This window comes from Ambystoma mexicanum, chromosome 1p, assembly GCF_040938575.1.
Source record: "Ambystoma mexicanum isolate Mex_15411 chromosome 1p, UKY_AmexF1_1, whole genome shotgun sequence".
In the NCBI taxonomy this organism is placed as follows: Eukaryota; Metazoa; Chordata; class Amphibia; order Caudata; family Ambystomatidae; genus Ambystoma; species Ambystoma mexicanum.
The window spans coordinates 953,846,950-954,423,665 of record NC_090921.1 but is presented as its reverse complement, the minus strand read 5'-3'; the positions used below and the strand labels follow the sequence as shown (position 1 = coordinate 954,423,665).

The 576,716-nt window shown below is 46.3% G+C and overlaps 1 protein-coding gene across 3 annotated transcripts; it reads left to right on the top strand.

Moving 5' to 3' along the window:
• Positions 1-143,053: 143,053 nt before the first annotated feature.
• ARL2BP (ARF like GTPase 2 binding protein) lies at positions 143,054-555,061 on the top strand. Of its 3 annotated transcripts, XM_069653353.1 has the most exons (8): positions 143,090-143,188; positions 158,220-158,399; positions 232,236-232,306; positions 302,377-302,438; positions 304,994-305,100; positions 364,166-364,251; positions 539,561-539,657; positions 552,896-555,061. In XM_069653353.1, exons 2-8 carry the CDS (start codon positions 158,346-158,348, stop codon positions 552,989-552,991), a joined length of 573 nt encoding a protein of 190 aa, XP_069509454.1. In that variant the 5' UTR covers positions 143,090-143,188; positions 158,220-158,345; the 3' UTR covers positions 552,992-555,061. The 3 variants fall into 3 exon arrangements, with proteins under 3 accessions (XP_069509471.1, XP_069509454.1, XP_069509461.1); XM_069653370.1 differs by lacking the exon at positions 158,220-158,399 and having other exon boundaries at positions 143,054-143,188; XM_069653360.1 differs by lacking the exon at positions 158,220-158,399 and having other exon boundaries at positions 143,106-143,184; positions 552,896-553,113.
• The last annotated feature ends 21,655 nt before the right edge of the window (positions 555,062-576,716 follow it).

Genomic DNA, 576,716 nt, shown 5'->3' with positions numbered 1-576,716 from the left:
TGTCTGCTTTGCAGAGAGAAGGTTTGAGGTTTTTGATGAGATCAAAGACCTCAGATTCGGTAATGTCTCTGAAAACGAATTGGGCGTGTTCGAGGTTGCTACTCTTGTCTTGAGTTGGATGGTTAGCTTTCTGGTTTGGGAGGGCTTTGCAGTGGTTGTGAACTGTATTTTGGAGGAGCTTTATTTTGTTGAGCATGGTGGACTGGATGCTTGCGCACCAGGCCTTGTCTTTAATTATCTCGTCTGAGGCAGCCGGAGGTGTGACTAGTTTGTTAAAGATTGTGAATAACTCTTTAGCTTGGGAGTTGGCTTTTGAAATCCTCTCAATCAAGGAGTTTGAATTTGCTGCTATGATAGCTTTTTTTATATTGGAGGGCTAACTATTTGAAGAGGCTCTTATTGAAGTCACTAGGATCCGTTTGCCAGTTTTTTTGTGACTGACTTTTTTTTTGTGCTTGGAGGGTTTGGAGTTCGTCCGAGAACCACGAGATACAATGAAATGACTTTTTTTCTTTCTTACTTTCAAGTGGGGCTATTGAGTTTATGGCATTGGTAAGAGTATCTTTAAAGATAGCTGATAGTATATTAGGATCCTGAGAGAAAGGTGGTGCTAGGCAAGGATTTTTGAGATAGGGTCGCAGGTTGTCCACGTTAAGTTTTTTTGAACTTCTTGTTATTGCAGGTGGCGCATGGGTGAGAGCTTTAGGTTTGGGGAATTCAATGCACGTGTGGTCTGTCCATGGATAGGCGGTGTTTGAGATAATGTTGGAGGCACAGTTGTGATCCATGACCGAGTCAAGGGTGTGGCCTTTGGAGTGTGTGGGGGTGAGTACTCTTTGGGAGAATCCTAAGTCTGCTAACTCTTTTGCTAAGGTTGTGGCGGGTTTATATTAGGGTCGTTGTGTCCTAAGTTTAGGTCTCCTAGTAGAAGGATTTTGGAGGATTTTTTAATGTCGTTACTGAGACGTTGGGAGAGGTGCTCTTGGAAATCTGCTGGGAGTCCAGGAGGTCTATACAGGATGTGGATGTTGATTAGATTGTTGGGCGAGAGCGTAAGCTTGGCTGATAGGATATTCGCATTTCCACCCCATATACTAGGGTCTGCTAGCCTGATGGAGAGTGAGTCTTTGTGGATAAGGGCGACACCCCCTCCAATCCTATGAGGTCTATCTTGCCTCAAGATGGCGTAGCCTGGGGGTAGGGCTAATGTGATAGCTGGGCAGGAGGCATCATTGAGCCAAGTTTCAGTGATGCTTAGTAGATCAAAATTTTGAGTGGATAGTAGATCATTTATTTCTCCACCTGATATGGTAGCCACACCTGCTGGAATTGGGGTCGTGTTAGTAGGGGTCACTGCTTTATTCTCTATAGCAAACGACATTCACCAAAAAATGAGGGCAAAGATACCAAATGAAAAGAAGACAAGACAACATTATCACACTTTTAATAAGGGCATTCATTACTTACTCCACTTCTGAATCGTGTGAAGCTTTGAAGAAATTGATGAAGCGCCTGGAAAACATCCAAAAAGCGTTATTATGTTGTTAGTACTTATTATTTTTAAGCTCCGGGGTCATGATGTTGTGCTAGTGCAATAAATAATAACTGTTCCCACACAATGCGTATTCTAAGTACGACTGGACATCCCCGATTAAGTTGTGGGTATGTCTGGGACTACTAGGCCAGGAAAACGTGAAATAATTAACTGGGAGAGGGTCTTCTTGCACGGTTAGATCTCCTAACAAAGAGGACAAATTGGCCTTGGAAGGTCGCATGGACAGGGTCTTCGAGACGCATGGTACAGTAAAGGAATAACAGTCGCAACTTTCATGATGAATACTATAAGTGTGCAAAAAGAATAAACAGACTGTGTACCCTCATTCTGGATGTGTAGGAAGTCCTTTCCCTATCTCTCTTGCTCAGGAGCGAGTGATTTTGGGTTGGCCTCTGCTGGGCTGCAATGCTCCTAGGTGATCTTCCTGTTCATTTCTTTGTGTAACATTGGTCCTTTCACTGTTGTTGCTAGGAGAGACTGCTGCTCGACAGGGCTTGATGTCCCTGATGTAATTCCACGCTCTTTTTCCTTACAGCTTCACTGCTCGATCTGTTACTTTTTCAATAGTGTGAGAGCCTGTAAATCTGGGTTTAAACCATGTTCTGGTAAAATCACGCAAAAGGACTGTATCCATAGATAGAGTTGTGGAGGCTTTAGTCATTCCTCCTGTTAGGGAGAATTCTCATTCTATGGCTAATTTCCCTTACCTATAGAGTCCCGCAGCAGCTTTGCTGGATTTGAAGGGTTTTTTCTTTTTTCTGCCAATGCCACTCTTAGGCATTTTTGCTATGTGTGTTCTAGGCTATTTTTGTGTTTAATGTCTATGGGATTTTCTCAACCCCATAGAACCATCTTTATTCACATGTGTTACACAGCACCCTCAGTGCAGTGACGCAGGGGTGTCGTAGTGACCCCCAAACATAGACTCCATTCCCTGGGGCTGACTGCTGTCTCCCAGGGCATGTAAAGTCCCCATTGACTTTACTAGTCAATTTTTATGAACTAAACCAGTACAAACCATCTTACTATGGAGGTACTGGAAAGGGTTAATAGTTTTTCCCTTATGTTCAGTTTCGAGAGGGTACCGTACAGTCCCTCTCTCAAAAATTTCTGGCTGGTGGCAGTGGTTACTACCATAAATATTCGACCGTGAATATTTCCAAATGGGATTTTCCCATTGTTCGAGGCTACCACTTTTTCTGACAGCCTCTAACATACAGCCGGTGCATTTTAATATTAACTTGACTCCAGTAGGTTTTATTTGCCAGAACTTTAATATAACTTCTTTCTTGTGTCTTTCTCTAAACTCCTATTTGCCAGAACTTTAATATAACTTCTTTCTTGTGTCTTTCTCTAAACTCCTAACCCATGTCGGGGATCCTTTATTCGTCCTTTTGGCGGGCTTCTGCCGAGAAGCCCTCCTTTCAGGGTCAATGAGTCTGGGGTGGGTCCATTGTGTGGGAGGGGGGAGTAGGACCCCTAGACAGGGTTGCTTCAACAACCCATATCGCACTCTATCCTGATAGGCTGGAGGGTCTCCCGCCAAGATGACCACTCCACTGTGTGAGTGATAGCTAGGCTGTCTGAATGGGGATCTTTTTGCATAAAACCAGGGTCCTAAGGACTGGAAGGACAAGACGTCGCCACTGGAACTAAGAAGCCGAAGAGGAGAGAAGCCAAAGACATCTGCAACGATTGAACCACCGGTGAAGCCCTGCTGCAGCGTCTCACCACTTTTCTCCACACGACGAGAGAAGATCTTCATCTGCAAGAGCCTTTTTCCCTTGAGCTGGTGGTGCCAACCAGTTTGCCAATCGCCTTCCCGGACTTGCCTTGGTCGAATCTCCCGTACCCTGTACTCGGAGGCCGGATAGCCAGGCACCAGTCCACCCGGACCGCGATTTAAAGGAGCGTACCTTTTATTCGTCGGACAGCACCGCGGCTGGTTTCATTCCTGGGTAGTGCAGTAACTCGAACCTTCCTCCACGACGAGAGCCTCTCTTCCTCTGCTGGATCACCCAAACTGCAGGAACCACCAGGAACAACCACCACCGCAGGAGCCACTTCTTCATTTCAAGGCACATTGTTCCGTCAGGCCGCCCTTTCTTCGCGGTAGCACTGAAGGTGTTTTAAATCCTTTACTTACCTGTTGGGTTGGCTGCCCCTCTCTCTTAACATTGTCTTTTCAACTTCTGCATCCACCTTTTCAAAATCGTTAACCAAAGACTTGACTGCAGCTACAAGAACATTTTGCTCCTGGGCCCTTGCCCTATACCACTGACTCTGGCACAGGCCTACTGACTCTGGCTACATTTGCTAGACCTGCCTTCTTTAAATTGAATCTCAACTAGAACTGTGTTGGTGCACCTATTTCTTATAACTACCCTTTTCTTCCCCTTTTTAAACCTTGTGAATATTATTATTGATATGCACCAAGCATTCAATACAATTAACCGTGAAATGCTGTGGCAGAAATAAAAAAATTGGGACTGCCCGGGAAGTCTCTTACAACCTATAAAATATCTTCATACAATGACAACAATTCAAATAAGAATAAATGAAAAAGGCCAATTATCAGAAGCAATGACGATGCAAAAGGGCTGCCCGATTGCTGCATGTCTGTTTAAATTGTTTATTGCCGAAGTGCCGGCTGCACTGAGTGATGTGAAATGTTTTCCTCCAAAGATTAATGGCCAACATATCAACTGTATAACCTATGCTGACGACTTAGTCTTGGTGGACACCACACAGATAAGACTCTGATTGCTGACAAATCTCCAGCATTATATGAACCACAATGAGCTAAACATAAATGTCAGCAAAACAAAAATCATGCAGATTGGATCAGTAAAATGCAACAAAAATAAAAACGTCCGATGGAGGATTGAAAACATATCTATCGCAGAAATAGCGGAAATCAGATACTTGGGTGTCACGGTCAGCAAATCAATATCTGAATGGAGTTGGGTACAGGACGTTGTGCGACGAACCAAAACCTTAGCAATACAAGGTGCACGAATCCACAGTCTATATGGAAAATTCACATTAACACCAGTACGGACGTTTTACCTGCAAAAGGTAATACTGGCCATCACCTTCGGTTCCGAAGCAGGGTGGAACATAGACCACAGAATTTGGGCAAAACTGGAAGGGATATTTTGGAAGTGAGTATAAAAACTGCCAAAATATATATCGATCACAGTCATCAGACACGAGTTGGCATTAGACGAACTTTACATAAATGTGATTTGGAAGTCACTAGCCCTTCTAAGAAAGATGATGATCCCAAATCCAGAACCGGCATACGAAACACTCGCCCCCAACCACAGTCGACCATATACGGGAATACTCTCGAAATGGGTAAAAGACCTAAAGGCAACCATGCAAGCCACCGAAATAAACTGTGAGATGCTGACGGCTCAACCACAAATTGCAAAAAGAAAACTGCAAGAATGGGCATGGATACAAAATCTGGCAAAGTTGGAAGGCTTACCAAATGCCCCAAAACTTGGCCCCACCAAGAATAAATTGAACTTAATGCCGAGGTATCTGTTGCAATTTCCATCACGACATCATCATGACGGATTTCTTTGTTTGCGCCTGAATGCAATAAAACTAAAGAGATGTTACTAATGAGACATGATCAGACTACGAAGGACAATGTATGCAGATACTGTGGGATTGAAACAGAATCGATAAGGCATCTAATTACAGTCTGTCATATGCTCAAAGACTCGAGAACTCTGCATCTGGGAAAGTTTGCTCCCATAAACATGAATATGGATGATTGGTGGTTCCGAATTTTAAGTGGAAGTTCGGTGCACCTGTCATGCACAGTCATACATTTTATAGATACTATCATATACTGAAATAGTAGAAAATCTGATGTAAAGGAGAAGAAAAAAAATGCGATAGGTGTAACATAGGAAAAATTGGAAATGAAATGAGAGGATTTTTTTCTACTTTGTAATAAAAGTTTGTAATAAACTATGTGTTACAAATAAAACAAATAAAAATAAATAAACCTTGTGAAATGCCATTTTGCTCAGTTTTCATTTAAGTATTGCCTATACTGGTGCACTGTCTTACTTAATCTGGTTCACAAACTTATGTGAAGTGTTGCTAGGGGGTGTAAGAAACTATTTTTATATAACTTGTGCTTTCTCTCCCTTGTGAGGAATTAGAGTATCCCTTGTGTGTGGTTTTCACTGTGCCGTTTTGCTCAGTTTTCATCTGGTTCACTTGGTCTACAATTTAATTTGGGAGTGTGTATATTTTTCCTTTGACTTAATTTAACTTGCTTGATGACTGTGATACATGTGTTTTATTAGAAGTGTATAAAATAAATATATATATATACTTTTTAATACAAAGCTTTGGTCAGTGTTTCCTTGCGCCATAGTGCTGTAGACCTAATGTTTAAACTCTGAATACTGCTCATCTCCCTCTTGAGATAAGTCTGACTGCTCAGCCACGGCTACCAACTAATTCTTTGTGGTACAGACTGATACCAAAGGGGATTTATTACTCTCACCTGTAGTCTTAATCTTCTATAGTGCTCCCTAAGGGTACTGCACAGAATTCTGCCTAACACCTCCATTTTGGGATAGCCAGGCCCTGTCATAGGAATCAGTGGTTTCCTGATAGAAGGCAAGTTTGCCCCTGTGGCCTCTTGGTTTTTATTACCTGTTACCTTGTTTCCCCAAAGTTCTGGGAAGCCCTGACTCTGTCCCCTCCCCTCCCCTGACTGGCTGTTGGGTGGTAGAACCATATATGGTATTGTGGGGGAAGTCCAGGCCAGACTGGCTGGAGCCTTCCCAGTGACTGTATGTTGTTGAAAACGTTCCGAGCAGGAGAAGGAGCTCCTAGCCACTGCTGGAGCAGTGACCCACAGCTACTACACCTTGTGCAGGACTGCACCAAGGTGCGTCTCATGTAGCCTGGGAAATAGTGACTGTCTGGGTTATTCTTAGCGCGTTAGGCGCAGTAACCATCTAATCTGAATTTAGGTTTCTTTTATTCATAATAATTGAAACGTTCGCGTTTGCTGCTCTGTATTTCCTGCAAAGTTGTGGCTGTCCCCCTGACAGAGCCACAACCACTCGAGCGCCATTAGAGGACACGAGGCTGAAGCCACTCCAAAATGGCAGCCTGTGCCCTCTGAAGCCTCCCCTCCTTCTGTGCTTCCTCACCCGACCAGAGGCGCCGGATGATTGGCTCCTCCAGCGTGCCTCTACACCAATCAGGCGACGAGGAGCGAGCCCAGCCCATGAAAGGCTTGGTGTATTGTAAAGCCCAGTGCCGATGACTTGGGCACTCGAAAATGTTCCGAGCAGCAGCTCCTAGCAACTGCTGGAGCAGTGACCCACTGCTACTACACCTTGTGCAGGACTGCACCAAGGTATGTCTCCTCTAGCCTGGGAAATAGTGACTATGTTGGTTATTCTTAGCGCGTTAGGCGCGGTAACCATCTAATCTGAATTTAGGTTTCTTTTATTCATAATAATTGAAACGTTCGCGTTTGCTGCTCTGTATTTCCTGCAAAGTTGTGGCTGTCCCCCTGACAGAGCCACAACCACTCGAGCGCCATTAGAGGACACGAGCGTGAAGCCACTCCAAAATGGCCGCCTGTGCCCTCTGAAACCTCCCCTCCTTCTGTGCTTCCTCACCCGACCAGAGGCGCCAGATGATTGGCTCCTCCACCCTACATCTACACCCATCAGGCTCTGGGAAGCGCAAGCCAGCCCTTCATGGAAAGGCCCTGAGGGCAAGACCAACAACTGTCCAGAGACTGTCCTGAGCTGACCAGAGCCCAGGGCCATATCCCCTGCTCGTTTCTTATGAGGTTGTGAGCAATCCATATTTTGTCTTACCTACTCCACCTGCGCCCTTTACCTTATCCACTCAATCTCTTCCCTTTATTATCTTACCGGCACCTGCTATGTGTTACAGTCACTGCATTGGCCGTTAAGGTTGCTTAAAACATTTGCAACAGTGCGCCACCTTTAGTTGGACCTATGTACTCTACATTCTGGTGGACATCTTTACTATCCCCTTCTCCTCATAGACAAATCACATTTATGTGTTCGTTATTAATGCATTTGAACTTGTGCCTTTCTGAATTTTAATCTACTGCCTTTTTGGCTCCCTCTGCTAAAATCGAATCTAGGTATCTCTGGATTATGCATTTGAATGTGTGCCTTTCTGCATTTTAATCTACTGCCTTTTTGGCTCCCTCTGCTAAAATCGAATCTAGGTATCTAGGTATCTGTACCCTAATACACTGCTACCGCGGTTACTGCTGCCTTACTTTCTGTGCACGCCACTGCATCTACTGTGGTCATTGTTATTGTTGTTTAACATTGTGTGCAATTGCCTACAACAGCACTTCTACCTCAACCACCCTTTTTGTAGATCTGGTAGGCATCTGCTTTTAAACTGTATAAGGCCAACACGCCCTCCACCCTCGCTATTCTATTTGCAAGAATACTGCCCACCCTACTCCACCTCACATGGTACACCGGTGGGACAGTACCCAATTACACCACCGCCTCCCTCCGCTAACCCAACCTTCACAACACCATGACTATGCCGTCCATTGCTCACCACACCAACCCTTAACTTAACAACCCAGCCTTATGGCTCCAACATTTTGCTTCCAAACCTTCACCAAACATACCATGTTCCATCACCCTGAGAAATGCCAGACTTGGCTCGCGACTCACGCACGCCTCCCATCACTCTGTGCATCTTAGCAAACAGCCTCTGACCTCCACCGCATCCACACACTTGAAAAACCCATCATCACCGCACCCCAACCTCCCTAGCACTAGCAATATCAAGGGTGCATTAATCAATGTCAGATCACTCACGGCTCACGCTCTAGAAGTGGCTGACCTTATTCTAACCCTCGACCTCGACTTTATGGCTATCACCGAAACTTGGCTTCACGCAGCCTCTGGCCCACTACTCTCCCTTGCCATCCCTCCAGGTTACAACATTATCAGACAAGATCGTAACTCTAACCAGTCCAAAGGTGGTGGCATTGCCATCATCCATAAAAATGCTCTAAACTTCCACCTCTCCTCTGTGCATCACTTTTCCTCTATGGAAGTGCTGACAGCCAAACTAGCCGTCACTCCTAACCACTCTATCACCTTCCATCTACTTTACCGGCCACCTGGGCTGCTATCCACCTTCGCTGAGGACCTCTCTAACATCATCACTCATAACACCAAAACCAAATCCCAAGCCTCGATATTAGGGGACTTTAACCTTGGCCTCACTGATCCCAATGACTCTGCTGCCATGACTATTGATAATATGCTTATGAATGCAGGATTCATGCAGCTTATCAACCAACCTACCCATGCTAAGGGCAGAACCCTCGACTGGCTAGCCTCCCACAATTGTCCTATCCATATCATCTCTAACCAACAGTATGCATGGACCGACCACAACTTAATTACGTTTAACATTCAGTCCAAACCTGCCAGCCTCTCTCCTACCATTGCACCGGCTACTGCCACTCGCAATAAATGTGACATCACTTGCGACAGACTCCTCCCGCTCCTCCTTCCTGCTCTCAATGACCAGGTTCGTTCATGCTCCGACCCTACCGCTATGGTTGACACCTTTAACCTCGCTATGCAAAAAGCCTTATATATCATCGCCCCATCCAAACTGAGAAAACCCAAACCTCGAGCCCACCTAAACTCTTGGTTCACACCCCAGCTCAGAACCCTGCGCAAAGAAAAACGAATTGCAGAATCACATTGGAAAAGCAACCAGTCCGCAGCCAACAAATCGTTCCTCCTCCTGGCCACCCTTAACTACAAGGAAGCCATATTCCAGGCTAAAAAAGACACTTACAATAAACGTTTCGAACAAGCCAAATCCAACACCAAAGAATTGTTTAGAACCCTAAAAGAACTTGAAACCCCTGTCACTGCACCAGACACTTGCATCAAAGCTAGCACTTGGTGTACCAAAATCCAAGAGGCCCTCCTCGGCAAGATTGCCACCCTCCAAATTAAAATCAATAACAAACAATCAATCCAACCCACAACCCAACCCTATCCCCACCCTAAAGCACTCCATCCCAGACTCTCTGATTCCTTTTAGCTTCTCTCCACTCTCCATTTCTGAAGTGGAAAAGATCATCACCAGCCTTAAACCGTCCAATTGCCAAGGCGACCTCTGCCTGGCACCTATAATCAAGGAAGCAGCTCATAACCTAGAGCCATTCATTACTACGTTCATCAACTCTTCCTTTAGCTCTGGGATTGTACCTGACAATCTAAAGGACGCGTGGGTCATCCCCCTATTGAAAAAAACTACCCTGGACGCTGGTATACCCACAAACTACAGGCCAATCACCACGGTCCCGTTTTTACTAAAAATCCTCGACCGTGCAGCATATCTACAAATTCAAGATTACCTTGAATCTAACAAACTTTTGGGACTTAGGCATTCTGGCTTTCGGCCACGTCATGGCACTGAAACTGCCCTCATAGATTTAAAAACACAGATTGAAGATCTAAAAGACAAAGGCAAACTTGCTCTCTCACTCCTCTTGGACCTCTCGGCGGCCTTTGATCTGGTCAATCATGAAATTCTCTGCCACCACCTTAAATCAGCTGCACACTTCTCCGTTAAAAAGTTACAACCTGGATTAGCTCCTTTTTAGACAATAGATCAATGCGCGTGTTCTCTCCACTAGCAGCCGCCCCACCTGCACCTTCTCCTGTGGCGTGCCACAAGGATCTTGTGTTTCACCTATGTTGTATAACGTGTTCACCAAACCTCTCTTCGATATCTTGGACTATCTGGGTGTCACTTACACCAACTATGCTGATGACACCCAGATACTAATCCCTATCTCAGGTGACTACACTGCTGACTCCCTCGCTATCAATGTCATCTACCAGGTCATCCAAGCGTGGATGGCACAACACAGACTCTGTCTTAATGATGAAAAGACAGAGCTCCTTATTCTTGGTTCGCCACAAAAACTTACCAAACTCGACCCTGCGTTTAAGTCCTTCATCATCGATGGGAATACTATCCTAACCGCCAAGGACACAAAAACCCTAGGGATCTACATTGACTCGACTCTATCCCTGACCAGACAAACTAACTCAGTCTCTTCCGCAGCGGCATATACCTGCAAGCTTATTACAGCCTGTCGCCCTTTCCTCTCCGCAACCAATTGTGTCACCCTGGCTAGGACTCTTGCATTATCCAAGATTGATTACTGCAATGCACTGTACCTAGGCACCAATTGCTGCAACCTAAACAAGTTACAAATTGTCCAAAACAATGCGATTAGAGCTGCCCTCAACATTCCCAGGCGCCAACACATATCCGACACTAGATGCAATATTCGCTGGCTCTCAATCCCACACCGTATCTCCCTGAAAACCCTGGCTCTAAAACACAAATGCCTTCATAACCAAGCTCCCTGTTACCTGGCCAACTAATTTGCCCTCCACAACTCCATTAGACCCCGCAGAATGGTTCATTTAAACTGCCTTGATGTTCCACGTTTCAATCTCCAAAGATCAGGTGGAACTAGCTTCCCTATTTTGGCAGCTAAACTATGGAACACGCTTCCTAATGAGCTTAGAGCAGAAACCTCATTCCCGCGATTCAAACACCTTACGAAAACCTGGCTAGCCGCCCAGGACATTTAGCTCTGGGTTCTCTGCTTAATTTGTACATGTATATACAATCTGCTTGTCCTCTCATTGCTATTATTATACCTGTAAATTCTGTATTATACTTGTAAACTTTGTAATTATGGCTCTGTCTGTTTTTCTTATGTTGTAACTAAGTGATGTGCCCGGTTGCCTCTGGGCCTGGTGCGCTGTACAAATAAAATAAATACTAATACAAATACTCTTGTGGTGGGACATGTGTGTATAGAGTGTCTGACCAATATGCATTCTATGTTATGGGGTGTCTAGTATATGTGTGTGTGACACAAAGAATGAGACAGCCCTGCCTGGAACCGACATGAATGCAGTGTGGTGTGCTGTAAGGCTGGGTGCTTGCCCCCAATCCATATTCCTTGTTATGGGTGTCTGGGTAGAAGTGAATAGCCTGAATGCACTGTGAGCCTGATTGGCTGCCTGCCTGCATGAATGCCCTTCTGTCTGATTGGCTGACTGAGCTTGAAACTTGAAGCTGTTTATCCTTGAAGCTCAGCTGGAAGAATAAGGTTTGCTGCTGCTTTCCGACAACGAAATCTAAAAGCTGTCGAGTCTGTCGAGGAATGATTCAAGAGAGGACCTCTCTAGAAGTAGAAGACCTCTCCCCGAGCTACAAGGGAACATCGTGCAAAAGCTGATTTTCATCGAGGGTCCCTGGAAGCCAGTCCGGAAAGGCGGTCAACCGGAGACGTGGTCCGCCGAGAAATCTTGATGCAAAGCACCAGGACATTGAGACCGTTGAAGTCCATCAGCCGGGGATCAGAGGATTTACATAACCACTGCAAGACCGTTGAGTCGTGTTTCTCAGAAGTGGGTACAGCTTGACGCTGTGTTGCTCGATGACCGGAGCCGCACCGCTCCACCTTGCCTAAGAACATTAAACAACGGGCTCCCTTGCCATCAGCGTCGACTGCTTTGTCCCGCTGGAGAAAGTCGAGGTTGTCGACGACCGAGGAAAGTGCGCTGGTGGGTTTCCCGCAACCCGAAGCCCACAAAGACGCTGACAATTAAAGATCCGAAATCCAGCCGTGGTTGAGTCCCGATTGTTGACGCCGACACCCAAAGCCTGTTGCCAGGCCTACGTTCTTCAAGTCTTCTTTGCAACAATGAACACTTTGTATCGAGGTGCACCACAGGCCTCATCTTCCTAAGACATCCTCGAACGATCGTCGATGAGCACTGTGAATATCGAAGCTCCAATCTTGACGCCAGGTTCACATTTCTTCGAGGAATCTCGATGCACTGTGGTTCCTCCTTTAAAGGGAGTTCACTCTCGAGGGATCTGTCGACTAACTGTTGAAGAAACTCTTCTAACTCAGGTACATTGGGGTAGTTGAACATTTTAACCAGGAAACAAGACTATTTAAACATTAATGGACTGGGCTTGTTAATACTCTTTATTCCAGGTTGCCCAGGTGGGGGGATCCACACACAGAACTGCATCTATGTAGCTGGGGGCCAGCATTCTGCCATTGTTTAACCCAACCTGTCTTCCTTCCTATGCTCTATGCTGATAAACATTGCTGTATGATTTGTATGCCATTAAATTGTCAGAAGTGGATGCATTTTAAAGGAGTCAATAGCTATGTGTTGTACCACATAGACATTGTATATATTTGCCAGAGTACAAAGTGTGTTATAAATTGATGTATACATCTTGAACCTTATTTATATATAAAGAGCTGTGTTAGCACATAACATAGTGTGTCGACATTCCTTTGTGGGGGGTTTGGGGACTACACTGTACTTAAGAACCAGCCTGCATCACCTCCTGAGAGCTTAAGCCTTGGTTGCTCGCTCATTCTACCATATAGAGAATCTTGGCTGGGGTGCTTTGTCCTTCTACTCTGCCATATAGAGGACATGAGTACAGATACCCCCTCCAGTGTTTACACTTACCTTCTTCTTGTCCTTTGGGCCTCTCCCGTTGTCCCTGCAGCTGGTAAGAAAAGAAAGAGGCACTAACCATCAAGGCAGCAGTGCACTTGTACATTTCCTGTCCCAGTACATCAGACATTTTCTCAGCATCGGTCAATGTCCTAGTGGGAGCAGCCAGGGGAAGTTGCATGCGCTGCCTGGTTACCACCTCATGTATGGTTAAATGGTGGTCAGACCCTTGTTGTGCAATGTGAATAAAGCCAACGGTAAACAGTGGAGCCAGCTTTTATTCAACGTTTTCTTTATCCTAGCTATATTTTCTTTGAGCAGCACGTTGAGGTGCTCACGCTGTAACGCTTACCTGGACTCCTCGGGAACATAATGTCTTCTCAGCCTGTGAACCTGTACTTGGGCACTTTTTGGCTTCCTTTTCTGTAAAAACGGTAACAACAACAATATAATGGCTATTGCATCTAATTACTGAGAATGTGCTGCCATAACATATATTCTTTGGTATTCTTCCCCTCTCACCTGCGTTTATTATTAGTGGAGCTCTCCAACCTGTTTTCTACAGGGTTGTGTTGAAAATGGAATACAATGGAGTCTTGGAATACTGAGGACTCAATAGTTGTTTGCCTTGAAAAATGCCTATACCTTTCCAGGAAATGTCTTTGGGTAAAGTATCTTGAGAAAAAACGCTGTATTCTTTATATCATGTAATTATTCCTACGTTGGAGAGATCTCTCTTTCTAATAATTAACTTTTCTTTTGCAGGTTTTCAGAATTCGGAAGAGTTTATGGCTGTGGATGACTATGAAGTTACTTAGGCTGAGGAAACGCTAAACAACATAAGTTCAACTATATGGAATAACTGCAGTCTTCAGGAAAAGTGTGCAAACAACTGTGCTGAGAGAAACTTGCAGTACTTCAGGTACGTAAGCTTATTCAACTTTCTTTTGTATTTTTCTATTCAGTTAATTAGTTAATTAAATACCTCTGTTTTATCTTTAGCCATTAATCTGATACTCTGGTCAGACCATCACAGTATACATTTCTCTATTTTGTGCAACAAACCAGATCTACCTAAATCCATCGCCGAGGAATCTTATGTAACAAGAAACATCCGGAAACTTACAGCAGAAAATCTCAACCCTTTATTAGCCACCTCTCTCAATAATAAAAAGATTAATACTGAAAACCCCTGTGCCCTAGCTGAAATTTATCATAACTGTCTTACCAATACAATTGATACCTTAGCACCTTGTGTGAACAAAACCAAACGCAAGGATAAAAAATCCTCCTTTTGGTTTAACGAGGAACTAGTCGCTCTTAGATGGATTAAAAGATCACTCGAACACCGGCTTAATAAAACCCATACCTTAGAAGCTCTGGAAGCTTTCAACTCTGGAAACAAAATCTATAAATCAGCTATCTTTACCCTTAAAGCAAATGCCTTCAATTCCAGAATCAGTAACGCATCCTCTGACAGCAAAGAACTGTTCTCCATACTCAAGGAATTGGGGAACCCGATCCCCATAATCAACCCAGTCCAACCAAGTAAAGAATGTTGCACCACCATCCAAGATGCGCTGGCATCCAAAATCAAACTATTACAAAACAAAATCATCTCCAAAAGAAATCTCCTCTCCGATAAGCCGTCCACGTCTAACCAAATTTCCATGAACATAGTAGACACCACCCCGCTCTTCAACTTCTCACCAGTTTCACATGATGTAGTACTTAATACCATATCTAAACTTAAAGCTTCAAACTGCAAAGGAGACAATTTTCCAGCACACCTTATCAAATTATGTGCCCCTACTCTCACACCCATAATTACCAATTTCGTGAATGCCTCCTTCCATACCAATCAGGTCCCAGATAGCATTAAAGCGGCATGGGTCACTCATCTACTAAAAAAACCCACATTAGATCCATGAGTGCCCACGAACAACCGGCCCATAACGACTGTCCCCTTCCTACTTAAAATTATTGATAAAATAGCTTACAACCAAATACAAACCCATCTCGAACAAAACAACTTACTAGGAGCCAGACAATCTGTACTTAGGCCCAACCACAGTACTGAGACTGCCCTCTTGGATTTGAAAATCCAATTGGATTCTATCAGAGACCCAGGCAAATTAGCCACTCTTCTGCTACTGGACTTATCAGCAGCATTCGATCTGGTAGACCATGACAAACTTTGCGACACCCTAAAAAAAGACTTTAATTTCTCTATTAACGCTACTCAGTGGATCAAATCTTTTTTAACGGACCGCACATCCAGAGTTGCCATCGGAAACTATGCAGCGGACCCTATAGTAGTTCCCATAGGAGTCCCCCAGGGATCCTGCCTCTCGCCCACCCTCCACAATGCATATACTAAACTCTTTTTCTCGGCTCTTGACGATATGGGTGTCATCTACACCAACTTTGCAGATGACACCCAGATCCTCATCCCCATCACAGGTGTCTACACCCAAGACACTGACACTATCAACAAAGTTTACTCTATAATTCAAAATTGGATGGCCCTAAATAGTCTCTGCCTTAACGATGAGAAAACGGAGGTCCTCATCGTCGGCTCCCAAAAAAGAATAAGCACCCTCCACTCTAACTACTCCCATATCAACATTGACGGTACACAGATCCCAGTTCTCAAACAAGTTAAAACTCTTGGTGTATATATAGATGCCAACCTCACTATGCACAAACAAATAGCAGCCCTCTCCTCTTCCACAGCCTACACAGCAAAACTTATTGCACTCAGCCGCCAATTTCTCACCCCCACAAATTGCATCACTCTGGCCAGAGCTCTGATCTTAACGTAACTGGATTACTGTAACATCCTCTTCCTAGGAACCTCCAAAACCAACTTAAATAAAATCCAACTATTAGTAGAGAAAACCACTGGCTGCCAATTGAAGCAAGAATCATTTTCAAAACACTCAGCACCGTCTATAAATGCATCACCAACAAAGCGCCTAGCTACCTCACCAATACCATCAAGAAAAAAAATCTCCTGTAGGACACTGAGATCTAATAAACTGGCCCTCTTGGAAGTTCCTCAGTATAAATACAGTAGAGCAGGAAGAAGTAGCTTCAAAGTCCTAGCCCCATCGCACTGGAACACACTACCCCTTAGTATCAAAAATGAGGACTCCCTACTAAGATTTAAAAAAGCACTGAAAACCTGGTTACTTAACAAATATTAACCTAACAGTATGCTTCTGGTTTACTGCCTTCTTTGAACCTAAACAGCTAATGTAGCCCCATGACCCTCATGTTCCCCCAGGGGTCTCCTCTAGATTTCGAACTAGTGTTCAAACAAAATGTGATTTGCTACTTTGACCGATTGGAACTTAGTATAAGAAATGTGAGTACATGATTTATTTGCATCTTAGTTTAAATATGTTCTGTGTGATGGTAAATGTAACACTGTATAAAAATGCCACAATGTATTGAATTTTCGCCGTGATACCTGTGGGTCTGGGCGAGTAACAAATGTAATAAATAAATAAAATAAATCTGCAGATTTTCGGAAAGCTGAGGAAAGTCCTTTCGGAATGGTGCGGAGGCGGCCGAAGAAACTTCTGACTGAAGATACTGCGACTTCGGACGAAAACTGCTGTTGGATGATGCTGCGGCTGTGAGAAAAACTTCTGACAGGAGCTGCTGCGGGAATAAACGACCACTGCTGACTGAGACTGCTGACTTTGATACTGCTTCGAAGAAAACTACAGTTCGGTAAGGATTTTTATGAGCTATGAAATTCTGTTGTCTTTTTTCTGTAAAGATAATGTCTTACATTTTTCTCCTTTGACAGGTTCTGTGAGGAGAAATCGTCGGTAGCGTTACCCGCTGTCAGCAGAGAAGACGCGAAGCAAGCGCTTCAGCAGAGGCAGGGCTTAAGTAGCTCACTCTGCAATATCAATGGAGCGTGCTGTCAGATCTGAATGGATCTTGTGGCAGCCATGTATAAGGCCAATGTTAACTCTATGAAAGTCTATGGAAACTGATGCTGAGAGTGGTGCAAATGCATTGTATGCCAGGCTAACACCCACTTCTGACCCAATGACTGAGGTAATGTTCCTGGCTTAACTTGGATTCCTGAATTTACACTTTGCTCATTGGCTGGAAAAATGACAGTTTCCCTCCCCGCCCCCAAGATCCCGCCCAAGGATAGACCCTCTGGTCCTGGCTTAGTAGGGTAATTCTGATGGTACTTTTGGAGTCATTTGGGGGCATGAATGTGTGAGCTGGGTTCCCATGTTCCCTGGGCTTACTTTCATTTCATTCAGTTCAGCAGCATTGCACAGAGTTCCGCAATTGCGAAGCAGTCAGAGAGTGCATCTGGCACTGGCCACGATATACTTAATTGGATAGGCTAGCTCTTGAACCTTTCAGCCTCAGATGAAGTCGGTGATGTCTCGAAACACGTGTCAGGCTACTTTGTTATTAAACTCATTGGACTCATGAGAAATCCCTCCTTCTTTGAATTACTTGGAACACCTGTCACTATTGCACTGTTCAGCGCAGTGAGACTGAGAGCTGTCTGTGGGTATTTAGGTTCTAAACTGTTCTTAACTGTTCGTGGCATCTGGCAGTGCTCCCACACCCCTCAGCCACCTGCAGCTTTAGTGCTTCCCTAATTTCTTCAGTGTACAAGCGCTGTGGACTTTGACTTGTTCTGCCAAACCTGTGGGTTTCCTTTCCCAAGTTCTGTCCTGTGGACCGAACTCTTTCCAATCTACAAGGCAGAATAGTTTTGTTCTGACAATCTTGGAATCTAATATTTCTTTCACTACGAATTCTGGTTCTTGTTCTATGATGATTGGTTGTGGTGATGGTTGAAGTCTGGTCCCTGGGTTCATTGGCTTTAGCAAAGAGACATGGAATATAGGGTGAATTTGCATGTGAGATGGTAAGTTCAATCTTACTGCTACGGGATTGACTATGGTTTCTTCAGAAAAAGGGCCCAGAAAATTAGGCTGTAATTTACGTGGGCCTTTAAGTGCAATGTGTTTAGAAGACAACCAAACCATGTCCCTCACTTTATACTGTGGAGATTCTCTTCAAAGGTTATCTGCAAATTTCTTTTGTCTTTCCTGGGTAATATTCTCGTGAAGGTTCTGTACTGCAGGCATCTCTAAGGTTTCTACTGGGTCGAAGATAGAAATCTGAGGATGTGAACCATTAAGTATGTAGAAAGGAGTATAACCTGTAGAAGTGTGTTTAGAGTTGTTATATCCATACTCAGCAATCCAAAGGACATCCACCCAAGAATTATCTATCTGGTGGAGAAGACATTGCAGGTATTGTTCTAGAGTCTGATTGGTTCTTTCCGTTTGGCCGTCAGTTTGTAGATGGTGACTTGTAGATAAATGGATTTTGACTTTAGCCAACTCACAACACTTCCTTCAGAATTGGGAGACAAATTGACTTCCCCTATCAGAGATCACTGCAGACAGAAATTCATGGAGACGTAGCATTTGTTCCAAGAACACCTTTGCTAGGACTGATGAAGTAGGAAGCCCCTTGAGGGCAATGAAATGTGCTATTTTGGAAAACAAGTCCACCACTACAAGGATCATATTAAAGCCAGAGCAAGTGGGCAAGTCAGTAATAAAGTCCGGAGAGATGGTATGCCATGGTGCTGATGGGACTGGTAACGGTTGCAGTAGTCGTGCGGGTCTTTGCTTTGAGCTTTTGTTTTGAGCACAAATGTCACAAGTTTGAACAAAATCTATGATGTCCTTGCTCACCAGAAATGTCTTTGGATTTTGGCCGTGGTCTAAGCGATCCCAGGGTGGGCTTCCAATACGGCACCATGGTAATCTGCCATAACTTTCTTTTGTAGCTCCTGATTTGGTAGGTAGAGCCGATTCTGGAAATAAGGTAAACCTTCTTGAACGTCAAACTTGGGTCCTCTGGATTTCCAGTGCTCTAACTCTGAGGTGGTCATACTGAGGAGAATGTGTGCCTTTAAGTCTTCTTCGGAAGATCCTGTGACTCCTAGCATCTTTTCTTCTGGAATTATATTTACAGGGTCAGAGGTACTTTGGGTTTCTTCTTTCTCTCCTATCCGTGACAAGGCATCCGCTGTTCCATTACGTACTCCTGGGCCGTAAGTGATAACAAAGTCATATTGTACGAAGAAAAATGCCCAATTGAGTTGTCGAGATGATTGACCTTTTGCGCTGCGTAAATATTGCAGGTTTCGGTGGTCTGTGAAAACTGTGACTGTATGCCGAGCCCCTAACAGATGGTGTCTCCATTCTTTAAAAGCGTTCTTAATGGCTAGTAATTCCTTATCTGTGATGATGTAGTTTAATTCTGCGGTTGAAAATGTCTTTGACCAAAAGGCCACTGGATGCAGTTGTACGGTTTGGATATCTTTCTGGGATAATACAGCTCCCATTGCAGCACTGGACGCATTTGTTTCTAAAATAAATGGTAGCTCATGTTGTGGGTTTCTCAAAATGGCAGCAGTGGTACATTTTTCTTTTAAGGTCTGAAACGCCTCCTCAGCTTCCTTGGTCCAGGAGAAGGTCTTGTGTTTTCGCAAAAACTAAGTTATTTGATGGACTAGTTGGGAAAATCCTGTTACGAAGCGTCTGTAGAAGTTTGTGAATCCTAAAAAACGTTGAACTCTTTTAACTGATAAAGGAGAAGGCCAATTCAAGACGGTGTCAACCTGTCGGCTGTCTATTTGATTTCCTATTGGTGACAGGATAAATCCCAGAAACTCCACTGAGGTCGCAAGAAAGGAACATTTCTCTAGCTTGACAAATAGTTTATGTTGCCGTAATTTGGTAAGCACTGCTCTTACCTGGGTTATGTGTTCTTGAATCGAGCTTGAATAAATTAGGATATCATCAAGGTACACTACGGTACAAACATCGAGTAATTCACATAAAACATAATTCATAAAGTTCTGGAAAGTTGCGGGGGCATTGCAGAGGCCAAAGGGCATGACTTGGTATTCGTATAAACCATATTTTGTGCAGAGGGCAGTTTTCCATTCGTCTCCTTCCTTGATTCTCACTAAGTGGTAGGCTCCTCGAAGATCTAGTTTAGTGAAAATGTTGGCATCCTTAACTTGATCCATTAACACAGGTATGAGTGGAAGGGGGTACCAGTTCTTTACTGTGATCTGGTTTAGGGCACGATAGTCTATGCAAGTACGAAGGTCCCCTTCCTTCTTTGGTACGAAGAACAAGGGAGACGCTATAGGGGACTTAGTAGGCCGAATTAAACCATTAGCAAGATAGTTTTCCAAATAGGTGTTAAAATGAATATTTTCTTGTTCCGTTAAAGCAAAGATTCTGCTGCATGGGGTCTTCAAACCAGGGATCAAATCAATTTGATAATCATATGGCTGATGAGGAGGTAGCACGTTAGCCTGTTCTTCAAACACTTCCTGGAAATCCTTGTACTCCGGTGGATGAGTTCCTATGAATCCTAAGGTGGATTCTTCTCTTGAAATCACTTGAACTCCCTTTTCAAAGGTTCCCTCTTGAATATAGCAGGAATGTCTGCAATCTTCTGTAAATACTTGGGTCTTGGCACGCCAATCAATCTGTGGATTATGTTTCTCTAACAATGGGATTCCTAAAATCACTTTAAATAGTGGAGCACTAATTAGGTCAAATTAGATCTTTCTCGATGTCTTTCCTGGCAAAGCAAGGTACAAACTTCAGTACACTTCATCACTGGTCCAGATATCAGTTGTGTCCCATCTATTGCGGTGACATTTTCCATCACAGCCTTTTGGTGCATACCAATACCCATCTTGCCTGCGAGCTCGTTATCCATGTAGTTCCCTATTGCACCACTGTCCACATATGCTTCTAGAGCATATGTTTGGGAAGGTGGAAGGTCACTGCTTAGGATAACTGAAACAACAAAATGAGAGATCTGAATTTCCTTCTTCAGGCTCGACAAGTCGACATCTATACTTGTCGGGCGTTGGAGTTTTCCATCTGCTTATTTTCTTTGATACTTCTGTCTGCCTGGTCTACTGCTCCCACTGGTTTCCATGGTGGTTTCACTGAACAATTTTCGCAAGTGGTGACCTGCCGATCCACAATAGAGGCATAGATTATGTTGTCTTCTTTTGTCTCTTTCTTCCTTCAAAATGGGACCCTGAACACCTCCTAACTGCATTGGTTCAGAGTGCCTTTCAGTCGCTGGACAAGTTCAACAATCTTTTGAATGAACATAGAAAGATCTAGATTCCGATCTGGCCCTATCAGAGCACCGGTTCTGCAGTCGGTGATCTAACTGTAAAGTTAAGTCTATAAATTCAGCGCAACCTGCAGGAGGATTCACTACTTGCACTAATATGTCTTTGAGTTCTCACCATAATTCTCGATAAAAGAGGGTTGTTCTCTTCTCCTCAGGCCAATTAGTCCCTGCTACTAATCGATTAAAGGAAGCTATGTATGCCAACAAATCATGGTTACCTTGACGTAGAGAGAGTAGCTTATTATCCAAAGCCTGTCCCTGGGCAGGATGGGCAAAGAGTTTCTCTAATTCCTGCCGAAAACCTGGGAAATTCCTTAACAAGGGGTCATCTCGATTGACAAAGGGTATAGACCAGTCAGCAGCATGTCCCCCCAGATATGATATGATATTTTATTTCTAACGCGCTCGTGCACAATGTTTCAGAGCGCGAAAATATGATAACACAAATGGCACGTTGGCTTGATCTGAAGGGAAAACCCCAAGTCTACACAGGAAATGTAAATTACATTGGTTCATAAAAACTGCAAAGCACAGTGTATCCTCCGTAAACCTCTCTGGGGCTGCTAATGGAATGTTCCCGGGCAAAACTACCTAAAAAGGAGGACTGGGAGCAGAATTGGGACCCTGTGAAACCCCACTAGGGAGTGGCGCTTGTCCAGCTTGGGGCTGTAGTAATTGGCGACCTAATTCATCGGTGCATTCTCGGTTAACCAACTCTCTCCTGAGGTGTTGGAAAGGACCCAGTGGGCGAGGTAGGGCTCGTCACACTACCATAAATGTATGGTCTGCTGTAAATTGCTTTCAAATGAGGCAATTAGTCATGAATTCTGCCACATGTTCCGCCAGGTAGGAACAGAACCAGTTTTCGCCAATATGAGCAGCAAGTACATCCTTCCCCACATGGGTTGGATTGTGTAGTTGTGTCAGTGCTGTGTGTAATAATGATAATGGCATCACCACCTTCCCTGTATTTCCTTGCCGCCATAGAGTGTCTGTCGGAGATATGGAACATGCTCTTCTCAACCATAATTCCTTCTCTTCTTTTGGTGCGGCTCCCTGCAATTGCATAATTTGTGTCACTGGTTGTGTGTTATACCCCTCCTTCAAGACCATTGTTCGTAAATGGTTACGCACCTGGGATGGAGTGTCCATTTCTAAGATGTCATTAAAATATGCAGCACATTTTCCTTCCGCATCTGCTGCCTCGTTGCCCCTGGTGACTGGATCCTTCCTTCTTGTGTGGGCCTGGCACTTCGCAATCGCTATGCGCATTGGGAGTTGGAGCGCTTCTATCAGTGTGCCCAAGAGAAGCGCGTGCTGCACTGGTGACCCATCAGCACGTCGGAAACCCCTCCTCAGCCAACGTGACAGCCCAGAATGTACTGTGGATGTCACATAGGCTGAATCTGAATATATTGTCACTTCCTTGTTTTCGCTTCGCTCCAGTGCCAGTATTAGAGCTACTAGCTCAGCAGCTTGCGCTGAAATGTGTGACCGTAAGCCTGTGCTTACTACCACTTTGCTTGGCCCATACTCCTTTAGCTTCACTATTGCCTTCCCATTATGAACACATCACGTCCGTCTGTGGGCTATCCTATTGTGGGTATAACGACATTCCGTTCCCAGTGAATGGGTTGTCCCCATCACAGTCGCCCCTCCCAATTTCTGAATGGGAGTCATTTCCATAGAGTCTGTGTGCAGCAATGTCTCGTCGTGCTGTTGTGCTGTGTAGGGTGACTGTGTACTATTTTGTATCTGTGATGCAGATGGTGCCTGTGGGTATGACTGTGCAGGTGCCTGCATCTGGGATTTCTGTGTCATGGGTTGGTATGCCTGCGGGTATGCGTTCGATGTCTGCACATGTCGTTGTGGTTGGTCCTGAGCATGGTACTCAGTCTGTTCTCCCTGATACGTGGGTTGGTATTGTACCCCCCATTCTATTTAATTACCCCTCTGTTTCTACACACCCTGGAAATGTGTCCTATCTGTCCACACAACGTATCCAATGTAGCACTTTGCACACCCTTAGATAAATAGTTAATGGTTTGTATATGTTGTTTATGGATTTACACAATTTCTATGTAAAGTCAAGGTGCAGGGGAGAAAGAACTGTCCTGGCACATGGACAGCGAGAATATGAAAGGAAAAGTGAGTTCCCTAAACGAGGAACTCCTGTCCCCTACACACTATCTTGGGATAGTCGCCAAACAGTATGTAGATAGATATAGTCCTATTCAAAAAGAATAGGATCTATCAATAGTTTGAGAATATTTTGTCAGAACTTACAAGTAGACAAATATCTTTAGACACAAAGTGACTTCTTTCATACAACTCATAAACAAAGGTGATGTACAAGTGATTTTAGTAAAAATATCAAACATAAAATGTGTCATGTGTCAATAATTGGGTCCCAACGTGTTTCGAGAGGTTCTCTCTTCATCAGGGGGTTTCTCCTTGTCACATTTCTACAAATAAAATACAAACAAGTATATCAAACTTCTACTCCTGCTATACAACTCAGTTCAATGTATACAACTCTGATTTAGCATATCCAAATGTTACCTGTGTCCTTGAATGTGTAAGTAGTTTATTTAACAAGATCTGATGTTATACGATCTCTTAGTAAATTGAAGAAATCCTAATTATTGAAGTGATATCCAATAGATCAGCTTACTCATCACTCTGTATAGTGAAATGAAAAGTCCATTCCTACCTGGCTACTCTGTATTTGAGCTGCTAATATGGCCACTTTAATTAATTCCTTATGTGTCTTGTAAAAACCCTTTTCAGTGGGTCAAGATTATATATGGGTCTTGTTCCAAAGATTGTCTTCAGAAGTCTGCTCTTCTCACAGGTACCTCTAATCTGCAATGTGCAAAGGATAAGATGTATAAAATGTCATAGGTAAAATTCCTTAACTCATGGTGCCAGTGTTTTTAGGTGAATGAAAGCGCTTACCCTGTCTACATAAATCTAGTGATCTCCTTCTGCCCCGTGACTATGGAGATACCTGAATTAAAACATTAAATGTCAAATTATAATGTCTACAGATATCCATACTTGATGGTATAACTGAAGTGGAACAAATATCCCTCATGATTAAATGTACTTACTCTAAATATGAGTTAAGAGGTGCGCATACGGTGTTCTCTGGAAAATTGGGGATTCGTGATTTGCCAAGATGGCCGCTATTTATTTATGCATGATTTCCGCAATGACATCATTGCGTGCTGACACGTAGATGTCACCGATGTAAACAATACACAATGTAATTTATGAAATGTATCTAAGATGTATATGATTTATACTGGTCCGCTTAGGTATAGAGTGGATAAAATGAAGTATAATAAGCAAAAACCTGCATTAAAAAAGGGGATCTTTAGTGTGTCTGGACTGATATGATATCAATGTCCCAAGGGTGTATATTAGTGCACTTCTATGTAAAAAAGACATCTAATCCACAGATGTTAGAGGAAAGTTGTCTCTAGGATGGATACACAATTGCAGAACTTAGTTCTGTAGAATACACTTGTTCTTGGTTCTAGACTTGAAGCACATATTGATCCACATGTGTGTAGTGAAAATGATCAAATCATACATTATTGAAGGACAGTTCTTTCCAGAGTGGATACATAAGAAAATTCCCTTTTTCCAAACAGATACATCCGTTATTTGTTTTTGTGTTGCAATTACAATGGTCTGATGTATACAAATCAGATGAATACAACATGTATTGGTCTACATTTATGTAGTCAAGACAATGAAACCAACAATTGCTTGCAGGCAGTTCTCACCATGGTTGATGTATAGGATACCTTCATATTCCCAAAGGGGGTACATTAGATATAAGTTGTTAAATATCAGTACATTGCATTCCCAATGGTCCAGTGTTTACAAGTTAGATGATGATGCTACATATAGATTATCGCTACATCAAGTCTTTCCCTCAATAAGAGTTACAATGTGTTTTTGACAATTTTTTTGTTCGTGTCCAGATGAGATGTTATCATATCATGTCTTCCTCCATAGAGTGTACATTCTCTTGTTGCATATAATATGCATCAAGATAGTATTTGTGATGTCACCTACTAGAGGAATGGGCCTAAGTAAAAATCTTCATTCTTCCCTAATGGGGATACTGTGTCCAATTGGTGTATCCAAAACAATTCCTTCTGTGATAGTCTTTTACTCATGTGCCTTCCCCTAGGGAGAGGGTGTATGGCTTCTAGAAAAACACATTTCATCTGGGCTACTGTGTGTCTATTCTCCTTGAAGTATCTAAATACAGGTGATCTTATATTTCCTGTCCTTATATTTAACTTGTGTCAGTCCATCTTTCTTTGGCTTTCCTAGTGTTTTGGCCTACATAATACTTGCCACGGTGTGCTCGCAGTGTGTCTTGTGCTTGAACAAGTTGCTGTCTCCTTTTGCTCCGTTCACACTGGAACTTTGTTGCTGCTGGTGGAGGATTTGCCAGTCCCCTTTCTATCTCTGTGGAGAAGTGAACTTTGCCTTTATTTACACTGTGCATGCGCGGAGTGCTGCACCTTTATTTACACTGTGCATGCGCGGAGTGCTGCGTGGTGTGCTCGCAGTGTGTCTGGTGTCCGGTGAGCAGTGAAAGGCAGTGAGCGAGTCTCCCTCCCAATCCAGCCGTAAGCTCAGCTCATATGACTAGGCTCTTTGTGAGCCTTTTGCACTATTTCTTTGTTTGTGTTCCTGATGACTTCTATGGCTTAGAACATTTCAACCTCGTTGGCAACGTGTCATGATCACTGCTTCCAAGGAGCTAGGACCAGCCCAAGGTCCTTGGAAGCAGGCCCCTAACCTTCATCCTAGGCACCAGCCGGTCCCCACTGGGACCTTTTGGACCTTGTCCTGGCGCTGGTGGCACCAGGCTCATCAAAGTCACTGGTCCCGGCACTGGAAGCGCCGGGCTCATAATTTGTATGAAGATGCTTGGGTGGACTTACCTGCAGCAGACCATGCTGCTTACTTACCAGCCACATAGGAATCCTCTGTGAGCCGGGACTACTTTCTTACCTGGGTGGGGCAAGCTCCACTCCCTGGATACAACACTGGAACTCTTCTGGAACAGGAACTCTTTTCTTACCTAGGCGAGGCCGTGGAGGAAGACGCCTCATCACTCCAAGGCTATTTAAACCACACCCGATTGATGAAACGTGCTTCGCGTTATTCTGCATCTGCAGCAGAACGCTCACCGTGTCTGTTCCAGTTTTCTTCTTTCCGATCCTGAACCTGCAAGAACAAACACTTACCATTCCTGTATCCAGCATTCAGTAGCACCTGCAAAGACAAGAAACAACAGGTTAGCACGGCAACCTTCACGCACAGCGCTTTCCTCACCTGATCCATCGGCAGCTACCATCTCTTCACGCTGCTCCTCCGCCTGTGAAGACAAAAGCATAGTTATTCCTGTGTGGAATTACTTACCGGCACTCCGCGAATTCCGGTTTTCTTCAACGCTGCAATCCTGCACCTGAAAGACAAAAGAAGAGACATTAGACAGGTATTTTACTTACGTGCCATCGCGCCCGCCACAATAGGGCGCCTGCAAATACTCCGGCGTTTGCAGCGTCTCTTCAACACCCGAACTCAAAATTGCAAAGGAAAAGAGACAGTTAGAGAGCTTTTGAAAAGCAGGCAACCGGCATTTACTTACGCATTTCCAAGCGCTTCATTCCAAGACTCTGGCTCGAACTTCGGCTTTCTTCACACCATCTTCTACCTCAAGAGCCCTGCAAGACAAATAGAAAAAGCATTATACAGAGCCCTGTTCCACATTAACGTGCCCACGCACCTAAAGACTGTAAGGACTTAAAAGGTGTCCGGAAACTCACCGTTCGTGCAGTTAACGACGGTAGCAATCCTCTGATGTCAAGAGGCCTACGTTTCACCCAGTGAAGGAACTGGCAACGGCACCATGCACCAGACGCAGATGGAGAGTCCAGCATTCACCTATCTAAGGTGAGCACGTTGACCTTGGGGCTCCACGGAAAAGCGAGGAAGGGAAAGGGAGAGAGATACCCGACAACCCCAGATCATTAACCCCATATTCTTTCACCTGCAGATATCTCACTCTTCGAGTTATACACACAGTGCGAAGAGGCTCAGCCCCGGAAGCCAATCGAGTCCTGCACTTCACTTTTCGAGTCACAGACATCATCCTGCCAAGACCGGCGCCTCCGTGGGAATCAGGTGAGCGTTACAGAACGCGAAGCCCACCGCAAAACTCCTACCCAGGCGCAATGGAAACCTCGGATACTGATCAATTGGCCCAGTTGCTTGGGGAACTAAGAGCAGAAGTACATGCAGCTCGTCAGGAAACAAACGCTCTAAGAAGAGAGCTGATAATATCCAAGGAGCGAACAGAGGACCTCGCTAGGCAATTGCTACAAACGCAGGCAGGACAAACACCTTTGCCCGCTCCAGGAGGAAATTATCCTTTAGCATCCTCCTCAAATCCAGTGCAAATCAATCGACCCGGTAATGTGCCCTTGGCTCCGCCCGAACGCTTTTCTGGTGACCCAAAGAGATTTGCAGTGTTCATTAACCAGTGCCGCCTACACTTCTTATGTAGACTAGCTGCCTTCCCAACAGATCAGGCCAAGGTGGCTTTTGTGCTTTCTTATCTCAGTGGCAGTGCCGCAGATTGGTCGATCCCTTTAGTCACTCAGGATGATCCGGTTCTTCATGATTTCCAGGCCTTCCAGTCCAGCATGGAGAAACTGTTTGCAAGACATGCACAAGGGCAGGCCTTGGACAATTAACTCCTTTCGTTACGACAGGGTAATCAAGACCTCTTGACTTACATTGCCTCATTCAACAGACTTATAGTGGAAACTCAATGGCCTGAGGATAAAAGAATAACGCTTTTCTACAGAGGCCTGCGTGGAGAGCTCAAGGATGTGTTAGCTCAAGTTGTGAATCCTCCACAAGAATGCTCAGACTATATTGACTTAGTTGTTCAATTGGACCACAGATTACAGAACAGAAAGGCTGATCGTTCCAAATTTGATACCCGAGTGTTTTCTAAACCGCAGACCTGTACTAGGGGAGCTGACACCGTGGAACCCATGCAAATAGGGGGCATGAAAGGACCTTTAACCCAAAAAGAGCGAGAAAGGAGAAGACAGCTGCAATTATGCCTCTATTGCGGAAACTCGGGGCACTTTCTTCGAGACTGTCCGGTGAAACCAGCTAAGAAGGCTGTAGGAGCCGCAGATACCTGTACCACAAATTCTGAGCAGGGAAACGACCTAGCCCGACAAGTGTAGAGGTCCTCTTGCCGAGCGTTAAAATCTGTTCCATGACCTCGCATTTCGTGGTGCCTATGGTCCTCATTAGCCCTGAACGTCCAGATCGTTTGCATGCAATTGAAGCTTACATCGACAGCGGAGCAATCGGTAATTATGTGGACCGTGAAATGGTATCAAGGATGAATCTACCTCTTGTCCCTAAGGCAGTAAAAGACGTCATTACTACAGTGGATGGCTCAGAGATCGCCTCCGGACCAGTAACTCACGCCACCCAAGAAGTGACGTTAGTGAGCCAAGAGGGACACCGGGAGAAAATTGTGTTCGATGTGATCAAGGCCCCTCAGTTCCAGATCATTCTGGGAATTCCTTGGTTAGAGAAGCACAATCCTCAGATCGATTGGCGAGCAAAGACGGTTCAGTTTCCAGAATGTATCTCCACTTGTTATCCTCGGCCTGATGTTTCACTGGCGGCAATCTCTTCTGAGGTTCCCAAACTACCTCCCGAATACCAGGAATTCCAAGATGTCTTTCGGAAGGACCAAGCTAACACCCTGCCTCCTCATAGGTCTTACGACTGTCAAATATATCTGATACCCGGAACAACTCCTCCTTGCAGTAGGATTTATGCCCTCACCGAGCCAGAGAATCTTCACCTCAGACAATATCTGGACCAATACCTAGCTAACGGATTTATCCGTCCTTCAAAATCTCCAGCTTCCTCGGCTTTGTTCTTCGTTCCGAAAAAGGAAGGAGACCTTAGGACTTGTATAGATTACCGCGCCCTGATTCAAATCACTGTTAAAAACAGATACCCGTTACCTTTGATCCCTGAACTCCTGGACCAAGTCAAAGACGCATGTATATATACTAAGTTGGATCTCAGAGGAGCCTACCACTTGGTACGAATAAAAGAGGGCGATGAATGGAAGACGGCCTTCCGCACCAAGTATGGGCTGTTTGAATATCAAGTTATGCCCTTTGGACTATGCAACGCTCCTGCCGCCTTCCAGTATTTTATGAATGATGTCCTTAGAGAACTCATAGATGTGTGTGTTGTTGTCTACATTGATGACATCCTCGTCTATTCATCATCTGAAGAGGAACATCAGAAACACGTTAAAGAGGTCCTCGAGAGATTACGTCAACATAACCTTTTTGCTAAGCTTGAAAAATGCGTTTTCAACATAACTGAAGTTGAGTTCCTGGGATTCATATTGTCACCAAACGGAGTCCATATGGATTCAAAGAAAGTCGATGCAATCATCAAGTGGCCTTCACCAACCTCTGTAAAAGGAGTTCAAAGCATGTTAGGCTTCGCTAACTTTTACTGCAGGTTCATTCCTGAATTCTCTCGAATAGTCCAGCCCATCACCGCTCTATTAAAGAAAAACAAACGTTTTGAGTGGTCTACCGAGGCGGAACAAGCTTTTCAGGACTTAAAAGCTAAATTCATCTCTGCACCTGTTCTAAAACACCCTCGCCCAGAACTCCCCTACATTGTAGAAACAGATGCTTCTAGTCTTGCTATGGGGGCAGTTTTATCACAAAGAGATCCGGTCACACACCAATTACATCCTGTAGCCTTTTGGTCCCGCAAATTCTCGGCTCCCGAGATCAACTATTCAATTACAGACAAGGAACTTTTAGCTATCAGATCAGCCTTTAAAGCCTGGCGGCATTATCTTTTGGGAGCCAGACACACAGTCACCGTAATGACAGATCACCGCAACTTACAATATCTGAAGACGGCCAAAGCTCAGTATTCCAGGCAGCTCCGCTGGGCTCTGTTTTTGGCTGAGTTTGACTTTATAATTACTTATCGACCAGGCAGTAAAAACGGAAAAGCAGATGCCCTCTCCCGGATGGGAATAGATGAACACTTGACCAATCCAAAACCAATACCCATAATCCCAGAACAAAGGATTTTGGGCTTGGTCAGCACTCAATCCTTTGAAGACATCGAGACTACAGTCAAATCACTCCTAACTCCGGCAGAATTACAGGACTGGCAATTCAAGGGGAAGGATTTCTCAGTGGACCAAGACCTACCATATTTCCGAGGACGATTGTACTTGCCCTGTGAGAAAATACAAAAACAGGTAATCTCCTGTTATCACGACTCATTAATGGAGGGTCACCCTGGCATTACCAAAACCATGGAAAAGGTCAAAAGACATTTCTGGTGGCCATCATGGAAGAAGGATATTAGAGACTTTGTAATCTCCTGCGGTGTGTGTGCTCAGAATAAAAGTCAGAAGGAGAAACCAGCCGGCCTCTTACACCCACTGGACATCCCTCCCTGTCCATGGCATACCCTGTCCATGGATTTCATCACGGACTTACCTCCATGCTCAGGGTATAATACCATTTTAGTAGTCGTGGATCTATTCTCCAAGATGGCTCACTTCATTCCCCTGAAGGGCCTACCTTCAGCTTCAGTATTAGCCCGAGAATTCTTAGAAAACATCGTTCGGTTACACGATTTTCCCTCGGTTTTGGTCTCCGATAGGGGAAGTCAATTCATCTCCCACTTTTGGCGAAGTTGCTGTCGCTTAGCCCAAATTGATGTGAGACTTTCAACCAGTCACCATCCCCAAACTGACGGACAAACCGAGAGGACAAATCAAACTCTGGAGCAATATTTACGTTGCATGCTCCAACAAACTGAAAACCCTTGGAAGGATATCCTTTGGATCGCTGAATACGCTTATAACAATTCGACCCATTCTGGAACCGGGAAGACTCCCTTCTTCCTATTATACGGAAACCATCCTAGGACCTCTAACCTGGATCCTCCCCAAGAATTCGAAACACCTGCTGTGGATCACTTGCACTCGGTGATCACTCGTACTTTTAAAGAAGCCACTGCCCATCTGCAAAGAGCTAAAGCTCTATACAAGAAATGAGCGGATCAACACCGTAAAGAGGCCCCTCACTATGCAGCGGGGGATCAGGTCTGGTTATCCACTAAGCACCTGCCTCTAAAAGGACCCCGCACTTTCTTCCCGAGATACTTAGGACCCTATCTCATCTCTGCCATAATTAATCCGGTGGCTGTCAAATTGGAATTGCCTTTGCATATGAAAATACATCCAGTATTCCATGTCTCCTTACTAAAACCAGTACAACCAGAAACCCGATTGACCGAACTCCCAGAACCTGTTCTAGTGGATGGAGAACTTGAGTTCGAAGTAAAGAACATCCTAGACTCCAAAATCTCCAAATCTAAATTATATTACCTGGTTGATTGGAAAGGATACGGCCCCCAGGAAAGGTCTTGGGAACCCTCAGAACATGTCCACGCACCTCGTCTGGTCAAGAAATTCCATCTGAATCACCCCGACAAGCCAAAACCCCCGGAGAAGACACGCTTAGGATGGGCCTTGAGGGGGGTGCTGTCATGATCACTGCTTCCAAGGAGCTAGGACCAGCCCAACGTCCTTGGAAGCAGGCCCCTAACCTTCATCCTAGGCACCAGCCGGTTCCCACTGGGACCTTTTGGACCTTGTCCTGGCGCCGGTGGCACCAGGCTCATCAAAGCCACTGGTCCCGGGCACTGGAAGCGCCGGGCTCATAATTTGTATGAAGATGCTTGGGTGGACTTACCTGCAGCAGACCATGCTGCTTACTTACCAGCCACATAGGAATCCTCTGTGAGCCGGGACTACTTTCTTACCTGGGTGGGGCAAGCTCCACTCCCTGGATACAACACTGGAACTCTTCTGGAACAGGAACTCTTTTCTTACCTAGGCGAGGCCGTGGAGGAAGATGCCTCATCACTCCAAAGCTATTTAATCCACACCCGATTGATGAAACGTGCTTCGCGTAATTCTGCATCTGCAGCAGAACGCTCACCGTGTCTGTTCCAGTTTTCTTCTTTCCGATCCTGAACCTGCAAGAACAAACACTTACCATTCCTGTATCCAGCATTCAGTAGCACCTGCAAAGACAAGAAACAACAGGTTAGCACGGCAACCTTCACGCGCAGCGCTTTCCTCACCTGATCCATCGGCAGCTACCATCTCTTCACGCTGCTCCTCCGCCTGTGAAGACAAAAGCATAGTTATTCCTGTGTGGAATTACTTACTGGCACTTCGCGAATTCCGGTTTTCTTCAACGCTGCAATCCTGCACCTGAAAGACAAAAGAAGAGACATTAGACAGGTATTTTACTTACGCGCCATCGTGCCCTCCACAATAGGGCGCCTGCAAATACTCCGGCATTTCCAGCGTCTCTTCAACACCCGAACTCACAACTGCAAGGGAAAATAGACAGTTAGAGAGCTTTTGAAAAGCAGGCAACCGGCATTTACTTACGCATTTCCAAGCGCTTCATTCCAAGACTCTGGCTCGAACTTCGGCTTTCTTCACACCATCTTCTACCTCAAGAGCCCTGCAAGACAAATAGAAAAAGCATTATACAGAGCCCTGTTCCACATTAACGTGCCCACGCACCTAAAGACTGTAAGGACTTAAAAGGTGTCCGGGAACTCACCGTTCGTGCAGTTAACGACGGTAGCAATCCTCTGATGTCAAGAGGCCTATGTTTCACCCAGTGAAGGAACTGGCAACGGCACCCTGCACCAGACGCAGATGGAGAGTCCAGCATTCACCTATCTAAGGTGAGCACGTTGACCTTGGGGCTCCACGGAAAAGCGAGGAAGGGAAAGGGAGAGAGATACCCGACAACCCCAGATCATTAACCCCATATTCTTTCACCTGCAGATATCTCACTCTTTGAGTTAGACACACAGTGCGAAGAGGCTCAGCCCCGGAAGCCAATCGAGTCCTGCACTTCACTTTTCGAGTCACAGACACCATCCTGCCAAGACCGGCGCCTCCGTGGGAATCAGGTGAGCGTTACACAACGGCTGTCTTGTAAATCCTGATTCCAATTGGAACGTAACGTGGTACATCCATTGACTTTTCATCTCTGGCAGCGTGGGAGACAAGCAAACCCAGAGGTTGCCCTTCCCACTGCGTTTGTTCTATAGTGGGTCACACACGCGGTCCGACTGTGACTGTGGGGCTTGTCCCTTTGAGCATCCGACCGCGATATGCAGTGGCATTTAACATTTTATTGCATGCAGTTTGGGAGATAGGCGAATCTCCACGTTGTATTTTGGACTGCGTAGGTTTTAGAGTGGACTACACACGCGGTCCGACTGTGACTTTGGGGCTTGTGCCTTTGAGCAGTCGGCCACTTACTTGTGTGTTTACATTACTGCACTGCAATTTGGAATGATGGCAACTGGAAGATTTGAATCAGTTTCTACTCACTGTCTGTTTTGAAAAGGAGCTACTATTGAGGCCAGCTTATTTTGGCAACCAACTTTTCCGACAGTGTTCGTTTATTCCTACGTGGAGCACTAATAGGGAAATCGATAGTATACTGTATTATTGCAAGAGCAGGAGCACTATCACATCCAAAATTACGTTTGTCTGATAGCTTGTGCTGTCGGCTACAGTTTGGAATCAGTATCTTAACATAGCGTTGTGCCCGCTTCTCAAGGGAATACCATCTTTTAAGCTTCGCACAAATGTCTTCTGTGGGTTACTCTTTAATGTCCGGCATGGCAAATACATCAAAAATCTCCAGTACCTCATTGGTTTTGAAATCACCGCCAGTCCTCCCGACATCTGTGAAAACATTGAAATGCAAAATGTTAAATCATCTATTTGTTAATAGCGAAAAGAAGATGTGTGCTGGGGACATTCGTGACTTTTGCAAACCCACAGTAACTGGCCCTATTGTAATCATTGACATCAATTCAGATCAGGCTATTGATGTACCTTTAAAGACAGCTCCACTTTTAGCATCCGGTAATGTGTCCATTACTGACACCCAAATACTGTCAGTGGAAGGGCAGATGTTACTGCCCATTAAACCAACGTCTACAATGGCAACCATTAAAGATGTAGCGCTCTCTGATGCTGCATCGTCGCCTGTGATACCATCGGGGTCACCATTGAATGAAGTCCATATATCAGTTTCCCCTCCATCTGTGCCTCATTTGGAACAGCAATTAGAGGACATTAGTATTAATGTGGAAATTAGCTCTCTAATTGCTTCTTCTTCTTCTTCTTCTTCAATAACATCAGTTGGCAATAGTCTTTATCAATCACCAAGTTTGTTTGACAATTCAGTACACACAGTTCACATGTCACCATATGGTTTGCCTGCAGATGGTTCTGCCTTAAGCAGACATAGTGAGGTCCCAATTCTCAATTCCAACCGTTTGGTTCAATCACAAAATACTCTACTTGAAATAACACTTAATGCAATGAACATGACTATAATCACTCTAACCAGATTGTTTGAAACTTTAGAACACAAAATATTTGCGCAAGCCAAACAAATAGACCAACTTGTATCTTGGATAGGTGAAATGTTGCCTCCAAAGACACCTACACATTTAGGCAGAGAACCTTTGAGTGTATGGTCTAAAAAGCATGAGTCAGTACTCGGCACTTCACCCTTATGTTCACATGGAGAACAAGAGCCACTCAGTACCTAATATCACATTTGTACCTGAAATTAGCTCACTCAGTTGGGGATTCTAACGGTGCGAATGAGCAGCCCAATAGAATTATCAACAGTCCTCTTTCACTACCAAAAAGTTGTTCAAAGCAGGTAGTGAACCTGGGAGAGGTGGACTTACACATTTCTAAGACCCTCACTCACACCTCGATTCCAACTGGTTTGAATGAGGGGCAGAAGATGTCTTATAACCTCTTCAAGCCAAAAGTGGCCATGGCACCAGGTGCAGAGCCTGTTGGCTTAACAAAGAAATTGAAAAATCAAAAGGCTTTGCCGTTGTGAGCTAGAGCTAATATAAAACAACTAATTAAGCGTTTAGCTACTCAAATGAAATCTGCTCTGAAAACTTGAGTGTCGAAATCCGCAAAGTGAATTCCCACAAAAAAACAAACAGAGGAAACTCACAACCAAACGAGGTTGTAGACTATCCTCCTCTCAATGATCTGATAGCGTCCATTCCATCTTGAATTGCGAGAAAGGAGGGTATAGATAATGCCCATCCATGTCTTGCTGGACTCCATACATCTCATCCAATATCTAAACAGGTTAAGTTGACGACTGCTGAAAAAGACGGTTGTCAACTTTCTGTTTTAGCGGATGTTCAAACACAAATTGAGAGCTTGATCAAAAAATATGTTGCACAACCCATAATGAGTCAGTCTCAGGCTCAAAGTGTGTTATCTGAGACAGGGTCGAACCCCCAGTTCCGCCATTCTGGTGAGTTTGATCACAATCGAGTGGCTCATCAGAAATTGGATGGACAAGACAAAATTGCCTCACAACCGATGTTGTATAATCAAGAAGTGGGTATGCTCAGAGGTACATGGGCTTTGAGCGTGGGTGAGCACTTGAGTCAGTCACTCCGGGACTCCTTGATGGCAAGAGGAAGTCAATTCCACAGTGCCACTGAGATGTCTAACGCTAAGTGTGGGTTATCCCAGTGTGACACTGTGGTTGGACAGTCAAACATATCAGAATTGGACCAAGTCACTGTTTTACCTGTTACTCAGGCAGCTCAACAACAAACTAGGTGCATAATTGAACAAATTGCTAGGGCTGTGGAAAATTACTTCAGCCATAATATAGCCATCCAGGATTCTTGGAGCAATACCACCAATGCAAAATGTGATCATAAGGTGCAGAATTTGCAATGTGTTCCAGAAGCTACATCATCTAAACAAGGTTGTGAAATCAAGCAACAAGATCAGGTGATCTCCAGTGGGTCGACAATGTGGCCTATTGCAATCAGTAATGAGAAAAATAAATGGGGTAAGTTTCATCGGCTCATCTTAAAATGCAGACCGGCTCCGTTTACGCCTTACATAATGAATAGGACAAGCATTTTGGCCATGTGCAAGGAAGTGAGCACATTACAAGATATTACAACAGCTGATATTGAACACGTGGAATTTTTTCAGGACAATGATTTCTCAATTGTGAGAATATGGCTCCAATCCAACTTCATTAGGAGTGCCCTTTGGCAAGCCCGAATGGACATTTTTGCCCTCTGGTTTGTCTTGGAAAGAGACCCATTTACTATAGACTTTAATGGCACGTTAAGATTGAGAAATATAGTCAGGAATCCTGAACTATTGGATCAGCAAAATATTCCTGTGGTTGAGAGGAAAGCAATTACCAATAACCAAAATACACATGTATACACACATGAGAGAATGCAAGATCCCAACTTATAACCAACACCCAAGAAAGACAAATGTGTCATTCGCTGATCAGTTGGAACACAATATGGGTATTCCCATTTGTTGGGCGCTAGTGCTGATTATCTAGCCACCCACAATATTATAGTATTACAAGAAGCCTGGCTGGTTGAGATGCCTACATGGGAAGACCATACTGTCATACTGTACTGTCATACTTACATGCAGCTAAGTCCTATGTTCGTGGCCGACCATCTTCTGGTATGGTTGCCATAAAGAATCACAGGAATTGGCACCTTTCATTTTGGGCTGCTCCTAATCACTATCTATTCATGGCTAAGATAACAATGTCTGGAGGAGTGATTGATATACTTAATATGTCCCGCAACCCGAAGGGGATATTAGATGATGCTTTTTTTCTAAACCTGGAAGTCTTGTTGAATAGCACTCTAGAATCACCGGAAAGCACCAATATTATTGTGATTGGTCACTTAAACCTACAGCTATTGCCTTTACACAATCCTAAATATAATCTTTCTTGCCTGAGATGGAACCTGTTGATGAGAGATAAAGGGCTTTTAATATATAATGTGTCTCTTCCAGGAGATACTACTGCAGAAGTGACCTGGCGAAGAGGGTCAATCACCTCAATAATTGATTATGCGTTTGTTGATCCAGGCACGTTTGAGGCAACCACAAGCTTTAAGATCTTACCGCAATTATACAGTGACCATGAGATGTTGAATCTAATTTGGACTATAAATGCAGAGCCATTTGAATGTGCTTCAAAACGCTTTCCACAGACCATGATAGTTAATAATGCACAAACACATTTTACGTGGAATCTCTGCACCTTAACATTATTCCACGGTAACGTTGAGAGTAGCTATCTTGATCGAATGGCAACTACAAGAGATTATACATAATTTCTTCATATTTATCACACTCCACTTCAAATGCGATCTTGTAACCATTATAAACCCCGACACGAATACGACCCATTGGTACAGTCGAAAAAGTCCCTTTTACGCAAAAATAAAAAGCTCATTGCTGCATCAAGCTGCCCTGATAAGCAAAACCCCATGAGATCACTCAACTGTCAGTACAGGAATTGGCTTTGTTCTTATCAAATGCAATTGCTGCAAGCAGACGGTGAGACTATGCTATGTTGCATTCTTCCAAAAAAAACAGCTCAAATCTGGTCATTGATCAACAGTGCAAATAATACAGCTCAAAAGCCGATGCAGTTGAATGTTGTAAATGAGAGGGCTTGGGTTTTGCACTTTACCAACATGTATTCGAGACCAGTGGGTCATACAAACTATATCATCCCTGAGTCTTCTAACTATGAGGGATTGGCCATTGAAGATGAAGATGTTCTGTATTACATAATTAAACTTAACTCTCGTGCCCTGATGGGTTGAGCAATTTTGTGTTTATGCAGAATCCTGTCCTCTGGTCTAAAATTCTCGCCCACATTTTTAACCAAATTGTATTCACCCATGTAATACCCTCATCATGGCGATCTTCAGTGATTGTACCAATCTTTAAGAAGGGCGATCGGTCTGTTCCAGGCAATTACAGACCGATCGCACTTCTGGGTGCTCCTGGTAAACTATTTTCCAAGTTCACACTGAGGGACTTTAACAAGTGGACTCTCGAATCTGGTACAAGGGATCCTCTTCAAACTGGATTCATTGCAGGCATGGGGACGAGTGTGAAGTTATTTACTCTTACGTCTATTATTGAACACCATCATTCCTTAAAACAACCTTTATTTATGATTTTTATTGACCCATGAGCTGCATTTGACTCGATTTCACGAGAATTGCTACTCCATAAATTGATTCAACAGGCATGTCCTTTGTACATTGTGTTCCTCAAAAAAGATCTCCTTACTAATAACACCATTCAAGTGAGACCCACAGCCAATGGGAAATTGTCGGATCCAATAATGATGTTTAGAGGGTTGAGGCAAGGGTGCACACTTTCCTCTGTCCTCTTCAACTTTTTCATCTCAGATGTGGTTAGAGCCTTCTTTAACATCCTTACTGATCCCCCTAAATTGGCTAAAAAACAGATTCCGTTTTTGATGTACGCAGACAATTTGGTTATATCATCTAAAACTCCCACAGGGCTTCAGAGAGCCTTGGATGACGTTGCAGTGTATACAGAAGAGAATCACCTGTCGATCAATTTGGAAAAGACCAAAATCATGCTATGCAAATCTGGTAAAAAACATTGTCAAAAATCTTTTTTCTGGACCCTTAGAGGTACTAGACTACAAATAGTACAACACTATACCTATTTGGGCGTTGATCTACTAAGTCATGGAGGAGGCCTATTGCATAAACAAATATTACTAGATAAAGCAACAACATCTATAAGACAAGCCAAACTCATATAAACCAAATATGGCAAATTCACAATTGCTCCTGCCATGACTTATTACTATTAAAAAATCACGCCCCTTCTTCTATATGCGTCGGAAACAAGACCTATTCTAACAGACAAGCTTTGGTCTACTTTGGAGGGAAAATACTGGCGTGGAATATTACAGCTTCTTAGATCCACTTCACTTCTACCTATACGCAATGAATTGGGTCTTATCACACTGTATATGAGGTACACGTGGCAGCTGGTAGCTCTTTTTAGGAAGTGCTTAATAGCCATTAAAACCTGCAGTGTATTGGGAATTCTGGCAGACTATGTGTTTTCATCCTCCGATACATTTATTATAAAATGGCGAAATTTGGTTATTCAAGCACTGACTCTTGCAGATGTTACACTGACTTCTCTTCTTTACAATCCAGTGCAAGTTAAAACCAAGTTGTTTTTAAGAGATTGGATCAATACCAGAGAAAAATGCAACAACTATCGTGATTTTGAGGTAGAACTGTTTGCAATTAAAAAACACAGCAGTCCAGAGCTTTATATGATCAAAGCTCCATCAACAGTGCCCAGAAATGATTTCATTCGTCTGAGGTTGAATCTGTGGCCCACTAGACAAGTGTTGGCTCGACATAAAATAATGAAAGACTCGGAAAAGATTTGTCGGTTTTGTCATCAGGAAGATCAAGAAGAAACATTGAGGCACCTTTTGACTGAGTGTGTTGCATTGATAGACCGACGTGTTAAACACTTTAAATAAGAGGTGGAACTTTATAGCGTCTTAACTTCTGACACCCTATGGAAAATGATTCTTTCTGGTTTCTCTACAATAGTGAGAATAAGAGCTATAGCTTTTTTACATGGCCTAAATCTCAAAGAGAGCAATGATGGAATGGAAAGAATGAGTTGTAAATATTTACTGTAATGATAATTTGTTATCCCTAATTTCTTTTCTGTTAAAAATGCTTTTCTTTGATTTGGTCTTTAGAAAGTACAAATCTGAACAAGCAATTTACTTTGGGAAACTGATGTTATATTTGTTTATTTTATTTTAATTATTTTCCATAGGATTGTACATTGTCATTTTATTTTATCTATTTTCTTTGTATGTTATTGGTAATTTTTAAGATAAAATATTGTAAAGTTGTTTTATATCGGCTATATCAATAAAAAAGAAATACAAAAAAATACTTGCCACATGGACATTTTAAGGCGTAAATCACATTCTTGCTATCAAATGTAGTAAAGTCACGAAGCTTCATCTTTTTGCCTGAGTTGGGATGTCTGATATGGTCCCCTTTGAGAACATTAGAACAGTGTTGGCAGTTTAAACATGGAAAGGTTGCTGTCATGATTCCTGCCCCTCATGTCCCCAGCCCTCCAAGATGTCAGGCTGGAGCCAGGCCACGATCACCTACATGGCCCTCAAGGGCCTCCCCATTCCTCCAAAGACCCACTTGGAGTCAAACTTGGCGCTTGTGGCACCAGACTCACTCAATCCCATAGGATAACATTGGGTATTGGACTTGTAGTGCTTTGATGGGGGGGACAAGATGGATGCCCCCACATACTTCGGTTCCCAGAACTGCATGTGCGGTCTAGTCTTTTGGGTGTGGTTCAGCCCAGAGACACCTGGGATACCCAGGGACTATTTAAGCAACACCCAGGCTGAGAAACATGCTTTGCATTTTCTGCACCTGCAGCGTGACACTCACTGTGTTTGGATCGGTCTCCAGTAGGCCTGCATCTTTCTTCTGCGCTCAACTCCTGCAAGAACAAGAACACCGTTGGAACAGCCTTACCTTGCGGCGCTTCTGCCCATCATTCATCGCTCCTTCTGTTCTGCGGGCATCTTCAGTGGTGTCATTCCCATCCCGGCACGCCACTTCCTAAGGAAAAGGGAAAAGAACAGAAAAAAGGCATTAGTAAGCATTGTGCAAATCTTCGCTTATTTTTAAATACTGTACAAGCGTCAAACGCTTACCTGAATCCCAGCCGCTCTGGGGGAACTCTGTCTCTGGAACTTCTCATCCATCTGCAAGAGGGAAAAGACACTCCAGGTTAGCGTGGAAACATCTAGAGGCGCCGCATACCGCGCTTACCCACCACATTTGTTCTTCATAACCGGCATCCACGCTGAAAACGTTGCGGCACCTAAAAGACACAGAAAAAGAACTCAATACAAATACGAAAGGGGTGCATCGGGCTCTCAATCACCTTCAGCGCTACTCATCTCAGCAGCACGCCGCCATCCCCGGACGCCGGCCATCATCTAAGGAAGGAAAGGAACAAAGTTAGAGAACTGTTCAAAAGATTCATTATACTTACCTGTCGGACTCTTGCCGGTGAAGTAACTAGGCAGCAACGAGCCCGCATCAATCAACGCGCCCCTGCGCCGAAAGCAGGATCGAGAGCACACTATCCAAGAAAACAAGGTGAGCTGTGGATCAAAGGGAAAGGTTGGACCCCGGGGAAGAAGGGGTTCAAGCACACAGAGACAATAGGGAGTTAAACTCTACCAATCCTGTGTTTCAGGCCCAGTCTCCAGTCGAATAGCTTCCAGGGAAGGGTTCAAGGTCGTAAGAGGTCAGAACAGGCTGAGTGACGTCCCCGTGGATACCAGGTGAGCGTTACAGAACGCAAAGCCTCACATCAAAATCCACCAGGGCATCATGGAAACATCAGAAACTGACCAGTTAGCCCACATGTTGGGGCAGCTATGTTCCGAAGTACATGTAGCCAGGCAGAACACCAACACCCTGAGGAAAGAGCTGATAGTAGCCAAAGAACACACTGATGATTTAAGCCGGCAACTTCTCCAGTCACAAGCAGGGCATGCACCATTGCCGGGAAGCGTGCCCTCGATGCCAGCGCCATCAGCCAATCCCGTTCAGATAACCCTTCCTGGGGCAGTTCCCTTGGCCCCGCCCGAACATTTACAGGGGATCCCAAGAGGTTTGCAACGTTCATGGACCAGTGCCACCTGCACTTCCTTTGTAGGCCAGGGGCCTTTCTGAATGACAAATCACGGGTCGCTTTTGTGCTATCCTACCTGAGTGGTAGCACCATGGACTGGTCTGTACCCTTTGTGGCCCAAGACTATCATTTGCTGCATGACTTCAGGGGCTTTTAGCAGGAGATGGAAAAGCTGTTCGCCCGTCGTACTCATGGGCAGGCATTAGACAACGAACTTCTGTCCCTATGCCAAGGGAATCAAGACCTATTAACATACATAGCCACGTTCAATAGACACGTAGTTGAAGCAGAATGGCCAGTGGAGAAGAGAACCATGTTATTTCATCGGGGGTTTGTGGGGGGAGCTCAAAGATGTTCTCGCACAAGTAGTGAACCCCCCGAAAGACTGCTCAGAATTCATTGACCTTGTTGTTCAACTAGATCATAGGCTGCAGGACCGAAGAGCAGATAGAACCAGACCGGACCCTCGACCTATGTATGTGCATTCAAAGGACAATACTGCCCGAACAACGGAAGGTTCAGGAGAACCAATGCAAATCGGGGGGTCAGATCCCCCTTGACTAAAACAGAAAAGGGATAAAAGGAGACAGCAGCAGTTATGTCTGAACTGTGGAAGGTCCAGTCATTTCCTTAAAGAGCGCCCGGTGAAGCCACTGAGGAGGACGGTAGGGGCCATGGACAAGGAAGATACCATCAAGGAATCGGAAAACTCCCCAGCCCGGCAAGTGTAGGGGACCACTTGTCGAGCGAAGAAAGTGAACTACAGACCTCCCATTTTACACTGTGGTCTTGATCAATCACCAACAACCATCCCGGATGCACGCAGTAAGAGCGTACATAGACAGTGGAGCCATTGGGAATTACATCAACCAGGATATTGCGGCAAAGATGGGGCTTCCGTTACACCCTAAATCAACCACCGACACTGTTACTACTGTCGACGGCACGGAAATAGCTTCTGGTCCAGTATCCCAATGCACTGCAGCTTTAACCCTTCTGTGCCAGGATGGACACCAAGAATGTATCGTTTTCGACCTCATTAAGGCACTACAGTTCCGGTTGATTTTGGGAATGCCATGGTTGGTAGCTCACAATCCTCGAATCGATTGGCGAGCAAAAGAATTGGCCTTTCCCGAGACTTGCGCCCACACATGTTATCGCCAAGAGAAACAACCAATAGACACCAGAACCTCCACGCTTGCAACTGTGGCAATCGGCACCCCACCAAGTGAATACCAGGACTTTCAAGATGTCTTTCAAAAAGAACAGGCTAATACCCTGCTACCGCATAGACCATACGATTGCCAAATCGACCTGATACCCGGTGCACAAATCCCTTGTGGGTGAATTTACGCACTCACGGAACCAGAAAACCAGCACCAGAAGGCCTATCTTGACCAATACCTGGCCCCTGGTTCATCCGTCCCTCGAAGTCTCCAGGAGCCAGACCTCTATTCTTTGTAATGAAAAAGGAGGGGGACTTGAGAACGTGCATCGACTATCGCGCACTGAACGAGATTACCGTAAAAAATTGCTACCCCCTGCCACTGATCCCTGAATTGCTTGATCAAGTCAAAGATGCCCAAATCTACACAAAACTAGACCTGAGGGGGGCATATCACCCTGTTCGCGTAAAACAGGGGGACGAATGGAAAACCGCTTTTCGCACCAAATACGGCTTGTACGAATATCAAGTAATGCCCTTTGGCCTTTGCAATGCGCCTGCTGCATTTCAATACTTCATGAACGATGTCCTACGGGAATTGGTTGATGTCTGTGGTCTAGTGTACATCGACGATATCCTAGTATATTCCACATCAAAGCAGGACCATGTTAAACACGTCCGATCCGTATTGGGGAAACTCCGTCAACACCAGCTCTACGCCAAGCTCGAAAAGTGCTCTTTCCACGTCTCAAGGTGGAATTCCCGGGCTTTATTCTCAGCCCAAATGGAATCCGAATGGATGTACACAAGGTAGATGCTATCCTGAACTGGCCATCCCCAAATACATTCAAGGGGGTTCAAAGTATGCTGGGTTTTGCAAACTTCTACCGCCGGTTCATTCCAGGATTTTTGCAAATCATGCATCCCATCACGTCATTACTAAGGAAAAGCAACAAAAAGTTCCAGTGGACAACAGAAGCCGAGGAGGCTTTCCAGGAACTCGAAGCAAGATTCACATCTGCCCCAATCTTACTCCACCCTCGCCCTGATCTCCCATACCTGGTGGAAATGGACGCCTCAAGCATGGCTATGGGAGCCGTCCTCTCACAAAAGGACCCCGAAACGGGCCAGTTACACCCTGTTGCTTTCTGGTCACGTACATTCACACCCACTGAACTCAATTACGCTATCACAGACAAAGAACTCCTGGCCATTAAGTCAGCCTTTAAGGCATGGCGGCACTACCTCTTGGGTGCCAGACACACAATCACCGTAATAACTGACCACCGGAACCTCCAGTACCTAAAAAAACGGCAAAGGCCCAATCCTCACGACAACTATGTTGGGCTCTTTTTTTTGCTGAATATGACTACGTGAATATATTTTGAGCAGGGGTGAAAAACGGGAAGGCCGATGCCCTTCACCGTATGGGGGTGGAAGAGCCCTGATGCAATAGCAATCATCCCGAGTGACAAGCTCCTAGGAATCACAGCAACCATAACTCAGAAAGAATTACATGAAGAAATCCAAAACCTGATGAGTCCGGAGCAATTACAAGCGTGGAGTGCACAAGGAGAACATTACATGATAAAAGATCAGTTGCCCTACTTCAGGAATCGTTTATTCTTACCAAACCAATAATTATGAGAAGAAGTCATGTCCGGTTATCATGATTCCTTGATCGAGGGCCAGCCCGGAATCGCTAAAACCCTAGCCAAGGTAAAACAAAATTATTGGTGGCCCACGTGGCGTAAAGACATTATCCAATTCATCCTATCTTGTGGAGTGTGTGCTCAAAACAAGTCATCCAAGCAGAAACCAGCTGGGCTATTACAACCATTGGAAATCCCACCAGCACCCTGGCACACGTTGTCCCTCGATTTTATTACTGACTTACCACCCAGTCAAGGGTTTAACACTATTCTTGTGGTCGTGGACCTATTTTCAAAAATGGCACATTTCATTCCTCTTAAGGGGCTCCCAAATGCTTCCACTCTGGCAAAGGTATTTCTTGAAGGCATCGTACGGCTCCATGGGTTTCCTTCAGTTTTGGTCTCAGACCGAGGTACTCAATTCGTATCTAACTTCTGGAGAAAATGCTGCTTTATGGCCCAGATAGACATCCGGCTATACACCAGTCACCATCCCCAAACGGATGGTCAAATTGAGAGGACAAATCAGACGCTCGAGCAGTATCTGCGTTGCATGTTACACCAAGCTGAAGGGAGCTGGTTTGACCTATTATGGATAGCTGAATATGCTTATAATAATTCCCTACACACCAGCACTGGTCAGACACCCTTTTATACCATGTATGGCAGGCACCCAAGTACTTCTGATTTGGACGTTCCTACAACCCTGGAAATGCCAGCAGTCAAAACCTTGCACATGACCATTTCTCAAACCTTTAAAAGGGCAGCTGAACACCTACTTCAAGCTAAGAATCGCCAAAAGAAGTTTGCTTATCAACACCGAGCAAAGGCCCCCCAACTACCAAGTGGGAGACAAAGTCTGGCTGGCGTCTAAACACGTGTCCATTAAAGGAACCCGAACTTTCTGTCCAAGATACCTGGGTCCATTCACCATCACCTCTGTGATAAATCCTGTGACGGTCAGACTAGCTTTGCCGTCAAACATGCAGATTCATCCTGTGTTCCACATGTCTCTCCTTAAACCTGTTCAACCTGGGACCCGCGTAGCAACGCCACCGCAGCCAGTAGAAGTCGCCGGGGAGCCAGAATTCGAAGTCAAGGACATCTGAGATTCAAAGTACGTCAGATCCAAATTATACTACTTAGTAGACTGGAAGGGGTATGGTCCACAAGACAGGACATGGGAGACTTGTGAGTACATCCATGCACCTCGCTTGCTTAGACGATTTCATCAAAACCATCCAACCAAACCAGGACCAGACAGAAGAGCCACCTTGAGAGGGGCCTTGGGGGGAGTGCTGTCATGATTCCTGCCCCTCATGTCCCCAGCCCTCCAGAATGTCAGGCTGGAGCCAGGCCACGATCACCTACATGGCCCTCAAGACCCTCTCCATCCCTCCAAAGACCCACTTGGAGTCAGACTTGGTGCTTGTGGCACCAGACTCACTCACTCCCATAGGATAACATTGGGGATTGGACTTGTAGTGCATTGATGGGGACAAGATGGATGCCCCCACATATTTCAGTTCCCAGAACTGCATGTGCGGTCTAATCTTTTGGGTGTGGTTCAGCCCAGAGACACCTGGGATACCCAGAGACTATTTAAGCCACACCCAGGCTGAGAAACATGCTTTGCGTTTTCTGCACCTGCAGCGTGACACTTGCCGTGTTCGGATCGGTCTCCAGTAGGCCTGTTTCTTTCTTCTGCGCTCAGCTCCTGCAAGAACAAGAACACCGTTAGGAACAGCCTTACCTTGCGGCGCTTCTGCCCATCATTCATCACTTCTTCTGTTCTGCGGTCATCTTCGGCGGTGTCATTCCCATCCTGGCACGCCGCTTCCTAAGGAAAAGGGAAAAGAACAGAAAAAAGGCATTAGTAAGCATTCTACAAATCTTCGCTTATTTTTAAATACTGTACGAGCTTCAAATGCTTACCTGAATCCCAGCCGCTCTGGGGGAACTCTGTCTCCGGAACTTCGCATCCATCTGCAAGAGGGAAAAGACACTCCAGGTTAGCGTGGAAACATCTAGAGGCGCCGCATACCGCGCTTACCCACCGCATTTGTTCTTCATAACCGGCATCCACGCTGAAAACGTTGCGGCTCCTAAAAGACACAGAAAAAGAATTCAGTTCAATACAAATACGAAAGGGGTGCATCGCGCATCGGGCTCTCACTCACCTTCAGCGCTACTCATCTCAGCAGCACGCCACCATTCCCGGACACCGGCCATCATCTAAGGAAGGAAAGGAATGAAGTTAGAGAACTGTTCAAAAGGCTCATTATACTTACCTGTCGGACTCTTGCCAGTGAAGTAACTAGGCAGCAACGAGCCTGCATCAATCAATGCGCCCCTGAGCTGAAAGCAGGATGGAGAGCACACTATCCAAGAAAACAAGGTGAGCTGTGGATCAAAGGGAAGGGTTGGACCCCGGGGAAGAAGGGGTTCAAGCACACAGAGACAATATGGAGTTAAACTCTACCAATCCTGTGTTTCAGGCACAGTCTCCAGTCGAATAGCCTCTAGGGAAGGGTTCAAGTTCGTAAGAGGTCAGAACACGCTGAGTGCCGTCCCTGTGGATACCAGGTGAGCGTTACAGTCCCTGGTTTGGATTTATGAATAAGTCTCTGTGTAGGTGCTTTTGGTCTCTCTGCTCTAAATAAAGAGTCTCTGATCTTCCTTCCTTTCTTGTACACCATCATGAGTGGTTCTGGAAATAGTTTGTTAAGCATAGGATCCAATTTGATTAAGCTCCAATTCTTCTTGATAATTATGTTCACTTGGTAACTTTGTGCTGAATATTTAAGTGTGTGGATTAGTTTTTCACCCTCTTTTTGTGGACTGGATACCTGTAAATTTTGTTTTTGATGTGTCTCTGCTCTTGCCACTGCGGTACTCAGAATTTTGGCAGGATACCCTCATTCTCTGTATCTGTCTGACAAATGTATGTTCTTGCTTATCCCCCCTACTGAGAATGTCACCCAGATGTTCAGGAATTGTAAACTTGGTTCACCTACTTCCATAGTGAACTTAATGTGTTCATGACACTGATTGATGTATTCTAAAAAACCAGAGAGCTCCAAACGTGTCCCTCCCCAAATGGCAAAAACTTTGTCTATATATCTTCTCCAAAATTTGATTTTAGAGCACCAATGCTGTTTCTGTGGTATAAATGTCCTTTCAAAGTGGAACATTAAGATATTAGCAAAAGTGGATGCTACTGACGAGCCCATCGATGTTCCAGAGATTTGTAGGTAGAACTTACCCTCATATCTGAAGTAATTGTTATAAAGAATGAGATTTATAAGTTACATTGCAAAGACTTTGCGAATCTGCACATTGCCTTGTTGCAGTAATAGCCATTCCAAGGCATCAATGCCTTCATTGTGCGTTATAGAAGTGTATAGACTGCTCACATCTGAAGAGAAAAGAATCTGATTGTTAACTGTAGCTCACTCAGCAATCTCAAAAATGTGAAGTGTCTTTCTGGTATGTCGAGGTTTGTTGAACCAGTGGTTTTAGTGATATATTCAAATAAATCTCATGGGGATCAAAGATACTCTCTGTCCCGGATACGATTGGTCTAAAGGGGGGATTTACTGGGTCTGTATGCATCTTGGGTGAGGCATGGAAAACCGGTATTATTGGATCTTTTTGCGTGAGGAAACCTCATGTTTTAGTTGAGATCCAATCCAGATCTTTCGCTTTATGGACAGTTTCTTCTATGAGTGTTTTTATCTTGTTGGTCGGGTCATGGTAAAGTTCCAAACAGGTTCTTTGATCTTGGAGCAGTCTTAGACATCCCTGGTTGTATTAATGTGTGTCCATAATCACCAGATCTCTGCCTTTATCTGCTGGCTTCATAATGATAGAGTTGTCCTCGGCTAGTTCTTTAACAATCCTCATTTGATGTTTCCTGAGATTGCTCTTAACCACTGGTCTGTAATTGATTTTCTTCAAATTCCTTGTAGATTCGATTCTAAACATGTTGATCACTTGGCGATTAACTTGAGGATGAAAGGAACTTTTATTTTTCATTCATAGGAATTCAAAGGTCCTGGATCTCTCCTGTGTATCTGGTACGTTTTCAAAGAACACTTTAAGTTCAATTTTTCTTATCAATTTGAAGAGATTGAACTCTTCCTCATAATTCAAGCTGTTATTAGTGGGGATATAGGATAACCCTCGTTCCAGAGTATCCATTTGTGTTTTGTTGAAATGTTTAGACAAGATATTCCTTATTATGGATTTAGTCACTTGTTCTTTGTCCTTGGTTTTCTTCTACCCTCTTCTGGTTTTTCTCAGCCTAAAAAAGGTGTTTGTGTTGGGGTAAGAGATGCAGTGATTCCACTCCCACTTGCCTGTCCCACGGGTCCTGGTACAGTATTAGGAACTACCAGCACCGGTACGTTCTCTCCTTCTCCACTTGTCACCTTGCTACTATCAGTGTTTGGTGTATGTGGTGTTGGCCTTGGTTGTGTACCCGGTCCCTGTCTGTTACTGCTATAAAATTCTGGTAAAGTAGTGATGCTGAATAATGAAAATCGACTCCCACACGAGAAAACAAGCTACGCAAGTAGCAGGTCAGTGGGGTGTTTAGTCCCTGTGCTGCTCGGTGAAACCACTATGGTCACAAGAATGGGAGGTTTTTAATAGTAAGCCATTTTATTTGTTTGTACTTGCAGGCAGTATATGCTGATCACATGACTGCTTCCTTGTATGTATATTGGATTATATACTGAAAAATTGACAGCGTCCTGAAGAAGGGGACAGACTACACACTTTACATCAAGATACGTCAGTTGTGGCGTATGTCTCTCCCCTGAAACACAAGTTGGTGTAGACGTGCCATGATAAAAGATAGGATGTCATGCTGTTTTCAAATCACTCTGATACTTACATCACAGTTGTTGGAATAGATATTATGAAAGATCTACCTATCGAAATGATAAGTTTTCAATACATCTCTGTAACATGCACAAGGCTGATGCCTTGATCAAAACTGTGAAGCTCTTTGAGAAAATATCGATTTGTCTGTATATTTGTGACCTGTTTTTTAGTCAGACCATCGGTGTACTGGGTTTACAGATGGTCGTTTTAATAATCTGATTATGAATTAAAAATTGTTGGTTTTTTTGCAAACACTCATGTTCACGTGATCATTGCAGCTAAGTGAAAATAAGCATCACTTATAGGAACTACCACCCTCTTGATAGTGTATAGGGAATTTGGGTAGCAAGTGGTGTTCTTTTCTCATGTATACGGGCTATAAAATTCTTGCCATGTGTAAACTATATCACAGGTGTAATCCAAAGTATCTCTACCGAACTTCCTTATTTTCCTCTGTTCTATGTCCTTCCGATATGATTCTAGTTTCTGGTTTGTGTCATCAAGAATTCTAGCTATTTATTCTCTAGATTTCAATGTGTTCAGTTGTTAGTTAATCTTGTCTATCTCTTGATGGATGCTTGCAAGTGATTTTGGTAACTCATCTATCATCAACAATATTAAATCTAATGAGCACTTATTCAGAATCTGTTCCCACCTCTTGACGAATTCCTAATTCTCCTTGCATAGAGACGGTTTGAGATATACTCTTAATTTGCTAGGGATTCTATGTGCTTTGTGGTACTGAGCTAATATAGTCGCATGCAATTTTTGGGAAATCTCCCTTCTGATTAGTCTTTCTGATTAGTATTTCTAATTTGTTAATTAGTCTGTCTGGATTTTCATCTGAAGAGGATTCTCTGTCAATATCTGATATCAAACCCCAAGTAGATTTGTCCTCACTGAAAGTGAGTGTGCTAGCTGATTTGGTAGTAAGTGCGCTAATGTTATTCGATCTACTAGTAAATTGGAGAAATGCTAATTAGTGAAGTTATATCCAATAGATCAGCGTACTCATCACTAGGTATTCAGGGGTCAATTCAGGTATCTCCATAGTGAGAGTCATGGGACAGAAGACAATCACTAGATTTATGGAGACAGGGAAAGCTCTTTCATTCACCTAAAAACACGGGCACCATGGGTTGAAAAATTTGACCTCTGACATCTTATACATCCTATCCTTTGCACATTGCAGATTGGAGGTATTGCGAGAAGAGCAGGCTTCTGAAGAGAATCTTTGGAACAAGACCCATATATAATCTTGACCCACTGAAAAGGGTTTTTACAAGACACATAAGGAATTAATTACAGTGGTCATAATGGCAGCTCAAAAACAGAGCAGTCAGGTAGGAATGGACTTTTCATTTCATTATACAGAGTGAGGAGTACGCTGATCTACTGGATAGCACTTCACTAATTAGGATTTCTCCAATTTACTAGGAGATCGTATAGCATCAGAACTTGTGAAATACACTACTTACACATTTAAGGATACAGGTAACATTTGGATTTGCTAAATCAGAGTTGTATACATTGGACTGAGTTGTATAGCATGACTAGAAGTTTGATATACATGTTTGTAATTATTTGTAGAAATGTGACAAGGAGAATTCCCCTGATGAAGAGAGAACCTCTCGAAACGCGTTGGGACTCAATTATTGACACATGACAAATTTTATGTTTGATTATGTTAGATATTTTTATTAAAATCATTTGTACATCACCTTTGTTTATGAGTTGTATGAAAGAAGTCCCTTTATGCCTAAAGATATTTATCTACTTGTAAATTCAGACCACATTTTTCAAACTATTGATAGACCATATCCCTTTTGAATAGGACTATATTTATCTACATACTGTTTGGCTATCTGACAGCACACCCAGCACTGGAGTGGTTCCCTCATTGGCCTTGGGTATCCCCTTGGCAATCCCTCTGGGCCTTGTTGTATTGGGTGCTCATACCTTTGGCCCCTCTGTGGCCTCCCAGAACCTCTGAACCTTCCTCTTAACCCGTGATGTGTCTCGCCCCGCCCCATGAAACGTCTTCCTGTTGGTGGTGGTCCATACTGCGCATGCAGGGCACTTTGTCCCTCTGTGCTTGTTAACATTGCTCCTTCCATTGCACATTTTGGCAATGTCTTCTGCACTAGCTTTGCCTCCTCCTGTTTCCTTTCCTCATGCTTCTTTCTCGCATTTTCCTGCATTAGCTTTCTGGCCACGGTTTTGCCTCCATCCCCACTACCTTCATGAGCTGCTTTTGCACCTGCTCTGACAACCCATGACATAACATATGATAGAATAATCCCACTGTTTTGTCCCACAGTTCTCACGTTTAAAGCAGTGGTCGAAGTGAACGAAAAGAAGTAGTGGAACTATGTTCCCTGCTGTCCGGCACCCACTCCCCAGAAACCGCATCACCACGGCCCCTGACACGCACAATACAAACCACCAAACACATGCACCTGCTCTTTAAGGGAACGTTCAGTGTAGTGCACTGAAAGTGCAAGTTTGAACTTCTTCCTACACTTTTATTTTAAAACAAAACCATTCCGGAAAGGTTTCTTTTTAAAATAAAAAGTATAGGAACAATAAAACTTAATTAAAAAAAGTAGAGGAGCACCGCTCCCAACCGCTCCTGCTCACTTCGACCACTGGTTTCAAGTCTCCATTTCTCTTGAATAGCTTCGATGTACTGGAAGGGGTCTTGGTCTTCTCCCATTTTGCATGCCACGATCGCGTTAATGTCTGAGGTATCTGGGTACTGCACCCATAGAGCTTGCCACACAGCCACTCTGCAATTGTTAAATGGCGAACTATGGAGTGCTGTGTTCTGTGCGGTTACTCGTAGTTAGCCGGCCCTTTTCTATACATCATCGACAACCTCCCTGAGAATCGACAAAAGTGAACTTTTCATATCCCCACCGCTAGTGTTGTGCCTGCTGTTAGTCTTTCTATCTTGTATATCCATTTCCCTGCTCCCACGGTCAATGATGGTAATTGTCACGCCGCAGGGAAACTGGCGGCTTTGGAAGAAGTGGAAGCTGCGCCCGCCCTAGCGGGTTCCGTCACGTAAATTTTGAGCGTTCAGGTCTAGTTGTCGTTGCGGCGTACCTGAACTAGGTATTTAAGCCTTTTCACTTCTGGGGTCAGGTGCGTTGCAACGTACAGTGTTTTCGTCCTGTTCCTGCGCCGCTGTCTTTTTCCTGAGTAGCAACAGATTTCCCTTCCGTATTCTTTGTTTCACTTCTTCTTCCCTTTCTTTCGCTCCGAACTTTCATCTAGGTTTTTCTTCCCCTCCTTCTTGCCCTCTCCTCCTTGTCGGTTCCGTTCCCATCTACTCACCCTTCCTCCCTTCCGTCTTGAGTTTTTCCTTCTATTCTTTTTACGTCTTTTCTAGTCTGCTCCCCGTTAGGATTTCTCCACTCTTGTTCCTCCTCTTATCCTCCGTCTTTTCTATCAGTGATATCCCGGAGTCGACCTCAGCCTGTCTTGTGGATTGCCTCGCCCAGCCCTTGTCTGCTAAATCTGTACCAGAGTTCCCTCCTGTTGATTCCCGTGTACCGAATTCTGCCTGCCATTTGGATTGCTTCGCCTAGCCCTCTTCAGTTTTATTGTTCTGGAACATTCTTTGATCGGGATCTTACCCGATTCTTCCTGGAATTTCTTCGATAACTGGACCGAGTTCATCCGATTCCTCTCCTTCTACTGCAGCCTCTTCCGGGGTTTTTTGTGCCATTGGCTTTTTCCCCGAATAACTGCGCCCGAGGAGGGTTGCCACAGATCACCCACAAGGGTGTCACTGTGGCGTCCTACCTTGGTTGTCCCTATCTTCAAAAAAAAGGAGTGAAGACTCGAACTAAGGACAATCCAACGCTAATCCAACGCCGGAGACTTCAAGGTGAGGAGGAAGGGGAGGAAGGGGAGTCTGGGGTGTCACAGGAAGAAGAGGAGTCTACTGACCTTCCTGACAGTTTGCAACGCCCCGAATGCGACATGGCCACTCCGCAGCAGGTTCAGGAACTTGTAGCAACCGTCCAAAATTTGGGCCTGGAGGTCCAGAATCTAAAGGGCTCAAACGCTGTGCTACAACAGAGGATGGCAGAGCGAGAGCTACCGACAACTGATCTGCCTCCCTTACCGTTAGTCTCTGGGAAGTTTGATGGGACGCCCAAAAGGCTAAAGGAGTTCTTGGATGCGTGTCACTTACATTTCTCATTTCGTCCACATGCCTTTACTTCTGTAAAACCAGGGTTGGTTTTATGATAACCCATATGTCTGGCAATGCCTTGACGTGGGCCACCCCTTTAGTCAATAGAACTGATCCTGTGCTCCAGGATTATGAGGCTTTCAAAACCTTGATGAAGCAAACCTTCCTTCGAACAGAGAGCACCTTTCTGGCTTCCGAGGATCTGTTGGACATCCGTCAAGGAAACTCGGATTTAATGTCCTATATCACCTCATTTAAGCAGATCGCTGCAGAAGCTGGATGGCAAGAACAAGCCCAGTATGTCATCTTTCGGAGGGGTCTGCGAGAAGAGTTAAAAGATGAACTTGCGCGTATCGAACGCCCTTCAACTTTCGCCGATCTAATCACTGCAACACTTCGGATCGATTTCCGGCTGTCTGAACGGCGAGCTGAGCGACGAAGGATTAAGAGTGGTCTTCCTGTGCCCCCAGCTGCTTCTCCTTCTGCACCATCTCCCTCTACTCATATCTCTCGTGAAGAGCCTATGCAGATCGGCATCACCCGTTCTCCTCTCTCGGCAGAAGAACGTAGGAGGAGGCGAGAAGGGAATTTATTTATGTACTGTGGATCTTCAACTCACCTGCTTCGAGAATGTCCTGATGTACCTCCTAGGCGCTCGGGAAACTAGCACCCTCGGTAAATTTGGGGACATATTACCGAGGGAAGGAATCCAGTCCCTTTGTTACCCTCTCAGTCACCACTTTGGAGTGTTCTGACGATGATCGTCTAATGGTGATGACAGTCACTCTTTTGAACGGCCAGACCTCAATTCAGACTCAGGCCCTTCTGGATTGTGGGGCTGCAGGTAATTTTATAGATACCCACTGGGCAGAGAGTCAAGGACTGACTCGGATAGCCAAGACCGAGGATCAATCGGTGGAGGGAGTTGATGGCGAACCTTTGAGCTCAGGCCTTATTACCCATTCTACCGAAGTCCTCACCATGCGTATCATGCAACATACTGAACGCCTTTCCTTTGACATTATCAGAGCTGCTCACTTCCCTTTGATTCTAGGCATTGGATGGTTGCGTCGGCATAACCCTACCATTGACTGGTCTAGAAACCTGTTAAGTTTTCATTCAAACTTCTGCAAGGCAAACTGTTTGCCGAAGCCTACCTTTTCTATGATGCAGACTTCCTGTGGAACAGAATCCAAATCCATACATTGCTTACCATCCTATTTAAATAGTTACGCTGCGGTTGTGACAGAGAAGATACCGTTAGAACTTCCTCCTTACAGACCCGAGGATTGCTGCATAGAACTGCACCCTGATGCCTTAGTCCCATTTGGTCGTATGTACCCCTTGACTATGCAAGAAAAGCAGTATCTGAGAGACTATCTCGACAAGAACTTAGCTAATAAGTTGATCAGACCTTCAAAATCTCCTGCTGGTGCCTCATTATTCTTCATTCCCAAGAAAGACACCCAAGAGCTACGCCCCTGTATTGATTACAGAGGATTGAATAAGGTAACCGTCAAGGACAGATACCCTATGCCTCTCATCTCTGAAATCATACATGCCGTACTGTCAGCTACAGCATTTACCAAACTAGACTTACGCAACGCTTACCATTTGCTTAGGATTCAAACCGGAGATGAGTGGAAGACAGCCTTTAGGACCCCTTATGGTCTGTATGAGTATCAAGTGATGCCCTTTGGCCTTGTAAATGCTCCATCGATATTCCAACGTTTCATGGATAGACTTTTTTCGGATCTTTTAGGACATTCAGTCATCGTTTATCTTGACGACATATTGGTCTTTTCCCACTCACAAGTTGAGCATAACACTCATGTCAATGAAGTATTTCAAAGACTCAAAGACAATCAACTCTCTGTAAAATTGGAAAAGTGTGTATTTTCGGCCACGTCCATATCATATCTGGGGTACATTCTTTCTTCTAAGGGAATTGCCATGGACCCTCAGAAGGTCAATGCTATTCTAGACTGGCCGTCTCCCAAGTCTGTTAAGGACATCCAAAGGTTCCTTGGGTTATCGAATTTCTACCGGAAGTTCATACCCAACTTCTCTCAACAGGTACTCCCGATGACTTCACTCCTTAAGAAATCTTCCTCTCCTTTCCAATGGTCTTCTCTAGCCGAAGCGAGTTTTCAACAACTCAAGCAAGCCTTTTGTTCAGCTCCCATATTAAGACAACCTGACCAGCTCCGTCATTTTATAGTGGAAACTGATGCATCTTCTGCTGCTATCGGAGCAGTGTTACTGCAAGAGTATGAAGGGAAGGAACATCCAGTGTCCTATTATTCCAAGACACTTAACCCCAGTCAACGTAACTACTCTGTGATAGAGAATTGCTGGCTATGAAATTAGCTTGCACAGAGTGGCGACACCTTCTCCAAGGTGGAGAACACCCTTTTACCCTCCGAACAGATCATAAGAATCTACAGGTATTACGACAATTTGAATGTTACAACACCAGACAGGCAAAGTGGGCACATTTGTTCGCCCAATTTGATTTTAACATCACTTACATTCCGGGTGAACATAACTTAGTGGCAGATGCCCTGTCTCGACGTAGCGACTACCTGTCTGAACAAGAAACAACTACAGAATTGATGTTTGCAAGAACTCAGAGGATAGGAGCGGTGTCCACATTCCTGCAACAGGTCAAGGACAATTCTGGAGGGAGATTTGAAACAGAAAAGGTTAACAACAAGAGCGATTATGTAATCAAGGAAGGTTTATATCTGGTTAAGGACAAGTTGTATCTGCCGACTCCGTCATTAAGGAGAACAGCATTGTCCTGGTGCCATGATACCAAAATTGCAGGCCATCGTGGAATTCGGAACACACAAGAACTCATATCGAGATATTTTTTTTTGGCCTAGGATGAAGGAAGAGACCCGACAATACGTCCAGTCTTGTGTCACCTGTCTTCGTAACAAGTCGTCCACACAAAAGCCTCTGGGATTGTTGGAATCCGGTACCATCCCCACAGGTCCATGGACCACTATCTCGACTGACTTCATTGTAGAGTTGCCAGTATCTCAGGGTTGTACTTGTATAATGGTGGTCATCGATTCATTCACTAAAATGGCACATTTCTCACCCCTACCTGGTGTACCTTCTGCATCTCGCATGGCTGAAGTCTTCTTGAGGGACATATTTAAGCTACATGGTATGCCTACTAAGATCATCTCAGACCGTGGCAGCCAGTACACTTCTCATTTCTGGTCTGCCTTATGCAAGCGATTAGGCATTGAAAGGGCCTTGACCTCGGGATTCCATCCACAATCGAATGGACAAACTGAACGTCTTAATGGTACATTGGAGCAGTATCTCCGGTGTTTTGTCAACCAACAACAGGATGATTGGGTCCAGTTACTCCCTACGGCCGAATTTTCATATAACAACACCTGCCACTCTGCCTTAGGTTCCAGCCCTTTTTTTTGCTCGTACGGGTATCATCCCCGTACCTTTCTTGCCTTGGCAAACATTGAGTCCTCGGTGCCCTCTGTGGAAGCTTCTTTAACAACTATCCGAGAAGCCCAAGACAAAGCTAGACTAGGACTATTAGAGGCACAAGAAAGAAATCGAACCCAAGCTAATAAACACAGGAGACCAGTGCCCAATTGGGGAGTCGGATCCAAGGTACTTCTATCCACTAAATTCCTACCACGTTGGGTTCACCCGTCTAAACTGTCCCCCAGATACATAGGACCATACAAAATAACACATATGATCAACCCAGTAGCCTTTCGCTTACAGCTACCAGCTCGATTAAGTCGGGTACATCCGGTGTTTCACACCTCTCAATTGAAGACCTTTATGGAAGATAGGTGGTTCCGGAAAAGGAAGAACACCCCAGTCCCTCCAGATCCCACTGAAGACATCTATGAGGTATCCCAAATTTGTGACTCACGATATCATAAGGGACGTCTAGAATACTTAGTCCACTGGAAAGGATACCCGAGGTCTGAAGACACATGGGAACCTAGAACACATTTAAATACACCTCTCCTATTGCGTAGGTTCCATTTCAGACATCCCAATAAACCTGGTGGGGTGGACCTTAGGAGGGGGCATACTGTCACGGCGCAGGGAAACTGGCGGCTTTGGAAGAAGTGTAAGCTGCGCCCGCCCTAGCGGGTTCCGTCACATAAATTTTGAGCGTGCAGTGCAGGTCTAGTTGTCGTTGCGGCGTACCTGAACTCGGTATTTAAGCCTTTTCACTTCCGGGGTCAGGTGCGTTGCAACGTACAGTGTTTTCGTCCTGTTCCTGCGCCGCTGTCTTTTTCCTAAGTAGCAACAGATTTCCCTTCCGTATCCTTTGTTTCACTTCTTCTTCCCTTTCTTTCGCTCCGAACTTTCATCTAGGTTTTTCTTCCCCTCCTTCTTGCCCTCTCCTCCTTGTCGGTTCCGTTCCCATCTACTCACCCTTCCTCCCTTCCGTCTTGAGTTTTTCCTTCTATTCTTTTTACGTCTTTTCTAGTCTGCTCCCCGTTAGGATTTCTCCACTCTTGTTCCTCCTCTTATCCTCCGTCTTTTCTATCAGTGATATCCCGGAGTCGACCTCAGCCTGTCTTGTGGATTGCCTCGCCCAGCCCTTGTCTGCTAAATCTGTACCAGAGTTCCCTCCTGTTGATTCCCGTGTACCGAATTCTGCCTGCCATTTGGATTGCTTCGCCTAGCCCTCTTCAGTTTTATTATTCTGGAACTTTCTTTGATCGGGATCTTACCCGATTCATCCTGGAATTTCTTCGATAACTGGACCGAGTTCATCCGATTCCTCTCCTTCTACTGCAGCCTCTTCCGGGGTTTTTTGTGCCATTGGCTTTTTCCCCGAATAACTGCGCCCGAGGAGGGTTGCCACAGATCACCCACAAGGGTGTCACTGTGGCGTCCTACCTTGGTCGTCCCTATCTTCAAAAAAAAGGAGTGAAGACTCGAACTAAGGACAATCCAACGCTAATCCAACGCCGGAGACTTCAAGGTGAGGAGGAAGGGGAGGAAGGGGAGTCTGGGGTGTCACAGGAAGAAGAGGAGTCTACTGACCTTCCTGACAGTAATTTACACCTCAAGTTGTCTTTGCCAATTTGTTGCCAAGGTATGTATTGAGGTGGCCCCTCTCCCTTCTCTAGTAAGGGGAATTGCGTCAGTCCGGTCTTCGCCCCCTGCCTTCCGGTGTTTCTGGTGGCAGTGAATGCCCTCGCCAATTCTCCCATACTCTGTGCCGGAAGGTCCCTGAGCTGCTGCGTATATTGAGTAACGCTATCTGCGCTGTGCGATATAGCTCTAGGACAGAGTGCCCTCTCATCTTTGTCACCCCGGTGTCCACCCAGGTCCTTGTCAGCTTCCCATACCGTGTCTCAGTCAGGGGTCTTCCCTGTAGACCGATGAGCAGATTCACCCCATCTCCTCATCCTCACTCCCTACTAAGTCATTGTCAGACTCGGTATCTCCACCATCACTGTCAATATTGTCTTGAAAGCTTAATCTTCTTAACACTGCACCTCCCTGCTGCCCCTCATCTATGTCAGTCATGCTCTCGCAGTCCCCCCTTACAGAGGACCCGATGTTGTCTCTATCTGGTAGCGTGGCTGCCCGGCCATATCTCCTGCCTCGTTATCATTGAAACGTGCTAAACCAAATTTAATTCTCGCTTCCCTCACAGCACGCTCATCCTCTTCCCTGCGCTCTCGCTCTCTAGCGATCCGTTCCACTTCTATCTTCCTCTTCACCTTCTTTATCTTCACTTGCTTTTCCCTCTCTTCTTCTGCCCTTTTCCTCACCATGTCCTTGATCTCTCTCTCTCCGCATCTCCTCGCTTGTTCGCGCTCTCGTGCTTCTGCCTTCTGTTTCTCCCTTCGTGCTCTTTTGCTTTCTTCCTTTTGCTCCTTCTCTAGTCCCTCCGCTTCTTCCCTTGCTTCCCTAGTATCCTTACATCCCATTACTTCCTTATTTGGACCTCCCGCTACTCCCGCTGTTCCTTTCCTGTCTAGTTTGAGCAATATGTGCACGCCTACCCACTCGTTGGGCACTATGTTTTCCGGCCTTTCCTGTCCCCCTTCTATTTTCAGGTCGCTCTCATTTACTCACGCTTGGATCACGCTGTGCTTTCTTTTCTTACCTCATGTGCTTTCAGCTCCCACGTCCGCTTGTCCGGCCTCCTTCTGGCCCTCCCTCCTGCTGTATGTCGAAGGTGCACATATTGGATTTGTGTACTATAAGGAAGCAAGGTATCAAGAATAGACAGGACAAGTGATCACAGTTCAAGGATGTTTATCAAACTGTATAGGTGGGGGGGGGAAATCACCTAATCTAAACGTAAATCTAAGATTGGAGCAAGCTACGACCATCAAATCAAAATAAAAGGGCCTATACAAAAAAAACTATTGCCAATCCTTACAACTAAATACCAAAAAGGGTGTGGGATAGGATTCACAAGAAAGAAAGAAGTGTTCACAAATGATAAGTCAGGATGTGGTAGCCAGGGGTCTCCCTTCCCCACGTTTTGAGCATAGGACAAGGTGGGACTCCTGAGCACAGCACACGCTCAAGCTTTCCGGCACGAGAAGACAGTTCCGCTTCATGTATTAAGGCCATCAGTGGTTAAGTCACTTTTCTAAAAAAGTCTCTTGCCTCTGAGGACCTGTTAGGCTCCAAAATAATGAACAAAGAGTTCCTTTCAAATGCACTTCAGGTGATGATTCTTCACCCGTGGGTCCCCCCCTTCCGAGCGAAGACACGTCTCTAATATCAGCCTCCCTCCCGTCGGGTTCACTCCGGCTTATATTCAAAATGACTTCTCGATTGCATTCAACTGTCGTTGGGGTGATGGCTTCTCACCTCTAGATCTCCCTGTTCTGGGCTCAAATCCTTTTCGAAAATGTGCCTCCCTCCGTCGGTTACACTCTGGCTTTTGCAAAGATATATTCTCCTTGGCATTCACAAATCTTAATGTCTTTTTAAACAGTTCCCTGTGGAACTCCCTCTGCCGGGTTCACTCTTGTCAACACACTGTTTCTTGGGACTTTAGACTTCACCCCTCTTTATTGGCACTCCTCCGTCAGGTTTACTCTTGCCATTTCAAATTTCCTTTTTGTTCTCTTGATGCAGGATTCACTTCCCTTGTGTTCTCAACAGTTTGTCGGTCAAAGACTTTCAATTGTACAGGAATTTTGCTAGACCCTGTATGACCACCTGGACCTTTCTCACCGGCTCTCCTAAGCCTTCTGGTATCAGTAGTTTCAATCAACACAGGATCAACCAGAGTCTCTTGAGTGAGCACCCACATGATGCCAATCCCCTCAGAAACTGGTCTTCCCTTAACAATTTACAGTTCTTTGAACTTTCCTCAATGTGCCACTTTGCGACTTTCATCCAACACAGTTCGGTTTCTTATCGGTTCCCCATCGACTCACCGGCTGCGATGAACCACTTGGCCTTTCAGAATATCTGGATTCCAGGCCGGTACATCGGCACCAAGCATCTCCCTCTGTGCTATTTATCAGCGTATGCACGCTCCGTGTACCGTTGACATCTGCTGCAACACACTTGGGCTTTTGTTCGCAGTCTTACGATTCCATCCATGGAGGTCTTGTGTGTCTGGGCCAAAACAGGCAAGGTTGCTTCTCACCTTGACAGCCTCTTGCTGCCTTTCTCCTCCTCTTGAACTGCCATGCTTGGATAGCTGTCTTGGCATGCGGTCTGCCTTGCTCCTCAAGTTCCTCAAGGGTCTCCCTTGGCCAGGCTCAGACCCCTTTTTAAAGTTCAACAAGAAACCTTCCTTCTGATGGGCTCGAGCCTCCTTTCAAAGTTCACGATTTCAACAAAACGATATTTGGGACTTCTGCATCCAGAATGCAGTGCGCTAATTTTGTTCCCACTTTGTTGCTCCCCGAAATGGCATTTTCTGTCATTGGGAGCTACAGGAGCCAAAAGGGGATGTTTAATTGGAGGTTAGGGACTCTCCCTCTGCCCCTCAGAGACCTGGGCTCGCCTGCCTGGCACAGGGGAGGAGTTTAACTGTTTGTACTGTCAGGCAACCCCAGCTGCCCCTGGTCTTGCCTTCTGGAAGTTGCTTCCTCCTCCATACTGCAAACTCCTCTCTGGTAGCAGGGCCAGTGTTTGGGTGGTTTTCTTCTCCTTCTCCAGGTCTTCCAGGGTCTCTGCCGCTCACTAGGGCTCTCTCCTTCTCTGCAGAACCTTCCAGCATCCCGATTCGCTCACAATGCTGGTTTTGGCTGCTGCTTTTATATTCCCAGCTAGAGTTCATTGGAGTCAGGTGTGAGTAGTTGTCCCTCCCTGTCTGATTCTGCCTGACCTCGTTATCGGGCCACATTGAGACTGCCCATAGGAATCTATTGCCCATTCATTCCTATGGGTAATTCTCATGACTCCCATCTGCCTCTTCCTCGTCCGAGTCCTTGTGGATTTCAATAGGAGAATGTGATTATGGGAGTTGTAGTGTTGTGGAGAGGCAAAATTCGTATTGGGTTTAGAGATGATGTTGAGTTCTCCTGTTGTTTTCTCCTTCTTTTCTGTAAGGGAAAGAAGTGGGGGGAATAGGATTTTGGTGGCAATTTCCCATACAGACTGCCGGGATCTTGGGTAGGGGTGCATCAGAATAAATGGGATACCGGGGGGGCGCTGTTGAGCGCCGAACAAGATGGCCGCCTGAGCGTATCTCTCCGTGGTTTGCAGATCCCACAATCCTTTTTTGGGCACCTTCCCGATCTGGTACCTTGCCCTGGAGGGCACGACTTATCCTCTGAGGTGACCTGGCACCACTTGGTCCTACTCCTGTTTGGATTGGAGCTGGGGATCCTGAGATCTGGGTGCCCCTTCGCCTCTCCCCCACCAGCTCGGGTCCTCACCCCTATCATAGTTCTCTGTCACCCTCCCCATGCTGTAAATGTGCCTATTGATTGTGTTATTATGTGAAGCAACCTCTGCGCACCTACACTGTGTACATTGTATTCATATTGTATTTGCCTGACGCTGTTCGCCTGTGTTTTGCTGCCACGCTGAATAATAAAAAGAAGTTTAAAAAAAAAAAAAAGAATAAATGAGATACTGTGTCTCGCCCAAGAGCGCTCCTCTCGTAGTCCCCAAGCACTCTTGACCAGGTGATCATGCCTCGCTCGTCCGCCCCCAGGGTTGGGATCCAAGAGCGATCCCCTCCCCTGGCCACCTGAACAAAGGATCCCAGGGAATAACCTGGGAGAAATGCCTCAGGTTCCTCACACCACCCTATACTCAACAATACGCAACACCACCCCACACCCAACATCTGTTCACCACCTTCCCCTATTTGCCGTGTGGCTCAGTCAATACTTACACTCCGTGATCGGCTGATGCCGCTCGGCCACCGACTCTCCCCAAATCTGCCACTCCGCCCTTCTGGTCAGCTGGGCGTCCCACGGACCACAGGCAGTATTTTCTCCAAGGCGGCACCTGACGGCTTCTTCACGGGTGGTTCTCGTTTTCTGTGGGTCACTTCACAGCCCTCCAGGCGTTGCGACTGAAGAGTTGGCTCTGTGCCGATTGAACGTAGCAACTCTCCTCTGCTACCAATGACTTATTTTTTTTCTTTATTTATTGTACATTGTCACCAAAGCTTTCAACAGTAGCCATATAATGTTGATTATAATACCAATAGAACCAAGAGTATACATTTGGAGATGTCCATAAAAAGTTAATTGGCAGCCTTCTAACATTGGTGACATGTGGTTTGTAATTTTTGAAGAATCTTCAACACCCCACCCGTCACCCCCAACAGTAGTCAGCATGACCAAGTATGGCAAGACAATAGATCTTGGGGCTTTAAAGTAAAGCTCCAGGTCCCCACAACCAATACATTATTGTTACGCATTTAGAGTATGGAAACGTTTTTCAGTAAGCCCGGTTTTGTGAAGTGCTGTTCACTTTCTTTAACAAACTCAGAAAAGGGGGACCGGGTGTCAAGAATCTTCTGATAATTTCTAGTAGTCAGCACACACACCTTTTCCATAGCCAGAACACCACAAACCTTTACCCACCACCATGCTACCATCGGGCCATCTTCTTTTTTCAAGTTTGGGCTAGTGTGATTTGGGCAGCAGTCAAAAGGTGTGCGATTAGCGTTGCCATAGTTCCACTTGCAGCATACAAATCCTCTGCTATTGTGCCAAGAAGAATCACTTCCGGAGATGAAGGCAGCGCTACCCCTATTATATCTTTGATATGACCCAGTATCTCGTGCCAAAAGAAACTGGCCTTAGGACAAGTCCACCACATATGTCCTACATCTCCCGAGGAGCCAGATTTCCTCCAACAGAGGGGTGATAGATGTGGGTTCATTCTATGTATGCGTTGTGGAGTTAAATACCATCTATAACACATTTTATAAGCTGATTCCTTAATGGAAGTGCACTTAGAACTGTTGTGGGCCCGTTTCCAAATCTGTCCCCATTCCTCATCTGAGGTAGTGATGTCCAGGTCTCTATCCCAACGGTCTATATATAGATGTCTATCTTCTGGTTGGGCATTGTCTAACAGGCGATAAAGCTTTGAGATACCATTTTCTGCTGTTCCCTCCCACATCATACGTTCCATTCCAGTTGAAGCCTGAAGCCCTTTTACCTGCTTCCTTTACCACCTTTTGGGAGATCTAATGCCTTATTTGTAGCGTTCCTTTTCCACAACATTAAATATTTCTTTACAGTATTAAAAAAGAACCGGCATACCGTTGAGGTAGAAGTCCATCAGACGTAAAATGTCTCTGCCCCCCAACCTACCTAGAACGAGTTACTCCAGCCTGGGGAAAATTCTTTGTGCATCCCATTGGTCTATAGGGTCCTAGGACCAGTGGCAGTTTCTTCCACCATAGGGCTTGGTCCCAGTATCGCAAGGTACATCTGGTTGCCTCTAATAATGGGACTCCCACCACCCTGCTATCATGCTTAACAAATGTTAACATGCCCAGTGGGATGGATGTAACCCCCTGCTCTATAGATCTCCAGCCGTTCTCCAGTTCGGGCGTAGACCAGTATAACATTGGTGCCAATTGTGCTGCGAGCACATACCATTTTATCTCGGGTACACCCAGCCCACCCATCAATGGGGATCAGAAAAGATCCTTTCTCGGGACCCTAGGCCTTTTCTTATGCCAAATGAAGTTAAGGATTGCTGCTTGCAGTGTTTTGAGCATCTGGGCTGGGATTTAAAGAGGGGAGGAGCTCACTCTGTAGAGCAGTTGTGGCAGTAGTGTCATCTTTATTGCTGTGATTTGGGTGAACCAAGACAAATCCTGCGTGTCCCATCTATGAAGGTCTTCCATCAACTTTTTCCATAGGGGACCTATATTTGCTCTGTACAGCCCTTTGTATTCCTTGGTTAGGGTTACGCTAAGGCAATCTATTCCTGTATCTTCCCAGACCAACAGGAACCTGGCGCCAAGTTCCGGGATACCTTTGGGGTCATTGGTTATATAGAGAGCTTTAGATTTGGTGTAATTAATCATAAACCAAGAGACCCTTGCAAAGACCTCTAACCTCTTCATCACCCTCGGCATGGTCTGTTTAGTGTCTCTCATAAATAATAAGACATAATCTGCGTATAACGCGATTTTATGTGTCCCTTTTCTGCTGTCAATCCCCATGATTTCAAGATCATTTCTTATTAGGGCCGCTAGTGGTTCCATGGCCAAAGCAAAGCCTAAAGGAGAAAGTGGACATCCCTGGCGTGTGCCCCGTCTGATCTCCACCCGTGCTCTGCCCCTTCTGTTTACCATACATTTTGTGGAGTGGATTTGGAAGTTGGCTATTACCGTATGTACAAATTCCGGGCCACATCCGAATGCTTCTAGTGTATATTTGAGGAAACGCCAATCCAGACCATCGAAAGCCTGCCTCACATCTAGGGCCGCTATGGAGAATTATTGTCATGCCCGCGCCGCTGGCACACGCATTGGCAAACATAATGGACTACTTGGTACTCATTTATCCTCCTAATACTCCTTGAACAACTCCTTTTCACGCCTTGGTCTTTTATTTCCATTTGCTCAACTTTGGTTCTTTCTTATTTTATTCAATTAACTACATTTACCATGATGCACCTGGCTGCAGTCCTCAATTTCTGGCTATTCTCATTCATCGTTAATGGGACCACAATCCCCAGAAGCCCTAGCGGCCAGTGCTGCTTCCACCTGCTCAGGACCAGAGAGGGAGGAGGCAGATTGTCTTCAGGTCTGCTGCTCCAGGTGCTGTCTATTAGCCTGCATCAGAACAGGGCAGGGCTGTATATAAGCAGCTGCCTGCAGGAGCACAGTGTCTTGCATCTTGAGATCTCCCCGCTCCTGTTTGCCTTGACCCGCTACTTTGTATGCTGTTCCTGTTGCTGCATTATCCTGTTTTGATCCAGTGCCCTTTCCCGGCTCCCTGTGTTGCAGCCGATCTCGCTCCGCTGCCTTCTACCTACAGCCCTTGTCCTCTGGGCTCCCTGCCCTGCAGCCTGCCTCACTCCGGCTGCCTACGGTCCTTGTCCTCTGGGCTCCCTGCCCTGCAGCCTGCCTCACTCCGGCTGCCTACGGGCCTTGTCCTCTGGGCTCCCTGCCCTGCAGCCTGCCTCACTCCGGCTGCGTACGGTCGTTGTCCTCTGGGCTCCCTGCCCTGCATCCTGCCTCACTCCGGCTGCCTGCAGTCCTTGTCCTCTGGGCTCCCTGCCCTGCAGCCTGCCTCACTCCGACTGCCTACAGTCCTTGTCCTCTGGGCTCCCTGCCTACAGCCTGCCTTACTCCGGCTGCCTACAGCCCTTGTCCTCTGGGCTCCCTACCTTGCAGCTTGCAACCCTCTGCTGTCTCCAAGCCCTTGTCCTCTGGGCTCCCTACCTTGCAGCCGGCACCTCTTTGCTGCCTACAGCCCTTGTCCTCTGGGCTCCTTTCTTGCAGCCTGCTCCCTCCACTGCCTACAGCCCTTGTCCTCGGGACTCCCTGCCTTGCGGCTTGCTACACTCCTCTGCCTTACAGCCTGTTTTACACTTAGCTACCTACGGCCCTGCTCCTCTGGGCTCCCTACCTCGCTGCCCTATTCTTTTGGGCTCTCTGTCTGTCGCCTACTACTAATCTCTTTCTGTCCTGTTCTTCTGGACTCCCTGCCTTGCAGCCTACAGCGGGGAGGGAACAAACCGCCGGGAAGTTGCTGTCACCAGATGAGGGCTGGGGCACCGGCAATGGAGCTCCGGGGGGCGGGTGTCAAGGAAGAAGAAACCTCGTCGCCAAATGTAATAAACTCGGACTCATGTAGAGGTGAGAAGGAGCTTTTATTTACTACCCCCGGAGTATACAGCAGTCGGGGAGGGAATGACAGGAACATTCCGTGGTGGAACGAGGGGAGGTGGGGATTCTCCGTTCTGGAAGGAACGAAGTGTACATCAGGTATGTACATATAACATCTCCTTATCTAAGGAAAAAAACAAAACGGGAAAGTGGAAATGAGGGGAAAGCAGGGAAAGGGGGGGAAGGATGGGGTGAACAGATATAGATCAATAGTAAACGAAATCATTCTTGAAATTCTGGATGATGGTGCGGTTCCTTCTCGACAAACTTCTGGTGGAGGAACCCTCATCGTTGGGACGGTGCTCGCTGCGTCCTTTAGTGCCGACGTGAGGTTCTATGGAAGTACTGGGTCTGTAAATGTCAGTGGTTGTTTTTTTTACATCTTCTCTTGTCTGGGTACCATTGTGGTTGTTTTTGGAAGTGCTCGCTCTGTAGTTGTCCTTCATTATTTTCAGGAGATCGTCGTGGGACCATCTCTTTCCATCCTCTAACGTGGCTGACTTTCCGTGGCAGCGTGTGACCTTTTGTGGGGATTTAAATTTTGATTCACCCTTGAGTGTCTTTTTGGGTTCTCTGACACAGACCCAGTCTCCTTCCTGTAGTGTCAATTGTTCCATTCTTCTGGTCGTAGTAGTCTTTGTACTTCCCTTGTTTTTCTTTTATGTTTCTATGGATTTGTTCCATGTCCACCTTCCGTTCTGTGTTTATTCTTGCTTCGACAGTATCTAGGAAAATCCATGCTGGTCTCAGTTGGTTGGTTGCTGTTCTTCCACGCATCAAGGTGAATGGATCTGAGTTGGTGGTGGAATGCGGCGTTGTTCTGTATGCGAGCAGGGACTCCTTGAGGGTTTCTCTCCATGGCATGCCATTGGCTGTGGCTAGTTGAATGACACTTTTTATTAGTCTGTTCATTCTTTCCACCAATCCATTGGACATTGGGTGGTAGAGCGATGTGGTGATGTGGTTGATGGATTTCCTTGCAAGAAATTCGTGGAATTCCAACAAAGTGAACTGGGACCCGTTGTCTGACACTATGGGCCTCATTACACGGTAGGCGGTGAGCCATGGCGCTATTAGCGCCATGGCTCATGCCGGTAAAATACCGGCACCGCCTTGGCGGAAAGGGGATTTACCGCCCCATTCCAAGGTTGGAGGGGCGGTAAATCCCCTTTCCGCCATTGCCCTTCCCCTTTCCCATTTCTGCCCCATAGGGCTCTATGGGACTGGGGAAGGCGCTAATTACGGCACCGCAATTTTGCGGTGCCGTAATTAGCTCAGAGGTCCCTTAGCGGGTTGGATTTTAATGCCTGCAAGAAGCAGGCGTTAAATCCTCCAACCCGCAAAGGGACCTCGTAGTACGGCGGTAAGGGTTAACGGTCACCGTTGCCATTAACGGTGACCGTTAACCCTTACCGCCGTCCGTGTAATGAGGCCCTATGTCTCTAGGGTCACCTTCCCTGTTGAATATTTCTGTAAGAAAGTCAATGACCTTTTTTGTGGTTGCGCTGGTCTCTACCACACCCCATTCGGTCCATTTGGAGGTGTAATCCACGATCACGATGATGAATATTTTTTCGGCTTCTAGATTTTCAAAAGGGCCCATGATGTCTATGGCCAGCTTTGACCATACGTGTTTGGGAGCTTCTACCGGCTGAAGTGGTGTTTTTCTTATCATTTTCGATTTGTCGCTGGAAGCGCAGGCGCTACAGTTTTTTACTGTTTCTTCTGCTTCTTTCCACATGTTGGGCCACCAGTAGTTGCTCCTTATCCTGTTCTTTGTCATACTCCTTCCCAGATGTCCTTCATGAGCTAATTCAAGTAATGTTTTCCTGAGTGTGACAGCTGGAATGATTCTGTTACCTTTCAAGATAAGGTTGTCTTTAATGGATATTTCGTCTTTGAATGGTGTGAATTTTGCCAAGTCTTGCCCGACATGTTCCCAGTCATTCATTACGGCTCTTCTGATTTCTTGCTGCTCCGTGTCGGCTTTGGTGATGCATGTCCACTCATTGGAGGGGATTGAATGAATGGTAGCTATATCATCTTCATCTTGAACTTCATTTTCAGTGTCTGTTTTGTCTTTATTGGTGGTTAGTCTGGAGAGACAATCTGCCACTTGGTTTAGTGAGCCCGGATTGTAGAGAACTTGAAGATTATATTGCATCACATCCAGGAACCAGCGCCTTATTCTAGGGGATATCAAGTGTGGCGTTTTGGATTGAAGTATGTTGACAAGAGGATTGTGATCAGTCTTTAAGAGAATGGGTAGACCCCAAATTAGATTTCTGAAATGTTGTAGAGCCCACTTGACAGCCAAGGCTTCTCTCTCAATAGTGGAATAGTTCAATTCTGCATCCCTGAGCACTCTCGATGCAAATGCGATGGTCACGATATTGCCCTTCTGTTGTTGTTCTAGTACTGCACCAAGGCCGATCTTACTGGCATCCACTGACACTATTGTCTTGGCCTTGTAATCAAACATGCTTAAAGCTGGAGCTTGGTTGATGTCAGACTTGAGACACTCAAACTCGTTTTTGCAATCCATGGACCATTGAAATCTGCTACTTTTTTCATGAGTTTCCTCATGTTCTCTGTCTTGTTAGCATAATTACTGACGAATTTGGAGTAGTACTCCGTCATTCCTAAAAAACTTTTCAACTGGTCTTTGTTGGTGGGATCGGTCAGACTCAATATTGTGTCCAGTAGTTTTTTCTTTGGGCGGATGCCTCTGGCATCGATGGAATGGCCAAGGTAGGAGACTTGATTGCATTTTATGTTACATTTCTCTAACTTGAGAGTGAGTCCGCTCCTTTGGATTATCGTAATACGCCCATCAGTTTGGCATCGTGATCTTCCTCGGTTTTGGCTGATATAAGGATATCGTCTTGGAAGCATCGTACTCCATCAAGACCTCCAAAGAGATGTGACATGAGTCTCTGGAATACTGCTGCAGCCGAAGCAAGCCCGAACGGCATTCTGTTGAACATGTAAGCTCCCCAAAGGTGTGCCAAAATAAGTGAGTGTCTTCGAATTGTCATCTAAGGCGATTTGGTGGTACGCCGAGGAGAGATCCAAAGTGCTAAAAAAACTTGCCGGTTCCATGGTTGAAAGAAGTTCTGATATATTGGGAAGTGGGTGTCTGTCGACCCATATGTTTTTGTTTAAGTCTCTTAGGTCAACGCGCATGCGTATGGAATTGTCCGGTTTCTTTACAAGGACGATGGGGGCAAGCCATTCAGAACTCTCTATGGGTTGTATAATGTTCTCGTTGCACAGGCGTGCGAGTTCATCTTTGAGTGCCGCCTTGGTCCCAAAGGGCACTCCACGCACCCGATGGACCACAGGAACAGCACCTTTTTTTAATATTATTCTGTGCTGGAAACCCTTGAGCAATCCAATCTTATCGCAGAACACTTTGGGAAATTGTTCGGCCAAGTTGCTTTTGATGTCGGTATCGTTTTTTAGCACGCTCAGTATGGGGACATCTTCTCCGGGATGGATTCTCACTTGAAGGGCCGCCTGTTCTTCCCATCCTACTACGGAGGACCCATTCTTGGCTACAAACAACTTGCAGTATGTTTTTCTGTCCCGAAATTTGAGCTTGACCCAGGTGTATCCCATGATGTAAATGGGTGTCTTTCCATATCCGGTGGCTCTCACTGAGGAGCTTCGTAAGTCATGAATTTTGCCAGAAAGTACTTTTACAAAGGTTTCGACATCCACCATGGTGTATGGGGATCCGGTGTCTACCATCACTCTCAAAGGTATGTCATTGACGCACATGTTAACCCATGGACCATTCGCCTCTTGTAAGGAAGTGACTGTGAGGATCTGCACCTGCGGGTGCGTTTGATTGACGGATAGCATACTGTCTGGTGTTTGCTCATAGTCTACTGTTTTCACTGACCCATATCTGTTGATAGCTGTTCTGTTGCCTTTGCCAGATCCACGTGGTCTCCCGCGGGTGTTTCGGCAGAGTTTAGCGAAGTGACCTAATTGGCCACACTTGTAGCACTCGACATTATTGGCCGGGCACATCCTCCCAGCAATATGGCGTTTGTACCATCCACACTTTTGACAACTCGTGGGATTTTGATTATCATACACTGATGTTCCCCCCCTTCTGGTCCTTGAACTTCTCCTGATGCTTTGGGGGGCATTTTTTACTGCCGCTACCAATGCCCCATCATGGTCGTAGTCGGGACTGCCTTCCACGTACTTCACTTCCACTCCAGCACCCTCCTTCAGAGCCTGCCTCTCCTTCATGCAACGGTCACCAAATTCCATGCTTCTCACTATCTCGGTGGCTTGGTCCAGCAATAGATTCTTTGTTTGCCATAGTTTTTGTTGTATGCGAGGGTCTACTACATTGAGGACTAACTGGTCTCTCAAATACTCATCACTGACACCTGTAAATTCGCACGTAGACATGAGTACTCTGAGAGAAGCTAGGTATGCGTCAACAGGTTCGCCTTTGGTTTGTTTCCGAGAAAAGAATTTATATCTTTCCAGTACTACATTTATCTTGCTGCCGAAATGCTTGGTGAGTTTTATTAGTGCCGTGTTGAACTTCCGGGTGCCATCTCCACTTGCGCCGTCTGGCTCTGGGAGCGCCCTGAATATCCTGAGGCCTTCGGTTCCTAAACAGTTTAGGAGGGTCGCTTCCTTAAGATCGTCGTTGAATTTACTTCCGCCAATTGTCCTGAGGTATATTTGGAAGCTGTCCAGCCATTGCTCCCAGGGGCAGCTTGGGGTTCCGGGGCAAGGGAGAAATTTGGTGGGGTGCGGCACGTTCTGCATGTTTGGGGAATCTAGGTGTATCTGCACTTAGCTGAGTGTGCGGTTCACTGCTTTTTTTTTTTGAGATAGGAGGGCGTTGAGGTGTGTGGACTACTTGTGGTTGTCGAAACTTTAGGTGGGTGGACTTTTGGAGGTTGCTGCAAACATTGTGTGCTTTTTCCAGAAGGGAAAGGAAAAAAGAGAAAAAACATTTTTTTTTTTTTTTTTTGAAAGTCTTGTGCTGCTAGCACCTGTGAAGGCGCTGTGTGACACGGCCTTGCGCTGTGTGACGCGGCGACTGGAACAGCTGGTGATTTTCAGTAGTGCCTCCTACGGCCTGCGGGGCGTCGTGATGTGCGGCCTTGAGGCGGTCGCCAGGACACGAGAAACTACGGCTGGTCTATGTAAAATGGCCGCACGCAGGGCACGTCGCGAGGTCCTTTCCTCGAACGGCCGTTGGGTAGTGCTTGAAAGATGCACTACGACGCTGGTGGCATAGCGTCCATTTGTACAAAAGAAAATGAATTGGTACCTTTTTTTTTTTTTGCGCTCTGGTGCCTGGAGTCAGCCGGATGGCCTGCTGGATGGGCCCCCTCCCCACAGATGCGACAAAGGGGTGGCAGAGGCGGCAGCGGGGAGGGAACAAACTGCCGGGAAGTCGCTGTCGCCAGATGAGGGCTGGGGCACCGGCAATGGAGCTCCGGGGGCCGGGTGTCAAGGAAGAAGAAACCTCGTTGCCAAATGTAATAAACTTGGACTCATGTAGAGGTGAGAAGGAGCTTTTATTTACGGCCCCCGGAGTATACAGCAGTCGGGGAGGGAATGACAGGAACGTTCCGTGGTGGAACGAGGGGAGGTGGGGATTCTCCGTTCTGGAAGGAACAAAGTGTACATCAGGTATGTACATATAACAACGTCCCTTTAACAATGTTATATATATATTTTGTATTATTCTCCTTAGAAGTTAGTAGTATTCGGCTCTTGTTCCTTATATGTCCCTGTTGCTCCATATGGTTAGTTGCAATAAAGCGGTTACAGGTTTGCTCGGTATGACTTTTGCTTTCTTGGGTTTCTGTGTTTGGCTAGTGAAATGGAAAGGCTTCTGACAGTATGTATATGTATCTGTCCTCTATCTGCAGAACTGTGTATGCATGTTTTTCGTGTGTGCCTGCGTAACTTCGTGCAGGAATGTGAGTTTACTTTGTGACTAATGTTACTATGTCGTGGTGTCACTAATGACATCAGCATAGCTGCATATTTATCGTTAGTCAACCTGGTCCAGGGATGGGGTCCCTGAATCTGTGAAGACATCAGCTGGATAGGGTTTGAATGGTTGCCTAAGAGAATATCTGCTTGTATACGTGGAATGCACCGGTCCACCTGGGGGTTGGCCAAACAGCGACTGGCATCTCTTGTTTCTCATCCTCCGGGCTGGCATATGCATAGGGGACATGAGGGCCATTCCAGGGACCCATTCTGCACCAAAATGAAGGAGGTGTTGGGCTTGGGTGATCTGTAGATGAGGTGAAAAGTGACTATGTCCTTTGAGGAGAACAGAAAATGGCAGGGTTTTGAAAGAGCCAATGGTGGTGAAGTTCAATTGGATGCATGGACTCAAATAATGTAAAAGAGTTTGATGGAACATTGTTATAGATTATCAGTTAAAAGTACTGACTGGGTACTTTATGGAAGACCTTTGCACTGCCATATTGGACTTAAAATATGTGTGTTTGCTCCCCTAACGTTGATTTCTAGAGATGCCACTGTAATCTACGCAACAATAAATGTACGATACTGTGATGTGCCCTGAGCGGGGCACCTAGGCAGGATCCACAGTTGCATGGATCACCCGGCAAGACAGCCTGCACTGCAATCACGCAGCACATAGGCAGGGGGCACGCTGCAGGGACCGAGTCTACCCGGGTCAATGTCTTAGTTGGGCTCACCCAACTACAGTCCCTGGCTCCGTGGGCACACAGGCCAGGGTACACATGTAGGCCATGATCATATGGCAGGCCCTCAACAATAAAGCACACAGACCCAGCTTGCCACTCATGGAGTCTGCTGCCGCACTGTTTCACATGCAGGCAGAGGCCCCTTTTATTAACTAGCCGTCGTGATGGAATTATGACATATATCCTTAAAGGGGTGATACCACCACTTAAAAGGTCAACACCACACTCCTCCTTTTCTATAACCAAACAACAACAATAGACATCTACTGAATGAATGAGCACTACAACCTTGGGTGCATTCCATTCCGTACACCCTTTACATTAATAGAGGCGGGTGGTCCTCTCCGGACCTGGCTATCCTATATCCCGGGATCAAACTCTTCACCCTGGGGAACCGCGCTCCAGTCCTCCCACGCTTGCTGGTGATGCCCCTGAGCACTTCCCTGGGCACCTGAAAGGAAAAACACATCCTCCTCTTCATCATCTTCCCATACAGTGTTTCCTCCTACTGGTGACACCAGCTGAGCCATGGATGATCTGGGTGGTCTCCTTCCTGCTGCTTGTTGAGTGTCCTCCTTTGAGGCAGTGACCACTTTCGGTGCGATTGGGCTGTCTGGCGATGGGGCTGGACAGAAACTTGCAGAGTGGTCTTCTTTTCTTGTTTTCCACACCTCCCGCACGTGTGTCCTTTGGCCGGACACTGATGTGCATGTGGCAGGCCCCATCCACGCTGTGGGCATAGCATAATAGTCTTGCTTCCCTGCCATTTGCCTAATGGCACACACCTCCTTCAGTTTCACCCACTGCATAGAATCCTCCAGCTTTAACTGCTGCCTGGACACGTCCATGGCGGATGCTCGTACCTTCGCCAACTACTGGGGCCGACCCAATTCCAGGATCCTGTCCAAGGTTATACCAGGGTCTCTGAGGACTTGCTTTCTCAGTTTGACTGAGCTGCAGGAATAGATTATTTGTTGCCTAATCTCGTCGTCATCATAGTTGGCCAATGCACAGTATAATACAATGTGCCGCAGCCTGCCATGAAATGCATCTAGGCTTTCTCCTTCCTCCTGTCTTGCAGATATCATCCTGAACCATTCATAGTCACGGTTGATCATGGGCAAGAAATACTCAATTAGCACCTTGATGGCGGTGGCATACGATAGGTCACTGGGCTGCAGTGTTTTGAATAGCTTCTGAACAGCGGGAAACACTGAATATAGCAAGGTTGGCCTTTTCGCCTGCTCATTGATGTCCATAGCTTCAAAGTAGAGTTTGAGATTTTCTACTCATGCAGTCCATCGAGGCCCAAGGGTGGCAGGTGCTCCCACAACATCAAAACCACAGCCGCACCAGCTGCCCATGTTGATAGTGCACTCCACCACCCACCTGGGCGCAATCTCTGTCGTCTCCCATGGTGGACAATCTGAGGCTGATGTGGCCTGTGCTGGTGCAACTGTGATATGCGGCAGGAAAACCCAATGCATGATGGCGAGAGGGCACACGAACGCCCACAAGGAGGTGCAACACTCCAGTCTCCTTACTGCCACCTGACTGATTGGCTTAGAACCCCCACTGTCCAATCAGTGCAAGCTTGCACTCTGTGTCCCTTCCCAGGGTTTGTAGTCTAGGCCTGTGGCCCGGATGTTCAGTGCCCCTGCCCTGCAAACTTCAGGACACTTTTGCTTGCAAGATGTATTCAGACTGCCCCAGGCACAACCCAAACTCCTGAGCATGTAGCGCCAAGAGCACAAGACACAGTTCCTCTGAAACTTTATTTGAAGAACACTGATCAGAGAGGTGGCAAAGATGTTCAATAGTAATTTTTTGTCCTTGTCTAAACCTGTACTTCAATCCAGCAGTGGGCAATTTTCTCAACGGAAACCTCCATATATATATATATATATATATATATATATATATATATATATATATATAGTTATATATAGTTATAACTGACAGTGGCTCCGATGTCAGGGAAGAGAACACTCATCGCCGAAGCCCGGGAACCCCAGCGGGGGCATCGGAAACCCCTCGCGGAACATGCTCCGGGTCCAGAGCGGAATACAATCACTGCCACAACCCAGGAACAGACAGGGCGCTGCCATTGTTGGCATCGCTAGCAGTGGCCCCTTTAGGACTCCATACCCGAGCTAACACGCGTCCACTGTGTCGCGGCATGGAATTATGGTTTTCTCAGCAGTGGGCCATCTCTACACCCACTCCGAAGTCCTCCAGCTGCCGCACCCATGCAGCAACACCTGCAGCCAATGAAGGCACGGGTGGGCGTTCACACGTCTGTGCCGCGGGTCACCGCAGCCTCGTCGCCAATGTGATGGGTCCAGCGCGGGCCACCCAGGAAGTACCCACAGTTGCAGGGATCACCTGGAAACACTGCGATTTTCCTGCCAAGAGGGAGTACTACACATGCATTTCAAGCATCAAAGTTAATAAAAGAAGACCTAAGACACACGTTTTTCAGAATTGAAAGATTATACAAAAAAGAAAATTCATAATATTGGGAGAAGGTTACTGTTGTGTGTTGGTCTAGTGTTTGCCTGTGAGAGAGTGTCATGATGCCTCTCTAATAAAAGGGGCTCTGCTGGCACACAGACGGCAGTGCAGCAGAGCCCCAGGAAGCAGCAACTCTTGTCTGTGATTCTTCTGTGTGTGGCTGGTTGCCGTGTGATCACGACCTTTGGGAGCTGCCCTCACTGGGTGTCCCCAGTGCTGCGGCAGCCTCGTGTTGGGTGCCCCCAACAGTTGCTGTGTGGTCCGGTGATCTGGGCTCCGCAGGGTGATCCCTGCGGACTGTGTGCTGCGTGAGCTCAGCGTTATGATTCACGTCAGGTGATTCCGACATCTGGCGTGCTTCCCCCCGGTGACTGGAGGCGGGCCAACACATTGGCGACGAGGATGGTCCACCCGTGTATGCACATCACTTGGGCTGCGGGTGCCCGTTCCGGAGCTGTTGCGGCGCCAATCTGCGTGTGTGGAGGAGGGGCGGCTGCAGCCACGTGTCAACAGAGCCGCTGCTGGCTCAGGGACCTCGTGCTAGACACCCACGCGGGTCACCTGGTGCCAGCGAGTGGCTGGGCGGCTGGTGTCTGTGGTGGCATCCGCCGTGAGGTCCGGCCGTGGGCCGTTGAGGGAGGTGTTCGCTCTGGCCCCGAACAAAGGAAGGGGGCAGAGCCAACCCTTCGTCGGGCCTGCAGAGGCCAAGGCAGTAAAGGACATTGTTGAGGGTGACTACCCAGAGAGGAGTAGCCACCCCGGGTAACAATCTGAACGTTGTCTGGTATTTTTCCAGCCTAGTGCGGCCTGCAAGGGGCGTGGCCTGCAAGAACTGGGCTGCAACATTGAAGCCCCATGAACAAAGAAAAGGGGCGGGGCTGACTCCTCCAGGCCGCGGCAGTGAACGATCCTATCATCCTGCCAGTGGGAGGGATGTGAGAGCCCCCCATCAGGACCCGGGCTGCTACAGGGTGGAATCAACAAATGAGTCACAATATCAAAACAGCACCTCACTGTGCAAACAGTGCAGCCTGTAAGGGGCGTGGTCTCAATTGTTAGACCCAGAGACATACCTGCCACCATCAACCTCCCCAAAGGGTGTCACTTACCATCCCTGCTCCAAGTGGTCCCCTAGGACTCCCCAGGGTAGCGGCTCCCCGCGGAGTGCTTGTGCGCCATCTGGGGCCCAAACTCAACAGAGTCAAAGGGCCGGTCGCTGTGTCTTCTCTGCCAATTAGTTATGAACTGAAGGTAGCGGCTCCTCAACGAGTGCTTGTGCGCCTTCAAAAGATTTCCACAAAAAGGGGTCAAGCTACCTGAAGCCCGTGGACCATGAACACACCCTAATACTCGCCAGCAGTGGCCATATCCGACATCCCGCCCACCTTTCACCATGGCCGAGGACAACAACGAGGGGATCTGTCGAGGACAGCTTGCGCCACTCCATCTTTTTGACGTGATGGGCTCGCCTACCAATTTGGGACCCCGGTGGACAGCCTGGGTGGAGAACCTGGAGCTATATTTTGAGGCGGCGGAGATGAAGGACGCAGCCACGCGCCCAACACTCCTGCACTCTGCTGGACTGGCTGTTCAGAGACTATTCAAGGCATTAAGGACCGCAGATCAGTCGTACGGTGCCGCCATTCCAGCCCTCAACGAGTATTTCCGACTCATGGTCAATAGGGACTATGAACAGTTCAGGGTGAGGTGTACGAGGCAGGAGGAAGGGGAGAGCCTTGACGCGTTCCATGGGAAGCTGCGTGGCATTGCACTGTCCTGCGACCTGGGAAACTTCAAGGGGGACGAGATCAGAGCGCAGATCATCTACGGCTGCAGCTCCTCGAAGCTGCGTAAGCAAGTCCTTAGGGACCCAGCACTAACCCTCGAACGGATCCTAGATCTTGGCCGTGCCCAGGAGCTAGCAGAGGTGTGGGCCTCTGTCATGGACTCAGCCAGACAACACCTCAAGTTGGAGGCCCCCATGCAGCGGGTCAAGCTGGAGGAGGTGTCAGCCGTCAGCAAGTGGCAAGGAGGAAAGCCGATGAGGAGGGGAGACTGGCCAAGGAGAGACCCCAATGCCACAATATGCAATCAGTGCGGGTGGGATCTTCCACACCCGCAGGACTGCCCTGCGAGAGGACATATCTGTGGAAGGTGCAGTAAAGTAGATCACTTCGCACGGGTGTGCCCTGCCCCGACTCCAGCCAGCATGGGGGGGGGCATTGGGGGGGGGAGTGAGTCGAAGGGGAGAAAGACCCCCAGAGTGGCGGCGGTCCAAGAAGCAGAAGGTCCAAGGAGAACGCAATATGATGTGGGAGAGGAGGAAGATGAAGAAAATGCATTCTTCTTGTCCTGCAGCAGCGCCACTGGCCAGTTCGATCCTGGAATCTTCTGAGCTCAAACAGCCCGCTGTTGGGCCCTGTTGTGTGCGGACTGGAACACACCTGTTTGGTTGCAGTGCTAAAAGTTTAAGTTTGTGAGTAGTTAGGTGGTGCTCGGACTGGAATGCACCCAATGTTTGCAGTGATGATGTGGGGGCACAATGGGTGTGCGGACTAGAATGCACCAAGTTAGACCCGCAGAGGGTCGCCGTTTTGCAGTGGGGGGTGATTTTTCTTTGTTATAATAAAGGAGGGATGTTGTGTGTTGGTCTAGTGTTTCCCTGTGAGAGAACGTCATGACGCCTCTCTAATAAAAGGGGCTCTGCTGGCACGCAGACGGCAGTGCAGCAGAGCCCCATGAAGCGGCAACTTGTGTCTGTGATTCTTCTGTGTGTGGCTGGTTGCTGTGTGATCACAGCCTTTGGGAGCTGCCCTCACTGGGTTCCCCCAGTGCTGCGGCGGCCTCGTGTTGGGTGCCCCCAACAGTTGCTGTGTGGTCTGGTGATCCGGGCTCCGCAGGGTGATCCCTGCGGACTGTGTGCTGCGTGAGCGCAGCGTTCTGATCCACGTCGGGTGATGCCGACATCTGGTGTGACCCGCCCCGGTGACCGGAGGCAGGCCACCACTGTTACTATGCAGAATTACTTATTAAATGACAAAATCCTGAGGGGGCTATGCATCCTGATATTCCCAGACTTGAACAATGCAGAGTACTCTGACCTAGCAGAAAAGTGGAAGGACAACCTCAATTCTAGCTTCAAAGTCATGATAGAACTCCTGGTGGAACACACGAGAACACGGGAGCAAATAGAAGTTGTCAGGAAAGGAAATTTCAGATATGCAAGCTTTGGAGACTACCAAACAGAAACATTATCATACCATGTATGAAACTCTCAAAGAATATGATGATGAAGTCAAGCTCAGAAAATCGAGAAAGTTCTTCCGGGATGACAAGGACTAAAGAGAGGATGTTGTTTACACATATCAAGACAAATACAATGACCAATCCAGATCTAATTCGAGAGAAGAGAGCACATCAGCATCATCACTGGGCAGTTTGGATCTATAATCAGACCCAGAAGCAGCCATTATCAGTAGTGACATTAAACCCGGTACAGATCACTGAGCATGAACGCTTTTTTAAAATCAAATCAGAAGATACAGAAAAGGCAACAGGGGGCCGAACACGAAACAGGTTCGGTTACAATTACCTCCCACTGTAAATATTATAACACAGGGGCGAGGGGGAGAGGCAAGAGGGCCTGCAAGCAGCGGTACACATCCAAATACTGCAGTAGACGCCACAAGAAGGACGAGAGCAAGCACCAGAATCCTCACAACGAATAATCTTGTCATTAATCTTTCAAACAAGGTTTTAACTCCCATGGAGATTTCCATTCTGAACTGTGGCTTATCATTCGCACCATCATGTGACACGGACTACATGAATCTTCAAATTGACTTGTTCAAATTTACAAGGAAACTAAAACTTAAGAAATACTTTGCGACCACAATATCCTTATTCTGACAAGAGGAAGAGATGGCAACTCCTAGCAGGCACACCATACAGGATATTGCAAACATGCATCTATTGGCTACATTGGATAATCCCACAGATACTGACATGAGCAGAACATTGGATGAAATAAACATAAGATTCAGTAACTTGTAAATGTTTGCACTTACACCGAAGTCTATAATCATACCACCCACTGTACCAGATCATTTATTTATTTAATAATATGCGTATAGCCAACAATGGCTTTACATATGTGCAATAAAAACAGACCTTATGAAAACATCAATTAAAAGAAAGTAATAACAGTCCTGCTTGGAGTCTACAGATATATATACATATACTCACTGAAAAAACTTTGTTAAAGGGACGTTATGGTTATGTTGGACTAATAAAATCCTATGAAATTCAAAGAAAAAACATTGTTAAAGGGACGTTATGGTTTCAAGTAAAATCGAAAACCCCCAGAAATTCGCCAGTTATGGTAAGCTACCGTGCACTGCTAAGACTAACACCCAGGACATCAAAGATGACATCACAAATGTCACTGATGACATCACTGATGACATCACATATATGGGCCACTTGTTTTTGCTTATTGACATATATAGGGCAGGTGGTTTTGTTCACTGGCAGTCAAAATAATAGAGTTGAAAAAGGTGCTATATATCTAGACGTTAACCTTGTCATATGTTCTTTAATTACTTTCCTTAGGGTTTGGTCTCAGCTCATGGTGCACATACATGGGGAAATGAGCAGGCCTCAAACACACAATTCATTAAAATTCTTGTGACCAAGGCGCTGCTCCTGCCACAAATTTGGTGAAAATCCGTCCAGCGGTTTGGGCTGTAGGTGTGAGCAAAGTTTTTTCCCCATTCAGTCTATGGGAAAAAAAGACATTTTGTGACCCCCCCATATAACTTTGCCCCCCTGGACCAAACCTCACCAAACTTTGCAAAGAAATTCAGAGTGGGCCATATACTTTTTGCAAAGTTTGGTGTGGATTCGTCCAGTGGGGGGAAAAGTTATAAACTGCCCAAAAAGTGCTCTTCCTATGAGATGAGCAACTTAACCATAACTACATGGCCGCTACCGCAGGCCATGTAATATATATATATATATATTAAAAAAAAGACAGGACTGACACTAAAATATGCCATTAGACAATTGACTAAGTACAACCAGGCATAGATCACAATATTTCACCATGTGGTACATCAGGTTTACGTCATTACCTTCCAGCAGGGATTGCCATATCACATTGACATGCTCAAGATCAAAGGAATTGTTATACTCCTGCACATATTTCATTCTTCGTATAATGAGACTCTCATAGTGGCATACAATGTGTTCAGCTGTTTCAATCGTCAGATTGCCATAAAGTCTACATCACCAATGCTTTCTTTCAATTACAATTTTTGCACCAGCAATTTCAAACGTGTCCAACACATTGAATTTGAACAGTAGGTCATTCCTAACCGTTTTGCTATTAGGGAAAGCTGTCAGGTATTTGGGAACTTCCATTCGCTCTAGCCACTGCTGGATAAATATGCCGCTGTTAGCATTTGTTGCCAAACGTACCATGTCTCTTTCTGTCCCGGTGCTATGTATTACATATTTCAAATAGCACTTTAGTCTTAATTGTGTAAAACTTATCAACTCATTTGCTCTTTCATGTGCCCATTTGGTATAGGTGGACCTTAATCGTCCCAGCACTCCAAAATTGTCACTATTATCAGTATCTCTGAAAGCTTTCAGAAGTTGAACAATTGTAGTTTCATTATCTAGTTTACATAGGTTTGCATAGAGCATAGCAGCTTTACATTCCATGATATCGCTAATTCACATCAAGTTGCATCCTAATAGTATGTATTCAATCGAGGGTGTTTTGGGCAACCTGAACAATATTTTTAGAATTTGCCCTTCAAATAAATTCAGTTCTTTTTTTTTATTTGTTCCCCCATACTTCAGCCCCGTAAAGGAGCAGGGTATGATTTTTGTAGAGTATAGCAGTAGCATAGTAATTAGAGAGCACCCACCTTGCTCACCAATAAAGTGGCTCAGGGCCATGGTGATTTAACATTTAGCTTTATTTTCTGCCCATTGTGTATTCCAACTCAATTTCTGACCTACAAACACACCCAAGTGTTTGTAACATGCCACCTGTTCAATTTTCTGACCATTGATACTCTATCTCGTATTATTCTGATGGCTACCTTTTGTTTTTCCCCGTGAAGGCTATTATTTTTGTCTTTGCTAAATTGATTTTTAGACCATTCTAATTTGCAAACTTCTCCAAGATTGCTAATTTAGTCTGTAATCCCTTGGGAGTATAGTCTAGTAACAACAGATCATCTGCATAACCCAGCCATCCAATTTTCAGGGGTCCCATTTTTACATCACATGTTTGTTTAGTATTGAATGCCACTGCCAAGTCGGCTAAATACAGGTTAAAAAGGGTGGATGCACTCTGGCCTTTGTCCGCGGTCTTATGTTTCCATTTGCAGAGGTTTCACAGGTATGGCTCGGAAAGGGCAAAGTCACTTCTCTCTTTGTTACCCCCTCGGTCTGCGCCGTCTTTCTCCTCCTCTTGAACTGCTGTGCTGAGTTAGCTCTGAGTTAGCTCTTACGTCGTGCGGACTGCCTTGCTCGTCCTGCGCTTTCGTGCTCCACCTTTTATGCCTGTGGGGAAGGGAAAGGGCCGTCAGGTGTGTGTGATTCTGGTCAATTGCCTGACTTTGCCTGATCCATGTATTGGGACATGTCGGGTAAACAGTTCATACGTTTAAAGGGAGCTCTGCTTCACATTTTATACATGTAGAGATGCTCAAGGAAATGCTCAAAGTAACACTGGAACATCAACTTTTTTTCAACGATACCTGTTATTGTCAAACTGAAGGAGTTGCAATGACCGCTAAATACATGCCAGCACTAGCTAATCTGTTCATGGGTATGTTCAAGGATTTAGTTATATACCAAGACCAGAGCTTTATACCCCATGTAATTAAGTGGCACAGATATATCAATGACATACTTATTATATGGAGAGGCAACGATGCAGACTTTTTGATATTTGTGAAGAAATTGAACACAAATCAATATGGGATTACCTTCACCTGTAACAGCCACATGACATACATACTTATCATACATGCCTTATCACGAGTTTGGCGGTAACCCTTAAGTGTGGTGGTAACGCTATTACCGCTGCATTTAAGGGTCTGCCGAATCATGGGTGTGGCAGGATTTACCCCTAGCTTTAAGCTGTGGCGATTTTGCCGATTTTCGGGGTTATTCCCGCGCGCTGATACTGCCGGCAGTAGTAGCACTGAAAATTCCCCATTGGGCCCAATGGGGAATGGGGAATTCCCGAATGGGCCCAATGGGGAATGGGGACTTACCGTTCCGCCAAACCCATGATCCAGTGCTAATAGCGCTGGGGGGTTTGTCGGTAACGCTAATAGCCCCGGCGGGAATACCGCCAGGGATTCCGCCCAACTCGTGATGAGGCCTATTGACTATTTAGATATCAGAATCCAAGCAGATGGTCCGAACCTTAAGACCTGTACCTTTAGAAAATCCACTGAGGTAAATTATACATTACACGCCTCCAGTTGCCATCGCAAATCAGACATAGACTACATTCCCATGGGTGAATTTATTAGAGCCCATCTGAACTGTTCGGAAGTGGATCTGTTCAACGAAGAATGTGCACTACTCACCAGGAGATTTCGTGAAAGCTGCTACTCAGACACATGCGTAAACAAAGCTCAAGATAAGGAAAGCAGAACAATAAGAGAGGACACACTGGTTGCTAAACAGCCCGCGTCGGGCAACATACCCACTACTACCTGGTTCTTGACTCAATATTCGAGGGACAATCAGATACTCAAGAAACACTGGCATCTTCTGTTATTGGATAAGAATCTCCAACGACATGTAGACAATATCCCAAAAATCATCTTTACCAAGGCGCCCACACTTCAGAACAGTCTAAGTCCATCGTTTCTGCCTAATATCAGTATTGGATCACAGGTTACATGGTTACCACCGCTCAGAAAGGGGTTGTCTGAGTGTGGCACATGTACCATGTGCAAGTATGCACACTGTAGTACACAGCAGTTCACCAACCAGCAAGGTATAAGCATCATGATTACAGAGACCATTAACTGCAGATCTAAATACGTCATCTATGCTATCAGATGTATTTGTAACAAAATATACATTTGTACCACAATGCAGGAACTGTGAACTCGTGTTCGAGAGCACTTTTTTCGTCCATTGGCAACCAAGATCCGAGGCTGCCACTTGCTGTCGTCCATTGGCAGACTACACATAAGTCGGACATGAAATTTGAGCTCAGAATCATCGGATTTAAGAAAATCGGGACGTCGAGGAGGTAACTGAGAACCATCCATTTTGGCCTCAGCGCAGACCATGAAATGGGAAATTTCCAGTGAGAGGCCACCATTGACTATGATTTTGTGTTCTGTCACTATACCAGGTGTCACTTTTCACTTTTGCAAACCTAACATTCAAAAAGATATCTAACAGGGTTTATTTGAATGCAATTAATTAAGATAACATCGATTAGGTTAAATTATTGCAGCCACATGCCCATTCTTCTGATTATCATAGCACCAACTGCCAACATTCGACCTGTAGTGGCGTCAACTTTGACACTACCAGGCGTCCATCTACAATCCCCTTAATTGCGATAGTGTATACTCCACGCATGACTAGTTCAATCATATGGAGTCATAATATTTGGCTTCCTTGACTAAGAGTCACCACAGCTCTATCTGGCTTCCGTGACTAAGAGTCACCTCAGCTTACATAGGGCAGCATAACACCTAACATGGCCGCACTGTCAGGACAAACTGCCCCTTTTGAACTCACATATAACAGCGTGATGTCATTAGCATTTAGCATCATTAATGGGTCACACCATAATAAGGCTATCTGCAATTAAAGCTTACAAATTGACCACTAGTCCGTGTTCTGCCAAACTGTCACCAATCTAGCCTATGATTTTAACTATCATGAGGTTCGGCCATCAGGGTTTTGCCAGCATGGTATTTTACCCCTTCTCTATTGGAGCCACGAACATGGCCATTAGTTACGGATTTCACCTTACTTGTCACACATTTAAAGAGTTCCTTTTGTGGCACCAAAGTGGGTGAAAACAGCCGATTTTCTTTTTGGCGGGTGAGAGCCCATAGAAGTGAATGGGTAAGGATGCCGGTGCCGTTAACCCCTTACTGCTGAATTCTCAGGTCCCTTAGCGGGTTTTACCAATTTACCAGCCGGCTTGAATGGGAATGGGGAAGGGTTTTTTGAATGGGGATTTACCGGGTCCTCCAAGGTTGGAATGACCTGGTAAGTCCCCATTCAGAGAACCCAGACCTGGACACGACTTTGGAGGCAGTCATGGTGCTAATAGCACCATGGCTACCTCCAAACTCGTAATGACCTCCAATATGTGCTTAAAAGGTGTATTATACAAAGTTGTGGGTAATGCTGTGGGACAAACAAGTTCATAGATCTGGAAAGATCACTGGTCGCAAGAATGCAGCCAGTGCTTAGCATTAATCTTGAAGGAGTGGAGAGAAGGTACTGCCCTTAAGGTGTCAGGTATAGAATTCCAGAGCTGAGCTGCCAAGACTGGAAAGCTAGCTCCTCCTGTTTTTTTAAAGTTTCAAGTTGGGTACTATAAGGCTATTTGCTTGTGCCTTTCTGATAGGTCTTTCTGATTTGTGTTTGGTAAATGTATCTGTCAAATACATACGTGCCTTGTTGGTGAGACATTTGTAAGTAAGTTTGAGTGCTTTGAGTTTAATTATGTCCATTATGGCGAGCCAATTGACAGATAGTCTTTCGTGGGAGATATGCTGCGATCTGGGAATGCCTAAGGCAGCTCTTAGGGAATTATTTTGGAGTGTCTGGAGTTTATTAGAGTTGTATAGTGCATTACAGTAAATCCAATTTGGATAGGATTAATGGACGTGCAATCGTGGTGCAGTTTTCTGCGGTCAGGAATGGTTTGCATGCGTAGATCAGTTTATAAGTGTCGCTGATTGCCAAGGCTGTAGCATTTACTTGTTTGTTGAGATTGAGTGCAGAATCCAGGTAAAAGCCTAATGTTTTTACTTCTTTAACAACCTTGATCTTGATTCCATCAATAGTGACAGAGCTATATTGAGGTGAGAGTTTGTTCAGTCTATTGGTAGACCTGACTATTAAGGGCTCAGTCTTTTCGTCGTTAAGGCATAATCCATGTGTGGCCATCCAAGTTTGTATAATTAAGTACATTTTATTGATCAATCTACATCTTTGTAGTAGTCTCCTTGGATAGGGATGAGTATCTGGGTGTTGTCAGCGTAATTTGTGTATGAGACACCAAGATTATCAAGTATATCGAAGAGAGGCTTGGTAAATATATTATACAAAGTCAGGGAGACACAGGAACCCTGTGGCACACCGCATGTGATGGGTACTGGGTCTGCAGCTGAGGAGGGTGACAAAACCCTTATGGATCTATTGTCTAAGGAAGGGTTTACCCAAGTGGTAGCTTCATTGGAAAAGTGGGCAGCTGATTTTAGGTGTTTGCACAAGACTTTGTGGTCAAGCAAGTCGAACGCAGCAGTTAAGATTTATCGCAAATGCACGCATTCTATGACAAGACTGGAGGCGAGCATTATGCTTCAACTTCATTTATTTACTACTCTTCAACAGTTCAACAAACTCATATGTAAACTTTGAAAAATGTTCAACAGAACTTTTCTTTTTCCAAAACTACAAAATCCATGAGTCTCTGTAGTCCATGCCCTCTCATCCAGTCACAACCCACTTCCTGTGCATGAACTCCTCCTCTTCGTTTACTGCTCTTCAAGCAGATAAGTACCATTTCTTCCCTCTCGTATGTCAGTGTGGCAATTGGCAGAGATTGAGTGGAAGAGCATATTATTGAAATTGATATTAATTATGAAATATAATACACAGTGAACGTGTGGGGGCAGAAGATTGCCTGAAGTGATTTTAGCTTAAGCTTAGTTTCATACGCGTGCATGCGTATACGGTCGCGGGTTCGGAAGAATCAAGTCGGATTAGGCGTTAGGGCACGAGTTACAGGTAAGTTATTGAAGTTTGCCCGCGAGGCTGGCGGCCCCGTGTCGCAATTTCAGCACTTCAGGGGTATGGCCAGCCTCGCAGGCTACGGCAGCATCAGAGCGCGAGGAGTACCACTCGCAAGGCCATGCCCCCACCCTCGGGTAGGTGGAGCCGGCGCCGGTGAGTGGCTATACGCGTCTCCCACAAGCGGTGCAGACTAGCGGCGGCAGCCCCCACCCTCGCGTAGGCGGGCAGCCGTATGCGAGGTGCAGAGCACATCGCTCCAGCACGCCAGCCCCCACCCGCGGGTGGGAGGAGCTACAGCGCGAACCCATGCATTCAAAGCAAACGTCGCTATTAAGCGACGCACATAGCAAAGAAGCACACCGCACCGAACGCTTGCACGAGCGAATGTGAATAGGATAAGAATAATTATAGAAAATAAGCGATCTTAATGATCGCGCGCGCACATGCCCAGCAGCAAATTACAGGCAGCTGAGGAGGCAGCAGCCCACAAGATCGTGAGCAGAAGTCACAGGGGAGCTCCAGATCACCCCACACTGCTAGTTAGCAGAAGACTGGCACAATTGAAGCGAGGACCCTCGCATTAGCCTGAAGGCAGTTACACATACAAGTTGGTGCAGCCACAAAAAAAAAAGGAAAGAATATTAATAAAGAATTATCACGAGGGAGCAGTGGGCGTGCTAAGACACCTGATCCAGGTATTTGGGCACACAGCACAGCAAAGATGTCGGAGTTTGAGTGGAGCGAGGAGGAACAGCCTCAGGATCTCGCGGCCAGCTTCAAACAAGTGCTGGGAAGCTCCCTTATTGATGCAGTGGCAGAAGGGGTCAGACCCTTGTAGGAGAGACTGGAGACATTGGAAGCTATGCTCTCACAGTCCAGTAGTAGCACCAAGGATTTTAAGCGCACGCCCACAGAACCCTTGAAAGAGGGGCATAAGGGGAGTAAGATAGCCCTCAAAAGGAAAGCCTCTGACGACCCCCGGGGCTCTTTGGACGGGGCAGAAGAAAAGGCCCCAGAGGTAGCCGATGCTTTCGCGAAGCTGAAAGAGGCTTACCTTCAGCGTCAGGCAGTGCCAGACCTCATGACCCCCTCTCCAGGGGAAGACAACACAGGAGAAGACCCAGGCTCGGAAGATGAGCACGCAGAAGATCAGGCCTCGCAGGGAGAAGAAGAGGTCACAGAAGACGACTGTGCAAGACCCAGTGGGGGGTAAGAGAGCGCGAAAGGAGAAACACCTCCTAGAAGCTCAAGAGGATATGTTTGACCCAGACAGCATCCGGAATCCGAGGTCCACTGAGTGGCAACCATTCCCCCGAGTAGCACAATATATGACAGTAAGACTGCGCAAAGCACTAGATAAGGAGGTGAGACAGCGCCTACGAGCGGAGTGCCCGCGACCAGATCTCCCGGGAAAGGTAGCGGAGACCCCCAAGCTCAATCCAAAGATGCTGACCTTCGAGTCAAAGACAAGCAAAGATCCCCGCAAGGGTATTGATAGGTCCTGGAGAAGCTGCCAGGAGAAGGTGTTGGACTTGGCAGGACCCCTCGCCAAGATTATGGACCTCGCAGAGAGGGCAAAAGATACCGGGGAAGAAGTGGACCCCGAAGCTCTCGCCGGCTGGGCTCAGAGAGCAGTCTGTCTCCTCGGAAATGCGAATTGTGCCATCGCTTCAGAAAGGAGAAGGGGCCTACTACTGAAAATAGACCCGAAACTTAGCGATCTAGCATCATATGAAGCAGGAGAAGGAGCCCAGGGACTCACTTTGCTGGAAAAAGCAGAGGCATCTATCCGTAAAATATTTCCAAGCAGAGTTTTTGGCGGGACCGGCCGCTTTAGGGGTCGCGCAGCCGGTCGCAGTCAAGGATGAAGAAGACCCCAGAACCCCAGGGCACAATACTGGGAGAATAAGAGCCAGGACACATTCTTCCCATCCAGAGGGAGATTCCCGAGAGGCCGCAGGTCCAGAGGAACAGGACGAGGTCAAGGATTTACACCAGGTGAGAGCGATTCAGTATCCCCCGTAGGTGGGAGGATGCGCATGTTTTTAGAGAATTGGCGCGCGCTTTCAAGCGATTCCTGGATATTGCAAACTGTCAGAGGTTTACAGCTAGATTTCATAGAAGCCCCAGTTCAGCTGTGCAGACCTCAGAGTTTAGCGCAAGCAGAACAGGCATGCCTAGACAGCGAGATAGCGCAGTAAGCTCACAAAAAGGTGATAGAGAGATGCAAAGTAACCCCGAGGTTTGTGAGCAACATGTTCCTGGTGCACAGGAAAGAGAAGGTACGCCCGGTTATAATTCTCAAAGAGCTGAACGGATGGATCATATATCAGCACTTCAAGATGGAGGGCATCCACCAGCTCAGAGACTCCCTGAGAGAGGGAAGACTGGTTGACGCGTCTAGATTTGAAGGAAGCATACCTTACGGTCCCAGTACTCCAGGAGTACAGGCCATTCCTGGCTTTTCACTGGCAAAGAATATTCTGGCAATTCAAGACAATGCCGTTCGGGCTTGCAGCAGCACCCTGGGCATTCACGAAACTGATGAAGCCAGTAGCAGCAGCGATCAGGGAGAAGGGCGTCAGGATGATCATTTACCTGGACGATCTCTTACTCGTAGCAGAAGATCGTGAGGTGCTAGTGTACCAGACGAGATGGGTGCAGGACCTTCTGGGATCGCTGGGATTCCTAGTGAATACAGAGAAGTCAGATACCACGCCAGCGCAGAGATTAGATTTCCTAGGGTTTGTCCTAGATACCAGGAAGGCGACATTAGAGCTGCCGGCTCGGAAAATAAAGGGTATCAAGAGAGAGATAAGAGCATGCTTAGAAAAGCAGCAAGTATCACTCAGAGCCTTGGCAAGAATAATGGGTTATTAGTGGTATCTATTCAAGGCATATTTCCAGGTCCCCTGCACTACCGAGCACTGCAGAGGTTGAAGACAAAGCACCTTCAACAGGGACTGAAGTACCATCAGCAGGTGCTTCTAGATCAAGATTCCATTAGGGAACTAGAGTGGTGGTTAAAGAATATGGATGCTTGGAATGGGCAAGCCATATTCGGAGATGGACCGGATCTGATAATAGAATCAGACGCCAGCCGGAAGGGCTGGGGAGCCAGATTTGGAACTCTACAAACCGGAGGCAAGTGAAGCGAAGAGGAGCTTCGCCTTCACATAAACTGCCTGGAGCTCCTAGCAGGATCGTTCGCGATCAAGGCATTCAAAAGAGGAAGAGTAAAATCTTGTGTCCTGCTGAAAATGGACAACATATCAGCAGTGAGATACATCAACCCCTTAGGTGGGACGAAGTCAAAGATGCTAGCGGAGCTAGCAAAGGACTTTTGGTACTTCTGCCTTCGGTCGGAAACGTCAGTGACAGCAGAGTACCTACCAGGTACACCGAACGTAGTGGCAGATTGGAACTCTCGGTATCTGACAGACTCCAGCGACTGGAGACTGGATCCGGCAGTGTTTCAGAGGCTGAACACGAGTTGGGGACCAATACACATGGACCTCTTTGCCTCCCGGCTCAATGCTCAGACGAGCCTTTACTTCAGCTGGAGGCTGGATCCAGGAGCGCAAGGAACCAATGCTTTCCTGCAGGAGTGGAGAGGAGGCCCTCACTACGCATTTCCTCCCTTCGTGATGTTGACCAGAGTTCTAGCAAAATGACGGAGGGAGAAGGCAGAGCTGGTCCTAGTAGTGCCTTTGTGGAAATCACAAGTGTGGTTTCCAACGTTAATGGAACTAGTAATAGACATACCCAGAGTCCTTCCAGAAGGAGAGCCACTGCTCACGGACCCAGCTGGGTCATATCATCCTCTGAGAGTGAGAGGGACACTCCCGCTAGCCGCGTGCAGGATATCAGGAAACGTTAGGCACTGCCAGGACTTTCGGCGCAGGCTGCAGAGCTTATTGCTGAATCCTGGGCTCCATTGACTAGGAGGAGCTGCGACACAGCTTGGGCAAAATGGGCAAGCTGGTGCAAGGAGAGAGGTGTTCATCCCGTTTCAGCACCTGAAGTGGAGATACTGAATTTCCTAGCAAGCTTGTTACAGAACGGAAGAGCTTTCCGTACGATAGGAGTTTACAGATCGGCAATTTCAGCGGGACATCTGCCAATAGAGGGCGTCCCAGCAGGAGAACATCCTGCAGTAGTGAGGCTCATCAGAGGTGCGAGATTCAGAGTGCCGCCAGAGCCCAGGTATAGTACAATGTGGGACGTGTCAGCAGTATCACGTTTGCTATCTGATTGGCCAACAGATAAGTACCTTTCCCTTAAGCAACTATCAGGTAAGCTAGCTATGCTATTATGCCTAATTTCCTGCAAACGAGTATCAGACGTTAGAGCCCTGAAATTAACAGACAGGCCTTTCGACTGGAAGGAGTGACCTTCTCGATAGTCAGGAGAACAAAGACAGGGACTACTACAGTCCATTACCCCTATTTCCCGAGTAATACGAAATGGTGTGTTGCACGATGCATTAAAGAGTACTAAAATAGAACAGCGGAGAATAGGGCAGTAAGTACCACACAGCTACTAATAGCACGCAGGAAGCCTTTTCACGCAGTTACTTTAGCTACCATCGTGAGATGGGTCAAAGAGATTATGCAAGCAGGAGGTGTGAATGTGAGCATGTATGGAGCTCATTCAGTGAGAGGAGCAATGGCATCGAGAGCCGTGAGAGCAGGGGTACCATTAAGGGAAATCATGCTAGCAGCAGATTGGTCGAGTGATCGGACATTTAAAGAGTTTTATTTCAAACCAACAGAAAGTCTAGCGGGAACAGTGTTGGGGAAGCTTTGAACAAGCATAATGCTCGCCTTCAGTCTTGTCATAGAATGAAGATTACCCCTGCTATTTGCGCAGGGAGTATTAATTCTATTGACGACTAGGAGGCGAGCATTAAATTCCCACCCAAGTATTGTACTGTCTAAAATTGTATTGTGTTATGTTGGCAAGTACACTTTTTTTTTATTTTTATTTTTTTTATTTATTTGTTTTAACCTCTTTGGTTTTTACAAAAATCAAAAATCCATCTTTCAACTTGGGACACCACTTTTGTCCGGCAAGCAGACAAGTACAAGTACACTACATAGACACCACCCTAAAATCTCCTATTGTATTGTCTCATAGGGGAAGATCAGAAGAATAGCTGAAGACAGAGCAGTAGCAGAGTGCTTCAGGAGACCGGAGGTACACCAGCAGTTGAGTTACCAAGTTCAAGAAAGACTTTGCACCGTTAGCGAGGATCAGTTATGGAAGATGAGAAACTTTCAGAGCGAGTAAAAGCAGAGGAGGAGTTCATGCACAGGAAGTGGGTTGTGACTGGATTATTGTTGTCTGCACCTGTACTAGTAGTGTTTCTTTCTCCTGACACATCAGACATATGTTGTCTAAATATATTGTGAGTCTTATTCCCTGACTCCTGAGGTGTGTCACCACTGGTTTCATCATCTTGGTGAAACACCATGGTGCAGATGCCAGGCCGAAGGGCAGACATCGAAACTCCCATGTTGATTCTCCCCAGATAAACCTTAGTAATCTGCAATGTTCCTCAACTCTGGGTATGGTTAGATATGCATCCTTTAAATCTATTCTGGCTAGCCAATCCCCTTGAATTAAAGTATCTCTTAACAGGTGTATCCCTTCCATCTTGAAGTGCCTGTACACCACATATTCGTTTAAACCCTTCAAGTTTATAATTGGTCTTACCTTGTGTTTCCCTTTCGCAAGAAATATGTTGCTTATATATTCCCTTGAGTAATCTGTTACTAGTCTTATGGCCTTTTTGCTTTCTAGCCCTCTCAGCTCTTCTTCTAGCAACAATTTGTCTTCACTGTTTAGTTCTAAACCCATTGGCAGGTTCTTCTGATGAGGTGTCTCTAGAAAGTCTTTGTGAAAATCTTGTACGGTTTCTATTTTCCAAGTATCCCCCGATATAGTGTGCCAATTTTGTATAAACTCTGCTATTCTTCCCCCTACTGCTGGGGTGATTAAGCGTGGGCTGTTCGCTCTCGCCTGAGTTGTTTTGTTGACGCTCTCCATGTCGCCAGCTTCTACCCCTTCCTCTGCCCCTTGATGGGAAGAAGGGGGTCTGTCTTCGATCCTCCTGATCTCGCCACTGCGTGCTGTCCTGGTAGGACCTGTTAAAGTCGAATCGGCCAGCCGAGCGACCCCTGCCTCCGCTGGCCATTCCAAAAATGTGTCTCCCAAACACTGTCTTGAGAGAGGGCTGTGCCTTGTCCAGCGCCGCATAGGAGTTAGCAGACTTAGTTAACTCTTTAATCAAGGAATTTCCGAAGAGTTTTCCCATTGTGGTCGACGCTGACTCAGAAGAAACTAGTTCACTTAGCTTCGGGTCTATCTTTACCAGCAGAGACCTCCTTCTCTCCGTGGTGATTGCGTGGCTGGCATTGCCCAACATACATATTGCTCTCTGGGCCCATCCGATCAGGATCGTCTGGTCCACTGGCTCCCCCTTTCCTCCGGCCTCTTCGTCAATCCGTAGAATTTTAGTGAGGGGCCCTGTCATGTCCAGCATTTTGTCCTGGCATGAACACCAGGACCTTTCTAGACCTATTCTCACGTCCTTAGTGTACTTACTCATGAACATGATCATTTTGTCATCGATCTCGGGTGTATCTGTGTCACGCCCCCATCCACATCCACAAGCCCCCCTATTGCATCCCGGCAGAATCATTGTACACCACAAGGCATCACACGCACCATTGCACATTCTCGCCTTCAGGTTTGCCGACAGGGGGCTGGCCGAACTCTGTGACGCTGGGGTATGTATCGCTCTCCATTCCTGCATTGGCGGTTGCCGTGGAGACGCGCCATAAGCATTCCGCGTCTCCGCTGCCGACGCTTGGACGTTCTTCCTCCACGCGTCAAATCGCATGTACGCCAATCACGTGTGTGTGTCACGTGATCACTGGAGCGAACATTCAAAAGTGACGCGCGAACTTCCCTCCACGCTTCACAGTTGATCTTGGTTGGACTACGGACGCTGCTCTTGAATCTCGTACGGATCTGCTTCTTCCTGGTTTTTGACCTCGGCTATTCCCACGGACTGCCTCTTGGATTTCCCTTGTTTGGTACCTTGTCTTGAACTGCTCCCCCTGGACCCGACCTTGGCTTTTCTCCTGGACTGCAATTGGATTATCCTTTGGTTTGAACTCTTTGCATCACGTGCTTTGATTGCCTCACAGTACCAGGTCTCGCATCAGGTGTTGATTTCATCCATCAAACGTTTGCCAGGCTTCAACCTTGTCGTCAACCCTGTCGGCCCCTCAGACAGACATCTACATCACATTCCAGACAACCACTCAGGGTAAGCTCCTTATAGTTAAACATTTAGGATTGTGCACAGGGTCTAATTGTTATCTAACCCACGTGTTTGCCTTACAGTGGTCAGGGGAAACATCTTCCGGCATTTCCTGGTTCTGGTTGACGACATTCAACACCTGTGGTCTCAAGGGTTGCTCGGACAGTATAATTACTGTTTGTTCGAGTGGAACTTGGGGACAGAGGTATCATCGCCTACACGACCATCAAGTCTTGACAGACTGTGAAGCCACTTCTGGTCGTTCAGGCGATGGAATCCGCTGCCGGGGATCCCGTGGCCGCTCTAATGCAAGCGGTCGCAACTCTTAGAACGGAAGTGGCGGCTGCCACAACCGCTATTCATCATCGCTTAGACAACATCCAGAGCAACCGCAACCCATTACCACCAGATGCCGAATTTGGGGATCCAGCACCACTTACCCCGGGGCCCTCTGCACCACCCACACCACCTACTCCTGTGGTATTGCCCTCTCAGTTTCCTTTGGCACCCCCTGAGAAGTTCCAGGGGGACCCCAGAAAATACCGTACCTTTATCAATCAATGTAAGCTTCATTTCCTTTGTTGGCCTTTGGTCTTCCATGATTCCACCACGAAAGCCGCCTTTCTGCTTTCCCATTTGTCCGGGGTTGCCGCTACTTGGGCTAATCCTTTCCTTGAAAGCAATCACCCAGCCCTTTATGATTTCGACCTCCTGGTGAGTGAGTTGGCAAAAATATTTGACACCAGGTATAAAACCCAGTCCCGGGACCTGGAGCTGCTAGAGCTATCCCAAGGCAGACAGTCTTTGATAGAATACATCACACATTTCAACCAGTTGTCAGCTGAAACCTCATGGCCAGAAAACAAGAAAGCCGTGGTGTTCTACAAAGGCTTATGTAACGCTATGAAGGACGCTCTTTCTGTTGTACCTTCCCTCCCTGACATCTATTCCGATCTGGTAGACCTAGCCCTACAAGTAGATGCTCGGAAGTCTGAACGCCGGATGGAGTCGGGCCTTTCTGTGAAATCCTTGCCCTCTACCCCAGAAGGTGCTGGGGAGCCCATGCAAATAGGGGGTCTCCGAAGTCCTATTACCCAAACCGAAAGAGAGTGTCGAAGAACCGACAATGCATGCTTCTATTGTGGTCTCAGTGGACATTTTGTCAAGAAGTGCCCTCGTCGTCCAAAGAACAAGGCTTCGGGTTTTCAGAAAGCTCGCCCTTGAGTACGGGGGACAAGGCGAGCTCGGTTGTTAACCCCGGGGTACCTTCATTCGGTCAAATAAGGCCAGTAATCGTTCAAGCGGTTCTTCAACCGGCCAAAGAGCGTTCACATGAAGTCCACATTGTCATAGATTCAGGAGCTACTGGTTGCTTCATTGACATATCATTGGCCAAATCACTGAACCTTCCTTTAGTAACCAAGATACATCCCGAACCGGTCCAGACAGTGGATGGGTCCTCTCTCGTATCCGGTCCGATCAAGCAACAAACCACCCTAATGGACGTGACCATCCAGGGCAACCATAAGGAACAACTGTCCTTTGATCTGATATCCACACCTCAGTTCGAGATAATCTTGGGTCTTCCCTGGTTGAAAAAACATAACCCTCTCATCGATTGGGGTTCTGGTCAGGTTTTTTTTTAATCTGAGGTATGCCAACATTTTTGTCTACTTGACGACGGTGTTTTCAGCAGTCCCGCAAGGGCACTCGGGGGGGCTACGCATAGAGGTTGAGAATCCTCCTGAAGGGGCACACACAGTGGGAGCCACTATGTCAGGGGTACCCCCGGAATACCACGACTTTCATTCGGTTTTCGACAAAGTCTCTGCCGAAGCACTACCGCCCCACAGACCTTATGATTGTCCCATTGATCTGATCGATGGGGCAACGCTTCCCAAGGGGCGCATATATTCGCTGTCACCATCAGAAGAAACGGCCTTGAAGGAATACATAGGTCATGCTCTGCAATTAGGTCATATCAGGCCTTCTTCATCCCCTGTGGCCAGTCCCATATTCTTCGTTCCGAAGAAGGAGGGGGACCTCCGTCCATGTATAGATTACAGACGCCTGAATGCGGTCACCATAAAAAAAACGCTACCCTCTCCCACTCATATCGACCTTGTTAGACAAGTTGACCAATGCTACTGTATATACCAAGTTGGATCTACGGGGAGCATACAATCTGGTCCGTATGCGTTCTGGTGACGAGTGGAAAACAGCATTCTGCTCCCGTCAGGGGTTGTATGAGTATATGGTGATGCCCTTTGGCCTTTGTAATGCCCCTGCCACTTTTCAACGGTTCGTAAACGACATATTCAATGACATTCTGGACATATATGTCGTAGTATATCTAGATGACATACTAATCTATTCCCACACTATGGCCGAGCATGTCCTTCATGTTAGGGAAGTACTCACACGACTTAGGCAACATTCCTTATATGCCAAACCTGAGAAATGCCTATTTCACACAGCCGAAGTCGAATTCCTGGGGTTTCATATATCCCCTGGAGGGCTGACTATGAACCAATCCAAGGTCCGAGCTATCATAGACTGGCCGATCCCTGTCACTGTGAAACAACTGCAGTCTTTTTTGGGGTTTGCTAACTTTTATCGGAGATTCATTGCGAATTTCTCTTCCATTGTGGCACCCCTAACCGCATTGACCAGTCCCGCGTGTTGTTTGACTGGACCTCTAAACATCAGGTAGCCTTTGATACCCTCAAAACCTCGTTCACCACGGCTCCTGTCCTGCAACACCCGGACCCAGAACTCCCATATGTTGTGGAAGCAGATGCCTCCTCGTTTGCTTTGGGGGCCATTCTGTCCCAATCATGTCCTTCCACCGGAGCGCTACACCCGGTGGCCTACCATTCCAGGAAATTCACACCGACCGAGACACACTATACGGTCACCGAAAAAGAGCTCCTGGCTATCAGGGATGCTTTGCTGGTCTGGAGACATCATCTCCTGGGAGCAAAGCACCAAACTACTGTCTATACTGACCACAAAAATCTACAGGACCTAGCGTCATTGAAATGTGTTAACAGTAGACAAGTTCGTCGGCACCTTTTCTTTTCTGCCTATGATTTCATTGTCAAGCATAGACCTGGGACGATCCATGGACAAGCCGACGCCTTGTCTCGTTCACCAGGGGGGGGTACCCCTTCCTTCTTACCCTGAAATGCTTCTAGGCGAAGGCCATGTAGTTTGTGCTTGCACACCACCCCCACCTATGTTGGCTGCTATTCGACAATGGGTTGCACAACGTCCCCAGATACTAGCTGACTGGGATCCTGACATACAAGACGGCTTGCCTTTTGTTCAAGGGAAGCTATTCCTACCCACCGCTGATATACGTAACCAGGCTTTGGAGTGGTCCCATAATGCTCTCATCAATGGTCACCCAGGTCAACGACGAACCCTGGAATTGTTGAAACGCTGGTGCTGGTGGCCATCGATGCGACGAGATGTGGAGTCTTATGTCAACACTTGCTCTATATGCGCACAGTGCAAAACACAGAGAGGCCATCCATTGGGATTACTACAGCCCCTGCCTATACCCCCAAAACCTTGGCATACGGTGTCCATGGATTTGATAACCGAATTACCACGTATTCGGGGTTTTGACACTGTTTGGGTAGTAGTGGACTCATATACCAAAATGGCCCGCTTTATACCATGTAAAGGTGTCCCCACCACTCCTTCTTTGGCTCAAATGTTCTTCAGGTCTGTTTTCTGTATGTTCGGCCTGCCATGTGTCATTGTGTCAGACCGTGGAACACAGTTCACGTCACGTTTCTGGGTGGCCCTTACCAAACTGCTGGGTATTGACGCACGTTTCTCATCGGCTTACCATCCCGAAAGCGATGGTCAGACCGAAAGAGTTAACCAGGCCCTGGAACAATACCTACGTTGTTTAGCCTTGCAGTTTCAACACACCTGGCTTGATTCTCTACATTACGTATAATTTGCCTACAACAACACCATGCATTCATCCACTGGGTTCTCTCCTTTTTACTCACTCGATGGTCAGCATCCACGTACTCTCCCTTTTTCTGATTCTGACTTTTCCCTACAGACCGGGAATCCGGCGGCAAATGACTGTGCCCGGGATCTCGCTTCTGTACATGCTCAAACCCTTGTCCATCTCCGTGAAGCACAAGAATTGATGCGGACAGCCGCTAACAAAAGGAGAAAAGAGGCCCCTTCATATTCCCCGGGTGATCGGGTGTGGTTGTCTACGCGTCACCTACGCATACCGGGTTCGCGTAAGCTACTACCCCGTTTCGTCGGTCCATATAGGGTCTCCAAGGTCCTGAATCCGGTTGCTTACTGTCTTGCTGTCCCCACTTCGTGGAGGCTGCACCCTGTTTTTCACACGTCCCTTCTCAAGCCCTGTCCTGATGCCACTCGCATATCGTCCACTCCCGGTCCTGTTCCGCTGGCCTCCCAGGAGGAATATGAGGTTAGCGCTGTTTTGGGTTCCCGGGTTGTCAGGGGGCAGTTGCAGTACCTGGTTGATTGGTTAGGCTATGGTCCGGAGGAAAGGTCCTGGGTTCCGTCTCCTGACGTCCATGCTCCATTGTTGGTGGCTCGGTTCCACAGGGAGTACCCTTCATGCCCACGGGGTCGTGGGCCTTTGAGGGGGGGCTCTGTCACGCCCCCATCCACATCCACAAGCCCCCCTATTGCATCCCGGCAGAATCATTGTACACCACAAGGCATCACACGCACCATTGCACATTCTCGCCTTCAGGTTTGCCGACAGGGGGCTGGCCGAACTCTGCGACGCTGGGGTATGTATCGCTCTCCATTCCTGCATTGGCGGTTGCCGTGGAGACGCGCCATAAGCATTCCGCGTCTCCGCTGCCGACGCTTGGACGTTCTTCCTCCACGCGTCCAATCGCGTGTACGCCAATCACGTGTGTGTGTCACGTGATCACTGGAGCGAACATTCAAAAGTGACGCGCGAACTTCCCTCCACGCTTCACAGCTGATCTTGGTTGGACTACGGACGCTGCTCTTGAATCTCGTATGGATCTGCTTCTTCCTGGTTTTTGACCTCGGCTATTCCCACGGACTGCCTCTTGGATTTCCCTTGTTTGGTACCTTGTCTCGAACTGCTCCCCCTGGACCCGACCTTGGCTTTTCTCCTGGACTGCAATTGGATTATCCTTTGGTTTGAACTCTTTGCATCACGTGCTTTGATTGCCTCACAGTACCAGGTCTCGCATCAGGTGTTGATTTCATCCATCAAACGTTTGCCAGGCTTCAACCTTGTCGTCAACCCTGTCGGCCCCTCAGACAGACATCTACATCACATTCCAGACAACCAATCAGGGTAAGCTCCTTATAGTTAAACATTTAGGATTGTGCACAGGGTGTAATTGTTATCTAACCCACGTGTTTGCCTTACAGTGGTCAGGGGAAACATCTTCCGGCATTTCCTGGTTTTGGTTGACGACATTCAACACCTGTGGTCTCAAGGGTTGCTCGGACAGTATAATTACTGTTTGTTCGAGTGGAACTTGGGGACAGAGGTATCATCGCCTACACGACCATCAAGTCTTGACAATCTGCTGCACCCTCTGGGGAACCTTTCCCTCATCACTAGAGGAGCTCATGTCTGCACAGAACACTTGGGATTTGAATAATATACCAGGAGTTTTTATAATCTCTTAGAGATTGTGATAAATTTATATATATATGGAGTGATCACCTGGCTTGTTTTAGCTGTATATATATTATATATATATATGAAGTAAACGGGTTTTACGTGGGACTGTGCCCGTGTGAATGTTGCAGTACCTTTCTGTGGCCTGCGGGGGTGCTGTGCTCTTTGATCACGCAGCGCAATTCAATTGGAACGTTTCGCTATAAAGCGGAAACGCGTAGATTATATCAGAAGAATAATAGTATAATATCTCTGAGTGTTCGCTCGATATGTTGCATTCAGCTCTCCAACGGTCTTCGGAATGAAGGGAGCGCCAGAACTACGTGGTCCTGTCGCGCTCCCCCTTCCGTGACCATAGTGCCCCTTGTTGTTCTCCCCCGATGTTGCGGTCACCGTCGCACTAGCCCTATCGCGACCACAACTTTGAATCACTTAGCAATCAATGCGGATATGCTCTGCCAAATACTAGATACTGCGCGCGCGTGCGGGCGTTCTGCCTAAAGTAAACACAAACATTATACAAAAAATAGGGGAGCCCTCAATGTGCTGAGTATGGGTAAAGGGCAAATAATGTAAGGTAAACGAAAGAGGAACACCCACATGTCAAGGTAGACATAAAGATTAAGGTCCTGGTTTATACTTGTTTTTCCAAGGTAATGTCTATTATGCTTATACAGAGTCAAAAAGTGGAAAGATACCCAAAGCACAAATTTGAAAGTTTAACCATTTTTAATACTTGGAACATAAAATATACACAATGTATCAAAACATTAAGAGCACAATTGTAATAAATTCAATAAGATTCTTTAAGTAGATTATTCAAAAAGAAAAAAATATAGTAGGTTGAACAAAGTCAGAGAGAAAAATTGTTGCAAGAAGACCCATAAAGAGACATTTTGTTTCAAAACACAAATTAATGAGAAAAAATTAAAATCCAGGGCAAAAATCACTTCCAACAGTCAGATTTCAGAGACTATTGAGGAATAGAATGTACATAAACCAGAGGGTACAGACAAAACATATAATTACATGAAGGATAATAATCAATCGTAAAAGGTTTTGTTCATCTGAAATAGACTTTGTATTATCTATTCATACAGTTTTTTTATGACTGTCTATTTTCAGAGATTTTGTATGTGTGTCATGATCAATACATGATCATGTTTTGTAGAACTGCCTACGTGTCAGTTTTTAAACAAAAAATTATAATGATAACAGTATTGTTAGTTCTTACATTTTAATATGCAAAATACTGAAGACACGTTTCAGCTATTGCCATCTTTTCTTGGCTTAAGTTTTTAGAAGCCTTCCTCAGGGCAAGTTGGACCTAAAGAGAGTCCAGGAGACAAAAAAGAGGTGGGGGAAGGCAGGTGTTTATGTATATGGTCAGTGTAATACAAAGCCATTTTGTCAAGGGTAATTTCTACTAGAATTAAACATTTTGGAAAAAGGGAAGGTACTGCTGTTTACTTAAAGAAAAAAGGAAGGCCTGCACGGTACTCACCCTGTGTGTTTGTACAGGGGCGCGCAGACTAAGAAGCCTTTTTTGGTTTTGGGGTGGCTAGGATCCTCTTCTTTGGACTGTGTGAGGTGAGTCTGTCAGTGTTCTACTTGAATCACTGTCCAGTCCATGCAAGGGTGGGCTATAAATGTACAAAATCAAGTTTAAAAGTACATTAGTTGGTACATAGGTGCAGTTTGAAGAAAAACGCAAGGTACACATATTGTTATCATGTGTATACATTTAGTTATTAGTACTAGGAAGAACATAATTAATATGGTCCTAGGACCACTGCCTGGGTGTGTGGCAGAGTTGCAAGAATCTTGGGTACCAGTAATTTACCATGCTCAGATGCTGTTAGAGTGTGTGCATGGGTTGTTTATTGTAGCTAGGGGTAACCCTAGGTGTGATCGTCGCTGTGGACAGTCTCACAAAAGGATGAAGCCAGCGTATTGGGACAACTTGTGTTGAAAAAGCTGGTCTGCGTGGGCATAGATGCGCCGCTAGGTGCTCGCTGGAAGGCAGTATCTTGTTTCCTGCTCTTCGCATTGGTGTGAAACTAGGTGTTCTTCGTGATTGCCTGATGGGCAACCAAAGCCTGTAAGGGAAGGGCAAGTATATAAGTAAAGCACCTCTGCTGGTGTGTGAAACACGGACATGCAGACAGAGAACGACCTTACAAAGAAAACCGCCAGACTAGAGGTTAATGCGGTGCATTTTTTGTGTTTATACGGACGAATCCGTGTCAATAAACTTACCAAGGTTTTACACAGTTCACATCACAGAGCTGGTGTCATAAGATCGCCGGAGAGAAAGGAAGTATCGGAGCAGACGTTCCGCAGTGTGAGTCCAGAGTGCGAAGCGTCTGGTAGTCATGGGGATCAGCCGAAGGAAAAGTCCCATGATTCCACGCGGCTGGATCTAACCAAGGCACGGCACCGGGGGTGTCATGGAACGACTAAAGAAAGTGTTCGGGAGCAAGGCTGTGCTTGCTTGGGGAGTCATCAGTGGTAGCGATCGCAATATTTTAGAACAATGCAGCATGTCGGTTATGTATAACTGTCATAGATAGAGACAAACAATGAAAAGCGGCTGAGTTTAAAAGCTCGCTCAGTAAATGGAATGGTCCTGTATCTACCTTCGGCTGTATTCCAATTTGCGGGAGGAACGCGGGTTGCCATGGTAATGGCCGAGGCATCCAATGCAGGTGCAGCGGAATAAGTGAAGAACACATATCCTGGCGTTCATAAAAAAATGTATATCCTCAGCTTGCCGACAAGTAGAGCGGCTCGCTGGGCACGTAGTGTGATCCAGTGTCTTGTCTCATTGTTTCAAACAAGGTAAGAGATGGCTGTTGTCATGCGAATGGCAGTGACATACACTCGTAACACGGCGGGGTGAGAGAAAATTTATTCTGATATCGGGGAAGGCAGTATCGGCTCGTGGCAGGGGCTGCACAATGTCAACGGAACAAAAAACCACATCTGCTCGTAATGGAAAAGGGTGGAAGAATAAACAGACAGTCCTGCTATGTATATATGATTGGTGTGGGGGATGGATGTGGTGTTAGAGAAAATCTAACTGTTCAGAAGAGTAGACAAAATCTTAGAGTGGACATATTGTGGAGAAAACCCCAATTATGTTGGGCAGATGAATTCTTCATTGAGGCCACGTTCAAAGGAGTCTACTCTATAGATCCATTGTGCCTCTTTTTGTAGTAGACTCATTGTCAGATTGGTAGAGGATGTAATTGTATCGACTATCCACCACAGAATGTCATTGGCAGTATGTTTAGCTTCCATGTAGTGTTTTACCAAAGGTGCAGTAGCATTCTTACATCTTATTCTTGAACGATGTTCACAGATCCTTATGTGGATGGGTCTTTCAGTTTGCCCCACATATCTTAAGCCTCAAGGACATTCAATTATGTATATCGCATTTTTGGTTTTGCAGTTCGTCAGACTTTTGAGGCTCCATTGGCTGTCATTGATCTTAAAGTCTTTTATCCTTTTTGTGGATTTACATGCGGTTCAATTTCCGCATGGAAAATGTCCTACTACAGACCTCAGATTCCAGGGCTGGAGAATTTGCAATGTACCAGTTGATCTTTTCGATTTTTTCCCTGCTTGGATGCGAACCGTGGTATTGGTTCGTTAGGTAGACATAGTCTGGCGAGAGCCCAATGTTTGGTTATTGACTTGCGAATCAAAGATGTATGGGCCCCATGTGTGATCACACAGGTGGTTCTTGGTTTTTCATTGTTAATTGCTTATTTTTCCATCAGGAGGGCATCTCTATTGTAAAATCTGGCTCTTTTACGTGATCTTGAAATCACATTGTGGGGATAGCCCCTAGCCGTCAGTATATGATCCAGGTCATTAGCATGTTCATAAAAGTCTTTAATCTCAGTGCAATTTCTTCTTATCCTGAGATATTGTCCAAAAGGCAAGTTTTCTCTTAAATGTCTATGATGGTCGCTTTAAAAATGTAACAGGGTGTTTCTGTCGCTGGGTTTTGCGAAATAAGTTACATTTCAGAGATCCATTGTTATTTTGAATTTTGAGGTCCAAAAAACTAACCTCAGAGTTGCTATGCTCCATGGTAAACTGGATATTTTTATCAACATTGTTGAGCCATTGAAGAAAATGTTCAAGGTCTTGTTTTGAACCCTCCCATATGCAAAGAATATCATCGATATATCTTTTCCAATTTTTGATCTGGTTCTTCAAGGGGTTCTTGTCTAATAGTATATTTGTTTTTTCAAACTCTGCCATGAATAGGATGGCCAAGCTTGGCGCAAAGATTGACCCCATCGCATTGCCCTTTGATTGAAAATAAAACTGCCCATCAAATTCAAAGTCGTTTTGGACAGGGCAAGTGATAACAATTCTGTGATTAAGTTTTCTGGTACTCTTGTCTGTAAGTTAAATTGTATTAGATATTTGCGTACACATTCTATAGCTAGTTCTTTTGGTATACTTGTGTACAATGAGCAGATGTCTAAGGTCACCAATAGATGGGTTTTATCATCAAAATCTGTTCCTTTGAAGATTTGAATGGTTTGGGTCGTATCTCTTAGGTATGTGTCTGTCTTGATGCTCATGGGTTTAAGAAATGAGTCTATAAATCTGCAAATAGGTTCTGAAATTGAACCACACTCGGATACGATAGGTCGTCCAGGCGGATTAGTGGGATTCTTATGGATTTTTGGCAGGGCATAGATGGACGGTATGTGTCCTTGATTAGTTGTCAAGAAATCAAATTCTTTTGTGGTAATCAATTTGCGATCCCTAGCAAAGGCTGCCATTTCTGTAATCTCTACTAAGATGCTCTTGGTTGGATCCTGTTTGATTTTTTTGTAACTTTGGTTGTCAGATAAAAGGGTGTGTGCCATATCTTTGTATTGCAAGGAGGTGAGGAGCACAATCCCCCACCTTTGTCTGCAGGTTTTATTACTAGTGCTCTGCTTTTTGAAAGCTCTAGGAGGGCACTATTCTCCTCTTTTGTCATATTGTATTTCTGAAATTGTTTGTTGACTTTTCATTTTTTGAGATCAGCCATAATACATTTTTCGAATGCCAAGATTTCCGATGGCATTTGGTTATCTGAAGGGCAAAAAGTTGCGGGAGCACGCAGACCCGAGTCTACCGCTGTTTCTGTCATTTCTTCTTCTTCAAAGAAAACCTTAAATCGTAAAGTTCGAAAGAATTTTCTAATTTCTAATTCAGTGTGGTACCAATCGGTTTTATGGGTGGGTACCTATAATAGGCCTTTTGACAGAATGGATGTCTGTGCTTCAGTAAGGTCACACTGAGCCAGGGTGAAATTAGGGATACTAGAGTCACTTGGAGGGTTTGTCTCCTCCGTCCTCTGCTGCGCATCAGAGGGATAAATTGGTGGAACCACGGGGGTAAACACAAAGTCATCAAACACACATTCATTAGGAATAATAAAAAGGGCACTTAACCCGCTGCCGAGTAGCAAAGAAAGAGGAAGTATACTAGAAGGACAGGGTGATTTATGGACAAGGAATATTATGATTGGTTGAAGTTATCACGTGGTCAGTTGAAGGACCAATAAGAACAGAACTACAAACACTCTAAAACAATGGTTATTGTAGTTTATTGAGTTTTGTGTTTTCATGTTTTATTGGTTTATACTTTGCTGCTGAACAGTAAAATGGAAAGAGAAGCATAATCCGAGCCTCCGGTCTTGAACTAGAATTACACACAATATTGAGATTCTAGCAACATTTTTATTTTCATACCATTTAGAACATCATAGTAGTGCTTTGATCGTTTTTCACACCTTTTAGTGAAAGTTGCCTTTAGTATGTTTCTCAATCTACAGGTCCCCGGGGATTTAAACTTGTCAAATTGCGACACACTCTATCAGAGCTGTCAGTTTACACTGCGTGAGTGTTTGAATATGTGTAACCTTTTTTTCAGGTATTCCACAACACATGACTATAGCATGGCATTTTTTCCGATTTAGTCACTTAAACCTACTCACTGGCAGTCACACATGGGGTACAAATGTTTATAGAGCATGCATTACACAGAGTGCACTTTGAATGAGCATCTGATAAAAAAACAGGCAGTTACTCATGTCTACCTTTTTTCTCTCTCTTCTATTTTATTTTCATCAATGCCAATCTTTTTATTTTATTTTACATCTTTGCAACATCTGGTTTATAATTTTGTTGGATGTAACGTTATGTGTTATCAACCAACCGCTGATCTTTTTGATTTGTATATGGTTCCGGCATGTTTACCCATGTCGCGCAACTGAATCCTTCTGTATCAATCAGCTACAGTTTACAATTTTGTTTGTGACAATTATTCTTTTCAAGTGCCCAGGTTTGAAAAAGACCTAAGGAAGGTTAAAACATGTGTCACTAAGGGGCACACCTACTGGCGCTAACCCCAGGACAACCAATCACAAGTATAATGCAATCATGCAGCACACAGGCAGGGGGTACCCTCTAGGGACTGAGTCCACCCGGTCCAATGTCTTAGTTGGGTTCACCCAACTACAGTCCCTGGCTCTGTGGGTAGGAATCTGTAGAAAATGTAATAAAAAAAAAAATGTAGCCAAAAATGCCATATTCAGCATTGCAAAGTAAACTGTAAATCCATATTGTTCGATCAAGGGGAGCCCCGCTTCCATGAAAACGAAAGCAGGGGACAAAGAGTGTAACAAAGAAAAATAACAAAAAAGAAAAGGACCCTGGAGCGGAAGTTCCGCCTCTCAATGGGCAGGCGGAACTCACGTTGCATGTTGAGCATAGCAGTGAAGGAGAACAGGTATGTTGTGCACCGGATGGTAGTATTAAGGGTTAGGGAGGTGGAGGGAGGGGGGATGGCGGGTGGTGGCAATGTGCGTGATTTTTTCTTTTACAAAAATGTTGTTAAAATAATCACAGATATCCCTGTGGGTACACGGGCCAGGGTACACATGTAGGCTGTGATCACATGGCAGGCCCTCAACAATAATGCACACTGACCCAGCTTGCCACTCATTGAGTCTGCTGCTGCACTGTTTCACATGCGGGCAGAGGCCCTTTTTTAGTTTGGGCTAATTCGGTGGCGCTGAAGGCGCTACCTTTAAGATGAAACTATTGTCATTAAAATAAGAGCTTTAACATAAGAGCTTCAAATATGGGCTTTGAGTGAGGGTCTGTAATGCTTTTCCAATGGAGATAGCATTTGAGGAGGGATACACAGTTGTTAGGTTATTCAATCCCTCCCATACCCTGCCCCTAGCCATGCTAATCCCTATGGCTAATCCCACCCATTCTTGCCCATCTCAGAACTCTTTGATCACGCAGCGCAATTCAATTGGAACGTTTCGCTATAAAGCGGAAACGCGTAGATTATATCAGAAGAATAATAGTATAATATCTCTCTGAGTGTTCGCTCGATATGTTGCATTCAGCTCTCCAACAGTCTTCGGAATGAAGGGAGCGCCAGAACTACGTGGTCCTGTCGCGCTCCCCCTTCCGTGACCATAGTGCCCCTTGTTGTTCTCCCCCGAGGTTGCGGTCACCGTCGCACTAGCCCTATCGCGACCACAACTTTGAATCACTTAGCAATCAATGCGGATATGCTCTGCCAAATACTAGATACTGCGCGCGCGTGCGGGCGTTCTGCCTAAAGTAAACACAAACATTATACAAAAAATAGGGGAGCCCTCAATGTGCTGAGTATGGGTAAAGGGCAAATAATGTAAGGTAAACGAAAGAGGAACACCCACATGTCAAGGTAGACATAAAGATTAAGGTCCTGGTTTATACTTGTTTTTCCAAGGTAATGTCTATTATGCTTATACAGAGTCAAAAAGTAGAAAGATACCCAAAGCACAAATTTGAAAGTTTAACCATTTTTAATACTTGGAACATAAAATATACACAATGTATCAAAACATTAAGAGCACAATTGTAATAAATTCAATAAGATTCTTTAAGTAGATTATTCAAAAAGAAAAAATATAGTAGGTTGAACAAAGTCAGAGAGAAAAATTGTTGCAAGAAGACACATAAAGAGACATTTTGTTTCAAAACACAAATTAATGAGAACAAATTAAAATCCAGGGCAAAAATCACTTCCAACAGTCAGATTTCAGAGACTATTGAGGAATAGAATGTACATAAACCAGAGGGTACAGACAAAACATATAATTACATGAAGGATAATAATCAATCGTAAAAGGTTTTGTTCATCTGAAATAGACTTTGTATTATCTATTCATACAGTTTTTTTATGACTGTCTATTTTCAGAGATTTTGTATGTGTGTCATGATCAATACATGATCATGTTTTGTAGAACTGCCTACGTGTCAGTTTTTAAACAAAAAATTATAATGATAACAGTATTGTTAGTTCTTACATTTTAATATGCAAAATACTGAAGACACGTTTCAGCTATTGCCATCTTTTCTTGGCTTAAGTTTTTAGAAGCCTTCCTCAGGGCAAGTTGGACCTAAAGAGAGTCCAGGAGACAAAAAAGAGGTGGGGGAAGGCAGGTGTTTATGTATATGGTCAGTGTAATACAAAGCCATTTTGTCAAGGGTAATTTCTACTAGAATTAAACATTTTGGAAAAAGGGAAGGTACTGCTGTTTACTTAAAGAAAAAAGGAAGGCCTGCACGGTACTCACCCTGTGTGTTTGTACAGGGGCGCGCAGACTAAGAAGCCTTTTTTGGTTTTGGGGTGGCTACGATCCTCTTCTTTGGACTGTGTGAGGTGAGTCTGTCAGTGTTCTACTTGAATCACTGTCCAGTCCATGCAAGGGTGGGCTATAAATGTACAAAATCAAGTTTAAAAGTACATTAGTTGGTACATAGGTGCAGTTTGAAGAAAAACGCAAGGTACACATATTGTTATCATGTGTATACATTTAGTTATTAGTACTAGGAAGAACATAATTAATATGGTCCTAGGACCACTGCCTGGGTGTGTGGCGGAGTTGCAAGAATCTTGGGTACCAGTAATTTACCATGCTCAGATGCTGTTAGAGTGTGTGCATGGGTTGTTTATTGTAGCTAGGGGTAACCCTAGGTGTGATCGTCGCTGTGGACAGTCTCACAAAAGGATGAAGCCAGCGTATTGGGACAACTTGTGTTGAAAAAGCTGGTCTGCGTGGGCATAGATGCGCCGCTAGGTGCTCGCTGGAAGGCAGTATCTTGTTTCCTGCTCTTCGCATTGGTGTGAAACTAGGTGTTCTTCGTGATTGCCTGATGGGCAACCGAAGCCTGTAAGGGAAGGGCAAGTATATAAGTAAAGCACCTCTGCTGGTGTGTGAAACACGGACATGCAGACAGAGAACGACCTTACAAAGAAAACCGCCAGACTAGAGGTTAATGCGGTGCATTTTTTGTGTTTATACGGACGAATCCGTGTCAGTAAACTTACCAAGGTTTTACACAGTTCACATCACAGAGCTGGTGTCATAAGATCGCCGGAGAGAAAGGAAGTATCGGAGCAGACGTTCCGCAGTGTGAGTCCAGAGTGCGAAGCGTCTGGTAGTCATGGGGATCAGCCGAAGGAAAAGTCCCATGATTCCACGCGGCTGGATCTAACCAAGGCACGGCACCGGGGGTGTCATGGAACGACTAAAGAAAGTGTTCGGGAGCAAGGCTGGGCTTGCTTGGGGAGTCATCAGTGGTAGCGATCGCAATATTTTAGAACAATGCAGCATGTCGGTTATGTATAACTGTCATAGATAGAGACAAACAATGAAAAGCGGCTGAGTTTAAAAGCTCGCTCAGTAAATGGAATGGTCCTGTATCTACCTTCGGCTGTATTCCAATTTGCGGGAGGAACGCGGGTTGCAATGGTAATGGCCGAGGCATCCAATGCAGGTGCAGTGGAATAAGTGAAGAACACATATCCTGGCGTTCATAAAAAAATGTATATCCTCAGCTTGCCGACAAGTAGAGCGGCTCGCTGGGCACGTAGTGTGATCCAGTGTCTTGTCTCATTGTTTCAAACAAGGTAAGAGATGGCTGTTGTCATGCGAATGGCAGTGACATACACTCGTAACACGGCGGGGTGAGAGAAAATTTATTCTGATATCGGGGAAGGCAGTATCGGCTCGTGGCAGGGGCTGCACAATGTCAACGGAACAAAAAACCACATCTGCTCGTAATGGAAAAGGGTGGAAGAATAAACAGACAGTCCTGCTATGTATATATGATTGGTGTGGGGGATGGATGTGGTGTTAGAGAAAATCTAACTGTTCAGAAGAGAGTAGACAAAATCTTAGAGTGGACATATTGTGGAGAAAACCCCAATTATGTTGGGCAGATGAATTCTTCATTGAGGCCACGTTCAAAGGAGTCTACTCTATAGATCCATTGTGCCTCTTTTTGTAGTAGACTCATTGTCAGATTGGTAGAGGATGTAATTGTATCGACTATCCACCACAGAATGTCATTGGCAGTATGTTTAGCTTCCATGTAGTGTTTTACCAAAGGTGCAGTAGCATTCTTACATCTTATTCTTGAACGATGTTCACAGATCCTTATGTGGATGGGTCTTTCAGTTTGCCCCACATATCTTAAGCCTCAAGGACATTCAATTATGTATATCGCATTTTTGGTTTTGCAGTTCGTCAGACTTTTGAGGCTCCATTGGCTGTCATTGATCTTAAAGTCTTTTATCCTTTTTGTGGATTTACATGCGGTTCAATTTCCGCATGGAAAATGTCCTACTACAGACCTCAGATTCCAGGGCTGGAGAATTTGCAATGTACCAGTTGATCTTTTCGAGTTTTTCCCCGCTTGGATGCGAACCGTGGTATTGGTTCGTTAGGTAGACATAGTCTTGCGAGAGCCCAATGTTTGGTTATTGACTTGCGAATCAAAGATGTATGGGCCCCATGTGTGATCACACAGGTGGTTCTTGGTTTTTCATTGTTAATTGCTTATTTTTCCATCAGGAGGGCATCTCTATTGTAAAATCTGGCTCTTTTACGTGATCTTGAAATCACATTGTGGGGATAGCCCCTAGCCGTCAGTATATGATCCAGGTCATTAGCATGTTCATAAAAGTCTTTAATCTCAGTGCAATTTCTTCTTATCCTGAGATATTGTCCAAAAGGCAAGTTTTCTCTTAAATGTCTATGATGGTCGCTTTAAAAATGTAACAGGGTGTTTCTGTCGCTGGGTTTTGCGAAATAAGTTACATTTCAGAGATCCATTGTTATTTTGAATTTTGAGATCCAAAAAACTAACCTCAGAGTTGCTATGCTCCATGGTAAACTGGATATTTTTATCAACATTGTTGAGCCATTGAAGAAAATGTTCAAGGTCTTGTTTTGAACCCTCCCATATGCAAAGAATATCATCGATATATCTTTTCCAATTTTTGATCTGGTTCTTCAAGGGGTTCTTGTCTAATAGTATATTTGTTTTTTCAAACTCTGCCATGAATAGGATGGCCAAGCTTGGCGCAAAGATTGCCCCCATCGCATTGCCCTTTGATTGAAAATAAAACTGCCCATCAAATTCAAAGTCGTTTTGGACAGGGCAAGTGATAACAATTCTGTGATTAAGTTTTCTGGTACTCTTGTCTGTAAGTTAAATTGTATTAGATATTTGCGTACACATTCTATAGCTAGTTCTTGTGGTATACTTGTGTACAATGAGCAGATGTCTAAGGTCACCAATAGATGGGTTTTATCATCAAAATCTGTTCCTTTGAAGATTTGAATGGTTTGGGTCGTATCTCTTAGGTATGTGTCTGTCTTGATGCTCATGGGTTTAAGAAATGAGTCTATAAATCTGCAAATAGGTTCTGAAATTGAACCACACTCGGATACGATAGGTCGTCCAGGCGGATTAGTGGGATTCTTATGGATTTTTGGCAGGGCATAGATGGACGGTATGTGTCCTTGATTAGTTGTCAAGAAATCAAATTCTTTTGTGGTAATCAATTTGCGATCCCTAGCAAAGGCTGCCATTTCTGTAATCTCTACTAAGATGCTCTTGGTTGGATCCTGTTTGATTTTTTTGTAACTTTGGTTGTCAGATAAAAGGGTGTGTGCCATATCTTTGTATTGCAAGGAGGTGAGGAGCACAATCCCCCACCTTTGTCTGCAGGTTTTATTACTAGTGCTCTGCTTTTTGAAAGCTCTAGGAGGGCACTATTCTCCTCTTTTGTCATATTGTATTTCTGAAATTGTTTGTTGACTTTTCATTTTTTGAGATCAGCCATAATACATTTTTCGAATGCCAAGATTTCCGATGGCATTTGGTTATCTGAAGGGCAAAAAGTTGCGGGAGCACGCAGACCCGAGTCTACCGCTGTTTCTGTCATTTCTTCTTCTTCAAAGAAAACCTTAAATCGTAAAGTTCGAAAGAATTTTCTAATTTCTAATTCAGTGTGGTACCAATCGGTTTTATGGGTGGGTACCTATAATAGGCCTTTTGACAGAATGGATGTCTGTGCTTCAGTAAGGTCACACTGAGCCAGGGTGAAATTAGGGATACTAGATTCACTTGGAGGGTTCGTCTCCTCCGTCCTCTGCTGCGCATCAGAGGGATAAATTGGTGGAACCACGGGGGTAAACACAAAGTCATCAAACACACATTCATTAGGAATAATAAAAAGGGCACTTAACCCGCTGCCGAGTAGCAAAGAAAGAGGAAGTATACTAGAAGGACAGGGTGATTTATGGACAAGGAATATTATGATTGGTTGAAGTTATCACGTGGTCAGTTGAAGGACCAATAAGAACAGAACTACAAACACTCTAAAACAATGGTTATTGTAGTTTATTGAGTTTTGTGTTTTCATGTTTTATTGGTTTATACTTTGCTGCTGAACAGTAAAATGGAAAGAGAAGCATAATCCGAGCCTCCGGTCTTGACCTAGAATTACACACAATATTGAGATTCTAGCAACATTTTTATTTTCATACCATTTAGAACATCATAGTAGTGCTTTGATCGTTTTTCACACCTTTTAGTGAAAGTTGCCTTTAGTATGTTTCTCAATCTACAGGTCCCCGGGGATTTAAACTTGTCAAATTGCGACACACTCTATCAGAGCTGTCAGTTTACACTGCGTGAGTGTTTGAATATGTGTAACCTTTTTTTCAGGCATTCCACAACACATGACTATAGCATGGCATTTTTTCCGATTTAGTCACTTACACCTACTCACTGGCAGTCACACATGGGGTACAAATGTTTATAGAGCATGCATTACACAGAGTGCACTTTGAATGAGCATCTGATAAAAAAACAGGCAGTTACTCATGTCTACCTTTTTTCTCTCTCTTCTATTTTATTTTCATCAATGCCAATCTTTTTATTTTATTTTACATCTTTGCAACATCTGGTTTATAATTTTGTTGGATGTAACGTTATGTGTTATCAACCAACCACTGATCTTTTTGATTTGTATATGGTTCCGGCATGTTTACCCATGTCGCGCAACTGAATCCTTCTGTATCAATCAGCTACAGTTTACAATTTTGTTTGTGACAATTATTCTTTTCAAGTGCCCAGGTTTGAAAAAGACCTAAGGAAGGTTAAAACATGTCACTAAGGGGCACACCTACTGGCGCTAACCCCAGGACAACCAATCACAAGTATAATGCGATCATGCAGCACACAGGCAGGGGGTACCCTCTAGGGACTGAGTCCACCCGGTCCAATGTCTTAGTTGGGTTCACCCAACTACAGTCCCTGGCTCTGTGGGTAGGAATCTGTAGAAAATGTAATAAAAAAAAAAAATGTAGCCAAAAATGCCATATTCAGCATTGCAAAGTAAACTGTAAATCCATATTGTTCGATCAAGGGGAGCCCCGCTTCCATGAAAACGAAAGCAGGGGACAAAGAGTGTAACAAAGAAAAATAACAAAAAAGAAAAGGACCCTGGAGCGGAAGTTCCGCCTCTCAATGGGCAGGCGGAACTCACGTTGCATGTTGAGCATAGCAGTGAAGGAGAACAGGTATGTTGGGCACCGGATGGTAGTATTAAGGGTTAGGGAGGTGGAGGGAGGGGGGATGGCGGGTGGTGGCAATGTGCGTGATTTTTTCTTTTACAAAAATGTTGTTAAAATAATCACAGATATCCCTGTGGGTACACGGGCCAGGGTACACATGTAGGCTGTGATCACATGGCAGGCCCTCAACAATAATGCACACTGACCCAGCTTGCCACTCATTGAGTCTGCTGCTGCACTGTTTCACATGCGGGCAGAGGCCCTTTTTTAGTTTGGGCTAATTCGGTGGCGCTGAAAGCGCTACCTTTAAGCTGAAACTATTGTCATTAAAATAAGAGCTTTAACATAAGAGCTTCAAATATGGGCTTTGAGTGAGGGTCTGTAATGCTTTTCCAATGGAGATAGCATTTGAGGAGGGATACACAGTTGTTAGGTTATTCAATCCCTCCCATACCCTGCCCCTAGCCATGCTAATCCCTATGGCTAATCCCACCCATTCTTGCCCATCTCAGAACTCTTTGAGCTCTTCCATGGAGGCAGCCATCTTGGATGACTATCCTTAAGGAAGCTCTCTGGAAACATGCTGAAACTAGCAGCCATCTTTGAATAGGAAAGATACCATGCATATTCCAAATAAAATGATACATTGAATCATGTGAGTATAATATATTTTTTAAATATCTAAAGTAATTCACAATACTTTTAACAGCAGCAATTATTTCTGTCCTTTGTGTGTTTCATTTCCTTGTTTTAAAAAAAATATATCTAGGGCTGTTGCTCGTCCTTTTTAAAATAGCTTTAATATGTATCAATGTCTTACAACACAAAATCTGCAATTTTGTGATACATGTCATGTAGTGCTTGAACCCTTACTGGCTCAATGATTGCCTCTGTTAGCTCAGAAGGGTCATGCAGATGCTTGCCCTGCATGGTCCTCCAATCCTACTGGTTGTGCTCGGCTTCACACATAAATTGTCTGGCTCACCCCACCATTATTTTTGTCGTTTGATGCATTCCCTTTCTGTTGTTTTATTTATCTGCCGCATTTAAACCAACTGTAAAGTGTTCAAATAAGAAATTTGCACTAAGACATTAAACCCCACAGTGCTCACCTCAGGGAGGATCTCAGGCTTTTTAGCCCAGAGATCCTCTCTGACGTGAGCACTGTCCTCTCTGTGCTCGTGGGATTTTGCGTGCATTCAGGATTTCTAGCTCCCCACTGCCGGCATGCGCCACATTGCCGACAGCAGGGAGCTAGTAATCCAAGTGCAAGTGAAATCCTGTGAACACACAGAGGACAGTGCAATATCCTCTATGTGTTTACAGGATTTTGTTTGTGCTTTGGATTTCTAGCTCCCTGCTGCCGGCACAGTGGCACATGCCGGCAGCAGGGAGCTAGAACTCCGAAGTGCAAACAAAATCCTACAAACACACAGAGGACAGTGCTCATGGATTTTGAGCACTGAACTCTGCGTTTGCTGGATTTTGTACACAAATCACATTGTAAACTGAAATGACAAATATATAAATACTTATGTGAACCAAAAATAGTATCAAAGTAACTTTGTTTTCCCTATTTGGAATGGAAGAATACAAGTATATGAATGCAAAATGATGTCAGCCTAAAATAATCTTCTATGTGCTATGCAGATTTTCAGTCAAGTAATAAAGACACACAAAAACAAAACAGTGCAGCAATGCTATCTGTTAGTAAACATTATGGGCCTGATTTGAAAAATTGTTTTTCAATGGGAAAATCAATGTCAATGTTTCCAGAATAAATTAACTGCTTGGAGAAGTGCTTTCTTACCGCTTGGGAACTGTCATTTAAACATTCCACCTGCTTGAGAAATAGTAAGCAAGCATTTCTGTTGGTTTACAGCAATTTTGACCTTTCTGCGTGGCTCCCTTTTATCAGCAAGCGATGTTGGATAGGGTGGCTTTTCACCTGTTCTGAAGCGCAAAGACCACATAACAGAGAGGCAGGTTGTGGCTGGTTTGTATTACAGGTAGGGCAGGGCAGCCCCCAGGACATGTTTGCAAGTTACACTTGATTTTGTGTATCATTGATTAGCCACCTACTTGATTGAAACATAATAGAGCTTAAATGTTCATCTTCCCCTCACCACCGAGTGAGCAAGGAGTGTCATTCTGTCCCCCCAGCTGACTCAGAGGACCCGACAAAGTCATGAGGTTGAACTCTTATTGTGTCTTCAGCTGAAGACACAGGCGACTTGAATTCTCCTCCAATACCCTCCATGGGACAGTAGAACAGAATGCCAGTAAATGTGCTGGCTCAGCTCCCAGAACGTATTTCCGGGTCAACTAAAGGTCATTACTTGGCCATTCTGTGATGAAGCTAGGCTTTATGCCAGTTACCTGCACCAACAAACTGCAGTGAGACTTGCGCGTCTCCCAATGCACCCCCGCCAATCTTATTGGCTTGCTTGTGCAGCAGTGGTCTCTGGTGTAGCGCTTTCCTGGAAGGGACACTCCTAAAGCAGACGCTACATGCATCTTGTTTTCTCCTTGGCAGGAGAACACTCAGGATCTCAAGGTTGCTTTTGTTCCAGTCAGCAGGCATAGCTGGACAATCTGGAGGCTTCACAGCGTTTTAGGCTCATGTCCAACCCACTTAACACCAGGACAGGAATGCCCCACACTATCTCTGCACCTTCGCTGCTGCTCCAAGGCTGCACCCCGATAAGTGGACATACATAGATTAAGGACAGGCAACATTGGACATTTTTAATGCAAGAAGGCAGTACAGTCAGCTGCGCTAAGTCAGATGTGTAGATAGGGGAGGGCCTGAGTGGGCAAGGCCCACTCAAAAGCTGTAAATGCCTACTCAGCAGCGCTGTGTGGGCATTTACAGATGTTAATGTCACTGCGGTAGGCCCAATTACATTAGCTTCAGGCCCCACTTGTTAGACAATCCTGGCTACGTCTCTGCTCTGCTTAGGATGTGATCATGAAGGGTGAAGTGTTAAGAGTGGAGGCAGAAGAAGTGAGGGACAGAGGCAGGTTAGAGGTGAGGGAAACATTTTAACTTTGCTAGCTAGGGTAGATGGCTGGGTTGAGCAAATTCTGCTCACTGAGCACATAATGCAATCTATAGGTGACCTGTTGAATCACATTGACGTGGAATCAGGATTTCATCCATCTGTGATTGACCAGAATTAGGACAATCACGTTTCGGGATATTTTTTATTTTTTATATTAATGATATAGTTTATTTACAAACTTTTTCATTATTGATTAGAAAACATTAAACAAACGAATGAATTACACACACAAAAATAGAATGGCTATTTCATTTGGGCAAAATACTTAGTCTTTTGCACTAATTCTTCTTAGAATTGGTTCAGTTTCAGATAACAGACCTTTAAGGGCCAAGATTAAGAGTTTATGCTTCCATCTCAATTATGCTTTTCCAGAATTGGATTATCTTAAATATGATGGCTTTATTTTTTCCTAGCAGTATCTGTGCCCACCATTCTTTCGTATCTTATTGAGTTCCGGATTGTGGTAACATGTCTCTATACAAGTTTCTTTTTTCTGTCAGTGCCGTACATTCCATTATGATATGTTAATGGATTCTATTTAATCCCGTTTTTGGCAGAAGCACAGTATATCATTGGCTCTGGTAGTTGTCTTGTTCTTACCAGAACTTTCCGAGTTGGTGAAAGGTTAAGTCTGAGATGCCGGAACATATTCCTCATATTACGAGATGGAAATATATTTAAATATAGCAGTATTTGTTTTAATGCTCTTACCTCAGTATCACAATTAAAGGAATGGTTCGGTCAGAAATATTATTGTCCCTATGGTTCGGCCATGTGCTTTTAACCATAATTCGATCGATCGTACAAACATTTAATATGCACTTTACCCAAGTTTTCGTCTCATGAACACAAGCAAAATCAGGCAGCAGGGCGCGGCCATCTTGTGATAATCTTATCACTTGCAGCATCACCCTGGGTGACCTGCGTTTGCGGCACTAAATCATATCCTGACATCATCAAATCATTTATATTCTCCGCCTCTCTCTGTGACGTTGCTGGGCAGCATGGCCAAACGAGCCCAGTCGTCACCTACGCGACTAGACGCGGAACCCGGAAAACAACACACATCGTCTCACAGCGCGGCGCATCACAATTAGGAATATGAAACTGTACTTTAAAAGGAAACAACAAGACTGTACAATTGGTAAAGTACATTTATTTCACATTAAATGTTTCGATAACATTCGGCGTGTGACCAAATCAATTAAAATTGAACTTTTTTTCTTTGCTCTTGTTTCATAAATCCGCAAATGTTTATCGTGAGTCACGCGCTGTTCCTTTTGGGTACACAGGGTGTTCGTTTTGGGTAAACGAAGCACTTCGGTTGCACGGTGGATTGCAAGGCTGGTGCTTCAACTTGGCACTAGACCACCGTAAAGGTTGTTATGTTGCTCCTAATCGCCGGTACCGCATACGGACAGATTAGACCTTGTCTGTCGTCCCAAAATACGGTCAAGTTGATCCAGTGATTGACATGTAGCTGCAGCTGGTGGTTGAAGAAGCCATCGGTCGGGGTCTGGAATACATGACAATTGCAGAACGGCACGATGTGCCTGTTTGCAAAAGATAAAAACTGAAAAGTGTCTCAGTAGCCGATCTTTATTACAATTAATCATTTCCTTTATTAGCGCAGAGGTGACACAATGTGAACCGAGAGAATACAACGTGGAATATCAAAGTACTCTGCTATTTGCTTCCGAGGATAGTGCGCATGAGAATGTTGAGCTCTAAACGTAATGCGTAAACTGGGGCAATATTTCAAGGTGCAAAAACAATGTAATGATTTATTAGCGTAGAGCCAGGGAGAAACGAGTGGTGGTCTACATGCGTCTCGATGCTGGCCTGCCCATGTGCCCGGTAGATAGCCCTGCACACAAAGGTTGTACTAGCACTTCATTGCAATATGCCAAACAGAACGAACAAGTACAATGTCACCCAGCAGTAAAGGTCAGCTACTTGAATGAAGTTCTGCAGGCGAGGTGAAGAGCGGTTCCTAAGGTAAGGTATAAGGCAAGTTCTCCCAGGCTGAAATGATGATGATGATGCAGGAATAATGACCGAGAAAACGAGGGCTTTCTCTAAAGTCTGGACACTGTAGAAAACCTGGAGTGCCAAATGCTTGGGACACAGAAACAGAGAGGAGCTGCGAGCGGTATGAGGTACAGGATGGTAAAAGCGAGGAGCCGAGTGCGAAAAGGGATCGCGAGTAGGAAAGGCAGAACACAGATATAGAAGTCGGGTACTGAAACCATGTAGGCTAGTAGAAAAAAGGCGTACGAAGATAACACTTCGAGAAATAAATGCTAACAGAGCTAAACACAGAGCGGACAGAAAGGGAGAGGGACACAGGAGAAAATACAAGCTCACGCTGAAAACGTGAGCGAGAAGGGAAAAACTCGAGAAGAAAGTTACGAGCAACTCTGAGCGCTGAGTGTAGTGTAGGCAATAAACAGATACAACGCGCCGAGCAAGGGGGCGGAGCCTAGACTTATAGTGGAGGCAGCCATGATGGGTGAGGACTAGAGCGTCCATCAATCCCACAGCTTCCACCCTCGATTCCTGACAGTATACCCCCTCTTCCTGGGGGGTCCCCCCGGCTTGCCTGGATGAAAACGATGGAACATTTTCACAGGATGAGGAGCATGTATGTGGTAGTCAGGCTCCCAGGTTCTCTCCTCCTTAGGATAGCCCTTCCAATGTACCAGGTACTGTAACCTGCCCTTACGATACCGGGAATCGATCAAACGAGCCACCTCGTACTCGTCCGGGGCAGGATCCACCTTAGGGCTTCCCTTATGAACAGGCCTCTGAAATGGATCTTCGTTGTACGCCTTGAGAAGAGAGGTGTGAAAGACAGGGTGAATCCTCTTGAGGGAATTCGGGAGTTTAAGTTTGAAAGCCACCGAATTGATCTGTTGAACTATGGGAAAGTGTCCTAGAAATCTAGAAGAAAACTTCCCCTTGTGAATCCATCAGGGAAGAAATCTGGTTGACAGCCATACCAATTGTCCCACCTTCCAGTCGGGGCTTGAGCGTCTGCTCCTGTCTGCCCACTTCTTCTGGGAATCCTGGCTGGCTAGATGAGCTTTCTTGGCTGTCTCCCGTACCTCGTGCAGATCTCGAAGAGCCTCATCTAAGGCCGGAACCTCGGTCGATCGTGTATTAACCCAGGGTAGATGGTGTGGGTTGAAACCGTATGTACAAAAGAACGGACTCATCTGTATGGTGGTATGAATTGCATTGTTATAAGCAAACTCGGCCTGGGAGAGAAATTCAAACCACCTCTCTTGCTGTGGACTACAGAAGCACCTAAGGTACTGTTCCAAGCTGGCATTGAGTCTTTCCGTGTGGCCGTTGCTTTCGGGGAGCTAGCCCGAGGAGAGAGCCCTATGGATCCCCAGAACCCGACAGAGAGTGGCCCAGAACTTTGAGGTGAATTGGGAACCACGATCAGAGACTATAGTCCTAGGCAAACCATGCAGGCTGAACTATGTCACGGAGGAAGACGGTAGCTGTCTCTGAAGCCGAAGGCAGTTGTCGAAAGGCTGAAAAGTGTGGCAACTTGCTGTAAGAGTCACAAGTGACCATGATTACAGTCATACCAGAAGACAACGGGAGATCCACAATGTAATCCATGGAAATATGTTCCCAGGGGCGATTAGCTAGCGGAGGCTGTTGCAACAAACCTATTGGCCTTCCCGTCTGATACTTGTTTGCGGCACAAACAGAGCAAGTAGAGACGTACTGACTCACATCCTTTCTTAGCGTTGGCCACCAGAAACCCCTACTTAATAAGTCATATGTATTTCTGATGCCAAGATGACCTGTCAAGGGTAAGTCATGGCACCAGGAAAGAACCATTCTTTGAAGCTTCTTGGTGGGAACATAAAGCGCCTCCTCATGGTAATAAAATCCATCCTTCCCTTGGGTGATAGCAGGCGCGAGCTCTGGGCAACTCTGATACAGGGGTATAAGCTCCTTAAGAAAAGTGGTCGTGGAGGCCAAAATCCTGAGCTTGGGGAGAACAAAGTCATGCCCTTGATATAATCCCGACACTTCCCCCTTACTTTGGGACAAGGCGTCAGCCTTCTTGTTCTCCGTACCAGGGATGTAAGTTATCACAAAGTCATACTGTAGAAAGAAATAAGCCCATCGGGCATGATGGGCATTGGTGCATTCCATCTGCTGGAGTACCCTGAGATTTCTATGATCGGTGCGAATCAAGAAGCTATGAGCAGCTCCCTGTAGGAAATGACGCCACTCCTGACAAGCTAGCTTGATGGCTAGTAGCTCTCTTTCCAATACGGAATAGTTCTGTTCGCTGCATGTTAAGGTCTTGGAAAAATAAGCTACAGGATGCTCAAGACCGTCCTCCGATTCTTGGAGGAGTATGGCTCCCACTGCTCCAATGGATGCGTCAGTTTCCATGATGAACCGTCTTGTCTGGTCAGGTTGGATCAGGAAGGGAGCCGTGGAGAATCTTTCTTTAAGGAGTTGGAAAGCCTTCTGAGGTTCTCCTTCAAAAGAAAACCGTACTCCCTTCTTCAGTAGAGAGGTAAGGTGAAGCACAGTTTGTGAGAAGTTGGGGATGAAGCGCCGATAAAAATTGGCTAAACCCAGAAAGCTCTGTAGCTCCTTGATGTTTCCGGGTTCCTTCCAATCGTGAATGGCCTTAACCTTTCTTGGGTCCATTTCGATACCTTCTTGAGAAAGGATGAACCCAAGGTAGGTGTCATGATGCCTATCCTCGGAGCACCAGGCCAGGCCCAGCACCCCCGGGAGCAGGCATCACGCCCCCGGGTAAAAGCCCAGCGGCCCTTTATAGGGGCTCTTTGGACTCTGACCTGGCGCCGTTGGCGCCAGGCTCATGTTGGACATCAGTCCAGGCGCCATAGGCGCCAGGCTCAAAAAGGGAAGTGTTTGGTGCACTTACCTGAAGCAGACCATGCTGCACACTCACCTGATGCAGATCATGCTGCATGAAGAACCAAGCCAAATGAGGCTTAGGAGGGACTATTTTTCTGAAGGAACTATTTTGTTACTTGGGTGGGGCTGTGGAAGAATACTCACCTGGAACTTCTTCCAAGGCTATTTAAGCCACACCCGGACAGCCACACGTGCTTCGCGTTGTTCTGCATCCCAGCAGCTGAACGCTCACCGTGTCTGCTCCTGCGCCTGGACTCCAGCCACGCCCGCCTCGAACCTGGAACACCTGTAAGGGAATAAGAGAAGAGAAAGGTGAAAACCAAGAACTATTTCAACCTTCTTACCTGCATCCGGAATCTTCACGCCAGCATTCCTGAAGGAAGACTTCCATTTAAAAGCACTGCGTTGCTCGCTGCAGCGCCGCGCTTCACTCACCTGTTCCCGAGACGCCGCCCGGCTCCATCGCGGCTCTCAGTGCCGGTCGCCACATCCCTGCACCGCACCTAAGGGAGAGAAGAAGAGACAAAAGGTGAGCAAAGGAACACAAGAGGAAAGCCGGATTTTCAGCCATATTACTTACCGGCTATTCTTGGTGAGCCATTCCACATCTCGGGTCGGCGCCACATCTCGGGCAGGTACCGCACCCCGGCCCCTATGGGGAAAGGGCAAAAGACATTACTGGGGAATTATAAAGACATTTAGAGGGGTCGCCCTCATCACTGACTCACCTGATTTACCCCGGCAATTTAACCCCTCAACGCATCGCCTTTGTTCTGCACCTGAAATAAAGGACAGAAAAAGACAACATAAAAGGAGGCTCACACTTGAACTTTTGCATCTTCATACTTACGGCGTATCGCTCAGTAAAGTCAAGTGGATTTGCCAACGCCATTCTGAAAACCAGTGAAGTAACTGGACGAACGCGCGCCCCTGCACCAGAAGTAGGATGGAGAGTTCATCCTTCCAAACCATAAGGTGAGCTTAAACCGGGGTTTTTGGAGGAAGTCAGAGGAGAACGAAGGGGGAAAAGGGGGAGCAAGCACATTATTCAGCAGACAGTTAATCCCATTTCTCATCTGCAGAAGGATATTCCTACGGGCCAGACAAGCAAGATTTGGGGGTCCAGTTCAATCGGTGGTCCGAATTCTGCGCATCACGCTTGAAGAGGCCACAGCAACCCAGACCAGAGCCTCCGTGGGAGCCAGGTGAGCGTTACAATAGGACACTGAAGTAACTTCAAACTGACATTTTTCAGGCTTGACCAACAACCGATGGATAAGGAGTCTTCTCAACACCTTCTTGACCTGTGATCTGTGTTCATCAAGGGATTTGGAGTAGACGAGGATGTCGTCTAGATAGACCACCACGGATAGGTATAACATGTCAGCAAACACCTTGTCCATATACCTCTGGAAAACTGCCGGGGCATTCACAAGACCGAACGGCATGACCCTATACTCGTACAAGCCTAACGGAGTGCGAAAGGCGGTTTTCCATTCGTCCCCCTCCTTGATCCTAAGGAGGTGATAGGCCCCTCGTAGATCTAACTTGGTGAAATACACAGCCCCTTGAACCGCCTCCAGGATGTCTCGTATAAGGGGCATGGGGTACCTATCCCTTATAGTGATCTTATTAAGTCCTCTGAAGTCCATGCATGGGCGCAACTCATCCGAATCCTTCTTGGGGATAAAAAACAGTGATGCACCACAGGATGACTTGAATTCCTGAATCAGCCCGTTCTTTAAATTAGCGTCCAGCTATTCTCTGAGGACCTTTTGTTCCGGAATGGACAGGGGATACATCCTTCCGAAAGGCACGATAGAATCAGGCACCAGGTCGATAGAGCAGTCCTCTGCCCGGTGTGGGGGTAGCTGCTTGGGGAGAGTATCCAGAAAGACTTCGGTGTATTCTTGGTATTGGAGTGGAACTGCTGCTATTGTTAAGGAGCTGGGTGTTTCGGGACCTTCTCCAGTCACCACCATAACCGCGGCAGAAATTAGACAGTTGGATTTGCAAAACTGGGAGTCGAAGCACACCTTGTTGGCAGTCCAGTCGATAAGAGGATTATGCCTCCTCAACCAAGGTATCCCCAGAACTAAAGGAAAATGTGCTGCAGGTATCTGGTCGAATACCAGGAGTTCTTGGTGATTGCCCACTCTCATCTGTAATGGAATCGACTCCCTCAGGATAGGACCCGAAGAAAGAGGTTCACCGTCAACTCCCTCAACAGGTATGGGTCTGGACTTGGGTCTGGTAGAGACTAGGTTCTCCTTAGCCCAGTTTAGGTCCATGAAGTTACCCGCGGCACCACAATCCAACATTGCCAATACCTCTACTGAAGTCGCTTCAGACAACTTCACATGGACCTTGAAAACCATTAAACTGTTGTCTTCGCCCTCTTCTAGGGTTCTTGAGTGGTTGGAAGGGTAACTGGCAGGTCCCCCGAGACTTCCCTTGCAGCAGCCCGGGGGTGGACGTTTTCCTTCTTCCTAGGAGGAACTTCTGGACAGTTTCTCAACAGGTGTTTAGAGGATCCACAATACATGCACAGTCCCGCCTCTCGGCGCCGTCTCCTTTCTTCAGGAGTCAGAGGTCCGCAAGCAGCTCCAATCTGCATTGGCTCTTCGGTGGAAGATCCCGGTCTCTGAACTGGAGTCTGGGAGGGCAGGCCTATCGTCTGTGAGGTTCCCCGTGGGCGTCTCCTTTCTTGTCGGCGTTCATGCAGCCTGAACTCGATCTGGAGAGCCAAGGTCATCAGGTCCCGAAATGACGGTGGTCTGGCTATCCTCGCAAGCTCATCCTTGATCTCGTCTTGAAGTCCTCTTCTGAAGATCGTCTGTTGAGCCGAGTCCGGCCAGTCCGCCTTTGCAGCCAGTCTGAGGAAGCGTGAGATATATGTTTGCACATCTGTATTTCCTTGACGGACATCAAGAATGGCTTCTAATGAGGAGTATAGAACCTCAGGTCTATCAAATCTATCCTTAAAGGCTGTCACAAACTGATCGTAGTCATTCAGAGATGGATCATCATTGGAGACCAGTGGTGTTGCCCATGATAAGGCATTCCCAGAGAGATTGGCAATTATGAATCCGACCTTGGAACGGCTGGTCTCATATGCATGAGGTCTGAATGTGAAGTATACCTTACAGGCGTCCAGGAAATCCTTGAGACCTCCTGGATGACCATCGTACTTGCAGAACGAGAGAGGCATCGTGGGTAGGTCTCCGTGGTCATCTCGACGCAATACTACTTGTTGGCGAAGGACTATGTTTTCAGCTCTTAGGGATTGCACTTCAGCTGTCAGGTTCTGTATAGCCGCTACGAGTTCCTGATATTGTTCCAAAGATGCCATGTTTGTAGTTTGGCGTTGTATGCTGTCAGACTTCGGCTCCGCCTCCCCCTTCTCCTCACCTGAATCTTCTGATACTGAGTCCTTTACCGCAGCCCGGGTTCGGGGACGTTCCTTCTTCTTGGTTGAGATAAGATCCTTAGGTGTTCTAACCTTCTTTTCGTGCAAATAAGGTCTGGCCCCTCCGGAGGCCACCTTGGCAGTGATGGAAACCTGCCGTGGGGAGCTCCCAGTGGGCCAGCCTCGGTTCCCAAGGGAAAAAGCCGGAACGGCAGAAAAAACCCTTGAATGAAGATCTGCAGGCGAGGTGAGGAGCGGTTCCTAAGGTAAGGTATAAGGCAGGTTCTCCCAGGCTGAAATGATTATGATGCAGGAATAATGACCGAGAAAACGAGGGCTTCCTCTAAAGTCTGGACACTGTAGAAAACCTGGAGTGCCAAATGCTTGGGACACAGAAACAGAGAGGAGCTGCGAGCGGTATGAGGTACAGGATGGTAAAAGCGAGGAGCCGAGTGCGAAAAGGGATCGCAAGTAGGAAAGGCAGAAGTATAGAAGTCGGGTACTGAAACCACGTAGGCTAGTAGAAAAAAGGCGTACGAAGAGAAAACTTCGAGAAATAAATGCTAACAGAGCTAAACACAGAGCGGACAGAAGGGGAGAGGGACACAGGAGAAAATACAAGCTCATGCTGAAAACGTGAGCGAGAAGGGAAAAACTCGAGAAGAAAGTTACGAGCAACTCTGAGCGCTGAGTGTAGTGTAGGCAATACACAGATACAACGCGCTGAGCTGGGGGCCGAGGCTAGACTTATAGTGGAGGCAGCCATGATGGCTGAGGACTAGAACGTCCATCGATCCCACAGCTTCCACCCTCGATTCCTGACACATGTTTTCACAGTCAGTACTTCTTGTGTGCCTAGAATGTTTTGTGGCCTAGCTCTAATCCCTTTTGTAGGTCCAGCAGTTATTCAGCTTTTTGCGGAACTTTATTGCAAGTCAACTGCTAAAACCCAAATATTCGTACACACTGTTACCCATTGGTCATTAGCACGAAAAATGAAGGCCCCACAGTATCTCAACTAAACTGTGAAATGTGAAAGCAATAATTGTAATATATTTTTAAGAAAAGGACTGAGAGGATAGATTTCAAAAGACAAAATGCATACTTTATTTGTACAGTTTATAGAAAAAATGTTTGCAAAAATAAACACAGACGGTAATCATTTGAACGATTTAACAAGCTCTGCTTTGGGAGGACATGGCACGCTGGCAATGTTTTGTGGCAATGTATCTGGGCTCTGAACAGATTTGTGCGCGATTCCATGAGTATGCATCTCGACGACATTAGCAATAAGATCTTTCACAAAATCAAATTCCATTTTCTCATATACTGGTTTAACAACCCATTTTTTGCTTCTTTTCGTAAAAGGCCATAGTGTAGCGAAGCATCTCGAAGTTTCCTGCAGTCCTAGATTGTTCTCGGCCCACATTCTCGTTATGCGCTAATACCGCAAGTAAAGTCCGACATTTCATCCCCTGGATGCCAAAATGCAATCTCTTTGGCCTGTACTTTAGGCACATATTGTGGAACACCTCCAAATCTCCTGTGTGACAGAATTCTGTGAGTCCCTTAAGATCTCTTGATAGAGTTTTATCAAACACAATCTTCTCAAGGGCTTTGTGTGGAGGTGAAGATGGGATCAACCACTTCTTCTTCCATGCCTGCTCTGGGGACAGAGGGCCATGTTCACATTGGTGGAAATGTTAGTTTTCTGTCCAGTGGTGAACGTTGGAAAAGTGGTGCATTAGTGACCGCCATTTTTCCAGTAGAATTTCCACAGACCCATTACATGTTTTTGAGTTCCACCAAAGATGGTTGCTGAAAGACTGGGACCATTGCAAAATACCTTCCAAACCTTTTTTTTTCGCTACAGCCGAGATTTTTTTATTGATTGATTTGGCAACATGCCATACATCAAATTGATGTTTAATATTTGGATACTGCTCTCTCATTGTCTTGGCTATTGAAACGTGTCTGTCCCTGGCTATGTGGTCGATTTGCATTCCCCTCGATTGTAGATCTTCCAGTGATTTTATAAAACCAAGTTTCTCCATGTCCACCGAGGATTTACATTGGGACACCTGCATGACCACCGAACTCACAATTTTCTTACTTTCCATGTTCTGAAGATGGTAGGTGCAGTACTTAGCAGAAAATCTGGGTCTGTCACACTGTCCATCGCCGGCTAGCCTGAACCGTTTGTCGGGGAATGTACTTTGAATAGCCAATTGTTCAATTCTCCAAGCAACACTAATGGCAGGGAATAGATAATCACGTTGGTATTTGTAGTATTGCGTTTTAGAAATGAAATGGAGTCCCACAAACTGAAATAACCTGAATAACTTCATGAAAATGGAGCCACTGAAAAGTAAAGCTGCTGCACACAGTTGATTGCCAGCTGGCAGTTTCCCCAGCATCAGTTGAACGGACCATGAAAATGCTTTATGTGACTTTTCACAGGTGGCATGTATTTTGAGGTTACTGCCTTGTGTTAGACGAGTCACGCTCACCATTGGCTTTCCACATACTTCCCCTCCCACTGAATGCACACAATTTAGCATCTGTATAATCTCCATCAAACTGCTGTTGAATACTATGTATTTGGCCTCTTTTATTATACTGTCATCTGGCAACACTGTGGTTTCGGAGTGAACCGTTGCGGACATATCAGCCAAACGGGACATACTATAGTCGATATCTTTGTCTGTTTCGTCGGGCAATAGTGTTGATGCTTCAGTTTCTATCATTTCAACATCTGTTACTTGACGATGGATAGGAGAAAAGACTGTTTTTTGGGGGGCATTTTTTTGGCGGGTGTAGATTGTGTCAAGTGCTCATCTAATTATGTTAAACTATCATCTATAAATTCAATTTCACCTTCCTCTGGCGGAGCGGGCGCATTGTAGCAATGGTCCAAGAACGCTTTGCTGGAATCGCTGGTCTTATTAAATACATTTTCTGGCCATTGGACATAGGCATCTCGAGTGTGAACACAACGCGCCGCAATTAATAGTTCGTCCATGGTGAAAACAGTTTGGCAAGCAGCATCTGTCATTTGTATCGCTGTTTGTGTCTGCATAGTCCGTACTCCATCGGACAACTACAGGACAGATAGGAAAAGGGATGTTCAGTGTAAATCCAACATACAGTGTTGTACAGTTGACATTAAAAAAAACATATAATGAAGGCCTTAGCACAAAACTACTGCCAACAATAGAAAGTGTTTATAACTAACCTTATTTTTATTTCTTTTCTATGAAACCTTCTTTACTCTAACATCAGCAAACTGGCGCACCGACTCAGATACACGTCCCGCAGGTTCAATATACGGATCTTGTATACATCCCTACAAAAAATAGTATCCATTTAAAATAAGTCATTGGCATTACACATCTAATTAGACCGACTTTCTTTCATTCAATGGTACTGTCAGTGCGCATACCTCTGGGTCCAGATCAACTGTAATTTCTGGTTCCGGAACAACCACAATGGATAATGTAATTGTAGAGGACGCTGCAGCATCTCCCTGAAACACAGTACTTGCATTAGGAAGGACGAAAAGATTGTAAACGGGACACACAATTTGGAAAGACGACATGGGACCATTTCAATAGTAAAGTAGGAATGAAACATTGTGTAAAACAATTACACGATATGAAAATATGATCAGATTATCTCGTCCTATTGAGCTATGAAGACACATACCACTGGCACCGTAAACGGGACACACAATTTGGAAAGACGACAAAGGTACATATCAATAGTAATGTAGGAATGAAACATTGTGTAAAACAATTACACAATATGAAAATATGATCAGATTATCTCGTCCCATTGAGCTATGAAGACCCATACCTCTGATACCGGATCTACTACGAGGGGTGTTCGGATTGTAGTGGACGCTTCAGCATCTCCCTGAAAGACAGTACTTGCATTAGTAAGGTCGAAAAGATTAGAAATGGGACACACAATTTGGAAAGACGACAAAGGTACATATCAACAGTAAAGTAGTAAAGAAACATTGTCTAATGCAATGATATGTTGCGAAAATATGATCACATTATCTAGAATTCCGTGCATAAAACCAGTCTGGAACAGAATAGTTAGGTAACATTACCTGATACGCGCTCAAAGTGGTTGATGACTCCAGGCAAGACATGGATGTTGAATCTTGTTCCTTCATATTCGGTGGATAGTCATGGAGTGGTAAAGGGAAAGTATTATTCGATTTAAACATTTCAACATTACAAAATGGCATGGAAGGAGACTAAATATGAGAAAATTACACTTATTGAAATGCATAATATAGCATAGTTATCCATCCCCATAAATCATTTTTCTATGTGGGTTCTACAAAACAAAGACTGATGTTTAGCAAAAACGTCATTATTTCAACAGCTATTCAATCACATAAATATGGAAAGTACTATAAGTGGCATTTACACCGAAATTACAGGCGTAAAGCTAAATCTGGAAGAGTAAAAGTCGGAATAGCGTTTGGGAGCAATTTCCGAGTTGTTCTCAGTTGATTCCTCTTTGTGTACAAGGATGTGTCGTACATATCCAGGGAGAGGTGCAGGCTGCAGATGCGGTATCGATGACCCCTCTTGTCCTCCAAGACTTGTTTGACTCTACTTTCAAGGTCTTCCGGTGGATATCCGCAACGTCTGACCCATTCTCTTATTCGATCAACAGTCTTAGGGAATACATGCATTGTAATGCCTTCGGATTTGTCATGGGTCTTCGAAGGGCAACCGAAAATAAAACATGCAGGCATTGTTGTAAATTCTGCAAAATAAAGGTCAACATTATTAAAAAAATATTTTGCATAAGCATGTGAGAAAGAATGAATTGGACCATACATTGTTCATTGCACGCTTTCTTTTGGGCACCACAGCAAAACCAGTGCAGCCTGTGCAGCTGTATTATAGGATAAATTTCACAAACAATTAATTGATGTGTTGAAAATCAGAACATGTTACTCGTCCCTTGAATGTTCTATCATGCACGAAAAGGAAACATGCTTATACTATAGACACGGTCCGCGAAGGATTCAATACGATGCCAATTGACACTGATAAAAATTGATATATCGATAACATAACAAAAGAAACTCAAGTCAATTGCAATGATACAAATTAACATAGCAGTACGGAGTTAGATACTTCGGAATAGATACAAATTTACAAATGAAGGAGATATGATTAGGATACATGCCCTTACCTTGACCAACAAAGAGTTGGATTCAGCAAGCAGAGTAATTAGTGGCAGGAGAACAGGGAGATGTTCACAGGTAGCAACGAGTTCACTCAAAGCGGTCACAGAGTAGCACGTTCACGAGTTGACTTGAACAATGGCCCCTGGGCGTAGGATACCTTTTGAAGTGTGCATGTTGTTTGGCACCTTGTCCGTTCGCGCCCCTGACAGCACCCCATGGCAGCGCACACCCACTGGTGCGAACTGCCTTTGATAGTGGGGGGTGGGATGGATGGGCCGGGAGGCCTGCAGACAAGGCACCGGAACACTGCTGAATGGAGACACACTTGATTCACTTAAAAACTGAAACAACCATTGATAAAAAATATGTTGCGTTTTATTTGGTTTCTTATTTTGATGGCACAATAATACTAGACATTCTAAAGGTCTGGTTCCAGCTCAGACAGGGAAAATCCCATGTACTGACCACTGTCGCTGGGAAAAGTTTGTCTAATGGCGCCAACGACACAGGCGGGTATTACTCGTCGAACGTGGTGTCCAACCCTCCCATGAAGCCACTATGTGTACGAACGATAGGCCACCAGCCGGTACTACCTATGAAAGAGAAAGATACAATCTGTTTTTAAATGACCAAGATAAGTGTATTAAACCTTAGTTGTCAATGACAATTCTTGTATGCAATGGCATTTTTGCCATGAAAAATGCTAACTAGACACTGCACAATATTGAACGACTTTTATGCGACTATTACTAGAGAATTGCATGACTAAACGGATATGACAATGATATCTTGAAGTTACGAGAATATAGGGAACAACCAAGAAATAGTAGTGGCCTAACTGACATCACAACCAGACTACACTTACTCGTTACTTGGATTACGAGGGCAAACTGTTGCGCGAAGCTCGTGCATATCAAAATCCTCAAAACGGACCGTGTGAGACAGACTGCCATGAAGTCTGGCAGCTCGGTACCGCATTGCGGCTGTGGATCGCCTTGCGATATGTAGGACAAGCATCCAGAGTTTTCTCGGCAGCAGCAGTTCTCCACCTGGGTTGGCGTTAGCGCGCACCGATTGCAGGTACACCAGGTGGAAACACCGTCCATGCGACTAGGCCCAGGCTCTTCATCTGTTGAAACGACCGCCCAACTGTTTTCCAAATCCCCATCGTCTACAGAGCTTGCTCTTTCCAGTAATTCCTCCTCGTAATACTCAGGCTCGTACAGGTAGGGCATTATTGTTGCCATTGTGTGGTAAAGAAACGAAAATAATTTATAGCGGTCGTACTGGTATCTGTTCACACGGGCTACAAGCAACGAAGGTAGCTGACCAGAGAACAGAAACGAGTCACAGAATACTCAAAGAAATACAGCGAGAGGAATGGAAAAGAAAATCTGCTGTTGTGTGTTGTGAAATGCTCTGTTTATGTCATAAAGTACCAAAGTATTGACTGAAAAGGATACGGTACTCAAAAGGATACAGATGGTAGGGTCTTCCGGATCCCTGTTCACACGATTTGATAGTTGTGAAGTCAAGTTTAGACCTTCCAAATGATACAACTCTCTGACTGATAAAACAGGCAGAGAGATGGATCACTGGAAAGGGCGTGGGTAAGGTATAGGAAGTCAGCCTAGAACAAAATAAAGTATCATAAGAAACTGCCCCAAATTGACTCTCTATGATAGAACAGTATTTGACATTAATTCACACACTGACCTTATGCCTAGGGCAGAATCCAGCAGAAGTCTCTTGAGGAAAATCCAGAAGTAGAACAAACGACAAGGAAGGGAAGATTAGTAAGGGAGACTTATCCCGAACGGAACGAGGCTCACGCTAGATACCGGGTTGATGCACCACAGGATAGCGTCCAAAGTACTGTTCACTGTCACCTTCCAACAGTCCTTGAAAAGCTTCCTTCCCACGTAGAGAAAAGTATAGAAATGAATAAATCCCCCTGTTAATATCACAGGTGCAGGAGTTGGAAATAGCGCCCTTTTATGGTATAAACAAATTACACGCGGTTCTGAACAGCCGCAAAGAAAATAGTGTGCGCGTGTGGAATTACACGCGAACAGGATTCACGCAGCCCAGGCCAGCAGCGCTTGAAGACAACGTGTGCGTGTGTAATTACACGCGAACAAACAGCTCCAGGAATCAGCGTGTGGTGGAAAACACGCTATAGAAGGCCCAAGAAGCAGCTGAGGAAAACTGCAAGGACGCAGATCGGCGGTTCAGCTACACAACGCCAATTGATTCGATCAGAAGCAGCGAGTGAAGTTTCCACGCTACTTTTATACGTAATGCCGTAGTTCACGTGACGAAGCAGAATACACGTGAAGTTAGCGACGTGAAAAGTGCAGACGTCGTTTTCCCAGCAACGTATCGAACAACCGCCATTTGGAATAGAACGGTCTAGCTGTTCTATGAGCGTAAGAGGTAGAACCACGTCCAGCATGCATGACAGTTTATACTTGTCGAGGAAAGAAGCTTCCTGCCGTTTCCATGGCGACACGTGATTAGCTGAGGCGCAGAGAATGTTGACACGAGATGTGCTTTGGCGTTGTGAAATGGGCGGTACGCGTCTAGTGATGTCAGGCTCAGGGGCGGGGGATATGATTTAATGCCGCAAACGCAGGTCACCCAGGGCGATGCGGCAAGTGATCGGATTATCACAAAATGGCCGCACCCTGCTGCCTGATTTTACTTGTGTTCAAGAGACGAAAACTCGGGTAAGGTGCATAGGAAATGTTTGTACGATCAATCGAATTATGATTAAAAGCACATGGCCGACCCATAGGGACAATAATATTATTTGACTGCACCATTCCTTTAAGTGCAAGTTGGTACTGAGCTTTTAGATGTATGGTTCGAATCCAATTGTTCTGTTGGTTTCTATCCTTCATCCTTTTGTGGGAGATGGACGAGCATCTCCAAAGTTGCGTCTATATCCTGTAATAGTTGTCTACAGTGTTTCTTCCATTAATTTAAAACCTTCTCGTATGAGGTTTTATCTTTCGATCGTAAGATGTTTATTGCAGGAACAAGGTCTTCAACCAATGTCTCTCTATAAAGGTCCAGATGTTTCCAGTTCGTGATGGACTCCAACAACTGAATTGCCAATTCATAACGTATACGCGGCACAGGAAATGCCAGAGGCAATGACAGTGTCTTACGCCAGAATATCTGTTAGATTTCATTTGTGGCCAGGTTTTACGCGGGAGTTAAGCATAGTTTCACTGACATAAGTCAATATGGCAAATACCTTCTGTCTGTACAATGTAATTATTGGTCTCATAGAAAACTTCCTGTATTTGTTATGTAGCACCAAACCTTGTCTTGCCAAGTAGACAGCTTTGGTTTTTAAGTGGATTACCCAGTCCTTTTCGGTCTCTGATTGGTTTATCCATATACCCAGTTATTTTGTTGTTTTAACCAAATCCGATTTTTTTCCTTCTAGAAATACTGCAAGCGGTTTATTTCTTAGCTTCTGATGGTATCCTAGAGTAATTACTAAGGATTTGTTGGAATTAATTCTGAGATCATTCGCTCTAATGTATTTTTCTAGATTTAGCAGACTTTTTTGGAGCCCAAATTGTGTTTTATCTAGTATCACTAGATCATCGGTATACATGATTTAAGGAACCTGTGTTGCATTTAGTCTAGGAGGATTACTTACTATAAGGCTTTGACTCACGGCAAAATCAGAAGTGTATAAATTAAAACGCGTAGCATCCTTGTTTTAGTCCATTCCATGTTTGAATTTGATCGGACAGAGCACTATCTTGGGACAGTCTGATTTTGATCATGGTATTTGTGTACAAAGTCTTAATTGGCTCCAAGATATCTGTTGAGCATTTCCAGCTGGTTCATTTTTCCCATAATTTAGATCTATTTACAGCATCAAAAGCACGTTGCAAATCTATGAACGCTGCATGAACTGGGATTTTCTCGCTAATAGCTTCCAGTTATAGGATGTTAAGTAGGATCAAATTGATGTTGGTCCCTACGTGCTTAATAAAGCCTGTTTGCCTTGGGTCCTGTCTTCCCTTTGCTATTGCCCATTCAGTTAATCTTGGTGAAAGGAGTGACACAAACACTTTGCCCAGAGGATCTAGTTACGCTATGGGGCAATACTTTTTTGCCCCTTTCCTGTCACCATGCTTGTAGATTGGTATCAGTATAGCTGTTTTACATGTTATCGGAATCAGATTGCATTCTGATATGATGGTAAAAATGTGCATGTAAAACTTGACCCATACTTCCGACTAACGTTGTAATATTGCATAGCTAAAACCATCCAGTTCCCAGTTTATATTCTATTTCAGTATGTTTCCTCGTTTGCAGTCATTAGTTGGTTAATTTCCTTTCTTATAAAGGTCTGCAAAGTACTGGGTCCAATCTGCTTCTACAACATCTGGTATTAAGTTTTCTTTTGTTGGTCACCATTCAATAGTCTCCACAGGTCTCTCGAGTTTTTGTTTTGCATTGATAGTAACATACGCTCAGCGACACATTGTATTATGCTCGCCTTGATCATTTTGGTCCAATTCGTAGTGTTGTTTTAGGAGTTTAGCCGGTTTTAACCTCTCCTCATGACTCATTTTTGCCAGTAGCTTTAGGTCCCTGCGTAGATCTTTTTTTTCTCTGCTAGTTGTTTATTATAAACGTGAAGATGTTGCAATCTAGGAGTTCTTCCCTGGCCTTTTGTCTGTTTAAATGGTACCAACAGCCATTCATACTGACGTTTTTCTGTTTCTTTACGTGGAGAGGAGTGGAATGTCTCAGCAAGACCTTCGAGTTGTTTATCTGATATACGGAGTCTATTCATTCCACTATAAAGTTTCATGGGCAATAATACTGCTTTGGTCACAAAAGCGAGCTCAGTCATCCATGAGATTGTAATTTTGTGGTGGTCACTATTATAGAGGCCAAATTTGTCATGTTAGTGATCTTCTCCTTTACACTGGCTGATGTGTATATATAGTCAAGAAATGCAGTTTTTTTATTTGTTTTAGTTAAATTTGAATTTAATCAATAGTCAAGAAATGCAGTTGAAGAGCCTCTTGACCAAATTGGTTTGGGCAGTTTATCCCCTGCAATTTCGCCATTGATTAAGGTTAAGTTTCTTTTATTAAGTCCTTTTGTCCAAATTTGTGGTGTAGTTGTTAATTTAGAAAAGGGTAATTTAATTCCCTTATGGTCGAACATTTGAATATTCAGATCGCTGCAAATGATAAATTCTAGATAGGAGTATTTTATACACGCCGCGTCCATGGTTGTTAGCACTGTATCTACAAATACATCATCGTTGATCGCAACTGGATTCCAGTAAAAGTTCATAATCCCGATCTTTCTTATCTGAGATTTTGGCTCAACTTCTCTTGTTTCCTGTTTCTTAATTTTGTATTGTAAGATCGTAAATTGAGTCCAGGCATTGGGATTTAATGTCTCTAATACTTCCAGATTTGCGTCGATTTCGATTAATGTTAGAAGACCAGCAGATGTTTGCCCTTTTTCTCTATTTATTGCGGGATTCATATAGGTCAGGAATCCATCACATCTTGGTTGATCATAGATCCACGTGTTTTGGAGACAAATATTTGTTTTTTGTCCAAGATCGTTATTTTCCCTCATGAACAAATGTGCTGATCCTCTGGTGTTCCACGTGCAGAGTGTAACAATTGTGTTCTTCTGTTTTTGTGATTGTTATGGGAATCTCTTCATTTCTTTTGGGCTTCCTTCACATCTATTTCTCTCCATATCGGACGTTTCTCTATGATACTTTCACTTTTTCTAGGGATTTTCTTATCTTTGTTTTTTGCCCTATACACCTTCTTTTCCAAGAGTCTCGATAGCTGTTGAGAAGGAATAATGCAGGTGTGATGTTCGTTCTGATGATCTTGTTCTCTTTTCTTGTTTAGCAATACCTTGTTTGTACACCCAGCCAGTTTTCTTTTCCTGGATTTGTGAACAACAAAAGCCAAGTTTGCAAAAGTGAGTAGACTTCTTCAACACTTTTTCCATAATAGATCTTGAAGTAAACTGGATCACTACGTTATCCATCACATTGTCATGGATAAACTCCACTAGCTTAATGTCTTGTGATGTAATTACTTGAAGCTGTGGTATCACATTTAATAAGCGTAGAGCATTTGTTCTATTTAGAATCAGGTAATAATTTATTTCTTCTATTCCCTCCAACTTTAGCGTATTCTCTGAATCGTCCTTCCGTCTTGGGTCAATAAAAGTTGGCAATTTTAGCAAAAATGTGTCTCTTTTTCACACGTATGTTGTATCATGTTTATTATTGTATCCCTCCTCGTTTTGAATCCTCTGCTCAAGTGTGGTTTGTTCTACTTGTGTACTCTCATCTGTCATCGTATTGATTCCACTTAGGCTGTCAAAGTCAATATCGGAGATATCCTCACAGGAGAGCTCTATTACCTCGTTATCTATAGTGTGGCCCTCCTCGTACTCATCTACGATATATAATGATGCTTCTTCATGATTAGAGGTTTCTTTGGGTGACAAACACTGTTCCTCGTCTACATAGACAGAAAGGTTCATATACAATTCCTGTTGGGCTATTTCTTGATCCTCGGGTAATATCTGTACTTTTCCTGGTTTTACATTTTTTTTACTTTTTTGGTTTAAATTGATCTTGGGCAATCAAAGGTATTGTAAGATTTCTCAAAAAGGCCCTAGAGCCTCGCTTTGTTGATTTCATTATTTTTGTTACGTGCAGTTTGTCCCCTTTTCACAGTTTTACTCTCGCTCATCTGTCTAGAGCTGATATCATCTTTCTTGGTCCTGTCAAATATTGCGAAAGATTCAGGTCCCTGCGCTGGTATCACGTTTCCTTGAGGAGTAAGTTCCTGAGGCATTTCTTTATTCGTTCGTATCTGTTTCTTGATTATTGGTTTTTGTTTTCCAATATCAGTGTGTTGTTGAATATTTGAGGGCTGATCTGTACTTTCCACTCTCGCAATTTCTTTATCAGCTACAGATGGAATTTTAGAGTGTGACTTTATCTTAGATGGTTGTATAGTTACAGGTTGTGTATCTTTGTCATTCGGATTAATCTGTTGTATCACGGGGACTTGGATGCCATTATTAGGAGTATCCTTACATTTTTGTTGGCGACTATTAGCAAACATACCAATTGGTGCTTTTGACATTAACACTTTATCAGCGCGGTCATTCCTTGCAATGTCAAAAAGCCTGGTTTGCCATTGATTAGATGTTTCTGCTTCTATATCCAGTCTACTTTGGATTTTGGTTGCAAATGTTTCCCAAAAAAATTGTTTTGTGCGTTTTAATGCCAGCAACCTTGCCTGGTATTTCATTGTGTCGCTGATGATTTCATACAATTTGAGCAATGGTAGAGGTGCGTGACTGGATGCAGCCATCAACATATTTTGCAGTTCTACCATTGTAGTCGGTAGTACTTCCTGATGAACTTCATCATGTAGCTCACAATGGCATTTGTTTGACGGAGGCTGTTCACCGCGTGTACCCACTGATTTCCGATTAGTCAGTGCATCCACTTTTGTTTTTTCTTATTTTATTCCATCCATTATTTGACGTACCTCATTTATAGGTGGTATTAAATGATTTTCGTAGAGTGTTTTAAACTGTAAGGGTGGGAAGGTTGCCACATCTTCTACTCAATTGGGTTTAGAACCTGCTATTTTGCAAAAGATCTCATGTTATTTTTTATGGCTATTCATCAGAGATTCTATCTCTGTAAAATCTAAGGATAATCTTGCCGCACGTCTGTTATCTGGAATTGGCGTTAATGGCAAAGTGCATGCAATCTTGTTTTCATGGTAACATTTCTCCTGCCATAGGCGCTTTGCCTGAATGGCTCTTTTTTTTGGATCGTTGCCAGGGTCGAATAAATATCCGTGTGCTGCTGTCGACCTTCATTATTTCTCATCCTGATCTCTGTGGTATCAAAGCTCTTGTTTGAGTCATGATTCAAAATTTTCATTTTGGACCCATCTGAGTGGGATTCGTTCTGGGCTTGATCATAGTTTATAATCGCTTCCTTACTGGAATGAACTCTGCCCCATGTTTCTTCTTTTTTTCTCAATGTTTATTTCAGACATTGAGTGACGAGATGATCTCTCAATGCTGTTATTTTGATCGGGCGATATAATATTACAACTGGGGTGGAGGTGAATAATGCCGCTGGACAACGGCACAGTTAAACAAGAGGGCTGTCTTGTGCCAGTACTGGCATTGAGCCTCCGCCTCTCTTCGTCCAGGGGCATTGCTTCCTCATTTACATGAGTAATTTTTTTCAGCGCTTGTGGACTCACCTGATGATTTTCTTGTTGCGCCAGCTCCGTATCTAGCGATGCTCGCAACAGCTTACAGTCTGGATGGGGGGGTAGCCAGCAAGGAGGGAACCTCAATCGGGGGTGGGGCCTCTGTTGCTGAGAGCGTTTTCGGTCGATGCCTCGTTCGCAGGCCCGTAGAGGCTATCATTGTACCACCGTCCGACGGAACTCCTGACCCCCTGCCAGGGCCATTTTAAGCACTTGTGGGGCCCTGGGAACGGACATCTTTTGGGGCCCCCTACACCAAACCAAAGGAATTAAGGGATCAAGAACACTGGTCGCGCCCCCCACCTGTCGCGCTTACAACCTGCGTAATCTGAGCACCACACACACCGTGGGTAATAAGCACCGCTCAGATACCTGATTGTTCGTAGCGCTATATAAATGCTAAATTATTATTATTATAACCTATAGGTTGATATGCTGTCTCCGAGTATGATAAGCATGTTTACTCCCTTTTAGTCCCCTTACCCTCTTCATTCTTGCTCTAATCAGAATGATAAACAAGTAGCATTTGAAGACCAACATTAGCAGTCTATGAAGAGGTTACTGTTCTAGTACATACAGGATCATTTGTATCAATAACATCCAGGAAGGTATGCTTCCTGTAGTATTAATGCAGGGCCATATGTAAAAGGTACATGTAACCTATAATAGACAGAGAAGTCACATTAGCTGCCTCACATAATGCAAAAGTGCTCATGCATGGACAGACGATACCAATTGGAATGAAGGAGAAAGCTACACATAATGTAGCATGGATAGTGGATTCAGATTAGAAGCTACCAGCAAGGTGTCTTTATCCAGACAGCCGGAGATTAGAAGTGGGACTCGGTTTTCAAACAGTGTTGCCATTAGATATTAAAGGAACAAATGCCTTTGGTGTGCAATATAAATATGCTCACTATTAAAGTGGAAGCAACCCTATAGCCAGTGAAACCATGAATAAGTATTTTATAAAGATCATACCATGAGAAGGAAATCACTGTGAAGGGCTGATCATTTTGAAAGGTTTAGGGATGGCAATATTGAGAGGTTAGGCAATACAGTATTAAATAAGATGCCCAGGATCACACATTGGTTAAAGGGTAAAGGAGTGAAGCTGGGATTTGTGCCAACTCTGCAATTTCTGCATTTGAACATTTTCTTTTCCAGTTCTTACCATGAACTAAAACAATCTAATTTTATAAAAATGGACTTAGAAAGTCACAAATCACATTACCAAACATGACAATTTTTAAACAAAATATTATAGAAGGGTGTTATGCAAAATGGGAATGGTTCTAGCTTCATTCTCTCCATGATCAAGGGAAGTATATAAGTACCAGCATCCAAATTGATGTGATTTAACACATTTAATCTGGGTTTGTCTGTTGTATTTTAAAGCTTTAAATACTTCCAAAACCATGGCTTGTAACATTTTCATTTATAAACGTGCATGTAAACCTTTGACTTTTACCAAACAGCAACCTGTTTTTTGTGTCAAATAAGCAGACCTTAAAATATGCTTGCCTGAGGCATGCAACTTCTGGTCCGCTCTCTTCTGTCTACCAGCCCTGAAACTCAAATGGCCTACATAAGAAGAAAGATCAAGTAATGGGCTAAACAATACCAGCAGCATGCAAGAAGGCAAATCTCACAGAAGACAGCATAGTAATGTAAGATATATTAGATGATTTGACCAGGATCACTGTCTGCTGGCAAATCCAGGAAACAAGCATGAACACTTTCTTTCCATAATCTTGAATTTGGATACTTATTCACCTCTTGGACTAAAAGTTTATGCCATCATTGGAGGCGATTGCCTAGGTTTTACAACACCCTATCTGAACAAACCAATTTCTAGACCTTCACCATATGGATGATATGTTCGTTTTTATAGCAACCCCTATCTGGTGCAGGTACATTGCGGATAATAGCAGATGAACACATATCTCTGCAATAGGTGCTTCACACACTGAGCAAACTTCTGAACCATTGTGGCACTCAATTTATCAATATGCATTTCACTGTTGCCTATTGCACACGATCAACATAATTCCCACAGGAAGGAAAGAATGCTACAGAGTTGTGCCGTAAGGAACACACAAACTGTGTATACCACAGTGAACACAGAAAGCAATACAAGATGAATTGATCAAGGCAGAAAGTACTTGTCAAAACAGAAAGGCAATGGGTTTAGAGCCTCAGCAGAACCCCATAAAATATCTGACATGTGCTATTTAAGACTGGTGAACAATGGAATCTTACTTCTTCATATCAGGCAGCTTTGTGGGGTCCCCCTCCAAGGTGGGGGCCCTGGGCAAGTGCCCCTTTTGCCCTCCCATAAAAAGGTCTCTGCCTCCTGCGCCTCCCAAAGACTCCTCAAGACTCAGCTGACTCTGCTTTCTTTTTAGTAGCACAGAGCTGAAACCTAAGTTTTTCTTGCAGGCGCAGCGGCAAACAATCTTTTGTTTTCTAGCTTTACTTTCCAGCCTAGCAGATCCCAGAAATGATTACTTGAAGTTGCGGGCGCTTCCCTTATGGTGAATTTTGTTGCATCTCTTTGAATTGTGTGAGTACCGTATGTTGGAGGCAACACAAAGCTTGTAGGTGTTTCGTTATTAGCCCACCCATTGATTGACCATGTGTATAAAGTCATAGATTTCAACCTTTCATGGTCCCTCAGCGGGTTAAAACACCTGATTTTGTATTTGGCCGGTGAAAGCCCATTGATTGCTATGGGCATGTAGGGAGCTTGGCGGGCAACAGAGCTGCCAAAGTGGCGGGTGACACCCGCCAAAAGCGGGTGATTTACGAGGTATGTAAAGTAGTAGGCATTTTCGCAGGCACTGCTATTAGATGCCCACAAAAGACCAAACTTCTGGCATTGACAATGCTTGTTACTAAATAGCAGTCATGACAGAGTCATGAGATAGAACTTTAAAGGGGCGATACCACCAATAAAAGGGCAACTCAATTACCATGTGTAATTCGGGCAATAACAGACAACACGTGCTTCCCACGCCGGGGTTTAGGAATTGCCAATAATCCAATCACGTGTCTTGGCTTTTCAATAAAGAATGCCTGGAGAAAAAAACTCGGATATCACAAACGGATAGGCGGAGAGTTTGTGTGGAGTGAAAGATTCTGGGTATTGTAGTTCACACTATTAACTGTGATGGCAGCGTATGAAAAATGCGAGCATCCTATTTCCGTTTCTGGTGTTTACCCTATTTTCTCCTAGCTGCCTGTGGACCAGCTGATAGCCATACCACACTTCACGACAGCAGCAGTGAAATTACGTGGCGGACGGTTCGCCGACTGCTCTGAGCTTTTTGACAGGATGCAGCAGTAGCAGCCACATTGCTTCCGTCTCCATGGCAATAACTGACAGTCTAGTGACACGGCAATAACCGTTCCACTGATTGGACGATCTTCTGACGGAGTCTCCGCCTGATTGCAACGCGGTTCAGTGAGCGCATAGAGGCAGCGAGCAAATTGAGAAGCTAGGCAGGCAAGTATGTATTTTCCTTCTGCTGGGGCTTTTCTTTTTTTCTTTTCTTTCAGTTAACTTATTTTTGAACATGGCGACCTCGCCTGTTTTCTGGAAGGGAGAGCAGCGGGGCAGGCCATGGTTTTGGTTGCACGAGTGAGTTTAGACCACACGAAGAGGTTGTAGACACCTGGCCAGACGCGGCCAGAGGCATGGGCAGTCTGCGTAGTGGCCCCGCAAGGTACCAGTGTCTGCCTCAACTGCTGTCCAACTTCCATGTAATAAACTCGCGTGAGGCCAAGGTGTGGCATCCCAACCTCCTGTGGCTTTCTCTCGAGAGAGGGACACCAGTTGCAAGCAGCCCATCAGATGCTGCAGGCCCATTAATGACTGCTTAGCACTTTCTTTCTTCAAGCAGAGCTTTAAAGTGGGTGCAATTTTCAGATAATGGCACATTTAAGAGACCATTGTTTTGGAGCAGATGTTCATAGCGTTTTTGTGTTAAGAAATGCAAATGGTTATTTTCATTTTGCAAGCGGCAGTTACTTGCCTAAATCTATGCCCCCCCATTATAATATATCAAACTAAACAGTTTTAAATTAGCTACATTATTTTCAGATGTTAATATTTAACGCACCAAAAAGAGTTTTTTGGTAGAATGTGATATTTCCATCATAAATGAACCCTGCATTTGTCAAACACTGAAACACAAACGGGTAACCTTTTCACACATTAAATGTTATACGTCTAGAAAATACATTTTCAAAACACAAAGGCCTTTTGCTGAATTGCATTCTGGTATTTGTGGTCTACCAGTCAAGATGGGGGAGAGGGGATAATGGCACAATTGTAAACGTTTTGCTTATCAGATTTATGTAATGATTTATATATTTGACCTTACTATGGTATTTGTACGTTCAAGTCCTCTTTTATGAAGCAGAGTATGGTTGAAAGCCAGACGTGGTGTTGAGGAGGGGTAATTATGAGAGGGCAAGTGAATCCTTCATATGTGCCTAGGATGTGGCAATCCTGGAGACTGGTGCAGTTATTTTTCTCTGTGGGTGGACATTGTAACTTTTTTCAGAGAGCATATGCAACTCCTTAGGGTGTTTTTGAGGGCGGCAAGCTTGCTGAAGCATTTGGCTACCAGGATTTCACCCAGGTTGCCATGTTTCCAGTGCACTTACCCTCAAGACGCATATAATGTTAATCAAAGCAAATGTTTGTATTGGGATTTTGTTTTCTAGGAAATATTTCACTACACATTTCTGGGTTAAAAAGGTGAGCACCTTTTATACTTGGCCAGTGTATTTGTAGTATCGGGGATGGTAAGAAGACATCTGGGTTCAGGTAAGGCACAGGAGACCAGTATATATAAAAGGAGTGAGTTTATTTATAAGTTACAGAGTTACAGGGCTAGTTATATAGAAAGGGACAGGGAGCTAAACAGATGTCATCCTTTCAGTAAGGTTCTCCCATCCTGTGTTACCAACTGTAGTTCTTGGAACCTTCAGGTCCCATCACATTCCATATGACTTAGCTGTGTTCTACCATCAGCAGCACTGTGTGCACCCAGTGCAAATAGATAAGTACAACACTACACATCTCCCTCTCTTCAATTGAACACCAAACAAAGTATCACAAACCAAGCATTAAAAGAGGCTCTCAAAATTACACACTCCTGCAAATCCGTAAAACCATTACAACATTCACAACCCAGAAAGCGTATCCACATTCACGTAACTAACAATCAAGTACACAAATCACCACCTGCCCGGGACTGCCACTCCCGGGCCTCACAACTGCCACTTGCGAGCACATACGTTCCTTGCCACACTCTCAACCATCAGAGCGTATCTCCTCCCACTCCATCTGCCACCTGGAGACAAGGGTCTGCCACACCCAGCACAACCGCGTACTCGCGCAACTATCAGGTACTATCTAACATTCATATGAACCTATTATATTTTATCCTTATCAACATTTGCCTCACAACCATAACTGCATAACTACATACACCACCATTCCTCTCAGAAATACCTGTGGTTTGCGCCATCACATATTCACATACACACCCTGCCATAAGAAACAATGAAAAGTGGGAAAATGCAGAAAAGAAAACTCACAAAACAAAGATCACATTAAAACAACGCAGCTGGAAAAGAACAGCGCGAGAAGAGAATACACCGCGACAGAGACTGATCAGATCTGAGTCCAAGTGCAAAAGATCTTTGAAAACAAAATTTTTTTTTTGAATGCAGCCAAAAAAATGAAAGCATCCAAGGTTTCAAAAACATGTTAGGCCAAGGAATCTAAACCGGTAAAATATTCATATGCATGCCATAAGTAATATGGCCAAAAATGTGTATGCATACCACGCAACATCTGTGTCACATTTAACCATAGGGCTCTCTCATTTAACATGAAAATCACTCATTGTTTTCACTCATGTATTGCATGACATCAGAACGATGCTGTGCCAAAATATTATACTATAACATGGCATCAGAACGATGCTGTGCCATTTAAATTATACTTATTACAATCCACATATGGATAATATATCATTAATGAACATATTTCCCCTTTGGATTGATACACATTTAAAATATCAATATGCATTGCAAATATATATATATGAATTGCAGCATTTGGAGACCTGAAAATCCTATAATATTGTTAAACACTACACACAGGAAAAAAACATTTTCTTTTTCTTTGTGTTGTTTGTTCGTTAGGTTGTTGGTGTGATATAGTGTTATGCATAAACACACACAACCTCTCTCCCTCATAAAGTGAATGCAATCACCCATTGCACTCTGTCACCCTTTTAAATATTGGCATATGCATCCATACAAGGTAACATATACTAACATGGCACACACCCTAAACATTCAGACTATGGCAATACTGACTGGTTCCTATTAGTTGCAAGCATTATAAAATTTCATTACTATTAAACATTTAAATAGATTGAAGTGCATAAAATACACATGAAACATCAGCGCGAAACATTTCTGTACTTAAAAGTAAAATGTCCATGAATTACACGTGGAATAAACACTGCTTTCATTAGCGTGGAAGGCATTGCTAATGCCCCCTTCATTTCGTACAATAAATAAGTTCTGGCAGGTTAATGGCGAAGGAAATCATTAACCTTTAACCTTGACTCGGCAGCGCTGCGGTTTATAAAAACACAGTACCTGTCAATTCGTCCATTTCTCCATGAAGTACTGCCATGTCCCAATGTCTTTCAGCAATTCACATCACAGGGACCACCATAGTTTTATTATTGTTGAGAACAGGAGCAAATAAATTAAAACCCATTTCATTGTGCTCCAGATGCAGCGCTGCTGTTGCACTGCGAGTCATCTGCTTTCCTTTTAAAATTGACAGGAAACATCTCCATCGCAACGCGGTGTATGAATCCCTGGAGGTTAACATTGATACGAGATGGTGAACACCCAAACAGAAAGCAGTCCTTCCCATGTACGTCAGCACTATTACGAGCAGCTTTAGAATGCCTGGAAATGCAGCATTCTTTTCCTTACGTGACTTCGCCATACTCTGCCACAATGATGCATACGTCATCATTTGCCTTACAGCAGCAGAACCACAAAGAGCTGCAGATCGTGACCTTTCCAACGGTCGAAGCTGGCAGTAACAATCACTCATGGAGGAAGCAGACACATATAATGAAAACCGAAGCCTCCTCTTAAAACTTGCATCAGCCTGAGTGCCCCATATCATTTTTTCTTGCCCAAACAGTGCACAGTCCTCACATATTAAAGTACTTTAGACAGGAACTTTATGCAGACAGCACTTTTCCTCTGCTTCCTTCATCTTGATGCATACATTATGATACTCAGTACAGCTACTATTTACACCGACTATGGCTTCATTTCCACCCTATGGCCGACTGCCCTTCTCAATTAATTTTCACAGCCATTTTACAGTACCTTTTATCCTTTATGAAAACGGGCATATTATCATTACTTCTCTGGCTGCCTGCAAGGGAGAAAGTGTCTTCCCATCCCCAACAGGACTTATGCCACATCGATATCAGGGCATCTTTTCCCTTGCTGGCCTCACCAATCTGGCTGATGTATGAAGTCATCTCACTGGAAGCAGGCGCTGGGCTGTGCCAGTGCTGGGCTCATCATGGACCTCTGCCAAGAGCATTTTTATGATGCCAGGAGTCATCAGAATTTCCATCAGTGGGTCCTTTTATCTTGGGATCAACAGGCAAACATATATCAATCCAACTGGAACCAGCAACCGCCTGTTAATCCCATCCTCGTCGCCATTGTAGTATCGGGGATGGTAAGAAGACATCTGGGTTCAGGTAAGGCACAGGAGACCAGTATATATAAAAGGAGCGAGTTTATTTATAAGTTACAGAGTTACAGGGCTAGTTATATAGAAAGGGACAGGGAGCTAAACAGATGACATCCTTTCAGTAAGGTTCTCCCATCCTGTGTTACCAACTGTAGTTCTTGGAACCTTCAGGTCCCATCAAATTCCATATGACATAGCTGTGTTCTACCATCAGCAGCACTGTGTGCACCCAGTGCAAATAGATAAGTACAACACTACAGTATTTAATGAAAAATGGCCTCTCAAGCTATTTTTTTGTTGTTGATTACTTTTTTTGAAAGGCCAATGCACGTTTGTCTGGTGCATTTTCTTCTAAGGGTAAAGGTCAAGTGAACTGTATTTGTATCTTTCACTTTAAGATCTGTTCACTTATTGTACGTATATTCTTGGGTGCCAGCTTTTGATTTTTGCTATGGGGCAAAAGTTCCCACACAGAGTAAAGCGCGGGAGCTGTACTCTTCCCCATGTCAAAACGCCACATTTTACAGAACCTGTTGCTGCAGGAATATGAAAGAAGACATATGATTTACAGGAAGGTCTAAATAACATCTCAGCAACAGTCACCCAACCTGCTCCGTTGCCTTTTGCAACTTTCTGCTGTAGGATCCCCTGCGATTCTACACCCGGAGAACAGTTTTGGCCTGTTCACCCCTCCAATCAAGGCTCAGGGGGTACATTACTGAGGCTACCTTCTCATTTTGCAGTGATAAGTACGTGATAAACATAGTTATTAGTGATAATTTTTTTGTGGACAGTCTAAATCATCCTTATCTGTAGCTTCTGAAAAAAAAGCATCTGTAGCTTCTGAAATATAGGCATAATTCTAATTTGAACAATATGACCAAATATACACAAAATAAAAACAATTGTGAAACATCTGCAAAAACAGCAGTTAGTTTCAGTTCAGTTTCACAGTGTTTTTAAACCATCTTTTTGCAAACAGTTTTTCAATCAAATACATCTGGGAAGAGATGTGTTCAAGTTCCTGAATTGCAGACTGCTCTCTAATCTGGCCTGTACCACTTAACCAAAGTGAGTGCTCCCACAACTTTTATCACACTATGCCTTATCTGCCAAAATTAGATGCCTGTAAAAGGTAGCTGTCTGCTACTTCAAAAATGCATTTACTGCTGATATTGCCACATAGGTAAATGTTAATATTGACCATTCATATACTGGACGTCAGTGTATTTGTCTACTACCTTACACATGGTAACGTAATTTAACTTCACATGATGCCTTTGCCCTCTGACTAATTCTGTGATCTCACTGATGTAACTATGCAAATTAGGGGGCCCACACATCTTTTGCTGCCCACGGCCCTGCATATCCTAGGTGTTCTGCACCCAGCCTCTGCTTTCTCTTGTGCAGGCCATGCAGCTGAGCTCTCTTTCCAACAATCCGGCTTGCAACAGTCAGACCGAATTGTATGGAGCGCATGGAAGCAGTGGTTTTTCTGTGTTTTCCCTGAAGTGCCAGTCAGGGTACGCATTATTAAAATACTGAAAAGCTGGATGATTACACCCACATAATGCTTATTCCGCCTGTGCCTTATACTTAAATGGCATTCAGGGGGCCATGCGTAGGTTTGAGGCGGGACTACGGGGTATTCCATTCCCTGGTCACTGAGTGGCGTCTCCTGGGGGAGGGCCAGTTGTAATTGGTGGGACAAAATGCTACATCATAAATAACAAAACAAACACCTGTGCGTTTGTGTGTTCACTCTCTCCAACTCTCATAATATGCGTGTTATATTAATAGGAAATGTAACCACCACCGATGCCCCCCAAACTCCCCTTCCTGAATCAAACTCTTAAAATTTCTGGGTATGCGCATTTTAAATGACACATTCTCGCAACAATATTTCCTATGCCAAAACTCATAATAACGTACTTTTAAATTGATGTCGCTTTCAGAGGAACTACTGCGATTCTTACTCGGCTTTAGACATTCTCTTATCAAAATCATATACCGGCCATTTTCTTTGCTTACATAAGATATGATAAACCTCCTTTTCCCCTTTTTTTTTTTAATAATTTTTTTTTTTTAACCAAGCCAGAAGGTGAATAAGATTGGCTTATGCATGGACCAGCAATTAGCTGAAAGCTTTCGCACAGCTTGCTGGCAACACAAATCAGGACTTTACCAATCTATAGTTTCAGTTCTGACTTTAAAGTACAGATTCCCAGAAGATCTACTGGTGAAGATTCCTATGCCCTGATTGGACGGTGTTGCCCCCCCTGCAGGAGGATCAAAAGGTAGCATCTTAGCTATTGACCTATAGGGCAGCGGTTGTGACTGTCAGACCAAACACCAATACTCATCAGTCCTGTTATAGCTTGGTCAAGCTCACAGAGCTGGTACTTGTGTGAGGCCGTGACTGTATAATTGTATGCTCTTAGTAGTCACCATGCCCCATCCAGGCGTAGCTTATATTTAAAGATTTACATGCCACTTGACTGAATTAAGGCAATTCTTAAATTTGGAAACGGAGATGCAGAAGATAAAAATCTCTTCGTATAGGGATTTTGTGTTCCAGAAGCTATCGGGAATGCACATGTGACCTTTGAACCTGCCCTGGTGGACAGTGAGTCTGATGTGTATGGTCCCAACCCATCCACTTGCTGCCTCTCTGTCAGGACGTTTTTAAACCATGCCAATATAGACCATTGCATTCCAGTCTCGGAGCATAACCGTGATAGTAGAATGTCGTGATTCATGGTATCAAAATCCGCAGACGGTTCTAGCATAACCAAAAGGGACAAATGGCCAGCGTCAACTGTTCTCAGAATATCGTCCCAGGCCATTACCATGAGCAGACTTGGTCCTATGCTTATAGTGGAAACCTAATTGTAGTTCATAATTATGGTCGGTGAAATGCTGAAACTGTATAGTTGCAACTTTTTCCAACGCCTTAGTGAGTCATGGTGTCTGGGCTATAGGACGATAATTATCCATGAGGGAATGATCGAGTTAGTTTGCATGTAGACCTACACGTGCACCTAAACTGCATGCACGCCTGACCCATGTATTTTGCCACATACACTACCACACATGTCCCCTAACAAATGCATACCAGCACTTACACAGAAAAGTCACACATGCACTCACACTTTCATACACCCAAAGGATCACTGTGCCTAACAAACGGAATGCTTTTTTCCGCATATCTCACCAAGCAGTCATACAGAATACATATAGAAACCTCTCGTATTGTGTATTTAAGGACATTCGGTATTCCTGCTGTTCAGCATCACATGCAGCCCTATTTGAAAGGCCGTTGAGGCCTAAGAACCAGAAAATAAACCCTTTTGTTAATTAACAATATAAATGAACAAACGGTCCCATCTCCATGCCTGTAATCGTTTCGGAGGTGTTTTTGTGTATGGGAATGTTCCCCAATAATCTTCTGTGAATGTTTAAATTGCTGTTCTAGTTATTAATCGTGCGGGATTGTGGGGATTTCCGAGTGTTCCTGGCAGTGTATCAGTTTCCTTAGTGAGTGATGTCAGTACCGTCTCCCAGTTCATCAGTGTGTCTTTACAAAGGTAATCTATACCGAGCGAACATGAGGAGTGAGTGTATGCATGATGTATATGTCCCTTGAAAGCTATGATTTCTGCTGCATTTAAGTGTGGAAAACATAACGTAAGCATGTCGACTGAATCTCGGCGAGTTGGTCTCAAAATTTGTTTTTTTTCCCCACTTGAAAAAACCATACAGTCCTGTGTAACTTTATCTCCACATGACTTCATTCCATGACACTCCAAAATTGGCAACTGTTAGTACAGTGACTTTTTAAAAAAAATACAATGAAGGCCAAATGCTGTTTTTCTATTTATTTTGTCTTCTTCATACCTCTATTATGGTTTAGCAGGGTGTTTAAATAAAAAAAAAAATTGTAAACATTTATTTTTATTTTTACTTGACCGCTTTTGCGAAATCTACACCAGGTGTGGGGGCTTCACGTAGTTCATATAAAAGGTTACAACATATCTAAAAGTCGTTGGGGGATCACCGTGTTTCAGTCCTGTGATTACATTTCACCATTATTTCTTTCTGGGAGTCGTAGTCTTTGCTTAAATTAAATAGATTAGACTACAGTTAAAGAATATGGTCGTTGGTGGATAAGCGGGTTTGAGTTACATGGCAGTGAGGCATAGGAGAATGAAATGCATGCAAATCTCCAAGTGTAAGGAGTTATGACAGGTCGGCAGGACATGCACTCTTGGACGTGAACACAGACCAGTGTGCGAGTGAGGGAGTACAGCAGTGTAGAAGCACCTAGCGCATGTGCTGGAAGGTATGTGTTACATGTTCTTTATACTGCACCAAATCACCCCCTGTGTTAATCACATGCGCCTTAGCTTTCCCAAAATTGAGTGTATTGTGCCACTGCCAGGTCTTTACAGACCATAGTCTGTGAAAGAACGGATATAAGAAGCCCTACAGAAAAGGGGTGTATCGGACACTTTTACTCCCAAAAAATTAAAATGGGGAGAAAAATACTCAACAAAAAATCGGAAACAAATCTTGTGCCCCTGCTTTCACCCACACAGCTTTATGGATATGTTTGGACCAGTAATGCACATAGTACCACAGGAAGAAACTACTGTTAAACTGCATGATCAAAAGAAGTACACCTGTATCCTTTAATGTGCATGATTGACTAGGTGCAAAGAAATAATTGTTACAAAATACATTATATTTTCGCGTTAAAACCTTGTTTCCCCACTTATAAAATACTCTCACTGGGAAATCGAATTACATTTTTACTCCCTAAGTAATCATTTTACTCCCAACTTTAAAAAATAGGGAGAAAAATACTCCCAATTCCAAACCTTATCTGGAGCACTGGGTATAAGGAAGGAATAAGAGTTTTCCATATGAAGGACGAACAGCGCAAGGCAAACTGGAGTAAGGTAATGTTTGGGTGCATAGTGTTCCCATAAGCCTGGCGCGCAAGCAAATTTTGCGGAAACGTAAAGGGTGTGTGGCTAAATGATGAGAGATGGAGGATTATAATTGCATTGTGAGAATTTGAACGCTGCAGAAAGAGTTTGATATTATCAGCCACCCTTTCATCTTAATTACTCTGAAAGCCTGCTTGCACATAGCCACATCACTGTGACATGCTCCCAATAGCTTGTATATTTTCTGTGATTTGTTTAATGTCTGAGTGAGGCCTCCCTGGTGTGCCAACATACAAAAAGCTCTCTTTGATAAGATATCTTCTCTTCAGCTAAAAAAATCAACGACAAAAAAAACGGCCTACTGCCCATCTCACTCACCAACTCTCTCCCACACAATCACCAGCCATCCACACCAACATATACACCTTTTAGCTTCTCACCCAGCGCTCACCACTACAGAGGTCGAAAGCATCATCAAACTCAAACCCTCCAATTGTCAGGGCGATACTTGCCCCGCTCTTATTATCAAGGAATCTGCACATGACTGAGCCCCTTTCATCACTGCGTTTATAAACTCCTCCTTAACGCCGGCATAGTCCCTGACAACCTCAAAGATGCCTGGGTCATCCCTCTCCTGAAGAAACACACCTTGGACGCGAGCATACCCACTAACTATAGACCCATCACAACCGCCCCATTTCTACTAAAAATACTAGACCGCGCAGCCTATCTGCAAATTCAGAATTACTTGGAATCAAAGCATCTCCTTGGCCTCAGACAATCTGGCTTCCGGCCCAAGCATGGAACGGCAACAGCTCTCATTGATCTTAAAACACAAATTGAGGACTTAAAGACAATGGTAAATTGGCCTTCTTACTATTACTCGTCCTTGTGGCAGCCTTTGATTTGGTTAACCATCAAATCCTCTGCCAACACTTTAAGACGGCTGGCCACTTCTCAGACAAAGCCACCATATGGATCAGATCCTTCCTGAACAACAGATCAATGAGGGTCTTCTCCCCTTCCGCTTATTCTAACTCGTCACCAGTTCTATGCGGGGTGCCATAAGGTTCCTGTGTCTCGCCTACACTAAACAATGTATTCACAAAACCTCTCTTTGATATGCTTGACTATCTCGGTGTCACCTACACAAATTACGCCGATGACACCCAGATACTGATCCCTATCACCGGAGACCATGTGAAGGACACTAAAGCACTAAATCATGATTTACTTAGTCATCCAGGCCTGGATGGCCCAACATGAGCTCTGTCTTAATGATGACAAGACCGAGCTCCTCATCCTAGGCTCCCAACACCGACTTAACAAACTAGACACAGCATTTGGAGCCTTCAACATTGATGGTAACATTATCAAGGTCTCCAAAGAAACCAAAACATTAGGAATTTACCTTGACTCCACTCTTTCACTCACTAGACAAACAAATGCGGTCATATCGGCATCCGCATACACGTGCAAGCTTATCACTGCTTGCCGCCCTTTTCTTAACTCCGCCAACTGCACCATCCTGGCGAGAACCCTGGTCATCTCCAAAATGGATTATTGTAACGCACTCTACTTGGGGACAAGCCAGCGCAATCTTGACAAACTGTAGGTTATTCAAAATGACGCCATCAGGGCTGCCCTTAACATCCCAAGATCATCACACATCTCCAACATCAGGAGAAATCTACACTGGCTATCAGTCACACAAAGAATTTCCCATAAAACACTTGTCCTCACACACACATGCTGGAATAATCAGGCCCCTTCCTACCTGACCAAGCACTTTACCCACCACACCTCCACTCGACCATTGCGCTCAGCCCAAGCCCACTGTCTCAACATACCGAGATACAAACTGTCGAAAGCAGGTGGGACGACCTTTCCAGTTCTGGCTGCTAAACTCTGGAACTCGCTACCATTTCCCTGAAAATTGAACCATCTGCATCCTCTTTTAAAAGCAAAGCCAAGTCATGGCTGCTATCCTAAGTAGATTAAACATGGATGACCTACTTGCCTGCCTGTATAATATTGTGATTTCTCATACTCTTCTTCACATCTCTGCTTGTATATACTCACACCACTTACTGATATGTAATTCTTGTTAGATATGCACACTATCAATGTAACCCAAGATAGTTGCCAAGATGTACATTTGTAAATAAGATGTTGCCTATGTATCCTATGACTGTAACCAAGATATGCGCCCAGCTGCCCTCGGCCCAGGTGCGCTTTACAAATAAATACTAAATACTAAAGTGGTCCTGGTGTTGGATTATGAAATTATTCTGAGATTTGATTGCAGCCCTTGGGGCTAATGTCCCGCAAAATAAAGTATATGTTAGTGCGCGGTACAGATATCCTTTAACAATATCACCACCGGAGTGGTCCCCTAGTGCTCTGGGGGCTCTGAAAAAGGGCAGGGGGTGGTGAGTTAGTGGGAATAAGCTGGAAAAGCGCAAGAGAGCAGTGATGTGCTGTTGGCAGCCTGAGCCCGATAACACAGTTGGCAGGGCTTGGGGTGTTTTCTGGTCGGTAGTCGTCATCGTGCTGTTGTGACTCCTGCCCTTTCTGCTGTGTGGTGTAAATTACTTGTCAGAGGGCGTGTGTGCTGCTAAAAGGTGTAGATAACTGGTGGAAAATTGTTCCTGTTTGTCATATTACCATGCATCATTTTGGTTTTTAACCTCTGGATCAAAGGTGTCGGTCGCATAAGTGACAGTCGAGAAAGCGAGATTGGGTTTGTCAGTGGAAGTTGAAAAATATGTGCCGTATTGACTTTTTTATTATTCCCTTCCATTTGTATATAATGACATTGTGGTTGTCTGAAAGGTGAACATTTGTGTCGGCCTTGATTGTCTACTGTCAGTTCAGTGAAAATAGACCCTGATGTCAAAGGCTTGACGGAACAGTGTTTGTTTTTCCAATACTTTTTTTAGTCTAATGTGTGACTTTAAAAAAAAGTTTTATTTCTTTTTCTTGTACATGTTTAATTTATTCATTTTTAACAGATCACACTTCAGTATGTCCAGAATTGCAACACCATAAAAAATGACTTGTTAAAACAATGAGAAAATTAGCACTGATCTACCATAAAAAAGAAATTGGAGCATAGCGGTGTGCAAAGTGTGCACTTGCCATTGGCTAGTGACATTTGACTCTTGGCGAGTAAGATATAGGGCCTCATGGAACGTTTTCTTATTGGATTGCACCATTATAAAACACTTCCATGAATCAGGCTCATAGTGTGCTATATGTATGTATAGAATTGAGGTGTTAAGTGACTTTTTATGGCTGGGTAGTATCTTGCAACTTGGATTTTAGCCCCCATGAGCATATGCATGTAACATTTACTCGTCGTGAATCTCCAGGGCAGTGCCATCACATGAACAGTATGCCGGAATTGTGGATGATTATCGGGTCCATAAATTCCTAGATATGCAGATTAATTTAAATCCAAACTTCAGCATACTAAAGGCATCAAATCGGGTGCTGACAGAATGCAAACCTTTCCTAAATGGAATAAACTATATCCTCTTCATCAAATTTTTCTTTTGGATCCTGGAGTTCCCTCTGTGCTGTAGCCCACTTCAACATGTCCCTAACCCATATTTCCAGTTTTTGTTTTGGGGTCGGGGTGGCGAGGGCAAGGAGCGGACTGTTTCCTTGTAACGCTATTTGTAACACTGTTTTGCCATGTTCTGCCCAGGAGAATGAACGAAAGGTTTCAGCTTGCTCTTCTTTCTAATGGGTATTGGACTCACGAAGCAAACCTTATAAGACCCACCAAGAGCCGAGCCAGAATGCCCTTTGAGCGTTTAAATTACACCGTTCCAAAATGGTCTAAACTGTATTACCACCAAGTGAATGAATGTGGCCTGAGAAAACCCAAATCTTGGACAAACTGCATCCACACTGGTGTACGTTTTAAATATATGTTCCTTGTGTAAGATTATTTTATTTAGCGGTTTAATGCATTGCTATAATGTGGTACAGCAAGATATGTGTTATTTAGCATTTTTTTTATGCAGCGCCACTGCATGGGTTTAATGCATTGCTATATTGTGGTACAGCAAGGCATGTGTTGCCAGTGTGACATGGATATGTATATGAAGACAGGCTATTCAGTCAAAAACGATTTCTACATCTAAAATGCAAACAATTTTTTTTACATGTAAAATGCACATTTTTTTTTCTTTTCTCATCTGAAATGCCTCTGTTGCAGGAGACACATTAGAGGATTAATGAATTAACACCATTAACCGTACTAACATAATTCTAACTTTTAAGATTGTAATGTGTTCTCCAGTGCAAAATGAGGCAGGCTGAAACTCACACTAGACTGTGTGCAGATTTATTTATTTTTTCTCTCTGTGCTCTGTCCACAGTATTTTCAGGAAGTAAAAACTCAAATAAGCAGGAAATCGGTTTTGTTACAGTTGCTTGCTGTAAAAGTAAGCCATTGTTCAAGAGAAGGAGGGTAGGACATGATAGAATTTTATTGGTTGAACTCGTTTTGTAGGCTGTAACGGAGCTTTTCTGATGAATCTCGGAGAGAAAGAAGAGGGAGAAGGCATTTGGCACAGCTCGGAGAAAGACTTGGCTGGTGTGGCTGGGGAGTTTCCTGATTGAGGAGAGGGTCCCAGTGCACTGCTACACAGGTTGGGAAATTCCAGTCAATAAGCCCTGGCTTGAGTGACGGCAGATGCACGTCCTCGCTGGGGTGATTTAAGAGGGGGCACTGAGCCATTTCCAGAAGGCGACCAGCCTGAGGAATTCGCATGCAGCACAAGCTCGGTAAATATATTGCAGAGTACGGGGGCAGTGTGTGTGTGCACGAAACCTATTCAGGCAGAGTAGAAGAGGAAATTCCTGGATTTAATCAACATGTCTAATGTTGCAAATTGAGTGTTCTCTTGCAGTATTCCTTTTCATTTTGTAACAGATAAAGTTAAGTGAATATTTCTACTGCTGTGAAACTTCCAGTTATTTCTGTAAAAAGGGTAAGATGGTGTTGAAATGCAATTCTTTATAATACACTAAAATATGTGAAAACAGACGGGTAGTGTGTTTTTCTTTTTTTTTTTTCTTTTCTTGGTGCATCTATCATTATAGCACTGGTAATATGGGGAAGATTTTAGACAGTGCATTTGTCAATTTTCATGTAGATAAAACAGAAAGAACAAGGTAGCTAAAAATCAGACTTGGAGTGAAATAGCTGTGTTTTTTGTGACACACTGCTATTATGAAATGGTTTCCCTTTTATGTACAGATGTCAGTGTGAGGCACATTTGCCATGCCCAGTAGGTGCTCTGTGATCACTTTCCCAGCCAACGCACCATAAATATGTTGGGCATTTTGTGTAGATTTGGGGCCTAGAGGTATTTTCCTACCGCCAAAAATAAAAGCAATTTAGCAATAATCACTCCTTACGTTTAGATTGGGTTGGTAATGAGCAGACCCGTTGCTAGTGGAAGGTGTAGAGTTCCACAGCTTGACTCTGAGACTGCTTTTGGGCACATATAATTTTGGCTTTTGCTGACTAAAGTGTATTGAGTGGACTGTGCATTGAGAATTTGGAAGTTTGCTTTGCGATTCGACTAAAATGGTGACGCGTTTTGTGGATGATACTGACTGATTTAAATTGTAGTCTTACTCTTTCATTGACTAGAGAGACTCCTAACTGTGTTCCCTTTGACCAATCCTCATTGAGTCTCGCCTTTTTTTTAAAAACAATATACTAATCATGCAATTTGCCCACAGGGATTGCCAGATAGAAGCTGTTGCGCCAAGAGGAGATAAGGGCATTTACAGCCAAACCTATTGATTGGGGATGTAAGAAAAAGGAAGATGCTTCAAAGTAGTTTGCGGTAGTACAAGCATGAGCTGATGACTGCACTCGTTTTATCTGTGGAGAAGACGTTTGTTGAGGAGCAATCCAAGGTAATTTGCAATCTGACTGGGTGAGCATCAAAGGCAGTGGAGGATGGGCAGACATGCTCGCCCCCGATGAGGGACAAATCTAGTGCGTCTTAATGGACCATGGTTTCTGAGGGGTTTGCCTTAAGTCAATGAGTACACTAGTATTTTTAATTTGTAGGCAGTAGGTTGGAGCTGTCAGAGCTTCGGATTGACGGTGCTTCTGGGCAAGCCAGAGTAGGACTTGTCTCATCTCCATGCAGGTAATTAATAAGCCGAAAGAAACAGACTGTGTCAACCTCTGGAAGTAATTCAAGTTGACTGAAAATGCTATTGCATTTCCTTTATCGTCAAGCATTAATTTTCTTTCTGTCAGTTTTATGTGGTTTTACATGTTGCACCATGTACAACCATACAGCATATATACTTTTCAACCCCCTCTTTTTCATCTACAATCGGTGTGCCTAATGTCTTCCGTATAGAACTGTTTTTTAGTCATTTTTTGTTTTTCCTTTTCCCTTTCAGTTTAATGCTTTGTATTTCCATTGGTTCCTCGACTCCGCATTGGAACATCCCTCTGCCTAGTTTGGGTAAAACGGGATTTTCTACCTACAATAGCTGAGTGGCCGGCTGTGGGGTTTGGGGGGGTGGATCAGGGGGGGCTCGCTCCCTCTGCTTTGAGTGTTGGGGGCATTGCTTTGACTGTGTTGAGACTAACTGATCTCAGCATCACACCATTCACGGCAACAACTGAGGGACCAAGGAACAGTCAGAGAGAATATTTGTGTGGGTATCTGATTGTAGTTGGAGAGTGGAGATAAGTTGGAAAGAGGGATGACATGGATGAGATCCTGAATATTGCTGCCCTTTTGTGACTAAACCTCTTTAAATATGTGGTCTCTTAACTATTTAATTGTTTTACTGCTATGTAAGCTTCACCTCACAACAGTGGTGATCAGGGTGGGCGTCGCTGGACTCACAGTGAACGTACTGTAAGGCAAGTCCCAAATCCAACAATAAAAGTCAATCCAAGAGCCAAAAAGGAATGAACGAGATGTGAAAACAACAAAAGATTATTCCCCACACACAGCTAAGACTGGGGAATTAACAAAAAGGCTATGGAAAAGGCTGCATTTATAGTAAATATCAGGAAAGAAATGACAATAAATGTTACTGATTATTCACAAATCCCCAGTCTGTGCTTGGGCATCGTCATTTGTAATATAGGTGATACCTACCCCTATTGCCTTATCTTACCCTTGTGACATGACCAGAAATCTGTTTATTAATTAATTGACACTGAGATCATTTTCCTTCCCATGATGCTGATTTGATGCTACCTGTTAAAATGTGTGTTCTAGACTCGATAGCGGATTGGCTGTCCCAGAATTATTTGTGGGGGGAGTGACTTAATATAATTCATACAATCACTGTGTGAGATGTGACAGTGTGACAATGAAATAATAACTTTACATCCTCTTCCCAAAGACCTCATCGGTTGGCACCATTTTACCATTCCCATCATTATAAACTGTTCATCGCCAGTTCAATATTACAAATACTCGTTGGAAACATTACTCACTTCCCTTCCAACACTTCCTTTCTCATGGCTTGTCCATGATTTCATTTGCTCTATCTTTGACCTTATGGGCTGGGAGCTTAGGTGTTTGCACCCTTCATTCTCTTGCAATGGTAGGAATATGCGTGTAGCTTTCAATATGACAGACATACCCCACACTAATATCGTGTATGCGCTGTTGGCGAAGTTTCCATGAACATTATTGGTACTTAATAAATTTTACTCTGTGCAATTATGTTTTGTGTGGTTTCTATCTTACCAATTAAGTCTCTTTCATTTAGGGTTTTCCTAGAGAGGGCAGTGTTGCTCCTTGATCATTCTTCCTGAACATGTACACTCTGGACTGCTCACTGTTTCATCCTTGCTCAATTGTGACCATCATTGTGATGTTTTGATGTACTATGAACATAATTTGTCATCTCTTTTGAACACAGGCTTGGGAAGTCGGCCAAGCTGATGTCTCAGCCAATCCATGTGCTGTATTTGTCTCTTAACTCTAGGGTCTGTTACTGCTTTGTTGCTTTTGCATAACTTCACTACTGAAATGCAGGCTTGTGAAAATGTTCAGCCACCTGCCTTGACCAATTACGCTGCGGCATTCAGTCTTGCTGTGGGAGGTTATAGCTTTGCATTTGTGTGCTTGTTTGCGAGAGCCTGGCTGATCTTCTCTGTTGAGGGGATGAGGAATTTTGTTTCAGGGATGGCTGGTTGTCTTGAGCCCTACTCGTGTTTGCACATTCAAATAATGTAAAAGTTCACTTGTCATTTGCTATCATTAGGAGTACCCCTAATGGTTCCCTGACTAATGTTAAATGCTGCTATAAGTATTAAGGATATGCGGTTATACTCAGATAAAAGGTCTGCAGCTTATGCCTTACTTGTCCCTCAGGGTTACTGCTTACTGAAGCATGGTTACTACTGCAGTTGTGGGCCTACACAGTTCTATATCCATGGGGCTGCTTTCTCTCTACTTTTCGCTTCTTCATAGGGACTTTCAAAGCTTGTGCTTCCTTGCACATTGCTGCCGTTGGATGTTGTACTCAACATTCCCCCCATTAGTCCCATTAGGGACGAATCTTTGCATATATTATTTATCTCTTTTATCTTGTTGCCAGTCATATATAGTCTTAGGCACCCATATCTTGCATACATTTCTTAAATGTCCTCCCCACCTTCCATAATCCCATGGATTACACCCTAGGAAGTTGCATTCTCTGTCTACAGTGGGGTCTACGCAGCATTCCAAGTAATTTTCTGGGTCAGGTGGCCAAAGGGTGCCATCTGGGCTTATGGGACTATCTATTGGAACAATTTTTATTTCCCCTACTTTTGCTTCTGGGTTAGTTTGACAGCTTTCATCTTTCCAAGGAGGTGTGGCTTCTCCTACCATGACTGCAAGGAGATTTATTTCTCCATATTTTATAAAACTCTGCATATACTGGTGAGCCAGTTTGGCATCCAAGAGGTAAGGACTGATAACCAATTTTCATCTTTAATAATTCCCCTGCTGCTTCCATGTCCGATTTGTAATTTTGACATTTGATTGATTGCAAGTGTCAGCATGCCATTATCTGCATTGTGGGAAGGCACGTAGGTGCAGCAGGTGCTGCCAATCTTTTTAGAGACGCCACCTTGACTTGCTTCGATCAAATCCAATACTATTCTATTTTGAAGTTCCATAAGTCTGAGTGCATGAAGTTCTTCACGGATTGCATTGAGTCCATGCCCTGTGGCATTTGAAAGTTCCAGTGGACAATCTGGATCCATTTCGCATTCCTATCTGTTTGTATACCAGGGGCTAGTAGAAAGGCAGAAAACGCCTCAATTTTAGTGATGAGTCGGTATTGTGGTGGTTACTTCTCAAGTGCCTCATCTGCTTCTTTTGGAAAATAGTTGGATCTTCTCCTTTGTCTTTCTGCTTGTGAGTTCATTTCTCCTACAACCATTATGGGGGGCGGGAGTACTGCAGGGGACTGGGACTGTCTTTTGGGCAATTTCATTGGACTTTCTGGGACAAGCAGTACAGGGGCATGCAAGGTAGACCTTTCCATGAGGGAGGTAACCTTGGTGCCGCATTGCCACAGAGTCCATAATTATGGCTGTTCCTGGTTCAGTGCTGACATCACATATTTTGGATTGCAATTGGTGTTCGAGCCGACTGGCAGGCTTCCCTTGCCCCTGAAACAGCGTGAAGATCGAGTAAGTTTCTGTACTTTTACAGGTTGTTCATGTTGATGCAGACTGGTCAATTTGTTCACATTTGATGCCCATACTTTTCTACAACTTCTCATCTGTTTTCATTAGCTTCATCTGTAAATCCCACAAGTCCCTGTGCATTAAATACTGCTTGCCCCTTCACCCACTTTTGTTCTAATATGTTGCTACATTGCACATCTTAATTTTTCCCCTTTCTTTTGCATTCTTCTTCATCTTTCTTCCATTCGTATTTGTACTGTGTGTCCCTGAAACTCTTTGCACTGCAAATGACTAAATGTGCTAAGCACTGTGCCTCTAAAGTCGGCACTTCCTTAGATAAGAACAGTCTGGGGGTGCCAACCGCACGTGGGATAAGCCCACATATGTAGCATGACTAATTTACTTCGGCCCTACTAATCACTTTTATTGTATCGTACCATATGTTAATTCCTTCAGAATGAGGTTCGTTTCGCAAAATTATTTACTCACTCCAACACTCAATTGTCTTTTGTGTCAGGTCACGAGGTTACTCCTAATAGTGGTTACATTCATCACTTCTGTATCATTGCCTCTTTTGCTTCTAAGAGCTAAATTCATTCATTTCATTAGTGAAAAGCAGAAAAGAGAAAATAATAGACAACATATTACTAAAAATACATTCTTAATATTTCTACGATTGTTCATTTTGGCCTCCTGAATATTGGCTGCTGTGCCCAAAAAGTTTCATTCTCCTAATGTAGTTTCTCATACTGCTTTTAATATTTGTATTCTACTTTTGGGTGCTGATTCTTGTCCGGGCCTCAATGTCTGTTGCAATTCAATGCGGTGGTGTTGTGCTGGTGTCTTTGAGCAAATCGGTCATCTGCACCCATGCGCAATGATTCTTTTACTTTGCTGTAGTTGGTGTGGCTCTCTCCAATTCATAGGGTCCTGTGGACTTTGGCTGATTCCAGCGACGCCTTGTGCTGTCTGACATACACTCCGTCACCTTCCTGTAGTACAAGGGGCTGTTCTGCCGCTGTGTTGTGTGGGTCCGTTGGAGCTCGTTGGTGCATTTTGATATTATCTGGGAAGATATAAGCTTGGGACAGGTCGACAGGTTTTTTTAGATTTACATTACATTTTTCCCCTAACAAATCTGTACTTCTGTGCGTGTCAGACGCTGTTCATGTGGGCTCAGCCGGGGTATGCATCCTCCTTCCGTCACCACTTCATGAGGAGACAGGTGGTCCTTGCTTGGCTGCTTGCACCGACTGTACATGGCAAGAGGCAGGCAATAGAGACAGCTCTTTTGTAAAGCATCACAAAGCTTTGATAACTTAATTTTAAGCAAACAGTTCAGGCGTTCCACCACTCCATTGACTTGTGGGTGGTATACTGTGCATAATCTATGGTGCCTAATAACCTTGTCACCTCGTTGAAGAACTCATTTACGAAATGAGGGCCATTATCAGATCTCAATATTTCACAAATACCCCATCTGGGGCACGCATCTCTCACAGGGAACCTCGCTGCAGATTTGGCATCTGCTTTTACACCGGGCCCTGCTTCGATCCAACGGGAATATGGGCACACCCCTAAAGTTACATACTTTCGCCATGTCAATATAGAGCTCTTTGAAGGGCCCAGAGGGGCTGGGTAATGTTGCTTTCAATGTCTTGAGTGTATGACCTAGATGAAATGCGGGGCAGTTTGCCACAAATCTATAGACTTGTTCGGCCAAATTGGGCGCAAACCTGTCCTCACTAATGTCGGCAGCAATGTGCTGGTTAGTTGCATGTGTAGGGTAGTGAAGTTGCTCCATGGCGACGTTCAATAACTATATAGGCATTACTACTTTACCTGTGCTTTTTTGTCTCCATGTGATGTTGGTGGGTGACGAGGCACATTCCCTCTCTGCCCATAATGCCTTTTCTTCTGGTGGGGCTCTTTCTTGGAACTCCATGATGTGTTCTTTTGATTGATAATTCACTGTAAGCCTCTGGTAGTTGCCCTTGTTGCACTGCTGTGACAGGCGTTTGACTTTCCTCTCGAAAGGGCATATAAGCTGACTGCTTGGCAACTGCGTTCGCAGCCGCATTTCCACATGAAATCACATCTCTCCCTTTGGAGTGTGCTGTGCACATCACGATTGCTACATTGAATTGAATTTAAATTTCTATTGCGCAAATCCGTAGGAACCAAGTAGCAAGCTGCATCTAGGCACAGATCTTGTCCAAGGAAGATAGAACAATATAGTGCAGAACCATTCCGATTTAAACAAATAAATATGTTTTCAGTTGCTTCCTGAAAACAGACGGGGATTCAATCTGTCGTAAGTGAAATGGAAGTAAGTTCCAGGCTGAGGGCCAGCTACCGAAAAGCGTCTGTGACCCCAGCGAGTGGCTTTGGAGGGTGGGATCAACAGAAAACCTTGGTCCATGGATCGCAAGAAGCATGTGGGATTATAGATCTTAATTTTTTATGTTAGTTATTGTGGCGCCAGGCCACGAATGCATCAAAAGACAAGACGGAATAACTTGAATTGAATTCGCTGCTCAACCGTCAGCCAATTAAGACTTGTGCAGAATTCAGAAACTGGCAATTTCCAAGGTGAGGAGAAAATGGGGCTCATTGCTGAATTCTGGGCCACTGAAAGGTGCTGTAGCCGAGTTTTTACTACCTGCCAGAAGCACATTGCAGTAACCCAGCCTAGCATTGACAAGAGTGTCTACCACCGCTGGCTGGTCATGCACGTGAACATAAGGTCCTTAATCAGTAACACGTCATACAAAGAATGGGATGCAGAGTCACTCTTACACCAAATAATCTGACGGACTCAGGAAGTTGGCAAAGTCCAATTTGACTGTTTTTAATATCAATTGTCTAAAACGGGGAGTTACAACGGACATCGCCTTCTCCCATGAATATTGCCTTTGAACTTGGCCTTGCAATGTGTTCTCGTCTCTCTGGGAATATAAGGGAGTACGGGCACACTCTTATCACAGGTCTGGTCTGCATGCCCAACTCCTATTTTCATCCTTGGTCCACATGACAGGAGACTGTACTTTAGCCTGATTTGCAGCTTTTAATTGTCTTAAATGAATAAAACGTGGCACTCATGGTGTTCTTTCTTCGCACCTTAACAAGGAGCGATTCAGCTTCTCACGTCTGCTGCCTTTGAGAATAGATAAACAGCTTTGGCTTGCTTCAACTTTGATACCATGCCAAACAGCTTCACCCTTCAAGTCTGCGATCTCCAGCTCTCAATCTTTCTTTCTCTGTAGGTTTGAACTTACTAAAGTTTATGGCACCGATGTCCAGACACTATATAATGGTGGCTTCGCTGCAGTCTTTTCAGTACATATAGCTAGCTTCTATGATCACTTAGTCTACTTGCGTTACTGCATCTGTACGTTTATTGAACGGCTTGCTTTTTCTGCAGTGCTTCACACACACATGCAATCTTCACCTTGCATATGAAAGCTTGCTCTACTCCTTATTTCATCATCATTTACTATTGGGTTCATACATCTTCTTATCTTCTTAGTGTGTTAGTGCGTAACTCTTACTTCTTGTGACATCACCAGCTTCACTTTCTCTCGTTTTCATATGCCTTCAGTGACTGCTTCCAAGAGATTGTCTCGGGAGGATAGCTCAAGACGACACGGAGCAACATGGGTTCGATCCCCGGGTCCGCGCTTAGAAACCTCTGGGTATTAAGCGCGTTATAAATAACCTATCGTATCATTGTAATTTCTTCGAGCATACATCTGGTATGGCTTTCTTAACGGATAACTTTTCACGAACACTTGTCACAGTATGGTCATAGCTACTGGTGTCAAACATGATGCAGTTTCGGGCTTACAACAGACAGGCAATAGGGGGGCAGGACTTCCTGCAGAGACATTCGGCTGCTCCTCTATACCCACCAGCCCTCTGGTCGAGTCATCGACTACACCTTCACCGGTATTCGTGTCTTATGTCTTGATACCTTCTCTTGAAGTGCTTCTTCGGAGTCGAGATCTTCTCCACTCCTTCAGGGATCCTGCTGATTTTACATGTTCATCAACACTCCAGGCCATGTAACTGCACTGTCCATTCGGATTGCAAGAGACCCATCGTCCTATGTATTTCTTGTGATTTTTTTGGAATGCAGGAACTTCGTTCCTTCAGGTGCTACGATGCTGGCCGCTATATATTTTCTGATTTCTTCATCAGTCAATTCCTTGGGTCCAAACCCAGATCCGACATTGATCATTATCTTCATTCCTACTGCCTTCTTCGCTGTCTTCTTGCACTGTGTAATTATTATCCTGATCACACAGCATCTAAACATTATCATCACCAACATTGCTCCAAGAAGCTTGAAGATGTTCGCCATCCATTGTGGAACCCATGAGAAGATGGATACAAACCAACTGTCTGCAACATCCTGTGTCTTGGCTTCCATCTTATTGTGCAAGTTTGTCAGCAACGTTATTGCCTCTGTCAAGGTGCCATTCTCGTCATATTGAGAAGGTCTGAATGTGCAACATGATGGCCTGATTTTGGCGCAAACTCCTTCCATCACTGTGATCGTACAGAGGGTCATCAATTTTAGGGCCCTCAATTCTTCCCTGATAATATTGAATCCCTTTTATGGTAGTGTTGTCCGCAGGAGCTCCCAGCGAGTGATTTGCAACCACTTCACATTCGCCATCGTCTGGATTCCATGCATAAAGATAGCGGTGAAGATTGAAGCAGTCTTGCTGAACAGCCTATGCTCATACGGGATGGCCTGATATGCGTCTATTGATTTTGCTGAGAAGTAGTTCTCTCTCTTGGTTCGATTGAGAAATTCGAGTGACCACCTCCTTCTCAAATTGGCATCTGCTTTCGGACATTCTCAAATGTTCAGGTCACTCTGAGGAATCACTAATGCTGGAACATGAATGAGCACCAGGGAACACGTTCCCCCCCCCCCCAACAATCCTTGGGCAGTTTCATGTAGGCTCTGGAGCCACAAGCCCAACTTCGATCCGTCAGCACGGCTATCCCTGCTCCCATTCTGGAGACATCAACTGTAGTCTTGTAACCTACATTATCTCCCACATGATTCTTTCCTTCTCTTTGAAAGCACAGTGTCGCATTTGTCAATGGGATCACGAACATTGGACCAGATTCGTCTTTGACCCACATTAGTAGTTTGGCATACTTGGCCCACAACTTCAAACATTAATTGTTCACTTTCTGTACTTCTTGCACGTATTCTGGCTTTAATAGATGAGCTGCACAGGACATCAACCCTGCTTCCCATCCCTTCTTGGATTTCACTTGTCCATAGACTAGTAGCTGAGCTCGTTCCCAGCATCCAAGCTATTTCTGTTTTATCAAGACAATTCATTCTCTTCATTTCTTCTATGACCACTTGATCCTATCCTGCCCTAGGATACGTGAGCATCTTGCTCTTCCATGCAGGCTCCTTTTCTACCTGTGTAGTCTTGATATAATCATCTTGGAATGCAAACAACCATTTTGGTCTCCACCGCCGAGTGGCCCAATTGCCTTGGAATTGTCCTCGAGTCATACATGCTGCAAGGTTAATAAGGCATCTGGCATCATATTCTGGAACTTCTCTGGAAATTAAGTTCGGGCAGCATTCATGGCATAGGGTATGAGAGTGCAACGTAACAACTCTCTTTAGACGTTCTCTCTCCCACCTTTCTCATGTGTCGATACCACATGTTGTGACCCAAATGTGCTGCATTATCCAAGCATGTATTTATCCCCTCATTATCTTCCTCTACGCTTCTCCTGTGTCTCCCTAACATAATGGTTGCTGCCCATGGAAACAACTCTAATGCAGCTCTATTACGGGGAGATAACGCAAAGGGTTTTGACTCTTTGGTAATGGGAAAATCAATAGCAGTTCCTGTAGTGGGGAGCATCAAAGGGACATCTGCCTTGTACGGAGCATTAATATAATAAGGAATGCTGAACAGAAGAAACGGGCACAAATTGGTTCCAGCTTCCTCATTTCTACTGTAATCCTTTAAGGAAGAAAAAACACTTTTACTCCTGTAGTTGTAATACTTCCTCCATTATTGCCACGAGCAATCTTCTGATTACAGGACCATTCTTAGTATCTGTAAAAAAAAAAGTGCGAATATCAACATCTCTTCTGACAAGAGCAGGATAAGCTTGAAGGATAAATACAAAAACAGCAAGTATAAGTCTGTGGACATCCCCGTCTGTTAAGACAATGGATTCAACTAAACAGGTATGCAGTGAGAAACTAGTCTGGGTATTATTCTCGTTTCCAATCTTCGAAATCCAGATAAGGCAGATTTGTGATAGATCAATATTTTTCTAAGGTTCATTTTTTCAAAAGATTCCTGTGACTCCAGCAAAGATTTGCACGCCTGCTATTATATGTATAAGGAGTGTTCAAAGTGAGTCACAGTCCAAATGCAAATCTGCATTTATCAGCTAATTGTCTTTCTTTATCATCGATCAAATCTGCACATGCGGAAATTCTTCTTCTTGTCTTGCTTCTGGATCGGCAATGGTAGAAGGAATGGTCTCCCTGCGGTATGGTTTAGTGTCCTTTAAGTGAAGCCAAGCTCTCCTGCCTTGGACCTTTACTGCTGAGGGAGTTATATTTTCAATAATGAATGGGCCATTGAAACGTGGCTCGTGCCACTTACGGATGAAATTTCTTATTAGGACACGATCTCCAACGAATAATTTGGGTGCTAATAATAGTAAGATGATTTGGTTTCTGAATGGTCTTCATCTATGTTCTGAGACCAAAACCCCAACCGCCTAGCCCCACGGCACTTGAGTTGATCTGAAATGAGAGCGATGCTAGAGGTCATACATGTCAAATATTAATTTAGCTCATTTCTTAACATTTTTGCTGTACTCTGAGCATCACTTCTACTGCTCGATGGGGGTGTAAGAGTTGTTCTCATTTGCCTCCCTGTTACTAGTTCATGGGGTGTGAGGTGATGGTCTGAACCAGGCTGATTCCATAGGTCATATAAAGCTAAGGGCAGGCAATATAGTCGTCCCTTTTTCAATGTCAGTTTTATCTTGGCTATCCTTTCTTTAAGGAGGCTGTTGAGTCCCTCACATATACTGTTTGCTTGCGGGTGATAAGCAGAAGAAAACATGTGTATAATACTTAATAATAGTCCTATATGTTGGAACACTTAATTGGCAAAATGTGGCCCATTATCAGATCTCAGCACTTCACACACACACCCCATCTCGAAGAAGACTTTGCGCACTAAAAACTTTGCTGCGCAAGTGGCATCAAGGTGTGTACATGGACCTGCCTCGATCCACCTAGTGGTGGTGTATCCCTTCTCTATCAGATACCTGAATCCATTACACACCGGCAGCATATCATCATAATCAATTTGTAAATGCTGAAAAGGGCCATTTGGTCAAGGAATTACTCCTCTAATCATTTGCAGTGTATGACCAGCGGTAAACGTTTGACACACGATACAGTTTACTACATAAAATGCAATGTGTTCTTACAAATATGGAATAAACCAGTCTTCTGTAAACGTTGCAGCAAGACTTTCCCTAGTTACATGCGCGGGGTAGTGCAGCTGTTAAAGCGCTACCTTTAACCATGCTAATGGCTTCACCGGCTTTCCAGTGCTATCCTGTCGCCATAATGCTTCTGTGGGGGATAAAGAACAGCCCCTTTGCCTCCATAAATCCTGCTCTTCTTGCGGTGCACTTCCTTGAATCTCCATTAATTGGGTCATTAGTAATTTATTAAACCCTTCCTGCATCACCATAACTGTGACTACTTTCTCTTTGACATTTGGCGCATCAAAACTTGAAATATCTGGGAAATATGCAACCCTTTTGACTTCTGCGGCTTTGTTCCTGCAGGAAATAAAGTCTGTTCGCTTAGTGTGAGTGGCAAACTTAATGACTGCTATGGCTACTGGGAGTTGTAGTGCTTTAGTAAGCCTGTCCAATAAGGATGCTTGCTGCATTGGAGTGCTGTCTGCACGGAGGTAGCCTCTCCTTTTCCAACGCGCTAGCCCTGCGTGTACGGTTGACGTCACATTGGCAGAGTCACTGTACACTGTCACTTCCTGCCCTTTGTGTTTCTCGAGCGCTACAAATTCTGCTGATTGCGCCAAAAAGTGAGACGGTAGTCTGGCACGTCCTACAACCTTAAATGCGCCATTTGCTCTGTGCCTCACTACAGCTGCCCCAGAATGCCTTTCTCCACTAATTTGATACATTTTCAAAGAACCATCAATAAAGAAAATTTCCCCACCTGGTAAGGCATTTTCTTTTACACATGGTATATCATAAAATTCAATGTAATTTGGGCAATCATGCACATGGTCACCTTCTGTCACTGGCTCAGCTATAAAGGTGGCATGATTCACTATTTTACATCTGATAATTTTGAGCGCTGGTTTCGAAAGCATTACTTCATAGGTAGAAGCTCTTTGTGACATCAGTGTACACTTCGGTTTCTCTAAAATGGCAAACTGAGCATGCTCCACGAAGAAGGTCATTGAGCAGCCCATCACAATGCTTGTAGAATTGTCAATTGCGAACGCGGAAGCTGCCAATGACTGTTCGTACGGAAAGTGTCCTTTTGATAACTGGGTCTAAAATCCCACTTTAATATGCTAAAGGTATATAGTCCAATGTGGTCCTCTGTGCAAGTACCTCAGTCATGACTGCCCCAGTTGTGTGCAAGAATAAATAAAACTCCTCAGCATAATTGGGACGTTCCAAAACGGGAGCTGTACAAATTGCCTTTTTCAACTCCTCAAATCCTTCCTCCATCTCCTCAGTCCACTATTGTAACCTTATCCACTTGTGCCTTTTTTAAAGCTTGCAAAAGGGGTCTTGTTTACGAACTATTGTCAAACATCCAAGCTCTAACATATTTACATAGTCTCAAAAACTGTTGCATCTTTTTTACCGTGTACGGTTTTGCAGTTTTCATAATCGCCTCAGCCCTTTCAGGTGTACTACAAATTAAAATGTCATCTACTATCACTGCACTTTTCAAATCAACATTGCCTAAGTCCATCTGTAAAGATTGATGGAGACTCACCGTACCCTTGGGGAAAATGAGTATGTTTCGGTCGAGTTTTGCGAAATGTAACTAAGTCTTGTGAGTCCTTGGACAAAGGGATTGAGAAAAACGCATTTTTCAAATCAATCACCGTGAAATACTGAGCTTCCACTTGGATACTGCATAGTATCGTTGCCGGGTTTAAAACCAAAGGAAACTCTGCATCTACAGTCTGGTTAATCGGTCTCATGTCCTGTATGAATCTCCACAACCCTCCCTTTGATATTTTGATAGGTTACACTGCGGTATTATACGATGATTCGGATGGCAGCAGAATATCTGGTTCCATCAGTGCTGAAATGGTCCCAGTATACCCTCGTTGGCCTGTCGAGACATGGGGTACTGTTTTGCTCGAGGTATCGCCTCTGGCTTCAGCTTTATTTTGACTTCCCCTATCCCTTTTAACAGATCTACGTCATAGGGACCTGTGGTCCATAGGACACTGGTCACTTTCTCCAAGTCCTCCTCAAAAAACACTGGACGCTGCTGCATTGCCATTCGCTGTGGGACTTATCTTTAGCCAATATGTGATGCTCATAAATAACGCTACGTCTGTTGGGTGATCTCTAAACATGTCATCGTCAGTAATGTCAACCTGTACCTTTCTTTGAGAGCTATTACTGTTCTCCATGGTCTACCCTCGTCATCCGTTCCTTCGAACATCGCCATTTCCCTTTGTACTATGGCTGCTTCTAATTCTAGAGGGATAGTCTGTCCCCCCCTCTTTATCCATAGGTATCAGTGGTCTTAACAAGAATGTGTCAGGTATTCTCACAGTCTTCCCCACTAAGATGGGTAACCATGTTAATAGAATGCTCACCCCATAAAGGAAAACCTCTGGCTCTACTGGAACACCTTGCAGAGCCACTTGCCCTGTGAACGCCAGTATAAATCGTCCACATTCATGTATGTATTCCAGAAGTGGAACACACTATGCCTTTGTCAGTAAATTAAATTGTCACGTTTTGTCATCAAATCTCTTCCCAATGGTGTCTGCCAAGAATATAACAGTGGAACAGACATATCACACTCTGGAGACTGGTAATTCATCAGTAAAAGGAACACGACTCGTAGCTCCAGAGAACCCTTGAGCATTCATGGCAATTCCGGACATGGATATTTCCCTCTTGTATACATGAACGAGCTCCAGTGTCTCCTAAAAAAGAAAAAGATTTGTCTCCTATTGTCACATCAACCCTTGGTTCTTTCTTGGGGGTCTTGTGTCACAGATAGTACTGAACACATCAAGTCACACTGTGAGCTGTCCTATTGTGGGTACAGGCATACCCCTGTACCTGTGAAGGGATTCCCTCCCACTACAGTGGCACCTCCTATTCTAGGTGTCAATAGTTGTCCTGTGTTTGCATGCTGCTGTGTCTGCATGAGGGCGTGTTGCGACTGCCCTTGCGGTGGAGTCATTTGCACTTGCTGTGGTTGCTGTGTCTGTTGCATTTGTGGCGCTTGTGTTTGATAAACTGTCTGGTCTTGGACAAACCCTTCCCTGGTTTGTGTGCTATATGGTGGAGGATAAGCTGTCCCGCCCCTCTTTTGAATTGTCTATTCTGTACATTCCCTTGGCTCCCACATGATTGCGCAATGTGTCGTATCATCCCACAAGTCCAACATACGGGAGGAGACCGCCTGACTAGTCCCTCTTGGCCAAATCCTCCCTGCACATTCTGATTCTCATTCTGTGCATTTTAAAAACCCACCTTGATTGGTTTGGAATCCACCTCTTCCTCTGTAGTCCATACCTCTGACTCGTGGCATGAACGCATTCCCTCCTTTGTCCATCGTGCGCTGGTTTTCGCCTGCGATGTATCCCCAATCCTTCTCCACTTGTCAATACTGCTCCTTCTGTGGCGTATTTTGACAATTTCTTCTGAACTAATTTAGCTTCCTCGGTTTCCTAACCTCATCTTTCTTGGTTTTTCTCCTGCAATAGCCGACAGTGATGCACTATTGTCAACTGTATCTCAGCCCACAGTTTGGCTTCCATTCCCACCTGTTTCTTCATCTGTCTCTGTACTGGCTCGGGGAACCCTTGACATAAAATGTAGTAAAATAATGCCATTGTTTTTTCCCACGGCTCCTTTGTTCCAAGTTCACCGCTCTTGAATATCCTGAATATAAGCAATATGGTCTTCGTCTTACGTGTCATAATTGCACCCATATTGATGTATCCGGATACTGCAGCCTGAGAGCCCTCCACGCATTTGCTCTGCAATTATTAAACCGTGCTCCGTTGTGCGCTGGTTTTTGTGCTGTCACACTCGAATACCCTGCTCTCCTCCATATGTCATCAGCTCTTTCCCCAATAATGGCTGCCAAGAGACCCTTAATGTTCCCTATGGGCAATGTATTTTCTCCTGTTATCTCTTCTAACTCGTATATCCATTTCCCAGTGCTCGATGTCAAAGTCAGGAGCTTGAACCTTAAATTATCCTTGTCCATCTGTGGCCATGGAATATACTGTGGCCTTGCTCCCCTTTTCCATTAAGGGAAACTGCATAAACCCTAACCCGCAGTCTGTGCCCATCGTCTGTCTATCCATGACGGGGACAATCATTCCTGATCATCTCCTTGTTGGTAGCAAACTTAACCTGCTCACATATGGAGGTGATTTTCACTATAAGATCACCCTCCTGGGATGCTCTGGATATGCTATGGGATCTGGCGTCCTATCCTTGGGTTGCTCTAGATCAGACCATCTTACTTCCTTGTCTGTCTGCAGGCTTTCCTCTGTAACACACGCTCTCCCTTCCTCTTCCCCAAGGAAGGATTCTCTCTCTCCTCGTCTGACATATCTAGTCCCCAACTAGTGTGACTCTCATCCCCTTCGCCTTTATCTAAGGTCAGTCTGCTTAAGGATAAGACTCTATGCTGAATGGATTTTCCTCTTTGCTTTGTGATTGAAATACCGGGGATTGCTCTCCCTTCCCTCTGCTTCCTTTAATTCTTGATGGGCCTCATCGATCCTGTCTCTGATGCTTTCTATATTAAAGCCTTCTTTTAACACTACTTTAGATGCCCATGACGTTGCTCCCTTTAACGGAAGAAACTCTTCTATTCTGTCCCATCGTATTGCTGGACTTGACACTACCGGTTCCTTTCAAACAAGGCTTATATTAAAGTCCTGCTGTCTCCTTCTTCGTTGTAACTCTTCATCTAGTTCTCTTCGTTTTCTCGCTTCTCTTTTGATTCTCTCCTTACTCCTCTCCTTTCTTCCTCTTCGTCTCTGTATTCTTTTCTCCCTTAATTTCTGCTCTTCCTCCTCTTCTCTTACTTTCTCTTCTATCCTTATCTTCCATCGCTCTCTGCCTATTGTCAATCATAATTTCTTTGACCCTCTTCCCTTTCCTCCTTCTTTTGTTGCTCCTCCTGATTCATCTGTTCACGCTGCTGTCTGCTCTTTTGTATTCGTCTTCCTTCAATCTTTTTTCATTTTCCCTGTATTTCCTCTCCTGTTCATCTTTGTCTACTTTTTGCTTAACTTCCTCGATGCTTTTCCCATCTAGCTTGAGTCATATCTGTCCTCCCATCCATTTGTTCTGCACAAGCGTTATCTCGTCCGCTTTATCCTTTTCTCCTTTCCATCTCTTAACCTTCTATTTCTGTCGATGCATTCGATGGTACACTTTTCTTCTTTGTCTTGTATGATTTTAAAGATCTCTTTTCTTTTACTCTCCTCTGGGCTGTCGTCACCGCTATACGAGGGCGGTTCGTATATTGGATTACTATACCCAGCTGCTTCCTTTTAATTCCCTTAATGGATACAACCCTTTTACTTCTATATCACAGACTTTCACTTCAGGCGAGGTAAGGGGGGAGCTGAGGGCTCGACCCCTTCCTCCTTAAACTGGTTAAGCATCCACTCCTCGGGTGGCAGATCTTCCATCTCTTCCTGGTACATCTTCCAAAGCTCTAAAATACCTAATCTTTTCTCAAATTCCTTCCCCGTGTACGCAGTGTGCAAATATGTGGTCATGTGTTGCAATACCTTTTTTGACAGTGATCCACCTTGTGGCCATGGCATAAACATCTTATCTGCCGTGCCTTTCACCCATTCCGCACTATACCGTTTGAGCATGTGCTTTCGTAGTGTCTTACATAAGTGCACCAGAGGAGTGATATCTCCCCATTGTGACGAGTCTCAGTTGACTGTCGATACTTACCATATTTTACAAAACGGCTTTCACCAATTTCAATACTTTTAAAACAATAAATATGAGCGCTCTCCACAATCTCTGCTCGAGCGTCTATCTTTCTTAATTATCTCTGTCTATCGCTGGATTGGTACTAATGTCTGCACTAAGATATCTACTTATAGCTTCTCAATTCTTCTCAACAATATTTTCACAGCATCTACTGCCACCTCAATGTTTCTACTTTAACAGACAAACAGGATAAACTAGTCGACTTTAAACATAAACTAAAAATCTCTTGTGATCACCATTGTTTCCTCTATTGCCTCTAATCAATATCCTGTACCAGGATTTAAATCATCTCCTTATATGAACCTGTTCATACGTAGCCCAATGACTCTGACTGGAGTGTGAGACAATTTCTTCTGAAAACTCCCTTGAGCCAGGACTCATTAGGCGCCATCTCTATCTCTACACACCATATTTCCTGTTACTACTCACCAGATCATTTGATTCAAGGCCTTCGGTATTGTCTCCTCCTCCGACCACTTTCGCTTTCCGTCCGCAAAGCGCCTGTGGAAACCAGGTAGGGATTTCGTCAAAGAGGGACCTTGCCCACCGTCTCGATTTTCTTGTAAGATTTCTATTCATTCATTCTCCACAGGAAACCCTGCAATCTTCCGGTTAAATGGCGCAGGATGATTGATCGTCCGAAATACTGGAGTTAACAGGTCGATGAGTCAGAACCATCCTACATTGCTACCACATGGACAAAAGGTCCTTAATCCGTAAAACGTCATTCAAAGGATGGGATGCAGAGTAACTTGCACCATATAATCTGACACACTCAGGAAGTTGGCAAAGTCCAATTTGACTGTTTTTAATATCCATTGTCTAAAAAAGGAGTTACAACTGACCTCAACGTACGTTCGCTCGAGCTCTCAAGCATTTTACATACAAAATGCACTTCTATACTAAAAATGTGTCATACGTGATGTCCTACTACGTGGCAAATAAAAACCTACGAGGGACTGTGATACATTAAAGGGGAACATCTAAGTATACTTTGTATAAGGCGTTGGGTTGTGATAGGAAATCTACTATCGGGTAGACCACTTAAGCCTGCCTCTAGTGCAAGTCATCCTCAACACTTATTAGATACAAACTATAAGGCCCTTAGTTATATGGCCCTCTACAATTGGTTGGCACACTAGTACCATGTCTGGAACATTCAGCTCCTTAACAGCACGTAAGCTTATACCCAGGTGGCGCAACATCTCTCATCGTCCTTGCCTTCTGTCATGAAGATTGCCTTTGAACTTGGCCTTGCAATGTATTCTCGTCTCTGGGAATGTAAGGGAGTACGGCACACTCTTATCAGAGTTCTGGTCTGCATGCCCAACTCCTATTTTCATCCTTGGTCCACGTGACAAGAGACCATACTTTAGCCTGATTTGCAGCTTTTAATTGTCTTAAATGAATACAACTTGGCACTCATGGTGTTCTTTATTTGCACCTTAACTAGGAGCGATTCAGCTTCTCATGTCGGCTGCCTTTGAGAATATATAACCGGCCCTGGCTTGCTTAAACTTTCATACCAGGTCTAATTTTGCTTGCACCTCTGTGGGAGGAACTGTCATGATGCCCGCTCCCGGGGAGCCGGTTCAAGCCCTGCGTCCCCGAAAGCGGACATCCATTCCCCAAGGAAGGACCCAGCAACCCCATATAGGGGCTTCGCGGCGTTCTGCATCTAGCAGCTGGACGCTCACCGTGTCTGCTCCTGCATCCTGATTTCTGCCACGCCTGCCAGCATCCTGGATCATCTGCAAAGGAAGAGAAGAAGAGAACAGAAGAAGGAAAAGTCCTTACCTGCTAAATCCGCATCCCGGAGACATCTCGCCGACAATCCCGAAAAGGAAAACTTTTATTTAAAAGCTCATCGCGTCGATCGCTGCAGCGCCGCATTCCACTCACCTTTACAGGGCGCCTCCATGTTCAGCAGCGATCATCCGGATTCGCAGTCACGCCCCAGCGCCTAGGGAGAAAAAGACCAGAACAAAAGGTGAGAGAGAGAAGGGAATAAGGAAAGCTAAATCTCCATGTTATGACTTACCTGTTGATTCATTCCCTCTTCATTTCGGGCCCGCGCCTCATCCTGGCATTTCCGGACCCCGGCCCCTAAGGGGAAAAAGAGACATCAGCGTTAATGAGCAAATGAAAAGACATTACCAAAAAAAGCTCATTAAAGACTTACCTGATTTCTACAAGGATTTCACCTCTCATCTCGGGTCGGTGCCTGTTCCCCGGCATTCCGTACCCCGGCCCTATGGGGAAAAAGACACTAGCATTAGTACATTAATGCATGGACACAAGGGGAACCTCTTATCAAAAAACTTACCTGGAAGCCAAGCAAGTTTGGTTCTCACCAATCCGAAAATCCAGTGAAGTAACTGGATACCAACGAGCCCCTGCATCAGAAGAAGGATGGAGAGCTCGTCCTTCCAGACCCTAAGGTGAGACGCTACGAGAAATCCCAGAAGGGTTTCGAGGAGGGTGAGAGGGGAAAGTGGGAGGCCGATTGCATTACCCCGCAGACAGTTAATCCCCTATTTTCGCCTACAGAAGGATACTTCTGCGAGCCAGACAAGCCAGATTTGGGGGCCCGGTCCAGTCCGTCTTCCGAACCCTGCGCATCACCTTAGAAGAGGTCACAGCAGCGCGAACCAGGCCAGCGCCTCCGTGGGAGTCAGGTGAGCGTAACAGAACGCGAAGCCCTCCTACAAATTCCCACCCAGGCGCTATGGAAAGTTCTGAGACTGATCAGTTGGCCCAATTACTGGGGGAATTACGGGCCGAAGTACATGCCGCTCGTCAAGAGACTAATGCCCTCGGGAGGGAATTAATAATATCAAAGGAAAGAACTGATGACCTGGCCAGACAGCTTTTGCAAGGTCAAGCTGGGCAAACTCCTCTACCCGGTTCCGGAGGGAACCCCGCTCCTGTGGTTTCCAGTAACCCTGTGCAGATTAATCTACCTGGAAACATGCCGTTGGCCCCACCCGAACGCTTTGCTGGGGACCCCAAACGATTTGCCGTATTCATGAATCAGTGTTGTTTGCACTTCCTATGCAGACCTGGGGCCTTCCCTAATGATCAGACCAAGGTAGCCTTTGTATTGTCATATCTCAGCCGCTGCGCTGCCGATTGGTCAGTTCCACTGGTTACTCAAGATGACCCGATTCTCCGTGATTTTCAAAGGTTTCAAGCAAGCATGGAAAGGTTATTTGCTCGACACTCTCAGGGGCAGGCTCTGGATGACGAACTTCTATCCCTGCGATAGGGCAATCGGCACCTCCTATCCTATATTGCAACCTTTAATAGACTAATTGTGGAAACTGGATGGCCAGAGGATAAAAGAGTCACGTTGTTTTATCGAGGCCTACGCGGAGAACTTAAAGATGTCTTGGCCCAACTTGTAAATCCGCCCCAAGAATGCACAGAGTATATAGACTTAGTGGTCCAATTGGATCACAGACTTCAAAACAGAAAAGCAGATCGGTCCAGGTTTGAGACCCGGGTGTTGGTCAAGACCCATGCTAATCCCAAGGGAGTTGATGTCTCTGAGCCTATGCAAATTGGAGGGGTTAATGGACCCTTAACTCAAAAGGAACGTGAAAGGAGGCATGTCTTTATTGTGGGAATTCTGGACACTTTCTACGAGATTGCCTGGCAAAACCGCCCCGAAAGGCGGTAGGAGCTGCTGATAAAAACCATGAAGACTCTGTTTCGGGAAACGACTCCACCCGACAAGTGTAGGGGTCCGCTTGCCGAGCTTGAAAACTAACTCTCCGACCTCGCATTTCATTGTGCCAATGGTTCTCGTAGATCCAGAACAGCCTAAGCGGTTGCATGCAATAAAGGCATACATCGATAGTGGGGCTATTGGAAACTATGTGGATCGTGAATTGGTCTCTAGGATTAACCTCCCTCTCCGTCTTACAACCAGCAAAGATGTCATCACCACAGTCGATGGAACTGAAATTGCCTCTGGACCGGTAACTGTCATGATCTCTGCTTCCAAAAGGTCAGGGTTTTCCCAACTCCCTTGGAAGCAGATCCATAACCCAGGTTCCGAGTGCCAACCAGTCCCAATTGGGACCTTTTGGACCCAGTCCTGGCGCCAGTGGCACCAGGCTCATAAACATGCCCAGTCCCAGCGCTGGAAGCGCCGGGCTCATAATGCTTGGGTGGACTTACCTGCAGCAGACCATGCTGCTTACTTGCCTTCCAGTTGAGCCTCTGATCCTCTTCTGTTTGGAACTACTTTTCCTGTTGGGTGGGGCAGGAGCCACTCCCTAGGTTCAGAACACTGGAACTCTTCTGGAAAGCAGGAACTCTTTTCTTACCTAGGCGTGGCTGTGGAAGGAGACACCTAAGCACTACAGGAGGCTATTTAAACCACACCCGATGGATGAATCTTGCTTTGCGTTATTCTGCATCCTCTGCAGCAGAACGCTCATCGTGTCTTCTGCATCTGATCCTGGGCCTAAGGAAAAAGGCTTACCAGCCTGAATCCAGTCTTCAGCAACACCTATAAAGACAAGAAAGAACAGGTTAGCATTACGGTCTTCAGTGACAGCGCTTCACTTACCTGGTCCATCGGCTGTCACCAACGCCTTGCGCTGCATCTGAAAGACAAAGGCTTACCTACTCTTCGCGCGCTCCGGAGGTCTTCGCACTGTATTCCGGCATCTGAAAGACAAAAGCTTACCAACTCTTCGCATGCTCCGGAGGCCTTCGGCGCTGCATCCCGCATCTGAAAGACAAAACAAGGTGCGTTTAAAGACATTGGGGAACTTTAATACTCACGTGCCATTACTCCTTTCCACATCTAACCCAGTGGGTATTCCGGCACCCTGCAGCCGCTCCGAACTTTTACCTGCAAAATAAAAAGACAGTTAGAGCGCATCGTGAAGCAGGCAATAAGCGCATACTTACGTGCTTCCAGGCGCTTCTATTCATCACACGGGCTCCATCTTCAACTCACTTCAGCCCGTCATCCGCCATCGCCGGAACCCTGCAAAACAAGAGACATCATTACTAAAGACTTTTAAAGACATTAGAATTACTCGAAACTTACCGTTCGTGCAGTAAACGACGGACAGCAGTCCTCTGAAGTCAAGAGGCCTGCTCCCCTTATCCAGTGAAGAAACTGGTTACAGCACCCTGCCCCGAGGCAGATGGAGAGCACGGCGTTCACTTACCTAAGGTGAGAGCGTTAACCTTTGGGGTTCTACAGGAGAAGAGAAAGGGAAGAAGAGAGAGACATTCAATAACCCAGTTCATTAATCCCATATTTTCTATCTGCAGACATCTTACCCTTCGAGTCAGACATACAGTGCACAGAGGTCCAGCCCAAAGAGCCAGCCGTGTGTTACACATCACCTTTGAAGATACGGTATACGCCCAGTCAAGACCGGCGCCTCTACGGGAATCAGGTGAGCGTTACAGTAACACATTCCACTACTGATGTGACTCTTATTGGTCCCGACGGCCATCGGGAGGGTGTTGTGTTTGATGTAATCAAGGCTTCACAGTTTCAGGTTATTCTTGGAATCCCTTGGTTAGAGACACATAATCTTCGAATTGATTGGCGAGCTAAGAGAATAACCTTCCCGGATTGTACAAAAACCTGCTACCCAGAAAACCTGAAGATTAATCTAGCATCTGTAACCTCTGCCTCCATGCAACTACCTCCGGAATACCAAGACTTTCAGGACGTCTTCCAAAAGGAACAGGCCAACACATTACCTCCTCAGATCGTACGATTGCCAAATCGATCTGGTTCCCAGTGCACAACCCCCTTGTAGCAGGATTTATGCCCTTACCGAACCCGAGAATCTGCATTTCAGACAATATTTGGATCAATACCTAGCTAATGGTTTTATTCGCCCGTCAAAGTCCCCGGCATCCTCGGCTTTGTTCTTCGTGCCCAAAAAAGAAGGCGACCTTAGAACTTGTATCGATTACCGCGCATTGAACCAGATAACGGTTAAAAACCGTTATCCTCTGCCTCTGATCCCTGAACTCCTTGACCAGGTGAAGGACGCTTGCTTATACACCAAGTTAGATCTCCGGGGGGCTTATCTGGTACGGGTTAAAGAAGGCGACGAATGGAAAACTGCCTTCCGTACTAAATACGGATTATTCGAGTACCAGGTGATGCCTTTCGGATTGTGTAATGCGCCGGCTGCCTTCCAATACTTCATGAATGATGTCCTTCGGGAACTCATCGATGTTTGTGTTGTCGTATATATCGATGACATTCTGCTGTACTCCTCTTCGGAATCTGATCACAGAAAACAGGTCAGGGCAGTACTTGAAAAACTGCGCCAACACAAACTATTTGCTAAATTGGAGAAATGTGTTTTCCATACCACAGAAGTCGAGTTTCTAGGTTTCATCCCGACACCCAAAGGAGTCCGAATGGACTCAAGAAAAGTGGATGCCATCCTTAAATGGCCATCACCTAGCTCTGTAAAAGGGGTTCAAAGCATGCTCGGCTTTGCCAATTTCTATCGCAGGCTTATCCCGGAATTTTCACGCGTGGTACAACCCATTACTGCACTCTTGAGGAAAAATAAACGTTTTGAATGGTCTGAAGAAGCCGAGCAGGCCTTTCAGGATTTAAAAGCTAAGTTTACCTCCGCACCTATATTGAAACACCCGCGTCCAGATCTCCCTTATGTCGTCGAGACTGACGCATCCAGCCTAGCCATGGGAGCTGTCCTGTCCCAAAGAGATCCCGAAACCAACCAACTGCATCCCGTAGCATTTTGGTCCAGAAAATTCTCGGCACCCGAGGTTAATTATGCAATCACGGACAAAGAACTGTTAGCCATTAAGTCCGCTTTTAAAGCCTGGCGGCATTATCTGCTTGGCGCTCGACATACCATCACAGTGATCACTGATCACCGGAATTTACAGTATTTGAAAACCGCCAAGGCTCAGTCATCACAGCAGCTCCGATGGGCTTTGTTTTCCGCTGAATTTGATTTCGTGATTACCTCTCGACCTGGCTGCAAGAATGGCAAAGCAGACGCCTTATCCCGAATTGGAATGGGAGAATCTGATACAAACTCAGAACCAGTACCAATAATTCTCGAACAGAGGATTCTAGGCATGACTTTGTTACAGACGCTTGAAGACATTCAAGCCAGAGTGAAACAACTCCTGGACCCTACAACCTTACAGGAATGGATACAAAAGGGATCAGACTTTACCATAGATAATGGTTTACCTTATTTCCAAGGACGCTTATTCCTGCCACATAAGGAATTACACGAACTAGTTATTTCAGGTTATCATGATACATTAATAGAGGGACACCCCGGTATTGCCAAGACAGAGGAAAAGGTGAAACAACAATTTTGGTGGCCCTCTTGGCGAAAAGACGTTAAATCTTTTGTGATGTCCTGTGGTGTTTGCGCCCAAAATAAAAGTCAAAAGAAAAGACCAGCCGGTCTCCTTCAACCTCTAGACATACCGCCAGCACCCTGGCACACCCTATCAATGGATTTTATTACGGACCTGCCTCCTTGTTCGGGGTACAATACTATTCTGGTAATTGTGGATTTGTTTTCCAAAAATGGCCCACTTTATTCCTTTGAAAGGTTTACCTTCAGCTTCTGTCCTAGCCAAAGAATTCCTCGAAAATATTGTTCGGCTACATGGATTCCCATCTATACTAATCTCTGACCGGGGAAGCCAATTCATTTCCCACTTCTGGCGCAAATGTTGTCAAATGGCGCAGATCGACGTAAGATTATTGACCAGTCACCACCCTCAGACCGATGGTCAGACAGAGAGGACAAATCAGACCCTTGAGCAGTACTTACGGTGTATGTTACAGCAATCTGAAAACAACTGGAAAGACATTCTTTGGATAGCCGAATACGTATATAATAATTCGGTACATTCTGGAACTGGCCACAGTCCTTTTTATACTTTGTTTGGGCATCACCCTCGAACCTCAAACCTTGACTCACCTCAGAACCTCGGAATGCCTGCAGTAGAACATCTGCATTCTACAATTACCCAAGCCTTCAAAGAGGCAACTATGCATTTACAACAAGCCAAGAGAAAATACAAGGAGAATGCTGATCTACAGCGGAGTGAAGCACCTCCGTATCAGATTGGGGATCAAGTGTGGTTAGCTACCAGACATTTACCACTCAAAGGGCCTCGAACTTTTAACCCAAAATATCTGGGACCTTATTCTATTACGGCAATAATTAACCCAGCGGCTGTTAAACTTGATTTACCAGCTAGTGTGCGAATTCACCCTGTTTTTCATGTGTCGCTTCTGAAACCAGTGGTACCCGGAACCCGACTACTCAAACCTCCAGAACCTATTCTAATAGATGGGGAGCCCGAATTCGAAGTGAAGAACATTTTAGACTCAAAAATGTTTAGGTCAAAACTGTTCTACCTAATTGATTGGAAGGGGTACGCACCTCAGGAGAGGTCGTGGGAACCCAGCGACCATGTGCATGCACCTCGATTAGTCAGGAAATTCCACCGACTCTTCCCAGACAAACCAAAACCCCCGGAGGGAACAACCTTGGGAGGGGCCTTGGGGGGGGGGGGGGTGGGAGGGGGGGAGTGGAGTGCTGTCATGATGCCCGCTCCCGAGGAGCCGGTTCAAGCCCTGCGAACCCGAAAGCGGACATCCAGTCCCCAAGGAAGGACCCAGCAACCCCATATAGGGGCCCTTTTGGACAGTGTCCTGGCGCCTATGGCGCCAGGCTCATAAAAGACATCAGCCCTGGTGCCATAGGCGCCAGGCTCATTATGGGAGTGCTTGGGTGCACTTACCTGATGCAGACCATGCTGCAGGATCCCGGCCTCCTTGAGGCCTGAAAGGAACTACTTTACCTGTGGGACTAATTTACCATCCGGGCGTGGTCAGGGAAGGATACAGACCTGATTGGAGGAAGGATACGTACCTGGAACTTCTTCCAAGGCTATTTAAACCCCACCCGAACAGCCACACGTGCTCGTGTTGTTCTGCATCTAGCAGCTGGACGCTCACCGTGTCTGCTCCTGCATCCTGACTTCTGCCACGCCTGCCAGCATCCTGGATCACCTGCAAAGGAAGAGAAGAAGAGAACAGAAGAAGGAAAAGTCCTTACCTGCTAAATCCGCATCCCGGAGACATCTTGCCGACAATCCTGAAAAGGAAAACTTTTATTTAAAAGCTCATCGCGTCGATCGCTGCAGCGCCGCATTCCACTCACCTTTACAGGGCGCCTCCATGTTCAGCAGCGATCATCCGGATTCGCAGTCACGATCCAGCACAGAGGGAGAAAAAGACCAGAACAAAAGGTGAGAGAGAGAAGGGAATAAGGAAAGCTGAATCTCCATGTTAAGACTTACCTGTTGATTCATTCCCTCTTCATTTCGGGTCCGCGCCGCATCCTGGCATTTCCGGACCCCGGCCCCTAAGGGGGAAAAAGAGACATCAGCGTTAATGAGCGAATGAAAAGACATTACCAAAAAAAGCTCATTAAAGACTTACCTGATTTCTACAAGGATTTCACCTCTCATCTCGGGTCAGTGCCTGTTCCCCGGCATTCCGTACCCCGGCCCCTATGGGTAAAAAGACACTAGCATTAGTACATTAATGCATGGACACAAGGGGAACCTCTTATCAAAAAACTTACCTGGAAGCCAAGCAAGTTTGGTTCTCACCAATCCGAAAATCCAGTGAAGTAACTGGATACCAACGAGCCCCTGCATCAGAAGCAGGATGAGAGCTCGTCCTTCCAGACCCTAAGGTGAGACGCTACGAGGAATCACAGAAGGGTTTCGAGGAGGGTGAGAGGGGAAAGTGGGAGGCCGATTGCATTACCCCGCAGACAGTTAATCCCCTATTTTCGCCTACAGAAGGATACTTCTGCGAGCCAGACAAGCCAGATTTGGGGGCCCGGTCCAGTCCGTCTTCCGAACCCTGCGCATCACCTTAGAAGAGGTCACAGCAGCGCGAACCAGGCCAGCGCCTCCGTGGGAGTCAGGTGAGCGTAACAGGAACCTTACGTGATACATGGTAGAAGAATGGTACGTTCTTTTTGTTACTACAAAGATTACTTCTGTACTTCCTTTGTAAGTCCTTAAATTACTTTATTGGGTTGCACGTTTACAGGTTATATCAGGAACTGGTACAGGAGACTTTAGCAGGATCTTAAGTATTACAGGGAGAACCCATTGGCTCCCACCACCGAGTCTTCATGTCTCTCTCTGGGCCGAACCAAGCTCAGGGCGTAACATTCCAGGCTGCTGCATCAGCATATGCTATGCATTTTGTGACATTACAGCCACACAGGATGAATCTACACAGATGAGCCAGGAGGTGGCGAAGCAGGATATAACACTTTTCGCATGTTTCCCCTGTCTCTTCACGCCATATCTCTTGGAAGGACTGAATATACAAAGCGGGGTCCTCCATTGTGTTGCATTGTACGTGCCATGATGGCACCTACATCGGGTCTATCTGTGTATGTCCTTCTCAATGCATCCCATACACAGGCTCGACAGTTGTTAAATGGAGATCCATCGTATGCTTCGCCCTCTAACCAAACCCTTGGGTACCCTGCTCTTTCCCAAACAGTGTTTGTCTGATCCCCTGTTAGCTGGCTAATGCACATTTCGGATTTCCTTCTTCTAGTATGGACCGCGCTGTCTGTTTTTTCTAATGCATTGATTCACTTGCCTGCCCCTGCTGTGAGGGGTGGCAGGGTCTTTAGCAAATAATCTTTGTACATGTGGGGCCATGGTATGTATTGTGATCTGCCTTCCCCCTTTTTTTTTTTGTATTAATAGGAACTGCCTCACCTTTTTGGGTTTCAATGTGTTCTACCCTTTTTCTTCCTTCTAACTACTACCGTTCTGGGGGAAGGTCTTAACCTTCTCTCCTATGGAGTCTTCTCTTCCTTTATCCTCTTCAGTTTCCCAATTCTCCTCACTATCTTCCTGTTCTTGGCTGTTGCCTCAGTTTCATACTCTACCGACTGTTGCTTTGGCTCTTCAGTTTCTACTTTCACATTTGTTATCAAAGCCTTATGCAATTTTGATAGATGCGTCAGCATCTATCATATGACAAGGCCCCTCTCTCTTCCTTGCTGTCGTTTGCAATTCCTCTTCTGTTTTATGTATTGCTGCTTCTCTATGCATTTTATTTTCTATTTTACTATTGCTGAATTTCGCTTGTCACTAGGCGCATCTGTTCCTCTGAGTGTGTTTCTGAATAAGCTTGGGGTTTGCATCTGGGGCTTGTATAACCTGCTGCAGGCTTTATTGTGGGCGGGGCTGTCAGCTTTACAGGTGCTGGAGCCTGTACTGACTGGGAGCATTTTTCAGAGGTTATCTGGGGCAATGACTGTGCAGGCGTCACAGCCTGTGTCGAATTTGCACCTGAGAAGTGGCGGGGCTGCTGTAACTCCTGCATCTCCTTTTTTTTATTCTCATACAGCAGTAGGGTGGGCTCAAATTATCAACAGAGGTCTCATCATTGGAAATTGGAGAAAAGGAGGAGGTTGGGCCAACGTTTTCAGTAGTTTGTGTCGTCTTCTCCCTTTTTGCTCCCCCCCGGCTCTCCTGACCCCTTGAGGCTTGTAGGGCAAGGCTGGGAATCTCTGCCCATAGTCTAATATTGGGGCCCAAATGTTCTGAAAGTGGTGCAGATGCCCTGCTCTGGTCGCTGTTATTTTCTCTGCAATTAGTATATCCCATACCTTCCCCCACCAATGGAGCATGAGGGGACCTTCTGCGGATTTCCAGGAGTGGGCGACCACTATTCTCCCCACCAGGAGGCACTGGGTCAGTAGTTTGGTTCTTTGCCCCGATCTCGGATAGAAGGTTCTGCCTGAAAATACAGAAGGACTGTGTTCAAGACTGACCAACTGGGGTAAGTATCCTCCCTCCACCCCTGTATGATTTCAGTCCCTCTGGCGCCCTCTCCTCACCTTGTGGTAGAATTAGGCATGCTCTCTGTCCTGCCTTCTTTGCAGGGGCGTGTTGTCTTTCATGGGCGAGTGTGGTCCAGTTACTTCACTGACGCCGGCCCGTTTGATTTTGTTCAGGTAGGTCTTATTGCTGTTCTTTAGTTTTGTTGCTATCCTGCATGCCTTTCTTTGTTTAAAATGTCTCTTTTTTTTTTCTCCATTAGGTATGCAGAGCTTCTGCGTGGCGAACTGGCTTGGTTGAGCCCCGCTGGTAAATGATGGCGCATTAAGAGCGCTATGATGCGGTAAGTAAGCGCTATGGGCATCGCTGCAAAGTCTTGCCTTTGCTAACCTGTGTTTTCCTTCCTTGTAGGTTGCGGTGTTCTTCAGCGCGAGTGGAATGTCCGGAATGCTGCCAGCCGAGAGGCGACCAGCCAGATAAGCCTTTTGAGCAGTTCGTAATTTGTAAATGTATCTACTGCTTTCTTTAATGTTGACTCTATCTTCCTCTTTCAGGTCGTTCTGTCCGGGAGGCGTGCAGATTCGAGGAAGCTGTTCTCAGTAGCTGCGAGTGTTTAAAGATGAAGACTGCAGGTAAGATGCTGCTGCTAATGATGTTCCTTTTGTCTCCTTGCAGGTTCTGCTTCTCTGAGGTTCGAGGGAATAGCTGGGCACGGTGAGCGTCATGTTGCAAGCTGCAAAGTAACGCAACGCGTGTTGTCTTGCTCGGGTGTGGTTTAAATAGCCCCAACAAAATAGTCCAGGTAAAGTAATCCCTAGGCTACCACACCCAAAACACTAGACAGCATAGCTTGGTTCTCAGGAACCAAGCTATGTGGATGCCTCCATGTTGGCTGACAATACAATAAAGTAGTTCCCAAGCACAGCGCCAGGACTGGCCCCATGAGGGCTTTTGAAGAGGAGGCCAGGCTCTAGAGGCCCGAGTCCTGACTCCACCTGGCCAATGGGTTTGCCAGAGGGGGTTTTGGGCGAGGGTCGTGACAGCACTCCCCCCTAAAACCCCTCCCATGGTGTTCCTTCTGTCTGGCCCAGGTTTGGTTGGGAAGTTCCGATGGAATTTTCTGATTAGACGTGGTGCGTGGATATTCTCACTGGGCTCCCAGGATCTTTCTTGTGGTCCAAATCCTTTCCAATCGACGATATAATATAGCTTGGTCCTAGAGTATTTAGAGTCCAAGATATCTTTGACTTCGAATTCTGGTTCTCCGTCAACAAGTATGGGCTTAGATGGTGTCCCAATCCGTCTGCCGGGTTGCATTGGTTTCAGGAGGAACACATGGAATACCGGGTGGATGTGTAGATCAGGTGGTAAATCCAGTTTCACGGCTACTGGATTGATAATTGCCTTAATGGTATAGGGTCCTAAGAATCTGGGATGAAAGGTCCGGGTTCCCTTGATGGGTACGAATTTAGCGCCTAACCAAACTTTGTCTCCTACTTGATAATCGGGGGCCTTTTTCCGGTGTTGGTCGGCTAATCTCTTTTGTTTTTCTTTGGCATGAATAAGGTGTTCCTTTGCCCTTTTGAAAGCCTGAGTAATGGTTGTGTGTAGAGTCTTTACCGCTGGCATTTCCAAGCTGGCTGGAAGGTCTAGTTCTGATGTACGTGGATGTCTGCCATAAAGGGTATAGAAGGGCGTTTGTCCCGTGCTTGAATGCAAAGAATTGTTATATGCATATTCAGCTATCCATAACAGGTCTTTCCAATTCCTTTGTTCGTGGTGCAGCATGCACCGTAAATATTGCTCAAGTGTCTGATTGGTTCCCTCGGTTTGGCCGTCCGTTTGGGGATGGTGACTGGTAGATAGCCGAACGTCGATCTGCGCCATTGCACAACATTTTTTCCAGAAGTTTGAAACAAACTGGCTGCCTCGATCAGAGACTAGAACCAAAGGGAAGCAATGTAGCTTAACCACATCCTCCAGAACACTTTTGCTAAAGTGGCTGCGTCTGGGAGGCCTTTGAGAGGAATAAAATGGGCCATCTTCGAGAATAAGTCCACAACTACAAGGATGGTGTTGAACCCTTGGCTTGGAGGTAGATCAGTGATGAAGTCAAGGGGAAAGAGTGTGCCATGGAACTGGAGGAATGTCCAATTGTTGTAGGAGACCAGATGGTTTTTGTTTCTGTGATTTATTTTGTGCGCAGACACCGCAGGACTGAATATACTGAATGATGCCCTTACGCCAGGTAGGCCACCAAAAGTTCTCTTTCACCTTAGCTAGGGTTTTGGCAATCCCAGGATGCCCTTCAATCAGTGAATCATGATAGTTTGAAATAATATGCTGTTGTAATTCCTTCTTGGGTACATATAGGCGATCCCTAAAAAAGGGTAGATGGTCCTTGATGGTATATTGTTCTCCTTTAGTTTGCAATGCGAGGTAGGCATCAGGATTCATTGTCCGTTGGATTTCTTTTCGTAGTTCTGCTTGTGTTAAGGCTGTCGTGATACCCAAGAGTTTGTCTTCAGGTATAATAGGTACTGGATCAAGGGTTGTATATACTATTTCATCTATGCCCATGCGAGATAAGGCATCCGCTTTTCCGTTTCTGACTCCTGGTCGAAATGTGATTACATAATCAAATTCGGCGAAGAAAAGGGCCCACCGTAATTGACGCGAGGACTGGGCCTTGGCTGTTTTGAGATATTGCAGGTTTCGGTGGTCTGTGATGACTGTAATGGTGTCATGATTCCTGCCCCTCATGTCCCCAGCCCTCCAAGATGTCAGGCTGGAGCCAGGCCACGATCACCTACATGGCCCTCAATGGCCTCTCCATCCCTCCAAAGACCCACTTGGAGTCAGACTCGGCGCTTGTGGCACCAGACTCACTCACTCCCATAGGATAACATTGGCGATTGGACTTGTAGTGCATTGATGGGGACAAGATGGACGCCCCCACATATTTCGGTTCCCAGAACTGCATGTGCGGTCTAGTCTTTTGGGTGTGGTTCAGCCCAGAGACACCTGGGATACCCAGAGACTATTTAAGCCACGCCCAGGCTGAGAAACATGCTTTGTGTTTTCTGCACCTGCAGCGTGACACTCGCCGTGTTCGGATCGGTCTCCAGTAGGCCTGCATCTTACTTCTGCACTCAGCTACTGCAAGAACAAAAACACTGTTAGGAACAGCCTTACCTTGCGGCGCTTCTGCCCACCATTTATTGCTCCTTCTGTTCTGCGGGCATCTTCGGCGGTGTCATTCCCATCCTGGCACGCCGCTTCCTAAGGAAAAGGGAAAAGAACAGAAAAAAGGAATTAGTAAGCATTCAGCAAATCTTCGCTTATTTTTAAAGACTGTACGAGCTTCAAACGCTTACCTGAATCCCAGCCGCTCTGGGGGAACTCTGTCTCTGGAGCTTCTCATCCATCTGCAAGAGGGAAAAGACACTCCAGGTTATCGTGGAAACATCTAGAGGCGCCGCATACCGCGCTTACTCACCGCATTTCTTCTTCATAACCGGCATCCACGCTGAAAACGTTGCGGCACCTAAAAGACACAGAAAAAGAACTTGGTTCAACACAAATACGAAAGGGTTGCATCGCGCACTGCGCTCTCACTCCCCTTCACCGCTACTCATCTTAGCAGCACGTCGCCATCCCCGGACGCCGGCCATCATCGAAGGAAGGAAAGGAACGAAGTTGGAGAACTTTTCAAAAGACTCATTATACTTACCTGTCGGACTCTTGCCAGTGAAGTAACTAGGCATCAACGAGCCTGCATCAATCAACGCGCCCCTGCGCTGAAAGCACTGAAAGCAGGACGGAGAGCACACTTTAAAGGTGAGCTGTGGATCAAAAGGAAGGGTTGGACTCCGGGGAAGAAGGGGTTCAAGCACACAGAGACAATGGGGAGTTAAACTCTACCAATCCTGTGTTTCAGGCCCAGTCTCCAGTCGAGTAGCCTCCAGGGAAGGGTTCGAGGCCGTAAGAGGTCAGAACAGGCTGAGTGACGTCCCCGTGGATACCAGGTGAGCGTTACAAATGGTGTGTCTGGCCCCCAGAAGGCAGTGCCTCCAGGCTTTAAAGGCGGATTTGATAGCCAGGAGTTCCTTGTCCGTGATGGCATAATTAATCTCTGGAGGTGAGAACTATTCGACCAGAAGGCCATAGGATGTAGCTGGACGGTTTCCGGGTCTCTCTGTGAAAGGACAGCACCCATTGTGAGACTGGACGCATCAGTTTCAATGACATAAGGGAGGTCTGGACGAGGATGTCGCAGGATTGGAGCGGAAGTAAACCTTCGTTTAAGTTCCTGAAAGGCTTCTTCTGTCCAAGCAAACTTTTTATTGTTTTTTTTGTAATAGTACTGTGATTGGGTGCACAACCTGAGAGAAGTCTGGGATAAACCGGCGGTAGAAGTTCGCAAAGCCCAGCATGCTTTGTACCCCTTTCAGAGACGTCGGTGAAGGCCATTTCAGAATGGCATCTCCCTTGTGCACGTCCATTCTGATGCCTCCTGGAGTAAGGATAAAACCAAGAAATTCTACTTCGGTGACGTGAAAAAAGCATTTTTCAAGCTTTGCAAACAAGCGATGTTGACGGAGCTTGGTGAGGGCTGAACGAACGTGCCTGACATGATCTTGTTCCGAGGCTGAGTATACTAAGATGTCGTCTATGTACACTAAGGCTCACACATCAATTAACTCCCTTAAGACGTCATTCATGAAATATTGGAATGCCGCAGGAGCGTTGCATAACCCGAAGGGCATGACTTGATATTCAAACAAGCCGTACTTAGTACGGAAGACAGTTTTCCATTCATCTCCTTTTCTGACTCGGACCAGGTGGTACGCTCCTCGAAGGTCCAATTTGGTATAAATCTGGGCATCTTTAACTTGGTCTAGCATCTCAGGGATAAGTGGCAAGGGGTAGCAGTTCTTCACGGTGATCTGGTTCATTGTGCGGTAGTCAATACAGGTTCTCAAGTCTACTTCCTTTTTTGGTATGAAGAACAAAGGACTGGATGCGGGGGACTTCGAAGACGGATAAATCCGTTTGCAAGGTAATGGTCTAAATAGGATTTCAAATGAAGGTTTTCTGGTTCTGTGAGAGCGTAGATCCTGCCGCAAGGGATTTGTGCACCAGGAATAAGGTCGATCTGACAGTCATAGGGCCTGTGCGGCGGCAATGTATTGGCTTGGTCCTTTCGGAAAACATCCTCGAAATCATGGTATTCACTTGGCAAGGTATTAGTTGCTCCCAGGGTTGATACTGTCGCTCCGGGAGTCATGGGGATACAGATTTCAGGTTTCTCCTCTTGGTAATAGCAGGCAGGGGAGCAGTTACCGGGGAAGGTTAATTTTCGTGCCCGCCAGTCTATCAAAGGGTTGTGAGCAACCAACCATGGCATCCCTAGTATTAGCCTGAACTGAGGTGCCTTGATGAGATCGAATGAAATAGACTTCGGGGAACCATCCTGGCACAGCAAGGTTACCCTGGCTGTGCACTGGGTTACTGGTCCGGAAGCAATTTCTGTCCCATCCACGGTGGTTACCTTGTCCATAGTTGGCTTAGCACACAAAGGAAGCCCCATCTCTGCTGCCAGTTCTTGATCAATATAATTTCCAGCTGCTCCGCTATCGATGTATGCTTCAACGGCAAGCATTCTTGACGACTGTTGGTGGTTAAGATCACTGGTATTGCAAAGTGCGAGGTCAGCAACTCTTTCTTCTCACTCGATAAACTGACCTCTATGTTTGTCGAGCTTGGTAGTTTTCTGATTCCTTAGCTTCATCCTTCTCTGTGGCCCCGACTGTTCTTTTTGGGGGTTTTACTGGACAGTCCTTCAGGAAATGTCCTGGTTTCCCACAATACAAACAAAGCTGTTGTCTTCTTTTGTTCTGCTCTTGTTTTGTTAATGGAGGCTGTATCCCTCCAATCTGCATGGGTTCTACAGCATTTTCAGGTACACACGGTGTGTTTTCCCTTGGTCGAACATACACGGTCCGAGGGTCCGTCTTAGTCCGGTCTTCCTTTCGGTCCTACAACCGGTGGTCTAGCTGCACGACCAGATTTATGAATTCTGCACAGTCTCTGGGTGGATCAACCACCTGGGCTAAGACGTCCTTTAATTCGCCTCGTAAGCCTTGATGGAGTTTTTTTTTTCTTTTCTGGCCACCTAGCTTCGGCAACCAGTCTGTTGAACATAGCAATGTACGTTAACAAGTCCTGATTCCCCTGTCGGAGGGACAAGAGTTCATTGTCTACTGCTTGGTCCTGGGTATGGCAAGCAAAAAGTTTTTCCATTTCTCTCTGGAACCCCCCCCAAAGTCATGTAATAGAGGATCGTTTTTGGTTACCAACACCACTGATCAATCTGCTGCACTACCACTCAGGTATGATAAGACAAAAGCTACCCGAGCTTGGTCGTTTGGAAATGCTCCAGGCCTACAAAGAAAATAAAAGCGGCACTGATTGATGAATGCCGCATACTTCCGTGGGTCGCCTGAGAACCTTTCTGGTGGTGCCAGGGGCAATGTTCCAGGTAACGTGATCTGTACCGGAGTGGGTGGTATGGCAGGGTTTTACATCGTTGGATTGCTTCCAGGTAGAGGTGTCTGTCCTGCCTCTGATTGCAAGTATTGCCTGCTAATCTCTTCAGTGCGTTCTTTGGTCACTGCCTGCTAATCTCTTCAGTGTGTTCTTTGGTCACTATTAGGTCTCTCTGGAGGGCATTAGTCTCTTGTCGGGCAGAATGAACCTCAGCACGAAGCTCTCCTAGTAATTGGGCCAATTGGTCCATTTCTGATGTCTCCATGGCACCCAGGTGGATTTGTTATGGTAGGCTTCTCGTTCTGTTACGCTCACCTGGTATCCACAGGGACGCCACCCAGCTGGGTTACTCGCTGGTATGCTTCTCAGCTTTACCCTGATGTGGTCTGCGGGGAAGATGCTGCCTGAAAATACAGGAGGACTGTGTTCAAGATTGACCGACTGGGATAAGTATCCTCCCTCAACCCCGTATGATATCAGTCCCTCTGGCGCCCTCTCCTCACCTTGTGGTAGAATTAGGCGTGCTCTCCGTCCTGCCTTCTTTGCAGGGGCGCGTTGTCTTTCATGGGCGAGTGCGGCCAGTTACTTCACTGACGCCGGCCCGTTTGATATTGTTCAGGTAGGTCTTATTGCTGTTCTTTAGTTTTGTTGCTATCCTGCATGCCTTTCTTTGTTTAAAATGTCTCTTTTTTTCTCCCTTAGGTATGCAGAGCTTCAGCGCGGCGAACTGGCTTGGTTGAGCCCCGCTGGTAAATGATGGTGCATTAAGAGCGCTATGATGCAGTAAGTAAGCGCTATGGGCAGCGCTGCAAAGTCTTGCCTTTGCTAACCTGTGTTTTCCTTCCTTGTAGGTCGCAGTGTTCTTCAGCGCGAGTGGAATGTCCCGAGTTGTGCCAGCTGAGAGGCGACCGGCCAGGTAAGCCTTTTGAGCAGTTTGTAATTTGTAAATGTCTCTACTGCTTTCTTTAATGTTGACTCTATCTTCCTCTTTCAGGTCGTTCTGTCCGGGAGGCGTGCAGATTCGAGGAAACTGTTCTCAGTAGCTGCGAGTGTTTAAAGATGAAGACTGCAGGTAAGATGATGATGATGCTGCTGCTAATGATGTTCCTTTTGTCTCCTTGTAGGTTCTGCTTCTCCAAGTTTCGAGGGAATAGCTGGACACGGTGAGCGTCACGTTGCAAGCTGCAAAGTAACGCGGAGCGTGTTGTCTTGCTCGGGTGTGGTTTTAATAGCCCCAACAAAATAGTCCAGGTAAAGTAGTCCCTAGGCTACCACACCCAAAACACTATACCGCATAGCTTGGTTCTTAGGAACCAAGCTATGTGGATGCCTCCATGTTGGCTGACAATACAATAAAGTAGTTTCCAAGCACATTGTTTTTCATGGTGTATGAGCCTGGCGCTATAGACGCCAGGACTGGCCCCATGAGGGCTTTTGAAGAGGATGCCAGGCTCTAGAGGCCCGAGTTCTGACTTCACCTGGTTAGTTGGGTTTGCCATAAGGGGTTTTGGGCGAGGGTCGTGGCACTAAAGGGAGAACTGCCTGGGTGATCTCTTCGATGGTGGCTAGGCATTGTTTCCAGAACTGTTGTGCCTTTGGGCATGCCCACCACATGTGGAAGAAGGAGCTTGGTTAGCCACAAAGTCTCCAGCAGGCAGGGTGGAGTGCCTGGTTCATATGATGAAGTCTGAGTGGAGGGTAATACCAGCGCAACAGGATTTTGTAAGCACATTCTCTGTTGGTGATGCAAGAGGACGATGAATGCGTTCGAGTCCAAATGTCCACCCAAGATTGGTCCTCTATGGGGTGCCCCAGATCTGCCTCCTGTTGTGCCATACATCAAGTCTTTATGGCGAGGAAATCTCCCAGAAAGCGTTTATATAAGTTGGAGATCTTTTCCCAGGTTGGGAGTTCTCTGAGGGTTAATTCGAGGGAGGTTGGAGTGCGTGTCGCCGCCTGAAGAGTTTGAGGGTGAGCGCACCAGTGGCAAAGTTGAATGTAGGTGAATCTGTCCCTTTCCTGAAGCTGGAAGGTCTTCTTACATTGTTCAAACGTGCAGGGCAGGCCTCCCTCAAAAATCTGATCTATAGTTTCAAGGCCCCCTGCAATCCAGTTTTTGAAGTTCTGGGGACTTAACCCGGCGTTCTCACCCGGGGTTATGGAAGACCAGGGAGGAGGGGCAAAGACCCCTGAGGATCCCTTTACGCCTCAGGGTGCAGACCCCAACACCTATAGTGTGTTTGGTAGCTAATAGCAATCCATCCCATCGCTGCCACAGTGGGGGTGGGATGTGTTGAAGGAAATGCAGGGGGAGAGATAAGCCGGATTGTTCCAGCTCCACCCATCCAGGGCGACCAGTAGCTACTTGCCACGCTTTGGTGTGCGCTAGCTGTGCTGCCACCTGATAGCCCTGCAAGTCCAGGACTCCCAGTCTGCCCAGCCTTGGGTTACCTACCATCGTTGTTTGGGGAATCCTAGCCTTTTTGGCCCTCCAGATAAACCGGAGCATTTTCCTCTGAAGACCGCGGAGGGCGGGCAATGAGATTGCAACCGGTAGAAATACAGAAAGCATACAGAAATCTGGGGAGATTGTTCGTTTTGCAGGCAGTAATACGCCCCATTAGTGAGATTTCTTGAGACGACCATTGCTTCAGGTCATCCTCCAGCTCTCTAAAGAGCGGGGGAAATTTACGCAATATATTTCCCTCGGACTTGCAGGAATCTGAACCCCCTAGATAGGGGATTGCCTTAACTTTCCATTGACTAGGGCACAATGGGACCAGGGACTCCCGTTTGTCCGGGGATCGTTCAATCCCCAGAGCCACGATTTATCAAAGTTGATGGAGAAGCCCGTGACCCTCCCATAATTATCTATTTCGGAAAGAGCGTGCCCTAATGAGCGAGGTTCTGAGATGGTCAGCAAGACGTCGTCTGCATATAGGGCGATTTTATGTTGGGAGGGACTGGTCTGGAGGCCCTTAATGCTGTTATTCAGTCTGATTTTCTTGGCAAAGGGTTCCATGATTAATGCAAATAGAAGCGGGGACAATGGGCATCCCTGCCTGGTCCTGAAAGTCAGAGGAAGTGGGCTAGAGATTAATCCTAAGGAGGGTTTTCGGGGATTTATAATTGGCTAAGACCATAGCCTGAAACGCCGGGCCAAACCCGAAAGCCTCCAGGGTGTGGCGCATGAAGGCCCAATCAACTCTGTCGAACGCTTTAGTAGCGTCTAGGGCCATCCATACCAATCGCCGAGAATCCTGGGAGGTGAGATCTACTAGGTCCAGGGCTCTACAAATATTGTCACCTGCAGATCTATTTTTAATAAAGCCTGCTGGTTGGAATGGATGATGTCTGGCAAAATGTGTGACAGGCGGTTAGCAAGAATTTTAGAGTAGATATTGGCATCTATGTTTAGTAGGGCAATCGGTCTGTAGGAAGCGGGGCCCCCCCCCCCGGTTTAGGTAAAAGGATGGTGATTGATTCTTGCATAGACAGGGTTACACTACCAGTTTCCCTAAAGGAGTTGAAAAGCGCGACCAAGGGGACAATCAGTTGGGGCCTAAAGATCTGGTAGAGTATCCATCAGGGCCAGGAGCTCGGGATTTAAGAGATTTTATGGCCTCTTCAACCTCCTCACCTGAGATCGCAACGTCTAGGCTATCCCGGACTGAGTCCTTCAGGTGGGGGAATGCTGCTGTTTGCAGATAGTCCTTGGTGGCACAGTCATTACTTGTGCCTGGTGGGTTCGCCACCAGCCGTTGCTTTTCCTGTTCAGCGTAATTTATTATGCCTTGTTGATCCCGCAGCCCAACGATTGTGTTGCTCCTCCTTGCTTTAGCTAGTTTAGCCACCCGCAGCTTATTCGCTGCTTGGTTTTAGCCAGTAGTTGTGCCGTATGTTCAGCGCAGACGGCCTCTAGCTTCTTCTGCGTAATGCAGATGGCTCGTTGCGTTTTTGGGGTCCAGCCTTTTTCCTTCTGGGTTTTCTCCGCTTCTTGGAGTTCCTCCTCGAGGATCAGACAGGCTTGTCGTCTACTCCTGTGAAATGCTACTCCCTGAGCAATCTGTTTGCCTCGAACCACTACCTTCTTAGCATCCCAGGTTTGCTGGGGAGGTATCTTCCTTTAGATTTTCTCTAAAGAAGTTCTTAATTGTCCTCGCGATTGAGTCCCTTAGCGGCATCTCATTGAGCATTGTGCCATATAGGGTTCATCTGCGTCGAGTGTTAGGAATTGACTCATGTGCCCGGATCTTCACCGCTATCGGGGCGTGGTCAGATAAAATCCTTGACCCTATGGCCATATTGTTGACGTAAGCTAGTACCTGGGGGGGACGTCAGGAGGAGGTCAATCCTTGAAAAGGTCCTATGAACATATGAATAAAAGGAAAAGTCCTTCTTCGAGAGGTGGAGTACCCGCCACGAGACCACCAGATCTAGGGTCCGAAATAGGCATAGGAGACCAAATGCGAGAGTGAAAACCCCAGGGGAGTGAGGATGCGATCTGTCCTTTTGTAGGTTCTGGAACACCATTGAAGTCCCCTCCAATTACAGTCTGACCTTCAGAGAAGGGGCAGAGGGTATTGCCCAGTGTCTCGTAGAAGGCGGTTTGTCCAAAATTGGGGGCGTACACTGATATTAATGTGTACAGTTGACCCAGTAGCAAGCATTTGACTGCCACATATCGGCCCTCGGGGCATAGTTTTGTGTCCAAGATCCGGGGGTTCAACCCCTTTGCGAAGAGGATCACTGTTCCCCCTTTCTTGGTGCCACCCAAGCCAAAAAATTTAAGTGGGAAGAGTCTGGAACGTAGATGTCCGAAGTCTGCTGGGAGCAGATGTGTTTCTTGAAGTAAGGCCACAGCCGCATCTTCATCTTGGAGCTTCTGCAGTATGGATTTGAGCTTGGTGAGAGCGTTGAACCCTCTAACGTTGAGGCCGATAAATCTCGGGGTCCGATGTTCCTGGGTGAGATTTGAGGCCTCCGTGGAATCCGAGAAGGGGGGGTGCGTTGGGGTGAACGTGAGTCAGCCATCATGTCGGGGTAACAATAGCTGTATGCCACCCTGTCTTTGGAGTTTTAACCCAGGCCTCCAATGGCAGGTCAGAACTTTAACTGGTGGGGGGACTGTCATTTGGGGTTCGGCCGCACCCCTGGCCAACCGGGCCAAGTGGATACCCTCAGCCAACATGGCTGGGGCAAGGAACAGGAACTGTTTAATTCCAAGGACTCATAGGTGGACTGTACCTTGGGCCGTGGGGGGGCCTGCTGCAAGGTTGTGGTCTTTGTGTCATCTTTCAGGATTGGCAGTGTTCTGTCGAAGGGGCATGTAATCCCAGGTGAGGGGAAGAGTCAAGTCTCGCCATCTGGCGTCGTTGCCAGGTAGCAGATACGGGAACATGCAACCAGGTCTGTAGTGTCTCGGAATCTAGTGCCCCCTTAGTGCCTTGTCCCCATTGCAACTCATCTTTTCCTACCACTCCTAAGCACCTCGACCAAGAAGCCCGTCTAGGTTTCGGTGAGAAGGTAGGGTCTTCGCCCCTTGCACCTTCCGAGTCTGGATGTGCCTCCCTGCCAGGTGAGTCTGGGTGCATGATCTTTTTGTCGTCTTCAAGGTGGCTGATTTTTCGAAAGGGTGCCTTTTATATGAAAACTGCAGTGCTGTCGGGAATAGCCATCTATATCGCATCTGATGGTCTTGAAGGAAGCGAGTCAGAGGTCGAAGGGAATTTCTCTTTTGTAGTGTGAGGAGGGAAAGGACCCGGTAGTTCTGGAGGGGAGAGCCCTGGAAAGATAGTTCATCCCAAGAGCGGCTTATTGCTGAAACGGTCTCCTTTGTGGTAAAGAAGTGCACCCTAGTTATTACGTCGGGGGGGGGGGGGGGGGGTCTTCCACCCCCCGTGGCGCAACCTATGGTTGCGATCCAGAAGGAGCAGAGGTTTGTCTAGCTGTGGGAGTAGAGATTTTAAATAAATCACCCACATATTCCGCCAGGTCTTTGTCCGGGACCGAAGCTGGGATCCTCCGGATCCGAAGGTTATTGCGCTGGGCCCTGTTTTCGAGGTCATCCTGTTTAAATTCGAGGATTTCACTCGTCCTGGAGGGTCCTGATCGAGCGTTGAATTTCTCCTAGGGCTGCTGCGTGGTCTTGTCACTGATCTTCAACCTCCCCAAGTCTTTGTTCTGCTTCTGTTACCTTTTGGTCGGTGTGTTCCAGTTTCGTGGCAAGCTATACATAACCTAAATTCCACCTTGATATCAGCCATGAAAGCTTGGATGTCATTTTTGGTGGCTAGGGATCCCCAATCCTCTGGGGACTTTTGTGGAGTAAGCTTGGGGGCGGTGGGGGGTGGGGGTGGAAGGGGTCATGTTTCTTTCCCCTCTCAGCTGAGAGCAACATTGTAGCTATGTCCGGGTTTTTACCAGATTTCAGTTTCTTAGCCATAATGTGCAAAAGGATTGGTGAAGCCATTGTCCTGGTTTAATTAACAATGTTCAGCAATGCAGGGAATAGAAGGCCCCACTCTCCACTATTTGTTGGCACAGGAGCTTCAGGAAGCTGTGTTCCCCTGGTAAGGTGGTAGAAGAGGGAGAGGAGGGGCCCCCCTATTCTTGATTCAAAAGCTGTGGACGGGATTATTGTATCTCCATAGTCTGGAGCGGGGGGGGCTGTTATGAGGGCCGGGACGCCCCAGGGTCAAGGGTGAGAGAAGGGGGGGTAGAGCAGCCACATTGCGTGGGGGTGGGGACAGAGCCTCTGTTCAGCAGCTCCACTTGGGGTGGCTTCCCACTCAGCTCAGAGTGCTTCCAATGGTGAGATCACCCAGTGGTAATATGGGCATCTTTTGGTGGTGTTACCTCACCTCATTGCTGTGGTCCATCAGACTAGGGCTGAGCTGTTAACAAAAGCGGGTCCCCCTTCTCCAGTGTGGGGACTGAGGGCAATTGTGCTGGCAATTGAGTCGAAAATGGGGCCCAGGCTGACGTTCTGCCCCGTGTAGTGCCAGCGGGTCCTCCAGGTCAAGGCCAGGGCTGTCTCCGCCCCATGGAGATGCTGGATCCGCTTGCCCCCTCCATGGGTGGGGTGGGGTGGGGAGGAGAGGCCCCACACCTCCTCCCGTAGTCCCGCTTCACACGCAGCTCTGGATCTCTGCCCCAGGCCACAGCGCGAGGGATAGCCCCGGAGTACCCAGCAACGCTACTGCCGTGCTCCGAATCCGAACGCTCGGAGGGGCGGGCCAGGCCAACACTGCAAGACGCACCAGGGACTGCAGTCTGATGCAGATGGCAGCACGGACTGTGGCCCACTTGAGGGGAGAGCGGGAGATGGGACGTCACGGCAGGGCTTCTCAGGGCTAGGGACCCCCCACCACCAGGACTTCCTCCAGCGTTGTTGCAGGCTCTAGCAGCTCCGCCCACCATCTTGGAAAAAGGTGGCGGAGAACCCGCGGGGCTCATTGAACTCGTTCTCTGGCTTCCTGGGGGCTCGGATCCTCATTTTTGTGTCGGTGGCCGCTCCAAAGTCTCACATCTTTAAAGGCAACCCGGCTCGAATTTGGAACGCCGGAACCCTGCCAGAGTTAGCAGCGCAGCAGGCTCTCCACAGAGGCCATTAAAGGAGCGACCACATCGCTGGTGCTCCAGGCCACGCCCCCCAACACCCTCACAAGTACACTTTTTAAGATGCTCCGATCCTTGGAAAAGCCAAAAGTCCTGTCTCTCCCAATTCAACCAACACGTGAAGAATGTGTAAAAGTTCAGGAGGCATTCATGGCAAAATCCTAAAGACACTAGAAATAATTATGGGCGCTCTGATAACGAGTCCAGTTCACAAAACACAGTAACAGGCCCCCCGGCATATAACAAAGCAGAGAAATATGATTTCTCTACCATTAACGAAGAGGATGTGAGATCCATCCTTACCACTATGAGACCAATGGCATGTGCAGACATTTTTTTACCCCCTAAAATGATACTAGAACACCAGGACATATTTATACCATTCCTAACACGTCTAGTAAATTCCTCTTTTCGAGAAGTCCCGGAAGTCATCAAAACAGTTACTGTTACACCAATAGTAAAAAAAAACTTGTCTGGATCAGAAAGATCCCAATAATCTGTGCGCCATTACCAATTGTAATTTATTTTCTGAAGATTTTGGATAAAGCAGCAGCAGTACAACTACAAGCTCATGTCGAAAATGATGATATATTGCATAAACAGTCTGGTTTTAGGAGTGATCATAGCACAGAGACAGACCTGCTGGACTTCCAATTGCATATGCTCAAGATCATGGACAAAGACCAGTCTGGTATCCTGATACTACTCGACTTGTCGGCGGCCTTTGATTTATTAGACCATAATCAACTCCAGTGGGTGCTGGAATACATGGGAGGTTGCTCAACAAAAGCCACCAAATGGGTACTCTCATTCCTAACTAACCGAAAGTCGAAGATTCACTGGGGAGGGGAAAACTTCTCCCCCTCTGAACCCATTAATTATGGTGTGCCACAAGGAGCGAGTTTGTCCCCTATACTTTTTAACCTATATCTTAGAGATTTCTGCACAGTGCTTGAGTATATTGGAGCCTTTTTTTACAAATCACGCTGATGATACTTTGCTGGTAATGGAGCTGACGGGTTGTTATGATATTGACGCACACAAACTGTAAATGATTTATAACAACATCGAGACTTGGATGAAAGCCAACTGGATGTGCCTGAATCGAAGCAAAACATAGCTGATGATATTAGGATCACGGCAGGCGCAAGCGAAACTGGGTAAAGAATAAGAGTTTTCCAGATAAAAAGTTCTCTTAGAACAGTTTTTGACAAAATAAACATTCTGGGAATCTACTTGGAAGCGTTGCTAAGCGCTAACTCTCATGTCAACTACATAAACAAGAACTGCCAATACCATCTGTGGCTGCTAAAACACGTCAGACCATATCTGAACGAGAAGAACAGCGCCACCATAGCAAGGGCCATGATTCTATACAGTCTAGACTATGGCAATACTCTGATGTTAGGAGACAAAAATGGGTGTATAGACAGGTGCCAGGTAATCCAGAACAGTGCTGTAAGAATAGTTGGCAAGACAACCAAAAGAGAACATATTTCCCCCTGAGAGAAGAGCCCTTCATTGGCTGACCATCAGGGACAGAATATCTCGTTTAAAGCTATAATAGTCCACTGATGTCTTTACAGAACGCCACCTAAATATTTGAAGGAACTGATAACCCACTACATACCAGGCCGCTCACTGAGATCAGAATCACTGGGACAGATTGTCTGCCCATCCTCAAGGGATCTAACGGATTAGGTAAATCCATCCCAGTTAAAGCAGCTCAAATATGGAATGGACTACCGAAAGCAGTCCGATCAGAGAGCAGCCACTTGGCATTTAGGAAAGCTCTGAAAACCTTATTTTTAATTACAGAAATGTACAAGTTAAGTAAATCACATTCAGGTGTCTTGTTTCAACAATATGTTGTTGCGTTTAAATGTATGCACCCTGATGCCTGTGGTCTTAGGCGCAATATAAATTTATAAATAAAAATGGTAGTATTAGGATGCAAATCAGAGGAGATAGAAGTCTCAATGGCCACCCGGAGGGAGGTCACCTTTTTAAGGAAAAGTATAAAGCAAGATCAGAAGCCGACGATGTAGAATTGTGAGTGGCCAGGAGTAAGAGGAGTGAGAAGGCGTGATGGAGTTTGAAATAATCATCTCGGATGGGTTGATTGAGTCTGCAGAAGATCTGAGAAATAGGGACTTTTAGCTGAGAGCAGAACTCCCATCATAGAAAAAATAGAACGGGTGATCTCCCTCAGACCTGGATTTGCACCAGAGCCTTTCAAGGCGACTAAAGGCACGCTGCATAGTGCAAAGATGAGCAGTAAACAAGGTTGTGGGGGTTTACGAGAAGGATAGAATGTCGTGATTGTACACGACATAGAGAGTGTCCAGAGAAGAAGAGAAGATGACAGAGTGGAGCCAGCATCATCAGCTGAGAGAGCAGCAAATGAAGTGAGACGGAAGATCAGTGATACACGAAGAAACCAACGGCATCAAAGCACAGTGCGTCTTTGCGCACAATCAAAATGACCAAAACCACACCTCCTCCCACGTGCAATCTCCACCCTAATCTTTTCCCCATACTCGCAACCTTACCTCAACCAGTTGCCTCTGATCACCCGATACCTTCATATATATTTTGTACAATGCAAGAAAAATCACTTATTTACACACTTTTTTGTTTTCTGCCTCTTTGTCCCTTACTGTGGACGGAGGGTACAGTCCTCGCTAATGCAGGACTTCCCATTCTTATTTCTAAAGCAGCGCTGCCCTCCCACCTTTACTGAGGGATGTGTACACCTTTGCTTACCAAGTCTTATAGCGAACTTGATGTCACCGCTCCTCGCTACAGTGACCATCTTCAGTTTCTACTACAAAAGGAAAAAACAAGGCTGAACTATTACGTGGTTCACACCGTCACTCACTCTACTTCTGCATTAATACTCACTCTCCCGCTGTAGTTGTCCGATCGGGTGCACTGGCTTGCAATGGTCTTCATAAGTCTTCCGGGGCTGCCTCTTCCCACAATGGCCTGCACTCGTAGGGGGAGGGCCGAGGCCTGAAGTGATCAGGCAAGCCTCTGGGTAACCCTGGCGCTTGCTGCGTCCTCATGGTCTGCGCCTTCTTCTGCTCCCTGCAGGCGGCCTTGCTTGCCGAGGAGTGCAGTGGAGGGGCCCACAGCTGTCAGGTAGAGACTTGGATCCCTGTATGGGCCACCAAATATGCAAGGCAAGTCCCAAATCCGACAATAAAAATCAATCCAAGAGCCAAAAAGAAATGCTCAAGATGTGAGAACAACAAAGTTTATTCCACACACACAGCCTAGGCCGGGGAATTATTAAAAAGACATTCATAATGGTTACAGAAAATGGCTGCATTTATAGTAAATATCAGGAAAGAAATGACAACATATGTTACAGATTGTTCACAAATCCACAGCCTGTGCTTGGGCATAGTCATGTGTACTATAATTGAATCAATACAATACCTAGCCGTATTGGCTTATCCGACCCTCGTGACCATGACAAGAAATCAGTTTATTAATTATTTGACATTTTCCTTTCCATGATGCTGATAGACTCGATAGTTGATTGGCCATTCCAGGAGGAGTATTTGTGGAGTGAGTGACTTAATAGAACTGAAACAATCATTGTGTGAGATGTGACAATGAAATAATAACTTTACATCCTCTTCCCAAAGACCTCATCGGTTGGCACCATCTTACCGTTCCCACCATTAAGAACTGTTTATCGCCAGTTCAATATTGCAACACCTTGTTGGAAACCTTACTCAATTTCCTTCCAAAATGCCCTTTCTCATGGCATGATTCCATTGTGCATGATTTAATTTGCTCTATCAGTGACCTTATGAGTTGGGGGCTTAGCTGTTTGTAACATTCATTCTCTTGCAATGGTATGAATATATGTATGTAGCTTGCAATATTATAGACATACTCCACACTAATCTCGTGTATTCGCTGTTGGGGTTATAAGTTTCCATGAAAATTATTGGTATGAGCAATGATGTTTTGTGTGGTTCCTATTTTAGCAGTTAAGTATTTTTCAGTGACTTTTTGTCTACTGAGGGCAGTGTTGCTCCTTGAACATGTACGCTCTGCACTGATCACTGTTTCATCCGTGCTCAGTGTACAAGGAGCTTAGCAAGAAGAAAACAAGCTTTTGTGAGGGCAACCAACAATCTCCTTGCTTCTCTGGGCCCAGAGGCTTTCAAGGCAGTAGGTGAAGCGCAGAGGTCAGCCCGCTACATCGGTTGCTTTCTGCAGAAAGAAAGAGATGGCACACTATACCCAGGAGGCTCTTTCAATGCTCTTCTAGCTCCTGGTGTAAGTGTAAGCATAAACATTGACTGCTCCCTTTTGGCGCCATATGGGGGAGGGGTGCAGAATTTCCCTGGCTACGGAGACGTGGAGGGCTATGTGATCCTGTTGGTGGCCAAGTGCGGTTAATGCTTACTACGTCCCTACTTTAATCCTTCTCGGACCACCCCATCCATTTGAGAACAGCCACGCTTGCCCACAAAGTGGAAAAATACATGGAGATGGGAGGTGGAGGATGTCTCCACGCCCCTGTGGAACACTGGCTTCTTTTGCAGATTTTACACTATTCCAAACCAGGTTCACCTGTCCACCATCCTAGTCCTTTTCCCTCGATATGCCTTTACAGGCGTTATATGTTCCCTGGGGGACATGCTGTTTGTGGTGGATCTGAAAGACCTTCAACTTCATGGCCATATTTCTGGAGTCCTCGCCATTGCTTTCTTCATTACTCTGGGCAGCCGACAGTGGCAGTACTGAGTTCTTCCCTTCAGTCTGAACCCATCCCCAGGGTCGGAATGAAAATGTCAGCAGTGACGGCTCCTCTCTGGCTGGAGGGGAGCCATTTGTATCCTTATTTGGACAATTGGGTGGTCCCAACAGCAGGTACCCTGAAAGTCTAGTCCTCTCTGCGGTCACTTTTGGGCCTCCCCTTCCACGTGGGTCTGACAGTAAATCCCAAAAAGTATATCTTTGTCTTTTTCAGAGTCTGATTGTTGTTGGCTCTCTTTCTTTCGGACATAGCTGGATGTTGGCTTTTCCCAAACCACGGAGAGAATCCAGGATATTCAGAACACGTGCCAGTTTTTCTAGACCCATACGCCCTGCCTGTGCTGTTTGTTTGCTTCAACGTGAAAAGGGTTCAACTTAGTCTAGCGAATAGTTGGAATCCTACTTATATGACCGGGGAAGGTACTTGACCATTTCAAGGGGGAACAGGAACCCTTCACGACCTGGGATATGAGTGCTACCAGTGCATATTCCAAATTCAGTCCTACCAGAGAGGTTGTTTGAGGGAGCTGGGAGGGCCCGAGTCTGTGAACGCTCTCAATGTGCCTTGACTGCGAAGACCTGTACCATTTTTCAATCACCCGATGCCTTTCAACCTTAATTCTGGCCCACGTTGCATTTATTTAAGAACTACCTGGACCATCATGCACTTCCACAATAAGCAAGCCTGTTGAAGAAAAGCTATAACCCCATGCATATACTGACATTCCAACACATGTCATAGACGCAAAGCATTACTCACTGTAGCCTAAATGGAGCGGAATGCCATCTCGTCTTCCCACTGAGGAAGAACCAGAGACTATCCAAAAAACACAGGGCTAAAAGGGTGGTTTGTCGCATTACACTACAGATACCCAATCCCGGGGGAAAAACAGTTTTAGATTAGCCTGCAATTGTCTGCTGAAATACGGGATCACATGAGGGGAGGAGGATTAACCGAGGAAAAGAATCTCAGATATAAAAACTCAGAAGAATGAAACAGAGTAATGGGTTTCAGCTGGTGTAGGGAGCTGTGGAGGTGGACAGAGGGACCAGGAGGGGACGGAAGGTGGAGTGGAGTGGAGTGTTAAATAATCTGTGTAGGAGTTACAGTGCACGTGAGGTATTCTGTGTGCGAGTGATTCCTAGTAGGGAGAGTGAAGCTGTGATTGTGAGAGTGAGTCAGACAGACTAGGAACAGACTGGCAATGGTGGGAAAGTAGGAGGGAGGAGGACGAGAGGAAGTAAGAGGGGAACGTGAGTAGGAAGGAGGCAAAACACCTTGGAGATGAGTGAAGGGGAGAGTGAGAGGTGAGTGTTTTTCTTTAAGAAACTGGCCCTCGAACAACAAGACCACCATCATTTTGAGGAACATTAGAGGGATACCCTTAGGAGGTCCCGCAGGGAGTAACACAGAGGCCCTTCCATGATGGACAGACTACCTTATACGGCAGGGATTACAGTCTTTAGCATTCATGCTGACCTTGGGCGACAGGGAACCCTCAGTTAGGGTGGAGGACGCCCCCCAGAGATTGAGGGCCTAGCTAGAACACACCTAACTCCCTACAGTTTTAAACCCTGACAACAAAGATATAAACGATTTAACAATAAAAGCCTGTGCACCATCTATCGGACTAGAGTTTCTCAAGGCTGTCTCTGACACTTGATAGCCACTTACTCCTACGTCCCGTCCCCTTTCCTCCATACTCATGGGACATTCCTCCGTACTATGGGACGGGAGCGGAGCACTTTGTAAAAGCATCAAAAAATGTTGTTTGCAAAAATGTTAGTCCTTCCTCTCTTTCTACGCGGGGCCCGGCACGCGGCCGTAATCCCGCCCATATCGGCTCCGTTCCGCGCATCGCCCATTAGTCCTTTTCTCCGCTCATTCGGGACTGGACGCACTTGCATCCGCGGAAGATCTTCCTTTTTTTCCTCTCTCTGGCTCTCGCTAACGATCGTGTACTAGTCTGTCGTTCAAACTAGACTTTCCAGATTGTTCATCGTGTCACCGACGCTTCGCGAGGGCGGGTCCCCATCCTCTTGTGTTAGAATGTTTGGGTCCAGACCACTGTTGGGACTCCTGTTTTTATTGCGGTTCCCTTTCGATCCTGGCACTTCAACGTCGGTTGGAGCGGTGGGAGGAGGTGTTTCGACGTACTCCTCCTTTGCATTTTCAAGCTTTTATCGATGAAAAGAAGAAACACCTGGTAAGTTCTTTACTTTTCAGAGCACCCCGGCTGGGAGATACCTTTCCGGGCTCTTGCCGAGCCGGGAGCAGCATCAGCTGCTCTGTCACCGGGGATTGCCACGAGGTGCCTTCTGGGCCTAATAATTGTACCAGAGTTTTTTCAGACGGTCTCTGTAAGGGGCCTATGGATACCGTAGAACGCTCAGAGGCCCCTCCTGTGGGGGCTGCTTGTAGACCCAGTTCTGCTGAGTCGTGGGGTACCGGAGCTCGTTCTGAGGCCTCTTTATCGGCTTCCCTCAAAAGTACTGGGGTGCGCCAAAGGCCTTGGTTGGGCTTGGTGTTACCGAACGGTTGTTCGAGGCCTGCGCTAGTAAGGCTGTTACCGGACCTGGGTCCGAGGTCCCTCGTACAAAGGCTAAAGTAACCAACATTTCTGAGAGGCCCGGCAAGGCCTTATCGGTGAAAGTTGTTTCTCACCGTTCCCGCTCTTGTGGCGATGCCAGAACTGTTGAGGGGGCAGGGAGTGAAAGTTCCTCCTTTACCGGCAGTGCTGAGTTCCTTCCTGTGAAGGCTAGTTTGGCTATTGGTATGTCGCAGAAACATTCCAGGCCTCATAGTACCGGCTCGGCCGAAGTTCCTTATGTAAAGGCTAAAATTAAGACCCCTGATCCATCGATGGGGACCCTTGCCTCACTGCATCACGTGCCGCAGTTCCCCTCAGGTGATGGGAAAATGGCGGCCGTTCCCGCCACGACCACGGTGGCCATTTTGGGTGCTTCCCTTACAACTATGCCGTCGACCTCAGGTGTAGGAGTTGGTTCTGTGGGTGAACATAAAATTTCTTGTGAGCCTTCGTTTTGCCCAGTTTACGACTGGAACGCTCGGATGCCCCTTCTGCACAATGTCTTGTTGCCTGTGGGTTCGGCACCCTTGATTTTTGTGGACACCTCGGGGGATGGGCCTGTGTGGCAACCCTCCCCTTTGCGTCCTTGGAATTATCCTCCTCATGAGAGGCCTCCTCCGGTAGCTCCAAAACCGTCTCCGGAGGACGCCTTTTTCTGCAAATTTCAGACGCTCATGCATACCGACCCCATGAGAGAGTATTTCAAGAGTCTTTTTAGGGATATATGCCCACCTGCGCCTCCGGCTCTACCTGCTCCTCTGGTGGCTCCGCCGGCGCCACCCTTGCCTACGGTGCCTCCCGTGACCCTTCCGCCCTTGCCTCCATTGTCCCTTGTGGACAAGGCAGTGCCTGACACGGTTCAGCAGGATCCTGACCTCTCGGATGATGCGCAGGGCGATCAGGACAGCGAAGACCAGCCCCGCTCTATTAGAGCTTTTCATGACCGGGTACTGGACATGATGTGCCTATTGGATGTTCCAGTGCCCGAGGCACCCGCTCCGCAGGAGGGTGTGCTTTCGGGGGCATTCACCCTGTCTCCTTCGGAGTGTACCGGCCTGTTCTTGCAGAAGGATGTTTTGGCCGCGGTCTGTAGGGTTTGGGAAAGACCACACGCTGGACTTTTCGTCAATAAGAAAATTGACGCGCGATACAGGCTGCATTCTTCGGAAGAGGTGGCCCTGTCATCTTGTCCGCCCCCTTCCTCCACAGTGGTGGCTGCGGCCACTTACAGTCCAGGCCTGCAGCATCCTCTTCTACGGCAGCTACTCAGTTTCTGGGGAAGGAGGACAAGCTCCTCGACTCCCTTGGGAGGAAGATTTTCGCTAACTCGGCCTTGCAGCTCCGGCAGGCTAATGCGGAACTGGTGTTAGCAGGGGGCGAATATGAAGAAGTGGAAAGGTCTGTCTGAGTTCGAGGAGTTCATTCCGGTCGAGAAGCTGGAAGACTTTAAGGCGGGTTTATCCGATGCCAGGGTCTTGGCCCAGGATCTGCTTGAGGCCGCGGATCATCACGTCGACACTTCGGCTCGGGGCCTTATGCTGGGAGTTGACACCTCTCGACAGGCGTGGTTGCATGCCACCAAGCTCTCAAAGGAGGTGCAGGACAAGGTGTTGGACCTGCCGTTTGACGGTAAGGAGCTTTTCCATTCCACAACGGATGTGGAGCTCACCAAAACGAAGGACAGCCCCAAGACAGCTAAGTCCTTGTCCGTTCTGGTTAAAGCTCCTTTTAGGACCCAGAGACCGTTGTTGCAAAGCCGGCCCTCTTCTGGTTTCAGGGGGTTTCTAGACCAGAAATCCCACAGAGTGGATACCCCTTCGGGTAATAACCGCCGGAGGAAGCAACAGACTTGGTTTTTCCCCCGCTCCTCAGCCTCGTCCTCAGGTTCAGGTGGTAACACCACTGAAAAGCCTGCCAAATGAGGGTTCTCCGTGCTCGCATGAGACCCTGGTGGGAGGACGCCTTGCGTCTCATTGGGAGGCATGGCAGACCATCACAGGGGACAGGTGGGTCTTATCAGTTGCTCGGGCGGGCTTCCCCTTCCCCACCTTTGAACCCTCTTTTCCAGCAGTCGGGGTTGTCCTCCCTAAAAGCCGAGCTCAGAAGCTTCTGGACCTCAGAGCTGTGGAACCCATTCCCCTTGGGGAGCGAGGGGAGGGCTTTTACTCCCGGCTGTTTACGGTGCCCAAACCCAACCAGGCTGGCCTGCACACCATCCTAGACCTTTCCCAGTTCAATCTTTTCCTACCCCAAGAGAAATTCAAGATGATCACGCCTGGCCAGATATGGTCCTCCTTGCAGATGGGCGATTGGCTCTGCATGGTGGACCTTCAGGATGCGTACATGCATATTCTGATTTGAAATCCACACAGGAGATATCTCTGCGTCTCTGTGGGAGAGGAGCATTTCCAGTTTCGAGTGCTTCCTTTTGGCCTCAGCTCAGCGCCGCGTGTCTTCACGAAGATGATCACGGCCTATCTTCGTCTGCAGGGTATCCATGTGTATCCATATTTGGACGACTGGCTTTTACGCAGCCCTTGCCCATTGAAAGCCAGCTTCAATCTTCAGTCTCTCCTCCAGTTCCTGTTCCACCTTGGGCTGTCGGTGAACTGGCGGAAATCTTCCATGACGGTCTCTCAGGACTTGATTTTCCTGGGTTTTCGCTGTAACACGATTGACTGCAGAGTGTACCTGACCGGGGACAGAATGGTGGATCTGTTGGCCACGTGTCAGATGTTTGCGCAGTCGGAGAGCATGTCGGCCTGTTGGTTCCAGAGGCTTCTGGGCCTCATGGCCTCGTGCGTTTTGGCTCTTCCTCGTCTCAAGATGAGGCAGACTCAGATGGCTCTTCGGAGTTCTTGGCTTCAGGCTGTGGATCCGGACTCCAAGTTGATATCGATTTCGGCTTCCATGAGAGCGGACCTGGACTGGTGGTCGTCTCTCAGCAACCTGTCGGTGGGGGCGGGTTTTCAGGACCCAGCCCCGATGGTAACGGTCACGACGGACTCCTCCCTTTTGGGGTGGGGTGCAACTTTGGATCTTTTTCAGGTCTCGGGTCTTTGGTCACCTCAGGACAAGCTCCTCCACATTAATCATCTGGAGCTTCTGGCGATCTTTCTAGCGCTCAAGGCGTTCAGACCTATCATTGCCAACAAAGTGGTCCGCATTCGCACGGATAATGTGGTGTCGATGTATTACATCAACAAGCAGGGGGGCACCAAGTCCCCCCCCCGCTCCCCCCCTCGTGGACCTGTCCATCCAGATTTGGGAGTGGGCAGTTCGTCATGGTGTCTGGCTACTTGCAGTATATATCCCGGGCCAGCTGAATGTCACGGCAGATGCCCTCAGTCGTCGAACGATGGTCCGCTACGAGTGGGAGCTGAAGGCGGAGGTCCTCTCATGGATTTTCCTGTGCTGGGGCACTCCGGAAGTGGACCTCTTTGCTACGGCGGCAAACGAGAAGCTTCCTCTGTATGCCACCAGAAACGGGCTGGGAGCCTCCTCTCAGGGGGATGCTCTCAAAGTTCCATGGCACAACATGAGTGCTTAAGCCTTCCCATCTCTGCCTTTAGTTCATCGGACGATTTGCAGATTGAAGAACTCTGTGAACTGTTCTCTTCTATTCATAGCCCTGTGGTGGCCGGCCAGGTTTTGGTTCTTATAACTTCAACACCTGACGGTGTATCCACCGATCAGGTTACCCGTGACCCACGATCTTTCACCAGCTGTGGCACCCCTCCCCACAACCGCTCAGCTTCGCGGCATGGTGCCTGATTTCAGGTCTTTAGAACATCTTATCCTGTCTGCGGATAACATGCGTATTATTCAGGCAGCCACAAAACCCTCGACTAGTTCCCAGTACAGAAGCAAATGGCTCAGGTTCTGTCATTGGTGTTTAAACAAGAAGCTGGACCCTAGGGGGGCTACAATTGACACGGTACTGTCCTTTGTATCCCACTTAGCAGAGTCAGGTGTTCACGTTCTGTCATGCAGAACTCATCTTTCGGCGGTTTCCGCCTACCTATCTACAGACCAATGCTCTTCTCTCGGTCTAATCCAGTGGTTTAAGAGACATTTTGCAGGCTTGATGCGCCTTTATCCTCTGATTCGTAGTCCGCACCCGGGTTGGGATCTAAATGTGGTCCTGACGGCGTTGTGCCATAAACCTTTATAACCAATGGCCACGGTGGACCTCAAGCACCTGTCGTGGAAGGTGTCCTTTTTGGTTGCCATTACTTCAGCAAGGCGCGTGAGTGAGCGCCAGGCTTTGTCGGTGGAGCATCCCTTCTTGGTTTTTCACAAGGATAAAGTGGTCCTATGGACAAATCCTGCTTTCCCGCCGAAGGTGGTCACTGAGTGCCATCTGAACCAGTCAGTCTCCCTGACCGGTCTTTTGTCCAAACCCTGCTTCAGAGGCGGAAAGGGTTCTGCATTGCCTGGATGTTAGAAGGGCTCTTAAGTTCTATCTGGACAAAACATCGGAATTTAGGAGTTCTTCTCAACTGTTGGTGACCTTTAGTAATCCACAAGGTAAGCAGGCCTCTAAGGTGACTATCTCCCGATGGATCACTGCCTGCATTACAGAGTCTTACACCGTCCAGGGGCTGAAGCCTCCTAAAGGTATTCATGCACACCTGGTGTGGGGCAAGGCAGCCGCAGTTGCCTTTCAGAAATATGTCCCCTGGGAGACCATCGCAAAGGCGGCTACTTGGGCCTCCCCATCAGCTTTTTTTAAGCATTATTGTCTAGACCTGAGCTCAAGATCTGATGCTCAGTTTATTCAGGCGGTGCTGAAGAATCTTTTTCAGTAAGCGTTTTTTTCCATCCACCCATAGTTCTTGTAAGGAGTGCTTGGGAATCTCCTATAAGTATGGAGGAAAGGGGACAGGACGTAGGAGTGTAACCAGGTTACTCACTGTAGTGACCACCTTACTCCTAGTCCATAGTCCCCTTTCTTCCATACGCCCGCCCGCCGTCCCCTCTATTAAGGTTCCTCTGTTATTGCTAAAAGGTCTCTGACCTGGCGATAGAAGAGATCTGATGGGCGATGCGCGGGGCGGACCCGAGATGGGCGGGGTTACGGCCACGTGCCGGGCCCCGCGTAGAAAGAGAGAAAGGACTAAATTGTTTGCAACATTTTTGGATGCTTTTACAAAGTCCTCCGGTCCCGTCCACAGGACGGAGGAATGTCCCATAAGTATGGAGGAAAGGGGAGTATGGACTAGGAGTAAGGTGGTCACTACGGTGAGTAATCTGGTTAATCTTTGATGATCCCCATATCTCAATATCTGAGAGCAGCCATCCTTCTGTGTTTTGATTTGATTAGCTAATCTTTTATTGAGCAAGCTGCTTCTGAGGCTTCTTTCGTCACTCAAGATAACCATGTACTCCTTCATGCTGGTTTTGGTTCCCCCTTTAAACTGTTTTCAGATGCACAACCTCGTGTCCCTCTTTCAGAGGAACTTGAAGATCAGCATGCTGAATTCACGCTCCCAAACAGACACTTGTCCAAAAATAATGGAGCGGACCAAACTGCATGAAGAAACTTCTTTAACCCCTTAAGTGCCAAGGACGAGGTATCTCGTCCTTGAAATTGCATACGCAGTGCCAAGGACGAGATAGGCACCTTGTTTTGTGTGATTCCTGCAAAGGGGGCTGGATTACCTTCAGTTTCACGTCAGCGTGCGTAATGCATGTCGGTATGAAACAAAGTAATTTTCACTGCAGCAGCCATTTCGGGCTGCGGCAGTGAAAATAGAAGGTGAGTGTTCACCTTTCTCCCCCTCGATCTCCGGCTGTATTTCAAGCCGGAGATCGAGGGAGGTGTTGTTGGAAAGGGGATATTCTCCCCTTTCCAACGATACCCTTTGTGTGGCATTTCTGCACAGGGCGCACGATCCGTGGCAGCAATGTCACAGGATCAATAGAGATCCGTTTGTGAAGCGGGGGGGGGGCGGCTGCTTACTAGGTAAGCACCGCCCTTGCCCCTGTGGGGTCACAGCGCTGGAGACCCCTGGGGGCAGTGATCTGCCCCCAGGGGTGAAATTGAAAAAAGAAATGAAAAAAAAACATTGAAGGAAGGGGGAGGGGGTTTGGGGCCCTGGGGCCCACTAGCCACCAGGGATATTGGCGAATGTGGTGTCGTTGAAAAGGAGAGATACTCCCCTTTCCAACCACGCCATGTATATGAGGCATTGCTGGTCACGGATCGGCGCAGAGCGCTCGATCCGTGACCAGCAACCCACTGGATCACCAGGGATATGTTTGTGACGTGGGGGGGAGGGGGGCTGCTTACAGTAAGCAGCCCTCTACCCCCCCCTGTCCCCCAAAGCATGGGGGCACATATGTGCACAAGCCCGGGGGCAGATGGCTGATCATCTGCCCCCAGGGAAGGGGGCAAAACAAAGAAATAGAATGGGATGGGGGAGCCTGGGATTTCTTTGCCCCCCTGAAATGGTGGTGCCCCTCCCCCTCCCACACCAAGTGGAAAGGGGGGCCACCCCTTGTAGCCCTCCCTGGGGGCAGATTTATGCCCCCAGGCAGGAGTACATGAGGTGGCCCCCCCATCCAAATGGGGGGTGGTGGGGAAGGGCCACCAGGAATAAGTGTGCAGGCCCCCCAAAGGATGGGGCTTGCAGGTTAGGGCCCCCCCTGGGGGCAGATGGCTGATCATCTGCCCCCAGGGAAGGGGGCAAAATAAAAAAAAATACAAAAAATACAAAACAAAAAGGGAATTCTGGGTGGGAGTTTGGGGGGCGACTAGCCACCAGGGATATATTTTACAAAAAAGGGGGGTGGCCCTCTCCCTCTCACCCCAAGGGGAAATGGGGGCACCCCTTGTAGCCCTCCCTGGGGGCAGATATCTGCTCTTAGGAAGGGGCATCTGCCCCCAGGGAGGGCTGAATGAGATGTCCCCTGCATTTGGTGTGGGGGGGTGGAGGGTCACCCCCCCATTACATTAGAAAATTCCCTGGCGGTTTAGGGTGCCCCTCAGCCAGCCCTAAAGTGTAGTGTACCTTTTCCATGTTTTTCTTTGTTTCGGTGGGTAGCCAGAGCGAAATGTCTGAGAATTGTCTTACTTTCCAGCCAATTTCAGAGACATTTCCCTGTGTCCACTCACAGAAACACGTCGCCAACAACAGATGTCATACCTTCTCGAGTTCCCACAGGTGTCCCGATGAAAACGGTACCTCACATGTGTGGGTGCACCTACCGGGGGCGCAAAAGGAAAAGGGTAACACGCTGGTAACCCCAAGCCTTTCGCCACAGCACAATTTGTTCATGTGGGGAACCTACAGATTGAGGCCTAGGGTATCGAAGCCAGCAAGTAAAACGGGGAACCCCATGCATTTCCCAAAAGAGTACACCCGTGGGAATGCACAGAGGTCTGACTTGCGCAAATCGGCCAAGAATCTACTACCCAGAACCCCCGTCAAATTCCAAATTTGGGGGTAAACACAATTTCCAGACATTTCACTATGCTCCACCACCAAAACGCGCCACCAACAACGGATGCCATACCTTCCCGCGTTCCCACATGTGTCCCAACGAAAACGGTACCTCAGATGTGTGGGTTCACCAATTTAGCCGCAAAGGGAAAAGGCTAACCCACTGGTAACCACAAAAGGGTTTGGAGAGAGAACCTACAGATTTGGGCATAGGGTGACCAAGCCACCAAGGAAAACTGGGAACCCCATGCATTTCTGAAAAGAGGGCACCAGTAGGAATCCACAGAGGTCCAACTTGCGCGAAGCGGACCAGAGTGTTTTACCCAGAACCCCCGACAAAGTGAAAAATGTGGGTTTTTTCAGCACATTTCAGACTTTGCTGGGGCTTCTGGGTAATAAATTCTTGGCGGATTTGCACAAATCATACCTCTGCGGATTCCCACGGGTGTCCTCTTTTCGGAAATGCATGGGGTTCCCTATTTTCCTTGGTGGCTTGGACACCCAAGGCCCATATCTGTATGGTGTACCCGTCTGCAGAGAGTGTGAAATTCATGTGTGAAAACAGACTTGGGGTTACTTGTGTTTTAGGCTTTCCCCTTGGCGCCCAGGTAGGTGCACTCACACATGTGAGGTACCGTTTTCATCGGAACACCTGTGGGAACGCGGGACGGTAGGCCATGTGTTGTTGGCAGCGTGTTTCCATGGGTGAGCCGAGTGAAATGTGCGGAAAATGCGTTTCTTTTCCCACAGTTCGGAAATTTGCGGGGGTGTCTGGGTAATAAATTCTGGGCCGATTTGCGCAAATCCTACCTCTGCGGATTCCCACGGGTGTCCTCTCTTCGGAAATGCATGGGATTCCCTGTTTTCCTTGGTGGCTTGGACACCCAAGGCCCATATCTGTTTGATGTGCCTGTCTGCAGAGAGTGAAATTCAGGTGTGAAAACAGACTTGGGGTTACTTGTGTTTTAGGCTTTCCCCTTGGCAAAATATTGTTTTTTTCGTTTCCACTCAACCTGTTCTTGAAAGCCAGGAAATTGGGGAATTCAGCACAGCAAATCATTTGTTTCTAGCTCTTACAAGAAAAAACCACAGGCTTCTTTGTACATCATTCTATTCGAATTTTTTGAAAAAACACAACATTTTTGCCCTTTTTGGTTATTTTCTGTCACCCCCCCTACAGAAACCTAGGATTCCTGGGTGGCGTTACGACCGCCTACATGTGGGAAAGAAAGGAGCCACATTTAGCCGAGATATCTCATGTAACAAAAAAGTTACAAGGCCTTGAATGGCCACATACCGAAATCACCAAAAAAGGCCCTGACACTGGGAAATACTCATGGCACTTAAAGGGTTAATTACTTTATTCATAAAGTAATTCGGCTGGAAGAAGGTACACGACACTCTCAAAAAACGTCTGTTCCTTCAGGGGTTATAAACCAAACACAATACATTGTCATAATTCTAAAAAACAATACTACAGCCTGCGGGTTGGATTAGGAAGCAAATACCTGTATTATAAATACTAATTGGCAATCCCTAATCTCTGGATCCACCCATGGTCCTTCCCTCTAGATGAGACGTCAGTAAATGACAATCACATTTTTGATTGGCTGGCACCACAATGTGCTGATACTATTACAAAAATGGTGTGCATATGGTCAGTTGTTACTTGTACGGCCTTGTATTTTGCAGTTTCCACAACATGCCAATTATATTTTAATGTGCAGGGTGAGATCGAAACGTTGCCTGTGGGTATAAATAACGCATGTACTCCCATCTCGCTTTCCCATGTGGGCCCCATCTCCCAGACAGTTTGCTAACCTTGGACAGTTTGTCTTGTCAACCCTGCCGGCACACACTGTTGCTTGCAGGTGCATGATCTAATTGAATCAGAATTGTTACTTTATCATGGTGTGGGACCAATGTGCAAGGTCTACTTCTCTCATTTATTCATTTTACTACTGTGTTCTGTGTGCACACTAAATCTCTTCTACCATGGGGGTGCTGTGTGTTCATCTTGCTATAGTACTTTGACAATGTTACTGTGTGCATCTTTGTGTGTTTTACTCTGCCATCAACAGAAACAAACTCACTGTTGCATATATAGGTGGAAATCCTGGGAAGGCCAATTTATGCAGTTTCATCTCCCAATTGCGTCGTCTTTCCTTTCTCAGCCTTGGCATCCTCCTGTTTCCGAACACTGTGGTGAACCAACAAAATCTCTATTCAGCAGTTAACCTCCAGTGCTGTGTTTTTTTTTTTAAAACTTAAATTCTGCATAGTCTTGGTCACTCAAAATGGCGATCGTCCAATATTCTTGTGTATGTGCTCTAACTAGCTATGCCTGTCGCCATTCAATACATTCCCTCCTGTGTATTCAGCAATCTACCTTCCCTATATTGTAACACTAGGTCCCTACAGTGTGGCAAAAATAAACTCTATCGTACTTGTTATATTTCGTTAAACAATCATGGTGGCTGCAGCAAATTATTCCAGCTTCCTTATTCTATAAATCCTTTCTCGTTTGGGGACTGGCGGGCTGCATGACCTTTTGTGTCACTCGTCTTATCTGTACCTTCACAATTCTAAAGCTGATGGCCACCAATGCTATTGGAGTGTTCCTTCTCCACATAGCATGCCGGTCTGTCCAGATCCTGACCAACAATCTGACAGCCATGCTTTTATACCGGCAAGCATGAGTCCCGTCCTCCCCAAAACCCGCCACTAGCTCTGTTGGCTATAGAAATATGGGAATCCCCTCACGCTCACATTTATCTCCAAAGCTTCCAACTTTCTGGCATGTCATCATGGAAGCAGACCTTCTCTTTTACGGGAGTGGGTGTTTTCTTCAATAGACATGTTTGCCACTCAGACCACCCACACATGCATCCTGTTTTCCTCCTAGTTAATCAAGGGCCTGATGTTTCTGGGGATTCACTGGAAATATCATGAGTTCTTCTCCCTTTAAATGTTTTCTTCTTCTGATTCACAAAATCGTAAGTCTGTTCTTAAGTTGCATTCTTTTTGGCTAATTCTAAGTCAGGTCCCGCCTCCCTCTTGGTACTGTATATCTGGTACGGGTATGGAGGAAGGGGGGCATGATGTTGGAGTAAGTAAAAGTTACTCACCTTGTGACTGCTGTCTTCCTGGTCCATAGTACCTTTCCTCCATTCACCCTCCCACTTCTTTACTAAAACTTGGACATCAGTCTGGTATAGCCTGGGAAGATGGAAAAGGACTGGCTAGCAAGACTAGGGTTTGGCACCTGGACAGACATGGCTACCTGTGCAAGGCTGCTCATTAAAATCGATAGCGGCTGTTTTGCTCAAAAAGGATTTTTAGTCCCACCTCCCCAGAGAAAGAGTATGACACATGGGTACTATAGAATAGGTCCACCTACAGTAGTCCTTCCAATGAAACTGATATAAACACACCAATAAAACCTCATCCCTATGATTGGGGCTTGCCAAGGACCTGGTCTATGAAAACAAAATGACTAGCTTGTATCTTTTTCACGTGAACCACTGTGGCTTTTTATTTCACTATATCAAAGCCAAAATGTTTTGTAACTTGGATTTTACTATGTCTTTTACAGCTATTGTTCCTAAACAAAAATCATGAAAATCCACTGAATAGCTTAAACCAGGTTGAAAACAAATGTTTTTTACATATTTGTTCTTGTGCTGCAACCTTTCCCCTTTCTAAATTGGCAGGCTTGGTTAGCCCCTACATATGGAGTAGTTGCCACATTAAGTCGATCTCTGGAGAGCTAAGCCATGCCAGTCTAGTGCTCCGATGGTCCATATTGTCTGTTCCTGCCATCTTTGAATATTTTCAAATAAACATAATACGTACTGTTAATGACTCCAATCAAGCATTCCCACTAAGTCAGTGCCTTGTCTGGGATTGCACAAGGGAAGCCCTTATTTATATATTTTTATGACAAGTTATAATCTGGATGATGAACCCTTGTATAACGCCCCTCTTAGAATCCCCCTGACCCCACTGAGCCAAGAAGTAGGTTTGTTTTGCAAATTAAAAGATGTATTGAAAATTTTACAATATATATATATCACACTTTTATAATAAATTAATATTTGATATCACACTTAAGAATATGATGTTGATCAACAATGGATAATCTTACACTAGCGCACTTATTTTATTACTTAGGAGTTGGTATGGAAAGAACAAGGTAGCTGGGAATGCTTTATGGTTTCAAGGAGATGCAAAGATGAATAAAAGGCAGTACAGAAATAAACTTGATATGATTTCAGCAAAAGATAATATGATTCCTTTTTCTCTGACAATTCACTCCCCCCCCCTAGCAATAGAAGATGGAAGGGAGAGCACACAGTTCTCAGGAATACAATCAAATGTAGTTCAGTTCCCCCCTAGCAAGCTTAGATCACAGGGATGATTTTAAAACACAGGCAAGATCCTTTTAAATGTGGTGGCAATGAAGTAAAATATGCTAAAAATGGTTTTTAATTCCCTATAAGAGATTCAGGGTGGGTGATAGCTACTTTAAATTAGTTCAGGATCACTTTAGCAATGCTCTATGAATGATTGTCAGGTTGCAAACGAATTTCAGCAAAGGAAAGCAAGAAGCTGCTATTTTGACAAGTGAAGAAATTTGAGCCAAATCGCAAATCGCAGCACTTTTTCCGAGTGCGTCGAGTGCGATTACGGAAAAAGTATAATGAATAGAAAGTCGGTTCTGGGTTCGGTGGAAAGCCTAGAATCTTAGCTTTAAAATGAAAGTTAAATCTAGCACAAACGGTTCAAGAGATACGGACGTTTTTATGAAGGTGGTTTTTCAGAAATGAAATAATGATTCAAAATGGCAAAATGACACTTTTACAGGTTTAAAATCGGAGAATGAACACACGATTCCTATGATGCAGTTCTGGACAGGTTCAAATGTTTTGAATCAGATTATTTTAAGCTAAGAGATTGGTTTTACACAGTTCTGGCTAAGTACTCACACTATGAATTTGACACTATGAATTTGAAATAGGCTGTCAGGGTCTGGTCAGGTTGGGACTGGACTCCAGGCGGTTGGTTCTGAAGTCACAGCTATCTGGGTCAGCTCTGCTCTGCTCTGTTGGTCTGGTCTGGATCTCTGGTTCTGCTCACAGTGATCTGGTCTGGTCTCTCTGGATACAGCACTGCTTTCTGGGTACTGGTTCTGTTCTGGATTCTGGAGTTCTCCGTTAGCGTGCTGCGCAGGAATTCAGTTGAAGGTTGGAAAATGAATGTCCCTGTCTGGCTTCCAGTGGCTCTTTTTTATGTCTTTTGAAAATGGGTGTGGATGCTAACTTTCTGTGCCCACCCCACTCATGATTTGATAGGTCAAGGATTTCTCTTTGACCTGATTTGAGAAGGGAGCATTGAGTCATCAGGTGTCATCTTTATGGCATACAGAAAGAACACTCCCCTTTGCTTTTACCTTAGAAAATCATTTTCATAACTAAACACATTTCCCAGATACACAAGTGGTTGACATTACATATACACATCATATATCACATAAGGTAATTTCTGTTCCAACTCTGATGTTTCTAAGAGCTTGGATTAAGAAATGACAACATTTTGCGCTTTTTGGTTGGTTTACCAACATAGGATTTTTACCAAAAATGGCACAGATGTACACCATCTCTCTACACATATTCCAGTAAATTTCCATTTTTCTAGCTTGAACCCCATGTCTGCAATCTCCATAATTCATTGGGTTTTGCATCAGAACATGGTACAGAGTTCTAACACCTCTTAAAATGTGCACAGAAAAATCACAAGAATAATGATATTAATTATATAATTTTGACAAGTCCATACTATGAATTCTCCATCTTTTTAAAATTATGCTCTGGCCCATAGGGGTGTGGTTTCCCAAAGCACATGGTGGAATTTCTGGTTTGTCCACTTCCTCCAACTCAAGTTGCTCACAGAGGCACTGCCCCTCCCAGTTTCTCTCAAGAGGAAGCCATTTACGACCCCCCCCCCCTAATTTAACATTTGCCTGAGCCAAGGAAGGCTCATTGTTCAGTTTCCTGCAGTCCCCAGCTGCTCCTCCCCTAATCCAATCAGAGAGGTGTCATCTCCCTTTGGTGAGGGCAGGAGAATGCAGGCCAGGCCTGGGAAGAGTGGCTGAGCAAGTTTCAACTCCTGTCGGCAGGCAGAATTCAATCTCTTTAAGCCAGGCTTCAGCTAAATGTCACTTTTGTTCCCAGTTTTTCTTCATCCAAATTAAACTTGCAATTTTTACACATGCAGCTAGAATGTTGATTCTAAGTTCAAAACTATGACATTTAACAGTTGCAAACTATGTGACACTAAACAGTAGGTCACTCATTTATTTTAAACATTTCGATTTTAGTTCACTTCAGCTGCTGACATCCACAGCTCAGCCAGTTTCATTATGAACATTATTTTGGGCTCTTTCTCTTTCCAGATTTTGTATGCACACAAGTCTACCTTCTGCCAAATGTCTGCTGGTGTTCATTGAGATTTTTGAATATCTTGCTATGTTTAAAATAGGCATTTTTAGCTTGCATTTCAGAGAAACAAAGGTGATTTCAAAGCACTTTCTGAGCTAACCGGCACTGCTGTTTTTCCTTTGGCACACATTTCACCCATGGCACTCCTGGCCCATCACGCTCGCACTGGTGGGTGGCAGGTCAGGGGAACATTTTGGTGTGCGCCAAAACTGCGCGGCTTTCCTGGATTCTGCGCAATGTGGGCTTTTCCACCATCTTGGATTTTCTAAGCCCACAGCACCAAATTCTGCAGCATAATAGCTCGAACACAGGTCAAAACCCCTGACAGTACTCCACACTACGCACCATTCTCACCCCCCACATTGCAGAGCAGGGGTGTAAATCCATCATAGTGGCCATTGAATGATGGTAGCCTGCCAATTTCAATCAAACGGCAGTATTTTGAAGCAGTTACGCCAGGATTTCTCCAAGACTTGAGGCCAACAATAAAACCCTTAAGGTATTGGAAAAAAATGCATGAGTATTTAGTAAAGTTGGCAGCATGATTGAATGCAAATGTGTGGGAAAATATTTATTTGTATCCCTGCCTATTCTCAGAAAATAATTTAAAGGCAAAAATGAAACCACTGGAACAGAATTCGTTGTATTCTCAGACACAGGTTTTATTATATAGCTGCAGCTATTTCCACATGGCCGTACAATTGTGCCATGGGAAACACCTGCCCTCTCTTTATCTGTGTCTACTCTTCCCCATTCAAAGGAGAGCCTTAATACATTTCACAGCTAGTGTAGTCTCACAAAAGGTCTTCAACCGTGGTAAAATTTGCACTCTGCCAGGTCATCAACTTATCTCTTGCAGCTGTTCCTAGGCCATGCAACATACTAAAACTTGCTCTGTAAGCAAAAGCGGGCAGCTGAATCCATACATAGGCATTCACTTAAATTGCAAGTTAAGTAGTTCTAAAGCAAGATATATGTTCACAGTTACTTGTTTCAGAAAACCTGTCAGAAACCAGCTTCCAAAGCCTACACTATTTAATACATAGCTCACACATGTATTAGTTTATCCAAGGGATGTAATAATTACGCATTAGTGTATTGTAGATGGGATTTACCACAACGATTACCATTTGTTAATTGATTAAATCTTGAGGATATTTCTGGCTGATCTTGGCAGCCTTCAATGGTTTTGTTTTCCTGAATTTCATCACACTGCAATTTGGAATAAATTGATTTTCTATCACTTGGATTTCTGCTGCACAAGTAGAGTTTTGGAATGTTGTGCGTTTTGTGGGAATGATCAAAACATTCTGCTCTATCGATCTGAGCACCTAGTGTCTATTAAGAGATCGCTTGTATACCAACTCTGTATTGGGTGCGATTCATTAAAAAAAGAAATACACACATATATATATATTCAGTGAAAAAACCTTGTTAAAGGGACGTTATGGTTCCAAGTAAAACCGAAAAACCCTTGAAATTCGCCAGTTATGGTAAGCTAAGCAACCATAACTCGCGCCACCACCGTGCACTGCGAAGACTAACACCCAGGACATCAAAGATGACATCACAAATGTCATTGATGACATCACTGATGACATCACATGTGTATGTACTTTTCATGAAATATGTGTACAAGGGATTCTTATTATAATGTTGCGAAACAAGTGTCAAGGATCATTGCAATAAATATCATACCCTAATTAGTGCATTGAACGATGCATTGATATAAATAGCATTCTATTATGGGGTTCTATCTAGTATACTAAGCTACTCATACAGAAACATAACATTGTGTGCAGTGTACAAGATGAAGGTATAATATTCGTAATGTTAATATGTTGAATAATGAAATGATAATTGTTTTCTTAATAGATTTTTGTGTACTGTGAAATATGTAATAAGTAGCTAATAAAACACATGTATTACATAATTGCATTACTATAGACAAAACACAGACACAAGAACACATACCAATATGGGTATATAGAGGGAAAGTGAAGTTAGCAAAAAAGCACAAGTAGTAGCAGAAACAATTAATAATTTAACTGATTATTTTCGTGCAAATAAATGATTGCTCTGTTTCAAAGCTGCTATTTACCCTAGGTATATGTATCACTTGATGTGATTGGACCATAAGGAAAGTAGTGTGAGTACAATGTATACAAATTTGACCATATACAGGGAAAGTACAGCCATAAAAAAACAGAACTATCAGAAAGTGCTCATAAGTCTATTGATTATCTTTATGCACAAAAAGGATTGCTGTCTTTCAAGCTTGTGTCTTCCCGTATGTATATGTTTCATATGAAGTGACTGGACTCTAAGGGAATTACTGTAAGAACCTACTTGAAGGATACATCTACAAATAAAATAAATGTTTTAGTTTCTGACTGTTACTGAAGAAAACCATGTGGCCTAGATATGTCAGCAAAAGAAAAGAGAGTGAGCCAGACATGTGATATCATCAGTGATAGTATCCTATCTTGGGCAAGAATCACATTCTCGAGTTTGGTTCTAAAATTGTGAACCTTCATGCTTACATTCGATGTACAACCTCGTTTATGGTTTGCTGCCAGACGTATCTTTTACACTTCTTTTGTGAATGTCTACCCTCCTTTAGTTACCACCAGTAAAGCTGTTTTATTGTAGTACATCCTTTGTTCCAATGATTTGGAAGGCCAAGACCCAAGTCTCCTCACGCGGCCTTCCTTTGTGTTCTGAGGGGGAAGGATTTATTTTTACTTGCACCTGCAGGGCTTCTCAAATGGGAGCCTCCTCTGCACAATACAGGGGATAATGTTATTTTTTCAGTGCACTGCAATTGTATAGGTTGGATGCTTGCTGGACATGTCCAGCTTACTGGAAATTCAAAACCAAGATGTTATTGGAAATGCAGGGCGCAAAATAGGTGGGAGATATTTAGTTCTGATTATTGCTTAGAAGAGCCTGGTTAGCTTAACACCAACAGCTACCATGAATTTCGACTCCCTCAGTCCAACTGTTGCTGTACAAATATACCTGTCTTATTAACTGTCTGTTTGGGAATGTGTATAAAGGACCATGAGGACACCGCTAGAAGACATTTAAAGCACAATGGGTCATATATGTAATGTAAAGTAATGGGTATTTATATTGATCATTTGACCACATTATTTCTGCGGCTTGCCATGGTGGATATTGTGTATTATGCCCACAACTGAATTTCTAGACCTTGTGTTTTGTTGTGATGATGAAAGTTGGTGGGTTGGGAAGGAGTTAAAGAAAATGGTAGCAGGAAATGCAGATTAGGAGATGGGCGGGGGGAAGAAGTGAGGTGGATTGGGTGCATGGGGTCTTGACTTCTCTAATTCAAGTGAGCAGAATTGCAGAAAATGAGCTGTAGGACTGAGGTGCCGATAACTTTACGTGTAGTTTAGCATACAGATCTGGTACTACCAGTAACTTTGTTAGGGAGAATTCTCTGTTTAGGTTGAATTTCCTAACCTAGTGAGTCCCCCAGCAGCTTTGCTGGATTTTTGGGGTTTAATTTTTTCTCCTGCCAAGAGTGAGACTCTTTTACCCTCACTCTTGGACATGATTTGAGTGTGTTCCTTTGACTCTAGATGTGTTTAATGGGCTATGGGGTCTTTTACTCCATAGGGCTGCATGTGTTTTTGTGATGTGTGTTACACAGCACCCTCAGTGCAGTAACACAGGGGTGTCATAGTGACCCTCCAGTATAGACTCCATACCCTGGGACTGACTACTGTCTCCCAGGGCATGTAAAGTCACCATTGACTTTACTAGTCTTAAATTCTGAACAGAACCAGTACAAACCATCATATTGTGGACATACTGGCCGGGGCAATTCGATTGCCCCGGGGTCTGTTAGTCGAGGGGGCACGTCTCCGTCCCCCCTGATCGTTTTGGCTGTTGGCAGTGGATACTACTTTTTATATTCAACCGCAAATATTTCTCTATGGGATTTTCCCATTGTTCGGGCCACTATCTTGATTTATTTAATTACGATAGCCTCGAACATACCGCCGGTTTATTTAATTATTATTAATTCTCCGGTTGGTATTTTTTGCCAAAACTCGGTTCTAAAATGGCGTTTGTGTTCTCGCCTGTGACTCCAACCCAAGTCGAGCCCTTTGTTCCACTTTTTGGCGGGCTTCTCCACAGAAGCTCTCCAAAGTGGTGCCACTCTGTCTGGGGTACTTAGGAGGGGTGGAGGGGGATTTAGGCACCCTGGAGTGAGTTGCCTAGGCAACTCAAGTCGCACTCCGTCCTGATTGGCCGGCCGGCTCACCACTTAGCATGTTTGAGTGACAGCTAGGCTGAGTGAATGGGGGTTTTCTGCATAAAAGCAGGGCTTTGCGGACTGCAACTTCAGAAGTCGCCACAGGACCTAAGAATCCGACGAGGGAGAAGCTGAGCTGACCTGCCACGACGACACCACCGGTGGAGCCCTGCTGGACTGTCTCACCACTTTTCCCAACGACAGAGGAGATCTCCCGCCGGAGAGTCTTCTTCCTTTGACTGGTGGGGATAACCAGTTTCACCTTCTTTTCGCCTTCCCGACGCATCTCGTGGCCGCCTTGCCTGTGCCAAGCACCCCGGAACCCGAAATACCACGTTTTACCACGACCGCGAAATAAAGGGTAATACCTTTAACCGGAAAACTCCGCGGCTGGTTTCTTCCCTGGCAGTGCAACGACCTTCAGCTTTCCTCCAAGTCGAGATCTTCGACCCCCTGGACGATGCCGAGACTTGCACCCGCTGCCAGGAACAACTGCCACCGCTGGAGGATCCTTCCCACTTAAGGTACCGTGTTCCGCCTCGCTTCCCTTGCCACCGACTGTACAGGGTAGATTTAGCCCCCGGCTTTCGAACCTGGGTTAGCCTGGGACACCCTGGCTAAACTTTTCTGAGTCTCTCTAAACTCTTTTCGAACTCTCTGCAAGACTTTCAAAGCCTAGTGTAACTGTGTGATCTTGGCCACATTTGTGCTCTGCTCTCTCTAAGAGTGGGCCCAGCCTATGGACTTTGGCTCACAAGTGACTTTTGCTCTTCTCCCTTACTAAAAGTGTTCCTAAATCTTAGAGTGGTGTATCTTCACATATTCTGTCTTTTTCCCTCCCTTCTTCAGGAACTTATTGGAGTGCCATCTATAGTTAAGCGCTCACCTCTGTCTGGAAATAAGTGGTGTTAACTAAGACTTATCTGATAAGGAATAAGGGTTGTATATATTATAATAGTAACTGTGTTTAGAGTGTTTTACAATAAGACTGCTGGAGTGTTTCAAACAGTGTGTTTTTAAATAAATAATGATATACTTTGATACCAAAGCTCTGGTCAGTGTTTGCTTGTATTATTGTATCTGAGTGCCTATTGTGTATACTTTGCATACTGCTTAACTGTAGTCCTAAATATTTTGCAGTGTTCCCAAAGGGAACTGCACAGGTTTCTGCCTAACAAACTTGTACTCTGCAAAATTACAATTGGTTGCAAAATCTAAATATGCATATATACATATTTCCAGATTAAGTTCTCTGTGCACCAATGTAGGGGCCCTGCCACGTTTCCTTCCACAGTCCACCCATTTACATATGTTCAAGCACTGCACACATCCATTACAAAGAAACGGGGAATGTATGATGGACAGATTACAGAAAGTCATATCTCAGACCGTGTGGAGCTGCAGTGAAATGAGAGAGTAAAATCTAAACTGTGTAATGGCATAGAGGACCCCTGACGTGCTCTTATCTGGCCTCCACCCCTACTCCAGAGGCCCCTTCCTCCTGTTTCTGATGTGAGCATTAAATGAGTCCAAGAATACAGCAACTGTAAAAACGTGGTGGGAGAGAAGGAACGAAACGGGGAAGGGTGTTTTCTGAAAAAAGCAGCCATGTCGTATATCTTTGTTAAAGAGAAAAAACGTTGTGAAAGGGACATTATGATTTCGGCACAAAATTGAAAAACCAAAGAAATCCGAAATGATGGTAAGCTATGCAACCATAACTTGCGTCCCTACCTTTCGCTGCTCAGAGTAACACCCATGACGTCAAAGATGACCCCACAAATGGCATCCTCTGACCTCACTGAGGACATCAAATATCCTAAGAAGATATTTAAGCAATAAGCCCAATCTATGGGCCCCGGGGCATTACCTGAAGTGGTAATGCCGGGGTACTAAAAGCATTCATTTCCTGTTCCGAAACGTTCCGGTGTTTCGCAAAAGAAAAAAAAAAAGTTACAACAATGGCCGCCGGAGAAGGGAAAACAAGTTTTCCCTTTCCATGGCGGCCATTGAAAACAGTATAAAAAGTAAACAAACAAAATGGCCACCCTGGAAAAGAAGAAGGGACTACATGTAGTCCCTTCTTCCTTTCCATGGTGGCCTGTCGCGGATCAGGAGCTGATGTGCTGGACACTGAAGTGTTTCCAGCTGGTCTGCTCTTGAAAAGCAGGTAAGTATGGGGGGAGGGAGGGAGGGAAGGGGGGAGGTGGGAGCGGTGAAAACTCTAACCTCATTCTACGGCGAGGGTAGATGGCAGCTGCCAGCCCTGAGGAGGCTCAGGGCAGCGGGATTATCGTCTGGTAACGCCTGCGTTCTGAGACTCCCCATTGGCTTGGAGGCCCCTCCACCCCCCCCACCGGGTACTAATTTAGTTTAGTGTCAGTAAACGTTTTATGCAGAGTACTTGACCTGCAGTTACTGCATTGAAAACATCACATTTGTACTTTGAAGGTGTATGTAGGCCTTCACCTTGCAGAATGTCCTTGAGTTAGTTTCCTTAGGGTTTAGCCTGAGCTCATGGTTCACATACATTGAACAATAAGCAGGCCCCAGACAGATAACATTTTTATGTTTGGCCATATGGGACTACAATCTTTAGGGCTTAGGCATTGCGCATTGCCACAGGACCGGCCTAATGCTGTTCCCACTTTAACCCAAATCCTAGGGCATGGGCTTTAGAGAGGTTACCGTCCCGAGAAACAACACACAGTAGAGATTGGGTCTTGCCTGCAGCCTGGGCCAGTGGCCGTTATACTACAATTGGTGGACTGTGGGCCACTGTCCATGACTTGTGGCCACTGGCCACACTTCATGGGCCTTGAGATTGCTATGTTGTCTGTCCCACAAATCGACTCCAGTAAACCTTTGCAATGGCCTGTAGCCTGGCCCAGTGGTTACTATACCCCCATAATTGGACAGTTAGCCAGTGTACATGGCTTGTGGCTATGGCCCGTGGCATGAGCTTCAGTCATGTTGCAGGCTCTGCTAAGCATCTCCGAATAGACACTTGGCGCTACCGCAGGCCAGGGCAGGCCTAGTGCCCACTTTAATCTCATAGCCGGTCCATGGGGAATGGCCTGTGGCCAGATTGTCCGGGGCAGGCACTGGCCATGGCCAGTGGCCATTCCCCAGGCATTAAAGTTTTATATATCTATTATTTTGTACCTACGTTTTGGCACTTTTGGAATAATAAAACACTGGACAGATTAACAACCAATTGGCAAAGCATGCTTTTGGGATCTGACCGAAGCTCCTAGTGCAAGTTTGGTGAAATCTGTCCAGGGATTTGGGCTGCAGGTGTGACAGAATTTTCGTTACCATTCAAGCCAATATGAAATTTAGTTTTGGGACCCCTCTAACTTTGCATCCCCTAATAAAACCGCATCAAACTTTCCAAAAAGTTTCTATATATTTCTTTGGGAAAGTTTGTCATATGCCACCCAAACAAGTCTCTTCCTATGGAGAAAGTATCTGAACCATAACTATATATAATCCATACGCATGAATGTTCCCAAACATTTGTCAAGTTTGCGAACATCACATCAATGTCCCTGAACATCTGAGATGTTTTGTGGACATCGGAAAAGAAAAGACATCATTTTGCCCTTTGGACATCCTTCTCCTCCCCCAGAGGTGGTTTCATTTGTAAGACAAGTGTAGAGTTGTTTTTTTGAATATTTTCTCACCGTGATGTTCGGCAACTCTGGGCGCAGTTCGTGCATCAAACATGGCTTCCATTTCAGAGGTTTTGCTGCACCTCACATTTTCAGTTGACCAATGAGCGCGTTTTATGTGATGTCTGTGGATGTTACGCCACTCCCTGATTGGTCTAGCTACGTCCGCAGACACTGAAGATTTTCGGTACCAGACTGCTGCTCCGCCCGCAAGTTTGTTGCAAATCTGTCCAGCGGTTCTGACTATAGCTGTCTAGATTTTGTAAACGTTGGTCCTCCATACAACTTTGACCTCTTCTCCCCCAAACCCCTGGCCCCCCTTGACGAAACCACACCAAACTTTGTACAAAAAAGATTAAGTAGGATATGTATTTAATTTTGCAAAGCTTCGTGCTGATTCGTCGATAGGTGCCAGTTATAAGCTGCTGAAAAAGTGTTCATCCTATGGAAAGCCAACTTAACCATAACCACAGGGTCGCTATCCCCAACCCTGTAAAATATATATAATATAGACAGACAAAATACGTATTGCTGAGAATTGTATGTGCCTTTACAGAAGTATTCCTACTCTGAGTTTAAAGCTATGCTGATTCTCCTTTAAATGGGTGTGTTTTTTTTTTTTAGTGCTACACTATTTTGACAAAAATGATTACAGTTGGGCACCATTTTACCTTGCCTTTCTGCTTTCAGTCCAGGAGCCCTACAATAGCCAAACACAGATTTCTGGTGACCGGATCCTCGTGCCGTTCGAACAGCAGCCCCTGAGGCCACCCATGTCACTTTCCGTAGCCAAATCTTACTCCAGACCACCACTGTCAGTTGCCTGGCTGTTGGAATTGAAAGCAAAAAAAAAAAACGGTGACGTGAACCTCCTGGGCCTCAAAAAGTCACGTTGTAGTGCTGCGCATTGGCCACAGTGGTGACATGTCTTCAATATCTTAAACTTGTGAATAACATCGGAGTTCAGTCTATTTTCTCAAGAGATTCTTTATGGGTGCCTTGGTACCAAATGTCAAGTATAGCTTTTTCAGTATTCAAGAAAATGTAGCCCTACTTTACTTTAAATTGATGTGGGTAGTTTAGAGCGGCCAAAGAGTGAGGTCACTTTGCTTTAAACAGTATTCTAGCTGTACATAATCACTTTTTATACTTACAGTGGGGGAGAGACACTTTTAATTTGGGGATTTTTCTGCTCTGATTATTTATGGGTGCTCCCGAGTGTGGCGATGCAGGTGATGTGATAAATCATGTTCTCTTTTTTTTCTGATGTGTATTAAACGAAATGGGCAACATTTTTGTAGCTGAGCAAATATGAGTTTGTGCCTTTATAAACCTAGGTTGTGTTCTTTAAATTCAAGAAAGGCATGCAAAAAGTAACCTTTTTTTTTTTTTTTCTTTTTTTTTTAAATTAACTTTTTATGTTTGTGTTTTAGGATTTTGTTTGCATGAGTAATGGTACAGTAATCATGGAACATTTTGAAGAAGAGAATTTTGCTGTAGCAATGTAAGTGTACTGCATTATTTTTCCATAGCCTTTTGCAAGCTGATTTCCAGAATCGTTTGTCAAAGTAATACATATGCCAGTGTAACAACTGCAGCAGCCTATTGCATTTCTTAGTGTCTTTTCTTCACATCAGAATATGTCCAGTATTTGTCTCTAGTCTTCATTTTATCTATTAGTCTGATCAGGAATATTACTGCCACGTCATGTGTATCCATAGCATGCATCAGATTATCCCACACCATCATTTTTGTGGTTCTCTGTGGAATTGGGTCATTGGATTGGTAGTTGTCAGTTAATGGAGTGCAAGCCGGTGTTCAGGTTTGGCTAGCACCCATTTCAGCTGAATTTAATAGAGAGTTGGAAAGTTGATACAATGCCAAAATAATTTTAAATGTCGAGCACGGAGGCAAGGCTGCTGTACCCATTCAGGTATTCTTATTTGAAGGCCACTCTTTATGATCCGATTGGGCCTATAGATAATTGGATTTGGTTCCCAGTTTTTGGACAGTCCTGTTTATGCATATTTTCCTGTATATCTTGCCCCACAAAATACATTTCTAGTCGAGATCACGAGGCAGCAACAAAGCTGAAGAAGGGTGAAGAGCGGGGCAAGATGATGCCTGTAAAGGTAAAGTCTAGAAGGGAAGATTGTGCTTATTTAAATGACCAAGTCTTAATGAAGCGGCTTGATGAATGTTAATGGGAGATGGTTCCATAAGGTGGAGCCACCACTGAACAGATCTCTTCTTTATGAGAGTGCCATCGTATATATCCAGGTGCAGCCCCTATGCAAAATGTAGCCTTGTTTATTCGGTATAGCCTCACGTGCTACAAGAACCTTCAATGTTTGCGATCATGGACCTAGCTAACCCGAACAAATGCCATAGCTTGCACCACAGGACTAAATTTACCATGATTTGCTGTACTCATTCAGTGAAGAAGCCTGAATATGTTGTAGAATAAACTCTACCGCGTTATGGAGCAATACTTTACAGCAATACATGTCCCACATTTCACTCTTCAGTAGAACAGTGCATCGAAGTAATTCAGAATGTACCTCTGCCTCAGTTCTGATAAGGACAGTACCATACATAGCAGAATGAATTACACCCCTCTCTTTACAGATGGCACCACAGGAATGTTTCCTCACTCAGTGTAAGGGCCCTCACATGATTTCCCTACCATGTGCAAATTATGCCACTGGACTACATATCTCAGAAAGCGTTCTCTCAAACAGTATGTAAACTGACATGTTGGACACCAGCCCCAGAGTACACTTTGCTTTAGAACTACATGTCCCAGAATGCATTAGTCTCATATTGTAGAGAAAAAAAGTTGGAATACCTATACAAAACCGCACTTCATCGCACTTAATAACTATGCCTTCTAAGATCAGCCGCCGCCACCAGCCACCACCAATACAAATACTGCAACAGGATTACGTTTCACAAGACTCTTATTCACTTAATTCAGAAGCCTCCCCCACCCCACATATCAAGGATACAAATAAGGCTCCATTTAGTGTAGACTTCAGCCAGACCTAAAAATACAGCAATAGTCTGCTTGATACAGCAGCATTATAAAATAGGCCTCTGTTTTGAGAGGGTGATGGAGTCTTATAATGAAATGTCACTCCGGTAGAGATAGTTATGTTGTCACTAAACATTAGATCTTCAAACATTGCTTTAGTTTGTAGCCCTGGTCTCACTGCTAGCTAACTATATTTAATCTGGTTAATTTTATTTATAGAAATTACAGGAAAGCAATGCATTTCTCGCACAAAAAACACGTACAAAATGTAACCTTGATAACAGAACGGAGTACATGGGTTCTTGACAATGGGGCGAGTGATGTGTCTTGAAGACCATATTGTTAGGCAGAATTATATGCAGTACCCTTTGGGAACACCACACACAAGTAAGACTACAAGTGATAGTACAAATTCACCTTTGGTACAAGCCTGTACTACACAGTAAAGTGGTAGCGATGGCTGAGCAGCCAGACTTATCTCAAGAGTAAGTGAGCAGTATCAACAGTTACACAATTGTGCCAGCCTCCAGCACTGTTGGGGGGCGGGAGGGCACTCTACACAGGCACCTCACGGGCGTCACCTGTGGGCCGCCCGTGTTTCCCCCTTCTGCGTGTCACTGTGCCCTGGGCCGCTTTGCCTCCTGCCTGCTTCGTCTCTGCCTGCCTAGTTAGGGTATGTTCTTTTCGGCTGCCCCAGGGATTTGAGGGCGCTTCAAATCCCGCTCATTGGGTGTTGCATGTCTTCTGCTGTCCCGCGAGATATTGTGGCTGCTCTCCGGGACTTTACTGTACTGTTACTCATCCATTCACCAGGGCAGGGAATGGAGCCTTACGGTTAGGATGGGTGACGGGTAGAGCAGTTACAAATAAAGTGAGAAAGGTTGAAAAGTGCGCGGACTATGACATTGAGGACTTTGTCCAAAGGTGAAAAAGCATAGTTGGGAAGGCGATAGCGGAAACTAGAACAGTAGTCCGATTTAGAAAGGACTAGGTAGGAGATTAGCTGTTTAGCAGTATTGAAAGGAAGAATATGATAGATTTTTCTGATATTGAGGAGGTTGATTCTGGCTGCAATAGCAGATTTGGAGATGAAAAGCGAGAAGTTGTGAGATGGTTTGAAGGAGAGAAGACGGGGGGGAGGAAGAGTGTCTGCTTGGCTAGGAAGTGGAGAACTTCAATCTTAGTGACATTGTGCATGCGCGAGTGAGATGCCATCTGTTATTTCATGGCAGAGACATTTTTACAATTCTGACAAGTTTGTCGCATAAGGAGGTAAAGGTGGAGAAGAAGATATGAGTGCCATCAGCGAAGAGTTGCTCAGAAAACCTGTAAGAGGAGATTAGGGTGCCAAGAGCTGAAGTATAGAGCGTGAAGAGAAGTGGATCAAGAACAGACCCTTGGGGAAACTCCAACAGTAAGGGGGGTGAGTGGGGAGGCAAGGCTCTTGCAGGACACCTGAAAGTGTTAAGGGACAAGGTGTGCAGACACTCAAGCAAGGGCTTTTATTATCTCTGATGCCACAGAGAGATAATGTAGAGAGAATGTCAGAATTGTCAGCAGAATTGAAGGCAGCAGAGAGGACAGAAAAGTAGGAATAGATGAACAGTTTGCATGATGTGGAGAAGAGGTGAAGTTGCTGACATTGAGGAGAGCTGTCTTGGTAGAATGCAGTGGTCGGCAGCCAGATTGAAGAGGGTCCCGGAGGTTGCGAGTATCAAGAAACTCAGTGAGTCATTTGAATACTACTCGCTCAAGGATTTTGGAATAGTGTGGCTGTATAGAGACATGACGAAAGTTGGCAGGACAGTTAGGATCATGACCAAGTTTCTTAAGGAGAGGGATGACAGTAGCTGACTTATAGGATGAGAGAAAAGTAGCCTTATCAAAAGAGGAGTTGAATAGGGAAGTAAGATGTGAAGCAGCTCTGAGAACTATGTGCTTCACAATATGCGGGGACGGTGGGGGCACAAGAAGGGTTAGCTATCCATGACGAGTATGGCAAGAGTCTCATCAGGGTTGGTGGGGGTTCAAAGGAAAGAGAATTGTAGCCGGAGGATAGGAATGGTGTAGAAAAGTGAGCAGGAGGAGGGAATCGGAGGTAAGTAGCGAGGGTACTGCGAATGGTAGACATTTTGAGAGAGAGAGAGAGAGAGAGAGAGAGAAAAAACACATTTATCAGAGGAGTCGTTTTGAAGAGCAATGAGGTAGAGTTGTAAATCTGAGGCGTGTCTTGACCTTTGCCAAGTGCAAAGCTTTTTCTGCATTGTTTTTTTTCCCCCAGGATGCAGGTCAGCATAGGAGGGAGTGGGAGAGGTCGTAGGCAGTTGGGGATTTGGATGAGGGAAACTTGTAACAGTATTATTAGATTGAGAGAGTGAGGATGAAGCAGAGTGGAGGTTGGGGCAACGACAATAGTGATCAGGGGGAGAAGGAGCATTGGAGTTGGAGAGTTGGGATCAGAATATGGTTTCCATTTGAATAGCTGGTCAGAGAGTTCACAATGGATAGTGAGTGGTTAAGGAGAAGAGTTTGTGTCGGTGGATAGAGCAGCAGTGAGAGGGTAGGTGAACATCCCCAAAGACCATGAGGTGGTGATTGGGAGGGAGAGAGTCAAGTAGTTGGTAGATGTGGCCAAAGAATTGACCTCCTGGACCAGGTGGCTGATGGAAAGAGATAATATATATGCTGTAGGGGGCAGTGATTGTGATGATGGTGTGTTCGAAAGAGGGAGAATAGGCTGGCGATAGGAGTGTAGGTGAGATGGGAAGTTTGGAAGATGAAAACAGTCGTACACCACCACACCTGCCAGTACGGTTGGGTGAGTGGGTGAAGGTGTAGGCAGGGTCCTGATTGGCAGTTGGGCAGTAAGGGTTGCATAATCTGAGGGAGAGATCCAGGTTTCAGTAAAGTTAATGAGGTCAAGAGAAAGAGAATGAGAATTGAAGAAGTCGGAGGTAAAGGAGGTTTTATTGCAGACATACTATGCATTCCACAAAGCAATACAAAGATGTAGAAGCATAGCAACGTTGAGTCTGAGCAATAGAGAGGTGCTAGGGATATATGCAAGAAGAGGAACAGTAATGAAAGCTTGGAATGGAGTAGGTTTTATGAATGGAGAGAGTAGTGGAGCGTGAGGTGCTGTTTAGGAGAAGAGATTTCAGGTATGGGACAAGAGTTGAGATGGTTCTGACAAAGGAGAGTGCAGAGAGAAGTAGGAGGGAAAGAAAGTATTAACATGAGAATTGCATAGCACAGATGAGACTGAGAAGAAGCACCAATGTGTACTTACAGACAAGTAGCAGGATACAGCAAAGCAAAGGCTCATTGGCAAGAGGCTGAGGGAAGAAGGCTGGGAGATTGCACTTTACCTGATCGCCCTTAACTGAAGATGCCCATAAGAGCTACTAAACTATAAGACTGGGCAAAGTCACCTAAAGATGTCTGCCGCTTTTAGCTCCAGGAGTCCGGTCAGGGGATCTGAGACCAGTGCCTCCCAATAATAGTTAAAATGGAGACCGGTCTTTGGGAAAGCTGGGAGAAGTGCTTGCTAAGAGTAGGAGCGGTTGATGGAGGTGGAAAGACCTTTCAGGCAGTGTTTGGGTTAGAGGTCACCAGAGCAGCCCATAGATCTATCATGGATGCTTTTTGTAGGTCCCCTGACCTTTGCAGGCAGCCTCAGCCAGATGGAATGAGTGCATCTGGTGGTGTAATGATCTGCATGTTGCTTTCAACCCAGTTGAAGCCCCTTTTGAGGTGGAAACAAAGTTGTGGAGGAACAGAATACAAACCATCCACGTCAACATAACATAACATTCCTGTGATAACATTGCCCAGTTCTCCTCTTAGAAGATTAGGGAAATCTATGTACAGATTTAGACTAGATGGGCTGTATCTCATCCTTTGATGACTTGGAGTAAACTATATATGGCCTTGTCCATGTCACTCAAAGGACAATATTAGTGTTTTGTCCCCTTAAACAATTTATTGCCAGCAGTAAGTGGTATCTGGGGTTCCTCCGCATAATATACCCTTGTTTCATTCTAGCTGTTATACCAATCTTGAAAAAGACTTCCAGGCTGATCCTAATGAAATGGCATTTTATTATACTATCTCTAACCTTTTTTTATTGGAAAAGATATTGGATAAAATGCTGAGTATGCAAATGCAATCTTACAGAGAGAAGGGAAGGCACTTGATTTTCCTTCGCCTTCACAGCACAGAGGCAGTGATATAGCCAACTTGAATGACTTCAGGAGAGAAGTGGCTGCAGAACCTTTGACTCCTGGATCTTTTTGTGACCTCCAACCCCATCAACCACACCATCCTGACCTCTTAATTTCAGACTATTGAAGTTGATAGTGCTGCCCTAAAATGGCTAAATTTTCTTTTTCAAGATCCATAGTCTGCGGCATGTTCAAATCTCGCCATTTAAGTCTCAATCATGGTAGATGTGGACCGAAGGGCTCAGACCCATCTATTTTAATCTAAAGCTAAAATATAGATGGCCCCACTGGTGACATTCATAGAGACCTTTTGGTATTGTTGTATACAATTATGCTGACAATGCTCAGCTTTAAAGTGAAGTATAACTCTAAGAACACTTTGGAGAGATTTTGTACCTGTTTGATCTAAACAGAAAGTTGGACTACAAGCTCCTCGTGGAAGATCACCACAAAAGCTAAGGTTTTGTTGGTAGGGCATGTGGACCAAGTGCCTCTTGTTGATGTGTTCTTAGTATAAATTGGTGTCTGCCCGATACCCACATAACCAGTTTGAAACTTGGGAGTCCAGATTGTGTATGTTAATTTTATGACCTACGGGAGGGTGCAAAATTTCAATATGCAAGCTACTATCGAGTAATACAAAATTCATTCTCCACCTCAATTTCCTGCATGCATATATCACAACATTTCTTAATCGCCAAAAGTCAATCGCTATCCAATGGCTAGTGGAGAGTGCAAATTCTTCATCCTGGCTTACGGTGTTGCTGGTAGAATTCAAGCAGGTATTGCTTCAGTGTTTTGCCACTTGGACTTTGCTGCACTGCCCAAATGCATACTGCTTAGATGAGGCTGCATAGTGCCCCACCTTGCTGACGATTTGTAAGCGCTAGTTTTAAAAAGGTTTTCCCCGACCTGTATGATCTTCATGTGTGGCTGAGCGAGGCCAGTATTTATTTTAAAAGTGTCTATTATTCATAAGGCTTGACATAACCTAGGACCCAAGATTATTTGACAAATGTGTGCCATACGCTCCCAGTAGTACCCTTCACTCTATTAAAACGAGCCTTTTAATGAACACTCCCTCCACCCTCCTTTAAGAAACCAATGATGGGCAGCCATGCTTTCTCTGTGGTTGCTGCAAGTTGTTGAACACACTTAATATAGAACTAAGTCTTATCGACCATTACATCCTTTTAAGGAACTAATTCAAAAACCCACCACCTCTTGCTATAAATCTTACCCTCACAAGGCACTGGTTGTGTTTTTAGCAACAACGCACCATCCCTTGGTGGTGACAGTTTGCACTTTAAAGTATACATAGCATGACATCGGAGTCAGAGTCTGGTAGGGTCTGTGTGAAGCCTACAGTGTTTTCTTGGAGTGCGTAACTTTTGCTACCTTGTATCCAATTTCCAGTATGCTCTTTGTTTCTACAACACTCAAGGCAGAGCCTTTGCATAAAAACCCAGCTGACTCGCAGAAGGGCGCGGAGTCAACAGAGTCTGGTGGAGTCTGGGTGGAGGCTGCAGAGTGGCGTTGGCACTTCAGCCACGCTATATGATACACGCAAGCGCCTTTTGAGGGGATGGTCGCCTCCAACCGAGTGCGCGCCAAAACAGCTTCGATAATGGACGCTCTCCTGCTCCTCCTCCGCTAGTTGAGCCGCCCCTGTCTCAATGTAAGCAGTGGCGGACCAAAACATCGATGATCCGAGAACGGCAACTGGATCCTTTGGTGAGTACTCATCCCTTTGATAATTGATATTGACATTTTATTTCTATTGTGCTCGTACACAAGTGTTTCAGAGCGCGACAAGGCAAGGGAGGGGAACAGGGGAGAACAAAACAGTGATCTTACTAGGCCCAGTGACATTGAGAACGCACAAGTGCATGGGACAGGGGGAGGGGAAAAGTGCATGGAAGGGGGAGAAGTGGAAAGTGCGAAGCATAGGAGAAACAGATAAATAACAATACATAAATAATAAAGGCAACAAACAGTGGTAGTGCAGCCAGCAATTTGCAAGTGCTAGGTTTAAGGCAGCAGACATGGTAGGTCTGATAAGTGCAGGAAGAAAAAGGGGGGGGCTGTATGGGTACAGATACAGACCCCAGTGCAAGGGGTGGCCCGGAGGCAGTGCGGGAGCGTGGCAGGGTGAGCAGGTACCTGGGCCCGGAGGACAGAGGGTACACAGGTGCACGGTGCCAAGGGAGAACAGATCAGCAGGGGAGAGGGGGAGTGAAGGCAGAAGAAAAGGAAGGTCTTGAGGTGCTTCCGGAACCAGAGATGGTGCTCCTCAGGTTTTAGAGTGGCAGGGAGTCTGTTCCAGAGGGAGGCCCCAGCCGAAGGCAGATCTACCCCCAGCTCGTTTCTTTGAAAAACGACTGACCCTGAGCGAGTTGGAGGTAGAGGAGCGAAGAGCTTGAGAGGGGAGGTATTTGCGGAGGGATAGCTTAGGTATTTTGGACCCAGGCCCCAGAAAGCCTTGTGGACAATGCAGAGGGTTTTCAATTTAATCCTTGCATCCACTGGGAGCCAATGGAGAGATTTCGGAGCTGTAGAGATACGATCCCAGGGCTTGAGGCCAAGGACAAGTCTTGCAGTCCTGTTCTGGATTAGTTGCATAGGGGACGGAGAGTAGAGGCAGGTAGATTTAGAAAGATGCTGTTACAATAGTCCAAGCTAGCGAGGACCAGAGCTTGGGATACCATGAGCTTCTGGGGGAAGGAGAGGAAAGGCAGAGTGCCTCTGAGGAGGTGCAGTAGGAAATTTGACTTTTTAGAGACCTCAGAGATGTGGGCGGACAAGGAAAGGGTGGAGTCAGAGATGACCCCGAGGTTCTTCGCCTCGCAGGTAGGGGTAGGAGGAGGGCCAAGGGAGGCCGGCCAGAGAGTCGGGGGGGGGGGGGGGGGGGGAAGGATGGTGAAGGTGTGCTGATGAGGAGGATCTCCATCTTGCTGGCATTCAGACAAAGATCATTGGCGGCACACCAATCTTGAATGGCAGTTAGGCAATCCGAGATGAGAGGGGGAGAGGAGGTGGCAGAGGCAGCCTGAAAATTAGTTGTGTCGTCAGCGTAGCACTGGAATTTTGGGCAGAAAGTGGCAAATGCAGTGGGCGAGAGTCGCCAGGTATTGGTTGAAAAGCCAGGGCATGAGGCTAGACCCCTGGGGAGCACCACAGGTAAAGAGGAAGATAGATGAAAGGAAGGACCCAAGTTGGACCCGGGAGTGTCGATCTGAGAGGAAAGAGGTCAGCCAGGCCAGAGCCTGATCAGTGATACCCAGGTTTTCTCTGAGACGGTTGAGAAGGATGGTATGGTTGACCGTGTCGAAGGCAGAAGAGAGATTGAGGAGGATGAGGACAGGGGGAATGTTGGAGTCAAGGTTGGAGAGCAGATCTTCACGGATGTTCAGGAGAGCAGTTTCTGTACTTCTGGCAGCTCTGAAGCCAGACTGGTGGTCATGGAGACAGCCAAAAGAATTGGAATGAAGATTAAGCTGAGCGATGGCCAACGTTTCCGGGAGTTTGCACAGAAAGGGAGTAATGGAAATTGGGCAATAGTAAGCTGGACAAGAAGGATCAGTTGTGGGTTTCTTGAGAAGAGGATGCACAAAGGAGTGATTCAGAGGGGAGGGGAGGGTAGGGGAAGGATCCCGAGGCAAAGGAGTGGTTGCAAAAATCAGCAACGGCCGGAGCGAGGGTGTCAATGTGGTCCTTGATGGTTTTAGAGGAACAGGGATGAACCTGTTTTGACGAGGCTTTCATAGATCAGACTTGTCTAGCGACCTTGTCGGGAGAAAAGAGGAAAGGACGAGAAGGATGGTGGGGGGGTGGCTAAAGGAGGGTCAACAAGCACAAATGGAGAGGGGAGAGGAGGGGTGAAGATGTCCTGGGTTTTTTAAATGAAGTGAGAGGCAAGGGCATTGCAAAGAGCCTGGGAGGCAACAGGAGGGGTAGAGACTGCAGCAGGGTTGGCCAGCTCTTTGCAAATTTTAAAGAGTTCGGCCGAGTTGTTAGATGCCGCAGAGACACAAGCTTGAATGTGGACTCTCTTCTTGGTGAGGACAGAGTCCGTATTGCCTTTGTAGCAGGCGACAGGCGAGTTTGTCAGAGGAGGAACAGGAAGTCCTCCATTTCCTCTGAGCCGCCCTACACTTACGTTTAAGTGTAGCTAGGTCAGAGTCATACCAGGAATTGCACTTGGCTTTGGACTTCAAACGAATCCTCATGACAGGGGCAAGGGTATCAAGCGTATCAGAAATTGTGGAGTAGAGCAGAGACAGGGATGTGTCAGGATGTGAGACAGCCAGAGGTGGAGGGGGGGGGAAGTGGCGGCAAAAGCCTCAACTGACACACGCTTCATGGGCCGGATGTCTGAGAAGGTAGGTGGCAGTGTTGGGGTAGGCTTGGCTTGGGGGGAAGAGAGGGAGAGATGAGATGAGAGGAGAGGAGGGAGTGATCACTTCAGGAGAGAGGAGTGGTCAAAGGGATGGAGAGGGGGAGGTCAGAGGAGATCAAGACATCGAGTGTGTGCCCTGCAGAGTGAGTCGGGCCAGAGGGGAGGATGGACAGGGAGAGGGAGTCGCAGAGGTCACGTAAGAGTACAGAGGAGGAGCAAGGAGAGTCTAAATGTATATTGAGGTCACCGAGGAGGAGGTGTTGAGTGGTAGAGGCCAGGAGGGAGGAGGAGAGGTCTGCCCACTCAGAGAGAAATTGGGTGATTTGACCAGGAGGCCGGTAGATGGTAACCACAGTAAGAAACTGGGTAGGCGAGAGAGAAGCCTACAGACAAGGCATTCAAAGGAGGAGTAGGTCTGAGTGGGAATGATGGAGGCAGGAATCCACTCTGGAAAAATCAGGGCTACACCCCCACCGGACTGGGAGGATCTGGGTGCTGAGAGGATCTTGTAGCCATCAGGGAGGAGAGTGTCAAAGCTTGTGACAGAGCTGGCCGTGAACCATGTCTCAGTGAGACCAAGGACATTAAGGTCTAGTTCTTAAAGGAGGTGGCAGATGTCAGGAGTGTTTGACAGCAGAGTGAGAGTTGAGAGTGGCAATATGAAGAAGGTTGCCAGCCTTAAAGACCTTCCGGGGAGGGGTACAGATCAGAGGTACGCCCTGCGGAGGAGAAAGAGCCCTAGGAGGGGCCAAGTAGGAGGAGGACAGAGGGCAAGGTAGCCAAGGGGGTGAGAGGAGGGGACAGCAGGAGATGAGAGGAAATTGATGAGGCGAGGGAAGCGCCTATCAAAGAGGAGGAGATTGGCCTGAGGGCCCTGGACCATGACAGTGCCATTTAGGTAGACATTAATGATGACTTTAGAGGAGTCGAAGGAAGCCATGAGAACTTCCCAGCGAGTGCCACCATTAATGGGAGAGGAGGAGATGGGGCAGAGCACAGAGACCATACAAGGAGTCCATAGATCTGGCGAAGGAACGACGAAGAGGATGTCGGTGAGGGTCTGTCTGGCGGAAGCATTGGAGTAGGTGTCGGCAATAGGAAGACCACGGTTAGAGTCCAAGATATCCTTTTTGAACTTCTTCCTACCATACTTGGTGAGAAGGGAAGGATAGTTAATGGAGAAGCAGTTGGAAAAGATAGGAGAAACAGTGCCATTTGGGTGGAAGCAAGGAGAGGATGGAGATACTGGGGGGGGCTAAGGCAGGTAGGTGTGGGACAAAAGTGAGTGGTGAGGTCACTGGGCTGGCAAGTTACAGAGAAGAAACGGTATACAAGCAAAATGCAGAGAATTTCGCAATGGGCAGCAAGATTTGACTTTTTAGCACAAAGCAAAAACGGCAAGATTTGACTCAACTTGCACGGCGACCCAGGGGGTGGTTGAGCAATTGTCCGCAACACACATAGGGGACGGTCTCCCACCCCCAAGCTCAGACGAATGTTCTACTGACACTAAGCAGTTAAGGGATGATTTATTCCTTGAAACAAGCGAGAGTGATTCTCCACACATCATTGACGGCTTGCCTCTTAAAACTAAAAGTATTGATGTGATTTAGGGATGAGTCTGTAAAATGTAGTAATTTACTCTAGACCATGGCACACTCTCCTTGTGAGGTCCCCTTTGCCCCTAAAGATCTTCAAAAAGACCCCCAACGAACATCAAATGAACAAGATTCCATGTATCGTTCGTCAATTGAAGCAAACAAGCTCTGTGAAATGGAGTGTTTAATGGAACACAACGATCCCACAACTTCATGTTTGACTCAAAAAAACAAAGCAATCCAAGCGAAATTAAGCTGGCAGACCAAATACGGCAAACAAAATAAACAAACACTCACCTTGAGACTGCCGATAACAACACAGAATAAACTCATGGCGCGCCTTTCGTTGGATATAACAGAAATTGAAGATTTTATGGCAAACCACGAAAAACGGGAGGAAATCTTTGGTGTAACAAATATAACAAAGCTGACTCCACCAAACATAGCCATGACTTCTACTCCTTTCCAACGCTCCCATAAAGAAACGATTGGAGCAATGACATCTAGACAGTCGTCAGACCATAATATCACACAAATAAAATAGGAATTGAACGGGCCGTTCCCCCAGGGTGTCGGCCCTATTACGGGAAAAGAACAACAAGATGACAAGAGGGAGAAATGCAAGTGCAATTATCATAGTGAATAGCCCCGCAAAGCCATCCCGACCTCCATGGTTGAACTTCAAAACATAATGATGGCCGCTGCAACACACTCACTTATCCCATTTCTCAAATTGTATGAATCAGTCGGAGAAACAATGAAGGACCAATCTACGCTTGTAGCGATGATTCATTCCAAACACATATTCATTGAAGCATTTGTAACTAAAATTCAATCGAGACTTTATATGGAAGCAGAAGCTTCCAACCAATGGCAATTTAGGCTATTTGACATCGCCTAGAGTGACCGGGCTGACAAGGCCCAATTGACTACAACAATGTTGGAAATCCTAACGGAGAAGCACTTGTGACGGTGCTCTCGAAACAAGACCAGGATTACAACTACAACCTGTTAATCAGCAGATTTAATATCCCTGATGCGGTACTATACATCCAAGAGCCGTACCAATACTTTCAGATAGCAGAGCGATAGACGACAACATAACTGCAGGGGCGGAAAAACAAAATGTGCTAGGTTTGCCTCCCAATGATACGGAAACAGGGTTAATGGAGCAACAAAAGAAAACATATTGAGAAATTGGTAAATCAGATTGCACGCCCTGACAAAGCGACTCAAATTACAGCTTTCCAAGGCCCGGGAGCCTTTCCAATTTTTGAGTGGCATAAGAACGTTCAAAACAATATATACCTAAAGATCATACCCATCAAGTGAAATAAAGGGCCTCTGGCTATAAAGAAGAGAAAGAACACAGAGATGGTCTAGAGCATTTTTAAGAAATTCAACAATGCCCTACCCAACTCGTGAAAAATGGAGCAACATGAAAAGATGGTCCGACTGAAAAACAAACAAATAGATCCCCGAAAGAACAGTCGATACCTCTAACATCGGATGAACAAGATGTATTAAGGAATTTGTACGTTTATATAGACGAGACAAATCAAAATATAAATAATGAGCACAAAAGTGAGAAAGATCTGTCTCTGATCGTCGTTGGCTAATATGAAGAAGGTCACAGTGTACACTATGAAACGTGAGCTTTCATGTGAAAATATCACAGATGATGATCTAGAGTCTGTAGAGCTGGATTCTAGTACCATATCAGAAGTTTCTCTCCAAGACCATTGAAGAGATGCAGCTATGAAACTTAACACCGACCAAACGCCAAATCCGGCTCAAAACCCAATAGACTCCTGGCTTAAATTACCCATCTTTCTTGACTCCAGATGCTATGTCTCACTTGCAATTATAAAGATAGAACGGATGAATACAAAGGAAGATGGTTTAATATAAAATTTAACAAATATTCTCTGATTACTGCAGGTGATTCCACAGTTAAAAACCATCAAATGAGAGGTCATTAAATTGATCGAATTTTGTCATGAGGAAAAAAACTGATCAAGCTTGGATCCAATTCAATACACCCCAGATTTTAGCGAGGCTGATAGAACAGCACAGATCTACTCGTCAAACTAGGCTTCCTGTGTACACAATGTGAAAAAGAGGAACCTATGATATCCCACAAACAAGTCGATGCCAATCAAGAATGGGAGGAAAATAATCTGCCGACAGCAAATCAAAGACTGCATCACCAAATGTCTAACCTTGACTATGTCATGGGTGAAAATGATTGAGCTAGAACCGGTCGCAAAAGAATAAATTCCCCCAGTAGAGGAAGAAAATAATCTGCCTTCTGGAAACGTGGCTCCACAAACCTCCAATTTGTGATGGTTATGTGGTTTGCATGAATCCCTCTATCAAGCAGTCCAAAGGACGTCTTGCGTCCGGTTTACTGACACTAATTAAAATAGATGGCGTACCAGAAGTTAGACAGCTGACAAACCCTAATCCCTGGACTCGGCTCACTATCGTCGAACTCCAATCTCAAATCCAAAGTTCAAAAAGCAAGGAAGAAAAAAGATAAAAGTGAAAAAACTGGGATAATAAACCTTTATTGGAATCCTACAGCTACTAATACCGATTTATTCTTCGATACAACCCTATCCACAGACCTACGACTTGAACATACATTTGTTTACCCATGATGGAACAGAAATTGAATTGAGGAAATTAACTCGAAGTGCCCGAATATGGAGCAAGGAAATTGAGAAAAGGCAGATGACTCTAACCAACAGTTGCTTTGTAGATGACAACCTTCTGATGCCGACTTGGTCAAGAGGTACATCGACTGCGTTTCTGGATTTAATCTACACTTCTGAGCAAATTATGGAGGATATTATACATTTCTCTAATAAACCATCTACTAACGGCGATCACAACAAAATATCAATTGAATGGTTGAAGAATATACTTGTAACAACTAAAATACAAATGCAGATGTAAGAATTGAATAAAGGTATTAATCGTCTAACAATTTCTGAAGCACAAGCTGCCGGACTAATGAACACGTTCCAACTATTGCTCCGTCACAACAGTGAAAAACTAGAATACGGATGGCTGTTGAGACCATTCATGTTAGCAAGCAAGAAGATCCAAACACAGCGTAGGAAATATATGCACACGTATAATGGCCAAATAGCAGCAAAAAAATGAACTGCGAAAGAAAATAAAGAAAGCTAAGAAGTTAGAACAAATGCATGCCATAAAAACTGTCAAATTTCAAACAATGTAAGAACTGCATAATATGCTAAAGGCGGATATCATGCAAAATGACGCTGAAAACATTCTAAGTGCTCTTCAAAACTAAAATACCAGAAACTTGAGGAATTTGCTTAATGAAAATTCTGAACAGCAAGAGAAATTCCTGTTGGATGTTCCGGAGGTAGAGTGGATAACTTATTTCACTATACACCAAACGAAATGACCACTGGGAAGAAAGAGCACCCAATAAAAACTCCAAATGGAACCTCTGATGGGATCCAGAGGATCTACTGAAGCACATTAAACATCTAAACTAATTTCGTGCCCCCGGCCCTGACGGTCTAAGCAATGGAAAGCTTAGACAGAATCCTGAAGCATGGACGGATTTGTCCATGGCATTGTTTGCGATCATCAATAAAACCATACCGATTACGTGGGAAACAGCCATCCTGGTAACTATTTTTAAACACTGATACAGAAAAAGTCTGCAAACGATCGGCTTACAACGCTTCTGGATTCACTGGGCAAGGTGTTTGCGTCTTTACTATTAAGAAAATCAACAGAATGGGCAAAGACAGCAGGAAGAAGTGATCCTAGGCAAACGGGATTTATAAAGAACGTAGGGACAAATGTTAAGCTGCTCCTATTTAACATGCAAAAATTGGAAGCAATGAAAGAAAGAACCACGACTCATTGTTAAATAGCAGGCAGGAGTCAGTAATTCAGGTTAAATCAAAGAAGGGATTTATTCAGGTTTTACGACCGAATTTGCCGTTGACAAATAATGCAAAGTAAATAGGCTTCTCACTGGCACTGTGCTTTTCAAAACGAAATTGCAGCTTTTGAAACTTAAACCACCAATAATGAAAAATAATAGGCAAATAGGCTTTTCAGTCCTGCACTTCACTTGCAATGGCCATATCACGGAACATTCTTTTTTCTGCCGGCTTTTCCTCGTGAGCCGTGTTTGAACCAAGAAGGAAAATAAAGAAAACAAAACCACGAACGTTCCTCCCAGACGGCGTTGTGCTCTCGCAATTAGAGCTCTGCTCGTAAAATGTCACAGGAGTTCCAAGAGCACCCTTTACTTGCCGTCTTTGTTTTCGCTTTGGTTGTCCGGATCCCTGGTTTGAATGTGCGGCTGTAGGGGCTTCCTCGGTCCCAGGGATAGATTGACCTAGTATGCCCACTCGAATCCACTGACGTCCGGGCTCCACTCCGCTGTGCCTGCATTCGGCTCCTAGATGGAAAAATCGGGAGAGCTAATGAGTTCCAGGTTGCCGTTTTTAACCGCACCTCCCCTCCACCCTTTTCACCTTCAGGTGTGCGCAATTCCTTCCACCTTTCCCCAGTCAGTCCCTCCCTTTCCCTCTCCACCTCCCGAGGCATTGGTTTTTCTGCTTCTGTGTTTTTATCATGGCACAGTGCAACTTCCATACGGGACTTTGCCCACCTCGTATCTCTTCCTGCCACGGCTATAGGGAAAAGAGAACCTTTCTTTCCTGGTATGCAACCCCCTTTTATTCATTTTTAGTTTAAAAGGAATATATTTGTGCTGATCCAGAGGCATTATGGGAGATGTAGTCGGTGGTCTGACATCCCCTGTTGGAAAATTTCTTGTAATTCCTACCAGTGATATATTGACCTTTCTCGTGTTTTTATTAGTGGGAATCACTGTTCTTGGTGACTCAGGATTACTCGACTTAACTTCCTGGTTGGAGTTTCCTTGTGGTTTTTCTATTTCTCCTGGCCATTGCCGGCCAACCCCACTGGCACCGGGGTTTCCAACCTCACACTCATGCAACCTTTATTGACCTACAATTGGCTTTTCGACGCGGTCAACAGAACAAAGCTCTGGGAAAAAAGTGACATCTGGAAGTGCCCAAAGGAAATCGTAGAACCGATCAACGCCATGTATACCAACACATCGATAAAAATGAGACTATACCAAAATGGGTATGTATCATCAGAAATCCAAACTTGGAATGGTTTAAAACAGGGTTGCCCCTTGGCGGCAACCTTATTCAACTTATTCATATCAGACTTTGCAGACAACCAAAAGAACATAGTTGCTTATCCACCAAAACTGAATAACAGGCAACTAGCATACATTATGTATGCAGACGACTTGGTAATTCTTGACAGAACCCAAGTCGGCTTACAAAAAAGAATGCAAGGATTAGAATCTTATGTTACAAAGAACAAACTTAAGATCAGTGTGAAAAAAACACAAGTGATGACCCTGACATGTCACCAAAATACGAAAAAGAAACCTACAGTAATATTTCTGGAAGGGAAAAAAAATATAAACAGTGACTACAATTAAATACTTGGGTCTTTCATTAAACCAGTCTGAAACCGAAAAGGAATGGGTAGAGCAGCTGAAGAAAAAAGCTCTTCTCATTGGCACGACAAAGAAGGGTCCTCCACTTCAAATACGGAACATTCTCAATGAAGCTGGTCCTCGCAGGCAGAAAATAATGGCCTTTTTGACATATGGTTCTGAAACGATGCTAAAAGCACCACAAGATCTTTGGACCTATCTAAAAGGGCTAGTTTGGCAGAAGATATTGTCCCTGCCTGCTCATTTCCAGTGCCGCGTATACGCTTTGAATTGGCATTGCAATCAATGGAGTCAGCAAAGAATTGGAAACTCATAAGCCTTTGCAGAAAGACGCTAGTAAAAGATGATATTCCGGCAATTTGAAATTCTACGCCAGAAAAAAATATCGTCGAAGCAAACCGTCTTGAAGATGTGGAAGGGGCCTGCATCCAAATAATGGAAAATGAAGACATAACTGTGGACATGCTCGTCAATCGCCCATAGAAAGCTAAACTGCAAAGAAATGATTGGATTCGCACATCAAAAAGCACAATATCAACTCTCACTTAACTGTGAAATTGAGGTGCGAGCAGTGAACCAATTGCCACAGTACCTATAAACATTTCCAGAACGGGCCATGAGAGATCATTTTTTACGACTAGTGCTCAACTTGCTTCCGACTAGAGAAGTATTGATAGAGTCTAAGCAGCTGCCAGTGACATTGGCTTATTGTAGATTTTGCCTTCAACAAGATCAAGTGGAGACTTTACATCATATTATCATGGAGTGTATGGCTCTTGAAGGGAAAAGACATTTGTTCAGTGAGATGCTTCCCCAGACAAGAGTGCAACGCGAATCAAAACAGCGTGGGCCCACATTCTACGTGGAGACGACAGAGCATTGACATTCAGAGTTATCCAATTATGCAATTCCATAATTGCCACAAGCCATAAAGAAATAACAGAAATACCCCATTTGGAAGAATAGTTTTTGGAATTGAATTATGCTGTATTTTAAAGGAAGGAAATGATTTATTTAATAAAAGGATGAGTGGAAAGGTTTGTAAGAAACTATACCATTCAATAAAAAAATAGCATGACATCTCCAGGGTTCAAGTTTTATGTTGCCAGCTACTTGCTGGGCAAATTCCCTCACCGCAAAACAGCACACCATTTCTTAATCCCCAAGAGCCAATTCTCACTCACTATTGGGGAGTGCACATTTTGAGGCCCGGTGTCTTTTTCATGCACGTTTTGTTCTGTCCAGAGTATTACTGCCCAAGCACCTTCAACCATTATGCTACTTGGCTGCCTACATTTTGGGAATGCACAGTGAAACATGGCATTAAAAGGGCTGTGTAATAAGGCACATTTATTTTGACCTATGTTTGTAAAGGTCTATTGGCCTTTTTTTTTTTTTGCTGCTCCAGCTTACTGTTAATTTCATAGACTGCTTTAAAAAACATATAGGTTTTATGGATGGTTCACAGTTTTCATTGTCAAATCGTTAATTTCGAATGGATTGTGTCCTCCCACGTATTCCTCATCTTATGATAATTATCTCTTCAGCTGCTTCGGAACATTTTCTTAAACATAGGGCACTGTGTGCAGTGTCGTTGATGTCCCTCGAGGACCTCCGTTCAACGTCATCATCCGTATAAGTAGCGCACCCAGAGCCCGTTGGCTACAGTTCAATTTTTCCGAGCTAACGCTTTGAGAGAATTACGGCGCGCTTCAGTGAAAATAGTGATTTTCGTTGGAAACATTTCTTCTTCGTCGACTCTATCGACGCCCAAGTCGGGCTTTAAGAAGTGCCAAGACTGCGGGTCGAAGATGTCGATCACCGACCCTTACCGTGTATGTCTGTGGTGTTTGGGTTCTGGGTACCGTACCTCCGACTGGCTCCTGTCAGGCGATGACCGAGTAGGCTCTCAGGGAGCGTAAAGGTAAACTGGCGGTGGGGAGCTTAGCTTCGAAGTCCCCTTCAAAGAGGTAAAAAAAGACACATGAGTCGAAGGATTGTTCCTGATGCAAAAAATCTAAACGGTCTCGATCGAGAAGTCGATCGCATCATTCTTCATCTTCTTTGAAGAAGGCCAAGAAGAGGTGTCATAGGTCACCTTTGACCTTCAGTGATTCCTCTACAGAGGTAATCGGGTATCCTACAAAATCCGATTTCCCCTTCAAAATGGGACGCATTTCGTAGTGAAATACTGCAAATCTTCGAGAATGCGGCCTCAAGTCCCTCGAAGGACAAGCAGAAGAGCCATGCCCCAGTTGCTCCGCATAAGGACGACAAAGGGAAGTCTAAGACTAAACCTTAGAAACCGAGCTTGAAGCCAGTTTTGCATCGAGAAAGTTCTCAATCCGACGTAAAATCATAGAGGGCTTAGACGAGTCAGGAACCCAGCCCATCGAGGGTTCTGTCGAAGAAGCACATGACGTCAAAAACCTGACCAACCCCATCGGCATCGAAGCAGTGGACGCCGAAACCGACTAAATTGGCACCGATTTTGAAGCCATCGACGACGACTACTTCGACATTGTCGAAGCCTGTAGTGGTACAGGAAAAGGTTTCAAACCTTTACCTAAAAAGGACTTTTTTAAGCCTCTGTCGGCCATATATATGATATGGCATTTGTAACACGCCTATTTGTAACGCGCCTATACACAAGTGTTTCAAGGCGCGACGAGGAAAGGAAGGGGGAACAGAGAGAGGACAGAGACCATGATCTTACTAGGCCAAGTGACATCGAGATTGTGCAGGGGGGAAGGGGAAAAGTGCCTGGGGGAAAGGGGAGGGGGCAGTGCGGTACATGGGATCAAAACAATAACCAGAAGTGTGGCTGGCAGGTGCAAGCGTAATTGCAGACAGCAGGTGTCCAAAAGTGCAGGTAGGTGGACTGTAGGGTTACAGATACAGACCCAAGTGCAAGGGTTGCTGGAGGTAGTGCAGGAGTGCAACTGGGCGGGCAGGGACCAGGGCCTATATGAGGAGGAAACTCCCTCTGATGGCAATTCACCACCTTTTGTACTACAGTTTGGCACCCCTAAAGTGCCAGCCAAACTAATATCTGATGAGTTCAGGCTAAGAGATGTAACCTTCAGTCAGCCAGTGGTTTGGATACCTTGCCAGAAGAGTTTGGCAAACCAGAACCTACTGACTCCTCATACAGAAAACTTATTTTTTAGGATGGAGTAGGCCCACTCCATCTTTTGAGCAAGATGAGATGACAGACATCTTGGACCAGGGTCCTCGGACCCAATTTTGCCCTTTCACATGGCATTACAGAAAAAAATCTCTGCAAATTGGGAGACACCAAAAACTGCTGCTGCAGTAAATAAAAACTTTGCAAGGAAGTACAGACCATCCAGCAGTGACTCGGAGTATCTCACTAAGCATCCCACACCAGAAGGCTTGGTGGTTCAGGCTGCTACATCTACAAAGCAGTCAGCTTACCCATCCAACACTCCTGAAGGGGGATGAGAGTGGATTCCCTGCCGAGAAAAATTTTCACTGCGGGTAGTATGGCATTGCATTCGACAAATGTGACTTACTTTTACCCTGTGTGACTGTGTATGGCGGCCTACCACATCCCGGAAGGAGAGGAAAGGGACGTCTTCCTGGCAATCAAAGATAATGAGGCGGCAATGGGTGAATGCCTCCAGTCAGGTTTGGATAATGCAGACCGCATCAGCAGATCCATGGCGGCTAGCACAGTGTTATGCAGATTTGCGTGGTTGCTGAAGTCTGGGTTTGTACCAGATGTGCAAGCTAGATTATTCAATATGCCCTTTGACGTCTGAAGGCTGTTTGGCAGCAAGGCAGATTAGTTTGAAAAAGCTGCAGACCTCAAAGGCGGCGGCTAAATCCCTTTGCGTTGCCATTAGACAGCCTCAACAACCCTATTTGGGCTAATCTTCCTGGAGGGGCAAGTCCTTTCAATTCTGCTCCTCGTTTGAAAGAAGAGGACAAGCCATTCAAAGAGGTCAGAGAAGATTTCCCTCATGGTGGACGAGGGAGAGGTGCTAAATCAGCCCAAGCAGCGGCAGCCTTACCTTCAGCCGCTGCTTCTGCTGCCTCTAAACCAGTCCGAGGCCTTGACTCCCAAGACCCTGGTGGGAGGCAGACTTACCCAGCATCTTAACGAATGGCAGGTCATTACTTCAGATGCTTGGGCAGTGGAAACTGAGGCCCAAGGTTACTGCCTTCCTTTAAAAAAAAATAATTACAAAATAAAAAAACCTTGGGATCATCCACCGGGGAGCAACTCTTTCAAAATCCTGCAAGAAATGTTGATCCTGCTAGAGAAAGGTGAAATTGAACATGAACTGGTAGCGGAAAGGAACAAGGGTTTGTATTGAACAAGTTCCTCAGGAAGGACAAGTACAAGATGGTTACCCTTTCTCAGATGCCACAGGCTCTCCAACCCCAAGATTGGTTGGCATCATTGGACCTTCAGGATGCTTACTTTCATGTGCCAATCCATCTCAAGCACAGAAAGTACCAGAGGTTTGCAGTTGGAGGTATCAATTTCGAGTTCTCCTATTCGGGCTGACCGCCACCCGATGGTTTTCAACAAGTTGATGGCGGTGGTGGCAGAGAGTCTCGGGAGAGGGGGGGGATTCACGTCATCCCCTACCTAGAGGATTGGCTGATCAGGGCTCGTTCACCCGAGCAGGCCCAGGAACATCTCAGCGTAACCTGCCACTCTCATCACAAACTCGGCTTCTCCCTCAATTACAAGACGTCTCACTTGATACCATCCCAAAGACTCCAATTTATTGGGGCAGTCCTGAATACTTCCTCTGGGAAAGCCTCACCACCCAAGGTGAGTGCTAATCACATTCTGCAGATGGTTACCAAAGTGCCCAGCATCTTCTGGCCTTCGATTTTCGGTCTCATGGCATCCTGTATTTTCCTGGTGCCAGAGGCTCGCCTCAGAATGAGATTCCTCCAATGGGTTCCTCCCAGTCCACCCTTATCAAGGGAGAATCTTTCTGGCAGCCAGGGCCAGAGATAACGGTAGTGACGGAAGCCTCACTCACTGGGTGGGGAACCCCCACCAACGATATGACAATCAGTGGTTGTTGGTCTCCATCCGAGTCCAAACTACATATCAATCTTTTGGAACTGAGGGCAATCAGACTAGCGCTGTAGGCCTTCCTGTCCTCTGTACGGGGAAAGAATGTCCTGATAATGACGGACAATACAGTGGCCATATACTACCTCAACAAGAGAGGAGGCGTAGGGTCACTACCACTGTGCAGATGGGCAATGCAGCTCTGGTTCTGGGCAATGCAAGAAGGAATCTCTCTGTCGGAAGTTCACCTAGCTGGAGAGCAGAACACGGCGGGGGATGCTCTGAGCAGGCAGAGCACAGTTTCCCACGAGTGTGAACTAGCTCAGGAAGTCCTTCAAGAGATATTCACCCTTTGGGGACCCCTCAAGTGGATCTGTTCGTGACCAGTGTCAACCGGAAGTGTAAACTATTTTCCTCAAGGGAATTTCCTCCAAGAGGAGCTGTAGTGATGGACTGGGAGTTTCCACTCCTGTACGCGTTCCCTCCAGTCCCAGTCATTCCTCACATGATCAGGAGGTTGAGAAAGTTCAGGAAACCCATGATCCTCATTGCCCCGAGTTGGGCCAGGAGGACTTGGTACCCGGACCTTCTGGACATGTCCATCTGCCCTCCAATATATTTTCTACTAAGAGAGGATCTTCTCTTCCAAGAGGAAGGTCATCCAGAGGTCAAGACACTCCACCTTCACCCATGGTTTCTGGGAGGCTGAGATACAAAGATTGGGACCTCCTGGATGATGTAATGGAGATTTTGCTTTCGGTCAGAAAACCAGCAACAAAATCTTTGTGCTGTTGGAAGATCAGCAACCGGTGCAGGGGATAAGAATGTGGATACCTATGTGACACACCTACAGTGCTTTCCTTTAGTTACTTTTGGCAAATCTGGGGCTCCAGATTGGAACAATGAAGGGTTACTTAGCGGTGCGTTCCATTTTCAAGCACTCTTCAGAGTATGATCCATATTTTAAGATCCCTCTGATTGTTCAATTTTTGAAAGGCCTTACTAATGTTTATCCACCAGTCCCATTCAATGTCCCTGTATCAGACCTCAATCTAGTGTTAAAGTTTTTAACGCGCACTCCCTTTGAGCCTTTACACTTGTGCCCTTTAAGTCTCTTGAGATTAAAAACCGTTTTGCTTATTGCAATAACGTCAGCCCGCAGGGTAAGCGAGTTGCAGGCCCTTTCCTGGACCCCTCCACATACGGTATTCCATAAAGACAAGGTCATTCTCAAGGTAAAGCCTTTCTTTTTTACCGAAGGTAGTGTCTGACTTCCATTTGGCACAAAAAATTGCGTTACCAACTTCCTATCCACCTTCTTATCCAGGAAAGGAGGAGAGGTTGTATAGACTGGACCCAAAAAGGGCTCTCCGTTTTTATATATCCAGAATGGCTAAATTTCGCCAAGATGATCAATTATTCATTGGCTATACTGGTCCCAAATTGGGTCTTGTGGTTGCTAAACAAACCATATCCAGATGGATCATCGTGGTTATTGGCGAATGCTACAGGTTAGCGAGTAAGGACCCGCCGGAAGGCCTACAGTCACATTCCACAAGGGGCATGGCAACCTCTGCTGCTCTTCAAAGGTGTCACAATCAATGATATTTGTTCAGCGGCCACTTGGTCGTCTATTCATACCTTCGTAAGACATTACTGCCTGGATTCATCTTCCAGTCAGGGAGGACAATTTGCAAAAGCAGTCCTTCATTCAGTCCATGATTAGATCTAAATGTAATTGGTACTCCCACCTCCAAATTATTACTGCTTTGGGAGTAAGATGAGGAATATCTGGGAGGACACAATTCATTCGAAGAACAAGTTACTTACCCCTAGTAACGTTCTTTCGATTAAATGTACCTCCTACGTATTCCTCATTGCCCCTCCCAGCCTACCCCGCCGTACAATTTACAAAAGCTTTCTGTGAGTCTACGGTCTAGGGTACGCCTGGTAATTCCTCTTCAGGAGGGGAACAGAATGGAAGCCGCTCCCTCCACCCTAATCAAGCCTTCACCGTCTCCCAAGGTCAGCACAAACACTAAAAATCAGTAACCCTTACTAAGGTACCCTTACTAAGCTAGCCTATCTGCCTCGGAAGGGCTTAAAGGCTAAGGGTAACCTATACAAGTATTCCCCAAACTGAGTTCTTCTTGTTCAAGATAGTGCCTGTTTCTTCAAACACTCTCCTGTTCTCGCTCTCCCTCACACTTTCTTTCACTTGTCTTCCAGGTCTTTTGCCTACTCTTGTTCCCCTCCTTCTTCCTCTCATCCTCCCTCTCACTTTCTCACCTTCTCCACTTAGTTCCCAGTCCACCCGGTCTTTTACCTCCTACTCTTGCATTTTCACCCTTCTATCAACAGCTCTCTGCCCTCAGCCTTTCCCTATCTCTCGTTAACATTTCATCCCTCTCGCCCTCTTTCTCTTATTCATTCTCTACACTTTACTTAAACCCCTCTCCTATCCTTTTCACCCCACTCTACTACCACACACTCTTGCATACACATTGAAAATCACTGCTTCACGCTGAAATACAATACCTTGCCTGCACTCCAATCAACAGATTCTCCAGCACTTTGCACTGTCCGTTGCACACCTGGTCTCTCGTCGGTCCTCCTCCGCACCTGCTGACCTCACCTGAACACCCTTGAGTCTGTTTCGTTCTTCCGGGTCTTTCATACCCGTGATTCCCTTCTTGGGTCCTTCATTCCCACTCATTGGTCCTGGGGTTTCAGTAGACACTAGGGGCCAATCTAAAGATGGGGTTTTCCCCATTGTTCAGGGTCATTGTAGTGTAATGCCACAACACCCCCTCTTAGCCCTGCTCCCTTTGGCATGGATTTATTTTTATTGGACTGTTTTTTCCTACACAAGATGTCAGGTCAGCGTTGCTCTCAAGTGAGGCAACATTAAGTAATGCTTCTCTTGTATTGCCGGTGTCGGAATCTGCATGGGGCAGCTGCTTTTCTTCAGCAGTCTGCTGGACTTGCATGGTAACCAGTGATTACATTGCACGAAAAAATAGTGCGACAATAAATTAAGGGGATAAAATAACTTATTACATAAAGAGTGTAAAAAATAACTACAGGATGAAGAAATAACAAAATATAGGCAATTCAGGTTTGAAAGATATTAGCAAAAAAGGGTACAGTTAAAAAAAGAAAATATGTGGTATTGAGAGGCTTCAGGGGTTAATGAGTGAAATGGGGCTGGAGAACCCCCGACCTTAAAAGGTACTCTTCTGGTCAAATGTCAAAGAATTTCCCTGACAGGAAAGGAAAAAGTAAAAGACTGTAAAAAAATTTTAAGAACAGGAATAGTATTAAAGAAAAGTCTACTAGGGCACTGTTAGACCTTGGAGGAAGGTAGATGTATGTATATATGCATGGAGCAGGACATTTCGGCGCTGCCAATTCGGTGCTGGCCAATTTGGCTCGATCTGTTCGGTGCAATTCTAGTTATTCTTTTAACATTACAATAAAAAGAAACTAAAGATACAATTAAGGCCGTCGCAAACCCTGGCCTGTACAGCTGCGTGGCTTCACAGTTAACCGCAAGGCCATGGAGATCTTATCGATTTTGAAATACACCAGTTACAAATATTAAGCGTAATAAGTGTAATTTGTCCTTCATGACCTATGTTAATATAAGTAACTGATGCCTAGTGGTTAGGGCCAAAACATCCCCGCGCCAGACTGGTTGCGCCAAAATAGGGTGTGCAGTATATGCATGTAGAAAATAGGTGATGGAAAAGGTCAGTCAGTATTTATTTAAAAGCTATTATGGTGTGGTTATAGATGTATTTAGATGTAATGGGAGCAGTAAAATCCCAAATAACTGACTTGCACATTGTGGCAATGCATAATGGTTCAGGTAGTTACTAAATAGGAGAACTCAGTTTACAATTGAGGGCTCATGGCTTAGGGTGATTGAAAGGAGTACTGTCTTTGCAGTCGAGGCAAACTAGGGGGTTCAGAGACTGGGACCCTCTCAATTCCTCACCCCACCTCTAGGGTAGAGGTGGCTATGGCACATGTCCTCGTTGGCCTCCTGTCACAGGTGTGGAGGGGTTCCTGGTCCCCCCTCCCCTCCCCCGGCATCTGCCCTGTCACATGTCTTTTCTGTCAAACACCATATTTAAATGTGTTTCTTTTCTTTCTGTTTCTGAAAATGGAAAACTGTTATATGATATCATGTGACTGGAAATGCAGACCTGTTTTGAGAAGGAGACCCCAAAGTTTGGAAGGAGGAAAGGAAAATCCAGGGAGCTACCATGGTAGTTGGTTACAGCAAGATATTATGTTTGGAATCCATGAAATCTGCACAATCATTTGCCACTTTTTTTGGAGGAAACCTAACTGGAGGTGGTGTGGAATTGGGTGCGCTTCTGACTCATTCATGTTCGCACCTGAAGCTGCATTTCTCGTAATACTGTCCTTGATTATTTTTCTGATTTGGAAAAACATTAATCAGTTACATTTGTGCTTAAACAGATGTTACATTGCTGTCCTCTAACAACACGGGCAACTTTCAGAGTTTTAAAATGAGAAATGTTGAAGTAAAGTTGTAGTTGATGTACTGTCAGTTAGTACTTTATTTTGGTTTAAAAACATTAAGGCACACAATACCATAAAAATCGAACAAAAAAACAATAATTGGTTTACAAAGATGTCTCCATGGAAAAAATAAAAACTGTAATAGATAACTATAGCACTATTGACTCAATGCATCCAACTTAAAATTGATTAAAACAAATAACATTATTTGTATATATCTAATGTATGATGTGCAGAGGTAGCATCTTGATGATCATTAACATGATGCATCAGACTTGTGCTGTTTCAAACCTAGAATAGTGAGTAAGTAAGCTTTAGTTGCCCATGCGAGGAAAATGTCTTGCCTGCGTCGCTTAGGCCACCAGTCCTTAAGATGGGCAAACAGTGTTAAGCCAAATGTACTGATGTTGTGAACATAAGGCCCTTTAAATCAGTAACATGTCATGCAAACGATGGCGTGCAGAATAACTCTTACACCAAATAATAAGATCGACTCGGGAAGTTGGCAAAGTCTCATCCGACTGTTTTAATATCAATTGTCTAAAACGGGGAGTTACAATGGACATCAACAGACATTCACTAGAGCTCTGTCATTTCACATACAAAACACTTCTTTATACTAATAATTTGTCATACGTGACATCATACTATGTGGCAATTAAGGAAAACCTACGGGGAATTGTGGTTGGACTAAGGGGACATCTAAGTATACTTTCTATACAGGAACTGGTTGTGATTGGGTCTCCACAGTCAGGTGGACAACTTATGCCCACCCATATAGTGCAAGTCATCTTTGACAGTTATTTGCTACACGGTATACCGTTGGCTCTTCAAACTATGAGGCCCTTCGTTATATGGCCTTCCACAATTGGTTGGCACGCCTTTTATTTTTCTGGAGCATTGGATTCACTAGCAGCACGTAAGCTCACATCCCAAGTGCTGGGAGGTGGACTTGACCGTGTCTCCCCTCTCAATTAGCCCTACATCCTTCACCACTCATGCCTTCTGGCACGAAGATTGCCTTTGAACTTGGCCTTGCAATGTATTCTCGACTCTCGGAATTTAACGAGTACAGGCACGCTCTTATCACAATTCTGGTCTGCATGCCCAACTCCCATTTTCATCCTTGGTTCACGTGACAGGAGACAGTACTTCAGCCTGGTTTTCAGCTTTAATTGCCTCGAATTAATAAACTTGCACTCATGATGTTCTTTCTTTGCAACTTAACAAGGGTTGATTCAAGTTCTCGCATTCACTGTTCCTCAAGGATAGATCACCAGTTCTTGGATGCTCCAGCCTTTGACCATAGGCCAAACAGTTTTTCTCGGTCCTTCCATGATTCTTAACTACCTTTCTTGCTGCAACATGCACAGCTCTTGATACTTCTTTCTCTGTCGGTTTGAACTTACTAAACTTATGGCATCAATGTCCAGACTTCTATCTAATGGCGGCACTGCCTGCAGTCTATTCACTACGTATAGCTAGCCTTTACGATTATTTAGTCTTCTTGCTTTGATGCATCTGTACAGTTATTAAGCGGCTTGCATTTTCTGTAGTGCTTTTTACACATGCAATCTTCAGTTCGCACATGAAAGTTTTCTCGGTTCTTTACTTCGTCATCAGATTCCATAAGGTCTGTACATTTTCTCTGTCAGCTAGTCGTCTTAGTGCGTCGCACTTGCTTCTTGTGACGTTACCAGCTTCTTTCTCTCCCTTTCACATGCCTTCAGGGACCTCTTCCATGAGATTATTATTTCTCCGGGCATACATCTGGTATGGTCCTCTTAACAGATACCTTTTCTCGAACACTTGTCATGGTATGTTCACAATTAGTGGTGTCCAGCATGGTTCAGTTTCAGGCTTCCAACATATACAGGTAGTAGGGGGGCGGGACTTCTGTTGAGGTATTCAGCTGCTCCTCTACAATTACCCCCTCTCTGGTCGATGCATCAACCACCCCATCATCCGCTTCCACATCTTGGTACCTTCTCTTGAAGAAGTGCTTCTTCAGAGACCAGATCTTCATCACTCCCTTCAGAGAACCAGCTGATTTAATATGTTAATCTACACCCCAGGTCATGTAACTGCACTGTCCATTTGGATTACAATGGACCCATCGTCCCACATACTTCTTGCGGTCCTCTGCATATAGGAACTTCATTCCTTCAGGTGCTATGAAACTGGCTTCTATATATTTTCTGATTTCTTCATCAGTCAATTCCTTGGGTCTTGACCCTGCTTCGACATCAATCATGAACTTCATTCCCACTGCCTTCTTTCACTGTCATTATTATCCTGATCACACAGAATCCAAACATTATCATCACCAACTTTGCTCCAAGAAACTTGAAGAAGTTCGCCATCCACTGCGGAACCCATGAGAAGATCGATGCAAACCAACTGTCATCTGCATTGTCTTCTATCACATCTTCCATCTTGTTATGCAGGTTCGTCAGCAACGTTATGGCCTCTGTCAAGGTCCCATTCTCGTCATCGTGAGAAGGTATGAATGTGCAACATGATGGCCTGATTTTGGCGCAAACTCCTCCTTCCATCGCTGTGATCATATCAAGGACATATCTTTTCTGGAGGGTCATCAGTCATATGGCCCTCAATTCTTCACTGATAGCATTGAATCCCTTTATAGTAGTGTTGATTGTCTGCAGAAGCTTCCAAAGAGTGATTTGCAACCACTTTGCATTGCCCATCAACTGGATTCTAGGCATAAAGATATTTGTGAAGATTGAAGCAGTCTTGCTGAAGAGTCTTTGCTCATACGGATAGCATCAAAGGCTTCTATCGATTTAGCTGAGAAATAATTCCCCCTCCTTGTTCGATTGAGGAATTCAAGCGATCTTCTCAAATGGGCATCTGCTTTTGGGAATTCACCAATATTCGGGTCACTCTGAGGAATCCCCAATGCTGGAACATGAATGAGCATCAAGGAACATGTCCCTCCCTAATCTTTAGGCAGCTTCATGTAGGCTCTGGACCCACAAGCCCAATATCGATCCATTAGGACGGCTGCCCCTGCTCTCATTCTGGAGACATCAACTGTAGTCTTGCAACCTACATTATTTCCCAGATGATTCTTTCCTTCTCTTCGAAAGCATAGTGTCGCAATTGTCAATGGGATCACGAACATTGGACTGGATTCGTCTTCGACCCACGTCAGTAGTTTGGCATGCTTGGCCCATGACCTCAAACATTCATCATTCACTTTCTGTACTTCTCATACGTATTCTGGCTTCAATAGATGAGCTGCACATCAACCCTGCTTCCCATCCCTTCTTGGATTTCACTTGTACATGCTACTAGCATCTGAGATTATTCCTAGCATCCAGGCGTCCTAGCTATTTCTACTTTATCAGGACAGTCCATTTTCTTCATTTCTTCTATAACTATTTTGTCCTGTTGTACCCTATCATATGCAAGCATCTTGCTCTTCCATTCAGGCTCCTTTTCCATCTGTGCAGTCTTGATATAATCATCCTGGAATGGAAACAACCATTTTAATCTCCACCGCAGAGTGGCCCAACTTCCTTGGAACTGTCCTCGAGTCATGCTTGAAAGGTGAATAAGACATTTGGCATTGTGTTCTGGAACTTATCTGGAAATAAAAGTTTGGCCAGCATTCATGGCATAAGGTATGAGAGCACAAACGTAACAACTCTTTAGACGTTCTTTCTCCCACCTTTCTCATTTGCTGTTACACATGTTGTGACCCAAATGCGCTGTGCTGTCCAAGTATGTCTTTATTCCCTCATTATCTTCCTCTACGCTTCTCCTGTAGCTACCTCTTAAAATGTTTCGTGCCCATGGAAACAACTCTAGCGCAGCTCTACTGTGCGGAGATAACACAAAGGGTTTTGGCTCTTCGGTAATAAGTAAATCAACCTTAGTTCCTGGAGTGGGGAGAATCAAGGTCGCCTCCGCCAGAGCACTAATATAATAAGGAATACTAAGCAGAAACAGAAACACACAGAATATAGTTGTACATATGTATATCATGAACCAACATATTAAAAACCACCACTTGTGGTACTCTGAAATTGGTTGGGCTTGCTCATCTTCTGAAATGGTACCGGCTTCGACATTCCTCATTTCTACTGTAATCATTTAAGGCAGGAAAAACACTGTTACTCCTGTAGTAGTAAAACCTCTATTATTGCCACAAGCAATCTTCTGATTACAGGGCCATTGTTAGGGTAATATCAACATCTCTTCTAAAAAGAGCAGGATAAGCTCGAAGGATGAATACAGAAACTGCCAATACAAATCTGTGGGCATCCCCGTCTGTTAAGACCATATATTCAGCCAACAAAATATACAGTAAGAAACGAGTCTGGGTACTGCTCTCAGTTCCAATTATCGAACTCGAAATCCAGATAAGGCATATGCATGATAAATCACAATTTTCCAAAAGTTAATTTTGAAAAGATTCCTGTGACTCTTGGCAAAGATTGCATGCCTGCTATAATATCTATAAGGAGTGTCCAAGGGGATTCACAGTCCAAATTCAATGTGCATTTTTGATCAGTAAGTAGTTATCGTCCTTCTTTGACATCGATCGAGTCTGCACATGCTGAAATTCTTCTCGTCTTTCTTCCGAGTCGACAACTGTGGGAGGCTTGGTGTACAGTTTAGTGTCCTTTTAAATGAAGCCACGCATGTCTGCCTTGGACTTTTACTGCTGATTGAGTAACATTTTGACAATCAAAGGTCAGTTAAATCTCGGCTCGTGCCACTTCCTAGTGAAGTTTTTGATCAGCACAGCGTCACCAACAAATAGTCTAAGGGCTGATAGTAATTCAGGAGATCCGGCTGCTGAATGGGTTGCATCTGTGTTCTGAGACCACCCCCTCACCCCCAGTGCTTGAGTTGACGTCATACATATCAACTATTCACGTAATTCATTTCCTAACATTTCTGATGTACTCTGGGCATCACTACACCTCCCAGTCACTAGTTCATGGGGTGGGAGGTGGTGGTCCGACCCAGGCTGATTCCTTGGGGCATATAACGCTAAGGGCAGGCAATATAGCCATCCCTTTTTCAACGTAAGCTTGAGCTTTGCAATCCTTTCTTTAAGGAGGCCATTGAGTCTCTGACCTATCCCGTTCGCTTGCGGGTGATAAGCAGAAGAAAACTTGTGTTTAATGCTCAACAATTGTCCTATCTGTTCAAACACTTCATTGACAAAATGTGTCCCATTATCGGATCTCAGCACTTTACACACAAACACACCCCATCTTGGAAAGGCAACTTCGCTGCGCAAGAGGCGTCGGGTGTGTACCCGGACCTGCCTTGATCTACCTGGAGAAGGGACACACCACCACTATCAGATACCTGTATCCACTACATACCTGCAGCATATCAACATAATCAATATGTAAATGCTGAAAAGGACCAGTGCTGAAAAGTACCATTCGGTCGAGTATTTACTCCTCTAATTGCTCGCAGTGTATGCCCAGCGGTAAACATTTGATATACGATGCAGTTTACTACATAAAATGCAACGTGTTCTAACAAATTTAGAATAAACCAGTCTTCCGCAATCGTTGCAGCAAGACTTTCACTAGTTACATGCGCAGGGTAGCACAGCTGTTCAAGCGCTACGGTTAACAATGCTACTGGCATCACTGGCTTTCCAGTGCTGTCCTGTCGCCATAGTGCTTCTGTGGGGGATAAAGAACACCCTCTTCGCTTCCATAATTCCTGCTCTTCCTGTGGTGCAGTCCCTTGAATCTCCATTAATTGAGTCTTTGGCAAATGATTAAACCCTTCTTCCACTACCATAATCGTAACTACCTTTTCTTTGACATTTGGCGTATCAAAAGTTGAAATATCTGGGGAATATGCAACCCTTTTGGCTTATGCGTCTGCGGCTTTGTTCCCAGCAATAAATAGTCTGTGCATTTAGTATGAGCTGCGCATTTAACGACCGCTATAGCTACTGGGAGTTGTAGTACCTTTTTAAAAAACCTGTCCAATAAGGATGCGTGCTGCACTGGAGTGCCATCCGCAGAGAGGTAGCCACTCCTTTTCTAACACGCTATGTCCGCGTGTATAGTTGACGTCACGTAGGTGGAGTCACTGTACACGTCACTTCGTGCCCATCGTGTTTCTCAAGCGCGACAATAAACGTTACCAAGTCTGCTGCTTGTGTTGAAAAGTTAGACAGTAATCTGGCACTTGCTACCACTTTAAACTCGCCATTTGCTCTATGCCTTATTACAGCTGTGCCATAATGCCTTTCTCCACTAGTTTGATCAATTTTCAAAGAACCATCAATAAAGATAATTTCCCCTTCTGCCAAGGCATTTTCTTTGATACCGGGTATATCGTCATAATACTCAACATAGTTTGCACAATCATGCACCTGGTCACCCTCTATTACTGGCTCGACTATAAACGTGGCAGGATTCACTATTTTACATCTAACAAATTTGATTGCTGGGTTCAAAATCATTACAGAAGCTCTCTGAGATGTCAATCTACCATTGGGTTTCTCTAAAATGGCAAACAGAGCATGCTCCACGAAGAGCGTCATAGAGCAACCCATCACAATACTTATAGACTTGTCAATTGGGAATGCGGCAACTACTAATGACTGTTGGCAAGGAAAGTGTCCTTTCATAACTGTGTCTAAGATCCCACTGTAATTTGCTAGAGGTTTGTACCCCAATGTGGTCCTCTGTGTAAGCACTGCTGTCATGACTATCCCATTTGTGTGCGTTAATAAGAAAAACTCCTCAGCATAAAACAGGAGCTGTACGGATTCAGCTCTTCAAACCCTTCCTCCATTTCCTCAGTCCATTCTATTGCAACCTTGTTGACCTGCGCTTTCTTTAAATCCTGCAAAAGGGGTCTTGTGTATGAACTGTAATCAAACACACTGGCTCCAACGTAATTACATAGTCCCAAAAACTGTTGCATCTGCTTTACTGTGTGCGGGTTTGCAGTTTTCATAATAGCCTTTGCTCTTTCACGTGTCCCCTTTTTTCCCTCATATAAAATCAGCTGTCCTATGTATAACACCTCTTCTAGGCAGTACTGTGGTTTTTCTTTGTCTACCTTGTATCCCTTGTCTGCTAGGATAGTCATCAACTGAATCAAGTCTTGTCTGCACTCATCTTCTGTCATACTACAGATTAAAATGTCATCTGCGTACTGTATCACAGCACTTTTCAAATCAATATTGCAGAAGTCCATCTGTAGGACTCTGTTAAAGATCGGTGGGGACTCACAGTACCTTTGAGGCAGCCTAGTATGTTTCAGACGAGTCTGGCAAAACGTAAATGAAGTCAAGTCTTGCGAGTCCTTGTGCAACGGGATTGAGAACACATTTTTCAAATCATTCACTGAAATATCGAGCTTCCACTGGGATACTGCACAGTATCAACGCCGGGTTAGGAACTAAAGGAAACTCTGCATCTACAATCTGGTTAATCAGTCTCATGTCCTGTATGAATCTCCACAACCCTCCCTTTGATTTTTTTCACAGGATACACTGCAGTGTTGCACGATGATTCTGACGGTACCAGAATATCTTGTTTCATCAGTGCTGAAATGGTCTTGAATATACCCTCATCTGCCTCTCGAGACATGGGGACCTGTCTTGCTTGAGGTAAAATCGCTCCTGGTTTCAACTTTGTGACTTCCTCTACCCCCTTTAACAGTCCTACGTCATAAGGGCCTGTAGTCCATAGGACGCTTGCCACCTCGTCCAAGTTTACCTGAAAGAATGCTGGACGCTGCCGCATTATTGCCATTCGCTGTGGACTTCCCTTTTCTTTATCCTGATCCAATATGTAATTCTCATAAAGAACACTACTTCGTCTGTTGGGTCATCTCTAAACATGTAATCGTCAGTAATGTCAGTCAACCTGTACCCTTCTTTGATAGCTATCACTGTTCTCCATGGTCTACTGTCATCATCTTTTCCTTCGAGCATTGCCATTTTCCTTCGTACTATGGCTGCTTCCAATTCTATAGGAATAGTCTGTCCCCCGCCCCTCTTCGTCCATAGGTATCTGTGGTCTGAACATACATTTTTCAGGTATGTTCACAGTCTTCCCCACTAAGCAAGGTAACCATGTTAATAGAATGCTCACCCCATAAAGGAAATCCTCTGGCTCAACTGGAACACCTCGCAGAGCCACTTGCCCTGTGAATGTCCGTATAAATTTGCCCACGTTTAAATAGTGTATGCCAGGAATGGAACACACAATACCTTTGTTAGTAAATGAAATCGTCAAAGTTTTGTCATCAAATCTCTTCCCAAAATTTTAACTGGTTTCTGCTGTGAATACAACAATGGAACAGACATATCACACTCTCCTATAGAGACTGGTAATTCATCAGTAAAAGGAACTCTACTTGTAGCTCCCTACAACCCTTGAGCATTCATGGCATTTCCCGACATTGGATATTTTCCCTCTCGTATACATGAGCGTGTAGCCCCAGTGTCTACTAGAAAAGAAAAGGATTTGCCTCCTATTGTCGCATCGACCCTTGGTTCCTCTTGGGGGGGGGGTCTGGTGTCACAGATGGTACTGAACACATCAAGTCACCCTGTGAGCTGTCCTATTGTGGATACACACATACCTCTGTACACGTGAAAGGATTCCCTCCCACTACAGTGACACCCACTATTCTAGATCTCAGCAATTGTCCTGTGTCTGCATGGGGGCGTGCTGTGACTGCCCTTGTGGTGGATTCATTTGTATTTGCTCTGGTTGCAATATCTGTTGCATTTGCGGCGCTTACGTCTGATCTTGGGCAGCACTTCCCTAGTCTGTGTGCTTTATGGTTATATGGTGGAGGATAAGCTGTCCCCCCTCTTGCGAATTGGTCATTCTGTACGTTCCCTTGGCTCCCACATATGCACGCAATGTGCCCTGTCATCCCACAAGTCCAACATACAGGGGAAGACTGCCTGATTATTTCCCCTTGGTTAAACCCTCCTTGCGCATATTGATTCTCTTTCTGTACATTTTGAAAACCACCCCTTCCTCTGTAACCCATACCTGTGCCTCGTGGCATGAACCCATAATTTCTTTTATTATTTGTTATAGCTGGTAAACCAACTTTTCAAATATTACATACATTTTCATAAAACATGATAAATACATTCATACTCGGGCGTTGCGTAGACCTATTTATACAGAATTACAACAACAGAACATATATACACAGTTTCTCTCAACCTGAATTTCATATGTCAGTCACTTTCCACTTTTATCCAATTCATTCGGATTTGGTTTCAGGAAAAAATAAATTTAAAAATTGTACAATTGCAATCTGTATAGTTATTCTTGGATTAGAGAAAAGAAGATTCCATACTTGTGTGCAGTCTGTGGTACTCTTAACAAGCAATTTTTCCCCAAAACATTTCACTCATATCATATAATGCAGTGCACTCAACCATAAGATGTTGTAACGTTTCTTTTTGCTTCTTAATTTGACAGTGTTGACAGAAATTCTGTTCTTTTGATATAACTTTTCTTCTATACAAGATCTCATTTGTTTCGTATTGATTTAATCTAAATCTTAGATATTTCTGTCGGCATACATGTGATGGGAATTTCAACAGATATTCAGATATAACTCCATATCTTTTGGTACCAAATGCATCAGAGTTGAAGTCTTTGAGATTTGTACAAAGTTCCATATTCCTGATTCAGTCTGCTTGATGAATTTTATTTTTTGTACGATCAGGATTTGTCAGAAGAAGCTCAATCGATACCGAGGCATCAGATGCTTCATTTAAAGTGTGATTTCTCCACTTTGTTGATATGCCATGTTTTGCTGTTAGTAAATTTTGGGCCAGTACATTTAGAAAGGTAGGTTTCTCTAACCCCTCCAGAATTTTTCATAGAAGGGCACACTGCTTCCATAATTCCATAATGCATGAGCATACAGAGACACCAATCCCAGTTCAAATCTTAATATAGCCAGTGGTGTTCCAGGCGAAAGTGATAGTACTCCTTTCCAATATCTAGCTTCTACACTGTCCCAAAACTTACGGTTTTGTGGCACCAGGGCCTCAACTCCGTATAACACAATTGGTATTACCTTGGACTTATAGAAGTACACAATATGTTTCAATGTGAACTTCCCATATTTTCTTAGGAGAACTTTCGATTGAGATATCAAGGCACTCAATTTAACTCTAATTTCGATGGTCATAGTGCTCAGAGTTTTCTTGTGCTCAATATACACTCCAAGATATTTATATTTCACAACTTCAGTCAATACACAGTTTTGAAGGGACATTTTGGATATTTTTTCGATATGTTGGTATTACAAACTAGTATTTGGGATTTAGCTGTGTTGATCACAAGATTGTTTGCCATTGCGTATAAACCTAATTGGTTTAGCATATTTTGCCGACCAATGGGTGTACGAGACAGTAATACCAAATCGTCTGCATATAATAAGTAGGCCACCTTTTGGGATCCTATACGGGGCGCATCTACTACACAGTTCATTAGGACAGGACCTAAATCAAGAATGAAGAAGTTAAACGGGAACGATGCGAGAGCACATCCCTTTTTAACCCCTGTGTAGAGATGGCTGGTGATAATTTCCCTTTCCATGTTTAGTTTGACTCGCATAGATGTGGTCGTGTGTAGTAACATCGCCAGATTTACTAGTGATGTTGGGCACTGATGTTGTCTGCGTTTAGCTAGGAGCATAGCTCTATCTATATAGTCAAAGGCAGATTTGAAATCAATGAACCCCAAATATAGTGGGAGTCGGCTATCAGCTTGCTCAGATTGTATCATTGTTAGGGCTAGGATGTTTGGTATCGTGCCCATGCCTTTTACAAAACCAGACTGGAAAGGGTCCCTTAGGAAGTGTTTATCCACCCCCTCATTAAGCTCTTTTAATATAATTCTACTAAATATCTTGGCAGGAGCATCCAATAAAGAAATTGGGCGATAGCTCATCGGTAGTTGGCGGTCACCTTTTTTGTAAATCGGAACTGTGATTGCTTCCGTACACGTTTTGGGTAATTTCTGATGGTTTGTTTATAGCAGAGAATATCTTGTAGAGAATGGAACTCCAAACTTCGGGATGTTTTTTCATCATGAAATTTGAGATCCCGTCAGGGCCCACGGCACGTGAATTGCTTGCGGTCATAATTAGTAGTTTTATTTCCTTTTGATCCAAACGGAGCCAGAACCTCAGCTCATCTCGAGAAATTAGTTTAGGGACCGTGCTTAAAGGTAATGCATATAATTGTTGGAAATGTTCTATCCACTGATGTACCTCAACTGCTGTTGTTTGTAGATCTAATTGGCGGACATTGTTTGCTTGGTTTAATATGGCCCACATTTTTGATATATTTTTACTGGCTAAAGTTGACAGCATAATAGCTCGGTGTCCTTTTAGCCAGTTGTTATAATTCAAGCGCACTTTTTTAATAACCATTCTGATAGGGAGAGGATGCCTTGTTAGACTTCTCAATTCGGCACGATATACTCTCTTCCTGATGAATATTGATCTATCAAAAATATGAATATGCCTTTCTCCTTGTGTGTTCGAAGTTTTTTGTTGACTATACATTTGAATGACATTACTATTGTCAGGGATGGCACTCTATTAAGAGTGGCACAGGACACCCAAAAAGGGTTTGGGTGGTTGTGCCTAAATAAAGTGGACAGAGAAGCACACACACAGCTGAAAGGAAAGAGAACGAAGAGTAGGCAAGAGTAGCAAGGAAAAGGTACAGAATGAATTCCCTCTTGGGGTGTATGCAGATATAGGAAAAGAGTATTCCACGAACCTTAGGAAATACTCAAGCCTTCTGCACAGTTTGCTATAACAGAGGCCCACGCTGTTTGCTCGTGGCTTGGAACAGCAGCTATGGGTGTCTGTAATGTAGAAACGAGACAAGGGAAGGGGCAGAGGTTGACTGATGGGAACCAACAGACAAGCTCTGTACAAAAGGGTCTACAAACAGGACAAGAGAAGATACTTACAGAAAAATCCAGGAAAAGGAGGTTGATAGCAAACTAGCAGAAGGAAATGAAGGGAAAGTCATGTAACAGGATAGGATAGCAGAGGACAGTAAGGAACAAGGTTGAGAGCTCAGAGGAGCAGGAAAGCAATGAGCAAGCCCACAGGAGCAGGGCTCTAAGGTAGAGAGCCCAGAGGGAAAGGGCTTAGGGCAGCAGAGTAAAGCAGGCTGCACGGCAAGGAACCCAGAAGGACCGGGCAGCAAGGAGTGAGCCCCGAGGGGCAGGGCCGCTGACCGTAGAAGGTTGCAGAGGACTGTAGAGGGCTGCTAGGCCGAGAACCCAGCGGAAAAAGGAAGGTAGTAAGCAGCAGAGCGTGATCAGCTGCAAAGTAGGAAGCCCAGAGGACAAGGGCTGTAGGGAGCCGGAGTGAGGCAGGCTGCAGAGCAGGGAGCCCAGAGGACAAGGGCTGAGACTGGAAAGCAGCAGAGCGTGATCAGCTGCAATGTAGAAAGCCCGGTAGGGCAAGGGCGGAGGCTGGAAGGCAGCAGAGCGTGATCGGCTGCAATGTGGAGAGCCCGGCAGGGCAAGGGCAGAGGCTGGAAGGCAGCAGAGCGGGAACGGCGCAATGTGGAGAGCCCGGCAGGGCAAGGGCAGAGGCTGGAAGGCAGCAGAGCGGGAACGGCGCAATGTGGAGAGTCCGGCAGGGCAAGGGCGGAGGCTGGAAGGCAGCAGAGCGTGATCGGCTGCAATGTAGAAAGCCCGGTAGGGCAAGGGCAGAGGCTGGAAGGCAGCAGAGCGTGATCGGCTGCAATGTGGAGAGCCCGGCAGGGCAAGGGCGGAGGCTGGAAGGCAGCAGAGCGTGATCGGCTGCAATGTGGAGAGCCCGGCAGGGCAAGGGCGGAGGCTGGAAGGCAGCAGAGCGTGATCGGCTGCAATGTGGAGAGCCTGGCAGGGCAAGGGCGGAGGCTGGAAGGCAGCAGAGCGTGATGGGCTGCAATGTGGAGAGCCCGGCAGGGCAAGGGCGGAGGCTGGAAGGCAGCAGAGCGTGATCGGCTGCAATGTGGAGAGCCCGGCAGGGCAAGGGCGGAGGCTGGAAGGCAGCAGAGCGTGATCAGCTGCAAGGCAGGAGCGTGGAAGAGCAGGGCTGAGGCAGGGAGCCCAAAAGGCTAGGGCTGTAGGCAGCAGGGTGTAGCAGACTGCAAGGCAGAACGCCCAGAGGAGCAGGGCTGAGGCAGGGAGCCCAAAAGGCTAGGGCTGTAGGCAGCAGGGTGTATGAGACTGCAAGGCAGGAGCCCACCAGGGCACTGGAACAAAAAGCAGGTGAAAGCAGGAAACAGCATACAAAGTTGTAGCTCAAAGCAAAAAGGTGCCGGAAGGACTCTCAATGCAAGAGACTGAGCTCTCGCAGGCAGCAGCCTTTATACTGCCCAGCCCAGCACAGAGGCAGGCTAATTGGTTGCACCTGGCTCAGCACACCTGCAGACAATCGGCCACCTCCCTCTCTGTTCCTGAGCTGGTGGAAGCAGAGCAAATCCCTAGGGCTTCTGGGGATTGTAGTTCTGATGAAGAAACATAGGAATAGCCAGGAATAGATGGTTATAGCCAAGTGCATTATGGTAAGTGTAGTTTTCTGGGAAAAATAAAAAAGCACCAAAGTCTTGCAAATGGGAAATAAAGTCCAAATAGTGAATAGTGGTTGATCCAAGAGTTTTCTGTAGATAAATGAATAACAATTTGTCCATATTGATCGCCAATGTATGCGCCCATGGCGCAGGCATGACAACTATATGTTAAACCTATATCAGATGTTTGCCAATTGTTTGAGTTGTTTGAATCCTATAGAATTTGATTAAAGTGCAACAGGGCATTCTCCGTCCATCATAGGCGGTTCTTCCCACCATTTACCACAGAACATCCACCTTTCGCTGTCTTGGGTTTGTTATCAATAGCTTCTGCCATTACTTGCCACCTAGTGCCCATAGTGCAGGGTTTACATAAATGAAATCAATTGTAGAGACGGAATTTCCTCTCTTCCAGGTCGGTGCGGGTGGAATATCTGCCTTAAACGCTCCATTCAAAACTTGCAAGTTTCTAAGGCCAACCATAGAATTCCACTGCAGTAGCCTTTCACTCTTTTACACACCATTGGTTGCCAAGCAGTTCATATTCAAATCTCCCGCTAAAATGAAATACACAATGCTTTCATCAGCACAGACTATATCAAATGATTTGTTAAGATCCCTAAAGAAACACTCGGATGAGATGGCTACTGGGTTCCAATATATATTCAGAATCACGTATACATCACCATTGATCACCGCCCTTACAAGTAACATATGCGCGTTTGCCATTGCCCACAAATTTGACGAAGATCCTGGTTCATCTTTCAAGTCCACCAAGAGACCCGCTGAGGGTCTACCTACTACAGGCTTCCGAGCTGGGTTCAGATGTATCTGGTATCCTGACCAGACTATAGGACTTAATAACCAGGTCTCTTGGAGTAGAATCACATCAAATTTTCCTAATCCACTCTCATCATTATTCAACAGGTGTTTAAATCCCTGCGAATTCCAACTGACCAAGGCAAGGGGAATATAGTTTGGCGAGCTAGATAGCTAGTTCGAGTTTGTATTACAGTTACAAACACAAGAATTCCTCTCTTGTGATCGTTGCCTTGTGTCCTGATCCTTCAATGTTGTCGTTTCCACCTTTGCCATAGATTCCATGGTACTTGGCACATCTGGTTCTATTGCACTATCCGTTTCTATACTGAGCAAGAAGCCCAGATCGAACAGAGTTTTTGGCCTGCCATACCAGATTGCGAATTACTTTAGATTGCATCCACACCCGCACTGCGTTTAAATTTTTATTGGATGTGAATTTGACCAGAGTCAAATCTGCAGTTGTAATATCTTCTAATGATGGAATATCAGAAAAAATTGCTAAGATTGCTCTACGGTTCAAATCATATTGAGTACATGGAGCTGGCCTACATTTTAAGATCATGGAACACAAGGCTGATCGAGGGGTAGCTTTTTCAATTCTCGTAGTGTCCTGTGTTTTTACTCGCTCGCCAGATGCCACATTACTCCTGTTTTTCATATTCGGGGCCAATTCCCCTAGAGCATCTTTGATGAGTGATATTACTTCTTTAGAGAAATCATTGGGTAAACTCGATTGTGAGCAAGAAGCCAATTTAGAAGTAGCTACAGGAGTAATCACCGTTGGAGGTTCAATTTCCACACTTACCGGGGCAGTAACAGATGTTATAACTCCTGGGTTCATAGAGACAGACCCCCCAGTCTCATTTTCCTTCGGGACTTCTTTCACGATCCCCACAGATTTTTCATCACTAACAATAGATCTACAATGCAAAGTGGTTGAAACTGGACCTACGAGTGGAGAGATAAAATGTCCTTGCATGTAGGCATCTACTGCCTTCCTTATTTCAGATCTGTGGGCCCTTACATCCTCCCTACTGTTTGGGGTTGTGTCCACACTTTCACTGAGGTTACTTGTTCTAATTACAGGTACTGTGTCTTGCTGTTGTAACCTCGGTGGCTCAGTCTGCGAAATTTCTTTTACCAAGGCATCTAATGGTGAATAAGGTTGAGTTCTAACTTTCTTAGATACATTAGGGATCTCATTTGGCTCAGAATCGTTCGTTGCTAAAGGTTTTTTTTGTGCAGAGCATTTTTTCAAAAAAATTGGGGCAATCTTCATGTTCGATTTTGCTATGACCGCAGACTCACCTTCATTCAATGTTATTTAGTGACCGTCTTTGATCTAGCTTTCAGAAAAATGGGCGCCAAAGCAATTCCCTTCTTTAGATTTGGCATTACTTGAACCCCATCTAGTTTGTCTAGACACTTTTCTGTTTGTGATCCCTTTGAAATCATACTTTGATTCACCTCATTTCTAGTAGCGCAAGGTTTCTTTTTGGCTTCGTGAATGACTTGTGGAGGTCTTTCTTGACTATATTTCTTCTTAGCACCCCCTTCCTTTACCTGCGGTCTATCCGGAGATGGCAGTTCAATAATTTCCTGATCATCCTCTGCTACTGATGGTTGTGAGGTTCCAATTTTCTTCAGGAATAAGTTGGTTGCAGAGATATTTTGTTTTCCTCGCTGTTGGTTCTTTGGCTTTTTCTCCAGATTTTTTTTCGTTTGAGATCTTTTTTCTTTGATTCTTTTTGCCCGTCTTGCTTCCCTCTTTCGGATTTTTTTTTCCCACCTTGGTGTGTTCTTATGGGACTGGTTTCTTCCATTACTCCCACTTGGGACTCCAACTGAATCTCAATGTTTTCCACTATAGGTTTCTCCACTGAGACCACGTCAAAAAGATCGTCTTTCACATTCGCCAGTCTCATAAATTCTTCTAGAGTTGACGCTGAAAGAGATGTATCATTCTCATATAGAGGGACTTCCTCTTTATGCTCTAGTTTCGCCTGTTCTTGCAAGTTCATATTATGTATTTGCAATTGAGCTAGTAGGGCTTTGTTTACAGCTCTGTCATCTTCTAATTTATGGATGTCTGAAATGGACCTCCGGATTGCTGAAATGTCCAGCCTTGTTTGATAGACTCCAACTGCATCGACTGTAATGTTGGCAACACACTTGAATTTACAACATTACAACAGCCCACTATGGAGCCGTCCAATACAGCCACTTCTTTTGTCAATTCCATTATGGATCCAGATTGGATTTGTACTTCGGATTTCAAAAGCTCGAAAACAGAGACCAGCGAATTCAACACGTAACTAAGCGCGGTTAATGTATTAACATTCGCCTCAGTCCCCTCAGCCAAGATTGCCTCCCGAGCTTCACTTGGATCAATGACAATTGATGTTTCCATCGGTGAATCGTCCTGCCCCACACTGATAGATTCTGGATTGTTTTCTATGCCTGACAGATTCAGATGACTCAAAATGGGGATACTTGTGTCTAGAGTAAGTGGGGGACTCATAGTTTCCTCAGGCTGTCTATCGTCTCTTAAGGGACTTGAGGATGTGTTAGTATCTCTATGGATTATTTTTTCATGTATCACTTTATTTACCCCAAAATGTTCCTCTATTTTTTTCTGAATTTTAGTTGTTGTTGTGGTATATTCAAGTCCCTTTTTCCAGTTGTCAACTAGGGTGGATTCAGAGCCCAAGGCCCCCATACATCTCACTGGCGTAGAGACACTTGGAGAACAAGAGTCAGCATACACTAGTGCTTGAGTTTGCAACCCTGACACCCCCACCTCCACACTTTGACCCCCACTATGATCTTCCATGGAGCCTCTAGCACTATTATTTGGCAGGCATTTTGTCACTTTCAGCTCCTCCCATTCCGGGGCTCTAGGATCATCATGTAGTGAGTGGGAGAGGGAATTTTCTGTCTTTCCCAACACGTGTTACTGTAGACAAAGCTAATGGGTCCAGCTCTTCTTGTTTCCCATGTGAGATTAGAACGCGTGGGAGCCGAGCGTGAAAATCAAGCGGCTCAAAGGCTAACAGCTCACAGTCGCCGCTCAACGCTCTTCCTGCTTCCCACGCGAGGGTGCACTGCACGTTGGAGCTGAGTTGAGCGGCTCAAAGGCTATTAGCCCACAGTCGCCGCCCAGCGCTCTTCCTGCTTCCCACGCGAGGGTGCACTGCACGTTGGAGCTGAGCGGCTCAGAGGCTAATGGCCCGCAGTCGCCGCCCAGCGCTCTTTCTGTTTCCCACACGTAGGCTGCAGTGCACGTTGGAGCCGAGCGGCTCAAAGGGTAAGAGTCCACAGTCACCGCACGGAGCTCCTGTTATTCCCCACACACGTTGCTTCTAATAATCGCAGTGATCGTACGGATCATAGGAGTTGTATAAGTTATTATTAAACTTACTCTTAGCGTTCTTAAAGTTTTCGCCGCGATTACAGCAGCGTTGTCAAAGAGTTCAGTTTCTCTCAGTTCATATAGTCCCTAGCAAATGTCAATGTAGTGGCTACAATTCAGTTCAATTCCGATTTACCTGGTAGCATGAAAGATGGATCACGGTTCCCCGCTTAGCCTTAGCCGACTGCACAGACTGCAATGACTGCTCCCACTTGCACACCACTTCGCTCCGCTTCGCGGTCCTGGGAGTTTTTAACTCCTTCACCTCCAGTAGTGGTAGACAGCGAGGTAGGACTTCCCAGCAGATTTTTGCACAGAATTCAGCCCAAAAAGAATGGAGACTGCAATGACTGCTTCCACTTGCACACCACTTCGCTCCGCTTCGCCTCCAGTACTGGTAGACAGCATGAACCCATAATCGCCTTGGTCCAATTGGGCGCTGATTATTCAGCTGCGATGTACCCACTGTTTGCTGCACCCCCAATCCGTCCCTGCTTGTTAAGAACGCCCATTATATGGCGTATTTTGACAAATTATTCTGAAATAACTTGGCTTTCTCAGCCTTTCTAACTTCCTCCTTCTTCTTATTTTTCTCCTGCAATAGCCGACAGTGATGCATTATTGTCAACTGTATTTCAGCCCATGGTTTGGCTTCCATTCCCACCAGTTTCTTCATCTGTCTCTGGCAATGTTTGACATAAAATATGGTAAAATAATGCAACCGTTTTTTCCAAAGGCTCTTTCGTTTTAAGACAACGCTCTTGAATGTCCTGAATATAAGCAATATGATCGTCATCTTCCTTCATCTTACGTATCATAATTGCACCCATATCTGATGTGTCGGGATATTGCACCCTGAGAGCTCTCCATACATCTGCTCTACAATTATTAAACCGTGCTCCATTGTGCGCAGAATTTTGTGCTGTCCCGCTCAAATACCCTGCTCTTTTCCATATGTCATCAGCTCTCTCCCCAATAATGGCTGCCAAGAGACCTTTAATGTCCTCTATGGCCAATGTGTTCCCTCCTTTCATCTTTTCTAGCTCATATATCCATTTTCCCGAACCCAATGTCAAACTCTGGAGCTTGCACCTTTAATTGTCATTATCCATCTGTGGCCATGGAATATATTGTGGTCTTTCTTCCTTTTTCCAATAAGGGAAACTACCTAAACCGTGACCCGCAGTCTGTTCCCATTTTCTGCCTATTCATGGCAGGGACAATCATTCCTGACCGTCTCCTCGCTGGTAACGATCTTAACCTGCTCACATATGGCGGCATTTCTTTCTTTCGACTACGAGATAGTCCTCTGGGACGCTGTGGATATGGTGTGGGATCTGGCATCCTATCCTTGGGTTGTTCCAGATCCGACCATTTTACTTCCTTATCTGTCTGCAGGCTACCTTTGCGGATGCATGCACTTCCTCCCTGCCCCCCAAGGAAAGATACTTTCTTCGGCTGACATAGCTTGCCCCCAAGAAGTATGACTATCGTCCCCTTCTCCCTGGTCTAAATTCAGTCTGCTTAGGGACAAAGCTCTCTGCTCAAACCGAAACAGATTTTATTCTTCGTTTTGTGGTTTAAATGCTAGGGACGCATCCCCTTTCCCTCGACTTCCATAGCTACCACCCCCTTCAATTCCTGATAGGAAGCATCGGAGAAAGGATTGATGAGGCCTATTTTTTTATTTTAAAATTTGTTTATTGGCATTTATAATTTCAAACAACATTCAGTTTGACCGACTTGGTCACTAAAATTCTGTCTTTGCAAATAAACAATAACATTTACATAACAAAAACATCAAACATTAACTATCTCCGGTCTGGGGGCAAGTGATGACCGATGGGGTCGCAAGCTGGGGGGAGTGGCCGGGGGGGGGCCACGATCGTGGATATGGGCTTCCGAGAATGTCAGTGCTGGAGGGGTCTGATTTCGAGTGTCTTGGTCGACCATTTAGGTCATGTGATAGGGCCGGTGGATTGTTCAGGGGGGCTTATCATCGGAGGAATGAAACAGTCTGGACATGGTGTCTTTCCATGCAGCCAGGGCCATACTCGACTTGTCCGTGGATCTAGCCACGCTGTCCTCCCAAGCTCTTGTTTCGGCGGTCGCCCATCTTTCAAATTCTTTGCGCCATGCTCTGTGGTTCGGCCCTGCCGGCCGTTTCCATGCCATGGCGATGGTCCTCTTGGCTGTTATGCATAGCAAGTCCATCAGCTTAACCGTATATTTGAGTCTGGCCAATCTGGGGTAACAGCCTAGGAGGCATTCGGCTGGGGTCCATTTATACCTAGTGACTTCCGCCTCTTCACAGGTTCTTTTCACCATTGACCAGAGGCTACGTGCTTTGGTGCAGTTCCATAGCATGTGGATTAGGTCAGCTCCCTCTATCCCACACCAGGTGCACTGTGTCTGAGCAGTTTTATTGAACTTTGCAATCCTGCTCGGGGTTAAGTATGTGCGATAAAGTACATTTAATTGGATGAGCCGAAATCTCTGGTTTCTAGAGACCTCTTTCGGAAAGGACAGCGCTCTACTCCATTCCACATCGGACAGCTCTTGTCCCATGTCTGACTCCCAGCGGGTCTTTAGTGTATCACTGCGGGGATTGGGGATGTCAGCGAGAAGACTGTAGATTTGAGATATTGCCTTTCCCCCCTCACTCAGGCTGTATAGTAGTGTCAAAAAGGGGGTTGCCTCAGGCTCCTCTGGCCAGGTGTCCCATTTTGTGCGTGCTATCTTGCGAATCTTTTGGTACCACAAGAATTGGCCAGCGTGAATGCCCTCTACCTCTTGCAACTCAGTGAAGTCTCTGAATATGCCTTCGGTGTACAGATCACCCCAAGTGTATATACCTTTGTCCTCCCAAAGCCTAATGGTGTGGAGGGTGGTGACAGATTTGTCGAGTCCAGAGAGTATTGGTACTTCTTGGAAGTATGGTTGCTTCCAGTGTAGTGTCGTCTCAGTACGACGCCATATTTTCCTACCCAGGGTTGCCAAAAAAGGCTGATCGTGTAGCAAAGTTTGAGGGGCCCAAATCAGTTCCTTCAGACGGATTGGGAAGATCATGGCCTGTAGCAGGGGGGTCTCTGAAGTAGTCCCGTCCGCTAACCATTTGGTTACGTGGCTTAACTAGGCTGCAAGGTAGTACTTCTCAAGGCTCGGTAATTGGATCCCTCCTTGTCTGTGTGGTAATACTAGGGTAGATAGTACCACCCGATGTCTGCCTTTCCCCCATAGGAACTCCTTAATTATTGTGTCCAAAAGCTGGAAAAAGGGTTTGGTGATATAAAAGTGCACATTCTGGAACCCGTACAGGAATCTGGGTAGGATGATCATCTTGGTTATTGAGGCCCTGCCCAGCATGGATAGTGGAAGCTTAGACCAGAAACTTATGGACTTGCGCAGTTTGGGTATTGCAGCTTTCGTGTTATGTATGTGCATTTGTTCTGGGGTGTGCATTATCTGAATCCCAAGGTAACGGAAAGATTCGGTCTCCCACTTTATGCCCACTGAGGGGAGCTCTTCTGTGGTTTTATGTTTCAGGGCTGCTAATGGGAACATGCAGGATTTCGTTTTGCTAAATTGTATGCCCGAGACTTTGGCATAGTTATCAAGTACCTCCAATATTGTTGGGACGTTGAGATGTGGGTTGTTAACGTATATCAGTACATCGTCCGCATATAGTGAGACAATGTGATCTGTCCCGCCCAGCCTAATTCCTGCATCGAAAAATTGCTGCCTGAGGAAGATTGCAATGGGTTCTAGACCCAGGATGTAGAGCATGGGGGGAAAGTGGGCAGCCCTGCCTGGTGCCCCTGCGGATGTCCCATGCGTCTGACACATACTTCCCAGATTTCAGCCTGGCCCTAGGTTCATTGTACAGGATAGATACCCATCTGATAAATCGTTGGCCAACTTCAAAACCCTCCAAAACCGCCACCTGCCACTCCCAATAAATGGAATCGAATGCTTTAACTGCATCCAGGGATAATAATGTGAGATGTTTTTCGCTTGTATTGATCTGAGCTATAATGTGCTGAAGCCTGCGTAAGTTTAGGGACGTGTTGCGCCCAGGTACAAAACCATTCTGGTCTTCATGCACTATGTCACCTATCACTCTAGATAGTCGCTTTGCCAGTATCTTCGTCATTATCTTAACATCATAGTTAAGCATGGCAAGCGGGCGATAGGAGTCGCATTTATCGGAGGGTTTATTGGGTTTGAGCATCGGGACCACTAAGGTTTCCCTCATACTGTCAGGTAGGATACCAGTTTCAAATGTCTCTGAGAAGACCTGGTGTAGTAAGGGCGTCGGGGAGGGTTCATATGCCTTGTAGAATTCTGGGGGGAGCCCGTCACACCCTGGGGCCTTACAAGTAGCGAGGGACCTGATGGCCTCTGTAATGTCTTCCGGTGTTATGTCGGAATTTAGGGCTTCTGACTGTGTTGGCGACAATTTGGGCAGGCCGATTTCTTCCAGGGTGTCTAGTATCTGATCTTGAGGGACCTTGTGTGTGTGGGAATATAGTTGTGCGTAAAAGTGCTGAAAAGTGTCATTTATGCTCTGTTGGGATCTATGTTCCGTGCCCTGTTCGTCCTGTAGTGCTGTAGTTGCATGCCTAGGGTGTTCTTTTTTACAGAGCCATGCTAGTAGCCGACCCGGCCTGTCAGCCTCTGCATGTGCTCTGTTAGTTCTAACGCTAAAATCGAACTTAGCCAGTCTGTCCCATGCTTTAGAGAAATCCTCTCTGAGAGAACTTAGTTCCTCCTCCCTCCCCAGTGTGTCAGTAGGGGTGGACTCTAGGCGCTGGACTTCCAACTCTTTTTGATCCAATTCCTCCCGAAGTGTTCTCCTGATGCCCCCTGCTTTTGCAATTGCCTCTCCCCGTATCACCACCTTTAGAGCATCCCATAGCGTACTTATGTGGTCCACACTGCCTGTGTTTTCTGCCACATAATTCTCTATGGATTCTTGGAGCTCTTCCCTGAAGGTCGGATCCTTCAGGGCCTTTGCAGACATTCTCCACATAGGGATGGGCGGTCTAGGACTGTTGTGTTGCCAGTCTAACAGGAGTGGGGAGAGGTCAGAGATGGTCCTCCCCAAGTATTGCGTACTACCTATCTGAGGCATGTGTTCTCTGCTTATGAAAAAGTAGTCCAACCTCGTGTGAAGTTTGTGTGGGGAAGAGTAATATGAGTATGTCCTTTCGCCCGGGTGAAGGTCCCGCCAAGCATCAATCAGATCTAGTTCATCGTTCATGACATTCAGGGATGAGGAGGCGGCGGGAAAGCCGCTTACCGGTGGATAAGACCTGTCTAGATCAGGATTGTGGACACAGTTGAAGTCACCTCCCCATAAGAAGAAACTGTCCCGATATTGTGACATCTGGGTGCTGAGTACCCTTAAATGGGCTGGGATATTGTTGTTGGGGAAGTATGAGTTTACTATGCATATTTCTCTTTGTTCTAACGTTCCCCATATGATAAAATATCTACCTTCAGGGTCCTTCACCATCTTACGTAGGAGAAACGGTACCTGGGGGTTGAACCAGATGAACACACCCCTGGCGAATCTGGAGTAGGGGGCTCCGTAGCCTTGTCCCCCCCAGTGTTCTCTGAGTCTCTCGTCGGCTTCAACGGTGCAGTGAGTCTCTTGTAGGAGAGCTATGTCCACTCTCTTTCTCTATAGGTAAGATTTGATCCTGTTCCTGCGGAGATAGGTACCCAGGCCTCTTACATTCCAAGTCAATAGTCTAATGTGCGTAGCCATCTCGGTTTCGTAAAGAGCTTAGGGAACCCCTCCTTCCTATGGAAGTGCGGATGGCAACGTCCAGTGCTGCCAATTCGGCACTGTTTTGCAAGGTCCAGCCCATCTCGGCCCTCGGGTCAGCCCCCCGTCCCGCCCGTTGTGGTATTACATTCGGAGATTTACCAACTTGAACAACTTCCATCCCGTGGAATGGATCAACGAACAAGAACAACAGAAAACTGCCCCCAGCAGTCGATACAAACTCACGACGCTCGGGGGCTCCCGGGCCTTCCAGTCATCTCCAGGTCTTCCGGCTCGGGTGGTGTGTAGGTATTTTACCTGCACCGTTTCGGTTGGGGTGGGTCATTGGTGGTGTTGCACGTGGGCCTTCGAGCTCCTGCCCGTTTGCGTCGCCTTCCTAGTATGGCGATGTGGTGCATTCCGAGTTTGTAACCATAGTTAATGTGTCATTCAGCTTCTCGTGTGGTCAATGTCCTTGCCCTGGTGTTTATTGCTTCTCGTCGTTCCTTCCGCATCTTCAGCCAGGTTGTTGTGTTCCAGCCATAGATTTGCCGCCGCCGGGGTTTCCAGAAAGATTGCCTTCCCGTTGTGGAGCACTTTGAGTCTCGCTGGATATAGCAGCATGTATTTAAGGTTGAGTTTTCTTAGGGTGGCCTTTACTGGTATGAAAGAGTTTCTTGCTTGTTATACCACAGGGGTATAATCGGGATACATGACTGTCGACGCCCCGCCTCTTCTGATCTCTCCGCCTTCCCTCGAGAACCTCAATATGGTCTCCCGATCCGAATAGGATTTTTGCTATTATTGGTCTCGGATGTGAACCGGGGGGTGGCCGCTTTTGAAGGGATCGGTGCGCTCGCTCCACGGAAAACCCCTGGGTGAGTTTGCCTGCCCCGATTTCCTGCAGGAACAGCGATTCAATGTATTCGGTGGGGTCGGGGCCCTCTGAGTCTTCCGGTATCCCTAGTATTCGGACATTATTGCGGCGGGCTCGGCCTTCCGCATCCTCTGAGCGCGTTTCCAGTCGAGCTACTGTAGATTCCAGCTCTTTGACTTTCGCTTTAAGTTCCAGTGTGGTCTCCGCAGTGTCCTGCAGGGAGGCCTCCGCGGTGACTGTCGGTTAGGTTTCAAGCGTCTTGTCTCATCAGTTGAATGTCCGATTTTATTTCGCCAATCTTGTCTTCCATGGATGTCCTCAGTGCTGCTATCGCCTGTAGGATTTGGGAGTCTCGAGGATCTGCCTGAGTCGGAAATTCGTCGGCAGCACTTGTCTCCTGTGGCATCTGTTGTTTTGGTCTAACTGAGGTGAAGGAATCCATCGTGACAAGCTTGGGTTTTTGCCTTGGAGGTGACATTCTCTCTATAGAGGGTTTTTTGGTGAGATGCTGTGTGATGTCCGCTTCAAGCTTGTGATCGGCGTGAAGTAACCGCGGGGCCCTGCGGGTCGCCCGTTCACCAGGACTTACGGCTGAGTATTCCAAGAGGGGTATGCAGTGCCGTTGTTGCCAGTGGTAGTGGCAAGATCGTTGGGCCTTTCTCTTGAGTCGTTCCTGCACCTCGCTCCACCTCGGGGACTCACTCTCGTGTTCTCGTGCTATAGGGCCTGTGGCTGTCTTCACCGGATCTCGCAATGATGTGGCCTCTTCCAATGGCCTTATTCTCCTGCACCGGTGGTGCTGGAGTATTGGTGGCTACTGTTCTTTGGGGCTGTCGTGTGGTCCAGGCCGTGGTGGGTGTGGGGCACTGTGGCTGGTGTGCCTTTCCCACTTCCAGCTGGGGCTAGGCACTCTAGCTCTATGTAGGTGTCGGTCCTCAGACTGCGCTGCGCGGGTAGGCCGTGTGGTGGGGTTCGTGGGGTTACGTTATGGTTTGGCTGAATCCAGGGGACCCGGGGGGGGGCTCGTGTCCCTCAGGGTCGTCTGCATCGGGTTGTGTGTGCAGGCCGTATGGCGGTCGCCGCCTGCATGGCCGCCGGTGTCTGTTAAGGCCCAGTGGTGGTCCGGGGTGCCCGAGTCGGAGCGCCGCGGACCGAGTTGTCCGCCGTGGATGAGTGTAGCCCGGCAGCAAAGTCCTCACAAGAAGGGCCTTAGTATCCCAGAAGGTTCTGTGTGCCACTCCGTGCGGCGCTCCCTGTCCGCTTAGGGGCCCGCACCGGCCCGGGCCTCTAGCTCCCGCCTTCTCCTCCTCACCTCTCAGTGGCGATGTGCCCCGGGCGGCAGGGGCCTCTCGATAGTCTCGGCGCAGGGATGGGGGTCGCCGATGTCTGAGCGCCGTCGATGGCGCAGGTGGTCAGCGGCTCTGCGCCCTCTGGAGCCGTGGGTGTCGCCTCCCTCAGTTGTCGGGCTCTCCTCGGCTGCGGGCTCAAGACGGAGTCGCGGCCGCCATCTTGGAATCCCAGGGACCGAAGCGCGAAGGTCGCGTTTCAAATGTTGCCGGCTCCGTTTTCCTCTAATTTCACCTTCGAATGGTGCAGGATCGGGTGAGACAGCTAGCTGGACATGTAGATTATTCTCATCTTCGAATCCGGCTGGAAGTACTTTCAAGGATCAGTTCCAGGATCGGGGCAGGAGCTCGGGAGAAGTGCATCCTCAGCCCATGGATCTAGGCCACGCCCCCTCCGATGAGGCCTATGCCAAGCATTTCCTCTTCTAATGCTACTCTAGATGCCCCTGGTATTCCTTCCTTTAATGGAAGAAACTCTTCTATTTTCTCCCATCGTATTGCTGGACTCCTTTTGAATCAGGCTCACAGCATCAAGATCCCGCTGTCTTCTCCTTTGCTCTAACTCTTCATCTAATTCTCTTAGCTTTCTCGCTTCCCTTGATTCTCTCCTCTTGTCATTTCTTCTCTCCTTACTCCTGCTCTCCGTTCTTCCTCTTCCCTTCGTCTCTGTATTCTCTTGTCCCTTAGTTTCTGTGCTTCCTCCTTCTCTCTTCCTTTCTCTTCTTTCCTTTTCTTCCATTGCTCTCTGCCTATTGTCATACTTTCTTTGCTCCTCTGCCCTTTCCTCTTTCTTTTGTTGCTCCTCCTGATACATCTGTTCTCGCCGCTGTCTGCTATTCCTTTTATATTCATCTTCCTTTAGTCTTTTTTTCACTCCTTGTCCTTTCTATCCTGTTCATCCTTGTCTTCCTTTTGGCTAACTTCCTCGATGCTTTTCCCATCTACTTTAAGTAATATCTGTCCTCCCATCCATTCGTTCTGCACAAGCGTCATTTCGTCAGCTTTATCCTTCCCTCCTTTCCATCTCTTAATCTTTCTATTTCTATCAACACATTCGATCCCTCAATCTTTTCTTCTTTGTCTTGTGTGATCTTAAGTCTCCTCTTTTCTCTTACTCTCCTCTGGACTCTCATCACTACTATAAGCGGGTGGTTTGTATATCTGATTGCTATACACTGCCGCCGCCGCCGCATTTAGTTCTCTTAAGGGATACAACCCTTCATGTTCTGTATTAACACCTTTCACTTCAGGTGAGGTAAGAGGAGCTGAGGGCTCTACACCTTCCTCCTTACACTGGTTAAGCATCCACCCCTCAGGTGGCGGATCTTCCCTCACTTACTGTACATCTTCCAAAGCTCTAAAATAGCTAACCCTTTCTCTAATTTCTTCCCCTTGTACACAGCCTGCAAGTACGTGGTCATGCGTTGCAATACAGCCTTTGACAGGGAATCCCCCTTGCGGCCACGGCATGAACATCTTATCTGCCATGCCTTTCACCCATTTTGCACTATACTGGTTCAGCTTGGGCATGTGTTTTGGCAATGTATTACAAAAATGCATCAGAGGAGTTTCTCTCATTGTGACGAGTCTGAATTGACTGTCAATACTTACCAGGCTTATTTAAGAATGGCTTTCAATGCTTCTTTAAACAATACATTTGAGCACGCTCCAACAATCGCTGCTCAAGCCTCTACCTTTTTCAATGATCTCTGTCTACCTCTTGGATTGGTACCAACCACCTTCCTAGATAGACAATATAGCTTCTTAACTCTTATCTCAATACTTTAACAACTGTTTGTATCGCTCTTTGATACCTTAATTCAACACAAACACATAAACAGACAGGCTGGTCGACTTTCACATTTAAACCATGGTGATCACCCTTTATTCTCCTTGCCCCTAATTAATACTCTGATCATAGAGTTTAGATCTTCTTATGCAAACCTGTTTTACACGTAGCCTAAGGACCCCCACGTAGGACTAACTCTTCTAAAACCCCTTTGGGTTAGGACTCTCGGGTGCTATCTCTCTCTCTCTATTTCTATACAATTTTTCCCGTTACTCCCATTACTTTTAAAATTACCACAACCTCGTTCCCTTAGTTTGCCATTCCCCTCAATTTACTCACCATTTGGTCTTTAACTCAAGGCCTTCAGTATCGTCTCCTCCTCCAACCAACCACTTCGCCTTCCGTCCGCAAAGCTCCTGTGGAAACCAGGTAGGCATTTCATCAAATAGGGACCCTGCCCACCATCTCTATTTTTCTTGCAAGATTTCTATTCAGCCGCTCTCCACAGGGAAACCCTGCGATCTTCCGGCTCAATGGTGGAGGATGTCCGATCGTCCGAAACTCTGGAGCTTAACAGGTCAATGGGTCTTTTCTAACCATCTGACATTGCTACCACGTGAACATAAGGTCCTTAGATCAGTAACATGTAATGCAAAGGATGGGATGCAGTATAACTCTTACACAAAATAATAAGACCGACTAGGGAAGTTGGCAAAGTCTCATCCAACTGTTTTAATACCAATTTACTAAACAGGGAGTTACAACGGATGTTCGCTCGAGCCCTCAATCATTTCACATAAAAACTATTTGTACAAAAAATGTGTCGTACGTGACGCGGCAAATAATAAAAACCTATGGGGAGTTGTGGTTGGACTAAGGGGAACATCTAAGTATACTTTCTATACCTTAACGGGTTGCCATTGGGTCTCTACAGTCAGGTGGACAACGTATGCCCACCCCTAGTGCAAGTCATCTTTGACAAGTTATTAGCTACACGGTATACCATTGGCTCTTCAAACTATAAGGCCCTTTGTTATATGGCCTTCTGCAATTGGTTGGCCCGCTTATACCCTTCTGGAACATTCAGTTCACTAGCAGCACGTAAGCTCAGACCCAAGGTGATGGGAGGTGGACTTGACCGTGTCTCCCCTCCCAATTAGCCCTACATCGTCACCACTTAGGCCTTCTGCCACGAAGGTTGCCTTTGAAATTGTCCTTGAAATGTATTCTCGTCTCTAGGAATAGAAGGGAGTACGGGCACACTCTTATCACAGTTATGGTATGCATGCCCAACTCCTATTTTCATCCTTGGTTCATGTGACAGGAGACTGTACTTCAGCCTGCTTTTCAGCATTTAATTGTCTTGAGTTAATAAACTTGGCACTCATGGTGTTCTTTCTTTGCAACTTAACAAGGATGATTCAACGTCTTGCGTTCACAGTTCTTCAAGGATAGATAATGGAAGGTTCTTAGCTGCTCCAGCCTTTGACACTAGGCCAGACAGCCTCTCTCGGTCCTTCCATGATTCTTAACTACTTTTCTTGCTGCGACACGCACAGCCCTCGATCCTTCTTTCTCCGTGGTTTTGAACTTACTAAGGTTATGGCATCAATGTCCAGACTTCTATATAATGGCGGCACCGCCTGCAGTCTATTCACTACGTATAGACAGCCGTTGCGATTACTTAGTCTACTTGCGTTGCTGCATCTGTACAGTTATTAAACGGCTTGCATTTTCTGTAGTGCTTTTTACACGTGCAATCTTCAGTTCGCACGTGAAAGTTTTCTCGGTTCTTTACTTGGTCATCTGATTCCATAAGGTCTATACATTTTCTCCGTCGGCTTGTCTTCTTAGTGCGTCACACTTGCTTCTTGTGCTGTCACCAGCTTCTCTTTCTCTCGCTAGCTTCTCTTTCTCTCGCTTTCACATGCCTTCGGGGACCTCTTTCATGAGATTATAATTTCTTCGGGCATACATCTGGTATGGTCTTAACGGATACCACTTGTCGAGGTGTGGTCACAATTACTGGTGTCGAGCATGGTTCAGTTTTAGGATTCCAACATACAGGCATTGGGGGAGGGGGGTGGGACTTCCTGCAGAGGCATTTGGCTGCTCCTCTACAAGAGTACACCATCATATATAATTGATTATTCATCCACTGGTCAAAACAGACAAACGTTTCCCTGCTCCTTTCTATTTTATTAAGGTGTCATCAGTCCGTAACATATTACATCAACATCTTGTTAACCACATTTCTTCCAAATATCTGATGACCAAACTTTGTAACTTTCGATTTGTCCATATTTCGAAAAAAAAGGAAAAATATAAAATATTAAAGGGTTTTATAAGCTGCACTGATTCTTAAGTTACAAATATAGCAATTGCAATGCAGGTGTCTAGTTGTTTCTTGTAATAGGTTTGGGCTGTTCAAACCATGTTCAGTGGCTAATAAAAGCCTATAGTCTGCGGACATGAGATCACTTGGGCACATTCCTTGAATAACACATTCTTAAGGATAATCCAACTGAGAATGGCAGATGGAGTATGCCAAGCAGACATTTATTGTAAAACCGGGCTTAATCTTATGTCATCACTGACGAAGTCCTGGTTAAGCTCATTGCGGACAGCATAATTTGGTGGGAGTATGGGTAGCAGTAACAGCTTTTTTATAGAAAGCATCCTCAACCAGATTTCCACTCCTTCTTCTCTGGGTCCTGTCTCTTCCACTCACTAAGATCTAGCCCCCAGCCAGCTTCAGCTTCCTTTCTATGTTTAGTCTTGTGCAGTGTTTAAACATAGCCATCAGCTGGCATTCAACTCTTCCTTCTCTGTGCCAGTTTTTAAGATCTAGAACACAGCAGGCTTCTCTCTAGGGCTCATGCTCTCCCCTGCTGGCTCCTTCTGCAACCCTTCTGGTTGGCAATCAGGTCCGACGAACACCCTGGAGAAAGCTGTCTGATGTCTTGATTACTCTGATCAATCAATGATGCCCCTAGTTGCTGCTTCTCGCCTCTTTTACATCTAATCCCGTTATTGGGCCCACCCCATCTTCCTGGAAGCTTTCCTAGATGTATTGGTTGAGGCGGTGGGTGGCGGGAGGTCCTTTCAGCATACTACATTTGTCATTATAATCTTTTCCTGAGCCGTAAGCCGACTGGGCAGTTTTCCCTTCAATTACTAGGAGGCCTAATGGTTTGGAGAATGCACAGGGAATTCGTTAAACCCCTGTGTACGTACAGGAGGCATGGTTCCCACCTGCCCCACCACTGTCCCTTAGAGCACCCAGGGTCTTACCCAAAAGGTCAGGGCTATTGCCACTGTCACAAAACACAGGTCCTTTTGGGGCCAGTATTGAGTGGTGGGGTGGCGGAGGAGGTACCAGTGTTCCTTTAACTGGGGAATGAGTGATCAGCATTTAAAAGGCCAAAGAAAGACAATATGTGGGAGTCAAAAGGAGGGAGGAATGGTGAACTGTGCTGGAGTCGAAGGGGAGATAAAGGTGAATGATGGATGCACTGTGGTGAGGTATCCGGAGCGAGGTGGCAGTATGAGTAAAAGCTGTCTCCATAATGTCTGATGTAGAACTCGAATTGGAGGCAAGATCATGAGTCTGTTGGCTTTCACGAAGTCTGTAATATCGTTGAAGATAGCTTATTTTTGGACCCAGTGCCTCATTTGTCTGTAATTATAACACACTTCCAGCTGGATATACCAGTTTGGTATATGATACAATTTTGTCATATTTCAGCTATTAATTCCTTGGTGAATCAGAATGTTTATGCAGCGAGGTAGGCACCAATTTCTGAGCCAAGCGGCAGCACTATAATACCTGGGAGCATATACCGTGTGTAGCTCTTCATTTTAAACTACTTGCTTTTATTTATTCAATTGTTAATGGGTTTCAGTGGTAAAAAATCCAATTTACATCCTTTTCACCTAAAACGTCCTCAAAGTACAGTGTGAAGAATCCGAGATGACACTACCCAGTAACCTGGTCTGGGACCCTCCTCTAGTGGCCAGGGAAAGGCAGACGCTTCCTGATCCCAACCCTGGGGGTGGTGTACTGCAGGAGGATCACATGGGGGCAGTGGGCGAAACAGACCAGGAAAACTGGGATGATCCCCGTTTTAACTTTCACAATAATCTCACACTTTTAATGGCTATTTGCCAAACTACAGAAGTTGAAAAACCTAACTCTGGTGGAATAAACTACAAGTCCCAGAATCCTATGGGGGTTCAGATGAGGAAGAAGGGTGAAGAGCATACAGACGTAGTCGGGCAATTGAGGCTAATAGCCCTGTAAGTGATTTCAATCTGGCACACATCCAAGTCCACGCCTAGCCTGTAGTGCACAACTGAAATCCTTATTTATTTTTGTCTAAAAGTTCTTTCTTCTGAACGATATACCACTCATATCGCGCCCTTCTCCTGGAACCCCCCTAGTCACACTGAACCAGGAATCAGGCTGGTTGGCAAAGGTAAATATTTATCTATGTATTTAAATTTTAATCACAATATGTTTTAATAGGTACAGCACAATTACCAATGGGGTGATGTAACACTGAAGAATCTCTTTAATACACAAGGAGTAAATAGTGAGCAAAACAATTCAGCACAGTAAATAATACTTTTGTGTGGGTTCAGATCAGATAGCACTGTGGTTAGAGGTTCCCCCTGCACACCCCTCAAACGGTAATGTAAAGAGATAAGAGGAGAGAGCAGGTATTCAGGAATGGCAGAATTCAAACAGAATATCAGTCCCCCTTTCAAACACCAGAGAAAACGGAATTTACTGTCAAGCTGTCAGAATGGCTTTTAAAGTTATCTTTAGAATGTACTGGGAAAAAACACCAGATATGGACAAAATTGCTGAAATTGTTATAATTTCTTATGGGAGCCGCTTTGAATAGTTGCACACAAACATAAGCAATGATTTAATCCAAAGAAAACATTTGAAATCTTTTAAGTCGGAAAGCAATTAAAAGCTGTTTTACACATGTAAAAATTTCCCAAAACGAAAATTTGCGGGGCAAACTTTTTGTTTCTATCACAAAAACTGAGGGAGCTACAGACGTTTTAGTAACGGTCGTTTTTTCGAGATAGGCGCAAGAATGGAAAACAGGAATGCACTTTTAAAAATGACAAATGGGTTGCTTACACTAGAGGATGATTATGAACAACACGAATACCTCACAGGAACACAGTCACTCAATCAGGGTGACTGCCTGCTGAGGAAACTCGCCTTCTTCAGAAGAGGAAAGGATCAGCACAAAGATAGTTTTAACAATACTAGTTCTGGAGGAAAGATGGGACGGTTTGGAGAGAGGTTTCAGACAATGCAACGATGCTCCTAATGCAGGTTCTGAATCCAAGATAGGATGGGTCTAAGATAGGGATAAGACCATGCAAAGTACATATGCTAGTGACACAATTCTTCCTGTTTATACTCACTGGATACATTTTTAAATGGGACCGTCAGTTCTGGTCAGGGAATTGGATCTGGTTTAGGAAAGACGGCTTGGCACATCGGACTGGGCAGGGTCAGCAAGGCGCTCTGGTGACAGCACGGCACAGGACTGGACAGGGTCAGCAAGGTGCTCTGGTCACAGCACGGCACAGGACTGGATCGGATCTGCCCTTCTTGGTTCTGAGGATATTTATTTTCAGCACGCAAGCAGTAACAGCACAGCCCGGCTGTATTATGATGCTTCCCCTTAGGCTTGTGGGGTTCTGCTCTGGAATTTGAGGCCTAGCTGAGGAAGGTTCAGCTATGCAATGGGCCCTTTTGCTTTGCAAGTTTCTGGAGTCTGGAGCAAGGAAGATGTAGAGTTCAGCAGCAGGGTGCTCCACCAGCATCAGGATAGTGAGTGAATCTGTCTGTCCTTATGTGTAGTGAGCTGTCTCTATTTATGCTCTGAAATTACATCATAAAGGGGGGGTGTGGTCCGGTTTAGCCAAGCTTGCCCCTTTGAAAGGTGATTGGGTCAGAGTCTATTCTCAGCCTTGATAGGGGGAGAGAAACAGTGTCATCTTTATGGTGTGATTTTATGAGGCTGAGAATCCACCCCTAGCCCCTGGAACAGTCTATTTTTGGCAAAATACATATTTCCACATGTGCAACCTCTCTAAAAATCACAAATACAGATTGCATCTTTTACGTAGCAGCTATTCCTCAAAACCCCGTACTGTGGGATCTTGTCTCCGCTTTTCACAGAATGTTGCCCTTTTCATTATAAACACAATGTCACATTTTTAAGCAAATTTCTACAGGTGTGCGTGTTTAACATTGGAATGAGTGTATAAAGTTTCACAATTCTAGCGGAAATACATTTTGCGTAAAATCATTTCTTGCCGTTGCTGTCCAGAACATGTCTCATAGTTCTGGCGCCTCTTCACCCGTGCATCTCGAAATTACATTAACAACTCTGTTATTTTTATAATTTTCACAATTTTAAATAGTAAGTTATCAGTCTTTTTAAAATATGTTTTGTCCATGTTAAGCAACAAATGGTTGTTTGGCTCCACCCCTTGGTCTCTCCCTGGAAGCCCAGGGGCCATCCCCCATGTTTGTTCCTTGCAGAGGCCATTTACGACTGTCTTCACACTTCGAATTTCCTGAGTTGCAGCTTGTCATTGTTCCTTTTGCCTCTGTAGACCAGGTTCTTTCCTGCCCTGTAATGAACATTTCTCTGTGATTTCCTGCTGGGGTGGGGGGGAAAGACCTTCCTTCTGTGAGAAAAACCTGCTATTCCATTTTGGCAGCTTCAGCCAGGTTTAATTTAATTGTTAACTCTGACTTTTCCTTAGCACAAAACAAACTTGTTGTTTCAAATAACAGCTAGAATTCTCATTCAAGATTTTAAACCATGGGATCAAAACAATTACAATATGTGTTATCAGTAACAGGCCTCTTAGATTGCAAACATTTGATTTTCAGTTTATACATGTTAAAGTTTAATCGGGCAGGCCCCTGACAGCTGTCATCCCAGCAGCCCTCTGCTGCACAGAGATTTTTGACAGATCCACAGGCAGGCCACTTTTGCTGTGGAAATCTCTTTATGCTCTCAGCTTTTCAGGACCTTGTAAGTTCACCATGATTTCTTAAACTAAGTGAATTGTAGCACCCAGCAAGAATTTTGAATATTTGAAAGGTGTTCTGTACCGGCATTCTGAGGTTTCAGCAACAAAGAAAAAGTGATTTAAAGCAAGATTTGGAGTTTCATTTAGCAAAGCACTGCTTTTTCCTTCTGCACTCCACTTTCAATTATTGTAGAGCCCGTTGACACATTTCAGTAATGAGCTCTGTTCCACCACTGACAACATGCTTGGCAGATAATAATAATTTACCATTTATATAGCGCTACGAACCCTCAGGTATCTGAGCGCTGCTTATTATTAAGCACGGTGTGTGGTGCTCATTTATCGACCTTGGAAGGATGAAAGGCTGAGTTTGGCCCTGCCGGGATTCGAACCTGCGTTAGCAAGCTCTGCACGGATGTCAAAGCGAGCGCTCTACTGGCTGTGCCACTTGACCGATGTGCCACTTGACAGATGGGGCAGCCATCTTTTTGTGCATTGGAAAGCGCAATTTTCTGGGGTTTTGGCACGCACAACTGTTTTGTGGTCATTTTGCTGTTTCTGGCCCATCATACAGAGTGATGCAGCATAGCAGAGCAAAAGTGGGTCAATACAGCCCACACCTGAAGCCTATTACTAAACCTTGGAGGTGTAAAAGGCCCCCTCAGGAAAGGAGGAGTAGAAGGAACTGGAGCTGGAAGCCTGACTCTAGTAGTAGTAGCAGACGAGAAGCGCAAGGCTGGCAAGTCACGATGCAGTGGGAGCACAGAACGGAAGCCAGAACGTGAAGATTTCACCTACAAGTTCTGAGGGAGTCATGTTATCCCAAAACCTGAATGGCAGAGGCTGCACTGTGGAAGACGTGCTGGAGGCTGAGTTTTCCCCATGTGAACCTTGTTGCTGTGATTTGCAGAGCTGTGAACGTGCTGGAAACTAAGGCCAGAAGTAGAAGGCAAGCTGAGGGTTTCGGGAGAAAAAAGGAACTCTCAATTCAAGTGGCCAGACTGAACACCTGTGCTGGAGAAGAGTGTGGGTTCCCAGCGAGCCAGAAGTAGTAGAAGTAGTAGAAGTGGTCGAGGAAGTCGGGGAAGCAGTACAACGTGCAAATGCAGTGTCCCTGAAGCTGGTTAGCGAAGCACTGTGTTCAGATACACTGCACAAGCCTTGCCGGTAACTGTGTTTAGCTCCTAAATGTCTTGCATATTGTTTAACGTGAGTGAAAGCTGTTTGTTATACCGGATGTTTGATTCGCAATGGAATTGTAGCACATGCGTACCTTGTAAAAGACCTGATACTCGTGTGAGAGCTAAAGTGATAAAAACCCAGTTGTTGAACTCTTTAAAACTGTTGATGACTGGTTGCGTGTCCTCAATTAAAAAGGAACGCTTTCCGCACCATTACCGAATCCCTAACTTTAATAATATACTAGATATAAGTAACAGAGTGAAAACTAAATCAAGGAAAGGTCGAGTGTGCCCAATTGTGTTTCCCAAAGGAAGTCAGAGTTTCATCCTTTACCGTTACATGGAAATACAATCCTTTCAACTTTGAACTTAAAATCCACCGTTAAAAGAGGTTGCGTGTGCCCAATTGGAAGACTGAATCCTATACTATATCCAAAAGGGACATTTTAACCATTTCTAAGAAGTGTCTAAACTAGTCAAGAGAAGAACAAGCATTGGCCAAACCAAAAGGCACCCCCTTCCTTTGTCTAGTGCAATTTGCCTTGCCAAGAGTTGAAGAGCCATCTACCTCAACTGTAAAGTTGTCAGAAATCAAGTGGCCTAAGATACAAGTGTGCCATTATTACCTGAAGCGGAAACAGTGGCACTATCGCTTCTGGGTAATTACTTGGGATAATGTGTGGCAAAAAGGTGAGGGCAAAGTTGGGAAAGGGGAACTAATTGCCTTTGAAGAATATTCTGAAGTAAAGTGGCAGAAGACACCAGAGGCAGAGAGGCTACCCCTTTTTAGAAAGTCATTAAAAGGAAGAGTGCCTTGCCTGTCTGAAGAGGTTGACATTTATCCTGTTGAAGCCTGTCTAACAATTTAAAGTACTGAGCTGTAGTAGTGACATTTAAACAGTGGTGGTATAAGAAGTTGTCAGTAGATGTCACCTTGAAGTGCTATGAGTAGTAACGTACTGTAAGACGAGAGTTACTGTTCTCCTAGTACCAACAGTGGAAGTGTGCTTATTGAAGCAGCAGCACAGAAAAAGCATCCTGACAAATATACCAATGTAAAGTTGTAACTAAATTTGAAGTGGAGGAGTCTTAAAGGTGTACTATTGTCATTGGGGAAATATTTGAACTGTTGCAACTGGTCTGGAAGGAGAGGCAGTTTATCATAACCGGGATTACCGTTGGTGCTATTTCTTTTCTGGAAGTTGGAAGAGGATCTTTCACCCAGGAACACAAATTGGCTACCACTGGATTTGTGTTTGATGCACGTTTACTTTAACTTGGAACTATCAAGAGCTGGTTCAAGACTTTCCTTTTCCTTTGAGGAACAATTATGCATTACTTTGAATCCTGGGGAAGGGATCTTACCCATGATAGGAAAAGGTCATTTAGACATTGGGTTAATGTTTGTTTAATTGTGTTGATATATGTTTTTGTTTATTTGTTGTTTAGTGTGAGGGCCAGTTCACCCATGCTAGAGATTGTTCCCTTGGCTTCTAGACTAGGCTGGGACTTGCTCGGTAGAATAGGGCAAGTAAGGCTTTATTTTCAATTATTTACTTTAATAAAATGGCATATTTGGAAAATTCTACAAGCAGTTGTCTGCCTCGCATTACTGAGCCCTCACAACAGGCACAGCACATTTCGGGAGCAAAAACTTTTCAACTGTTAGGTCAGATATCATCAATAAAAGCAGCTGAATCCAACGCTTGCTGCAGTGTGTTCAATGCATCAGAATGTTTGTCCATATAGAACATGCTGAGTAAAAACAAAATGAATTAATTCAAACTGATGGTGCTTTCAATTACTCATCCAGCCCAAACGAGGGGGGTGAGAGGAGCAGAATAGGAAGAGAAATAAGGAAGGAAGGAGCTGGCAGAGGGATGGCTTGGACATTCAAATCGGGAAGGAAAATGTTGTAGAGGTCAAGAGGCAGAAGGAGAGGAGACTATGTTCTGGGAGGGGATTAGAGGTGGGGAAAGACAAGACTTCATTATTTTTCTGTTATTGACTAATTTCCTCTGTTCACGCTTATTCACAATAGCTGTTCAGAGGCTGAAAACTGTATGGGACCTCTGCCGCCTCCCTGCAATCGCCTGACTTTCCCTCCAACTGTTGTCTTGCATCCCAAACTAAGCACACTGGGCATTTAATGATCACTTTAAATTACTACTGATGTGGCAGTTAAAATATTGATGCTTTAAAAAACTCCTCAATGGACCTGGCTATAAAAAACTTAACCAAAAACATGTTTGCGTTATTATGCAATATCTTTAAGTTCAAGAGAGGAATGAGTAAATAGGCAGAAGGAAAATGTATGGGATCTGAGGAAGGAGGATGCAAGGAATGGATGAATTGAAAGATCTGAGCAAACAGAATAAAATGAGATGAGAAAAAGCAGATGAGAGAAATGAGGAAATGAAGAGGGGGGAATACTACATAATGTTGATTGACGTTAGGTAGAAAATAAGAATGAGATGTTGAAAGATGATAGGTCAGTCTCATCTTTCATACTCTCTCTCTTTCATGTCTATTTTACAATCTATCCCCTTCCTTTCTGTACATTGATCCATCCATCTATGCACTCCTCTGTCTGGGGTATCATTTTGTCTCTCCTCGCATCCTTCTGTTGTCTAATAATTTATTTTTCTTCTGTGCCCTCATTTTCCCCCTCCCCTCCTCCTGCTTTCTCTCCCCCATTCTTTGGCTTGCCTTCCCTCCTTTTTTGAATAGTATTGCCCCATTTAAACTCTCGCTGGTTTTGCGTTATGCTGTTGATTCCACACAGGCTAGGTAATCAATCTCTCCAGTGCATATTTTTTCCAGTGGTGCAAGGCCTCCTTGCAGCTTATGCTGTTTAATTTTCCTTTGTTTTCTCTAATTTAGTGCTGGTCAAATCGCATCAGTATTTTTGTTAAAAAGAAAGTAGAAACGGAATATGGAGTGGCGTAAATTCTCTAATTTTCTGTTTTAATGGGTGTGAATATTATATTTTCAAATAAAAAACATAGTGAACAGTGAATTCCCTAGTTGTTGCTGACACGTAACAGTCTTTTTCTGAACGGAGGATAGCACAGCGGCAACGTGTTGGTCTTGGAAGCATGACCATGCAGAGCAACAGAGGCTCGAATCCCGGATCCATGCTTAGAAACCGAACTCTGGTATTAAGCACGTTATAAAAAACAATAAAATAAAAAACAATAAAATAAAGATGTCAAGGCTTTAACAACCAGAATATTGTAAGACATATTGTAGGTATACGTACATAAACATCCCAAATGTGGTACACATGTGTAAATGGACAAGGGTTACCAACCGATCACAAAATAAAAGCAGATGAAATATGCCCGAAGTCAATGTCCCTGATGATTTGATAATTGTGGGCTACAGGGAGAGGGGAAAGGAAGGAAGGAAGAAAGAGACATTGAATGCGTTAGTTTGTCATCTAAACACGATCTATGCATGTGTTTTGGTACCGATTTAGATATACCTCACCTGGTATTCGATCTTATTGTGGGGTGAATCAGTAGGTCAGATAGCACAGCGAGTAGAGTGCTCACTTTGACATCCTGCAGATCCTGCCTACACAGATTCGAATCCCGGCAGGGCCAAACTCAGCCTTTCATCCTTCCGAGGTCGATCACACACCGTGGATAATAATAAGCAGCGCTCAGATGCATGAGGGCTCGTAACGCTATGCTATATAAATGCAAATTATTATTATAATTATTAGGCTTATGTATCTGTTTTTCTGAGGTGGATAATCTGTAAATGATATTAGGTATTCTGTTGTTGAACTATGATCTAATGTTAAACAGGTATCTGGAAGTCAATGGATGATTGTGGGCAGCCCTCAACATTTTGTTCATGCAGTCACTGCTTAAATGTGTGTATGGCTGTCTTTTTCTTATAAATTCTGACCAATTGGTCTGTCCCGGTCGGTCTGTCTGTGAAAATTGCATGGGACCGAGTGTCACGGATGGTCATGTGAAAATATACTGATTCTGCAAGTATAGTTAACTTTTTTTTCTTTTCAATATACCTATGTCACCAGTCGTGCAACAAAACCAATAAGTGTGTGTATTAGCAGCAACACATTTTTTGCCTCCAAGTAATGCTGTGATGGGGCTCAGGCACTGCATAGTAACCTACCTGTTTAATATAATGATAAGTTGATTGTCCTGTATATGTATGATACTTTCAAGTTCACTCCATGCTTGTGTCCTATTCAATGAAGTACATTGCCTGGCATTTAAAGTGAAAGTGTCGTACTCTACCTATAGATGGGGGTAGGCGTGGGAGAATTAGATTTAAACTTGTATAAGTAACACAGTGCATTTAGGGAGACAGATATTAACTCTACTACTGGTACCTCGAATTAGTTCTTGTGGCTGTGGTCGGCATGGTCCTTGTCCTGTTGGGGTATTGTGCCATATTGTTATCATGTTGATATAGTGTAGTGATTTCATAGGTGTGCTTGTGCCGCTACTAATATCCTTGTCTTTGAGTTACTGATACAGTAAGCCATTAAGTGAGTTGCAGAGTTAGAAAATTGACCCAGTACGGGCTTGAAATGATAAACATGAACTAAATGTGTCCCATATAAAATCATCTTGCTATGGTGTGATGAGACATTACACGTTTACACGTCTCGCTGTTTCTCCTGCCTTTCCCTCTTATTTACAATGGGACATAGAGTGATACGTTAAGCGACGTATTGGATCTCATATGTGCTTGAGATGATCATCTTGTTCTAGATAGGTATCCTAATGCCAATAATACATGGGTATTTTGAAGGTAATAAATATGAGACTGTGGTATGTTGTAGCTCATAGTGGTAGTGCTGTCCGCATGTTATGTGCGGCGTAAAGGTCCTGGTTCATGCTGAAGATGATAAATATAAGGACCTGGTTTGGTGTAGTTCATGGTGGCATCTGTTATGAGTGACGTAAAGGTCCCGAGTCGTGCTTGAGATGATAGGATGTGATATGATAGTTTGTTTATATAGCGCCTATACACAATGTGTTTCAAAGCGCTACAAGGCAAGAGGGGGGAACAAGGGAAAATACAATTTCATTCTTACAGGCCATGAACAATATGAATGTGAAATTAGCTATCATACTCAGCCTGGCGACATTTCAGATAGTGCAAGAGCTAAGACATAGATAAGGAAGGGAAGGGGGAGAGTGGGAAAGAAATAGAAACAGACAGGAGCCTACCATACTAGGCCTGACAACATTTCTGTAGGAAAAGGGAGAAAGGGAGAGGAGGAGAGAACAGAGTGAGCAGTGAAAAAGTGGAGAAGCAAGAGGGGAGAGCGAATACAATTGCAGAAGTCACTAGTAACACATAATGTTGCGAGAGAACAGCAAATACAAGCCAGGATTCAAGATGCAAACGGGAACAGCATGATTCAGGGCCACTATCAGTACAAGATGCAGGGGAAGTCCAGCATGAGAGTTGAGAGAGGGTGACGCACCGTGAGTCAATGAAGTCCATAAAAGTCAAATCCAAGCATTGGCAAAAGGCGTTGATGGTGAACCCAGAATATATCAGGACAGACTCCTCCAGAGGTAGGATGTAGGGGGGGCAGATGACTGTAAGGGTGTGTGCGGAAGCAGGGTAGAAGAATGAAGCAAAACAGTCATGATCATTTTCTAGCTAAGCATTTTAAGACAAATATTTACAAGGCTGTGACCCTGGAATTGAGGCCCGGAACATACAAGGGAAATGTACCTGCTATAATATAGATTCCATGATTTAGGAAGAACTAGGTTGTAGATCTAATTGACCGTACTGTAGGCATGATTATCCAGATGTGCCCACAGTAAGCGACGATCCATAATAATGCAGTGTCTAACAGTTCCATTATCTATATCCCATAGTAGGCCATTTCAAATTAATAGTCCTATAGAAAGACCTGCATTTCGTGCTCCGTGTTGTCCTTCTCACTGTTCTCATTTTATAAATGAGTTTCGATTCCATCTGTCGTAATTCAGTTTTTTTGTTACTGCCTTGTTTCCCAACTATCAGGCATTGTAAACTGATTAATCTGACCGCTTTTTGTTTTCCAATTGGCGATTTTTTTTTTTGTATGTTGCGAGTGTGCTGCTAATGGTAACCTTTGGATCGCGACCTCCTAGTAGTCCTATGTGTTTGAAGATCCTATTTCTTCTCTTATGGTACTATCGATATATATTTCCTGCAAATGCAGATTATTGCATTAACTACATATTTACTTTTGCAGTTGATGAGTTGCTTGATGTGCATTTTCCTCCTCCTCAATAGTTAATACGTGTGTTATTCATGGGATGTATGCACATGGTACAGGTCTCACATTTGTGGAAGCAGTTTCTGCTCTTGTTAAACCACCATCTTTCTGTGTCGCCCATAGATGTGTAGGTTGTCATATATGAGGGACACATACTGGTTTGTACATTTGTTGTCTTGGTGTTGATAATGTTGGGTTTAGTTTACAAAATGGTCTTCAAATCTGCATCCATCATTAAGAGATGCCAATGTTTGGAAGACATCCTATGTAGTCGGATACTGTCCGTTCTGAATTGTGTGACCATTGTAACCACTTTCTTGTTGGCTTTTACTTTTGTCTTTGGGGGAGAGCAAGTCCCTCCTAGATGTCCCTTTAGCTTTCTCAGTAGTTGTGTTAATAGTGTTGGCCATGTACCCACGTTCTCTAAACCGTTCCTTCAAAATGGCACATACCTTAGTAAATTAAGTTGTCTGTCTATAGTTTAGATGTTTTACTATTGAATTTTCAACTTGGACAAAGGATAAAAGCTTAAAGGGAATCTGCGTGTGTACTACATGGGTACTCGTCACCAAGACCTAGTTATTTATGTTGGCAAAGGGTATAGCCACTATACCTGTGGGAACGCAGCAGCCCTGTAACCAAATAGTTTGTTCTCGATTAAGCTAAACCCAGCGCTGTAACAAGTGGGCTCGTAAACCCATTCTTTTTGTTAAACTAAACCATTCATAGTGCGGGCTGCCAGGTAGTTTTGCTTGTATTGAACTAAAAAAGATTTTTGCAGCATCCAGTAATGCATTCTATACTGCTAGGTTGCAGGTGCGTTTAATTTTGTTTTTCTATTGTCATTAACTTCCTGAATGTTTTAGAAGTAGATTGTATTCCTTCCCCTCAATAGAATGAATATTACCTTGTGTGCATCCCTATAAATGCTATTACCTTTGCTTTTGGTAAGGTTTTGATGGGTATTTTAACACTGCCCTTGTTTTTTTTAAATTTCAGTTCTTCTCCTTCTGATGCGGAGTTTGATACTGCTGTTGGATATTTAGAGGACATTATAATGGGTAAGGCTGCAGAAATGGCACCAAATGTATACATGTGCATTCCGTAAAGTCAATTGACTATTTGCCATTATTGGATTGTTTATATTATTTAAAGTAGTCACATAAACGAATACCACCCAATTTTTGCAGTGCATTTGAGCCTATCTCAATTAAGCCATTAAATGCTGAACATGTGCAGCATCTACTTTGAAAAGGAATTGTGCATGTTTTTTGGCGAGGTTATGCTGCACTCCTCTTTTTCCAAAATAGCAGAAAAAGAGGTTTCATAGTTTTTGCTCGGAGGTGGAAGGCACAAAGCTTTGGGGCTCGGTCCAAATGTTGTATTTCCCATTCAAACTCTCATAGGGATGGTTTTCTCTTCCGTACGCCATAAATTGCTGGATAGAGTTGCAAAAAATCAGCGTAAAAGCTGGCATCTGTACATTCACATGCTTTGCCTGGGTTGGTGAAAATCACTGACGCATTTTTTTAAATTAAAATGACTCTGTCAAGTGGGGCAAAAGGACTTCGAGATAATTTGGGTCCACAGACTATATGCAGATTCAACTGACAAGCATACAAAAATATGAATGCCTAAAACTAGGCTGAGCGTTTCTTGTCTGTATGGGCACCATCTCGGATTCACATGTGCCACAGAAGAAGCTAGAAATGGCATATGCCAACTTCCTGGGGCATTTCCTTACTCGGGAGAGCAAGTGATGCTGTAGAGGGCTGGAATAGGTTCTTTCAAGACAAACGGCCCTGGCAAAACCAACAGGGCACAGTTTTACTTTGATGTGAGTGAGTGTGTGGTGAATATAGTTGTATAGGGCGATGGATGGATGGATGAGTGACTGGAATTAGTTGTATGGGTAATTCTAGTTGGATGAGTTGTTGAATATGCCTAAATATAAACTTGCAGTTGCTATGGCAATATTAGTATCCAAGTCCCCCAAAAGAAAAGACAAGGCCACGTTAGAGTTATCCAGAAGCGTTTGCTTTTTAAAAAGGGGAGACTCGTTGTGCCCTAAAAGAATTATAAACATGACCTACAAAAAGAAAATGAGGCAGATCTTCACTTTCTGCCATATACATAGTACAATTTGGGTTTGACTCACCCTTCCATTAATTGGTGATGCAATCTAGATGTAGAATGTCTGCTCAAGCGAGAGTGAACAGGCGTCTGATCTACAGTTTGACAAGTGTCAACAGATATTGTTGATGGCCTCACCCTACCACAAATGTCAGCCCATTGTATGTGTGCCAAGCCTACCAACTCCTCCTCCTTCTCCATCATCCTCATTAGTCTTATCCTTTGGACTTATTTAAGGTTATGCAATAGGGCCTTTAATGGTCTGTTAGATGGTTATCTTAATCCAGAATATAACAAACCCAACTCAGTGAGGTCCTTTGACAATTTCTTCCTGTACGGAGAAATGGAGGATTGAGAAAAATGTTCATGCTGCACCAAATCAACCGGCTCTCTTGCATGGTAGGCCACCCTCTTAACAGTGTATCTAGACGGACTATCCACGACCCTTCACACCTGCTTGTTAAAATCAACATCTGCATATAAAACAGCCGCTGGAAAGCTTTTGGGTAAATGCCCAAGGCTCGTCCAAAAAAAAGCTGTTCGCAAGTACCTATTTGATTAACAGACTCCTCAAGGCCCCATAGTCTAGCACCGTAAACAATGGTTCCTCCGAACTTTGCACAGTAGACCTTCTCTATTTCAGCAGCAAATTTGTCCCTGTGTTTGTGTACCAATTTTGTGATGGCTCTCCCCGCAACAGATGCTTTTCTAGAGGTTAACTCTTTTTGGGCTTTTCAGGGGAGATTTGGATTGAATAATACACCCAAATAAGAGAAACTGTCCACCACGTCTATTGCTTCCCTATCTAGCCTCAAGATGGGCTTTGATCTGCCCCTATTCGCATTGTTGAGGATCATCACTTTGGTCTTGGCTTTGTTAAAGATTAGATTAATGCAGGGACAATAAGAGGAAACTGGTTGTAATTGGACTCTGAGGGCGTTGGGTGCGTTAGCAAGAAGAGCAGAGTCATCTGTATTTAAAAGCCTAGACCTCCCCTCTATTGGGGATGTCTATTGCAGCTTCCTCAACAAATTTCGGCATGCCGTTTATGTATAGACCGAAAAGGAATAGGTGAAGTAGGCGGCCTTGTTTAACAGCTCTCGCGGTTTGGATTTTCTATGTCAGTAGGCCATGAAACCTTATCTGAACTTTGGTGGTGTTATGTAGGGCCCTGATAATGTCAAGCAGTGTATCTATTCCCATAGTTCACCCACAGCCTCTCTCTGACCACAAGGTCGAAAGCAGAGGAGAAATCTCAAAATGCTACGTAAGACATTTTCTTAACTATGACATATTTGTATGACAGGTGCCAAAGTACAAAGGCCTGATCCACAGTTGAGGCGTGAGCTAAAACTGCCTTGGGCCCGGTCCAGGATTTCATTCTCATCAATCCACAGGTCTAATTCCTGGAGAATGATTCTGAAATTAACATAAACTTGCATGCGGTAATGTGAATTCTGAAAAACCTGTTTGTTTTATTTAGATGAGGAATTTCAGCTGCTGCAGAGAACATTTATGGATAAATATTACTCTGAGTTTGAAGATACAGAAGAAAACAAACTTGTGTACACCCCCATTTTCAATGAATATGTAAGTATTTTTATTTAAATGTATGTACCCCTTTTTAACCAAGGTGCTGCACAGAGAATGCAATAAAACAGCACACAAACAATGTTGTGGTCTGTTAAATGTATTAAGTGTTTAGAAGGGGACACAATGAAGGGTAGGCTTCAGCAAAGTGAATAGTTTTAAAGGATTCTGAATTTTTAACAATTAAAGCATAGCTTAAGATGGAAAAGAGTGTTGAAGCTTAGGGACAAGTAGTTGAAATGAGCAGAATGGCGAAGCAGTAGAAGAATGTGTGATGCAGACCAAAATAATTTGTTGCATTGTCAGAAAGTATTGGCAAGGGCATTGGAGAGAAGCAAGATAATATGAATAAGAGAATGGGAGTGCTTGTCTGGGTAAAAAGTTGGTCCTCAGGGGCTGGAAATCACGGAATGCGCCTTCTCTTGATGATTGGGTGGAGGGCATGTCTGCCCTTGCATCCATGGAAAGGGTGGTTTACAAGAGGCAAGGGAAGTTGAGGTTGTACGGAAAGGTGTGGGATGACTTTCTAGATATTTACTGATTTATTGCAAGTTATGTACTTATATTATTCTGTTATTCTGTGTATTTTTGCTGAGTGTTTATGGTTCTGATTGTTTGATTGTTTATATATGTGTAAATTTTATAAATAAACAAATAAAAAAAAAAAATAAGAGATGGGAGTGTGGGGGTGGAGAGAACGGGCATTGCCAAATTTGAAACAAAAGGTGCGTAAACATTAGATGGGCAGTAGCCCCCTCAACATATTGAAAAGAGTAGAGTGAATAGGGAGCATAAACTTAGTTTCAACAAAATAATTTTGAATAAGAACACTTTATAAATAAATGTATAGTTCTGACTGAAGCAGGGCTCTGCTCCACTTCCCCATCGTAAGGCTGGTAGGCAGAGAATGCTCCAGATTTGAAGCACAGGATGACAAGCGAAGGCCAGAGTTTGGAATCTCTATGGTGGAAAAACTGCCTGCGTCGATTTCCTGAAGTTCTGACAGTGCTGAGGACCTTGTACCACAAACTCTGGACTGGCAGAAGCACCCCCTCGCCCTTCATGTGCACATGCCTGGATTGCAGGGAAATGTGACATTCCCTTTTCTGGGGGAGGATGTTTAGAAAGGGGACTGACCCATTTCCGCTTGGGGTGGAGAACATTGCTACCAACACCTGCTTTCCCTCTGGCTACTTAAATCGAACATTGGAACCTGCCACTTGAGGTGGCATCAGTACAGCAGATGAAAGGTGGAACAAAGAGCTTGCACAGGCTCCACCCAAGTGGAGGCTGTGTCCTCGGTGAAGGGAGATGGCAACCTTCTTCCCCACTGTTTAAGAGACAGAAAAGGTAATTAGGGGACAGATGTTGCGTATGTGGAAAATGGCTTGCGTGGTGTTGAGGGAGAGATTAGCATAGAAGATAGGATGAGTGACAGATGACATTAAGATTATAGGCACAATGTTTGGAAGGGAGTGATTAGGAAGGGGTGGGGCGGTGGCCGTGGGTTAGCGGGACCAGAAAATGAAGAGAAAACATTATCCTGGAAAAAGATGCTACGTGCACAAAGTCTGTTAAACCAATAAAGCCTTAAAAAAATATATATATATATATTTCTGAGGCTTGTGGAATCTGCTTAGTACACACACACGCTTGAAAAAAGCCCTCTGTAGCAAGTACATTTAGCCAGATGGACTGCACTCCCAGAGCAGCCAGAGAATAAAAGTGTAATGCAGCGAATTCAAGGAAGCAGCACAGCAAACTCCAGTTAGCACCCAAATTTTATTAGCAATGTGCTGAAAGGGAAAACCATGGAACAGGACGACGCGTTTCGCGGTGCTCTGACCGCTTGATCATGTGGTTCAACAGAGACACAAATGATGGGACAATAAATATGCAAACAACTCTATGGTACATACAGAATGTCTTACAATTAGATTGAGCATTCCTATTGCATTCTTGAGTCGGCCATTTTGGAAAGTCTAAACAAGATATCTAAACATGTAGGCAGCTTAATATTATTTATAAATACAGTTTAGTAACTTGGGCATATTAAGAGGTATAGTGATGGATCTCATAATATATAACATAAGGTTATGTAAGGCGTACCATGCGCAAAGTTGTACAAAATGGTATGTCTGTGCATTACCTAATGTTCTGACATCTGCTTACTTGAGCCTTAAATACGGCCCCAACCATAGTAATATAATAAAAGGATGATGACCCCAAAATAATAAAGCCTGTCATATAAAGTCCTAATACGAGCTGCCTATGTTATGCATATATATACAGTTGACTCAATCTGTGATGGAGGAGGGCTGCAATATAGACGAATGGTACCTGTGCAAATATGCTTGTGCAAATGAGCAAAAATGTAAACAACATAAAGTGCATGGTGCCTTATGTACATTTCTAACAACGTGCATAGTGCATTAACGTTTTTGCCAGTAAGGTGTCTAGTACCTAATACATTCTAGATCTCTCACAGCCCTATCAATAATACCACAAACAATTATTCAATAAGTTAAAACCACAATAATGCATACAATTAATAACTGTGTGAGTCAACATGTCTAGCCAAAGAGGCCAAAGTTCAATGTTTCAACGACCATGTGTTGTAAAAGTCCATAAAATCTTTGTGTCAATAAAACCAATTCCTATGTTCCAATGTTATAAAGCCATATTGTTAAGAATTCACAATACAATTAAATACAAATAGTAAAAGGTAGATAGTTCACTTAATGCATCAAAACAAACTAGAACGGAAAAATATGTCAGCATTCGAGAAATACAAGGTAGGTGTGCAAATACAATATTACACAATAATTAGAGACCCCGAAAAAATATAAAAGAATTATGATAGTGTGGCCGAGGCATATCTACTTGTGTGTTAAAAATAACATCAGGTGTTGTCGGGTGCCTAAAAAAAGTGTACAGTTCTTCGTCAAGGTTGTGGCCCAGTGGCTTTTTAGTCTCGAAATCCAAGATGGTCTTGGTTTCGGATTGTCGTAATAGGAGCTCACGGTTGCTTCCTCTCTCAGATTTGGGAACTGTTTGTATGGCAAAAAATGAAAAGCCATCTAATTTGCCACCATTCTCCATTTGATAATGTAGTGCCATAGGGTAGGTAGGATCAGCATTCTTTATCGCCCTAATATGTTGCAGCATTTGGCTACCTACATACCATTTCTTATATGGGCAGTTAAGTACACACACTACAAATTCTGTCTCACAAGTTATGCAGGTCTAAATGTCAATTTTTTTGTTGAGAACAGGATGTAAATAATCAGATGTATTGATGGCGTATTGACATGCTTTGCATTTCTGACTTTTGTGGAATCCTGATGTTTTGGTTTTCAACCACATATTCTCTTTTGTATTATATAGTGGGCTCATAAAGCTGGGTACTAGCATGTCTTTCAATGAAGTAGACCTCTTGAACGTGATGTTGACCTGTTCCCCTAGCATTGTGCTTTAATGTTCCTCTAACTTCAACACATGCCAATGCTTGTTCATAATCTTATGTATATCGGATGCTTCTTGACCAAAAGTTAAGATGAGCCTCACATCTGTGGTGTCGGAAATGTTGCGCAAGGCGGTGTTTTCTGTCAAAAGTATGCTGCGCTTCATATTTCTGGCTTTGATATAAGCTCTTTCCAACACCTTTTTAGGATAGCCTCAGGATTTAAACCTTAGCACCATAAAGGCGCATTCCATGTCAAATGTTTCAATCTTGGAGCAATTGCGACGTATGCGGATAAATTCCCCATATGAAATACTCCATTTTAGAGATGTAGGGTGGCTACTGTTGGCATGTAGAGGAATGTTAGAGCTTGTGGGATTTCTGTAAAGATCTGTGGCAAGTTCTCCTTCAGATACGATTAATTGGACATCCAAGAATACTCAGGTTTAACTAATTGAGGTTCAATATTTTAACAAAGTTCAGCCACTCAATGCTAGTACCATCCCAGATGATAAAAAGGTTGTCGATATAACGTAGCCATAATACAATTTTGGCCGTATATCTGTTGTTACTGGGATGCCACACCACGAACTTATCCCACCAGCCCATGGTGAGGTTAGCATATGAGAGGGCGAATGTCGTGCCCCTAGCAGTCCCCTGTACTTGGATGAAATATTCTTTGTTAATTGTTAGTTATGCAAAGATTAATCTTTTTTTTTTTTAAACTCTTTTTATTAGTGGTCACAAAGATACACAGCACCGTTACATCGTTTTCACAGTGTAGTAAAATCATATGATATACATCTCATCGAACTGTTAAAGATTACATAGTTTCGTCGTCATCATCAGGAATCCTGTCACACAGGTACATTCTGAAGGGTCCCCATATATCTTTAGGTCTGCTTGCCTCTGGGCGGGTGAGGGCAAACTGCTCCTCAGCTTCGTTTACATATGTCAGTTCCCGAAGGAAATGTTTCATGCTGGGAGGTCCAGTACTCTTCCACTGCTGTAAAATGCATTTTTTGGCCACTGACATGAAACGTTGAACAGTCTTCTGACCCTTTCAGAGCACTTGCCTATGTCTCCAAACAGGTATTTCTGCGGGGTTAGTGTAGGGGGAACTTGTGATTTCTTCTAGCATATCCACCACCTCTTTCCAGAAAGCCACCACTATCGGGCGCCCCAAGTACATGTGGAATGCACCAGCCCGACGTGCTTAGCATTTGTGACATTCCCTGGACCCATCTGGCGCAAACCTAGCTATTTTGGCTGGAGTGTAATGTAGTCTGTTTACAATTTTGAACTGGATTAGGCATAGGCCAGCGTTCAAGGAAACCCTTTTGGTGAGCGAACAGTATCTGTCCCAGGTTTTATCATCTATGGAGACTTGTAGATATCTCTCCCATTTATCTTTAACCTGGTTAGTCGTGGAGGAATGTGTCTGGGCCGCAGCATAGAATCTGGAGATCCCCAGACTGTCCCTGGACGTTACCAGCTGTATACATGGATGCGTAGGGGGTTCCTCCGGGAAGAGTGCCCAGTGTTTCTGGAAGGCCGATCTCATGCGATAGTATTGAAGTGTCTTAAGTGGACCTCCGCCCAATGCCCCAGTGACGTCCTGAAGGGTCGCAAATTTCCCGGCGATGAACATGTCACCCAGTTTCATTTCCTCATTGGGATCCCAAGTCTCGCGCAAGCTGCTGTCATGTGTTGGCGGTATGCCAGGGTAATTCCAATGGGGAACCTCTGGGTTATAGGGGGACTCTACACTCAATCTTTTAAATATATCCCTCCATGCACCAACCGTACAGCGTACTGGGTTAAACTCACATGTGTCTCTATAACGTGTGTCAAAAATCACGGACTGGATATTCGTGGGGTGTGGTGAGTTCTTCTATAGCCACATGGGGGGGAAAACCTTCATTTTCACCATAACAGTATCTCGAGAATTGGGCTTGGGGCAGTATAATAGTATAGTTCAAAATCAGGTGCCGCTATGCCGCCCGAGGAGTATGGTTCAGTAATTCTCCAGCATGGGGTCTGGCATGGATTCACATGCTCATGAATATTCCCCGTCGTCAGGCTGGGAATCCTCGGTAAAGAAAAAACCAGTATCAGTTTCGTTTCTGATCTGTCTTTCGTAGTAATAACCAATCACTGGTCTCTGCGTCATACTGACCACAGCCAATGACTGCCCTCTACCTAAGCACCGCCTCTGGCAGCCATCTTCAGATTTTTACCGCACGTTCATGTGTTGGGATCCTCGTGCTATTGCTCTCGAGCGTTAGTGCTATTTTTTCACGTTTTTTCTCCAAAACTTCGTTTTTTCGGTCAAAAGAGCCTCAAGCTCCACCGACTCTCATCCGATCAACGGGGACCCGTGTCGGATTCGTCTGCGCCCCTCAAGGGTGAAGATTTCGTCGAGCTACGCTTTTGGAGGACTCCAGAAGTTTCTCAGGCCCGGACATGGCCCAGGAGAAGGGAAGCTCGACGCCCGGAAAGCTGTTCAGGATCTGCCCTGGATGCCAGCTCCAGAACGTCTTTAAGGAGGACGAACACTCCTTTTGTCTCTACTGCTTACATGAGGACAAGACGCACATGGAGAAGGACTGTGCGTTTTGCGGCAACATGTCGGAGCGGACCTTGAAGGACCGCCATCAACGTCTCGCCAACTGGCTGGAAGGGAAGAGCCCGTCCGGCGAGAAGAAGAGGAAGAAATCCGAGCGGTCTTCTAAGACCTTTGAGGACGCCCCGGTGACGGGGGTCCAACATAAGGCCAAGCACCGCGAGTCTGCTGGCACCGGGAGCGCCGAACGGTCGGGCTCTACGGGCGCCAGGCTGGGCGCACCCTCCCCGGCACCATCAACCACGAGCCAACGCTCTGGGTCGGGTAAGAGGAAGGCCGAGCACCCGGCGAGGCTCCTGGAGAGGCCCCGGTCGAGCTCGAAGGCGGAGGGGGAGCGAGGCAGTGTCCCCCCCCCTCAAGGATAAGGCGGTGAGCGCACCTAAGGTGGTGAAGGCCTTAATCCATCCAGCCAAGCCCTCTATCAAAGCTGTCGCGGCGGCCCTGGCTCAGCCTGTGGAGGCTACACCAGTGGTGGCGACCTCGGGGCTCAGAGTCTCTCTGCCACCTCGGAGGGAGTCCTCTTTTGTGCCCATCGATAGGACCCCCGTGAAATCCCCCGTGGGGAAGAAAAAGGGGGGGCAGGGCGTCGTCGTAGATTCGGCCTCAACCTCGGAGGAGGAGCTGGTCGAGGTCTTAAGCCACGGCCTCGGCGTGGAAGAAGACCGGCCCGTCGGGATGGATCCCGACGCAGGTGACGACGACATCGTCGAGGGTACCGACGGGGCCCCTGATCGCCCGCCGGATTCCCCTCTGCCAGCGCCGCGAGATAGCTCGGCGGCCATTTTGTTGGCTATACAGTCCTTATGCTCAGAGATAAGGACGAGACTACCGTTGCCGACGGAACCTCTCCCGTCGGGGGACCCAGAACCGGGACCTTCTGGGGTTCCCCCTACCAAGAAAAGAAGGATCCACCCTCCTCCTCCTTTTCAGCCGTCGCGCCCCTTCCAGCCCTCCTCCGCGTCCACCCGAGGGGATGATACGGGGACTGGCACGGCAGCGACGGGTACGGACGACGAGGTATACGACGAGGATGTACCGTCGTCGCCTCCCACCAGGGCTTCTCCGCCCGACGAGATTGGATCGTTCCACTCCATGATCGCCAGGGCATCCGAGCTTTTCCAACTCTGCCCTGAGGAGAAGAAGAAGGAAGGTTTCCTTTATCAGCGGCGCGAGGCCAAGAGGAAGACGGTCCTCGCAGTGCCTCTATTGGACGACATTTGGGATGAGGGCCTCACCCTCCTCAAGAACCCTTCCACGACGCCAGCTAGAAGAGACCGGTACAAGAAAAAGTACCGGGTCCCGGACACGGCCCCCCTGTGCCTCCGGGCGCAGCCTACCCCGGACTCCGTCGTCTCCGCGGCGGCCAGGAAGAAAGCGGGGGGGGTGCGGCCTCCACATCGACTTCCCCACCGGACGGCGAGGGAAAGAAATTGGACGCTATGGGACGCAGGGTCATCTCGTCTGCAGCGACGACGATTAAAGCTGCCAACGCCTTGGCTATCGTGGCCCGATACGACAGGGAGCTCTGGTACAAACTGGCTCCCCTGCTGGACTTCTTGCCGGACGACAAGAGGGCAGAGGCCCTGGAGATCCTGCAGGAAGGTGAGGTGGCTTCGGACCATGCCATTACCGTTGCGACGGACATCGCCGACACTGGATTCTGCCAGTTGGGCAACGGCGTTTGCCTTAGGCGGCGTGGATGGCTCAAGGCTACGGACTTCCGTCAAGACGTTCAGACCAGAGTCCTGGACATGCCCTTCGATGGGAACAACCTGTTTGGGAAAACAGTGGACGATTCCCTTCAGGCCATTAAAGCGGACACCGAGACGGCCCGGACCCTTGGAGTTCTGCAACAACGACGGACGCCCTTTCGGAGCAGCGGAGGCAAGGGCGCCTCCAAAGGTTCCGGCGGCGGTTTCTCCTCCTACCGTCAAGCGGCCTGCTCGTCGTCTCAGGAGGCCTACAGAGGACGAGGCAAGTCTGGCGGACCCCGCCGTCGTCGCCAAGGACAAGGCGGCAAAGCCTTGTCGAAGCAGGATTGAACCGGCCGTGGGGTCGGGCCCCCACCGAAGCACCCCGGTGGGAGGCCGGCTGGCGAGCTTCGTCAGCGTGTGGGAGTCCATCTCCACCGACCGTTGGGTGCTGGACGCCTTGGCCCGGGGCCACGCGCTCGAGTTTCAAAGAAAGTGTCCGCGCGTCCCCCCGTGGCCAGGAAAGAACTTCACGTTCCTCAACTTCTCCTGGAGGTAAAGGCGATGCTCAGGAAGGGCGCCATCGAACTCGTCCCAAAGAGGCTTCGGGGCTCCGGAGTTTACTCGAGATACTTCCTCGTGAAGAAGACGACGGGGGGGATGGTGCCCCATCCTGGACCTGCGACGTCTGAACAAGTTCATCAAGGCGCAAAAGTTCCGGATGGTCACCCTCCAGCACGTCCTGGGTCAGCTGGAGGAAGGAGACTTCCTGTCGTCGTTGGATTTGGAGGATGCCTACTTCCATATTCCCATCCTGAAGGGGCACCGAAAATTCCTCAGGTTTGTGGTCCAAGGGCGTCATTACCAGTTCAAAGCCCTCCCCTTCGGACTACGGTCGGCACCCAGGGTGTTCACCAAGTGCCTCGCACCGGTGGCGGCGCAGCTGCGCCGCGAACGGATCCACGTCTACCCCTACCTGGACGACTGGCTCATCCGAGCCAAGACAAGGGAGCTCGCCGTGGTTCACACGGCAAGGACCGTCCAACTTCTCACGGACCTGGGATTCTCCGTGAACTACGCGAAATCCCACCTGGTGCCCGCGCAAGACGCTCTGTTCCTGGGAGCGAGGCTCAACACAGTGTCCCTTCTGGCCTCCCCGTCGGAGGAGAGGACCAGGACCATCCTGGGCAAGGTGCAGCGGATGTTGGTGGCCGACGCGGCCAAGGTGAGGTCCATCAAGTCCCTCCTCGGAATGATGTCTTCCTGCATCTACCTCATTCCCATGTGCAGGCTCCGGATGCGCCCGTTGCAGGAGTTCCTGGACGCGCGCTGGATCCAAACGACGGGCAGCTTCGAGGAAAGAATCACACTCGAAGAGAGTTTCCGACAAGCGATCCGGTGGTGGGGCACCCGCGCGCATCTGACGGCGGGCATGGACTTCCAGACCCCAGCCCACCAGGAGACAGTGACCACGGATGCCTCCCTGGAAGGGTGGGGAGCACACACCGAAAATCTGCACGCAAGAGGCCTTTGGCTCCCGACGGAGAAATCCTTACATATCAACGTCCTGGAGCTCCGTGCAGTGTTTTGGGCCCTCAGGTCCTTCCTTCCGTCCCTCAAGGGCAAGGTGGTGAGGATCTTCACCGACAACACCACCACCATGTTTTACATCAGGAAACAGGGCGGAACCAGGTCCCCAGCACTGTCCAAGGAGGCGCAGGACCTGTGGCATTGGGCAGTCGCCCAAGGGATGTTTCTGGTGCCGTTTCATCTGGCAGGGATAAAAAACACCATCGCCGACTCACTCAGCAGGGAGCTGCGCTCGTGCCACGAGTGGGAACTATGGCAGGATCTAGTGGATCGCCTCTTCCGACGGTGGGGCACACCCCAGATCGACCTGTTCGCGACGGCGACGAACTCCAAGTGCCGGAGGTTCGCCAGCAGGTTTCCCCAGGCGAGGAGCATGGGCGATGCTTTCTCGTTCCCCTGGGAGGGCCTGTTCCTCTACGCGTTCCCTCCTTTGCCACTGCTAATCCGGCTCGTCAACCAGCTCAAGAGGTCACGGTGCAGGATGATCCTCGTCGCACCTGCGTGGCCGAGGCAGATATGGTTCCCGGACCTTCTGGACTTGTCAGCGTCCCCGCCAATCAAACTGCTGGTGGACGCGGATCTGCTCTCCAGGGAAGGAGGCGCCATCCTCCACCACGACCCGAAATCGCTGAACTTGCAGGCCTGGCTCCTGCAGCGCTAGAGTTTGGAGGATACGACATACCGGCCGACTGCAGAGAGGTTCTTGCAAAGGCCAGAGCGTCCTCGACTCTTAAATGTTACGGACACAAATGGAAGAGGTTCTCTGTCTGGTGCCACGCACAGAAGATTAACCCTCTACGGATTACGGCTCCCCAAGTACTGCCGTACCTGCTGACGCTGGCCAAAGCTGGACTGGCACACACGTCCATCAAGATTCATCTTGCTGCGATCTCCCGATACACCAGAACCACGGGGCGGACGTCCTTGTGGTCTCATCGTCTGGTGAAAGAGTTCATGAAGGGACTGTTCAGATCGTTCCCGCCGGTGAAGGCTCCGGCTCCGGCGTGGGAGCTCAACGTGGTGCTGACCAAGCTCATGGGACCTCCGTTCGAGCCTCTGCACTCGGCCCCGTTGAAGTTTCTGTCGTGGAAAACAGCGTTTCTTGTGGCCATCACCTCTGCACGACGGGTGGGAGAGATCCAGGCCCTTTCCTGCAAGGCCCCGTACTTGACTTTTCACGACACGAGGGTAGTGCTCAGGACGCACCCCTCCTTCATGCCCAAGGTACCGTCGGACTTCCACCTCAACGAACCCTTGGTGTTGCCTGTATTCTTCCCGTCGCCTTCGTCGCCGGCTGAGAGAACTTTGCACTCGCTGGATGTGGCTAGAGCGCTGAAGTTCTACGTGGACCGCAGGAAGTGTTTTCGGAAGACGTCACAACTCTTTGTGAACTTTGGACCTGTCAATCAGGGGAAGGCTCTCTCGAAGGCTTCCATTTCCAGATGGCTCTCCGGCTGTATCATGTACTGTCATCGGTTGGCAAACCGACCGCTGCCTGGCCTTCCGAGAGCCCATTCCACCAGAGCGATCGCAGCTACCATGGCGTTCCTTTCTGGTGTGCCCCTGCTGGACATATGCAGGGCTGCTACGTGGAGGTCGACGCACACCTTCACGAAGTTCTACTGCGTCGATCGGGATTCCAGGGAGGAGTCCAGGGTCGGCCAAGCAGTGCTGCGCAACCTGTTCGCCTGAGGTGAGCCTGGTGGGGAGGTAAGATGCTTAATGTTGAGTTTGATGCAATGCTTAATGTTGAGCCTTTGCCACCTCCCGTGGTTGTGCATGTGTGTACATGTGTGTACTGCTATGTATTCTTTATTCATGAGCATGTGAATCCATGCCAGACCCCATGCTGGAGAAGGAACAAGTTACTTACCTGTAACTGTTGTTCTCCAGCATGGGTCTGGCATGGATTCACATGCGAACCCTCCCGCCTACCCGTCTGCGGCTCTTCACTTGGTCATACTGCCACTTCACGTGCTTCCAAATCTGAAGATGGCTGCCAGAGGCGGTGCTTAGGTAGAGGGCAGTCATTGGCTGTGGTCAGTAGTGATTGGTTATTACTACGAAAGACAGATCAGAAACTAAACTGATACTGGTTTTTTCTTTACCGAGGATTCCCAGCCTGACGACGGGGAATATTCATGAGCATGTGAATCCATGCCAGACCCATGCTGGAGAACAACAGTTACAGGTAAGTAACTTGTTCCTTTTTTCCCATCCTATTCTCGGAGTCTTCCCATTCCAGAGAAAGGTTGTCGCCATTGATCTAAGTTTATTGAAGAAGGGTCGACCCGGCCATATAGGGATGTTAACGAAGAGATAGAATAGCTTGGGTAAGACTATCATTTTAAGAACCACGATTCTTCCATGCAATGATATCGGAAGGCGGTCCCATAGCAACAGTTTGGTATTTAAGGCCTGTAGCGCGTTTTCGTGGTTATCTGTATATAGCGCATGTTTATCTCTTGAGACAAGTAAGATATCTAACGCCTTGTTCAGACCATTGGAGTCCACATGGAGAATTGGGGCATTTGGTTGCCAGTGTAAGTGGGAATGTTTCCGACTTGGCCTTATTGATGGAGTATCCGGAGTGAGCAGTAAATCTCTGCCATAATGGGTGCAATATTGTTTTCTGGCTCACAAAAATATAAAAGCGCATCATCCGCATATACGGAGATTAGTTGGGTAGAGCCTTTCAGATTTATACCCTTATTTGAGTGTCTAAGCCTGACCGCAATCGCCATTGGCTCTATTGTTAATGCAAACAGTATGGGTGAGAATGGACATCCCTGCCTGGTGCCCCTCTCCAACAGGAATAAATCAGAGATGGATCGATTGGTCTGCACTCGTGCCCCAGGTTCCGTGTAGAATAGTTTCACATACCTAATGAAGTAAGGGCCGATCCCAAATGCCTCCAGTACCGCTAACAGTAAGCCCATGACACTGAATGAAAGGCCTTTTCGGCATCTAGGGATATGGCCACTGCATTTTTCCCCGGGTCCATCTGTGCCATGATACAAAAAAGTCTACGAAGATTGGGGGCCGTGGATCTAGCGGGGATAAACCCGTTTTGGTTGGGGTGGACAAGTTTCGGAACTGCTGGTAAAAGCCTATTGGCCAGTACTTTTGCAAATACTTTGGCATCTGTGTTTATAAGAGAAAGAGGCCTGTAGGACGATATGTCCTGTGGTGGGCGACGGGGTTTAGGGAGTATGGTAATTATGGCCTCTCATCGATGGGGGCAGTATGTTGCTCTGGAGGGCTTCCTCCCATAGCTGTAACAGCACTGGCACTAGCTCCTCGCGGAACTCCTTGTAGAATTCTGCACCCAATTCGTCTGACCCCGGAGCCTTATTGGATGCCAAATCTTTAATCGCTTCAGCGATTTCCTCAGCAGTGACGGGCTGTTCCATTGCCAGCCGGGTCTCCTCCGGGAGTTTCGACATCATCAGTGTCTCTTAGTATGATTTAATTTCAGTGTTTATCCTGGTATCTCTGTTACTGAATAGTTGCTGATAGAATTTAGCAAATTCACTATTGATCTCTTGCTCACCCAGAAGGACCTCCCCATGCGGCGTTTGTATGCTCGTGATCCGGTTAGGGTGTCTATCTTGTTTTAATAAATTGGACAGCGTCCTACCAGCTTTGTTACCATCGCCATATCTACGGGCGTGGACCGGGGGCCCCATATAGTGAACTTCCCTAGCAGCCAGCCTGCCAAATTCTTGGAGATGTGCCTGTATCTCAGCTAGTGTTGTCTTGTGTAAGAGTATAAGCTTCCTCAAGCTCTCCCAGTTTATTTTCAGTTTGGGTTAATTCAGTTCAGACCCCCTTCAGGAGAACCACCGATTTCGATAACAGGCTTCCCCTAGTCCATACCTTAAAGGACTCCCAGACCGTGGAGTATCTGTCGACCAAGCCTATGTTTCTGCTTAGGAACTCCGCAATTTCAATGTGTAGCCCTTCCACAACCCCAGGGTCGCCCAGCAACACACTGGGAATTCTCCATCTTTTGACAGGTCTGGGGCAGTTATGGAACTTAACCTCAAACACTACCGGGAAATGGTCAGACAGTGTGCGGGACAGTATTTTGCATGACTGCACCACAGTGATTACAGCAGGGGAAACAAACCTGTAGTCCATTCTGAACTCAGAATCATGAACCTAAGAGTAGTATGTGTATCCCCTCCTGTTTGGGTGCAGCACCCGCCAGGCGTCCTCAAGGGAGAGCTGAGGTAGGATGTGTTTCAGAGTAAGAACAGCTTTACTAGGCGACCTTATGATCATACTGGATCTATCCAATCTGGGATCGAGAGCAACATTGAAATCTCCTCCCCACAATATAGTAGTCACATCAATTGAAGCGATTAATTGGTATATGTTCGTATAGAAGGCTGGGTCATCAATATTAGGATCATACGTGTTAACCAGCAGCTTTGGCTGACCTGTAATCTCACCCCATACAAGAACATACCTACCAAGGGGGTCAACTTTTTGGCCTTCCAATTTGAATCCCAGGCTTGGTGTATAAGAGTAATGACCCCTCTGGACTGGGATGAGTAATTGGTGTAAAACCTTGACTTGCCCCATCTGGGCAATATGCATTCATTATTAGTATCCATAGCATGTGTTTCTTGCAACATAACAATCTGGGCACCATGTCTGGCTATGTAATTCCCCACCTTCTTAGTTTTTAACCGATTATTCAGACGGCTAACATTCCATGACAGTAGCCTCACCCTCAGTCTGTCACCAATGTCTTATAGGGAAATGTTCGGATGACATCACATACTTCGATAATGCACCTCTCGTATACCATGGATCGTGCCAGACTCTCAGAGACCACTTGTTTAACCATTAACCTGTTTCTCCGATTCACACCCCAGGACTGGGTTGCATAAAATGAGGCCCATTCCTCGTTTCGAACCATAAATCTGTGCAACAACAACTTATTCCATACCCTTTAACCAGCCCCCCTCCCTCATCGTCACCCCCAACTTGACGATGTTCCCACTTCAACTTGTGGAGCATTCCAGGGGTAGTCATGTTGCCTCACATGACCGCCAATCCCGGTTCCCACCACCCCACTTGTTGATAAATTATGGGGCCGTCTGCAGCGTCAGCCAGTCACAGACCAGACGACAAAGGCATCCGCCAACTTAGACAAATCTGCATTGAACATGTATCTTAATCAGTTGGACGGGGTCTGTTGTTCTGCGCCGGTCTGCCCCCCCTGGGAGAAAGGGGTATAGAAGAATCTATATAGGTCAAAGGTTTCAGTCGGGTTTTCAAAAAAGGGCGCTCTTCTTGCATGCTGAATCCTCATTTTGGCCGGGAACATCAAGGCATATGTGATCTGGCCTGCTTTCAGGAGTTTCTTGACTGGTTCATATGATTGTCTACTCGCCTAAACAGAGGCGGAAAAGTCTGGATATATGCGATTACCTTCATACGGCAGTGTTCCAGCCTCTCTTGCCAAGCAGAGGATTGTGTCTCTATCTCCATAGTTGAGGAGATGTGCAATTATCGTACGTGGCGGTGCTCCTGGCTTGGGTGTCGGCGCTAGGGTGCGGTGTGCTCTCTCTACCAGGAAATGTTCTGAGAGTGCTTCCGGCCCAAACAAGGATCTGAACAGCTCTTCCATTTGTTTCTCCATTTGGCCCTTCCCAAAGGACTCTGCCACGCCGACCACTCGAACGTTGTTTCTTCTCGATCTAGATTCGAGATCCTCGCATTTGCTTTGTAGTTTGCTTATTGTTTCTTTGATATGGGTAATGTCTCGACTGTGATGGCCAATAGTATCCTCATTCGCGCTTATCCTGTTTTCAGTCTCTGTGACACATGCACTCTCATTGTCTATTCTGGCCCGTATGGAGCCTATGGTGGCAACTGTTTCATCTAGTTGCGTGTTTACTGCCAGGAACCCATTTTGCACTAATGTGGCCAGTTTATCCTCTCGGTCTGCTCCTTCAAGTTCGCCAGTTAGATTGGTCTCTGGATGTATCTCCACTGCCACGGCTTGATTTGAAGTGCTGGTATAGGTGTCCATTGGCCCTTTTTTTTTTTACTGCCGGGGGTTTTGGATGCTTTGTTTGCTCTGTTTGGTTCCCCCATATCGGTGCAGAACTGCGTGTCTGTCCCAATTGTAGTTCTAAAGACGTTTCAGGGCTATGATTTCAGAGGATGGTCTTGGTCGGCACGGAATGGCCGGGGATATGAATATGCCTGCAACCCCAACAAGTGCTAGGTCTCCAGGGCGGACCTGCCACGAGTGAATTGTGTCCTCTCACGTATGCAGCGCCCAGTTGTGCTTTCTCGCGACTTTTAACCTCCCCGCCGAATGCCAAGTGTCGCAGGGTTTTATCTGTATGTTTCAGCTGCCCAGAAGGAGCCGATGTAGCTGCCTCAGAATGCGAAATATTGAAGTATAGATGTGCCCTCAGTAACGACCAGCAGCATCGCCTCAGGCCAGTCAAAACGTGCGTGTACGCCACGGGGGTCAGAACCCCACAGCACAGTCGTAATGTTCGTGGTTACCAATGTTCATTATATCATGGCCACATGAGTATCAATGTTCGTTCAACCACGTATAATGCAGCTTGATCAGTAGTTTTCTTCGCCCTCAGACCTCGTGTGTGCCAGTATAGTAGCCCACCAGGGCACCCAGAGCGTAGGAGCACTCCGGTCGCTAGACCACGGCACGGTATGGGTAGGAGATAAACCTGCGGCCGGTCAGTCGCACCGCACACCTCACCCCCGTATCTCACAATCTCTTACTTGGTTTTAAGAGCGTTTACAGACGCGCTGCCATCGGACCCAGGCGCCTGGCGGATGAGTCAGTTCACTGTTAGGCAGAAACCTGTGCAGTTCCCTCTGGGACCACTGCAAAAGATTTAGGACTACATGTGTTTGGCAGTAAACCCACTTGGTAGCAGTCTGTACCACACAGATTCAGAGTATTCACAATAGGTCAAGAGCACACAATAGAACAAGTAAACACTGACCAGGGCTTGGTGTAAAAGAGATATAATTATTTATTTAAAACCACATCTAGAAAAACACACAGGCACTAATAGTAAGCAATTCAAAAACACGGTCACTAAAAGATATACACTCCCTTAAAAGAATATTAGACAAGTCTTAAGTAAAGCCCCCACTTATTTTCAGACAGCGGTGAGCGCTTAACGTAGATGGCACTCTAATAGTTTGTTTTTAAAAAGGGAGAGAAAAGCAGAGAACAAATTGAAACAGATCCCAACACTTTTACCAGAACAGAACAAGAGGGGAAGGCAAAGTAACACCGTGAATTCAGAGTCAGTAGGCCGGATCCGCTTTAAGAGGATCGGAACGAAATGTGTCCAAGGTCACACGGTTGCAGTGCACAAAAGTCTTGTAAAGGTTCAAAAAAGGAGTTAAGTCAAAGAAAGGGACCAGTTAGAGGGTCAAGGCGGCCAGCTGAGTCCAGAAGGTTAAGGAGTTATTATTACCTTGTTGCAATCTTTAGAAAGGGAGGCCTGGCGGACACGGTACCTTAAAGTGGTGATAACACTCCAGCGGGGGCAGTTGTTCCTGGCAGCGGATGCAAGTCGGTGCTTCGTCCGGGGGAAGAGAGGAGTCCGTTGCACTGCCAGGGAAGAAACCAGCCGCAGAGTTTCTCAGGTACAAGGAGCGGTCCGGTGATTTGCGGTTCAGTGGTGAGTGGCTATCCGGCTGCCGGGGTGCTTGGCACGGGCAGTTCGACCACAAACCGGGCTGGGGTGCGAAGAAAGAAAGGTAAACTGGTTGTGCCCACCAGTCAGGGGAAGAAGCCTCTCCAGCCGGGAGATCTTCTCTGTCGTCGGGAAGTGGTGAGTCGGTTCTGCAGGGCTCCACCGGTGGTGTCGTCGTGGTAGGTCGGCTCAGCTTCTCCCTGGTCGGATTCTCAGGTCCTGTGGCGACTTCTGAAGTTCCAGTCCCCAAAGCCCCGCTTTTATGCAGAAAACCCCCATTCACTCAGCCTAGCTGTCAATCAAACATGCTAAGTGGTGAGCCGGCCGGCTCACCACTTGGGCCAATCACACCAGAGTGCGACTTGAGTTACCAAGGTAACTCAGTCCAGGGTGCCTGAACCCCCTCCCACACCCCCTGTGGTAACCAGACAGAGTGGCACCACTTTTGGAGGCTTCTGTGGAGAAGCCCGCCAAAAAGTGGAACAAAGGGCTCGACTTGGGTTGGAGTCACAGAAGAGAACACAAACGCCATTTTAGAATCGAGTCTTGGCAAAAAATACCAATCGTAGAATTAATATCAATTAAATAAACCGGCTGTATGTTCGAGGCTATGAGAATTAAATAATTAAAGTTGGTAGCCTCGAACAATGGGAAAATCCCATAGGAAAATATTTGCGGTCGAATATAAAAAGTAGTTTCCACTGCCACCAGCCAAAACTCGATCAGGGGGGACGGAGACGTGCCCCCTCGACTAATAGACCCCGGGGAAATCGAATTGCCCCGACCAGTACGTCCACAATGTGATGGTTTGTACTGGTTTCTGTTAATTATTTGGGACTAGTAAAGCCAATGGTGACTTTACATGTCCTGGGAGACAGTAGTCAGTCCCAGGGTATGGAGTCTATGGTGGGGTGTCACTATGACACCCCTGTGTTACTGCACGGAGGGTGCTTTGTGTAACACACATAGTAAAACACATGAGACCCTATGGAGTAAAGGACCCCATAGCCCATAAAACACATAAGCAGCCAAAGGAACACCATAAATCATGTCCAAGAGTGGGGGAAAAAGAGTCTCACTCTTGGCAGGAGGAAAAAAAACAAACTCCAGAAATCCAGGAAAGCTGCTGGGGGTCTCACTAGGTTAGGAAATTCAGCCTAAAGAGAGAATTCTCCCTAACATTCACCCCGGGAGATCCGTTGACGCGGCATCCCGGGGTGGGGGGGTGGCCGGCGTCCACAGCGGCCTTCAACCGGGAGGTCCCGATCAAGCCCAGGCACTCAGTGCGGGAATCGGGCACTGTCGTCCCGTAGCGTACCAAGGGTGGGAGCCGTATGTTGGAGCTAGGCGTGAACCGCCATTGCAAGCTCCGCCCTCATGCGGCCCGCAGTTCACAGCATCTACGGCAATCGGGTGAATCCACCTGGTTCTATGTGTCGGCCCGACACAGTGCCGCGAGTCGGTGAATTTTCACTTGGGCATATCTTGGCGATCCCATGCAGCAACAAGTCCGGATTTTCCCTGGTTGTGGTCGACCATCAATGCGGCTGCTCACGCAGGTTTTTGGTGTTCCAGACAGCCTTAGAGCGGATAACGTAGCGCAGGATATTATGGTGGGGCAGGAGCTCCGAATCTAGGCAGCCATTTTCCTCGTGCGAAACAGCACCCCCCCACCCCAGATTAATCCTTTCTAAAATCATTTGGCCATGTTGTAAAAAGTTTATAGATCTGGTGTAAAGAGAGTGTTGCCATGCTTTGAGTCCATCTGCATGTTTTATCGATGTGTACAGGGAAACTACGTCCAATGTTGTGAGCAAATAACTTGATTCCCAAGGTATCCCCTCCCCTCAGATAGGAGGGTAGTGCAATCACAAAGCGCATAAGAGTTTCATCAATGAATTTCGAGATGTTTTCCAACAGAGCCCCACATAATGCCAGTATTGGTCTGCCTGAGGGTCTGTTTGGACTCTTGTGCACTTTTGGCAAAAAATAGATGGTGGGGAAAGTAGGGAATCTAGGATGTAAAGATGTGCACACATCATCGTAAAAGATGTTTTTCTCTTTCCATGTTAACAGGTTCCCAAGTTTCTCATGCATGCTTGCAGAAGGATTCTCAGTTAATAAGGCATAATATTTTCTGTCACATAGAGGTTGATCTGCCTCTTGTATATAGCCCTCACGGTCCATAATAACTATATTAGTACCTTCATCAGATGGTTTGATAATGATATTGGTATGTGCTGCCAAATGTTGAATAGTATTGTGTTGGGCAGGGGTTAAGTTGTTGGCAGATTTGCAACATTTATGCCTTATTTTTTTGAGGTCACTGATCACCAGATCTTGAAAGGCTTCCACAGGGCCCCCTGGATTAAAAACAGGATAAAGTCTTGATTTTTGCCTTGAGTTTAGTTTCACCTGGCCAGCTGGTGTCTATGTTCATTTCGTGCCAGTCCTGGTCTAAAACATCCATGTTTTCATCGCCTCCAGGCTGCAGATATTAGAGAGTCCGTAGTTTCTGCATATCCAAGATGTAGTTGTTGGTTGGTCCTTGAGTGAGAGCTTCTGAAGTTCTAGGTGTAGGATTGGTTGCGAAGAATTGTTTTCAATTTTATTTTTCTCATGTATCTGTCAAAGTTGATACAAGTGTCTGCATAGTTATAGATTGATGACGGGCAGAAGTTGAGGCCCAATTGGAGTACTTTCATTTCTTGAGTAGTCAGGGTATACTGGGACAGATTAATCACTGACATATCTGGTGTTTTCCTACGGGTGTCCACTACTTTCTGCTCCCAGAGCGCGTTTGTCTCTCTGTTTTGTCTATTTCCGATGTTGACGCTGCGTCTCCCCCTCCTTGTTTTTTCTTCCTCTTTGTCCAATCGGTTTGCCTCGTCCTCTGCCTCTTGTTTTTTTTGTTGTTGTTGTTTTGTCTCCCATCTATGCCTAGCAGCATCATCTCCTCTAAAAAGTTCAGTATCCTAGGGAGTTGTTCATTTTCGCTCTCAGTTGTATCCACATCAGAAGAGGATAATTCAGTAGGTACTACGTTTGTTGCCACCTGTTGATCATTCGGGAGTTTCTTCCTAAGAATGTCAAAAAGTTTGGCAAATGTCAATACCCTGGTTTGTCGTTGTCCTTTTTGTCTCGCAGGAATTTCCTCTGTTTTCTTAGTTTGATGTCCTCTTCAAAGATTCTGTATCCTTTCTCCATATTGGCACGTAAAACATTTCCTTCAGTTTTCGTGATACCTTGTAGTTGATCCTCGATTTCATTGATTTTCTGCAAAATCTTATGTTGTTCTGTTCTGGCATATTTCATGAGGATGTTCAGGAACGTTACAGAACATGCATTGCTTGCCTCTCCCCACTCCTGTAACATCGCAGGATCTTGTTCCTCAAAAGTGGGTGTGGTTACGATACGCAAAACTCTTGGGCTGCGTCCCACATCAAAATAGTTCTGAAGGGAATGTTTCTCCCCACATTTGCTAATTTCACGATGTCGATCTGTTCTGGCGCATTTGATGAGGATGTTCAGGAACGTTACAGAACATGTATTGCTTGCCTCTCCCCAGTCCTGTAACATCGCAGGATCTTGTTCCTCAAAAGTGGCTGTGGTTACGATACGCAAACCTCTTGGGATGCGTCCCACATTAACATAGTTCTGAAGGGAATGTTTCTCCCACCATTTGCTAATTTCAAGTTTTTGTAGTTTTTCCATTTCTCTCAGGAGTCTGATTTCATCATTAATTAGTCTCCAACGATTGTGTTGTAGATGCCTTGTCTTTAACATTCGTTTGTTTCTCGCAGAAAAGTGACACGGCTTGCTCTCGACTTAGGTTTTCCTTTTCTAATTGAGATGTCATACTCTAATAGGTCTGGGTGTTTATGGAGTGTTGCTGCCCCCTGAAACTTGACACAATGCTCGCTCTTGATAACGTATATGTTTGCAGAGTAAACGTTTTGGTGTGTTGCGGTAAATCCTTTAAAAACGAAACTCCACTGTTTGAAAGATGCGGGGAGAATGGGGATTGACCTACCGGTTCGTAGGTGGACGTTCTCTGCGTCCGATGATGCGATGACTGCTCCCTCCACTAGCACGGCATGTCTCTCCCCTGCAGTCTCCTCGCGTTGTTTCATGATGGGAAATATCCAAGGAAAAAAAACGGAGGGCACAGGCACATCTCCTAAAGAAACAGCAGACGTTCGCCTTGCGCATCAGTGACGCAGTTAGGTGCAGGCTCCAGCACCTTTGTTTCCCGGTGCGAAAATATCTTGAAAAAAGCCCTCTGTAGCAAGTACATTTAGCCAGATGGACTGCACTCCCAGAGCAGCCAGAGAATAAAAGTGTTCTGCACAGCAAACTCCAGTTAGCACCCAAATTTTATTAGCAATGTGCTGAAAGGGAAAACCATGGAACAGGACGACGCGTTTCGCGGTGCTCTGACCGCTTGATCACGTGGTTCAACAGAGACACAAATGATGGACAATAAATATACAAACTCCTCTATGGTACATTCAGAATGTCTTACAATTAGATTGAGCGTTCCTATTGCATTCTTGAGTTGGCCAGTTTGGAAAGTATAAACAAAATAGCTAAACATGTATGCAGCTTAATATTCTGTATAAATACAGTTCAGTAATTTAGGCATATTAAGATGTATAGTGATGGATCTCATAATATATAACATAAGGTTATCTAAGGGGTACGATACACAGAGAGTTATACAAAATGGTATGTCTGTGCGTTACCTAGTGTCCTGACATCTGCTTACTTGAGGCTTAAATACGGCTCCTACCATAGTAATATGAAAAAAGGATGATGGCCCCAAAATAACACAGCCTGTCATATAAAGTCCTAATACGAGCTGCCCATGTTATGCATATGTGTACAGTTGACTCAATCTATACATCTTACGTGGCCTGCAATAGCGGCCATGTAGTTATGGTTAAGTTGCTAAACCCATATGAAGAGCAGTTTTTGAGCGGCTTATAACTTCGCTCCCCCTGGATGAATCCTCACCAAACTTTGCAAAAAAAAGTATATGTCCCACTCTGAATTTTATTGACAGGTTTGGTGAGGTTTGGTCCAGGCGGTGCAAAGTTATAGGGGGTCTCCAAAATTTCTTTTTTCCCCATAGATTGAATGGAGAAAAAAATGTCCGTCGCGTCTACAGCCCAAACCGCTGGACGGATTTTCACCAAATTTGCGGTAAGAGCAGCGACTTGGTCTCGAAAGCGTGCTTTTGTAAATTTGGGGAAAATCCGTCCAGTAATTTTTTTTTTGTTTTTTTTTTTTTAAATCGACCAAAAAGTAGGTCTAAAAAAATTAGTGATATCTATGTCTGCTCCACGGACAGGACACTGATTGGCCAATTGGCTTATGTCATGTCCACGGACATGCAACGTGCTCGCTGATTGGTTGGAATGAAGCGCGATTTGCGTCACATTTTCTCAATGCGCCTGCTGTCTTGGATTCACGGGCAGCGGACATCGCAGTAAAAACATATAAAAAAAACACAACTTTGCACTTGTCAAACTTTTCAAATAATCTCTGGGCGGGTGAGGGGTGAGGAGGATGGAATGGGATATGGCTTCAAGAGGTAAAAAACAAATGTTTTTGCCACAAATGTCCGCGAGCAGTCCAGTGAGGTTCGCGGACACCTCTGCATGACGGTTCTTGGATGGCTTATAACTTTGGTGCCACTTAATTAAACTGTATGAAATTGTGCACTTCTATTCTTGACCTGATTCCGAATGAGTCTACAAGGATTGGTGGGAATCTGTCTAGAGGGGGCGAAATTGGAGAGGGGGCCCCAAAATAATATAAAGGCTTATAAATGAGGTGCCATTTGACGAATCTACACAAGTTTGCAAAAAGATTTTAGATCTAGATATAAATGTTTTATAAAAGTCTATATGGATTTTGTCAAGTGGGGGCTATGTTATATGACTATTGTATGTGCATACGTTTGACACTTTTGAAAAACTAAAACGTGTGGATTTCCAGAAAACTTGTGGAAGGAGTATTGGCAAGGGTCTGAAAGCATGGTTTTGCAAATGTGCCCGTGTTTTATTTTTGAACAAGTGTCATAATGTAGGTACAAAAAATAGTGATATAGCTTTCTGGTGACTGAGGTATAGCCGGTAGCCATGGGCAGTGGCCAGATTGTCCGGGTCATGGAATAAGGTCATGATCCGGACAATCTGGCTACTGGCCATGACCACGAGGGACAACACCTGGGGTTAAAGTGGCCATGTTCACCTAGGACCGGCTTTGTGGTAAAGTTGTTCGAAATTGGGATAGGTTTGAAAGGGAAGACAAATTTGCTCGTAGTAATATGGTCATAGGGTTTTCCCTTCGCCTTCTGCAGGCTGCCATGGAAAGCGAAGAGGGGCCCTGTATGGAACCCCACCTTCCCTTTCCATGGTGGCCATCGTGGAAAAGGATTTTCCTTCCTACACCGGGACGCCGGAGGCAGGAAAATCCTTTTATGGCACTCTAGGTTCCTGCTTTGGGAACCTAGGGTGCTAATGGCCTTCATCCCTCATTACAGAGGCTGGAATGGGGGGGGGTAATGGTCCGGAGACGACGTTATCCACCCTCGCTTTGCTTGGGCTGATAACTTGGGCTGCTGGGCCGGTATCCACCGTCGCCACAATATTCCCATTAGCATAACACAAAATGCAAATGGAAATGTTGGAAAATCTTATTGAGTCTATGTACTTTATCGAGAAATGATGATGATGGAGTCTATAATTTTTTTTTTTGTTCTATTTTTTTAACTGTGAACGATGGTTCCTGAAGGGACATTTCTTTTGTTGTTTTTGGATGTATTTTTCTTTTTGGCACGAAAGCTAAGAACGAAAGGTGGGGTGGGAAATGAGGGAAGAGGCAACAAACACTAATATGGAGGGGCAGGTGGAAAGGGAAAACGCTGCACGTGTGTTATTTCTAAGGTGGGGGAACTGTTTATTATGCTCCTTGATTACAGCAGTGTTGGTGGCTCTTGGGGATGAGGGATGGCAATAGCTGATGCAATTTTAAGATAAACTGTGTACTAGATTGTTAATGGATAATGAGTAGGAATAGGTGTTGGAGCTGTCCAAGGGAAATTTTGAAGTTGAAAGTTCCTAGATCAGTAGAAAATGCAGTTCACGATCGGACCTGATTGTGAAGTGCGGACGGGTTCTCGGACACACCATCATGCCGTGCGCCAGCATATGGGCATGTGGCACTGTCCGGAAGGTCCGCAGTGAAGTCAGATGTTGGTAGACGTCTACGGATGCAAAACTAGTTGAAATGGTTGCAAAAAGTGTATAGAAGTGTTAAAAATGATTCTAGAAGGTGGGAAATGGCAGAGTTTTAAGGCGACACTTTGTAAATTGGACACAAATATTGTTATATTTGGTAAGTATGATATTAGTAAGTTGTAGGAAAATAGCATGCACTGGTAAAAATCCATGAAATTCACTGAAAAAACATTGTTAAAGGGACGTTATTGTTCAGTTGGACTAATAAAAACCTATGAAATTCAGGAAAAAAACGTTGTTAAAATGACGTATGGTTGTAAGTAAAATCGAAAAAAAACCTGAAATTCGCCAGTTATGGTAAGCTAAGCAACCATAACCCGTGCCACCACCGTGCACTGCTAAGAATAACACCCATGACATCAAAGATGACATCACAAATATTGATGACATCACATGTCTGGCCCCTTCTTTTTTGTTCACTGACATATCTAGGTCTTGTGGGTTTATTCACTGGCAGTCAGAAACTTAAAATTCAAAAGGTATTACATTTGTAGACGTTGCCATTCTCGCATGTTCTTACACTACTTTTCTTAGAGTTCAATCGCATCTTATGATGCACATACATAGGGGAAGAAGCAGGCCTGAAACACAGCAATCATTTTTGTGCGTGAAAATGATCATGTAGGTTATACACAGTTGCTAATGATACTGCCTCTTGTTTGCTTACTTTACTCTCCCTATTTAAGCCCTGTATTTGTATGCATTGTGGTCTCTTTGTTTTGTGTGTATTACTACAAGTATGTAGTAAGTGATGCATTATAAGCTACTTAGTACATGTTTCACAGTACGGAAAAGTCTGATCCAGAAGCATTCACCGTTTTATTATCTAACATTGGAAAATTACGAATATTGCACCTCTATGGAGTATGCTGCAGCCACTACCTACATTTATGTTTGAGTAGGTTCCTGTACTAGAAAGAACACTACAATGGAATGTTCTTTGGAGCAGTACATTGCGTAATGAAGTATGTAGTTCATTACACATCTCCCTATCATCCATGACACTTTTTTGCCAACATTACATTCACAACCACTTGTAGGGACTTCCTATGAAAAGTGAATGCACATGTGATGTAGTCAATGATATTTGTGATGCCATCTTTGATGTCATGGGTGTTATTCTTTGCAGGGCACGGTGGTGGTGTGATTTATGGTTGCTTAGCTTACCATAACTGGCGAATTTCAGGGGGTTTTCAGTTTTACTTGTAACCATAACTTCCCTTTAACCAAGTTTTTTCACTGAATTTCATAGGTTTTTAGTAGCGTAACTTAACCATAACCTCTCTTAAACACATTTTTTTCACTGAATATAGCTATAGATATCATGAATTTGATAGGTTTTTACTATGATACCCTTAGTTTATATAGCTATACAATACAACATACTGAACCCCCTGTCCCATGCTAGTGGCTGAAATGTCTGCAGACCATGCAAATGTCCGTGGACGACTCGGTCAACATCTACACTGTCCAAAAGCTCAGGGTATCTTACATTCTTGTATCATACTACAAACACACTGAACATGTTCAAAGAGCAGCATATAAATAAATTACATTCAATAATAAATAAGTAGTACAAACTGAATATGTAAGACACCAACAGTCCAGTTACATGGCATATGAAACATAATGGAACATACCAAAAAATACAAATAACATATGCCTCCAGCAGAATTACTTCACTGATACTTTATACAGAAACTGCACAAGAAATATCAACAGCACACCTACAAAGCAGGAAAACCGAAAAACAAACTGGTAAGTACACTACATTGATTCCTAAAGTTATAAACTTTCTTCAGTAGGATACACTAAGAAATAATGTATCTTTCTTTTTACACAGAAATGGCTAGCACTCTGGAGTCGCTTGAATACAATTTTCCCCTGGGCGAAATGAGTGAAACATGGTAGACACTGCAGTTTTTTAACAGAACATACGAATAATACTGAAACAGTACATCATGTACTAATAGAACAACAGACAGACAATGGAAAATCATCTGCAGCATTTAGAACAAAAAATGGATCAATAAATGACCAATTTCATTATTTTGAAGAACTTTGTAGAAAACCATATCATAGAAACAATTAAATATCACTGTCCCAGGTGCACCTGTACCCCTTCTCCCTGTACCAGTCAACCATCTCCAAAAAATCCACATCACCAAAAACGTTGAGACTTCAATCCCTTCCTCCCCTACCATCCAACATGTAGAAAACCCTAATTTCCCTGTGCATGTCTCCATTTCTGCTTCCCCCTTTCATAATGTTTATATTTTTGTACAATAATAAAGTATTATGTATACTGTTCCTATATTTCTCTGTTTTTTTTTTATTTTTAAAAAGCCCGTTAGGGAGTCTGCGGACGGCATGGCTCTCCGGGATGTCCACAATTAACCAAAATGTGGTGTCCTAAGAACAGCCCTCCTGTTCGTATTGTCCGCAATCAAACTGGAGGTGTCCGTAGAACACATAACATGTCTGCAAAGTTGTGATGCACCTTTAATTAGTTCAGGGACCCGAACCCTGTCCGGCAGACACTTGTGCGCATGCGCATCCCACCCTCGGGGTCCTACGAACATCGTGCCTGTCCGTAACTGTCTGCCGCGCGTGTGTTGCACTTTTAATTAGTTTGGGGACCCAACCCCTGTCCGTAGAACACCCGTGCACATGCGCTCCATCGACCCCGTGCATTCTGTGTCCTATGGACAGCCATCCCATTTGCGAACGTGTCCGCGACGTCATCGTGTGACCGCACCCACGCTAACTGCGGGTCCTTCTCTGTGGACAAAGTCCAGGCCCCGGACACTAAAAAAGTGCTTTTTTGAGCAATCCAAGGTATTTTACTGTGAAACTGCGCTCTTGCACATGTCCCAGACCATGTCCCTAGCGATCTGGATATTTCTTGGAACTTTTTGAGCCTTTTTTGGTGTTCAAAATGTTCGCGGACAGCCCGGCTGTCCGCAGAGCATGCACCAGCACCCCTATAAAAGGCCACACCCCAGAGCTGCTTCTCATTCTGTTTTTGGAGTTCCAGGACAGACACTGCTCCACATTGCTGAATTGATATTTCCTGGCTGCAGATTGCTGACTTTGCTGTGCCTCCTGAAACATTTGAGATGGCATCCATGGCTGCTGCTCCTGCTGGTGCTAGTTCTGCCTCAGCACCACCCCACCCCCTCTACCACCACCACCACCACCACCACCACCACCACCACCACCCCCACCACCTCCCCCAGGGCCTGGAGAGGGAACAGGCGTGAAGATGCAGAGAGATGAAGAGGATGACAAGGTTGAGGTAGTGGAAGTCCCTACTACTCACAGCCCCTGTGGATCTTGGGTGGGTACCCAAAGCTTGTCCACACAAGGTGCACGGCACTGAGTGCCAGATGGAGCTCAGTTGTGGCAAACCGGGTTTGTACAGTTACGGGACTCCTACATGCGTTGACACCTAATATCGTTCCACACAGGGGCAATTTGGAGAGTCGTCCCCTGCGATAAGTGTAGAAGGTTGAGTTCCTCTACAGCAATCTCAGTTTCTGCTCCTGTCACCAGAAGAAACACTCCTTTGGGGCAGCGCATCTCTGAACCAGCCTCACAGGCCATACGCGCTGCAGAAGAACCTTACCTCTCGAGGGTCACTATTGTGTATGTACTGAGACGCAGTACTCTGCAGGGGGGGGACAGTTTCGGATTGCTTTCGAGGCTTTGGTCCGTAGCATGAGAAAAAGTGCACCCTGCCCAAATGAGGCCCACCCAACATCGTAATCTCTCCACCTGCCCTTTTTTATCCCTGTGGTTGGTGCCCATTCCTTACCCACCCTTCCTTTCCTTGTGTGTCTTGTTAAAAAAACAACCAACCAAAACAAAAAGAAGGCTCTTTTCAGAGCCGCCTTTCACAGTTTAAATGCCAATGAAATGCTGCAGGGCCTTGTGCATTTTTAGAAGTCTGCGGACATTAACTTTTTTGGGGTGCTGCGCTATCAAAACCATTGCACTCTTAACCGAGAGGAAGTGGTGGCTCTGAAAAGAGCATTTCTGTGGTGTTGTTTTGTGTTTCTAAAACGTCAAGTGGTCAACACCTACCAGAAAAAGGATTGCTATCATTCCAAAAAGGGTCGCAATGCATTCTGTATATTTCGCAGAAAAATCTGAATCCCAGCATGAGTAAGATGGACTCCATTTCTGCGAAAAATGTGTGTGCTATGAAACATATTTTCATTGTGAAAAGAGGACATACCGAGATCTCTCAAAATAGCGCAAACAGCCCTGTTGACATTGCGCCTCGCTTTCTCCATTCGTGGACCAAGTGAAGAAAAACACAGCCACATTTGTCTCTGCGCATTTGTCAATACGTGAAAAAATTACTCGGGAGTTTGGAAACATGTTCATGACTTTCCCAAGTCCTTCTTTGATTGCAAATTGCAAGTAATTCTAGAGACCTGTCCTAAACTGTTCCCTTCACAATGAATAATAATAATGTCTGGATGACAGTTTGTCATCAAAGAGGAACCAAATCTAACCACTTCATCCCGCGCACTCCATACCAGTGCACAATCACATGAGGGAATCAAAGATCTGCAGCCACTCCGCAGCGATCTGCTTGCACCTCCAACCAATTTATCCGCGAGTGACCCAAAATCCAGACAATCTGCCTTCTGAAAGACACAGCCATAGCTATCTGCTCTCCTCTCAGGAAACAGACTTTCTGCCAAAGTGTCTCCTTACACATCACACCCAGTAAGCCTTATTGACCAATCCCTTGGCCTGCACAGTCTCATTTGCATGCTTCTCAACCTCAAAATTCCTGTATGTAACACGCGCGATCCGTGGACAGCCGCAGTGTCCAAGGACAGATCTGAGAGTGAGGAATGAAAATTTAAATAGTGTACTCCACTTCCCCTTTGATATTGGCTCTGAAAAGAGCCTTTTTCTTTCTTTTTTTAATTTCTTTTTTATTTATTTTAGCTTTTTTGAGGCTTTTTTAAAGATTTTGTCTATTTCACAACAAAATTCTTATTGAGTTCTGAATATTACTAAGAAATATTGCATTACCACAATCTGTGAACATCATTCCAAAACAAAAACAATTGCACCATCTTCCAAAAGGTTCTCATTTTTGAATCACATGCCTACAGAATACATAAAACAAGATATTCCTTTATTAACAAGACATTGAGGATTAAAGACATGACAAGACATCCATGCAGTCCTTGGTGGTATTTGGGGAGAAAAATATCTTTGCAGATGGAAATAGGTATATCAGTTTCTTTAGCAACTGCTTCAGTGCACCCTGCAAACTTGCACTCAGATACCCCAAATACATTCATCCACAATTTACCACTGGGATATCAGGAGTGTTAAAATCAGCCATATTTTTTCAAAGTATAAATACACCTTGCAAATGTCTCCCTGGCACATCACACCACATAGCCTCCACTCCCTGCAAGCCAAGATTGTCAGAAAAGCCACACATGCTTGCATAACACTGCAGATTAGTGATACAACCATCTCCCACTATCCACACTTTGGCTCTGTCCATCTCTGCAACCACAGACTTCTTCACTGCATACAGCAATGAAAAAAAGGATTACCCTCTCTCCCTATGAATGACACCCTTAGCACCTGACTGGCTAATACCCCCAGTCCTATTTCCATGGCAGATATGCTGAGAAGCCCTGCACGTGGCACGCCCTGTCCACGGCGTCTGCGGACCCCGTTACACAGGGGCAGCCCTTCTTCCCTTTCCACTTCACTCTCTGCACCATTCCCTCATTGGCTACTTTTAACCAGTCACACAACCATCCACCAATCTCATCCACAAACTCTACATCTAACTCTATCACAGTTTAGCACTTTAGATGTACTGTTCATCACTCTGAGTACAAGTGTCCTGTGATTTCAAAGCACCTACAGCTAAAACTACTTTAACACTCTTCGAGATTTCTACTGCCAGATTCATCCACATCTACATACATCAATACAAACTACAGTTATGAATATTTTGTTTACAGTACATTTTCAACTCTTTTATAAATGCATATGAACAGGTACTTGCCATTAACCCTGCATAATCTGCAAAAATGCATACTTTAATTTCTCCCATCTCCTATAATCAAGTTCACTTACAAATCTGTCTGCTTTCCAATTTTAATGTACCCATATTACTCATTGCAATGGCCAACCTATAATTCTCTTATTTCCTTCTGTCATTTTCACAACCACTTACCCCTAAACACACTATTATACATGCCTAGAATGCACACAAAACAGGAGACCAGCTTTTATCTTACAAAAGCATTGCAAGTACATAAAATGCATTTATTTAAACAGGAGGCCCGACACTTGCCATACTTGCAAAACCAAACAAATACAAGTGTACATTCAGAACAGTGCTAATAGGAATGTGGTTAACAAAGTCAAAGAACTGAAAGGCTTCCAGCACTCATGTAGGAATCATCTATGCACAAACGAATTTATGGAATTACACACACAAAAATATTCTCCCTTTCAATCTGTACATTTTCCAAGCTTTTTTTCTCGCCCTACTACAACTTCCACTAATCTATTAGCACACTAAACGGTGCAACAGCAACACATACCTTCAAAAGTGCACCTCTTAGGACAAACCTATAAATACTCCGGTAACCCCCTTAGCAATGAAGCTGATGCTCCAAAATCCCCATTCGTATACAAAGCTATGCAATTTAACACATACGGTACCTCTTCCTGGAAATAATTCCTTTTGCAAATGTAACTAATCTATTCTTCAAGTAAAATTACTGTGACATTAACACACATATGTACTAACTTCCTTCTTTCACACTTTCAGTGCAGACCACACTCCTGAAAACCAGCAGCATCTGAAGTACAAGACACAACCTACTCTTTGCATCCAACAAAGTGCAATACTGTCATAATGTTCTAACTGTTACTCAAACACTGTAAAATTCTAGTATTGTAGAACAAACAATTGTATCAACCCTACAGCATTAAATTCAGTATTACTAATTACACCTCAACAGGTGTACACTTTGTATTGTTATCTCAACACCAGTATAGTAACACACACGAGAATTGCCTTCCCAACCTGAAGTAACAGCCCATTCAACAATAACACACCTCTACATACATGCCTACCCTCATACTCCCACACATACACAATGCACACATACATTGCACAACGTCCGAACCCAGACTTTCTTTTTTTCTCCAACAGACACCAAAGAATGCCTACCAAAAAGCAACTCTGTAGAAAGCAACGCAAAAATAGAGCAAATCAAATTAAGTGTACAAAATAGGGATCCATCTCTAGCAGAATTTATACAAAGAATTCAAACAAAACAGCTAATACAGTCACTTAGCGAAACTAAAGCAGCTTGCAGTAATGAAACTTTGACTCCGCTCTCAAAATGTAAAACTAAACAGTTGTTAAAAAGACTGCAGCTGCTACTAGTGCTAACACTGCACCTATAAATCTTGATGTAACCACAAGTAAGCATACCAAAAAAATTACTTTACAAAAAATGTTCTGCCACAGAGTCCTTCAGAACCTTCTAAAACAGGAGAGAAATCATGTTCAACCCTTAAAACCTACCGCAGAAAACGAATCCTGGAAGCGCTCATAGACAGTGCAATCCTTCTCAAAAGGAAATTATTTAAATTAGTTTTAAACAGAATGAAACCACTAACAAAACTAACTACTAAACTACAAGAAGGAGTTCTCAACAAACAGAATATCAACAAAGATGGCTTCGCAAACATCTGTGCAGGTTAGTGGAGTCACACCACCAGCACAGAACCATATTTCAATAAAGAAGCATACAAACAAAAGCAAACATACCCAATTGCCATACATAGCAGTGGACGAGGGTATGAAAAGGTTAATAATACCATCATGGAACAAGAAATGCTGCTCACACAAATATCTCCAGCAAACTTGGCATCAACTCTCCATTCCACTGAACCAATACGTCGAGTCTACAAATGGCCATGCACATCAATGTGTAACATAGGCAAAAAATAATTCACATCTTTACGCCAGTTCCTCAATCAGTATGTGAAAGGAAAAGACAAATTGAAAATAAAACTATTACAAACTACAGACTCCTGTCCAGTGTGCAAATGCATAGGACTACAAGGGCATTCATTAGCCTGCATTTCTGGACCTATTTGCAAAAGCACCTTCCACCATATCAAAATGATAGGAACACACCATTCAACTGTAAGAAATCTCATTCATAAACTGTACTATGCCAAAAGTCCTGGTTTAGCACTGGCCAATTTAAATAACATTATTCTACATGGTACAGCCAAAGAACTACTTGAAGAAATAGAGCACATCCAGAGAAAATATTTTGGGAGTGAAAGCTACTTGTAAAATTCAATATCTTTAGAACAGACTAGCAACAACTTTACAGATGGTAACCTTCTACTACACACATACAAAAATGAAATGCTACATCTGCTGAAGTACCAAACCATGTATGTATGTGTGTGTTGCCGCAGGACTTTTTATAAAATTTGCACAAAAACTATATACATAATGTACAGAATAGAAGACAATGAAGATTCCAAGTGGTTCCAATTGGCTCTCTTATAGCAGAAAACAAATGCAAAACTACTAACCCCTCAATACTTTGCAGATACTGCACTGCAAAATTTGACAACCACCAAATACCTTCACGTGCTAACCCTAATAACTTGGAATTATTCCCACTACCAGAACCACTGTAACAACTTAACCTGTATGAGAGCATTATAATTCAAACAGTGCACCCATTTCAAGCAATAATACGACTTCAACCAAAAACAGCAAAACTACCTCCCTCTAAATTACTAAAAGGCATTAGTGGCAAAGCAGTTTATTTGCCATTAGATCTCAAAGAAAATGTACTCACTCTGGGAGTGCAACGGCCAATAGAACAATCTTTGATTATCCTAGTAAATGGCGTACCTACAAAAGACAAAAACATTTGGCAGCAACTAGTGGATTTATATAAAGTTAGAAAAGCCCTGCAATATCTAAAAGACAAAAATTAATACTACAAAGAAATAGACATTGAAGAAAACCTGAGGGAAACCACCAAAATAATTTGACTCAGAAACTGGTCAATTTCAACTTCTTGATCCTACGACAGAATCCAATATTTTAGAGCATTATACAATTCACCCATTGCACTCTAAAGACACCATAGATGATGCACTGGAAATTAACCAAATGCGGCTAGCCAAAGGATCTCCAGTCAGCATATGGGGTAGTGTAGAAGCACAAGCCTTCCCTCTACTCCTTCCGACTGGAAAAGGAGGAAGGTACGATGAAAGACCCACACAAATAACAGCTTCAGAATACCGCTCTTCACAAATGTATTCTGAAGACCCAGATTCAGACAAAACGTGGAATACATATTCCACCTTAACTTTGAAAGTGAACTAGCAACTCTATGCAAATCGGGTACCAATTTTCAAAATGTCTGCTACGCAATTACTAAAAAAAGTGCAAGGAAAAGATGAAGTTTTGCAGTCGAGCATTAATAACCGTTTTAGCAAACATGCGTGATACAAAAGAATACTAGTTCCGATGAAACGCAGAAGTACAGTGTATGATAAACCTTGGCCCACCCACATGGTTTGTGATATTAAGTTGTGCTGAATATGCATGGGAAGATTTGCACAATGTCCTACTCATAGCAAACAAAAACAAAACAAATATAGATTTAAGAACACCAGGAGAACTCTGCTCTCTAGATCCTGTAAATGTATCAAGATATTTCCATCATCGCTTTATTGCCATGCTACACTTCAATTTGTAACGAAACAGTGCCTGCCCTCGGAGAAGTGCAACACTTCTTTTGGAGAAAATAATACCAAACCAGAGGAACACCACACATCCACATGCTTTTGTGGATTAAAGATGCTCCTAAATTTGGTCAGGACAGTGATGCCACTGTTTTGTAGTTCATTCAGAAATATGTCACTTGTGAAATCCCTTCACAAATTACACATAGTGACCTACATGCATAAAGTTTACAATTTCAAAGACACAAGTGTGGGAAGTATTGGCGCAAATATCAAAACAAAGGGAAATACTACACCAAATGCCAATTTGGTTTCCATAGACCAGTTTCAACAGGTCAAGTGAACAACTTCATGTCTTCAGTTAGGCATAGTGTCAAAGGCAAATCGCCTAAGGACACATGCTGCATAAAAAGAACAGAAGGATAAAAGTACATCAATGATTACAATGCAATAATTGCCCTCCTATGGAATGCATATATAGATGTGCAATACATTGCAGACAATTCCACTGCAGTTGCACAATATGTCACAGCCTCCTTAACCAAAGGAGAAAAAACAGAGCTCAAAGACCTCTGGGACGACATATCATCTGACAAAACACTGCCACAGAAATTGTACAGGTTAGGCATAAAAATGTTCTCTCATAGAGAATGTGGCTGCTACGAAGCCGCAGACCGTTTAACCGGTACTGCCTTGTATGGAAAATCTGAAAACATAGTATGGCTAAGCCTTGGTCCTGCTAAATCTATAAAGAGTTCTCAAATCATATGAAGACATAGAAACAATAGCCAAAAATGATCCCAACAGCCAAGACATTTTGAAAAACAATTTACTAGACACATACTACCCAAACAGGACTACCACTTGGAAACCATGTGTCTATACCATGTAGCCCAAAACTTCACATACAAAAATATTAAACCAGATGAGAAGAAAGGTGGATACAAAGTTGAAAAATGTGAAGGCAGCCTGGTGAAACTTACCAAACAAAGCTTAATTAATCATATGAAATTGTCATTAAAAACTCCTCAACATAAAGAACTGTATTTCATGGCTCTACTACAACTTTTTAAACCATGGAGAAAAGACGATTTCTTAGATACCCATGTCTCCTATGAAGATGCTTTCCAAGCAAATGCAAGCACTGACATAAACATTTTGCAGTGCAAAACAATGTTCGACAATGAACAGCAACACGAAGAAGAACTCCGAGCACAACTAAATATAGACACTCCTGACAGCAGTCAACCTTCTCTAACGGGAAGCCAAGAACCACTAGGACAACCACTCATAGCAAACAAGGCTGAATTAGCCATGACTGAAGTAGAAAACACCATGTACCAGTATGAAGAGTCTACAGAAGACATTGCTATACTCAAATCACAATTAAACATGAACAGCGTAGCATTTTCCTAGAAATAACAAAACAAATTGAACATGATATGCAGCACGAAACTAAAACTTGTACCTGCCAAGACTACAAACTTATACTGCTATATGTGAGTGGTCAAGCTGGTTCAGGGAAAACATTCTTAATAAAAATCATTAGTAAGTTCCTCCAACAATTGATAAACAACAAACTGTCAGCTGTTGTAACTGCCCCCATTGGTTTAGCTGCCTACAACATAGGCAGTGTCACTTTACACCGATTACTACTCCTTCCATTAGAACACCAAAATAAATTGGACTATTACAAACTTTCTCCAGAAGCTGCAATGGAACTACGCAGAGTTTTGAAGCAAATGAAAATGCTGCTAATAGAGGTGAGCATGGTCTCCAACCTCATGTTGGCTTTGATTCACCTCAGAGTACAAGAGGTCCTCAAAACATACTACGAAGAGCTCTTTGGACAAAAACACATTGTTTTCGGAGATCTTTAATTAACACCAGTTAAAGGTGAACCTATTTTTAAAACCTTAGGACACAAACTATGCTGTAAAACACTTGGCAGCATCGGAAATGTCAAGCTTTTGCAACATTTCCGATGCAAAGAATTAACTGACAACATGGGGTCAGTCTGCAGAACTCGCCTAGGCCAACATTTTAAAAAGTATTCGGATTGGTGATCTATCTAAAGAAGCACAGACTATCTTTAATACCAGACACATCCATGACCTATACGGCCATAACTCCTGTGCTACTGATGTCATGGAATAATTAGCACACAAACATGTGAACTGTATGTCCTTGATGCCAACTCTTGCAAGCTGTGCACAATTCAATGAAACAATGTTGAAAAAAGAAATGCAACCAATAGTTCAAATTTGCTCCCCAGACAAACTGGACGTGCACGGTATGACACTACTCATGTGTGAACAAGCCACAGCACAACTAAATACCTTCGAAAACTCTATCTCTAACACAGCTGGTTTAAAGAAAATATTAAAATTATCTTTAAACTATAGAGTAATGCTCAAACGTAACCTTGACGTGGAGCAAGGACTAGTTAATGGAGCACTTGGTACAGGTGTTGGCTTTCAAACATACCCACATGACAACATTCAGTTTGTCAATATTCACTTTGACAAAGTATCCGTGGTTAAAAGGACAGGCCGCTGAACAGCCCGATTCCTTCTTTTCAAAGACATGTATGTACGCACAGAACAATTTTCTCTTTTTCTAGCATACGCAGTCACCATTCATAAATCACAAGGCCTTACCCTAGATCAAGCATTGATAGATATTGGCAGCACAGTGTTTAAAGAAGGCATGAGCTATGTAGCACCATCACGCCTACGTACACTTGAAGGACTATTTCTAGTCAACTTTGATGCAAGTAAAGTAAACGCTGATATTCCTTGCATTTTAGAATACAATAGACTACGTGCACTCTACGTACCCCATCTCAAAACCTATCCTGTTCCTCAAAAAGCAAAGGTTTGTAAAAGAAAACTAGTTCGCAAATTATACAGGATCTAACAACCATACCTCCAAAGAATTTAAAAGAAGCTAATACTTCATCAATGACCACAACCAAAGAAGAATCTACTGCACAAACAAAACCACTACCTCTTCAAAGAAACAACGCACACTTCCAACAAATGTCTTTGACACAGAACTGTCTGGTCCATTCAAATTTTCAAATACAACTGGTGTAAATTGCTATACAAATGTAGCAATCAATATTCTATTCCAATTGCTACCAATTATTGAAAAAATGTACTTAAATGGGACAGACCAATTACGTTTGTAAATATTAGTCCTTCACAGAAAAGCAACCAACAATCCTGACAACAGTGTTTCTGGAATAAGGCAGGAATTGGACTACTGTGCTGGAATGGTCAGATTCACTATAAACGCACAAGAAGATCCACAAGAATTTCTAATGTACTTACTACAAGTACTGGAACACAAACACATACCTATAAATGAAATCTTCCAGATTTCATACATATGGAAACATACATGCACTCTGCAACCATGCGACACAGGAACAAATACCTAATGAACGCTTGGTGTATGTATCCATACCTAACTGTGAATCCATTCCATTTCAGCAACTTGTACAAAATGCAAACCATGGCAGATTATGTACTACTTGCAATTCTGATAATCGTTTCACTTTACATACAAATACAATCACATAGTAAATACTTAATAGTAATGCTTTTATGTTACAATGCAGATGGTACCAAAAAAAACTGCAAGCTGACTGGATTCACAGGTGGACAAGTATCACTTGGTAAGAAAACCTTCACAACAGTAGGCATAATCTACCACGCAGGAGCCACAACCAATGCAGGTCACTACACTGCATACAGAAAAAAGAAATGTGGATGTTTCGAATGTAATGACACTTATATTAATCTAAAACAAAGATTACAAGAAAATCTTGTAAATGCTTACTTAATATTCTTAAAACCAAAATGTATTCACTAATCTGAGTATAAACATCTACAAAATGTCCTGAATAACCTTTAAATCCATAAACTAATGGAATAAGACAAGAGCTATCTAACAGTATAAAACTATAGACAGTTAGAATACGCCAACCGGTATCTAACTACAACCAGACAACTGCAGTATACATTTGTGTAACGAAACCCTACAACACTTATTACGTATAAAAAATACTCTCATCATCTTCAAACTATTAACAGTTGGAATACGCCAATGGGTATCTAACTGCACCAAAATTCTGCAACAACCAAACAGATACGTGAATACTGCTAAAATGCAACAAGAAATAAACAATTAGAATACACCAAAAGGTATCTAATTACAACAATAGTACCACCACTTCCAAATCAAAAACCATACACCTATTCAATTCCTCCTACTGAAATCAAGCACCGAAAAATATAGTACCTTAACGTAGAAAGTTTTTTTTTTTATCATGCATGGATTTTTTTCCGACTGCCCCAATGATTTTACGAACAAACGCAGGAACTGCACAGTACACTGGTTTGAAGCATAGTGCTTGTAAAGTACTCATTATGAGGGTCGACAAAGTACAGAAATGTCTGCTATGCAATGCAATAACTCATTTCAAACTACCTTAACTAACATGTGATCTTTTCTTTTATCACAGAGCATGAAAAAACAATGTCTGCTCCATTTTCCCATACAGTGAAAAAACTGCTTACAACCTCAACAAAGCAAAAAGTAGGTATACAATGATTGGAGTCACAAACACTGCAACATAAAACACCCATGATAAATCTTTAGGGGCTGCTGTTAGGCAACCTCAGCCTTTTTGTTCTTCAGGACAATCATGGAGGCGGCGATCCTATTGTTACTACTCCTCATTTGAACAGGCGAGAGGAATGGCCAGTCAGAGGCCAAAGAAGAAACACTTGTCGTGGACAAGGAAAAAGTTCAAAGCCAGCTCCAGCTCCATTGCCATCGGCAGCTGCAGCAACTGCTCCAAAACCACTTTGAGAGCTTGCGTCATGAAACACCGGTGGGGGGCAGACCTTCTCAGCATCTCGAAGAATGGTGAGCTGTTACTTCAGATGCTTAGGCTCTGGAGACAATAGCCCAAGGGTACTGCCTTCCATTTATAAAGCAGCCTCACAATAATCCACTGGGATAAACATTTTTTGAGGATTCCAGATCCGCTTCTTGTGCAGGAAATAACCCTGTTAGAGGAAGGTGCTATAGAACCAGTGCCTGTAGCAGAGAGGAACTAGGATTGGTATCCCCCATATTATTTGCTCACCCCCATATTTTTTGCTCACCAAAAAGGACGGAGTACTGAGACCCATCTTGGACTTGAGATACTTGAACAAGTTCCTCAGAAAGGACAAATTCCAGATGGTCATACTTTCTCAGATCCTTCAGGCCCTCCAGTTACAGGATTGGTTGATATCATTGGACCTTCAGGTTGCTTATCTTCATGTGCCAATCCATCTCAAGCACAGAAAATACCTGAGGTTTGCCGTTGGCGGATCGCACTATCAGTTTCGAGTCCTGCCATTCGGGTTGACCTCCGCTATGAGGGTCTTCACCAAACTGATGGTGGCAGTGCATCTCAGGAGAGGGGGGGATTCATGTCTACCCCTACCTGGACGATTGCCTGATGAGGGCATGTTCTCCCGAACAAGCCCTGGATCATCTCAAAGTCACCTGCCACTCCCTTCACAGACTGGGCTTCTCCCTCAATTTCAAATAGTCACAGATGACACCTTTCCTGCAACTCCAATATATCGAAGATGTACTAGACACATCCTTGGGAAAGAGCTCGCCACCCAAGGCAAGGGTTCAAGATATTCTTCAGATGGTTACCAAATTTAAAACGTCCCAGAATTTTCCGGCCTTTGATTTGAGTTTGCTCGGCCTCATGGCATCCTGCATTTTTCTGGTACCAGAAGCCCGCCTGAGAATGAGATCCCTTCAATGGGCTCTAAAAACACAATGGCCCCAGTTCTCAGGAAAGATGACAGACCTACTTCAGGTTCCAAGCAGGGTCGCACAGGATCTTTTGTGGTGGGCCTGCAAAGACAATATTCTGAACGGAGAACATTTTTGGCAGCCATGGCCGGAAATTACAGTAGTGATGGACGCCTCACTAATGGGGTGGGGAACCCATGCCAACGATCTGTCACCGGTCGTTGGTCTCCATCGGAGTCCAAACTGCACATCGTTTTGGAGCTGAGGGCAATCGGAGTAGCACTGAAGGCCTTCCTAGCCTCGGTCAGGGGAAAGAATGTCCTGATAATGACAGACAATCACAGTGGCCATGCATTACCTCAACAAGAGAGGAGGTGTAGGGTCACTACTACTGTGCAGAGAGGCAATGCAGCTCTGGTACTGGGCAATTCAAGAAGGAATCTCCTTATCAGCAGTTCACCTAGCCGGGGAGGAAAACACAACGGCGGACGCTCTGAGCAGGCAGAGCAGTCTCCCACGAGTGGGAACTAGCTCAGGAAGTCCTTCAAGAGATCTACGCCCTTTGGGGAACCCCTCAAGTAGACCTGTTTGCGACCGGAGTCAACCGGAAGTGCGAAAGGTATTGCTAAAGGGAATTTCATCTGAGAGGAGCTCTAGGAGATGCGTTCATGGTGGATTGGGAATTCCCACTACTTTACACTTTTCCACCGATCCCCTTCATTCCTCAAGTAATCGGGAGGTTGAGACACTTCGGTAGCCACATGATTCTAATTGCCCCGGATTGGGCCAGGAGAACGTGGTACTGGGACCTTCTAGATATGTCCATCTGTCCTCCGATTCGTCTTCCGCAGAGAGAGGATCTTCTCTCAAAAAGGGAGGAACAGGTTCTCCATCCAGAGTTCAACACTCTCAACCTTCACGCTTGTTTTCTGAAAGGCTGAGATAAAAGGATTGCAACCTCACGTATGACGTCATGGAGTTGTTGCTTTCGGCAAGAAGGCCAGCAACAAAATCTCTGTACTGTTGCTGTTGGAACAAGTTTTGCGACTGATGCAGGGAAAAGAATGTTGATCCTTTTCTATGTTCAACTCCAGAGGTGTTATCTTTCCTCTTATCATTGGCACCTTTAAAGGTTACCTGGCAGCACTCACCATTTTCAAGCGCTCTTCTTTTCAAGCGCTCTTCAGAGGAAGGCTCCTACTTTAAAATTCCTTTGGTGATTCAATTTCTGAAAGGGCTCACTAACGTATTCCCACCTTCTTCTTTTCAGGTCCCACTTTGGGATCTTAATCTGGTTCTTACGTTTTTAATGTGTGCCCCATTTGAACCCTTGCACACGTCCATTGAGGTTGTTGACCTTTAAAACCATATTATTGATTGCATTGACATCTGCACCTAGAGTTGCAGGCACAGGGTTGTGTTAAGGGTAAAACCCTCCTTCCTACTTAAGGCTAAGGTTCCGACCCTAGAAGAGCTTTAAGCTTTTATATTTCTAGGTTCTCCAAACTCAGAGTGGATGACCAACTCTTTATTGGATACACCGGAAGGAAATTGGGTCAAGCTGTTTCAAAACGGGCAATATCAAGGTGGATTATTCTTGGCATCTCAGAATGTTACAAATTGGCAGGCAAGGACCCACCAGAAGGTTTGAGAGCTCATTCTACCAGAGATGTAGCCTCTTCTGTAGCCCTTCAAAGGGGCGTACCTATTAAATCTATCTGTGATGCCACAACTTGGTCATTGCTGCATACATTCACAAAGCATTACTATTTTGATGCTTCCCACTCTCAGGGTGTTGCCTTTGGTAAGGTGATACTGTATTCGGCCTTATAAAATGCAGACAATTTCAAATTCTACTCCCTCCGCCAAATTCTGCATACTGCTTTGGGAGTCCATCAAAGATGAGGAATAGGTTGGAGGAACATCCAGTCGAAAGAATGTTACCAGTTGGTATGTAACTTGTTCATCTCTTAGAGAAAGGCTCCAGAGATTCAGAGTGTGATGCGCATGCACGTAGCAGGGTCCTTTACTCGAAAGCGGCACCCGACAAACAAGGCTCTTCATCCGGTTGGATTCTACGTGAGGGATGCCGTGTTTCTAACGCTTCTAGTGTAATTAATCCAGCTAACATTCACGCACCTAGAAATTCGTTTTTGAACTGCTTCTTCTGCGCGCCTTGTTAGTAAATGTTAACGCGCGTACATAAATCATGCTTATATATCGACCCTGATTTACGCTCTTTCAGTTCCTAAAGGAAATGTCAGTTCTAGTGCATGAATTATGTAAAGGAAAGCTAACTTCCCAACGCACACTGTAACTTGTACCAATAACCTTTTTACAGAGTTTTACAAGTACATCAGTTATTTATTTTTGCTTTTAATAGACCTCCTGCTCAAGAAAGATTTCACTTGGCTTAAAACATTGCTGCAGCTGACTTTTCTTTCAGCTTGCCTCTCCTCTAGCTTCCCCAGATAAATGTTTTCTTTGCAGATTTCCTTCCAGCTCTCGAGAATACAATGCTCCTCTGGTTGACTACTGTAGTTCTCTGGAAACTGTTCACAATAAATGGTCTGAAATGTCTTTAGATGCTCATTTTGTTCAGTCTTTTCTGGAGCTACACTCTTCTGTGACCTGCTCTGGGATTCATTTGAATGAAAGGGAGTTTAGAATCTCAAAAAAGATTCCAAACTACCTCAAAATTACCCAAGGAAAATCAGTGCTGATTATCATAGTCTCCATTTTGCTTTGGGATTATACTAGTTTCCTGCAAAGAGAGTTAAGAGAAAAATACTGTGTGCTGTAAGATGCGTCAACTGTCATCCACAGAATTAACTTCCAGTTACATCCTTAGACAGCCTGACTCCTAGACACCCTGACTCTCCGTCTTATATGTGAATGATGGGGAAGCCTGACGGTGATTGAGATGAGCATGTCATCTGCGAAAGCCATGATTTTATGGCCTCCCCTCCGCAACCCCAAACGAAATCCCTTCCTTTGACCTAATGTGGGTTAGACATCATTCCAGGTAGATTAAATAGAGCATTGGGGAAAGTGAACACCGCCGTTTTGCCTCGTCTTATATCTATTCTTTGAGAAAGATGACCATTTATCGATAGTCGTATTGATGGTGACTTATAATTGGCTTGTACCATTCTAAGCAACCGCCTGCCAAAACCCACTTGTTTCATAGTCTGGAACAAGAAGGACCAGTCCACCAGATTGAATGCCTTTTTGGCATGTCTTTCCATAGGTCAAATGTTATTCAACGGGATCGAGTGAATGCATGAAGTCAGTTTGGTTGGGTAAAGTCTGTCTGAGGTATTTAAGGCTGTATAACATTTTGTAAATTGGGCTGTGATCTCTGTATTTGCTGAAACATTTGTCTGGGCCGCTATTTCTTTTTCTAAGTTTTTTTGCTACAAGTCCAACTGCTTTGTTTGCTTTTATATAATATCATTGTTTCATGTTGGAGTGCTTTTTCCGCTTTTCGAGCGTGCAATACATATAGCTGTCCCCAAATGCCTTTGTACTCTTTCCTTTTTTTTGAACCTCTTTATTATTTATAGCAACATATATCAACAACCCCAACAAACATCACACTACAACTGGCACTTCATGTTGGATTCCGCACGTTTTCCTCTATCTTCATGATGCGCTGGCTTGGCTCTCTCTGTGCCTGTACTCTGCATTTGTATCCTATAGTCCATATTTCCAATTCTGGACTCATCCGGCTTGCCCATTGTCTCTGCCTTCCCTCCCCGTTGAGGTGTCCTCTCCCACAGTACTGCTGGCTGTTCAATCTTCGACCAGCTCCTCTGAGTCTGGTGTGCCGTGCCCTTCCGTGCTTTCGAACAAGTCTTGTATGAGGGAGTTCCATGCTAATAACTTGGCTCCACTCTCTCCCCCTCTGCATCGCTCTGTCCTCACTGATGTTTCAGCTACTGTCCATTTCTTCAAACCAGCCCACCACAGTTCTATTGAAGGCCCCATGCTTGTATTCGATGCCATTGCAATGCAGCGCTTTGCCAGTATACACATTAGGTCTTTCATTTTTGCTATGAGTCCTCTGCTTGTCGCCCCTCGGGAACAGCCCCAACAGATACGACATCGGCGACCATGCTCGCATTTGGATGCCTCCTGCCTTGTCTTTAACTCTTTCCCAGAAGTTAGTAAACACCGGGCAGGACCAGAACATAAGTAACATATCTGCCTTCTCAGATGCACACCGCGGGCAGATGCGGGTTTGCTTGCTACCCATGTGTGACATTCTCTTGGGAGTGAGGTATACCCTGTGTATCAGGTAAAGCTGCATTTGCTTAAATCTTGCATTCCTGGAGACTTTCTTTGCGTACCGGAGTATCCTGTGCCATTCCTCATCCGTGAAGGTTTTTTGGAGTTCCTCCTCCCATCTAGTTCTCGCCTGCAGCTCCCTCCCTTTCTTGTTGCTTACGTAACGTCTCCCACCACCTCTGATCCTCCGGGCCATGCTGTTATACAGTAAAATATTGTCCTCTGTGTATGTTTTGTTCTTCCATTAGTGCCCGGAAGTCCACCCATTGTCCGTCTTTTCCATAAGTCCCCAAACTGAGCCACTCCCTTGTTTTCTCACTGTGCACGATATTTTGTTAGGGACTCTGTGCGAGCATCAACGATTCCCGCAAGGGGAATCTGCCGGGAGCAGGGGTCTCGTATCCCTTGGATTTTTCATGCTCTCCTCCATAGGGTCAGGCCCAGCTTATCCATGTTGGGTAGTGGTTTCGTCGCAAGTTCATCTATCCAGGGGAGCGCCCTCAATAATAATGCCTTATTGCCAGTTGAAAGAGCAGTGTGTCTATGGATGTGTCCGCTCCCATCCACCACACCACTGGAGCTGCTCTGCCAGGTAGTAGCATTTAAAGTCTTACACCCTGATCCCCCCCCCATTCATAATACCTCTGTAAGGTGTTCAATGCTATTCTGTTCCTCCCTCTGCCCCACAGGAATTCCCTCGCCAGTGTATTAATTTGTTTAAAGAAGGCCCCAGGTATGTTGTATGGAATGTTGGTGAAATAATATAGTAGACTGGGCAGCACCGTCATCTTCAATAAGGCCGATCTCCCTATCATCCCCAGTGGGAGCGGCTTCCAGAACTTCATTGCTTTCCCTGTCTTGTCCAGGGCCGCCTGTGTGTTAGCAGTATGTGTCGCTGTCGTGTCATGATGTATGTCCACTCCTAAATAACGGAAAGTGACTGGCGTCCATGTACGTCCTAGGTCCGGCAACTGGTCAGGGGTGGTTCGCCTCAAGCCCGCTAGGGGGAACAGCGAGGACTTCTCCTTATTAATGGAGATTCTCGACAGCCTGGCAAAGCACCCAGAGATTCTAATAAGTCTGGCAAATGTTCTCTCGGGTTTCCGACATATCTGGCAAATGTTCTCTCGGGTTTCCGACATAAAGGAGCATATCGTCTGCGTATATCAAGATTTGGTGTACCATCCTGTCTTTCTCTATTCCGGCATCCTTATGCTCTGCCATGAGGAAAACTGCAAATGGTTCCAGGGCCAATATATATATAGCATCTGGGATAGCGGGCATCCCTGCTTAGTGCCCCTTCTAATGTTCCACCCTTCCGAGATGTGCCTTCCTGTTTTCACCCTTGCTCTAGGGTCCCTGTAGAGGAGTTTTATCCAGCATAGGTATCCCTCCCCTATTCCGAAAGGGGCGAGCGCACTCGGGAGCCACTCCCAATTGACAGAGTCAAATCCTTTTATGGCGTCAAGTGACGCCACTGCGTATTACCCTTGTGCCTGATTTATGCTGTCCACTACATGGTAAAGTCTGCGCAGATTCCATGTTGTGTTCCTCCCCGGTACATATCCCGTTTGGTCCAGGTGCACCAGTGTAGATCTGACTCTCTCGAGTCTGTTCGCCAAGGCTGCTGTCAGTATTTTGGAGCCCTGGTTTATCAGGGAGATAGGTCTGTAAGAGCCACACTCGAGGGTGGCTTCCCTGGTTTTAATATGGGGATTATATCGGATTCTGACAGACTCTGCGGTAACCGTCCTCTCTCGTATGCCTCCTCGTACATCTCTAGTAGTCGCGGGCCAATGTGTCTTTATATTTCTTGTAAAAATCCCCGGGTAAAGCATCCGGTCCCTGGGGACTTGCCTGGGGGGAGATCGGCTATTACAGCCGTCAACTCCTCCACCGTGAGGGGTGCTTCCAGTATCGGCACCTGCTCCTCCATTATTTTAGGAAGGGGAATCTCCTCCAGGGCAATCGGCTAAGTCACCTGCCTCTTGATACCGGGAGTACAGTCTTTCATAGAATTGTGAAAATACCTCATTTCTCCCTTCCTGGGTCCTCAGTTCCTCCCCTGCTCGCCTTTAATTGCGTTTATGGGGTCGTGTCTGTTCTCCTGGCTAGTGAGTCAGGCCAGGAGTCTGCTGGGTTTATCCGCTTCCGCATGCAGTCTCTGTATGTACTTCCCATAGTCCAATTTACCCAATCCCTCCCAAATGGCATTGCACTGCAGCTTTAACATGGTGAGTACCCCCGGTTCCTCTCCGGTCGTTCCCGCTCGTGTCTCCACCCGTTCTATCTCCCTTTCTATGTCGCTCAGCTCTACCAATATTCCTCCCCTCAGTCCTCCCGCCTTCCCTTTCGCTGCACCCCTGACCACTAGCTTAAAGGCTTCCCAGACCGTTCCAGTACTGTCCACACTCCCTGCATTATGGTAAAAATAGTCATCGGTTGTCTCTCTGGTGTGCTCTTGGAAGTCCCCATCTATCAGCACCTCTGCCCTCAGTCACCATGTGGGTATGGGGGCCCCTCTGTATGTGTGTGCCCATGTTGCCACCAGCGGGGTGTGGTCAGATAGTGTTTGTGTCTTTATGTATCCCCGTGAATGCCCCCCGAGTCTCTGCCCGTGAATAGGTCATCTATTCGAGTGTTTATTCCGTGTGGGGCGCTATAGTGTGTATCCCCTGACGTCGGCGTGTACCTTCCTCCAGACGTCGTCCAATTCCAGCTGGTCTAGAATCTTCTGCAGGGCTCTGGCTTGCGGTGCTAGCTTCTTTTGCCTGGAGTCCTATCTGTTCACCTGCGGGTTCAATGTCCAATTAAAGTCGCCCGCCCAGATAAATGACACATCTCTGTGTGGGGCCAGCCGGGGTGTAATTATCCTGAAGAATTCTGCTGCATCATGATTGGGGGCGTACCTGATTATCAGGCACACCGCCTTATTTTCCAGCATTACATGTACAATCGCCATTCTGCCCTCCAAGTCCCTCTCTTGTCTTATGAGCTAGGGTACTCCTGGGGCAATCCACGTCAGTACCCCTCTGGCGTTGTTCGAGTAAGTGGAGCTGTACATTTGTCCTCCCCATTTCATGGCAATTTTTGTCTGTTTCTCAGTTGTCAGATGCATCTCCTGCAGCATTGCTATTTGAACTTTCGCCCTGTTCAGCCAGGAATAGGCCCTCAGCCTCTTGACGTAAGCATTCAGTCCCCTGATGTTCCAGGTAACTGATAGCTTTTTCCTGCCCATTCAGTTATTGTCAATCGGCCCTTCTGTTCCCATGAGCCTATATGGTTTCCTGTGTCTTGTGCCGGGCACTCTCGTTTCATTCCTTGCCCGCTTGAGGTGGGTCCAGCCCTTCCCTTCTCTGTTGGTGCGTATTTGCTCGAGGTCCTTGCGGTTCCGCCATGTACCTCTCCAGCTGCCCTCGTTAGGGACGTCTCTGTAAGCTGCCGCTTGCACTTCGTCAATGTCCATGTTGCTTCGTGCTTCCTCCTCCACTCCTGCTTTCTCTCAACCAAACACTAACTATAACTGTTAACAAACGCCCAGCCACCCTCCCCCTGCTCGGGCCACGCCGCTTTCCTCGTGCCACCCTCCTTTCCGTGGGCACACTCAATGCAGCGGGATGCCTCAAAACTGGCATCTCACATCATGTTCCTCCGTGGGGTTCCTGCGTGGCAATTGGCGGTCCTCACCCAGAGTGGATGACTCCAACTTATCAATCTACTAGTCTTTATCTCTGTAAGTTGGGTCTCTCATCATCATGGCCCTCTGCGTCTCACTGGGATGCGTTGCTGCTGTTGTTCGCCCGTTCCTAGCTCCTGGTTGTGGGATTCCTTGCTGATCCATCCACTCTAACAGTTCCTCATTATCACCCCTCCAACCCTTGGGAATGCCAAGATATTCTCCTGCTGGCTCACATCATATCATCCCGACTTGCTTCCCTCACCAGTGCCAAGTCCACACGTGTTGTCATCAGGGTTGGTCCTCATTGTTGTTGCAGTTTCTGGCCCTCGGTTGGTGGATGCCCTGCTGGTCCATCCATTCTTGGGCCTCTTCCGTCGTTTCAAAGAAATAGGATCTACCGTCCTTCAGTTTGGTCGGGTATAGCAGCATGTAGCGTATATTCGCTTTAGTCGGAACGAAGCGCGCTCGTTGTTGCCTCTGGACCAGGGCCGTGTAATCTGGATAAATTGTTATTCTTGAAGAGCTCTTGGTTATCACCCCGCCTTCTCTGGAGAATGTTAGTATTCTCTCCCGGTCCTTATAGTTCATGATCTTGGCGATCATTGGTCTCGGATGGGCTCCTGGCCGAGGTCGTCTATAGAGGGCTCTGTGGGCTTTCTCCACCGCAAAGCCCTGAAACAGTGCTCCTGCTCCGATCTCCTGCAGCAGCAAGTTTTCAACATAGTTCAGGGGTTTCCCCCTCCGGCAGTCCCAACAATCCGAATGTTATTCCTTCTGGCTCTCCCTTCTGCATCCTCTGCTCCATACTCCAGGATCCTCACCCTTTGTAGTAATCTGACATCTGGGTCTGGGTGGAAGCAATGTTAGTGGTGTTGGTCTGCACCTGTTGCTCCGCTGTGCCCACTCGGTCTGCCAGGGCACTTACGCCCTGCCGAAAGAGGCTCATGTCAACCATCACTGCATCCAACTTGCTTTCCATGAACGCTTTAAGGGCCGCTATTGCCTCCAGTAGCGGGCCATCACCTCGACCTTCTCCTTGCTGTCCTGGAACTTGTCGCACTCTCGTTCACATCTGACGCGGTGGGTTGGCTTTTGTCCTGCTTCTTGGGGAAGGATTCCATGCTGGTCTGTTTGCCTCTACTACCTCTAGATTTGCCTGGCATGTCTCTCCTTGTGGTGCTATGCGAGACGCAGTCCCTCTTTCAGCGCCTGGTCGCTGCCCGTCTTCTCAGGTTGTGTTACCACGTGGTGTCTGCAGGCGGCACCCCCCTGAATGTCCAGAGGCAATTGGGATCCCTTTGTATGTAGTTGTGTACTCCCCTGGTCTGTATTGGCTCTCTCAGCTGTATTCTTCAGAGTGTGTGCAGGGAGTACTTTTGTCCTTTACATGCTGTGCCAGGGAGTGCAGTTGCTCTTCAGATAAACTCCCAAGGGGAAATGGATTGCGCCCTCCCACATATCTATTCCTTGTGTTGTCTCTTGTTAGGGATACTTGCTTCGGCTGTGGCGCAGGGATTAGCTTACCCTTCGGCTCTGGCTAGTTTCCTCTGCTCTCCGGGTTGCTTACACGTTGCTCGTGCAATTAAACTGTGTGGGTGCCAGTTCTTTCTTGAGGCTGCTATTCCGTAGAGGCAGCCAGCTTTTTGGAGTCAGCCACGTCATCCAGCATGTCATGTTGTGTGCCTTTGCCACATTCTAGGCTTGATGCCGTTGCCTTATGCGGTTCATTCCCTCCACGTCGCCCCCGGTAGTGCTAGGGGCCAGGCCAGTGCTCTAGTGCGCCCAGCATGGTGTGCCCTCCAGCGGGCTGATGGTAGTGTCCGGGTACCCCAGGGGATTCTTTACAGTTCCTTCGCAGGCCAGGGGGCACTGCGCCTTCCTAGCGTTCTGTGGCAGGCCCCACCTGGTGGGCTCGAGCTGATGTACGAGTTGAGGTGGTGCCGGGGCGGCTGCGGCTTCACATGTTGTAAAATCCCCCTGGTTATTATGCCCCCTTCTCAACAGTGTCGGTTGTTAGAAATGTCTGGCGCCTCCCAGTGGCATCCGCGTAGTCCCCATGCAGCCAGGGCGCACAGTACCACCCCATCGGTCCACCGTGAGTGCAAATCTATAGGCCTTCATCCCTGTCTCTCTCGGGGCAACTCTGAAGTGGGTTGTGGCGTCCCACATATTGGTTTGCTCCTGGCACTCCCCACTTCAATTGGGTTCGGACCCCTGTTCCCCTCTTCGTCCCTCGCTGGGTCTCTGCTCACCTTTGGTGGGGTCCGCATGACCACCTCGGGCCGCTCTGGTCCATGTCCTTCCTTCCACACAGTGTTGTGGCTTCCTGCTCGGCTATCCTTCCCACCTGCGGGAGACCGCACGCGTTCACAGCTTCTGTAGCCCCCCAGACCTGCCACAGGCAGCGGGGAGCAGGCACCTCCTTCCCAGTATCCGAGCACTTCAATGTCCTGCCCTCCTCCCCCCGGGGGGACGGGGGTTCAGCGGAACCTGGCTACATCTCACCACCTCTGTCTCTGGGGTGGGGGGACAACCCCAGGGGGCTGTCCGGCTGTCGCCATGGTCTAGAGTCCGCACTGACTCGGTCTGGGCCGCTCTCGCATCTCACACCCCTTCGTCCTCTGAGCAAGTCTGTTCTTCTCGGATTCGCTGGCCCCGGTCTCCTCCTCTCCTGCTGGGGGATCGCTCTATGGGTACACCCTGTGATGTGGTCGTCCCGACCAGGCAAGCCTTTGTGCTGCTTGTTCGCCATGCGTCCGCTCTCGGAGTCCAGTCGGCACGGGAATTCATTTGCGGGCTCCATTACTTGCGTCTGCCATTTTGCTGTCCGTACAGAGGATCTTCCCAAGTCTGATTGTTCTCGTTCCTCTCTCCGATTTCCTCCGGAGGATTGTAACGCTCACCTTGTGTCCACAGGGACGCCAACCAACTGGTCCGAAGCGCTTCTGGAGCTGGTTCACCTTCCCCGGGGACTCGTGATGCCGTGGGCTTATCCTGGAAGACAGGAGTTCGGTTTTAGCTACAATCACCTCCTCCAGGGACCGCCTACCAAGTGTTCCCCTTGCCACCCCCTCAGAGCCTCTCACCTTGTATTTCATTAAGGTGCGCTCTCCGTCCTGCCGTTCTGTGCAGGTGTGCATCGTGGTCGGGCACCGTTCGCCAAGTTACTTCACTGGCGTGGGCCCGGGAGTCCAGGACGGCTGCGACTCCCCTCTTGAGGTACGTCTTGAGTCTTTGAAGATTGAGTGTCCACAACTGCTATTGCTCGTTGACCTTCTCCTTCTCTCGTTGATGCAGAAGGGTGATGGTGACGTCGAGCTGATGGAGAGGGCAGTGCTCGAGAAGGTAAGAGGATGCGCAAAGCGCAGCGCAGCGTTGTGAGCGTCTTTGAAATAGGCTAACCTGTGCTGTCCTTCCTTACAGGTCGCTGAGAAGTCCCGGAAGATATGCGGCCAGATGGAAGCGGAGCGAAGGATGGAGGATGTCCGGATGGCAGTCTTTTCGGTAAGTAGCAGAGTCTGGAGATGATGGTGTCGGAAGACGAACGCTCACTAATTATTTCCCTTCTTGTCTCTCCTTTCTAGGATGTTGCTCGCGGAGGATGACGAGGTCTAGTGAGACTCCGGAGTGAGCGGGATGCCTGATGCAGGACAGCTAAAGAAGAATAACGGTGTTCTTCTTCTCCCAGACGATGCAGGCCAAGGATGCTGCGAGCAGGTCGTGGTGAAAGTCATGCTGCAAGTGCAGAACAACGCGAAGCGCGTGCCTCAGATTGGGTGTGGTTTAAATAGCCAGCAGGTATCACAGGTGCCTCCAGGGCAGACCACGCCCTGGATGCTAGACTGCATGATGCAGTTCCCCGTCGATCCTTGTGGGGGCAGCCATGTTGGTCCATTCCCCAATGAAAGCTCCACATGCCATATGAGCCTGGCGCCAAAGGCGCCAGGACTAGCTCCAGGACAGCCGAGAGGGCATGATTGGGGCCTTGGGGCCTTGCAGGAATACTGGGGAGTTCCCAGCCAGGGGTAAAGTTTGTGACCGGCTCTTCCCCGCGTTGCCCTGGACCTGCACGCACCCTTCTATTGTTTTTTCCCAACATTGGCTGTGGATATACTGCTAGTTCGTCAAGGTTTTCATCAGGGAGCTCCAGAACTCTGCTGTCTACGGCATGGCTGCCAAGCCATGCCCCCTAGTTGTACTCTTTTCCAATAGTATTACTCTGATCATCTTACACATTTCTCATAATCCCTTTAAGTCTGTATTCTATGTCTCATTACATTTCTTGCATTTGTTTGTCTCTTGAGACCTTCAGTGCTATTAACATGCCCCTGTACTGCTTTGAATGCGCCCCATAAGGAGCTCAAGGATACATCTGGTGTTTTAGTCTCAAAGTAGTAAATCAGGATCTTATCTTTAAGGAGCGCTTTGGGGAATGCCCATTTCCAGAGGCCAAACCTCTCCTTTGGTAAGCGAAGAGTCGGCATTGGGGGTGCTTGGCCCCAAAGGTTGATCAGGCCCAATTCTATTCCTTCCACCCTTCCTATCACAGTTATGGATGTCCATATGTAGTCAATACGTGTACACGATCTGTGTATATGGGGAATGAAAGGTGTAATTCCTTGCTTTCCCATATATGGCGTCCATGCATCTTCAAGGGTTAGCTGGCCAAATTTGCGTTTAAGTGCCTTTTGAGGGTGCTACTTGTCCATAAGTCCTGGTGCTTCTGTCCCTCTGCAGGTCCAATGGCCTGTTTTGGTCACCTATCATTATTATTTCCCCTTTGGCGATTGTATCTAGGTTCGCGAGAACTGTTCTTGAAAATTCATCCTGCCCAGTGTTGGGGGCATATACTGTTGCTAATGTGAGCATTACAATACCCAATTGGACTGTTTCAAAGAGAATGCCCTTCGTCCTCATGTGTGCCTAGGACTTTAAGGTTTGGGATATTCCGGCATGCTATGAGCACTCACCCATCTTCCCCTCTGCATTAGCTTGAAAGACGTGTAGGTAATGGCTCATCTTTATTCTGTATGTGTCCTTCTTGGAGTGCTATTATGTCTGGTTTTTCACTTTGGAGGAATTTGTTTTCTTTTCACCAGGAAGTTAATTCCCCTTATGTTATATGGCAGTAGATTGAATTCTGTACCCTCTTGATTAATCCAATGTGTACCTTTTTGTTCAACATTTTGTTGTCTGTCTGTTCTTTCCTATTTCCCTCGCCCCATCATCTTTGTCCTTGTTTACTTAATCCTTGTGTATGCCTCTCCTTATTAGCTGGATCCTCCCCTCCAAAATCCCCCTTTCCCTCCCCCCCTCTTTCAAAACTCCCCAAAACGTAATTCCCTGGGGTGAGTCAAACTGCCTATTGTGTCCACGAATTCGATAATTTTTAGGGTCCACTCCCGGGTCTATTTTCTTCAAGTGACCCTTCAACCCTTTGAGTTATGCTCTCCACTGTTCCCCTCCTTTGTGCTTGAACCTGCTTCCGTTCATCATCCGACTCTATCCTTCTGGTGGGGAGGGGGGCGGAAGGGGGAAACATGGTGCCTGCCCCCTCTTTAACCATTATGTATTGAATTGTTTTTTTTTTTATAACCCCCCCCCTAATACCGTACTTGAGGTTGGTTTCTAAGCGCAGATCCGGGATTCAAACCTCTGTTGCTCTGCGTTGCTCCAGTGCTATCCTCCGTTCGTTCGGAGGGTTCCCAAGGTTTCCTTTGGGTGGGGGGGTACGAGGGAAGACCCGGCATCTTTGTTTCCTTGGTCATCTTTGCTTATTTGCAATATTTGTGCACCTTCTTCCCATGCCGTGATGCAATATTGTTTGCTCACCAGTGTAAATAGCAAACCAAACAGGAATGTAGATTTATATTTTATTTGCTTCCGGCAGAGGACTTTAAACACCTGGCCCATTTCTCTTCTTTTTTTGGAGGGTCGTTTGTGCCAGGTTTGATAGAGTTGAACTTAGGCCCCATTTATCCTTTGGGGCTGACGATGAGCACTTCACGGAGGATCCTTTCTTCTGATTGTATGAGGTTATTGCTGCCAATACGTCTCTTGGTCTGGCTCCTGGCTCTCATCTTCTGGTCCCCACCCTGTGGATTCCGTCAATTTGCACTACCTCACCGGACTCCTCACCAAGTAACTCCTCCAAAATGTGTTGCACTGTTTCTTTTAGGTCCTTGTCCTCTATGTCCGTAACCAAGTTCTTAATTTGGATATTGGCTCTCCTGGAGCGATTCTCCAGGTTTTCACATTGTATTTCAAGGTTGTGGGATAATCTCGAGCAGTGCTCCAGGAATTCCTAATTTTTTCTGGAGTCGTTAACTACTCCTTGGAGGGCTCTTTTGTTCGTATCTTTTATCTTCGAGTTTGGCAAAGTCCTTTTTAAGTTCCTACATAGAATGTTTGTTCAGATTGTAGCAATGCAAATTGCGCATGAAATGTTTCTGTGATTTGTGACTGGAACGCAGTGAAGCATTGTTTGAGATCCTCCTTGCTATAGTAGGTAATTGTTGCTCACTTTGTCAGTCTCTGCTACCCTCTCCGAAGCCTACGTGTCCCTCTAGTCTATTTTCCTGACTCCAACACATATGTAAAACCCCCTCCTGGGGTTGGCGCAGGGGTTTGGTTGTGGCTGGCATTTGTTCTTGTCCCTGCCTTTTGACATCGGTTGTCTTTTCCGTTTTTTGCTGTGAGCAGGTTAGTAGATGGCTTTGCTAGGCTGCTGTGCCTTTCCCTCCAATGTCCAGTACCTCGAGGCTGGGTGTCGGGTACTTGATCCTGACCCTTATGGCTCCCTATTTGCTTGACCTGGGAGGGATAGACGGCCCTGGTGCATGGGCCTCCACCATGCATTGTTGTACTCCTTATTGATCACCCTTCCTTGCTCCGGTAGCTAAGGCCATCCTCCACTCCGTTTGGGCCCAACGACCGCCACATGTTCTGTTATGAGCCCAACTTTTCCCTGGGGGCTCAGTTGTTATTGTGTATGAGTGGATTGGGGTCCCGAGGCCGCGCTGGCGTGTCTCTGCCACGACCGCGCTCGCTATGTGCTGTCCTTACCGGAGTGTGGCTTAGGCCACTCGTCCCCCGCTCTGGTGATTGCACTTGTCCAGTTATTCTGTGTGGCACTCTGGTGGGCCCTGGACAATATTCTCCTGGGGGTGGTTTCCTCATCTGCCGAATACAGTCTTGAGTCTATATCATTTTCCCTGTTTGCTCGGAGTTCGGGCCTCATTGTTATGCCTTGTCATCTTCCGGCCGCTGCATAGGCTGCCTATGCTGCCTTTGGATACCCCACATCTGACCCTTCACGCCCCTCTTGCCATGTGTGGCCTTCTGTCCTCTCAATGTTTTCGTCAAAACCCGTCAGGCAGCCTGGGCTAGTCACGCCATGTGTGGGCGTCCCCTGGCTCCTCGCTATGTGCTCCTGTGGTGCGCTGGTCCTGACATCGCGGGTCTATGACCTCCGGTGGTATATCCTCCAATGACCACTCCTGCACAGACCTCTCCTGTTGTGCACGAATTTGGCCAGGAGCCTGTGTCGCCGAGGACACCGGAGGGGTTCCCCCTGATTCAGATGGTTAAGGCTGGCTAGTTTGTGTCACTTGTTGCATTTGCTTCTTTGTTTTAGGCACTGGGAGGACGGAGCTCTGGCTCTTGCGTCCTTTCAGCTCTGGTCGCCATCTTGAAATCGCTAAATGGGTTATCTTAACGCTGAAGTCCTGAGCTTTAACACCCGCCAGGTGGTTCCAAAGAGTTCTGGGTATTATGGCTTTATGCATTCTTCTCGTGCCTCTGGGCATGCTCAGGACGTGGCCCCTGCAGATTCATTTGCGTTCCAACTGGAACCAATCATCCAATCCGCAATCCAAGAAGATTTCTATCATGGAAGAGGCTCAGAATTCACTTTGGTGGACTCGCGAAGATTACCTTCTCAAAGGGTATCCTTTTTTAATCCCCCATCTGAAGTCTCTGGCTGGGTGGGACATTGCCTAAATCACAAGATCCAAGACCTGTGGGACTCACTGTAGAGTCTGTCAAATCAATCTATATTTGTAAAGGTATAACATTTGTGGGTTTGTGGCTGGGTTTGTGTCTTGGTGAAGCATTGTTCCTTATACAATTCCACACAGTTTCACCAATCTGCACCAAATTTAGCATAGTTACCGGTTAGGACCCTCTGGACAATACTGACTGCATGACATTTTGACACCCCACCCCGTTCCCTGGATTTCAGCTAAAGGCAATATTTGTTTGTGGCTTGGCGCAGCGTTGTTCCTTATGCAATTCCACACTGTTTCACCATTCTGCACCAAATTTTACATAGTTACCTCTTTGGACCCATCCGGACAATACTGACTACATGGCATTTGGACACTCCACCCCTTCATACAGGAGACGGTTGCCTCAAATCAGCGAAACATCAATGTGGTCATAGAAGGGCCGGTCCTTAACCCTAGATTGCGCTGTTTCTGGGACATTTCCACTGCAATGCACCACAACAAACTGCACCACGCCAGGGTGAGGCAACAGGTGGGGGGGAGAGCACAGTAGGTCTCAGTATGCAGCAGCACACCAACTCTCGCCTCCCCCCAACGTCTCCTTTAGGGTATGTCAGCCAGTCACACACGCCCATTCTTAGTGCATTTTACTTCAGAGTGCAAAGCACATCAAGTGATGAGCGAATCAGAACAGCGACCTACAGGATCATTGATTTTCAACAATTGAATAATGTCATGTCTGTCCACAAGAACCCGTTCGGAGAAGGGGTACTTTTTGCTAGTTATCTATACAAAAAAAGGCTATCTTTCCGAGTATAAAATCGCTCCTTTTTCTCATGCAGAGGAAGTGGTTTAAATATTCACAAACGGCGCAACTGCAATGTTTTATTTAAACAAGCAGGGAAGCACAAACTCCTTTCCTGGCTTCATACTTTGTCGGCAGTGTCTCCTGAACTATGTTCACCCTGTAGCATCTCACCTAGATGAGAAGAATTTGAAAGTGGATACCCCCACATGAATGGGAAATGAACAGTTCCCTCATCAAGCCAATCTTTCAACAGTGAGGCTTTCCGAAGTAGCTTTTATTTAGCAGCAGAGAGAAACCATACCCCTTCACGGATGTGGGGACACTTTCAATGTGGATATTTGGAGAAGTTCCTGTATGAGCTCCCCTCCCCCCTTCCCCCTTCTCATCGAACATTGCACATTTCATGATGGTTGGCTACTGCAGGATGTTTCTAGTGAGGCCCCTTATTGGCCCGTCTGACATGGTTCTCGAAGCTACTTCGTCTTTGTAGGGCAGGTTTCAGTTTGTCCCCAAGATTCGGGCCCTTCTGTGCCTCACCCATGCATTCCATTACTGAATTTGAGCATTTGGTTCCTGAAGAACTAGCTTAGGAATATCTTAAGCAAACATTACTTGTGCTGTGAGGAAAGAATAAAACATTTAGAAAAGGCAGTATAAAGGCCAATGGTTCATTTTTTGCCATTGGTTCTTCGCTGAGATCATTGACTTCCTTTGGGCTTCCTTAGAAGTGTCCTCTCCATTGTCTTACCTGGCAAATACAGTCATTCAGATCCATTCCTGCAAAACTACTTTTCGGCTTCTACTGCTTTCCTTTAAGAATGAAGTTGTTCAGGGCCGCTTTGACAGTCTCTTTCACCTATACCTTCTTTGCAGTAAGCAGATTGGCCAGTGGGATTTGGCTGCCATTATTCATTAATCCTTTGCAGCCTTTTAGTCTCTTGCAACTTGGACATTTTTTGTTTTAATTCAGAAGACTGGATTCTTAGTTGCTTTTAGCTCGGCTAGGAGAAGAGGCGAGTTTCGAGCCCTTTCCTCAGGAACCTTGCATCAGCTTTAATATGGATAAAGTTATCTTCACCCCGAAGGTCATTACATTTTCCTGCCATTCTTCCATCCTAGGCCTCACTCACTGAGGAATTAGCCGAGACTAATCTCAATGTGGCTAGAGCTCTAAACGTCAAAGACCATCTAGCCATCTTTTTCTAACGTATGGTGGTGTTTCCTCAGGAAACAAAGCAGTCAGTTCCCATTGCTAGAAGATTAGTCTCCTACATGTCAAAAACTTGCAAATGATCTACTATCTGCATTTTTGAAATGCGTCATACTGATCCCATCAGAATTAAGGCTGCAACAGTGTCCACCTAACCCCCCCAGATGCTTTTGTTAGACATTACATTTTGGTTGCATCTTCCAAGAATGCTTCCTATGGCCGACAAGTCTTGCACAGCGTCTTTCCTTGATCCCTGGCCATGCATATGTGGTCTCCTCTACCCTGTATTTTAGCCTGAACATTCTGGTTTTCCAAACAATTGAAGGAGTGAGACCAGGACGCAGAGTTAGGATAATTACCTTCAGAGGTATTCCAGCACTCGTAGTCCTTGCTCTCCCTCCTTCACAATGCCCTCCCAACCATCGCCATATGCTTCGAGAATCCCTCCACAGCATGAAAAGATGGCGGGAGTGGGAAGTGATGTTTGTTGATGCTCTGGTGGGGTCGTGGGGCCCAGCAGGTGGAGGTATGTTTGCACATACCAGTCCCAGTTTAAAGTTCTTGAAGTGACTGCATCCTCTCTTGAAGACGTTTCTTTTTAATGTCCAGCCTGCGGTGCAGGCTTACCCAAACAGTTGTGAAGGAGGGAGAGCAAGGACTAAGAGTACCAGAATCTCAGTGAAGGTAATAATACCTGTGATAGTCTATATGTATACTTTTTTGATGAAATCAGTTGTTTATAAGTGTATTGTTATCCAAAGTTTAAAAAAATACTTTACCAGTTTATTGAAACTGGTACAGAAATAACTTTCATCTCCCTTTTACACAGGGGGACACAAATCTTGTTTTCAAAAGCTGCCTCTTGATTGCTTGGAACTGTTGAGCAGTTTCCTCTTCCTTCCCTAAGTTGCTGAACTGTGTGTGTTTGGTGCCAGTGGATTAGTTTTGGGAGTAGACCATGAAACAAGTCTCCAAAGTATGCATGGTGTCTGGTTTAATATTTTATAATGTACACATTGTTCATGCCAAACATACCTAAAAGTGAACATGTTTTAGATTTCTTTAGTTGAGAAGTACATCGAAGAGCAGCTACTTGAGAGAATGCCTGGATTTAATATGACTGATTTCACTGCTTCGTTACAGTAGGTGCACATTTTCTTTTTTTTTTTATTGAAATTATTTCTTTGTTGCATTTTATGCATTTGTCTGTTTTGTGCATACCTTATTGTAGAAAATGATTCTATATGACGGAAAGTCATTTCGTTTATTGTGTAGATGATCGTAAGCATGCATACTGCACTGCACTGAGCTGGGCGCTATAGAAATAATCCCTGTGATCTCCTATACACATTTTCACAATCGTTCAGTAAAATCATGTTTTTTTGCTATCCATTCACAAAGAACAACATTTTAAGGGTCCATTATGTCAAATGTTTGTTTTTAAAAAACAATGTTTGTTTTTAAAATATTATTTACAATGCGTTTTACTAAATTCTTGCACATACAATGTAACTTTACACTTAACCAAAATATTTGTGTTTTTAAGCAATCATGTGGTATTGCCAGCAGGATCAGAGCCAGTTTAGCACTTCCCTCCAAGAACTGTGTGCAACCTGAAGTCCGATTTTAAAATACCAGTAGGGCCAACTCAGCACTTCATCGCCTCAAGGTCCATAAATGTAATGATTTAATTTGCTCATTAATAAAACCAGTTACATCTGCATGCCGTCCCTTTTCCTCCATATTATGGAATGTTGTCCCAGTGAAGGGGATAGAACCAGAGTTGGTGCGCAGCAGCATTTTAACCATTTAAGTGCAGGAGTGGGGGGAGCCTACAATGATTTCTTACGGGAATGCACGACCTTTGCACCAGGGGTTAATTCTCAAAAACACTGGGTATCATGGTGTGTACATGTGTGCCTTCCGTGCAGGACTGCACCTGTCCTTTTCTCCCCATGGATGGGTCTGGAGATATGGAAAGCAGCAGCGCTAATTGCACCTTAACCCTTTTTCTTTTCTGGTACCTCTCAATCTTCGGCCTCGTGGGAAGAGATTTCGGAAGTGTATGTCGTGTAGCAGGTCAGTCTTTCCAGTGTTTCCACATACATTGTACTTGGAGTGCCTCTGTGATGACCAGGCTATAGGTCCACTGTAAAGTTTTTGATACACTCTTTGCTGATCTCTCCCGGTGCTACTTATTTAGTGCGAGGAAGTATTCCACAAGATCTGAGGTGAGTAAAGCCCTATTTACCTGGATTTATCCACTAATAACAAAGACTAACTTTGGTCCCCTTTTTCGTGTCAATTAGAGGCCCATCACAAACACATCTATCCTCTTATTGGTTCTGGGCAAAGCTGCTTCATGCTTCAAGCTCATATTGAACATTAGGAGATGGCCAGGTATTAGACTAAATAGGGGCACAGAAACCGCCTCCTTTGACTTCAGGGAAGGCCTTCTGTAGATCAAAACTGATAATTTGTGCATCGTAATGTTGCTTGATATGCTCACTGCTTTTAATACCGTGGACAGGGTTCAAAATGTTGGTGAGCTGGGAGCTATTTGGCTCCTGCTTCTAGCCTAGAAGAGCCTGGCTAGCTTAAAAACAGTAGTTACCAGGAGCTACCTTTGGCTCTCCAGGCCAATTGATGATTTGCAAACATGCATATGTGACAATCACTTTGAGTATTTGAAAATGCTAATAAACAAGCATTAGGACACATCTGGTAAACATTTATCCATAGGATATCACGTGCAAGCCCCCAACCCCAACGGGCAGGCCGGCGGTTCTGTTATGGGGGACTATAACTGATGAACTAGCACGACCGAGTCTCAGGACACGAAGCACACCTCCCATGGCTGAGTCGACCACGCCGCCGGCCGAAAGGCCACACATGGCATCGAGAGGGAGGTCTGAAATGTCCCTGTCCTCTGGGTCATCGCGGTCGTGATCACCACAGGACAGGCCCCCGAAACAGACGCCAAAGTCAGTTTCCGCCAATGTCTAAACCCTTGAAATCCTCTGGCGTTGACGACCCGTTTTAAGTCCTGAAGGACAGCACCATCGCCATGTTATACACAAACAAGCAGTGGGGGTAGGGGGGACACAAACTCTACAAGTCTATCCAGGTTAGCACAAGAAATGTGGAAGTGGGCACTCAAGTGGGGCATGTTTCTAACATCGCAACATGTTCCAGAGGAACTCAATTCTCTGGCAGACTCACTAGCAGAGATCCTGTACCAGAAGAGCACGAGTGGCAGCTCAATAACAATATTGTAAACAAGATCTTCGCACTATGGGGGTACCCCCCTCTAGACTTGTTTGCCACAAGACAAAACTTGCAGTGCCCAACCTTCCCATCCAGGTTTCCCCAACACAATTCCAAGGGAAATGCCCTATGGATGAACTGGCTTTCCCCCCAACTCCACTAATGAGCAAAGTAGTCAACAAAATGCATAAGGAACAAGTAACACTAATCCTAGTTGCTTCTATGTGGGCGGGACAACCTTGGTTCCCACATCTGCACAAACTGGCGATGTGCGATCCAATTAAACTCCTGTGCCCCTAAAACACGCTCATGCAGCACGGGGAGGGCGGGGGTACACCCTCAACCGCAGTCTATGAACTTGGCAGCTTGGCTCCTGAAGTCATAGAATTTGGACATTTAAAACTACCTCAAAGATGTATGGACATCCTCAAAGAGGCACGCACACCAAACACTAGGCATTGTTACTTGAAGAAGTGGAAAAGACTTGTATATGGTGCCAGTCAAAACAAATCCTATAGAACGTGCTCCGTCACACATTCTTCATTACATACTCCACCTACTAGACTCAGGGCTAGTTTTTAACTCTATCAAAGTTCACCTAGCGACTCTATCCGCGTACACCACTTCTCAAAATAAGGTGTCCTGGTGGAAAATCCCAGTCATTAAGGCGTTCATGAGGGAAGTAAAAAGACTCCACCCTCCCATTTCCAACCCACCTCCAGATTGGGACCTAAATGTAGTACTTGATAAGCTCATAGGACCACCTTTGGTGCCTATGCATAAATGTAGCCTTAAACACTTCAGATACAAAACGTCTTTTCTGGTGGCTATCACAACTATAAGAAGAGTTATTGAACTGCAAGCTTTGTCAGTGCAAAACCCTTTCTTTTTCATACACAAAGACAAACTGGTATTAAGAACACACCCTAGGTTTTCACCTAAGTTAATGTCTAGGTTCCATGACAATCCTTCCATCCAACTACCAGCTTTCTTTGAAAAGACAGCTCATTTCAGGGAAGGAGACCACATTTCCAAAAACGCCATCTGCAAATGGATAGTCAGATGCATACAGCTCTGCTACTCTGTCAAATAAAACTCTGCCTTTCACGCCAAGCGCTCACTCTGCCAGGGGTATAGGATCTACCATAGACTTTATCGCAAATGTCCCGAGAGATGCCATTTGCAAAGCAGCTACATGGAGCTCTATCCATACTTTCACTCAGCACTCCTGCATTGACTCACATTCCAAAGCAGATTCCCAGGTGGGACAAACAGTGCTGAAACATCTATTCGCTGCTGTACCTTCTCACAACCCACCACCTTCTCCAAACACTGCTCGCTAATCTATGACTAGCATGTGATCTAAGCAAATTCCACATGCCTCAGAAGGGATACATTACTCAGCTTAATCGTATTTCTGATGCTTGTATTTGCTTAGATTCGCATGCTGTGCATAGGCTCACATCTAGTGGTAGCTGCAGAGTATTGCAGTTTTTGTTTTCGAAACTCGAAAATGGACGTCGACAGGGCGTGCCAGTAATACTATCCCTAGTGTAACGTCTACTGTACCCATGGTGCTTTAATCGTCGAGGTCCCTCAGATTGTTTTGTTTTTGACATGAGGTTACATGAAGTGTAGCTTGAGTACAGGTGTAGTAAAGCAGATTTATAACAGCCGGCAACATCTATGCACCTTCTACTGCACAGGGGAGGAAGAGTGGGTGCATGTGAATTTAAGCAGATACAAGCATCAGAAATAAGTACCTGGGTATTGTGGGGCTTGCCTACCTACAGCACAGTATCCATTAAGTCACCCAACCTTTCGGCACGGGACTGAGACATTACTTTTTTTTATATTAACTTGTTCTAGATCGTAGATCTTCGCTAATAGACACAGCCATTTCTGCTTATTAGGTGCAGCACTCGATTTCCATCCAATCAAAATGGCCTTTCTAGCAGAGAATAGAACATCTTGCACAAACTCACGTGATAGTCATCGTGCCAATGGTGTAGGGGGAACATCGCAGTTTTTAATTTTGGCCAGGCAGCGCCGCACAAGACCCCAAAAAGGTTGTATGATGGAGCATACAGTGCTCCAGATGAGATTTGGAAGTGGAGTATTTTACTCCCTATTTTTTTAAGTTGGGAATAAAATGAGTTTCTAGGGAGTAGAAAAGTAAGTCCAGTTCCTAATGGGAGTATTTTATAAGTGGGTAAAAATAGGTTTTAACTGGAAAATGGAAATGTTTTTGTAATAATTATTTCTTTGCAACAAGTTATTCATGCACATTAAAAGATACATGTATACTTCTTCCGATAAGGCAGTAATAATAGTAGTACTCCTACGTCCCGTGCCCTTTCCTCCATTCTGTATATGCGTCCCTTGCGAGGGATGGTAACGGAACCTCCTTTCCACCAGAAATGGACATTTCCCCTTGGCACTCACGGGGCGTGTGGCTTCGGCAGCACGGGCTCCCTTCACCATGCCCACCAGTGCCCCACCTCAGTCCCCTTTTCCACGTCGATGGGAACGGACCGCTCCAGCAGTGCTCCTGGGTGAGGCCTCAAGCCTCGTAATTCCACGCGCTTTCCCCAGAATCTTATCTTTTACAGATATGGGAACACCGTCCACCAGTGCCCTAGTTTTTCCCCAGCGCATGTCGGCCTCGACAGGTTTTATCAGGTGCCCATCGTGCGACGGTTCCTTCACTACAGCAGATCCCCCACACACTCTTGTCTCATATGCCTTGGTGAGGACCACGGTTGGGACGGATGCTCTGCGTGCGACTCACGCCTAGGTCGCTTAAATACCGACTCGAGCGTTGGAGGGAGCTGTTCAACAGGTCTCCTCCTCAGAGCAACAAGGACTAAGTCCAGAGGAAAACAAAGGAGGTAGGAATGTAATTTTCCAAAGCACCCTGCAGAGACGACTCCTTTCCAGAGAAGCCCAGCGGGAGGGGTCAGTCTGGCCCTCGCACTGGCTCAGCAAGCACTGATGCGCACACAGCTACTGGCCTTATGGCCGAGGGGTCCAATGGCCCTACCGGTCCCGCAGCTCAGGGGCCTGTGAGCTCTAATAACACTGGGACTCATCCCAAGGAGCATTGCCCTGATACCGGGTCCTTACCCGAGGAGGCACCTTTATGCACGGTCAGCAGTACCGGCCGGGAGGCCAAAGGCGCACAGCCTGCCAGGTTTACACTTGAGGTGCAGGGTGGGGCAGAGCCAGTCCAGACAGGCATGCAGGCCGAGCCCAGGAACATGCCGGCCACAGGTCCACGTGCTCAAGGCGCAGCCAGAATGGCCACCGCTCCCGATCAGCAAAGGCTGGAAGCCTCACAGGCAGCTGCGGAGGCCCACCAGCCCGGTGATCAACAAAGATGTTTTGCTCCTAGGACAGACTGGGTACCTCTAACGCCCGTCACCTGGACCACGTTGTACCCCAACATTGCGGGTTCCAGGTACAGTGACCCCATGTACGGGCAAGGGCTGGGGAGGCAGCTGGCATATTCTCCACCGCCCCCCGTGCAAGATCGTGCACAGCCAGCCTGTGAGGACAGGTTTTTTGACAAATTCATGTCCCTCATGCGGTCCACACAAATGGTCTCAATTCTCATGGGCTTCACCAGCGCAACCCACGACAACACAGACCATGCTCCCTCATCCGACTCCACCTCTACAGTAGCATTTATGCCAAGCCCCCGGATTCCTCGTCTAGTACTGCCATGGCAGCCCTCTTGAACAAGGAAGAAAAGACTCTCGAATCATACGGCGAGAAGGTCTACTCAATGCCGGGCTGCACCTCAGGCAGGCTAACGAAGATGCCAACCTTGTTGCGGCCAAACACCTGTGGAGGGAAATCGCAGCCTTTCTGCCTGACATCCCTAAGGACAAGCAAGCCTCATTCAAAGTGGGCCTTGCTGAGGTGAAACTCGTGGCTTAGGAAATTATGGAGGCTTCTGTAGGCACCATCGTCACGGCTGACTGAGTAATCTGTCTGGCAACAGACATGAGGCAGACGGCCTGGCTAAAAGCTACCAGGTTCAACCCGGATGCGCAGGATAGAATCCTCGACTTTCCGTTGTTTGAGTGGGTGATCTCGTCCAGGATAAGAAGAGCAGCTCTCAGACAGCAAAGTTGCTTGTCACTCTTAACAAACCGCCAGCTAAATCTTTCTCACAGACACAGTCCCGCTCAGACAAGTGGCGATCATTTGGCGGTTTCCACAGGTTTCAGGACTGCAAAGCCAGGTAGCCGGACAGGTCCCCCAGTCAGCACCAGAGGAAACGCCACAAAGCATCAAATAAGGGTTTCTTCTTGTCCCCCTCCTCTTCATAAGCCTCTGACCAGAAGTAACAATGATGATTCATTTCAGGTCCACAGCACCCCAGTTGTGGGCAGGCTGGCCCTGCAGAGTTGGGTTTGGCGGGTGAGGTTTGCGGATGCATGGGTCATCTCAGTGGTGTCCTGGGGCTTCTAGCTACCTCTTTCTTCGACTCAGAGTTCACCCCCTCCCACAGATCGGCACACCATCACTCCTAGCAGAGATGCTCTCCCTTGTAGAGAGAGAGAAGCGGTAGAGCAGGTCCCCCTCCACTGCCCAGCAGGGGCAGGGCTTTTACTCCTGCATCTTCGCTATACAGAAGAACAACCAAACGGGCCTGCGAGTGGTGTTGGATCGGTCTTCCCATAATCTTTACCTACCCCCGCAGAAGTTCAAAATTGTGACGCCAGCGCTCATTGCCTAGAGACTGTGTTGGGGAGACAGGACGTGTTCCCTGGCCCTGAAGGATGTGCATCTCCACGTTCCTATTGTGCAGCCTCACCGGGACGTCCTCAGCTTCCAGGTCATGGGCCTGCATTTCCAGTACAAGGTTCTGCCCTTTGGGTTAAATTCAGCTCCGAGAGTCTTCACGAGGCTCATGAATGCAGTGGCGGCTCTCCTCCGGCCAGAGGGGCTGCATGTCTACCCGTACCTCGACGACTGGCTAGTCAGGGGTTCTTCTCCAGAGCAGGTTTGAGACTCCGCAGAGAGGTTCATTTCCACCCTATTCGACCTGGGGTTTTCGATCAACTATCAAAAGTCTCAGTTCACTCCTACACAGACGGTGGTGTTTCTGGGCCTGTTGTGGGAGACATGGCAGCAGAGGGTTTTCCTCACGGGGGACAAGGTGACAGCAATTTGGTCTGCAGTCTTCCATTTCTGCAGCAGGTCAATCACCACAGCCTGGTGGTATCAACACCTTCTCGGCGTACTAGCATTATGTCTCCTGGTGTTCCCATATACCAGGCTCCGCATGAGGAGGCTCCAGTTTCATTTCGCAAATTCTTGTGATTGGGAATCAGCCAGCAGGGGGCCACAGTCTCCATCCCACATCTGGACAACAACTTCAGATGGTAGCAACAGGAGAACATTTGGGTGGGCAGACCGTTCTGTCCACCCCACCTCCATGGAGTACACCGTTAACACGGATTCCTCACTCCATGGGTGGGGAGCCACTCTCGGAACGCACTCGGGGCATAGGCTCTGTACCCCGACCGAACGGCAGAATCACATCAACTGTCTGGAATTTATGGCTATTCAGTTGGCCCTCAGGTCCTTTCTACCGACCATCAAGGGCAGATCACTGTGCATCCAGACAGACAACACAACCTGCATGTACTATTTCAACAAACAGGGGGGGCACCAGATCCCCTCAACTGTGTGCGTTGACCCTGGAGATCTGTGAATGGGCTATCGGCCAGGAAGTGTGGCTCTGGCGGTCCACCTTACAGGAGAGTCCAACCTGGAAGCAGACGGGCTAAATCGCCTGTCCGCCAACAATAAGAGTGGCAGCAGAATGGGAGAGTAGTCCAGGAAGTGTTCAGCAGATGGGGCCACTCAACAACAGACCTGTTTGCAACGGTACACAATCGGACGTGTCAGCAGTTCGCATCCTGGGAGGAAGGGAATGCAACTCTCTAGGGGATGCACTCAGATACCCTAGGATGGGATATGCATTCCCACCCACACCGCTCGTGCACAAGGTGGCGAGCAAGATCAGGAACTCCAGGAACCTCAAGATGATCCTCGTGGCACATTGCTGGCTGGCGCGATCCTGGTTCGCAGACCTGCGACAGATGTCAATCCAGCCGGAGATGATACTCCCCCGCAGCCCCCCCTCCTCAGGAAGGGCCCTCTACTAGCCCAGCCAGGAAGCGCAGTGCTACACTCCTCTCTGGAGAGGCTAGCCCTAGTGGCCTGGGTCCTGAGCAGCTAACACTCCAGCACCTCCAGTTGTCCAGCGACAATCTGGAGATCATTCAAAGTGCCAGGAGTCAGGCTAGGTGAAAGCAGTCCAAAACTAAATGGACAAGATTCGGCTTTTGGGCTAAGGAAAATGGGCTGAACCCACTGACATGCACCCTCGACCAAGTCTTATAATTCTTGGCTTAACTTGCCAGATCTGGCGTCCAGGTCAAAACCTACAGAGAACGTACCTGGCCGCTATCGGTGTGTACAGGAGCGCCGACTCTATTTTCCTGTCTTCGCCCAATCCCGTAGTAAAGAGACACCTTACTTGGTTGACCAGGCTGTACCTTCCAGTCAAACGCCTGCATCTCCTTTGGGACCTTAACATGGTGCTAAGTGCTGTAGCCCACAAACCATTCAAACCCATGGCCACAGCAGACATCAAGGTGGTTACTCTGAAGACCGCCTTTCTGGTTGGTCTTACGTCATCTTGCAGAGTGAGCAAGATCCAGGCGTTAGTCACCTCAGAGCCATACACTAGATTTCACAAAGACAAGCTTGTGCTCAGCATGCACCCTAAGTTTCTTCCAAAGGTGGTATCATCCTTTCATATCAATGAGGAGATTGTGATTCCCACATTTTTCCCGCACCCCAAGGAAGATGCAGAGAAAACGCTCCACTGTCTGGATGTCAGGAGAGCGTTGAAATTCTATATGAACAGAACTAAGGGCATCCGCAAGACGGACGCACTGTTTGTAACATTCAGAGGTTCCAGGCCCGGGCAGCAAGCCTCCAAGCCATCCATAGCTCAATGGATGACAGCAGCGATGCAGGAGGCATACAAGGTGCAAAGTAAGGATCCGTCACCGGGCATGCATGTGCCAAGAGCCAAGGTGACTGCTTTCACGTTCCAGTGCCATTTTCCCTGGCAGGTGATCAGCGGCTCGGCAACATAGGCCACCCCTTTGGCCTTTTGCAAACACTACTGTTTGGATACCAGTGCCAAGGCAGATTCGGCATTTGGCCAAGCGGTCCTGCGTCTCTTGCCTAGAGGGTCAGGATAACCTCCCCAGGGCGTTGTCAGTTGTATTCTCCCATACAGGATGGAGGAAAGGGGACAGGACGTAGGAGTAATTAAGTGCTACTCACTGGAGTGTCTTAACGTATTCCTAGTCCATAGTCCCCTTTCCTCCATAGGTCCCACCATCCATCCCCCTATGATAAGACCAGTGAGGTTGTTGGAGTGTAATACAGCCGACGCGTCAAGAGGGGACTGAGGTGTGGCACTGGTGGCCAGGGTTAAGAGAGCCTGCTCTCCTGGGGCCGCGCCCCAGCGTGCCACTAAATTTAAAGGGGAAATGTATTTTCTGGTGGAAAAGAGGTTCCGTTCCCGTCCCTGGCAAGGGACGCCCATAAAGTATGGAGTAAAGGGGACTATGGACTAGGATTAAGTTGAGTAACACTTAATTTCCTTCCTGCGATACTACATGAACTACTTGCCTAAACATATCCATGGAGCTGTATGGGTGAAAGCTGGGCCACAGGGTTCTTCGTGTCCATATCTTATTTTTTATTGGGCGTATTTTTACTCCCATTTACATTTTTGGGCAGTTTTTGTCTATTTTTAGGGAGTAAAAGTAGCCGATATACCGCTTATTTGTAGGGCTGGGGGCACGTCCAAAGGATATGACCAACAGAACCCACCACCGCACATTTTCTCCAGCAAAGGGGAGAACGGGAAAGACCCATGGCATGTAATTTATAGGGTGTATAATATGCTCTGTGTATAATCTTGTACTGCATCTCCCTATGTCACAGATTGCAGGACTTGTTTCTAATCCTGTCAAAAGCATCACACGTATCCACTGTGTAGAGTGGTGTGCCTAGGTCATCAGCCCACATCTCTGCTAGCGTGACGTTTCTACTGAGGTTATGAGGTATGCATAAGTCGTAGACGGTCCGAAGCATGGGGAACTTGATGCATCTGGCCCAAATTCTGCCTCGCATGCCATTGGCTCCCTACCTCTAGATTCTTCCGTAGTGAGTTTAGACACGATCGAGTGTATAAAGGGGTACACCAGTGGGTCTGGGACTGCAAGGGCCAGTATTTCCTTGATGGAAGGGAACAGCAGAATTGCCCGCTCATCCAACAGCGATCCATTCACCTTACGTCACCCAAGTGAGTTTTGTTGGCTAAACATTTGTGTGTCAGCCCCGAAGGATAGCAGAGCTCAGAGACTAATCCATGGTGGAATTTCCCGAATCTGTGATCCAGTTAGGGTACTGTAATGCTTCCGAATTGTAATGTTTTTGAAGTCATGGAGTCTGTGTTAAATGCATTCTGGCTGCGCCCAGAGCAGTAATGGACATTTTCTTCCTCAGTGAGATCTGAATGTTAATGTGAAGTTTGAACACTGTCTGTATTCTTCTTTTAGAAAACATGTTTTCTCCCCTATGTTAGTCTGCAGTGCTTCAAGGGCGGTTTTGAATAAAGGTGCCAGCTAGAGCGTGATAATGTTGTAGAGCTGAAAGAAAGTTATGTAGTCTTTCGCGCTCCCGTGAGAAAGCGAAGAGTTTACCTCTTGAAGTTGCCATGGGGGTCATTCTGATGAGTATCGATGGGAACTTGCAATAGGTGGACTGTGAAAGTCGGAACTTTCTGGAAAATATCCTGCATTTGTGGGAGGTTTAAAGCGGAGAGCACCAGATTAGGCAAACAGAGAAAGCTTTGGGGAAAGAGTGGACACACTGCTTTCTATTGCCTGTTAAACATAAATCTCTCTTGCCTTGCCTGGTTTAGGGGCTTTCCAGTGCAGTTCTGGTGCAGTGAGTTCTGTGGCTGCTGTTTTAACATTGAAGTATTTTTAAACTTTTCATTTATCATTTTTATTGCATTTATTCCTTTATGTATGCTGATTTGAGAATAAACAGGCATTTTACATTTTAGCTGAAAGTGTCGTGTGAATTATTGCCTTTCAGTATGTATTTGGGGGGGGGGGGCGGGTGCAAAAAAGATTACTGTGCACTAATGAGAAGCAAAACATATGGCGCTGTGAGCTTTTATGGTTGCCTTGTGAAGTAATGTTCCAGGCATCTTGGAATCTGTACTTGTATGTTGAAAGGCAGAATTTAAGGTGCTAGTTATTTTTTTCCCCGTTTCTTTGAAGTGAGAGCCTGGCTTTGTTAATTGGCGTTGTGTGTGCGCTTTCAGTGACTGTGTTTTAAGCTCCGGTGTATGAGTTATTGTGCCTAGGTTATTGTACATTATTGTAATCTTGAATACCTTGTTCAGAAAGAGAGATCAGGGGATCTCTGCTGGCGGGGATTGCTTTGGTATTGTTCCTGGCTGGGCGAAGAGCCTGTGTGATAAGTTGGCAAAGGAATGGGCATGCAGTGCGAGCCATGGGAGGAATGTTTGGGCATGGCTCGGCCCGCGGATGTAATGTCTTGTTTACGACAGGTCCAGGTAGACAAAGGGAAAGAATGTGCTTCTCTTGGGAGATGTGATTGGATTCTTTTGTATCCATATAGAAAAATGCACCAGAGGAATGTTGAATTAACGAGGATGTGTTGCGCTTAGAAAAGGAATTGGCTCCTGAGAAGCACATTTCACTAACGCAGCAATTTGGCATGACAAAGTATATAAATATCAAGAAGTTGCTGAGAGCAGCTGTCAGGGTTGCCTGGTATAAATACAGAAAAAGACGATGCAGTGTCGTCAAAAAGAATGTTGCTACTGTGATTGCCACTACAGGGGCAGGTTGGGGCCATGATAAAACAAATGGTGATATTTGGAACCCAACTGATTCAGAGTGTAGCCCAGAGGTGAGAGCAGAATCTGAATTAAAACAGGAAGGAAAGGATGTTACTGCTAAGCCAGTACAGAGATGCAGTTCTGGCCACAATCCACAAAATCCGGGAGGGGGTTTTGTGGATTTGACTACACTGGAAGATTACACAGGTGGTTGGTGAGATTATTACTCGACTGAGGCAGAAGTCAGGGGAGCCTTTACTCGCCGGGATGGTCCAAATGCATGAAGAGGGTGCTGGGGGGAGGGGGGGGGTCTGTTAGTAGATTACACAGATTCCCCACGCTTCCTTCGTCTGTCCAGAAGCATTGCGGGCTGGGCCTCCTCCACATGCAAATGACCAAGCTTCGCAGGTATCTCTGTTGCACCTAGCGGCCCAAGTGTGTAACTGCAAATATCCTATCGACACCGACTGGCCCACTGAGGAAAAGAAGTGGTACACATTGAAGGAGAACATGCTATGAAGTTAGCAGTTACATATGGAGGTGGTGCTATTGTCAGAAATATGTTAGAAAGAACTGCCGCACCTGCATACAAGAAGCGTTATCATGACTCCTCTGTTAGTGGGCATGACTGGGAAACCCACTGATGCTATTCAGCAATTGTCAGATCTGGTTGAATGGGACAAAGGTCAGGACAGACCACGAGAGAGAGGGAGAGGCGCAGTGAGAGAAGAACAGAAGGCAGGGACAAGATAGTTGACTCCTGAGTGCCAAGAAGGGATGTTTTTGGCATTGTTGAAAGATGGTGTGCCATGAGAGGAGATTGATGGTATTGAAACCAGGGAAATTGTACAAAAAGATAGCTATAAACAACTTAAGAGACAGGTGGTGTCCAAGCAAAAATGATACACTTCATCTTCAGCGCCTCCTGAGGAGGAGCCGGCAGAAGGGTATATGAGGATCCCTTTCTAGTACCAGCCAACATATGCTGAGTTACAAAAAACAATGAGTGCAATGTTGGAGCCTGAGTCTAGATAAATTCATTCCAAATTTGACTAGGATTATGGCCAAGTCCCGGCAATTTCAGCTTGTATAAAAGTTGACAGATGACCTCATGTTATGATAAAGATATTTTGGAAGCCTGGTAACACTCAAGAGGTCTGAGCTTGGTTAGCTACAGGGGCAGAGGCCTCATTGATTCATGGAAATCCTTCAAGATTTAAAGGTTGACACTTTACCATTACCCGTATGGGGGAAAGGAAACTTCAGCAGTCCCAGACACCATCGCTTTGAGAATATGCAAATGTTTGAGGGCACCTGGTATGCTGTTTTAGATTTGGCCAATGCCTTTTTCTCTGTGCCAATTGCCGAAGAGTGCCAGGAGCAGTTTTCATTTTCCTGGGATGGGCATCGGTACACCTTGACGAGATTGCCTGTGGGGTACTTGCATACAACCTTCTGTCACCGGCTGGTGGCAGAACACAGATAAGATACCATGCAAACCTGACATAAAAATCTCACATTACATTAATGGTATTCTGATCCAGGCCAAGGAAGTGTGCAAAATCAGTTGGAAGCAATCATTGAGGGATTGAAGAAGGAAGTCTGGGATATTAACCCTAACTAAATTCAGCGGCCAGCTGCGACTGCCGTATTTGGGGGAGTTCAGTGGCATAATGGGCATTGAGAGATTGTGCCGAAAACCAAACAAAAGGTACTTGAATTTACCACTCCAGTGAACAAGAGAAGGAGCTCAGCAGTTTATAAGGCTGTATGGATTTTGGAGACTGCATGTACCAGATTTAGGTAACATTTTGGCACCACTTTACAAAGTGACATGAAAGAAATATGAATTTGAGTGGGGAGAGGAGCAACAAAGAGCATTTGATTTGGCAAAAGAGACAGGGCAGCGTGTGCACGATTTGTGGCCTCTGAAGTCAAGAGAAGTGGAGTTAAATATATCTATACAAGAACATTTTACTAACTGGAGCCTATGGCAAAAGCATGACGAAAAGAGTTCCTTTGGGATTTTGGAGTCGCAAATTTTCTGAGGCTGGTGATAAGTAGGCGCCATTCGAGAAGCAACTGCTAGCGTATTATTGGGGTCATATTGATATAGAACTGACAGTGGGTCATGATGTATTGATCAGGGCCGAAATCCCCATTTATTCAGTGGGTGTTGAGTTCTCCTAAAATACACAGGATGGGACACACTCAGGAAGCCAGTATAATCAAATGGAAATGGTATATCCAAGACGGAGCACAATCAGGAAAGGGTGGGGTTGCGAATCTATTTGAGCAAGTGGCTAACATGCCACCCGTAGACTACACACGGCAGGAAGTGACAAATACATAAGTCTTCAGTAAAATGGGGAATACCGTATGGGGATCTGGCAGTGGAGCAAACGGAACATGCCTGGTTTACCAATGGCTTTGCTCGCTACATAGGAACTGAGCACTATTGGAAAGCAGTGTCATATAATCCCAAGACAAAATGTTTCTAACAACATCAGGTAAAGGGAAGAGCAGTCAGTTTGCAGAATGTTATGCAGCATATCAAGCTTTTAAACAAGAAACACCTGGTCCATGTAATTTGTACACAGCTTCACGGTCAGTGGCCAATGGGATAGCTGTGTGGCTGACGCCATGGCAAAAGAATGGGTGGAAAATTAATTCCAAAGAGTTGTGGGCAAATGAACTGTGGTAAGATATCTGGGAAATGTTATCACAAAGTGAAGCAACAGTGTATCCTGTGGATGCACACTGCACTAGTGACATACTAGAACGCTGGTTCAATTCTGTTGCAGATGGCACACACCAAGATTTATTTTGTGTACGCACAGGCTCAGGAGGGCGATGTTTGAGTGTTTGGCCAAGTGGGCTCACCAGAAATGTGGACACATGGGAGAGAAAGCTACTTGCAGGTGGGTACAAGCTCGAGGGATTAGTATCCCTTTAAAAGTAGTGAAAACTATCATTTTGAAATGTCCTGTGTGTCAGCATCACCAGCATAGACCCATCCCTCGTATTGTCCAAAGAGGTAAATTACTTGGTCAAATCTTGCAAATCAATTATATCGGTCATATATGAATCAGTAAACCTTGTCAATATGTATGTACCATGTGGATACGTTTTTGGGATATTTGATGGTGTTGCCATGCAAGAGGGCCACATAATTGAACACTATTAAGCTGTTGTATCAGATCACTCTCATTACGGTGTGCCCATGCATAGTGACAATGACACCCATTTCAAAGGCAAGTTGATTCAAGAGTAATGTCAGGAAAATAATATTGAGTGGCTTTACCATGTACCATATCGTCCACAAGCGGCGGCTTTCATTGAATGCATGAATGGTCTATTGAGGGAACAATTGCGCAATTCAGGCAATGGTAGTCTGGTAGGTTGGCGTGATCGTGTGTTTGATGCTGTGCAGGTTTTGAATAGGCCAATGGCTGAGAATGAGACCCCTTTGACGTGCCTGTTAACATGTGCAGTGCAGATGCAACCTAATTCAGCTGAAGAGACTGTGGTTTACTGCGAGGTTACGCCAGGTGCTTTAGCTCCATACCATGCAACTCCAGTATCTACAAGAGTAGAATTGCATGCTCGCCAAGAAATCAGATAAGAACCCAGAGGTGTAATAGTCATTGAAACTGGGATTGGAGTACAGATTCCACCAGAACACATGGGATTGATTGCCCCTAGATCTGGATTAGCATTGAAGGGCATCCAAGTGCTGGGAGGAGTGATAGATGCTGATTACCAAGTGGAGACCAAATCCTGCCTATCCATTTAGGAGACAGGATAGTTCAGCTGATTGTCATGCCGGTAAAAGTATCCATGATCAGAAAGTGGGAGCCCCCTAAAGTGTTAACTACTTGTGGGGACCATGGTTTTGGCTCATCAGACAGCATGGTACTGGGTGCAAAGGTGTGGGTAGAAAAACCCAAGGGGGCCACCCAGCGCTCCAGTTAAGGTGTGTATCGTGCCTTTGTACGCATGTAATCATAGCCAATACGGATGTTTTCATTTTCTACTGTGTACGGTGTACGCTGTATTTATTCATTAAAAAACATACTTTCCACCACTAGATGGCACTGTAGCGTAAGCAAGCTCCTGCCCAGAGACCGATTTAAGTGTTGCTAGGCAGACCCTTCCCAGTCTCTCTCTGGGACATGTATCCAGGGCTCAACCCGCCCCCTCGGCCCTGGGAGGCATTTCTGGAAACACACGTGTCCTTTACTACACTGCTGCATACTTTCGGTTTTCATTTAACGCTCTCTGAAGAGGAAGAGTAGTCTTGGACTCGCAGCTGAGAGAAGAGGCCACAAACGCCCCAGGAATGGTGACACCAGGAGACACCAGCCAAGCATCCCACCCTTCTGCTGCTGGCGCTTTTAAATTGCGCTTTTATTTTCTGACACCCCGGACCATGGGAGATTAGATCAGATAGCAGCAGATTTGCTGCTATCTGATTTAATCTCCTGGTAATGCATGGGAGCAGGCACTCAATGTCATTGAGCTGACCAGGCTGCAGCCCCCACCTAAACCCTCCCCGCCCCCTGAAATATTAGCTGTTGGGGCGAGGCTTCCATGCCCTTTAACAGTTCAAAGGATCAAGAGCAAGCTTCTGGACGCTTTTTGTTTCTTCCCAGGCAAGTCTACTATCTGCTTGGGTTAGATGATTAAGCAACTGCCTGTTTTCCAGAGTCACAGCCCCCCTGAGAGACACAGGCTGCGTCCCTGATGAACTCGACAAAACTGTTTCTTTTGTCATCTGCAGCATAACCTTTCTTATGCATGATGGTGAATTTCCAACTGAAAGACCACGAGTCCCCTTGCAAATCTGTGACAGTTAAAGCGAGCAGCACAATAAAGCATGCACCCTTTGAAAATGTATTCATGCCCATAACGTCTAATAGCTTGATATGCTAAAAAGTAAAGTTTGCTTTTATGCCCTTAGTTGAATGTTCTTAAACCATACATAACACGCTGGAGGTTTGTGATGAATCTCCAAACCTAGGTGAGTTTATGGCACAACTTATTCTTTTGTGCGCTAAAGCACTGAAAATAAAATAGGCAAATAGATATTTTGCATTTTATTATTTTCCATTCAGGATGTGGGAAATAAAGGTACACTGATATTATATTGGCTCAACATGCTGCTATAAGGATTTACATGTTGTCATGATGCTTTACTATGTAATTTGTGTATTTTGCAAGTAAACTCTAAAGGGCAGTATTATTGTAGGGCTTGACACCCAAAACTTAAATATTTGTTCCAAGTAAAGCGTGGAAGAAGGTGGCAGTGCCCAAATTGAAAGAGTGGGTTCAAATCCCTGCTTTGATGTATGGCGCACGTGTGTGATCCTGGGCAAATAATATAATCTCACCCTGACTTCAACTGCAAAAATTGGAGTGCTTATAAGTGATTATGTTTGTACCGTTACAATAGGATAATTTTAATAAGTGTAGGGACAAATGTGTGTACCCCTGTGCTGCTCTGCTAGTGGCTCCAATGCTGCCACATAGAATTGCATTATTGCTGCACTGGCCCTCCCCCAGTCTTGTAATACTTGATTTGACAGGTATAGTCTCACCAGCCAGTCAGTGCACCGGAGATTCTAATATAGCGGACTTACTGTGTTAGAAACATTACATTTTCTCCCCTGTTACTCCCATGCATTGAGGTTGCTTGGGCCGTCCAGAGTACTCCCATACACATTCTGCAATGTCTTGTTATGCTATGATATTGAGTCTTTAATTGCACACCATCTGCCATTTCCACGCTTTCTAGGACCTTGAGCATCTGCAAGAAATGGGTGTTTCAGACTTAAAGGAGAGAGTTAACTGATTGTAACATTGAAGCTGCACTAGAATAGTGTCATTACAATGATTAATAAAATTAGATGCCCCTACAAAAGTAAGTTTGCCACTTCTCCACCGTCTCTGAAGTTAGTGCCTCTCTCAACCTTTGAATGAATGGTTAGCCTGCGCCTACCTTTTAGCCTAGGTGCACCCCTGGATGTGCGCACTTGCTTTTTGTTAGGCAGAGAGGTGAAGAAGCCTTTCCCTGAAGCTGGTGGTGTAGTTTTACTGTGTTTGTTAAGAAAAATGTACTTGAACAAATGCAGTGAAACTTTAACCACTTAAGTGCCATGGGTTTTCCCCCCAGTGCCAAGGCCCTTTTTGGTGATTTCGGTATGTCGCCATTCAATCCCTTGTAACTTTTTTACAAGGGATTAGGCCCCTTTTTTTTCCCCACAGGAATCCTAGTTTGTTGTAGGGGGGTGGCAGGGTGATAGAAAATAACCAAAAAGGAGAACATTTTGTTTTTTTAAAAAAAAATGCCAATAGAATAATGTACGAAGAAGCCTGTGGTTTTTTTTTCCTTGTAAGAGCTAGGAACAAATGATTTGCTGTGCTGAATTCCCCATTTTCCTGGCTTTGAAGAACAGGTTGAGTAGAAACGAAAAAGAAATATTTTGATATGGTAATCAACCGCTATGTGAGAGGTAGGTGATTTTGTCCTTTTTTTCCAATAGTACCTGCGTGGACGGAATCGAAGAAAAGGGTAGGAAAGCTGAATGGGAGGACAGAAAAGCATACATTTCTGAAAAGTAGACAGAATTCCAAGTTTTAGGAAGGGGTGATTTGCGCAAGTCAGGCAACAACCATGTAGGGAAAGATTCCATAGTTTGGGGAAAAAGCGGGAAAATGACCGAAAAAAAGGTATGTGGTGGACATGGTTGGCCTGGTACGGCAATGGTTTCTATGAATTTTGAGAAAAACAATGCTCCGCTACATTCCCCTGACTCTTGCAGTTAGGAAATCGCACATTTTTTGTAATGTTTTACAAAACGAGCAATACCACAAGCCAAAAACGGAGCCATGGTACACAGGAGTTTTATGCTTGCGGCCTGAACAGATGTACTTAGCATGTGTAAATAAGGAAAACGAATGTGGTGAGGAAGGGAAAGCATGCATTTTAGGCAGACCTTTTGAAAGGTAGATGACTTGTGCAGGTTACAAAAGGGTATAGTGCCTAAAGCAGCGACTAAATGTAGGTCACATTTGGGAAATGAAAGGGTTGTGTGACAAAGGGCAGCAGCAAATGGCTCGAAACGTTATGAAAACCATGGAAACACAACAAATGTCATACCTTCCCACGTTCCCACAGGATTTCCGACGAAAACAGTACCTCACATGTGCGGGCGCACCTACCTGGGTGCAAAGGGAAAAGCCTAAAACACGGGTAGTCTTTTCGCACAGCAGAATTTCAGGAATTTTGCTCATGTGCACACCATACAGAATTGGGCCTAGGGTGTCCAAGCCACCTGGGAACCCCATGCATTTCTGAAAAGAGGACACCCGTGGGAATCTAGAGGTCTGACTTGCTCAAATCGGCCCAGAATGTATTACCCAGAACCCCCAGCAAAGTCCAAATTTGGGGGAAAACCCCACAATTTCCGCACATTTCACTCTGGTCACCCACCGAAACACGCTGCCAACAACACATGGCCTACTGTCCCACGTTCCCACAGGTGCACCTACCTGGCCGCAAAGGGGAAAGCCTAAAACACAGATAACCCCAAGTCTTTTCGCACAGCAGATTTTCCGAAATTTGGCTCATGTGCACACCATACAGATTTGGGCCTAGGGTGTCTAAGCCACCAAGGCAAACTGAGAACCCCAAGCATTTCTGAAAAGAGGACACCCGTGGGAATCCAGAGGTCTGACTTGCGCAAATCAGCCCAGAATGTATTACCTAGAACGGCCAGCAAAGTCCGAAATGTGGCAGAAAACCACAATTTGCACATATTTCACTCGGCTCACCCACCGAAACACGCTGCCAACAACACATGGCCTACCTTCCTGCATTCCCACAGGTGTCCTGACGAAAACAGTACCTCACAAATATGGGCGCAAAGGCAGCAGGCTAAACCACTGGTAACCCCCAAAGGGTTTGGGGAGACAACCTACAGATTTGGCCCTAGGGTGTCAAAGCCACCACACAGAACAGGGAACCCCATGCATTTCCGTAAAAGAGGCCACCCGTGGGAATCCACAGAGGCCTAACTTGCGCCAATCGGCCCAGATTTAATTACCCAGAACCCCAGGCAAAGTCTGAAATGTGGCGAAAAACACACAATTTTCCCACATTCCACTCTGCTCACCCACCGAAACACGCCGCCAGCACCACATGGCCTTCCTTCCCGCATTCCCACAGGTGTCCTGACGAAAACGGTACCTCACATGTGTGGGTGCACCTACCTGGGCGTAAAGAAGAAGCCGAAAACATGTGTAACCCCAAGCCTTTCGGCACAGTAGATTTTCAGGAATTTTGCTCATGCGGACAATCTACAGATTTGGGCCTAGGGTATCAAAGCCACCAGGGAAAACGGGGCACCCCATGCTTTTCCGAAAAGAGGACACCCGTGGGAATCCAGAGGTTTGACTTGCGCTTATCGGCCCAGAATGTATTACCCAGAACCCCTGGCAAAGTTCAAAATGTGGCGAAAGAGACACAATTTTCGCACATTGCACTCTGCTCACCCACCGAAACATGCCGCCAGCACCACATGGCCTACCTTCCCACGTTCCCACAGGTGTCCCGACAAAAACGGTACCATATCACTGGCCATTCATACACATTTCGTGTCTGCAGTCAGTGGGCATCTATTTCAGCAGTCGCGCCTCTACCAAATCAGTGGCGCCAGAGCAAGCGTATCTGCACAATGCAACCATGTCTCTAGCAATATGTTGCACATCATTTTCCCGCACTAGCAGATAAACACTGTCTGCATTCAAGCCTCATGTGCCACCAATCGTATCTGCACACTGATAGCAAGTGGACATTGGCTCACTTGGCTACCTGGCCTACAGGCGCTGTCTTTCACACCAACTTCGAGTATGCCCATAGCAAGTATGTTAAAACATTCATTTCTCCAGCATGGGGTCTGGCATGGATTCACATGCTCATGAATATTCCCGTCGTCAGGCCGGGAATCCTCGGTATAGAAAAAAATCAGTATCAGTTTTGTTTCTGATCTGTCTTTCTTAGTAGTAGCCAATCACTGGTCTCTGGGTCATACTGCCCCCCACCAATGACTGCCCTCTCCCTAAGCCCCGCCTCTGGCAGCCATCCTCAGATTTTGACCGCACGTTCAAGTGTTGGGAGTCCTCGTGCTGTAGCTCTCGAGCTTTTGCTGTGTTTTCGCTCTTTTTCAGGAGATTTTTCTAATTTTTCGGTTAAATAGAGCCTCAAGCTCCACCGTTTCTACATCCGATCAATGGGGATCCGTTTCAGAATTTTCTACGCCCCTCAAGGGTGAAGATTTCGTCGAGTTACGCTTTTGGAGGATTCCAGAAGTTCCGAGGCCTACCCCGCACATGGCCCAGGAGAAAGGAAGCTCGACGCCCGGGAAGCTGTTCAGGACCTGCCCTGGATGCCAGCTTCAGAATGTTTTCAAGGAGGACGAGCATTCATTATACCTCTACTGTCTCCATGAGGACAAGACGCACACGGAGAAGGACTGTGCGTTTTGTGGGAACATGTCGGAGCAGACCATGAAGGATCGCCACCTCCGTCTCGCCAACTGGCTGGAAGGGAAGAGCCCCTCAGAAGAGAAGAAGAAAAAGAAGTCCGAGCGGTCTTCTAAGTCCTGTGAGGGGGCCCAACAAAAGGCCAAGCACCGCGAGTCCGCGGGCACTGGGAGCGCGGAATGGTCGGGCTCTTTGGCTGCCAGGCAGGGCGCATCCTCCCCGGCGCCATCAACCACGAGCCAACGCTCTAGCTCGGGTAAGAGGAAGTCCGAGAACCCGGCGAAGCTTCTGGAGAGTCCCCGGTCGATCTCAAAGATTCCGGCAGAGGGGGAGCGAGACTCGGACCCTCCCCCCAAGGTGAAGGCCCCAGGCGTACAGAAGGTGATGATGACCTTAATTCACCCTGCTAAGACCTCGATTGAGGATGTCGCAGCAGCCCTGGCTCAGCCTGTGGAGGCTACGCCAGTGGAGGCGACCTCAGGACCCAGAGTCTCCCTGCCACCGCGGAGGGAGTCGTCTTTCAGGCCCATTGAGAAGACCCCCACGAAGTCCTCGTTGGAAAAGGTGGGGGAGGGGCAGGTGGCCATCGTGGATACGGACATGACCTCTGAAGAAGAGCTCATCGAAGTCGCGGAAGAGGCCCAGCCCATCGGGAGGGATCCTGACGAGGGCGACGACGAGAGCGACGGTGTCGCCGACGAGGTTCCTCTAGAGCCCTCGCGCCCGTCGTTTCCGGTGCCGCAGGACACTTCAGCGGCCATTTTGTCAGCGATTCAGTCCTTATGCTCGGAGATAAGGACAAGGTTGCCCCTCCCCCCGATGGAGGTACCTGAGCCAGACCCGACGGGGGAACCGGAGCCGGGACCTTCGGAAAGTCCACCGCATAAGAAGAGGACGACGCATCCTACGCCACCTCTCCCACCTCTGCGGCCTGCTCTGCCTTCCCCCCGGTGTACTACCCACAAGGATGAAACAGGCACGGAAACGGCTACGACAGGTACAGATGACGACGGAGGCGACGACGGGACGTGTCCCCCGTCGCCCCCTGCTCAGGCGTCCCCGCCCGACGAGATTGGATCCTTTCATGCCATGATTTTCCAGGGCATCCGAGCTCTTCCAGCTCTGCCCAGAAGAGAAGAAGGAAGGGTTCCTTTACCAACGGCGCGAGGCTAAAAGGAAGACGGTCCTCGCCGTACCACTTCTTAATGACATCTGGGATGAGGGGCTCACCCTCCTCAAGAACCCTGCCACAGCGCCGGCAAAAAGGGACTGGTACGAGAAGAAGTACCGGGTCCCCAACGCTGCCCCCTTGTGCCTTCGGGCGCAACCTACCCCGGATTCGGTCGTCTCGGCGGCGGCAAAGAAGAAAGCTGGGGGGGGCATCGGCCTCGACATCAACTTCCCCGCCGGACGGCGAGGGCAGGAAGCTGGACACGATGGGACGACGGGTCATCTCATCCGCAGCGACGATTATCAAGGCGGCCAATGCCCTGGCTATCGTAGCCCGCTACGACAGGGAGTTGTGGTTCAAAATCGCCCCTCTGTTGGACTTCCTTCCGGACGCCAAAAGGGCTGAGGCCCTTGAAATCCTACAGGAAGGTGGGATTGCTTCGGAACACGCCATCACGGTGGCAACGGACATCGCCGACACCGGTTTCCGTCAGCTGGGCAACGGCGTTTGCTTGAGACGAGGATGGGTCAAGGCGACGGATTTCCGCCAGGACGTACAAACCAAGGTTTTGAACATGCCCTTCGACGGGAACAACCTGTTTGGGAAGGTGGTCGATGAGTCCCTTCAGGCCATCAAGACAGACACGGATACTGCCCGGGCACTGGGAGTGCTCCAACAACGACGGCCGTCCTTAAGGAGCTCCGGAGGCAGACAAGGTGCCTCCAAGGGATCCGGAAGTGGCTCCTCCACGTACCGACAAGCAGCAAGATCTTCGTCCCGGGAAGCCTACAGGTGACGCGGCAAGTCAGGTGGTGCCCGTCGACAGGGAGGTCAAGGAGGCAAGGCGGCCTCCAAACAAGATTGAACCGACCGTGGGGTCGGGCCCCCGCCGAAGCACCCCCGGTGGGAGGCCGGCTGGCGAGGTTTGTCAGCGTGTGGGAGTCCATCCCCACCGACCGTTGGGTGCTGGACGCCCTGGCCCAAGGGCACGCCCTCGAGTTTCAGAAGAAGTGCCCTCGCGTTCCACCCGTGGCCAGGAAGGAAAATCACGTCCCTCAACTACTGTTGGAAGTAAGGGCGATGCTCAAGAAAGGTGCCATCGAGCTCGTCCCAAAGAGGCTTCGGGGCTCCGGAGTTTACTCAAGGTACTTCCTCGTAAAAAGAAGACAGGAGGATGGCGCCCCATCCTGGACCTGCGGCGACTGAACAAGTACATCAAGGCACAGAAGTTCCGGATGGTCACCCTCCAGCACGTGCTGGGACAGCTGGAGGAGGGCGATTTCCTGTCGTCGTTGGACTCGGAGAATGCGTACTTCCACATCCCCATTCTAAAAAGACACCGAAAGTTCCTCAGGTTCGTGGTCCAAGGGCGGCACTACCAGTTAAAGGCCCTCCCGTTCGGATTGAAGTCGGCACCCAGGGTGTTCACCAAGTGCCTCGCACCGGTGGTGGCGCGGCTGCGCCTACAGGGGATCCACGTCTACCCCTACCTAGACGACTGGCTCATCTGGGCAAGGACAAGGGAGCTCGCCGTGGAGCACACTGCGAAGACCGTCCAGCTGCTCACGGACCTGGGGCTCTCCATCAACTTTCCAAAATCCCACCTGGTTCCGTCACAAGTCGCCGGTTTCTGGGAGCCAAGCTCGACACAGTGGCGCGGCTGGCCTCGCCATCGGAGGAAAGGACCATGACCATTCTGGGCAAGGTGCAGCGTCTGCTGGGCACGGACCTGGCCAGGGTAAGATCTATCAAGTCCCTCCTCGGGATGATGTCCTCCTGCATTTATCTGGTGCGCCTTTGCAGGCTTCGGATGCGCCCCTTACAAGAGTTCCTCGACGCCCGCTGGGTTCAGTCAACGGGCAGCTTCGAGGACAGGATCCCTCTCAACGAGACGTTCCGTCAGGCGATCTGGTGGTGGGGTACCCGCTCTCATCTGTCGGCGGGCACGGACTTTCAGACCCCAGCTCACCCGATGACGGTGACAACGGATGCCTCCCTGGAAGGTTGGGGAGCGCACTCCGGAGATCTTCACGCAAGAGACCTTTGGCTCCCAGAGACGAAGTCACTCCACATCAACATCTTGGAGCTCCACGCAGTGTTCTGGGCCCTCAGGTCTTTTCTTCCGTCCCTCAAGGGCAAGGTGGTGAGGATCTTCACCGACAACACCACCACAATGTTCTACATCCGGAAGCAGGGCGGAACCAGATCCCCTGCCCTATCCAAGGAAGCCCAGGATCTGTGGCATTGGGCCGTCACCCAAGGGATGTTTCTGGTGCGTTTTCATCTGGCAGGAATAAAAAACACCATTGCCGCTGCGCTCGTGCCACGAGTGGGAACTACGCCAGGATCAAGTGGATCGACTCTTCCGTCGATGGGGCGAACCCCAGATCGATCTCGACGGCGACGAATTCCAAGTGCCGGAGGTTCGCCAGCAGGTTCCCCCAGCCGAGGAGCATGGGCGATGCTTTCTCGTTCCCCTGGGACGGCCTATTTCTTTATGCGTTCCCTCCGCTGCCATTGTTGCTCCGGCTCATCAACCAGCTCAAGAGGTCCCGGTGCAAGATGATCCTCGTCGCACCGGCGTGGCCGAGACAGATCTGGTTCCTGGACCTCCTGGACTTGTCAACATCCACACCAGTCAAGCTGCCGACGGACGTAGATCTTCTCTCCAGAGAAGGAAGCGCCATTCTTCACCACAACCCGGAGTCGCTGAACTTGCAGTCCTGGCTCCTGCAGCACTAGAGTTTGGAGGGTACGACATCCCGGCGGACTGCACAGAGGTTCTTGCAAAGGCCAGGGCGTCGTCAACTCTCAAGTGCTACGGACATAATTGGAAGAGGTTCTTTGTCTGGTGCTGTGCACAGAAGATTAACCCTCTGCGGATTACGGCCCCTCAAGTATTGCCGTACCTACTGTCATTGGCCAAGGCTGGACTAGCACACGCTTCCATCAAGATACACCTGGCCGCCATCTCACGATACACCAGAACTATAGGACGGGCGTCCTTGTGGTCTCATCGACTGGTGAAGACATTTATGAAAGGATTGTTCCGATCTTTCCCGCCGGTGAAGGCCTCTGCCCCGGCGTGGGAGCTAAACGTGGTGCTGACCAGGCTCATGGGGGCCCCTTTGAGCCTATGCATTCGGCACCGTTGAGGTTTCTGTCGTGGAAGACAGCGTTTCTCGTGGCCATCACCTCCGCACGACGAGTGGGAGAGATCCAGGCCCCATCTTGCGAGCCGCCGTACTTGACGTTTCACGACACGAGGGTGGTGCTGAGGACGCACTCCTCCTTCATGCCCAAGGTGCCGTCGGACTTCCACCTCAACGAACCCTTGGTGTTGCCAGTTTTCTTCCCGTCTCCTTCGTCGCTGGCTGAAAGGACTCTGCACTCGCTGGACGTAGCTAGAGCGCTGAAGTTCTACGTGGACCACACAAAGAGTTTTCGGAAGACATCACAGCTGTTTGTGAACTTTGGGACTGTGAATCAAGGGAAGGTGTTGGGCAGAAACCTGTGCAGTTCCCTCTGGGACCACTGCAAAAGATTTAAGACTACAGGTGTTTGGCAGTAAACCCACTTGGTAGCAGTCTGTACCACACAGATTCACTTGGTAGCTGTGGCTGAGCAGTCCAACTTCCCTCAAGAAGAGTTGGGCAGTATACAGAGTATTCACAATAGGTCATGAGCACACAATAAAACAAGTAAACACTGACCAGGGCTTGGTGTAAAAGAGATATATTTATTTATTTAAAAACACATCTAGAAAAACACACAGGCACTAATAGTAAGCAATTCAAAAACACGGTCACTAAAAGATATACACTCCCTTTAAAGAATATTAGACAAGTCTTAAGTAAAGCCCCACTTATTCTCAGACAGCGGTGAGCGCTTAACGTAGATGGCACTCTAATAGTTTGTTTTAAAAAGGGAGAGAAAAGCAGAGAACAATTTGAAACAGATCCCAACACTTTTACAAGAACATAACAAGAGAGGAAGGCAAAGTAAAAACGTGAATTCAGAGTCAGAGCCGGATCAGCTTTAAGAGGATCGAAACGAAATGTGTCCAAGGTCACACGGTTGCAGTGCACAAAAGTCTTGTAATGGTTCAAAAAGGAGTTGGACCAAAGAAAGGGACCAGTTAGAGGGTCAAGGCGGCCAGCCCAGTCCAGAAGATTGAGTTATTATTACCTTGTAGCAATCTTTAGAAAGGGAGGCATGGCGGACATGGTACCTTAAAGTGATGAGAACACTCCAGCGGGGGCAATTGTTCCTGGCAGCGGATGCAAGTCGTTGCTTCGTCCGTGGGGAGGAGAGGATCTCGTCGTGGAGGAAGACAGGAGTCTGTTGCACTGCCAGGAAAGAAACCAGCCGCTGAGTTTCTCAGGTACAAGGAGCGGTCCGTTGATTCGCGGTTCATTGGTGAGTGGCTATCTGGCTGCCGGGGTGCTTGGCACGGGCAGTTCGACCACAAACCGGTCTGGGGTGCGAAGAAAGAAAGGTAAACTGGTTGTGCCCACCAGTCAGGGGAAGAAGCCTCTCCAGCCGGGAGATCTTCTGTTGTCGGGAAGTGGTGAGTCGGTTCTGCAGGGCTCCACCGGTGGTGCCGTCGTGGTAGGTCGGCTCAGCTTCTCGCTCGTCGGATTCTCAGGTCCTGTGGCGACTTCTGAAGTTCCAGTCCCCAAAGCCCTGCTTTTATGCAGCATACCCCCATTCACTCAGCCTAGCTGTCAATCAACAGGCCAGCTCACCACTTGGGCCAATCACACAAGAGTGCGACTTGAGTTACCAAGGTAACTCAGTCCAGGGTGCCTGAACCCCCTCCTGCACCCCCTGTGGTACCCAGACAGAGTGGCACCACTTTTGGAGGCTTCTTTGGAGAAGCCCGCCAAAAGTGGAACAAAGGGCTCGACTTGGGTTGGAGTCACAGAAGAGAACACAAACGCCATTTTAGAATCGAGTCTTGGCAAAAAATACCAACCGGAGAATTAATATTAATTAAATAAACCGGCGGTATGTTCGAGGCTATGAGAATTAAATAATTAAAGTTGGTAGCCTCGAACAATGGGAAAATCCAATAGGGAAATATTCGCGGTCGAATATAAAAAGTAGTTTCCACTGCCACCAGCCAAAACTCGATCAGGGGGGACGGAGACGTGCCCCCTCGACTAACAGTCCCCAGGGCAATCGAATTGCCCCGATCAGTACGTCCACAATATGATGGCTTGTACTGGTTTCTGTTAATAATTTGGGACTAGTAAAGCCAATGGTGACTTTACATGCCCTGGGAGACAGTAGTCAGTCCCAGGGTATGGAGTCTATGGTGGGGTGTCACTATGAGGGTGCTGTGTAACACACATAGTAAAAACACATGAGACCCTATGGAGTAAAGGACCCCATAGCCCATAAAACACATTACCAGTCAAAGGAATACCATAAATCATGTCCAAGAGTGGGAGAAAAAGAGTCTCACTCTTGGCAGGAGGAAAAGAACAAACTCTAGAAATCCAGCAAAGCTGCTGGAGGACTCACTAAGTTAGGAAATTCAGCCTAAAGAGAGAATTCTCCCTAACAGAAGGCTCTCTCGAAGACTTCCATTTCCAGATGGCTCTCCGGCTGCATCATGCACTGTCACCGGTTGGGAAACCGACTGCTGCCCGGCCGACCGAGAGCCCATTCGACCAGAGTGATCGCTGCTACCACCGCGTTCCTGTCTGGTGTGCCCCTGCTGGACATCTGCAGGGCTGCGACGTGGAGGTCGACGCACACCTTCACAAGATTCTACTGCGTCGGTCGGGACTCCAGGGAGGAGTCCAGGGTCGCCCAAGCAGTGCTGCGCAACCTGTTCACTTAAGGTGAGCCTGGTGAGGAGGTAAGAGATGCTTAATGTTGAGTTGTTGTATTGCTTAATGTTGAGCCTGTTGCCACCTCCCGTGGTTGTGCATGTGTGTACTGCTATGTATTCTCTTATTCATGAGCATGTGAATCCATGCCAGACCCCATGCTGGAGAATGAACAAGTTACTTACCTGTAACTGTTGTTCTCTAGCATGGGTCTGGCATGGATTCACATGCGAACCCTCCCGCCTACCCCTCTGCGGCTCTTCACTTGGTCATACTGCCACTTTACGTGCTACCAAATCTGAGGATGGCTGCCAGAGGCGGGGCTTAGATAGAGGGCAGTCATTGGCTGGGGGCAGTATGACCCAGAGACCAGTGATTGGTTACTACTAAGAAAGACAGATCAGAAACAAAACTGATACTGATTTTTTTCTATACCGAGGATTCCCGGCCTGACGACGGGGAATATTCATGAGCATGTGAATCCATGCCAGACCCATGCTGGAGAACAACAGTTACAGGTAAGTAACTTGATCCATGTGCAACCTTAAGCACACTAAACCCACACCCTCTAACATGCTAATCATTCCTGCAGTGCTGGGAAAGTGCATTCACAGAAATGACATCTGCATGTTCTACGTAGCTTTACCTCACTCACACACCAATCGTATCCAAGTAATTCCTACAGAAGACATTTCATTTACAGCACACATAACATTAGTTGAAGTAAAACAATAGAGAGGGCAGGGTGGTACGAGGTACGCAAGACACCGCCGCCATATAGGTGTCCAAGTACCATTTTCAATAGACACCCCTTGAGTGGAGGGAACTGGAATGGTGTACCCGTCTTCTCCAACGCACCCCTCGAGTGGAGGGAGTGGCACTGGCGTTTCATTGCATGGCAAGCCTTAGGTCTAAGGAGCCGAAATCACGTTCCTTTCCACTGTACGCCTGAAGCGGAGGGAGCTTTACAGATGTTTTTTTCTAAGGCAGGCCTGAAGTGGAGCGAGCTGTACTAGCATGCCTTGCCAAGACACCCCAAATGGGAGAGAACCCGAGTGGTGTTACCTTCTTCTCCAAGGCACGCCTCAAGTGGAGGGAGCTGGAGTCGCATGCCTTTCCAAGATACGGCTCCAGTGAAAGGAGCCTGAATTGCGTTCCTTTGCAAGTCACACCTCACGCAAAGGGTGCTAGAATGAGCCTTTCCTTCTATAGCAGGCTTCAAGTGAAAGGTACCGGAGTGGTGTCCATTTCCAAGGCAGCCCTTAAGTGGAGGTAGCAGGACTTGCATTGCTTGCCAAAGGACGCCAAAGGGAAGTTAACCACAGTGGAGTTCCTTTCTTGTGCGTGGCACGCCTCGAGTGCAGGGATCCGTAAAGAATTTTCTTTCGCAGGCACGCCTCAAATGGAAGGCGCCTGATTCCCATTCCTTTGCAAGTTACGCCTTGAGTTGAGGGAGCTAGACTGGCGTTTATTTCAAAGGCAGGCCTGAAGGGAAAGGTACGGGAGTGGTGTGCCCTTCCAAGGCAGGCCTCCAGTGGAGGGAGTAGGACTAGCAATGCTCGTGAAGGCACGCTAAATCAAGTGATGTGAGTTGAAATGATGTTGCTGCCCGCTCCGTCCTGGTCTCTGTGCCTCCTTTCACCACCTTACACCCCGAAAACCCCCGCCCCTGCCCTGCCCGGGTCCAGCCTCCTTTTTCGCCCCAATTCCTCTCTGGCCTGAACAGGTCCGCCGTCTTCAACCTCACTGGATGTGCGTCTGCTGTGACCCCTAGATCCTTCTCTGGCCAGCATTGGTCTGCCGGTCTTCGGCCCATCACCTTGCACCACCAACCTGCAGTGCTCTGGCCTCCAGAGACCTTCTCCACCTGGTCTGCTGTCTCCTTGACTTTTCCAGACTTACTGTATTGAGCAGTGCTTGTCAAGGCTACTCCCCTACCTTCTCCCCTACCTCCCCTCCCGCCCCGTACCTGCTTGCCTCCAGCGTTCTGCCCTCTACAGTCCCTCATTGCTTGCTCCTGGGGGATACGGTCATCCTTAGGCCCTCTCCCCTAGATCTGCTTCTCCTGCAAGTTACTCTTGGACAGCTTTTGTGCCTGCCTGGACCATCACATTGTTCCTCCCTTCCTGCTCTCTACCTCCTGCGTGTTCCCCACTGACCAGCGCCTTTACTCTCCATTTCCTGTCACAACTGCTGCTACCCCTAGTCATGCGCATTACTGGTCTCTACTCTTCTCGCCCACCTTTTTCTCCACTCCCTTCCCCTCCTCTGCACACCCCCTTCCTTCCCCTCCTTCTTTCCCTCCCCCTTATCCTCATGACCATCCCTGTGTGCAACCTCTTCTCCTACTCGCCCCTTCCGCCTCCCTCCCCGACTAAACCTCATTTACCCCGGAATCGTCAACCCCTACAGCCTCATAAATATTGCTCTCTAGAATGCTAGATCCCTCTGCAATAAAACTGCTGCTGTTCTGGACATGTTTTTCCGACTTAACCTTCATTTTCTCTGTATTACTGAAACCTTGATTCCCCCCACCCCCCACAACTCTACTGTACCCGCTTCCCTCACTACCACCTCCTCCTTTTCTCATGTCTCCCGTCCTTCTGGTCATGGTGGTGGCATTGGTCTTCTCCCCCCCCTCCACTACATTTCTGCCTACCTTCCCTTCTTTTGAATGCCTGTTAATATCCTTTACTTCTCCCCACTCTATCTTTCTAATCATCTACAGACGCCCTGGACCCCTCTCCTCCTTCTATGATGACCTTGATCACCTCCTCTCTCCAATTTCCCTCTCCCCCTCTCCCCTCACTGTACTCTGCGACTTCAACCTTCACCTCCCCACTTCCCATCATCCTTCCCCATTTCTTTCCATCCTTGATTCCTACCTCCTCTTTCCCCTCCCTACCTCTCCTACCCACTCTTCTGGCTCCACTCTCTTCATATTTATCTCTACCTTCTCCCCCTCCCCTGTCTCTACCCTTCCCAACTATCTCTCTGATCATGCTTTACTCTCCTTCTCCCTCACCCCCACCCCCTCCGTCCACTCCCTCACCTTCCCCATCTCCTTCTCCTGACGTGATCTCCATAACTTTAGCCCTTCTCTATTTATCGATTCCTGCTCTTCCTCCCTCCCTCCTCTTCCTGACTTCTCCTCTCTCTCGGCTAATGAAGCTTTGTCCTCTCTCTCTTCTTCTATCTCCTCCAGCCTTGATCAACTTTACCCCCTCTCCTCTTTCTACCCTACCCACAAACCTTCTCAAACCTGGCTTTCTCCTCACCTCCTGTCTATGCGTCGTCTCCTCCTTTGCCTTGAGCGACGCTGGCTCAAACTTGGCTCTTTCCAATCAAACCTCTTACTTCTCATACCACTCTCTTTTTGACTCTTGCCTCAGCTCTGTTAAACGTTCCTACTTCTCTAACCTTCTCCAATCACAAGCCTCCCACCCTCGTTGCATCTTTCAGACCCTTCCTCGCCTTCTCTCCCCACCTACTCCTGACCCCTCGGCTACCTCTTCCCTCTCTCCTTCTGACTTTGCCAACTTTTTCTCCTCCAGAATTCTCTACGCCAACACATTCTTCATTCCCCTTCCTACTCTCCCCTCCCCCTCTTCTCCCCTCCACTTGCATGTCTGACTTCTCTCCTATCACTCCTTCCGAAGTCTCCCTCCTCCTGTCCAAAACTCATCCTACTGCTGCCCCCTCTGATCCCCTTCCTACCGCCCTTATTCCCAAGATCTACCCTCTGCTTTTTCCCTACTTAACCTCTTTCCTCAATATCTGTCCCTCCTCTGCCACCTTTCCCTCAGCTTTCAAACACGTTACCATTATCCCCATCTTGAACAAACCCTCTGCCAACCCCCTTCTTGTATCCAATTTTCGTCCAATCTCGCTTCTTCCATTCCTCTCTAAGCTTCTTGAACGCTTAGTCTATTCCCAACTCTGTTTTCGTATCCAATCTCTCTTCTTCCTCCTTCTCAATCTGGATTCCGACCTAAACACCCAACTGAAACTGCTCTCACATATGTTCTCAATACCCTTCTCACTGCTCGCTACTCTAAGCAATCCTCTGTCCTCGTACTCCTTGACATCTCTGCGGCCTTTGATACCGTTGATCACACCGCTCCACCCAGCCCCTCCATTGCTACCCCCCCCCTCTCTCTCTCTCTCCAGGAACACCCGTAACATAACACCACTCAATCAATACACACTTATCAAAAACATCTTGGACGACATTTACAAAAACCTAGATCCCACTGAATTGGTCGATCTCTATAACACAACTCTGAAGTCCGCCATGGACACCATCGCCCCAGTTAAATAACAAAAAGCCAAAGCAGCCACTCACCTCAATAACTGGTTCACACCAGAACTTTAAACTTTGAGAAACCTAAAAAGAACAGCAGAATCCACCTGGCGCAAAACACTCTCCACCTACAACAAGGCTCTATTCTCCACTGCAGCGGCGACCTACAAATCCGCCATCCACACTACCAAAAAGGAAATCTATAACAAAAGAATACTCGACGCAAAATCAAAGACCAACGAGCTATTCGGCATCCTAAGAGAACTGGAATCCCCAGCTCCTCCTTCTTCGGACTGCATAAAGGATGCCGCCTGCTGCTCCAAAATTCAACAAGCCCTAGCAGACAAAATATCCTCTCTCCAAACTAAAATAGAAGCCAAAAAGAATAGCCTGGCAAACAGTTCACCAGATAAAGCACCACCCAAGCCTCAGCGTCCTCAATGCCCACCATTCTCATTTTCCACAATCACACACAGGGAAGTGGAAGACATCATTAAAAGCCTTCAGTCTTCAAGATGCCAAGGTGTGACACATTCTATCAAGTCCTGTGCCAAGGCATTATCTCCATTCATCGCCACAATGATAAATGCCTCTTGCAAGGCCAATCTCTTATCCCCAAGAACCTCAGAGGCGTGGGTCATGCCGCTCCTAAAAAAAAAAAAAAAAAAAAAAAAAACAATCTAGACCCAAACATACCAACAAACTACAGGCCAATCACCAACGTCCCCTTCCTCTTAAAAATTCTGGCTAGAGTTGCTTACCTACAAATCCAGAAACATCTAGTCGACAATAATCTACTTGGACTACGACAATTAGGTTTTCGACCCAGGCATGGCACTGAGACCGCCCTCCTGTATTTAAAAATACAGATGGATGATACAAGAGACAAAGGCAAACTGGCCATGCTCCTCCTGCTTGTCCTCTCTGCTGCATTTGACCTGGTCAACCACCAGATTCTCACTGATCACCTAGCCTCAGCAGCAGCCTTTTCCTCTAACACTTCCTCTTGGATAAAGTCATTCTTACCCGACAGCACCATCAGAGTGTTCTCGCCCTCTGCATCCGCAGATCCAATCCCCCTCCTCTGTGGAGTTCCCCAAGGATCTTGTATATCCCCACCGCTATACAACATCTTTACGGAGCTCCTATTCGACCGACTTGGCAACTTGGATGTCATCTACACAAATTATGCAGACGACACCCAGGTTCTCATCACATTGTCAGGACACTACGACAATGATACCAAACTAATTAATAGCATCTACCTGGAAATACAGGCATGGATGGCAACACATAGCCTCTGCCTCATTGATGAAGAAACAGAGCTCCTGATCGTTGGCACCCAAGCTCGTCTCAATTAACTTGACCCACAGTACACATCTTTTATCATCGACGGAAATACAATCAAAGGTGCAAAAGAAATAAAAACGCTAGGTGTCTACCTCGACTCCACCTTATTACTAAAAAAAAAGGTAAGCGCCATCGCCTCATCCACAGCTTGCACTAACAAACTAATCAATGCCTGCAAGTCTTATTTATCTCCCACCAGCTGCATGACACTAGCGAGAGCCCTAGCTCTCTCTAAACTCGATTAATGCAACACGCTCTTCTTAGCAGCATATGAACTGAATCTCAACAGACTACAAGTCTTACAAAATAATTCCTTAAGACCCGCACTAAATAATCCCAGATCTAACCACATCTCCAGCCACAAACTAAAATCCAACTGGCTCCCAGTGCGGGACAGAATCTCACTCCGCACCCTGGCTATCTCCCACAAATGTATCTACAACACTGCTCCCAAATACCTCTCTGACTAATTCTCCCTACACCAAGCCGCCCGACCCACCAGATCGTCTCACACTCGCCTTCTTACAGTCCCCGGATTCCACCTCAAACCTGCAGGCAGTGCCAGCTTCCCTGTTCAAGCTGCCAACCTCTGGCACTCTCTACCACCCACCATCCGACTAGAACTATCATTCATTGCCTTCAAAACCAGCGTTAAATTCTGGCTTGCAGACAAAACTATTAACTGCTGAGTCCAAGTTAACCCACACCACTGCCTCATTATTTGACTAGTATTCAGCTGTTTTCTCATCCTATTTGTACCTACTTTAAAGGCTAGACCAATATGTAACCCAGGTCGACTCATTCGCATTTGCTTTGTATATATATCCTATTATGTAGATCCTATTATGTATTTATGCCTTTTGTCTGTAACATGTCAAGTTTCCAGCGCCCAGTTACCTCAGGGTTAGGTGCGCGATATGAATAATAAACAAATACAAAAAATATTTCTCTTACCTCTCGAGCCTGTCGCTACCACCTCTTCAATATTTGTAAAATCCGTTCCTCCACCTTCCATGCAACTAAACTCTTAATCTCCTCCCTTATTTTCTCTCGACTTTTCTATTGCTCTTCCCTCCTCTTTGGACTCCCTGCCTCTCATCTCACTCCCCTTAAATCCCTCTACCACTCTGCCATCCATACCCTCTACCTTCTTGCCCCTCACGACTCAATTTCCTCATTGCTCCCTTACCTTGGCTGGCTTCCCTTTCAGTGCCAACTTAAATTTCACTTCCTCTGCCTTGTCTTTAAATCTCTTCATGATCTTGCTCCCCCTATCTTTCCTCTCTCCTCTTTCTACACTCCCTCCTGTTCCCTCCGTTCAGCTGATCTCTTCTTGCTTACTGCCCCCCCTTGTGCCTCTTCTCGTTTCCGTTCTTTCAACTCCTTGCCCCCCTACACTGTAACTCTCTACCCCTCTCTATCTGCTCCATAACCACCTACTTCTCCTTCCATGCCTCCTTAAAATCTCTTCTCCTTTCCTCGATCTGATTTTCTTCTTCACCCCCTTTCACTTCTCCCCCACCCCCTCGCACTTCTTTTGCTCACTTGAAACTCCATCTTATTCCCCTTCCTCCCTTCATCTCTCCCTCTCTCCTCCCCTCCTTCACTCATTCTTTATCCTAGGCAAATTGTTCTACTTACTGTTTTTTAATGGCATGTCTCATGTTTGCAAATACCTTCTTGTTTATCATATGCTATGTTTTCTTGTTGCTATATTGTAAAGCGCTCTGGCATAAAGCGCAATATAAACTTAATAAATACAAATACAAATATTGAAGGTGGTACACCTCCATTGCAGGGAGCAGGAGTGCCATTCTTTTGTAAGACGAGCACAAATTCAGAGTATAAGGGTTCCTTTCAAGGAATGAGGGGCATTTCCGGAAATCAGTCAATCTCCCAATACTTTTCCTTTGTATGATACAAAAGGAAACAAGGCTGTATGCAGAGGGCTTGCGTGGAAGGGCATTGGGAACAGTACACCCGAGTATCCTTCCTCTTTCCTTGTTTAGTACACACCTTACTTTTTCTTTAAGGATGTGTCTTCATGGCTGTGGCAGGAACAAAATCCGCAAAGTGTTGATCTTGCAATCTGGCCACATCTTCTCCCTCTGGAAAGGAGGGAATTTGTACATGGACCATAGTCTGAGATTGAACAACTTCTGTTTCAAAGTTCAGAAAGGAGAGGTTGTTTTGTGGAGTAGCCGAACGGTACACCACAAGCATTGTGTACGTGGCTACATGCATAATGTGTGTGGCCAATTTTTTGTACCAGAAGCACGACTTGCATTCAGCATGGTATGGTTCAAGCACTTGGTCGGCTTTATCTACTCCACCAATGTACTTGTTGTAGTCCAGAATGCAGTTGGAATTCCACGCTTGCTGAGTCTGCCCACGCGGAGTGACTGCTCAAGTACTTTCATCATGAATAGTACTTAGCATGTACACATCCCTTTTGTTACAGAATTTTACTGCCAACAGTTCATCCCGCCACAATGCCATAAATGTTCCCTTGGCCAACTTCTTACATACAAGTTGTCTCGGGAAGCCTTTGCGGTTACTGCGGATTGTACCGCATGCCAGTGTGCCCACATTGAACAATTCCTTGAACAGTGGAATTCCTGTGTAGAAATTGTCCACATACAAATAGTGACCCTTGTGGAACAATGGTGTGAGAAGATCTCAACAATCTTCTCACTTCTCCCTAAATGGGCTGGGCAGCCCGCAGGGTTTAGAGTAGAGTCTTTACCAGTGTAATCTCACGCTCTAAGGCATACCCAGTGGTACTTTCACACAACATGTACAACTTCATCCGTATTGTGCTCTCTTGCTAGTAGTGAATTGCTTGAACACTAGCCGACCTTTGTACAACACCAATGATTCATCAATGGATGTGTTCTGGCTAGGAACATACAGCTCCGCACATTGCTGAGTGAAGTGCTTCAGAAATGGCTGAAGTTTGAAGAGCCTATCAAAGTTTGGGTCAGTTCTGGGTAATGCTGCCGAGTTGTCATTGAAATGCAACATGCGTTGCAGTGCTTGAAAGCGATTTCTACTAATTGTACCTGGAAAAAAACGTTTTTAATGTACCGCTACAGTAGACCAGTATATTGATACAGGCAGCTTCTGCGATATTCCCATGAGCAGATTGAGACCCTGACATTTTCTCATCTCAACATCGGTTGTTGGAATCCATGCTTGTGCTCTGGACTGGGGTTTCAGAGTGGGACCCCTGGACCTCAAGAACTGTGCAGCATATACATTGGTTTGCTTAACCACATATGCAATGACCCCATCAACAAAAAGGTTGAAAAAGGCAATAGGCTGAAATCCATCTGTATTCACTGTGCACCCTGATATACCAGTGAAAGGGGGCACAATAGGCTGAGCCATTGCTGGAGGCAACCACTGCGACTCATCAGCCATGTCAGGAACTGGCACATTCCTTGCATGTCCCCTTCCCCTTACATGTCCCCTGCATGTGGGAAGTGTGGGGAAAAGGTGCATGTACTCTTTCATCCTCTTCGTCATCAGATGATGATGAGGAGAAGGAGGAGGAACTACCATCTATGGAGAACTCGCTTCCCCAATCACTGTCATGCTGACTTTCGGAAGCACTATCTGTTTCAGATTGCATATCCAGCTCTGTGCCTTGCTCCGAGCCAGACTCCATCACTGCAGCTAAAGCCTCTGCACCAGACATTGATCGACGAGAAGCCATGAATACTGTCGCTATGGAACCCTTCACTGCCCAAAGAACAGATGAAGACTGAAACAATAAGTATGTGTGCCTCTCAAAGTATGGAACCTTGTAGAGTAAGTGGTATTCAGTGCCACAGACCTACACCAGTATGCCAAAATGTCCAGACACTGCTCACAAACTGTAGCAGCCCTCTGCAATATGACGTACTCTCAGCACGCTACAAAAAACTGCGTACCATTTTGCAAACACTCACGTGAAATGCTAAGGACCAGCTCACTGCTTTCTTACAAGTGGGTAGACAGCTACAATACACCTGCACCTAAAACAAAGACAACAAATAAACTAAGGAAGATGTCCTCTTCCGCTATACATTACAGAAATACAAGTGTGGGGACGAGGATTGCGCCCACAGTACCAATTCAGAGACGGACAACGTGCGTTGCACCCTCCCCTCCCCTCCTCCATGGCATGTTGGTGGATGGGAAATGGATGTGAGAAGCAACCATGTGACCTATTAGTGATTGGGTGAGTTGAAAAGGCAGAGGCAATCAAGACACAGACAGGGAAGATATGGAAAGTACATGGCAGACCCTTCCAGACATTTGCTGGCACACTTTTGACAAACACCCCTGCTCATTCACATAGGGCTCTGTGTTGGAAGGTCACAAGGACAGAATTACTGCAAGGGCAAGCAAGTGGAATTAGGCTGCTGAAAGTGGTGATGGTTAGCAAAGAGAAAAGGAGCACCGACAAACTGAATACATTGACATGGCATGAACACACATCAATTAATAGGAAGATGGAGTCTCACTGTCAACCTATTTACTCACAATTTTACCACCATGTCACACAATCCAGTAAGTCCATCAGTTACTGGACTCCACTCCGCAATATAGCGTCTGGGCAAATGTCAGAATGTCATCAATTAACTGCTCCATGCCTCTTTTTGAAAGGTGCACCCCGTCTCGGTGAAACATCACTTCACCTTTGAGGAAGCCATGGTGAATTGTCCGAATTCTATCATTGCCCTTTGTCAGTCTTGCAAGCTCCCCATTCAGTTTCCTCGCCGAGGAGTTGATGGCCCTGGAGTTCTCCAATCACTCCTGGGAATCATCTGAGACCAGGCCACTACAGTGTTTGGAAACCTCTGTGTAATCCATTCCAGTTCCGCCATCAACCGCTCCCGTACCCCTTTCTGTCCCACAGACGCCAAATAATTTCCTCCCAGGTGCACCACTATAAGGCCAGGTGGCAGGGGGTGAAGACCTCTCCTTTTGCCTGTGCATCGCTGATGGCTCCTCTGAGCTGGTGAAGGCGCTTCCCCCTCTACCCCAAACCAGTGCACCGCAAGGCCATCCCTTCGAGACCCAGATGTGGTTGGCCCTCTGAAAAGTCATTCAGCCCTTTGGATGAAAGAGTGGCCGATAATCCACACAACCCTCATCCTCACTAGGAAATGGAAACAGTAAAACCCCCATGAATATGGCCAGACATTCAGTTTACCAATTAGCACAACTATTGTTTCAACACATGTCTCTTGCAACAATCCCAGACACACACTTCCCCAATCTGAAATGCACTTCACATGTGAGATAACAGTAGGTAAATATGTCATTGGCACATACTTTTCTGGGTAAGAGGTGAAGAACACACTGTCACCTTGTGCCGATGGCACAGTTGTGCTGGCGCAATTGTAATCCCTGAAGGTTTCTGCTCCTGGGGCCCACCGATTGCACTGCACGGTGGTAAGGTGACTTGCACATACTGCACAGTGATACTTTGACTGAGCTACTCTTCTGACAGAGGAAATGAACTCCACAGCAAGTGTGTTTTGTATGCTCTCTGAATATAGGCACCCTGACAGAATGTGTGGCAGTCATTACAAATGGATGCAATTTCGGACAGTTTCATTGTGGGAGCTTCGGCCACAGCTCCAGGACCACTGGTGAACTTGGGGGCAGTCGTCCAACAAGGCAAAGAGGCAGCCAATATCACACACATCAACCACAACCATCCTAGATCTCTGCCTGGCTAGCGCTACTTTTGCCCTCCATGTACGGATGGGGACGCTGCCGGGGCTCCCTGCAACCACTGCTGAACTTGGGGGGACAAAAGAGCCACATGGGAGGCGGGCACCCAAGGCCAGTGACATCACCCCTGACTGTCCTGCCCCTCAGGCTATCCTCTGTTACAGATGTGCCCCCTGCAAAAGGATGGGCACCCTGGCGGGGCACACTGGGACCACTGCTGGACTTGAACGACACAAATGGTTGCAATAAAAGGAATGATCTCCATACCAAGTGCGCATTGCATGCTCAGAAGAAATGACCACCTGCATTACTACCGCAAACATATTTGAAAAATTGCTGCTAATTATGTTTGCCAATTTTTTGGGGGGGTTTTACTACAAAGCAGCCAACTTCCTCTATGCAGGCCACATCCATAATTGCCCCCAGGACCTCCCCACTACCCGTTCCCACCTACACCACTGACACTGCAGCCACAGTCCCTCACACTACAGTAACCATCCACCACGATATTATAATGCATACTTCCAAAAGTAAAATATGTAGTACTTACATAAGTCAGCGAAAGCTTTCCAGTAGCCGGAACTGCAAAGGAAACAATTATTATTGGTGGACTCAGTACATTCAGTACTGAGTCCACCAATAACACATCCAAACTGTCTGGCAGCTATCTGCAAACTTTTTGATTTCTTCCACCAGATACTTGGCACATCCCAGTCATCTACCACCACGGAAGGTGGGGGGCAATTCGTGAGCTCCCCCTACAAGTGTGGCCCTGGCAAACCCAATACCTCCCCAGAGCACCCACTCCAGTTCACACCACAACACTACAGGCCCAGTTCCCACCCACCCCACTAGCAATCCGCCCCCCGCGTGATATACAATGTTGAAATAACCAAAATTCCATACTTAACAAAGGAGAAGCTTGAACTGCACAAGACCTGTAAAGGGAAAAAACACATAAAAAAACAACCCACCCAGACAGGAGAGGGGGTGGTGATACCTCATGCAGCCCTTCGTAGGAGCCCCAGGGAGGGCTGCATGAGGTGCCCCCCCATCCATTTAGGGTGGGGGGAGAGGGCCACCACAAAACATGGGACAGGCCCCCCAGTGGGTGAGGCAATAGGTTTTGGTTACCCTGGGGGCAGATTGGCACACTAATGTGCCCATCTGCGCCAAGGGACGTTCCGTACCTTCCAGATTTTCAGGAATGCTGACCAATCGCAAGTTATTCCGGCACGACCTATTTTCTTGGCCTTCCACTCTGGCACTGAGGCTTTGGACTTCTCTAATCAATGAATCCACATCGGTGGAGATCGATTCATGGCTGCCCTCAAGCGCACTTATGCGCCTCTTGTTATCTGCTGTCTGTTCGGCTTGTAGGTCACGGAGGCCCCTAATTTCTTTAAGTTCTCCCATCACCTCTTGTACCATGCTGTATGTTTCTTGGGTGCGCTCTCTGATAGCCTTCATCTCGGCCAGGATGGCCTGAGGTTCTGCTCGGACATCCAAATTCTTCTTGCATCTTCTTGCAATGTTGTGTGTGTGCTGGCGTGGTTGGTGCCAGATTTCTCAGCCTCCGAATCAGACGACCGTCGGGACATAGCCCACCAGGGCCATCTCCAATACATCTGCTGCAGCTAACAGACCCAGTGAGTGTCATGACTCGTCTCTTCAGGGGTCGGCCCATGTGGTTATTACCCGTGCATGGTATCAACTTGTCAGGCAGAAGGTGTAGGTCTCCACAGTGTCAGCAATTCCTGCCTCTAACTATGTTGGTCCCTAGCGGGGAGCACAGGATACAGTGGTCATAATATCGGAACATAAGGGGGGCTTAAGAATGCATGTGTCAGTAGAAACCAGTATGGGGCTGCTGTGCAAGCATATACCACTTATTTAGGCGAGGTTGCGCCGTAGTCCCCCTCGCCCAAGACGGTATGCAGCATTTGCCACTCAGGACGTTGTTTCCCAGGCCACAATGGGTGTTATATTATCCAATGCAGTTTGAGAGAGGCTTCTAGGGGCAGGTGGCGGTGGGGGGGTGACGCAGCACACGTGGTCCAACATATGTAGTAGACAGCTTATGTAGGTCTGCAGCAGTCTGGTCCATATACCGCCGACGCCCGCTCCCTCACCAGCCCTGTCTCTTGTAATGTAGCTCAGCAAAGTCATTGGTACTTCATGTGCCATTCCAGCAAGCGGTCACAGCGTACAGTGGTGAGCCGCTTTGTTTATCGTCACACTTGTTGTGGCTCTGAGCAGCCATCGTTGTGTGTCGGAGGTCGCCTCGGAACTCGCCAGTAAAAAATTGCAAAAGTTGTCAAAAAGGAGTGTACGTCAGGCAAAAAGTAAGTTTTATTTCGGGATCCCAGACCAAGCTGGGACAGCTATATTCAAACAAAACGCACAACAAAACTGCACGAAAAGGTGTGGTTAAGTAAACGCCCCTAAATCAAAGGCTTTTAGAACCATCTAAAATAATGAACACTGCGGCATTTAGCAACATGAAGTCTCCCCACACGTAGCTGATTGGTTACTGCATATTAGACCCCTATAGATGGACATGCATTACTTTCAGTGATTGGGTCCTGCAGACCTTGCCACACCATCCCTGGCTCCCACTGTGACATCCGTCCAATCCCCAGTTCCCACATTGTAATGCCAATTCATTGAAATATTTGAGATGACTAGCAGGACTTTATTCATCTGTCACGGTCATCTCATCTCTGTTCTCATGAGAAGGAACCTTCCACCATGTCACCACCAGAGCCTTGAACCAAGAACAAGTCACTGTGTAAATGTATCACATTAAGAACTCTTCGACCTTCTTCCCAGGAAGAAATGTGTTCTGGGGCAATTTGAAACCACCATGGGCTTTTTGAAACCGCCAGTAGATCAGGCTTAGTAAATTAAATATGCTGAAATATGAAATAATTGTGTATTCATTGCCATTCGGTGGAACTTGGGAGCTTTGCATTGTGACCTTGTGGGTGGTTGAAAATAAGCAGACCACTCTTTGATTCTTCAAACTCAACTGGCTTTTATTTTTGGGAAAATAACGGCCTTCTTTAACTTTGGAAGTATTCAACTGGTGCTCGGCTCCACTCTTCAGAGGACCGAACTCTCTGTGTTAACGTGGTATCAGACTGCTCTATCAGGTTACTCTCACAGATTGGTTCACTCTCAGAAAGGGAAGTCCCCGCGTTCAACAGTTCGGGGAATTGATCACTAATAGTCACATTTCTTCTAAAAGTCTATAATTTCACGCTGCCTCTCAAAGTTCGCTTTTCCTCTTCCTCTTTCCGTGACCAGGAGGAAGGTATCTTGGTCAGTCTTAGAGTCAAAGCTATTCCAGCCTTCAACTTCGGGCTACAAGGCTTCCTTCTAAAGCGTTATACGGTCGGCTACCTTTCTCTCCGTTCACTTCCATCCCCACTCTCATGCCGCTCACCTTTCATCCAGTACCTTCACCAGCAGCGCTTCTCCGTGCCCCTGAGTGCTCTGCCCCTCCTTGCTCGCTCAAGGGAAGCTTCAGGGCTCGGCAAGGCAATAGCCGTTCAGTCGCCGGCATTGCTGATTCGCTGTGCGAGTCGGGCCCTCTGTCCCTGCTGAGACTTCAACAGGGAAGGCTTGCGCCGCGGCTCCTCCTCCAGGAAGGTGGGTGCTGAGGTGGGGAACCGCGGACCCGGCAGCTTCTCTGTCGATGCTGGCTGTTAACAGCTGCTCTCGTCAGGCCTGAAAGTCTGTTAACCTGATCGGCGCTGGACCAATCGCCGACTTCTTTTCTCCTTTTGCGCAATCACTTATCTATCCTCTTCGAACTCGACACAACAGAACTGGGCACAACGGGTGCCTTAAGAACCTCAGATTCTCCAGGGGACCGGCAGTGAATAGGCCCACTCATGTCATCTCCTCCTCGGGTACCGGTCCCTCCTCCAACTTCTGATTCAAAAGAAAACACAGAACACTTGCATCAGGGTGGCATTCTTGGAGTCCTCCTTGTTCTATACCATTATAATTGGCTCAGTTGTCTGTCACTCCTAGGCTGTAACATCCCTCCCTCCATTATGACCTCATCCCCCAAGGTCTCTTAAGCTTCTTGTTTGAGGCCTTGACCTGGCTCTGATCTCCCTTCCTTTCCACTGCCTTATCACAGACCTCGAAAGTAACAAACATTGTTTGCTTCCTACTGGGCCATCCTGGGTTTGTGGGATTCAAGATGAGCTACCAGCCGTTGCGGCTTCGAAGCAAATTAATGAAACGAGCACATGTTTCTACAAAAGCATACTTTGTGGCCTATTTACCACGCCTCAGCCTAATACTCATTTTTGTTATACTTGTCTGTCACCCATCTTGATTATCATTATTTCTTTAATTGTGAGACACTATTATTTTGGGCATTCTACAGCTTACTTTGAATTTGTAGTGTAGCTATCAAAGAAGCCCCCTCCCCCTCAAAGCACTACTCCCGCAGCTGGTAAGTTTGTGCCTTTTTGCCACGCTGGAATTGCATTTTTATCACATTAATCCCCCTTTTTATTGATCTATCAATAACAAATTCTTTTTCCCACTCCCATTCTGCTACTTTTGTCTTCATGGAGCCACATTTTTTCTAACCTTGTCATATGACCCCCAGCTTCTTCCCAACCATCTGAGTCCCCCACACATATACACCCTGTTCCATCATTAAGACATGATCTTCAAAATTCCTCCTATTTTTCTAAATCTTCAGGCTATGTTGTAACCCACCCATCAATATCCTGTTCTTCATTTTCCCCAATTAGTTCATTAGTATCCTTTTTTTAAAAATGTCCTTATCAATACTCAGGGGCAACATAACTGTCCCTCTTCGTTTGTTAGTATAAAGTCTAAACGATGTTTGCCAATGTGGAAGGACCAATGCTGGACAGTTACTCAAAATACTCCAGAAAGCCAGGTGGGCACTCATGTGAAAACTCTGTCCAGCCAGCTACCGGATGCACTCCATTAGCTTTGCTTGCCATTTTTTTCGTGGAGTCGCTGTATTCCTTTATAGCTGCTTTCAGTGTTCCGTTAAAAGCCTCTCCGTCGGGTGATCATGGTGCAATAGCTGCTTTCAAATTTTGCACAGACACCACCTTCAATAGCAGTTAAAAGGAAGAACGTAGCGGTTCTCGAGGGCCACCAAACACAGTGCCCCCCTTTCTTTTTTTGCATTTAGGCCTTTTGCTGTAGAATTGTGCCAGCTGCAGCAGCTCGTAGTGTGTGAGTTGAAGCCACTTTGCATTGGCTGCAGCCTGCACACCTGGAAGCAGTAAAGATGTGAAAAAGGTTGCAGCCTTGGAGAACAACCGGTACTCATCGGGAATGATGGCCAAATTCTCAGCACTCTTTTCGGAAAAGTATTCCTTCTCCTGTTTCTTTATGCTCAGTGTTTGTTTTTCACCTTGTGTTAGGCAGACACCTGTGCAGTTTCTTCTGGGACCACTGCAAAAGATGTAAGACTACAGGTGTTAGGCAGTAAACCCACTTGGTAGCAGTCTGTACCACACAGATTCACTTGGTAGCTTTGGCTGAGCAGTCAGACTTCCCTCAAGAAGAGTTAGGCAGTATACAGAGTATTCACAATAGGTCAAAAGAACACAGTAGAACAAGTAAACACTGACCAGGGCTTGGTGTAAAAGAGATATTATTTATTTAAAACCACATCTAGAAAAACACAGGCACTAATAGTAAGCCATTCAAAAACACGGTCACTAAAAGATATACACTCCCTTAGAAGAATATTAGAGAAGTCTTAAGTAAAGCCCCACTTATTTTCAGACAGCGGTGAGCGCTTAACGTAGATGGCACTTCCCTCAAGAAGAGTTAGGCAGTATACAGAGTATTCACAATAGGTCAAAAGAACACAGTAGAACAAGTAAACACTGACCAGGGCTTGGTGTAAAAGAGATATAATTATTTATTTAAAACCACATCTAGAAAAACACAGGCACTAATAGTAAGCCATTCAAAAACACGGTCACTAAAAGATATACACTCCCTTAGAAGAATATTAGAGAAGTCTTAAGTAAAGCCCCACTTATTTTCAGACAGCGGTGAGCGCTTAACGTAGATGGCACTCTAAAAATTCGTTTTTAAAAGGGAGAAAAAGCAGAGAATAAATTGAAACAGATCCCAACACTTTTTCACGAACACAACAAGAGAGGAAGGCAAAGTAAAACCGTGAAGTTAGAGTTCAGTAGGCTGGATCCACTTTAAGAGGATCAAACGAAATGTGTCCAAGGTCACACGGATGCAGTGCACAAAAGTCTTGAAAAGGTTTAAAAAGAGTTGGACCAAAGAAAGGGACCAGCTAGAAGGTCAAGGCAGCCAGTCCAGTCCAGAAGGTTAAGGGGTTATTATTACCCTGTAGCAATCTTTAGAAAGGGAGGCCTGGCGGACACGGTACCTCAAAGTGGTGAGAATACTCCAGCGAGGGCAGTTGTTCCTGGCAGCGGATGCAAGTCGGTGCTTCGTCCGGGGGAAGAGAGGATCTCGTCGGGGAGGAAGACAGGAGTCTGTTGCACTGCCAGGGAAGAAACCAGCCGCAGAGTTTCTCGGGTAAAAGGAGCGGTCCTTTGATTCGCGGTCCAGTGGCAAGTGGCTATCCGGTTGCCGGGGTGCTTGGCACGGGCAATTCGACCACAAGCCGGTCTGGGGTGCGAAGAGAAGAAGGTAAACTGGTTGTGCCCACCAGTCAGGGGAAGAAGCCTCTCCAGCCGGGAGATCTTCTCTGTCGTCGGGAAGTGGTGAGTCGGTTCCGCAGGGCCCCACCGGTGGTGTCGTCGTGGTCGGCTCAGCTTCTCCCTCGTCGGATTCTCAGGTCCTGTGGCGACTTCTGAAGTTCCAGTCCCCAAAGCCCTGCTTTTATGCAGCATACCCCCATTCACTCAGCCTAGCTGTCAATCAAACATGCTAAGTGGTGAGCCGGCCGGCTCACCACTTGGGCCAATCACACAAGTGTGCGACTTGAGTTACCAAGGTAACTTAGTCCCGGGTGCCTAAACCCCCTCCCACACCCTCTGTGGTACCCAGACAGAGTGGCACCACTTTTGGAGGCTTCTGTGGAGAAGCCCGCCAAAGAGTGGAACAAAGGGCTCGACTTGGGTTGGAGTCACAGAAGAGAACACAAACGCCATTTTAGAATCGAGTCTTGACAAAAAATACCAACCGGCTAATTAATATTAAATAAATAAACCGTCGGTATGTTCGAGGCTATGAGAATGAAATAATTAAAGTTGGTAGCCTCGAACAATGGGAAAATCCCATAGGGATATATTCGCGGTCGAATATAAAAAGTAGTATCCACTGCCACCAGCCAAAACTCGATCAGGGGGGGACGGAGATGTGCCCCCTCGACTAACAGACCCCGGGGCAATCGAATTGCCCCGACCAGTACGTCCGCAATATGATGGTTTGTACTGGTTTCTGTTAATCATTTGGGACTAGTAAAGCCAATGGTGACTTTACATGCCCTGGGAGACAGTAGTCAGTCCTAGGGTATGGAGTCTATGGTGGGGTGTCACTATGACACCCCTGTATCACTGCACGGAGGGTGCTGTGTAACACACATAGTAAAAACACATGAGACCCTATGGAGTAAAGGACCCCATAGCCCATAAAACACATTAACAGTCAAAGGAATACCATAAATCATGTCCAAGAGTGGGAGAAAAAAGAGTCTCACTCTTGGCAGGAGAAAAAAACAAACTCCAGAAATCCAGCAAAGCTGCTGGGGGACTCTCTAGGTTAGGAAATTCAGCCTAAAGAGAGAATTCTCCCTAACACCTTGCTGCTCTACTTTCTCCTGTAGCGCATGTTTCATGGCAGTGCTGTTTCGAGGCACCACTAAGGCGGGGCTATGCAGGGTGACAATTGCACAAAGGCAGAAGCTGGGCTTAGGCCTTTGATCCACAAACTCACTGCACGTCCATGACGACAGCAGTCCCCACGTCGGCTCCGCACACATCATCACCTTGGCACAGCTAGAGTTAGTACCTTGATGGATAGACCCACTCGACCTGAAACATAGAGGAAACCGTGTAAAACTCTTGATGTCAACTGGTTGATGTCTGTCATGTAGCCAAGTTAATGCATGTACATATTTTCCCCAAATTGCTTTACAGCTGTCATTCACCTGGGCTGCCACTCTTTTTTCATATCCCAACAACCCTTCAGCACAACATTGTATTATTCCCCCCTCTCATTCGCTACCATACCACACAGCCCCTTTTATTCTCGTTATTGGTCTTGTGTGACACCAGGGAATGCTTTGCCCCTCTTTATTTATGCATTGCAATCTTTTGTGTTCGATTATTCTCAGCTCCCCTTTTTTAGAACCTTATTTTATGTACGCCACTACCATGTTTGTGTTTCCTTATTTTCAGTCATTCTTGTTAGCTTCACGTAATTGTCTGCATAGACATTTTACCCTTCATCCACCCACTGTATAGTCACTTTTGCCCCTTGGAATAAACACCTTGTTTTGCAGAGGGATAGGTGCATTAGGCATCCGGCATCCTCATAGGACACTAACGCTCACCTGGTATCCACGGGGACGTCACTCAGCCTGTTCTGACCTCTTACGACCTCGAACCCTTCCCTGGAGGCTATTCGACTGGAGACTGGGCCTGAAACACAGGATTGGTAGAGTTTAACTCCCTATTGTCTCTGTATGCTTGAACCCCTTCTTCCCCGGGGTCCAACCCTTCCTTTTGATCCACAGCTCACCTTCTTTTCTTGGATAGTGTGCTCTCCGTCCTGCCTTCAGCGCAGGGGCGCGTTGATTGATGCGGGCTCATTGCTTCCTAGTTACTTCACTGGCAAGAGTCCGACAGGTAAGTATAATGAGTCTTTTGAACAGTTCTCTAACTTCGTTCCTTTCCTTCCTTAGATGATGGCCGGCGTCCGGGGATGGCGGCGTGCTGCTGAGATGAGTAGCACTGAAGGTGGGTGAGAGCGCGATGCACCCCTTTCGTATTTGCATTGAACTGAGATTTTTTTCTGTGTCTTTTAGGTACCGTGACGTTTTCAGCTTGGATGCCAGTTATGAAGAACAAATGCGGTGGGTAAGCGCGTTATGCAGCGCCTCTAGATGTTTCCACGCTAACCTGGAGTGTCTTTTCCCTCTTGCAGATGGATGAGAAGTTCCGGAGACAGAGTTCCCCCAGAGCGGCTGGGATTCAGGTAAGCGTTTGAAGCTTGTACAGTATTTAAAAATAAGCGAAGATTTACAGAATGCTTACTAATGCCTTTTTTCTGTTCTTTTCCCTTTTCCTTAGGAAGCGGCGTGCCGGGATGGGAATGACACAGCCGAAGATGCCCGCAGAACAGAAGGAGCGATGACTGATGGGCAGAAGCGCTGCAAGGTATGGCTGTTCCTAATGGTGTTCTTGTTCTTGCAGGAGCTGAGCGCAGAAGAAAGATGCAGGCCTACTGGAGACCGATTCGAACACGGTGAGTGTCACGCTGCAGGTGCAGAAAACGCAAAGCATGTTTCTCCTCCTGGGCGTGGCTTAAATAGTCTCTGGGTATCCCAGGTGCCTCTAGGCTGAACCACACCCAAAAGACTAGACCGCACATGCAGTTCTGGGAACCGAAATATGTGGGGGCATCCTTCTTGTCCCCATCAATGCACTACAAGTCCAATCCCCAATGTTATCCTATGGGAGTGAGTGAGTCTGGTGCCACAAGCGCCAAGTCTGACTCCAAGTGGGTGTCATGATTCCTTCCCTTCATGTCCCCAGCCCTCCAAGATGTCAGGCTGGAGCCAGGCCACGATCACCAATGTTTGTGCCCTCCCTGTCTTACACGTGCAAAAGAATAAAATAGACACATCCCGGACGGGGAATAAGGCAAAGAGAGCAGGCTGCGAGAGTTCAAGGCAAGGTTTATCTGATGAATGGCATTCAAAAGATTTTTGAGAGCTCTGCCACAAGTTATCATTACATTACATTTTATAGGGTAAATGACGCAACTAACATGGGATACTACGTTGGTCCCGAATTGGTCAGCCCGCGCGATGCCTCAGGTGTGGGTGGCATCTCTTCCTCCGGGTTGGTTGGTTGCTTGGTCGGCGGGAGGTTTTGACGTCCGCCATCTGCACTCCGAATGGGTGAAGGTCGGGTTGCTGGGAGGCAGGGTGGTCACTATCTAAGCTAACATGATATATTCTCAAAAATGCATGTACTAGATAACAATCGTTCATAGTCTTTCAGTAGTTTATCATGTCTCTATAAAAGTCACACATATATCTACACTATCTATAACATTGGATTATACAGGTCTTAGGTTAAGGGTCTTGACCACTATAATACACTGGTTGAAGTTAAGGTCTGCACTCATAAGAATCTCTGGTATGTGGCATTTGTTAGTGGTAACAATATACTGCAGCAGGGGTCTAATGTTAGTTGGGGGGTCTGCTGGGTGGGCATCATGGCGTGGTCAGTGGTCTGGCACATGAAAGGAATATCTTGCAGGGACACAGGGTCACGCTAGTAGTAAGTTTCCACTGGCGAGGTTGTGGGGGCAAGGACACGTTTGTGGAGATGGACGAGCTATGTGCTTAGCTCATGCTGGTTCACATGCAGGACAGTGATCTCAGAGGAAGAGTGATGTGTTACATTTATTATGTGTTTCAAGCACCTCCGGCTTCAGCGTGAGAATGGAACAGCAGTGTTTTCCAGTCAGAGTGAGAATGAGGGTGGGGGCCCTGTGCCCTGCGCGCCTGGCCGTGCTGCTGCGAGAAAAGGGAAGCGTTTTTGTACTATCGCAGTGAGGCCTAGTCACCAAGATGGAGTCGAAAGGGGGTACAAAAATGGATGCCCCGTGTCCTGCTCAGTGGTCCCATCTACGCGAAAGTCAACCAAAGTTAACATCGCATAAGGGCAAGGGGCGAACCCACTACTGGAGGCACTTGGTCCGAGTTTTGTTCTGAGAAGTAGAGGACGTGAGGGGCCTGATGGCCCCTCGTTCCCACACATTACCCCCTTTCGTTACATCTAAAGTAATGAATTATGACGCTTTATTCTTTTCTTTCTCCCTTCGGTAGTACTCGGCTTCAGCGACTGCTTCTTCCCAGACTGGGGTACCCTTTATTGGCATCCATGCTCTGCATACACTTCTCAAGCTATTCCCTCTTCTTGCATATTCATCCGGAGTGCATGTTAAGTATATCCCACCATCTCTGTCCAAATCTACCCATACCTTGTTATACCATTGAAATTCTGCTGGTTCCTTTATTGTGGTGTGGTATAAATTATCAACCCTGTCTCCATATTGCCTGTATATGGAAGTCATCCTGTACTTTGGAGGGTTATGTTCTCCTGTTTGTATTTGTGCATCTATCATAGTTGCTACCGTTGCCGGTCGGCCCATTGTTACCATCATCATAGTTGAGGTAGGCATGCTTTTTGCACAACATTGGAGTCCCAGTTGGCACACGCAGAAGAATAGCAACACAAAGACGATGGGGACAAGTATTTTCATCATCACATTTACCCATGATGGTATCCAGCTGAACAAGTTGTCAAACCATGTACTTTCTTTTGCTCCGCCTTCTGTTCTCATCTTCTCTCCCAGATTCTGGACTGCTGTTATCACATGTGAGAGTGTCCCGTTATCTGCATCTTCGGATAGCACGAATGTACAACAGGCCCCCCCCCTTTTTCAGTAAATACCACCGTCCATCGCCGTGTGGAGATCGAGAACATATCTGTTTTGCATTGTCATTAGGCGAAGGGCGCGGAGCTCTATTTTTATAACGTTGAATCCTTCTTCTGTGTCGTTGGCCAGTTGGATGAGCTCCCAGCGCACTATTTGTAAACATTTGGCGTTTGCTCGTGCTTGGAGCCCTGGTGCTAGGAGCAATGCGAAAAATGTCTCTGCAGATGAGAACAGCTTGTATTTTTGCGGGATCTCAGCAAGGAGTTTTGACGATTCAGACGAAATATAGTTGGATGATCTTTTGCTTCGTGACAACTTTGTTTTCAACTCGTATTCTGACAACAGTTCATAAGCTGGAAGGTCTGTGTTTTCTTGCTGTGGCGCTGCCGATGGACCAGTCGACTGTCCTGCTGCTGATTTGCCAGCTAAATATCCTACTGCTCCTTGGATATGGCTTTCTGGTATTACCATCAGGGCTGTATGGAGAAGTGGCTAAGGCGCAAGTACCTTTCCAGGATGCGGGTAGATGCAGGTAGGCTTGTTTGCCACAAACCCAGTACGTGTCATTGAGGGCTGCGGTGCCTTTTTTCATGTCTGGTTTTATTACTGTCTTGTTGCATTTTCTTGCTTCCCCCATGTTCACTTTTCCTTCCCCACGGAAGCACAGTTTGTGCAGTATTTCTTTTTGTGTATTTATAGGCTTTTGCAGCGCTGTAATCCATGTTATCTTAGCAACATGCTGTGACCAGATGGGGGTGCACACTCCTTTTATCCATTGGAACGCGTCCTCAGCCAGCCCCCGGAGTGCTTCTGCTCTGCATTCAATAGTTTCATTGTGCCATCTATTCTCTGCATACCTTGTCCCTTTTATGACAAGAAATGGCTCTCTGAGGCAAATTACTCCTTGACGCCGGCTCGTGTAGGTTCTCTCACTCTCCATTCTTTCTAGGCTGACGGTGTACGCCTGGAAGGTGCTTTTTTTATCCTACACACAACTAAGTGAATTAAACATTGAACCTCCGACCAGGGCACTTCCTGGGGTATCAACATTTTGGGCGTCCCTGATGCATGAGGTATGAGTGAACAGACATAGCAGCTTTCATTTGTTGCTTGCTTTGCCGTAGCACTCATGTCCGAGTACCATTTGTTAGATTGATCAGGGTGGCGGGGGTCTTCTATTTCCCTCCCGCCCCCCCTTTTCCTTCTCCTTCCCCCTTCCTCATTGTATTTTCCCACCTTTTGGTAATGTATTGGGAACATTCCAGCCCAGGTAGTGTTATTGCTGTTGAACATGGCATGTGTGTACTCATTAGTAGCAGCATAATATCAGGTAGGTTCTAGGGCTATTTGTGCATGTGTGCTTGTGTTTGCTAGGTTGCTCGGCCAATAATAGTCGCCATCATACCCATTCAATTCATAAGCATTACTCATATTTATGCCAAGATGTGACAGAGACAATTGTTGGGCCTGCAGCGGCGTGCTCTGTATGTTGCGTTACATTTGTATCGTTAATACCAATATTATAAGTTTCTCCCCCCATTGTCTTTACTCCAGTCCATATTAAGTTGGAACCTTCTCGTATCATATTAGCCCCCCTCCCCCCTTTGTGCAAATCATTAACCAGAGATAAGAGAGTATAGTACCGGCCATGAAAAACAACATCACTGAAAACAAAACTGCAGCACATTTCAAAACACATTCAACGTTGCTAAACCTTTTTGCCCTAATGGCGTCCCTATCACTATCTAACATTATTGCATTCTCCGCGATTGTACTGCGTTGGGCCATTTGTCACCTGGAGGGACGATATAAAGTTAAGTCACCAGAATACGTACATTTGTTTGTATATTTACATTTCATATTTACTCATTAATTCCATTTACGATTGCTTTTTAATATACTTTTCGAGTGGATTGTGTCCTCCACCGTATTCCTCATCTTAGATGTATTCCATCCAGCTTTGCTGCTCTTCGGTAATTTTTTCGGCAGAGGGCGCTGATCGTCGATGTCGTCGAGTCGATGGTCCCTCGAAGGCCTCCATCGAGGGTGACGTCATCGGGTGTATAAGTAGCACGCACGGTGCCCGTTGGCCTCAGTTCCGTTTTTGCGCAGTATACGTTGCTTCGGACATTCTGCGCGCCTCGAGTTCTGTGAAGTATTATCTACAAAGAAGAAATATGTCCTCGTCATCGACGCCGACCACGACCCCGAGATCAGGATTCAAAAAGTGCAAGTCGTGCGGCTCAAAAATGTCGATCACGGACGCACACCGTGAGTGTTTGTGGTGCCTCGGAGAAGGCCACAACATGGAGGCCTGTTTGAAGTGTCAGGCGATGACGGGGAAGGCCTTGAGATAAAAGAGAGGAAAGCTACAGGTAGGTCGAAAAACCGATCGAAAAGCCTCTAGCGTCGAGTGGAGACCCCATGAGGAGAAATCGCCTTGACGCGAAAGGCATCGATCTAGGTCCCGAAGCGATTTTCATCGCTCGTCGTCTTCATCAAAAAAATCGAAGAAACGACACCACAGGTCTCCCTCCACCTCGTCGTCAGACGAGTCTCCGAAAAGGATGAAATGCCCCACGAAACATTTGTTTTCCGAAGAGTGGGAAGCATTCAGGGTCAAAATGATGGAGGTGTTTGAGAAGGCGAAGCCTCGGTCCGCACCTTCTTCGGAAGCTGGCCGAGAGCGTCATCGCTCCGACACTCGTGCGCCCTCGAGCCCGGGTGAACGTAAAAGGAAGGATAGAGAACCTTCCAGTACGCAGAGCGAAAAACGCTCAAGTCGAGTCGACCGTTCGAGGTCACCGACGCGGTCTGAGACCTATCACACCTCGAAGGGAAAATCGTCGAAGTCCGCATCGACGCCCTGGAAGCAGACGCTGAAACCCTCGGCGCCAAAGGCTCCAGCCAAGCCAGGGAAGCCAGAAAAAGAGAAGGAGAAGGTTACAAAACATGTAATTTCCTCAGAGCCTGGAACTACACCTCTTCCTCTCCCAGAGAAGGTTTTCAAGCCTCTCCCTAGGAAGGAGTTTTTCAAATCCCTGACCTCAATTTTTGAGGACCAGGAGAGATCTGATGAGGAAAATGTACCTTTTGGGTTGGAATATGGCACCCCAAACGTCCCTGAATGCTTGATCTCAGAGGAAAGCAGAATGAGGGATTTGGTGGAGTCTTTACACAATGCAAGTGGCATTGACACATCTCCTGAGAAAGACTTTGGTAGACCAGATCCAGGAGAGCATGCCAGTCCATCATACCGTCGGTTAATGAACAAAGTGGTAGATCACTTGGGATTGGCTAGACCACCAGCCCAATTCGTCCAAGATGATTTAACAGACATATTGGACCATGGTCCCACTGAAGACCCAGTACTAACTTTTCATGTAGCCTTACAAAACAGGGTGGCCAAGAATTGGGAAACTCCGGATTCTATTCCTCCGGTAAATAAGTCCCTCGCATCAAAATATCGCCCGGCCAGTAGCGACCCGGCTATCTGTCAAAACATCCAACAGCCACAGCTTCCAAAAAACTTGCGTACCCTTCTATCCCTCCAGACAGGGACGATAAGCATGTGGATGGTTGGGCACGGAAGGTATTTTCAGCTGGGAGCATGGCATTAAAATCTGCCAACGCAACATGTGCCTTGGCAAAATTTTCATACACTCTGTGGGAGTGCATCGCAATGGCGGCGGAGCACATACCAGAAGGGGAAGAAAGGGAAGGTTTCCTAGCCATCGTTGGAGATGGAAAGAAAGCCATGCAAGAATCCCTTCAATCTGGATTGGACAGTGCGGATAGTGTAAGCAGGTCCATGGGCTCTAGCACGGTAATGCGCAGATTTGCGTCGTTACGGAAGTCGGGTTTTGCACCGGACGTACAGAACCGCCTTCTGAACATGCCTTTTGACGGGTCTCACCTTTTTGGCAACAAGGCTGACGAGAGCCTTGAGAGGTTGCAGACCTGCCAAATCTTTAGGAGCTGCTATTAGGCAACCTCAGTCTTTTCGTGCGCAAGGACAGTCATGGAGGGGATGATCCTATCGTTATTACATCTCGTATGGAAAGGTGAGAGGAATGGCCAGTCAAAGGGGCCAGAAAAAGGCCACTCGCGGTGGACGAGCAAAACGTGCTAAGCCGACTCCAGCTGCAGCCTGTCTGCCATCAGCGGCTGCAACATCCGCCACAAAACCACTTTGAGGACTTTCATCACAAAACACCTGTAGGAGGCAGGCTGTCACAGCATCTGCAAGAATGGCGAGCCATTACTTCAGATGTTTGGGCTCTAGAAATAATAGCCCAAGGCTGCTGCCTTCCTTTTCTAAAGCAACCTCAAAGCAATCCACCAGAGAGACACCCTTCAACTTCAGGATTGGTTGGTGTGATTGGACCTCCATGATGCTTATTTTCATGTGCCGATTCATCTCAAACACAGAAAATACCTGAGGTTCGTAGTTGGCGACTCACACTATCAGTTTCGAGTCCTGCCATTCGGGTTGACCTCCACCCCGAGGGTCTTCAAGTTAATCCCCCCTCTCCTGAGGTGCGCTGCCACCACTACCATTAATGTCTACCCCTAACTGGATGATTGGTTGATCAGAGCGCGTTCTGCCGAGCAAGCACTGGATCATCTGAAAGTCACCTGCCACTTCCTCCACAAACTGGGCTTCTCCCTCAATTTCAAGAAGTCACAGATGACACCTTCCCAACAGCTTCAGTATATAGGAGCTGTACTAGACACATCCTTGGGAAAGAGCTTGCCTCCCAAGGCGAGGGCTCAAGACATTCTTCAGATGGTTTCCAAATTCCAAAATGGCCAAAATCTCCAGGCGTACGACTTTTTAAGGTTGCTCGGCCTCATGGCATCCTGCATCTTCCTGGTGCCAGAGGCACGCTTGAGGATGAGATCCCTTCAATGGGCTCTAAAGACTCAGTGGTCCCAGTTCTCGAGTCAAATGACGGATCTTCTTCAGATTCCGAACAAGGTCAGACAAGATCTTCTATGGTGGACCTGTACAGAGAACATCCTAAAAGGAGAACCCTTTTGGCAACCATGGCCGGAGATCACAGCAGTGACGGACGCCTCACTCCTGGGATGGGGAGCTCATGCCAACGATTTGACAAGCAATGGTAGGATAGCTCAGCGGCAATGTGCTCGCCTTGGAAGCAAGACCCCACGGAGCAACACAGGTTCAATCCCTGGGTCCCCGCTTGGAAACCTCTGGGTATTAAGCGCGTTATAAATGACCTATCTTATCATATATCAACGGTTGTTGGTCTCCATCAGAGTGCAAACTACACATCAACCTTTTAGAGCTGAGGGCAATCAGACTAGCGCTGAAGGCCTTCCTGCCATCTCTCAGGGGAAAGAATGTCCTGATAATGACGGACAACACAGTGGCCATGCATTACCTAAACAAGAGGTGGTGTGGGGGTCACTACCTCTGTGCAGAGAGGCAATGCAGCTCTGGTATTGGGCAATTCAGGAGGGAATCTCTTTAACGGCAATTCATCTAGCCGGGGAAGAGAATATGATGGCAGATGCTCTGAGCAGGCAGAGCACGGTGTCCCACGAATGGGAACTGGCTCAGGAAGTCATTCAAGAGATCTTCGTCCTTTGGGGAACCCCTCAGGTAGACCTGTTTGCAACCAGTACCAACCGAAAATACGAAATGTATTGCTCAAGGGAATTTCCGCCGGGAAAGGGGAGCCCTGGGGGACGCGTTCGCGGTGGAGTGGAATTTCCCACTGTTGTACGCGTTCCCTGCAATTGCCGTCATTCCTCAGGTCATCAGGAGGCTGAGACGCTTCAGGAGCTGCATGATCCCAATTGCCCCGGATTGGGCCAGGAGAATGTGGTACCCGGACCTTTTAGATATGTCCATCTGTCCTCCAGTACGTGTTCCTCAGAGAGAGAACCTTCTCTCTCAAATGGAGGGTCAGGTTCTCCATCCAGAGGTCAAAACACTCAACCTTCATGCTTGGTATCTGAAAGGCTGAGATACAGGGATTGGAACCTTCCAGATGATGATATGGAGGTGTTGCTTTCGGCAAGAAGGCCAGCAACAAAGTCTCTATACCATTGCCGTTGGAAAACATTTTGCAACTGGTGCAGAGAAAAGAATGTCGATCCTTTTCTATGTTCCATTCCGGAAGTACTATCTTTCCTTCTGACCCTAGCATATAGAGGTCTAAATATCGGAACAATAAAAGGTTACCTTGCGGCGCTTTCCATTTTCAAGCACTCATCGGAAGAATGCTCCTATTTCAAAATTCCTTTGATAACACAATTCTTAAAAGGTCTCACTAATGTGTTTCCTCCTCACCCATTTCAAGTACCGATTTGGGATCTCAATTTAGTCCTAAAATTCTTAATGTGTGCTCCTTTTGAGCCTATGCACATGAGTCCATTAAGATTACTAACGTGGAAAACGGCCATCTTAGTTGCTCTAACATCAGCAAGAAGAGTGAGCGAATTGCAGGCACTGTCTTCTGGGCCTCCCTATACTGTGTTCTATAAGGACAGAGTTGTATTGAAGTTTAAACCATCATTTTTACCAAAAGTAATATCTTATTTTCATTTAAGTCAGAAAATTGTTTTACCCACATTCTATCCTCCACCCCATCCTTCTAAGGAGGAGGAAAGATTACACAGACTGGATCCAAAAAGAGCTTTAAGCTTTTACATCGCTAGACTTTCCAGACTTAGAGTGGACAACCAGTTGTTTATAGGTGTCATGATGCCTACCCCCGGGGACCCAGACCAGGTCCGGCAACCCCGGAAGTAGGCATCAAGTTATTTTGAGCAAGCCCAAAAACCCCTGCTAGGGGCTGTTTGGGTGCGGTCCTGGTGCCTATGGCGCCAGGCTCATATGGAGAGTCAGTCCTGGCGCCTATGGCGCCAGGCTCATAGAGTAGAACTTAACTGATGCAGACCATGCTGCAAGCTTACCTGATGCAGACTATGCTGCAAGAGCTCCAAGCCAAATGAGGCTTGGAAGGGACTATTTTACCTAGGGACTATTTTTTTACTCGGGTGGGGCTGGGGAGGAATACTTACCTGGGACTACTTTGGAGGCTATTTAAACTACGCCCGAAGAGCAGCACACGCTTCGCGTTATTCTGCATCCAGCAGCGTAACGCTCACCGTGTCTGCAAGCCTGCATCCAGTCTTCTGCCACGCCAGCCTCGAGTCTGCAGCTCCTAGAAAAAAGGAGGAACAGAAGGAGAAAAGGTTAGAACAAGAGCAATACCTTAGATCCTTACCTGAATTCTGGATCCACCGCACCTTCGAGCTGGAAGAAAGAAGTATTTTACGTGTACCGCCTCACCTGCTGCAGCGCTGCGCTGAACTCACCGGCCTTCGCAGCATCCTCCCGATCCACTGCATCCTTCTGCACGTTCCCGCCGCACTCCGGCACCTAAGGGGAACACAAGTACAGCAAAGGTGAGCCAAGGGAATAAACAGAGGCAATAGTAACTAGCCCCATAGACTTACCTGATTTACTGCCGGGGGTACTATTCTTCTTCACGGGTCGGCGCAGTCTCCATTGCATCCTCGCCGTACCCCGGCCCCTAAGGGGAACAAAAGGACAACAAGGTGAGACAAAGGGACAAACAAGGGGAATTCTTCTCACCACAATAGACTTACCTAAATTTACTGCGGCAGGCATTATTCCCCGAACTTCATATTTTCTCTCCGCACCTGAATAAGGGAGCAAGCAACAGGTTACATTATGGCCTTATTTTATTGAACTGTGTTGGATAAGACAAATCCTTACCTGAACTTCGTCAGCTACCACAAGGAACGCTTCGCTGGGGTCAAGCTGCAAACTGCAAGGAATCGGACAAGAGTGAAAGTCAGACATTTGAACTCTTATGAACTACAATGTTCTGAAACTCACCAATTCCTTCTAACAAGTGAAGCAACTGGTTATCTACGCGCCCCTGCGCTCGATGCAGGATGGAGAGCTCATCCTTGCAGGTGAGACTTTAAGAAGGGACATTACAAGGCGATCAGTGGGGAGAACTAAAACAACATATAATCCCAATGTTGTGACACATTTAGGTTTTTTCTATGTACTGTGATATGTGATTTCGTCTGTGTCCATTTGTAAGTGGTTTATTTGAAATTTAGCTTTTTAGATTTTGTAGGTTTTAGTGGTAGTTTTGTACACTGTGTTAGGTGTGGGTAGTATCTTATGTTTTAATTTAAATATTCTGTATTAAACAAAAATGTTTTTTGAAATTTGGAATGTTGCACGCAGTCTATGTTGTCAAGACCTGTAGTGCCCGAGAATCTGTCAGAGGTGTCTAATCGTTGGTGGAGAAGGAGGGGTGGAAGTAGAGAAAGTTTACCATCTTATCCTTCTTTTATAATATAATCTATGTTCCTATTGGTGGAGTAAGATGTGGTACATATTAATAGGATCCTGTGTACCTATATGATTACATGTCCAAATTCTTGTGCCACTTTTGCTATGTCTTCCTCAAATATTGTCGGCGGGGCACTAACACTAGCCATAAGTGGGTTGTGTACCTCTCTGTACTGGATCATAATGTCACACGGTATGCTTATTTCCATTATTATTTCTCCATCATCTTCGTTATCAGTGAATAATTCTTCATCAGTTATGTCTCTTAGCATTATGTTGGGATCTATGCATAACACAGTTCTCCACTCGCACCCATGCATGTCCAAGCCTATGACCACAATACGTTTACTTGATACCTGAACTGCCTCAATGTCTATGGACATTATCGTGCCTGGCACGACATCTACACTTGCGATTGGGTGGAATATAAAGTCTGATGGTGTTCTCCATTCTTTTCTCGTTATTTCAGGCACTACTCGGGCTAACACCTTGATACCATAGATGAACATGTCTATGTCAATGGGTATCCCTCGCACTACAACTTCATTCATAATTGTGCTGATCATCAACATTGCTCGTACTGGGCATACTCCTGGGGTGGAACACACTATCCCCGCTCTCTGTAAATTAAATGGTCATGTTCAACTTACTTAGCAAATCTCTACCCAGCAAGTTGATTGGCTCGTCTTCGTGGTACAGTAAGGGTGCGCGCACTGTTTTTCCCCTCACTGTTATATCAAGATCTTTGGTGTAAGGAACTTTTAAAATAGCCCCAGAGAACCCCTGCATTTCCAAATTCCTGCCTGAGAGCGGAAACCGGCCTTCCATAAAACATGATTTTTCTGCTCCTGAGTCTACCATAAAGAAAAACTGCTTATTTCCTATCTCTGCCCCCACTAGTGGTTCCTTTTCTGCACGTAGTGTGGTGGATAGGACTGGACACGCAAGTGCTCTCTGTGGGCTGTCCTAATCTGCATACCTCTCTTGTCCTGGCACTGAAAAGACATTATCTCCAACTACTGTTATGCCACAGAATGGTGCAGGTGCACCGTTTGCAGCTGTTGCAAAACTGTTGCTGCTTGCATTCCCTACAGTGTTTTGTCTTGCCCTGGGCTGTGACGCACTGTGATGTGGTTGTGGGGGTGGCTGTCTTTGTTGTTCTTGCGGTTCGTTATAACACTGGTCCTGTGGTCTCCCGCCTCCCATTGGTAATCCATAGGGGCTACCTGGGTGTGGGCAACCCCATACCTGTTCATTGTCCATGGGTGGTTGCCCCTGCAAGTACCTTGAAGGCTGCTTTCTGCAATCTCTTGAATAATGTCCCCATCTTCCACAATTCCAACATGACCCTTGCTGTCCCCCTCTCATCCCTTGCCCACCGAATCCTCTACCATACCTCCGAACCCCCCTCTCTGGCCACGGTACCCACCTCTTCCTCTCGCCGGTCTTTCTTGCCACTGCGGTCCTCTCTGTGGCTTCTCTCCGTTCCACGGTCCTTGCTCTCCTGCTGCCCACAGTGCTGCTATTCCGACTGGTCTATTTCCCGCACTTTCATCCCCCTCGTTCTCTCTATCAGCGGTTACGCTGGCGTTTATGGCAGCGACCTTCACCAATTTGTTTTGCACTAGTTTCGCTTCTTCTGCCAATCCTTTTTGTGCCATCTCCTTTTCTCTCTCTTTGATTCTCCTACAGTGGCGTACAATTATACTCTGAATTTCAGGCCAACTCTTGGCTTCTATCCCAGCTATTTTATCCAAGGCCTTCTGTACCTCCTTCGGGAGCCCTTTTTTGTTGATAAAGTAGAACAGGGCAGTGGATTGATTCCATGCCATGCCAGTTTCGCTTCTCCACAAATCTTGCACTCGCAGTATAAATTGCGTAGGATCCTCGTTCTCCTCCATTGTACATTGTTTCACTAAATGTAAGTCTGGAATATCTGGAAATGTGCGCCGCAATGCGTCCCATACTTGTGCTCGAACATTGTTGAAGGGCGATCCATCGTGGCGGTCACATCTCATTGTCACTCCTGGGAACCCTGCCTTTTCCCACACAGCGTCTGCTTGATCACTGACGGCGGACACTAGCAAACTCTTTACATCACCTATCTTTAATGGTACTCCTGCCGTGTTTTTCTCGAATGCATGTATCCATTTCCCTGCCCCTCCTGCAAGTGGGGGGAGGAGTTTGAGCAGGTTGTTTTTTGTCCATTTGGGCCCACGGAATATAATGTGGCCTACCTGCTCCCTTATGTATCAATGGCATTTGCAACTTGTGTTTCTTTCCTGTCTTACTTACCGTCCCTTTCTTTACCTTACTCACCAACATGTTCCCTACCCGCTGCCTTAATCTTCCCTGCCATTGTGGGGGTGATGGTTCGTCAAAGTCATCGAGGTGAGACGGTAGCGGGGATCCCGCAGCTGCCGCTCCCTCTTCATATTCATCTAGATCGCTCCACACTTCTTCTGCCATTCTCTTCGTGGCCTTCCCCTCGCTGACTTTCTGGGGTGGCTGGGCGTATTATTCTCACTGGTTTATCATTCAGATGGAACAGGAACTCTCCCGATCGCCACTCTTTTTCTCACCCTTGTCATATGTGTGTTCCCTGTGACGATATGGATCGCGCTGGCTATCTCCCCTGTCGCGCTTAATGAGGGTGTGAGATCTGCTACAGACAATGGTGGTACTTCCCCTCCCCCGGCCGCATTTGGCCCTTATCACACAGTGCTCTCAGCCGTGTTATTTCCATTTGTGCATGCGCTAGCTGGCAATCTAAATCTCCAGTTAATTGCGCTAAATTTACAGGGGGCGCGCTCGTTGGGCCATACAGGCCTCCTTTGTCATATGGCGGCAGTGCTGTGGCTATCGCTCTGTTTGAGGGTGGGGCATGCCGGTATGTACAGGGGCTCGCTGTATCTCACTGCTGGTCATTAAGGGGTATATTTTGGTTGTGTCACTCTCTGCTGTCGTTGTTGTGCACTCGCCCTTTGGCGTTCCGCATACCTCCTCCTGTGTTTTCGTTTTTTCAATTGTTCTTTCTGTACTTACCTCTGTTGTGGGGGCAACTGCCTCGAACATTCGCCACAGGTCTAATACTTCCCTTCTGTTCTGCAACTGTTTTCCCTTATACCTTGCCAATAAGTGCGTGGACACTAAATCTAACACCCGTTTGTCGAACGACCCTCCCTCTGGCCAAATTGGTGTTACGCTGTCCCCTTTTATCTCCATCACCCACTGATCGTGGTATTTTTGTATTCTATCACTATACAGTGGGAGGTGCTGGCAAATATGAGCTAACAGTGTTATTCCCCCCATGACGATATTCCTGTAACGCTCACCTGATTCTCGCAGAGGCGCCGGTCTTGACTGGGCGACTACCGTATCTTCAAAGGTGATGTGCAGCACCCGATTGGCTCTTTGGGCTGGACCTCTGTGCCCTGTATGCCTGACGTGCAGAGTAAGATATCTGCAGATAGAAAATATGGGGTTAATGAACTGGGGTTATTGGGGTGTCCCTATCTCTTTCCTCTTCTCCTCTCCTGTAGACCCCCACAGGTTAACGCTCTCACCTTAGGTAAGTGAATGCCGAGCTCTCCATCTGCCTCGGGGCAGGGTGCTGTAGCCAGTTTCTTCACTGGATAGGTAGCGCAGGCCTCTTGACTTCGGAGGACTGCTGTCCGTCGTTTACTGCACGAACGGTAAGTTTCGAGTAACTCAAATGTCTTTAAAGTCTTTAATAATGATGTCTCTTGTTTTGCAGGGTTCCGGCGATGGCGGATGACGGGCTGAAGTGAGTTGAAGATGGAGCCCGTGTGATGAATAGAAGCGCCTGGAAGCACGTAAGTAAGCGCTTGTTGCCAGCTTCACAAAGCGCTCTAACTGTCTTTTTATTTTGCAGGTACAAGTTCGGAGCGGCTGCAGGGTGCCGGGATACCCACTGGGTTAGATGTGGAAAGGAGTAATGGCACGTGAGTATTAAAGTTCCCCAATGTCTTTAAATGCACCTTGTTTTGTCTTTCAGATGCGAGATGCAGCGCCGACGGCCTCCGGAGCGTGCGAAGAGTTGGTAAGCTTTTGTCTTTCAGATGCCGGAATGCAGTGTGAAGACCTCCGGAGCGCACGAAGAGTAGGTAAGCCTTTGCCTTTCAGATGCCGGAATGCTAACCTGTTCTTTCTTGTCTTTATAGGTGTTGCTGAAGACTGGATTCAGGATGGTAAGCCTTTTTCCTTAGGCCCAGGACCGGATGCAGAAGACACGATGAGCGTTCTGCTGCAGAGGGTGCAGAATAACGCAAAGCAAGATTCATCCACCGGGTGTGGTTTAAATAGCCTCCTGTAGTGCTTAGGTGTCTCCTTCCACAGCCACGCCTAAGTAAGAAAAGAGTTCCTGGTAAAAAAAGAGTTCCTGCCTTCCAGAAGAGTTCCAGTGTTCTGAATCTAGGGAGTGGCTCCAGCCCCACCCAACAGGAAAAGTAGTTCCAAAAAGAAGAGGATCAGAGGCTCAACTGGCAGGCAAGTAAGCAGCATGGTCTGCTGCAGGTAAGTCCACCCAAGCATTATGAGCCCGGCGCTTCCAGCGCTGGGACTGGGCATATTTATGAGCCTGGTGCCACTGGCGCCAGGACTGGGTCCAAAAGGTCCCAATTGGGACTGGTTGGCACTCGGAACCTGGGTTATGGATCTGCTTCCAAGGGAGTTGGGAAAACCCTGACCTTTTGGAAGCAGAGATCATGACAGCACCCCCCCTCAAGGCCCCTCCCAAACCGGGCTTCTCCGGGGGTTTTGGCTTGTCAGGAAATGTTCGGTGAAATCTTTTGATTAGGCGAGGAGCGTGGACATATTCAGCAGGTTCCCAGGATCTCTCTTGGGGGCCGTAGCCTTTCCAGTCAATTAGGTAGAAGAGTTTAGATTTGGAGATCTTGGAGTCCAGAATGCTTTTGACTTCAAACTCGAGTTCTCCATCAACTAGGATAGGTTTTGGAGATTTGGTTAGTCGGGTTTGAGGTTGCACGGGTTTTAATAGAGAGACGTGGAAGACCGGATGTATCTTCATGTGCGGGGGCAAGTCCAACTTGACCGCTACTGGGTTTACTATGGTAGTGATGGAATAGGGACCAAGGTATCTTGGGTTGAATGTGCGTGGCCCTTTTAGAGATAGATATCTGGTGGATAACCAGACTTGATCCCCTACTTGATAGTGAGGGGCTTCCTTCCGATGTTGATCTGCTCCTTTCTTGTATTGTTCTTTAGCCCTTTGAAGGTGAGAAACAGCTTCCTTAAAGGCTTGGGTGATTGTAGAATGCAGGTAGTCTACTGCTGGTGTTTCAAGATCTTGGAGGGGATCCAACTCCGAGGTTCGAGGGTGACTGCCGTACAAAAGAAAAAACGGGGTTTTCCCAGTTCCCGAATGGACAGAGTTATTGTAGGCATACTCAGCTATCCAAAGGATATCTTTCCAAGTTTTTTCAGTTTGTTGCAGCATGCAGCGTAAATACTGTTCCAGAGTTTGATTGGTCCTCTCCGTTTGTCCGTCGGTCTGAGGGTGGTGACTGGTCGATAGTCTCACATCAATTTGAGCCGACCGACAGCAACTTCGCCAAAAATGAGAAATAAATTGACTACCTCGATCCGAAATTAGAACCGAAGGAAAACCGTGCAGTCGGACGATGTTTTCGAGAAATTCTCGGGCCAGAGTTGCTGCTGTTGGCAAGCCTTTGAGCGGAATGAAATGCGCCATCTTGGAGAATAAGTCCACGATTACTAGAATCGTATTGTATCCGGAGCATGGAGGTAGATCGGTGATGAAGTCCATAGAAAGCGTATGCCAAGGGCGAGGTGGGATGTCAATAGGGCGTAAGAGGCCTGCTGGTCTTTCCTTTTGACTCTTGTTTTGGGCGCATACTCCACAGGACATTATAAAGTCTCTGATATCTTTTTTCCAAGACGGCCACCAGAAGTAGCGCTTGATCTCTTCTGAGGTCTTGGCTATACCGGGATGACCTTCCATTAAAGAGTCGTGATAACAAGAGATTACTTTTTTCTGTAAATCTGTGCTGGGTAGGTATAAGCGTTCTTGGAAATACAATAAGTTGTCCTTTACTGCAAAGTCCTTTCCCTGCAGATGCCAATTCTGTATGTCTGCTGGAGTTACAAGTTGCCTGGCTTTATCCTTAACTTCCTCTATGGATTCTGTGGTGATTACACCCAGAATTCTTTGTTCGGGAATGATTGGTACAGGTTTAGGGTTGATCAAGTGTTCTTCCACTCCCATCCGAGAAAGGGCATCGGCTTTACCGTTCTTGGTACCAGGTCGATAGGTAATTATGAAGTCAAACTCGGCAAAGAATAATGCCCAACGGAGTTGTCTAGAGGATTGGGCTTTTGCGGTTTTCAAATATTGCAGGTTTCGGTGATCCGTAATCACAGTAACGGTGTGTCGGGCCCCCAGCAGATAATGCCGCCAAGCCTTAAAGGCAGACTTGATAGCCAGAAGTTCCTTGTCAGTAATCGTGTAATTGACTTCAGGAGGCGAGAATTTGCGGGACCAAAATGCCACGGGATGCAACTGATTGGTTACCGGGTCCTTTTGTGATAGAACTGCCCCCATGGCAAGGCTTGAAGCATCAGTTTCCACGATATAGGGGAGTTCGGGGCGAGGGTGTTTTAAGATTGGTGCAGAGATAAATTTAGTCTTCAAATCCTGGAAAGCTTGTTCCGCCTCGGTAGACCATTCAAAACGTTCGTTTTTCTTTAACAAGGCAGTGATGGGCTGGACTATTCGAGAGAACTCGGGGATAAACCTGCGGTAAAAGTTAGCGAAGCCTAACATGCTTTGCACACCTTTTACGGAGGATGGTGATGGCCATTTGAGAACTGCATCGACCTTCTTTGAATCCATACGCACTCCGCCAGGTGATAATATGAATCCCAAGAATTCAACTTCAGTCACGTTGAAAACACATTTTTCCAACTTAGCGAAAAGTTTGTGTTGACGCAATCTTTCGAGGACCATTTTCACATGTTTCCGATGTTCAGATTCCGATGAAGAATAAACGAGAATGTCGTCGATGTAAACAACAACACACACATCTATGAGCTCTCTGAGGACATCGTTCATAAAATATTGAAAGGCGGCCGGGGCATTGCAAAGTCCGAAGGGCATGACCTGATATTCAAATAGCCCATACTTGGTGCGGAAGGCCGTCTTCCATTCATCGCCCTCTTTTACTCGTACCAAGTGGTAAGCTCCTCTAAGATCCAGCTTTGTATATATGCATGCATTTCTGACTTGGTCCAGGAGTTCAGGGATCAAAGGTAACGGATATCTATTCTTAACGGTGATCTGGTTCAGGGAGCGATAATCAATACAAGTTCTAAGGTCTCCTTCCTTTTTTGGAACGAAGAACAAAGCTGAAGAGGCAGGGGACTTGGAGGGACGAATAAACCCATTTGCCAGGTATTGATCCAGGTATTGTCGAAGGTGAAGGTTCTCAGGCTCGGTGAGGGCATAAATTCTACTACAAGGAGGAGTAGATCCAGGTATCAGGTCTATCTGGCAGTCATAAGACCTATGAGGAGGTAGAGAGTTAGCCTGCTCCTTCCGGAAAACATCTTGGTATTCTAGGTATTCGGGAGGTAACTGGGGAGTCTCTGAAGAAATTGCTGCCAGTGCAACACCAGGTGGAGGGTGACACGTAGAGACACATTCTGGAAACTGGACCGTTCTTGCTCGCCAATCGATCAGAGGATTGTGTTTCTCTAACCAAGGTATTCCTAGAATAATCTGGAACTGAGGGGCCTTGATCACATCGAACACGATCTTCTCATGGTGTCCATCTTGACTTACTAGCGTCACCTCTTGAGTGGTGTGCGTTACTGGCCCGGAGGCTATCTCCGTACCATCCACCGTAGTAATGACGTCCTTTACAGCCTTGGGACAAAGAGTTAGATTCATCCTCAAAACCATTTCATGATCCACATAATTGCCGATGGCACCGCTGTCGACGTAAGCTTCAATTGCATGTAATCGACCCGGATTATCAGGGCTAATGAGGACCATAGGTATCACGAAATGCGAGGTCACGGAACTGGTTTTCACGCTCGGCAAGAGGACCTCTATTCTTGTCGGGCTGGGTCGTTTCCCTGCTCAGAGTTTGTAACTGTGGTAACTGCAGCTCCTACTGCCTTCTTGGCAGGTTTCACCGGACAGTCTCGAAGAAAGTGCCCTGAGCTTCCGCAATATAGGCATAATTGCAAATGTTTTCTCCTTTCCCGCTCCCTTTGTGTTAGAGGACCTTTCAGACCCCCTATTTGCATGGGTTCCCCGGAGTCTACTCCTTTGGAAGGAGTTGGCGGTTTGGAAAATACTCGAGCATCAAACTTGGAACGATCGGCCTTCCTGTTCTGCAGTCTCTGATCTATTTGAACGACCAAGTCTATATAATCCGAACAGTCTTGTGGGGGATTCACTACTTGGGCTAAAACGTCTTTGAGCTCTCCACGTAGACCTCTATAAAACAGCGTAATCCTTTTGTCCTCAGGCCATTGAGTTTCCACTATTAGTCTATTGAAAGATGCAATATAAGCCAAAAGGTCTTGATTACCCTGTCGCAACGAAAGAAGCTCATTGTCCAAGGCCTGCCCCTGTGCATGTCTTGCGAACAGTTTTTCCATACTAAGCTGAAAGGCTTGAAAATCATGGAGAACCGGATCATCTTGATTAACTAGAGGGATCGACCAGTCTGCCGCATTGCCACTAAGGTACGAAAGTACAAAAGCTACTTTAGCTTGATCAGTTGGAAAGGCTGCTGGCCGGCATAAGAAGTGCAACCGGCACTGATTGATAAATACCGCAAACCTCTTTGGGTCACCAGAAAATCGTTCGGGCGGAGCCAGAGGTACATTCCCAGGTAGGTTGATCTGCACTGGATTCATAGAGGATGTTGAAGGAAGATTTGCCCCTGATGCGGGTAGCGGGGTCTGTCCGGCTTGTGACTGTAGCAATTGTCTAGCAAGATCATCTGTTCTCTCCTTGGAAATAATTAGTTCCCTTCTTAGAGCGTTCGTTTCCTGACGAGCTGCATGCACTTCTGCCCTTAGTTCCCCAAGTAACCGGGCTAGGTGGTCAGTATCCGAGGTTTCCATAGCGCCTGGGCGAGAGTTTTGCGGTAGGCTTTGCGTTCTGTAACGCTCACCTGATTCTCGCAGAGGCGCCGGTCTTGACTGGGCGACTACCGTATCTTCAAAGGTGATGTGCAGCACCCGATTGGCTCTTTGGGCTGGACCTCTGTGCCCTGTATGCCTGACATGCAGAGTAAGATATCTGCAGATAGAAAATACGGGGTTAATGAACTGGGGTTATTGGGGTGTCCCTATCTCTTTCCTCTTCTCCTCTCCTGTAGACCCCCACAGGTTAACGCTCTCACCTTAGGTAAGTGAATGCCGAGCTCTCCATCTGCCTCGGGGCAGGGTGCTGTAGCCAGTTTCTTCACTGGATAGGTAGCGCAGGCCTCTTGACTTCGGAGGACTGCTGTCCGTCGTTTACTGCACGAACGGTAAGTTTCGAGTAACTCAAATGTCTTTAAAGTCTTTAATAATGATGTCTCTTGTTTTGCAGGGTTCCGGCGATGGCGGATGACGGGCTGAAGTGAGTTGAAGATGGAGCCCGTGTGATGAATAGAAGCGCCTGGAAGCACGTAAGTAAGCGCTTGTTGCCAGCTTCACAAAGCGCTCTAACTGTCTTTTTATTTTGCAGGTACGAGTTCGGAGCGGCTGCAGGGTGCCGGGATACCCACTGGGTTAGATGTGGAAAGGAGTAATGGCACGTGAGTATTAAAGTTCCCCAATGTCTTTAAATGCACCTTGTTTTGTCTTTCAGATGCGAGATGCAGCGCCGACGGCCTCCGGAGCGTGCGAAGAGTTGGTAAGCTTTTGTCTTTCAGATGCCGGAATGCAGTGTGAAGACCTCCGGAGCGCACGAAGAGTAGGTAAGCCTTTGCCTTTCAGATGCCGGAATGCTAACCTGTTCTTTCTTGTCTTTATAGGTGTTGCTGAAGACTGGATTCAGGATGGTAAGCCTTTTTCCTTAGGCCCAGGACCGGATGCAGAAGACACGATGAGCGTTCTGCTGCAGAGGGTGCAGAATAACGCAAAGCAAGATTCATCCACCGGGTGTGGTTTAAATAGCCTCCTGTAGTGCTTAGGTGTCTCCTTCCACAGCCACGCCTAAGTAAGAAAAGAGTTCCTGGTAAAAAAAGAGTTCCTGCCTTCCAGAAGAGTTCCAGTGTTCTGAATCTAGGGAGTGGCTCCAGCCCCACCCAACAGGAAAAGTAGTTCCAAAAAGAAGAGGATCAGAGGCTCAACTGGCAGGCAAGTAAGCAGCATGGTCTGCTGCAGGTAAGTCCACCCAAGCATTATGAGCCCGGCGCTTCCAGCGCTGGGACTGGGCATATTTATGAGCCTGGTGCCACTGGCGCCAGGACTGGGTCCAAAAGGTCCCAATTGGGACTGGTTGGCACTCGGAACCTGGGTTATGGATCTGCTTCCAAGGGAGTTGGGAAAACCCTGACCTTTTGGAAGCAGAGATCATGACAATTCCTCCCTTCACTTGTATGTGCGCTTGCACCTGAGCCTCTCTTCTAATCACACCCTCCAACCACCTGTCCCCTTGTATAGATCAACAATATGTCAAGCGTTTCGCAATTATTGGCAGTTATTGTGTATCAATATTCAATGTTACCTTTGTACCTATTGCATTTCTAACTTCAATAGTTCACTTTAGCATGTATGACCTCTTACCAACAAATCACTTACAATATTTCGACATATGTGACACAAAATGGACAAACAGCAAAAACATATAACATATAACACATAACATGCACATGCACTCCCTGCGCGCTTTTCATTTCCCCTTTGTTCCCTACTCTTGTCATTCACTCCCCACCTCTTACACCCTCTTACTCTTTCCCAAGAATTCTTGCTTACACGGAAAAAGAATATTCTAAATAACTACTCTGAGTCTACTCAATATACGAGACCCCTACTTTTTTCTCTTATCTTCACTTATTTATCTGCGCTGGACGAGACAATCCTACGCAGCGCCGCCTTCTACCCCGTTCGGGCTAGGATACCTCTTCTCTTCTTCTTCTCACTTTTTCACAAAACCTAATGGCCATATAAAGGACAGATCAGAAAAGCCTCAACATCATGCACACAGTCCCTATTCTCAGCTTTAACCCACTTTCACCTGTTCCCTTGTTCCCTTACTTTCCCCCTTACCTTTCCTTGGAAACCTTCGCAACCGGCACTCACATGTTCGGTCAGGTACTCCGAGGGTCACCGTTCTCGGTCTGACCCCAGTCAGGTCCGCACCCCAACCAAGCCGTGGCCCGCCTCGGCGAGCAGCTTTTCAGTCGGGTATTCGTCAACTGGGAACACTTGACCCTTTCTTATAGTGCGCACAGGCTGGTCGGCCGCGGAGGCGATGGTTTTGCTGGGGGGTGTCCCGGATCTCGCCGCACAGTGTGGGCCTTAAGGCACCTCTCCAAATCACATCGCAGGGGGTCACCAAATGTTTGTGCCCTCCCCGTCTTACAGGTGCAAAAGAATAAAATGGACACGCCCTGGACGGGGAATAAGGCAAAGAGAGCAGGCTGCGAGAGTTCAAGGCAAGGTTTATCTGATGAATGGCATTCAAAAGATTTCTGAGAGCGCTCTGCCACAAGTTATCATTACATTACATTTTATAGGGTAAATGACGCAACTAACATGGGATATTACGTTGGTCCCCGATTGGTCATCCCGCGCGATGCCTCAGGTGTGGGTGGCATCTCTTCTTCCGGGTTGGTTGCTTGGTCGGCAGGAGGTTTTGACGTCAGTCATCTGCACTCCGAATGGGTGAAGGTCAGGTCGCTGGGAGGCAGGGTGGTCACTATCTAAGCTAACATGATATATTCTCAAAAATGCATGCACTAGATAACAATTGTTCAAAGTCTTTCAGTAGTTTATCATGTCTCCATAAAAGTCACACATATATCTACACTATCAATAACATTGGATTATACAGGTCTTAGGTTAAGGGTCTTGACCACTATAATACACTGGTTGAAGTTAAGGTCTGCACTCATAAGAATCTCTGGTATGTGGCATTTGTTAGTGGTAGGCAACGATATACTGCAGCAGGGGTCTAATGTTAGTTGGTGGATCTGCTGGGTGGGCATCATGGTGTGGTCAGTGGTCTGGCACATGAAAGGAATATCTTTCAGGGACACAGGGTCACGCTAGCAGTAAGTTTCCACTGACGAGGGTGTGGGGGCAAGGACACGTTTGTGGAGATGGACGAGCTATGTGCTTAGCTCATGCTGGTTCACATGCAGGACAGTGATCTCAGAGGAAGAGTGATGTGTTACATTTATTATGTGTTGCAAGCACCTCCGGCTTCAGCGTGAGAATGGAACAGCAGAGTTTTCCAGTCAGAGTGAGAACGAGGGTGGAGGCCCTGTGCCCTGCGCGCCTGGCCGTGCTGCTGCGAGAAAAGGGAAGGGAAGCATTTTTGTACTATCGCAGTGCGGCCTAGTCACCAAGATGGAGTCTAAAGGGGGTACAAAAATGGATGCCCCGTGTCCTGCTCAGTGGTCCCATCTACGGGAAAGTCAACCAAAGTTAACATCACATAAGGGCAAGGGGCGAACCCACTACTGGAGGCACTTGGTCCGAGTTTTGTACTGAGAAGTAGAGGAGGTGAGGGTCCTGATGGCCCCTCGCTCCCATACACCTACATGGCCCTCAAGGGCCTCTCCATCCCTCCAAATACCCACTTGGAGTCAGACTTGGCGCTTTTGGCACCAGACTCACTCACTCCCACAGGATAACATTGGGGATTGAACTTGTAGTGCATTTATGGGGACAAGATGGATTTCCCCACATATTTCGGTTCCCAGAACTGCATGTGCAGTCTAGTCTTTTTGGTGTGGGTCAGCCCAGAGACACCTGGGATACCCAGAGACTATTTAAGCCACGCCCAGGCTGAGAAACATGCTTTGCGTTTTCTGCACCTGCAGCATGACTCACCATGTTTGGATCGGTCTCCAGAAGACCTGCATCTTTCTTCTGCGCTCAGCTCCTACAAGAACACTGTTAGGAACAGCATTACCTTGCGGCGCTTCTGCCCATCATTCATTGCTCCTTCTGTTCTGCAGGCATCTTCGGCGGTGTCATTCCCATCCCGGCACGCCGCTTCCTAAGGAAAAGGGAAAAGAACAGAAAAAAGGCATTAGTAAGCATTCAGCAAATCTTCGCTTATTTTTAAAGACTGTACGAGCTTCAAACGCTTACCTAAATCCCAGCCGCTCTGGGGGAACGCTGTCTCCGGAACTTCTCATCCATCTGCAAGAGGGAAAAGACACTCCAGGTTAACATGGAAACATCTAGAGGCGCCGCATACCGCGCTTACTCACCGCATTTCTTCTTCATAACCGGCATCCACGCCAAAAACGTTGCAGCACCTAAAAGACACAGAAAAAGAACTCGGTTCAATACAAACACGAAAGGGTTGCATCGCGCTCTCATTCACCTTCAGCGCTACTCATCTCAGCAGCACGTCGCCATCCCCGGACGCCGGCCATCATCGAAGGAAGAGAATTGTTCAAAAGACTCATTATACTTACCTGTCGGACTCTTGCCAGTGAAGTAACTAGGCAGCAACGAGCCCACATCAATCAACGTGCCCCTGCACTGAAAGCAGGACGGAGAGCACACTTTCCAAGAAAACAAGGTGAGCTGTGGATCAAAGGGAAGGGTTGGACCCCGGGGAAGAAGGGGTTCAAGCACACAAAGACAATAGGGAGTTAAACTCTACCAATCCTGTGTTTCAGGCCCAGTCTCCAGTCGAGTAGACTCCAGGGAAGGGTTCGAGGTCGTAAGAGGTCAGAACAGGCTGAGTGACGTCCCCGTGGATACCAGATGAGCTTTACAGTGGGTCTTTGGAGGGATGGAGAGGCCCTTGAGGGCCATGTAGGTGATTGTGGCCTGGCTCCACTCTGACATCTTGGAGGGCTGGGGACATGAGGGGCAGGAATCATGACAGACACACCCTGGAGTAAGAAGAGTTTGGTCATTCCAGTTACGTGTGGGATGAGTGAACAGGCATGCCGTTTACCCGTCCTCTTTCCACTCACATTTCATCGTACCAAACGTTTCCTGATGTACTTTGCCCATTTTCAGTGTCACAGTGAAAACCCTCCTCATTCATTAAATTCCTCATTCCTCTGTACACACCGTCATTTGATCTATACCATTTCTTTCTTTTAAAACCAAATGAAACAAAATCTCGAATCATATACTAAGACATTTTAATATTATCACACTGCAAAAAAACGAAAATGTTTGCCTTCTCCTCCATAGTAACATTTGTCTTATGTAAAGTCTAATTGCGGAAAAGACAGTTGGTGAAACTTCACAAATACTTCACATTATGTTGGTCTTTGCTCCTCGTGCAATTGGAGGCGGTGCTCTTTTCTTTGTGCATGTCAGTGACATGGATCCATCATCTCTGACCCTCAATCTTTACCACTGTCGGTGTTGAGTAGATCACTGTGTTGGGGTCCTGTAAAGCGCTCCTCCTTCCACTTCCTTATGTGGTTTCTGACGTATACTTTCACGCCAGGTTAGAGAAGTGTCATTTGCAGAAATTGTCCTCCTCACTTCACTTGTTTGGCCTGTGTGAGCTCTTGGCCTCTTCTGCAGAGATATATTTAGCAAAGTGATTTTGTACGCTCTGTAAGATACGTATCAAATTCACCCCCCCTCCGAATGCTAGAAGAAGTTTGCGCATCAGAGATTGTACGTGACTGAGGTATAGGCGCATGTATCCTCCGCCCTGTGACAGTCTCGTGAGGACTAAGGTGGTCTCCTCCAGGTGAGTTGAGCAATGTGAAAAGTGCAGGAGGCATGCAGTGCAACCAGGATTTTCCACGCGTTTGCGTAAGCTTGGCAAAGCGCATTGTAAGCAGGCCATTCATCGTCTCTACTACACTATTGGCTTGTGGGTGGTAAATCATGCAGTTTATGCTTAATCCCTACAAGGGCTGTGATTTATTTAATCAAATCATTTGCAAAATGCTCACCATTGTCTGAACGAATTTCATCTGGGATCCTCCACCTTGGAAACACCTCCTGGAGCCAGAGACTTGGCAGCTGAATGGGCGTCACTATGGGCACAGGCATCAAGTCATCGTGAAAATGGACATACACTATAAGAAGTACATCTCTATTGCATATCTACATAGTAAATATGCAAGTGCCGGAATCGCGGCAAAGATCCTCACACAACTCTCAATGTATCACCTGGCAAGAATTTTTGGCATATCATGCAATTATTTACAAATTCAGAGACATTTTCATACAAATCTGGCACAAACCAGTTTTCACTAATCCCTGCAGCCACATTCTCTTTCGATACGTGGGCAGGGTAGTGAAGCTGGTCTAATGCCACTTTCATTAATTTCTTTGGCATAACCACCTTTCCTGTGCTATTATGCAGCCAAATTAAGTCTGTTGGAGACAAAACATCCTCTTCTTTTCCTTAGTTCTTTTTTTTCGTCATCTGGTGCTTCTCCCTGCTACTTATTATTATTATTTGTACAATTGGGGTTGCATTCATGTTTTCAGGTAATGCATCATTTTCCTTGCTTGTTTTTAATAATGGCATAAGGGGCGTTATTTTCTTCTTTGTCAGGGAACAGCACATGTGTCCCTTCTGGCAGATCTGATGCTTCTTTTGCTGCTCTGTCTGCTCTTTCATTATCCAATGAGATACAATCTTGCCCTCCGGTGTGGGCTTTACACTTTATTAAAGCCAATTCTACTGGGAGTCATAACACTTCTAGGAGTTTACTCAATACTGCTGCATGCCCTACTGGTGTACCATCACTATTTTTGAACCTTCTCCTTACCCACCATGCCATCCCTGAATGCACTGTGGATGTTACATATGCAGAGTTGGAAAATATATGAACTGCCTGACCCTCTGACATATTTAGTGCCTCAGTTAGTGCCACTAATTCTGCTTCTTGTGCAGAGTAGTGACCTGGCAATCCACTATCAACTCTACTCCTTTGCGTATTCTGTGTTTGTGGCCTACCACTGTTGAACCAGAAGGTCTCTGCCCCGTATCCTGGTTGATACTTGAGCTCCCATCAATGAAAATCATGTCCTCCCTTCAATCACTTCCCCTTTCAGCAAGGGGTTACCTTTGTTTCTGTGTATGCATTGATTATTTGTTATGCGCGTATACACAAGTGTTTCAAAGCGCAACCATGCATGGGAGGGGAAGACATAAGGGAAGACAAGGCAAAAAATCTTACTAGGCATGGTACATTTCAGATCATGCTCGTGAAAAGAACAGGAAGTGCAATGGTGGGCAATAGGGACCAAGTGCACCCAGTCCCGTCAGAACATGGGTTAAGTGAAGAGAGATACCACTCTCATGGGTCGTAACCGAAGTGCAGTAGTGCTGCAGCAAGTGCAAGGCCCAGGGGCAAGTGCAGGAGACTGGCAAGGAAAGCTTGGGACCTGTGAGGGTCTGAATGTATGTCAGTCAGCGAAACTGAGCAGAAATAGAGGAGAGAGAGAGAGAGAGCGAGAGAGGAAGAGAGAAGGTGAGGCGAAGAGGAAAGTCTTGAGGAGTTTCTGGAACTTAAGGAGATCCGGCTCAAGACGGAGAGAGGCAGGGAGGCTGTTCCAGAGGGAGGCACTCCTTGGAGAAGCGGCTAATCCGCCGAGAGTTGGAGGAAGATGAGCAGAGGGCTTGGGGAGGAGAGTATTTGGGAAGAGAGCGTTGCAGATAGTTGGCCCAGGCCGTAGAAAGCCTTGTGGTCAATGCAAAGAGTCTCGAACTAAGATTTCAGTGCCAGAGAAATGCAGTCCCTGGGCCTGAGGCCAGGGATAAGTCTTGCGGTTCTGTTCTGGATGAGTTGAAGAGGACGAAGGGTAGAAGAGGGCCGGTTGAGAAAGAGGCTGTTGCAGTAGTCTAGCCTAGAGAGGGCCAGGGCTCTGGAGACTGTGAGCTTCTGGGGGAAGGTGAGAAAGTGTAGAATACCTCTGAAGGTGCAATCTCTGTCTTGCTGACCTTGAGGCAGAGCCTGAAGGAGAGCTTTGTGTCATCTGCGGAACACTGAAGTTGGAGGTGAAGGTGGCTATCGTACGGGCTGGGGGGGGCCATGTAGCCATTGAAAAGCCAGGGGGATAGCTTAGATCCCTGGGGGACACCACACTGAGAGTGATAGGGGAGAGAAAGGACCCCAATTCCACCTCGGATGGGCGGTCAGAGAGAAAGGAGGTTAGCTATGCCAGGGCCTGATCAGTGATGCCCATGGTATCTTGGAGGCGTGTGATCAGGGTGTTGTGGTTCACTGTATCGAAGGCAGAGGAGAGGTCGAGTAGAATGAGGACAGAGGGAGAGTTAGAATCAAGATTTGAGAGCAGACCTTCACAGGTGTTCAGAAGAGCAGTTTCCTTGCCTTTGGATGCTCTAAAGCCAGGCTGGTGGTCATGGAAGCAACCAACAGATTCAGTGTATTGGATGCTATGCAATCATGCACCTAGTCTCCCACTTGAATTTTTTCTCCAATGAACTAGGCTGGGTTTATTGTTCTGCACCTCACCAACTCTACTGCAGGGTTTGTCAATATGATGTGATACCCTGAAGAGTTTGGAGTTCTCAGTGTTGATTTGGTCCTTTCTAATATTGCAAACATTGTGTGCTCCACGTATAAAATTACAGTGCACCCCATTGTAATTGTAGCATCTTTCTCAATCATGAATGCAGCAGCAGCAAGAGCCTGCTCACAAGGGACATGTCCCTGCATCACTGGATCTAGAAATCCACTCTAGTATGCTGGTTTATGTCCCTGCCCCTTCTTTTGTGTCAGAACAACAATCCTAACTTGCCGTCTGAATGGGAACACAAGTGAAACTACTCTTTGTAGTTGGGCGTAGCCAATACTGGTGCATGTGCCAACTCATGTTTGAGTTCATCAAAATTCTCATTCTTTTCAGCTGTCCATTTTATGTTTGCTTTGTTTTTCTGTGCCTCTTTTAGAGCTTGCAGTAATGGCCTGGTGTAAGTGGATTGATCGAAAACCTATGCCCTGCACAACCCTAGAAACTGCTGCATTTCTTTCACTGTCTTTGGCCTGGGAGTTTTATGTATTGCCTCAACTCTTTCTGGTGTTATCTTTCGCCCATCTGCTGACACAATCTGACCCAAATACACTACTTTTTGACAATAGTGCAATTTTTGCTTGGCCCTCTTTGTTCCCTGTGTCAGCTAGCAATGTCAGTAGTGTCCTTTTTGCACTCCTCTGTTGTCCTACACACTGAAAGGTCAATGTATTGAATCACTGTGCTTGCAACTTGTAAATTGCTCAAATCCATTTGTATTACTCGGTTGAATATGCTGGGTCCCTCACAGTACCCTTGAGGCATTTTCGGGTGTTCGTTATCTGGTCCAGGCATACATACAAACTGGGAGATACCTGGAGTGTGGGTGTAAGGCAACAGAGAAAAATGCATTCTTTAAATCTACCAGTATGAAGTAGTGTGCTTCTGCTGGAATGCTACAAATAATTGTTGCAGGGTTTGGAACCAATGGATATTCTGCCTCAATAATATTGTTAATGGGGTGTAAATCCTGTGTGGAAAGCCACGCTCCTCCCTTAGATTTCTTGAACAGAAAGATAGCCGTGTTACAAGCTGAAGTGGATTCTTGTATGATACCTTGCTGCCATAGGGCATGCTATGTCTCATATATGCCCTTGTCTGCTTCTCGGCAAAAGGGTATTGCTTCACTCGCGGTAACAGTGCTCCTTCTTTCAATTTGATGTGTGCTGCCACTGCCCCATTTTGTATTCCCACATCATGGAGTCCTTTTGTAAATAAGTTCTTTGGAACTTTCTCCAAATCTTCCTGCAAATATTTTGTTTCCTTTTTAAGTAATTGTCAAATGAGGTACTGCTCTTTCTTGTATATGTACTGGACATGGTATGCTTAATTCAAACACTACCTCTCCCTCTTCATTGTCTTTGGAAGCAAACAGTTCTGTGTCCGTTACTCCTGTCAGTTTCAGCGTGGGCTTGATGCATAATATTAATTGCCACTCCATATTGTTGTCAGTGGCAACCGATATGATCATGTCCACTACTACCTCTAGGTACAGCAGTGTGTCTGTGTGCCAGAAGCAACAGTGGGGGTGCGGGTGGGCGGGGACTGTGGTCTGAACAAAAATTAATTGGCCAATCGAAACCCCTTTCCTTCAATTCCTGGTATCCATTCCAACAGCACATGAACCCCATATAAAAACACCTCCATATGTGTGGGCATTCCTCTCGTGCTGTGGGCATAGTATGCCTGTTTTAGCACTGTCACTCTAACTGGGTACATCCCAGGTGTTGTCCACACCATCCCCTTCTCTGAAAATTAAATTGTGGCATTCAGTTTGCTAAGTAAGTCTCTTCCCAAAATGTTAATAGGGGTCTTTTGAATACAATAATGCTGCTACAATATGCTGAGTCCCTATTGTTAAGAAGACATCTTTAGTCGGAGGAACCTTAAACATTTTCCCTGAAAAGCCTTGTGTCTACAAAATCTTGTTGGAGAATCCAAATCCCTCTTCTTTTGTGCTTGATCTGGTCGCCCAAGTATCTATGAGAAAGGACAGTCCCCTCTGTCCTATTTGAATTGCGACCTCAGGGTCCTCCTCAGGGTCTTCAGTTACTGCTAGGACAGGATACACTTGCACCTTCCGTGGACACCCCTATTGGAAAAATGTGTTTGCGGAAGACGTGAATGGATTGCCGCCCTCCACGGACACTCCTGTGTATTGGGGCACTGTATTTTGTCCCAGTATTGTTACTTTTTCTTGAACTTGTCTCTGTGACAGTGCCTGGAGTATGCGCACAGTACCTTGTGTCCCTGCCATTTCCCCATCTTGCACTTGTACTTGTCCCTGTGCTGGTACACTCCGTGTCTGTCTGGGCAGCAATTGTAATTGCCGCTGTGGTATCACTTGCATTTGTTGAGGTGCCTGCGCCTGCATATATGTCTGCTGTTGCTGCCCTGCTTGTGGAATTAGTGGGCATGTCCGGGCAAAATGACCAAAGTTACCACATGCAAAACACTGCCCTCCAAACTGTGGCCACATACCCCATTACCCCATTTCTCTTCATTTTGTATAATACCCCCGCCCCCCTGACTGGTACTGTCCTGTGTAATTGTTTACTCCGCCTATATATCAAAACCCTAGCTGGCGCTGTGTGTTTGTAAATGCCAGTTGCATCTGTACCGTCTCCCACTGCTGATAGTATTGTTTGGTGCCCGCGTTTACCCTCCTTATTATGTTACCACCGCTACGGGGAGCCCACCTTGCTGAGGGGGGTTGGGGAGGGGACAAACAGAAACTGGTTCTTTGAGCGCTGCTCCTTCCATGCTTATTTTAGCCATTTATTTTCTGCACTAATTTATTTTCTGCTTTGACCGCATTGTGTGCTATTTTTGTCTTTTGCCTGCTTCCTTTTACAATAGTGCACAATTGTCGCTTGTATCTCAGGCCATCCTTTCGCTTCAATCCCCACTATTTTCTCTAGGGAAACCTGCACATCCGCGGGGAGCCTCTTCACCAATTTGTGATAAAATTATATTTTATCGTCCCAGGATATTTTCCTGTGTCCACATCTCTTGTATGGACTGTATATATTCTACAGGGTCCTCATCTGGCTTCATTTTTTGTGCGAATATTGAGTCCATATCAGGTGTTTCGAGGGGATTGGGTCCTCCGACGTATTCCATATCTTTGACAGGTAATCACCACAGCTGTGCTGCTTCGGAAACTTTTTTTGGCGTCTGCGTCCTGCGTCGATGACGTCGATGCGCCGTCGTCGAGGACCTCCTCCGACGTCATACGATGTGATAAGTAGGACGCACGACGTCCGTAGCCTCCATTCTGTTTTTTCCGCGAACGTGTTGCTTTGTGAATCTCGGTTGCGCCTCGACTCTTTGGAGTTCTGTTCTTCTCAGTTCTTTGAACCTGTTCGTTTTTGTGTGAAAATCCTTCGTGTGAAGATGTCTTCTACTTCGTCTTCGACCCCGACTCCGGGCTTCAAGAAGTGCGGGGAGTGTGGGTCCAAGATGTCGGTGATGGACTCGTACGACGCCTGCCTCTGGTGCCTCGGGGAGGCCCACGACACGGATGACTGTATCGACTGCCAGTCGCTCACGTCCAAGGCCTTACGGGAACGTAAGAAGAAGTTTTCGGTAGGTCGGGTGTCCAAGCCCCGGAAGTCGAAGTCTGCGGGGCTTTCGACGGATGATTCGAGAGGTGACTCTCCGCGTCATCGTCGAAAGTCTCATGGGTCTTCTTCTAGGAGTCGGTCTCGCCACTCCTCGGCCTCTTCGAGGCATTCTCGGACACCCACAGCGGTCGTCTTCCAGGTCCTCTTCTGAGGACTCTGCCCGGCACGTCGCTTACCCCACCAGTCGTGCGACGCCAGAGGAATGGGCTTCCTTCGGGAAGAAAATGCTGGCGATTCTCGAGTCGCAAGGTACTAAACCGTCCGCGCCCCTGAGTGGGGTCGGCCGTGAGAGGTCGAGAGACACCACTCGCAAGAGTGGTCGGCACGAGTCACAGGAGAGGTCCCGTTCGGACAAGGGGACTCGTTCTCGACGTACCCGTTCCAGGTCCCGTCCTCGATGCGTTCGAGACCGTGTGCACCTGTGATGTCTTCGAGGAAGACATTGACGCCTGTGGCGTCGTGGGTGTCGACAGGCTTTCTTGAGGCTCCGGCTCCGAGGAAGTCGTCGAGCCGTCGACGCTCAGGTCGTCGAAGGACACGCTCGGAGCTCGCTTCGAGGACTGTGTCGACGCCGTCGATGCTGGCGGCACTGCATCTGACGTCGACGCCGATTTACTCGACGCCGATCCCTGTTCTCTCGACGCCGATTCACTCGATGCCCTCGACGCCTTTCGAGGCCAGGGTGTTGGAGCTTCCCCGTGGCACGGGGTACCCCCTAGGAAGGCTCTGGTTAAGAGCAAGCACTCTCGTGTGCCTTCTTTTCGCCACCTGGAATATATTTCGGAGGTGGATGAGGATTCTGATGGCCTGGTTCCTAGTCAGGTTCCAGATGAAATGGTCTCGGGCCATAGTCAGTTTGACGATATGAGGCAGTCGCTGCATGATGCCAGTGGACTGGACACCTCTCCGGAGGTAGTTTTGTCGGCCTGAGCCTGGCTCTCATGCCGATTCCTCGTACCGGCGCCTTATGGCTAGTGTTTCCGAGTACTTGGGATGGTCTGTTCCCCCAGGGGAGTTTGTGCAGGATGATCTCACGGACATCCTTGATGTTGGTCCTCCAACTGACCCGGTACTGCCGTTTCATATGGCTCTACAGAGAAGGGTGGCGGCGGCTTGGACTGCTCCGGAGAGTCTCCCGGCGGTGGGCAGATCCTTGTCGCGAAAATACCGTCCAGCCAGTAGCGACCCCTGCTACTTGACCAGGCACCCTACTCTGGAGAGTTTGGTGGTGCAGGCAGCCACGGCCCCGGCGAAGCAGGCGATGTACCCTACCATCCCTCCTGATAGGGACGACAAACGTTTTGATGGTTGGGCGAAGAAAGTGTTTTCTTCTGGTGGTATGGCGCTTCAGGCGGCCAACTCCATTTGTGCCTTGTCTCGTTTCACGCACACTCTGTGTAACTGTGTTGCGTTAGCGGCTGAACATATTCCCGAAAGGGAAGAATGGGATGGTTTCCTTGCTATGGTCCAGGATGGTAAGGATGCCATGTGTGAGTCCGTTCAGTCGGGTTTGGACACGGCTGAATGCGTCAGCAGGTCCATGGCGGCGAGCACCGTGATACGCAGGTTTGCGTGGTTGCGGAAGTCAGGGTTTGCTCCTGATGTGCACTCCCGGCTCCTCAACCTGCCCTTTGACGGTGAACACCTTTTTGGCAGCAAGGCTGACGAGATCCTTGAGAGGTTGCAGACCTCAAAAGCTGCAGCGAAGTCGTTGGGCGCTGCAGTTCGCCAACCTCTGCCTTTTCGTCCTAGGGGACAGCAATGGAGGGGTGGTTCCTTTCGCTATTACTCGTCCTTCAGTAAAGCGAGAGGAGCTGGCAGTCAAAGAGGCCAACGCAGGGGTACCAGAGGTGGACGACAGGGTACCTGTGGTGCCAAGGCCACTCGGGCAGTTGCCTCTTTGCCCTCAGGCAACGCCGCAGCCGCTACCACTCAGTCATGAGGCCATGTCCCATGGTTCGCCGGTTAGGGGAAGGCTGGCGCAGCATCTTGTAGAGTGGCGTGCCATTACTTCAGATGTGTGGGTTCTGGAGATCATAACCCACGGCTACTGTCTTCCCTTTCGGCAGAGGCCTCACCACAATCCACCGGGGAACCTCTCTTTGCAGAGGCCGGATCCGCTCCTTGCGCAGGAAATCCAAGCCCTGCTGGAGAAAGGCGCCCTAGAACTCCGCCTGTAGCGGAGAGGAACAAGGGATGGTATTCCCCTTATTTTTTGATTTCAAAGAAAGACGGGGGATTGAGACCCATCATGGACAAGTCCAAGATGGTTACTCTCTCAAGTCCTCCAGGCCCTTCAGCTTCAGGACTGGTTGGTGTCTCTCGACCTCAAGGATGCTTACTTCCATGTGCCGATCCATCCCAAGCACAAGAAGTACCTGAGGTTCGCGGTTGGCGACTCGCACTTTCAGTTTCGGGTCCTGCCGTTCGGATTGACCTCCGCCCCGAGGGTTTTCACCAAGCTCATGGTGGTGGTGGCAGAGCATCTCAGGCAAGGGGGGGATTCACGTTTACCCCTACCTGGACGATTGGTTGATCAGGGGGAGCTCTCCGGAGCAAGTCCTGGATCATCTGTCCGTCACCTGCCACTCCCTTCACAGGCTGGGCTTCTCCCTCAATTTAAAGAAGTCCCATTTGACGCCAACACAGCGGCTCCAGTACATCGGAGCAGTGCTCGACACTTCCCTGGGGCAGTGTTTTCCTCCCCAGGTGAGGGCTCTTCACATTCAGCAGATGGTGCACAAGTTTCAGCATGCCCAGACGCTCCCAGCGTTCGAGTTCTTGAGGTTGCTCGGCCTCATGGCATCCTGCATTCTTCTGGTGCCAGAGGCTCGCCTGCGGATGAGATCTTTGCAGTGGGCACTCAAGATTCAATGGTCGCAGGCTTCCGGCAGGATGTCGGACCCGGTTCAGGTGCCGCCCACGGTCGCCCAGGACCTTCTGTGGTGGGCCGTCGAAGGCAACTTGATGAAGGGGGCTCTGTTTTGGCTTCCCTGGCCGGAGGTGACGATCGTGACGGATGCATCCCTCACGGGATGGGGAGCTCATGCCAACGGACTGACAGCTGTCGTTGGTCTCCGTCGGAGTCCAGACTCCATATCAATCTGTTGGAGCTGAGGGCCGTCAGGGTAGACCTGAAGGCTTTTCTGCCGACTGTGCGAGGAAAGAATGTCCTGATCCTGACGGACAACACAGTGGCCATGCACTACCTCAACAAAAAGGGGGGGCAGGGTCACTGCCTCTGTGCAGGGAGGCGCGATGCAGCTCGAGATCTGGGCCATCCAGCAGGAAATTTCGGTCTCGGCAGTTCATCTGGCCGGAGACGAAAACGTGACGGCGGACGCTCTGAGCAGGCAGAGCACGATCTCTCACGAGTGGGAGTTGGCTCAGGAGATTCTCCTGGAGATCTTCGCCCTTTGGGGGACCCCTCAAGTGGATCTCTTCGCCTCCAGTGTCAACCAGAAGTGCGAGAGGTTCTGCTCGCATGAATTTCCTCCAAAAGGAGCCTTAGGAGACGCGTTCGTGGTGGAGTGGACATTCCCGCTGCTGTACGCGTTTCCTCCAGTCCCCGTCATCCCGCAAGTGCTGCAGAGGTTACAGAAGTTCGGTTCCCGGATGATCCTCATTGCTCCGGCGTGGGCTCGGAGGACGTGGTACCCGGACCTTCTCGACTTGTCCATCTGCCCTCCACGTCGTCTTCCCTACCGAGACGATCTGCTCTCACGGGAGGGGGGTCAGGTTCTCCATCCAGAGGTCAGATCCCTCAACCTTCACGCTTGGCTTCTGAAAGGTTGAGGTATAAGGATTGGGACCTCCCTGAAGACGTGATGGAGGTGTTGCTCTCAGCCCGACGGCCAGCAACAAAGTCTCTGTACCGTTGCCGTTGGCGTAGGTTCTGCGACTGGTGCAGAGTTCAGAATGTGGATCCTTTTGCATGTGACATCCCCATGGTTCTGTCCTTTTTACTTTCTTTGGCCCACAGGGGCTTGCAAGTGTGTACCATTAAAGGTTACCTGGCGGCGCTGTCCATCTTTAAGCGCTCGTCTGAAGAGTGTTCTTACTTTAAAATCCCTTTGATTTCACAGTTTCTGAAAGGCCTCACTAATGTTTTCCCTCCGTCACCTTTCCTGGTGCCCGGTTGGGATTTGAACCTTGTTCTCAGGTTTCTAACGGGTGCTCCGTTTGAGCCTTTACATTCTTGCCCTTTGAGGCTGTTGACTCTGAAAACTGTGTTTTTAGTTGCGGTTACTTCCGCTCGCAGAGTGAGTGAGTTACAGGCACTTTCAGTTAAGCCACCCTTCAGTGTTTTCCATAAGGACAGGGTTGTCCTTAGAGTTCGTCCTTCTTTTCTTCTGAAGGTAGTGACGGAATTTCATTTGGCCCAGAAGGTTATTCTTCCGGCATTCTATCCTCCTCCGCATCCTGGTAAGGAAGAGGAGAGGCTCCATAGGCTTGATCCTAGGAGAGCTTTAAGCTTTTATGTTTCACGCATGTCCCGGGTCAGAGTGGACGATCAACTCTTTATTGGTTACGCTGGAAAGCGTTTGGGACAAGCTGTGACGAAACAGACTTTGTCTCGCTGGATTATTTTGGCTATCTCGGAGTGTTACCGCTTGGCGGGTAAGGACCCACCGGCTGGCTTGCGGGCCCATTCTACCAGGGGTATGGCTGCATCTACTGCCCTGCAAAGGGGTGTTCCTATTCGCAACATCTGTGATGCAGCCACCTGGGCTTCAGTACATACATTTGTACGTCACTATTCCCTCGATTCCATCCGAGGACAGGATCTGGCCTTTGGCAAGGCGGTCCTTTGCTCTGCTATTTGATTGGCAATTCTAAATTTTCATTCTAAATTCTTTCCCTCCTCCTTGCTCTGGTACTGCTTTGGGAGTCTGTCATAGATATGGAATACGTCGGAGGACCCAATCCCCTCGAAGAACAAGTTACTTTCTTACCTGGTAACGTTCTTTCGATGGGATGGTCCGACGACTTATTCCATATCGCTCCCTCCCTACCTTCCCCGCTGCAGAATATCTTTTGCGATTGCAGCTTACGTTCCACAAGGCTTTGTGTCTGACTGGCAGTTGACTAATGTCACACGTTCTGGGGGAAAAAACTACAACTGAGGCTACGGGCGTCCTACTTATCACATCGGATGATGTCGGACGTCGGAGGAGGTCCTCGACAACGGCGCATCGACGTCATCGACGCAGGACGCAGACGCCGAAAAAAGTTTCCGAAGCAGCACAGCTGTGGTGATTACCTGTCATAGATATGGAATACGTCGTCGGACCATCCCATCGAAAGAACGTTACCAGGTAAGAAAGTAACTTGTTCATATGTATACAGTTCTCTCACGGCTTTCTAAACATGTGCTTGATAATTGTTAAAGGATGCTCGGTCATGTATGTTGGAGCTTAATTTTGCCCCTTCATATCCTGCTTGTTGCCAGCTTTTTTCACTTTGTCCCCCCACCAATACGCCAATAAACTCTTTATGCCTCCTACGGCTAGTTGGACCCCTGCTGTCTCCTTCTCAAACACATAAATCTATTTACTTGCACCTGCCATTAGTGAATGTAAACTGTAAACCAAATGATCCCTATTCATTGTCTGCCAAGGTACGTAATTCACCTCGCCTTTCTGTAAAAGGGGCACCTGTGGTAGTACTGTTTATTCCCTCGTTGTTTTCTTACTACTGCCATCCTAGTCTTCCTACTCTGAAACCCATTTCCCCAGTCACCCACTGATTCCTCCCTTTCGTTCTCTTCCCTTTTGTCTTCTCCTCCCCCTGCTTGTATCTGTCAAATTGCATACATTAAGTTTGTCATCCTCATGGTTACTGTCGCTACTGTCCCCCCAATCTGATGCAGTGTGATCAGCCTCGATCGTATCTAGTTCGCTGTCGTCCGCATCCTGTCACACTTAAATTTTAAATGTAATGCGCTCTGCTGTCCATCCCTGTTCGTCAGCTGTCTTTCCTGTTTCTTTTTTCTCTATCTCCCTTTCCGTTGCTTTTTCTGCCTCCCTGAACAGAGTCGAGTTGCTGTTGTGGGCTCCTTTTAATGTCCACCAAGTATTTTCCTCTCCCCTTCTCATCCCTACTAATAGTTATCTTTGCATTCATCTTTCTTTTTGTTAGATCCTTCCTTATCTTGGGACGCTTTTAGGTTTTGTATACCCCGCGGCTGGTTTTAACAGCATGTATAGTGCATAGGGAGGGGTGGCACACTCCCTTTTCTTCTTCCTTTTCTCCCTTCTCAGTCTATTTTGTTTTCCTCGTACAGTTTCCAGAGCCCTAGAATGTCCTGCCTCGTTTTGCTCCCTTATAGGTAGCTGAACATTAGGAGTACATACTGTCAATAATACTTTTAGAAAATGTTCCCTCCCCGGGCCATTCCTGATGACACTTCCCCACAGTGTCGTATACCCACTTAAAGTGGTACTTTGTTATTTTATTGCGGTATTGAGGCAATTTTCTACACATATGCTCAAGGGGTGCGTCCATCCAATAGGACATTATCCCGCCCTAGTCCAGATTATTAGAGTACTCTTCCCTCCCCTATTTATTCTTTCCCTTTTGTTATTTAAACCCAAAACTCTTATATCCTTATTCGCTTGCTCCCACTCACTCAATCTTATACTTACCGCTTAACTTGTTCACCCTATTTTCATCACGCTGGCCCTTCCCACACGCCCCGTCCTTACACGCCTCCCATTCCACTCGCACACACTGGCCTTCTCCACAGGCCCGTCCCATAGTCTTATTAGCATACAAATGGCCCTCTCTACAGGCCGACCACCTTAACAACAATGCCTTATGTTAGTACACTGAGAGTGTGGTTGCTTCTTCCTTCCTTCGACCGCACCCCCTTGCATGCGCTACACCGCTCTTATTTACATGTTAATTTGGCTCTGGCCCTTCCGTAATCTCTACATCCACGATCAACAAAAACCACAATAATTTCCACTAAACTACAATAATCTGCTACTACTCACAAGATACACACGCCTATGCTTCGGACCCTGGTTCCTTTTATAATCAAAGGTTCCTTTTATAATCAAACTCTTCACCCGTAACAATAAAATGACGCAACTATACCGACTGCCTGCACTATGCGCAACTCTCGTCTAACAAGGTCCGCCACTTACTACGCAACCCTCTGCTCTAATGCAGATGTGCCACCGCCCACCTTCCACCTATGGGATAAGTGGACCTAAAATGTAACTACTATGGCCAATCGGCCTCCACCTCTTGAGGGTGCGTCCTACACACCAAAGAAATTATCCCTCCACTCCCTTACGCATTCATGCACGGGTACTCTCACGTATCCTTTTAGGAGATTCTCTGCTCCTCTCGACCTCGGATTCTTCCGTTAAAGGCCTGTACCCTGTTGGAGCAAGGGCAGTGCCCCGACCAGTCGGACCTTCGGGAGCTCTGCGTCCGCAGACCTCCTTGATATTTGAATTCTTGGGGCTGGTCAGCAGGCGTTATCCTGCACTCCCCAGAATGCTGATATATCTCGTTGGGGCCTCCAAAAATGTGTCGGGGATTGCCTCGGAACTCATCCGTAAAAAATTACAAAACTAGTAAAAAAGGAGTGTACGTCAGACAAGAAGTAACTCAGTTTTATTTCAGGGTCCCCGGCGCAGCTGGGACAGCAATATTCAAACAGAATGTGGAACAGAACTGCATGAAAATATGCTGTCAAGGAAACGCCCCTAAATCAAAAGCTTTTTATAACCATCTAAAATAATGAACACTAGGCATTTAGCAACATGAAGTCTCGACACATAGCAGGTTGGTTACTGCATGTTAGACCCCTATAGTTGGACATACGTTACTTTCAGTGATTGGGTCCCACAGACCTTGCCATACCATCCCTGGCTCCCACTGTGAGGTCACAGTCCAACCCCCCAGTTCCCACATTGTAATGCCAATTCATTGAAACATATGAGATGACCAGCAGAACTTTATTCATCTGTCCCGGTCATCTCATCTCCGTTTTCATGAGAAGGAACCTTCCACCATGACACTGCCAGAGCCTTGAACCAAGAACAAGTCATTGTGTAACTGTATCACATTAAGAACTCTTACCTTCTTCACAAGCAGAAATGAAACCACCATGGGCTTTTTGAAACCGCCAGTAGATCAGGTTTAGTAAATTAAATATGCTGAAATATTAAATAGTTGTGTAGTCATTGCTTTTCGGCGGGACTCGTGAGCTTTGCTTTGTGGCCTCGAAAGTAACAAACATTGTTTGCTTCCTACCGTGCCATCCTGGGAATGTGGGTTTCACGATAAGCTACCAGCCGCGTGGCTTCTACATGTTAATTTTACGGTGTTATGGTTGCTAGGATTAGTTGTTTTGATTTCTAAACTAGATACCCATGGGAGTAGATTCTCAGATTCAAAAATGAAGTCCAGTACCTTGCTTTGGACACCACGTTTCCATGTGGGATGTGCCGGAATATCTCCTCTTTTATTCGCATTTAACAGGTGTAAACTCTTCATCTTAGTACCTCAGTTCAGCTGAGTCCTTTTCTCTTTACCTGGGAAAGCGGGACAATTTCTTCAAATCCCATTCTATGATCAGTATCTGGAATTTTCATGTTAAAATCTCCACAAATAATTATAACTGGCTCTTTGAGATTTTCACAGAGCTGGTTGATCAGCCCCATTATGGTATCTATAAAAACAGAATCTTTGATTCCTACTGAATTCCAGTAGAGATTACACACAATTAACCATTCTGGTGTTAAGGATTCCAATTGGGCGTCACACACTGGAACAGGACACTTGGTTTTAGCCTGGAATGTGGTACCCAATAGGAATGCTTTTTCTTTAATTTCAACTAATTCAAATTAAGCCGGTACCCAACCTGTCTCACACCCCCTTTACAAATACCCCGGGTCACAATGGACCATGAACCAGGCCGGTTGGTGAAAATACAATATTTATTTATTTTTAAAATTCACAAAAATCACACACATTTTAATATTGGGCAGCAAGCACCAATGTGGTGATAATGACAATGGAAATGGAAGCAATGTACTTAGTAAACCTTCTAGTAGAACCCATCCATAGCACAATAGGAACACTTTTTGAATTAGGATAGATGGCACCCAAGTTAAGGTTTCCGCCTGCAGTTTTCCCTCAACCCACAAATAATCGAATTCTGAGTGGATAGAAAGAAGCAGCAGGTAGTCTGGGATAAGAAGCAGCCAAAAGAATCAAAATCCGACCTTCCCTGCAAAGGTCTAAAATGACACTTGAATTTTGATAAATAATTAATTGTATATGTGCTGAGATAATGATATGCATATGTTTGATCACAGTATTAGGGATGTTATATCACTATCAACCATAAGGTAAGGTATCTCAAAAGCATACAGTTTATAAAACAGATTGAAATTGAAAACCCAGTGCAGCCGAATTCACACATGGAAAAGTTGATTTTATTTTCTAGTTTGCAGTTTTAAATGCCAAAAGTTTTTTTCAAAAACCGGTGAAAAACACTGAATCGGAATGCGGTTTTTGGGCAGAGTGGTAGATGCACATAGCTGGTGAATTGAGAGAGATTTGGAAGGTAGACTGAGGTTCGTTTTTAGGATAATAAAGCTGTTCAAAAGGGAAAATCGGTTTTAAAAATGAAAGGCACATTTTGCTTAAACTAAATTATTTAGACTATATTGTTAAAGAAAGCCACGGTACGTTCAAAGATTGAATTGCAACGTCAACCTTTTCCCGCCGTGTTCAGATTTATGTGGGAATTAATTTCAATTACTCCAAATATTACTAATGAGTTACAAGATGAGGTGAATGAAAGAGTTGCGCTAACACTAGGAAACAAAAACAAGGTGCACAGAGGATTAGAACAGTCTATACAAGTTATCAGGGGATGGAAGGGTTGCTTAGAGGGTGGCACAAAGACAAAAGTCAAGATGACTGTGTTATGGGATGGGGGATACTCACAGTCCGCTCTTAAATTTGGGATTAGGAACAGTCATCTGGGTTCAGGGCTCCAGGGCTTGGGTCACCAGGTAGCGGCGGAATTTCCTAGCAGAACAACTGCTGGGCCTGGCTGGTCACCGGATACAATGACAGCTGGATATCAGGGTTGCAGCGGGCATGCAGTTAGTGGGCAAAAAGCCTGGCTGGTCTCAGGATGCTTCCCAAAAGAACACCACAGCTTTTCCCTTTGGTTATTGGGATTTTTAGTGGAATTTCAGGATTGAGGCCTTGCTGGGATTGTCAGCAATGCTTTGGCCTGGCAGTGGAATCTAGAATCAGCTATGCTTTAGCCTTGTAGTGGAATCTGGAATCAGCTTTGGCTTAGCAGTGGGATCTGGAATCTGGCAAGATGAATGTGGAAGATCAGGAACGCAGGCGCAGGATATTCAGGAAAGAGTGTGTGTCCAGAGTCCTGTCGGCCACCCTTTTTATAGAGCATGGTGACGACATACAATTATATGGTAGGGCAGGCTTAGGTAAGCACACCTTTAAACCACTGGATTGGTCAGGGGTGATGGTTACTGCCTTCCTATCAGCTGGTTGGGTTTCAAGGGCATGATGTCACATTTATGATGTGACTTTTACAATGTCCAGAACCTCCCACAGTTACTTTCATTAAAATCCAGTTTTTCCATAAATGACACATTTGTACAGTTGGGACCTTTTAACAAATTACATAAGCAGGTTACATATTTTATTCAGAACATGCCAGTCAAACTCTACAGTTTGAGACATTGTTTCGCCCTTCTGATGATTTTGTCATTTTTTAGTGTCAAATATTTGACCTAAAATTCTATAAATTTACACATATGTATGGATTATCATCAGGCATGTCAGTATTTAATTTTACATTGGCATCTATACTTCTCTTGGAATACCCAATTCTCTGCCATTTCTATTCCCAAGGTGGCAGTGAAGGCTACAACGTCTTAAATTAAAACACACCAAATTACATCAAAACTGTCAACTTTTTACATTCCTGCGAATATCTGTTGCAAAAATAACTATTTACTACAAGTGTCTTAATGAAATAGTCTTTTGAAACAAATGGGCATCCTTTGTCCTTCACTGAAACCATTTTTTTCTCTTCAGCTACCACCAACTGTCAATTCAGCTCAGTGTGGGGAGGTGGTTTCCCAGTTTGATTGAAGGTTTATGGCCCCTCCACTTCACAGGTTGGTGTCCCAGAAGTTCCATTGTAAGAGGCTTCAGCCCAGACAATTACCACTTGTGTGTTCTAGCATCTACTGTGAGGGGACTTCTGTTGCTGGCAACCACCAAGCAGAAACCTGTTTGCGGTTGATTTCCCCCATGTAGCCAATGCAATTTAATTCCTTATTTTCTTTATTTTTGTTATAAATCAGAATAAAGCCTGTGGAATCGGATCTCTCATATGTTTCACAGCACAAAACCTCTTCACATCGCTAGATAAGTGCAGGGCCTTATCCAACATACACTTTTAAACAAGTATTTTCCTTTATTTGCAAAAGTACATTTAACCATGTGGTGACGCTGACATTGTCCTTGCAAATTCGATTTTTCTCTGCCCTCTGAGTTCCCACATTGTTTTGTAGCCAGAGTTTGATTCTTGTATACAGCACTTTGTTTAAATATAGATGCACTTAAAATGACATAAGCCCAGAGACCCAGGGCCTCTTTGACGCGCTGATCTTTGATATTTTGTAGCCCAAAATTAAAGTGTTTCCTGTGTAGCTGAAGTAAAGCTTCTTTTGATTTCTTCAGACCTGAACAGCCTGTCATTCAGGGATACTGTTCTTGTCTGCTGGAGCACAATGTGAATGCGGATGGGCATGGCAAGGTCTCCGTAATAAAAATAGTGTGATGAGGAACAGAGGAAAAAGAGCATCATTTTTAAATGTAAATATTTCCCTTTTTCAATGGGAACTTTGGGCTTGCAGCAAAGCAGCACTGCTTTTTCTCTCCCCTTCTTTAGTACATGTAAGAACACACTGGCAGGCTTCCTCAGGGTGCCCCCTTATTCCATCGTGCCTCATATGCGCTTGGCAAGATGGTGCAGCCATCTTTTTGTAGCTGCAAAACGCAGCTTTGATGGGAGCCACTGGTGCTCAAATGAGCCGGCACAGCTATTTTGTTGTTTCTGCTGAAGTGCATCTTTGTTATGGATGGTAGTACATCTGAGTGGGTAAATATATCCCACACTCGGCATTTAGTTCTTGCACACTTAACTCTAATTTACAATATTTGTGTGTATGCATTCAGCGTTGTAATTTTTTCTAGTGCCATTCCATTTTTTTTATCAGCGTTTGTGAACCTGAAACTGGTCTGCCTTTAGATCCCTATAGAGCCAGATTCAGGGGTTAACTATGTAACCATCTAATACTGGTGCAGTACGCAGCCGAGTTTCCTGTAGGCAAATAATATCGTAGTCGTCCTACTTCAGTTCACAGCTTTAAGACAAATGTCCAAAACCTCTTGTATTCCAACGTCCAATAGTCCTGTTACTCTTTGGATTATAGTGGCCTAGTTAGGATTTTTGTTTGTTACGAATTAAGGGCTTTGCCATACAATTCCATTTTGTTTTGCTTCGGAATGGTCTTCCTAATGCAATATCATTTTACTGGTTGCAAGATCAGATCCTCCTATAGTGATGGGAAATGGAGTCAAAACTTTTGCCACTGGGTCTGACATTCTTTTGTTGACATCTGGTTGTCTCATAATATCTTTATTGCACAAACCTACATTCGAAGGGATTGTGTCCTCCGACGTATTCCTTATCTTAGATAGAAATCCTTCAGCTTTGCTGGCCTCGGAAAATTTTTTTTTTTTTTTTCGCCAGAGGGCGCTGCGCGTCGATGATCGCCGAGTCGATGACCCTCGACGGCCTCCGTGCCGACGTCGACGTCATCCTGCCTATAAAGGCCGCGCGCAGCGTCCGTTGCTCAGTTCCGTTTTTCCGCGCTTCGTTGTGCCTCGGAACACCGTTGCTCAGTTCTCGTCAAGATAACGTATATAATAACTACTATTTACCTCGATATCGATGGCATCCTCCTCCGACCCGACGACCCCTCGGTCCGGTTTCAAAAAGTGCCGAGACTGCGGGAAGAAAATGTCGTTGACGGACCCTCACAGGGTCTGTTTGTGGTGTCTGGGAATCACGCACCAGAGTTCGGAGTGTGAGGAATGCCTTTCCATGACGGCGAAAGCCTTGAAGGAGCGTAGGGGGAAGCTCGAGAGAGGTAGGTCAACTTTAACTTCCTCGAAAGCTTCTTCGGTAGAGTCGAGACGTTCGTCTCCTCACCATAAAAAACACTCTCGATCTAGATCACGAAGTGGCTCCCACCACTCGTCGACATCGAGACACTCGAAGAAGAGACGTAGGAGATCCCCTTCGTCATCTTCGTCGAGTTCTCCTGAGAGAGTTCATTGCCCCACAAAACGCAGCTCGCAAGCTGAGTGGGAGGAATTCAGGAAAAAGATGCTAAGCGTCTTCGAGAAAGCGGCCTCGTCCCCCTCGAAGACAGCTGAGGGTGATACCCCGGGTAAAAAACCCAAAAAATCTAAACGCCGCGAGTCGCAGTACCCGGCGGAAAAGTCAACCCGAAAGCGCCTCGAGCCATCGGGAGATAAAGCATCATCGACGCCATCGTCGAAAACTCCTTCGAAACAGAGGTCGGCGCCATCGACGCCGTTGTCGAAGGATTCATCGGCGCATCAGTCGATCGAGTCGACGCCGACGTCGACGCCGATATCGACGCCGGTGAAGGAAAGAACCACGGCTACTCCACAGCCAACGGTTAGACAAAAGACCTCCGACTCGACGCCGAGAACGTCGACGTCGTTCTCGAGCAAGACTCCGATCCTTTCGAGTTCTTCGAGGCCTAGTACACATTTCTCGACGCTTTTCACGGCGCCTTCGAGTACTTTCACGTCGGTGTCGACGACATCGACGTTTTCAAGGCCTGTGATGATGGCTCCTTCTGCATTGGAAATGGGGTTTATACCATTCCAAAAACCAATGTATCCCCCTTTAACCTCGATTTTTGAGGAAAGGGAGGATTCAGATATTGATTTACAGAGGACCACATCACCAGAGCCAGAGACTTTCGCCTCTGAGGAAGGAAGATTAAAAAATCTTCAGGATGCACTTCAGGAAGCTAGTGGCTTGGACACTTCTCCTGAAGCAGAATTTATCAAACCAGACCCAGGAGAACATGCGGAGACTCCATATAGAGCTCTGATGTCTAGAATCATAGAATTTATGGGTTGGTCTGCACCTTCTCCTGCCTTTCAGCAGGATGACCTCACTGACATACTGGACAAGGGCCCACAGGAGGATCCTGTGGTTCCATTTCACTCTGCTCTACAGAGAAGGATTTTGACAAACTGGGAAACGCCAGAAATTATCCCGGCAGTAAATAAAAAACTGTCAACAAAATACAGGGTGGCTAGTTCTGACCCTGAATATTTGTCAAAACACCCTACTCCTGAGAGCTTGGTTGTACAGGCTGCAACCTCATCAGGCAGCACATCTGCATACCCCACTGCTCCGCAGGATAGGGATGACAAAAAGTATGATGCCATGGCTAAGAAGGTTTTTTCTGCCTGTAGCATGGCGTTAAAGTCTATTAACGCGACCTGTACGCTCGCTAGGTTCAGCCACACCCTTTGGGAGTGCGCTTCATCAGCGGCTGACTGCCTCCAAGAAGGAGAGGAAAGGGACGCATTTTTAAACATCATCAGGGATGGTAAAGATGCGATGTGCGAGACCCTACAAACTGGCCTAGATTCTGCTGACAGTATCAGCAGGGCCATGGCGGCAAGTACCACAATCCGCAGGCATGCGTGGTTGAGGAAGTCTGGTTTTGCCTCTGACGTGCAGACCAGGCTTTTGAATATGCCCTTTGACGGTTCTACCCTCTTTGGAAAGAAGGCGGATGACAGTTTGGAGAAACTGCAAACGTCCAAGGCAGCAGCCAAGTCATTGGGAGCTGCTATCCGTCAGAATACCTTTCGTCCTTCGGGATCATCGTGGAGAGGACGGTCCTTTCGTTACTATTCCTCATATGGAAGGGGCAGGGGACGACCGGCTCAAAGAGGCCAAGGAAGATTTACCCGTGGTGGACGGGGTAGGGGAAAGAAAGCCGCACCCGCAGGAGCAGGAGCCACTTTACCTTCGGCAACTGCATCAGCCGCTTCAAAACCACTCTGAGGTCTCCCCTCACAGAACACCAGTAGGGGGCAGGTTAACTCACCATCTGACGGAATGGCAGGCTATTACGTCAGATGCTTGGGCTCTGGAGACAGTGGCCCAAGGTTACTGCCTGCCCTTCCTACATATCCCTCAGAGTCATCCACCGGGGAACAACCCTTTGAAGCTTCCAGATCCGCTCCTCTTGCAGGAGGTTTTAGACCTGCTAGAGAAAGGTGCCATAGAACTGGTACCTGTAGCGGAAAGGAACAAGGGTTGGTACTCCCCCTACTTCATAATACCGAAGAAGGACGGAGGACTGAGACCCATCTTAGACTTACGGGAATTGAACAAATTCCTCCGAAAGGACAAGTTCAAGATGGTGACTCTCTCTCAGATCCTTCAGGCCCTCCAGCTTCAGGACTGGTTGGTATCTCTAGACCTCCAGGACGCTTATTTCCATGTGCCGATCCATCCCAGGCACAGGAGATACCTGAGGTTCGCAATTGGCAGCTCTCATTATCAATTTCGAGTTCTGCCATTTGGGCTAACCTCCGCCCCGAGGGTCTTTACCAAGCTAATGTCGGTTGTGGCTGCAAGTCTAAGGAGGGAAGGGATTCATGTCTACCCTTACCTAGACGATTGGTTGATCAGAGCTGTATCTTCGGAACAGGCTCAGAGACAACTAGATTATGTTTGCCACTTCCTTCACAAGCTGGGCTTCTCCCTCAATTTAAAGAAGTCACAGATGATACCATCACAGAGACTCCAATTCATTGGAGCAGTCCTGGACACTTCCCTGGGAAAAGCCTTGCCACCAGAGGTGAGGGCTCGAGATATTCTGCAGATGGTCATCAGATTTCAGAATGCCCAATATCTCCCAGCCTACGACTTTCTGAGGTTGCTAGGCCTCATGGCATCCTGCATATTCCTCGTGCCGGAGGCTCGCCTGAGAATGAGATCCCTCCAGTGGGCACTGAGAACTCAGTGGTCACAGTTCTCAGGAAGGATGACAGATCTCCTTCGGATCCCGGTCAAAGTAGCCCGAGACCTTCAGTGGTGGGCCTGTCGGGAGAACATCCTGAAAGGAGAAATGTTTTGGCAACCATGGCCGGAGATAACAGTAGTCACGGATGCCTCACTCACGGGGTGGGGAGCTCACGCCAACGACTTGACCATCAGCGGTCGTTGGTCTCCATCGGAGTCCAGACTACATATCAACCTGTTGGAGCTGAGAGCCATCAGACTAGCGCTGAAGGCTTTTCTGCCGTCTGTACGGGGAAGAAACGTCTTAATAATGACGGACAATACAGTGGCCATGCACTACCTCAACAAAAGAGGAGGCGTAGGCTCACTACCACTGTGCAGAGAGGCGATGCAGCTCTGGTTTTGGGCAATTCAGGAAGGAATCTCTCTATCGGCAATTCACCTAGCCGGAGAGAAGAACTTGACAGCGGACGCTCTGAGCAGGCAGAGCACAGTCTCTCACGAGTGGGAGATAGCTCAGGAAGTCCTTCAAGAGATCTTCGCCCTTTGGGGAACCCCTCAAGTGGATCTGTTCGCCACCAGTATCAACAGGAAGTGCGACAGATTTTGCTCAAGGGAATTTCCCCCGAGAGGAGCTCTAGGAGATGCGTTCGTAGTGGACTGGGAGTTCCCACTTCTGTACGCGTTCCCTCCGGTCCCTGTCATTCCTCAAATGATCAGGAGGTTGAGAAGGTTTCGGAAGACCATGATCCTAATTGCCCCGGATTGGGCCAGGAGAACGTGGTACCCGGACCTTCTAGACATGTCCATCTGCCCTCCAATTCGACTGCCATACAGAGAGGATCTTCTCTCGCAGAAGGAAGGTCAGGTTCTCCATCCAGCCATCAAGACCCTCAACCTTCACGCTTGGTGTCTGAAAGGTTGAGGTACAAGGATTGGGACCTTCCGGATGATGTTATGGAGGTGTTGCTTTCGGCCAGAAGGCCGGCAACTAAAACTCTATACCGCTGCCGTTGGAACAAATTTTGCAGCTGGTGCAGAGAAAAGAATATTGAACCCTTTTCTTGTGGTACACCTATGGTGTTGTCATTCTTACTTTACCTGGCTAATTCAGGCCTACAGGTTGGCACAATTAAGGGCTATCTCGCAGCGCTATCAATCTTTAAGCGCACTGCAGAGGAGCCTTCATACTTCAAAATTCCATTGGTAATACAATACCTAAAAGGATTAACTAATGTTTATCCCCCGAAACCTTTTCAAGTTCCCTTATGGGATTTAAACCTAATTTTAAACTTCCTAAAGGGTGCCCCTTTTGAACCACTACACTCTTGTTCATTGAAGCTTCTCACCCTCAAAACTGTTTTGCTAATAGCATTGACATCTGCTAGAAGGGTTAGCGAGTTGCAAGCCTTATCGTGTAAACCTCCACATACAATCTTTTACAAGGACAAAGTTGTTCTTCAGGTGAAGCCTAACTTCCTCCCGAAGGTAGTCTCGGAGTTTCACATCACTCAGAAGATTATATTACCTTCTTTCTACCCTCCTCCTCATCCGGGGAAGGAGGAAGAGAGACTGCACAGGCTGGACCCTAAGCGAGCCTTGAGCTTCTATATCAGCAGATTGGCTAAGATCAGACAAGCAGACCAACTCTTTGTAGGTTATGCAGGACATAAGTTGGGCCTTCCAATAACAAAACAAACCATCTCCAGATGGATTATTTTAGCCATTCTGGAGTGCTACAAATTGACAGGAAAGGAGCCTCCTCAAAATCTAAGGGCTCATTCTACCAGGGGTATCGCAACATCCTCAGCCCTTCAAAGAGGGGTGCCAATTCGAGATATATGTGCGGCTGCCACATGGTCGTCCGCACATACATTTACCAAATTCTATAGCCTGGATTCCTCCTCTAGTCAAGAAACTAGATTCGGCAAGGCTGTGTTACACTCTGTCCATTCTGGAAGGGTAACATAACTTTTATTACTCCCGCCTCCAGTCACAATACCACTGCTATGGGAGTCTATCTAAGATAAGGAATACGTCGGAGGACACAATCCCTTCGAAGAACTAGTTACTCTTACCTTGTAACGTTCTTTCGATGGGATGTTCCTCCGACGTATTCCTTATCGACCCTCCCATCCATCCCCGCAGTATGACTTCCTGTGGGTTTGCAGCCTATGCTCCTTCAAGGTGATTAGTCTAATCCAAAAACATTACTGGGGACTACAAAACGGAACTGAGCAACGGACGCTGCGCGCGGCCTTTATAGGCAGGATGACGTCGACGTCGGCACGGAGGCCGTCGAGGGTCATCGACTCGGCGATCATCGACGCGCAGCGCCCTCTGGCGAAAAAAAAAAAAAAAATTTTCCGAGGCCAGCAAAGCTGAAGGATTTCTATCTAAGATAAGGAATACGTCGGAGGAACATCCCATCGAAAGAACGTTACAAGGTAAGAGTAACTAGTTCGTCTCATCTGATTTTTTTTTAAATTTCTTTTACCTGCACTCCCTCTTGTGCAAATTAGTTTCTCGGTCTTGTTGTTGGTTGCAGTGGAGTTTCCACCAGAGTTTTAACCAGATCAAATCCAAATGGTAGCAAAAGATGCACCTCTTCTAGAATAGCCTTGTTAATCAATTTGGATCCAAAATGGATCGACACTTTATCATGAGACCACTCAATTACGAATTCCACCCTTGCTGTATCCTTAGTCGTAACTGAACTAAGTCTTGGAAATAGCCTTAAGACATTGGCCCTGTTCATTGTTTGGCCATCATCGAGGTGTAGGACTCTTTCCAGTATAATACAAGTTTTAACCCCCAAGGTCTTGGTTGAATTGATGAGATTTATTTTTGGCTCCAAAGGCTCCCCAAAGCATCTCGCATCCTGCTCTGCAATGATTTTACTGGTTTTTACATGCAGGGCCTGGCGCTTCTCCTGCAATGTTAGAAACTCTGGAGTGCTCTCCTTTTGATGTAAGTTTTCAATTTTGTTGTTCATATTAACAATCTGCTTTATAGTACTGGGCTTCTTTGTACCCTTCAAATGGCTCTGTCCTGCAAATATGGCCAGACGTTTTTATTCCAGGGTCCTGAAACGATCATAATATTTCACCAACCCTATGTCCCAAATGTGGTCAGTTTTTCTTGCGGCCAAAGTCTTATATTTAGACGCCAAATCTTCTGTTGATTCCTGTCAACGTCATTCCATGTCTTCGTCCTCATGATCCTCTATCGAGTATGTGTATATATTGAAGATACTGCCACTTGGGCCTTCTCCCGGCCATTCACACTCCTGTTGGGTCTGGGGGATTATTTTTCCCCTTTCCTAAGTTTCATACATGTTGTCGTCCATATATACATATTTATTACGGACTGGTGCCCAATGTTGTCGTTTGGGCTAGTTGTAATGTTCAGGTTCCTTAGACACTTGCAGGAATCATTATGTTCCAGCCTTAAATTTGTGGGGGTGGGGGGTTTTTAGTTTTTTTTGTATATCAGGTTGTTGTTGCCTTTAGGAGCGTGGGTTTCCCCTTTTCTTTTTTAAGAATATTGGGTAATCTTGAACTTTCTTTCTAGAGTAAATCCAAACTACAGGAATTACTTGAGCTCCTGGCCCTCTCCCCTTAACCTGTTGTATTTCAGACTCTGTAAGTTCCAATACCGAGGCTTGCATCTCAGCTTCAAGCACAGGTTCAAATCTCTCCCTTTGACTCCCTTTGTGGAGAGTTAACTTCTCAACAATGTTATTAGCATGTCCCGCAGGTTCTTGGTGCCAGCTTCCAAGGGCTTCGCTGAGGAACTATTCCTATTACACTTTGATCACTAGCCTCACCTCTGACTCTCGATTGTCTCCTGGTCTTCCTCTCTTCCATTAGAGGGTCAAGAATACTAGAAAATATATATGCAGTTTGCCCTGAGCTTTTGTCCAGGTTTCCCTGTACTGCTGTCATGAAGCCTTCAACAAAAAACATATTTAAATGTAGCATCGCTACAAGCATTGTTTGATCATTCAAGCAATCGCTTATATTCTCGTATAGGTTTGTACACAGTACCACAGTGACTGATGAAGCCGCCAGAGTACCGAAGTTAATCACTGTTGTAGTTTCATTCTCGGTCAGGATTTGGGTTTCTTTTAAGTCGGTTCCTCGGAAGAATACTTTGAGGGGATTGGGTCCTCTGACGTATTCCATATCTGACCGTAATCACCACAGCTGTGCTGCTTTGGAAAATCTTTGGTGTCTGCGTCCTGCGTCGATGACGTTGATATGCCGCCCTCGAGGACATCCTCCGACGGCCGACGTCACTGGATGTTACAAGTTGGACGCACGACGCCCGTAGCCTCAGTTCCGTTTTTTCTGCGAACGTGTTCGCTTCGGGAATCTCGGCGCGCCTCGACTCTTTGGAGTTTGTTGCTTTCTCGGTTCTTCGAACCGGTTTGTTAATTAATTTCTTTGTGAAGATGTCTACCTAGTCTTCCACACTGCGTCCGGGCTTTAAGAAGTGAGGGGACTGTGGATCCAGAATGTCAGTTATGGACTCGCACGACGCCTGCCTCTGGTGCCTCAGGGAGGCCCACGACACGGATGACTGTGTCGACTGCCAGTCGCTCCCGTCGAAAGCCTTGCGGGAGCGCAAGAAGTTATCGGTAGGTAAGGTGTCCAAGCCCCAGAAGTCGAGGTCTGCAGGGCTTTCGACAGACGACTCGAGGGGCGACTCTCCGCATCGTCGTCGTCGGAAGTCCAGTGGGTCTCGGTCCCAGAGTCGTTCTCACCACTCCTGCCTCTTCTAGGCACTCCCGGAAGCGCTGTCATCGGTCGCTTTCCCCATCCTCATCCGAGGACTCCGCCCGTCGGCGGGTCGCTTACCCCACCAAGCATGCGACACCGAAGGAATGGGCTTCCTTCGGGAAGAAAATATTGGCGATTCTCGAATCGCAGGGCACTGGTCCGTCCGCGCCTCCGAGTGGGGTTGGTCGTGATCAGCCGAGAGACGCCGCTCGCATGCCTTCGGGCTCGGGTGATCGTCACGATTTGCGGAAAAGGTCCCACTCAGACAAGGGGAATCGTTCTCGGCAGGCCTGGTCCAGGTCCCGGTCCTCGACGCGCTCGAGACTGTGTGAACCGGTGAAGTCTTCGAGGAAGACGTCGACGCCTGTGGCGCCGAGGTTGTCGACGGACTCTCTCGAGGCTCCGCCTCCGAGGAAGTCGTTGACGCCGCGTCTGTCATCGACGCCGATTCTCCCGGTGCCGATTCACTCGATGCCTTTCGGGGCTGTGTCGACGGGGGTACACCGTGGCTCGGGGGGGAACCACCTAGAAAAGCTCTGGCCAAGGTAAAGCATGGCTTTGGTTCCCGTTCTGTGCCTTCTTACCGCCATCTGGAGTTCATTTCAGAGGTGGATGAGGGCTCTGATGATGGCATGGTGCCTGACGAGATTCTCTCGGCCCATAGCCAGTTTGAGGACCTGAGGCAGTCCCTGCATGATGCTAGTGGGCTGGGCACCTCTCCGGACGTGGAGTTTTGTATGCCTGAGCCTGGCTCTCATGCTGATTCTTCGTACCGGTGCCGTATGTCACGGGTCACCGAGTACTTGGGATGTCTGCTCCCCCAGGGGAGTTTGTTCAGGATGACCTTACGGATACCTTCGACGTTGGTCCACCAACTGACCCGGTACTGCCGTTTCATATGGCTCTACATAGGAGGGTGGCGGTGGCTTGGACTGCTCCGGAGAGTCTCCCGGCAGTGAGCAAGTCTTTGCCGCGAAAATACCGCCCAGCCAGTAGTGACCCCTGCTACTTGTCCAAGCACCCTACTCCGGAGAATTTGGTGGTGCAGGTGGCTACGGCCCCGGCAAAGCAGGCGTCGTACCCTACCATCCCTCCTGATAGGGACGACAAGCGTTTTGACGGCTGGGTGAAGAAAGTGTTTTCTGCAGGGGGTATGGCGCTTCAGGCGGCCAACTCCATTTGTGCCTTGGCTCGTTTCACGCACACTCTGTGGAACTGTGTTTCCTTGGCGGCAGAACATATTCCCGAAGGGGATGAACGGGTGTTACGCTCACCTGGACCCCACAGGGGTGTCGATCGGACCCAGACAGCTGCGATCTCCTTCAACGTGATGCGTAGTAAAAGATGACTGACTGGACTGGCCCGCCTAGTCTTGTCTGCTGGACCCGAAGAAGTATTTTCCTGCAAGTGGAGACAGGGATTAACCACCTGTGGGTTTTAGTGATGGCCTCCCAACTGTTTTCGCTATCCCCCACTAATCACCTACGATATCCCCTTAGTAACCTCACCTTATGTTCGTAAAAGATGAGCTTTCCATCCTGCGTGTCTTGCAGGGGCGCGTAGATACCAGTTACTTCACTGGTTTGAAGGTGTTGGGAGATTTCCGGTAAGTATTGACTCTGAAGTCCCTGGCGGGATTGGTAAGTATCAAGTTCAAAGAGTTCAATGTGCCCGATGTTCACTCTTGTCCCCTTCCTTCCTTAAGTTGCAACTGAGTTTGTGAGAAGGTCTCATAGCTGCTGCTGGCGTTCAGGTAAGATTCTGTGTTACCCAACGCTATCCGGTAACTATTGCATGCGTTAACGTGTTTTTTTTTCTCCCTCTTTACAGATGCGGCATATGAAAATGTGGAGAGTTATGGAATAATACCGCCGGTGGTAAATCAGGTAAGTCTATGGTGGTAAGAGGTTGTATTTGTTGATTCCCTTGGCTGACGTTTTTTCTTGTGTGCCCTAGGTGCTGGATTATGGCGAAGAAATGATGGAGACAGTGCCGGATCGAAAGATGCTGTGAGAACTGGTGAGTATGGCGCTGTGCTGGAGCTGGCGAAGCGACGCGTGCAGGACTGATGTACTTTCCAGGTCCGGAGATGAAATGGTTCCGGAATTAGGTGAGGAATTTGAAATAAGTTTGTTTTCTAACCTTGTCCTTTTCTTCTTCTTTATTCTAGGAGCTCCGTATTCGAGGCGGGCGTGGCAGAAGACTGGATGCTGGCTGCAGGCACGCGGGCGTGGCAGAAGACTGGATGCTGGCTGCAGGCACGGTGAGCGTCACGCTGCTGGATGCAGAATAACGCGAAGCATGTGCTGCTGTTCGGTTGTGGTTTAAATAGCCTCCAAAGTAGTTCCAGGTAAGAAGTTCCCTGGAGCCACGCCCGAGTAAAAAATAGTCCCTGTAACAAAATAGTCCCATCCAGGCCTCATGTAGGCTTGGACTCTTTTGCAGCATGGTCTGCATCAGGTAAGTAAAGTCTATGAGCCTGGCGCCTATGGCGCCAGGACTGATTTCTATGATGAGCCTGGCGCCTTAGGCGCCAGGACTGAACCCAGACAGCCCCTTGCCGGGGCTGCTGAGGTTTAAACAAATGTGTGGATGCCTGCTCCCGGAGCTGAGGGCCTTGGTCCTGATGCCCGGGGGTAGGCATCATGACAACGGGATGGTTTCCTTGCCATGGTTCAGGATGGCAAGGATGCCATGTGTGAGGCCGTTCAGTCGGGTTTGGACATGGCAGATTGCATCAGCCGGTCCATGGAGGCGAGCACTGTGATACGCAGGTTTGCGTGGTTGCGGAAGTTGGGGTTTGCTCCTGATGTGCAGGCTCGGCTCCTCAGCATGCCCTTTGACTGGGAACATCTTTTTGGCAGCAAGGCTGACAAGAGCCTTGAGAGGTTGCAGACCTCAAAATCTGCAGCGAAGTCGTTGGGTGCTGCAGTTCGACAACCTCCGCCTTTTCGTCCTAGGGGACCGCAATGGAGGGGAGGTTCCTTTTGTTATTACTCATCCTTTGGTAAAGCGAGAGGAGCTGCCAGTCAAAGGGGCCACCGTATGAGTGCCAGAGGTAGAAAACAAGGTACTCGAGGTGCCAAGGCCCCTCGGGCTGTTGCCTCTTTGCCCTCAGGCAACGCCGCAGCCGCTTCAGCTCAGTCATGAGGTCAGGTCCCATGGTTCGCCGGTTGGGGGAAGGCTGGCGCAGCATCTTACAGAGTGGCGTGCCATTACTTCAGATGTGTGGGTTCTGGAGAGCATAACCCACGGCTACTGTCTTCCTTTCCATCAGAGGCCTCACGACAATCCACCAGGGAATCTCTCTTTGAAGAGTCCGGATCCGCTCCTTGCGCAGGAAATTTAATCCCTGCTGGAGAAAGGCGCCATAAAACTGGTGCCTGTAGCGGAGAGGAACAAGGGATGGTATTCCCCTTATTTTTTGATTTCCAAGAAAGACGGGGGATTGAGACCCATCATGGATTTGCGCGGTTTGAACAAACTCCTCAGGATGGACAAGTTCAAGATGGTTACTCTCTCTCAAGTCCTCCAGGCCCTTCAACTTCAGGACTGGTTGGTGTCTCTCGACTTCAAGGACGCTTATTCTCCAGCATGGGGGATGGCATGGATTCACATGCTCATGAATATTCCCCGTCAGGCCGGGAATCCTCGGTATAGGAAAAAAAAATCAGTTTCGTTTCTGATCTGTCTTTCTTAGTAGTAACCAATCACTGGTCTCTGGGTCATACTGCCCCCAGCCAATGACTGCCCTCTCCCTAAGCCCTGCCTCTGGCAGCCATCCTCAGATTTTTACCACACGTTCAAGTGTTGGGAGTCCTTGTGCTGTAGCTCTCGAACTTTTGCTGCGTTTTTGCGCTTTTTCAGGAGATTTTTTGCATTTTTCGGTTAAATAGAGCCTCAAGCTCCACCGTTCTACATCCGATCAACGGGGATCCGTTTCGGAATTTTCTACACCCCTCAAGGGTGAAGATTTCGTCGAGTTATGCTTTTGGAGGATTCCAGAAGTTCCGAGGCCTACCCCGGACATGGCCCAGGAGAAAGGAAGCTCGACGCCCGGGAAGCTGTTCAGGACCTGCCCTGGATGCCAGCTTCAGAATGTTTTCAAGGAGGACGAGCATTCGTTATGCCTCTACTGTCTCCATGAGGACAAGACGCACACAGAGAAGGACTGTGCGTTTTGTGGGAATATGTCAGAGCAGAACATAAAGGATCGCCACCTCCGTCTCGCCAACTGGCTGGAAGGGAAGAGCCCGTCAGGCGAGAAGAAGAAAAAGAAGTCTGAGCGGTCTTCTAAGTCCTGTGAGGGCGCCCGGCAACGGGGGCCCAACAAAAGGCCAAGCACCACGAGTTCGCGGGTTCCCGGGAGCGCCGAACGGTCGGGCTCTTTGGCTGCCAGGTAGGGCGCATCTTCCCCGGTGCCATCAACCACAAGCCAATGCTCTGGCTCGGGTAAGAGGAAGTCCGAGAACCCGGCAAAGCTTCTGGAGAGGCCCCGGTCGATCTCGAAGATTCCGGCAGAGGGGGAGCGAGGCTTGAACCATCCCCCCAAGGTGAAGGCCCCAGGCCTACAGAAGGTGACGATGGCCTTAATTCACCCTGCTAAGACCTCGATTGAGGATGTTGCAGCGGCCCTGCCTCAGCCTGTGGAGGCTGCGCCAGTGGAGGCGACCTCAGGACCCAGAGTCTCCCTGCCACCGCGGAGGGAGTCGTCTTTCAGGCCCATTGAAAAGACCCCCACGAAGTCGTCGTTGGAAAAGGTGGGGGAGGGGCAGGTGGCCATCGTGGATACGGACACAACCTCTGAAGAAGAGCTCATCGAAGTCGTGGAAGAGGCCCAGCCCATCGGGAGAGATCCCGACGAGGGTGACGCCGACGAGGTTCCTCAAGAGCCCTCGCGCCCGTCGTTTCCAGTGCCGCAGGACACTTCGGCGACCATTTTGTCAGCGATTCAGTCCTTATGCTCGGAGATAAGGACAAGGTTGCCCCTCCCCCTGACGGAGGTACCTGAACCAGACCCGACGGGGGAGCCGGGACCTTCGGAAAGTCCACTGCATAAGAAGAGGACGACGCATCCTACGCCACCTCTCCAACCTCTGCGGCCTGCTCTGCCTTCCCCCCGGTCTACTACCCACGGGGATGATACAGGCACGGACACGGCTACGACAGGTACAGATGACGACGGAGGCGACGACGGGAAGTGTCCCCCGTCGACCCCTGCTCGGGCGTCCCCGCCCAACGAGATTTGATCCTTTCATGCCATGATTTCCAGGGCATCCGAGCTCTTCCAGCTCTGCCCAGAAGAGAAGAAGGAAGGGTTCCTTTACCAATGGCGCAAGGCTAAAAGGAAGACGGTCCTCGCCGTACCACTTCTTGATGACATCTGGGATGAGGGGCTCGCCCTACTCAAGAACCCTGCGCCGGCAAAAAGGGACCGGTACGAGAAGAAGTACCAGGTCCCCGACGCTGCCCCCTTGTGCCTTCGGGTGCAACCTACCCCGGATTCGGTCGTCTCGGCGGCAGCAAAGAAGAAAGCTGGGGGGGGGGGGCGCATCGGCCTCGACATCAACTTCCCCGCCGGACGGCGAGGACAGGAAGCTGGACACGATGGGACGACGGGTCACCTCATCCGCAGTGACGACCATCATGGCGGCCAACGCCCTGGCTATCGTAGCCCGCTACGACAGGGAGTTGTGGTTCAAAATCGCCCCTCTGTTGGACTTCCTTCTGGACGCCAAAAGGGCTGAGGCCCTTGAAATTGTAAATTCTACAGGATGGTGAGATAGCTTCGGACTACGCCATCACGGTAGCAACGGACATCGCCGACACTGGTTTCCGTCAGCTGGGCAACAGTGTTTGCCTGAGACGACGAGGATGGCTCAAGGCGACGGATTTCCACCAGGACGTACAAACCAAGGTTTTGGACATGCCCTTCGACAGGAACAACCTGTTTGGGAAGGCGGTCGATGAGTCCCTTCACGCCATCAAGACAGGCACGGAGACTGCCCGGGCACTGGGAGTGCTCCAACAACGACGGCCGTCCTTTCGGAGCTCCAGAGGCAGACAAGGTGCCTCCAAGCGATCCGGAAGTGGCTCCTCCACGTACCGCCAAGCGGCAAGATCTTCGTCCCAGGAAGCCTACAGGGGACGCGGCAAGTCAGGTGGTGCCCGTCGTCGACCATGGGGTCGGGCCCCCGCCGAAGCACCCCGGTGGGAGGCCGGCTGGCGAGGTTCGTCAGCGTGTGGGAGTCCATCTCCACCCACCGTTGGGTGCTGGACGCCCTGGCCCAAGGGCACGCCCTATGAGTTTCAGAAGAAGTGCCCTCGCGTTCCACCCGTGGCCAGGAAGGAAAATCACGTCCCTCAACTACTGTTGGAAGAAAGGGCGATGTTCAAGAAAGGTGCCATCGAGCTCGTCCCAAAGAGGCTTCGGGGCTCCGAAGTTTACTCAAGGTACTTCCTCGTGAAAAAGGAGACAGGAGGATGGCGCCCCATCCTGGACCTGCGACGACTGAACAAGTACATCGAGGCACAGAAGTTCTGGATGGTCACCCTCCAGCACGTGCTGGGACAGCTGGAGGAGGGCGATTTCCTGTCGTCGTTGGACTTGGAGGATGCGTACTTCCCTATCCTAAAAAGACACCGAAAGTTCCTCAGGTTCATGGTCCAAGGGCGGCACTACCAGTTGAAGGACCTCCCGTTCGAATTGAAGTCGGCACCCAGGGTGTTCACCAAGTGCCTCGCACCGGTGGCGGCGTGGCTGCGCCTACAGGGGATCCACGTCTACCCCTACCTGGACGACTGGCTCATCGGGCAAGGACAAGAGAGCTTGCCGTGGAGCACACTGCGAAGACCGTCCAGCTGCTCACGCACCTGGGGTTCTACATCAACTTTCTAAAATCCCACCTGGTCCCGTCCCAGGTCGCCCTGTTTCTGGGAGCCAAGCTCGACACAGTGGCGCAGCTGGCCTCGCTGTCGGAGGAAAGGACCAGGACCATTCTGGGCAAGGTGCGTCTGCTGGCCACCGACATGGCCAGGGTAAGATCTATCAAGTCCTTCCTCGGGATGATGTCCTCCTGCATTTATCTGGTGCGCCTTTGCAGGCTTCGGATGCGTCCCTTACAAGAGTTCCTCGGCGCCCGCTGGGTTCAGTCGACAGGCAGCTTCGAGGACAGGATCCCTCTCAACAAGACGTTTCGTCAGGCGATCCGGTGGTGGGGTACCCGCTCTCATCTGTCGGCGGGCACGGACTTTCAGACCCCAGTTTACCAGGTGACGGTGACGACGATGCCTCCCTGGAAGGTTGGGGAACGCACTCCGGAGATCTTCACGCGAGAGGCCTTTGGCTCCCGGAGGAGAAGTCACTCCACATCAACATCTTGGAGCTCTGCGCAGTGTTCTGGGCCCTCAGGTCTTTTCTTCCGTCCCTCAAGGGCAAGGTGGTGAGGATCTTCACCAACACCACCACGATGTTCTACATCTGGAAGCAGGGTGGAACCAGATCCCCTGCCCTATCCAAGGAAGCCCAGGATCTGTGGCATTGGGCCGTCACCCAAGGGATGTTTCTGGTGCCTTTTCATCTGGCAGGAATAAAAAACACCATCGCCGACTCTCTCAGCAGAGAGCTGCACTCGTGCCACGAGTGGGAACTACGCCAGGATCAAGTGGATCGACTCTTCCGTCGATGGGGCGAACCCCAGATCGATCTCTTCGTAACGGCGACGAATTCCAAGTGCCGGAGGTTCGCCAGCAGGTTCCCCCAGCCGAGGAGTATGGGCGATGCTTTCTCGTTCCCCTGGGACGGCCTATTTCATTATCCGTTCCCTCTGCTGCCGTTGCTGCTCCGGCTCATCAACCAGCTCAAGATGATCCTCGTCGCACTGGCGTGGCCGAGACAGATCTGGTTCCCGGACCTTCTGGACTTGTCAACGTCCACACCAGTCAAGCTGCCGACGGACGCAGATCTTCTCTCCAGAGAAGGAAGCCATTCTTCACCACAACCCGGAGTCGCTGTACTTGCAGGCCTGGCTCCTGCAGCACTAGAGTTTGGAGGGTACGACATCCTGGCCGACTGCACAGAGGTTCTTGCAAAGGCCAGGGCGTCCTCAACTCTCAAGTGCTATGGACATAAATGGAAGAGATTCTCTGTCTGGTGCCGTGCACAGAAGATTAACCCTCTGCGGATTACGGCCCCTCAAGTATTGCCGTACCTACTGTCATTGGCCAAGGTTGGACTAGCTCACGCTTCCAGCAAGATGCATCTGGCCGCCATCTCACGATACACCAGAACTACGGGACGGGCGTCCTTGTGGTCTCATCGACTGGTGAAGGAATTTATGAAAGGATTGTTCCGATCTTTCCTGCCGGTGAAGGCCCCTGCCCCGGCGTGGGAGCTCAACGTGGTGCTGACCAGGCTCATGGGGGCTCCATTTGAGCCTATGCATTCGGCACCGTTGAAGTTTCTGTCGTGGAAGACAGAGTTTCTCGTGGCCATCAACTCCGTACGGATGGGAGAGATCCAGTCCCTATCTTGCAAGCCGCCATACTTGACGTTTCACGACACGAGGGTGGTGCTGAGGACGCACCCCTCCTTCATGCCCAAGGTGCCGTCGGAATTCCACCTCAACGAACCTTTGGTGTTGCCAGTTTTCTTCCCGTCTCTTGTGAATCAAGGGAAGGCTCTCTCAAAGACTTCCATTTCCAGATGGCTCTCAGGCTGCATCATGCACTGTCACCGGTTGGCAAACAGACCGCTGCCCGGCCGGCCAAGAGCCCATTCGACCAAAGCGATCGCTGCTACCACGGCGTTCCTGTCTGGTGTGCCCCTGCTGGACATCTGCAGGGCTGCGACGTGGAGGTCGACGCACACCTTCACAAGATTATACTGCGTCGATCGGGACTCCAGGGAGGAGTCCAGGGTCGGCCAAGCAGTGCTGAGCAACCTGTTCGCTTAAGGTGAGCCTGGTGAGGAGGTAAGAGATGCTTAATGTTGAGTTGTTGTATTGCTTAATGTTGAGCCTGTTGCCACCTCCCGTGGTTGTGCATGTGTGTACTGCTATGTATTCTCTTATTCATGAGCATGTGAATCCATGCCAGACCCCATGCTGGAGAAGGAACAAGTTACTTACCTGTAACTGTTGTTCTCCAGCATGGGTCTGGCATGGATTCACATGCGAACCCTCCCGCCTACCCCTCTGCGGCTCTTCACTTGGTCATACTGCCACTTTACGTGCTACCAAATCTGAGGATGGCTGCCAGAGGCAGGGCTTAGGGAGAGGGCAGTCATTGGCTGGGGGCAGTATGACCCAGAGACCAGTGATTGGTTACTACTAAAAAAGACAGATCAGAAACGAAACTGATACTGATTTTTTTTTCTATACAGAGGATTCCCGGCCTGATGACAGGGAATATTCATGAGCATGTGAATCCATGCCAGACCCATGCTGGAGAACAACAGTTACAGGTAAGTAACTTGTTCCTTTTCATGTGCCGATCCATCCAAAGCACAAGTAGTACCTGAGGTTCGCGGTTGCCGTTCGGATTGACCTCCGTCCCGAGGGTCTTCACCAAGCTCATGGTAGTGGTGGCGGCGCACCTCAGGAAAGGGGGGATTCACGTCTACCCCTACCTGGACGATTGGTTGATCAGGGCGCACTCTTCCGAGCAAGTCCTGGATAATCTGTCAGTCACCTGCCACTCCCTCCACAAGCTGGACTTCTCCCTCAATTTAAAGAAGTCCCATTTGACACCAAGTCAGAGGCTCCAGTACATCGGAGCAGTGCTCGAGACGTCCCTGGGGCGGTGTTTTCCTCCCCAGTTGAGGGCTCATCACATTCAGCAGATGGTGCACAAGTTTCAACTTGCCCAGACTCTCCCAGCGTTTGAGTTCTTGAGACTGCTCGGCCTCATGGCATCCTGCATTCTTCTGGTGCCAGAGGCCAGGTTGCGGATGAGATCTTTGCAATGGGCACTCAAGCTTCAGTGGTCTCAGTCCTCCGGCAGGATGTCGGACCCTGATCAGGTGCCGTCTTAGGTCGCCCAGGACCTTCTGTGGTGGGCCGACAAAGGCAATCTGATGAGGGGGCTCTATTTTGGCTGCCCTGGCCGGAGGTGACGATCGTGACGGACGCATCCCTCACGGGATGGGGAGCTCATGCCAACGAGTTGACAGTCAGCTGTCGTTGGTCTCCGTCGGAGTCCCGACTCCATATCAATCTATTGGAGCTGAGGGCCGCCAGGCTAGCCCTGAAGGCTTTTCTGCCGACTGTGCGAGGAAAGAATGTCCTGATCCTGACGGACAACACGGTGGCCATGCACTACCTCAACAAAAATGGGGGGGGCAGGGTCACTTCCTCTGTGCAGGGAGGCGATGCAGCTCTGGTTCTGGGCAATACAGCAGGAAGTTTCGATCTCTGCAGTTCATCTGGCAGGAGACGAAAAGGAGACGGCGGACGCTCTGAGCAGGCAGAGCGCTCTCTCACGAGTGGGAGTTGGCTCAGGAGATTCTCCTGGAGATCTTCACCCGTTGGGGGGCCCCTCAAGTGGATCTCTTCGCCTCCAGTGTCAACCGGAAGTGCGAGAGATTCTGCTCACGGGAATTTCCTCCAAACGGAGCCTTAGGAGACGCGTTTGTGGTGGAGTGGTCATTCCCACTGCTGTACGTGTTTCCTCCAGTCCCCGTCATCCCGCAAGTACTGCGGAGGTTACAGAGGTTCGGTTCCCGGATGATCCTCATTGCTCCGGCATGGGCCCGGAGGACGTGGTACCCGGACCTTCTCGACTTGTCCATCTGCCCTCCACGTCGTCTTCCCTATCGAGACGATCTGCTCTCACGGGAGGGGGTCAGGTTCTCCATCCAGAGGTCAGGTCCCTCAACCTTCACGCTTGGTTTCTGAAAGGTTGAGGTACAAGGATTGGGACCTCCCTGAAGACGTGATGGAGGTGTTGCTTTCGGCAGAAGGCCCGCAACAAAGTCCCTGTACCGTTGCCGTTGGAGAAAGTTCTGCGACTGGTGCAGGGTTAAGAATGTGGATCCTTTTGCATGTGAAATTCCCATGGTTCTGTCTTTTTTGCTTTCTTTGGCCCACAGGGGCCTTCAAGTGGGTACCATTAAAGGTTACCTGACGGCGCTGTCCATATTTAAGCGCTCGTCTGAAGAGTGTTCCTATTTTAAAATTCCTTTAATTTCTCAGTTTCTGAAAGGGCTCACTAATGTGTTCCCTCCGTCACCTTTCCAGGTGCCCGGTTGGGATTTGAACCTTGTTCTCAAGTTTCTGATGGGTGCTCCGTTTGAGCCTTTGCATTCATGCCCTTTGAGTCTGTTAACTCTGAAAACTGTATTTTTAGTTGCGGTCACTTCTGCTCGCAGAGTGAGTGAGTTGCAGGCACTTTCAGTTAAGCTACCCTTCACTGTGTTTCATAAGGACAGGGTTGTCCTTAGGGTTCGTCCTTCTTCGAAGGTGGTATCGGAATTTCATTTAGGCCAGAAGGTTGTTCTTCCGGCATTTTATTCTCCTCCACATACTGGTAAGGAAGAGGAGAGGCTCCATAGGCTTGATCCTAGGAGAGCGTTAAGCTTTTATATTTCACGCATGCCCCGGGTCAGAGTGGACGATCAGCTCTTCATTGGTTACGCTGGAAAGCGTTTGGGACAGGCTGTGACGAAACAGACTTTGTGTCGCTGGATTATTTTGGCTATCTCTGAGTGTTACCGCTTGGCGGGTAAGGACCCACCGGTCGGCGTACAGGCCCATTCTACCAGGGTTATGGCTGCCTCTACTGCCCTGCAAAGGGGTGTTGCTATCTGAAACATCTGTGATGCAGCCACCTGGGCTTCGGTGCATAATTTTGTACATCACTATTCCCTCGATTCCATCCGGGGGCAGGATCTGGCCTTTGGCAAGGCGGTCCTTTACTCCGCAATTTGATTGGGCATGCTAAATTTCTGTTTTCTACATTCTTTTCCCACCTCCTTGCATTGGTACTGCTTTGGGAGTCTGTCATAGATATGGAATACGTCGGAGGACCCAATCCCCTCGGAGAACAAGTTACTCTCTTACCTGGTAACGTTCTTTCGATGGGATGGTCCGACGACGTATTCCATATCGCTCCCTCCCTACCTTCCCCGCTACAGAATTTCTTATGCGATTGCAGCTTACGTTTCCGCAAGGCTTTGTGTGTCAAACTGGCAGAAGACTGGTGGCACACGTTCTGGGGAAAAAACTACAACTGAGGCTACGGGCGTCGTGCGTCCTACTTATAACATCCAGTGACGTCGGAGGAGGTCCTCGAGGGCGGCGTATCGATGTCATCTCGGACGCAGATGCCAAAGATTTTCCGAAGCAGCACAGCTGTGGTGATTACTGTCATAGATATGAAATACGTCGTCGGACCATCCCATCGAAAGAACGTTACGAGGTAAGAGAGTAACTTGTTCTTCTAAAGCATTGGATCTCTCATGGATTCACATGCTGTGAATATTTCCCGTCGTCCGGCTGGAAACATTGGTAACTTTAACCTGGCGTTTTCCCATGGAAAACGTCAACACCTTATTGACGTCCTTTTATGGGTGCTTTATGCTACCCAATAGGACGTTCAATATAAATAGCCCAGCCCCGCGGCTTCCCTTCAGATTTTAACCTCCAAAGTAGAGGAAACCCGAATAACGGTTTGCCTGCAGGGCAAAATGGCAAATGTCAGTGTGCAGGATTTCAGCTTAGAGCGCCGCCGACGACGCTGTGGACCTTGGCGAATGGGATTTAGGTTTCCCCCTCAAGGGCTTGCCAGCCTTCTCGTGACAAAATGAAATTGTGGACGAGACCCAACGGGAAAGTCCTTGTTTGGTCCCTCCAGCAAGGGACTATCCATTTCCAAACGCCACAAACAGCTGTTTCGGCTGCCTGAAGTCCAGAGTACGGGTCAGATGAAACTTCAGCACCCTCTTAACATCCAGAGAATGCTGGGCATTTTCTGCTGGCGTGGTCGCCTTATCGAAGAACGAGGGCAAGGTAATTGTACCGTGTTTGTGAAACTCCAAAGGCACTTTTGATATGAAGTGCGAATTAGTAGACAGGAGAACCTTGTCCTTCATGAATCGCAGGTACGGTGGGTCAACAACCAGCACCTTAAGTTTCCGAATTCTTCCTGGCAGATGTGATTGCCACCAGAAACGCCAGAGGAACTTCAATGACGCCGTCGACGGGCTCAAACGGCAGTTTCACGAGAGCAGCGGGAACCACATTGAGACTCCATACCGGAGCAAACCTTTTCTCTGGTGGAAATGTCCGAAAAAGCCCTTTCAGAAAATGCTTAACCAATCTGTCACAAAACAGAGCAGTAACATGGCGCCGTCTGGTGAATCTGGAAATGGCTGACTAATGCACCCTGAATGAAGACAACGCCAGGCCCCCCTGCAGCAGGTGCAGCAGGTATGGGAGAACCTGGGCCGGTGTAACCTCAAATGGCCGCACTCCCGGCTGCTGTTCACACCAGGCACAGAATTGCGCCCATTTTCTACAGTAAGAGATATTAATGGAAGGTGCCCTTGCCACCTCCAGGATTCTTCTCTGTGAAAGATAGTGAGCTAAAGACTGGGTAAGTCCCTCCTACCCAGGACTGTCTGGCAGAGGGACTCTCGGGACCCCCCCTTCTCAATTTGCACCTCCAGGATCCGACAGCACTCCTGTGAAATACCTAAATGACCAAACTCGGAGTGGTCAGGAGCCAGGCAGCCAGGCTCAGAGATGCCGGATTGTGATGCCACACACTCCCTTCGTCCTGCGATAGATCCTGTTCCGCCCCCAGACAAAGCAGTTCGTCCACAGCCAGATGAAGGCGATCTGAGAACCACGTCTGTCTGGGCCAGAATGCGGCGACTAAGATTATTCTGCACGGGTATCTGCGTACCAACTGGATCGTCTGTCGAAGCAGCGGAAACGGAGGGAACGCATACCTGAAGAGTCCCGTCTATGGGAATGAGAATGCGTCTCCTTTTGACCCTGGATGAGCCACTCTGCTAGCAAACAAGGGGCACTGCTTGTTCTTTGGCGTGGCAAACAAGTCGAGAGGGGGGGGGGCCCCACTTCCTGAAGATCTTCGTCACCTACTCCTCCTTCAGCGTCCACTTGTGCAACTGCCCCCCGTCTCTGCTGAGAGTATCTGACTGCACATTCTGGACCCCCGGCAGATGGTAAGCCGTAATGTGAACTCCCCGAGCAATGGCCCAATGTCACACATCGTGAGCCTCTCTGGACAGGAGCCGAGAATGCCTGCCCCCCTGCTTCCTCAAATAGAACATTGTGGTGGTATTGTCCGTCAACACTCGAACCACAAGCGCCTCCGGAGACAGGTGTGGTCCCTCATGGGTGCTCTGACACCGTATGCCGGCAATACTCAACTGGTTTCTCACTCCGATCCCTGGTCTCAGACCCTCCTTCTAAACTTATGCCTTACTGAGATTGGGCGGTGGATGGTGGGAAACTGGCTGAATTTAAATGGAGAGAAGACTGAGGTCTTCGTGGGCGGCTCTACAAATCCCCTTTCTTTTTGGAATTCTGATTTCTGGCCTGTGCCCGACACCTAGTGCTTTTGTGAAAAGCTTAGGGTTAAAGCTTCTCCCTACCGGTTCACATTAAGCTCATATTGCCTCTGTTTGTAATGCTGTTTTTTTATACTGAAACTGCTGAGGAAAGTTCTGCCATTTTTGCCGCCCGATTTGCTGCTACACAGTAGTCACTGCCTCTATCATGGACTCTCTGGACTATTGTAACGAAATCTACCTGGGCTACCTGGGCAGCATGACTCATTGGTCCAGAGACTCCAGATCCTGCAAAACTCAGCAGCATGTTTAGCCCTGGGGGCCCCCAGGCGCCCCAGGCGTTCTCATTCTGCCAGCCTGCTGGCCTAACTTCAATGGCTTCCGGTTAGAAGCCGGATTAAGTTCAAGGTCTTGTGCATTGCAAATGTTTCTGTTTGTTCCGTAGGTCCTATTTTTCTTCATTCACTGGCTATGTCCCGGCGCATAGGCAACAATCTGCTTCTCAAAACCTTTTATTTGTTCCATGCTTCTGCAGGTCCTCTGTAGGACGCTTCTTGTCCGTTCTCCCTCCGATTTGATGGAACTCTCTTCCTCAGGGCTTGCGAGACACCCCAGATCATCTGCGCTTTTGATAAGCTCTTAAAATGTCTTAGTTTGCTAATCTTGTTGGTTTCCTGGTCTACTGCTAGCGCCCAGATGGCTCTGAGTCTTGGTTTTCATGCTCAAGAAATGCACATACATACATACATACATGTGAACCCATGAAAGATACCCATGCTGGATAACGGGAGTTGCAGGTAAGTAACTTGTTCCTTATGGTCTGCCTTGCTGACAAACCTTTCAGGCCCAGGAGCTTGTGAGAATCTTTTCAATATAACGTTTCAAGTCCTTCACCCAGAGTTTCTCTTCATGGCATGGGTATTTTTAATATATAGTGCATACTGCAAAGTAAGTTTAGGCACCTACATTTTATCCATTGTACTTTTCTTTTTCCAGACTGCGTAGGGACCCTAAGAGGATTAGATGTGCCCTCCACTTTGCACAACAGAAATTAAGAACCCCTGTCTCTTTGCTTACCAAAAACTTTTTTTGCGTGTGGCTAGTCTCCCTATATGAGAGAGTATGCACAGAGGTGGATAGGGAACCAAGCAAAAACATGTCTCGGGATGCTTGTGTTTCCATGCAAAGGGGAAGTGACTGGTGGCTTGGGCTGTACTGCTCCCATTGGTGGCAGTAGAACATTGATTTGATTGGATTGGCCCCATTCAGCAGGAGTGCAGACGGGGTCAAACTGCAGTGGTGTGGAAGGATCCCACGAGCACTGCCATTGGTTAAGGTTAATTCAAAGCCTTATACCCATCACATTTCTGGGCAAAAGTAATGACCAAGATCCTTTAGATCCAGTCTTTTGGATAGAACCAATACCTTGCTGTCTTCTGAGACACTCATTGCATTTTTGCATGGAAATTCTGAAAATGGCACGGATGGCACTTAAGGAGTTTGTTTTGGCAGCAGAAAGTAAACTCCGGCCCTCCTAGAAAGAAACCTCCAGAATGTCAAATGAGAAGGCAAAGAGAACGTTTTAATGTGTTGTGTCCTCCCATGTATTCCTCACCTTTGCTATTTGTATCTCGCCAGCTTCGCTGCTTCGGAACACATTTTCTCGGCAGAGGGCGCTGTGCACGATGTCGTGGCGTCTATGTCCCTCAAAGGTCGCCATAGCGTGCCAACGTCACCAGTAGTATAAGTACATTGTGCCGCGCCCGTTGGCTTCAGTTCAGTTTTTCTGATAGCTTTGCTTCGAGTAATAACACCGCAGTTTGTTTTTCTTTAGAAAAATGACGTCTTCTTCGACTACTTCTACCCCTAAGTCGGGATTTAAAATTTTTTACGACTGTGGTGCAAAGGTGTCGATCCCTCACCGCGTCTGCCTTTGGTGCTTGGATTCCAGACATCGGACAAACTGCGGGTCCTGTCAGTCTATGACTGAAAAAGCTCTCCGGGAACGCAGAGGTAAATAAGCGGTGGGGAGGGGAGCTTCGAAGGCTACTTTCGAAGAAGTATAAAAAGTGCGGTGAGTCTAAGGACTCCACTCGGCATAAACATTTGAAGAGGTCCTGGTCGAGGAGTCGGTCGAGACAATCTTAGTCTTCGAAGAAGGTGAAGAAGAGACACCATAGGTCTCCCTCTTCTTCATCAGATACCTCTACAGAGATTATAAGATGCCAGAGTAGGTTGTTTTCCCCTAGCAAAAGGAATGCTTTTAGGGAGGAGATGATGCAGATTTTTGAGAATGGGGCCTCAACCCCCTCAAGAGTCACGCAAGAGCCAGACCCTGGTCGCTCCTTTGGACGACTCAGGAAGGTCAAAAACGACTTCAGCGAAGTCGAGTAGTAAATCGGAGACTCAACATGCTCGACCCAACAAAAGGGTCAAAGGTATCGACTCTGATACTTGTGAAGAAGCAAAAAAATGTAGAAACCTTCAATGATTTTGTCGATGCCATTGGTGCTGATTGCTTCCACTCCAAAATCAAGAGATATATCGAAGACTCCCTCGACGCTGTCTACGGTATCTCCGATTCCATCGATGCACATACAAGGAGAAAATATTCAAACCTCAACCGAAGAAAGACTTTAAGTCAATGTCCTCAATTTATGAAGAAGAAAGTGCTTCAGATGAGGATATTTCTCCTTTAGGAGTGAGGTTTGGCACTAGGGAGGTGCCTGAAGAACTAATTGACCCTGAGTCAAAAATGAAAGATCTGTGACTCCCTTCACTCTGCCAGTGGTCTTGATACATCACCAGTGTTGGATTTTAGTAAACCTGACCCATCAGACCATGCTGATGCAGGGTATAGAAATCTTATGAATGGGGTCACTGAATACATGGGTTAGAATAGGGCTTCACCAACTTTCGAACAGGATGACATGACAGACATCCTAGACCAGGGTCCCCAAAGAAGACCTAATCTTACCTTTTTATGAGGCCCGTCAGATGAAGGTGGTAGCTAACTGGGAAGCTCCAGAATTTGGTCCTGCTGTCCAAGGGAATTTCGCTAGGAAAGATAGACCCCCAAACAGTGACCCTGACTATCTCAGCAAACCTCCTATGCCTGGGAGTCTGGTAGTCCAAGCTGTGACTTCAACCAGACAGTCTGATAAAGACGATAAAAAAGTGAATGCATGGGCTCTCAAGGTTTTTACATCGGGCAGTATGTCCCTGAAGTCCACTAATGTTACCTGTACCCTGGCTAGGTTTAATTACACCCTGTGGGAATGTGTTAGTATGGCGGCTGATCATATTCCAGAAGGCGAGGAAAGGGATGGTTTTCTGAACTTAGTTAAGGATGGCAAGGAGGTGATGGGAGAGTGTCTCCAATCAGGACTGGATACTGCTGGCAGCATTAGCAGATCCATGGCTGCAAGCACTGTACTACGCTGATTTGCGTGGTTGAGAAAGTCGGAGTTTGCACCGGAAGTACAGGCCAGGCTACTCAACATGCCCTTAGACGGCTCAAGGTTGTTTGGCAGCAAGGTAGATGAGTCTGGAGAAGCTGCAGACCTCCAAGGCGGTGGCTAAGTCTCTAAACGCCTCCATTCGGCAACCTCAATAATCTTATTCGGGCTCATCTTCCTGTAGAGGTTGTTCTTTTCGCTTCTTTTCCTCAGTTGGTAGAGGACGAGGACATTCCACATAAAGAGGGCAAAGAAGATTCCCTCTTGGTGGACGAGGAATTGGTGCTAAATAAGCTCCAGCAGCAGCATCTTTGCCCTCAGCCGCTGCTGCAGCTGCCTCTAAGCCACTCTGAGGCCTTGACCCACAAGGCCCAGGTTTGAGGCAGAATCTCTCAGCATCTGAACGAATGGCGGGCATTACTTCAGATGCTTGGGCACTGGAAACAGTAGCTCAAGGTTACTGCCTTCCTTTTCTAAAAAGGCCTCAGGATCATCCACCAGAAACCAACTCTCTATAAAATTCCAGATCCGCTCCTTGTGCAGGAAATCTTAACCCTGCTAGAGAAAGGTGCAATAGAGCATGTACTTGTAGCAGAGAGGAACAAGGGCTAGTATTCCCCTTATTAAGGACAAGTTCAAGATGGAAACCCTTTCTCCGATCCTTCAGGCTCTCCAACTCCAAGACAGGTTGGTATCATTGGACCTTCAGGATGCTTACTTTCATGTGCCAATCCATCTCAAGCATGGGAAGTACCTGAGGTTGGCGGTTCTCACTATCGGTTTCGAGTTCTGCAATTCGGACTGACCGCCGCCCCAAGGGTTTTCACCAAGTTGATGGCAGTAGTGGCAGCAAGTCTCAGGAGACGGGGGATTCACGTCTACCCCTACCTGGACGACTGGTTGATCAAGGCTCGTTCACTCGAGCAAGCCCAGGAACATCTCAATATCACCTGCCACTCCCTACACAGACTGAGCTTTTCCCTGAATTACAATAAGTCCCATATGATACCCTTCCAAAGACTCCAGTTCATCGGATCGATCTTGGATACTTCCTCGGGGAAAGCCTCTCCTCCCGAGGTGAGAGCTTAACACATACAGCAGATGGTAGTAAAATTCCAGAATGCCCAACATCTTCCGGCCTTTGATTTTTTTTTTTTTTGAGGTTTCTCGTTCTCATGGCGTCCTGCATTTTCCTGGTGCCAGAGGCCCGATTGAGAATGAGATCCCTTCAATGTGCTCTCAGAACTCAGTGGTCCCAATTTTCATGGAACATGTCGGATATTCAGCAAGCTCCAAGCAGAGTTGCTCAAGACCTAATTTGGTGGGCTTGCGAGGACCGCATTCTCAAGGGACACTCTTTTTGGCAACCATGGCCGGAGATCACTGTAGTGACAGGCACCTCACTCACGGGATGGGGATCCCACACCAACGAACTGACATCAGCAGTCGTTGGTCTCCATCGGAGTCCAAACTCACATCAACCTTTTAGAACTGAGGGCAATCAGACTAGCGCTCAAGGTTTTTCTGCCCTCTGTACAGGGAAAGAATGTCTTGATAATGATGGACAACACAGTAGCCATGTACTACCTCCACAAGAGAGGAGGTGAAGGGTCAATAGCAGTGTGCAGAGAGTCAATGCAGCTCTGGTTCTGGGCAATACAAGAAGGAATCTCTCTGTCTGCAGTTCACCTAGCCGGAGAGCAGAACACTGAGGCGAACGCTCTGAGTAGGCAGAGCAGTCTCCCACGAGTGGGAACTAGCTTAGGAAGTCCTTCAAGAGATCTTCACCCTTTGGGGAACCCCATAAGTGGATCTGTTCGTGACCAGGGTCAACCGGAAAGTGCGATCAGTACTGCTCAAGGGAATTTCCTCCAAGAGGAGCTCTAGGGCACGTGTTCGTAGTGGACTGGGAATTTCCACTCCTGTATGCGTTTCCTCCAGTCCCCGTGATTCCTCACGTAATCAGGAGGTTGAGAAAGTTCAGGAAAACCATGATCCTAATTACTTCGCATTGGGCCAGGAGGACGTGGAACCCGGACCTTCTGAACATGTCCATCTGCCCTCCAATACGTCTTCCACAAAGAGAGGATCTTCTCTCGCAAGAGGAAGGTCGGGTTCTCTATCCAGAGGTCAAGACAACTCAGTTTTCACGCATGGTTTCTGAGAGGCTGATATATAAGGATTGGGACCTCCCGGATGATGTAATGGAGATTTTGCTTTTGGCCAGCATCCAAATCGGTAACTAGTGCAAGGACAAGAATGTGGACCCTTTTCAATGTGGCACTCCTATGGTGATTTCTTTTCTGTTGCATCTGGCCAATCTGGGGCTCCAGATTGGAACAATAAAAGGATAACTTGCAGCGCTTTCCTTCCTTAACCGCTCCTCTGATGAGGGTTCCTATTTCAAGATACCATTAATTGTCCAATTTCTGAAGGGACCTACAAACGTGTACCCTCCAGTCCCTTTTCATGTCCCTGCTTGGGATTTAAATCTTGTGTTAAAGTTCCTTACATGTATACCCTTTGAGCCTTTACATTCCTGCCCGTTAAGGCTCTTAAAACTGAAAACTGCTCTCCTTGTAGCACTAACATCAGCCCGCAAGGTAAGTGAGTTGCAGGCTCTTTCATACAAACCTCCTTATACTAGTCATTAGAGTTAAACCATCATTCTTGCCGAAAGTAGTTTCTGACTTTCATTTGTCGCAAAAAATAACAATCCCAACTTTCTACCCTCCTCCTCATTTGGGCAAAGAGGATGAAAGGTTGCATATTCTGGACCCAAAAAGGGCTCTGAGTTTTTACATTGTGAGAATGGCCAAATTCCGCCATGGTCAACTTTTTGTGGGTTATGCTGGTCCTAAATTAGGACTAGCGGTAACAAAACAAACTTTATCCAGGTGGATTACACTGGCTGTTGGAGAGTGTTACAGACTTGCTGGAAAGGACCCGCCGGAAGAGCTTAAAGCGCATTCCACAAGGGGCATGGCAACTTCTGCAGCTCTTCAAAGGGATGTCCCTGTAATTGACATTTGCTGAGCTGCAACTTGGGCGTCAATTCGTACCTTTGTTAAGCATTACTGCTTAGACTCCTTCATCTCAAGAAGGTCTTTTTGACAATGCAGTCCTCCATTCCATTCATGATAAATCTAAATAGTACTCCCTCCTCCAAATTGTCATTGCTTTGTGAGTCTATCAAAGATCGTGGGAGGACACAATCCATTCGAAGAACAAGTTACTTATCAACTGGTAACGTTCTTTCGACTGGATGTTCCTCCGACATATTCATCGGCCGTCCCAGCCTACCCCGCTGTACAATTTACGTGATTTACACTCTGCGTTTCCTGGGAGCTTGCAGTCTGGGGTACGCCTGGTTAGTTCCTCGAGTTATGGAATGAAAAAACAGAACTGAAGCCACTTATACTACTGGTGACCTCGACGCGCTACGGCGGCCTTCAAGGGACATCGACGCCACAACATCGTGCACAGCACCCTCTGCTGAGAATTTTTTCCAAAGCAGCGAAGCTGGCGAGATACGAATATCAAAGATGAGGAATACTTGGGAGGAACATCCAGTCGAAAGAACGTTACCAGTTCGTTAGTAACTTGTTCTTCTGCAGGACATTAGAGAGCAGTTTGATTTTCCACAAGGCTGAACATAGGGTTATTACTTCACCCATTATCCTTTTCATTTTAAAACCCATTGGTGATGTTAAGGTTTTTTTCACCGAATAGATGAAGAGGCTAGGGTCACTACAGTGGTTTTCTTACATTGCAGGCCCAGAGCATCCACCTCCCTCTTGCCAAATCTAGCCATACCATGAACAGCCACAAGTAAATCTTTGTCCGTTAATTATGGTTTCCTCTTTCAAATTGATTGTGTCCTCCCACGTATTTCTCATCTTTGATATTCTATTTCCAGCTTCACCTGCTTCAGAAAAAAAATTTGCTATAGGGTGCTGTGCGTCGATGGAGTCTACTCGATGTCCCTCAAGGGTCTCCATCTCAAAGATGTCATCAAAGGCATACAATACAGGCGCAGCGCCCGTTGGCTACAGTTCTGTTTTTCCACAACAGCTTTAGAAATACGGCGCACGTCTTCACTTTCGTGACGACTGTTATTTCGAAAGAGAATAGAGAAAATGTCTTCTTCATCGACACTGACAACCCCGAAGACCGGGTTCAAAATGTGTTGTAATTGTGTTTTGAAAATGTCTCTGGCCGATCCCCATCGTATTTGTTTGTGGTGCCTCTGGGCAGACCATAACACCTCAGACTGCTCCAAGTGCCAGTCGATGACTGGAAAGGCCTTGAAGGAACGAAAGGGGAAATTGAAGGTAGGTCGAATCCCTAAATCTCCTACCCCGGCCAAGAAACCTTCGACCGATGAGTTTAGAGGCGACTCTCATCGGAGAAAGAAGGCCAATAGGTCGAGATCGAGGAGTTGCTCTCACCACTCTTCTTCGTTCTCGAAGTCTATGAGAAGGCACCATAGGTTGCCTTTGTTGACTTTGTCGGACACTTCCCCAGAGAGGGTTTCTTGCCCAACAAAAAAATCCACTCCGGCCGAGTGGGAGGCCTTCAGAGCAGAGATGCTCAAAATATTTGAAAAACAGATGCCTCCAAGCCATGCTCCTACTGCACTTTCGAAAGAAGCCGGGAAAGAAAGGACTCAACCTAAATCCTGCACGCCCTCAAGCCCAGGGACGAAGGCCCGATCCACATCGAGAGCCGTCAGGGCCTCGATCCGATGAATCATCGATGGATAAGTCGAGCCGAAAGCATAAGTCTAGGTCGTCGACGCCATTGTCACCTTCGCGGGCGGCTCCTTCGACGCAAGCCAAACACTCGACTTTGACGCTGAAGGCATCGACGCCAGCTGCACAATCTTTGCCAGCTACGCCATCAACGCTGATCGCCCCGGTAAAACCTATGGTGCCAATGAAGAAAGTTTCGACGCCTCCTTCAGTGTTGAACCCATTATTTACAAAGGTTTTCTCAGGTATGAGAGGTTTTGCGTCACCTCCGAGAAAAGACTATTTCAAGTCTCTTTCTTCCATATATGAGGAAAATGAACCCTCAGATGAAGAGGCTCCATTTGGACTCCAATTTGGTATGTCAAATGTACCAGAGAGTTTTATTGCAGAGGAGTCAAGGTGGAGAGACCTCTGATAACCTACAGACTGGAAGTAGGGTGGGTGCCTCAACTGAGTTGGTTTGGGGGACCAGAAGTTGGGGAGCATGCAGATGCGTCGTATAGACAACTTCTGCCCAAGGTAGTGAACTACATAGGGTGGATTAGGCCTTGATTGCAAACAAGATGATCGAACAAGATGATCTAACAAACATCTTAGGTAAGGGTCCTCAGTCAGATCCCATATTTCTCCAGCATGGGGTCTGGCATGGATTCACATGCTCATGAATATTCCCCGTCGTCAGGCTGGGAATCCTCGGTAAAGAAAAAACCAGTATCAGTTTCGTTTCTGATCTGTCTTTCGTAGTAATAACCAATCACTGGTCTCTGCGTCATACTGACCACAGCCAATGACTGCCCTCTACCTAAGCACCGCCTCTGGCAGCCATCTTCAGATTTTTACCGCACGTTCATGTGTTGGGATCCTCGTGCTATTGCTCTCGAGCGTTAGTGCTATTTTTCGCGCTTTTTCACAAAAAACTTCGATTCTTTCGGTCAAAAGAGCCTCAAGCTCCACCGATCCTACATCCGATCAACGGGGACCCGTGTCGGATTCGTCTGTGCCCCTCAAGGGTGAAGATTTCGTCGAGCTACACTTCGGAGGACTCCAGAAGCTTCTCAGGCCCGGTCTCGGAGATGGCCCAGGAGAAGGGAAGCTCGACGCCCGGAAAGCTGTTCAGGGTCTGCCCTGGATGCCAGCTGCAGAACGTCTTTAAGGAGGACGAACACTCTTTCTGCCTTTACTGCCTTCATGAGGACAAAACGCACGTGGAGAAGGACTGTGCGTTTTGCGGCAACATGTCGGAACGGACCATGAAGGACCGTCATCAACGTCTCGCCAACTGGCTGGAGGGTAAGAGCCCGTCTGGCGAGAAGAAGAAGAAATCCGAGCGGTCTTCTAAGACCTTTGAGGGCGCCCTGGCGACGGGGGCCCAACATAAGGCCAAGCACCGCGAGTCCGCTGGCACCGGGAGCGCCGAACGGTCGGGCTCTACGGGCGCCAGGCAGGGCGCACCCTCCCCGGCACCATCAACCACGAGCCAACGCTCTGGGTCGGGTAAGAGGAAGGCCGAGCACCCGGCGAAGCTCCTGGAGAGGCCCCGGTCGAGCTCTAAGGCAGAGGAGGAGCGTGGCAGTGCCCCCTCCCTCAAGGATAAGGCGGTGAGCGCACCTAAGGTGGTGAAGGCCTTGATCCATCCGACCAAGCCCTCTATCGAAACGGTCGCGGCGGCCCTGGCTCAGCCTGTGGAGGCTGCACCAGTGGTGGCGACCTCAGGGCCCAGAATCTCCCTCCCTCCTCGGAGGGAGTCTTCTTTTGTGCCCATCGATAGGACCCCCGTGAAACCCTCCGTGGGGAAGAAGAAGGGGGGGCAGGGCGTCGTCGTAGATTCGGCCTCAACCTCAGAAGAGGAGCTGATCGAGGTCTTAAGCCACGGCCTAGGCGTGGAACAAGGCCAGCCCGTCGGAATGGACCCCGACGCAGGTGACGACGACGACATCGTCGAGGATACCGACGGGGCCCCTGCTCGCCCGTCGGATTCCCCTCTGCCAGCGCCGCAAGACAACTCGGCGGCCATTTTGTTGGCCATACAGTCCTTATGCTCCGAGATAAGGACGAGGCTACCGTTACCGACGGAGGAACCTCTCCCGTCGGGGGATCCAGAACCGGGACCTTCTGGTGTTCCCCCTACCAAGAAAAGAAGGATCCATCCACCACCTCCTTTTCAACCGTCACGCCCCGTCCAGCCCTCCTCCCCTTCCACCCGAGGGGATGATACGGGGACTGACACGGCAGCGACGGGTACGGACGACGAGGCATACGACGAGGATTTTCCGTCGTCGCCTCCCACCAGGGCTTCTCCGCCCGACGAGATCGGATCTTTCCACTCCATGATCTCCAGGGCTTCCGAGCTTTTCCAACTCTGCCCTGAGGAGAAGAAAAAGGAAGGCTTCCTTTATCAGCGGGGCGAGGCCAAGAGGAAGACGGTCCTCGCAGTGCCTCTGTTGGACGACATTTGGGATGAGGGCCTTTCCCTCCTCAAGAACCCTTCCACGACGCCAGCTAGAAGAGACCGGTACGAGAAAAAGTACCGGGTCCCTGACACGGCCCCCCTATGCCTCCGGGCGCAGCCTACCCCGGATTCCGTCGTCTCCGCGGCAGCCAGGAAGAAAACGGGGGGGGGGGTGCGGCCTCCACATCGACTTCCCCGCCGGACGGCGAGGGAAAGAAATTGGATGCTATGGGACGTAGAGTCATCTCGTCGGCAGCGACGACGATTAAGGCGGCCAACGCCTTGGCTATCGTGGCCCGCTACGACAGGGAGCTCTGGTACAGGATAGCTCCCCTGCTGGATTTTCTGCCGGACGACAAGAGGGCGGAGGCCCTGGAGATCCTGCAGGAAGGGGAGGTAGCCTCGGACCACGCCATCACCGTGGCGACGGACATCGCCGACACTGGGTTCCGCCAGCTGGGCAACGGCGTTTGCCTTCGACGTCGTGGATGGCTCAAAGCTACGGACTTCCGGCAGGACGTCCAGACCAGAGTCCTGGACATGCCCTTCGACGGGAACAACCTGTTTGGCAAGACAGTGGACGATTCCCTTCAGGCCATCAAGGCGGATACTGAGACAGCCCGGGCCCTTGGAGTCCTGCAGCAACGACGGACGCCCTTTCGGAGCGGCGGAGGCAAGGGCGCCTCCAAAGGTTCCGGCGGCGGTTTCGCTTCCTACCGTCAAGCGGCCCGCTCGTCGTCGCAAGAGGCCTACAGAGGACGAGGCAAGTCTAGCGGACCCCGCCGTCGTCGCCAAGGAGGTCAAGGCGGCAAGGCCGCGTCCAAGCAGGATTGAACCGGCCGTGAGGTCGGGCCCCCACCGAAGCACCCCGGTGGGAGGCCGGCTGGCGGGCTTCGTCAGCGTGTGGGAGTCCATCTCCACCGACCGTTGGGTGCTGGACGCCCTGGCCCGGGGCCACGCGCTCGAGTTTCAAAGAAGGTGCCCGCGCGTCCCCCCCGTGGCCAGGAAAGAACTTCACGTCCCTCAACTTCTCCTGGAGGTAAAGGCGATGCTCAGAAAGGGCGCCATCGAACTCGTCCCAAAGAGGCTTCGGGGCTCCGGAGTCTACTCGAGATACTTCCTCGTGAAGAAGAAGACGGGAGGATGGCGCCCCATCCTAGACCTGCGACGTCTGAACAAGTTCATCAAGGCGCAGAAGTTCCGGATGGTCACCCTCCAGCACGTCCTGGGTCAGCTGGAGGAAGGAGACTTCCTATCGTCGTTGGATTTGGAGGATGCCTACTTCCACATTCCCATCCTAAAGGGGCACCGAAAATTCCTCAGATTCGTGGTCCAAGGGCGTCATTACCAGTTCAAAGCCCTTCCCTTCGGACTACGGTCGGCACCCAGGGTATTCACCAAGTGCCTCGCACCGGTGGCGGCGCAGCTGCGCCACGAGGGGATTCACGTCTACCCCTACCTGGACGACTGGCTCATCCGCGCCAAGACGAGGGAGCTCGCCGTGGTCCACACGGCAAGGACCGTCCAACTCCTCACGGACCTGGGATTCTCCGTGAACTACACCAAATCCCACCTGGTGCCCGCGCAAGTCGCACTGTTTCTGGGAGCGAGGCTCGACACAGTGTCCCTTCTGGCCTCCCCGTCGGAGGAGAGGACCAGGACCATCTTGGGCAAGGTGCAACGGATGTTGGTGGCCGACGCGGCCAAAGTGAGGTCCATCAAGTCCCTCCTCGGGATGATGTCTTCCTGCATCTACCTCATTCCCATGTGCAGGCTCCGGATGCGCCCGTTGCAAGAATTCCTGGATGCGCGCTGGATCCAGACGACGGGCAGCTTCGAGGAAAGGATCAAGCTCGACGAGAGTTTCCGACGAGCGATACGGTGGTGGGGCACCCGCGCGCACCTGACGGCGGGCATGGACTTCCAGACCCCAGCCCACCAGGAGACTGTGACCACGGATGCCTCCCTGGAAGGGTGGGGAGCGCACACCGAAAATCTGCACGCAAGGGGACTCTGGCTCCCGACGGAGAAGTCCCTGCATATCAACGTCCTGGAGCTCCGTGCAGTGTTTTGGGCCCTCAGGTCCTTCCTTCCGTCCCTCAAGGGCAAGGTGGTGAGGATCTTCACCGACAACACCACCACCATGTTTTACATCAGGAAACAGGGCGGAACCAGGTCCCCAGCGCTGTCCAAGGAGGCGCAGGACCTGTGGCATTGGGCCGTCGCCCAAGGGATTTTTCTGGTGCCGTTTCATCTGGCAGGGATAAAAACACCATCGCCGACTCACTCAGCAGGGAGCTGCGCTCGTGCCACGAGTGGGAACTACGGCAGGATCTGGTGGATCGCCTCTTCCGACGGTGGGGCACACCCCAGATCGACCTGTTCGCGACGGCGACGAACACCAAGTGCCGGAGGTTCGCCAGCAGGTTTCCCCAGACGAGGAGCATGGGCGATGCTTTCTCGTTCCCCTGGGAGGGCCTGTTCCTCTACGCGTTCCCTCCCTTGCCTCTGCTAATCCGGCTCGTCAACCAGCTCAAGAGGTCACGGTGCAGGATGATCCTCGTCGCACCTGCGTGGCCGAGGCAGATATGGTTCCCGGACTTGCTGGACTTGTCAGCGTCCCCGCCGATCAAGCTGCCGGCGGACGCGGATCTACTCTCCAGGGAAGGAGGCGCCATCCTCCACCACGACCCGAAGTCGCTGAACTTGCAGGCCTGGCTCCTGCAGCGCTAGAGTTTGGAGGATACGACATACCGGCCGATTGCAGAGAGGTTCTTGCAAAGGCCAGGGCGTCCTCGACTCTTAAATGCTACGGACACAAATGGAAGAGGTTCTCTGTCTGGTGCCACGCACAGAAGATTAACCCTCTAGGGATTACTGCTCCCCAAGTACTGCCGTACCTGCTGACGCTGGCCAAGGCTGGGCTGGCACACGCGTCCATCAAGATTCATCTTGCTGCGATCTCCCGATACACCAGAACCACGGGGCGGACGTCCTTGTGGTCTCATCGCCTGGTGAAAGAGTTCATGAAGGGACTGTTCAGATCGTTCCCGCCGGTGAAGGCTCCGGCCCCGGCGTGGGAGCTCAACGTGGTGCTGACCAAGCTCATGGGACCTCCGTTCGAGCCTCTGCACCCGGCCCCGTTGAAGTTTCTATCGTGGAAAACAGCTTTTCTTGTGGCCATCACCTCCGCACGACGAGTGGGAGAGATCCAGGCCCTTTCCTGCAAGGCCCCGTACTTGACTTTCCACGACACGAGGGTAGTGCTCAGGACGCACCCCTCCTTCATGCCCAAGGTACCGTCGGACTTCCATCTCAACAAACCCTTGGTGTTACCTGTGTTTTTCCCGTCGCCTTCGTCGCCGGCTGAGAGGACTTTGCACTCGCTGGATGTAGCTAGAGCGCTGAAGTTCTACGTGGACCGCACGAAGGGTTTTCGGAAGACGTCACAACTCTTTGTGAACTTTGGACCTGTCAATCAGGGGAAGGCTCTCTCGAAGGCTTCCATCTCCAGATGGCTCTCCGGCTGTATCATGTGCTGTCACCGGTTGGCAAACCGACCGCTGCCTGGCCGTCCGAGAGCCCATTCCACCAGAGCGATCGCAGCTACCACGGCGTTCCTATCTGGTGTGCCCCTGCTGGACATATGCAGGGCTGCTACGTGGAGGTCGACGCACACCTTCACGAAATTCTACTGCGTCGACCGGGATTCCAGGGAGGAGTCCAGGGTCGGCCAAGCAGTGCTGCGCAACCTGTTCGCCTGAGGTGAGCCTGGTGAGGAGGTAAGATGCTTAATGTTGAGTTGATGTGATGCTTAATGTTGAGCCTTTGCCACCTCCCGTGGTTGTGCATGTGTGTACTGCTATGCATTCTTTATTCATGAGCATGTGAATCCATGCCAGACCCCATGCTGGAGAAGGAACAAGTTACTTACCTGTAACTGTTGTTCTCCAGCATGGGTCTGGCATGGATTCACATGCGAACCCTCCCGCCTACCCCTCTGCGGCTCTTCACTTGGTCAAACTGCCACTTCACGTGCTTCCAAATCTGAAGATGGCTGCCAGAGGCGGTGCTTAGGTAGAGGGCAGTCATTGGCTGTGGTCAGTATGACGCAGAGACCAGTGATTGGTTATTACTACGAAAGACAGATCAGAAACGAAACTGATACTGGTTTTTTCTTTACCGAGGATTCCCAGCCTGACGACGGGGAATATTCATGAGCATGTGAATCCATGCCAGACCCATGCTGGAGAACAACAGTTACAGGTAAGTAACTTGTTCCTTCACATTGCTTTGCAGAAAAGGGTGGCGTCGAATTTGGAAACGCCGGAAATCAATCAGGCTGTAAATAAAAACTTGACCAAGAAGTACCGCCCTTCCAGTAGTGACCCCGACTACCTGACGAAATACCCCACTCCAGAGAGTCTGGTGGTGCAGGCAGCTAATGCAACATCGAATCAAACAACTTACCTTACCATCCCTCCAGTTAGGGACGGCAAAGGTAGATGGATGGGCAAGGAAGATATTTTCCGCAGGGAGTATGGCACTCAATCTGCCAACTCCACATGTGCCCTTGCAAAATGTACGTTCACTCTATGGTACTGAATTTCCATGGCGGCAGAGCATGTTCCCAAAGGGGATAAAAGAGACTGGTTCTTATCCAGACTGCAAAGAAGCCATGTGCGAGTCTCTTCAGTCAGGTCTGGATTCTTCTGATAGAATCAGCAGAACCATGGCTACTTGCAACATTATGTGCAGGTTTACGTGGTTGCGGAAGTCTGGTTTTGCACCGGTTGTGCAATCCAGACTTCTCAACATGATGGGTCTCACCTGCTTGGCAACAAGGCTGACAAGAGTCTTGAGAAGTTGCAGACCTCCGCTTTTTCGACCTAGTGTACAACCTTGGAGGGGTAGATCTTATCGCTACTACTCCTCAGTTGGAAGGGCGAGAGGAATGGCGAGTCAAAGGGGCAAAGAAGATTTCCTTGTGGTGGACAAGGAAGGGGTGCAAAGCCAGCTCAAGCAGGGGCATCTTTACCATCTGCCACTGCATCAGCCGCCTCAACACCTCTCTGAGGTCTTGAGTCACAATTCAACGGTGGGAGGCAGACTGTCTCAGCATCCAGAAGAATGGCGAGACATTACTTCGGATGCTTGGGCTTTGGCAACTGTAGCCCACAGGTACTGCCTTCCTTTTATAAAGAGACCTCAGAACGATCCACCGGGGAACGACTCTTTGAGGATTCCAGATCTGCTCCTGCTAGGGAAAGGTGCTGTAGAGCAGTGCCTGTATCGGAGAGGAAAAAGGGTTGGTATTCCCCTTATTTCCTAATACCCATGAAGGACAGAGGACTGAGATCCATTTTGGACATGAGATACTTGTTCAAGTTCCTCAGGAAGGACGAGTTCAAGATGGTCACACTTTCTCAGATCCTTCAGGCCCTCCACCTCCACGATTGGATAGTGTCATTGGACCTTCAGGGTGCTTATTTTCTTGTGCCAATCCATCTCAAGCACAGAAAATACCTGAGGTTTGCAGTTGGCGTTTCTCATTATCAATTTTGAGTTCTGCCATTTGGGCTGACCTCCGCCCTAAGGGTTTTCACTAAACTGATGACGGTGGTAGTTAGGGAGAATTCTCTGTTTAGGCTGATAACCTAGTGAGTCCCCCAGCAGCTTTGCTGGATTTTTGGGGTTTATTTTTTTCTCCTGCCAAGAGTGAGCCACAACTTGAGGCATGAAACTGCCATGCCATCTTTACCCTCACTCTTGGGCATGATTTGAGTGTGTTTCTTTGAAGATGTGTTTAATGGGCTATGGGGTCTTTTACTCCATAGGGCTTCATGTGTTTTTGTGATGTGTGTTACACAGCACCCTCAGTGCAGTAACACAGGGGTGTCATAGTGACTCCCCAGTATAGACTCCATACCCTGGGACTGACTACTGTCTCCCAGGGTCTGTAAAGTCACCATTGACTTTACTAGTCTTAAATTCTGAAAAGAACCAGTACAAACCATCATATTGTGGACGTGGTTCATAGTGATAATACCGAATTTAAAAATCTCGAAAACCAAAATCTCGAATACAAAAGGCCGAAAAATAAAATATCGAATTTTTTTTTCAATGTGTTTTTTTTCAAAATGGGGGGGTTCCCCCCCCCAACCCCCCTTTTTTTCATTTTTTTTTATTTTACCCCTTCTTTTTACTTACCTGACCCCAAAAACATATATAAATAAATAAATAAAAAATTCGATATTTTTTTTTTCGATATTTTATTTTTCTGCCTTTTTGTATTCGAGATTTTGTTTTCGAGATTTTGACTGACCACCTGTGGACGTACTGGCTGGGGCAATTCAATTGCCCCGGGGTCTGTTAGTCGAGGGGGCACGTCTCCGTCCCCCCTGACCGAGTTTTGGCTGGTGGCAGTGGATACTACTTTTTATATTGAACCGCACATATTTCTCTATGGGATTTTCCCATTGTTCGAGGCTACTATCTTTATTTATTTAATTACAATAAACTCGAACATACCGCCGGTTTATTTAATTAATATTAATTCTCCGGTTGGTATTTTTTGCCAAAACTCTGTTCTAAAATGGCGTTTGTGTTCTCTTCTGTGACTCCAACCCAAGTCGAGCCCTTTGTTCCACTTTTTGGCGGGCTTCTCCACAGAAGCCCTCCAAAGTGGTGCCGCTCTGTCTGGGGTACTTAGGTGGGTTGGAGGGGGATTTAGGCACCCTGGACTGAGTTGCCTGTGCAACTCAAGTCGCACTCCGTCCTGATTGGCCCAAGTGGTGAGCCGGCTGGCTCACCACTTAGCATGTTTGAGTGACAGCTAGGCTGAGTGAATGGGGGTTTTCTGCATAAAAGCAGGGCTTTGGGGACTGGAACTTCAGAAGTCGCCACAGGACCTAAGAATCCGACGAGGGAGAAGCTGAGCCGACCTGCCATGACGACACCACCGGTGGAGCCCTGCTGGACCGTCTCACCACTTTTCCCAACGACAGAGGAGATCTCCAGCCGGAGAGTCTTCTTCTTTTGACTGGTGGGGATAACCAGTTTCACCGTCTTTTCGCCTTCCCGACGTATCTCGTGACCGCCTTGCCTGTGCCAAGCACCCCGGCAACCGGGATACCACGTTTTACCACGACCGCGAATTAAAGGGTAATACCTTTAACCGGAAAACTCCGCGGCTGGTTTCTTCCCTGGCAGTGCAACGACCTTCATCTTTCCTCCAAGTCGAGGTCTTCTCTTCCCCTGGACGACGACGAGACTTGCACCCGCTGCCAGGAACAACTGTCCTCGCTGGAGGATCCTTCCCACTTAAGGTACCGTGTCCCGCCCGCCTTCCCTTGCCACCGACTGTACGGGCTAGATTTAGCCCCCGGCTTTCGAACCTGGGTTAGCCTGGGACACCCTGGCTAAACTTTTCTGAGCCTCTCTAAGCTCTTTTCGAACTCTCTGCAAGACTTCCTAAGCCTAGTGTAACTGTGTGATCTTGGGCGCATTTGTGCTCTGCTCTCTCTAAGAGTGGGCCCAGCCTATGGACTTTGGCTCACAAGTGACTTTTGCTCCTCTGCCTTGCTAATAGTGTTCCTAAAGCTTAGAGTGGTGTATCTTCCCATATTCTGTCTTTTTCCCTCCCTTCTTCATAAACTTATTGGAATGCCATCTGTAGTTAAGCGCTCACCTCTGTATGGAAATAAGTGGTGTTAACTAAGACTTCTCTGATAAGGAACAAGGGTTGTATATATTATAATAGTAACTGTGTTTAGAGTGTTTTACAATAAGAGTGCTGGAGTGTTTCAAACAGTGTGTTTTTAAATAAATAATTATATACTTTGATACCAAAGCTCTGGTCAGTGTTTGCTTGTATTATTGTATCTGAGTGCTTATTGTGTATACTTTGCATACTGCCTAACTCTTCTTGAGGGAAGTCCGACTGCTCAGCCACAGCTACCAGGTAAATCTGGGTGGTACAGACTGCTACAAAGTGGGTTTACTGCTAACACATGTAGTCCTAAATCTTTTGCAGTGTTCCCAAAGGGAACTGCACAGGTTTCTGCTTAACAGTAGTGGCAGCGAGTCTCGGGAGAGGGGGGATTCATTTCTACCCCTACCTGGGAGATTGGCTGATCAGGGTGCGTTCTCCCGAACAAGTCCTGGATCATCTCAAGGTCACCTGCCACTACATTCACAGACTGGGCTTCTCCCTCAATTACAAGAGGTCCCATATGACACCTTCTCAGAAACTCCAATTCATCAGAGCTGTTCTGGATACATCCTTGGGAAAGAGCTCACCACCCGAGGTGAGGGCTCAAGACATTCTTCAGATAGTCACCAAATTTGAAAGTGCCCAGTGTCTCCCAGCCTTCGAGTTTTTATTTTTATTTTGAGGCTGCTCGGCTTCATGGCTTCCAGCATTTTTCTGGTGCCTGAGGCCCGCCTGAGAATGAGATCCCTTCAGTGGGCTCTAAGAACTCAATGGTCCCAGTTCTCAGGAAAGATGTCAGACCTACTTCAGATTCTCAACAGGGTTGAGCAGGATCTTCTGTGGCGGGCCTGCTAGGACAACATTCTGAATGAAGAACCCTTTTGGCAACCATGGTCGGACATAACAGTAGCGACGATGCTTCACTCACGGGGTGGGGAGCCCACACCGATGATGATAGTCAGCGGTCGTTGGTCTCCATCGGAGTCCAAACTACATATCAATCTTTTGAAGCTGAGGGAAATCAGACTAGCGTGGAAGACTTTTCTGCCCTCTGTACAGGGAAAGAATGTCCTGATGACGGACAACATGGTGGCCTTGTACTACCTCAACAAGAGAGGATTTGTAGGGTCACTACCACTTTGCAGAGAGGCAATGCAGCTCTGGTACTGGGCAATTCAAGAATGAATCTCCCTATCGGCAGTACACCTAGCCAGAGAGAACATGGCGACGGACGCTCTGAGCAGGGAACTAGCTCAGAGTCCTTGAAGAGATCTTCATCCTTTGGGGAACCCCTCAAGTGGATCTGTTTGCGACCGGTGTCAACCCCGGAAGTGCGAACTGTATTGCTCCAGGGAATTTCCCCCAAGAGGAGCTCTACGAGACACGTTTCGGGTGGACTAGGAATTCCCACTCTTGTATGCATTTCCTCCAGTCGCCGTCATTCCTCACGTGATCATGAGGTTGAAAAAGTTTGGGAAACTCATGATTCTAATTGCCCCGGATTGGGCCAGGAGGACGTGGTACCCGGACCTTCTGGACATGTCCATCTGTCCTCCAATACGTCTTCAACAAAGAGAGGACCTTCTTCACGAGAGGAGGGTCGGGTTCGCCATCCAGAGGTCACAACACTCAACCTTGCCGCTTGGTTTCTGAAAGGTTGAGATACAAGGATTGGGACCTCTTGGATGACGTAATGAGATTTTGCTTTCGGCCAGAAGGACAGCAACAAAGTCTTTGTACCGTTGCCATTGGTATAAATTCTCTGCAACTGGTGCAGAGAAAAGAATGTAGATCCTTTTCTACGCAAAACACTGGATGTTTTATCCTTTCTGCTATCTTTAGCCAATCTAATGTGTGCATCAGCCCGTAGAGTGAGTGAGTTTGTCACTTTAGTCCAAGCCACCCTTTACTATCTTCCACAAGGATAGGCCTGTTCTAAAGATTAAACCTTTGTTTTTTTCCCAAAATCATTTCCAATTTCCACATACGAGAACAAATTGTTTTGCCTTGTTTATATCTCCTCCCTCAAGGAGTAGGAGAGATTACATAGGTTGGACCCTTTAGAGCCGTTAAGGTTTTATATATCTAGACTGTCAAAACTTTGTATTGATGATCAGCTTTTCATTGGATATACGGGCTACAAACTGGGTCAGGCTGTCAAGCAGACCTTATCCAGATGAATCATTATAGCCATTTAAGAATATTACAGGTTGGGTGGGAAAGGATCCTCCGGAAGTTTTAAGGGCTCATTCCGCAGGGGCATGGCTACCTCTACAGCCCTGCAAAGGGGTCTACCTATAAAGAATATTTGTGTAGCGGCAACGTGGTCTCCTATCCACACTTTAACAAAGTATTACTGCCTGGAATCTTCCCTCGGTCAGGTTGGTAGCTTTGGTAAAGCAGTCCTGCACTCAGTTCATGAAAGCAATTAAAATCAAATTCTACTCCTCCACCAAATCAAATACTGCTTTGGGAGTCTATCAAAGATGAGGAATACGTGGGAGGACACAATCCATTCGAAGAATAAGTTACTGACCTATGGACTTTTTTTCATTGCTTAAGGGACTTCGGTTTAGTCACCATAAGTTTCCTAGGGACATCCAGACGTGGACCCCTTGCTCACTGTGCTCAGAGGCGCAGCTCCACCTCACTGATGAGGCCCTACAAGGCTGAAACGCGTGTATGGGGTTGCTGTTGGTACTCTTGTTCAGAAGGGAATTGCCATAGCATTTCGGTGCTGGACTGCCCATGTGAGTGGGACAAAGACTTGTTTGCAAATGGATATTTCCCACGTGTGAAAAGTAGAGTGAGCTAAAGTGTGGTGGTAGACTCGAGTGGATACCTTCCCAAAGAACAGGTCAATGGGCTTGTTTGTTCTCGCAGAGTGGCGCCTATGGTCTTTTTTCATCATCGGCACAATGTTTGTAGTCTAAAATAATGGCAATGCATGGTGTCTAGTGATAAACATGTGGACGCTCAATATCATCTTGGGTTACAATCACTTGAAGGAGGGAATTTCCTTCTCATGGATGTTCTCCTGAAAGGGTACTAGCTGGTAATTAATTTAAAGGATGCCACCCTCTCTCCCCAGAAAGGTAGGCTATTGCCAATAGCCTACTTCTTCTCATTAGCTAGTTCATTAGCCTTCTCTTTCATCTGTCATTGGGCACTGGGGCGTTCATGAAGAATCCTATAGGCCGTGGTGGTATTTCTACATACATGCTGTCTGATTTATTTATGTCAATTATGTCGTGGCACAAGTGACTACTTGGTGGCAGATGTGGCAGTTAAAGTCGTATGGATTAGTTGGGTTCTGTAATGAACCAGTCAGAGCCCATCCAAAAACACTGAGCACGCCTGGTTTTGCTGGTTTTATAAAATTCAATGAATATATGCCTCACTAAAGCTTTCTGGTGAAATGAGCGAAGAAGCAATGGAGGTGGTTAATATCTTACCAAGTGTTCCCTGTCGGAACTTTGTCCGGCGTTATTGGCCTTCTGTCAAGCTCTGCTCAGCCAGCATTTCCAGGTCTTTTACTTTTTTGATCTGTTTGGAAGGGCGTTGAGAAGCATTTCCAATTTCCACTGTGGTGGCTTGAACAACTTGAGGCATGAAACTGCCATGCCATCTTTGGAACAAAGGTTGATCATAACCTAGCGTCTGCTGCAAGTTGCTTAGGGTGCTTATGTTAGGGAGCATGCCTGAAAGAGGGATCGCCCTGAAGGACAGTGATCATAATTGTAGCAGAGTCTCCACATCAAAGCTTTGAAATTTCTCTCAACTTCAACACTTGCAGTCAGGCTGATACCATCAGCCTAGTCTCCCTGTTTTCCTGCAAATACTACTAGTAGTACTGGTACTACTACTACTACTACTACCACCCTAGCACTTTAATCTCCACCTCAGCAATTGCGTCCTTTTTTCATTAGCCTTTGTCCTACTGTTAATTTCAAAACTGCCTCTTTTGGGTTTGCAAACATTTTATCTGACTTGTCCACTCTTGCTGGTTTAACTCTTGTTTTGTCCTTCTCTACTTTATCATGTTTATTGGTTATTTTTCAATAATGTATCCCTGTGAATACAGGATATCTTTGGGTCTACAACCTAGCCCCACTATGTACCACTATTAAGCTATCTTCATTTTGTATATTGCTGAGTAACATGACTCAGTAACACAAATTTGCCAAACGACTTTTGGGTCCATTAATCACATTCTGACTGTTAACCACCATTTTTGTTCTGCTTTCTGTTCCCCTGTGTTATATGCTTAGTAGTGGAATACCTCGATTTTGCACATTAACAAAGAACTGATTCTGATTCTCAGAAAAAAATCCCATAGGAATTCCAGCAACTGCTGTCTTCAAACTTGGCTGTTTAACCTTCAGGTGCAGCTGGGACAGTGCGCAATAGGTCGGTTTGTGATCAAACTGTACACAAAACCTCTGTTTTTCTTCACCTGGAATATCGATCTGTGCGCATTGGCGAAATATGCCTTTCTCCTAGACTGATGTGAGGGCTTATTATATCCCTTTGCCATGATTCACAGAATGTTATCACAAATAGTCTGCCAGCAGGCTTCTTTGCTCCTGGTAGGTCTGATTTGACGAATCAATCCCATATTCCCCTTTTTATTTTTGAAAATACTGATCTGACATCTGTATCTTTTGGACTTGAGTATGTTACTGAATAATATCAGCCCCATCCTCTCAAGATTTCAAGGGATCCTGGTTTCTACCTGAAAATGACTCAGAAATATTTGGGACCTGGATCTAGGATATTATACCACTTTGTCTCCTTTTAGGTTGGCTAGCTTGCGTGGTAGGCTTGTTATTTCATACTCTTGGAGATCACTGACTTCCTTTTTTCCCGATTTCAGAAAGTCCTTACTTGCAGGAGCAACATCTGTGACTCATCAATCTCAGTGGGTTATTGCCCTGTGCCTAAGTCTTGTGTGGGACCAATACCCGGTGATCATGTCACTTCAAATCATTTGTAGGCTGAAATATTTAAATGGTGTGATGCCGATGTCCTTTTGCAGCATATTAAGAGTAGAAGGTTCAGCAACAGAGAAGAACATTAATGTTAGCCTTGGCGATGTTGTTTGTTTTGTTTTCTGATCACTTGACAATCCGAAGGTTTGCAAATGTAGAATGTTTTAAAAAGCCCCAACTTGTCCAATTGGCCAGTTATCATAGCGTGCCAGGAGACCTGGTAGCCTTAAGTGTTTCCGTATTGTTCATGTCTCTGTGGAGTTCCTTAAAATGAAGATTTTTAAGGTAAATTGCTAATTGTATTAACAGCAACTCTAATCCCTACCCATTATGTTCTAGCCTAATATTTTTATCCCATGAACTGCTATTGTTCAATTTGGTCTTCAGTATTAGGAAGTGCTTCCTCAACTTCTCTGGGATCTCGATGGATATGAGCGGTTTCCTGATTCTAGTGCTAGGAATGCGACCACATTTCCCCAGTGTGATGAACTGGGGTTCTAGAGATATGGGAGAGACCGGGGCGGTAGGGAGGGCTGTGTGATGGACCTTGGGAGGCCACTGATTTGATACCCGTGGCCACTGCCATATATATATGCAAACAGCGCTCTATGGGTCAGTTGACTCAACGCTCTTGCAAACACATATCACGATCATGGCCCATAGGTCTGAAATGGAATGCCCTGAATACGCTCACAGCGGGTTACAAACTGCCAATTAACTTGCATGCAGTGACACCATGGAGGAATCGGGGGCCACAAATATTAGCTGCAATAATGGATACCTAAAGAGCAAAGCGGATGGGCGGGGCCATGGTGGAATCAAGCAGCCACGGTGACTGGGCCATCTGATTCCAAGGTTGCAGTCAGCATTTTATGCCCTCTGCTTGCAGAGCCACGGGCTACACCAACAATTAAGACACCATTCACTACACTGGGTTGGCACCGGGGCAAACCCCTATTGCCAATCCGTGAACCGAAAAAATAAATCTGTCGGTGATGTGATGAGTGCAACGACATGGCGAACAGAAGGGTCTCAGACTTTGGGTCTTTTTATAGCAATTACTTTATTAAGCAGGTGTAACCAAAACAGGTTATGAAGAATAAAGCAAAATGTTCAAATGTAAATCCTTTAGAAGTCCATCCCTGAGTGAATAACGCAAACTGAAAGTGGACTTCACCTAGGAAGTAGAAAGGTGCCCCAAAGTACTAAAACCCCTAAATGTGAGCTTGCCGGTCACAAATAATCCTTTAAATTAAGGGTTCCTGAATCAAAAGTTCTTTGAAAGTGAGTTGTCGGAATAGCTAAATCAAATAGCTGCAATGAAGAATATAAACTGAAGTCCTTCTCTTGGGTGAAAAGCACAGAGGGTAAAATATCTAAAAGTCATTTCCTAAATACAAAAGTCCAACGATTCAAGAGGTTTTCTGTTATGGTTTCCTCGGATGGACAAACAGGGCCACTTACGCGAATAAATCAAACTGGGACCTGCCGTTGTCTTCTAGGTGCAGGACCTCTTCGCCGAGTTAAAAGCTGGGCCCTGTGTTTTGGTTCTCTATCTCCATCTGATGATTCATCCATCTCCCTCTCTCTGCATGACTCCCCTTTCCTTAAGAAGTCTCATCTTCTTTGCACCTCCTGTCCACAGGAGACCTGAATTGTCGCCCCTCTCCTCTTCAGGGATCTTTGCTTTTGCCCCCTTCCTGAGTTATCCTGCTTCTTTCCTGGTCTCTCTTTACCAAGATCTTAGCAAGTTTTTGCCTTAGCCTCTTCCCAGGTGGTCAGCTCGTTCACCTTTCTGGCTGTAGGGGTACTCTCCTTTCCTCTGGGTAAGTCCGTTTTCTCATCCTCTTCCCATGCTTCACAAGCAGTTCGGCTCCTCTACCCTTGTGGCTTGAGTGGCCTGCAGGGGTACTTTCCGTCTTCCCCCTGGTTCAGCTGGTCTCCTTAGCCTCTTAAGCTAATCAGGTAGGTCAGCTCGGTCACTCTTTCTGGCTCATACGCGGATGCAGGGGTACTCTCCAGCCCCCTGGGCCAATCCGTTTCCTTCAGGCATCTTCCAGGCAGGCAGTGCTCCAGGGTAGTCCAGACTCCGTCACAGAGGCAGCAACTCCTCCTTCAGGATACAACTTCTTCCTGTAGCAGCATCTAGCGAGAAATGCAGGGAACCTGTCCCTGACTGAGACAAGTTCAGAATGAACTGGCCCTGTTTTTATAGCCAGACTCATCCTCTTCCTGTTGGCTGCTGATTCGTGGAAATCCCCGCTTACGGGATTGGCTGGCAGGGTGTTTCCACTGTGGTCCTCCTGTGTTTAATCTCTCTTTCTATGGCCAGTTGGGCTTCTATTACTTCAATTGTAGATTCACCTTATTTGGTTTTTGTATTCTTGTTTTATCCTGGGCTATTATTTGTCCGATCCGTGCGTCTAAGGCAGGGGTGCACAACTGATTTTGACAGAGGGCCGAAAGTACCTTACATGAGGGCTATAGTGGGCCGAAAAGTAAAAGTGGGCGGGGCGGTAGGCGGGACATGTCAGGAGGCTTTTTCAACCCCCAATTTGTATTAAACACATGGAAAAAGATATGTTTTTGAGGGGTAACGATTTTTATTGCATTTCAAACTTACATTTTGTACTACACATTTTCCATTGCTATCATTTATTTCGATTTAGTTGTATATCGTCTGTTTAATTAAATTATATATATTTTATTGACCCTTGATTGGACATTCCGTTATTTTGGACTGCTATAGTTTGCTGTTTGGGTTACCCAAGAGGAGTATGGCCTTCGTTGAGTCAGGTTTCCTCAAAAAAGCAAAGGATGTGCATCTCCTAACTGTGCCTGTTTTAGCTTTATTATTGAGTTCACTCTTGGAGTGCAACACTATGTCCCATGGCCCCCACCCCCAACCAAACACTATGCCCCATGGCCCCCACCCCCAACCAAACACTATGCTCCATGGCCCCCACCCCCAACCAAACACTATGCCCCATGGCCCCCTCACCCCCAACCAAACACTATGCCCCATGGCTCCCTCACCTCCAACCAAACACTATGCCCCCTGTCCCTCACCGCCAACCAAACACTATGCCCCATGGCCCCCTCACTCCCAACCAAACACTATGCCCCATGGCCCCCTCACCCCCCTAACCCCCAACCAAACACTATGCCCCATGGCTCCCACCCCAACCAAACACTATGCTCCATGGCCCCCACCCCCAACCAAACACTATGCCCCCTGTCCCTCACCGCCAACCAAACACTATGCCTTACCCCCAACCAAACACTATGCCCCAAACACACTCAAGCATGCATCCATACAGACCTGAACCCCCACCCCTCAAATCAGCACACACACAAACATGCACTCATACAGACCCGAACCCCCCACCCCCCAAATCAGCACACACACAAGCATGCACCCATACAGACCCGAACCCCCACCCCCCCAACTCAGCACACACACAAACATGCACCCATACAGACCCGAACCCCCACCCCCCAACTCAGCACAAAAAAAACATTCAAATCAAAACATTCATACACATCCGACACACATCCGACAACCCCCGACCGCCGCATCTCAACATACACACAAAATACATTCAAATACAAACATTCATACACATCCGACACACCCCCCACCCCCGCAGCTCAACATACACACAAAATACATTCAAACACAAACATTCATACACATCCGACACACCCCCCCACCCCCGCATCTCAACATACACTCAAAATACATTCAAACACAAACATTCATACACATCCGACACACCCCCCACCCCCGCATCTCAACATACACTCAAAATACATTCAAACACAAACATTCATACACATCCGACACACCCCCCCACCCCCGCATCTCAACATACACTCAAAATACATTCAAACACAAACATTCAAACACATCCGACACACCCCCCCACCCCCGCATCTCAACATACACTCAAAATACATTCAAACACAAACATTCATACACATCCGACACACCCCCCCACCCCCGCATCTCAACATACACTCAAAATACATTCAAACACAAACATTCATACACATCCGACACAGCCCCCCACCTCAACATACACTCAAAATACATTCAAACACAAACATTCATAAACATCCGACACCCCCTCCCACCCCCGCATCTCAACATACACACAAAATACATTCAAATACAAACATTCATACACATCCGACACACCCCCCCACCCCCGCATCTCAACATACACTCAAAATACATTCAAACACAAACATTCATACACATCCGACACACACCCCCACCCCCGCATCTCAACATACACACAAAATACTTTCAAACACAAACATTCATACACATCCGACACCCCCCCACCCCCGCATCTCAACATACACACAAAATACATTCAAATACAAACATTCATACACATCCGACACCCCCCCCACCCCCGCATCTCAACATACACACAAAATACATTCAAATACAAACATTCCCACACAACCGACACCCCCCCCACCCCCGCATCTCAACATACACTCAAAATAAATTCAAACACAAACATTCATACACATCCGACACACCCCCCCACCCCCGCATCTCAACATACACACAAAATACATTCAAACACAAACATTCATACACACAAACATAAAGCAAAACAAACCTGACACACAAACACAGAGCACTTACCGGAGACGTGCAGGAAGGCAGGTAAGCTGGAAGTCGCTGGAATCGGTACTACGGCTGGCGCGGTCCAAGGCTGAAATGCCTTCCGGCATCAAGCCTTATGGACCACGCCAGCCGTAGTGCTGGCCCTCCATTGGTGCAGCACACCCGCATTATGTGGCTCGTAGGAGCGACGTGATGCGTGTGTGTGCTGAGCCAATGAGGGCCAGTGTTTTCACCGGCCCGGAAGTCAACAAAGACTTTCCTAATGTCGCCCTCCATTAGGAAAGTCTTTGTGCCTCGCGGGCCGGTCAAAAGGGCATGGCGGGCCGCAACTGGCCTGCGGGCCGTATGTTGTGCACCCATGGCCTAAGGTTTTTATTTTTATTTAAGTACCTTTTACATTTCCCAAGTTTTTCTATGGGGATTGCAACTTGGGTCCTCCCATACGCTCCATGGTGTTTCAAACGTCTGGGACTTGTCCTGGTGCTGTTGAAGGGAAAGGCTAGGGCTTGTCCTCTGAGGTCCTGCAGTGTCTCTGCCATCTCCTCTCATCGACTTCCATTCCTCAGAGTGAAGCACACTGCCATCCCCGCTCCAGGTGTTCCAGCACAGTCACACCAAGGGGTGGATTCCCATCCGTTCCCCCAATGCGTCATGAGCTGTACCACTGCTGCCGTCATACCGCTGTAGCGGGTAGCGTCAATACCACTGCCAGGTAGTCCTGGGTAGGGCTCGTGTGGGGGTCGCAGCAGCGCAACTCACCACAGTGGCCTGATTGAACCCATTATCTCATTCCTTAACACATGGCAAAAAGCATAAATGGTTGCCCGCTCTAGGGGTAGAGGAGGGACATGGAGAAGGATTTAGAGAGCGGAGCAGAGTGAAGACTCGCCAGACTGAAGAGATAAAGGAGAGGAATGCATGTTAACATGGCAAAATGAAGAGGGAGTAAGGAGTAACAGCAAGCAGGAGGAAGGGTGGGTTGAGGAGAAAAGTAAGTTGGAGGAAGGAGACGAGCAGTGTGAGGTAGGTGTGTGGTCAAAGAGAAAGATCAGGAGGAAGGAAGCAGATATGGTACAACTCAGTGGTGGCAGTTTCACCTCATTTTGTATGGGGGGCCATCCCCTGCTTTCATGGCCCTATTCTCCCCTTCCACTACCTTTAAATACTTGTAAGACTATACACTTAAACTTTACCCACTCTGCCGTGGAAAATAATGTGGTAAAAGGGGCATTCCCCAATTGCAGTGAAAATAAAGTTGCACAGGTGGTAAAGGTGAGGAAGTAAAGCGAAGAGTAGGGGGAGGGAATGCAAGACACAGTTGCTGGGGAGTCAACAGAGGTGATGGATGAGCAGTTTCTTAATTTCATCGTAGCATTGGTGAAGCAAAAGCGCCTAACGGGGAGGGACACCTGGTCCAGGAGGTCAAAGCAGAGTTAGTGGTGCCTAGATTGGTTAGGGACCGGATACCAGAGTATAAACAGATTAGGAACCAGAGTGAAGCAAATTAAATACGGAGTCTTGCAGAGTCTGTGGAGAAAGCGGTTTTGCAGTGCTGTGAAGTACTTTCTTCCTTTCCATTGGTACTGGGCGTGACTCTGTTATAAACTGACTCGCACGCGGAGCGGTCGCGGATGCGGAGTCTAGCAGGGTCTGTGGAGTCTTTGGAAGCGAGGAGCGATATTCAAAGTTGCCAAAGTTGACGTGTTGCTATTTACAAGTGGTCATGCATGTGCGAGGAAAAACTCAAGGCAACTGTTTCCCCAAAAACAAGAGCACAAAGGAGACGCGAGAACTCGGAATCCCAATGGAATGAAGTGTCTCCTGTGCTTGCCGAAGTAAGTCAGCAACCAGCGTTAACCATGCAGCAAATATGCACTAATGGCATGAGCGTGGCAAGCGATGCAGGCGTGGTGGTGTTAGACGCGTGCCTGCCAGCTACCTTTGTTTGCAGCGAGCCCGCGATGAGGCGCTCGGAAAATGCAAACAAAAACGATGTACCGTCAATGTCAATAAAATGCCTGAATGTGCAAAAAGTGTCTAAATATGCTCACCATTGCTTTCAGTACCCTGTACACTGCAACATATATGAAACATCCTGTGGCGAGAGGATAGAGGGAGGCAATGAGGCGGGGGGTCTCATGGGAGAGTGCACTCCAGATAAGCCTCCGGCAAGCCAGGCAAATCCCGCAAGTCGGAGCTAATGAACAAACACAGTTCCGTTGCTAAGGGTACTTGCTTGGCGGGCACAGAATGAGCAAGTGAAAAAACATTATAGACAGTTGTTCGCCTGATTTGCGCAGATTACCCTTGCAACATTCTTCTGACAGACTGGATAGACTGGGTGAAAAAAGGCGCATTGAAGAGAATACAAGACACACAATGCAACGGCACGCGAATGGAATACACAATACATATGCAAGAACAGCTGAGCTGGAGCTACCGCACAAAAATGTCAACAATGTTGCTCAAGAAGAAGTCTTTTGTACGCCTCCAGCTCATATGGATGGCTTTAACAAAGAAACTGAATATTTTCCGACTGCTATCCATGTGTCAAATTATAAGGATGATAGACGAAATTCATTGGAAGTAGTTAATAAATTGTTACACGACCTCACGCAACTAAACAAAGAACAAAACTACAAAAAAACAAACAGAAGATGATGAATGCAATATACAGAGTCCAACTGACAGTCGGCTCACCTGGAAAGACAGGAGAAAAAACATGGTTGAGTGGCCAACTAAAATGAAGAAGAATTGAATCTAGTCTGTCTCCTAACATTAATTGCTCCCAATTTAGGAATAAAAAAACTGTGATGACACATGTGAGCCACACACAAGCAATTATGACAAAAGGGATCAAACAAATAAAATTGAAAACGCAAAGTCATCGTCGTCCAGGAGTTCAACGACCGACTCATCATTGATGGAAAGAGCGTACCCATAAATAAGGCATGCAAAAAGGTACCTTAAAACGAGACAAAACAAAAAGCGTGAGGCTGGAGATTTTGTTGATGGCGAGAAATTTGCACGCAAATTGCAACCATTGCTAATGTCCTCAATACCCATCACTATTGCACCGTTTATCAAACTATACGAGCAAATTAATGACAACATTAAGGATTTATCAACACTGGTGTCCTTGATGAACTCTAAAGTCCTAAAGATGGAGAGCGAAAATGTCACAAAATGAGTTGATTAAAAAGGCTGTCAAAACTCTAAACACAGTGACGGAACAAAACAAAAAAACAGTAACACGGACAAGAAACTCTTTGCTGAAATAGCTGAAGAGGCGCTGGCTCTATTTAAAAATGGAAAAATGCTTGCAGTGCCCGAGTGCAAAAATGGTAGCCAGATATGCTCGTGTTTACCAGAGGTTGAAGGAGGTCATAACAAGGAAAGGCCGCTAGCACTGACCGCAATATGTGTGTTAAAGACAACAGACGCTTGGGAGGCGGGGTCACTTCTCGGATTGAGGTACTTAACGATCCAGGAGTGGGTGCTACCTTGCAAGATGAAAGTAAAGACCCTGACCCACTCCGAAATGGCCCAAGCATTAGTATGATTGATGGAGCAAATAACATCGAAGGGTGTCAGAAGAATATCAGGGGAAGTCCAAAGATCTCGAATGAAGCAAGTCATGCTAGGCTTGAAAAAAACACTGCTAAGTCAGGAGAGAGCGATCAGATTTTGAAATCCCCTCAGAGGGTTGATATGGAATCCTCTTTTAATAGAGTTCTAAAAAAACAGTTTGGCTAAAGAAAATCTTGCAATGCAAGATCCCCAGATAGCCTCTACCTTGTCTAACATGGATGGTCATTGTATTCCAGAAAATAAGACAGCTGATGATATGACTGCTACTAAGGATTCTGATGATGGTCTATTCACAATCTTTAAGGGCAATAAGAACTCGAACATCGACAAATCAAGGAAAATGATAGTGATGCAACCTCACACAAAGAAGACCAAAAATCAAGCCACAAAAAAAGGGAGACGATGTAATAACTTGAGAATATTTTTGAGAAATATAAAGACTGTCAACGTAACTGAACAACAAACTATAGCGAGCAAACTGAAGATGCAAACAAAAATAGTGAAGTGAACAGCCAAATGGGGACGAAGAAAGACGACAGGTGAAATTGTGTGCATTGATGATATTCCGAGTGAGCTATTAAACATGTCGACTTATGAAGACGATGATGAGATGGACATTTCTGTGCAAAATCAGCCAACATTGGAAAGTCAGATATAGAACGAAATGAGTGAAAGTCAAACAAATGGTCATGACCTGAAATGTGTAAAACAAGGAAGAACGTGTACCATAATATTCTCAAACCCCACGGCGAGCCTGGCACCTCCGGAATTAACAAGTCCTGCCTTCATCACCTTAAATGAAAAATGGTCAGCAAGAAAAGGTCAGAAGTACATGTGACAAAGAACAAAAAACTGCTCTATGCTATACAAAAATAATTAATGAAGGAATGTGCTGTAAAGAGCCCAAATCGCCCCAAGTGTGCTACAAAAACAAGCTAATGGACAACAAAAGGCGATCATTATTGATCGAAGGATCGGCCATTCCAATAATAACAAAAAAGAAAGGAACAACTATAACAAAAGACAAGCAATCTACAAGATTAGGTTGGAATGAGTTGACACTATTGATGACTTAATTCTAAACTGGAATAATGCGTTAAGACTGTTTCATCTCGTTCCAAGCTTCAGGTCGATCGTATCAGATGATCTGGAAATCATAGAATTTGCGAAAGAAAATGAGAATGACAAAGTGGTTCTACACACACACACACACACACACACACTCTGAAATTATATCAGATAAAATGATGGAAGCAGCACCAACACTCATGTCACTTGGCTTCGATATCTTCAAGGACATTGGTAACGATTTGTTGCCTACCAAAAACGAGAAAGGTGAGGCGACCAAAGAGGAGGATCAAACGCAAACAAGGAGGCCAGTGAGTCCCCTTAACATCACTGAATGCAGAATACAAAAGTTCTCTGGGCACAAGGTGAATAGCAAGAGAGTAGACTGTCTAGTACATGTGGAAGAAGAACTCGAAGCAACTACACAGCAGAGAGAAACAAATAAAATAACCATAGAAGGTTGAAAGAGCGCGAAAATAAAGATTGTTGATTTGTTTGGAAGCACCACAAACAGCAGGAACAAAGCATGAGTGGAATTGGTTGGCTGAGGCTTTAAGCACAAAAGTAATGCCAGGAGCCTGAAGAGCATTCTATTTACACCTTTGGGGTCTTGGAATAACAGAGGGTTTTCACATTTATTTCATACGGAATGGGTGGAGGACCTAGATGTAGCTTGTCTGCAGGAGACCTGGTTGTCCGAGTGCCCTATTCTAGAAGGCTTTGATGTCGTCTTAAACCCAGCCATAAAAAAGCTAAAAGGTAGACCCAGGGGCGGTCTACTGACTTTAGTAAAAAAAAAAGAAAGACAGCTACAATATCAAGGAAACCAAAAACGGATCTCCATATATACAGGTAACAGTACTTGCGAGGGCAATAACTCACAACGAGAGAATTGAAACAAAATATATCTTCAATGTGTATTGGCACCATTCAGGAGTTGGTACAAATACCTTCATAGACAAAGTAACCTCAGTGTTGGATGCGATATATGCTGTAGTTAGCTGGCCCGATATCATTATATGCGGAGATTTAAACATCGACTGCGTAGATGTCAACTTGGGAAAAAGAAAGTCTCTTGTTCTGATATCCAATTAAAGGAACAGTGGTGCTGAAAAATGAAACTAAGAAATCTTTATATGCTAAATGGTAATGCAAGTGGTGAAATACCAGCTGCCACCACATGAAGAGCCGACCAAAAATCCACGATTGATTACATCTTTGTGTCGGAGGGTACTCATGTACGGGTAAAAAGATTACAGGTGGCTCCTATGGTTCATAGTGACCATGATATGCTAAAAATTGAGATCATTACATCTGTAAACCAGAGTCAAACCAAATGGAAACATGAATTAAAGTGGAACCAAATGGAGTCGGACTAAAATTGAATGAAGAGGCAGTGTCCCAGATTGCAATGATATATTGTAATGACAAGGAGATGATAGAGTACCATCATCTACTAACCCAATTTCTGGGAAAAAAGCAAGGCTTAAAAAATCGAGCCTTTGTCTCAAAACACAAGTATGATCTAGAAATTGTTAAAATGAAACGGATGATGCATAGTGAAATAAGAAACAATTCACAAGAAGACAGAACATGATATGATATGATAGTTTATTTATATAGAGCCAATACACAATGTGTTTCGAAGCGCTTCAAGGCAAGGGAGGGAACAAGGGAAAATACAATGACATTCTTACAGGCCATGACCAGTAAGGATGTGCTATTAACTATCGTATTCGGCCTGACGACATTTCAGATAGTGCAAGAGCTAAGACATAGATAAGGAAGGGAGGGGGAGAGTGGGAAGGAAATGGAAACAGACAGGCGACTACCGTACTAGGCCTGACGACATTTCTGGTAGAGCTGCAGAAAAACAAAAGGTGAGGGAGAGGGGTGCAGAAAGGTAGGGGAGGAACAAAACAAGCGACTATCATACTAGGCCTGGCGACATTTCAGGTAGTGCTGGAGGGGGGGTGGGGAGGGGAAAAAAAACAGCAATGGGAGGGGAGGAGACAGACGAGGTTGCTATCATACTAGATCCAGGGACAATTCTGATAGAGTAAGTGCATAGAAGAAAGTAAGGGGAGGAGATAGGAAAAGGGAGAAGGGAAAGGAGGAGATAACAGAGAGTTAGCAGTCAAGAGTGGAGAAGCAAGAGGGGAGAGTGAATACAATTGCAGAAGTCAGTAGTAACACATAATGTTGCAAGCCAGGATACAAGATGAAGATGGGAACAGCATGATTCAGGGCCACCATGAGTACAAGATGCAAAGGAAGTCCAGCATGAGAGTTGAGAAAGGGTGACACACTGAATCAATGGCGTCCATAAAAGTTCAATCCAGCATTGGCCATAAAACGGTGATGGTGAAACCAGAATTTATCAGGACAGACTCCTGCAGAAGTAGGCTTGATGAGGGTTAGGGGGGAAGCAGGGTAGAAGAATCAAGCAAAACAGGCAACACCTGTGTGCGAGAATGTTGGGGGCACAAGGGAACATCACGGGGGAACCAGAGGGGGTGGGGATGGCCTGTGGGGACAGAGGGAGTAACGCATGTTGGTGCATGCTTACCTGCTGTCTGAGCAGGGGGTCGGGCCCTGGGTCCTCCTGGTCCGAACAGGTCCAAACAGGAATTGCCCTTTTCTTCGTCTGCCCTTTGCTTAGGACTACCGGGCGAGAGACGCCCTTGATCTAAGAATTAAGAGCAGGAAGGAAGAGGCAGGGCTAAGAAGGTGGGCGGACTTAGGCCAGGTGACCTAGATCCACTTGCACCTGCTCCCTATCTGCAAAGGAAAAGAGCAGGAGGGCTCCTTAAGTAGGGAAAAAGAGTGGCAAGCAGGAAGGCACCATTTGGGCGGGGCTTGCTAAGAGGTGAAAGAGCGGCAAGCAGGAAGGTACCAGGTGGGCGGGGCTTGCTAATTGGTGAAAGAGCGGCAAGCAGGAAGGCACCAGGTGGGCGGGGCTTGCTAAGTGGTGAAAAAGAGCGGCAGGTAGGAAGGCACCAGGTGGGCGGGAACTAGGCCAGGTGACCTAGATCCACTTGCGCCTGCTCCCCATTCCCAATGTCTAAGAGAGCCGCCAAACAAAAGTACAAAAACTGGCTTAAAACACACAAATCTGTAATGCTTCAAAATGATGATGGAGAAGCTGGAAAATTAAAACTCTTCCGAATTCTGGCAAATCATTAACAATGAGCATGCACCCCAAATAGCTTTACAAGCTAGCATGGTATCTGAAGCAGCATGGATTGCATACTATTCTGAACTGTACAGTTCAAATGGAAGGAGTAACCAGGTGAATTTGCATATTTTGGATCAGTGGGATCTGAAATTTGAAAAAGATTAGATCCTGAATATCATCAAAAAATCAAGTGCATCTAGGGCCCACGGCCCTGATGGTTTCACAAATCGCATAATCAAGCAAAATCCTCAGACATTGGCTGATATTTGTCATACTCTGTTCAAGAGGATAACCACGCAACGCCTTACCCCAAAATCTTGGAAAAGTGCGGTCGTTGTACCTATCTTTAAAAAGGAAACAGAGCCAACCCGAAAGACTATCGGCTTATAGCTCTGTTAGATGTTCTGGGGAAGGTCTATGCCACACTATTACAATAAAAGCTATTAGAATGGGCAGTAGAATGTAATCACGTCAACTTGAGGCAAGCAGGCTTCGTAAAGGATGTCGGCCCTAAAGCTCTCGATTCTTAATCTTCTTAAAATGGAGGCAATAAGAACTGGGACTAAAGTATACCTGGCACTCATAGACTTCTCAAATGTTTTCGATAGCATTGACCGAGAAAAACTCTGGCGCAAAATGATAAGTTGGGACTGTCCCCTGAGCTTCATAGCTGCCATACGAGAGCTACACACGGAGACGAACATCAAAATCAAAATGGAACTCTATCAGCTGGAATTAACACGTTTTGGGGTGTGAAGCAAGGATGCCCCTTGGCAGCAATTATATTTAACCTGTTCCTCTCGGACATTGGCGTAGCAATAGATGGAGTCTTCTCTTTTCCACCAAAAATTCATAGATCACTTTTGAGTTGGCTCTTTTATGCGGACGATTTAACTCTGCTGGATCTTACTCTAATAGGACTTCAACAGAATTTAGATGCAGTTGAAGTATATGCTAAATATAATGGTCTACAAAAAGAAGTGAGATATTGACTCTCCAAAATCTCAAAATGAAGAAAAAATCCAATGGCAAAAAATGTGCATGGACCCTGGAAAAAGAAAAACTGAACATAGTGACTAATACCAGGTACCTGGGAATGCAAATTAGTGCCAATATCAATGATGGTACTTGGGCCGAAATCGGCAAAAGTAAATGTCAACAACTCACTTGTCAAGCCCTTATCCTGAACAAAAAAATGTGGGAAGTTTTCCTTAAGACCTGTAATCAAGTTCTACCAACAGAAAGTAGTTCCATCCCTCATCTTTGAAGCTGAAAATGCTTTTGGGTTTTCAAATTAACTTTGGTCAACAATTGAAAATATATTCTGCGTCAAAGTATTACAACTACCTAAGGGCACTTCAACAGTATGTCTGCAGTACAATTATCGTTGATATCGATAAACTCCAGAATATGCTGGAACCTACTGTCACTATTTTGAAAAACGACATTGAGAGGGAGTCCTCCACAATTCCAAATCTTGCAAAATCCTGGTTGTGGTAACTCTAACAACATGCTATAACTATGTGGAATAATCAATGTGAAGAAATACTCAAGGAGTATGACATCAACATGAGCAAATTGCATGCTAACCCTAATCTAGCAAAGAAAAAACTGACAGATTGGAGTGCAACGGGATCCCACAGAAGGAGTTGCGAGTTTATGAAAGACGTGTCCTGAGAAGCAATAGACTACAGAGTTCTGCAAGAATATATAGCGCGTTTTCCTGACCAACCTCAAAGATCGCTATATTTGCAATTTCGACTCTGTTTGTTTTAAACCAAGGACAGATTAAGCAATTGGTCAAATTATGCTGAGCTAAACCAAGTATGCAGATTTTGTATGGTGGAAGAGGAACATTTTAAACACCTCACACTGTTTTGCAAAACGCTGCAAACCCAAAGGACAAGACATTTGGGACCACTACTTGCAAAGCAACTAACACTATGTGCTGAGCAGTGGTGGCAGCTAATGTTTGATGGGATTGATCGGAAAGTATTATTTGCTTTAACATGTTTTTTGAAAGATATCCGAAACTTGTTGGAAGAAAATAGATGTGATCAAAATACCAAAGAGATGAATTGATGTTAGGAGTGATTTATGACATTACAAAGTGGTGAGAAACAGGGAAAAGTGATGGAATGTAACTTCTGAACTTTGTGTTTTTTTTTTTTAAAGGTTTGCATAAACCAAAATAAAGACATGGTAGTCTGAAGCCATATCTCTTCCTGACGTAGTTACTAAGATTAGCAACATTTTCATTTTTACTGATAGCACAATCAACCATCCACCCATGATTAGCACCAGGACAGCTAAACCCACTATTGAACGTTCCCCCCCATGTTCCCCAATTAAATCTTTCCACCTCCATTATACCCAGGTTACTAACTGTAATATTGTTTTTTCTCAGATTCATTTTCATTACATGTCTTTCTTTATGATTCAATAAAAACTCCACATCCGGATCTATTGGAAATGTGTCCCTTTGAAAAGAAATCGATATTTTCTACTTGGCTTTCCCAAACATCATTTTTTTACGTGAAACAATGTTAACCCTCCAATTGATAAAATTGTATCATTCGGAACCTATAAGTAAAAAACATTATATTTCACCTGTTTAACCACATATGTTCCATGATTCAAATGTACTATTGTCATGTTCTTTAAATAGGTGCTGACCAACCATTTACCTCTGACCATCTTAGCCTGTGCCAGTTGCTAATGATCACTTCACATCCTTCTGATATACTTGGGTCAGATTTCAAACCACAAATAGCATCTGTGGCATCAGGAACAAACGGTTTACCTGGACACATATATAATTGTGTTTAAATTTGACACACGTTTCAAAGTTTGGTATTAAGTAAATTTCAGGCTCCCATGACTGAAATGCCACCAATTCTGGAGTCTTAATCTTAATAAATGTGTCCTCTTGCCAAAACCCCACGTTGTGTACCCACTTGGTTTGATAAATAAGTTCAGGAGCTACATATGGGATGCATGATAACAAATCAATCTCCAACCTTTCCAAGTCCACATATAATGGCATTGCATTACCCATTTCAAAGGCAATTTTTACCTGTAACACATCAATTTCCCTCCTGGTCAATCTTTCTATCATTTGATGAATAATATCCTGCGAAACAAAATACAAGGGAATATGTCCTTGAATCAATTGTGAAACTGCAGTTTGAACTTCTCTCATATAATTCGTTAATAGTCTATCAACAGGACTCATTATATTCAATATTTCATTTAAAGTTCTGTCATGCTTAATAATTAGCTTAGTCGCCCGTTGCATCACATCCGCCTGTTCATTTAGAATGATTGCAGTTTCATTTATGAATCTTACTTGTTCATCCAATCCCCCTCTAATCCCATCTAATGTTTTCTGTATTATTTCTAGGTCAACACTCAGTTGTTGCGCTTTAGTACTCTGCGTTCCTACCAAAATGGCATTGGCTGTTGATATTGTGGTACCTATTATGGCTCCAACTATAGACATTACCAATGATATCGCGAGCATCACTGCTCCTCTTTTTCCTCTCCTCTCTTCTTAATGTCTGCTGAATTCACAAATGTTTTTTTCCAATTGCTCTTATTGACTGCTTAGAGTCCTCTTTCCTTGTTTCCAACCACTCTTTAGTTTGTTCAATCTTAATTCCGGTATGGTTCAAATGCTTTTCAATCAAAATCTCAGGATTCAATGGTATGTAGATATGCTGGAAAATCATCCTTCGATCACTCATGATGAATCCTGGTGCCTCTTCTACCGCGATACCAGATGCTGGTCCAGGTTCAATGACAACCTGTGCTTCTGAATTTTTGAAGATTCCTCCAAATATCATCATTAACCATATTGTTGGTGTCATCTTCAATGCTGATCGCTTTGCAGCTTTGGTCTTCGCCCCCCTTCGGGTCTTTTCCGGAATCCGTCCACGTGGGCTCCAGGACTCCATCGTCTCCCGTAACCTCCGGTACAAATATGTTAATATTCTAAATCAAATAGAAAAGAAACAGATTAAGTATATAGCACAATACTAACTTCACCCTTTTGCCAAAAATAAAACATGCTTTGTAAAACATTTCGCCCTTTTACTTTCGCCTTCTGATTAAGAACAGGTTATAGAGAACAAGCATACATAAAACATTCAATATTTAATGCATTTTCATTCTGCACACCAACTCCATAAACTTCAGCTTCTATTTTTTTATATTATATATATATATATTTACATATATTACAGTGTTTATGTGCCATTATAATCAACCATCTTTATTTAACTTCTCTGTCACTGCCTCCTGACTGTACTCATTTATTTTACCTTTTTGTGTTCAAGGGACTTTATCTGTTTCTACACGCTCCAGATTTTTTATCTCATGTCTTGGATGACATGGCTTGATTTGGTTTACATGCACAAACTGTTCTGTTGCTGTTTCACCTTCAGTCTTTAAAATTTTGTAAACTACAGGAGAGACTTTATCTATAATTCGGAATGGCCCTTGCCAGGCTGCTAGGAATTTGGAATTTTTCTGTTTACTTTTTCCAAAATGAAATTTATACACCTGATCCCCTACACAATATTCCTTTACTGTTGACCTTTTATCATAATATGTTTTAGCACTGTCAGCAGCCCTTTCCAGATTTCTCTGTACAAAAGCAAATGCATGTTGTAAATGCTTCCTCAGCTCATCAATGTATTCATGAACTGTAGATGCGCTTACAAGTGTTTGCTCATGTGTTCTGAATAGCAGGTGTTGCGGCAACACCATTTTCCTACCTGTCAAGACCTCATGTGGGCTAATACCTGTTGCTTTGGCAGGAATTGATCTGATTGCCATCAAAACCAACGGTAAACGTAAATCCCAGCTGGAACCTGCTTCAGCTACAAATTTCTTTAAAATGTCCACAACAGACCTATTACCCCGTTCAACTCCACCTGAAAAAGCCGCCCGATATGCGGTATGTAGTTTCCTTTTCACACCCAGTATTTGCCATACCTTGCTCATTAGAGCACTTGTGAAATGACTTCCTCTGTCTGACTCAATTCTTTGTGGCAACCCAAACCTTGAGAACACATGATTCACTAGCAATGTGGCTGCTGTTTGCGCACTACAATCTGGTGCAGGAATACATTCAATCCACTTCGACATCAAACATACCACACTCAAAATATAACGGTTTCCTCTGCCCGTCCTTTTTAAAGGCCCTACATAGTCTATTTGCAAATCTGACCATGGAAGGGTTAGGCCTCTTTTCATTAGTGGAGCTCTGTGCATTGGTGAAGCAGGTTTAAATTTGGCACATACTAGACATCCTCTAGTATACAATTCCACATCTTGGGACATATGTGGCCAATAAGCATAATATTTTAGTATTTCCAATGTTTTTTATGAACCTCTGTGGCCTGCAGTTATGGCATCATGTGCATGGTGTAGCATTAGCCCTCTAAATGAAAGGGGTACCACCCATTGTATCTGTCCGGTTATGGACTCTCTAACCATGAGTCCATCCTGTAGTCTAATTTGTTTTTTATTCTTTAATAGCACCCTCAATTCCTCTTTTCCCACACAATCATCTTCTGTTAAAGGGATTTGTCCAGGATCAATCAAATGGTTATAATAGATTCCCAAAATTCGATCATTCTTTTGTGCCTCAATCAAATCTTGGTTTGGGGTGTTGTAACTCCATTGTACCAGTGATTGTTCTGTCTCCTTTGGTGCGTTAGAACGTGTTACTGCATCAATCTGTATTTCACCCAGTAAATGTTCAATAGGTAGCAATTCTCCCATCACAGCCCCAATTTTAGCCAGGTGGTCTGCCTTATCATTCCCCTCCTTATCCTCTCCTGGAGTTTTTAAATGCCCACACATTTTTCTCCAGTATATTGTCAAATTATTTTCTGACACCAATTTGTCTATGGCTTGTATCAGATTTCCATGCTTAAGTGGCTTTTTGTTGTATGTAATCATGCCTCTCGCTTTCCAGCCAGGTAGATATTCCACAAAGCTGTTTCGTGCATAGTCAGAATCAGTCACCAGGACAATTTCACTGAATTTATTATCAATTGCAGTAGCAACTGCTTTATAAATGGCTGCCAATTCCGCTACTTGACTGCTCCTAGCACCAATTCTCATCCCTATGCTGGCAATACCTTCACATTTCAACCAGACATTTCCTATTCCTGACACTAATTGTTTATTACTGTCATTTTCAATCTGAAAAGCACAACCATCAACATATACAGTTGGCAAGTCCTTGCATGTTTTTTCATCAAAAGCTTTGTGTGGTGATTGTTCAAACTCCTGTAAATTAGGTTCTATTTCCATTTCGTTGGATGCTTGTTCAGCTGCACAGTCATGTAAATCTGCTAAACTTTGAGCAATTGGGCTCTTTTTATTTTGGCCATATCTCACTTCTACAGGAAAACCTTGTAATGCTAGCGTCCATGAAGTGATTCTGGACTGCGCTAGATTACCTGACCTAATTCTTTTACTCTCTAAGAATTGCAAAGGTTGATGATTTGTTTCAATAATCACCTTTTCTCCCTGAACAATGGGGCGGAAACGTTGTAGCGCCCACACAGTGGTTAATAGGGCCTTTTCACATTCATTGAATTTCATTTCAACTTGGGAAAATGCTTTACTTGCATAGGCAATGGTTTTGTGATTCACATTGTTTTTGTGATAACACTGCTGACATACAATGTTCAGAGAAACCTATTTCTATAAAGAAATCCCTATCCTTTATGGGGTATGCTAAACATGGTGCCTTTACAAGACATTCCTTCAATTTGGCTACTGCCTCAGACTGCTCTTTCTCCCATTTCGTATTTAGTTTTAGCAGTTTAGTCAATGGTTGAGTGATGTCAGCATAATTTTCAATTAACTTTCTGTTTTAGCCTGTCATTCCTAATAAACCTTTCACCCCTTTCACATTTTTAGGGTCTTTTAGTTTTTGTATGGCCTCTATTTTCTTCTTTTGTGGATTTAGTCCATGTTCAGTTACTTCATGGCCTAGAAAATTCACTTTTTTCTTGCACCATTGTGCTTTTTGTAAAGATACTTTGGCACCTGCTTTCTACAATTGGCCAAGAACATGTCTTATTTCATCAAAATGTTTTTTTAAGCTTTCATTTTTTATCAGGCCATTACCACATAAACTATGGTTCCTCTTTCCGCTGCATCAGGCATGGCCTTCCTCAAAAATATTCCAAATTCACTCCCACTATTAACGTACCCGAGCGGAGTTCTAACCCATGCGTATTGAGTCCTGTCAAATGTAAAGGAAAATAAATTCTGTATCTCCTCTGCCAATGGGACGCACCAATATCCAGAGGTGAGATCTAATGTGGTAAACACTTTTGAACCATGTACCTGAGCTAGGCCCTGATCAATGACTGGCAGTGGCCATCTGGACACTGGTACTTTTTTATTTAACTCCCTCAAATCTGCACATAGCCGCCATTGACCATTTGGCTTTAACACACCTAAAATGGGCGTGTTGGATGTGCTATGGATAGGCCTGATGATTCCTCGCGATTCTAAATTTTTAATAATCTCTGCCAATGATTCTAAACATGCCAGCGGTAGTCTATACTGGCGTACAAATACTGGACTTCTGCTACACCCTTCCGGAAGTGTGGCCACATGTAAATTAGTTAACCCGCAATCATAGGCTTCTTTTGCAAATACATCTTTAAATTCCATAAATATCTTCCTCAATTCATTTCTATCCTCATTGTTGTCACACGCATCCGCTAAGGAGATCTACTCTTCTACCATTTTGGAAAATTCTGGAAAATGTTCTGGTAGTAGAATCTCGGCGCTTTCCTCTAGCTGTGTGGCTATGTCTCTTTGTAAAGCTGCCACTTTTAAATGTTTTGTCATGTCAGCTTCCATTTCAATGGGCTGATTTTCCATTTCATTTTCACTTAAATCAAATGTTATACAACTCTCTTGATAACAGCACACTGTCTCACTTGAATCATAAGGGTACACAGAATTAATTTTAAATATTCCTTTGGGCTGAGAGTCCAGGTATTCTGGTAACTCACCCTTGTCATCTACAAACTTTTCAGGGATATTTCCAATCACTATGTTATTTAGATCTGCAGTATGTGATTTTTGTATGGCCATTCCTAATGGGGAGTTTTCCTCTAAGTGAATATCTTGACAACCCTTATTATTTACCATAATTCTTACAGGCCCTTCACCAATATCTACCAATGGAATGTATTCATAACCCAGGCCTTGCTGTCTTATGGATTCATTCAGGCACACAAATGCATCAGAGTCTTTCATCTGCTGTCCATTTTTGCATTTGTGTTATTGCAAACTGTTTTGTAAATGCAGGAATAATAGTATCTTTCCTCATTTGTAGTTCGATTGCATAAGGAACCAGTTGTGCACAATGATAAGCCCTTCTTTTGTCTTCAAATTCAGGTGCCGGCCCACCTAGGCGTGACCATATTTTTTGATTAAGGAAATCTAACACTATACACATTCTGTGCATGATGTCATTGCCCATGTAAAAATCATTTTGTGCTCCACTCACTATCCATACATTATGGTAAATAGTTTTCTGCCCAATGCTAATTTTAAGCATGCGTCTGCCTGCAATTCGGTTTTCAAAGTCTGGACTGTCCAACCCAGAAACATATTGGTTTTTAATCCTAAATTTCGGGATTTCCTCCCTCTCCATTATTTTTTGCAACAATTTCTCATTAATGAAGCTCCTCTCCTGTTCAAGCGCTAAAGTGGCTTTTATTGTTTTAAAACAGTCATTTATACCAACATGAACCCATGGTTGCTCATCTTCCATGTGTATTTCAGCAAGAGTGGTAATGTGTTTTTCTGAATCTGCTTTAGGAGCAATATTTTCTTTTAAATAAAAACGTAATGTGTGCTCATCTATGGCGGTCTGCCAATTTTTCCTTGGGTCCAAGTATATTTGTACATGTAGTTTTTCATTGTCGCTCTGCATTTTGTCTTGACACATTAATATAACAGTGACACTAGGTATGCAACTATTCTGGAGATATACCTCCACAGCATCATTTGTTTTGGCAACGGTGTGACATTCATTTATGTTGCTGTTTTGTGATTTTAGTTTCTTAGGTCTCAATGTTTTTTTGGTTAAGGACCACAGCACTCCATTCACCCCATCTATGAGAGGAGACAATCTTTTCAGGCAATCTGTCCCCATCAGAAATGGAATTTCACAAATAGATGTGATCAATACCTCTTGTTTCATTCTGTGCTTTCCTATTTTTATGTCCACCTCAGTTACACCTATGATGGGCACCTCCTCCCCATTAAAGTTATGCACTGGACTTTGATTTTCCTTCACTGTGATCTGATTCTGTGGGGATCTCCCTTCATTGATGCTCTTTACCAGCTCCTTGGACATAATTGTGGCCTGTGCGCCAGTGTCAATCATTGCAAATGTTTGGCATTTTTCTTCTACAGTGATGGGAGCATAATACCTGTCCTCAACTTCCTCTAACACACATAAGAAGTGTGAATTCTTACTGATTTCAGGACTCACCTTTCTCAGGCCTTTTTCACTTTTGGCTAAGCACATTGGTAAATGGAAAGACATTTTTCCCTCCTTTTTACCCATTTCTGCGCGAGAGACTTTATTCATTTCTCCATGTTCAGAGGTTTTTTGGAGTGTGGCCACGATTCGCCTATCCATCCAGGTATCATCAGGGGCCACATTACAACCCTCCAACTGAACATGTGTAACAGCATCATTCAGCAATCTGTCATTGTTTAATTCTGTGCATTTGTGATCATTTAGTGTGGTACCAGCCCTTTCAGCCTCATCAATGATATGTGGCTCAAAGAATTCTTCAGGTGATTGACTTGTACCCTCCTTTTGAGTATTTCCTTTTTCTGCCTGTGTTTGGTCATTGTTCTGAGTGTCCAGAGAAGAAATGATAGCATCCCCACTTACTCCCTGTTTACTGGTATTCCCCATGCATGAGTCATTTTTCTTAAATCTGTCTCTTTGTTCTCTTGGAGTTTCAGGTTTTCTTATTTCATTTGTTCAAATCTTCAATGTTTGATTTAGCTCTAGGTTAAACCGTACCTCTCTTTTAGAAGTATTTGCACTTTCTGTTACATGTTCATTTACTGGCATTTTCACTTTTAAATCATTAGACATCTCAGAGTCATTATGTGAAATTACATCAGAGCAATCTGTCTTTTTGGTACTGCAGGTATCATGAGTACTTAGTCACTTTTCAGAAGAAGCCCCCCGGTCATTGCTATGGCCATCAGCCCCCTCCTTTGATGACTGTTTTTGTGGTGTACAAAGCTTCCCTATTTGTTCAGCTAACATTTTCACTCGGGCCTCAAGGCAATGGAACCTTTCCATCTCTCTAGAATCCTCTCTCTGTGGCCTAGATCGATATTGGTTGCTTTCTCCCTGATTGGATCTATTCTGATACCTCTCAGGTGAGTGATTTCTATTAGGATAGTTTCTGAACTCTTGATTCATTTGTGGATGGGATGGGGTGCACCCATCCTTTGGTTGTAGTCCCCTGGTGGGGAATCATTGTACTGACGTGGAGTATAATTCATGTTCTGTCTCATGTCCTGTCTCTCACGTTGTGGGTACAGGCCCCTATGCTGATTCCCATTATCAGCAAATCGATCCACATATCAGGGTCTATCCTGATTACCATATATCATGGTGTTGGGATCAAATTTACTCTGTCCACAATGTCTGTTAGGGACCATCATTTCTTTGATCTAGATTTTGTCTCTGATTATGGTTCATACCTGACATATCAGGCCGATAGCCTGCCCGGGGCCTATCTCCTAAATACCTGGGACTGATGTAGCTCTCCCTATTACTAGGATCATGTGATTGAAACATTGGTGCAGAGTGTGATGACCTTTGTTGATTAACCCTTTGTTCAGGTGCCAAATTATTTTTACCTGGACTTTGAGCAGATTCAAGGGACATCTTGGCTGACCGGATTTCCATCACTGTTGCTGAGGGTTCTTTAGATTTAGGTCTAGTATCTTTCATTTTATCACTTTCTCTACCCTGACAATACCTCATATAGTTTTGTGCTTTGATGCACAATCCACTCAAGGGACTTGTCACGATCAAATTCACGAACCAATTGGGATATGATGTCTTTCTGTAGCCCATAGAAGTAGGTGGTTTTAAATTCATTAGAATTGGGGTCAAAAGATACATCAAAGCGAGAAAATGCTCTTTTTAAGTCTTGTAAAAACTGGCGAGGGGGATGTATTGGGCCCAGCAGTAAGTGTGTAAGAAACTTTCTTTGCCTCCTGTAATGACTGGAAAGGAGAAAAATGACGCCTAATTTCTTTTTCAAACTCCACCCATGTCATATTCTGCTTTTCATTTAATCCCCTTATGATGCTGGCCGTCGGAGCATCTAAAGTTAAATGAAAATATTGTCTGTACTGTTCCTTAGGTATCTGGAGTGCTTTAAAAATGTCATGAACCGCTTCTAAGTGATCCTCAATGTAGCATTCCCCTCCTTTTTTAAATGGTTTGATCAGAGCTTTAATAGATTTCATTATTTTTATGGGGTACTTGTTGCAATGCATGGAATTGCACTACTTGGTGACTCAATCCTGGTTCCAGGTGTATGGAATTGGTGGCGGCCCCCAATGGGAGTATCAAATCCCCGAAGGGCGCTGCAACCAAGTTCAGTCACCGGCCCAGTCACTGGAGCACTAGCTCTTTGGGTAGAAATAGAATTCACCTCCACTCCATTGAATGTAGTACCCTGCCGCCTCTCCTGGGACCTGGGAATGCACATTTGCTGTTCTGAGTCCTTGCACTTTTTAAGGAGCCTGTCTGCTTCATTTTGCAAATAGTTGTTTTCATTTCTCATTTTATTTATTACCTCCTGCATGTCGCACATTTGCATTTGGCATTCATTGCATTCTTTGTTTCTCTTGTCTCTTTCTTGAATCATTTTAGCCATTTCTTGCTCTGCACCTTGGAGATCACTTTCTTTTTCAAAATGTTCTTTTTGTAAAATCTGCATTTCTGAAACAATCTCATCTTTATCCTGTCTAATGTGATCCACTAAGGCTTTTAAGTGTACCAATTCCTGTTCACTGTCTTCAAACTGTTTCTTGCTTTTGGACAACTGAATATCAAAATCTCTACATTTTAATTGCATGTCTTTTTGGCATCCTTCTAATTCTGTTCTTAGCATCTCCTCTTTTTTACTTGCCCCATCTAAGTCAGTCTTTAACGCATTCGCAGGGACCTATTCAAAATAAACCATATTTTGGCGCATAGCTGTATTAAACAGTTTTTCTCTGCACTTTTATCGGCTGCGTTCAATAACCTTGTAAGGCAGACCTGAATTATGCTGCCTTCTGCAAAAATATTGTCTAGTTTTTCTTTTTGCACCTTACCCTGAAGGCGGTCATGCCATTCTGAGGTACTGTTTGATGACCACGTCCCATGTGCAAACAACTTTGCCTCTAAATATTGCACTAGGTCTGAGAATGTGGTTTCCCTTTGCGACATTCTGAAATTCGTTTTTGGTGACACACTGTTATTATGAAATGGGTTCCCTTTAATGTACAGATGGCAGTGTGAAACACACTTGCCATACCCAGTAGGTGCTCTATGATCACTTTCCCGGCCTGCAACGCACCATAAATATGTTGGGTATTTTGTATAGATTTGGGGCCTAGCAGTATTTTCTTACCGCCAAAATGAAAATAATTCAGTAATAATCACGCTTTGCATTCAGATTAGATTTGGTATATAGTACTACAGTATACATACATTATTTCAGCACACAGATACATTTAGTGGTATACATTATGTTGGTATGCGTTATTGGTGGTATTTCTGGTGAGCATAATTCCTTTGTTTTATATGTGGCCCCAATATCCAGAACCCCTTATTTTTGCTTAGTTTGTTTGTGTGATCACTAGAGGGGCCTCAGGCTTACATTTCAGGAACACCACATTTTCAATTGGAGTGCCACCATGGGCTGACCTCACTGATTTATCTACGGCAGCGAGCTAACATGTGGTATTCATCACCAACTTATCTACATCGGTGAACTATGTCCAGGGCCTCTCTTTCTGCTGACTCATGTACCTCCAGCACCAGGCTATTTCATTATGTTGTTATTCTGTTCCGTTCAGAAAACACACACTTATTGTAACGCTCACCTGATTCCCGTAGAGGCGCCGGTCTTGACTGGGCGTATACCCTATCTTCAAAGATGATGTGTAACACACGGCTGTCTCTTTGGGCTGGACCTCTGTGCACTGTATGTCTGACTCGAAGGGTAAGATGTCTGCAGATAGAAAATATGGGATTAATGAACTGGGTTATTGAATGTGTCTCTCTTCTTCCCTTTCTCTTCTCCTGTAGAACCCCAAAGGTTAACGCTCTCACCTTAGGTAAGTGAACGCCGTGCTCTCCATCTGCCTCGGGGCAGGGTGCTGTAACCAGTTTCTCCACTGGATAAGGGGAGCAGGCCTCTTGACTTCAGAGGACTGCTGTCCGTCGTTTACTGCACGAACGGTAAGTTTCGAGTAATTCTAATGTCTTTAAAAGTCTTTAGTAATGATGTCTCTTGTTTTGCAGGGTTCCGGCGATGGCGGATGACGGGCTGAAGTGAGTTGAAGATGGAGCCCGTGTGATGAATAGAAGCGCCTGGAAGCACGTAAGTAAGCGCTTGTTGCCTGCTTCACGATGCGCTCTAACTGTCTTTTTATTTTGCAGGTACAAGTTCGGAGCGGCTGCAGGGTGCCGGAATACCCACTGGGTTAGATGTGGAATGGAGTAATGGCACGTGAGTATTAAAGTTCCCCAATGTCTTTAAACGCACCTTGTTTTGTCTTTCAGATGCGGGATGCAGCGCCGAAGGCCTCCGGAGCGTGCAAAGAGTTGGTAAGCTTTTGTCTTTCAGATGCCGGAATGCAGTGCGAAGACCTCCGGAGCGCACGAAGAGTAGGTAAGCCTTTGTCTTTCAGATGCCGGAATGCAGTGCGAAGACCTCTGGAGCGCACGAAGAGTAGGTAAGCCTTTGTCTTTCAGATGCCGGAATGCAGTGCGAAGACCTCCGGAGCGCACGAAGAGTAGGTAAGCCTTTGTCTTTCAGATGCCGGAATGCAGCGCGAGGCGTTGGTGACAGCCGATGGACCAGGTAAGTGAAGCGCTGTGACTGAAGACCGTAATGCTAACCTGTTCTTTCTTGTCTTTATAGGTGTTGCTGAAGACTGGATTCAGGATGGTAAGCCTTTTTCCTTAGGCCCAGGATCAGATGCAGAAGACACGATGAGCGTTCTGCTGCAGAGGATGCAGAATAACGCAAAGCAAGATTCATCCATCGGGTGTGGTTTAAATAGCCTCCTGTAGTGCTTAGGCGTCTCCTTCCACAGCCACGCCTAGGTAAGAAAAGAGTTCCTGCTTTCCAGAAGAGTTCCAGTGTTCTGAACCTAGGGAGTGGCTCCTGCCCCACCCAACAGGAAAAGTAGTTCCAAACAGAAGAGGATCAGAGGCTCAACTGGCAGGCAAGTAAGCAGCATGGTCTGCTGCAGGTAAGTCCACCCAAGCATTATGAGCCCGGCGCTTCCAGCGCTGGGACTGGGCATATTTATGAGCCTGGTGCCACTGGCGCCAGGACTGGGTCCAAAAGGTCCCAATTGGGACTGGTTGGCACTCGGAACCTGGGTTATGGATCTGCTTCCAAGGGAGTTGGGAAAACCCTGACCTTTTGGAAGCAGAGATCATGACAGTACCCCCCCCTCAAGGCCCCTCCCAAACCGGGCTTCTCCGGGGGTTTTGGCTTGTCAGGAAATGTTCGGTGAAATCTTTTGATTAGGCGAGGAGCGTGGACATATTCAGCAGGTTCCCAGGATCTCTCTTGGGGGCCGTAGCCTTTCCAGTCAATTAGGTAAAATAGTTTAGATTTGGAGATCTTGGAGTCCAGAATGCTTTTGACTTCAAACTCGAGTTCTCCATCAACTAGGATGGGTTTTGGAGATTTAGTTAGTCGGGTTTGAGGTTGCACGGGTTTTAATAGAGAGACGTGGAAGGCCGGATGTATCTTCATGTGCGGGGGGAAGTCCAACTTGGCCGCTACTGGGTTTACTATGGTAGTGATGGAATAGGGACCAAGGTATCTTGGGTTGAATGTGCTTGGCCCTTTTAGAGGTAGATATTTGGTGGATAACCAGACTTGATCCCCTACTATTGATTGATATTGAGGGGCTTCCTTCCGATGTTGATCTGCTCCTTTCTTGTATTTTTCTTTAGCCCTTTGAAGGTGAGAAACAGCTTCCTTAAAGGCTTGGGTGATTGTAGAATGCAGGTAGTCTACTGCTGGTGTTTCAAGATCTTGGAGGGGATCCAACTCCGAGGTTCGAGGGTGACTGCCGTATAAAAGAAAAAACAGGGTTTTCCCAGTTCCCGAATGGACAGAGTTATTGTAGGCATATTCGGCTATCCAAAGGATGTCTTTCCAAGTTTTTTCAGTTTGTTGCAGCATGCAGCGTAAATACTGTTCCAGAGTTTGATTGGTCCTCTCGGTTTGTCCGTCGGTCTGAGGGTGGTGACTGGTCGATAGTCTCACATCAATTTGAGCCGACCGACAGCAACTTCGCCAAAAATGAGAAATAAATTGACTACCTTGATCCGAAATTAGAACCGAAGGAAAACCGTGCAGTCGGACAATGTTTTCGAGAAATTCTCGGGCCAGAGTTGCTGCTGTTGGCAAGCCTTTGAGCGGAATAAAATGCGCCATCTTGGAGAATAAGTCCACGATTACTAGAATCGTATTGTATCCGGAGCATGGAGGTAGATCGTGATGAAGTCCATAGAAAGCGTATGCCAAGGGCGAGGTGGGATGTCAATAGGGCGTAAGAGGCCTGCTGGTCTTTCCTTTTGACTCTTGTTTTGGGCGCATACTCCACAGGACATTATAAAGTCTCTGATATCTTTTTTCCAAGACGGCCACCAGAAGTAGCGCTTGATCTTTTCTGAGGTCTTGGCCATACCGGGATGTCCTTCCATTAAAGAATCGTGATAACAAGAGATTACTTTTTTCTGTAAATCTGTGCTGGGCAGGTATAATCAATCGTTCTTGGAAATACAATAAGTTGTCCTTTACTGCAAAGTCCTTTCCCTGCAGATGCCAATTCTGTATGTCTGCTGGAGTTACAAGTTGCCTGGCTTTATCCTTAAACTTCCGCTATGGATTGTGTGGCGATTACACCCAGAATTCTTTGTTCGGGAATGATTGGTACAGGTTTAGGGTTGATCAAGTGTTCTTCCACTCCCATCCGAGAAAGGGCATCAGCTTTACCGTTTTTTGTACCAGGTCGATAGGTAATTATGAAGTCAAACTCTGCAAAGAATAATGCCCAACGGAGTTGCCTAGAGGATTGGGCTTTTGCGGTTTTCAAATATTGCAGGTTTCGGTGATCCGTAATCACAGTAACGGTGTGTCGGGCCCCCAGCAGATAATGCCGCCAAGCCTTAAAGGCAGACTTGATAGCCAGAAGTTCCTTGTCAGTAATCGTGTAATTGATTTCAGGAGGCGAGAATTTGCGGGACCAAAATGCCACGGGATGCAACTGATTGGTTACCGGGTCCTTTTGTGATGGAACTGCCCCCATGGCAAGGCTTGAAGCATCAGTTTCCACGATGTAGGGGAGTTTGGGCGAGGGTGTTTTAAGATTGGTGCAGAGATAAATTTTAGTCTTCAAATCCTGGAAAGCTTGTTCCGCCTCGGTAGACCATTCAAAACGTTTGTTTTTCTTTAACAAGGCAGTGATGGGCTGGACTATTCGAGAAAATTCAGGGATAAACCTGTGGTAAAAGTTAGCGAAGCCTAACATGCTTTGCACACCTTTTACGGAGGATGGTGATGGCCATTTGAGAACTGCATCGACCTTCTTTGAATCCATACGCACTCCGCTAGGTGATAATATGAATCCCAAGAATTCAACTTCAGTCACGTTGAAAACACATTTTTCCAACTTAGCGAAAAGTTTGTGTTGACGCAATCTTTCGAGGACCATTTTCACGTGTTTCCGATGTTCAGATTCCGATGAAGAATAAACGAGGATGTCGTCAATGTAAACAACAACACACACATCTATGAGCTCTCTGAGGACATCGTTCATAAAATATTGAAAGGCGGCCAGGGCATTGCAAAGTCCGAAGGGCATGACCTGATATTCAAATAGCCCATATTTGGTGCGGAAGGCCGTCTTCCATTCATCGCCCTCCTTTACTCGTACCAAGTGGTAGGCTCCTCTAAGATCCAGCTTTGTATACATGCATGCTTTTCTGACTTGGTCCAGGAGTTCAGGGATCAAAGGTAACGGATATCTATTCTTGACAGTGATCTGGTTCAGGGAGCGATAATCTATACAGGTTCTAAGGTCTCCTTCCTTTTTTGGAACGAAGAACAAAGCTGAAGAAGCAGGGGACTTGGAAGGACGAATAAACCCATTTGCCAGGTATTGATCCAGGTATTGTCGAAGGTGAAGGTTCTCAGGCTCGGTGAGGGCATAAATTCTACTACAAGGAGGAGTAGATCCAGGTATCAGGTCTATCTGGCAGTCATAAAACCTATGAGGAGGTAGAGAGTTAGCCTGATCCTTCCGGAAAACATCTTGGTATTCTAGGTATTCGGGAGGTAACTGGGGAGTCTCTGAAGAAATTGCTGCCAGTGCAACACCAGGTGGAGGGTGACAAGTAGAGACACATTCTGGAAACTGGGCCGTTCTTGCCCGCCAATCGATCAGAGGATTGTGTTTCTCTAACCAAGGTATTCCTAGAATAATCTGTAACTGAGGAGCCTTGATCACATCGAATACGATCTTCTCATGGTGTCCATCTTGACTTACTAGCGTCACTTCTTGAGTGGTATGCGTTACTGGTCCGGAGGCTATCTCCGTTCCATCCACCGTAGTAATGACGTCCTTTACAGCCTTGGGACAAAGAGTTAGATTCATCCTCAAAACCATTTCATGATCCACATAATTGCCGATGGCACCGCTGTCGACGTAAGCTTCAATTGCATGTAATCGATCCGGATTATCAGGGCTAATGAGGACCATAGGTATCACGAAATGCGAGGTCACGGAACTGGTTTTCACGCTCGGCAAGAGGACCTCTATTCTTGTCGGGCGAGGTTGTTTCCCTGCTCAGAGTTTGTAACTTTGGTAACTGCAGCTCCTACTGCCTTCTTGGCAGGTTTCACCAAACAGTCTCGAAGAGAAGTGCCCTGAGGTTCCGCAATAGAGGCATAATTGCAACTGTTTTCTCCTTTCCCGCTCCTTTTGTGTTAGAGAGGACCTTTCAGGCCCCCTATTTGCATGGGTTCCCCGGAGTCTACTCCTTTGGAAGGAGTTGGCGGTTTGGAGAATACAGCATCAAACTTGGAACGATCGGCCTTCCTGTTCTGCAGTCTGTGATCTATTTGAACGACTAAGTCTTTATAGTCCGAACAATCTTGTGGGGGATTCACTACTTGGGCTAACACATCTTTGTGCTCTCCACGTAGACCTCTATAAAACAGCGTAATCCTTTTGTCCTCAGGCCATTGAGTTTCCACTATCAGTCTGTTGAAAGACGCAATATAAGCCAAAAGGTCTTGATTACCTTATCGCAACGAAAGAAGCTCATTGTCCAAGGCCTGCCCCTGTGAATGTCTTGCGAACAGTTTTTCCATACTGAGCTGAAAAGCTTGAAAATCATGGAGGACCGGATCATCTTGATTTACTAGAGGGATCGACCAGTCTTCCGCATTGCCACTAAGGTACGAAAGCACGAAAGCTACTTTAGCTTGATCAGTTGGAAAGGCTGCTGGCCGGCATAAGAAATGCAACCGGCACTGATTGATAAATACTGCAAACCTCTTTGGGTCACCAGAAAATCGTTCGGGCGGAGCCAGAGGTACATTCCCAGGTAGGTTGATATGCACTGGATTCATAGAGGATGTAGAAGGAAGATTTCCCCCAGATGCGGGTAACGGGGTCTGTCCGGCTTGTGACTGTAGCAATTGTCTAGCGAGATCATCTGTTCGCTCCTTGGAAATAATCAGTTCCCTTCTTAGAGCGTTCGTTTCCTGACGGGCTGCATGCACTTCTGCCCTTAGTTCCCCAAGTAACTGGGCTAGCTGGTCGGTATCTGAGGTTTCCATAGCGCCTGGACGGGAGTTTTGCGGTAGGCTTTGCGTTCTGTAACGCTCACCTGATTCCCGTAGAGGCGCCGGTCTTGACTGGGCGTATACCTTATCTTTAAAGGTGATGTGTAACACACGGCTGGCTCTTTGGGCTGGACCTCTGTGCACTGTATGTCTGACTCGAAGGGTAAGATGTCTGCAGATAGAAAATATGGGATTAATGAACTGGGTTATTGAATGTCTCTCTCTTCTTCTCTTTCTCTTCTCCTGTAGAACCCCAAAGGTTAACGCTCTCACCTTAGGTAAGTGAACGCCGTGCTCTACATCTGCCTCGGGGTAGGGTGCTGTAACCAGTTTCTCCACTGGATAAGGGGAGCAGGCCTCTTGACTTCAGAGGACTGCTGTCCGTCGTTTACTGCACGAACGGTAAGTTTCGAGTAATTCTAATGTCTTTAAAAGTCTTTAGTAATGATGTCTCTTGTTTTGCAGGGTTCTGGCGATGGCGGGTGACGGGCTGAAGTGAGTTGAAGATGGAGCCCGTGTGATGAATAGAAGCGCCTGGAAGCACGTAAGTAAGCGCTTGTTGCCTGCTTCACGATGCGCTCTAACTGTCTTTTTATTTTACAGGTACAAGTTCGGAGCGGCTGCAGGGTGCCGGAATACCCACTGGGTTAGATGTGGAAAGGAGTAATGGCACGTGAGTATTAAAGTTCCCCAATGTCTTTAAACGCACCTTGTTTTGTCTTTCAGATGCGGGATGCAGCGCCGAAGGCCTCCGGAGCGTGCGAAGAGTTGGTAAGCTTTTGTCTTTCAGATGCCGGAATGCAGTGCGAAGACCTCCGGAGCGCACGAAGAAGTAGGTAAGCCGTTGTCTTTCAGATGCCGGAATGCAGCGCGAGGCGTTGGTGAGAGCCGATGGACCAGGTAAGTGAAGCGCTGTGACTGAAGACCGTAATGCTAACCTGTTCTTTCTTGTCTTTATAGGTGTTGCTGAAGACTGAATTCAGGATGGTAAGCCTTTTTCCTTAGGCCCAGGATCAGATGCAGAAGACACGATGAGTGTTCTGCTGCAGAGGATGCAGAATAACGCAAAGCAAGATTCATCCATCGGGTGTGGTTTAAATAGCCTCCTGTAGTGCTTAGGTGTCTCCTTCCACAGCCACGCCTAGGTAAGAAAAGAGTTCCTGCTTTCCAGAAGAGTTCCAGTGTTCTGAACCTAGGGAGTGGCTCCTGCCCCACCCAACAGGAAAAGTAGTTCCAAACAGAAGAGGATCAGAGGCTCAACTGGCAGGCAAGTAAGCAGCATGGTCTGCTGCAGGTAAGTCCACCCAAGCATTATGAGCCCGGCGCTTCCAGCGCTGGGACTGGGCATATTTATGAGCCTGGTGCCACTGGCGCCAGGACTGGGTCCAAAAGGTCCCAATTGGGACTGGTTGGCACTCGGAACCTGGGTTATGGATCTGCTTCCAAGGGAGTTGGGAAAACCCTGACCTTTTGGAAGCAGAGATCATGACACTTATATACTGAATGGAATCATGCACACAGCTACCGCCAAGTCTTATTTTTAGCTACCTTAAAAAATGACAATTGCACTGTCTAAACCTCTCCCCATATTATCAGTACTGTAATGGTAGATGCACGAATAAAAGAGAAAAATAAAACACACTATCCGTCTGCTTTCAGATATTTTTGTGTATTATAAAAAATTGCATTTCAACACGATCTTACTCTTTTTACAGAAATAAATGGAAATTGCACAGTAACATTATCTGTAACAAAATGAGAAGAGAGCGGCGAGAACATATTCAATTTGCAACATTAAACATGTTGATAAAACACTGGAATTCTCTCTTCTACTCTGACTGAATAGTTTCGCACACATACACATTGCCCCCGCACTCTGCAATATAATTACCAAGCTTGTCCAGCATGTGAAATTCTTCGGCTGGTCGCCTTCTGGAAGTCCCTCTTAAATCACCCCAGCAAGGACGAGCATCTGCCGTCACTCAAACCGGGCTTATTGACTGGAATTCCCATCTCTGCAGCAGTGCACTGGGATCTGCTTTTTCAATCAGGAAACTCCCCAGCCACCAGCCAGGTCTTTCTCCCAGCTGTGTAAAATGTCTTCTCCCTCTCTTCTTCCCCGAGGTTCATTAGAAAAGCTCTATTACAGCCTACCAAATGAGTTCAACCAATGATATTCAATCATGTCCTACCCTCCTTCTCTTGAACAATGGCTTGGCTTATACAGTTGCAACTGTAACAAAACTGATTTCCTGCTTATTCGAGTCTTTTCTTCCTGCAAATACCGTGGACAGAGCACAGATAGAAGCAAAGAGAAAAAAATCTGGATGCGCGTTTAAAATGACTTTCAGAGCCTGTCATTTCCCATCTCATTTTGCACTGGAAAACACATTATATTATTAATGAGTTAGAATCGTTAGTATTGTTAATGAGGTTAGTTCATTAGTCCTCAAATGTGTCTCCTGCAACAGAGGAATTTCAGGTGAGAGAAAAAATATATGCTTTTAACTGTAAAAAAAAATAGCATTTTAGATGTAGAAATCGTTTTTGACTGAATAGCCTGTTTTCATTTACATGTCCATGTCACACTGGCAACACATGCCTTGCTGTACCGCATTATAGCAATGCACCAACCCATGCAGTGGTGCTGCATGTAAAAAGAAATTGCTAAATAATCTTACAGGACCCTAACAAAGTTCGCCCTAGAACTTCATGAACACCCACTGCATTTATTCAGCTGTCTTCCACTTTCTTCTCAAAGAGAGGCACCCTGTTTAATTTTGCATGTTCTGCTAACCAGATATTGTTTCATTATAAAGTTCTGTTTTAGTTGTAAACACTATTTTGGTTATTCAAGGCGTGATATCAAGTAAACTTCAGTCCAGATGCCACCTCACTTTAGTTTCAGTGGCCAATCGCTTGATGGTTTGCGACCAAAAGGAACCCATGCAGAGGACAGTCGCTAGTTTCACAGACAATATGGGCCGAAGGTACTTTTCATAGTACGCTGAGAATGAAAATGCTTTTTTTGCTGCTGCTTTAAATTAAATTTCCATTTGAATGCATTTTGGAAAACCCGAATTGCCCTTTGGAAATTCTCTCTCTCTCATTAACGCTTTAATCACCTTTTAAAGTCTATTCCTTCAGTTTGTACAGGAAATCTGGTTACTTTTGGTTTTAGATTATTTTAAATCACGCAAGTTGTACTTTTTCTTTGTTTTAAACAAATCTTATTATAAGGCACATTACACGCAGGGTTTACTCATGCTTCAGTGTTATTGTTGCTAAGATGTAACTGAAGGAGTCTTTTCTCAATTGCCTTTGCAGATTACATAAAGATGAGATGGCTGGAGACATATTTGACATGCTTCTCACGTTTACTGACTTTTTGGCGTTCAAAGAAATGTTTATTGACTACAGAGCTGTAAGTATCGGACTTAACTAGAATACGACTTCATATTTTGCTTTTCCGTTATGTTTAATCTCGTTACCATGTTGAAGACCTTTGATTGATTGGAGCTTGACTACACAGTGCGCATTAGGCCCCCATTTGCTGCTGTCCATCCTAAATTTGTTGTTTGTTTATTTATTTGTTTTGCACACCGGACCCTGAGGTAGCAGGGCACATGAGAACAAGTGGGTTTACAGCTTAGTTACAGAGATTACACATTAAGAACATGGCACCACAGGGTGAGACAGTAACGGGACATACGATGCATAACAATCATCATAGAGCTAGCTTTACATAGTGGCAGGTCAGTCTCCATCAGGTACAGAACATGTGGTGGGTACATAGGAAAGTGCAGTTTACATATCATTCTCAATGAGCCATTTTATTGTATTCTGTCTGAATTTGTAGAACGTTTGGTCAGATCTAAGTGCATGGGGTAGGGAGTTCCATAATTGAGCTGCCTTAACTGGGAAGCTGAATCCTCCAATGGTGGTTAGTTTGAATTTGGGCACTAAAAGGCCTTTGGGGCTAACTGTTCTAGTAGGTCTGGTAGGGTTTTTTCTATTGAATCGTTCTGTTAGGTATCGGGGGGGCTTTATTGTTTAAGCATTTGTGGATGAGGGATGCAACTTTGAGGATGATTTTTTTTCTTGGGTAGATAGCCATTTGTATTTCCGTCTTATTTCGGAGATATCTGCTCTTCTGGGGATGCTTAGGGCCGTTCTAAGAGCATTGTTTTGGAGCACTTGTATTCTATTGATTATTTGTTTAGTAGACCCTATGTAAAGGGAGTTGCAATAATCTAATTTTGATAAGATAAGGGCTCTGACTAGGATAAGACAACTGTCATCTGATAAGAATGGTTTCCTGGCTCGTATTAATTTACATGTATAGGCCGAGGATGAGGCCAGTGAATTCACCTGTTTGGTGAGGGAAAGGGTCGAGTCAAGGTAAAAACCTAGGGTTTTTACTTCTTTGGCGACCATAATAGTGTTCCCATCGATTATGAATGCTGAATGGTTTTGGTTAAGTTTAGAGATGCGCGCTGCAGTGCCCATGATGATGAGCTCTGTTTTGTCATCGTTTAAACATAGGCCGTGGTTGGCCATCCATGCCTGCACGATGCTATAGATTCAATTCACCAAAGCTAGATCTTCTCTGTAATCCCCGGTAAGTGGTAGGAGAATCTGAGTGTCGTCTGCATAGTTGGTGTAGGTGACACCCAGATTGTCAAGATCGTCAAAGAGTGGCTTGGTGAAAATATTGTAGAGCGTTGGCGAGACAAAGATCCCTGGGGCACTCCACAGGTGATGGGTATTGAGTCTGCTGCCGCTGAGGGGGAGAACACTCTCATAGTCCTGTCACTAAGGAATGGCCTCCCCTGAGAAGTGGGCTGCAGTGTCCAAGTGGTTGCACAGGACTCTATGGTCCACCAGGTCAAAGGCGGCTGAGAGGTCTAGTAGGAGGAGGATAGCTAATTTACCCTCGTCTCTAAGTGAGTCAATTTGGGCCTTAAGGTCAATAAGGGCAGTCTCTGTGCCATGTTGCGGTCGGAAACCAGATTGCTGGTTCACCTCAAGGAAGTTCTGAATTTGGGTATAGGCTACCTTGTCTAGTATCTTTAGTAAGAAAGGCACCGTGGTGATGGGCCTGTAGTTTGTGGGAATGTTGGGGTCCAGTGTTTGTTTTTTCAGAAGGGGGAGTACCCAAGATTCCTTTAAGTTACGTGGAATAGTGCCCGTAGTAAAGGAGGCATTGATAAGTTTGGTGATGAAGGGAGCTAGATCTCTAGCAGCGTCCTTGATCAGTTATGCTGGGCATTGGTCACCTTTACAATTGATGGTTTAAGACTCAGAATGGCTTTCTCTACCTCGATCACTGAGACCTTAGAGAATTTGAATTGGGTGGAATCTTTGGGTATGGGTGTGGAGGTTTTGTTCAAGGGAGTTTGGTTCAGGGCTGATAGTGAGGCTTTTTTTAAAGCAATTTTGGTTTGGAGATTGGACACTTAGTTGGTTTGTGCCAGCTGTATGTCTGTGCACCAGGTTTTATCTTTGATGGAGTCATCCTGTACTATGATAGGAGTTTCTAGTTATTTTAGGATGGAGAAGAGCTCCTTCATGCTGGAATTGGCTTGGGTAATCCTGTTATTATAGGTTTCTTGTTTGGCCAGGATGATATCCTTTTTGTATTGTGTTGAGATGTTTATTAGATTGGTTTTGTTTTCTGCAGTGGGATGTAAGTTCCATGCCTTTTCATATTTTCTTTTCTGGGGGGGGTGTAAACCAGGAGTTCAGGTGCTTTTTTGGTTTACTATTCCTAAGTTTGAGCGGCGCACTGCTGTCGAGAGCAAGGGTCATATCATTATTGAATTCCTCCACTAGAAGGCTCGGATCAACGTAGTCAGGTAGGCAGTTAAGTTTGGGTAGGATAAGTGGCAGAATTGTATCTGCCGTAATATTTTTCTTATTTCTGGTTAAAGTGGCTGTGGCGAGGGGTGGTGTTAGAGCTATGGGTCTTTTAGTGTTAATTGTAAAGGAGATTAAATGGTGGTCTGTCCAGATTTGGGGGGGCAATAGTTAAGATGGATAGATTGCAGTTGTGGCTGGCAATCCAGTCAAGGGTTCTCCCTTTGGAATGGGTGGATACATTTACTTTCTGCGTGAAGCCTAATTCTGTTAGGGTATTGGCTACATCAGTGGCCTGCTGATCATTGATATCATTATACCCTAGGTTAAAATCTCCTAGCACAAGGGTTTGTGAGGAATTTTGTAACTTCTCAGAGATAACAGTGGTGATATCTTCATTGAATGTACTGATAGGGGCTGGGGGTCTGTAGGAGAGGTGAATGTTTAATGTTTGAGAATGGGCAGTAGGTAGTTTGATAGAAAGAGACTCACAGGAATTAAGGTTAGGTGTGGAAATGATTCTCATGGAGAGATTAGTTTTGGCGATAATCGCTATTCCTCCACCTCGTGCGTTTAGTCTATCAGCTCTAAGGATAGTGTAGTTGTCAGGGACTGCTAAAGTTAGTGCGGGGCCTGCTGCTTCGTGGAGCCATGATTCAGTAATGGCGAGGAAGTCAAGATCATTTTCTAGGAGGACGTCTGCTATGTCTGTAGCATGAGCGACTAATGATCTGGCATTGATTAGGGCAGCTTTTAGGTCAGGGTCTGGCTGTACCGTGAGAGGCGGGTTGGCAGTGGGCTTATTTCTTTTAGGATAGGTTTGCAGCTTAGAAGAGCAGTAGTTTCCAGAGGTGGGAGTAGTTTAGGTCGAAGGTGACTCAGTTTGATATTCTATTTATTGATAGGTTCGAATATTTTAGGTAGGCGTGCCCGGAGTCTGTAGTTTCTCTGTACTATATTGCAAGGGAGTTTGGAGATAAATTGTGTGTGGGCATCTGGGCCCTCTAGGGGCAGAGTTGTTAGCATGGTGATGTATACAATATAACTATCAGGTTGGTGAGAGTTCGAAGGGCTGGGTTGGGCAGGTACGAGTACATAATGTTGTTGCTAGTCAAACTTGGGCTTATTTCCTGCATCAATCAAGTATAGGCCAGCTTTCGGCTAAGTATTTGGCAAAGTGAGCTAGGTATTACGGAGAATACACTAAATGCTGCAGTTGAATACTAGGCAGAGTGGGCTAAGGTACAGTGATCAGATATTAGGCAGAGTAGGCTTGGTGTAGTATTCGAGGTATTAGGCGAGATAGGCTGCGTACAACGATCAAGTATTAGGTAAGGTGGCAAAGTACAGTGACCATACAATGGTATTAGACAGAGTAGGCTAAATGCCGCGATAGAGTGCTGCTATATATGGTGTGGCGCCTTCTACATTAGCACTAGAGTCTGAGACACAACAGTTGAAATGCATTGGTAGTAGCACACCTAGATTCGAGATTTGCACTAGAGTCTGAGACACAACAGTTACAATGTTACAGTTAACAGTTACAGTGCATAGGTAATATGCCTCGGTTCAAGTGTAGCATTCGGGCCTGAGACAGAGCATTTCGAATACCTAAATGATAAACACCTGGAATCAGCTATAATACTAGTAGTAGCACATCTAGATTGGAAGTTAGCACTGAAGTATAAGCACAGCAACTACAATGCATAGTTAATATTGCACCAGGATTCAATTATGGCGTAAAGGCTGCCGTATAGTGGTTCACATACATGTGGCCTGAGTATGGTTGTAGTATAGTTGGGAAGTAGGGGCGCAGGCCAAGCAGAGCAGCGTAGTGCAACACAAGATGCTGGCAAGGGACAAAGTTTTAAGTCAGTCTGGAAGCGTGGGTTGACTAACTGATCACACGTGTGGCCTAGGTGCATATGAACCTTGCTGAGTTGTATACGGGTGATAGGCTGAGCACAGTAAGGCACTTACCACTGAAGTCCAAAGCAGTCAGCGGAGAATCGGGCATCGTTTGTGGCTCCTGGCTCCTTCGGCTCCCGACAGGCTCCAGATAGGAAGCCTTGAGGTCGGCCTTAGGGGCATGCCGGCGTTCGCCTGCCAGCAATTGTGGTAGGCTTAAGGCGGAGTGCAGGGCCAATCGGATCAGGCCTGCAGCAGAGGTAGTGGGCTGATGCCCCACGACAAAATGCCAGCGGCCATCTTGGACATGGCAAAGCCTCCTCGAGGCTAGTGGTGGCAACTGTAGATGCTGGAAGGGCTCGGCAGCCGTTGTAGGTGCTGCGTTGGGGATGCACGGTGTAGCTTTGTGCAAAATAAGGATCTTAATGCAAAATTAAATTTGCTTGTGGCGGCAGGGTGGACATCGGGATGCGGGCGTCTGTGGAGCAATGGGCTTCTTCCTCGCCTCACCTGGGCCGAGGGCAGCACTGCTCCGGCAGTGGGGAGGGGGGTCCTCAGCCTCCTGGCTCTTGCTCGGAAGTGTTCTTTAGGCACCACTTACGCTGCACGTTGAACTAAAAGTAATGTATTTGATTCTGCCTAGGTATTAGACGATGATAGAGAAAACTAACAGGGCGTTGCCTGCTCTGTAGTTTTACTTTTGAAAATGGCAGTTGAAACTCATTTTGTTTTCAGTCTTCTTAAAGTTGATGTGCAAGTCTGCCCTATCCTGTTTGTTTGTACTGTAGTGGTTTCTGTGAGACTAAACCTATGTTGGTGTGTTTCGCTACGAATCTGTTATAATGAATGGACTGAAATGTACTCCTGGGATATTTCGCCAGTATTGATCTTCTGTATGTGTCGAAAATGCACGCTTCCAGTTTAGGATCCTTCTACAATTTATTTGCTAGAAGCTGCATTTCAATTGTAAGAGTAAAATTGCGACACAGGACCCATTGCTCTGCTTCCTGTCGTTGGAAACCGTACTAGTGCAGGAGCCCATGTCAGAAAACGGATCTTTTCTCTGGCAAGAACGCATTTATCCCCTTCTAAATTTGTCTTTCTTATTACCTATTTTTATAAGTGTTTTTCCTTTAGATGTGCAAGACTTTGCCTCACAGGATTTATTTTCAATTTTAAAATAGTAATTTTAATTCTAATTGTCTTTGGTACTAGTTTTCCTTTTGCCTCTTTACTGTTGAGTCTCATGCCATATGTTATAGGTTTTAAGCCAAAGCCTTTGTCTGGAGTATGTGTTTTCTTGGTGCCCAACCCGCATTTAGCTTGCTGTATTTGCTTGTGCAATCCCATCTTCTGTGCTAAATTTGCTCCTCAGTTCCTCAAGAGCCCGCTCCAACCTATGCAGTCTAAAGGAAGAGGCCGGTACCTGAAGCGAAGGTGGTATTCATCCTCAACTGATGGAATTTTACCCTTGGGGTGAAGGAAATCTGTTCTGGTCTCCATGTGGGTGGCTGAAGGGTCTGTTGGTATCAGGCCAAACACTGTTAGTCCAACTTGTGGACATCCTGGGGGACTGTTCAGGCGTTGTTTGTGTTAAAGGCTCATCCTGCTCTCCCTGTTACCAGTGCTCATTCACGCCACCTCCTGCATTCCAGGCACTCTGACACAAATAGTACACAAGAGACCAGAAGTGGGGTGGAAAGCGCTGTAATGCAAACACACACCAGTGCATAGGATGGCTGCATTCTGCTCTGCCCCTCCCAACCCTGGCTCATCCTTATGTACAATGGAGAAGCTAGATCTATTCTCCACCCATTAACAGCACGTATCATAACAAACAGGTCATTTCACCGAACAGGGGGAAGAAAGTACATTTTGTAACTGCAGGCTGTTTCTGAGAGCAGCCTCTGGTAGCCTTGGGATTTGAGCCAGCACTGTCATCACTGTGTACTTCTCAGGAGGGGCTGTTCATGCCGGTCTCTGAGACCTCACAGCATTCCACAGCTCAGCTGTTCTGTGCTCTGCTCTGCGACGTCACTTACCATGGATGTTCCGTTGTTAGGCCAGTCCTTTTGTATCCAATGAATCTCAAAGAAACCAAAAGAAAGTTCAGAATCAGAAATGTAACCGTTTGTTCCAAACCTTCAGGCTTGGAAGTACCCAATGTGCATGGTGTCACTAGTAATCCTTTGGCATGGATTCTCTTTCTCAGAGAGATGATCCAGCAGGGAAAATCAGTCATGATTCCAACCATAGAACCAAAGGTGCCCCTTTACACCCACAGGTACCGTAAACTATTTCATCCCAAAAGAAGAAATACCATAAGGAGACACTGAATACCAAGGAAGCCCTATTGGTCCCTTTGCAGTACATGGACGTTTATATATTAGTATTGCTCTTGGTTCCAAGATCAGTACATTGAGAACCACTAAATGTGGTATTAATAAAACCTGTTACTACAGCATTTAGAAACATGAGGTCGGTGTGAAGCGCAATATTATGTGCTTTTTTAAAATCTATTTATATTATAATTATTTGGGCTTTATTTTGTGTTGGCCATCAAATCAAAAGTAAAACTCAGTGTAAGCAGTCTGGGGTGCTACCAGTTCTCCCTTTTCTGATTTTATTCCTCATGTCCTGTCTGTAGATCAGCTGTGAATGTATGTGTTTATTTTGACCTGCAAACAAGTTTATTATTACAGAATGTTAAATATAAATGTTAACGTTTTTGTGTGAATGTGGTGTTTTGTTTAATGATCTACGCGAATATGCCCAGTCGACACCATGCATGGCTTTCAGCAATTTGTTGTGCACATCTTTCGCACGTAACTGGCTGCAGGCCATGCCCAATGGACGCTATGCTCACGTTAAGGCCTTTGGCCATGGCCCGACCACCTCAGAGACTGTGCCCATGTCATGCCATTTCCTGGCCAACGAGACAGGGCATAGCCTTTAGTTATGCTCCAGGAACTTCAGAGTGCCTCCATATGCCCACAGGACATGGCCTGCATTCCCAGTGGACACTGTACCCAGACCACGGCATTAGACCATGTCCCAGGCACCATAAACACGTCTGAAGCCATGCCACAACCACCGTGAACACACCAACAGTGCTAACTGGGCATGGACACTGTGCCTTCGATAATGTCAGGAGCACCATAAATACATTCAAAGTCCCCAATAGGCATATAGCCTGTGGCCATTCCCAGCAGAAACTCTGATTTGCCAGAGGCTTCAGGAAAACATCCACATAGTGACTGGCACATGACCCGTCAGCACTGTGCCTAGGGCTTGGACTTTGACTTTGCCCCTGGCACTGCAGTCCCAACAACAGTGACGTGTGGTCATGCACAATTTATACTGTGCATGGAGGAGAGCCTTGAGCATGGGCGTAATTATAGGGGGGGACAGAGGGTTTGGTCCCCTCCAACTTCTGTGGAATGCCTTTTAGTCCCCCCCATCTTTTGGAGGGAGGGAATGGGGGGTCCTCACGTTGCTCTGTATCAACAGAGCATTCAAATGTGGGTCATAAGGCACTGATGGGAGGGAGGGGGTACTATTAGCAGGGACTTTTGTCCCTTTAGAAATGTGAATGGGAGGGAGTGATCAGAAGTGAGGAGGGTGCATAATGTTGCATGCTTCATGAAATAATGACTATGCTTTCAAAAAACAGGGATTTGTCAGGCTCACTTTAATCTACATGTTGCTATTATTATTTAAGCCATACTCCCATTACTCAACAGATTTCTATGACAATGAATATAGTGTATGGTTAGTTTACTATGAAAGGCTAGTTTATTATGTAATGTGGTTTGTTTCCAAGGCATTGCTATAAATAATTATTTAAGCACATGAAATGTAAAGCAAACCCTTAATAAATCTCTATATTAACTAAACCTGGAAATATGTGCGCGGTCGCTTACATTGTCCACATCCCAGTTTCACCATTTAACCAAGTGTGTGATCCTGAACAAATCATTTAATCACAGTGTGCCGTTTCTGCAGCTCTGCAAGGGATTGGCATTCACTTCAAAGCTTATGTTAATATATCATGGTATTATAATGGAAAAGCCTAATGACTATAGAGTTGCTCCACATATAACTATAGTGCAATTTAGGTATTTTGCACCACAAAGTTATTTGTCACTTGGCTTATTTATGGCAACTTATTCTAAAGTCACTTCCATGGTGCCTCCAAGTATCAAAGACTGATGATGCGCCTTTCAATGTCCTTTTCTGTGAAGTCATTTCTTTTGGTGCAATCCATATAATAATTAGGAAGTTTGCATGTATTTTGCTTCAGAGGGCTTGGACAGAGTTCTAATAGATGAGTTTTGTGCATCTTGAATGATCCTGCAGTTTTATTGTTTTTGTTGTGTGTTAAAATGCCATCTTCCACTATTGTTTCCAAAAAAAGTAGATTGGGCCAGGGGTGTGCGGTTTGGGAGGGCCAATTCGACCATGTGGAATTCCACACACTGCATTTTGGTGCTCACTCCCCTCCCACACACCCCACACACACACTCTTACAATGCTGGATACTCCCCTGCTTAGTTTGGTAAGTGAAGCAGTTTTGGTAAGTGAAGCAGTTTTTGGTGGCCTGTAACCTGAACCATGACACTCATTTACTCATTTGCACCAAACCGTCCTTAAAAAGTGTCTGCAAAACTCGAAATACTTTTTGCCAGTTTGGTGAAGATTATTTTTGGTGGCAGGGGAAGGGCTCTTAAACGTGTGCTTTTAACACAAAATCCCATATGGTTCCTTTTATGCACAGAGAGCAAAAACTGCTTAACAAAAGTTCACCATGTTTGGAAGGCGTATAGCACTCCACTTCATTTCACAGAATTTGCAGAGTACGACAGTTTTGGGTCACAGGTTTTCTCAGCTTGACTCTTTCCACTCTACTTGGGGAGGGTGCACCTTTCGCCAACTTCATTTTGAAATTAGGATGGTGGTGCTTTAGTAGCATCTGAAAAGTGGCAGGACTAATTTTAGAGGCGTTGTAGAGCTGTGGCTTGCCACAGAGAATGCACCATTTGTTATTGTTTGTGTGTCTTCATACATGGGGCCTTAATGTGTACTGGGAGCTCTGCTCACATTGTCCAGTATGACACGCTCCCTCACTAGTGTCAGCCAGCAGCCCAGCCCCCCAACAAACAAACACAAACACAATTAAAAATTATTAAAAAAACAAAACAAAGTACCCCTGCTCTGCTTTCAAATGCCACCGGGCCACGTCTCATGTAACATCGACCTCGCACTCACGCACCTCCAGACGCAGGGCATCCCACTGCCCTGAATGTGACGATTGTGGCCCCCCTGCACCTCCAGACAGAAACCAGCAAGCTGAATGAGCTTCCTAGTTCCTGTCTGTGTGTCGCATGAACACAAAGCCGGAAAGCGATTCTCTGCGCTGCGGCCCCTGGAAGTGCTGCTGCTAGTGTGGCAGCACAGGCGCCAGGCCCTGCAACACCCAGTTCAGCACCCTGGCTGCTGACTTTGAGTCAGGCCGGATAGGGTGAGGGACCTGACATACGTCGATGGTAGTTTTGGAGATGATTCCTGACAGGACGCTTCAAGTATCAAATCTGGTAATGCATCAAGAATTGAATAGCCTTGAAAAAGACATGTCGAAACACGTGTTAGCTGGTCTTTTGCACAAGAAAATAAACTGGACTTAACAAGCCCACTTAAGACTATATGACTTTTAACTCAAGCGTTACTGAAACGGAATAATCTTTTGTAAAACATGTTGTAGAGCTGCATTTACCAAGCGAGAAGTGTGAGGGATTTTCTTCTTTCTATTGGAATTAAGTTTGTGAATGTTATGTTGTGTCGCTGGGTGCATGGCAGGCCGGCTGAAGATGTGTGTGGGGCCAATTGAATTTAAAAAATATGCCACCAGTCTTATGAAAGTTATAAAAGAGCGTCAACAATGGACTCTTCAGGTGTAGTTTAGTGTTATCCCTCAAAGATTTTGGTTGTTTGACCAAGTTACAAAATCACGGCGGAATTGACCATTGTCATTTTAGCTGCAAATACGTTTAAACAAACCCATGTCCCCCCAAACTGCCAGTACACCCATAACCCCCTACTTACCTTTTCTCCATCAGCCGCCTCTCCTGTACCCTGCAGCGTCAGATCCATCTATACATCTAACGCAGGTTGGATCTGACGCTTGCAAGGTCCCTTTTTCCTCCTTTTTTTGTTGCGTCCCCTGCCACTAATGCTGAGGAAGTGGGGGACACCCCTGCAACCGCCAAAGCCAAAAATACCTAACATGGGGAGCGGGGATACCCCACGCAACCACAGCTCTTCATGTTCGGTATCTTCGGCTTCAAACTAAGGGTGGTGACCGAATTCAGTTAAATCTACCATTCGACCAAATTCTTTCAAACAATTTGTCTGAAACGATCCATAAGAGCCACCATTCGACCTCCCTCCACCCCGCCTCTGTCCCCCCCAACATTTTCAGCAAAGTTACTCCACTGGCCTTGAGCCATGCTTTAATGCCACCATTTCCCCCACCATGGGAAGGAAATTCACAAAACTTTCCAAAAAGAATCCGACTGGGCAGAGCTTCTGAAAGGTTTTATGTTCCAGCCGCAGGGGCAGAATTCAAAGAGAAATGTACTCCTTGTAACTTTACTTCCTCTCTGCATAGAATATTACAAACCTTCTCCAAAATAGTGGCTGTGTATGCATTCTGTAAAGTATTATGCATTTCTGTCCACAGGGGCCAACATTTTAAGCCTCCCAAAATTGACTGTTTTGGTTCATTTTTCACTGTGGTTGTCAGGAGATGCAGTCATTTTAATAGCCGTGTCCCCTTAGATCAGTGGACCCGACCACAAGTCTGTGAACCTTGCTTCCAGATTTAGCGATTTTGTTTTTTTTCTAGAAGTGGATTTTTTACACCCATTTGCTGCACGCCCTTGCCATCTCCAGAGTCAGGGCATGCCCCAGGAGGAGCGGTTATATCCCAATTTTAAATGTTTTTTTCAGCAAATGATCTTGATCCAAGATGTGGCCACGCACATATATAAAGCCTGGTTTAAGCCAGTCACATTGCTTGATTATGATTAATTTGATCTGCAAATTATCCTCGAGGACCCAGGTTTCTCTTCCTCGATTTTGCAAATTTAAGGCCGTTGTCGCATATTTGTGGAAAAAAGTGTTGGATGGATTTCAACCAAACCGGTTGATTGCAAAGTATTACCAGATGTGCCCACTTCTTGCACAGGTCTGTCCAGAAACTACAGCTGTTTTTGCTATATACGAGGAAAACTGGCCTATGATAAATTGCATGGGAAATGCACTTTTTGGGAAACCTCCATTAGAACTCTTTTCAATGGTAATTAACATAACTTTTGAAAGCAATTCAGAGGTGGCTGTATTTTTTCTTTTCTTTTGACATTTCTGTGAAATTCATCAAACACAAAAAACGGTATAAGCACTTGAAATGATGCTCTTACAATGGAGAGTTTATATACAGCCACTTTTTCCATGAATTGTTTTTAAGCAGATAGGCGTGTATGAGGGTATTTTCACTTCACAAAAACACCAGTGATGGAGCCATTAATGTTGGCTTTAGTGTGGGCAGTATATACCTGTTTAGTACTGCACAGGTAGCTTTTAGCACTGCATCCATGTGTACTCGCACAAACAAGCCCCATCACCACACAACTGCCACATCATTTCGCTACGCACAAAAAGCACATCAGGACTTCCACAACTCAAGCACTACACATGCTCGAACACATACACAGATCTACGTATACCACTCAAGAACTCCTTACAGACAGCCCCCAGATCCCTCTCCGCACACATGCATGCACCCTACCCACTGGACCGACACACAACTCCACCAGCACTCCTCTGCACACCGACATCACCTCGTGCACTGTCCTCCATACACTTAATGCTTTACCTACTCTTAATGCAATCTGACATTGCAGTGATAACTTGCCACTGTCAATGGTGGATCCGCCAATTATAATTTGCACATTTATCAATTTCAGGTTTCTTAAATTGTGTAAAGCAGTTGTTTCACTTTCCATTGTGTGTAGGTATCCCTTGCTTCCCATTTTTTGTTATATTATATCCAACCCCGCTAATGTTGAGCCACTGCTGTTTTTTCTCTAATGGCAACTCATTGAGAATGTGCCTGACCACCAGAACAATTATTGAGTGATATTTTGCAGCTTTGCCTGGACAACAGGGGAGCAAGCACCACACGCGTTTTCGACAGGAGTGTATGTAGCTGCTTCCCCATGCAAACGAATCTCCTTGAAGATGAGTGCACATCCACTTATACTGAGAGTTCATATTTCAAATCCCATATCTCGCATCATTTTGTAGAAGTTTCTTGGATTGGTGTTAGTCAGAGGCCCTCCCGTTGTGCTAGCTTCAACCCTCTCACCACAGAGTTCATAAACCTTATACTACAATATATGTGCAATCCCCTCCACCACAAACAACTTGCAATGAATCGCCAGCAGAATAACTGATACTGGTACTAAGTAGCAGCTTTTAGCCTGCCCATTGGTAAACTGCTGTCCTTTTACTGCACTTGCATAAAAGTAACCGAGATGTCTTAAGGCTTTCATGTTACATGAGTGGGGAAAAGTTGCATGCGTGTCTGTTTTACCAAAACACATTTGGAGTTTGGCTTAAAACCCACGGTCAGATCCTCATACAACAATCATGTAAAGAAGCTGGTAGTAGAGCTTCAAAAGAACTTCTGAATGTTTTGCCTTTGTTTTTGCGATATTATTTCTGCTTTAATCTTTTGCCATTTTGGCAGATTGTGATAGACGTACTAAAGGATATATGGAATTTGTCATCTTGTTTGAAATGGCACTCATTTAATTTTCATTTTTGTTTGTGTAGGAAAAAGAAGGAAGGAATTTGGATCTAAGCAGCGGTTTAGTTGTGACCTCCTTGTGCAAATCAACATCATCTTGTCACAACAGTTTAAAACATTAATTTATTAAGCAGAATTTCTTTGACAACTATCAAAAAATGTCAGGATAAATGGAAAAGGGGAAACAGACCGATTGCTTCCATGTTTGTGATGTTGGATGATAAAACCCGCAAAGAAAACCTCATTTAAAGTGGAATTTGTTTTGTGTATAAATACTGCACAAGACCAACTACTTGTCTTGTTAAAACAACAAACTTGAAACAAAATGCCTGGAAAATGTATTTGATTCGAGTAGTATTATATTGTAACATCTTTTTAGAAATCTTCAAACTGCAGACCAAAAAAAGCCATACATTGAAGAGTATTAGTTCTCTTTTTAATCATTATCACATCTTTTTGCAAGTGATTCTTCCACATATCATTGAGGATTTTAAAGTGGCTTCATAAAATGTCTTGCACGTTTGATACTAATCTGTGCCATTACACATTTCCTATACAGAAGTTACGAGGTAATTTCTGGCTGCTTCAATGACTTCATGATAATTACTTAAAAATGTAACTTTTACAAAATCATTGTCACTCTTCCTCCACAAAAACATGACCCAACACGTGTCTTTGCATTGTGAATCAATAACAAAGGATTTGCTTCTTTGTAGAGCCAGAAGATTAATCCAGAACCCATTGAACTTCCATGTACTGGTTGGTCAGGTCAATCGATTGCTCAGGTTAAAGCCTTTCTTTGTTTTTGCTCATCAACCTATGAACCAGCTTTGGAGACCTTTGTCACTCACACAGTAGTGAATACGCAAGATAGAATTGGTCTGTCTTGAGTCCACTACAGTCTCCTCCTCCTCAGCATCTGAGTTCCATTTAAGTCTGTAGATCTCATGTCCTTGTTACTTTTTACTTGTTTTTCCAACCTATACTCCCCATTCTTCTGTCCGACTTACTATTCCCCATTCTTCTGTCCGACTTACGAGCCCTCACTTTTGTTCAACTCCTGTAGAACTAGCTCACTCTTGGGGGGGGGGGGGAAATAATTTGTAAAATATGCATCGATAAGGATCCGCAAGGGGGTTTCGTAGTCTTAAACAACTAATGTATATATATTTGCTCATTTTTGTACTGGTGGACATTTTTCCTCTGTTTATCAAGCGTAACAGCATGCAGCGCCAACTATTTCCCTCCTTCTACAAGCCATCCCTTGATGAATCTTTGCCACTTCCTACATGGAACTATTTGAATGGGCAATGGATATGAGGAAATTATGTTTTCTTTTAGGGCTACACTTGTATTCTGAAGTAAAATGGATGTCTTTTATGATGGCCTGCTTTTGATAGCAAAAACATTTCTGGCCAAAGACGTGTGACAAGGCTAGCAAAAGGTTTTACCCATCGTTGGCTTGTTTCTTTTACATTGTGCTGGTGGTGGAGGCTAACAAAACTACAACGAAACCAAATGGACCTGATTTTATGAAAGCCTTTCTTTTTACTTTGCTTAATTACTGGTGCCCATTACTGTATGACTGAAATTGTTGGTCAGATTTGACCTAGTCATAATTAGCATATTTTTGTACCAAGTCAATGCTAAGACTTCGTGTATTAATGCAAAACATATACAATGGGCTGCATTCTGGCTAAATGTTGAGGTAATTCCACTGTAGGGACTCCTACTGATACCATACATTACAGTTAACCTAATATGATTGGGCTCCGAATGCTAGCAAATGTACTTGCTTTTCGTGGGCCCGTCGTGTTAGTTGTTCTTGACATTTGTCCTGACATCAATCTTGGGCAATTTGTCACAGCCCTTCTCTGACCTGATATGCTGTTCGCTTAAATGGGTTGACATTGGTTAGAAGTACTTAATAAGTGATTCCCACAGACTTAAACAGCCAGAATGCAGTCCATCCGTTTTTCAAAGTAGGTATTCGATGTTATAAATCGAATAGGTTTTTTAAACTTACCATTATAGATGCACATTTCCTATATTTGAGATCTATTGAAATGTATTTGAAAAGTGTTTGAGATGTGAAGTTATTTCACCTACTAAATCAGTTTTTGCATTCCAAGTTCAGAAATATTTTTTGTCGTCTATACAAATAAATAGTAAACTGTTAACTATATGAAAAAGCATGGTGTGCTGTCTTATTCAAAGTCTACTTAACTTTTAGAGTTCTAGTTTAAAAAAAACGGAATGCCGGAGGTATAGACTTTAAACCGAAAAGCACAGGGGCATTATAGTCTTCATTATCCCTAAAGGTTTTGACCCTTGCCCTCATCCATGGGTAAGGTCTCTCATACATTGGTAATTCACTGTGATATGATATGGCATTCATAATGCGCCAGTCAGTACTCAAGTGTTTCTAGGCGCCACAAGACAAACGATCCTACTAGACCTTGTGTCATTCGGATCATGCAAGTGTGACAATAAAAGGGGAAGGAGGGGGGGTGCAAGGGCAAGGAAAACGGGGGGTGCAATCAGGGCAGCATGCCTCCAAGTAAGTGCAGCCAGGGGAGCGTGGCTCTGGGAAAGGAGGCAGGGGGCTGTGGGGGTTACAGTTAACACCCCCTAAGTGCGCAGTAGGCCGGGAGGTAGAGCAAAGGAAGACTGGCTGTGGAGGAGCCTGGTACCAGTGAGACTCTAAGCGATCCAAGCAACCAGTCAGCACAGCAGACGGTAAATTAGAAAGGGATAGAAGGCAGAGTAGAAAGGGAGTCTTGGGCTGCTTCCAGAACTTCAGGTGGTCCGGCTCAAGTCTGAGAGGGGCAGAGAGACTGTTCCAGAGGGAGGCACCTGCAGAGGAGAGAGATCTGCCCCCCAATCTCTGTCTGGAGAAGCCCCTGACCCTCAGAGAGTTGGAGGTAGCAGAGCGAAGGGCTCTAGAAGGAAGGTATTTCAGTAGAGAGAGTTGGATGTAGTGCAGGCCCCGGCCTCGGAAAGCCTTGTGGACGATGCAGAGGGTCTTGAACTTGATCCTTGCAGCCACCGGGCTTGAGGCCAAGGATAAGTCTCACAGTCCTGTTCTGTATTAGATGCAGGGGGCGAAGAGTAGAGGTAGACAGATTGAGAAAGAGGCGGTTGCAGTAGTCCAGCCTGGAGAGAACCAGGTGTCTGGAGACAGTGAGCTTCAGAGACAAAGTGAGAAAAGGTAGAATACCTCTGAGCTGGAAGTACCCTTTTTGGCAAGGTCTGTGATATGAGGAGAGTAGGAAAGAGTGGAATCGAAGATGACACCATGGTTTTTTGCCTCACAGGAAGGTGAGGGTAGAGGGCCCAAAGAGGGTGGCCAGAGTGAAAGAGGGAAAGTGAGAGCAGGGGACCCAATGAGAAGGATCTCTGCCTTACTCTTACTGGCATTAAGGCAAAGATCGTTGGAGGCGCACCAATCCTGAATGTCAGATTGACAGGAAAGAGCGAGGGAGGAGAGGAGGCTGAGGGAAGCCTGAAAGAAAGCTGAGTGTCATCCACATAACACTGAATGTTAGATGAGAAGGTGGCGATCAGGTGGGCCAAAGGGGCCAGATAGATATTGAAGACAGTGAGAGGATAGAGCCTTGGGGGATTCATGTGTAGAGAGAGGTGGTGGAGAGAAAGGACCGAAGTTGGACCTGGGAGGAAGAGGTTAGCCATGCCAGGGCCTGATCCGTGATGCCCAGGTTCACACAGAGTCTGTTGATCAGGTTGGACTGTTTGACCATGTCGAAAGCGGAGGAACGGCCAAGGATGAGGAGGACAAAGGGAGAATTGCAGTCTAGGTTAGAAAGCAGATCTTCACAGGTGTTTAGGAGAGCAGTTTCCATGCCGCCAGCTGCTTTGAAGCCAGACTGATGGTCATGGAGGCAACCAACAAATTCAGGGTGGAGGCTAAGCTGAGAGATGTCCAGCTTTTCCAGTAGTTGGCCCAGGAAAGGAGTGCTAGAAATTGGGCGATAGTTTGCCAGACATGTACGATCGGCAGAGGGCTTTTTTAGGAGGGGGTGCACAAGGGAGTGCTTGAGGACAGAGGGGTAAGATCAGTGGCGAAAGAGTGATTGCAGAAATCGGCCAAGGCTTGTGCAAGAGTGGCAATGTGGTCCTTGATGATTCTGGAGGAGCAGGCGAGCGCCTGTTTGTACAATACTGTCATAGATCGGACTGGTCTAGAGGCATCATCAGGTGTTGTCTGAACGATGGAGCAAAAGGGAAGAGGAGAGGGAGAGGCGGCCAAAGGGGGCCTGAGAGAGGGAGAGGAAAAGGAAAGCGACGACAATATGTCCTGAGTTTTAGTGGTGAAATGAGAGGCCAGAGCCTTACAGAGAGCCTTGGAGGGAACAGGCAAAGTGGAAACTGCAGTAGGATTGGCCAGCTACTTGCAGATTTGAAAGAGTCTGTGTTGTTAGAGGCCGCAGAGACGCAGGCTTGGTTATTGACCCTCTTCTTGGAGAGGACAGAGTCTGTATTGCCTTTGGAGCAGGCGGAAGTCCAGTTTATCAAAGGATGCGCCAGAAGCCTTCCACTTCCTCTCAGCCATCCTGCACTTGTGCTTCTGGGCAGTGGGGTTGAATCCTACCAAGAGTTGCACTTGGAGGTAGGCTTCAGACGGATTCTCATGACAGGGGCAAGGATGTCCAGAGCTTTGGAGATAGAAATATGCAGGTGGGAGAGGGCGGTCTGAGAGCGAGTCAGCTGCAGGAGTAGGAGGAGCAGAGAAAGTAGAGGCAAAGGCGTCCACTGACATTCGCTTCATAGGCCAAATTACTGAGAAGGAACATGGCAGTGCTTGGGTAGGCTTTGCTGAAGGTGCTAGAAGTTTCAGGTGAGAGGAGAGGGGAGAGGTGAGCGGGTTAGAGAGGGGGATGTCTGAGAGGTGCAAACATCCAAGGTGTGTCAAGCAGTGTGTGTCGGACCAGAGGGTAGAATGGAAAGCGAGAGAGTGTTGCATAGATTGCGTAAGAGCCCAGAGGAGGGATTAGAAGCATCTGAGGAGAAGTTGAGAGGTTGAGGCAAGGAGGGAAGAAGAGAGGTCAGCCCATCCTGAGAGGAAGAGTTTGATCTGGCCAGGTGGCCAGTAGATGGTGGCCACAGTCAGAGAAATAGAGAGCCTGCAACTAGGCTTTCAAAGGAGGTTTAGGCCTGCGTAAGAGTGACAGAAGCAGCGACCCACTCCAGAGAGATCAGGGCCATTCCATCCCCAGGCTAGTTGGTTCTGGACTCAGAGAGGATCTTCTATCCCTCAGGGAGCAGCATGTCAAAACTTGTGACCGAGCTGGCTGTGAACCATGTCTTGGTGAGAGCGAGGACATTCAAGTCAAGCTCTTCAAGGAGGTGGCAGATGTCAGAGGAATGCTTGACAGCAGAGGGAGAGTTGAGAGTAGCTACATGGAGCAGTTTGCCACACATTCGGGGATGGGTGCAGGAGGAGGTGTAGGGGTCAGAGTGGAGGAGGAGCTGGGTGCTAGAGAGGCGGCTGAGCAGGAAGGAGGTGGCAGACAGGCCATAGAGATGTTAGAAGGGGTGGCAGGAGAAGGGAGGAAATTGATGAGACGCGGGTGATGCTCATCAAGGAGGAGGAGATTGGGCTGGTAGCCTTGGACCATGACGGTACGATTTAGATGGACATTGATGAAGGCCTTGGATGATTGGAAGGGAGACACAAGGACCTCCCAGGGGCTGCCACCGTTTATGGGAGAGGAGGAGAAAGGAGAGAGAACCGAGGCCATATGAGGTGTCCATAGGTCTGGAGAGGGAACGACAGCGAGGATGTTGGTGAGAGCCAGTATGGAGGAAGCGCTGATGTGGGTATCAGCGATAGGGAGGCCTGGGTTGGAGACCAGGATATCCCTCTTGAACTTTTTCCTTCCAGACTTAGAGGGATAGGATAGGAGATCGAGTAGCAGTTTGAGAAAATGGGAGAAATTGAGAGCACCATAGAGGGTGCAACGAGGCAAGAAGGGGGAGTGAAGGTGGAAAAGAAGCACAGCCGTCCACCACAGGAAGCACAGGAGGGAGAGGGTACACACAGATGGAGGCATACAGGAGGCAACAAGTAGACAACACACCACAGGGGAACACAGGATCAGTGAGGACGGAAGACAGGGTGGGGGACCGCGGATGTTTGAGTTGTGCAGTAAGAAAAATAGAGAAATTTGAGGGGTGGGTCACTTTAGTGGGGTGCTGGGATTGCTGCTGCCCCTAACCCACAACACTTACTTTAGCAATAAAAAGCAGGTTGACGGCGGCTGGCTTCTTGCTTCCACAACTGACACCGGCAGACACCATCTGGAGCTGCTTCTGTGGGAGCTGTCCTTTGCCTCTGGGTCCTTAGGCACAGGGGGCTGCAACGGGCAGAGGGGTTGCCTTGTACGGTTCACCTAGGTGGGGCAGTACACCCAATCAGGGGTCGGGGGAGGGAGGTAGGGACGAACAGGAAGTTGAACAGGCTCCAATGGCCGACATGTGGTAGGTGCTAAGGATGCTATATAAATTATTTCAAGGAGATGTTGCATGATAATTTAACTTTTAAAGGAGCAGGCAGATGGAAGGCAACTCACCCCAGCACAATCTGATGGAGAATGCCGCGCAGAGCGCTGGCAAAGTTAGACCCACATCAGCATGAACACAAGTGCAACACGCCCAATCAGGGGTCGGGGGAGGGGTGGGAGGAAGGGAAGAACAGTAACGGGAACAGGCTCCAACGGCTGCGATGCGGAAAAAACTATTTCAACAAGATGTTACATGATCATTTACACTTTTAAAGTAGGCAAAGTAGTGCTCAAGACAGATCCTATTCGTGAACAAGCCTGGAGAGTGCATTTTGGTCTGATATATAACGCCAAGTCCAATGTTGAAACATCAGATAATAATGTATCAGCTCTTTGGCTGTTAAAACCTAAAATAAATGACATAGAGAGCAAAATTAAACATGCAAGCTGTTCAAGAGCTACAGGACCAAACAGCCTGTCTAATGCCCTTTTTAAAGGCAATCCAGAGCATTGGGGAAAATGTTATTCTGCCTTTTTGAGGACATTATTAGAACAGAAATGATTCCTATGTCATGGCACTTATCCTACATTGTACAAATGTACAAAAAAGGGGATGGGAATCAGCCAAATAAATTATTGACCAATTGCTATTTTAGATGCTGACTCTAAAATAATGGCGGGTTTAATTCTAGCGGAAATAAATAAATGGACTGAATTGAATTCAATTTTGCAACCTTTCCAGTATGGCTTTAGGAAATCCTCGGGTACAGAAGTTGGGGGGCCTTTTATTAACAATACTGCAACCAAGGGCATGGAAAGTGGGTGCCGCCCCTATCTATTTAGCCGCTATAGATTTAACTATGGCTTTCGATCTTGTGGATAGAGACATACTTTGGGGAAAACTAGAACTACTCGGGATATCAAGAAATATATTATCTGTACTCTTACGTCCCGTCCCCATTCTTCCATACTGTATGGGACGGGAGACGGAACCTTTTTCACCAGAAAAACCTTCCCCTTTAAATTTAGAGGCACGGCCCAGGGAGCATGCACTGCCCTGACTCCACCCTCCGGCGCCACACCTCAGTCCCCTTTTCTGCGTCGACGGGAACGGGCCGAATTCACCAGTGCTCCTGGGTTTGGCTTCGGCCATGTATTTCCACGCACAGATACTTCTTTGTCTTTTTTGTCATTCAGGTACTCGGTCCTCAGGCGTCACGCTCGGTCCCTAGTCGCATGTCGACTTCTACAGGGTTCAGCAGGTGTCCATCCTTGGCCCAGACCACGGTTGGCAATCATGTTCGGCGTTTGACTCGCTGTCCTCGAAGGCGCTGAAGAACAGACTAGCCAGGTGGAGGGAGCTCTTCCAGAAGTTGACTCCAGAGGATCTCAAGAATTTCGTGAAACATCGTCCCAGGTAGGGCCGATATTTTCCAGCACACCCTGCAAGGGAGACTCCTTCCCAGGGATTCTCACACGCGCGAGGGACCAGACAGGTCCTTCCACCGGCATGTGCACCGAGGCTGCTTCAGCTACCAGCCTTCGGGTCAAGGAGTCCTTGGATCCTCCCGGATGCAGTGTCGAGGGACCGGGAGGTTCTTGTACCGGTTCTACATCCAAGGGGCTACGCCCTTTTACCAGCGCAATGGTGAGGGGTTACGCCCTGACACCGGCAAGACGTCAGAGGGGGTGCCTATATGCAGCTCTAGCGACCCCTGGGTCGAGGGTGTCACACCTACCGGGCCGAGACCCAAGGAGCAGGGTAGGTCTCGTGATCCACACGCAAGAGTCTTTGATGAGGCCGGACCCAGCGGGCTGGGCAACACATCGCAGGCACGTGGCTGGCAGCTCAACAAAATGGCCACTGTGCCAGATAGGAGCACCCGTCCGACGCCATTCCACAAATTTGGCGAAGAACGAGTGTCAAGGTGGGACTGGTCACAACCAGGTACGTGGCCTACAGTCTACCCTTCATATGCACAGGGCAACTTTCCGATGCGTCCATACGGACTCGGTACGCAGCGGCTCCAGCAGTCCCCCGCTACCCCATCAGTACCCCCTGCCACCTCTTCGGCCAGTGAGGAGAGGCTCTTCGATAAATTCCTTGGCCTCATGAGGTGGTCTCAGATGGGGGTTATCATCAAGGACACAGTCAGGTAAGTCCTCCAAGCAGTGCTAGTGGCACCACAGACGCCTCCATCGGGCTCCCGGACCCAGGTGCAGCCAGCTCCACAGCCAACTCTGCAACCTCTGCCGCCTCCTCAGCCTCCAGCTGCGGTCTCTGTACCCCAGCCTCCGGCGCCATCTACCCCTCCTCCACAAGATTCTCTGGAGGAGGATCCGGACATGCCATCCTCAGCCACGGCCTTCCACAAACTTCTTGTTGGCCTGGCGGAGTACCTAGGCCTCCCTCAGCCCGTGGTCGAACAGCCGGCAGAGGGGGTTCTGGCTGAAGTCCTCACAAGACGCCCCTCTGCCAACACGGGGATTCCACTGCAAACTGATGTAGTCTCCCTGGCCAAGAAGGGTTGGCTCAAGCTCCACTCGGTCCAGCCTGTCAACCGACGCCTGGACGCCAAGTACAGACATATGGAGGGAGACACACTCTTGCTCTCGATCCATCCTCAGCCACTCTCCTCAGTGATCGCTGCAGCATCACTTTACTTCAAGCCTCAGTCGTCCTCAGCCTCCTCCTCTGTGGCGCTGCTAGGCAAGGAGGAGAAGATCTTGGAGTCTTACGGCAAAAAGATCTACTCCAACGCCTCTATGCACGTGCGTCAGGCCAACGCAGTTGCCATGCTGGTTGCCACCAACCAACGGTTATGGTGGGAAATTGCGCACTTCCTCCCGGAACTCCCCTCCCAATGCCAATCGCGCTTCAAGGTGGGGCTAGCGGAGGCGAAGCTCGTGGCACATGACCTCATGAAATTCACAGTGGCGCATATCGATAACTCCGGCCGGGCCATCTGCATTGCCACGGACATGAGGCGCACAGCCTGGCTCCGCGCTACGAAGTACAACCCGGATGTCCAGGAGCGCATTCTAGATCTACTGTTCAAGGGGTGTGGGGGGACCTCTTCTACTCCTCTACGGATGAGGAGCTGGACAAAAAGAACAGCTCACAAACGGCAAAGTCTTTGTCCATTCTTACAAAGTCCATGCCAAATTCTTACACCCAATCTCAGCAACGCTCAGAGAAGGGTTGTACATATGGAGGGTACCGTGGCTTCCAGGAACGCAGATCCAGGCAGCCGGACTGCTCGCCATCTCAAAGCCGGCGGCAAACAACAAAAGGGGGAGGTGGTAAGGGCTTTTTTCAGTCCCCCTGAGCCTCAGAGGGAAAGAAGGCATGACACGCCCCTTCGGGCCCACTTGTGGGGGGCAGGCTTGCTCTCCATGCACATTTCTGGTACCAGAATTTTGCGGACCCCTGGATCATATCTGTAGTAACCACGGGGTACTGCCTACCCATCCCAGCCTCTCCTCCCTCCTCCCCTCCACTCCCACGGGTTGGGACAGCAACTCTTTTGGTGGAGATCCGGTCGTTCCTAGAGAGCCAGGCAGTGGAGGAAGTTCCAGCCTCCCAGCGCGGCTTTGGCTTCTACTCCAGGATTTTCGCCATTCAGAAGAAAAACCAGGCAGACCTGAGTTGTGCTGGACCTTTCCTCCCTCAACCTCTCACCCCTGCAAAAATTCAAGATGGTTATGCCAGCTTTTATAGCGGAGTGCAGACATTGGACAAGGAAGACTGGATGTGCTCCCTAGACCTGAAGGACGCGTACCTACATGTCCCGATTTGGCAGCCCCATCGTTCCTTTCTACGGTTCAGGATCATGGTCTACCATTTCCAGTACAAGGTCCTCTCGTTTGGCCTCAACTCGGCCCCCAGGGTCTTTACCGGACTCATGAATGCGGTGGCGGCCCTCTTCAGGGACCAGGGCATCCACATCTATCCATACCTCGACGACTGGCTCGTCAGGGCTACATCTCCGGAGGCGGTTCACCACTCCTCCCATGCCCTTATGAACACACTGCACGACCTGGGCTTCTCGCTCAACCTCAAGAAGTCACCGCTGCTCCCCATGCAGACTCATTCCTGGGACTCATTTGGGACACGTGCTCCGAGAAGGTCTTCCCGTCGGAAGACAAGATCTTGGCCATCAAGAGGGCCATCGTCCACTTCCTCAGCAGAGAAGTGACCTCGGCTTGGTGGTATCAACATTTTCTGGGTCTACTAGTGGCAGTTCTGCTAGCTGTCCCGCACACGAGACTAAGGATGAGAAGGATTCAGCTGCACTTCGCGGCCTCTTCCGATATGATCAACGTTCCTCCTTCTCTCCACCCGGACCTAACTTGGTGGCTCAGGGACTGCACCTATGGACAGGCAAGCCCTTCCGGCCGCCTTCTCCACAGGCCACCATCACCACGGACTCCTCGCTCGAGGACTGCAGAGCTACCCTAGACTATCTCTCGGTCCACGGCACCTGGACTCGACAGGAGCAATGAATACCACATCAACTGGTTGGAGCTGAATACCATCTGGCTAGCGCTCGGAGCATTCCTACCACTCCTCAAGGGCAAAGTTGTCCTTATCCAGACAGACAACTCGACCAACATGTCCTATGTCAACAAGCAGGGAGGCACCAGATCCCCTCCTCTGTGCAGACTGGCGATCAGCATGTGGGAATGGGCCTTGGAAAATGAAATGTACCTCTCGGCAGTCCACCTCCTGGGGGAATCCAACCTGGAGGCGGACAGGCTCAGCAAGCTTGGAGCGGACAATTACGGGTGGCAGCTGAACGACCTCGTTACTCAGGGCCCAAGCGGATCTCTTTGCCACCTGCCACAACAAGAAGTGCCTCCAGTTCACGTTAGGGCCCTGGGCCTCCTAGGGTGACGCATTTCACCTCCAGTGGACTGGCATGAAGGCCTACGCCTTTCCGCCCACCCCCCTGATCCATAAGGTACTTTGCAAGATCAAGGAGTTGCACTGGCTTCACATCATATTCTGATTGCTCCATGGTGGCCGGCCAGACCATGGTTTTCGGAGCTCCTCAGCCTCTCGGAAGTGCCCCCGATACACCTCCCGACGGGCCAAGCACATCTTTTGGTGCAACAGGGGGGCGGATCATCCAACCTGCACCAGGGAAACTACCCCTTTCAGCGTGGTACCTGAGCAGGTAACGCTTCAGAGCCTTAGCCTCTCACAGGCCAATCTGGAGATCATACAGGGCGCCAGGAGCAAAGCCACCAGGGCCGAGTACAAGAGAAAATGGACCAGGTTCTGCCTCTGGGCAGACTCCAAGGGAATTGACCCTTTGGCCTGCAATCTGAACGGCGTGCTCTTTTTCGGCGCACCTCGCTCATTCGGGAGTACAGGTCGACACCTGCCGTACATACCTCGCAGCCATTGGGCGTACAGGAACTCAGAGGAAGGCATTTTCTCCTCCTCCAACCCTATTGTCAAGAAACACCTGACCGATCTCGCAAGGCTCTACCCGCCCGTTTGGGACCTGAATATAGTCTTGGGCGCCCATGTGCAGAAACCATTCGATCCAATGGCGTCTGTGGACATCAGGCTGGTCACCATCAAGACGGCCTTACTAGTCGGGTCTTACCTCAGCTCGCAGAGTTAGTGAGATTCAGGCGCTGCCTGCATGTCAGTCGTGCCCTAAAATTCTACTTGGACAGGACCAAGGGCTTCCGCAAATCGGACGCTCTGTTCGTCACTTTCGGCGGCTCGAGGCCAGGCTATCAGGCATTGAAGGCTTCTATATCCCGCTGGAAGGTCTCGGCCATCAAAGAAGCATACGAGGGCCAGCACAAGCTGCTCCCGGCCAACATGCACACCCACGCAGTCAGGGCCAAGGCAAGGGCCATCGCATTCCAGCGCCATGTCCCTTGGCAAGTCATAAGCAGGGCGGCCACTTGGGCGTCTCCTTCAGCTTTTTGCAAGCATTACTGTTTGGATGCCGGCTCTCGATCTGATGCAGCTTTCGGACAGGCGGTTCTCAGGAACCTATTTGCTTAAGGAGGGGTCTCCTCTCCACCCTGGGGCTAAACTAGGTTGTAATCGCCCATACAGTATGGAGGAAAGGGGACTGTAAAACCATATATGGAATAAAGGCACAATAACCATATAATGATGACACGCCAGTCGGCCGACTGGATCTCAACGCCTCACGACGTGTGTTAGATACCGTGAGAGGAGAGAGAGTGAGGATCGGTAAAGCAGTAATATATATACATAACACATCATCATTCTACAGAATTATTCAGGTCCACCCATATACGTGACTTTCAAGCTAGGGTTCAGTAATTGACAGTTATGCACATAGCTTCATTCAGTCTAAACATTTGGTATTTCTAGCCGAGGCTGCAGAGACAGCTTTCTGTTTTGGGGAACACTGGGCACTGGCACAGGGAAGGATATCATGTTCTAGCAGGGAGACACTCCAACTAACGTTATCTGTTCGCTGCGCTCATGCGCTAAGGGTCAGACCGTTCTGAAGCAGAGAAAATGCCATCTTTCGCGAAGGAGAACCGTTAGTTGCATATAATTCTTATTTAACTGCCTTCTACAACAGCGTTTGCAAGACGGGCTTGCACCTGTACGCGGCTTATGTACAGCTTCAAGGCTTTACAGAATAAGAAAAACAATGTATTTCTGCAGGGTTTCACATTCCTGTCTACGTTTGCATTCAAAGTTCAAGCTGTGGCCTCACACCGTGTGTGGATCTGAAGCACATGATACATTTGCAGAAGCTTAACAGAAAAGAAAATGGCAGGCAATTACAAAATGGACTTCCAATGGTCACATTCAGGTTTCATGGTTGCAATGTTTGCCACATGATGCAATTCGCTTCTGGGCAACATACTATTCTTACTATTCGGGCTATACGATTGCATTTACGGTTTTACGGGACGTAAGAGTAATTATAAGTTACTCACTGTAGTGACTAACATACTCTTAGTCAATCGTCCCCTTTCCTCCATACGTCCCACCATCCTCCCCCCTCGTAATACTAATGTCATTAGGCAATGTTAAATCTATTGTCGACGCGTCAATGGCGACTTGAAGTGTGGCGCTGAAGGGCAGAGTCAGGGCAGCGCATGCTCCCTGTGCCATGCCCCCTCGCGGTTCTAAATTTAAGGGGAAGGTTTTTCTGGTGAAAAAGGTTCCATCTCCCGTCCCTTGGAAGGGACGCCCATACAGTATGGAGGAAAGGGGACTATGGACTAAGATTACGTTAGTCACTACGGTGAGTAATTTAGAATTTCTTGTCCATTTACATCGGCACTCGCAGATCCAGAATAGATTGAATATGGATGGTCTTTTATCCTCTCCAGTTGAGATTTCTAACGAATTGAGACGGGGTTGCATTTTTGCCCCCACCCTTTTTAATGTTTGTTTCTGATGCAGGGAATTGCTTGGAGGAGAACACCTTTATTCCACCAAAAATGGAAGGTACCACCATTGCCTGGTGCGCCTATGCAGACGATTTCTTATTAATAGATCAGTCTGCAAAGGGTTTGCAACGAATGATAACGGCTTTTAATCTATATACAGTGGCTAATCATCTAAGTATTAATGCATCTAAAACTGTAATTATGAGATTATCAAACACCAAAAATTGGAAAGAAAACTCTTGGTATATTAATAGTAAATTGGGGCTAAAAACTTCAATGAAATATTTGGAGTTTCTTATCTACAATCAGCAGAAACAATATTTATATCGAGAGCATCTTCTGCAAAAAAATTGCACTTAGCTCAAATGAAAAAAGAGGATAATACATTTGGTAAATTTTCTATAAATCCATTATTACGTTATTACAAATTAAAAGTGATTCCAAAAATGGTATATGAATTGCAACTCTTTCCTGACACCATCCTTTTGGAATTGTCCAAAATGGAATCTAAATTATGGAAAAGTATAATGTACTGGATACCCAAAGCAGTTCCCATTGAAGCAATCTGGTATGAAGTGGGGTTGCTTTCATGGAAAATTGGATCCTTTGGCGTAAGTTGTCACTATACAGCAGATTGGTACATGATTCAGGGAACAATATGTATAGTCTTGGGGCGAGGCCTAGTACATGGGAATTCTAGAATTGTGATATTGCTTGGCTTGGAGATATAATGCCTTTTGACCCTAGTAAATTTTGGGTCTGACGATCTCTGATCTGACAGGCAATCCCCTCTGTGTCAAGAAAATGCTGCAATATGCTGACTGGGCAATCACTGTGCATAAGGTAATGGACACTAAATTATTTAGCCAGTTAGTTACACATCAGAAACAACTGGGTAAGCCAGAACCCTACCTGATACAATTTCCTAGTAAAACATTACGTAACGGTATTATGAGATTTCATTTTAATGTGTGCCCCACAGATGAGATTCTTGAAATAAGGGCTTCTAAAAAAGATCTTGAAGTACAAACCATCCAATTCTCATGTAGATTTTGTCATCATTTAAATAAGAAAGAAACATTGCAACATCTGTTATTAGATTGTAAGCCACTATTGGCAGAACGTAGTAAGAATTTTGGCAAATTTGTTCGTAGTCAGGAACGGGTCGATTCAGATTGGATGTGGTGGGAAATGATGCATGGTTCTGTACTTTGCAGTGGTGAATTTTTTGACTCATGTTAGTGGGGTTCTCTCTAGGGACACCAATAACAAATTTAGAACATTAACATTAGATAAAGAGAGTTGAGCAAATTTATATTGTAAATGTGATTCTACATCGCTCTTGTTAATCAGTTTAAGGTAAACACTTTAGGAGTATTAGAAATTCTTTTGGACAACTTTAAAAAAAAAAATTGAGAAAACAATCAATTGTCTTGGAAGAAAAGGACTCATATTGTTTGGATGTATAGTGAAACAGAAATAGTTTCAGGAAGTTCCATGTTATGTTATCCTTAAGGCTCCCTTGCCACTGCTCCTGATGATCTCCATGATGCCGAGGCGTCCATCTGCCTCCGGTGGGCTTTCTACACCACCCCTTGAACAGCTGGGGTAAGCCTGAGTATTTTGTGCCGAGCGCACGTGACGCGGCACATATCTGAACTTAAATGCATCTAAATTTGACTTTTAATATGCGCACGTCGTGGATTGACTTTTGGGAGGGGCGCATCAATGTTTTATGTATTTGTTGAACTTTCGTGTCTCATCCTGCATCCCTGCCTCATTGTGCCTGTGCCTTTCCAACATAGCTGCACTTTTTCTTGTGGCCTGCACTGTAGCCTTGTGGTCTGGCCCAGCTCCCCCTCCCATTGGCTGCACTTTGGCTTGAGAGCAACCGGGAGGCGGGAGCCGGCCATCCACCTAAGGCCACAACAAAGGCCCTGTCTACCCCTGTCCACCACAGTACGCTGCTGTGCGGCCCCCGTGTGTGTCTGTGTGCCTTCTCTACCCCCTGTGTGTGTCTGTGTGCCCCCTCTGCTCTCCCCGATTGTCAAGCCGGTCAAGTGGCACAGCGAGTAGAGCGCTCGCTTTGACACCCGTGCAGAGCCTGCTAACGCAGGTTCGAATCCCGGCGGGGCCAAACTCAGCCTTTCATCCTTCAGAGGTCGATAAATGAGCACCACACACAGTGGGTAATAATAAGCAGCGCTCAGATACCTGAGGGTTAGTAGCGCTATATAAATGCCAAATTATTATTATTATTATTTGTGTGCCCCCTCTGCTCCCCCCGAGTGTATCTGTGTGCCTCCTCTTCCCCCACGTGTCTGTGTGCTCCCTCTGCCCCCCGTGTATCTGTGTGCCCCCTCCTCCCCCACGTGTCTGTGTGCCCCCTCTGCCCCTGAGTGTCTTTTTTTTTAATTTATTGTATATGGTTTACAAAAGAAACCTTTACAAATTCATTGAATAAGAAAAAAGAGCATCAGTAGAGAAACAAGGAGAAAAGAAAAAGAGCATTCAGAAAGAACATACATTCCAATTGCATTACAGATAGATTTCATCACAGATATGTTAAAAAATACATAAAGACCCACATATCCTTTTTCTATGAATGAGAAACATGAAGCAAATCAATTAAAAGAATTCAGTGCAAGTTAAAATTCGACACAATGTTTAGTGGTTAAAAAGAGCAGCTTCCCTTTACGTATGAACACATTTTAACAAAAATGTCAAAATTTCAGATTTTTATATACATACATACATGGTATAGTCGATCGTATAGGAAGTTAAAATTCATCATACAAATTAATCAAAGGGATGGGGGATACAAATCTAATGATTTAATAAAACCTGCCACAGCAAGCCCATCTTTGGTTTTAGAGATGGAAAAAACACTGAGACCAAATAAGGTTTTCTGCCCCCAATAGTCCCAGAGTGTTGAATCTACCTAAATAGATGTGCCTAAGACCTTTCAGAGCAACGCAATCTAAAAAAAAATGACGTGTAGATTCAATTACCCCAGGAATATGACAGAATCCGCATGAAAGGTCCAAATCACTAATCTCCTTCCTTCTATGGAGGACTTCCTTAGTAGGGAGGAGATTCCATCTAAGTTTGAGGAGAAGTGAACAATAGTGGCGGTTAGGAAATTGAGTCAAAATAAGACAGGCAGCCTCTCTTCTTATGGTCAAATTGTAGGTCACATGGAGATGAGTAAGCATGCAAGTTTTCCAGCGTGTTACTCCAATCGCAAGTGAAAAGACGTTCTTTAACATTATTAGGGTTAGTTAACAGGGTATCCCTATCAGTGGAGAGATCTAATAGTGTCTTGTCGCAGAGGTCACTAAATCATGAAAGAAATAGATTTCGGTCTAGGGATCCCTGCGGAAAGAGCATCTTACCCACATCAACATAGAGGGTGTCCTGTTTAGGAGAGAGCAGGGCAGAAAAAAAGAGTACTCTCCAAAGAATTCTGGCATGCAAAGAAACTAAACCCAGTCCATACCTGTAACGCTCACCTGATTCTCGCAGAGGCGCCGGTCTTGACTGGGCAACTACCGTATCTTCAAAGGTGATGTGTAGCACCCGGTTGGCTCTTTGGCTGGACCTCTGTGCACTGTATGCCTGACTTCAAGAGTGAGATGTCTGCAGATAGAAAATATGGGATTAATGAACTGGGGTTATTGGGGTGTCCCTATCTCTTCCTTTTTTGCTCTCCTGTAGACCCCCAAAGGTTAACGCTCTCACCTTAGGTAAGTGAATGCCGAGCTCTCCATCTGCCTCGGGGCAGGGTGCTGTAACCAGTTTCTTCACTGGGTAGGTAGCGCAGGCCTCTTGACTTCAGAGGACTGCTGTCCATCGTTTACTGCACGAACGGTAAGTTTCGAGTAATTCTATTGTCTTTAAAGTCTTTATTAATGATGTCTCTTGTTTTGCAGGGTTCCGGCGATGGCGGATGACGGGCTGAAGTGAGTTGAAGATGGAGTCCGTGTGATGAATAGAAGCGCCTGGAAGCATGTAAGTAAGCGCTTGTTGCCTGCTTCACGATGCGCTCTAACTGTCTTTTATTTTGCAGGTACGAGTTCGGAGCGGCTGCAGGGTGCCGGAATACCCACTGGGTTAGATGTGGAAAGGAGTAATGGCACGTGAGTATTAAAGTTCCCCAATGTCTTTAAACGCACCTTGTTTTGTCTTTCAGATGCGGGATGCAGCGCCGAAGGCCTCCGGAGCGTGCGAAGAGTTGGTAAGCTTTTGTCTTTCAGATGCCGGAATGCAGTGTGAAGACCTCCGGAGCGCACGAAGAGTAGGTAAGCCTTTGTCTTTCAGATGCCGGAATGCTAACCTGTTCTTTCTTGTCTTTATAGGTGTTGCTGAAGACTGGATTCAGGATGGTAAGCCTTTTTTCCTTAGGCCCAGGATCCGATGCAGAAGACACGATGAGCGTTCTGCTGCAGAGGATGCAGAATAACGCAAAGCAAGATTCATTCACCGGGTGTGGTTTAAATAGCCTCCTGTAGTGCTTAGGTGTCTCCTTCCACAGCCACGCCTAGGTAAGAAAAGAGTTCCTGCCTTCCAGAAGAGTTCCAGTGTTCTGAATCTAGGGAGTGGCTCCTGCCCCACCCAACAGGAAAAGTAGTTCCAAACAGAAGAGGATCCGAGGCTCAACTGGCAGGCAAGTAAGCAGCATGGTCTGCTGCAGGTAAGTCCACCCAAGCATTATGAGCCCGGCGCTTCCAGCGCTGGGACTGGGCATATTTATGAGCCTGGTGCCACTGGCGCCAGGACTGGGTCCAAAAGGTCCCAATTGGGACTGGTTGGCACTCGGAACCTGGGTTATGGACCTGCTTCCAAGGGAGTTGGGAAAACCCTGACCTTTTGGAAGCAGAGATCATGACAGTACCCCCCCTCAAGGCCCCTCCCAAACCGGGCTTCTCCGGGGGTTTTGGCTTGTCAGGAAATGTTTGGTGAAATCTTTTGATTAGGCGAGGAGCGTGGACATATTCAGCAGGTTCCCAGGATCTCTCTTGGGGGCCGTAGCCTTTCCAGTCAATTAGATAAAATAGTTTAGATTTGGAGATCTTGGAGTCCAGAATGCTTTTGACTTCAAACTCGAGTTCTCCATCAACTAGGATGGGTTTTGGAGATTTAGTTAGTCGGGTTTGAGGTTGCACGGGTTTTAATAGAGAGACGTGGAAGACCGGATGTATCTTCATGTGCGGGGGCAAGTCCAACTTGACCGCTACTGGGTTTACTATGGTAGTGATGGAATAGGGACCAAGGTATCTTGGGTTGAATGTGCTTGGCCCTTTTAGAGGTAGATATTTGGTGGATAACCAGACTTGGTCCCCTACTTGATATTGAGGGGCTTCCTTCCGATGTTGATCTGCTCCTTTCTTGTATTGTTCTTTAGCCCTTTGAAGGTGAGAAACAGCTTCCTTAAAGGCTTGGGTGATTGTAGAATGCAGGTAGTCTACTGCTGGTGTTTCAAGATCTTGGAGGGGATCCAACTCCGAGGTTCGAGGGTGACTGCCGTACAAAAGAAAAAACGGTGTTTTCCCAGTTCCAGAATGGACAGAGTTATTGTAGGCATATTCGGCTATCCAAAGGATGTCTTTTCAAGTTTTTTCAGTTTGTTGCAGCATGCAGCGTAAATACTGTTCCAGAGTTTGATTTGTCCTCTCGGTTTGTCCGTCGGTCTGAGGGTGGTGACTGGTCGATAGTCTCACATCAATTTGAGCCGACCGACAGCAACTTCGCCAAAAATGAGAAATAAATTGACTACCTCGATCCGAAATTAGAACCGAAGGAAAACCGTGTAGTCGGACGATGTTTTCGAGAAATTCTCGGGCCAGAGTTGCTGCTGTTGGCAAGCCTTTGAGCGGAATGAAATGCGCCATCTTGGAGAATAAGTCCACGATTACTAGAATCGTATTGTATCCGGAGCATGGAGGTAGATCGGTGATGAAGTCCATAGAAAGCGTATGCCAAGGGCGAGGTGGGATGTCAATAGGGCGTAAGAGGCCTGCTGGTCTTTCCTTTTGACTCTTGTTTTGGGCGCATACTCCACAGGACAGTATAAAGTCTCTGATATCTTTTTTCCAAGACGGCCACCAGAAGTAGCGCTTGATCTTTTGTGAGGTCTTGGCCATACCGGGATGACCTTCCATTAAAGAATCGTGATAACAAGAGATTACTTTTTTCTGTAAATCTGTGCTGGGTAGGTATAATCGTTCTTGGAAATACAATAGGTTGTCCTTTACTGCAAAGTCCTTTCCCTGCAGATGCCAATTCTGTATGTCTGCTGGAGTTACAAGTTGCCTGGCTTCATCCTTAACTTCTTCTATGGATTCTGTGGCGATTACACCCAGAATTCTTTGTTCGGGAATGATTGGTACAGGTTTAGGGTTGATCAAGTGTTCTTCCACTCCCATCCAAGAAAGGGCATCAGCTTTACCGTTCTTTGTACCAGGTCGATAGGTAATTATGAAGTCAAACTCGGCAAAGAATAATGCCCAACGGAGTTGTCTAGAGGATTGGGCTTTTGCGGTTTTCAAATATTGCAGGTTTCGGTGATCCGTAATCACAGTAACGGTGTGTCGGGCCCCCAGCAGATAATGCCGCCAAGCCTTAAAGGCAGACTTGATAGCCAGAAGTTCCTTGTCAGTAATCCAACTTAGCGAAAAGTTTGTGTTGACGCAATCTTTCGAGGACCATTTTCACGTGTTTCCGATGTTCAGATTCCGATGAAGAATAAACGAGGATGTCGTCAATGTAAACAACAACACACACATCTATGAGCTCTCTGAGGACATCGTTCATAAAATATTGAAAGGCGGCCGGGGCATTGCAAAGTCCGAAGGGCATGACCTGATATTCAAATAGCCCATACTTGGTGCGGAAGGCCGTCTTCCATTCATCGCCCTCTTTTACTCGTACCAAGTGGTAAGCTCCTCTAAGATCCAGCTTTGTATATATGCATGCTTTTCTGACTTGGTCCAGGAGTTCAGGGATCAAAGGTAACGGATATCTATTCTTAACGGTGATCTGGTTCAGGGAGCGATAATCGATACAAGTTCTAAGGTCTCCTTCCTTTTTTGGAACGAAGAACAAAGCTGAAGAAGCAGGGGACTTGGAAGGACGAATAAACCCATTCGCCAGGTATTGATCCAGGTATTGTCGAAGGTGAAGGTTCTCAGGCTCGGTGAGGGCATAAATTCTACTACAAGGAGGAGTAGATCCAGGTATCAGGTCTATCTGGCAGTCATAAGACCTATGAGGAGGTAGAGAGTTAGCCTGATCCTTCCGGAAAACATCTTGGTATTCTAGGTATTCGGGAGGTAACTGGGGAGTCTCTGAAGAAATTGCTGCCAGTGCAACACCAGGTGGAGGGTGACAAGTAGAGACACATTCTGGAAACTGGACCGTTCTTGCTCGCCAATCGATCAGAGGATTGTATTTCTCTAACCAAGGTATTCCTAGAATAATCTGAAACTGAGGGGCCTTGATCACATCGAACACGATCTTCTCATGGTGTCCATCTTGACTTACTAGCGTCACCTCTTGAGTGGTATGCGTTACTGGCCCGGAGGCTATCTCCGTACCATCCACTGTAGTAATGACGTCCTTTACAGCCTTGGGACAAAGAGTTAGATTCATCCTCAAAACCATTTCATGATCCACATAATTGCTGATGGCACCGCTGTCGACGTAAGCTTCAATTGCATGTAATCGATCCGGATTATCAGGGCTAATGAGGACCATAGGTATCACGAAATGCGAGGTCACGGAACTGGTTTTCACGCTCGGCAAGAGGACCTCTATTCTTGTCGGGCGAGGTCGTTTCCCTGCTCAGAGTTTGTAACTTTGGTAACTGCAGCTCCTACTGCCTTCTTGGCAGGTTTCACCGGACAGTCTCGAAGAAAGTGCCCTGAGTTTCCGCAATATAGGCATAATTGCAACTGTTTTCTCCTTTCCCGCTCCTTTTGTGTTAGAGGACCTTTCAGACCCCCTATTTGCATGGGTTCCCCAGAGTCTACTCCTTTGGAAGGAGTTGGCGACTTGGAAAATACTCGAGCATCAAACTTGGAACGGTCGGCCTTCCTGTTCTGCAGTCTATGATCTATTTGAACGACCAAGTCTATATAATCCGAACAGTCTTGTGGGGGATTCACTACTTGGGCTAAAACGTCTTTGAGCTCTCCACGTAGACCTCTATAAAACAGCGTAATCCTTTTGTCCTCAGGCCATTGAGTTTCCACTATTCGTCTATTGAAAGATGCAATATAAGCCAAAAGGTCTTGATTTCCCTGTCGCAACGAAAGAAGCTCATTGTCCAAGGCCTGCCCCTGTGAATGTCTTGCGAACAGTTTTTCCATACTAAGCTGAAAGGCTTGAAAATCATGGAGAACCGGATCATCTTGATTAACTAGAGGGATCGACCAGTCTGCCGCATTGCCACTAAGGTACGAAAGTACAAAAGCTACTTTAACTTGATCAGTTGGAAAGGCTGCTGGCCGGCATAAGAAGTGCAACCGGCACTGATTGATAAATACTGCAAACCTCTTTGGGTCACCAGAAAATCGTTCGGGCAGAGCCAGAGGTACATTCCCAGGTAGGTTGATCTGCACTGGATTCATAGAGGATGTTGAAGGAAGATTTGCCTCTGATGCGGGTAACGGGGTCCGTCCGGCTTGTGACTGCAGCAATTGTCTAGCAAGACCGTCTGTTCTCTCCTTGGAAATAATTAGTTCCCTTCTTTCCTGACGAGCTGCATGCACTTCTGCCCTTAGTTCCCCAAGTACCCGGGCTAGGTGGTCAGTATCCGAGGTTTCCATAGCGCCTGGGCGAGAGTTTTGCGGTAGGCTTTGCGTTCTGTAACGCTCATCTGATTCTCGCAGAGGCGCCGGTCTTGACTGGGCAACTACCGTATCTTGAAAGGTGATGTGTAGCACCCGGTTGGCTCTTTGGGCTGGACCTCTGTGCACTGTATGCCTGACTTCAAGAGTGAGATGTCTGCAGATAGAAAATATGGGATTAATGAACTGGGGTTATTGGGGTGTCCCTATCTCTTCCTTTTTTGCTCTCCTGTAGACCCCCAAAGGTTAACGCTCTCACCTTAGGTAAGTGAATGCCGAGCTCTCCATCTGCCTCGGGGCAGGGTGCTGTAACCAGTTTCTTCACTGGGTAGGTAGCGCAGGCCTCTTGACTTCACAGGACTGCTGTCCGTCGTTTACTGCACGAACGGTAAGTTTCGAGTAATTCTGTTGTCTTTAAAGTCTTTAGTAATGATGTCTCTTGTTTTGCAGGGTTCCGGCGATGGCGGATGACGGGCTGAAGTGAGTTGAAGATGGAGTCCGTGTGATGAATAGAAGCGCCTGGAAGCACGTAAGTAAGCGCTTGTTGCCTGCTTCACGATGCGCTCTAACTGTCTTTTATTTTGCAGGTACGAGTTCGGAGCGGCTGCAGGGTGCCGGAATACCCACTGGGTTAGATGTGGAAAGGAGTAATGGCACGTGAGTATTAAAGTTCCCCAATGTCTTTAAACGCACCTTGTTTTGTCTTTCAGATGCGGGATGCAGCGCCGAAGGCCTCCGGAGCGTGCAAAGAGTTGGTAAGCTTTTGTCTTTCAGATGCCGGAATGCAGTGTGAAGACCTCCGGAGCGCACGAAGAGTAGGTAAGCCTTTGTCTTTCAGATGCCGGAATGCTAACCTGTTCTTTCTTGTCTTTATAGGTGTTGCTGAAGACTGGATTCAGGATGGTAAGCCTTTTTTCCTTAGGCCCAGGATCCGATGCAGAAGACACGATGAGCGTTCTGCTGCAGAGGATGCAGAATAACGCAAAGCAAGATTCATCCACCGGGTGTGGTTTAAATAGCCTCCTGTAGTGCTTAGGTGTCTCCTTCCACAGCCACGCCTAGGT

Bases quoted from the DNA above. Each gene is read 5' to 3' on its own strand.
- ARL2BP (XM_069653353.1), top strand. From the start codon at position 158,346: ATGACTGCACTCGTTTTATCTGTGGAGAAGACGTTTGTTGAGGAGCAA. The intron at 302,439-304,993 runs GTAAGGCTGCAG...TGTTTTATTTAG, and splicing joins TTTAGAGGACATTATAATGG to ATGAGGAATTTCAGCTGCTG. The intron at 305,101-364,165 runs GTAAGTATTTTT...AACATGTTTTAG, and splicing joins CCCCCATTTTCAATGAATAT to ATTTCTTTAGTTGAGAAGTA.